Source organism: Ambystoma mexicanum, chromosome 4p, assembly GCF_040938575.1.
Source record: "Ambystoma mexicanum isolate Mex_15411 chromosome 4p, UKY_AmexF1_1, whole genome shotgun sequence".
NCBI lineage: Eukaryota > Metazoa > Chordata > Amphibia > Caudata > Ambystomatidae > Ambystoma > Ambystoma mexicanum.
Genome location: NC_090927.1, coordinates 704,261,834 through 704,838,549, shown reverse-complemented (window position 1 = coordinate 704,838,549; position 576,716 = coordinate 704,261,834). Strand labels below are relative to the sequence as shown.

The window sequence follows — 576,716 nt, the reverse complement described above, 5'->3', positions numbered from 1 at the left end:
AGTCCGTTTTCTTTCACAGTGAGCTGTCCATGGGAAAGTGTTTGTGTTGGAAAAGTGGGGGGGAGTTGAGTTCATAAGTATCCTACCTGATAGGATGCGGTTAACGTGTTACAGGGGATACCGCGTCTCCCCATCCGGTGTCCCACTTACACTCCCCGAAGACCCCTCATCCAGATGATCCTCCCGCACTGGTCCACCCCCAGGAACTGAATCCAAAACTGATAGCCGTGTCCTGGCCACCTGGATGACAGATCCCTGGGGACCAGCGGGTGAGACACCTTCAGGTTTCTCACACCACCCATGGAAATGCTTTGAACCAGTGACTCTCCATTCATAGTGGAGCTGCTGTTACCTCTAAGAACCAAGGTACAGCCCCATTTTGGACCGGTTAACTGACCTTTGGTTACATATAATCGCATTCTGGCTCAACTCAGAACGTAAAACCTGCTGCTTCCCAGCCAACCTTCCTCCTTCCCTTTCTGATCACCCACCTACCTTTTCCCACTAGGGCTGCCCCCTTCCTTCACTGTATTTGCTTTCCCATTTCTTCTATCTTCCATCATACACCCTAACTTCACTCCATTCCCCCTTGCGCTCACTCTTCTCCCCTTCTCTCGTATCCTTCAGCCATAACTCAGCCTAAATGATACTTCACTTGCTGCCCTGTGTGATAAACCTGAGGGATGATCACCTGAGTGGAGGGTCCCTTGGGATTGGGGAGGGATTACCTGAGGGTGAGACGTGGAACCTGCCCTTTTCAAATAATCCCCTGCCTGACATCCCCTCAGCCTACTGTCAGCTAGACCCCTGGTTTCTCCAGAGCCCTAAATGCTTCTGCCGTCTTAATAACATCATGACGAAACACCAACACTCAAATGAACTTTTCTCACTCTATGAATGATCCTCTAATGAGGCCAGGCGAAGTCAGGAACTTAGTTACAATCACAAACACCTGAATCCAATTGAGAACAAAACTAAGTCTAAAAGGTGGAACCGAGATTCACAAAGGGAGCACCGAAAGCCAGGAAGGCAAGGGCGAGTTTGAGAAGGAGAGCAGGTGAGACAGCGAACAGTTGAACAGAGGCTATTGTGAACCAGGCTTGAGAGAACGGGATGCCGAGACACTACAAGGCTGTAGGCTGAAGCAGGAGAAAGCGCGCCTAGCAAGCCTTGTGTCTCCAAGAAGCTGAAAGGGTTTGACAAAGGAAGCCGAAAAGCTAGTTAATGTCTCCGAACTGTGTGGCAAGAGATTGCTCGTTTCCCTGGGACAGCGAGGCCGCCCAGGGAGGTCTGAGGGGCAAGAGACCCTGACCTCAGATAAAAGAATCATGAAGGACGCATTATTAATGTACAACCAGTGAGTTCGAAGTGATGAGAGAGTCTGGTCTGTAAAGATGCAAATTATTACCAAGTTGCAAGCAAGGTTACGGGTAAGAAACTAGACGTGTTGAAAGAAAGCTTTGATTGTTTCGAACTGTGATGAAACAAAGTAACAGAGTCGTCCTGTGGAATAACGCATTGTCGAAAGTATCTGTGAAATGTCCACGTTAAACAAAGTATCACTGAGGTGAAAAGAGAGTTGAATAAATTTAATGGAAGTGAAAGCCAACGGGAAAGGCTATGGAAGAGAATATTGAGTGAAACAAGATCCCGAGGGGGATCAGATGAAACAGAACTCAATCATGAAGGGAACTGACAAGGAAGTGGAACTTGTTGGAGTCCAAGGAGCACTTTTGAGGAGGAGACAAGAAAGTGGAACTTGTTGTGGTGCGAGTAAGCACACTTGAGGAAAGACTAACAGAGTATAAGGAATACAATAACCAGAATACAACAGTGTCGGAGTGGTCAGGTATGGGGATGAGTAAAGCTATGCCGATTTGAACGTTTTCGACATAAACCGCATGAAGATTGAGGATGGGAACCCTTTGTATCAAGATGATGACATGTTGTAAAGTAAAATACTAAAGAGTTAAAAGTAACAAGTAAAGAGAACATTGTTAAAGCAGAACTGTGTTATGATAGAAAGCATTGAATTAGGCGAGGGAAGCCTGAGAGAAGTACATGAACTGTGCTGGATAAAAAAAAAGATTGAACTGAATTTTTGTGAACTGTTTGGATTGAACTCCTGAGGGACTTAAGCTTGGGGAATGGAGTTGAGAAGAAACTCCATGATCATACTGATGTTCTTTTGAGACACTTATATACTTTATTCAATACCCTAAACATTGTTAAATCAGAAAGTGAGGGCAAGCATAGGTTTGACACAGACAGATTCTTTAATTTTGACAGACTCTTGGACTAATCTTTCTTCTTTATTTTAATGGTCGAGTCTACTCCCATTTAGAAATAGGGCAAGTTAGGCATTCTTCAAACCCCATTTCTATATATAAAGATTTTCAAAACTTGTATCCTTGTATCTGTGTCTACCTCCGAGCACCATGCCTTTCTCACACCTCCCATATTTCTCTTTCCCCCTGCACCCGCTGTAAGGTACCTGAGGGCATCCTCACTTCTTTTCCCCCTGTATCCTCTTCTGAGGTGGCCAAGGAAAGGCCATCACTTTTTGATCCTGACTCTGGAGGTGTATATGCGAGTGAGGATCACCTGGCTAGAGGAGACTTGGGGAGTGGGGAGAGGACGTCCTTAGATGAGACATGATATCCACCATTTCCCTTTCACCTTGGACCTTCCATCACTCAAGCCTTCATAGGCTTTTGTCAGCCTTTTCCCTGTGATTCCCCTAAAGTATTCCCCAAATTGCATCAATATGGTACGTGGACGAAGAAGAGGACGACTAGACCAACACATACTCACTTTATGAAAGCAAACAATTATCAGCCCCAACCAATTACTGGACGAGGAGGAGGACAACAAGAGCAAAACAGGACTACTGATTTGTTGGTGAGCGGACTAGTCCTTTTAGCCCCAAACTAATGGTGTCAGCTGCGGGAGCACAGTCTGCTATGAGAAGGGAGACCTCGCCGATGAGGCAGCATGGCAGGAGCAGTGCTGAAGGCCTGTGAAGCAGTGGAAAGTGTATGCAGTGGGAAGCAACGGGACACGAAGCTAGAGGCCGGTGGCAAGCCATGAGGAGGCCGGCAGGTCTGTGGGAAGCAGTCGTATGTATCCAGCTTCGTCGTAGAAGAGATGCTGAGTGTGTGTGTGTGCAAGCCACCAGAAGACCGCCGGGAGAATAAGCGAGCGACGGAACAGAGAAACAGGAACCCGTGGTGACAGAAGACCTTGCAAGGACCCGGAAGACCGACCAGTGAGTGAAGCCAGAAAGGGAGAGCAACAAGCTTGCAGGCAGTGATAGAAATGAACTGAAAGCAAGGCATCTTGAACACCGAACACAAGTTAAAGCAGATGACAAGTATTTGGAATATTGAATGACCTGAATGCAAGGCATTTTGAGTACTGCACGCAAGTTAAAGCAAATGACAGGTAGTTTGAACTGCATTGAAATAATGAACTGCATTTACTGAAACAAGTGATTGCAAAGCCAAGATAGCACAAAAAGTTGAATGCAAGATACAAGAACTCCAACATTGGCCACAGCCAAGAAAATGCTAAGAACTGTATATTACAGTCAACAAGCATTGGCAAGAGCCAAGAAAATATAAGAAAGTGTAACAAGCACACGGTGGTTAACCAAGCTACAAAACAGTGTCAGGAGAGTGTGACACATGAGACTGAGGCAAACCTCACTGCTGAGAGATGGTGTCAAAGGAAAAGCAGTCAATAAAGGACACTGGTTGCGTGACCACTAATTGGTGGACCGTATGGTCCGACAACTGCCCCTAAACCGGGTGTCCCTGAATGGAAAAGCCACGGAGAACACCTATAAAGAAGCTTGTGTTGTGCAAAGACTTTGTTGTGATATTTAAGTCAAGTGTTGTTTTGAAAGCTGGAAGATTTGAACTCTTGCGGAAGGGAAGCCCTGTGTTTGATTAACTACTTTGAACTTGGGGAAGGGGAGCTGATTACAAGCCAAAGAGCTGGAAGAAGCTCGGAACTTTACTTTGAACACTATTCCTTTTTAATGCTGACATCCCTACACATTGTATGCTGTTAGTTGTGAAGGCAAGTATAGGTTTTGGACACAGACAGAAGTTTTACTTTGGACTGACATAGACTATCCTTAGGTTTCTTTTGGTAGGGAAATCCCACTTTAGCATAGGGCAAGTTAGGCATTTATCCACCCCGCCTTTTAAGTTCAATACAATTTTGTTGAGAGAACTTGAACCTGCTGTCTGTGTCTCACTCATGATACCTTCACACCGCACCCCTTAAACCTAACGCTTCCATTTTCCCAGGATCCCCAACCTCATCTATTCCCCTCACCCACCACACAACACTTGCTCATATCCCCTACCTTCTATCACTCTTTCACTTGGCCTCTGGAATGCACAATCACTATCCAACAAGTTTTAGTATATTACTGAACACGTCGACTCTTATTGTCCTAAACTTTTACGTCTTGCTATTACAGACACCTGGATATCTCCATTATGTCTCTGCTATGCTACTGGCTCTCGACACTGAAGTGGCTACCTTCTCCACTCTCACCAATCTATTGCGAAGGGTGGTGGTGTGAGGTTCCTCACCCCCTGACATCAACTCTCCCTCCTACTCCTCTCACTGTTCTGACTCTCTATTGTTACCTTGGTTCTCTCAACTCCTTCTTCCCTGACCTGAACCTTCGCTTTGAGTCACTTACTACTGTCATACCCATTTGCATGCTGGGGGACTTTAACCTTCCCAACACCTCTGCAGCCGCACGCCTTAAACTTAACTCCCTACTATCTGGCCACTCCCTCTACTCCCTCCACGTTCAGCCTACCCACTCAGTCTACTGTACACTTTAGCATCTCAGTCCCTCCGCCTTATACTCATCCTCCCCTCTCTTCAGTGACTAAGAGGATATTCAAATAGGATTCTATTACCGCTTACCTTGATGTTGTGAGGGCCTCCCCCTGGATCTTGTCCATATTCATGCCTCTTGCATTGACAATGGGCCTCATTACAAGTATGTCGGTAGCCTTGCCGGTAAAACTGGCAGGCTGCCGCCAAACTTGCAACATTTTCCAGCACCCGCAAATAGCCAATTACCGGGTCATTACAGCCCTCCCGGACTCTCTAATTGCCCATTTGCGGACGCTGGAATGAAATTCTCCCCATTCCCTATGAGCCCCGTAGGGCTCAATGGAAATGAGGAGGTCGGATGCACCGGCACCATTCACAATGGTGCCGGTGCATCCGACATGCTCTGCTCGCGGGTGCCGGTACGCCCACCAGGTCAGACCTGGCGGGCAGGAAGGCTCCCGCGAGGAAAACTCGTAGTTTGCCAGGCCGGTAACTACGGTACCGGCAAGCTTACCGGTACTTTAGTTACCGGTCCGGCAAACCTATAATGAGGCCCAATGCTTTTTCTGACTTTTTGCTCTGCACTTATGACTACCTTTTTGTTACACTCACCTGGCTCCCACAGGGGCATCGGTCGGATCCGGACAGCTGCGGTCTCCACCAACGTGATGCGTAGTGCAGAGATGACTGACTGGACTGGCCCTCCTAATCTTGTCTGCGTGACCCGTAGAAGTATTCTCCTGCAAGTGGAGAGATGGATTTAGCCACCCGTGGATTCAAGTGATGGCACCCCCCCACAGTCCTCCCAACTAATCACCTCCGAAGTGCCCTCTCAGCAATCTCACCTTATATTCTTGAAAGAGGAGCTCTCCATCCTGCATGGATTGCAGGGGCGCGTTGATGCCAGTTACTTCACTGGTTTGAAGGCGTGGGAGAGTTCCGGAGAGTATTGACTCTGAGGTTCCTGGCAAGGTCCAGTAAGTATCAAGTTCATAGAGTTCAATATGTCCGATGTTTCACTCTTGTCCCCCCTTCGTTCCTTGTCTTGCAGCTGAGATCGTGAGAAGATGCTCTCGTAGCAGCTGATGGAGCTCAGGCAGGAGTCTGTATTACCCGACGCTGTCCGGTAAATGTTGCACGTGTTTAACGTGTTGTTTTCTCTCTCTTTGCAGGTGCGGCACATGAAGATGTGGAGAGTTATAGAATAATGCCTCCGGTGGTAAATCAGGTAAGTCTATGGTGATAAGAGTTATATTTGTTGGTTTTCTCGGCTCACCTTGTTGTTTTCTTTTGTCCCTCAGGTGCCGGAGTTCGGCGAAGAAATGATGGAGGCTGCGCTGAATCGAAAGATGCTGTGAGGACTGGTGAGTATGGCGCGGCGCTGCAGTTGGAGATGCGACGCGTACAGAAATTATGTTCTTTCCAGGTCCGGAGGCGAGATGGATCCGGAATCAGGTGAGGAATTCGAAAATAGTTTGTTTTCTAACCTTGTCCTTTTCTTTCCTCTTTGTTTTAGGAGCTCCAGATTCGAGGCGGGCATGGCAGAAGACTGGATGCAGACTGCAGGCACGGTGAGCGTTATGCTGCTGGATGCAGAATAACGCGAAGCGTGTGCTGTTGTTCGGGTGTGGTTTAAATAGCCTCCAAAGTAGTTCCAGGTAAGAAGTTCCCTAGAACCACGCCCGAGTGAAAAATAGTCCCTGTAATAGAATAGTCCCATCCAGGCCTCACGTTGGCTTGGACTCACTAGCAGCATGGTCTGCATCAGGTAAGTAAAGTCTATGAGCCTGGCGCCTATGGTGCCAGGACTGATTTCATGATGAGCCTGGCACCTACGGTGCCAGGACTGAACCCAAACAGCCCCCAGCCGGGGCTGTTGGTGTTTTAATAAGTGTCTGGATGCCTGCTCCCGGAGCTGATGGGCTTGGTCCTGATGCCCGGGGGTAGGCATCATGACACTTTTATGAACAGTAACCTGCATGCACATTCAAACCTCTTTGTCGCTGTCCTCAGCCCTGGATCTTCTCTGAGAACCTGACCCTCAAAGCAAACAAGTTAGGTGACCAATAATGCTGGCACACATCATGGGCCCCCAACCTTCTCCTAAAAAAAACAATCCCTTTGTTGCCCAAATATCTGCACTGAACTCCTACTTCACAAGCCTAATCTTCTCCCTTTGCATTCAACCAATCAAACATTCTTCTACCCCCTAAGTTTTCTCACACCTTCCAAGACAATATCCATTGCCTCTTCCCTTTCTGCTAATGACTTTGTGCAGTACTTTCCCTCTAAAGTCTCTCACAACCCCCTTCTCTCTCCCCACCCTCCTTCTGTCCACCCCATTTCTCCATCCCTTCTACTCACAACTACCTCTACCACCAAATGATCACCCATCGTTCACAGTGCCAACCCATCTTGCACTACTATCGACCAGTTTGCTTCTCAAATTGTCAAATACTTGTCTCATTCACCTGCCCTTATCTATCTGAGCTCTCTTCCCACTGAACACTTCTCTGCCTCCTTCAAATGTGTTATTGCCCTCCCCCTTTAGAAGAAACCATCTGCTGACCCAAACATCCCACTAAAATGTCACTCAGTTTTCATTCTTTCCCACTACTCAAAGTTGCTTGAGCAGGTGGTCTTCAACCGAATCACTAAGCACCTAGCAGAGAATGGCCTTGGAGATCCATTTCAATATGGCTTCAGTAGTAAACACTTGTGAAAAACCTGAGGATTTTCCCTCCCTACTCCCGGGGCGTTTCCAAACAGGTGGCCAGGGGAGGGCTATAGCTTTTGGATCCTGAGCCTGGGGGTGGACCAGCGAGGGAGGATCACCTGGGTGCAGGGTCGCTTGGGATTGGGGGTGGGATTACCCTAGGGTGAGACATGGTATTGTGGGATGCATTGACCCACTAGGCTCTGCCCTGCGACATCACTGGGTGCTGGTGGCACCGGAACGAACAAAAAGGCCGCAAAAAGCCCTATGCACGCTAAACCTCTGAGAATTGCGCAGTGAAACCAGAAAGTTGGCTGCCAATCTACCTTGCCTGTGTCAGTGGTGGAACAGGAGACCACACTGCTGAAATCTGTCATTGGGCTGCCCACAGAGTACAAATGGAAACTTCATGAAAGGCAGTGCTTTATGGCCAAGAAACCCAAAGGTGCTCTGAAATCATTTTTCCTTGGCTGCTGAAATTGCAAAATAATGGTTCAAAGCATCAGAAAATATCCAGCCTCCTTGCTAGGTGTTACCCGTCACTGTATTTAAAGAATCCACATAAGCACACAATGTCAGGAGGAGCAGATTCCATCACAAGAATATCCACATTAAAAAATGTGCTTGCCTGGAAAAATCTGTCAGATATGGGCGCAGTACCGCTGGCCGCCTGTATGAAAGCTGTCATTTAATTACACTGGAAGCTTAAACTTTTACAGTAAAATCAAATGGTTGAAATGAAGTGACTTGCTACCAAAAGCAATATAGGTTGCCACTATTTAATCTCTATGTTTAAAAAGACTGGAATTAGAGATTTGTTTGCCTGTTTTAAAAATTATAACTTTAATTTCAACAAAGAACAATATAACAATTTACTTTAAAGTAACCTGATTCAGCAAAACTTCAAAGAAGCTTCCCCCACTGGGAAACACACCACCCTTCTGCTTCCCACCAAAACGACAGAAACTCACATTCAGGTGTTGATTGAAAGGGGAGGGGCACTGGCTGCTGCTCCTGGGAGTGAGACAAAGGAATTCCTGGATTGAAAGGGTATGCAAATTCAAGTGTCAACAGAAACTCCTGCCAGAGGAAAGAGGCAGGGATTGCTGTGGACCCACCAAAACATTGGAGGCGGGACAGACAGTTATGTGTATTCTTAAAGCACAAGAAATTATATTTTTGAAAAGGACTGACAGAGGACTGTGCAAAATTGTAAAAATTTGTAAAATGACAGTATTGGTAATATGAAAATTCTGGTCACGTTTTAAAACTACTCAGGACTCTGGGATGTTCAGGGACATGACTACAGAATTTGTGGTTTTGTAGCAATTGTGGTGATGCCAGAAACATGAAACTTCACATGATTATGCCCAGAGGTCATGCGCACATATGTGTAAAAATGTGAACAAATCTGACATTGGGTACCGGACCAAAAGTGCGAAAAATTGCCACATCTAGACCCAAGCTCTCACCGAGACGGGGCTGGGATGAATACTTGCTCCACCAAATCTGTGATGTCAATATGCTGTTGCTAGCAAGTTTGTAAAAGTGTAAATATGTCTTGTATGAAAAATAGATTTCATGTGCAGAAACAAAGGGGAGGTACTCCCTGGATTACAAAATCCAGTGTCATCATGACACCATGTTTTTTTCTCAAATTAGGGGAGAGGAAAGACCCTAACCAATAGAATACAAGGGGGTGTGCCTAGTAGAAGTCAGCATACCCACCCTTTTAGAAAATACATAAATAGAGATAGCTTAGGACTTAGAAAGACACATTCACCCACCATTTGATTGCTGGCGAAGCATTTTGAAAGAGAAATCCATATTCCAGACTCCAGAACTTTGAAAGCAGAAAGGCCCATTTCCAAAGCTGAACCATTCTCCGCTTGGCCTTTTAAAATCCTGAAACCAGATTTTACCCCAGACCTCCAAGGGGAACAAGAAAAAAGAACAGCCTGGCTGAGCTGTGCTGCTTTCTTGCTAAGAATTCTTGCCAGAATCCCGAGATCCGACCCAGTAGAGCTGACCTGTGACCAGATAGCAGCGAACCAGAACCAACCCGTCAGATCTAGTCCAATTCTGCCGTGCAGTGTCCAGAGTGCCGTGCTGAGTGCAGAACCAGAGCACCTTGAGTCCAGTCCGGTGTGCTAGCAGAATTCCAGTCCAGAAAGTATCCCTGACCAGATCTCTGACGGGTCCATTCCAAACAGTGGTAGTGAGTATCCATAGCGTAGGATTGTCTCTAGCATATGTATTATCCATAAGTCATCCCTATCCAAACCCACTCTCTTATTTCCAGAACTGCATTGTAGAAAATCTTTGGTCTTACCTGAATCTTTCTCTCATCCCTATAGTCCTTTGATAATAGTAGTGTTAAAATCATCTTTGCGCTAATATATTTGCTGGAGAAAGAAAAGCGTCTCGGCGGGCAAAAACCATCCAGAGGCGTCGCTGGACTGGTGGCAGTGCTGTTGTGTAGTTTGTGGCTTCATAGTCTCCCTAGTATAAGAAACTTGTTTGTAATTTTAAAAAGCGCAACCTTGTTTTACAAATTTTGACTCTTTCTGAAAAACCTGACCTCTACAAAAACCTTCATAACTTCTTCACCGTGTATGCTAGAAATAAGATTTAAGTGTTTACTTGAAGCTAACATCCTCAGCTTTCCAACGAACCCATAACCTCATTCCTTGTAGTTTTTCCGCAATCGCGCTTACCGCACGCGGAAATGTTTCCACACATTTTTCATTTGGCTCAAATCTATATATTTTGTGCAAATCCAGAAATAAATATTTTTAACTTTGCAAAACAGCCTGATTTCTGGTTCAGTGTGACCGTGGGGGATTCAAAGAGAGTGGCGTGATATAAGGGTATATCATTCAGAAATAAAAGAACTTATAGACATAAATAAATAATTAAGGGTTTTAATTGTGCATCCCATGCTAGGCATTGACTTAGGTGAAGTGCCGGGTTGAAATCACTTACAAGATTGGGGGCTTGTCACAAGATTTCTGAATTAGACATACCACTTATGACAGTCCAATGCAGTGTGCTAACTAACGGGGTACATAATCCCTGTTGGGCTACCACGCTGTGTTACTGTGTTATACTGTGAAAAGCACCCCTCAATAGGAATGCTCTAAGGAATTGGTCTGTTTTGCAAAAATAAAATAAACTCCTGTAAATCAGAAAGGAAATCAATATTTCCAGAATGGCGACCTTGGTAGAGATCAATATGGCTAAAGAACATCTACTGCATACATTATTTGTAAGTGGTGAATGGACAGAGCAAGATCAGAATGTGTGGTTGCAGGCAATCACAGAACAGACCACTGCAACAGGATTAGACATATGGCAAGATCAGGGTCCATTACATGTGGCACTGAGTGAACTATATATGGCCCCTAAGGTAAAGGAAGAGCAAAGCAATATTGCCAAAATAGCGGCATATCTGTACCTCCATATTGGAGCAATACAGGCAAATATGCTGAGGGCCAAGATCTGGAAAACAAGCAGCTGCAAGCATTAGAAAAGGCCCAAACTGATCTGGACTCTGTAGAGCAAAGGCTACAGAGGAGCCATGAATCAGAAAACGAAAGTAGGCAGTACCTAACCAAAATAAAAGAAGACATGGGTATCCTGCAGCAGGAGAAGGTAGAACAGGATACCAAAATGCTGGCCTTGCAGAAGGAGTACCAAGAAAGTTTGGACTCTCTACTGCAGAGCCAGACAAAGCTGGAACAGCAAATACATTTCAACAGGGAAAGCGCGGAGCAGGTAGTCACCCTGACAAACCGCCTAGGCCAAGAAAAAGAACAGAATAATAAACTAATTCTCAAAGAGCTGGGCACCCAGGCAGAATTTGATGAAGAGCGCCAGAAAGCTGGTGCACTCCAAAGACAGAGGGACGACCTGGCTGTACAGAGGCAGTCTCTTGTTCAGGAAAGGGACCCCTTAGGCCAGGAGGTCAGTTACTTAAAAGAGAAGATAGAAGAAAATCACTGGGCCCTTCAGGGACTGGGTGTCCTCCAAAAAGACCATGGAAAATTGTTAGAGCACACCAGGAGGGTGGACGATGCTCTAGCAAGGAAGGACCAGGCCAGTATGGACAGGACTCAGGAGGTAACCCTCCTGCAGCAAAAACTGGCCCACTACTCTAAAACGACACAGGAAGCACAGAGAGACAATGAGGCTCTCTGTGAGAAAAATGACAGGCTCCACAGACAGGTAGCTATGCAAGAGCAATTGATAGAAACTAGCAAGGCCTTGATAGAGGAACAGAAAGCTCAGGTTCTTGCATGGCAACAGGGAGCAGGGGCTGAGAGAGATGAGGTTCGCTGGGAAAGGGAAACACCTGAGCATAACCTCAGGAACCCTAGTACCAGAGGCCTTCATCTCTTCCAATCCCTGGACTCTGCCATCCCCATGTCCACTGGCGCATGTGACCCAGGGGCCACAGGGATGGCAGACTTCAATCCAATGAGGAATATGGGGCTCAAGGATCAGCGCCTCCCAGGAATGGATGGGCAGGCATCTGGGTATGGGTTCCCAAGTACTGTAAAATTTAGTGGGGAACTCCATGAGCATGGGCCCACTAAGGGCATCCTGAAAAGCTCTGCCCAGCTAGGACGGTGGGGGAGGGGCTACTCATCAAATCCTGGGAGTAAGGAGGAATCAGATGACTCCTCTGAGCACCCCAGGACACAGGAAACTAGGCCCCCACATTCTGCCAGCCATTCCCAGGCTCGTAGAATCCGGGAGAGCCTAGAAGACCAGACAGGCACCTCTGGTAGCAGTGCCTCTGAGTCAGAGGAGGAGTGGTCCAGGGTTACCAGAACCAAAAAGGCCAACTAGGTAAGAAGGGCCTTGCTCAAGGATCCCCTAAAGCAAATCAAAGCGATAAGGAGCGTCATCACGCCCTATCATAAGAACGCAAAGTATTCAGTTTGGGAGCACCTAGAGCTCTTTGAAAAGATGATGGAAACTTTCCATTTGAAGGACAGCCAAAGCTGTATTCAATATGTGAAATGGACCTTCTCTCCAGAATATTACAGCTTCTTTGCGGGGCTGGAGGACCAAAATCATTCTAGATGGTCCACCTATAGGGCAGCCATCTTGAAAAAAAATTCTGTGCACAGAAATCCTCAGGAGGCAGCCTACAACTTGCAATGTGGGGAAGATCAGGCCCTACAAGAATTTGTTCAGGAATTAAAGCGACCAGCAAAGAGTTTGTGAATACTTTCTTCCACGCTCTCCCCAAGTACATCATGACCCAGCTAGTGAGAGACTTTCACGAGAAAAGATCCATAGAAGCCACCCGCATTCATGAGGTGCAAAAACCAGTAGAAAACAAAAATAATCCTAAAAGCCCCACACCAACCAACACCCCTGCTGCTGCTAAGGTGGCAGAGGTGAAGGTTGCCCCTATTTTAGATTTAGAGATGGGGGGCCTAAAAACCTGCCTGCACAGAATCATAACAATCCCAAGCCCAGAAGGCCCTCGGGACAGTCACAAACAGGGAGCCAGGGAGGCAATCCCACAAATGGGACGCCTAACTCCCCTGACTACATCAGCCCCTGCTACAAGGGGAATAGACCCATCCTGGGATATGTGTGGACTCCTCCAGCCCAAGGGGGGGGATCTAACCAAACAGCAGCTAACCCAGGAAACTTCCCTCCCCACTTCCCCCAGGAGGGCAGTAATTCCCCAAATCCTGGACAGAACTTCTTCTCCAGGTACCCGCAAAACTTTCAACCCCAGAACCATCCATCCTTCTTTCCCCAACTTCCTAGCCCAGACAACCCAATCAGGGAGAGGGGAGGCCAAGGGTGGAGGGGTACCCATATTTTCCAAACCTTGGGTATTTTGGGAGAAGAGATAGCTACCCTTCGCGGGATCATCCCAGGGGAGAAATGAGAACCCTGTATCACCCTGAGCGGGTGTCACAACTAGAGCGCCAGGTCCAAAACATGGCACAGGATCTGGGTCGCATGCTGAGGGCTCAACAGAACCCTCAGATGAGCATGCCGGCGAATGCCTCAAACTCCGGACCTGGTTCTCCAGAGCAATGACGGGGGAAGAACCCCGAAAACACACCGGTTCCCAGGGAGGAGGCACAAGGGGAATGGGGGTGTAAAGCCTTGGAAGAAGCTTCCTTCCCCACTTGTCAAAAGCACCTGGAAACACAGGAACCGGAACCAAAATCTCCTGCCCCTGAAAGTCTGCTGTACAGGAGGACAGAGCATCCTCTGACGGGCCCATAGGTCAGAACTCACCCTCTAGTACCTGTAAGACAAGATAGCTGCACCTTGAGGAGGTTAGGGTGCAGGATTCATTTACTCCGACACACTTCAATAAGGACAACTCAATGGTTTGGCAAAGGGAAGTCTGTTTAATGACAAGTACAAAAAACGGGGAAACAAATGGTAATCATCAATAGTGCGATCGCCTGTCTCGCTTCAACTCCCAACTTCTTCATTCAGACAGCAACTTTTATAGGCAAAATTCATCATCATTTGACGTGCAAAACTCATACATTTGTCATGCAATTTCTATTGGTCGGAAAGGTAACTTAAGTATAGGTGCTATATCTGTATATGGTAACAGAGCATGCGGATTGGATAATTCTTATCGGGTGGGCGTCAACGCCCATCCCACTACATCACTTGTGATAGACGTCACTACAACTACGACGTCTTATTGGTTCTACAAGCTATAGGACCCTAGATTATTTGGTACATTGTGATTGGGTGGATTACACCCCTAGACATAAATCTCCACTTTAATTAGCAGCATGCAGAATGTGTCAATTAGTTGGCTGAGGATGGCCTTGAAACTGTAGTTCTTATCAGGAAAAGTTATGGCATCCTCGGGTTCTGGGTGACATCAGACATTGGTACCTCTTTGCCCTTGGCTGGTCACGTGTCTGTTCACCGTGAATTTGCTTTTTTTTCCTTCTTTTCATATAATTGATTCTTTGTACAGCCCAGCCACCTGCCTGGGGCCTCTTATCTCGACCTTCACTGGCTGGCAGTCATGCTCTGACGTTTTGAGTCTTCAGAATAGCCGCTCTCCTCCCTTCCTGGAGTTGACCTCAAATTCCCAAGCATGAGCTACTTCTTGCTGAGTTTCAATTCCGCTCTTCCCTTCTGGCTTTAGCTGGAATATGAATCTCAGCCTTGGTGGCCCCATTGCATCCTGGACTTAGTTCTGCTTTACAAAATGGAGTTGCACTCACATATCGTGCTTCTTTGAGGTAGAGATATAATTGGCGCATGTCGCTCTATTCTTCTACTAAGCATTGCAAGCAATGTTGTTTACTTAGCTTCTTGTGTTCCAAGCCTATTTACATGCATTCAGTCAGTTGCACGATTCGATCCTGGGTACGTTCTTTGTGCTGCAACGTGGTATCTTATACGTTTGTCATATCATTATTCTTTTACAGTTCGTCCTTGTGTACTTTCTTTTGCTTGTCGTTTTATGGTTGTCTGTACGTCACGTCTAGGCTCTTATGTCGTCACCAATTGCCTTCTATTAAGGCTCTGTGGGACTCTTCGGGGACATTCTGTAAGTAGTCTTCGTATCGTGTCATCTGCTGGTATGGTTGTCTCAGTGGATACCTTGCAGCCCATGGTTGTCTGGTTAATGGTGCTTCAATAGGTATACATGTCCCTCTGATGGGTACTGGAGAGAGCCCCACCGTGGCTCTCTGTTGATTCATTTGCTCCTTATATGCCACATATCTTGGCGAGTATGCTTCTGGCATTTCGACATGAGTGGCTGGAGTGCAGGCCATATTTGGGACCTCCTCTACACACCCCCTTTGGTCGGTTTATCGACCACTTCTTCTTCCTTTAAACCATTCTTGCTTTGTTCTTCCACATCCACCTCTTCGTCATCTGCCTTTGTACATGATGGTGTGAACGTGTGCATCTCTGGAGTCCATATTTTTATCACTCCTTTTAAACTTCCTGTTGTTTTTACGTGTTCGTCTTTGTTCCAGGTCATTAGCTGACATTGCCCATTTGGGATGCAGTAAATTCATTCCCTTCATACCTTCTTCGTTTTCTGGAGTATGCAAACTTTGTTCCTTCTGGCGCAAATTCGCTGGCCTTCACGAAGTTTGTTATTTCTTCATCTGTTAGGTCTCTGGGCTTCCATCCCGGTTCGACATTGACCATAATTTTCATCCCAATGGCTTTCTTTGCTGTTTTCTGGCATTGTGCTACGATTATCCTGATAACACAAAATCCTAGTAGTATTATTACTAGCAGGGCTGCCAGAATTTTGAATATGTCTGCCATCCATTGTGGGACCCATGGAAACAGTGTTCCAAAGCAGCTGTCATCATCCACTACATCAGTTTCCTTGATCATCTGATTCTGCAGATATGCCAGCATACTTATGGCTTCTGTTAATGTTCCATTTTCTTCATCATGTGAAGGTATAAACGTGCAACATGATTCTCCGATTTTTGTGCAAACACCTCCATCCATTGCTGTGATCATGTCAAGTACATATCTGTTCTGGAGGGTCATCAATCGGATTGCTCTCAGTTCTTCTTTGATTGCATTGAATCTTTTTATGGTAGTGTTGATGGTCTGCAATAACTCCCATCTGGTTATCTGCAACCATTTCATATTTACTCCAACTTGGACGTCGGGCAAGAGCAGTGTTGTGAATACTGTTGAGGTGAGGCTAAACAGCCTGTGCTCGTATGGGATTGTATGGAATGCTTCTTCTGATGTGGCAGAAAAGTAATTCTCTCTCTTCATCCGGGATACCAATGCTATAGACCTCCTCTTCCTTAGATGAGCATCTGCTTTCGGGAAAAACTGTCAATACTCAGGTCATTTTTCGGGATCACTATTGCAGGAACGTGGACGTTCACTGGTGTGCATATGCCTCCCCAATTTTTCGGTAGTCTTATGTATGCCTTGGATCCACACGCCCAGTAATGGTCCATAATTACTGCGATACCTTGTGTCATTCCCGGGGCTTCAAAGATTTGCCCGCAGTTTTGATTCTCCCCCATCTTCCTTGTGCCATTGTTCCTAAAGCATAATTTTGGGCTTTCCAGTGGTACTATCTGCATGGGCCCCCCTCTATCTTCGACCCATGTTAGTAACTTCACCAATTTTGGCCAGAGGGGTTTGCACAGTTTTTGAGAGTTTTCTATTGCTTCCTTGCAGGTTCCAAGGACCATCCATGCGCGACATATCACTACTCCTGCTTCCCATCCGTCTGGGGAAAGCACTGTTCCCCAAATCTGCATCTGGCCTCTATTTCTCCATATTTGCGCTTCTTTTGGGGTTTTCCCTCGGACGTTCAGTCTTGGGTTTATCTCCCATCTTGTCCTGTTCCTTGTGCTTCTGGCTTTGCATACCTGATCACGTGATTCTTGGTGTGAGCTCTGTTTCTTGACTTGATGTCTTGGATATAGTCGTCTTCATCAGGGTATGCTGTTTTTGTTGCCCATATCAGTGAGGCATCTCTCCCCATGAATTGTCCTCTTGTGTTGCACATTGCTACGTGTGATAAACAGTGTGCAGTCGGGACATAAATTTCTACAGCCACGAAGATCTTGGACTTTCCCATGCTGTACGGTAGGAGTGTGCAGACGTAGCATTCTCCTTCAGCTTTTCTTCTTCTGACCTCTTTCATGTGTTGGTACCAAATGTTGTTTCCTAGATGTGCTGTGCTGTCTAGGTAATCGTTTAGTTCATTGTTGTCTTCATGTGGGTTTCTCTTGATTCTTAATGTCTTTTTGTAGTTAGCTATAACTACGTCTCTAAATGCATCTATGTGACTTTTTCTTGCTGGAGGATTCTCAGGCATGCTTGTTGGAGGAGCAGGCTTCATTACCTGTATTGCTGTGGTAGGAGAAGGTTTTGTGTGTCTCTTCTCCTCTTGCATTCTCCTTTAGGGCTCTTTTAACCACCATCTATGTATCATCTGTCCAACGTGTGGCCTCATCGTGGGCCTGGTGCTCGTGGGAACTGATGTGCTTGCTGCAATGATCACTGTGGTCCTATTTTTCAGCTGCTTATGCACTTCCTTTGCTCTGGCTATAAACGGGAACAAATGGTCTATCAGCATTTGGGTCTTTGCAGCAAATTATTTTGTAGCAGTCTCTGCCTTCTTGAGTGCTTTGGTTATATCTTTTTCAGTTGGCCTTTCGCTTGCTTCCTCTTGGTTGCTTCCACTTTTTTCTGGAACTGGTTGTTCGGTAGGCAGTCTCTTATTTTCTGTCACCACCATTCGAGATTCTGTAGCCATTGACACTTGCCCTTGTTCGTGTGCGTTCACTGTGTGTGTGTGTGTACTGGTCATTGCTATGTTTTCATTCATTCCGTGCTGACCCTGTCTCCAGCTTTTCTCTTCATTTGGTTACCTCAAATGTGTATGAATCACTGCTAATTACGTTTAGTTTTAGTTCGTTTACCTTATCGTCAGTTTTTCTAGGAATCGGAATGACTATATAGGGTCTGGGTGCTTTTGTGGAATTCGTACGTACATTATCTGGTGGGTGCACCGAAATTGGAGTGTTTCATGCACTAATAAAGAATGCAGTTCTGATTGTAAATGACAGAAAAACAATAATAATAACTATACATATGCACATTATCATCTCATAAGATAATTTGCAGCATTTTCTTCCACGGAATTGTGGGCACCCTCCCCCCTCCCACTTGTGGGAGGACTAGGTTACTGTTCTGGGCTCCCATTTCAATCATATCAATAGTTAAAGTTCTATAAAGATCTCTTCTTTTCATTTACTCCATAATGGTCTTGGACGCAGGGTCTTGTGCTTCATAAGAGTCCCCCCTCTCGAGGGTGATGATCGTCTCTGGTTGTGGGATGTAGTTCCCTTGCTAGACTATGGAAAAGGTTTAGACTAGCCATTTGGTGAGTCACACTCATTGAGCATATTCAAAGTAGGTCAATACCCAGTCCACCCCCCGAATGTGCCTTAGTCCGGAAGACATGCTGGAATCTTGTTTGAATGTGACAAAGATAGAAAAATTGGAAACAATAGAAAAGATGGAAAATGGCAAACGGAAAAATGATACCATTCAAAATTAAATCAAAAGATAAAAAATAAACATAAAAATGAAAAATAATAATAACCAAAATGGTGAAGTTCTCTTCTCTCCTCTTCTCGATCTGTCCCACGGCGGAAAATTTCACTGGAGTCTCCTCAGGTACTCTAGCTGAACATTGGATAGCTCCACCTGGAGCATGATACCATGGAGGAGTGTGCCCATATGTGCGACATTAGCTGGGTCTCTGAGGAAGGTGATGACGTCAACATCTGCAGGCCTTCCCACCATTTCTGGATAGTCAGTGACTAGACGGAACAGGACATTGTGCGCCAGGTGACTGTCCTCGGGTGACAGGGACATTTGTCCTGCTTGGCCTGGTTCTGGATCACAGGCCTTTCTTTCGACGAGAACAGTCTCTGCACTTTCCTGCTGCGTGGATTGCGACCACGTAATTTAGCTTGATCCACACTTGGTTTAGGTATTCATTGTTTCTTGGATCTCTAATGAATGTTAGGGTATCCGTGGTTCTCCCTACGAGTCCTGGGCACTCCTCTATGATGTGAAAGAAAAGCGTGCATGTCAGCTCATCAATGATCACTTGTGGTGGAAGCATCTGTGTCCTTATCACTGTACTCGGGCAGTACAATGAAGGCTTCCGCAATAACAGTCAGTAGTTGCCAGATTATTTTCTTGTTGGCTGGATCTTGGACAAAGTCTGTGATGCTGGTAACTCTCCCTACAAGCAATGGATATGTCTCTAGCACTAACTGAAAACAGGACAGCACATCCCTTGTGATATTTCTGTTGGGGAATGTCATACGTTCTGCAAAGCAAAGTCTGGGTGTTGGTTGATTCAGATGACTGTGTGATGTTCTTAACCTTTGCTCTTAGTTCATCGAAGTCTCGTTTGCTGAAAATGCTTGGATATGGCTTGATTCAAAAGTTCGTATCATCAGTGTGATGTGGCTTAGATGTGCGATTCTCTTCTTTACCCTGCAACTAGAATGCACAGAGTGTTTGTTATGTCCTTATCCCCCTTTGCTTGGAGAAACTGTCCAGTTTTATGCCACAACTTGCATCCGGGTTCTTTATCTTGATTTTCCTGCTCATGCATCCTTCTTCCTCGCCATAGCTCTCGTCTGCACGTGCTGAGGTTCTTCCCCGTTGTTTGTAGGTTCTTCCCAGTCGGGTGCAGCTAAGGGGATCTCACCGATACAAGGTTTAATGTCATTTAGGAAGGTCCAAGCTCTCCTGCCTTGCAGTTTCACGGCTGAGGGAGTGCAGTCCTCCACGATGAATTCTCACAAGCACTGTATCACCAGGGAAGATGATTGGCATACACAGTCCTTGAGCTGTGTCTGTTTTAGCATCTCCCTCTGGGTCTGGTGTTGTGCTGCACCCTTTTCGTCGTCGCTGCAGTTGGTCTGAAATGACAGCGAGGCTTGATGTCATGCAGTTCAGATATTTTGACAATTCGGTTCCCAGGAGTTCTCGGGTAGACTGGGCATCACATCTAGCTGTATCTCAAGGGGTAAGGGAGGTCCTCATTCTCCTTCCTATGACTATCTCGTGCGGCGTGAGATGATGGTCGGAGCCTGGTTGGTTCCGAAGTGCATACAATGCCAGTGGTAGACAGTGCAGCTATCCCATTTTGAGAGTAAGCTTCAACTTGGCTATCCTCTCCTTTAGCAAGCCGTTGAGCCTCTCGCATATGCCATTTCCCTCTGTATGATACGCTGACGAGAACTTGTGCTTTATACCAAGCAACAAGCTAATCTGTTCAAAAACTGTATTTACAAAATGAGCCCCATTATCTGATCTCATCACCTCACACACCCCCCATCTAGGGAATACTTCCTTTACCAGGAATTTGGCAGCACAGGTTGAGTCTGGGTGTGTACAGGGCCCTGCTTCTATCCATCTAGAGAATGGACACACCACTACAATTAAATACCTGTACCCATTACACCCTTGAATCATGTCAACATAATCGACGTGCAAGTGCTGAAATGGCCCATTTGGCCGGGGGGTGACTCCTCTCACTACTTTTAATGTGTGCCCAGCTATGAACTGCTGGAAAATTATGCAGTTCACTATAAAAAATGCAACCTGCTCTGCTAAATTCGGTATGAACCAGTCTTCTGCGAGCGTTGCGGCTAGATTTTCTTTTGTCATGTGGAACGGGTGGTGTAATTGTTCTAGTGATATCTTTAGTAGGGCTACAGGCATTACTGGTTTACCAGTGCTGTCTTGTCTCCACAATCCGTCCGAGGGGTTTAAAGAACACGCTCAACATTTCCACAGGTTCTTTTCGTCCTGTGGTGCCTCCCCTTCAAGCTCCATCAATATAAGCCTCTGGAGTGGCTCGAGCTATCATCATACGCTCATGGGTGCGTGCCACTTCTACTTCCATGATTGTCTCATTTTTTGGATGTCATACATTTGGCTTCCGTGTCTGCTGCGTGATTTCCATGTGACACGAAATCTGTCCCGTGAGTATGAGCGGCACATTTCACGACCGCTATGCCCACTGGGAGCTGTAGTGCCTTGATCAGCCTGTCCAATAAGGCTGTGTGCTGCACTGGCGTGCCGTCTGCTCGGAGGTAGCCCCTTCTCTTCCAGCGCGCTAGTGCTGCGTGCAGAGTGAACGTTACATAGGCGGAGTCACTGTACACCGTTACTTCCTGGTCTGCATGATTCTCAATGGCGAGTATCAATGCCATAATTCTGTAGCCTGTGCTGAATAATGAGATGGTATTCGTGCACTAACGAGTACTTGGAATTCTCTGTTCGCTATGTGTTTTATCATGGCAACGCCCATATATCTTTGTCCGTCTTCTTGGTCGATTCTCGAAGAACCGTCAATGAAAACAATCTCACTTCCCGCCAGGGCATTTTCTTTTACCCTGGGGATTTCATCATAGAATTCTTTGTAGTTTGCGCAGTCATGTATCGGCTCATTTTCAGCGACTGGTTCAGCTATGAACGTGGCTGGATTCACTGTTTTACATCGCACTATTTTGATTGAGGGATTCGATGTGATCACCTCATAGGCAGAGGCCCTTTGAGATGTCAATGTACCTTTTGGTTTCTCTAATACGGCAAATAATGAGTGTTCAGCATATGTCATGGAGCATCCAATTACAATGGTTCTTGCCTTCTCTATGGCAAAAGCTGCGGCAGCTAAGCTTTGTTCGCATGGGAACTGGCCTCTTATTACTGGGTCCAGATTCCCACTGTAATACGCCAGGGGCTTGTACCCCAATGAGGTTTTTTGAGCGAGTACTGCCGTCATAACATTGCCATTCGTGTGCGAGAACAGGTAGAATTCCTCTGCATAATTAGGAATCCCGAGAACTGGAGCTGCGCAAATTGCTCTCTTTAGTTCTGTGAACCCCTCTTCCATCGCTTCAGTCCATTCAATTTGTTCATTTGTCGCTCGGGCCTTCTTCAGGGCCTGGAGCAAGGGCTTGGTATACGAACTGTAATTGAAGACCCATGCCATAACATAGTTGCACAGGCCTAGGAAGCTCTGCATTTGTTTTATCATGAGCGGCTTAGCCGTGTTCATGATAGCTTCAGCCCTTTCTGGGGTGATCCTTTTCTCCTCATGCAAGATTAGCTGGCCTATGTACAGCACCTCTTGTTGACAATATTTTCCTTGTCAACCTTATATCCTTTTTCAGCCAATATAGTCAGAAGCTGGATAAAATCGCGCCTGTATTGTTCTTCATTGGTGCTGCAGATCAGAATGTCATCCACATAATGCAAAACAGCACTGTCTACTGTAATGTTGCCTAGGTCCATTTGCACTTCTCGGTTGAAAATGGATGGGGACTCACAGTACCCCTGCAGCAACCTCGTGATTTTCAGACGCATTTGTCTGAACATGAAGGACGTCAGATCTTGTGAGTCACGGTGCAGCGGGATTGAGAAAAAACATTTTTCAAATCAATCACTGTGAAGTATTTCGCCTCGATTGGTATGTTACACAAGATCGTAGATGGATTAGGGACTATAGGGAACTCGGCTTCAACAATATTGTTTAATGCTCTTAAATCTTGGATTAAACGTCACGACCCTCCCTTTGATTTCTTGACGGGGTAAATCACTGTATTGCATGGTGATTCTGACGTCACAAGGATGCCCTGCTCCATCATGGTGGAAATTGTCTTCGCAATCCCTTCATCCGCTTCTCTGGAAATAGGATATTGTCGTGCCCTTGGTAAAATTGCACCTGGTTTCAATTAAATTTTCACTTCTCCTGCTCCTTTCAGGAGTCCTACGTCATAGGGTCCTGTAGTCCATACTGAGACAGGCACCTGGGCCATGTCGTCAACAAAGTATGCTGGGAGGATCAGCGCCAACATCATTCTCTGTGGCACTTCTCGTTTGATAATTTTGACCCAAATTATGAGATTACTTCCACTCATGTCTCTTCTGAGTCAGGGTGTTCTTCGAACAGATCATCATCGGTGATGTCAGTCACTCGGTACCCTTCTTCAATGGCGATAATTGCATACCATTGTCTGCCTTCATCATCGTACCCTTCGACCATTACTACCTTCCCTCGTACTGCTGCAATATATTTCGATAAGGGAAATACTTGTCCCTCTTCTTCATGCATAGGTATCCTTGGTCTGAATAGCAACTCATCAGGGGTTCTCCTAGTTCTATCTGCGAGGCCTGGCAGTCCCGCCATAAGCACACGCATGCCATATGCAAAGACTTCCGGTTCTAATGGTATAGCTCTCATGGCTATACGTCCGGAGTATGTTCTGACCATTTCGCATACGTTAAAATAATGCATTCTGGAGTGGAGCATACTATGCCCTCCTCTATGAATGATATAGTCATATTCATCTTTGTCATTAAATCTCGACCCAAAATGTTTACTGGGGTCTGGCGTGAATAGAACAAGGGCACATTCATCTCACATTCCCCCACAGAGACTGGGAGATTGTCCGTAAAGGGAACTCTACTGTGAGCTCCTGTAAAACTCTGATTGTCTGTGGCCTGGCCGGACAAGGAAAACTTGCCTTCTCGTATGCACGAGCGTGTTGCGCCCATGTCAACTAAGAAGGAATATTCTTTCCCCCCTATGATGACTTTTACCCTAGGTTCCCTGTTAGGGTCTGATGTCACTGATAGGATAGAGCACATCAGAGTTTCCTGTGAGCTGTCCTATTGTATATATAGGTTTGGTCCGTTATATACTTGTGGATTTCCCCCATTTCCAGGGTTGACTCCCCCTCCGGAGTTAGTGCCCTGCGACATTTGCGGCGGTGCCTGTTGGGATTGCCCCTGTGGCAAATTCCCCATGTTCGAGGATTGAACCCCTTGCAGCGTAACTTGCTGCAAGCCTGCCGCCTGCTGCTGCACTGCGTGATTCTGTGCACCGTCTTGTTGTGGGACGGCAGGCTGATTTACCATGCCTGTTCCCGTCCCTTGGCCATTCTGCCACATGCCTTGGCTTCTGCACATGAGCGCCACATGTCCTGTCATTCCACACAGCGAGCACACCGGCGGTGGTCGGGCCATCTGTCCATCTGGAGTAGCTGGACTGCCCATCTGCGCCTTCTGAAAGCCACCTTGATTATTCTGAAAACCTCCCTGAATACATTGAAATCCTCCCTGATTACTCTGCTATCCTCTTCCTCTAAATCCCCATACCCCTCAGGTAAAATCCTGAGTTACCCTGGTTATTCTCCAATGGTTCAGTCACTTGTTGCACGCTTGGCTCAGCTGGGTTTGTCAGCATGGCTCCCTCGAGAGCATACTTTGAGAGTTTCTTTTGCACCAGCTTCGCTTCCTCACCTTTACGAGTTGCCTCCTTTTTTCAGTTCTTTTCTTGCAACAAAATGTCAGCATTTGAGCTTGTTTTTTAAGTTCTCTCGATCCATGTGTGGCCACGGAATTTATTGTGGTCTTGCGCCCCCCTTTTCTAGCAGCGGGAACTGAAATGCGCAGTCTTCCTTCTCTTTCCCCATAGCTCTCCTGTCTATCGCTGGGGTAACATTCCTGCATCGCCGTCTACCTGGCAATGTCCTCAATCTTTCTACATAGGCAGGTGCTGGCTCCCCCCTCTGACCGCGGGGTATTCCCTCATGTCGGCCAGGCTGCGCGGCGAACCCCGATGCCCTAGGTGCGGACTCGCTAGTGTCTGACCATCGCACCCCTTGGTCCCTTGGGAGCCGCTTCTCGCATTGTATCCCTTCTTCGTGTGTCTCGTCCTCCGTTTCCCCACCGGAGTCGGATGCCGATTGTTCCCAGTTCACGCAACTCCTTGCATCTGTTTCATTCTTACTAATTTCTAGCCTATCCAGGGACAGTCCCCTGCTGCCACTACTTCGGGTGACATCCTCAGTGTCATACAGCTGAGTGCTTTCCAAGCGCTCATCTTCCCTTTCCCATTGGGAAATCTGTTCCAGCCCCATTTCATCATATATTTTATCAAACGTTTCCCCGATGCTTCTGGTGTCGAAGTCATCCTCAATATTTGTCCCACTCGTACCTGGTACCGAGTCATTTGCAGGAAAGAATTCTTCTATGTCTTCCCATTCTACAACAGGATTGGGTTTTTTAACTTCCCACTCCAAATATCCCATATCCCGTGCCCTCTGTCTGCGTTTACGTTCTATTTCCTCATCTACCTCCTTGCGCATCCTCGCTTCTTCTCTAGGCTTATCTACTTCCCTCATCTTTTCGTTTCTACGTTCCTTTGCCCTTCTGACTTCCTCCTCTTCTTTTCTCTTCACCCTCTTCTCACATACTTTTTGCTCTTCTTCCAACCTTTGCTTATTCTGTCTGTACTGGTCATAGGCTGCCTTCTGTTTGCGATCAAGCTGTTTCTCTTGCTCTTTGCGATATATTAGTTCTCGCTTCAGCCTATCCTTTCTTCTTATTCTTTCGTCCCTCATTTCCTTCTCCTTTTCTCTCTCCCTTCCTTGCGTCTCATCAGACTTCTCTTTCGGTCTCATATCATCACTTCTTTTTCCATCAAGTTTCAACAATATCTGTCCTCCCATCCATTTGTCTTTTGCGAATGCTATCTCATCTGTTCTGTCTTTAGTTCCTTTCCATTTCTTTCCCTCTCTCTCCTTAACGAGAGGTGCACAACTCTGTGCCTGGTCCTTCCCTTCATCATCGCGTCTCTCCTTGTCCCTCGGGACTGCAGAGGCAAGTTTAATTTCCTGTTCCTTCTCTTTGATTTCGTCACTAGTGTACGTAGGTGACTCATATGCGGGGTTGCTATACCCCGTGGCTGCCTTTAGTTCTCTTAGCGGGTAGAGTCCCTTTGACTTACTTCCCCCGATGACTGGGTCAGGCGGGGATGGTGGCGTGGTAGGCGTCTCACCCCCCTTGTGCATACGTTTAATATCCAGTCTGCGGGTGGTTCTTCCTCCTTTGCCTGTTCGAACATCTTCCAAAGTTCTAAAACAGCGAGGCGTTTCTCTAGCTTTTTGCCTGTGTATGTGGCATGTATGTAAATCGTCATGTGTTGCAAGACGACTTTAGATACTTATGCAGTTTTTTTATCCTTCCAATAGTGTGAGCGAGCACCAATACGCAAGCTCCAATCCAGGCTTTTCCCGCCAAAATATTTATATCATCAATTTACACAAGAACATCAATTCATTGGTGATTCCCTCTTAGATACGGAATCGCGTAAAGCCCAATTCTCATTTCAATCAATCAACGATACAGTTCTTTACGTTTGAAATATAACATGACACATATGACAGACATTTGGCAGACTAGACGGACACCAACTGGACACACATATACCTGCCTTCTAATCAATACCCCGACATGGGGTTTAAACAAACCCCTTTTATGACGTCTTTAATCGTCATAGTAGCCTAATTTTCCCCTATTATCTGGGACCATGAGTTCACGTTTCTTCTGACCGCTGTATTAAAGCGCAGGAACAAGGCGAATCCTTACTGTTTTCTCTCGGGTGCCCTCCCGGTAACCTTACTTTTTCTCTCAGGTGTCCTCCCGGTAACCTTACTTTTTCTCTATCATACTCGAGTCATTAACCCCTTACATATATACAGTCTTTTCTACATCTAACTATTTTTATTTTTCTCCACCACCCTCCGTTACCTTTCCCTTACTTGTTCTAATGCCTACAAGACTTTTGCCAAAGTAATGAGTTTATTGTATCACTCACAGCTCTCATCTTTTCTTCTCTGGAACTTCGGGATCACCAGCCCCTCTGTCGTTACTGCCTCTTGCGGTGTTTTTGTCCGATCTGCTGCCCGTGGGAATGAGAAGGGTTATGCTTGGAAAGGCAGGTTCCTTCAGACCTACTGCAGATTTGATGGATTTACTTCTATCATTGTCCACGGGAAGCTTCTCAGTCTACTCAGCTGAATGGCGAAGGACTTGTGATATTGCCGAAGGCCTAGAGTTACTTCGTGCCATCGGTCTATGGGTGTCTTAATATTAATCAATCAATAGTTGATGGTCCTCACGCTACCAAGTGTACAGGGGGGCAGAGCATCCTCTGATGGGCCCATCAGTCAGAACTCACCCTCTAGTACCTGTAAAACAAGATAGCTGCACCTTGAGGAGGTTAGGGTGCAGGATTCATTTACTCTGAGACACTTCAATAAGGACAACTCAATGGTTTGGCAAAGGGAAGTCCGTTTAATGACAAGTACAAAAAACGCAGAAACAAATGGTAATCATCAATAGTGCGATCGCCTGTCTCGCTTCAACTCCCAACATCTTCATTCAGACAGCAACTTTTATAGGCAAAATTCGTCATCATTTGATATGCAAAACTCATAAGTTTGTCATGCAATTTCTATTGGTCAGAAAGGTAACATAAGTATAGGTGCTGTATCTGTATATGGTAACAGAGCATGCGGATTGGATAATTGTTATCGGGTGGGCGTCTACGCCCATCCCACTACATCACTCATGATAGACGTCACTACAACTACAACGTCTTATTGGTTCTACAAGCTATAGGACCCTAGATTATTTGGTACATTGTGATTGGGTGGGCTACACCCCTAGACATAAATCTCTACTTTAATTAGCAGCATGCAGAATAGACACCCAGATGCCGAGTGCCCCAAGATTCACCCTGCCTCCCTTCCATCAATCAGTACCTTTAGGGCTATGTGTCAATTAGTTGGCTGAGGATGGCCTCGAAACTGTAGTTCTTATCAGGAAAAGTTATGGCATCCTCAGGTTCTGGGTGACTTCAGACGTTGGTACTTCTTTGCCCTTGGCTGGTCACGTGTCTGTTCACCGTGAATCTGCTTCTTTTTCCTTCTTCTCATATATTTGATTCTTTGTTCAGCCCAGCCACCTGCCTGGGGCCTCTTATCTCGACCTTCACTGGCTGGTAGTCATGCTCTGACGTTTTGAGTCTTCAGAGTAGCTGCTCTCCTCCTTCCTGGAGTTGACCTCGAATTCCCAAGCATGAGCTACTTCTTGCTGAGTTTCGATTCCGCTCTTCCCTTCTGGCTTTAGCTGGAATGTGAATCTCGGCCTTGGTGGCCCCCTTACAGCCTGGGCTTAATTCTGCTTTACAAAATGGAGTCACACTCATATATGGTGCTTCTTTGAGGTAGAGATATAATTAGTGCATGCCGCTCTATTCTTCTACTAAGCATTGCAAGCAGTGTCGTTTACTTAGCTTCTTGCGTTCCAAGCCTATTTACATGCATTCAATCAGTTGCACGATTCGATCCTGGGTACGTTCTTTGTGCTGCAACGTAGTATCTTCTTATACGTTTGTCACATCATTATTCTTTTACAGTTCGTCCTTGTGTACTTTCTTTTGCTTGTCGTTTTATGGTTGTCTGTACGTCACATCTAGGCTCTTATGTCGTCACCAATTGCCTTCCATTAAGGCTCTGTGGGCCTCTTCAGAGACAGTCTGTAAGTAGTCTTCGTATCGTGTCATCTGCTGGTATGGTTGCCTCAGTGGATACCTTGCAGCCCATGGTTGTCTGGTTATTGGTGCTTCAATAGGTATACATGTCCCTCTGATGGGTACTGGACAGAGCCCCACCGTGGCTGTCTGTTGATTCATTTGCTCCTTATATGTCACATAGCTTGGCGAGTATGCTTCCGGCATTTCGACATGAGTGGCTGGAGTGCAGGCCATATTTGGGACCTCCTCTACACTGCCACCCAAGGAGCACGGGGGGGAGGGTAGGAGAACTAAAGAGCCCAAAAAGACCCATTTTGAGGAGGAGGTACACATCTTCCAATTTGAAGGAGAGGTTTCCTTAGAGGATTCTGGGAAAAGTATCTTCTCCTTCAGAGATGGGGGAACTCCTCCCAAAGAAAAATGGGTCCCAAAAGATCCAAATCCAGACTGGGTAGATATGGGGACTGAGTTAGCACCGCCCATCATCGAACCCAGAATCATCAGCATGGAAATCCCCTGGTTCAAACCCATCCTTGTGACTTCCTCCAAAAAGGAGGGGGGGCAGCCCAGAACCGGAACCAGGGGAACCCAAAATCTCTCCCATATCTAGTTGCCACCTTTTCTTTTCAGATTCCCAAGACTCCACATAGGATTCTGCCCAAATCACCTCTCTATCCGCATCCAAAACCAAGAAACTAACCCACCAGTTGTCCAAAAATGTACATTATCTGTGCCCCCTTGAAGAGAAGGAGGGAAGATTCTATGCCCCGGTCCAGATACGGGGCAGTGTACAATTTTGGCACTGGTGGACACTGGATCCCAAGCTACCCTTCTGTCAAAAAGGGCCTTATATAAACTGAATTCGGGAAGGGGGGAGAATTACCAAATTCCTCTCATCCCTCTTCCTGGACAACTTCAGAGCTTCAACGGGAAGGAAATTCCCATTGAAGGGACTGCGGATTTGGATATTAAAATTGGGGGACACAAGCACCCGGTCATAGTTGTAACTCCAGAAGGCACCCCTTATTTGCTAGGGAACGACTTCCTGCGTAGGTTGTCACCCCTTATAGATTGTGTAAACAAGGTCCTCTGGACCCAGATGAGCCGACGCATAAAATTGAAACAGAGTGTCAACCATGTAAGTTTAAACGGCACCTGCCACATGGTTGAACAAAAACCTGACCAAATAGAATTTCACTTCCAGAATAACCTAGGACAACAAACTGGTGATGAGTGGTCCTCTCTATTTCTGAAAATCAACCTTCCTTCCAGTTTAAGGTGGCATTCCACACTGGAAAGAAACACTCTGAAATTCTTTACAAATTCACAATCAGAAATTCCCACTGCTATAGTCCAGAAAGATGAGAAATCAGCTCAAAACCTGGCTAATATTCAGCAAATTGGAGAGCAGTTGTTCATCCCTATTCAGTTAAATGAAGGGAAGGACTCTGTTCTCGCCCGAGTGTGTGTGAACAATGGTAAGAGCTTCATCAGCGAAGCCATGTTCTGGCAACATCCAAAAGATCCAGCCATTCCCACATTTAAACTGATAGACAAATGGGAAATGGATCTGGAAACACCCAATTCCAAACATCTCCTGCCAAGCAGGTGTATGCTCAAAATCTCCATAGGCAACAAGAGCATAGTCCATAATTGTTGGGTCATGCGAGACATCACTGCCGCCTTTTACTTCGGCAGTGACATTCTCAATCGCTTTGCAATTAGTTTGGACCTAATAAACTTCAAAGCTTGGTCCCGATTAGCGGATAATCCCATGGGCTTTGATGACCCAGAGAAAGCATTCGGGTCAGCTCAATTGCTGCTTATGCAGTTGAAATTCAGATTGGAGAGGAAGTTACCATCCCAGAAAGGACCCGACAATTCTCCCTGGAAGTGAAAGTTAAGCTAGGCCTCGACTCCTTATATACAACAATGTTATGGAGATCAATCGGTATGGTAAGGAAAATATATCTGACCGATCCAGCACCGGCATATAAGATTTTGTCTGTATCAATGCTAAGACGGCATGAAGGGCTGCTGAGTTGTTGGGTCAACAAAATAAATCTAATAGTCGACTCGGCCGACATCAAGTGGGAAACAGTGTTGGCTACTCCACTTTTAGCCAAAATAAAATTACGTCAATGGAGTTGGTTACAGAACTCAGAAAACCGAGCTGTCTTGAAGACTACATTGGATTTAGGATTAGCAGAAAACAGCTTGGATCATTTACCCAAATATCTAAAGCAATTTCCCTCCAGATTTCACCACAATAAATTCCTGCGATTACGGCTAAACATATATCACACAAAAGATGTGCTTTGGGCTAGACATGACGAAAAAAACAATGGACAATATTTGTAGATTTTGTCAAGTGTCAGAAGAATCCCTAAAACATCTAATAATGGAATGTGAGGAGTTGGTCGAAGTTCGTTCACTGTTTTTAGGAAAGTATACTCCTGTAAATGACATTGTTGACGATATTCAGGATGCTCTCTAGCAACAATGTTCATTTAACATGTGCGGTGATTAATTTCTTAGAAAAGATTATACCAAACGAAGTAATGAAATCAGCAACAGAATAGGAAGGATACTGTTTTGCTTTTTGTTGCATCATAATTATCTGTTTTCTGTTTCTGTGTCTTTGTTTTGTATTGTAATAAAAGTTTGAATAAACTACAAATTACAAAAAAAAAAAGAAAGTTAAAAGAGGACAGAAATTGAAAAACTCTGACGCCTATATTCATCTAAATGCTTATTTCCAACTGCAAGGGTTGGGGGTAAACCCAACACCACTAGTCAATATAGAACATGACACCATTCCAATAGAGGTGGATAACAGTGATTTAAAGAGTATCACTCTAGCCGCAGGCACCATTATTGGAATGGCGGTTGATGACCGACATTTTTGCATAGATTTAGGTAATGAACTGTTAGGACCAATCCCCAAGGACTGTTTTGACAGTGATAGTGATGACAACACAACACCAGACAGGATCTTTACCCGGCATGGGGGGAATTTCCTGGTGTACAGTTCCTGCCCTTATGGTACGGAGGATGTGACCTGTGACCTCAGGAGGGATGAGGTGATTTTCCAGGTCGGTGAGGGCTGCCTTCCCCACCTGAAGCCACCCGGCCAAATCAGCACTTTGACCAGGGACTTCTCCCCCTAGCTGGAGGAGGCCGCTTAGATAGCAAAACCGGAAGCCTTTCCAGGCTTCAGGCAGATGGTTGAAGAGAGAGTCAACCTAGCTGATGCCTGTGAGACTCTGGAGCGGAAGCAAAAACTGAAACAAGTTTTCTTAGATTTTCAAGATCTCTTTGCGGTGGACTCATATGACTATGGTCGCACCGACATCCACACAACAACAATTCCCACGGCCCCTGGCATGACCCCAGTGTTTGTGAAGCAATATCGCTTGCCTCTCGCCTCAATGGAGTCCCTTACTGGAATAATTAAGAACCTTGAGTCCCGTGGGATAATCCGTCCAGTCCACAGTACCTTCAATAATCCGGTGCTGGGGATTTAGAAGCCAAACGGCCAGTGGAGACTCTGCACTGACCTTAGGGAGCACAACAAACGGGTCCATACTTCCCGATGGCATCTTCCCTACATTGACCAAGGGCTGGCCCAGATCCAGGGGTCAAAGGTATTCACTGCTATTGACCTGACCAATGGGCACTGGACTGTACCTGTCAGTAGGGAGGACCAATACAAGCTGGCTTTCACTTTCGGGGGGCAGAAGTACACATGGACCCGGACTCCCTTCGGATACATCAACTCCGGCAATTAATTCAACATTTTTCTACATAAGGCCATGCCCGATCTGGGTGAAAGGGGTAACCTGGCCTACGTAGATGATGTTTTAGTCAAAAGCTCGACTGTGGAGAAACACATACCGGAGATCCATTATGTTCTGACCCAGATGAGGGTTGCCGGAGCAAAACTTTCCTTTGAAGAGGCACAGTGGTGCAGAACCGTGTCAATTTCTTGGGGCATGAGAATACTCCTCAGGGTCTCTGTCTCCAGGAAAAGGAAGTGGAAGCACTCCAGAAATTAAAAGATCCCACAACTCTGAGGGAACTAAGGAGCCTCCATGGACTGACTAATTACAGCAGAAAGTTAATTGATGACTACACAGAGATCACAAGACCCCTGATCCATCTTTTGAAGGGGGGGGTCAAGGGGGAGTGGGGTCCGGAACAAGCCGAGGCAGTAAGACAACTCAAAAGAAGCCTCTCACAAGTGGCTTGCCTAGCTTACCCTGTCAAAAACAAGGAGTTCTTCTCGGAGACAGGGTTCTCAAATACATGCTTGACTGCAGTATTATATCAAAAGCATGACAAGGTCAATAAAGTAATCTCCTATGCGAGTAAAACTTTATCCTCTGTGGAGGAAAAATTCAACGATTGTGAGAAGGCACTCCTGGCAACAGTATGGGCATTGGAGAATTACCACCCGTTTATCCAGGGGGAACACATCATAGTGGAGACTCCACACCAGCCTCTTCAATATCTCCAAAGTGACAGAATCCGGGATGGAAATGTGTTTAATTCCTGAATTACTTCCTGGATTCTGTCAATGCATGGCTTTCCTGTAGAGGTCAGATATGGCCAAAACAAGAAGAGTCCCCTCGCGCAAGGTCTGGCTGACTTGCATGATTGTGCCAGAGAAAACTGTCTCGAGGACGAAAGTCTTAAAATTAAGGACAACATGGAGGCATACCTTAATTCCCCACTCAAAGTCTTTGAAGAAGACAAGTGTGAGGGAATGCCCACTGTCTATGTGGATGGATGCTCCTACCATGTTGACAACAACGGGGAAAAAGAGCTTGTGGCCGGCGTAGGGAATGCATGGGTGAATGTTGCCCCAGAACCCTCTGCTGGGTACAAGATTGGTCCCCGAAGTAGTCAAGTGGCAGAGTTGATGGCTGTGCATCAAGCCATCCTCACTGCTGTCCAACATCAACGCCACAAACTGGTCATAATCACTGATTCGGATTATGTACGGAACAGGTTCGTGGACCACCTGGTTAACTGGAAAACCAGAGGCGTATTATGTGCTAATAATAAACCATTGAAACATGGGAAATTAATCCAAAATACTGATGATCTGGTCACCTCGAATGGGATGACCATCTACTGGAAAAAGATCAAGGGTCATTCTAAGGTAGAGAGACCAGACAAAACTGGAAATGACCTAGATGAACAGCTGGCCAAAACGTGAGCCATCCAAGGGGATCTACTTGAGGTCGAGTCCCTATTGGGGGAAATCCAGGTCACTGCTATCACTAGGTCCCAGACAAATGCTCATAATGAACTCTCAACTGCACAATAGAGTAAGGAGACCCCAGATGCTGATTTAATTATGGCTCAAAAAGGGGATTCAATAATTGGTAAGTTTTATCAACACATTGAGGACCCTGAGAACTTTCCCCTGACGGATACCGATTACATTGGGAAAGAGGACCTCATAGTGTTGATGAAATGTGCAAAAATGTTCCGAATCCAAGACGGTTTGTTGGTAAGGAGATCCCTAGCTGGCCATGATCAGTGGATGGTCCCTACCTCATTCCGAAGCCTGATGTTAAGTCACGCCCATGTTGCGGCCACAGCCGGTCATAGGGGGTTTCATACAACACTTGAAATCTTAAGAGAGGTTGCCTACTGGCCACACATGGGGCAGGACCTCGACCAATACTTGAAGGGGTGTTTTGTGTGTGCACAATTTCAGCCAACATCCCTCACACACCGTGCGCCTCTCCAAAAGAGGGGGATGACACTGCCATGGTCATATTTGCAAGTCGATTTTATCGGGCCCGTGATTCGCTCCTCTAGGGGGAACAAGTACATGTTGACCGTGACATGCTTGTTTACTAAATGGGTGGAATGTCTCCCGGCCCCAAATTGCAATGCAGAAACAGCAGCTGCCCTGATGATCAACCACATCTTCTCGCATTTTGAACTACCCCAAAGGATCGAGTCAGACCGAGGTAGCCACTTCACTAGCGAAGTAATGACAAAGATGTGGGAGATACTTGGGGTCAAAAGGAAATTACACATTGCCTACCAGCAGCCTCTAGTGGTGCAATGGAGAGATACAACAAGACAATTGTTAGCATATTAAAAAAGTTTGTGGCAGATTCTGGGTCAAGTTGGGATATTCGATTACCCCTTGTCCTGATGGCCATCAGATCTACCCCTTCATCTGCAACTAAAATGTCACCGTTTGAGCTGATGACTGGGTGGAGGATGGTGCTTCCCCAGCATCTGCTCTACAGAACCTAAGAGCAGACATTGATCAATTCCTCCACAACTCATGAGTATGTTGAAAATCTGAGAAAACACCATCAACATGCTTTTGCCTATGCTCAACGAAATCTTGAGAGATCTGCAGACAGCATGAAGACCCACTATGCCTTAAAGACTACTAGAAAAGAATACCATGTAGGAGACCGGGTCTACTTATACAATTTCCAAAGGAACCAGGCCAAACAGCGCAAATGTTTGCCTAGCTGGAGGGGCCATTTTGAAATTGTAGACAAGATCTCACCAGTCGCCTACAAAATCTGCATCCCCAAAGGCAGTTTGGCAGAGGGGGAAGATAAGTGGGTCCATGTCAACCAACTGAAGTGTTGCCATACTATGCACACTCTCCAGCAACTAGAGGATTCTTCTGGGACCCCAGAGGGGGTCACTCCAGCTCCCTTGAATTCCAACTTTAAAAATATTCCATCTATATAATCAATAAATTGCCAATAGAAAAAAATTGTCCTGATTTGTCAAAATGTATGCGTCCGCCCCACTACATAAATAGTGGTGGGGAAATGTCTACATATATGCTTTTGCTTTGTCATCCTAGAATTGGAAACCATGGAGACTAAAACCAAGGAGGACCAACCAGGTACCGGAAGGAAAGATCCAAGGGGCCCGGGGTATCGCTCCATATTCTCATCAGGAATTGGCGAGGAGAACCGGTCGATCCACCACTGATGGGAGAAGCTGATGAATTTTGACATTTGGACCAGAAAGAAAAGAAACTGATCATCCCAATCTCGCGACTTCCCTTGATGGACGGTCAAAGCCAAATCGTGAGGGCGGGCTTGTGGGATGCATTGACCCACTAGGCTATGCCCTGCGACATCACTGTGTGCTGGTGGCACCGGAACCAACAAAATGGCCACAAAAAGCCCTACGCGTGCTAAACCTCTGAGAATGGTGCCGTGAAACCAGAAAGTTGGCTGACAATCTACTTTGCGTGTGTCAGTGGTGGAACAGGAGACCACACTGCTGAAATCTGTCATTGGGCTGGCCACAGAATACAAATGGAAACTTCATGAAAGGCAGTGCTTTATGGCCAAGAAACCCAAAGGTACTCTGAAATCCTTTTTCCTTGGCTGCTGAAATTGCTAAATAATGGTTCAAAGCATCAGAAAATATCCAACCTCCTTGCTGGGTGTTACCTGTCACTGTATTCAAAGAATCCACATAAGCACTCAATGTCAGGAGGAGCAGATTCCATCACAAGAATATCCACATTCAAAAATGTGCTTGCCTGGGAAAATCTATCAGATATGGGCGCAGTACCGCTGGCCGCCTGTATGAAAGCTGTCATTTAATTACTGGAAGCTTAAACTTGTACAGTAAAATCAAATGGTGGAAATTAAGTGACTTGCTATCAAAAGCAACATAGGTTGCCACTATTTAATCTCTATGTTTAAAAAGACTGGAATTAGAGATTTGTTTGCCTGTTTTAAAAATTGAAACTTTAATTTCAACAAAGAATAATGTAACAATTTACTTTAAAGTAACCTGATTCAGCAAAACTTCAAAGAAGCTTCCCCCACAGGGAAACACACTACCCTTCTGCTTCCCACCAAAAGGACAGGAGCTCACATTCAGGTGTTGATTGAAAGGGGAGAGGCACTGGCTGCTGCTCCTGGGAGTGAGACCAAGGGATTCCTGGATTGAAAGGGTATACAAATTCAAGTGTCAACAGAAACTCCTGCCAGAGGAAAGAGGCAGGGATTGCTGTGGACCCACCAAAACTTTGGAGGCGGGACCGACAGTTATGTGTATTCTTAAAACACAAGAAAGTATATTTTTGAAAAGAGGACTGTGCAAAATTGTAAAAATGTGTAAAATGACAGTATTGTTAATATAAAAATTCTGGTCACATTTTAAAACTACTCAGAACTCTGTGCGATGTTCAGGGACATGACTACAGAATTTGTGGTTTTTTAGCAATTGTGGTGATGCCAGAAACATGAAACTTCACATGATTATGCCCAGATGTCATGCGTACATATGTGTACAAGTGTGGACAAATCTGAGATTGGGTACCGGACAAAAAGTGCAAAAAATTGCCAAATCTAGACCCAAGCTCTCACCAAGGTGGGTCTGGGATGAATACTTGCTCCACCAAATCTGTGATATCAATATGCTGTTGCTAGCAAGTTTGTAAAATTGTAAATATGTCTTGTATGAAAAATAGATTTCATGTGCAGAAACAAAGGGGAGTTACTCCCTGGATTACAAAATACAGCGTCATCATGACACCATATTTTCTTCTCAAATCAGGGGAGAGGAAAGACCCTAACCAATAGAACCAGAGGGTGTGCCTAGTAGAAGTCAGCATACCCATCCTTTTAGAAAATACATAAAAAGAGATAGCTTAGGACATAGAAAGACACATTCACCCACCATTTGATTGCTGGCGAAGCACTTTGCAAGAGAAATACATATTCCAGACTCCAGAACTTTGAAAGCAGAAAGTCCCATTTCCAAAGCTGAACCATTCTCTGCTTGGCCTTTTAAAATCCTGAAACCAGATTTTACCCCAGACCTTCCAGACCTCCAAGGGGAACCCCAGACCTCCAAGGGGAACAAAAAAAAAAGAACAGCCTGGTTGAGCTGTGCTGCTTTCTTGCTAAGAATTCTTGCCAGAATCCCGAGATCCGACCCAGTAGAGCTGAGCTGTGACCAGATAGCAGAGAACCAGCACCAACCCATCAGATCCAGTCCAATTCTGCCATGCAGGGTCCAGAGTCCGTGCTGAGTGCAGAACCAGAGTGCCTTGAGTCCAATCCAGTGTGCTAGCAGAATTACAGTCCAGAAAGTATCCCTGACCAGATCTCTGACGGGTCCATTCCTGACAGTGGTAGTGAGTATCCATAGCATAGGATTGTCTCTAGCATATGTATTATCCATAGGTCATCCCTATCCAAACCCACTCTCTTATTTCCAGAACTGCATTGTAGAAAATCTTTGGTTTTACCTGAATCTTTCTCTCATCCCTATAGTCCTTTGGTAATAGTAGTGTTAAAATCTGTCATGATCTCTGCTTCCAAAAGATCAGGACTTGCCCGACTCCCTTGGAAGCAGACCCATAACCCCGGTTCCGAGTGCCAGCCAGTCCCAATTGGGACCTTTTGGACCCTGTCCTGGCGCCAGTGGCACCAGGCTCATAAAGATGCCCAGTCCCAGCGCTGGAAGCGCCGGGCTCATAATGCTTGGGTGGACTTACCTGCAGCAGACCATGCTGCTTACTTACCTGCCAGTTGAGCCCCTGATCCTCTTCTGTTTGGGACTACTTTTCCTGTTGGGTGGGGCAGGAGCCACTCCCTAGGTTCAGAACACTGGAACTCTTCTGGAAAGCAGGAACTCTTTTCTCACCTAGGCAAGGCTGTGGAAGGAGACACCTAAGCACTACAGGAGGCTATTTAAACCACACCCGATGGATGAATCTTGCTTTGCGTTATTCTGCATTCTCTGCAGCAGAACGCTCATCGTGTCTTCTGCTTCTGATCCTGGGCCTAAGGGAACAAAGGCTTACCATCCTGGAATCCAGTCTTCAGCAGCACCTGTAAAGACAAAGAAAGAACAGGTTAGCACTACGGTCTTCAGTGGCAGCGCATCTCTTACCTGGTCCATCGGTTGTCACCAACGCCTCGCGCTGCATTCCGGCATCTGAAAGACAAAGGCTTACCTACTCTTCGCATGCTCCGGAGGTCTTCGCACTGCATTCCAGCATCTGAAAGACAAAAGCTTACCAGCTCTTCGCACGCTCCGGAGGCCTTCGGCGCTGCATCCCGCATCTGAAAGACAAAAGAAGGTGCGTTTAAAGAAATTGGGCAACTTTATTACTCACGTGCCATTACTCCTTCCCACGCCGAATCCAGTGGGTATTCCAGCACCCTTCAGCTTCTCTAAAGCTCCGAACTTGTACCTGCAAAATAAAAGGGACAGTTAGTGCGCATCGTGAAGCAGGATACAAGCGCTTACTTACGTGCTTCCAGGCGCTTCTATTCCTCACGCGGGTTCGATCCTCAACTCTCATCAGCCCGCCATCCGCCATTGCCGGAACCCTGCAAAACAAGAGATATCATTACAAAAGACTTTTAAGACATTTGAAGTGCCCAGAACTTACCGTTCGTGCAGTTAACGACGGACAGCAGTCCTCTGAGGTCAAGAGGCCTGCACCCTTGTCCAGTGAAGAAACTGGTTACGTCACCCTGCCCCGAGGCAGATGGAGAGCTCGGCGTTCACTTACCTAAGGTGAGGGCGTTAACCTTTGGGGTTCTACAGGAGAAGAGAAAGGGAGGAGGAGAGAGGCACCCCAATAACCCCAGTTCATTAATCCCATATTTTCTATCTGCAGACATCTTACTCTTCGAGTCAGACATACAGTGCACAGAGGTCCAGCCCAAAGAGCCAACCGTGTGTTACACATCACCTTTGAAGATACAGCATTCACCCAGTCAAGACCGGCGCCTCTGCGGGAATCAGGTGAGCGTTACAGAACGCAAAGCCGACCGCAAAACTCCCACCCAGGCGCTATGGAAACCTCGGATACCGACCAGCTAGCCCAGTTACTTGGGGAACTAAGAGCAGAAGTGCATGCAGCCCGTCAGGAAACGAATGCTCTAAGAAGGGAACTGATTATTTCCAAAGAGCGAACAGACGATCTCGCTAGACAATTGCTACAGTCACAAGCCGGACAAACTCCGTTACCCGCATCAGGGGCAAATCTTCCTTCAACATCTTCTACGAACCCAGTGCAGATCAACCTACCTGGGAATGTACCTCTGCCTCCGCCCGACCGATTTTCTGGTGACCCAAAGAGGTTTGTAGTATTTATTAATCAGTGCCGGTTGCACTTCTTATGCCGGCCAGCAGCCTTTCCAACTGATCAAGCTAAGGTAGCTTTCGTGCTTTCGTACCTTAGTGGCAATGCGGCAGACTGGTCGATCCCTCTAGTTAATCAAGATGATCCGGTTCTCCATGATTTTCAAGCTTTTCAGTTCAGTATGGAAAAACTGTTTGCAAGACATTCACAGGGGCAGGCCTTGGACTATGAGCTCCTTTCATTGCGACAGGGTAATCAAGACCTTTTGGCTTATATTGCGTCTTTCAACAGACTGATAGTGGAAACTCGATGGCCTGAGGACAAAAGGATTACGCTGTTTTATAGAGGTCTACTTGGAGAGCTCAAAGATGTGTTAGCCCAAGTAGTGAATCCCCCGCAAGACTGTTCGGACTATATTGACTTAGTCGTTCAAATTGACCACAGACTGCAGAACAGGAAGGCCGATCGTTCCAAGTTTGATGCTCGAGTATTTTCCAAACCACCAACTCCTACCAAAGGAGTAGACTCCGGGGAACCCATGCAAATAGGGGGCCTGAAAGGACCACTAACACAAAAGGAGCGGGAAAGGAGAAAACAGCTGCAATTATGCCTCTATTGCGGAAACTCGGGGCACTTTCTTCGAGACTGTCCGGTGAAACCAGCCAAGAAGGCAGTAGGAGCTGCAGTTACCAGGGTCACAAACTCTGAGCAGGGAAACGACCTTGCCCGACAAGAATAGAGGTCCTCTTGCCGAGCGTTAAAACCAGTTCCGTGACCTCGCATTTCGTGATACCTATGGTCCTCATTAGCCCTGAACATCCGGATCGATTACATGCGATTGAAGCTTACGTCGACAGCGGTGCCATCGGCAATTATGTGGATCATGAAATGGTTTTGAGGATGAATCTGACTCTTTGTCCAAAGGCTGTAAAGGACGTCATTACTACGGTGGATGGTACGGAGATAGCCTCCGGACCAGTAACGCATACCACCCAAGAAGTGACGCTAGTAAGTCAAGATGGACACCATGAGAAGATCGTGTTCGATGTGATCAAGGCCCCTCAGTTCCAGATTATTCTAGGAATTCCTTGGTTAGAGAAGCACAATCCTCAGATCGATTGGCGAGCAAGAACGGTTCAGTTTCCAGAATGTGTCTGTACGTGTCACCCTCGTACTGGTGTTGCACTGGCAGAAATTTTCTCGGAGGCTCCCCAGTTACCTCCTGAATACCTAGAATTCCAAGATGTTTTCCGGAAGGATCAGGCTAACTCTCTACCTCCTCATAGGTCTTATGACTGCCAGATAGACCTGATACCTGGATCTACTCCTCCTTGTAGTAGAATTCATGCCCTCACCGAGCCTGAGAATCTTCACCTCCGACAATACCTGGATCAATACCTAGCGAATGGGTTTATTCGTCCTTCCAAGTCCCCTGCTTCCTCAGCTTTGTTCTTCGTTCCAAAAAAAGAAGGGGACCTTAGAACTTGTATAGATTATCGCGCCCTGAACCAGATCACCGTTAAGAATAGATATCCGTTACCTTTGATCCCTGAACTCCTGGACCAAGTCAGAAAAGCATGCATATATACAAAGCTGGATCTTAGAGCAGCCTACCACTTGGTACGAGTAAAAGAGGGCGATGAATGGAAGACGGCCTTCCGCACCAAGTATGGGCTATTTGAATATCAGGTCATGCCCTTCGGACTTTGCAATGCCCCGGCCGCCTTTCAATATTTTATGAACGATGTCCTCAGAGAGCTCATAGATGTGTGTGTTGTTGTTTACATTGACAACATCCTCGTTTATTCTTCATCGGAAACTGAACCTCGGAAACATGTGAAAATGGTCCTCGAGAGATTGCGTCAACACAAACTTTTCGCTAAGTTGGAAAAATGTGTTTTCAACGTGACTGAAGTTGAATTCTTGGGATTCATATTATCACCTAGCGGAGTGCGTATGGATTCAAAGAAGGTCGATGCAATTCTCAAATGGCCATCGCCATCCTCCGTAAAAGGTGTTCAAAGCATGTTAGGCTTCGCTAACTTTTACCGCAGGTTTATCCCCGAATTCTCTCGAATAGTCCAGCCCATCACCGCCTTGTTAAAGAAAAACAAACGTTTTGAATGGTCTACCGAGGCGGAACAAGCTTTCCAGAATTTGAAGACTAGATTTATCTTTGCAACGATCTTAAAACATCCTCGCCCAGAACTCCCCTACATCGTTGAAACTGATGCTTCGAGCCTTGCCATGGGGGCAGTTCTATCACAAAAGGACCCAGTAACCAATCAGTTGCACCCCGTGGCATTTTGGTCCCGCAAATTCTCGCCTCCTGAAATCAATTACACTATTACTGATAAGGAACTTCTAGCTATCAAGTCCGCCTTTAAGGCTTGGCGGCATTATCTTCTGGGGGCCCGACACACCGTTACTGTGATTACAGATCACTGAAACCTGCAATATTTGAAAACCGCAAAAGCTCAATCCTCTAGGCAACTCCGTTGGGCACTATTCTTTGCCGAGTTTGACTTCATAATTACCTATCGACCTGGTACAAAAAACGGTAAAGCTGATGCCCTTTCTCGGATGGGAGTGGAAGAGCATTTGATCAATCCTAAACCTGTACCTATCATTCCCGAACAAAGAATTCTAGGTGTAATCGCCACACAATCCATAGAAGAAGTTAAGGATAAAGCCAGGCTACTGGTAACTCCAGCAGACATACAGAATTGGCATCTGCAGGGAAAGGACTTTACGGTGAAGGACAACCTATTATATTTCCAAGAACGGTTATACCTGCCCAGCACAGATTTACAGAAAAAGGTAATCTCTTGTTATCACGATTCTTTAATGGAAGGACATCCCGGTATGACCAAGACCTCGGAAAAGATCAAGCGCTACTTCTGGTGGCCGTCTTGGAAAAAAGATATCAGAGACTTTATAATGTCCTGTGGAGTATGCGCCCAAAACAAGAGTCAAAAGGAAAAACCAGCCGGCCTCTTACGCCCTATTGACATCCCACCTTGCCCTTGGCATACGCTTTCTACGGACTTCATCACCGATCTACCTCCATGCTCCGGATACAATACGATCCTAGTAATCGTGGACCTATTCTCCAAGATGGCGCATTTCATTCCACTCAAAGGCTTACCAACAGCAGCAACTCTGGCCCGAGAATTTCTCGAAAACATCGTCCGACTGCACGGTTTTCCTTCAGTTCTCATTTCGGATCGAGGTAGTCAATTTATTTCTCATTTTTGGCGAAGTTGCTGTCGGTCGGCTCAAATTGATGTGAGACTTTCAACCAGCCACCACCCTCAAACCGACGGACAAACCGAGAGGACCAATCAAACTCTGGAACAGTATTTGCGCTGCATGCTACAACAAACTGAAAAAACTTGGAAAGATATCCTTTGGATAGCCGAATATGCCTACAATAACTCTGTCCACTCAGGAACTGGGAAGACCCCGTTTTTTCTTTTATACGGTAGTCACCCTCGAACCTCGGAGTTGGATCCACTCCAAGATCTTGGAACACCAGCAGTAGACCACCTGCATTCTACAATCACTCAAGCCTTTAAGGAAGCCGTTTCTCACCTTCAAAGGGCTAAAGAACAATACAAGAAAGGAGTAGACCAACATCGGAAGGAAGCCCCCCAATATCAAGTAGGAGATCAAGTCTGGTTATCCACCAAATATCTACCTCTAAAAGGACCACGCACATACAACCCAAGATACCTTGGTCCCTATTCCATCACTACCATAGTAAATCCAGTAGCGGTCAAGTTGGACTTGCCCCCTCACATGAAGATACATCCGGTCTTCCACGTCTCTCTATTAAAACCCGTGCAACCTCAAACCCGACTAACTAAATCTCCAAAACCTATTCTAGTTGATGGAGAACTCGAGTTTGAAGTCAAAAGCATCCTGGATTCCAAGATCTCCAAATCTAAACTATTTTACCTGATTGACTGGAAAGGCTACGGTCCCCAAGAACGATCCTGGGAACCTACAGAATATGTCCACGCCCCTCGTCTAATCAAAAAATTTCATCGAACATTTCCTAACAAGCCCAAACCCCCGGAGAAGCCCGGTTTGGGAGGGGCCTTGAGGGGGGGTGCTGTCATGATCTCTGCTTCCAAAAGATCAGGACTTGCCCGACTCCCTTGGAAGCAGACCCATAACCCCGGTTCCGAGTGCCAGCCAGTCCCAATTGGGACCTTTTGGACCCTGTCCGGGCGCCAGTGGCACTAGGCTCATAAAGATGCCCAGTCCCAGCGCTGGAAGCGCCGGGCTCATAATGCTTGGGTGGACATACCTGCAGCAGACCATGCTGCTTACTTACCTGCCAGTTGAGCTCCTGATCCTCTTCTGTTTGGGACTACTTTTCCTGTTGGGTGGGGCAGGAGCCACTCCCTAGGTTCAGAACACTGGAACTCTTCTGGAAAGCAGGAACTCTTTTCTCACCTAGGCGAGGCTGTGGAAGGAGACGCCTAAGCACTACAGGAGGCTATTTAAACCACACCCGATGGATGAATCTTGCTTTGCGTTATTCTGCATTCTCTGCAGCAGAACGCTCATCGTGTCTTCTGCTTCTGATCCTGGGCCTAAGGGAACAAAGGCTTACCATCCTGGAATCCAGTCTTCAGCAGCACCTGTAAAGACAAAGGCCCTCATTACGACCCTGGCGGAATTCCAAAAACGAAGGCGGAAATGAAATACCGCCATCGAATACCGCTCGTTGCGATCATGACCCGTCACCGTAAAGTACGATGCCATTAGCGACACCGTAGTGAACGCCAACGCTAACTGCACCAAGTACGCGCACGCGCGCCTTGCAAAACCGTAATTTCCGCCATGGCGCAACGGTACGCGAATTCTGACCCTAGCGGACATGTACTCAACGCCATCAAGCATGGCGGAAAGTACCTTTCCGCCATGGTGAGAATTACGGCATCGCGAACCAACCGTACATGGCCCTACTGAGTGCCTGTACTCCACTCCCTGCCCACATTGCACAACTCCTCGTAGGCAAACGCGGCCAGTACAGTACCACACAACTCCACTCAGAAGCCGGAACCCAATGCAGATCATCTCACAATACATCGCGCCACAAATCGGAATATGCAACATCACTAGTAAAGAATAAGGCCACACGGTCAATATCTGAACATAATTTTAATGCACATCCAAATCACCAAGCCCATACAGCTATTCGCAAACTAACTCCCAAATGATTTCCATCACTGTGGGCTGCATCCGCAATGAATGACCAGCTTCTACTTGTGTGACGCCCTGTTCCTTCATGGTACACAGGGCCTACATTTACGACCAAAAAGGCAACACGGAAGCGCCTAGAACCGCAGGGCAGTCCCATGAAGTAGGCACTAGTCCAGCTGAAAGGTACATATGTTGCTCCTAGCCACTAGTACTGCGTAAGGGCATGTGGCCCATTGGCGATCGTCCCATAAGATCGTAATGGTGCTCCACTGATTAACTCGAAGCTGCAGGTGTCGAGTGTAAAACCCATCTGCAGGAGTGGCGTACAGATGGCAGCGGCAAAAGGGGAGGAGATACCTGTCACCCAAAAGAAAAAAATAATAGCATGGGCATCCGAACTTCACTCAGTTCATTCAACACACCAAATATACAACCATATGCATGCTAGCACACTCAAAAGGATTAATGTTACCCACAAATCACTTGCGAATCATAACGACATAAATCGAGCTCAATACACTATTACTAACGAGTGTATGTGTGCATGCGTCTGTCAAAACAGAATCCATTAGATGTGATTAGTAACGTGCACAGACACAAGTGTTTGAAGGCGCGTCGAGCAGGGGCGTTGCTGGGGGGGGTTAAGGGGGCTATAGCCCCTGATCTTTTGGTTGTAGCCCCGGATAGAATCTCAGGAGCTACAGCCAAAAGACTAGCTAGCCCCCAGTCCCAACAGTTCTGACATCAGCGTAGCCCCGGGTCTTTTCCAGACCTAGCAACTCCCCTGGCGTCGAGACAGGGAGGGTTCAACAAGGGCAGACAGATGATGGACCCACTATGGCAGCTTTGCATCACAAAGGGGAAGGGGATAGATATCAAAAAGCCATGCACATGACAAACTCTCAATGAAATCATCTGTCCATGCATCCATTCATCATTCCCTCATCCCGGAATAGAAACGCCTGAATATTTACTCACATTACATTTGAAATTTCCATTGAGTCTGTGCGTAATGCAGTCTGCAAAATCCACTGTGCTCCTGCCCGGTTCACTAGTGTAGTGAAGTAACATGTATTTGGGGACGTCCTGTCTCATCGTCCACTACGCTATTGCGCATCCCATTCAATTCACATCAATCATTGCATTCTCGTCATGGGCCCTGTCCCAAGGACATTCAACAATAGAACGTTACATTTCCAGTCAGACCTGTGGGCGTCTCCTCGCCGCTAGTTGAAAAGCAAAAGCGCTGTCCTTCGAATTCCTCATTTGCAACATCACGTCGAAAAGGCATCGAAAAGGCATCTGTGAACGCTTGGATTCACAAATACATCTATGTAGTGCGGCTGTGTGTGAAAATGGCAACTGGCTTCAATCACTAATGGGACTCCCCGCCCGTCGGTGAACGTCGGTACAGTGCTGCATGAGAGTCCACCGTTGATCGAGTACTACATTCCACTGACCCTTCACAAGTTTGTCCGCGACTGCAAAAATAGTATGTGAAACAATGGGACCATAGCAGAATCAACATATTAACCAATATTTCACTGCCATCGGGATCATATACATGATTGTAATTGCAAAATGCCATGCGTCAAATAGCAGCGTTGTGTGCGGGACGTGCTCGCCCAAAAGTAATTGCAGCTGGCACAGGTGAAATGAATCACCACAGGTGGAGGCTATACAGCCTGAAAACACATAAATTGCACACCCAAACCCCTCCCACAACCACACCCACTCCCAAATGCTACCGACAGGACTAGCGATGTTGGGCCTGGGGGACCTGATAGCACTGCAAGTACTCCAACTTCAAGAAGAAGACGAACACTAATGACTGCAACAACCGGCCGCACAGAGGAGACGCAGGAGGAGGAGGAGGGCAAGGCAGGGGCAGCAAGGCCCACCAGCACAGCCACTGCCACCACGCAGGCAGCCCGCAATCCCACGCCTCCGTGCCAATCCGTTCAACCTCACTGCTGAGCAGATCCACACCCTCTACCGTTTGGACCGGGACACCATAACCGCCATTGTCGACATGACACACGCTGACCTTGTCAGCATGATAGATAGCCCAACCGCCATCCCACCCCTACTGAAGGTGGTGTCTGTACTCCACTTCCTGGCCACAGGCACCTACCAGCACACAGTCGGACAGTTGCATGGCATTTCACAGCCACTATTGTCACGGACACTATTCCAAGTGCTTGATGCCCTCCTGAAGCACGCAGACGACTACATCTGTTTACCATGCTCGGAGCAGGAGCTCACAAATGCAAAAGTGGGATTCCATGCACTTGGCGGCATACCGGGTTGCATTGGTGCCATCGACTGCACCCATGTGGAATTGGTTGTCCCACATGCCATGGAGGTCCAGTACCGCAACCGCAAACAATATCATTCTATCAATGTACAAATGGTGTGTGACTCCAACAGGATCTTTACACATTGTTGTGCCCGATTTCCAGGATCAACCCATGACTCTATGGTCTTGAGGAACTCTACAGTACCACGCTACATGGAGCGACACGCAGGGCACCGATACTGGCTACTCGGTGAGTCTCATTTAATGCATGTGAATGTGGGGTAGGTGATGCGTCAGTGACGTGGCAGGAAGGGGGGGGATGCGTACGTAGCAATGTTATTCCACAAACATCCTTCTTTGTCCACATACAGGTGATGCCGGGTATCCACTAAAGAGATGGCTCCTTACACCAATCCGGAACCCACAGAACCAGCATGAGGAGGACTACAACCATGCCCACTCACGCACCCGTGTAGTCATAGAACAGGCATTCGGCCTACTGAAGGCTCGTTTCCGCTGCCTCAGCAGGTCTGGTGGGGCACTCCTGTACCGCCATGAGAAGGTTGCAAAGATGGTCATGGCATGTGTCATGCTACACAACATGTGCGTACGTAGAAATGTGGCCATGCCCCCTGACGCAGAACTGCAAGCACCTGAAGATGGTCATGATGAGGGTGGGGATGTGGCAGCACCTCAAGGAGTCCGCGAGGCACAGGAGGCCCGTGAGATTCGTCAGAATATCATAGATGCATGCTTCTAGTACTCACGCCTGGTGGCTGTTACATGGACACGGGACTTGTAGCACTGTGTGTGTCGGGAACATGCACAATGTGGCCTGTACGCCAAGAAAGGCCTCGTACACAAAGATCAATGTCCACACATCTCATTGGATTAATGTGTATATATGTATTGCAAATGTGAAATGGTATTACACACCCAATCGACCCGCCACCAGGAAGAACCCTACACACCCCCTCCACCCTCCTACCTCCCCCCAGAACACCAGTGTCCAGAGATGCTCATTGTCATTGGTCAGACGCTATTGCAAGCCCCCTCTCCGGGTATCAGGGGCACCCCTGCCTGTGGAGTGCAGGTTCCTCCCAGATCTGCGTTGGGGGCTGCCCTGGACGGAACTTGCAACGGATGATGTCTCTGCCTGCTCACGTCCATGCATGTCCCTAAGGGTTTGTGAGAGCTCAGTGAGCACACGGCGCACAGCGGCAAGTTCAACACATACATCTTTGGACGTCGCATGCAGTTCCCCCCTCAGGCTCTCGGTGCTTCTCTCCATTTGTCCCCTCAGGCTCTCGGTGCTTCCCTCAATTTGTGCCTTTAGTGTCTCTGTACTTCGCTCCATTTCTGCCCTAAGTGTCTCAGTAGATGTTTCAATGGCTGCCTTAGAACCCCCACATTCATCAGCATGCTCCTTGAGGAGCGTGGCCAGTTGCTGCTGTTGCACTATCATCTGCTCGAGGGACTGTTGCCTCTGCTGGGCCATGCCCATTTCCGGTGGTGTCACAGAGGGGCTGATCACCTCATGTTGCCTTGCCACAGGCCTTGTGGGGGTTGGCCAGTCGTCGTCTTGTGGGTGCCCCTGCGTGGTTTCCTCATGGTGTACGGGATGAAACATACAGGGGGATTGGGACAGGTCATGGATGGATCCTACATCTACAGCACCGTTTTCTGTGTCGGAGCATGCTGGCATGAAAGCAGTGTCACCTATGGTGCTGCTGCCACCAGAAGCAGTGCCTTCTGTGGCATCCATTGGGGGGACCTGTGGTGCTGCTGTTGTGGACATGCTGGCTGCTGGGGTGCCTGTTGATGTCCCCTCCAGTGTGCTGCCACTCGATTCGTGCTGCTGACGTGTCTTGATCCGTGCAGCTGAGGTGGAGGGTCTTTGGCAGTTGGTCTTGGCCCTCTTTGCAGGTGTGCTGGTAGGGGTGTCCTGAAGCTCGTCGTTTGATTCGGACCCTGTGGTGGAGTAAAGGAGGGCAAGCGTTATTTATGGGTCTGTTGTAATTGGAATGGCAATGTATCACATGCATTGGGGCGGTACCTGAGGGTGATTTGGGTCAGGGCCTTGGGGGAGGTCTCATTTTCGTGTGGATTGAGGGTGCAGTTATTTTGCAGCCTGCAGTTAGGGTGTGCATGTTGCACATGCAGAGGGTGTTTTTAGGATTTTTACTTATTTATGTATTTAATCTGACTTTTACAGGGCGCTATCATGGCAATGTATGTGGACGTTCTCCTGGACATGTGTTTCTATTGCACTATGGGGACACATGGTGCTTCACATGATTGGACTTTGTGGATTTAGCGTTGTTTAATTTGGCCCACCTACCTGATTCTTCGGATGTCTGCACTCCTTTCTCCATCCTTCCGACTCCATTCCAATGGTGGAGGCGCAGATTTCTTCCCAGGGGGTCAACTTGATGGGTGAATCAGATCCTCCCCCGGTAGCTGTGGCAATGTTGCGGTTGGCTGAAAGTATGCTCCGGACGCGTATCCGCAAGACGTCCCATCGCTTCCTGCATTGCTGTGGGTTGCGGGGTGCGGTCCCCACCGCACTTACCCGCTGTGCCACCAGGGCCCATATGCCCTTCTTGTTCGCAAGTGCCGTCCTGGTCATTTGCGTCGAGAAGACGACGGCAGCGTTCTCCTGGAGGGTCTCTGTGAGCATGGTGAGTTCCTCATGGGAGAAGTGGACCTGCCGCTTGCGATCGCACGCTTTTTTAGCAACTTTTCCCATTTTTCTTTTTTATTATGGGGTGGCTAACGGGTTGGGATGTGTCTCAGGGTCGGTTTTTTATGGTTGTGTTGGGATTCTGATTTTATAGGTGTACGGCGTCCTGTTTCCCGTTCCGGCCCCATGTTTTTACTTCCGTTTCCGTATATTTACGGTGACCGTAATTTGCGCTGACCGCTCATTACGGTGACCTCTAAGATGGGTGGCGGAATTGCACCTAGGGCGCCGTACGACGGCGGTATGGGCCGTTTTGGGGTCATTTCCGCCATCGCGGACTTTGCACTTCCGCCATGGCGTGGTGCTCGTGCCCGATGGGTCGGAATTGGCCGCACTTTGCTCCATCGTGCAATGGCGGAAACGCTATTTACGCTATGGCGGTCATGTCAGTTACTTTCCGCCAGGGTCGTAATGAGGGCCAAAGAAAGAACAGGTTAGCACTACGGTCTTCAGTGGCAGCGCATCTCTTACCTGGTCCATCGGCTGTCACCAACGCCTCGCGCTGCATTCCGGCATCTGAAAGACAAAGGCTTACCTACTCTTCGCATGCTCCGGAGGTCTTCGCACTGCATTCCAGCATCTGAAAGACAAAAGCTTACCAGCTCTTCGCACGCTCCGGAGGCCTTCGGCGCTGCATCCCGCATCTGAAAGACAAAAGAAGGTGCGTTTAAAGACATTGGGCAACTTTATTACTCACGTGCCATTACTCCTTCCCACGCCGAATCCAGTGGGTATTCCAGCACCCTTCAGCTTCTCTAAAGCTCCGAACTTGTACCTGCAAAATAAAAGGGACAGTTAGTGCGCATCGTGAAGCAGGATACAAGCGCTTACTTACGTGCTTCCAGGCGCTTCTATTCCTCACGCGGGTTCGATCCTCAACTCTCATCAGCCCGCCATCCGCCATCGCCGGAACCCTGCAAAACAAGAGATATCATTACAAAAGACTTTTAAGACATTTGAAGTGCCCAGAACTTACCGTTCGTGCAGTTAACGACAGACAGCAGTCCTCTGAGGTCTAGAGGCCTGCACCCTTGTCCAGTGAAGAAACTGGTTACGGCACCCTGCCCCGAGGCAGATGGAGAGCTTGGCGTTCACTTACCTAAGGTGAGGGCGTTAACCTTTGGGGTTCTACAGGAGAAGAGAAAGGGAGGAGGAGAGAGGCACCCCAATAACCCCAGTTCATTAATCCCATATTTTCTATCTGCAGACATCTTACTCTTCGAGTCAGACATACAGTGCACAGAGGTCCAGCCCAAAGAGCCAACCGTGTGTCAAGACCGGCGCCTCTGCGGTAATCAGGTGAGCGTTACAAAATCATCTTTGCGCTAATATATTTGCTGCAGAAAGACAAGCGTCTCGGTGGGCAAAAACCAGCCAGAGGCGTCGCTGGACTGGTGGCTGTGCTGTCGTGTAGTTTGTGGCTTCATAGTCTCCCTAGTATAAGAAACTTGTTTGTAATTTTAAAAAGCGCAACCTTGTTTTACAAATTTTGACTCTTTCTGAAAAAAACGACCTCTACAAAAACCTTCATAACTTCTTCACCGTGTATGCTAGAAATGTGATTTAAGTGTTTACTTGAAGCTAACTCCTTGTAGTTTTTCTGCAATCGCGTTTAGCACACGCGGAAAAGTTTGCTACGAATTTTTCATCTGGCTCAAATCTATCACATGTGAAACAGCTGTACATTGCATCCGACCTCAGGATAAAGTTTTCAATTTGCTAGTTACTCAATAATCATTGCTAGTGTTTATCTGAAACTATACAAAGCGGCTCCCACTAGTATTAAATCCATTTTAGTGTTTAAATCCAATTTCAGTGTTTTCACCATTCTTATAAAGCCACATTCAAAACCATGTTAATAAGTTGCAATCATTCCTGTTTGTCTCTGTGTTTGCTGGGGAGGGGGGGAATTGGGATTGATACTGTATTGGTTGAGTGTGTATTCCTGAAACCTGTTTTCTCTCCTTCCATCTCTTTATACTGCATATTGGGGGGATTGAGTAGTGTGCAGGGGGAAAGAGTGATCCCATTGCATTTTTGATTGAATCCACACAAAAGTATTATTTCTATGCTGCATTATTTTTCCTATCAATACTCTGTGTGATTAAAGAGATTTATTGTGACATCATCCCATTGGTGATCATTGTATAACCATTAAAATAGTCTGATAATATATATTGTGCAAATCCATAAATAAATATTTTTAACTTTGCAAAACAGCCTGCTTCCTGGTTCAGTGTGACCGGGGGAGGAGGGATTCAAAGAGAGGGGCATGATATAAGGGTATATCATTCAGAAATAAAAGAACTTATAGACATAAATAAATAATGAAGGGTTTCAATTGTGCATCCCACGCTAGGCATTGACTTAGGTGAAGGGCCGGGTTGAAATCACTTACAGTATCCCCCCTTTTCAAATGACCCCCTTCCCAACATTCCCATCACCTACTGTCAACAGACCCCTGGTTCTCCCAGCGATAAAGTTTCTCCCATCATAATAATACGACGATGGAAAACGTACACTTGAGAGAACTCTTCTCTGTCTGTGAATGTCCCGCTAACAAGACCAGGCGAGGTCAGGCACTGGCCTACAAAACCAAACACCAAACACCTGAATCCAATTGTGGAAAGCACTATGTATAAAAGGTGGAACCCGAAAGAGCACAGGGAACACAGAATGCCAAGCAGGCAATGTTAAGTTTGCCAGGGAGGGTGGAAGTTGCCAAGAACCAGGCTTGAGAGAACAACACGCTGCGCTACATGATTGCCAGTTGAAGTATGTCAAAGTGTGGCAAGGGAGCCATGTCTCCAAGAAGCCAAAAGAGTAAATTACAGTAAACCCAAGAGGGGGCTGATCTCTCTGAACTGTGTGCCAGGTGATTGCTTGTGTCCTGGGGATAACAAAGACACACAGGAAGGTCTGAAGGGCAGGAGGTGAGAGACCCTGACCGCGGGTAAATGGAAAGTGAAGGACGCATTGTTCGAATACATTCGGTGAGTTCAAAGATTTGCAAGAGCCCGGTTTGTAAAAGACACAAGTGATTGCAAAGTTGCAAGCCAAAGATACGCGTGCAAAGTGAGACATGTTGAAAGAAAGCTCTGAATTGTTTTTTTAACAATAGTAAAGCCAAGTAGCAGAGTGGTCCTGCGGAGTGCCGCATTATTGAAAGTCTCTGTGGAAAGCTAAAGTCACTAAAGCAAGTCGTATAAGTTGATGGAAGTTGGATCCTGATGGGGGTCGAACAAACAGAATTAAATGAACAGATGGAAAGATAAACAAGTGGTACGAGTGTGGGAGAAGAGCCAGTGATCATGGACAGAGACACCTATATGGAAAGCCTCGACTAAGCACCAAAACGCCATGGTACTGACGTCATTAGTGACACCACGACCTAGCAGTGTTAGACATGAAGCACATGTGCACCAGTCCGCACCATGTAAACATACACCGGTATATATGAAGAACATGAGCGCACAGTTCTATTGCTAGAGGATATATACACATACATACTGTCAATGTGTTTATTTTTTTGTCATTAGCCAAATGCAGTAATGCAGAACTGCAAGGCACAAGAGATCCTGAGCAAGCTTGCTGATGCTTGAAGCTAATGTTTGCATGGCCATACAGGAGTATATATGGAACCTGATCGAACCACGTATAACTAACCTATAGGGAATGTGCATAACATGGACAGTGTAGAATCCGCATTATAAGGTTTAGAAAAATTACAGCAGGCTTCAAGCCACTGAGCAGGAGACGAGCAGAGCTGACTAAGGCTGCACAGAGAGCAAGACGTGTGAGACAGGCCCAAAGCAAAGGTCAGAGATATGAAGGCATATTCCAATCCCCAGACAACAAAGGGACCAGCTGCAGAGAAACAAAATAAATCCTCATAATTGTGAGCTGTAGAGCTTAAATTCATGGTGTCTAAACACGTGGTGCAGCCAAGCAAGACAATAGTCATCTACAGTGAGAAAGAGCAGCCGGTCTCAGCAAACCAGATGCAGATCGCAACATGTGTTGCTACCATAAGGAGAATATTGTCGTAAGCAAAGGTGGTGTGCACAAGTTACAATACAGATACATAATCGTTCACATCACCTTGAAATGGTGCACATCGAGCTGAGAACTCGATCAAGTTCCAGGCCTGTGGGCAGCAGCTCTAACCAATCACAGTTTAGTATTCCAGGGGTGCAGGGCAAGAGGCACGAACCAATGGTAGGCCCACTACTCTGCAACAATGTAATAGATAGGTCTTGGGGATGGGACGGGCCAGCCACCTGACATGCGAGGACCAGTAGAATAACACCTATAGAGCCCAATATAGGTAGTAAAGACTCTCAGTAGCCTATCCCTCATGGCGATAGGTTTTTATGGGAAGGGCCAGAGTGGTGACATAATGATACTCTAAAACCAGCCTGCATGCCGTGGAACCTTGAGCTGTACCTGAATTCTTCTGTGTTTGTGTACTGATCCCTGTTGGGTTTATGTGCAATAAACCGCAGTTTGTACTCGCCATCTGACTGAGTCCTCTGTTTTTCCTGGGAGGGTGTTGGGCTCTCCGAGTCCGCGGACACCCAGTATTGGCCTCGCATACCTGGGAGTCTCACCCAACATAATATATACGTGCAGCGAGACACTGTTTCCTTTTTGCCTACGAGGATCAGCTTCGAGGTCAGCGTTCGCCCGGAACCAAAGGTAGGAACAGGTCTCCCGGTCCCTTTTATTTAACTCATCTTTTAGATGTTTTGGTACTTTAAGTTCTGAATGGGCACTTCATGTTTCCCATTCTTTTTCAGCTGCTGACAATACTCTCCACTTACACACGATCTCCGACCTCAGGGGATCACGATAGGTAATTGGAATCATTTCCTTACTAATACCATACACAGTATTTTTAAACATTGTTCTCCATGTAGGAAGGTATATTTCTTTTTCTCCGCTAGTGATTTCCTCACACATTTAATCTCACATAAGAGAACCTTACGCATAAGGGTTCTATTTAATATACTCTTCAGTTCACACTTCTTTTTGCATGTGGCGCATGTCTGACCAGACCCACACTGAGGGACACCATTTCAACAGAAAATGTTTAAAACATTTGATATGTATCACCAGTGCTTGCAAATACTCAACCCAATGGTTATCAAACATGGTCGACTAGAATAAAGACCCATTTAAATAAACATGTATTGTTTCTTTCGTGAATTTAAAAAAAAATCTTTTGTGACGCAAGAAAGAGATAGTTTCTCATCCTCTTTAAAATGTTCTAATACAGTGATATATTATACTGACGGATTGTCATGTTATATTGTATTGTAGACTTTTGAATTACACCTAATGAAGGGAAACGGAATCTCGAAAGCGCGTTGCGCTGATGATATCAAACATCAACAGGGTAATTCATAGAATTCAGCGCACAAGTAGCGCACGCGGCTGGCGCACAGCGTGCGCGTGCGATAGTCTGCGCCAGCCGCGTGCGCCAAAACCGAATCCGGCGCACAGCGTATTCATGGATTTTAGCTTCCCCAGGCAGCCGTGGCGCACAGTGGCGCAGCGACTCGCTGCAGCGCCAGTTACGCCCCCAGGAACGCCCCTTGCGCTGGGAAATCTCATAAAAATCACAAACCAGCACAAGGGGCTACGCTAACCCTGGACCATCACGGCAAGCGGCCCATGCGATTTTCAAGGGTGCGCGGGAAGTGTCACACGTCTAATCCCAGGCTACGTCCATTTCAGGGGTGCGCGGGAAGTTTCACACGCGAAAAGCTAGGCTACGGGAATTGCAGGGGTGCGCGGGAAGTCCCACACGCGAAAAGCCAGGGTACGTCCATTACAGGGGTGCGCGGGAAGTCCCACATGCGAAAAGCCAGGGTACGTCCATTACAGGGGTGCGCGGGAAGTCCCACACGCGAAAAGCCAGGCTACGTCCATTACAGGGGTGCGCGGGAAGTTTCACACGTGAAAAGCTAGGCTACGGGAATACCAGGGGTGCGCGGGAAGTCCCACACGCGAAAAGCCAGGGTACGTCCATTACAGGGGTGCGCGGGAAGTTTCACACGCGAAAAGCTAGGCTACTGGAATACCAGGGGTGCGCGGGAAGTCCCACACGCGAAAAGCCAGGCTACGTCCATTACAGGGGTGCGCGGGAAGTTTCACACGCGAAAAGCTAGGCTACGGGAATACCAGGGGTGCGCGGGAAGTCCCACACGCGAAAAGCCAGGCTACGTCCATTACAGGGGTGCGCGGGAAGTTTCACACGCGAAAAGCTAGGCTACGGGAATACCAGGGGTGCGCGGGAAGTCCCACACGCGAAAAGCCAGGCTACGTCCATTACAGGGGTGCGCGGGAAGTTTCACACGCGAAAAGCTAGGCTACGGGAATTGCAGGGGTGCGCGGGAAGTCCCACACGCGAAAAGCCAGGCTACGTCCATTACAGGGGTGCGCGGGAAGTTTCACACGCGAAAAGCAAGGCTACGGGAATTCCAGGGGTGCGCGGGAAGTCCCACACGCGAAAAGCCAGGGTACGTCCATTACAGGGGTGCGCGGGAAGTTTCACACGCGAAAAGCTAGGCTACGTCCATTTCAGGGGGGCGTGGATATTTGAACACGCTACTCCGATCGTTGGGTCTTCACAGGTCTTCCCTGTACAGCCTCCACGTCCCCTGCATGCAGTCCACACCACAGGTGATTACCCTGCACACCTGCTCATGACTCCCACCCCCCAGCAGTCATGGGGCACCTGCCAGCAGGCCCCCACTCATGTCCCACTCATGCCTCCCACCACCCCCACCCCCCAGCACTGTGGGGCACCTGCCAGCAGGCCCCCACTTATGTCCCACTCATGCCTCCCACCACACCCACCCCCCAGCACTGTGGGGCACCTGCCAGCAGGCCCCCACTTATGTCCCACTCATGCCTCCCACCACACCCACCCCCCAGCACTGTGGGGCACCTGCCAGCAGGCCCCCACTTATGTCCCACTCATGCCTCCCACCACACCCACCCCCCAGCACTGTGGGGCACCTGCCAGCAGGCCCCCACTCATGTCCCACTCATGCCTCCCACCACACCCACCCCCCAGCACTGTGGGGCACCTGCCAGCAGGCCCCCACTCATGTCCCACTCATGCCTCCCACCACACCCACCCCCCAGCACTGTGGGGCCCCCTCCACCAGGCCCACACAGATGTTCCCCTACCAATAGGAAATCACAATACAGATCCCAGGATCCCATGGGCAACCACATCCCACCCCATGTCACCCCAGTCCATACACACATCCAAGGTACACATCCATTCAAAAATCAAATACCCATTACATGATACATAACCAATGAGCAGTATGCGCATGAGTCCAAGTCCGTCAGACTCACACAATGGCAACACATGACTGTGAAAACCCAGATTGTGACAGTCAACAAACCAATGAGAGAAGTCCACACAATAGAATCAAAAGAACAATGTATTAAAATGTAAGAAGGAAAAAAAAAGAAACACCTAAATGAATACACAAAGTAACAGGAAAAAAAAAAAAATTCTAATGAAAGGTGAAATCCAAAATAACGGGTGCAAAGTCAATCAAAATGGAAATCAAAAACAAACACATTGCCCCATGGTCCAAATAATAAAATCGAAAACATCCACAAACTATGTACAAAGATGATTGTCCGGGTCCAATATCCCTAAAAACCATAAAATGAAACCTACCCAAAACCTAACTAATGCGAACTATATACAAAAAACATGGGCCATTGTCCAATCAACCCAAATAATAAAAAAAAATAAAGGAAACCTACTATCTACATAACTATATACAAAGGCGGCGGGCCAGTCCTGCGGCTCACTGAGAGATGTTATGGGCCAGGGCATCATCGAACTCCCTTTCTATCTCCCCGAGGCGTTCCTCCTCAATGGCCCCGAGGGCCCGCAGGGCTGACGCAGTGTCCGCCTCCAAGCCCCTGCGGATCTCCTCGAGGCACTCGGCACGCCTCAGGGCCCTCTGCATGGAGTCGACTGCCCTGACCATAGCGAGCCGCCCCTCTTCTGCCCGCCGCCTCTCCGCATCTATTGCGTGGCCTAACCGCTGCCACACGGAAGACACATTCTGTCCAGGGTCCTCCTGCCCTCCAGCCGATGGCTGCCCCTCCGATGTTGATGGCCCCGAGCCATGACGCCTCCCACGTCGCTGCCGCTGCCTCTGCAGCCACTGCCTCTGCCAGCACGACGGCATCCAGGCTGATGGTATCCACCGACGCCGTCGTGCACGTGCCCTGCCTGATGATGCCGGCACATCCTCCACCTGCAGGGGGCCAGTTGCCATGGTGTCCACACCAGCTGGACCACCGACTCCCGACTGTGGCAGGGATGGGATCCCCACTGAGCCGGCTGCATTGGTCGGGGCAGGTCCACAGGGGGCCCTGGTGTCAACTGGGCCGGAAGACGGCAAGGAGAACGACCGGCGCATACTTTCCACAGAGGAGGAGATGCCCGACACATTGGCCATCACCTGCAGAAAACCCGCGCCAATGGCAGATCCCAACTGGGCCACGTCGGCACGGTGCTCTTCGTGATGATGTGCGTGCTCCTCCCGGGAAGCACGCACGTCATCACGAATGACCCCCGTGCGCAACGCGACCCCAATCAGGACCTTTTCCATGCGCCCACGGGTCCCCTCGTCCGCAGGTGGAGGGGAGTCAGATGACATAGACACCCCCTCCACCTGCGGACGGGCCTGGGACGGGGCATCCATGCTGGTGCATGGTGGTGCACTCACAGGGTCAGGGACAGCGACATGCACAGGCCCCTCCACGGCGACCTGTGCTGCCTCCTGCCCCTGGCCCTGGACTGCACCACTTGCACCAGCAGGGATGCCCCCACCAGGCCTCAGGTGTGCCTCAGTCTCGGCCGCCTCCTCCTCTGTAGAAACCACCAACCTGGATGGCTCCTTGCCCTCTTCCGCTGTAGCTGGCCCCTGTGGGGGCTCACCCACCCCTTCCGCCGCAGCCGTGGGGGCATCCCCGCCGTCTACCTCCACAGCGCCGTCTCCGCCCTCTCCATCACTAGCCGCTGCATAGAGGGAGACATAGAACACAAGCATCAGGGCACTGTACAATGGTCCCCTACACAGGAAGCAATATCAGATGACTGGCAATGGTAAAGTACACTTCTATCATGTCCCTCCACAACACATGGGTCAGGCAATACACACACGCAACACCCATGGTCCATGGCATGCACATCAACATACATGTCCACTGCACTCTTCTAAAGTACGATCTCATGGAACACACATGCATCATTGGTCATGCAAATCACACGCACACACTTCACCTCTGTCACATCCATGTGGCCTCGTACATCACAAACACAGTGGATACAAGGATGATTAGGCAGCATCAGTGAATCTGTACAGTGTCACAGACATGTGTCATGCATCCATGCCATTCAAAAGTCACAGACATGCAGGTCAAGCACACCGACCTCGACACCATACATGTACCTGGCATCAGCATCCATCCCTCACCCACACCCATGTCCACGAACATACACTTGCATGCTCACATGTGTCCAATCTGCATAGGCCTCCTCAGGTTGCATAGCAACACATACAACAACCATGTGATCCACAAATTACTGGTCGCACATGCATCGCCATGACAACACTGCACACATACATGCCTACAAGGCCCATTCCACACATACAGCATCACACAACCAGCACACTGCAACATGCACTGTCTCACACAGCAATGCCTGCACACTTACCGCTCAACTCCAGGCGGGTCTCCCTCTCAAGGACCTGGGAGTGGAGCGCTGGGTGTATGCGTGCCAGGACCCTCATTTGGATCGAACTCATGTGGCCCCGGCCCCCCTCCACGAGGCGCCGGGCCTTTGAGAGGGTCCTGGACCTGCAGTCCTCCCAACGCTTCCTGACATGTCGGTTGTCGCGGACTGCCACCCCCTCCGCGTTGATGGCAGTCACGATGTCGTCCCAGATCCGAGTCCGTCCTTCATAGTTGGCGAGGCTACTTCCGAAGAGGGCATCATACTGCCCCAGGACTCGCTCCACCAGGACCCCAACCTCGGTGACACTGAAGCTGGGGCCCCTCTGCCTCTCTGGCTGGGGGTTGCCAGTGGTGCCAGATGTTTCAGTGCCCGACATGGCAACCCCAGAGGCAGGAGTGGGTGGGCAACTTGGTCCTGGGGCTGGGCTGTGGAGTGGTGTTCTTCCAGTCGGGAGTCTTCAGTTCCAGCAGGGGTGGACACAGCAACTGTACGCCTGCAGATGGCTGATGTGCAGGCACCAAATGGCAGGGCACGGTGGCAGCAGGCAGGCAGGCAGCAGCAGATGGCACGTGGGAGGCTGCTCGGGGCACTGGGGGGCAGTAACTCGGCCTTCTGGGCAGGAGCGTGGTCTTCCGTGTGTGAACGCGTGGCCAGCTTGATACGGAGTGAATTGGCACGTGAAAATCATGCACGTCTGCGTGGAATCCGAGGAAAGGCCCTCAGCGCGTAAGCACGTCAGCACGCGTACGCGATTTCATTGGTCCAAAGGGCCAGGCGTGTAAGCGCGCCTATGACGCACGGGTGTTTCCCAACCCACGTGAAAAATAAACACGTGCCGCGCGAGCGCGTCAGCACGCGTACGCGATTTCATTGGTCCAAAGGGCCAGGCGCGTAAGCGCGTCTATAACGCACGGCCGTTTCCCAACACGCGTGAAAGAAACACAAGCCAGTGTCAATGCGTGTGATTGGAGGCTGGCCCTTCAGCGCCTACACGCGGAAGTGACGCAGGACCTGTGGGCCTGCATAAAAGGTACATGTAGAACGCCATTTCCTTGTACGTGCTTTTCGTGGAGAGCGAGTTGGTGTATTCTGTACTTCTTGTCAGTTGACACGCGATTTACTTCACGGCGTTCAAAGGTCGTACTCCCTGTTACCTCTGACAGCTTTTTCTCTTTTGCTCTTTTTCCTGGGCCTGTTTCCTCACACAGCGTTCCCTTCTACTGTTGTCCTGTCTCCTCAGACAGCGTCCCATTCTTCTTTTGGCGGGGGTGTTGCCAACGCGCACACGCGCGTCTTTTTGACGCATTTCTCCCTGGCAGACGGTGAGTTGCGCACGCATCTATCATCTGTGCTTGCCCCGTGTGTCACGTACCTCTTCAGAGGTCAATCTAGGCTGCGTGTGACACGCATACGTTCATTACTGTGTTACTGGATGCCACAGCGTAGTGCAGGGTTTTTCATACGCACACGTGGTCTAGGAGGGGTATCGTGCACGTTCCTTAACTTTTTTGGGGTGCCTGTGCGTTGCGTGACCCGTCATCTTTCCCCAGGGGTGTCATATAGCCTTGCCACTGCACTAGGGTACGAATACCATCTGGTACCCAACCCCTGTGACACCCAATTGCCCAGGACAATTGTGCACACCCACTCCCATACGCACAATAACATCAGTGCCATGGTTGGGAGGCGTGCAAGCCGTAAGGGTGGCAAAGGTCGCCGAGCCACACGTGGTGGCCGTGGAGGATCCACTAGGGGACGTGGTTGTGACTTGCAGGGTGCCCCTGTCCCCCCCAGTCTGGAGGACCAGTCAGGGACACCCATGCCCCCCCCCCCAGGTTGAGGGTCATGTGGCTGATACCAACCCTGATCAGCCCTTGTTGGACCAGCCCATTGTGGCACCAGACCTGTCCGAGGGTGACTCCATCGCTGACATCCAGGTCAGCAGGTCCACTGCACGTGCACCGGTGCACATTGGTGTCATCAGGACACGCGCATCTATGCCAGATAGGTCATCTGCTGCCCCCCGTGGCCAGGGTGTGGCTCCATCCACCCCACCTCTCATACACCCTGCCAAGACTGTGTCGGTCCTAGTTCATGCACCTCAGATCAGGCCTGACCCTATCCCTCTACCCCCAATGCCTGCACCTACTCCCATGCTGAGTGTGCAATCCCACACACCCAGTACTGAGTCCACCACGGCTCCTGCCCCTAGTGTCCACAGCGGCGTAGGACACTCTGGATCCCCACCCCCTTCCAAGCGGAAGAGGAAGAGTGCACGTCCGGCACAGGCTGATGCCCCAGGCACGGCTGCACAGTCCGGCCCATCAAGGAAGCCCAGCTTCACAGACGCCGAACTGAATGCACTTGTTCAGTATGTGTCAGACCATGATAGGGAAATGGTCATCGTTGCAGGGTCCAAGACCACACATGCCAGACGCCAGGCACACTGGCAGACCATTGCTGACAAAATAAGTGCCCTTGGAGTAGTGAGGCGCACAGCTAGTGATTGCCAGAAGCGCTGGAATGACCTTAAGCGCAGGGCAAAGGATAAGCTGGCCTCAAGTCATGCCGCAACCTTGGTGACTGGAGGTGGGTCCCCAGCACAGGAAATAGAACTCACACCACACGAGTCCGTAGCTGGATCCTACGTCACCGAGGGACAACTCCAAGGTGTGGGAGATCTCCCTGATTACGAGGCTTCATCCGGTGAGTGTACATGCATGTGTGTTATATCAATGTGCATGGTGTGTGTGCGAAGCCTTCATGTTGGGTGCCTGTCAAGGGGGTGTGTGGCAGAGTTGATAGTGTCACCCATGTGCCTCATCCAGTATGTTCAGTGCAACACCATGTGCACACACCACTATCCCTACTGCCAACAGTGCACATATGGCCCTACACCATGGAAGTTCCCCTTGAATTGTCATTTTGTCACGACATTGTTGCTCATTCTCCCCTGTCTATTCATCTTATGTCTTACATACCATTCCTACACTTTCCCCCAGCCATTCAAGTTCCATCGTCACATGCCTGACATGCAATGATAACACATGCTAATGCGTCCTCTGTATATACATGGCACTCAACATGCTGTCATACTCTGGATTTTGCCTTGACACCCACCTCCTACCTGTGTGCTCTTGTTCCGTCTGGTTTCAAGCCCCATTCCCTCACACTCCATGCTGCTCTTCATGGTCTATCTTCCCTGACTTCTACTGTTCAGACCATCATGCCCTACTCACGACACCTGCTTGCAAACAGTCAAATGAGGGCACCCTGCCCTCCAATGCGACCCACCCTATTGCTGACAAGTACATCTGAGCCTACTCAAGGTTAACTCTCACTGACATCTGCTCATACATGCCTTTGCCTGTCCCATGGACCCTTCACATGGTCCCAGTCCTCTCTCCTTGCTCCTCTTCCACCATCAATGGTGTGACCCGTTGGGGTGTACTCTTGGCCTCCTTCCAATCCTCAGAGGCCACAATTGATGAGTATGGTAATGGGAGCATCTCAGTCCAAGGACCTCAGGCCAACCTTATTCTCCTTGACAAATGCTACCCACATCTCATCAACTTCCTTTCCTCTCCTGCTGTCCCCCCTCCTCTCTCCTCATCTATCCTGCACTGCCTCCCTGCACCCTCCCATGATCCTTCTCCGCCTCCCACTCCAACTCCTACACAAGCTGCACCTCTGATCTGTAGCACTCCCCGTAAGTCCTACAAGGCTGTCAACCTCCTCCACATTTACACTCCTTACTCTGCCGCTGCATCAGGCATTCCTCCAATATATGTCACTTACATGAGGTAATGCACCTTGACATCCTTGGTCTCATGGAAACATGTCTGACGGCCAGCTCTGTCTGCATCTTTGACACACTCCTACCTGACGTTCAGGAGATCCTCTCCTTGGCCCGGCACTACTGTGCAGGGGGGGGGGGTGCCCTTGCCTTCCCTGAGGGTATTCCTGCCACTGTCACTCCTACGTAGACCTACTCCCCTCTGGAATGGCTTGTGTGACGTCTCTCTCCATCTCACCTCGACATTCACAAACTGTGCGTACTGTGTATCGGAAAAATGGTCAAATGTACTACTTCCTTTCTGAGTGTCCTCACCTCTCCTCCTCACTCATGTCCCCAGACACTGAAATCCTCTTCCTTGGTGATGTACGCATCCACCTGCATGCTTGTTGTCCCCCCACGTGACTTTTCCGTGACCTCAGCAACTCCCTATCACCCTCTAAACTCCCGTCTGTCCCTACTCATTCTGCAGGGCACACTCTTGATGCTCTGATCTCATCTGACCTTCCCCTCTCCGCACTCCTCTCTCCTGGAGTGATCACTTTCTCCTCTCCTCCCACCTCACCCTCACCACCCCACAGGCAAAGCCACCCTCACCACTGTCACACACCTTCTTGGTATTCCAACCCATGAAGTGTGTGTCAGTCGAGGCTTATGCAGCCAAAATCTCCCCCCCATCCAGCTCCCCCTTAGGCTCACTCCCATCCTGACAGGGCCCACTCCATGCTCCACTCTATGTCAGGTACACTGGATGTCTTTGCCACGGTCATGACAATCCGCCTGAAGCCCCATGCCAATGCTGACTCCTGGCATGACTCGCATCTTGTGAACCCAAAACACAGGTGCCGGGTGGCAGCGAGGAAATGGCCTGCATCATGCTCATCCTCTGGCAAACTGGCCTGCCACCTGCTCCAAAGGCAATAGCGTCTCACCCTTCTCACCAAGATGAGAGCCCCAATCCAAAGGCACATATCTGCGGCATCTGACAACTCTGCAGGACACATTGAAATCTGCAAGGACCTTGCCAAGCCAGATGCAGTGTGTACCTCCCCTGTCCCCTCCGAGCCCACAGCACTGCATGACTGTCTCTGTACCCCTATAGGCCACCCCCCCAGCACTTGTCTGCGCCTACCACCATCTGCCCTCGACGTTAAGTCCTACTTACCTTGTACAGCACTACCAGCCGCAACTTCCCCTTGCACTTCATTGTGCCACCCACCTCTGCACTTGCGTTACATGAATGACACCAGCACCAGTAGGATTGTTGAATGGCATCCCCTTCTGCCCCACCACCCCTCAGTGCTCCGCTGTTCCTTCATACATTTCTGTACAGGTGCTTCACGAATGCTATATGAATCCATTACAGGTGATGGGGAGGTGGAATCTCATTGTTTACTGCATTTTGTTAATGTTGACAAGGCACTGTGCATCGTGGCCAATTGGGACTAGCAGATCCATGTCCAACATGTTAACTTCTTGATGTGATGAAGCAATGTCAGGACCAGAGTGGCCAAAATCCAAAATAGTTGCCCTCCTCTCCCTCTTCACTTGGTGGCTATGTCACATGCCATGTGTGTGATGGCATGTGCATTTGACATGGCAATCACCGGCCAATGTGTGATGCCAGTGCTAGGCAGCATGGGGAGCAGGCGTTGCTCTCCATTCTCTGTGTCATCATTGTGTGCCCTGAGCCTCCCCTCCAGACCCAGTGATGGTGAATGCATAGGAGGTTTCCCAGTCATGTGGGACATGTGTCATTGAACTACTGGCTCTGTTGTTCATCAGCCCTTGTTGTATGCCATGGTGCTAATGCCTGTTTCCATTTCTCTCTTTCATGTCTTTGCAGGGGACGACGCACTTGTTGATGCTGGGGATGTGGTGGTGGAGCCGTCCCAGGAGGGCAACCCGGGCCGACCTTCCACAAGTGAGGGACGTGGTGTGTTTGTGGGTGAAAACCCACAAGTGCTGCAGGTCGTGCTGTCGAGGGGTGTCTCTGGGGGTTCCTCCCCCGAGCAGTATTCAGGTGTAGACTCGGAGGATGACACCTATGTGCAGTCGCAGGTGAGTGTTCTTGGGAGAGAATCTCCTCTGTCCGACCCACCTGCAGCCGGGTTATTGCCCTCAATGGGGATGTCAGTGTCGGCAGCTCAGCCTCCGGTGGTTACGGATGCAGGGCCACACCACACAATCTCTGATCCTGTTCCTGGGGCTGCAGATCAGAGAGGGAATGCAGTCCTGCAGCCTGAGGCTTTGCCGGCACAGCAAGGCGCAGTCCGCCTTGCCCCAGGCAGGTGTGGTGCCCGCCAACGTGGTGGCCGTATGCCACCTGGCAATACCGCTTGGGAGCAATCCATCTACGGTATGGCCACCCAACAGGCAGCATCATCCGAGATGATTGCACAGGCCATGGATAGGGTGGCCACTTCCATTGTCCCCCCAGAAAGGCTGATGGAGCGACTGGAGCAGGCTACAGAGTCCATCTGCCAGGCACACAGGGAGGACATGTTGGCGTCCAACATGGACAGGCGGGCAGGACTGGCGACTCTGCGGGAATCACTTTCCATGGAGTCCCAGCGCCACAGGGAAGGCCTGAGGGAAGAATTCCATCACCTCAGGTCGACCCTGTCAGAGCTTGAGGCTTCATCCCATAGAAGGACAGAGGAGCAGCTGGAGCGTCTGACACGGACGCTCTCGGCCGAGATGCAGGCAACTCGTGCGGAGGTCAGGTCATCCCGGAAGTTACTGCATGGGGACCTCCGCATGATCATAATCCAGAAACAGACCTTCCAGACCCGCCTGCTTGCAGCCATGGAGGAGCAAACTCGGGCTTTGCGTGGGCTGCCTCCCATTGTCACACCATCTTCTGAGGCAGCTCCCCCACCTCCTGAGTCAGCTGCAGGGTCTGGCCAGAGCGATAGCGACTCATCTCCCACAACAGAGTAGCCGTGTGGGCCACGAGCCTATGGGGTGTTTTTACTTCCCATGATCCACACAGGTGGATTGTGGCGTGCATCCTGTCCTCGGACCTCATAGGTGGCCCCCCCCTCCCCGCCGGCCCTTTCATGGCCATTTTTTCTTATCATATTTTTATTTTTCAAGTGTGTTGCCTTGTGTGGGTACCTGGGCATACACTGTATTGTGGCTGGGCACATGCAGGCTTGTCCTGAGTTTGGTTTCGATGCTTGGGTATCTGGCATCCACACCCCTCCTGCTTCCGTTTCCATGGGCTTGCAAAGGGTGTGCCCAAGTGACAGCAAATTACACGGTGACATTGGACTTCCATGAGCTGTTGGGCAGTCCATAGTCAATACTGTGTAGACATTCATGGTGTACATTGTTGTTGCACCTAACTATGCATGATGGTTTGATATGTGCCTCAACTTACATATGTTACTCATGTTTTGCAGGTATTTCACACAGTTCTTCACACGGGCATACTCTCTGGAGTCAGACTACATGTCGGTAGATGTGCAGTGACACTTTTGCGTGGCGCCATCACTGTACATCTGGACGGTGAGGACATACCAGCACAATCAGGTATTGAGACTACCATTGATTACATGCATTGTGTCTTGTTTTGGTGGGCTTCAGGGTGGGTTGGTGTGTAATTTGATTGAAATGACTCTTACACAGGTGTGTAGTAGTGCCTCCGTCACGGTTAGCTGTTCAAGTGCGGCTATGTTCCATTTGGGGCACTGCTATTTGTGACACCGGTGTCATGTTGTGAGGGTCAGTTTGTTTGCTCTCACATACCATGACATGGTGTCCTCTGTGGCGGGACTGTGAAGGGATTGGATGACATGGCAATGTTGTAATGTAGCAATTCGCCTGTGCCAATGCATTTTTGATGAATGGAGTTGTGTCTTTTCATAGTTATGCATTGCTGGTGTATGTGTAGGTAGGGGTGCACACATAGTGACACTTCCATGTTAACAATCTCAGGCTGATGTGTTTCTGACAGTTTATTGCCAAGAAATTTTGTGACATTGTCAGGTAGTGTCATCATTGATCGTCAGATGGTATGTGCCAGAGCAGTGTGCACTAGCCAGCACTGTGAATCCTAGGTGAAGAAGTTGGCCACCAGTTGCGTACGGGCTGCCTCCCCCCGTGCCCTTTCCCCTCCCATGCGCAGCGGCCATGCATGTGGTTGTGGATATGGGGGCACCACCATGTCCACGGGCAGGCCCCGGCGTGTTGCAACGTTGTGCAGGACACATGCTGCCACTATGATCCTGCACACTAGTGGGGGAGCATATAACAGCTGCCCGCCAGAACGGTCAAGGGAGCGAAAGCGTGACTTCAGCACTCCGAATGTGCGCTCCACTATGCCCCGTGTTGCAATGTGGGCTGTGTTGTACCTTACCTGGGGAGATATATGTGCCTGCGGACTGATGGCCGTGCAGTGATGATGTTCAAGACCTGGTGTAGACAGCGTGACTGCGTGGCCTGTGACACACCACCCACTATGGCACTTGTCCGCTGAAAAGATCCAGTGCCCAAGAAGTGCAGTACATTCAGGACCTTCTGCAGGGGGCTGAGTGCTTGGAAGCACAGGGTGGGTGATGTGAGGTCATCCTCCCACTCACTGACCAGGTCCAGTATGATGTGTGCTGGAAACCTGTACCTCCCATACACCTGGTCATCAGGCATCCCGAATAGGCTGGTTCTGGGTGAGAAAATTCTGGCCCTGACTCTCCTCCTCCTCCTCCTTTGGTAACCCACAGCCACTGCTGCTAGGAACGGTATGTTCATCTTTGCACTGAGCTTGTAGGATGTTTTCACGTGAATATTTAGACGTGCCGGGTCACGTACGCCTGCTTCCTGCAGGCGTACGTCTTTCCGTATTGCCTGTTGTAATTTTGCACGTGTCGTGGCCGAGCGTGTGTGACTACATGCTCGAGGTTTACCAGGTTAAATGTACGTTATTAATATTGTAATTGTATTCAGATGTAAATGGTAACCGGGCGTTTTTCACGCGCGCAGTTGAATATGCGATTACTCGCTGTGTGCCTTTGGACCAATGAAATCGGGTACGCGTGCTGACGCGCTCGCGCGGCACGTGTATTTTTTTCACGTGGGTTGGGAAACACCCGTGCGTCATAGGCGCGCTTACGCGCCTGGCCCTTTGGACCAATGAAATCGGGTACGCGTGCTGACGCGCTCGCGCGGCACGTGTATTTTTTTCACGTGGGTTGGGAAACACCCGTGCGTCATAGGCGCGCTTACGCGCCTGGCCCTTTGGACCAATGAAATCGGGTACGCGTGCTGACGCGCTCACGCGGGAGGTTTATTTTTTTCACGTGGGTTGGGAAACACCCGTGCGTCATAGGCGCGCTTACGCGCCTGGCCCTTTGGACCAATCATGCGGGTTGGGAAACGGCCGTGCGTCATAGGCGCGCTTACGCGCCTGGCCCTTTGGACCAATGAAATCGCGTACGCGTGCTGACGTGCTTACGCGGCCTTTCCTCGGATTCCACGCAGACGTGCATGATTTTCACGTGCCAATTCACTCCGTATCAAGCTGGCCACGCGTTCACACACGGAAGACCACGCTCCTGCCCCTAAGTCCGGAATCCTGCCCCCCAGAGCCCCGAGCACGCTCCCACCTGCCATCTGCTGCTGCCTGAGTGCATGCTGCCCACGTGCCCTGCTGTTTGCTGCCTGCACATCAGCCAGAGGTGCAGTTGCTGTGACCACCCCTGCTGGAACCAAAGACTCCCGACAGCCGTACCATCGCTCCACAGCCCAGCCCCAGGACCCAGTTGGCCACCCACTCCTGCCTCTGGGGTTGCCATGTCAGGGAGCACAACATCTGGCACGACTGGCAACCCCCGGCCAGGGAGGCAGAGGGGCACCAGCTTCAGTGCCACCGAAGTTGGTGTCCTGGTGGAGCGAGTCCTGGGGCAGTATGATGCCCTCTACGGACGGATGCGCCTCGACAAGGAAGGACGGACCAGGATCTGGACGGACATTGTGACTGCCATCAACGCAGAGGGGGTGGCAGTCCGAGAATTCCATCAAGTCAAGAAGCGCTGGGAGGACTACAGGTCCAGGACCCTGAACAAGGCCCGGCGCCTCGTGAAGGCAGTGGATGCCAAGGGGCGGCGGGGCCACTTGTCGCAAGATGAACTTTGGGTCCTGGAACGCATATCCCCAGCGCTCCATGTCCAGGTCCTTGGGAGGCAGACCCGTCTGGAGTCGAGCGGTGAGTGTACATGCATACTGATTGTAAGCTGTGTGTGTGGTGGTGTGCCAGGAGTGTGCATGTTGCACATGTCTTTGTGTGGCCATGTATAAATGTGTGTGTGCAGGGCTGTGAGACAAGCACATGTGTGCCTGTGATGTGTGAGACAAGGATGGTGCATGTGTGTGTGTGTGTGCTTGCAGTGCAAATGCTTGTGTGTGGGCACATGTGTTTGACTGTGCATGTGAGTTGGCATGCTTGTGGTGTGACACATGGATGTTGATTCCATGTGCATTAGTCTGCAGCGTGTGCATGTGTGTAGTTGTGAAGGGTGCAACAGTGTTGCTACATGGATGCAGGTGACACTGTCATGTTGGAGAGTGAATTGCAAATGTGACATGGATGTTCATCTCATGACTGACAGTTTGCGGAGTGGTACACATGCTTGGATGTGTGCTTTGCATGTGTGCATGTGTATTTGAGTCCGTGTGTATCATGTGATGTGTGGCTCACCTTTGTCTGCTCATGCTGCTGTATGTGAATGTATGTAGCGGGCTGTAGCAATATGGCTGTTGAATGACTCATGTGTGTGCGTTGAGGAGACAAGTGTGTTGGGGATTGTGATGCCAGGTCTGGAGTATGACAATGCCACTCTTGTACAACTGTTATGTGTGTGAGTCAATTGTACAGTGTCCTGATGCCTGTCTCCTGTCTCTCCCTGCCTGCAGCGTCATCTGATGTGGAGGGCGGAGAAGGTGCTGTGGAGCACAGCAGCAGGGATGCCACCGCCAGCCGGAGACGCAAGGCCCGGCTCCCCTCCCCTGTTGTCATCTCGTCGGGGAGTGAGGAGTCCGGTGCTGTGTCCCAGGTCGCAGCTGCCGAGGGGAGGTCCAGGAGGCGCAGGAGGAAGTTGGACTCCTCGGCAGCAGAAGGGGCAGCTGAGACCCCACAGGGTTCCGCGGCGGAAGATGGCAGGGAGTCATCCAGGTTGGTGGTGGGTTTGGTGGAGGAGGAGGCCGTGCAAGGGACTGAGATGGGGTCTGGAGGTGGGCATTCCACTGGTGCTAGTGGTGCGGCACAGGGGCAGGGACAGGAGGCAGCACAGGCCGCCGCGGAGGTGCCTGTGTGTAATCCTGTCCCCGGTCCTGTGTCTGCATCATCTTGCACCAGCAGGGTTGCCCACGTCCGGACCCATTCTCAGGGAGACCAGGCTGTGTTCCTCCATACACTGGGCCTTGTTCCGACCCCCTCCTCACCTGAACCCCCTATGCGCCAGTCGTCCTCCGTGCCATCTTCCTACCCACCTGTCACCTGGGTGCCCTGTGGAGCTGCCTCTGACGATGGGGCCAAGCTGGTGGAGGACACATCCCCGCCCCAGTCGGGAGTCGTGAGTCCAGCAGGGGTGGCCACCGCAACAACAGCACCCCAAACAATGGAGGATGTGCAGGCAGCAGGTGTCAGGGCATCGGCACCAGCACGTCAGCAGCAGGAGGAAGAAGGTGGGAGCCTTGATGGCTCGGGGACATCGCCATCAGAGGGGCAGGCATCAGCCGGAGGGCAGGAGGACCCTGGACGTCAAGTGTCTTCCGTGTGGCAGCGGTTGGGCCATGCCATAGATGCGGAGCGGCGGCGGGCGGAAGACGCGCGGCTCGCTATGGTCAGGGCGGAGAACTCCATGCGGAGGGCCCTGAGGCGGGCCGAGTGCCTCGAGGCCATCCGCAGGGAGTTGGAGGTGGGTACATCGGCGTCCCTGCGGACCCTCGGGGCTGTGGAACGGGGCCGCCTCCGGGACATCGAGCGGGAGTTCGATGATGCCCTGGCCCGGAACAACGATCAGTGAGCCGCAGGACTTGCCCGCCGCCTTTGTATATAGTTCTGTAGTTTAGTTGTAGTTAGGTTTCCTTTGTTTTAATGTTATTATTTGGTTGCCAAAGGACAATGCACCACATTTTTGTATATAGACAATTTCTTACTTAGTGTAAATAGTTAGGTTTCATTTATTAGGGCTCATGGACCCGGATCATCATGTTGATAGTTTGAGGGATGTTAATATGTGTTTGATTTTTTCACATGAGGCAATGTGTTTCTTCTTTCATTTGTACTTGGATTTGATTTTGGACTTTGATTTTGGACCCCTATTTTACTTAATTTTTGTTAATTTGTGTTCCTGATTTTTTTGGTTGTGCTTTTTTATTATTTAGTTTGCATTGCATGTTTATTGTTATTTTTTATTTTTACCATCCTTGTTTATTTTTAATACATTTTCATTTGATCCTTCAATGTGTGGTATCATCTCATTGCTTTCATGCATGACATGTGGGTTGTTTGGACATTCACTTGCAACATCTGTGTGTGACAGACATGTGTTCATTCATATGATTTACATTGGGTGTGTCACATGTCATTGTGTTTGATATGTGGGTGGATGGGATAGTTGTTTGGGAATTCTTGCAGGGCAGACTGTCCATTACGGTCATGATTGTGTGGGGTTGTGACCCAGGTGAAGGTGGACATGGATGGTACATGGGTGGGGGCCTTCTGGTAGGTGCCCCTGACTGCGGGGGGGGTGGTGGTAGACATGGGTGGGGGCCTGCTGGAAGGTGCCCCTGACTACGGGGGGGGGTGGGGGTGGTAGACATGGGTGGGGGCCTTCTGGCAGGTGCCCCTGACTGCGGGGGGGGGTGGGGGTGGTGGGAGGCATGAGCAGGTGTGCAGGGTAGTCCCCTGTGGTGTGGGTTGCATGCAGGGGACGTGGAGGGTGTGAATGGAACACCTGTGAGGACCCACCCAGCAGAGCCGCGTGTGAAACTTCCCGCGCACCCCTGTAAATGACGTACCCTAGTTTTTCGCGTGTAGGATTTCACGCGCACCCCTGGAATTCCCGTAGCCTAGCTTTTCGCGTGTGAAACTTCCTGCACACCCCTGTAAATGACGTACCCTAGTTTTTCGCGTGTAGGATTTCACGCGCACCCCTGGAATTCCCGTAGCCTAGCTTTTCGCGTGTGAAACTTTCCGCGCACCCCTGTAAATGACGTACCCTAGTTTTTCGCGTGTAGGATTTCACGCGCACCCCTGGAATTCCCGTAGCCTAGCTTTTCGCGTGTGAAACTTCCCGCGCACCCCTGTAAATGACGTACCCTAGTTTTTCGCGTGTAGGATTTCACGCGCACCCCTGGAATTCCCGTAGCCTAGCTTTTCGCGTGTGAAACTTCCCGCGCACCCCTGTAAATGACGTACCCTAGTTTTTCGCGTGTAGGATTTCACGCGCACCCCTGGAATTCCCATAGCCTAGCTTTTCGCGTGTGAAACTTCCCGCGCACCCCTGTAAATGACGTACCCTAGTTTTTCGCGTGTAGGATTTCACGCGCACCCCTGGAATTCCCGTAGCCTAGCTTTTCGCGTGTGAAACTTCCCGCGCACCCCTGTAAATGACGTACCCTAGTTTTTCGCGTGTAGGATTTCACGCGCACCCCTGGAATTCCCGTAGCCTAGCTTTTCGCGTGTGAAACTTCCCGCGCACCCCTGTAAATGACGTACCCTAGTTTTTCGCGTGTAGGATTTCACGCGCACCCCTGGAATTCCCGTAGCCTAGCTTTTCGCGTGTGAAACTTCCCGCGCACCCCTGTAAATGACGTACCCTAGTTTTCGCCTGTAGGATTTCACGCGCACCCCTGGAATTCCCGTAGCCTAGCTTTTCGCGTGTGAAACTTCCCGCGCACCCCTGTAAATGACGTACCCTAGTTTTTCGCGTGTAGGATTTCACGCGCACCCCTGGAATTCCCGTAGCCTAGCTTTTCGCGTGTGAAACTTCCCGCGCACCCCTGTAAATGACGTACCCTGGCTTTTCGCGTGTGGAACTTCACACGCACCCCTGATATCGACGTGGCCAGGGCAATCGCGTGTGGGACTTCCCCGCACCCCGGGATACACGTACCCAGGGCAATCGCGCAAGTGACTTCTCGCGCAACCCGTTGTACACACACGCGCGAATTTTTGAACAGTGGGTGTCCGTGTAAATGGCGTACACCTTTGCACATCATTAGTCCTTTGGGGTCACGGTATGGCCCATTGCTGTATGTGGGTGGTATTTGTTGGCGCAGGTTTTGGCGCACTTTCGTTGAGTGCGTCGGGACGCTACCGCTTGCTTACTTGTGGCGTACGTTTTTGGGCCTGTGCGCTGGTTTGATCGAGCGCTGTTTTGCCCTGTTCGAATCCATGAATACGTGTTGCCGGAGAGCGTGTGGGCGTTCCGCGCACTTGCCTCCTGTACTTCCCCGTGCCGCCTACATTCTTCCCCATTCCGAGTGTTGTGCCCCATTTTATTCCCCATTCCGAGTGTCCCGCCCTGTGTTCCGCCTACTTTAGAGCTGTGCGCTGCGCTCGGAGTGATAGCGCAGTGGCCGTGGCGCACGCCGTTGGTTGACCTGTGCGCCGGCGTGCGCCGCGCACTTTTTCAGCGCACGTCCTATGCTTTTCTTACGCACGGACTTCCATGAATCGACGTGCGCTGGTTTCCCTGCGCTTTTCGCTATTTTTCGGCGCAGCGCACGTATAGGCCCCTCTGCGCCGGAATTTTCGGCGCACATTTATTCCATGAATCGGCCTGCAAGAATGTCTAACCTACTGGACCATTGTGGACTGAATCATTGCCATTTGTTTCTTTTTCTTGTGAAATAAATGAATGTAAAATGTAAAATTTGAAATAATTTAAACTGTTCCTAACCATACTGGCTAAATTCTCAGCTCAAAGGTGTGCAGGGACCAGGAGCATCCGATACTTTTGGATACTCTTTCTTGTCTAAACTGTATTTTCAACCTCGTGTCAAGGTTGAGTTCCCTCCTCTGCACCAAAATTACACTCAATAAATTAGAATCGTTTTTCTAATTTAACAAGAATTGAAGGTGTGCAACTACACTCTGTTTCTTTATATGTCAGTGCGTAGAAACTGCACAGGGAAAGAGAAATGTGTAAAACATGCGGATAGCCTGAAGAACAGTTTAATACAAAGAGGATACCCCAAGAAAATGATAACATAGACAAAGAGAAGAGCGGCAACACACCAACAGAGGTAGGCTTGACCCCGAAGAGCAAAGAACCACTTAATATACTTGTATGCCTGACGACTTTCAGTCCCATCAGTAATAAAGTCAAAAGCATAATCAATTCAAATTGGCATTTGATAAAAAAACACAGTAACCTTTTGCCTTTAAGAAAAACCAAAACCTATGAGAAACGCTCGTACACACGTACCAACAACGGATTGTTCAACAATCCATAGAAAGAAGCTGGGGCCTACCACCAGTAAGAGGACATCATAAATGCGGTCAATATCAGTTGTCTGTCAGCTCACAGGGACTAGGTACTTCTTTTAGCATGGAACCATTAAATGGCATTCGAACACACACACTCATTTCAACAGCAAGAGGGTAATTTATATCATAGAGTGCCCCTGCAAATTGTTATATGTCGGGAAAACTATACGCCCCCATAAAGCAAAGAGTTTCGGAGCATAGATCTTGCATAGGGAATAAAGTAGCTGATAAGCCTCTCGTAGAACATTATCAACGAAAGAAACACACAGACAGAGACCTAAGTTGGTATGTTCTACAAATGCTTACACCCAACAGGAGGGTGGGGGGACGTGGACAAACAGCTTTGCAGACAGGAGCAACCTGGATATACCGTCTAGACACAACAAATGCAGGGTTGAATGTATAGGTTGGATGCAATAACCTGATCATGTAGTATATGTAGTATGATGAATGTGATAAATTGTAACCTTGCAGCAGGTCCAGGTTGCCTGCCGTGACCGCTGTGCCCGGCAGGGTCAGACCTGTCGGGCACAGCGCCTCCAGCAGGAAAACCCATAGTTTGCCGTTCCGGAAACAAGGGTGCTGGTGAGCTTAGTGTCACCCTTATTTTCGGACCAGCAAACTTGTAATGAAGCCCAATGTGACATTTGTGCACCTCCTTCCACCTTGCAGGTCAGGCCACTAAAGTCCCGGAAAATATCTCCTTCATTCCGTGTGCTGCAGGGTGTGACACACAGTTGGCTCCGCTAATTAGGGGACAGCATTAAAAATGACAGGAAGCAGTGGGCATACTGCTGCAGCCATTCACCTTTCAGCGATTGGTTTGGAGGCAGGCCAAGATGGCCATCGGACCAATTGCCAATCATTACTGCTTTGTTACAATGCCAGTTGACGTGCATAGAACCTAATAACACCCCCATATCAACATTGAACTATCACGGGTTGCTGCCTGGCCTGGTCATCAATCACATCCAGTGTCTGTCTGGTCTTATCTACCACCTCATGCCAAAGGCGACGTGGAGAAAGCAAGCAAACAGGTGTGTGCCTCATTCGAATAATCCACAACATGACAGCCTTGGGGTAGTGACGGTATAACGCATGAAATTCCTTGTAAACGGCTGTGGCATGGAGTAGCTCTCGCAAATAAAGCTAGGGGTAGAGATCCCGGCCCTGCCCTGAATTATTTTACTCTTATCGTGTACTCACAAAATGACCTGGTTCACACCGTCACCCAGAAAGATTCATGCAGGTCTTCCAATGGAAAGTACACTTTCCATTGGAAGACTACTTTCCATTGGAAGACTTGCATGAATCTTTCGGGGTGACGGTGTGAACCAGGTCATTTTGTGAGTACACAATAAGGGTAACATTCAGATATTGCAGGCAACGTCGCAGACTTGAGAGTGGTGAATAAGTGACAAGTGTTTTCTTTTCTCTTTTTGGCATCTCTCTTAGGAACCCATGTGTTGCCTCGATACTGTTCTCTACGTTCAGGGGTCTGTAACACATCTTTGGTAGAAACCTACCCACGAGTGCTGTAAGTGCCTTTTTAGCTTTCAGGTAGAAGAAATAATTGTAGTTTCTGCGAGGCATCGTCGTGCTGAAGATTCATGTTAGTGGAAGCACGTGCATTTTCTGTCAGATAGAATAAATAGTTGTAGTGACGCAGCCTGGCGCTCTCAAGCCGTGTTAGTCTGAAGGCCCAAGCAGGACTGACTTGCTTGTCTGTGCCCCACAATAGCTGTGCAACTGACAGTCGACTGAATGCCAGGGAAATCCAGTGTGATGCCAAGGAGATCACACTGTGTTCCGCATGAGAGCCAGGACTCATTTTACTACATTCGTGGTTAAGCCAGCATATGTTTGTGCAGAAAACTCTGTGATGTCGTTTGCCCCCCTGCGCTAGCTGCTTTTGATTTTTAGCATTTACCCCTGTTTTTTAACAACTTTTCATGTTTACCAAATCTGACTGAATTTTCTCAAGTGTTCATAGTATTTCCCCAACTCATCCATGATGTATCATCATTAAGTTTGGTGACAAAAGCAGGTGTTAGTATAACCGCGACTCTATCGTACATTTTTTTTATCATCCTAAGAAGTTTGTAGTGTCGAGATTGTTTGTCAGTAAGGTGCTGGTCACACACACATCTCTGATTTGGGCCCTCAGTACACTGAATTTACCAGTATAAACAATGTAAAAACAAAAAGCAAGAAACCCAGTAGTTAGGCCTTTTTATCTTGCGTTGGAACTCACTTTTTAATGGCAGATTTTGAACTCATCCCATGTGAGTTTAAGGATTTTTTTAGATAGCATTTAAATATTCTGTTTTCCTACACTCTTCAGAGTGCTCCCGGTTCTGGCAGATCTGGTTATAAAGGGATTGTTTTGTGTCATGTGCACATTAACACCAATTGTATAGCGGATTTGTTGTGCCATGTGCATATTGATAATACCATTTTATAGCAGATACCACAACTTGAATGGCCACTTTTAGAAGCAAAAAGAAACCACCTTGACTGTAACCGTGACATTCAGATTACACCTAGCACTTTGATACACATGCTCAATGGACTGAGCTACCTAACTCTCCTGAGACTAGGTCATCGCAAATTGCTCACCTGCGGAGTGGGGAGGCAGTGGGTGGAGGCAGCTCTCATAGCTGCCGAATGGCCCAATGTCACCACGTGTGAGATAATGTGCCAGATTTGATTTTTTTAGTCCAAAGACTGCATTATGGGATTCATAGTTTAGCTTATTCTGTTCATTATTATTAGATGTGAGTGGGAGATGTACAGCACATTCATGTGGGTGAGAACGTGTGCCTTTACTTTCAGGCACAATAAATGATTGTAGTGTCTGTTAGGCATGGTTGTGCTAATACAAGTTTTGCTGCACACTCATATCAGTGAAAAGGGTTCAGTGCCCTCTCGTGTTTTGTAGGTGACATACCACTGAAATATGGGGTTCTTTTGAACAATTGATCATTTGTAGCATTTTTTAAATCACCAGAGACTGGTTCCATTTCAAGATATATTTTTTCTGCCACTGTGTGGGTATGTCAGAAAGTGAGATCTTATAGAAAGTAAATACTGTGCAGTAACCCAAACCACCATTCAAATTGCATTTTTGATATTTACTAATCCATGCTAAACAAGTGTACACAGCAAACAAAAGTGTAGAGATGTTAAAGATAGCCATTTGGTTTTACTTTAAAATGAGATTTTTTCACCCAAGGAACAAATGAAGAACTCTATAACTCGATATACAAAACAAGCATGAATGTGCAAAGCACATTTAAAAATCAAGCAAAAAAGAGCAATAGTATTGTTGAATATTTTTCATATTTTTCATTAAACTAAATTGCTATGTTTACCAGCACGACATTGTTGTTTCCTAGATGTTTAAATTTGCAAGTGTTTTTAAAATCAATTGTTCAATTAGAATTGTGTTTTGGACGGTGCTACACCATGGGTTGGTGGACGCAGGCCTGCAACATGGGCCACAGAACGGTACCTGCCACCCATTGCAAAGGTTGCAGTCCCTCCCCACCACTGGACCCCTGGGCCACTGGACGAAGAGGCAGTGCCAAGAGCAGGCATCTGTGTTGCACCTGAAAAAGGCAGATGTAAATGCAGATAAATGTGCCAAAGCTTTGTTCACCTGGGATCTCGATCTCGTTAGCTGGAGGAATAACAGGGATGCAGGAAAAAACCATGAAGCCTACATCACTAACAGGTTGGCAGCCCATCAGTGAAGAATGCCTGAATGGTTGAGTTCAGAGGTGAGGCTGTCTGTGCAGCTCATACCCAGTACTGTAGAAACAGACACGGTATGGGGGATAGGTCTAGCTAGCTAGCTGGGAATGTGTAAGAGCAGCCTGCAGTACTCAGTGACAGCACAGCATGAACACAAATCTCATCAATATTTCTTGTCTGCTTTGCACATCCAGTGAGCCACTGGGCCTGTGATGAGAGGGGTGTGTCACAGTGGCTTCTGCCAGCAATCCTGACGGGGTACTGTGTGACCTAACCCTGATCTGCCAGATCTGCATCACAGGCACACTGTGGATAGATGCAAGATGAGAATTCATTTACATGAAGTTGCCCTCTGCCTTTGAAGGAAACCACCTGTTGCTTCCTCAAGCAAAAAAAATATATATTTGGAAGGATAGCTCAGAGGCAACACACTTGCTTTGAGAACACAAGGATGCAGTGCAACATGGGTTCAGTTCCTGTTCCAGTGCTTAGAAGGGTATCAATCCAAAATACTGCCTAGAAAATGCTGAATGTGCATTTACTGTGCATTCAACATTTTCAGAAATTCCGACTTCCATTACAGCGAACAAGCAGAGCAGGTGTTGCGGGGGGTTGCCCCGCTCCCCTTGGGTGCTGTAATGGGATTTAGGCATTGGAGGGGTGTCCCCTGCTTCCATTAGACGAAGAGCGGGAGACAAGAACGTTTATTTAAAAAAAGAAGGAAAAAAAGGACCCTCTGAACAGTAAGTACGGAAGGGGAGGCGGGCTGCGGCTGCGGGCCAAAGTGATCTATGTGGTCACTGCGCTGCACCGTAATGGAAGTCGGCTTTTTGAAAGTCGACATGATGGGCAGCACAGTGATCACATAGATCCCTTAGAAGCTGGAGGAGGCTGGCATTAAGCAAGATATAAAAGGCCAAAGAAAATATTAAAATCAAGGGTGAAGTCATGGAGCTGTTGCTGCTGTCTACATTTTAAAATAAAAAAAAACATGCAATTACTGTGACCTGCAACACATCCTTCCGCTCCATCCCCCATCTAACAAATAAACCTGTGGGTTACTCATCAAATAAGCAAAACAGAAAGGTGATGGCTGGAAGGTTTCAAATCATTCATAACCAGTGGCACAGCTCTGGGGACCCCTCCAGACCATCATTTTTCTGGTTGGACTTGTGTTGCGCAGTTGCTGTTTCCAATCTGTGGCCATACACTTGGCAGGCACTGGATGTCTGAGCTTTGGGGTTTAGGCCTCTTTGAAATGCTATGTCTGTTTACAGTTTAGCTCGAGTGATGTACAATAGTCCAGGTTGTTTCGTTGAATATCTCCTTACAGTCACAGTGATTTGGTTAAATGGGCCTATACACACTGATATTAACGCTACATATGGTGATCTTGTCTGAAATGTATATCATATTACAGTGATATTGTAACCAAATGTGTCCAACACCAATACCATGAGATGCCACTTCCTGTTTTGTCAAGGGCTGAAAGGTCATGTGCCATCACTTCCCGTGATGTCACCTTGGGGTGAGCGTCAAATGACATCACTTCCTTTGATGTCATCAGAGGTCAAGGGTTGTGTGATGTCACTTCCGCTACCCTGCCATTTTGGTCAAATGACGTTCCTGAGGATAAGTATGATGTCCATAATTAAGCCTAAAGATGGAGCAATCCAGACAGAGCTAAACGTGGGCTTATATGTACTATTTGCAGCAAGGGACGTTTTGATCTCGTATTCTGCCATAATTATGCATTGCCCCAACAATGTAATGTGATCACTGAGCCACTTTGCTGAACTGCTAAACCTAAAGATCATGCAACCCACATAGAGTTAGATGTGGTATTATATGTACTATTTGTAAGGGACATTTCGATTCTGTACTGTGTAATAACTGTGCATGGCCCCAATGATGTAATGCAACTATTTAGTCACCCATCTGTTCATCTATGTTTATGCATATGTGAGATCCACACTGTTGTGTGGGGTACACCTCGTCCTGGTGAGGCTGTACCCTGCATCAGAAACCACACAGAGACAGTTTGCATGTAAGTAGGTCCCCCTGCTCACTAAACTCATGGGCGCACAGGCAACCCCTTTTATTAGCATTACCCTCGTGACCAACACGCCACAAATCCCATAAAAGGGCACACTCTTACGCTCACCTGGACCCCACAGGGGTGTCGATCGGACCTGGACAGCTGCGGTCTCCTTCAACGTGATGCGTAGTGCAGAGATGACTGTCTGGACTGGCCCGCCTAGTCTTGTCTGCTGGACCCGAAGAAGTATTTTCCTTATGTTCGTAAAAGATGAGCTCTCCATCCTGCGTGTCTTGCAGAGGCGCGTAGATACCAGTTACTTCACTGGTTTGAAGGCGTTGGGAGAGTTCCGGTAAGTATTGACTCTGAAGTCCCTGGCGGGATTGGTAAGTATCAAGTTCAAAGAGTTCAATGTGCCCGATGTTCACTCTTGTCCCCTTCCTTCCTTAAATTGCAACTGAGTTTGTGAGAAGAAGGTCTCGTAGCTGCTGCTGGCGTTCAGGTAAGAGTCTGTGTTACCCAACGCTGTCCGGTAACTATTGCATGCGTTAACGTGTTTTTCTCCCTCTTTACAGATGCGGCATATGAAAATGTGGAGAGTTATGGAATAATACCGCCGGTGGTAAATCAGGAAAGTCTATGGTGGTAAGAGGTTGTATTTGTTGATTCCCTTAGCTCATCTTGTTTTTTCTTGTGTCCCCTAGGTGCCGGATTACGGTGAAGAAATGATGGAGACAGTGCCGGATCGAAAGATGCTGTGAGAACTGGTGAGTATGGCGCCATGCTGGAGCTGGCGAAGCGACGTGTGCAGGACTCATGTACTTTCCAGGTCCGGAGATGAAATGGTTCCGGAATTAGTTGAGGAATTTGAAATAAGTTTGTTTTCTAACCTTGTCCTTTTCTTCTTCTTTATTCTAGGAGCTCCGGATTCGAGGCGGGCATGGCAGAAGACTGGATGCTGGCTGCAGGCACGTGGGCGTGGCAGAAGACTGGATGCTGGCTGCAGGCACGGTGAGCGTCAGGCTGCTGGATGCAGAATAACGCGAAGCATGTGCTGCTGTTCGGGTGTGGTTTAAATAGCCTCCAAAGTAGCTCCAGGTAAGAAGTTCCCTAGAGCCACGCCCGAGTAAAACATAGTCCCTGTAACAAAATAGTCCCATCCAGGCCTCATGTAGGCTTGGACTCTTTTGCAGCCTGGTGTGCATCAGGTAAGTAAAGTCTATGAGCCTGGCGCCTATGGCGCCAGGAGTGATTTCTATGATGAGCCTGGTGCCTAAGGCGCCAGGACTGAACCCAGACATCCCCTAGTCGGTGCTGCTGAGGTTTAAACAATTGTCTGGATGCCTGCTCCCGGAGCTGAGGGCCTTGGTCCTGATGCCCGGGGGTAGGCATCATGACACACACACCACACTCCTCCTTTTTCATATCTACAACAAATATGGCAATTACAGTCCATATGATCACAACAGGTGGAATAACAAACATTTATCAAAACAGTTCTGGAACAGGATACCTCAAACACAGGTGTACCATGAGGATCCAGGGAGACCTACTTCAAAGTCCTGCAGGTAGCTTGGCTGCCTGCAGCACTGCTGCACATGATAACACATCTCCCCGCTGGGATCTCCATCACCTGTGACCATGCCTCCACCCTGGTCCATAGGGACATCTTCTTCACCACTGGACACTGGTCTTTCTTGGTCAGACCCATCACTTTCCACCCAGAGATGGACTCTGATGATCTTGTCATCCTCCTAAAGAATCTCTAGTTTCTGGTGACTGTTGATTGACCACCCGAAGCTGTGAGCATGGATCCCTTGTTGTCCATGACTATCAAAGGAATGGACTTGTGGGGGAGAGATCTCTTTCCTTTTGAGTGTCTTGCCCGCACCTACACTGTGTCTCCTATTTTTAGCTGCTGGTCCCACTACCTTCTCCTGACACTCTCATTCGCCTTCCTTCTTTCTTCAAGCACGGCCTCATCACCAATGACTCCCTCAGGCATCGCTGGAAAAGCACCTCATCGGGTGGTATTCCAGTGGAGCAGTGAGGGGTGGTGCGATACCCCGACAAGAACTGATACAAGGCCCGTCGCTCACACTCTCCTTGTCCGAGTGCAATCGGAATACCTTATTTAGCATCCTCATCAGTCTTTCAGCCTCTCCATTAGCCCTGGGCCACAAAGGTATCACCTTCCGGTGTTGTATTCCAAGACACTGCAGGTATTCTGAGAAGGCCCCACTTTGGAAGGGAGATCCATTGTCAATGCACAGCTCCGCCGGAAGACCATGAGTGGCAAATATCTTCTCAAGCGTGGGCACCACATCGTCCAGCAAAATGGACTCAATGAACTCCACCTCTGGGTATCGGGACCAACAAATATGTGTTGCGGCAGGTGGACCCAAAGTCCTTGTGAACAGTCCCTGAAGGCACACACCTCTGGTCCGTTGATTCATTACTGGGTTCTTTTCAATGGGGCAAAGGCGCTTGACGGCACACACAACTGCAGGTGAAGTCGTCCACCTTTTCTTCGAGGCAGGGAAACCATACTTTCATCCGGAAGCCCCGCTTTGGTCTTTACGACCCCTTGATGGCCCTTATGAGCCAGCTTCAGTACCCCTGGGACCAAACTGGCTGGTATCACCATCCTCATCCCTCGCAGAACGAGGCCATCGTCCATGAGCGTAAGCTCTGATCTGATGCACCATAGCTGTTCCAGCACCTTTCTTGACTCATGTGTGTGCCTATCTAGATTTTCTAGGACTCTTTTCCATTCTCCTCGTGGACCTGCTGACTGGAGTATATGGAAGCATTCATCACTGTCCGATGCATTCCTGATATCGTCAATAGACATGGATACAGGGATCGTGGACCCTGCCGGCATGTGCAGGAACTCTTCTGTATCCCCTTTCTCCTGGTGCTCTCCTAATTGCGTCACATGGTTTAGAGAGAACAAGTGTGAACAATGTCCTGGCTGTCCCTAGTGGAAGAACACCCTGTCCCTGACAGGAGTGCCTAGCCCTAGGTAGTGGATGGTGCGCCGCCTATCTAACAGGGATAGTGGAAGAAAAACTGTCCCTAATCTCTACCAATTGAATAATGTCAAATTCTGTTAGAGTTCAAATAACCTGAGATACAACCTATCAGCTATTATTACTCAAACCAGATTGGATATTAGATCCTGTCAGTAATAGCTGACGTGAGTGCACTTATGATTATGGTGTAACGTATCCCTCCATCAATCTCTCCATCCCTCCATCAGTGCCTACCTAGGGCTAGGCACTCCTGTCAGGGACAGGGTGTTCTTACACTAGGGGCAGCCAGGACATTGTTCACACTTGTTCTCTCTAAACCATGTGACATTTTTAGTCAGTGTCAATTCACTTTCTCTCTCCCGAAGAACCATTCTTGTGTGTTAAAAGACTGTTTGATTAACGGTTAGGGTAGGCAATCTTATTTTTATGTTTTCAATTGTACCCTGTTGTTGGAATGCCCTTCTAATTGCCCCAAGTCTGTTGTCTTTCAGCCTTACGATACTACAGTCTTCCGACATCACACGCCTCCTCTAGATTGAAAGATTTTAGTGCAGCGCACATACTGTTCGCTCTAACATCCGCCAGTTCATGAGAGCTGCCCAGTTCTAAAATTCGCGACAGATTAATGCCAGGTTCACGTAATTTCTGACGCCTCAACTTAACCGATGAACAGCCCTGTATGAGTTTCTGTCACATTTCGTGCTCCACGTCGGGCCAGGCACACGCCACCAACATCCGTCACAACCTGCTGCGGAAAGCTTCAAGGGACTCTCCCTCCTTTTGTGGTGCTCTGCTCATCAGGAACCTTTCATAGTCCAAATTTGCCATTGGTGCACAATACTCCTGAAGTGCTGCTTTGGCAACATCAAATGTGCCATCTATCGCTACAGGGTCTCAAAACTTGTATGCACGGCCGGAAAAGCAGAGTACAGCATAATTAATTTCTTCGTATCGTCATCACCTTCACCTGTGTCAGCCAGAAACATTTCCAGCCTCTTCACCCATGCAGACCACCGGGGACCAAGAGAGAATGCGGCCCCTGTTACGTCTAATTCCTGTAGCGGGGACAGTTGGGTCAATGGACGTGGCATCCTGGCACCAGCAGGGGCACCTCTGGCATCGTCAGCCATTTCGAATTCGTGACAGAGGGCTGTGCCTCTGATGAATACCTCAATACTGAAGACATGACACACACGCACTCCACTGGGAGCTGCAACCCTCACCACACCCCCTGGTGGCACACTATACAAAAAATAGTGACATCCAATTCGGTACGGCCCAATGCATGTGGTCGTTACACAGCACCACAGAGAGGGCACACACATAGTCCACTGGGAGCTGCAACCCCTCTGCCAACCAAGAACAAGGGGCAAGGTTGGCCTGACTTAATTCCTCTTTTCCTTTTTTTACCTTATTTATTTTTAAATGTTCCTGGAATCACCCAGCCCTATGTGGAGGTAGTCATTTAATTTATTCTACCCTTTCATGGCATGAGCAGTGATTGGGCAGGCCAGCCACCAGCATGGACTGCTGAGGCTCTCCCAACGTGCCTGAGAGTGTGCGAGATTGCGCACTCTTGAAACTGTAGTTCGGTATTTAGGTATATTTAATTTTCTTTGACTGAGCCCTCGCGGGTGGATCCCATCACTGGGCTTCTCCCTTGGGACAGCCGGAACCACACGGTGAAGGCCAGAGCACTCCACAATCACCGCCAGAGGCCTGGGGGTGACCACACAGGAGTTGGAAAACTCAGCGCCAGCGTCCGCGTTAGAGTGGTAACTCGCACGCAACTCCTAGAGATCCTCACCGCTGATGGGTAAACAATGATACCACTTACCGGAGTAGCTGGCTCAGCAGCGGGATTTAGTCATGAGGAGGATGTCCTCTGTGGCAACCACCTTGTCGCCAATGTTGTGCGGGGTACGCCTTGCCCTGGCGAGGTTGTACCCTGGATCAGAAACCACACGGAGACAGTTTGCATGTAACTTGGTTCCCGTGCTCACTGAACTCACGTGTGCATGGGCAGCCTCTTTTATTAGCATTAACCTTGCGACCAGCACGTCACAAATCCCATAAAGAGGCACACACCACGCACACCAAACACATTCACCCATACATATATGCACTTCTGTGAAGACCACACTAAGTACCAAACTATGCGAGTGAGGTGTGAACAAAATGTTTTACTAGAACCAAACTATGTGAGTGAGCAAGAGGGACCCTCTATATTGCCAGGCACAGACAGAGTTGATCTATAAGAGAGAGACTTGTTTATAAAAAACTGTTTACAAATTGGTCCCTCTATACTCGCATTAAAATATAACAAGAGGGTGTTTCCTTCACCAAGTCATATACACTGGAGACAGTCCAAGATGGCTGCTAGTAACACGGGTACTGGGAAACAACCAGTTTCCGTAGTAACTAATATAAACATGTACTCCGAGAGCGCGCACAAGCACAGTCATTCATGTTGGGGGCTGCTCCGGATCACCGAGCAGCCCCATACTCGGGTCGGGTGGCACCCGACAGTGCACACACAGGTGCGGCGTTCACGCCGCTCGATCATGGGTGGGGGTTCATCCCACCCGCTCCGGGGACACTGGAGCTCCGCACATATGGCCGGGTGGCAGCCGGCTTACCGCTGTCCCGGCTCTGGGGACACCCAGGCCGGGGTCGACCCCCTGGCCCGACTCACAGGGCCGGGGGAACACACAGGGACGGCGTTGCCCGGCAGGGGCACCGTCTGGACGGCATTGCCCGGCAGGGGCACCGTCCTGGAGCTGGGCCCCGTCCTTGGGCCCAGCACACGTGGTGGGGCACCCGTATGGTGCCACCACAGACACACACACACGCAGAGTCAGTTTGGTCTTGACTCCCAAGCCGGAAACAGCTCGGACCTTTTATTAGGTTGGTCACATGGGTAACCATGTGACCACACAACAACAGTGGGAGATACCATGACCCCTTACAGGGGTGCCATGCAACAATTCAGTTGTAGTGCCACCGTTGGAGAGTGAATCATAGATGAAGTAAGAGATACATTGGGTGCATTCTGTGCCTTAAGTGAGGCATTCCACTGTGCGAGCCGATGATGCTCAGATGCCTTGTTGCCTGCAGTAGCACTTCACCACGGAAGAGCCAGAATCCAGTTTTGTGATTCTAGCATAGCAGTGGGGTGTTCCCCGCTACCATGGTAACTATCCACTCCTTTACGGAGCAAGCCTGTATCCATTTATAAGATTTCGGTGCCACAGTACAAACCAGATTGGGCGTGCACAACAGATAATGATACACTGATTATAAAGCATGCCACAAAATTACACAGGTATCTATTTTTAAAGCATGCCAAAATGTCTGATTGAATGAGTATCACATAACGTAATATAAAGCTATTACTTCTTAATTGTAGTGTGTTTATTGTGTGATCTGCCTTTGGTTCCTGTGAGTTTGCTCGTGGTGCCAGTTTCTTTTTTTTTACCAAGCAGTAAAGCTTGCATCTACAGTGCTCCTTTGCTCCATTTATTACCAACATTATTTTCCTGTCTTCATTTCTAAATTACACCTAGATTTGAATCTTCCTAGTAACATCCAGCTTTGAATTTTCCCAGTAATTGCTCATTGAGATTATCTGTGCCGCGTTCACTCCTGTATGGCGTGCCTCTTCCTCACAGACGCGGCAGGCTCGTGATTCATTAAGGCTTCTTGTGACAATTGTAGTTCCTCTGAACTATATTGTCCAGCTTTACTGAGTCTCTTAGGCACGTCGGCGATGCGTTTGAGAGGCTGGTTATCGCCGGTTTGCGCGAAGTGTGCACTGTGTGCCTCCCGCTTTGCCCAGAACATACAGGTAAAGTTGTTATCTCCTCTCTGATTCCTACTTAGGTACTGAAATTTCTGATACTCAGAATCTCTGTTTAAGCCTTTGTGGCTCTTCCAAAGCATACAAACTTAAACAGTCCAGCATTTTAGAGCGCTTCCTTGTCCCCTAGGACCAGCCCATATTACCGGCTCCTCCTAGTGAATTAATTGCTTTCCTGAGCCGGCTCTGTAAGCAACCAAAAATCAGTACACTAAACACACTTTTTCCATTGACACCAACTCTGATGTACCTCCTACTCCCATAGACCCTCTGTCTGTGCTTCTGGACCATATGGTCCAAGAAACCACTACCTTTTCCCACCCTAAGACACTGGTGAGGCTGCCTCCCCTACAGACTCAGACATATCCTCTCTCGTTCTTTGTTCAAACTCTTCAGATCACATTGAAAGTCCTCTGATTCCCACTGACATAGGAATGCAGCAGTTACACATTGTCCTACTCCCAAAGCAAGTCTTAGTGTGACAGACTCTGCATTAACCTTCTCTTTGTTAAACACACAATCATTGTAGAGATAGCTGATTACCTATCGGAATGTGTCTCAGAAATGATGGCTCTGACTGAAACATGACTTAACCCCTCCATACCCACTGATGCCACCCTGTCCCTCCCTCCTGACCACCTGCTTTTCTGGTCTGATTGTTTGGTCCATAAAGGTGGAGGTGTGGCTCTCACGTGTAAAAATCATCTTGATTGTCACAACGTCGCCCATACAAGCCTTGATGACTGTGAATCGCTACTGGTCAAGATAAAGATCAAGATAAAGATCAACACCAATATCTCTCTAAGTATCTTAACCATTTACAGACCACCAAGGGACATGCCCCTCTTTGAGGAACAATTTCTTGAGTTACTTAATCATATCACCAAGGTTAATACACCAATCATTATCCTGAGTGATTTTATCTCTGGGCTGTGGACCACTTTGACAAACAAGCCCTGGAATAAAAACATTTGCACATAGACAAACATGATTTTGAGTAATGCCTCTAGTATACTAATGTAAAACTGAATACCAGGTTGTGAGTGTGGTTGGTGAGGGAAACCAACTATACTATAATATACTCATTCAGTTGTTAGTGAGAAACCAACTGTCCCCACTTCTGTTGCTCCTGGTGAGATATCTCAATCATTTCCAAAAAATAAATAGGCTATTTGCGCACATTCCAAATAAGGTTTCTCACACACCACATTTCCACACTTTGACAAACAGGCATCTTCTCTCATTGATATCCTCGACACCACTGGATACTCTCAATGGGTAAAAAAGTCCACGCACAATGGGGGACAAACCCTGAACTGGGTTGTCACCACCATACCTCCATCTCCAATGATGGACCCCCTGTGCATGGTCAGACCATTTTTAGTGCAAGCGGTTGTGCACCTACCTGCCTCTCCTGTTAGACTGGACTCAATACCAAGAGTCAAAAAATTCTCCAGGAACTTCAAAAATGTCACCCCTCTAAATTCTTGCCACACTTACCAACCGGCCTTGAGCCGCCCAAGTGCTTTTCCAACTCTTCTAATCTTGTGACGCACCTTACTTCTACCATCAAAAGTGTTACTGCACCCCTGGCCTCGCGGAAGAAAATGCGAATTAAGCCTGAGACTCACAAAAATACCTGGTTTAATGACAATATCATCTCAGTTAGACGAACCAAGAGGGCCTGGGAAAGAGCCTTACGTAAGAACCCCAGCCACCTTACTCTTGCCCAGTACAACCAGGCAGTGAAATACTTTAAAATTGCCATTATTTCTGCCAAATCCACCTATTTCAATAGTCCAGTTCAAGTGAATTGTTTGAGATCTTGCCCGAATTCCAAGAGACACCTCCTCGCAACCAGGCTCGTATTAAAGACTCAATATGGTGTCAGAAAATTCATGATGAACTTTCAGCCAAGATCTCAGGCAACTAACAGACCATCAGCAATTTGCAAGCGCAATCACTTGGGCCCACCCTTGCCTAAACTATCCATCAGCATGATGCACATGTGTCAAAGGATGTTACTCCTTTTAACTTTTCCCACTGTTCTGAGGATCAAATTCTCAAAGTTATTCTCACCATGAAACCTAGAGCTTGTCTCAGCAAGAGCTGCCCTGCCGACATCTTTAAGGGCTCACTTGAGTTGTTGGTTCCTTTGGATGACAAAGCTCTTTCCTTTGACGAAGGACTGGTCACATCATCCCTTAAAGAGGTGTGGATCACACCCCTGCTTAAGAGGAGTAATGCTGATCCTTGAGTCTCCAAAAACTATCAGCCTATTGCAAATGTTCCTTTTATTCTTAAAATCATGGATAAAATAACCTACATCCAGCTACAGGGACATATTGAAGAGCAAAACACCCTGAGGGTGCATCAATCAGGTTTCAGAGCCCGGCATAGGAAGGAAACCACAATGCTGGATTTCAAATCCTCTTTGGCCAGCATAGTGGTTAGGGGTCATCCTGCCCTACTGATGCTCTTAGATCTCTCAGCGGCAGTGGGTGAGGCGAGTTCCTCCCCTGTTTTACAAACATGCGGCATTCCCCAGGGTTCATATATCTCACCAACGCTGTTCAATATCTACATCAGGCCCCTGCTCGGCTTACTGGATGACCTGGGTGTACAGTATACTAATTATGCTGATGACACCCAGTTTGTCCTTGAGCTGAGTGGGAACTACACGCACAATTCAGTTGCCATAAATAAGATCTACGACGCAATTCAGGCATGGATGGCTGACAACTCACTTGCCTTGAACAGCGAAAAAAACTGATCTCCTGATCGCAGCATCCGGTCTACGTCTTAAGAAACTGGATCCCGCATTTCACACTCTTTGTATCGCTGGCAACAGAATCAATGTCTCCAAGAAGGTAAAAACATTGGGGGTAATCCTAGATGCTGAACTTATCATGAAGCCACATGTCTCCCACATTCAATCTTCATGTAGCCTCATTTCAAAGCTGCTCAACTACATCCGCCCATTTGTTTCAGTCAATAACTGCTCTCTCCTAGCCACTGCACTAGTCAACTCCAGATTGGACTATTGTAACAGCTTGCTGGCTGGCACATCGCTTACCAACTTGCACTCACTACAGGATACAAAAAATAGCACAGTTCACGCCATTCATGGCTTGTCCAAACAAACCCATGTATCATCCACCCGAAGAAAGCTACATTGGTTACCGGTAAAACATTGGATTACCAGAGCAAAAGTCAAAGGGCCTCATTACGACCCTTGCGGTAATCCGCCGTCATTACCGCCATGGCGTAATGAACGTTAACGCCGTGGGACGATGGCGTAAAGTGCGCCACATTAGGACCCATCGCGCACGAGCATTACGCCATGGCGGTAATGTAAACAGCGCCATGGCGGTAATGCCCCCAAAACGGCACCTACCGGCATCGTATGCGGCGCAAGGTGCACCACCGCCACCGCCGTACATAGCGGTGACCGTAGTTAGCGGTCACCGCAATTAGCGGTGACCGTAGATAAGCGGAACCGGAAGTAGCGTCACCGCGGCGGAACGGGAAAGAGCACGGCGGCCATCTTTAAAAACACAATCCATTGCCATCCTCCGAAACCACTGGACATCCGAGCCTGAGACCCCGCCAATACCGTCTTCAACCTTCTACCTGCAGGAAGATGCCTAAAGTTCTGAAAAAAGCCTGTGACCGCCAGCGGCAAGACCGCTTCTCCAGAGAGGAGCTTACCATTCTAGCGGAGACCCTCCAGGAGAACGCTGCCGTGGTATTCTCCAACCAACTGACAAGACCGGCCATATCCAAGAAGAAGGCCATATGGGCACTGGTAGCTCAGCGGGTCAGTGCCGTGGGAACAACACCCCGCAATGTCAAACAGTGCCGCAAGCGGTGGGACGATCTCCGGCTCAGAGTCAGGAGCATACTATCAGCCAACATGAACCTGGCAATGGCAACTGGGGGAGGATCGGAGTCCCCTATAAAATTGCAGCCATGGGAGGAAATCTGTGCCTCCACAATCGGAATGCAGAGCATTGAAGGAGTAGGAGGAATGGAGAGAGGAGCCCCGACATCGGGCGATGCAGGTAGGTGGCTCAAATCAAGGCATGCAAATCTCACCTAAGTCCATTCATGTGAAGCACAATGTTGGCCCATAGTGTGAATGCAACACATCAGCAGGAGACTGCCCACAGATACATCCGATCTGCACCCTGTACACATGCAGCACGCACACCCTAACTGCAGGCACCCACATACCTCCATGCTACTTCCACACAAAAGGGAGACAACTTTTTTCCCCTGCATGAAATGTGCCACATGTACTAACTGATGAGATGCCAGTCGCCACAATGCCCGGCCAATGTCCGCAGACCCATCAATAACACTCTCCCTCCTCTGTCCCACCACAGGCTCAAATTCCGACCTTGAGGAAGAGGACACCACAGCCTCCACACCCACCAAGAGGGCCAGGCCAACTGTGCCAACGCCACAACCCTCCACCTCTGTCGTCCCGAGGAAAACACCACAGCAGGCAAAATCCCTGCAAGGGAAACAGGACAGGGCACAGACAGCCACCCCAGCAGGCAGTACAGCAGCAGCAGCAGCAGCAGACATCACACCAATCATGCCCACAGAAGCCACAGCCTCTGCTGCAAGCAGCACAATTGGGGAGAATGCTGCCATTGCTGCCTCCTCCGATAGCGAAGCAGGGATCTTTGAGGAGAGTGATGTCAGAAGCCCCACAGGCCACCCTCATTCCCCCTACCTGTCCCTAAGCAGCCCGCATGCGGATGCCACTCAGGGTCAGCCAGAGGATGACGATTGGCCAGCCACTCCATCCCCGCTGCAGGGGCAGATCAGCCCAATGGGAATACCACTGCCATTAGCCATGGGCCAGAATTCCAACCATTCTCTGGAGGCGATTGCCACCCGGCAGCAGCAACTTTCCTCGCTGCTCGAAGAACATGTTGCTGAATGTGGGGGGTCAAGTGCAGCAATGGATAAATGTGCTGAGACTGTGAAGGTAGCTATAGAGTCGTCCACAAAGGACATCTGCGCGGAACTAGCTGCTGTGCGGCACGCCATCACTGACCTTGTGCAGACAATACGGGCCATGCGTCCAAATGAGCAGGCAGGATCCTCCTCGGTTGCCAGCTCGACACCGAGCAGCCCCATCCGCCGATCGGGGAGGAACCTCCGCAGCACAGGCAGGGGTGCCCCGGGGGCCAGTGGAGGGGGCTGCCAATAGTGGCCGGACAGTGTAGGAATCCTACTACTGACACTGCTGCACAGACCAACTCACACCTTTGTTGGGATTCCAGGGGGGGGGGAGGTGGGAGGTGGGAGGGGGTGTGTTGGGGTGTGCAGGGGGGTGGCGGGGTGGTGTGTTGGGGAGTTAAGGGGGGAGTTTGGGGGGGGTGTGTGCAGGGGGGAGGTGGGAGGTGGGAGGGGGTGTGTTGGGGTGTGCAGGGGGGTGGCGGGGTGGTGTGTTGGGGAGTTAAGGGGGGAGTTTGGGGGGGGGTGTGTGCAGGGGGGAGGTGGGAGGTGGGAGGGGGTGTGTTGGGGTGTGCAGGGGGGTGGCGGGGTGGTGTGTTGGGGAGTTAAGGGGGGAGTTTGGGGGGGGTGTGTGCAGGGGGGAGGTGGGAGGTGGGAGGGGGTGTGTTGGGGTGTGCAGGGGGGAGGTGGGAGGTGGGAGGGGGTGTGACACGACAGTTCATAGTTCAAATACACTTTTTCGTTTCAAAAAAGGAAATGTGTGGACATTTTCATTGCGTATGTGTGCTTTATTGGTGTCCAGTCCTCAGTGTGCATGCCCCAGAGTCACACAGTGCCCCAAGTGCAGTCTCCATGCGATGAACACCAGCCGTGTGTGCTAGAAGCAGTGGTTGATGATACTTTGGCGCATGGCACGCCCCTCCTGTGCATCGCCTCCTCCATGTGGTGGCGCCCCTTCTGCACCCTCCTCATCCTCATCCTCATCGTCAGGTGGTTGCAGTTCTGCGTCAGGGGGCAGGGGCACATTCCGTCTGACGCACATATTGTGCAGCATGACACATGCCATGACGATCTTTGCCACCTTCTCATGGCCATACAGGAGTGCCCCACCAGACCTGCTGAGGCTTCGGAATCGTGCCTTCAGGAGGCCGAATGTCTGCTCTATGACCACACGAGTACGTGTATGTGCACGGTTGTAGTCCTCCTCGTGCTGGTTCTGCGGGTTCCGGACTGGCGTGAGGAGCCACCTCTTCAGGGGGTAGGCTGCATCACCTGTATGTAGGCGAGAATGTATGTGTCAGTCATGTTGTCTGATCAGGAACATGATGTCCCACCATGGCTGGCATGGAACTGTTACCTTGGCTCACTTCTACATGCACTAATTGATTCACACTATGCAACCAGTATATGCTCATTGCTGCCATGGCCTGTTTTGCATGCCATCACCCTATGTATGCAGAGGGGTTTTGTGCATTGTGAGTGGCCTTCCTCTGTATCCGTTCTCTGTGTTACTCACAGCCAGGTGGAGTATGCATCATCCCCCCCCCCCTTTCAGCCAGGTGGAGTATGCATCATCCCCCCCCCCTTTCAGCCAGGTGGAGTATGCATCATCCCCCCCCCCTTTCAGCCAGGTGGAGTATGCATCATCCCCCCCCCTTTCAGCCAGGTGGAGTATGCACTGGTACGTCATTCCCATGCCCACTTCCATGACATCGCACTCACCGAGTAGCCAGGATCTTGGGCCTGCATGTCGCTCCATGTAGCGTGGTATTGTGGAGTTCCTCAGGACCATGGAATCATGGGTTGATCCGGGGAATCGGGCACAACAATGTGTGATGATCTTGTTGGAGTCACAGACCATTTGCACGTTGACAGAGTGGAACTGTTTCCGGTTGCGGTACGGTACCTCCATGGCACGTGGAACCACCAATTCCACATGGGTGCAGTCGATGGCACCAATGCAACCGGGTATGCTGGCTAGTGCATGGAAACCCACTTTGGTGTTTGCAATCTCCTGGGCAGTCCGTGGTAATGAGATGTGGTCGTCTGTGTGCTTGAGGAGGGCATCGAGCACTTGGATGAGTGTTCGTGAGAATAATGGTTGTGAAATGCCATGCAGGTGCCCCACTGTGTGCTGGTAGGTGCCTGTGGCCAGGAAGTGGAGTGCAGCCACTACCTTCAGTAGGGGGGGGGATGGCGGTTGGACTTTCTATCATGCTGACGATGTCGTTGTGTGTCATGTCTACGATGGCGGTGATGGTGTCCCTGTCCAAACGGTACAGGGTGTGGATCTGCTCAGCAGTGAGGTTGTTTGGATTGGCTCTGATGCGTGGGATTGGGGGCTGCCTGCGTGGTGGCACTGGCTGTGCTGGTGGGGCTTGCTGGGCCTGCCTTGCCCTCCTTCTCCTCCTGCGTCTCCTCTGTGCTGCCTGTTGTTGTTGTTGTTGCTGTTGCTGTTGTAGTAGCACATGCATTGCTATCAGGTCCTCCAGCCCCAACATTGCTAGTCGTATTGGCATCATTGTGGAGTGTGACTGGGTGTGGGTAGGGGTGGGGTGTGCTCTTTTTATACTCCCCTGAGTCTGTATTGCCTTCACCTGTGCTGTTTCTGTGCACCTGTGGCAGCTGCATTCACTTGAATTGGCCCTTTACGGTTGGTTCGCGATGGCGTTATTTGCACCATGGCGGTAAGGTACTTAGCGGCCTCATTGATGGCGTTAGGTGCATGTCCGCTTGGGTCGGCATTTGCGTGCCTTTCCGCCATGGCGCTAAGTACGGTGTGGGCGGTCGCGTGCGCGCACCCTTAGCGCTGTTTGCGGCAGCGTTAACTACGATGCCGCTATTGGCATCGTAGTTAACGGTCACGGGTCATGATCGTACCTGGCGGAAAACGATGGCGGTAAGCATTTACCGCCATCGTTTTTCGCTTAGCGCCAGGGTCGTAATGAGGCCCAAAGAGTGTCCACGTGCTGTGGATCACTCTCGTCCCCTGCACACTCCAAATATTGTCCAAAGACAAACAGTAATTACTTAGTATTTCACTGGTTAATTTTACACATATGATTAGGTTTCCCAATAGTTATTAGAGCAAACCCCACGTTCGTCTTTCATGTTATTGATATAGCTAATTAGTTCTGTAGCTTAACAAATTGTTCTAGTACCATCATTTCACAGTTTTCAATATATATACAATTTATTTTTACATGCTTCTTAATACTGAACTCAACACGTACTATAGTGTTCCCCACCAATTACAACAATATTACATGCATATTGTATTATACAGATATCAGTCTCTGCGTGTTGTGGTTTTCAATACAAATACATAAACTCAATGCATTTCGGGACTCAAGTTCCCTTCTTCAGGAGCAAAACTGAATATACAGCGTTCATAATTTCTAATTGTTTTATCCATCAAGACAATATCATCAGCATACATCATAATCGGTATGGGGATTGAGTTGATTTTTGGTGGATTCAAATAGGTTGAACACATTTTGGCTTTGAAATCAGCTGTAAAGAGATTAAACAGGGTCACTGCTAGAGGGCACCCCTGTTTAGGCCATTCCATGTGTTTATGGGTGAAGAAATTTCCCCGTCTTGTGATAGTCTGACTGTAATCGATGTATTGGAATATAGCAGCTTGACTGGCTCAATGATTTCTGTCGGACATTTCCAATCTGCGAATTTGTTCCAGAGGAGTTGTCTATTAATTGCATCAAATATGCAGATCTACAAATGTGATGAAGATTTGAGTTTTGTTGGCAATTGCTTCCTGTTTGATGAGATTTAGGATCATCAGATTTAGATTAGTACCTACTTTTGATGTAAAGCCAGTCTGTCTCACCGCAAATCTGTTTTCAGCTTTTGCCCAAATGGTTAAATTCTTCAGAAGAAAGGCAGCAAACAGTTTTCCCAGGGGGTCTAGTAAAGCAATTGGTCTGTAGTTGATCGGATCGCCTCGGTCTCCTTGTTTAAATATCGGGATGAGGGGTCTTTCCTCCATCTATCAGGAATCATATTGAGTTTGCAGATTAAGATGAATAGCTGCTCCATAATTTGTGTCCATTGTTCTGGGGCCTTTTTAATGATGGTAATAGATAGACCGTTGGGTCCTGGCGCCTGAGATTGGCTAAGCTTCGTAATCATAGACAGAAGGTCTTCTCTATCCCAAGTCAAGCACCATTCCTTAGAGTTTCGATTCACCCTCAAAGGGTTATCTAGCTTGTGGGATGTTTTTACCCATGCATACAAGCCCTACCATAAAACTGTGCAGTACTGGCATGGAAAACATCATGATGGCCAGAACTCCCCAGATAGTGCACAGGGAAAACATGAAGAATAGGCTGCCACCCATTTTTGCCTATGTTGTGAGCACAGGAGGGCACTGCCTAAAACCACCATTGGGCTACACACACAGTAGCCTGAAACCATTGGGAATGGCAATGCTGATTGCCAAAAAAGTAACTCAGAACTGTGGGGAATTAATTTTCTTAATCCCAAAAATGGTTGCATTACCAGTACTCACCACTATCAGAAAGCCGGCGTTTTAAAACCACCAGACTTTTGTGTAAAACTGAACAAATGAAACAAAACCAGACCAAGGAAAGACTTGCTAAGAGGTGGATACAATGTAAAACTATATTCTGAAATGACTTGAAGGAAGTCATTATTTAATGTATATGTAAAAATTGTAAGTGATTTAAACTGGGAACAAAAAGTGACATTTAGCTGAAACCTGGCTTAATGAAACTGGATTCTGCCTGACAACTACCCCCGACAGGAGTTGAAACCTGCTCAGCCACCCTTCCCCTTGCCAAAAGGAGTTGTCACCTCTCTGATTGGATTAGGGGTGAAGCAGCTGGGGACTACAGGGAGTTGAACAAAGGCCTGTCCTGGACTCAGGCAAATGTTATATTGGGGGCGTCGTAAAATAGCTTCCTCTTGGGAGAAACTGGGGGCAGCTGTGCCTCTGTGAACAAGCTGGCTTGGGGGAAGTGGATAAACCAGTTATTCCACCCTGTGATGGGGGAAGCCACACCCCTTTTTGACCAGGGCATAATTTTAAAAAGATAGATAACTCATAGTGCGGACTTGTCAGAATTATATAAGTAATATCATTATTTTTGTGATTTTTCTGTGAACATTTTGAGAGGCGTTAGGACCCTGTGGTGTATTCTGGGGGATTGCTAGCGGAAAATAGGGTCTCACTCCAAATGTATGCATGTTAAAAATCTGACACTTTATCATCTGTAACCCATATCCCTGGTGCACATTTGTGTAAAATCTGGAAAGATTTAGAGGTCGTTATCTGGATGAAAAGGGGAGAATTCTGTTATCAGTGGACACGACATCGTACAAAGACAGGGATCGGATGGTTTGGTGCTACAGAAAATATGTTACCTGGACCTATAATATTAGAAAAATGGTGCATAGATAAATATGTATTTGGGTCAGAAATAGATTTGTGTGCAATCTGACAAGGGGAGGTTCCTCTGACCATAAAACCTACAGCATCACTCTGACTCACATTTCCTTCCCCCAATCAAGGGAGAGAGGAGGAATTGGCCAATGATAAGTGAGAGGGGCAGGTTTAGTTATGACCAACGCACACACCCACTTTCCAAAACACATAAAAAGAGACTGCTGGGACAGGTAGAGACATTCATTTCCATTTGCTGCGGAGCATGCTGACCGACGACTTCACATTCAGAGATCCAGACTTCAAATCCATCAATCTCCAGAACCTGTAGCAGAAATTAACTCCAGAATTTGTAGCAGAGAGGCCTGAATCCACCAGCTGAATCCTCTTCAGCAGGCCTCAAAACTAACCAAACTATTCAACAGCCGGGCGAGCTGTTTGAAGTTTTGCCGAGAATTTTTGCAAGAACCTGTAGCAGTACCCAGAAAGCAGTGTTACATCCAGAATCCAAAGAGGCTAGACCAGCAGAGCAGAGCTGACCCAGATCGCTGTGAGCAGAACCGGTGCCTGATTGACCCGACGAGCAGACAGAACCGCAGCCGGACGTGTTGACCAGATCCGTGACGAGGCCTAGTTCAAATTTATATTGTGAGTACCTAGCAGAACTGTGCAGAACCAATCTCTTAGTTAAAATAATCTAATCCAAATTATTTTAACCTAAGTAGAACTGCCTCCTAGAAATCGTGTCATCTGTCATTTTTAAAGCTGCACAACTGTCACCTGTCAATTCTGCAGCTGCAAGCTGTCACCTGTCATTTTGAGTTTACTTTAAATCCGAAAAACTACCTTTATTTAATCGTCCATATCTCTGGAACCGTTTGGGCTAGGAACGAGCTTAGAATCTAAGCTTTCCAACAAGCCTAGAACCGACTTCCTACTCCTTATACTTTTTCCGCAATCACGATTTACGCACTCGCGAAATTTACCGCGATTTGCGATTTTGGCTCAATTTCTCCACTTGTCAAAATAGCAGCTCCATTCTTTCTTTTGTTAAAATCCGTTGCAACTTGGTAACAAATCATAGAGCATTGCTAAAGTGTGCCTGAACTAATACCAACACGCATCTCCCACTCACCCTGAATCTCTAGAGGGAATTAAAATCAGTTGGCACATTTTCCCATCCATTGCCATCACATTTAAAAAGCATTTTGGGCCTGTGTTTCAAACTCCTACCTGTTTCCTCTAAGCTTGCTGGGAGGGAACTGAATTTCGTATTGTATTTGACTGCATTCCTGAGAACTGTGTGCTCCTCTTTCCATCTCCTTCCATTTCTTACATTGCATAGGGGAGGGGGGTGAATTGCCAGAGAAAGAGTGATTATCTTATCTTTTGCTAAAATCATATCAAGTATTTCTGTACTGCATTTTATTCCTCATTGCTTTTCCCTTGAAATCATAAAAGTATTTTTGCTACTTTATCCATCCTATACTAACTCCTCATTGATTGTAAAGAAGTGTGCTAGTGCCAGATTACCCATTGTTGATCAACATCATATGTCTAAGTGTACTATCAGATATTAATTTATTATAAAGTGTGATATATATATATTGTTTAAATTCTCAAATAAACCTTTTAATTTGCAAAACAAACCTACTTCTTGGCTCAGTGGGGTCAGGGGGATTCTAAGAGGGGGGTGTTATACAAGGGTGGTCATCCAGAGTACTGAACTAGACATAAAAATACATTAATAAGGGTTTTCCTCAGCATCCCAGACTAGGCATTGACTTGGCTGTAGTGTTGATTGAATATCGCTTACAAAATGTCTTGGTTTGTATAGCAAAGCAAAGTGTTTTATCCATTTGTCTTCCGGTACATTCGAGGTGAGATGATCTTCATATTGTTGGTTGTGAATTAGTAAGTTCCACAGCTCCCGCAGGCTTCTGTTTTTAAGAGTTGCTAGCATATTCTCGGCATCTGTTTGGTGTAAGGAAATTCTTTTAGTTATCAGCCAATTATGGTAAGTCTGTTTGGCGATTCTTTAATTTCTTTCTCTTTTGTTCAGAATTATTTTTCGCAGGATTCTGAGATTCCTCCGCAGCACTTTCTTTTTTTGAGCGATTTCTCTGTGGTTGTAATGTTTGTGGATCTTCATGGTTTTTTCTTTATGGTTCACTTGTTGTTGAAAAGGGAGAAGGAGCCATTCATAGTTCAATTTCGTGATTTCTTCCATGGGTACCTGTGCAAAGTGTTTTGATAGCACATTCATTTGGGCTTGGGGTAGTCTTAGTCGTGTTTTGGAAGCAGTTACTTCCAGGGCTGGTAGTAGAGTTTTGTTTTTGATTTGCCCAAAACCCAACCACGAAATGGTAAGTTTATGGTGATCGCTGTTAGGAGCTGAAATGTTTTCAGCAGTGAGTATTAGATCCATTATACCAAGTGAGACATAGATGTAATCTATAATAGCTTTGGAATTTCCACACGTCCAGGTGGGCATGAGTTGTTGCTGGGAATTTAGAGGTGATCCTGTTAGTTTCAAATTTCGCAGCCCAGTTTCTTTGAGCCAGCTGCAGGCCCTGTCATTAAGTGCATTTTGGTCACGGAGAGCACCATCAGTATCATAATGATGTTTATTAAGGTCTCCAAAGAGTATAAATTCGAGGTTCTCATAGTTGTTTGCTGCCTTATCGATAGCCATAAAAACCGAATCGATGAATTTTTCATCGTTAATGGCAATCGGATTCCAGTAAAGGTTAAAAATGGCCAGGAATTTAGATTGCTTTGGAGTATGTTGATCTTGCATTTGGACAATCAGACAATCAGACTTGTTTTTGTTGTAAAGCAGGATTCATATAGGTGGTGTAGCCCTCACAAGTTGGAAGTTGGCTGATCCATGTTTCCTGTAAACAGATTATGTGGAATTTGTTGAAGTCCAGAGTTGTTTGTTGGACTTAATGTTATGACCTCTAGTATTCCAAGAGCATAATGTCCATAGTGTCGTATTAGCCGTAGTTTGTGGTTATGACTGTGAATGTTCTGAGTATGAGGAAGTCTCAGAGTTGTCTTCTATTTATCGCCATATGAAGTGTTCGGTTATATTTGTATTTGGAAACCAATAATTGTAGACTCCAGGCTATGTAATATGCATACCCACCGGTAAATCCATTGCAATTATGTTGCACTGTGTAACCATCACACATTATTTAAAAGCGATAATTATCCCACAAAGTAATAGCTCCACTGAAGCAACCAAACGGAAACCAGGGGAGATGAGCAAGACGCTAACAAAAGCTAAAGGACAATAAGGTAATCACTCTTTCAAAGTTAGTGTATAAAATGGATGGGATTATTGCAGCACATGGATTCCTGAAGCTTAGATAGCATGTGTTGTCTTTTTGGATACAACACAGCAAAGCATGGATAACAATTCCATGCTACTACTAGACAGACGTGCAAATGAAAGTGCACGGTCTGTTTCCCATTGTAGGGCATGCAAGAAATGTAGGGCATTATTGTCAGAGGATAAATAAAAGAGATTTGAACACAGCAACCCTTGTGAGAGAGATGAGAGCAAAAACTTCTGTCCCGATGAAGGCCATTGTAATAAGAGCACCATTCAGCAGCTCATAAGGCGGAAATACTGTTGTGTCAACAACCTGATATTACAGCAGTGCCAAATATAAACACTGCACAATCAGGGGGCATAGCTAACTGGCCATGTAGCAGGACGTGCCTGATGGGAGCTGCGCCGTCGATCCGTTATTGATCCGTGTTTTTGCATGCTAGAAATGATTATCCAGCTTCAATAATGAAGACACGAGCGCATGAATAGATGCCCTGCCACGGCTACGAATATTGAGCGGATCGCGTGTGCAACAAGAAGAAAACTGACATTGGAAAGTTTGGTGATCCTGCTACTGTGTATCCAAGATGGCGGACAACAATGAGCGTCCGGCCGCGAACACTGGAGTGGCAGAATGAGCGACTTATGAAGAGACATTGTAGCCGAATATGTGACTGAATTCACGCCGCTCGAATGGAAAGCGGTGACTTGGTGTGAGGTTGCCCTGCCCGGAGGGCTGACAGGGCGGGTGCACCCGGGCTGTGACTGCGGTGCCGTGTGAGGAGAAGACGGGGGCCAGTGACCGCGGTCTGTGCGCCCCCCCCAACAGCGTGGGACATCAGGAGAGAGGCCCCCTGTGGCACGCGAGCGCGGACGCAGTGCATGCGCCGGTGCCGGGGGCCAGGAGAGGAGGGGCGGCGTGACGCCCGACCAGCGGACAGCTGCTGAGCGCTGGTGGAGAGGTGGAGGCCCAGCTAATGAGGGCCGGGTACCTGAGCAAGTGCACAAAGGCATCCATGTGCGCGGATCACGGAGCCGGGACTCGCTGAGCCCAAGTGAGATCTGGGCACCGAGCCACGCACAGTAAGGGAGCCACGAGGCCCCCTGTGAGACATTTCCTTTGTCTCTTCAGTGCGAAGGATGGGGGAGGGGCCACCATCCTCACCTAAAAAGAAGCGCTGCTGAAGTACAGCAACAATACCAGCGCCCGTGGAAGCGGGGCACGGAGGCTGGTTGCCAATATCAAGATGCCCAGACAGATCAAAGAATGAGACCAGTGCTGCATGCGAAATTTCCCCTCTCACGGCAGACAAGCCAGGAGAGAAGCAACAAAACGAAACGCTTCTGGCAACGGAGGGAAGCTATCCCTTGTGTCATTACAGGGGAGATCCAGAGCCTGGGGTCAAACAATAACTGGGGCAGCCTCTGGACGTGTGAGGTGCCCAGTGGAGCGCCTGAGGTGGGTGGACTGCGCTGCTGCGGGTGCTAAGCAGTATTGTGGTAGACAGAGGAAAGGCGAAGAACTTCTTTGACCGTCGGGTGCGCGACGGTGTGACTGGTGCGCCACACGAGCCCAGAGGCACTGAGGAAAGGCAAACCGGAAGCTGGAGGGCGCAGAGAGTGAAATTGCGCCGAGAGGCAGATGGGCTAACCGACACATGGGAGGACATAACCCACCCGAGGAGATCGCTCAGTGCGCAGGACTCCAGGAAGGTACCCCGAAATAATAGCCGAAACCAGGAGTAACCCGCAGACATCACGGTGGAATAGAGTGGGGGACTTGCAGTGCCACGAACGAGGTGAGAAGGGATACTTGCCCTGGGCAGCAAGATGGCTGGGAGAGTGACCAAAAGCAAGAGCAAACAACCCACGATGGAGGCGTTTGCCAAGACGCAGCAGTCTCCACCTGCATCAGCGCTGGTGTGTGCAAGTGGGCCGACGGGAAGCCTAACTGGAACTGACAACCACCAGATCTTGGCAGCCATAACAGAACTAAAGGACTCCTGGGGGACGGCAATGGCGGATTTAAGGACCTCCCTAGAGGCTAAGATCGATGCGGTGGGGATAGATGTCAATTTGTTGAGACAAGATGTCAGGGCGCTGGCAGACAGAACAAGCAGCCTGGAAAGTGCTGTTAAAACTAACACGACCACCAGCACTGACAATGCAAAAGAAGTCCAGATACTAAAACAGCAAGTGGCCAACCTGGAGAACCGTGCGGAGGAGGCGGAAGGGAGAGCGAGAAGGAACAACATTCGAGTGGTCGGTCTGCCGGAAGGAGAAGAAGGCCAAGACCCCACATACTATGTGGAAAAAATGATCCTGCAGGAAATAGGAGCTGACAAACTCTCACAAGGATTTACAGTGGAGCGTGCACATAGAGCCCTCACAAGAACACCGAAACCCGGAGCACCTCCAAGTGCAATAATTGCCAAGATTCTGAATTATAAAGATTGTGAAAAGATCTTGGAGTATTTCAGGAAAGTAGGAACGATAGACAGAGCCTCGGCTACCATCACAGCTTACCCGGACTATCCAATGCTGGTCCAGAGGCAGAGGTACAGCTATCTAGCGGTGAAGAGAAGGTTGCGCGCGGCCGGCATCAAATACATGTTCCTGTACCCTGCGAGATTGAAAGTGCTACATAAGAGTCCAATGTTTTTCTTTGACACCCCAGATGAGGCCGCCGCATGGCTGGACCTACAGGGCTGCCCGGATCAGGATGCTACACGAGCCCAAGGAGATCAAGATAAGTGACTGCGGCAATTCATGGGGACTAGTATGTCAGGCTGTGAGGTATCCCTGCAGAGGCTTGGTAGAAACTTTAAAAGATGAGAAGGGATGGGTGGCGCGGAAGCTGGGTTTGGATATCCTGGATTTTATTGAGTGGCATTGGACTGGAATATAGAGCTCTGATTACATAGACAAAGTGGATAATAGCATGTGGTGGAATTGTGGCAAACAGGAGCGGCAGAACACAGGCACCTTACTCCCCAGATAGTAGTAGAAGTAGTAGGATAGCCATTAGGGCTACTTCACGCTGCTGAGCTTCGAGTACAGGCTACCGCCAGAAAGTGCTAGATGCAGGGGTGCCTGAGATCCAGGGATGGAGCTGGGCAATTGTTGGGGGGGGTGAAGTTGGGGAAGGGAAGGGTGGCCGGAGGGAGGGAGGGGTGTTTGAGGTGTTTGTAGTTAAGGGAAGTTTGAACTGGGGTACGAGCCTATATAGACAGGAATGCTGGGGGGGGAATGGGAGCTTTAACAAGCCATGGGGGACCTTAAAATAATTACATGGCATGTCAGGGGCCTCAATAGTTATCTAAAAAGGAACAAGGTTATGTTGAACCTGCGCAGACAAAAGATAGACATTACGCTGCTGCAGGAGACTCACTTGACACGGGAAAAGCTGGGAATGGTGGGGAAGAAATGGAAAGGGGTTGTGGTGGGCTCGACATACTCTGCCTATGCTAGAGGAGTGCTCATGTGGGTGGTGCCGCATGTCCCATTTCACTTGTTGCAGGAAACTGCGGAAGCAGATGGGAGAATGGTCATGTTGAGGGGACTTGTGGAAAATAGGGAGATATGCATTGTGAACACCTACGCCCCCAATTAGAACACGGCAACATACTTCAGAACCCTGAGTATGTGTATGGGGAGTGCGGTGATCTGGGGTGGGGATTTTAACTGTGTACTGAACCCTAGGGTGGACCGATCAGATCGGAAATTTGATAGACCTGCCCCAGCGGCAAAAGCGCTGCAGACATTGCTAGACAACTTTGGTCTGGCAGATGTGTGGAGAATGATACACCCCCAAGAAAGGCAGTACTCATACTATTCTGCCCCGCAACAGTTTCATACGAAGCTGGACTATGTCTTCACTACGTCCGAAATAATGATAGAGACGGTGCAGGCAGAATATAAGGCGAGGGTCCAGCATATAGGCTGGCAATACTGCCCTCCAAGAGCGCGAATCCCGACATGGTGTCTCTGGGCAGAGGCGCTTAAAGACCCCCATTTTAGGGAAGAGATAAGGGAGGAGATCACAAACTACTTTGAGGTGAATACGGGTAGCGTGGACTCAGTGGGCACCCTATGGGAAGCCTTTAAGGTGGTGATGCGGGGCGTCGCCATAGCAAAATCTAAAAGCCTGCAGGGAGGAATCCTGGCCGATCTACAGGAAGCAGAAAGGGAATTGGAAGAGGCGCAAAAAGGGAGAGATGACACTGAAAGAGACATGGAGTTGATACTTAAACTGCAACAGACATGTGCAGAGCAATGGGATAGACTGTGTAATCATAACTATAAGAAATATATAGAGAGACAGCATGCGGGTGGAGATAAAACAGGAAGGCTCTTGGCATGGTTATACAAAAGTGAGATCCCCAGACCCACCATTAGGACGATAACAAGAGCAGATGGCAGTGTAGCTGACACTCAAGAGGGAGTGCATCAGGAGTTTGCAAATTACTACAGGGAACTATATGGGGATGGGGAGGGAAGCAGTCATGAGGAAATATCAAATACACTGGATGACATAGGTTTGCCTAAAAATAAGTGCTGAAGAAAGAGAGGAGCTGGACGCACCGATTACCTTGGAGGAGTTAGAAGAAGTGGTGAGACAGCTACCTACTAGTAAGACCCCGGGGGCCGACGGGTTTCCAATTGAGTTTTACAAAATGTATAAACCAGAAGTGCTCCCCACGATGTTGGATATGCTAAATGAAGCGTTTGAGATTCGACGGCTCCCAGAGTCACTAAGAGAAGCGATCATAGTAACCTAATAAGCCCGGACATAGCTGTGGCTCCTATAGACCATTGTCAATGCTGAACCAGGACAGCAAGATATTGACGGCTGTCCTGGCAAGCAGACTGCGTAGAGTTATTGGCAAACTAATACACCCCGATCAGACGGGCTATGTCCCGAATAGAAACATAACTCACAATCACAGACGACTCCATCGGGTTGATGAGTGGGGGAGTAAGAATGAGGGTGAAATGGCAATAGTGTCCCTGGACGCTGTGAAGGCCTTTGATTCTGTCAAGTGGCCATGGCTGCTGGCAGCCTTGGCGGGCTATGGTATGGGACCTGGATACACAAGATGGGCAAAGATGCTATACAGTGAACCGTTGCCAGAGTTAAAACAGGAGCAGTGATTTCTGAGAGATGGCAGCTAGGCAGAGGTACCAGACAAGGGTGCCCGTGGTCCCCTATGCTGTATATATTAGCTTTAGAGCCTCTGGCGATATATCTCAGACAACAATATGATACAATAAGTATCGAGGTGGGAGGGGAGCGACACTTGATCTCCTTGTATGCGGATGATTTGCTGCTGTACCTGAGGTACCCGGAGGAGAATCTCCAATAAATCCTGGAGGGTATGGAAAGGTACGCGGGGCTGTCTGGCATTGCGGTGAACCCTCAGAAATCCGTTATTTTCCCGCTAGGTAGTTATAAGGGGATCCCTGTCGGGCAGTTGCCGGTACTGCAAGCCCTTTAGCTGTCGGAACCTTTTGGTACCTTGGGATAGATGTGTACCATACGGTGGAAGAAGAACATAGGCACAATACCGAGGTAGACATAGTGAAAATAGAAAAGAGTATGACATTTTGGGTGAAGTTGCCTCTAGCAATGATGGGGCGAGGTGCAATGCTCAAGATGGTGGTTTTACCCAGGCTCCTGCAATATTTCGGGAACATTCCGTACCTAATACCTAAGAAGTTTTTCACCAGACTGAACGGCATGTGCAGGGATTTCCTGTGGCAGGGTACCAGGAATAAGGTGGCACTATGGAAGTTGCAGAACTTTTATGAAAAAGGGGGAATAAAATTGCCTAACTATGAGGTCTATTACGTAGCGAGCCAACTGCAATATGTCGCTAAATGGCTCTCAGATGAAACGACCCCTGAATCCAGGTTGTTTAGAGCAGACTGTGCTCCATTTTATTTAAAAGAGATGATCTGGCTGCCCAAGACAGAAATGAAGGCACGTCCTAAAATGATGATGCTTGGGTGGAGGATCTGGCGCCGAGCATGCCGGATGATGGAAAACCCAGTCCCATGCTCCCCGCAGATACCGCTGGTTACGTTGGCTGGGGGAGATAAGCAGCTACAAATGACAATTAGGAACCACTGGGAATCGGTGGGGTTGGCAACTATGGGAGATGTGTGGCGGGAGGGGACTATTATACATTTTGAAGAGCTAGGAGAAGAAGTGGGGTTAAATGTGGGTCAATATATTACATATCACAGAATGGTGCAGAAAATAAAGACAACTTGGCCTGAGACAGTACTGGAAGAAGAGTCAGATGTTACCATAGATATGATATACGATATAACGGAAGGAGGGCATGAGATCTCTATATTGTACGAAATGATGATGTCCAAAGTTGGGAAAGAACTAACGCAACTGAGACTAGACTGGGAGGCGGAGGTGGGAGCCCCGATAGAGGATGGGATGTGGGAAGGTGTCCTGGGGTACCACAAAAAGGTGTCAAGAAACGCTAGACTAAAACAGATACAATGATATATTACGCACAGGGCATACATGACGCCCCTGAGGATATCGAGGTTTGAAAATGCTGGCAGAGAAGCATGTCCCAAATGCGACGAAGAACGGGCCGATATGGTACATATGTTCTGGTCCTGCCCGGTGATTGAGCGCTTCTGGAGCGAAGTAGCTGGGAAACTGGCGGAAAAGGGAGTCACTATGGTCATAGATTCAATCTGGGCCTGCTTACTAGGTGGGTTCCCCAGATCGCAGAAACTTAAACATGTCAATAAACTGAAGGATTTAGCATATATGCTTGCAAAAAGGAGGATTGCCATGGGATGGAAAAATTGTCATAGGCCACGAGTGGATATGTGGTGGAAGGATCTGCAGAAGTGGGCGGAGGCGGAGACCATGGTATGGCAGGAGGCAAGTAACATAGGGGGTGAGGAAGAGGTGGGAACCCTGATGGCATGGACATCGTTGGTAGCGGAATTGTTTGGAATGATACAAGATTTGTCAGAATCAACTGAAAATGGGACCCCACCATGCGGTGCGGATACAACGTGAATAAAATAAATAGGCTAGTAAGGGGGGGTGGGATAAGGGGAGCAGTGTTGAAAATTGTGTAATGAAAATGTGGAACAGTACTATTGATGCTTGCACTGCATTTTGGTTTGTATTGGCTTTGTTTGTTTGAATAAGTAATACAAAATTGTTTAAAAAAAAAAAAAACACTGCACAATCAGCCGAGCAAGTGAGGCAGACAAACTCAGATAACCGTAGTGTAAGAATAGGGGCTGCATTTCGCGAATGAGCAACACTTTTTGAACTATGAATTGTATACACATTAAATGTACTGTATTTTCATTCCTATCGTTTACTGATTTGTTTCTATGTTTTTAATAGTATTTTTGTATGCATAAACTGCATTTAATAGAAATATTTTTATAGAGGAAATGGAAAGATGGAGTGGGCCACTAATTATCTGGAACCACCCTGATTATTTCTGCTTTCGATATGTATTGATGCCTGGGTAGATCAGGGAAGAGATAGGTGCCCCTTTTTGAATATACCTTTGTATAAATGCATTCACGTAACCTCTAGGCAAATTTTTCTCAGTGCCATTCACTGAAGTAGTGGCATTTCAACCATTATTTAACACACAATTTCACCCTCCTGAGATCCAAGGGTAACACCCCTGCCAACACCTGCACGGCTTCAATAGGTGATGACATTACTGTGACTGCCACAATTCTCAATGCCTTTGCCTGGACTCTTTCCAGCGAACCAAGCTGAGTCTTTCTGCAGCTAGGCTGCAGTTTAACCCCGTACTCCAACACACTTCTAACCATTCACATATACATCAGTCTCATGCTATTTTGACATCCCCCCCACTCCTGCCCAGACATCGCTCATAGCAGATTTAGGTGCCCTTTACATTTCGCTACCATCCAGTCCACCTGTGTGTTGAAATGTAAACGATCCTCCAGAGACACCATGTATCTAAATTCCATCACTTGTTCTTTCCCCTTACTGCCCGCTACCTTTTCTGCCTCCTCTCCTTACCTTGATGCTGTTGTTACCGGACCCTTGCTTCGCTTCCTGGATTGTTGCGGATTGCTAACTTTGCACCTCAGCGTGAATTGGCTTACGTCTTGTTTGCTGTGACCACGTTTGTGGATTTTCTTGACTCTGAGTACCCTGTACTCCTATGTGTCATCTCCCGTGTAGTCTTTGGATTTACAGGACTTCTTTTCATTCTCTGTCAATTTTTCCCTTATGCTGTCCGTGCTTCATCGGGGTAGATCCCTCATTTAGTATTTATTAGGTTTTTTTGTCATGCCTCGTTTCTTCTTGTGGTTCCCTGGTCTCTGGACTCTATGCTAAGTGAGGCATCCTGTCATGAATTAGGTTTCCTGTTCCAAACTTGCAAAACCCTAGGTAGATGTGCTTCTTACTATTCTGATCCCCATATACCCTGTTCTCACTTTTCCTTTCTAATCTGTTTGTTTTGTATCCTTCTACAGCCTGGTGTCCCCGTGCCTTAATGATTTTTTTACTCCCTCCTTTTTATTTCTCCTTCAGGTACTCTGTTCAATTAGAGAGCTCTTGGGTGTGGTAGGAAAGTGGTTGGAGCAATCCCTGTGGTCGTCCTGAGTACCTGACAGTGTGCTCTCCAAACAGGGTCAGCTGAACGCAATACACGCCACTGGCTCAAAGAGTCAAGTATCCCCACAGTTCCAGCAATTCTGCCAAAATGAAAAACCAGCACCACAGGACATATTTGCAATGTCCACCCACCCCCATAACTGTGCAAGAGGAAAGGATGCTCAGGCATGGAAAGTAGATGCCTTGTCGTCCCTTGGGCTCAGGGTCTACTCTTTGCCTTCCAAATCTTTCCACTCACCTGCCAGGCCTTATCAAAATCAGAAGGAAGGAGGTGCTAGCTCTTCAGTTAGTTTCCTAGTGGTGCAGAAACACCTGGTTCCCCTAGCTGTGGAATTAATCTTGGGTTCAGGTTGGTTAATGTCTATTTTCTCATTCATCCAGCGGTACGCAATTCTCAGGGGTCAGAAATTCGAGATGGGCACGTAAGTAGATTTTTCTCACAAGTTGCCATTTTATTAAAAGCTAAGGGGTGGGATAAACGCCTAACTTTCCGGAGCCTAACAAGGTTTCCCTATCTAACAAACCAAGGATAAAGGACAATTACCTAATATCTAAAAGTATATGTCCCTCACACTAATAGATACAAGAAAATTATACAGGAACCATTTGGAGGTTTAAACTTTACAAAAATAACATAAAGATTCAAACACAAAGGATATAAACAGATATCCTTGTGCAACTTGGCAAACCAAAAAGACTTACCCTCCACACATCAGCAGTCAAGATAAAAAGTGATTGATCTTCAAAGATCATTTTATCACATCATATTTCTTCTTTAGAAACAACATTTTAGTCAGTATGGTTATACAACGGTTCATTAAACACTGATGCATTTGCCACTTCTTTCCACCACAACCTTCTAGCACATTTACAGTACTTCAAGTTATCTTCTTCCTGGTTCTCTCGCCTTCCAGGACTAACCACTATTTGTCCCTTTCCTGGTTTACATCCTGCCAGGATAACACTCATTCTACTACAACTTGCAGTAAGGCTTGTTTGAAACTTTCAAACTTTAAATCCTCAATGAAGAAAGTTGAATAAACTACTGCTTCTTGATTTAGTCTCTTGACTTTGAACACAATTGTCTCAAAACTTCTTTCACAACCATACTGTATAAAAGGACAATAGTTCTCACTTTGGTCTGATTACCATTGGTAATGCATGTTACACTTCTCTCCCCTTGATCCTTCCTACATGGAGGGCTTTCTCCTGCAGTCTTTGATTTCTACTTACACAACCCTTTGGCTGCTGGCAATGGGGTTTACAACTCCCTCCCTTGAGGTATTTTGTTCTGATACTATTATGCTCCCCTTTTTAGATATTTCCCTTAAGGAAAGTTGTAGTCCCTGCGTTTTACTGTTGCCTCTCTTTGGCTTGGCCAATGCGTGTTACAACTTTCCCCTATGTGATATCTCTCAATAGGAGAGTTGTGCCCAGTTTGAATAACTTCAAAGGTTCGGTATTCAAAATGTTAGTTCTTACACGGCGGTCTCCTTTGGAGTACCCCAGTGTCACCTACAATAGGCCAACTCACCGGTCTCTCCTGGCGTCTCCTTCTGGCTCGCTGAATCTGCTTTCTCACTCGTCGGGGATCCCACAGCGTTTGACATTTCCTGTCAGCTTGCTCACGCTGACCATCACCAGAGCTTCCACAGCTCCAACCACTCTCTGGTCATGGCCTCACACCTGAGCGTATTACAGGTGTTAGAGAGCTTCTCTCTCTTACGGGGTAGCTGGCCACAATACCGCTTCCCACTGTGCGTCCACTGCTACTGTTAGGAATCTTGACCTCCACTGTGTTCTCTGCATAGCATCCCGCTTTCAATACAGTGGCAGCTACAACTCCTGCTTCCTCCTGCTGTTGCTTTCTTTCGACCCGCACCTGAAAGGCCTTTAAATGTTTAAAGGTCCCGCTCAGGTGTGGGTCAAAGCTGAAATAAGAAAGGCCAAAAATGCCTATTACAATAGACACATTCTCAACTGTGGCAACCGCAGCAAAGAACTACACATGACCATATCAGAATTCGTCAAACCCACTTGCACCTATACCTAATCCACCCCTTCTCAGTCACTCTGCCACTCCTTCTCCCTACACTTCTACACCACCCCTCTTGACAGGACGACATCCCTTAACACCAAACTGTCCTTCCTCTCTCCCACCACCAACCTCCCCTGATCCCATTGCCCCGACACCCAATTCCCTACCTTTGACTCGTTCAAACCCATCTCCAGAAACAAATTCCTTGACATACTATCTGCCAGCAAACCATCTGGGATACCTCTAGACTCCTGCCCCACTTCCGTCCTGAAAGAAATATTCTCGTCTAGCTGCGCAGGAGACCATGTAAGAGCCATACTTGATGACTTCCTCACTTCTGGCATCTTCCCTGATGCCTTCAAAATAGCGCATGTCAAGCCTCTTCTTAAAAAGGCATCCCTCGACCCGCTTGACCCCAAAAACTGCAGACCAATCTCCAACACCAGATTTCTTGCACAACTTATCGACCGATCAGCTTACTCCCAGCTCAACACCTTTGTAGAATCCAACTGTCTCCTCGACTCCCCTCAATCAGGCTTCAGACGGCAACATGGAACTGAACCCACACTGACCTCGAACTGGGATGATCTCAAGGTCACTGCAGACTCTGAAGGATGTGCTGCACTAATTCTCCTCGATCCCTTTGCAGTCTTTGACATGGTTAACCACTCAATCCTCCTTGACTGCCTCCACTTCCTAGGAATCTGTGGAACTGCTCTCACGTAGATCGCCTCCTTCCTCAGCAACACGAAACAAATAACCCTCCTCTCCCCTTTTGTCTCGGCTGCTTGCTCGGTGACCACTGGAGTACCGCAAGGCGCATGCCTATCTGCTCTCTTGTTCAACCTCTATATGACCACCCTTCCTGGAATCATCTGCATGCACAACATCTCATGCTACAACTATGCCGACGATACCCAAATCATCCTAAGAATTCGCAAATCAGGCACCAACCCCCACCCCGACCTTAAAGCTTGTCTTCGCGATATTGATTGGTGGATGACAACAAACCACCTCCTCTTGAACCCTCCCAAAACAGAAATCATGGTGTGCGGCAATACTACCCTTCTACCTCATTCCACTCCCATGACCCCCAGCCATCGGACCACCTCCACCCCCCTCTGACACAGTAAAATACCTAAGCTGCACCATGGACTCAGGTTAAATCCTCTCCTGTCAGACCAACAACATGTCAAAAGGTGTCACTATCACCTCAAGCTTTTCAGACGCATCTTTCCCTACCTCTCCTTCGCGAACAGACTTGCCGCAGTTATGTCTATTATGATGTCGAGACTGGACTATGCTAAATCCCTATACCTAGGAGCCCGGCATACCAACTCAACAAACTCCAAAGAGCCCAAAAACGCTGCCGCAAAACTGCTCCAAGACCCTATGCATCACTCACCGAGCAGTGTACAAAACCAGCCTGTTATACTTACAAGAAAAGATAAAACCATGCCTCCCTTCTCGCACCCTAAGATCAAGTACTGCCCTCCTTCTAGTAATTCCAACTTCTAACTGTGTCCGGATGGGAGGGTTCGCCTTCTCAACCTTGGCCCCAACTCTGTGGAAATCGCTTCCCCCACATATTCGACACACCCAAGTCTATATGATATTCCGCAAAGCTCTAAAGATGTGGCTCTTTCCGTAATACCAACCACGACCATCTGAAGCGACTGAACCCCAGCAACCGATGACTAATTGCTCAATGAGTTCCCGAGCAATGTCACCACTGAATATGCCTATTAATTTGCTACAAGCGACCCACGCCCGAAATCCGGAATATCGATCCACTTGGATCATAACTCCACCCAAACACTACCGTGCGCATATCATTATGCTTACTCTCTGCTCTACACCATCACACAATTAGAGTGCAGCTACACCCCTCGATCAATTTGGCCTAGCTGCTCACATACGAACACTACCCCAACAAGACCTCATCATTCTAATAAAACGCAGCTATACCCCATGACAAACCGGTCTAGTTGCTCACATAAGCGTCTTTCAGGCCTAACGTAGCCAGAACCGAGTCTGGATGTCCACCTGCCTGACTGCACACATTCAACTGATCTCAAAACCACCACACCTAATGCTAGAATGCAGCTACCATCAGGCAATTACATCAGCTGCACACATAACTGGTGCGCCCATGCACCCTACGGCACCTTATTCTCTCAACTGACCTGGACTATGGTCCCCGAGAGCGTTCAACCGACCAGAACTTTGAGGTCATATCAATGATATATAGAGCACTATATGAATGCCAAATAACATGACAACTAGACCGCTCATTGCCGCTTAGCATATCTGGATCCCTCTGCCTCGTCACAATACTAACAGCATTATGGGACTTGAATTCCATAATGTTCTTATCTGTTTTAACATCAGAATCTTCGATTTTACAAAAGCCAATAATACTGTATGATCCTTAGGGAAATTACTCAGGTGGTTGTCCCATCCCCCCTGACCTGAGTCCCCTCCCATGTGATACCTCCACATAATAGCACCCCCAGGATTAGGATCAGGTAGCGGCTGCCTTTCCCTGGCCACATGAGAAGGGTTTTAGGTCAGGACATTTGGGATGATAACCTCTGGTTCATCATACAATTCTCTCAGTCTATTCCCTCCACTGGCTTTTGACAATTATACTGATATGGAGCTTTTAGTCTGTCAAGGTCTGCCAGACTATCTGGCTGTGACACTTTCCAGCAATTTATTGATGGTATATAGTGTCATTGGGCTTCTTTTTCCGCTACGTGTCTGGCCAAGGTTTGTCTCCCTTTATCTTGTGGCTTTCAAGATGGCTTCAAGTTGGCCCAGACAGTGTCTTCAGTACGGTTTCAATTTGCTGCCATATGGCTTTTTAGATAATCAGCTGTTGGACTTGCATTCTTCCGCTATATCCTCCTTATCGACCCATTGCCTGGGATCTGCCTAATCTTTTGGCAGTCTTACACACGTCATTCTTCCCTTTGGGAAAGTTGAATTGAGATCCTCCTTAAAGATTTTCTTTCTGGTTGCTTTCACTGTTGCCTGATGTATTGGTGAATTGGGTGCCCCCTTTCTTCAGAATCTTACCCAGGTTTTCTCCAGAAGAGTGCGGTGCGTCAACCCTCTACCTACTTTGTTCAGTGGTTTCTTTCAACTTTTCACTCATCCTAGAAATTGATCCTCAGTTCAGTCAAACCTGGTCATCCTCCTGGGTCTAGGGTATAGTGTCAGGCTGTTGGACTATATTTAGACAGAACTGCAGAATGTTGAGGCTCTAAATTCTTGTTCATGGCCTCTTGTCATCCCATAAGGGGAAAAGCCGTCTACAGCTATATTGAGTAAATGGGTGTGACACACTTTCCTAACTTTCACAGTAACAACAACAGGCCGCTTTACCTAATGCCATTCAAGGAAACACGGCTAGGGGCCTGGCCGGGTCTGAGATCTGTGTCACACCATGTGTGTTACTCCTTTCACCTTTGTGAAGCATTACAGGCTGCAGGTGGTGGTCTCTGAATAGGCACAATGTTGGCATGCTCGTGTTGGAATCTGTTGATTAAAAAATACCTGATTTCTTTATGTGTTCAGCATTCAACATTTGTGGTGTTGTGCGTTTGGTACATTCTCATGATTGCTAGAACTATGCCAAGAAAGAGAGAAGAGGGGATGACGAGATTGATTTGCACATTGCACATGCTGAGGAGCTGGCACTTCACCACATACTGCTAAGGGCAGGTGTGTTCATCCTGAATTCTCACGAGATCATTGCAGGCTCCGCCCACTCCCACAGTTTATTGAATGCGACACAGATGCCCCCAACCACCATTGCACCTCACTAAAATTACCACTGTATCTATGCCAAAACTTATTTCTGATGGTTTCTGTACATTTCGATGATCCGGTCTCAGACGTGTTCCATTTCAATTAATTAGCCTTCTTGCATAATCAAAAACCGCTTCGTTTGTTCCTTGCTGGCGTTTTATGGGGCAATTTGCCACTTTTATGCCATGACAGAGCCATTTTCGAAATTACACTAAGTGCCACGTCGAATCCTTTACCTTACATGATTCCAAACAAGTTCCCTGCGTCAGGACATTACAGTATTTCAGTTTCTCTTTAGGGAGGGGCAGGTTTTTTCGGGGAGGGGCAGGGAACACTGACCTATTTCAAGCTGTTCATGAAGATCATGCCACCAGCCAGCTAATGACTGCAAACACTCATTGGTGAGTCAGAATAATGATTACAGGACTGTGGCACGTGTGTGGGTGCAGCCTGCAACACTCCCAACAACTGGTACAGAACTGAGGAATGGGAGGGAATCTTAGACAACATCACGCATTGTTAAAAGGCAATTCATCCATGACTCAAGTCTCTAAAGTCACCGGCTCTCGTGACGAGTTCAGTGGTGTTGTCATTTTTGGTAGTAATTCCGTTACCACCACATTTTCTTGCTGGCAAAATTACCAACAGTTTTACCACAACGCTGAATTCTGAAGTTACTGGAAGTAACTCAGTTTACTTCCATGTATTGGAGCATTTCCAGAAATTGAATTACTTCTAACGGTAAGTCCTTCAAAATACCCATGGAGTCCTATGGGGAATAACACTGCTGTCGCCCTTCTTGCAATCCGGTGGTAATTCCGCCAGACCGAGTGGTTGGCAGTAGTTTCGTAATGAGGCCCAGCGTCTTAAAAGGCTATCTGTCCTTAAGGAATCACCTGATCTTTTGGACAGATCTGGTTGTCCTTTCTCACAGAGTTCCATGTGGCTCTCATTGAGAAGGCCATTTTGGGGGTCCAGGTGGGATACATTGCACATATAGCCATTTAATTCCCCCTTCATGCGTATATTCTGCATTGATAATAAGTATTTGCTAAAGTAAATAGGAAGGGGTCTCTTTTTTTAAGGGTGTGCTTACGCCTTCCCTTTGTTTGAAGAGAGAGGGACAGTATCTGTGCTATTCCGTACTTCTAAAGTCAGAATAGTATCAGAATCCAATTCAGACACTGGTGAGAGTGAGTCAACTCGGGCCTGTTTTATAATGCAAGGCTAACCTGGGCAATCCATGGTGCAATCCGCAAACTAGTGTGGGCAGTCTTCTTTTTTTTGCTTAATCTTTTTGATTAAGTCTTACATATTCATTGCCATGTTATACAATGAGGTATCACGTCATTATTTTGATCATTGTATCAGAGTAACAGCAACAGTAATACCAAACAAATTAACCTGTTTACCTGCAGCTTGCATAGCAAACATCGGGGAGCCTGATATGGGCGTATCCACACTTTGTGACCATTAGGGCAGCCCCTTACCCAGCAGCCACTGCTCCTGCCCCTCCCTCAAGCCTTTCCCCTGCCACATTGCCCTTTTCTTGTGTAGGTCTGATGTCATCTCACAATCTATATTGTAATACTTCAAGGGGGTTTGTTATTTGGCGAGAGAAACATTGACTGCACCAATGCATTCCAGACTGTCATATTGTCACTGCCCGCTTCCACCCCTTTTTATATTGCCCTATACCATACTAGTGATTCTGCTATGATTCTTTGACTCCACACTCTCCTTCTCTCCTCACATCTCTGACGTCTCTAAGAAGTCACACTACCAGCTGCACCTCATCAGAGGTATTCTTTCTTTCCTCTCCTTCCCTCAGAAGCTCACTGTCTCCATAGCCCTGGTTCTCTCTAGGATGAACTACTGCAACAGCCTCTTTCTAAATCTGCCTGCCTCTACTCTCCGCCCTTTGCAACTCATCCAGAACAGGACTGCAAACCTTGTCCTTGGCCTCAAGCCCAGGGATTGTATCTCCCCAGGACTGAAATCTCTGCACTGGCTCCCAGTGGCTGCGAGGATTAAGTTCAAAACCCTATGCATTGTCCATAAGGCCATCCGGGGCAAGGGCCTCAATACCTTCAACTCTCTCTTCCTAAATATCTTCCTTCTCGAGCTCTTCACTCATCCGTCTCCAACTCCCTCAGGGTCAGTCGCTTCTCCAAGCAACGAGTTGGTGGTAGATATCTCTCTTCAGCTGGGGCCTCCCTCTGGAACAGCCTCCCTGCCTCCCTTAAACTTGAGGAGAACCATCACCGGTTCCGGAAGCACCTCAAAACCTTTCTCTTTGCTTCTGCTTTTTCTCCTCCTCTCCCCTGCTGACCAACCGGTTGTAACCGGAACTGCACTGGTTACCTGGACACCCTGTGATCTTGGGCCCAAGCCCCCCCCGCCAATCACACACACCTGCCCTGCCTGCCAGGCAACCCCTGCACTTGGAGGCTATCTCTGTATCCCTTCAGTCCCCCTACCAGCACTTGACACCTGATGTCTGCACTTACCCTTGCACTTGCCACCTGCTGGCCGTTACTGTTACTTATTGTTACTATCTATTCCCATGTACTGTACTGTCTCTTTCCCCTTCCCATGCACTTGCGCAATCTGAATGATACCTGGCCTAGTAGGATGGTTGTCTGTCCTCCCTGTGTTCCCCCTCCCTTGCCTCGTCGCGAAATTGAAACACTTGTGTATAGGCACGTTATAAATGCCATATCATATCATATCATATCATGGACCAACGCTTCAAATTTCTCCATCAGCATTCTATCCGCAGGTCCCATGGCAATCTGTCATTTCGCCAGTACACATGCCAGATCTATCATCCTGAGTTTCTGGTCTATTTGCCTTCGGTCGTGGGAACCCTCCCAGCAAATATTCCGCCGGCACCCTGTTGAATTTAGTGATTCCACCTGGATTTATCCTGACTGCTCTCTCTTGCCAGAACTGCTTAATCACCATGCATTCCCGGAACATGTGGATCATCATGTTGACTCCCCTTTCCATACATCTAGGATACCCTGTGCCTGACGAACCAGGGAATTGTGATATCCTATGTGGTGTCATATATGCTCTATGCAATATGAATAACTGAGTAAGCTTAAACCCAGCATTCGCGGAGACCTTTTTTGGGCACAATAGTGTGTTTGCCCATTCTCGCTCTATGAGCTCTCTGCCTATATCTTCATCTCTGCCTATATCTGCCTCCCATTTTAGTTTCACTTTCAGTTGATCGCTATGTAGTCGCAATAATAGCCTCTGATATATTCGCGAGACCCTGGGTGGCTCTCGAAAATGTCATACAATAACCCCAGGGTGTTATCTTCCTCCATATGGTCGGGAAATCACTGCCATCTAGTTCTGGCGTCATGGAGCAGCCATGTGCACCTCAAGAACCAACCTGTATTTACCCCCGGCCACAATATCTTGAAATTGGAGCAACGCACATTCAGAGAACAAATCCCCCATACGGCAATTCATTTATCTTCCCACTGGGTCCTAATAAGTTTGAAGTTGCCGTTATCTTCCCCATAAACCACACCCAAGGGTACATTCGGGGAATACCCCTGCACTTGGAGGCTGTCTCTGTATCCCTTCAGTCCCCCTACCAGCACTTGACACCTGATGTCTGCACTTACCCTTGCACTTGCCACCTGCTGGCCGTTACTGTTACTTATTGTTACTATCTATTCCCATGTACTGTACTGTCTCTTCCCCCTTCCCATGCACTTGCGCAATCTGAATGATACCTGGCCTAGTAGGATCGTTGTCTGTCCTCCCTGTGTTCCCCCTCCCTTGCCTCGTCACGAAATTGAAACACTTGTGTATAGGCACGTTATAAATGCCATATCATATCATATCATATCATGGACCAACTCTTCAAATTTCTCCATCAGCATTCTATCCGCAGGTCCCAATGCAGAACTTCTATGCCATGGCAATCTGTCATTTCGCCAGTACACATGCCAGATCTATCATCCTGAGTTTCTGGTCTATTTGCCTTCAGTCGTGGGAACCCTCACAGCAAATATTCCTCCTGCACCCTGTTGAATTTAATGATTCCACCTGGATTTATCCTGACTGCTCTCTCTTGCCAGAACTGCTTAATCACCATGCATTCCCGGAACATGTGGATCATCATGTTGACTCCCCTTTCCATACATCTAGGATACCCTGTGCCTGACGAACTAGAGAATTGTGATATCCTATGTGGTGTCATATATGCTCTATGCAATATGAATAACTGAGTAAGCTTAAACCTAGCATTCGTGGAGACCTTTTTTGGGCACAATAGTGTGTTTGCCCATTCTCGCTCTATGAGCTCTCTGCCCTTATCTTCATCTCTGCCTATATCTGCCTCCCATTTTAGTTTCACTTTCAGTTGATCCCTATGTAGTCGCAATAATAGCCTCTGATATATTCGCGAGACCCTGGGTGGCTCTCAAAAATGTCATACAATAACCCCAGGGTGTTATCTTCCTCCATATGGTCGGGAAATCCCTGCCATCTAGTTCTGGCGTCATGGAGCAGCCATGTGCACCTCAAGAACCAACCTGTATTTACCCCTGGCCACAATATCTTGAAAGTGGAGCAACGCACATTCAGAGAACAAATCCCCCATACGGCAATTGATTTGTCTTGCCACTGGGTCCTAATAAGTTTGAAGTTTCCGTTATCTTCCCCATAAACCACACCCAAGGGTACATTCGGGGAATAGGGTTTGTCAAGATTTAGCAATTTTGTAGTTCTTGCCCATATCTTCTTACATAGTCGCAGAAAGTACAGAGAATTCAGAATTCTTTTATCTGGTAACTAGAGAGACTCTTTCAACAGGTATGGTGGTTCCATCACCTTTTGCAATAGTGTTCTTTCTTCCGTAGCCTCATGCTGTATCTGGCCCGCTAAAAAGTACAATTCCAACTGTGGCAGTTTCACCCTGCTATCTGTGTAGTCTCTACACAGCGTGCCAATGGCGATTCTGCACCTAGCCGAGCCCCATATGAATCCACTCAATATGGTGTTTAGTTCCTTGAAAAAGGACTTTGGGATATAAAATCGTACATTTATAAAGTGATATAACAAGTGAGGGGGAACCACCATTTTGGTGAGCGCTCCCCTTCCCATTGCTGAGAGTGGCAGCTTCTTCCAGAATCTGATTGATTGTTCTATACCTTTCCGTATTCTTACCATATTAATTTCATGTGAGGTCTCAACTTCATGGCAAATGTTCACTCCGAGATACTGAAATGATTTAGTCTTCCAATTCAGTCCGAGATTCGGTAAGTTTGCTCTATCTATGCCTACCCATCCGCCGGCAAGAATATGCATGATTTGTATCTACTAACTGTTATCCCAGAGAGCTTTGAGAAGTTGTTGAGCACCTCGAAAATATATGATAACTTGTCTTCTGGATTTTGGACATACAGCATCATGTCATCTGTGTACAGTGAGACAATGTTATTTGTCCCATCAACTATCAACCCTGCGTCCCGGAATTCCAATCTAAAATACGCTGCCAGAGGCTCCAGTGCCAGAATAAAAAGAATGTAAGAAAATGGACACCCCTGTTTTGTGCCCCTTTGTATATTCCATCTCTCCGAAATTCATTTTCCTGTTTTTACTCTTGCAGTCGGAGCTGTATATATTACCTTGACATACAGAAGGAACCTTTTTCCCACATCGAAGCGTTTGAGTGTGGCAGACGGCCAGCCCCAAATGACCGAATCAAATGCTTTAATCGCATACAATGAGATCACTGCACAACTGTCCTTTCAGGATCTTGTCCTACCGATAACCGCATGAGGTCTCCTCAGGTTCCTGCAGTGGTTCTGCCAGGACATATCCTGTCTGATCTGGGTGTATCAGTAGTCAGATCACTCTTTTCTGCCTTTCTGCCAGGAGGGCTGTGAGGATCTTGCAATCCTGATTCACCATAGACAATGGTCTATATGACTTGCAGTTTTGAGTTGATTTGCCTGGTATTGGTACAATTATGGAATCTTTCATACTAGGTGGTAATATTCCCTGCTAATCAGCCATGAAGATCGTCAGTAGCCTTGGTGTTATATCATCGGAGAACTCTATGTAAAATTCGGACCACTCCCCCCTATGTTTTACCCATTGGTAAATCATAAATCACTGCTCTTAGCTCTTGCACTAAGTGGCTTCCCCAATACCTCTGCCTATATATCCTCCAACCTTGGCAGTGCAATCTCTGATAATGCCTCCTTCATTTCTCTCATATTGTCTTCCCTATCCACACTAAAGAAGTCTTTATAGAACTTGTGGAATATGCTATTGATCTATTTTTGAGATCTCCATAACGATCTGCATTCATCAATCATAGCATTAATCATTATTCGTAGTGTTTCCCTGCGGGAAAGCCAGGCTCACTTCCTGCTAGGCTTGCCCCCCTGTTTGTGCAACCCTTCTGTGTAATTTGCGTAGCCGTACCTGCCTAGCCTCTCCCAATGTGCCGTACAATTCAGTCTCAGTCTGAGAAGTTCGCCCTCCGCATTATTTTCCTTAGTTTGGGCGTTCAGCTTAATCTGCACCTCTGATTTTTATAGACACCCTAGTATGTCTCTCCTAACTCCTCTTACTTTGGCAATTGCTTTGGCCCTCATCACAACCTTGAATGCATCCCACAGGATTTCGCCTCATTACACACTACCCATATTAACCCTGAAGTATTCTTCTATCTTTGAAGCCATGTGATCCCGGAAAGGATCGTCCTGGAGAGCCTCGGCTCTGAGCTTCCATGTATCATCAGGGTGAAGGCCTATGCCCATCATCAAGCTCACGAACAGCCGTGCAATATCTAAAAACGTCCTGCCCTCATATGTGGCACTTGTAAATTCCCCTATCTTTTTGAGACCAGTAAAAAGGTAATCTATACATGTGTGGATCCTGTGCGGCTTGGAGGAATGTGAATATTTTCTGCTGGTCCCATTTAACCACCTCCAGACATCCACTCCAAGTCCTCTAGTAGCTTCCCCAGCACTTTAGCTGGCAGCCCTCGTTTTGTATGTTTATCTTCACACACATGAGATAGAGGGCCAACATGCTTACTAATGTCGTTCAGAGACCCACTAGCAAATAGCATGTAAGGCCCTCCAACCAATACTAACTGACCCCTTTTAGTGGACTCTCCCTAGTTTGAGGTGGTGAGCCGCCTGTCTAGAGTTAGGGGACAGAGAAGAGACTGACCCTCATTAGGCTATGGCTGAAGAAGTCCAAAGACGACAGTGTCCATGTCGAATTGGATACAAAATCTGGAAAACAAACAAAAGTGCCTGGATTGTGAGCTTAAATAGAAGAGAAAACTAGTTTAATGCTCCTACTTATCAGCCCAAAAACGACAATTTACAATCTATATATTATCAAGGGTATCCAGCTATTAACTGGGCATCCCACTATCTGGTCGACTGGTTTGTATGTTTGTCATCTGCTCTGTCTAATCTGGGGTTCAATGTGCAATTAAAATCCCCCCCCCCCCCAGATCCACATAATTTCTCTATATGGCACCTGCCTGGCATACAAGGATTGGAAAAAACTGAAAGCATCGTGGTTGGGGGCATACAAACTAAAAAGGCACACTTCCCTACTATCCCCATTGCCATGAACCAAGGTAATTCTTCCTTCGTCATCCATCTGGACCTCCCGTAATCTGAAGGGCACAGAGGGCGCAATCCATATTAACACCCCCCTGGCATATGTGGAGGAAGAGGTCCCGTAACCAACCACACCCCATCCCCCTACTATGGCGGTCTGTTTCTCTGCTGTAAGATGTGTCTCCTGCAACAGGGCTACCCCCACTTGCTTCATACGCAGGTATGTGATCAGCCTATGACGTTTGGTGTAGCTATTCAGCCCCCGTACATTCCAGGAGGCCACCCTCAATATTTCAGCCATAGTAACAGCACATGATCCTTTAACTGTATGTTCGGTGTCCCACCCACTGTATCAGCTTGGAAAGCAGCATCCAACGTGCTAATATCAATTATTCCTTCAAGTGACTGCCCCTCCACCACTGACCGTGTTCCCTCAACCTCAATATGAGCAAGTGTATTCTTTGTGCAGAAACTCCTACAGTCTCCCTCCTGGCCCCCTTTGCAATAGCAAGCTTCCCTGTAATTTAAACTTCAAACCAAAACTATAACTACTCGTCCCAATACTACCATGCTATTCAGGCCCATCTGTCATTCATCCCACCTCAACCCGGTGGCACTTTACAGCTAGACACCTCAATGTGATGCCCAGAATACAAACTTGGCCTGGGGGGACCGCCAGCCAAGCTCTAAATAAGCAAAAGAAAAAAGGTTGCAACTCCAGCTGGCTTGTGCCATCTGCTCAAGCTCCCGACCTGTAGCACCATCTTCGTGACTCCATCGTTGTTCTCATGCGGACTCCGGTAACCCTTGTGAATGTCTTGGGCCCGGTGAGTTCCCAATGATGGTTGTCTCTTCTGTCTCCCATAGGAGCCATCTTGTTAGTGTCCAACCATTGGTTCATGTCCTTGGGATTATCGAGAAAATAAGCTTTCCCATTGTGTAATGCCTTTAGTTTGGCCAGGAATAACAGCATATATTTTAGACCCTGTTGTCGTAGTCTTTCTTTCGTTGGAAGGGATAGGCTCCTGCGCCATTGCATCTGCACGGTGTAATTAGGATAAATTGCAAGTGCTGCAGACGCTCGTCTTATCCCTCAACCGCCTGGAGAAGGTCATGATTCTTTCTCTGTCCTTAAAGTTCAGGATTTGTGTTATTGACGGTCTCGGTGGCGCCCCCGGGGGTGGTCTCTTAGACAAGGACCTTTGGGCCCTTTCCACAGTGAATCCCTGCGTCAGCATATCGGGGCCCACTTCCTGAAGCAGCATGTTCTCCACGTAGGTGGTAGGGTCTCTGCCCTCCTCTCGCACCGGTAATCCCAGGATTCTAAGGTTACTTCTTTTTACCCCCACTTCTGCATCTTCGGCTCTGTCTTCTAGCATTCGCACTTTCGTTAGGTCTTGGATCTTTGACCACAGTTCTCTCGTGGCCATCGTCACATCTTCCACCTTTGTCTCTGTCTCACAAACTGTTGTGGCCAGGGAGCGTGCATCTTGCCTCAGCAGACCCACATCAATTTTCACCTCTTCCATCTTCTCCTCCATGGAGGCCCTCCGAGCTGCTATTGCCTCCAGGACCTGGTTGTCTGTCCCCGCCTGCACCTTCGTAATCACTCCTTTAGGTGATTCTCCAGTCGTAGGGGAGTCTGCCCTCCCCTCTTTCTTATGTCCAAAGACCTCCATTTTAATGTCCTTCGACTTTGCTGGCACTTTATCTGCCATGCATCCTGGTGTTGTGTCCTTTGTAGGGGGTTACACCATCATGCTGCTATCAGTATATTTGCCCCTGAAATCCCTCGGGCTTGAAGTGGCCTTAGTGACTTGTTCTCCTTGCAGTGAACCTCCGTGTGATGGACCTCCCAGCAAGTCCCCCCTGGCTGATAAAAGTTTTCGTTCCTCTCTTGAACTGGGCTTTCACTCACTGCTGGGTGCCTGGAAAAGACTGCTCATGGGCCACCTCACTGTTACCAGCTATTATAGATTCCATTGGTTGTCCGGTTCTCCTGGCTCACTGCAGCACCTTGACGTCAGATGTCTATGCCCACCTGAGAACGTGCCCCTCCCCATGTCTCTGCTTCTAGCCCTGTGCCAGTATTTAATGACCTTACCAGGCCCTTTTGCTGCTGCACCGATGTCACGCAGCTGTCACTGTGCCATCTCTGTCAGCAGCTACTCAGGGCCCAGAACTCACCACGGGTCACGCATCAGCCTTGGGGCACATTTGTTGCCGTCCGCCTTCATTCTCTACCTCTCAACTGTCTCTGCTGTCTGTCGGGCAGACACTCTCTGCATGCCGTTCCCATATAACCGAAGTGAACTGCAGCGTCCACATCAGCTTCAGCAATCCGGGTCCGTGCCGGGTGCCATTTTGTTTCTCGTGAGAACTCTACCTGTACGACCCAGAAGCCCAAGCCCCTTTGTATTCGAGTCAAAGCACAGCTTGGGAGGTGCACTAGGTCCCGCTGATCTTGAGGGTCATTTGTAGGAGTCAAAATCACAGTAATCGCATTAAACCGCAGAATCCGTTGGGAGCTCCACGGAGGCACGTCCTCTCTGCATGGCAGCTGGCCATACCCCCTCTCCCCCCTGGGGCAGTCTTCTTGGAAAACGTGAGCCACTTTAATGACAATGCATGTTTTAAACTGATTTTAAACAGAGGTTTTAAGCTGTTGTTAAACAATGTTGCAGGTGATGTGTGCTTCCAAAGACACTGGGCCTCATTACGAGTTTGGAGGTAGCCATGCCGTTTTTAGCAGCATGGCTACCCCCAAACTCTGGTCCGGGTCCCGAAAAATGGGAATTACTGGGCCATTCCGACCTTTGCGGGCCCGGTAATTCTCATTCGCGGGACCCGGACCCGGTACGTCCCCATTTCCCTTTAAGCCCCCATAGGGTCAATGGGAATGGGGAGGATGCTAACAACGGTCCCGTTAATGACGGGACCGTTGTTAGCATCCTATTCTGCTAGCGGGTGCCGCTCTGAACGTCTGGTCTGACCAGGCGTACAGGGCGGCCCCGCGAGCAGAACTCGTAATGAGGCGGTGAGGCAACAACGGCACCGGTAGCACTACCGGCGCCATTGTTGCCTTACCGCCAGCGTCGTGATAAGGCCCACTGTGTCCCACATACGTGCCCAAAAACTCGCCTCTGGGTCCTGTATAAACAGTTTGTTATGAAAAATCATGAATTGTCCCTTTATTTTGGTATCAGGCTTATTGTTTGTCGCTATGGGACCTTATGCTTGAAACAGCTGGGTGCATTTTGGCAGAAAGGCAACTATTCACTTGGGAGCCAGGCCACTGAAATACACACGTCAAAGAACTCGAATTTTGAACAAATAAAAGATGCCGTTTAAAAATCAACCTTACCTACTACACCGTTGGTACCATAGAACAACCCTTCACAGATGGACACCTGCCAATGACCTAAACGGTTTCTTCCCCTCGTCCCCTCTCCACACATCTTCCCTTTAGATCTTCAGTGCATATGTGCGTTGCTGCCTTCTTCACTTTGCTCTACTTGAGACTTATATGAGGCAGGACACTGAGAGCAAAGATATTCCAACAATGCATCATGGGATAGACGTTAGGCTTTAGGAAGGATGGATAGAGAACAATTCGGCCTCACTACGAGTACAGAGCTATGGGCAAAAACGGTGATCAGATGGTGGTAATGGTATTACCGCCACTTTACTGCACCACCGTACTAGTATATCACTGGAGGTAAATCCTTCATTTAACTTCCAGAAATCGCTGGATTTACCATAGCAGAATTGCTGCTTGCATTAAATCTGAAAAAATCCACATGGAGTTCTAGGAACTCCAGAAATGGGGATTTGCACTGACTTTCCACCACTCATAGTCCGTGGTAATTCCGTTGGACTAAGTGACATAAGAGTAAATGGTCCACATTACGAGGTGGCCGGTAAAATCCAAAGGTAGGTGGCGGGTTACCTGCAACCCCGTAACACTGCTACCGGGATATCACAGGCGGCGGTACGGTTATTTCCCATTCCCATGGATTCCGAAACCTATAAGCACCGGCACGATGCCGGTGCTTTAGTGAAAAGCCTGCTGGTAGGGGCCTGAACTCTCAGCAGGTCAGGCCTGCCTGGAGTTCCGTGCCCCTACCGGTAGACTTATAGTTTGGTGGACAACTAACCTCATAATGAGGCCCATGTCTTTTGCAGTAATTCTGTGGATTTACTGTCATATTACTGCCAAACTTGTAATGCGACTCAATTGGTTGAAGTGGGACACTGGCGGGCAACAGGAGGTGGATTGGGAAGCAAAGAAACCATGTGAAATTCCAGGAAACCAGGGACCCCGGCAGACCAGGAGACCTGCAGCAGGGCGAGTGATAGGGAAAGCAGGCTCCACTAGACGCTCCACTAGACACAGTCACTTCCGATGTATTAATTTCTTTTGGGGACTTGCTGTCTTGCATTTATATTAGAACAATTCTGGGCCTAGATGAGAGCTCTGGCAGTATGAGCAGGGGGAAGGGCAGGGGAAGGGCAGGGGGAAAGGCACGCTTTGGGCGGCAGCACTGCGGCCACTGGAGCAGTCATATGTGCGCTCTTCTGTACTGCAGCCCGGACACAAATGGCCTTGATGGAGTACATACACGGAGACAGCAATTGCCAGGAAGTGACTGCCTGGCTATTTTTATCCTGCACTTAAATATTAATGCTCTGGGACAATGCACATGGCCTAGCTGCTAGCGTGTAAATATTGATGTCCTGGATACTGTAACCCGCCAGGCTGCACACATATTAAACAACACCAAACCATTTCGGTGTTGAGGTGAGTGGAATAAGGATAAACCATCATGCAGCTGTCATGAGAAGTAAAGCATAAAGCGTAATAACTAGCTCATGGCCATGTACATGTACCGACCACCCGTTCCCTTGGCATACATGCCAACATTCGGATGCACCAAGGAGGGAGATTTCTTCAGAGAAATTGGGAGACAGCAATTTCCCCATAGAAATGCATTGGGGAAAGAATTATTTTAGGCGGGAGAACCGAGAACATGAAAAATAGAAGTATTTTCCACAGAAAAATCGGGAGTCTCCCGCCTAAATCGGGAGAGTTGGCATGTATGCCTTGGCATGAGCCCTCCTCTCCTCTCCCTGCCTCTCAGCCCTTCACTGAGTTGTTTTGCTCTTGATACATGGCACAAACACGAGCCGTTAGTATGCTGCTCATTTCAAACGCCTAGAACTTGTTTTTACGATAGCGCGCAGCCTACTGACATTGTTTTTGACATTTGGTAGAACTGCAAACCAGAGGAACTATTCGGACCCTCCAGCTTGCCAGGATGCGAACATTAACACAGATGTCAGCAGAAAACACTTCATACTAAGGTACCTTACTGGGCTACTATGAGCATATGAAGACAGATTTCACCACCGGGACCAGCTAGAGATAGCCAATGGCAACAAACGTAACATTAACATTAACAAAAAAAAGGGGAAGTGAAAGGGGAAGTGAGTGTGGAATAACGTCAGCAATCAGAAGTACATCAGAAGTATACACAGTCAGTGGAGTCACTAGAAATTAGTATTAGGGTGCAGTGGCATAACACAAAATGTGGGGGCCCCCCTGCGAGCCATGCTGAGCCCCCCACCCAAACTCGGTAACAAATCGCGGGTTGTGCCACACTCAGGGCCAGTCTAGATTATCGCTCTTGCGCAATATGCACAAACGTGCTGCTGAAGGGGTATGCTGCACATTGCACTAGGAGAAAGATATAAATATGTGTTTTAATGCAATATACAGCACACTCTCTGAGAAAAATTGGCTAAAATGCCAGTGTTTGCAATTGTTTTGTAGGATAATACCAATCCAATACATGCAAGTCACCAACAATGCACAGGAACATTAATGCTTTGCTGTAAAGATGCCATGCCACGGAGGAAGGGGCGCTGTTGCGCAACAAGATGGCCGCTTGAGTATAGAGCTCCTCTCCGGCATCAATCCTAATTAATTAATACCCTGCTTCCAGAGTTCCTTAAACCCCGAAAACCATCTACTCTGCCCCCAGAAACCATCCTCATCCCACAGGCAAAAGACTGATCGAAAACGGACACTCTACGCCAAGAAACTGAAGCGGTCCCTGAGGCTACAGCCCCGAGCTGCTCCTTGGCTCCATAGGAATCCACGAGAAAGCCGCTGGTCCTGGTCGCATCCGGGCCCTGCAGTGGGCGGAGCGGTGCTGGCGGACGACAGATACTGAATGTTACAGTACCCGTACCCCAAGATATCCTGTATTCTGACCTGCATTGGGCGTCCTGCTGCATAAACACCCCTGCGTACTGCGAGCGGAGTGGGACTCTCCCCCCGACTCCCCTGCCCCTGCAGCTCCGGAGCCGGGACATACCTGCTCCCCTCCGGAACATCGCTCCCCGAGTGCCACGTATGCCGCTCTGCCGGTGACTGGGACGGCGGCGGCGCCTCACGACACGGAGGAAGGAGCAGCCAGCGCCGATGCGTTGAGCAGCAGAGACTGGGACACGGCACCTCCTTCTCCCTCTCAATCGGGCCGGAGACCGACACATGCAGATAAACAACGAGGTACGATACGTTGACCAAGACCCCTCTGCACACCGGAGCACACCTCTGGTGATGGTCCAGCGGCCTGGGTTGGCCGTGCCTGACAGTGATCCTCAGCCGGCTGGCAGGAAGGTACGGGGAAGTGGAGGGACACAACAACAAAGTGGGAAGTGGATTGCAGGGGCTAACACCGGGAAAGAGGCGCTTCTCCATGATACGCCGCACCCGATCTATACGTTGAGAGCTGGAAGGGGAGAGGCCCCCCCCCATTGGTGCCAGTCGCACACGTAAACAGCTGATAGAATCCCACAGGCACACTCAAGGTCACAACAGAACCCCTGCTACCATCCCCCAGGGGAGCCTGACCATATAACCCTAACTACGGGCCTGGAATGAACTCACCCCTCAAAACTCCAGACTGGGGACCGGCCTCCACACTGATCTCAGTAAAACATCCCACAGCAGAACGTACAGATAACATACTCCTACCCAGGAACAACACAGTTCCGGAACTCATATAAACGTGGGAGGACACAGTCCATTCACCATATTTTCTTGTGACCCAAGTCAGGTTTACCTTGATATAGACCCAGGCAGGCACGGCTGACGCCCTCTGAAGTACTCCACACTTTCCCCCGCCCAACTCTGAACCTGCTGCCACCCTGCCACACCGCGAAAACTCGAGCAGCCCAGCTTTGAAGAACATTGGCCCGTCGAAACTACGGAAAATATTACTGCAAGATAACTGGCATCGCAGACACACTATTGATCACGTAGACCCTGGCTGGCTCCACAACCCTCCCGAACCATCTTCTACTTCACCTTATCAAACATCCTTACTACATTAACTGGCACAGGCGGCTTCAACATTTTGACAATGCCCGAAAAAAACGTGGGCAAAAGCAGAAAGATAGGACCCATGGACTCCTTTACGAGCTCACAGTAGCCTCCCGAAAGTCCGGTTCCGCCACCCCCTGCTTCATCCTCAGCGACGGAAGATACGAAATTTGACCACCTATTAACTATGGTACAAAATGGGTTCCTAGCTATCAACGTCAAGCTCAACGACATTGTTTCAATGATTGGCTCTCTCAAAGCCCGAGTGGACAAGCAGAGTGCCAGAGTCACAGAGGCTGAAAATAGAATTGGCGCGAAAGAGGACTCGACTTGGCAAAATACTCAAGACATATCACTCCTAAGAGGGGAAATGAATAAACTCCGAGACAAGTGTGACGATTTGGAATCTCGATCGAGACGGAACAACATCCGAATAGTCGGCCTTTCGGAGACCTTCTGCAAAGGCCCATTGGAATCTCGAATCGAAGACCTCTTGAAATCCCTTCTCGAGGAAGACGCATTCTCATCTCAGTTTCTGGTTGAGCGGGTACATCGCTTTCTCGCTCCACCGGCCAGGCCAGGGGCCCCTCCCTGCAAGGTTATTGCCAAACTGCTGAATTACAGGGATAGGGACGCTGTCCTTAAGCTGGCAAGAGAGGAGGGACCCCTGAGGTTCGGCAATAACAACATTCACATGTACCCAGACTTCTCTGCAGGAGTCCAAACCCAAAGACGATCTTACGAAACCATCAAGCGCCAGCTGCGACTGAGACAGGTCCCCTACGCCCTTCTTTTTCCGGAAAAGCTTTGAATACAGCACGGTGGAAGAGCGCACTTCTTTGAAACTCCCACGGCGGCTCTGGCCTATATGGAAGCCTAAATACCCCTCCCGCCTGGGAGACAGGAATTCGATCAGAACGATCTGCAGCAGCCAGTATAGGCCTGTATCACAGGTCCTAAGGACCAACCACAGTTTTATTTAGCTCCTCTTGGCCACCGGAAATGCTGGAAGTAAAGCAGAGTAAGGAAGCATCCCCGCTTCCCATCCTTCAATACAGCCGGACGAGATGCGCTCGACTACGAAGCGGAGTTGCTACACTCGCCCCCTTCTTTGGGAATATCCACAAGTTAGTAAAAAGGGCTCATCATCAAGTTGGGTACGATGGTGTGGGAGGGGGTAGGTATAGGTAACACGGGACGGTTCTATTGTTCAAGAACAATGTTAAAGCCTCAGAAGGCCCCAGTTGGGCGTCAGGCACAGAGTTCAGCTGGTTTATCTACCGTTAAAATTGCACTCACTGGTCCACTCGCTGCCCTCCTCTATGAGAAAACCCACCCTTCCATGCCCTATTGTGATGCACGGAAATGGCGCAAAAACCAAGAACATCCATGGGGCTAAAACTTAAATTGCTTACTTGGAACATTCGTGGGTTGAACAATAGGGCGAAAACCAGCAAAGTAGGAGTGTACATCAACAGACACCATCCACACATTGCCATGCTCCAAGAGACTCATGCATTAAAAGGTGCCAACAAGAGTATCTTGCGGCAATGGGGCAACAATAGACATTACAGTGAATATTCCCCCCAGAACAGAGGTGTCATCACATTAATACACCCCTCAGTGGGGTTCTCCACTGAGAAAAGTAAAATCGACCCACAAGGTAGATATGTCGTGATCTGGGGCACCGCGGCAGGCGAAAAAGTTATATTGATCAACACATATGGTCTAAATCTAGGCGACCCAGAGTTTTACATACATCTCCTTGATGAAATTGGCCCAACAGCGAATGAGTGGGTCTTGTGGGGAGGAGACCTCAACACTATCCTCGATATCACACTGGACAGGTCCTCAAGTAAACCTAGACCTCTTACTAAAGCGGCTAACGTTATACGCCAAGCTCAAGAGGAACTAACCCTGACTGATGCCTGGAGGGGGATCCATCCAACAGATAGACAATACACGTTCTATTCCTCAGTCCACGATACTAAATCCAGAATAGATTACTGGCTCATCTCGTCCCCTCTGATCAACTACATTGAGTGTTGCGATATCCTCCCTCACACACTCTCGGACCATTCCCCGGTCATTCTCGAAGTATCGTTTCCTGACATCAAACGCCCAGCACAGCGATGGAAGACGCCCCCCCAACATATCAAAAGACCCGAACATAGTAGAGGCACTGCACACCGAAATGGAAGAATTCTTACAACTGAACAAAGGCTCCGTAGACAACTGGGCAACCATATGGGAAACATTTAAGGTATGGATACGGGGCAACTTGATGTCCAAAACGACTGGCCTCCTCAGATCCGTTAGAGCCGAATTGGATAATATAGAAATACTCCTGAAAGCACTTGAAACTGACTACAGTATGACTCACGACAAGCATACGCTGGCTGAAATTAGCTCACACCTCCAAACTTTCAATGAACTAGCAACCAAAGAACAGAAAATACATGGCCATCCCAGCCAGGGCACGTAGATACGGGGAGGGCAACAGAGCGGGTCACCACCTGGCACGCATACTACGAAACGACTATAATCATACCCCAATCACAAGCATCCTGACAGATGAGGGAATAGCTGTACACGGGGAGGAAGAAATAAACTCTGAGTTTACAGAATACTACAAAAACCTCTATGCCAATCACGATAGATGCACACAAGATGATATAAAGACATACTTGAGTAAAATTCGCCTCCCCAGGCTAACATTAGAAGACAACTGGGCCCTAGAACAGTCCATAATGAGCGATGAAATTGCTGAGGCGATTAAATCATTGGCAGCGGGTAAAACTCCAGGGCCTGACGGTCTGAAAGCCGACCTATACAAGGCAAACTCCTCAATACTCGCCCCGATACTAACCCTCGTATGGGAAGAGGCTATGAACGCTGGTTCACTCCCAGACACAATGTCAGATGAAGTCAATACGGTGATACTGAAACCCAGACACCCATCCCATGAATGCTCCTCCTACCGCCCTTTATCCTTGATTAATACAGATGCCAAAATCTACGCAAAGGTACTGGCCACTAGACTGTTTCCCAAAATGACCACCTTAATTCATCCGGATCAGTGCGGATTCATCCCAACGAGATCCACAGCCCTAAACTTGCGCAGGCTATTTAGCATCCTGGCGCAGATCAAGCCGGAGGCGCAAACAGCAGCCATATCACTGGACGCCGAGAAAGCGTTCTACTCGGTTTCATGGCTGTATATGTTCGAGGTCCTTCACAAATTCGGATTCGGACCATACCTGATAGGGTGTGTCAGACTTCTTTACTCCTCACCTAAAGCCAAAGTTCTAACCAATCGAACATTATCCAGCTATTTCACTTTATGCAGAGGCACCAGACAGGGATGCCCCTTCTCCCCCATCCTTTTTGCCCTTACAATAGAACCGGTGACGGTTGCAATCAGGGCCGAGCAAGACATGAGAGGCATAAAAATGGCCGGTGCATACCAAGCCATCTCACTATATGCAGACGATGCATTGCTATATATTCGGGAACCAGAAAAAAAACATTTCCCCTATATTGGCCGTGATAAGCGAATTCACCACATATTCAGGTTATAAAATCAACAGCACCAAATCCGAAATCTTCCCGTTAACACAAGCTACTACTTGCCCCACACACACACATATCATGGGCTCCCGACTATATTAGATACCTGGGAATCCTGGTTTCCCAAGACAAAACTTCCCTCTATATAGACAACTACGAATCCACACTACAAACAATATACTCTAAACTTCAAATCTGGACCAAACTCCCCATATCCCTTGCTGGCCGAATAGCGGCACTTAAGATGACAGTACTCCCTAAGCTCCTATACATCTTGTGTAATGTACCTATATGTCCGGGCAAACCCTTCTTTGACAATCTTCGGTCCATGGCTACCACTTTTGTGTGGAACGGAGGAGCAAACAGGATGAAATGGGATAAGCTGGTTGAACCCTACAAAATGGAAGGCTTTGCCGCCCCTGACTTCGAACTGTACTATTATGTAGCACAGGCACATTACGCTAAGTACTGGCAAGGCCCCTTGGACAGAACACCACATATCTCTATCGAGCAACAATCAGTCCGCCCAACTGATCTGAGATCTATAATATTTACAAAATCACATAAAGATGACTGTAAGTTCGATCCTGCTTCCTGCACGGTTGCAGCATGGGCCGCAATTATCAAGCGGCTCCACATAGATACCCCCTATCATTCCCAGGCCCCGCCCTGGAACTTCCCAGGTATTAAACCAACATACGACATCGGCATTCAGAAAAATTGGATCCCAGAATAGGATCTCAAAATGAAAACTATGTTTCCAAATGGCAAATACGTAACCCCAGAAGATTTTGCAGATATGGTTGGGAGAAACCAACTGGTCACCCTACAATTCCACCGTATGAAAGCAGCGCTCAAGAAATGGTAGCCAACGTTCCCAGATGAACCCCCCGAACATGCATGTTACCAGTCATTGTACTCGCAGGCGGGTACCAGGGTAACCAAACTATACAATATAATCCAAACACACAGGAAATCAATGAACACTATTAAGACGTTGTGGGAAAAGGACATGGGCATAACAATCGAGATGGGGAAATGTTCCAGATACTGTCTCCTTTCTAAGAAGATTTCACTAAACGCAGGCCTAAGACTAATACAATTCAAGATCCTGAATAAGCTACACTTTACTCCAGCAAAAATGGCAAAGTTCTATAATACTATATCCGATAGCTGCCCGAAATGCCATACTCCCTGTGGGGACTCTTTCCACATGTACTTGGCCTGTCCCCAGATAGCAGGATTCTGGCGCGCAGTGGCTAACATACTGGAGGAAATTACAAAAATCCCTGCACACCTCAACCCTCCAAAATACCAGTTCGGTGACATTGGAAAGGTTCCGGAAAAAACGAGGAAGCTGTTTAATGTCGCCTGTGCAGCAGCAAAGAAATGCATCCTTCAGAAATGGAAGAGCAGCCATGTCCCAAAGAACATTTCCTCACAGCCTTGACTTACGTAAATGAATGTGAAGAAAACTATGTAGGAATGGTGCCTGCACCATGCAAACCAAAGGACATTTGGGCCTTGTTCAGAACATACCTAGACGAAGCCTCATCAGACATGGAAAACTCAGACAGCGAAAGTGCGAATGATACAATTTACCAAGCTGTTACCCAAATTTAATTTTACACTGCATATATGTGCGTAGGTACACACCTGATGTAAGGAATAGAAAGGGGAAGCGGGTTATCAATGTGTAATGTAAAATTGTGTTATGAATATGAGAATTGCAGCGAGTGTCATGTGACATGCAAACCAAAAATAAAGTTTAAAAATAAAATAAAAAATGCCATGCCACAATGAAAACATATCCAACTGGCTGCACCATGTACACCGGAAACATAATAACATTATAGTAAAGCATGCAAGGTCACATTTAGACATACCTAGACTGGTTGCACCAAAATGCCAGTCGAATCAAGAAGAGAGCACACATTGAAGTCTACGTCTCTGCAGCCTCCAACAACATGGCCAAACTCTTTAAAATCTGCAAGGAACTGGTCAATCCTGTTGCAGTCTCTACGTCTCCTGTTCCCTCCCAGGCCCTCTGTACGACTCTGGCCTCTCACTTCTCTGCTAAAACTCAGGACATCCTGTCCTCTCCCCTTCCTCTCCCTCTTCCCCTCTCGGCCCCCCTTTGACCATCTCTACCTCTCCTCCTACTTTCTCATCTTTCTCTCTGACAACACCTGACAAGGTTTCTAGACCAGTCCGATCTATGAAAGTGCCGTCCAAAGAGGTGCTCCCCTGCTCCTCCAGAACCATCAAGGACCATATTGGCACCCTCGCTCCAGTCTTGGCCAATTTTTGTAATCTGCAATTTCGCCACTGGAACGTTTCCCTCTTCCCTTAAGCACTCCCATGTGCACCCACTCCTGAAGAAGCCGTCTGCCGATCCTACCTGCCCGACTAACTATCGCCCAATCTCCATCACCCCTTTCCTGGGCAAACTCTTGGAAAAGCTGGCCATCTCCCAGCTTACTCTCCACACTGAATCTGTTGGTTGTCTCCATGTCCATCAGTCTGGCTTCAGAGCTTCCAGAGGCATGGAAACTGCTCTCCTGAACACCCGTGAAGATCTGCTCTCTAACCTTGATGCCAGCATTCCTTCTGTCCTCATCCTCCTTGATCTTTCCTCTGCTTTCAACACAGTCAACCATGCCATCCTGATCAATCGACTGAGAACCTGGGCATCACGGATCAGGCCCTGGAGTGGCTGACCTCCTTCCTCTTGAACCCCTCCTCCCAGGTCCAATTTGGTCCCTTTCCTTCTACCACCCCTCTCTCTATCTGTGGCATTCCCCAGGGCTCTATCTTCTCATCTGGATTTTCAACTTCTACTTGGCCCCTTTGGCCCACCTGATCTCTACCTTCTCCTCTAACTTTCAATGTTATGCGGATGACACTCAGTTTTCTTTCAGGCTTCCCTCAGCCTCTTCTCCTCTCTCGCTCATTCCTGACTGTCTATCCTCAATTCAGGATTGGTGCACCTCCAACGATCTCTGCCTTAATGCCAGTAAGATGGAGATTCTTCTCATTAGGACCCCTGCCCCTGCTTTCCCTCTCTCACTCTGGCTGCCTGCCTTGGGCCCTCCTTCTTCGCCTTCCTGCGAGGCAAAAAACCTTGGTGTCATCTTCTACTCCACTCTCTCTTTCTCTTCTCACATCTCAGAGGTTGCCAAGACGTCCCACTACCAGTTGCTCTTCCTCAAAGGGACTTTCCCCCAGAAGCTCACTGTCTCCAGAGCCCTGGTTCTCTCTAGGCTGGACTACTGCAACAGCCTCTTTCTCAATCTGCCTTCCTCTACTCTTTGCTCTCTGCAACTAATCCAGAAGAAGACAGCGAGAATTATCCTTGGCCTCAAGCCCAGCGATCGTATCTCTCCAGCCCTGAAATCTCTCCACTGGCACCCGGTGGCTGCAAGGATCAAGTTCAAGACCCTTTGCATTGTCCACAAGGCTTTCTGGGGCCAGGGCCTGCACTACATCCAACGCTCTCTTCCAAAATACTTTCCTTCTCGAGCCTTTTGGTCAGTTACCTCCAACTATCTAAGGGTTAGGCGCTTCTCCAGGGAGAGAGTGGGGGGGTATATCTCTCTCCTCTGCAGGTGCCTCCCTCTGGAATTGTCTCCCTGCCCCTCTCAAACTTGAGCCAGACCACCTGACGTTCCGGAAGCAGCTCAAAACCTTCCTCTTCTCCTCTGCTTTCTCTTTCTCCCTCCCCTGCTAACCTACCTGACATACTTGTCTGCTGTACTGACTGGTTGCTTTGCTACCCTCAGAGTGTCACTGAGTCCATACTCTTTCTTAATCAGTAACCCTTGCACTGCCTCCGGGCCTACCATGCACACAGGGACTGTAACTGTAGCTCTACAGACCCTTGTTTTCCTTGCACTCCCCAGAGCAGTGCTGCCCTGGCTGCACTTACTCAGAGCATTAATGCCCTGTTTTCCCTCCCCTCTTCCTTGCACCCCCCCTTTCCCCTTGCACTTCTCGTTCTCGCAGTTGCACAATCTGAATGACTCAAGGCCTAGTAAGATCGTTTGCTTTGTACTCCCTCTATCTTCCCTCCTTTGTCTTGACACGCCTAATATTACTTGTGTACAGGCGCATTATAAATGACTTACATCATATCATATCATTTTATTTCAGATGCCCAGAAAAATATACAATACCGCAGTAAGAAACAGCTAGACTGGCAGCACCCAAATGCCAGTCTAGCCTGGAAATGACACTTAGCAGGACTGCTTTATCAGAAATGCCCAGTTAAAAGGAAGTCATACAAACTGAGGAATGACTAGACTAGATGAACCAACATGCCTCTCCAGCCGCTAATACCACATAGCATGCCTGCTTAGTCTGGACATGGACAACCATTATGATTTATTGCACAATTTCAACCCCCCACACATACCCTCTCCCTCGCACCCCCTACCTCCAAAATCAGCTCCTTGGCACAGAATTACCTCCACAGCGCTCCCCCCTGTCCCAGAGCTTACATATGAGGCTTCTTCGGCCTCTACTATTATAGGAGCAGGTGGTGTTAGTATTCGGGTCCCAGGGTGTACAGGCTTTAGTAAATAAACATGGAACAACGGGTGAATGCGCTTTTGGGGTGGTAGCTTCATGGCCACAGGGGAGATTACTGCTTTGATTGTGAAAGGGCCTAGGAATTTGGGTTGAAATTTTCTGGCCCCTTTCAACGTGACATACTTTGAGTCTAACCATACGAAGTCTCCTGCTTGAAAGCCTGGAGCTTCTTTTCAGTGACGATCAGCATACCTTTTTTGTGTTGCCTTAGCTATTTCTAGGTGTGCTGCTACGTCTTTGGCTGCTTGAATAATGTCTTCATGTAGGATCTGTATGGCTAGCATTTCAATGATCTCTGCTGGGTCATACGCAGATGTTCGAGGGTTCCGTCCATACAGTGTGTAGAAGGGAGTTAACTGTGTGGAACTGTGCGTTATAAGCATATTCTGCAATCCATAGGATTTCTGTCCAGGAGTGATCAGTTTGATGCAAAAGACAACTGAGGTATTGCTCCAGGGTTTGGTTTGTGCACTCCGTTTGTCCATCAGTTTGTGGATGGTGACTAGTGTACAATCGGATCTCAATTCCGGATAAAGAGCAACATTTCTTCCAGAACTGTGACACAAATTGGCTCCCCCTGTCAGAAATTATCATGGACTGGAAGCCATGTAACCTCACTATGTTGATGTAAAAGACTCCGGCCAGGGCCTGGGCTGCTGAGATGCCTTTTAAAGCTATAAAATGAGCCGTCTTGGTAAAAAGGTTGACAACCACTAGAATGGTGTTATAACCAGAGCTGGGCGTTAGGTCTGTGACAAAATCCATTGAAATGGTGTGCTAGGGTGCGGGTGGTGTTGCCAGTGGTTGTAATAAGCTGGCTGGTCTTTGTCTTGAGGCCTTGTTTTGAGCGCATGTCCCACATGAGTTGATAAATTTGGTGATGTCTTGTCACCAAGTAGGCCACAAATAGGCTCTTTCAATTTTTTCTATGGTCTTTGCTACTCCAGGGTGCCCTTCGATAGGTGAGCTGTGGTAGTTTGTGAGTATTTCTTCCTGTAGGGTACGTGTTGGGAGATATAGGCGTTTCCGGTAATATGGTAGCCCGTCTTTGATGGAAAAGCTGGTTCCTTTCTCAGTCCATGTCAGTAAATCCTCCTCGGGAAAGTGGTTTCTTATCTTCTTCTTGATTTCCTCCCACGAGGAGGGACTGTCCCCACAAAGCCCCAGGATTTTGTCACCCGGAATGATGTCCACTGGGTTGGGAACGTAAAAGGCTTCCTCCCCTTTTCCTATCTGTGACAGAGCGTCTGCCTTGCCGTTCTTGACTCCGGGTCTGTAGGTGATCACAAAATCGTACTCTGACAGAAACAGGGCCCAGCGGAGCTGTCGGGATGATTGGGCTTTAGCCGAGCGCAAGTACTGGAGGTTCCGATGATCGGTTATGATAGTGATGGTATGTTTGGCTCCAAGTAAGTAGTGCCTCCATTCTTTGAGGGCTTCTTTGTTTGCCAGCAGTTCCTTATCCATGACCGCATAGTTCAGTTCTGCGGGGGAAAACTTCTTCCACCAGAACACCACTGGGTGTAGGTGAGCAGTGGTTATATTAGTTTGGGACAGGACGGCCCCCATGGCGACGCTGGAAGCATCAGTCTCCACGATGTAGCATGGATGTGAACTTTCTTTGCAGAGGAGGTCCCAAATAAAGCTCGCACTCCAACCGTCCATTTTGAAGTACCAGGAATGTTCATGCCGAAATATGTGACGTATGATAAGCAAACAAACCAACAGAGAGCCGCAGTGGGGCTCTGCCCAGTACCTATCAGAAGAACAGCACCTATTGAAGTACTGATAGCAAGGAAACCATGGACAGTAAGGTATCCATTGAGAAAACCATATCAACAAATGAAACGAAATGAAGATCATCTAAGTACAGTCCCTGAAGAAACCAAAAAGGTCTTAATGGAAGACAAATGGTGAGGTCACAAGAACCCGGACTGACTCACATGTAAAAGAAATGACCACCAGAGAATGACGTAACGAGACAAGATATCGCGAACCTAAAGTGAAAGGACAATGTCAAATGTAAGAAACTCAAGCCATGAGCATGATGAAGAAATTCGACCAGTTTACGCATGTACATATACTTGGAACCGCAAGAAAGCTCAGAAAATCATGCGGCTTGCTATGCTTAGTAGAAAGATAATGCAGCAAGTGCCACATATACATATCTACCTCAAAGGAAGCATATTACATAAGTGTAAAACCACTTTGCACAAGAAGCAGAATCAACCCAAGGTTACTAAAGGCCACACGAGAAGGACTTCATATTTAGCAAAATCAAGAATAAGCAGCAGAAGTAAAACTCAGCAGAGGCGAACCGTGCCAGGAAAACCAAGGTCGGAGCAGTAGAATAGACGAACAGTAGCTACAATTAATTTAAGCTAAGAACAGAATATCCTGCCTCTGAAAAGTCAAGATAAGAAGGTGAAGGCAGGTGGTGGGTGAAACGAAAATCAAACACACAAATTATGTGAAGAAGAGGCAAATTCACGGTGTCTGAATCACGTGACCAGCCGAGCAAGAAGATGCGAGAGTTACACACCTACGCATGGCAGCAGGTGAGGTGAAGATATCAGAACTTTTCCAGACAGGAGATGCAGTCTCGAGGCCAACCACAGTGAAATAATTGACACATTGCCAATAAAGTGATGATTGATGTAACAATAATTGGAGGAAGGCCGAGGGAACTAAGGGGGACCCCGCACCTGGCCGACCATTCTGCGTGCTGCTAAGCAAAGTGGAAAAGTATGCATGGGGTTGGTGCCAACTCAATCAAAATGGACCAAGTAATCTAGGGTCCTATGGTTAGTAGAACCAATAGGATGTTGTACTTTTAGCGACGTCTGCAGTAGCTATTTTGAATGAAGGGCTTAGATGCCCACCTGATAGTGTTTACCCAACCCCCTTACTCCGTTACCATATACAGGTATAGTACCTATAGTAAAGTTACCTTTTCCAAACCAATAGAGGTGCATGCCAATTTTTTTAAGTGTTGCACATCAATGATGACGAGTTTTCAGTATAAATGTCATGTTTTTTATGAAGTTCGTTGGAGTTGTGAAGCGAAAAGTAAGATCATGCATCAGCTGATATTCATGAGACTCCCCGTTTATTGTACTTGTCATTAAACAGACTCCCTTTGCCTTTGAGTTGTCATTATTGATTTGGTGTAGGAATATTTAATCTGCACCCCCATTCATCTCACAGGTGCTGATATCTTGTTTTTTTTTTTTTTTTTTATTGAACTTTACTCAGTGAAACTAAGTTTTGTCAAAAGGAAAGTGTTTCGATCGCCTTCAGAGTGCTGCCGTTAGGGCAACACGTACATTTTTCAACATGTTTGTAGACCGACAGTGGAGATTTGAAGTTAGAAGTCCAGAGTCCCCCCCTGCCTAACACACCGGGTCGGAACCCTCGGCGGCCCTTTACTTTCATCTCGCGCTAAACCGTTACGGGTTTAACCTCTGATCTGTTACGGTTTATCTGTTCGAATGCGAGTTCGATGAGTTTAGCCAGGGCTTGCGTCCATCTCGTGTTTTCACCAGAAATCAGTCTCTTCCATAATTCGTCTGGTTCAAAAATCCACAAGTTTTCCCCCAAAGGGTTGAGATAACTAGTTCTGTTTTTCTTTGTAGATTCGCAATCCATCACCAGATGTTTCAGCGTCTCGACAGAGGAATCTTTTTTACATAGACGACACCTTTTGTCGGATAATTCTCCTCTGATTGTTAAAATTTCCCTGGTTGGCGTCAGGTTTAGTCTTGCTCTCATGATTAACATTCTTAATTTCTTATCTGGAAACTTAACGCAGTATTTTAGGGGTTGTTTCACTTTGTTAAATGATGGAGGTAAGTGATTTAAAAGTTTGTAGCTAGTAGCTTTCTCCATAGTACAGATCCAGTCCATTTCTACCATTTTCCTTTTGATACGGTCCGGATTTTCTTTCAGGTCATTTTCCAAGCAATCTATTTTTGCCAGATCGTCTTTTCGAAGCTTGGTCCATTTGGCCAAAGCCTCGCAATTTCCTGTTTCGATTTCCTCCCGTAAGATGTTAAAAATGGGTAGGGTGTCCGACATGATTATTTTTCTGTATAAGCGCATCGCGCTTTGGTCTATCATTGATGCTAGAGACACCAGACCAAGTTCTCTTCTAATGGCCGGGGTGGGCGATGATTTAGGTAAACACAAAACTGTTTTCCACACGTACCCTTCGACTTTGGACCAAAGGCTGCGTGGGAAATACAGCGAAGCCTCCATGCCGTAGGTCAAGGCTGGGACCACTTTGGCTTTATAGAAGGATAGCGCCGGTGTTACAGAAAATTTGCCGAACTTTCGGTCGACTGCCCTCATTTGGGAGGTCAGGCATTTTGTTTTTTCCCATATTTGTTTTTGGAGGGTCCTTTCTGTCCTGGAACTGTCCAATTGGATCCCTAGATATTTGAAGTTTGACACTACTTCTATTTTGGTGTTATTTAGAAAAACACTAGGCTTTTTCCCTGTTTTGGTTTGAGCTTTTTCTATCACTAATATTTTGGTCTTAGACTTATTGATCTCCAGATAATTTTCAGCGATGTAGCTCTCCAGGTTCCTTAGTTTTCTTTGTAATCCCACTTTAGTTTGGTCAATTAATATGACGTTGTCGGCGTACAACAGACGAGGAATCTCACATTTCCCAATTTTTGGTGGAAACGATCGAATACTGCTTTCCGATGATTGATAATCGCCTAAGAATGCGGTAAACAATGCTGGTGCCAATGGGCACCCTTGTTTCACACCTCGATTTACACTAATTTCGTCCGACAAGGATCCCTGATAGTTTAGCTTGATTCTGATTTTAGTGAGCGAGTGGAGGGCTTTTATGGGCTCCAAGATCGTTGCTGGGCAATTCCACCCTTGGAGTTTCAGCCAAAGAGTAGGACGGTCAATTCTGTCAAAGGCCTTTGACAGGTCCACAAAGGCCAGGTGGACCTTAGGGGCACCTTCTTTCACTTTCGCTTTCAGAATGTTGAGTACCATTAGGTTAATCGAGGTGGATCCATTTTTCTGGAATCCCGTTTGCAATATGTCGAAGGACAGGCTGTTTTTACTCCATGCGTGTAGATGTTTTAGGAGACCTGTGGCGTATATTTTGCCTATTATATCAAGAAGGGCGATTGGCCTATAGCTTGCCGGTTCATTTCTCGGTCCTTTTTTGTAGATGGGGACTATTACAGCCTTCTGCCATGATTCGGGCACCATCTTTGTTTTGCCGCATTCGGCAAAGATCTGGCTGATCATTTCCGCCCACTCGTTGGGTGAGATTTTTAGGTCCATGTTGGTAAGGCCGTCCGGACCCGGGGCTCTCGAGGTCTTCAATTTTCGTATGGCTAGTTCGATGTCGTCCTTGTTCGATAAATCGACCCATGTTGATTCAGGGCCCTGACTTTCAAATTCTGATTCTGTCAATCGACCGTCAAATTCAGCCGTGAAGTATTTGCACCAGGTTTCTTTGGCCACTGCGTTGGAAAGTAGGGAAATCTGTGTGTTATTTGACTCTTTTATAAGGGTACAGAATTCGTTTGATTTTTTTGATTGAAGTTTACACATCATCATCTCAGCGTCGTTTTGATATTGGATGATTTTGTGCTGTTTCAGCCAATTTTTGTAGATTTTCACTTCTTGGCGCCACGCCATCCAGTCGTCCTCTATATTGGACTTCTTAGCTCTTCTTAACAGTCTACGGCCCAGTTTCCTTTTTTCAACCAGGGTCTTATCGTAACTATGGTGGCTAAGAGGATTATGTCTCGTTTTCTTTTGCCCTTTCACCCGGAATTCTAGTAGTAGTGGTAAATAGTTTGGTCTTTCGATCGTTGCTTCGTTTCCCTCTTGAGTGGCTTTGTTCGCCCAAGCCTGCCTGATTTTCTTGATGTTTTGTTCGTTCAAACGCAGGCGGGTCTGTTGTAAGTTAGTTTCGATTGTCGAATCGTAAGAGCTACCTTTCCGGTTAGTGGTTGACCACGTACAGGAGAGTAAATTGTGATCACTGTTAACCGTTTTAGTCACCTTGAAGCCCGAGAGGTCTTGGATGAGGCCGTTTGTTATAAAGATGTAATCTAGCGTTGCTTTCGAGCTGTTTCGCTCCCACGTAGGGATGTTGAATTGTTTTGGGAACAAAGCGGTGACATTTTGAAGGTTTCTTGGTGTGAGGACTTCCTTCAGGGCTTTTCCTCTTTTGATTGTGAGGTCAAGGCCACCCCGTTTCAGGGGGGGGCATTGTCGGACATTTAAGGCGGACGTGTATTTGGCGTTAAAATCGCCACAGATGATAAGCTCGATTTTCTCAAATTCGACATAAAGCTGATCAATCGTGGTTCCAACGGAGGAGCAGAAAGATTTTATAGACATTCTCTGGGGGTTCTAATAGCAGTTTAGAATGGCCAGATGGTTCAGGCGCCCTTTAGTCTTCTGTACCCCATGATCAGTTTTGAAGGTCATGGTGACCAGCATTTCGTAGGACTGTTTCCACGTTGTTGGTTCCCTGAAACCCACTCCGGTTTTAATTGCGGTTATCAAACCAGACGATGGTCTGCCGAGGAGGCCTTTCACTGCCGGAGAGAATGACACTGTGAAACCATCCAAGACTGGTTTATTAACCAGCCAGGTTTCTTGCAGGCATAATATTTCATAGAGACCTAAGTCGACATCGCCGGGTATTGTCAGGTGAGCGTGGCCTCTCGTGTTCCAAGATGCCAAGGAGTAGCATTCATTTGTGGGTCGCTCACGAGTTTCTTTGCCAAATGGTGCTTTCAGGCGAGCTGACCCTGGTCGTTGCTATTGGCCCTTCTTGTTGAACCAGGTTCTTGTTAGCCACTGCCAGGGGCCTCTTGGTTGTCTTTCATTTCCCGTGGTCACTCGGGGCTTTCCTTGTTTAATTTTTGAGTCCTCTTGCTTTTCTCGTGCTCCGTCGCGGGTGTCTGTTTTGCTCTCACTCCAGCTCCCGTCGGAATGAACCTTCCTAGTTTGGCGATGTCTGTAATTGGAGTCGTCTCTCGATCGTAGTTCGTTCGACCTGGTCCCTACCCAACCGGACCTCTGTGGTCGCTGGTATGTTTCCTGTCGCTCCTGATAATTACGCCATCGAGTTTTTTGGAATAGATCGTCCGTTCTGGATCGATAATGGTACTGTTGTTTCGAATTTACCGCCTCTTTCTCTTCCGTGTCTTGGGCGGTCCGTCCCCTTTCTTGTTCCGTCAAACGGAAGCCCAATTGGGCAAATTCTTCATAAACCGATTCGTCAAGATCCTTAATTGCAGTTGTTTTTAAATGTAGAAATGCTTTGGCCTTTTTTTCCCTATGATAGGGTTCCACGAGCACGAGATCGTCGAATCTAATCTTTTTCAAGGTTTTCATTTTCTTTGTTATCTGGAGCACAGTCGGTCTGTTTAGAATTAGAGAGTTTTTGTCCGCTTCCATTTGTTCAAGCTTGAACAACCGGTATCCTTCTTTAAGTTTTTTCCTGGTTGTGATGTCACTTTTAGACGTGCCATAATTCCTTAGACTTCTTTGGTTTATAGGAGTGGCTTCTGGACAGCGCGGGTTGGGGGGACTTCTTCTTGTACAGGAAACTGAGTTTTCTGGGTTTATGTCTTCAGAGGACGATTTGGGTGGTGGGCTCTTTTCCTCTGCCCGATGTGATGCAAACTTCTTTCTTTGGACTTCTCCAATTTCCACCTTTTCTGTTGTGGGCCTGCCATTTTGCCTTTCCACGCGCTCTGCGAGACTCTTTTCACTTCGGCTCTCTTGAGGGCGCGGATTCGTTGGTTTCTGCTGCTCATCTTCTGAATAGGTGGAAATGTCCATGAGGTCCGTACAAGTTAGAAAGTCTTCTACTGTTCTTGGTGACCTCGTAAGATCGATTTCTTTTGACTGAGACTGTTGATCGGATCTATTTGCGGTTGTGTGCTTTTTGCCCTGTCTGGGTCCCCTCGCGGCTACTTCTGCCAACGCGCCGGGGGCCACCTGTCCAGTATGAACGGTGTTTTGTAAATGCGTCCTTTCTGCTTTGGCCAATTTTCCTCCTTCTGATTTTTCTTGTGCCAGTCTAAATACGGTTGGTTCTCTTCCCTTTGAAGTTTGTACTGCCTCGTTTGTCCCCCCTGCAGGCGTTAAAGGATCGGAGGACATGGAACTCTGCAAAGTTGCGATGAACTCAATCTTTTTTTCGAGAGCTTCCAGTTTCTTCTCCCAGTGTGTTTTCTGATTGGACATCGTCAATTGATCTTCCAGGGTCGTTTGACTTGTTTTAAAGGAGCTCATCCTGGGTTCCATAGTCTCGATCTTTTTCTCCAAAGCCTGGATAGTGGATTCCCATTGATTATTCTTATTTGGAGCTTTGTACGCTGAGCCATGTATGAGGCTTTCCACCTGGACTAATTTCTCCATCATATTCGATAGCAATGCGGAGTTGTCCTGAACATTTTCTTTGATCGTTTCGTATAATTTACAAAATGGGGCCAAGACGATGGTCATAGCAGACATAATAGCAATCATTTCCGGTTTTTTATTGGGAGACTCGTTTTGTAGGGCCACAGCGATGTCGCTCAAACGTCTCTTTTTTGGCGAGACTTGATTTTTTTCAGTTTTTCTCGATGAGGCTGACGAATTCATCCCTTGAGGGTCCCCTGTTGATCGTAAGTTTCTGTCAAAATTTATCGACGTTTTCGGAGAGCCAAACTTCGTCTGCTGAGTTTCCTTATACGGTTTGAACGAGTCTCCTTTTGCCGAGGGTGAGAAGGGGAGGCAGCTGGTCAGATGGGGCTTTGACCAGACCAGCCGCTCTTCTGCCTCAGAATAGGGCTGTGTCGTTCGCTTTACCTCCCCTAGTTCTTGGGACCCTTTGACCCCCTCCTCTCTTTCCTCATCTTCCAGCACCAGTATCTCGTCTATGGTGACTGGTACTCCTTTAGGATGTTTAGGGGTCTGAGATAAGGGGGCCTTTTCTCTTGGGATGCTCGTTACGTTTTGTAGCCCTGCTATTAAAGGTTCCATGGTCTTTGCTTTGTCTGTGGATGTATCAGCTGTTGATGCGGGTGTATGTGCTTTTTCTTGCACGATGTCTTTACACGGCCCTTGGGTGTCTCTTATGGCTGTGTCTGTTTTCCTTTGTTTTTGCGCGGGCTGAGTGTCCACTGTTATTTCCAACATTTCGGCGTCTGATATTTCTGTGCCTAAACTTTGTTTTCTTTTGTATTGTTGGGTAAAGAAACTTTTTAGCGAGGCTGACAGCAGAGGGTTTGGAAGACCTTTTGACGTTTGGCCGCTCTGTCTGGTGCATTCTCTTGATTTTTGTTCCGCCCTGTGGAATTTTATTTGTGGTCACGGTTTTACCGTTTTATTTGGTCCCTGAGCTTTAGTTGGAGTATTAGTTTTATTTCTTTTTTTCCTCTTTACTCCATCTCCATTTCTAAGTTGTTCCCCATCTGTTTCCTTGTTTGAGTCGTCCAGCTCGTCCTCCGTTTGAATTTCACTCATCACGCCATCTTCGTCGGAGTCCGTCGCTTTGCCGGAATCTGGTGCTGGTTCTGTGTTGATGTGCTCTCTACAAGGTGAATGGAGCCTTATGTTGCTTATGCCCATCACTTTCCTGTGTTCGGCCCGGTCATGTTCAAGGTCGTGCAGCATGACTTGGACCTCAATTACTTTTGGGTTCTGTTTGTCATTATCAGTGAACAATGCTGCTCCCTTCGCCATTACACCTTTCATTGAACAGTTTCTCTCCTCTTCCTGAATTGGTCGTGGTGGAGATAGCTCGATTATTTCAGTTAAATCCCTTGCCATAGTGAGATTTTCTGTTTTTTTTTATCTCAGTGATCCTATGTTGTTCGAAATGTGCAATCTGGCCCCACTTTGCTGAATTTTACTTAGGGTTTCTGTGTTAGCCGGATCAGCCGGCTTTAAACTAATCACATCTTGCTCCTGTTCCAGGGCTGAATTATTGTCGGACCCAGTGTCAGCTTCGTGATTTAGGTCGAAAGGAAACTCACATTCGACCATATGCGGCGGAGGACCCTTCTGTGGGTCCGAACTCGTTTTGCCACCCTTGAATGCAGGGGTAAACAGGGGGGCCGGCTGTTCATTTTCTATCTCACGGTCCTCTAGTACGGTACAGACTTGCGGCACTGCGGCCACTTCTACCCTTGCTGTGGAAGGTTGCGTCGTCGACTGAGGAGCCATCGCAAAGAGTGACGGAGGCACAGCATCCTGTGCTTTGTCTTGTAAATCAGCCACAGAGTTAATTTGTGTTCTATGTATGTTTCCCAAGCGCGATGTTGAGGCTGGATCATGCGATGAGCCCGGGCTCACTTTCTTCCATTGTTTTGCCGTTTTTAGCGAATGCGGAACTTTCAAGGTACTAGTCACGGCTTGAGCGGGACGAACCTCTGGTTCCATTTGGGATTGACTTCGGGTTTGCAGCGGTCTGGTGCAGATAATGCCCTCCCTCACGCGCTCTCAGCGCAAACAGCGGAAACAGTGAGGTCAGATGCGTTGCCCTTTACTCCGCGTTCGGGCTTAACGCCGCAAGGGTGCACTGGCCCTCTGTTTATGGGCTGGCAGTGTCACGTGAGCAGTCACGTGACCGGCGCGATGCTCCGCCTCCTCCTGGAAGCAAAGCGTCCGGCGAGCGCGAGTTTTAGGGAAACTCCCAGCGCAGAATAGCGTGCAGCGGCACCAAATGTCTCAGCTTGAGGTCGCCAAACAAATCTTTCCACTTCTGAAGAGCGGTTAAGCGATATCTTGTTTTAAAGTGCTCTTGGGCAAAACCCCAACTCTATGGGCCGGTTGGGGGTCTCAGAGCACATCTTTCAGAGCAAGAAAGGCCTCGTTTTCCGCAGGAGTCTACTCAAATTTCCGATGTTTACATAGAAGGGAGGTAATCGGATGCACCAGGTGAAAAAAATCCATGTGTACAATGCTGATAAAAGTTTGCAAAGCCGAGGAAACTCTGCACTCCCTTCAGGGATGTGGGTGACGGCCAGGTGAGTATAGCCTCCACCTTCCTGTTGCCCATTCTGATACCTTGTGGAGACAGCACAAAAAAGAGAAACTCTAGTTCGGTGACGTGGAAGGAACATTTTGCTAGTTTAACATATGGATTGTTTTCACGTAACTTGAGGAGGACTGCACGCACATGCACCATGTGTTCTTGTGGGGTAGTCGAGTAGACGAGTAGACGAGGATGTCGTCGATGTATACTACGGCGCACACATCCACTAGCTCTTGTAGAACATTGTTCATGAAGTGTTGGAATGCAGCCGGAGCATTACATAGCCCAAAGGGCATCACCTGGTATTCGTAGAGACCGTACCTGGTGCGAAACGCAGTCTCCCATTTGCCAGGTGATAGGCCCCTCAGGGATCTAGTTTTGTGAATATTTGCACCTGGCTAACTTGATCAAGTAATACAGGTATTAGGGGTAACGGATATCTGTTCTTCACCGTGACCTGATTTAGTGCTCGGGAGTCGATGCATGTTTGTAAGTCCCCCTCCTTTTTGGGGACACAAAAGAGGGCAGAGGTCGCGGGTGACTTTGAAGGACGGATGAAACTGTTTGCAAGGTATTGGTCGAGGTAGTTTTTTAGGTGAACGTTCTCTTCTTCTGTCAAGGTGTAGATCCGGCTGCATGGGACGCGTGCTCCTGGTATTAAATCGATTTCACAATCGTAGGTGCGATGTGGTGGCAATGTGTTAGCCTGTTCCTTGGCGAATACGTCTTGGTATTCCTGGTATTCAGTGGCCAATACTCCTAGCAATCCTAACAAGGGTGCATCTTGGAAGGTTGTTGTTTGTTTGTTTGTTTGTTTGTTTTATTTATTTATATAGTGCGCCAGACCCAGAGGTAAAAGGGCGCTTAGGTAAACGGTTACAGGATACATTATTTACATTTTACAAGTTATACATTTATACAGTTTGTAAGTAATAAGTACATTTAAGGTATGGGGGGGCGTGGCTTCTAGGCCATGTGAGCTGACGTGCTTGTTTTGGGGCTCCTGGTGATCCTACAAACATCCTTCGATAAAGTGCAGTTGCACTGGACTGGCGGGCGTGAAAACATAAGCATCAGCTTATGAACACGAAGGGAACACTCAGTGTCAGTCTGGAGCCCGCTTGAAATTTTAACAGCTGATGGAGGCGCGCAAAGTCTGGATGAGATGAGGATCCGAAAATAAAAGATGGCGGCCCTCTGTGGTAAAGAAGAAGAAATTACCAGATCGATGGTGGTGATTACTGGGATATGGACACAGGAGCAGGCGGAGCTGTGAAGAAGCATACCCTGAGGCATGCCACCGGTGTGCTCGACGGCTGTGGGCTGCTGGTAATCGGGAGAAAAAACCCAGAGGACAGTGTGTGACGGAGGGACCGCCGGCGCTAGGACCGCGCTGGAGTCGGGGGAAGCAAAGTGGACCCCGTGGCCCGAACAAGAAGACTGCCCCGAAATGCCTTTATAAGGAGGAGGAGAGGCTGCCAATCCTGAGCAGTCCGCCGGGAGCAGAAACCGCGGCGCCGAGACTGAGACGCCCGCTCGCGGGCTCTTTCCAGCCTGCGAGTGGGTGGGGAACCGTGACAGGCATCGGCACCAGCTGAAAGGTGCGGAGCCTACGGGCAAAGCACAAACGAATAGTTATAGCGCCCCACACGGAGAGGGAGAGGGAATCCGGCCAGACAGAGCGGCAAAGGCAAATGTAAACGTGACAGTAACCGGGCACTGAATAAATACATGCACACTGGCATGCACTAACTTGATCGCGCAGCATTCAGAAGATCTGAGCTGACTATAGCAATCTGCTCTGCACAGCAATACCTTCTGGCACAAACCCAACACACTTAATGGTGCAAACCCTAAGGGCAGACACATGACCATTGCTAATATCCCGATAAAGCCCCAACAGCAAAGAAGGAAGGGAGAAGCAGACTGGCTGGCCATTGAGGACATAATGTTCCCAACGGGCGTGTAGCCCAAGTAAATGACAACAGACAGCGGGGCCCATGGTCAAAAGGCCGCAAGTTAGTCGGCCAGCGAGCGTGGTGTCTGGTGGATTTAGGGTGCTAATAGAGGCTACAAGGCCCATGTGTGTGGCCTGACAACTGAAACTGGGCCTGCAATTGTAGCAGTCATCCACTGGTGATCCGGACACAAATTAAGGGGCATCTCCATGGAAGTATGAAGGAATTGAAGAGAAGGCTCATATGATTACGTGGGAGAGCACAATCCATTGCGGCAATTAAGAGCTGGGCCTAGAATACCTCTGAGGCGCCCTCCTTGAACACGAGAACCTGTAGCGGGTTGCCCCCGGCGAAACTGCAGACCACAAGTGGCCGGGCTGCCCACGACCTATAGTGGTAGCACCATGTCCAATAAACCTTCGTGGCTCAAGGGGAAGCAGCTTGCGCTGGACGAATATGCCAGAACCTCGCCTGACCCGGAAGGCGCCAGAAGCAACGATAGGCCCCCTGCGAGTAGCATGGCTGCCACGGGCACGAATCGGGAGGTCCTAGCTGCAATCGCAGACTTGAAGTTGGCCTGGGAAGTCAAGCTTGAACTGGCTGTGACTGAAGTGAAAACAGCATTGGACCGCAAGGTTGGAGAGGTGCAGGAAGAGGTGAACCTTCTCCAGCAGGATGTCAGGTCCCTAGCAGAGCGTACTGATAACCTTGAGAAAGAGGTGAGCCCGAACACGGCAGACTGTGCTTCACATAAGTCCGAACTACGCGCCCTAGTGCAGCGGGTGGGCAATTTGGAGAGCAGGGCGGAGGAAGCGGAAGGACGTGCCCGGAGAAATAACATTCACATTGTGGGCTTACCTGAGGGAGCAGAGGGTCACAACCCCACAGAGTTTATCGAATCCATGTTGCTGCAGGAGATACCCGGAGGGGCGCTGTCTCAGGGGTTCACGGTGGAGAGGGCGCAGAGGGCTCTGACGAGGAAGCCGCCGCCGGGTAACCCGCCTAGGCCAGTGATTGCCAAGATCCTTAATTACCGGGACCGAGAAAGGATACTGGAGCACTTTCGCAAAGGTGGTACAATCCAGAGGGGAGCGGCAAATATAACAGCCTACCCAGACCATACCCTGATGGTGCAGCGGAGTCGGGTGACCTTTGAGGCAGTTAAGAGGAGACTGAGAGAAGCGGGCCATAAATATATGTTGCTTTACCCGGCGAAATTGAAAGTCTTCCACAAAAACAGAACTTTATTTTTTGAAACCCCGGAGGATGCCATGAGATGGCTCGCTATGCAAGGTTGCCCACAGGAGCCGGACATCCAGACGAAAGGAGGAGATGGAGGAGATAAGTAATGTGCAGTGGGGGCACCTGAAATGGGTGCGGCATGGAACTATGGGACTTGACTATAGTCAGTGATGTGGCCCGTCGGCCGGTAAAACCAGGTTGGAATAGAAAATGAGACACGAGCACTGTGATTATTGCTCTATTAAGGAACCTTGCAGAGCTAGTCTGCACACCCCCACTTAGAGATTAGTTAGGTCACCAATAGTGTGGTGACACCCTGCTCGGGTCTTGGCCTGGGGTTCCAGGGGAGGTCCAAACGCGGGGGAGCCTGAAATCCAGGGATGGAGCTGGGCATTTTTTTGGGTAAGGTGGGGAGGGGGGAGGGAAGGGGTTGTGTGCAGTGGTGTGTTATAGTTGAGGAAAGGGAGGGGATGGGATGGGAGGGGGGAGGGAATGGGGAGTTGGGTGTGTTTTTGGTTAAAGGGAGTTTGAAGTTGGGTATGAGCCTATATAGAAGGGCATGGAACTTAGAGTCAGACTGCGCCTGTGGGAGGTGGAATGGAACCTGGAGAAGCCATGGGGACCTTAAAATAATAACATGGAATGTAAGGGGGCTAAATAGTTATCTGAAGAGAAATAAGGTCATGCTGTACCTGCGCAGGCAAAAGGTGGATATTGCACTGCTACACAAGACTCACCTGACACGTGAGAAAACGGATATGATTGCTAGGAAGTGGAAGGGGGTGATGGTGAGCTCATCATATTCTGCTTATGCCAGGAAAGTGCTTATTTGGGTGGCGCCACATGTCCCATTCCAACGGTTACAAGAGGTGGCTGAGACAGACAGAAGGATGGTCATATTGAGGGGACTAGTGGAAAACAGGGAAGTAAGCATAGTAAATATGTACGCCCCGAACCAGAACACAGCGGCGTACATCAGGACAGTGTGTACAAATGTGAGCAAGTGTGTGGGGAGTGCTGTGATTTGGGGAGGGGATTTCAATTGCGTACTCAACCAAAGGGTGGATAGGTCGGATGGGAAGATGGATAAACCAGCCCCCGCAGATAAAGCGCTGCAAACATTGTTGAATGACTTTGGTCTAGAGGACGCATGGAGAATGTGCCACCCCCTAGAGAGACAGTACTCGCATTACTCTGCCCCATAGCAGTTACGCACGAGGCTAGATTACTTCTTTACTACGCCTGAAGTGTTGGCAGAGTTAACACAAATAGAATATAAAGCAAAAGCTCTTTCGGACCACTCACCCCTGATTCTCGGTTGGCGATACTGCCCCCCAAGAGCGAGGATTCCGACATGGCGCCTGCGAGCGGAGGCACTGAGAGACCCCCTTTTCAGGGAGGATATGAGGGAGGAAATTGTAAAAATTTTTCGAGGTGAATACTGGGAGTGTAGATTCGGCAGGAACACTGTGGGAGGCCTTTAAAGTTGTGATAAGAGGAGCAGCCATAGCAAAATCTAAAGGATTACAAGGCGGCATTTTAGCTGACCTACGAGAGATGGAAGGGAAACTAGAGGAGGCCTTAAGAGGTGAAGATGACACTAATGAGAAACTAGAATTGATACTTACGTTACAGCAGAAATGTGCAGAGCACTGGGACAGACTCTGTAATCTCAATTATACAAAATATGCAGAGAGGCAGCATGCGGGGGGGATAAACCAGGACGACTCTTGGCATGGTTATACAAGAGCGAAACCCCTAGAGTCATGATCAGGACCATTACAAGGGAGGATGGTAGTGTAGCGGATACTCAAGAAGAAGTTAACCAAGAGTTTGTAGACTATTATAAGATATTATATGCAGACCAAGGGGAGAGCTGCCGAGATGCAATAACAAATACACTGGAGGACATAGGGTTGCCCAAGATAAGTGAGGAGGAAACAGAAGTGTTAGATGCACCAATTACCCTGGAAGACCTGGGGGAAGTGGTGAGACAGTTACCTACTAGCAAGATTCCAGGGGCGGATGGACTCCCAAGTGAATTTTATAAAGTATACATGGAAGAGGTCCTCCCTCCGCTGTTAGAAATGTTGAACGAAGCGTTTAAGATGGGTAGTTTGCCAGAGTCACTGAGAGAAGCGATCATAATATCGCTACCTAAACCTAATACGCCTGAGCACAGCTGCAGCTCATATCGCCCCTTGTCGATGCTGAATCAGGACAGCAAGATACTGACGGCTGTCTTGGCAAATAGATTAAAAAGAGTAATTAGTAGATTAATACACCCTGATCAAACGGGATATGTCCCAAGCAGGAACATTTCTAACAATCATAGGCGACTCCAACGAATCATTGAAAGTTGTAACGAAAATACAGGTGAGATGGCGATAGTTTCCTTGGATGCAATAAAGGCCTTCGATTCGGTCAAGTGGCCATGGCTGATGGCGGCCCTAGAAGGGTATGGGTTGGGGCCTGGATATGTACGGTGGGCGAAAATACTGTATAAGGAGCCGCTGGCCAGAGTTAAGACAGGATCGGTGATATCTGAAAGGTGGGAGCTCAGCCGGGGCACCAGACAGGGCTGTCCGTGGTCTCCAATGCTCTATATACTGGCCCTGGAAGCTCTAGCGATATATTCGAGACAACAATATGATACAATAGGCATTGAGGTGAAAGGGGAACGACATTTGATCTCTCTATATGCAGATGATATGTTGTTGTACCTGAGGCACCCGGAAGAAAATTTCCAATATGTCCTAGAGATAATGGATAGATATGCAGGCTTTTCCGGTATAGCGGTGAACCCCCAGAAGTCAAGCATGTTCCCATTGGGCAGGTATAGGGGGATTCCGGTGGAGCGGTTACCGGTATTGCTGGTGCCATGGGCGGTTGGAACGTTCCGATACCTAGGGATAGACATTTACCACACTGTGGAAGAAGAGCATAGGTACAACAAGGAGGCGGCTTTAAAAAAACTTGAAAACTGCATGCGATTTTGGGTGAGGTTGCCCTTATCAATGATGGGGCGAGGAGCGATGCTCAAGATGGTGGTCTTGCCAAGACTCCTGCACTACTTTGTGAACATACCATATCTGATACCTAAGAGGTTCTTCATTAAACTGAATGGTATGTGCAGGGAGTTCCTGTGTCATAGCACGCGGAAAAGGGTAGCATTATGGAAGTTACAGAACATCTATGAAAGGGGGGGGATAAAATTGCCCAACTACGAGGTTTATTATGTGGCGAGACAACTGCAATATGTTGCCAAATGGCTTTCTGATGAAGAGACCTCTGAATCCAGGCTGTTCGGGGAAGATTGTACACCCTTTTATTTGAAAGAAATGATGTGGGTACCCAGGGCAGAAATGAAAGGGCGCCTCAGGATGATGCTGCTGGGGTGGAAGATGTGGCGAAGAGCGTGCAAGACGATGGAAAACCCATCTCCATGCTCCCCGCAGGTACCACTGGTTGCATTAACGGGGGCGGATGAACAGCTAAGGAAGATAATCAGAAATCACTGGGAGCAGGTTGGGCTAGTAACCATGGGAGATATTTGGCAGGAGGGCTCAATCATTGCCTTTGAGGGGCTGCGGGATGAATCTGGATTAGATGCGGGCCACTATATTGCATATCATAGAATGGTGCAGAGAGGTAAGAAAACATGGCCCAAAACCGTGCTAGAGGAAGAACCAGATGCCATTATAGATATGATCTACGACATAGCGGAAGGGGGACATGAGATATCTAGATTATATGAGATGCTGATGCTTAAAGTGGGAAAAGAGATCACCCAACTGAGATTGGATTGGGAAACGGAAGTAGGAACCCCGATGGAAGATGGGATGTCGGAACAGGTACAAGGGTATCATAAGAAGGTTTCCAGAAATGCGAGATTGAAACAGATACAACTGTATATCACGCACAGAGCATATATGACACCCCAAAGGATATCGAGGTTTGAGAATGCAGGATGGTAGGCATGCCCCAAGTGTGATGAGGAGAATGCGGGCATGGTACATATGTTCTGGTCCTGCCCGGCAATTGAATGTTTTTGGAGCGATGTGGAACGGAAACTGTGTGAGAAAGAGGTCAGGATCATAGTGGATACGGTGTGGGCCTGTTTGTTAGGGGGGTTCCCAAGATCAAAGAAGCTAAAGCATGTGAGCAAACTGAAAGATCTGGCATATGTGCTGGCCAAGAGAAGAATCGCTATGGGATGGAAGACATGTCATAGACCGAGGGTGGAGGTGTGGTGGTAAGACTTACAGAAATGGGCAGAGGCAGAATCTATAATATGGCAAGAATCGAGTAATGCCGGGGGCTTAGGGGAGACAGAGTCCCTGATGGCCTGGAAATTGTTAATAGCAGGGCTGTTTGGGTCAATCCAAGACCCCATGGAAGAGGAGAATCTGCCACAGGATGTAGAAATGTAATGTGAAGCTGACTCGAATTAAAATGTACAATGGATCTGCTGATATATGCACTGCCTGTTTGGTTTGTATTGTTTGGTTGGAATTTAATAAATGTTTTATTTAAAAAAAAAAGAAAAAGTGCATTTAAGGTATAAGGCAATATCATCGAAACATAAGAGAGATAAAAGATGGTAAGTGTTAGTTTTTATTCAGTAACCATCTATTAACTTGTTTTCTGAATGATAGAAACATGGTCTATAAAAATCACCGGAACAGCAAAGTGCGAGGTCTGATGAATTCTTTTCACGCTCGACAAACCAACCTCTAAATTTGCCAGGCGCTGGAGTATTCTGTCTCGGTTGAAGCGTTTCCTCCATCCATGGCTCCTACCGTCTTTCGCAGAGGCTTGGCTGAACAGTTGCGGAGAAAATGTCTTGCCTGACCACAGTACAGGCACAACTGTTCCTGTCATCTTCGGTCTCGCTCTGCCTTGGTGAGTGGTCCACGAACCCCACCCAACTGCATGGGTTCAGGATGTGCTTCTGCAGGTTGACAAACTGGTGTTTCCTTGGGTCGCATGTAGAAGGTTCTATTCTCAGAACAGGTGCGATCAGCCTTTCTGGTCTGTAAACAATGATCAAGTTGGATGGTCAAATCAATGAATTCTGCACAGTCGTTGGGTGGGTTAACCACCTGTGCCAGTACATCCTTGAGGTCCCCTGGCAGACCCCTGTAGAACAAGGAGGTCCTCTTCTCCTCAGGCCAGTTTGCCTCAGCTACAAGTCGATTAAACGTGGCCACGTATTCCAGGAGGTCTTGACTACCCGGCCGGAGGGACAAGTGCTCATCATCCACAACCTGTCCTTGTGTACGATGGGCAAAGTGTTTCTCTAATTCATTCGGGAAACCGGCGTAATTCTAGAGCAAGGGGTCATCCCTGTTTACTAATGGGATCGACCAATCCGCGACATGACCCCCCCACCCCCAAGTAGGATAGCACAAAGGCCACTCTAGACTGGTCCGTCGGAAATAATCCTGGTTTGCACAAAAAGTGTAAACGACATTGGTTCATAAATGTTCCAAACCTTTTTGGGTCTCCCATGAATCTCTCTGGAGGTGCTAATGGGATGTTTCACAGAATGACTACCTACACTCGTGCCACAGGTTGAGATTGTAACAACGGAGTTAGAGTGGCTGTAGCCCCACCTAGCAACGGGGCTAGACCTGTCCGGGTCTGTAATAGTTGCTGGGCTATTTCATCGGTTTATCTCTATTTGCTACTAGTTTGCGCCTCAAGGCATTTGTCTCAGAATGAGCTGCATGTACTTCTGCCCTTAATTCTCCCAATAGTTGTGACAGCTGATCTACCTCCGAGGTCTCCATCACTCAGGCGGAGTGGTTTTAGGAAGGCTTTGTGTTCTGTCATACTTACCTGAATCTCCCCAGGAGCGACGGAGTCCTCTGGCACTTCCCCCAATTCCTACTCTGCCCAATACCGTTGTTAAGGATTATCTGTCGAAAGAGTGATAGGTTAGGATGATGGAGTGGAAAGATAGCCCCAACCGCCCCTTCTCTGCCCCCCAATCTGGGAGTTTTTAGTTACCTCGAACTAGGGCGTGGCTCACCTCTCTGTTCAATATGGTGGGCTCTCCATCCTGCTCTTTTAGCCTGTGGGCGTCGTGTGATGGTCGCTAAGAGCGACTAATGTCCTGGGATGACTTCTGCTTCAGATCAATGTCTCTGGGCCCAGTTGATGCACTGGATTTCTTGTGCCGAGGATACGTTCTGGAAACCAGTTAACTCACTGGATTCAGGTGCCCGGCCTTGCAGGTAAGTTTAGTTGCCAGGTAAGTATTGTTAACCCCAAAAACCCAGTTGCCTCAGTGGGTTAATTATGCTGGAGTTGCAGTGTGGTTCGTGTGAGTCTGGATGCGGAGAGCATGCAGTGAGTGAAAAGCTTCTAATAGTACCTTTTGTCTTTTATACAGGATCGCTCCAGGAGTCACTATGATGCTGCACAGCTGGAGGAGCTGGCGAGTGGACCAGAAGTTGCACGGGACGAAGACCGCACACCGGAGGTGAGTTGCTGAGGGCAGCCGCTGAGCGGTGTCTTCTATGGGCGGTGGTGAGAGTAGCAATATCCTGATGCGGGGCCTACTGTTATTCACCTGCTCTATTCTTCCTTTTCAGGTGCCGGAATGCCGCAGGAGTAACAGGTCGTGGGTGAGTATAACTCTATTGCAGGAGCCCGCTGCTATTCTCTTGTTCTCTCTTCTTTCCAGATGCCGACGATCGCAGGGACCAAACGAAGTAACTGGTCAATTCTAGGAAGCACGGGGATTCCGGGTAAGCTTGTGATACGGAATTCACATGAAGCGTGTGTTTGTCTCTGGGTGTGGCTTATATAGGCAGCAACGCTGAGGGACTAGACCGTGTTGCTCGCTTTGGGCTGGCACCGACAGATCCAAGTTGGAGGAAACGGGAAGTTCTCTTGAATATGACTGGATGGCGAGGTTTCTTTGGTGACAAGCTTCTGACTCTCCAAGCCCTCACCCATACTGCTCCTGCCTGCCTTCCCCACCTACAGATTTTACTACTGGCCCATACACGTTGAGAACAGGGCGGAACATTTACTCCAAGCCCTACGTCCTGAAGAAGGTCTCCGACCGAAACACGTGTCAACGCTTTTCTGTGAGAGATATCTGGTCAAATTTGGCATCAGATACACAACGACACCTGATATTATGGACTGGGTCACTGTTTGATGTGATAACTGAAAAGATTTGGTGTAACAATATTTCCAATGATTACTGATTTACTAAACACTTGGGTGTTTTTAGATTTGAATGTCTGAATGAGTCATGTATGTGGTTATGATTGATGGTATGAATTGATTGTTCTTTTATCGATTTTTATGATATTAAGATGAATTTTCCTTGTGATGAGTTTACTGGATAAAATTTGATATGTATTGAAATTTAGTTAGTGTCATCCCATTCTACTGATCCAATTTTGGATATCTGTATAGTATACCTGAAGGATCAGGGACTTGAGTGCAGGTCTACCCCTTTATTTACCCTTTGCCTTCCCCACCTGCCACCATGAACTAAAAATGAAAAGGGTCTGAAAGTGGAACCCAGACCCGTAACCATGACAGAAAATATGTCAAAATGGCTGCATCAAAATGCCAGTCTAGCCATGTAATAAAATTACTCATGCTTCCTTTATCAAAGATGCCCAATACAAAATGGCATGCCACAATCAGAAATGGTTAGACTGGCTGCATTTAAATGCTACCCTAGCCATGTAATAACACTTATCATGCTTGCTTTATCAAAGAAGCCCAAAACAAGATTTCATGCCACAGTAAGAAATGGGCTGACTGGCTGCATTAAAATGCCAGTCTAGCTAAAGCTACATAATAACATGTATCATGCTTGCTTTATCAAAGATGCCCAATACAAAATGTAATCCCACAATCAGAAAGGGATAGACAGGCGTGATTAAAATGCCAGTCCACCTAGAGCTACAACCTAACATTTATCATGCTTGCTTTATCATAGATGCCCAGTAAAAAATGCCATGCATGCCCCCTTAGCCCCCAGCACCCTGCAAGCACACAATGGCCCTCATTACGACCCTGGCGGAGAGGGGTTTACGCCAGCGTAATGCATGGCGTACCTCTCCGCCAGATTAGGACTTTCCGCAGCGCCATGGTGAATTTTACGCCCGGATTTTCCGGGCGGAAAAATCCATGGCGCTACGGGTCCCCTCGTTAATTACGCCACCGTATTCTACGGTGGCGTAATTAACGCCTTCCCCACTCCCATTATACCCTATGGGGCAAAAATGGGAATGGGGAAGGGTAAATGGGGATTGGGGACTTACCGCCCCGCCAAGGTCGGAATGGGGCGGTAAGTCCGCCAACCCCCATGGCGGAGTTGGCAGCTCTGCGCCATGGTCCATGGTGCAAATTGCACCATGGACCTCCGCCAGGGTCGTAATGAGGGCCAATGTGATTATGAGTGCATGCAAGGTGCCGGGGGCCCCAGGGGCAGGCCTGGTATGTTTTACTAGGCATCTCTCTCAGATGCCCAGTAAAATAAATACCATGCTTACCACTGGACACTGCCACCTCACACGGAGAGCAGATTTTGGCAGGTGCGGGGTGGGATTCAGCACAGTGTTGTACAACAACCACCTCCCATCAGAATCAGCTCTACAGCTCAGCACAAACACACACATTCACATGTGGCATGCACTCCCTCGTTCACACGCACACCCATCATCGCACACTCACTAATTACACTCAACACATGTATACACGCATACATACACATATTTGAATTAACTTACTTTCTGCCCTGGTCCTGAAGTTTCCTCTCAACGCTCCAGCTCCTGCATAGTACGGACAGGAACCAGTAAGCAAAGAGCACTTCCTGGTTCCTGCACATGCACGCAAGAGCAGGAGCACTAATGACAAGTGGCCACTTCTGTTTATATGTTCGGGGGGCGCAGGAACGCCCCTACACACATACAAACATGCAGTTCCCCAGTGGGCATCTCCAATGAGCCATGCAAGTTTGAGGTAGTAAAACACCCCCGGCTTTGCATGTCCCATTGGACATGCACGGCTGGGGAAAAAGCTGTGAAACTGAAACTGCGTTTCTCTTTGATAGTTCAAGTCAACCTAAGAGCGCTCCCTCGGCTGGCTCATCGGGTTCTGCATAATGGGAGAGGGTGCTTGTGGGTCGGCCCCTCCTCTCCTATTAAGGACAAGCCCACACTTGTACACCCTCAATGAATCTATGCACAAGCCAGTGTGGCTGGAGATGAAACACTGTTGACTTTGAAGTCATGTATATGAACTACACTGTTTGTAATGCAGTGATTCTTAGTACATTAAGGGATCCATTGACACACTCTACACTAGAAGGCTAGCAGGGTAGCTCAACAGGTGGAGTGACAGTTGCTGAGATCTTAGATATTTAAAAATGGTTGTTAATCATATGACTTTTTGCAATTCCTTATAAAAATGCGTTTGGCCAGGGGATGGGTTGGGCTGGTCGTTTGATCATATTCAGGGCAGGGGTGGGGGAATTTCTGTCCGTAAAAATCAAAGGTTGGCACCCATAGCCTGTCCTACTGGGGGTCCCGGTCTCGGGATCTATCTGCGCTCCGGAAATAAAGCCAAACTGCTGACCCAATGCCTTCTGGCTGGGAAAATAATTATAGCCCGCTCCTGGAAAGCCCCGGATGGCCCCTTCTTGTCCCAATGGTGGGGGAACATATGGGACATTCTGATCACAGAGAAGGTAACAGCGGCAAGGGCCGGGCTCCTCTATCGCTTCCAGAACATTTGGGCCCCATTCTTGGACTATGACCAGAAATGTCCAGCTTTGACCTATAAGCCTAACAATGTTCGGCAGGCCTTGGGGAACTGGGACACTCCCTGAGAGGGAGGCATAGCTGAACCGGACACAGAGAACACAAACTAATAGGAAGCAACCCCTGACTAATGGCCATGGGGGGAGACGGTTGGGGGATTGAAGGGGATTATTGGATGATGAGCTCCATGTCTTGATTTATGTTGTACTGTTGTTACCCTGCCTTGGTTTAAAATAAACATATTTTTTAAAAAAAAGTTGGCACCCATGAACCTACAGTTTAATTTCACAGTTTAATTTAGGGGAGGGAGGTTAGGCCACCAATTAGGGGTGGGGGGGTCAAGGCAACGAATGTGGGGGAGCAATTGCCTCCATTTGCCCCTTTCTAGGGACGCCTATGCACTGAGTGTGTGCTAGATGAAACAGAAAGTTCACTGTGACTGCAGCGTCAAATGGGTAACATTCATTGTGCCCCCCTGCTCTTCCTCACAGTGTAACTGCAGCACTAGTACTCCAGGTGCTACTTTAGTGGTTTAATATTAATCCAGCAAATAGTTAAGATCCAACAACGAGAACCAGCTCAATTTACCCAAACCAATGAAACAAAAAAAAAGGGATGGGTGTTTAAATTCTTTGCATAAAACATTGCAAAATTCTGGACTGTCTTCCCAAAGTCTTGCGACTAGAAGAGAATTGCTTCAAATTCAAACATGCGTTGAGGACACTCACAATAGCTTTTCCAAATGTGGATCCAAGTCCACATACCCTTAGCAACTGACTACTCAGCCCTTTTCCCCCTGCTTCCCTTTGTCTGAAGCCTCCCAGACGCCTCTTCTCTGACCAGAGATGTCTGGCCCCAATATTGGCCAGGGACAGCACCCTCCCTGCCCGAGGTCAGGGACCGAATCCATGGGAACCACCATCCCACACCGCAGGCCAGCTGGATAGGGAGGGGTGGTGCAGATGTAAAATAAAATTACTGTTAACAGGAGATGGCTTAACCCTGAGTTCTTATCTTACTAAACTAGCAGAGACACCAAGGTGGATTTTGTAGGGATCCCAAAGGGGAGCCCTCGGAATTTATAAAAACACTTAAACTCTATTCCCCTTCCTGAAATTTACCTGACACGAGTACCATCTAAATGGGGATCTGCTCCTTCATCGCACCCTTCCTTGGAGGGGTCTTCAGGGTCCATAGGGTGAGACTGCCACAACAGACCCCTTACACAATTCCTGGTACCACCCACTGAAGTGTGAGGCCTGAGGATGGCCTCTGTGTGTGGTCCCACCTTCCTAGGCGACCGTACGGACCCAATTTACTTAACATGACCTACTTAACATTCCTCCTAAATACATTTCCCCACTCCATAATCCCCATATGTAACATGGCTACCATTTATTAATACATACACTACCCTACATAACATTACAATACACGTAACTATATATATATATATTTTACACAGCCACGGTAGTGGCTGTGTAGTTATGGTTAAATTGCTGTTTCCATAGGAAAAGCACTTTTTGGGTGGCTTATAGCTTCGCTCCCCCTAGACGAATCCCCAACAACCTTTGCAAAAAAAGTATATGGGGTACTCTGAATTGTTTTGCAAAGTTTGGTGATGTTTGATCCAGGGGAGTAAAAGTTATAGGGGCGGTCCCAAAACGTCTTTTTTTCCCATAGACTGAATGGGGAAAAACTTTGCGTACGCCTACAGGCCAAGCCGCTGGACGGATTTTCACCAAATTTGCGGCAGTGGCAGGAGCTTGGTCCCGATAGCGTGCTTTTGTACATTTGCTGACAATACATCCAGTAGTTTTTTTTTAAAACGACCAAAAAGTATGTCTCTAAAAATTAGTGATATCTATGTCCGCTCTACGGTCACACTTCCCTGTTCGCTCCGCGGACAAGAAATTGATTGGCTAATCCGTAGCGCCATGTCCGCAGACATGTAGCGCCTTCAGTGATTGGTTGTGGAACAGCGTGAAGTGCGTCAGATTCTTTCCCTGCGCCTGCCATGTTTCGTTCGTGTTTTGGTGTACGCGGACATCGCCGGTAAAACATATAAAGCAAGACACCACTTCACTTGTTTCCCTTATGAAATACTGTTTTGGAAGATGAGCGTTAATGAGCCTGGAATGGGATGTGGCAGCAGGAAGTCAAAAAGTGGTGTTTTCTTGTCACCAAAATCGTACGGTAAGTTGGTGCTCCATGTATGGCGAAAAATGACTGCATCTGTGTTACAATGCATTTACAGTTATATTGCAGTCAGACTGGCGTCCTAGAGTTTAAAATCTGAGCCAGCCACCTGCACTGTTTGATGGAAACAGCGGTTCTACAAGTGTATGGGAGTAGCAGTTCTCATATGTTGTTGCAAAGTGAGATGAATTTGCATTCTGAGTGAAGGTCACTTGCTTTCCTTTTTTGATTGCGAGCTCAGTAGGCCCACGCATCCAACTGAACCATATGGGTCAATTGTTTTTTGACCTTGAGCTAAAGGGAAAATTTAGTAAGAATTCAGGGAGTGAACGTTTGCAAAACATACCATTTGATAAGGTTATGTTTCAAAAACGTTTGTAAGGCACATAAAATATCACTTCACGAAGAATCTTTGGCGGAAATACATTGCTGTCTGACTTTACCGAAAACAATGGAGGCGGTACATATCATGTAAGTTTAATTTTGATGACTGTACACCGGACCGAGTTTTAATTTTTTAATACCAAAACAATAATTTTGACAATATAAATGAAGCAGTACATTTCTGTGCAGTTGTTATTTTAGTCTCACGGAGAGTGCAGATTCTCAGCGTTTGCTGGCTATGACTACAATTAACCATGTTCTATGCTAATATTTAATTAACATGTCATGTATGAACACTTTGATGTGTCTATTAGTTTCCACGTTTTTTATTTTTTTTTATTTTAAAATTGTTTGGTAAAGGTTGGGTATTGGTACGTGTTTTTATTAACGTTTCCGAACCAGCTACATGCTGCTGTACTGTGCTTGTCATGGATTCCAAATGCCGAGTGATGGCTTTTTTCCACGCCAGATACAACTGCTTGTGACCGGCTGCCTGTCTGTCACAATTTTGTGGGATGATTGCGCTGGCCCCTTTGGCCATACGCTGAAGTGGCCATTCGGAGTAACATAACTTCTTTTACGGTGGTGTAGGGCAAAGATCATGGCGACATCTTGGAAATCAATGTGCGAGCAAAGTGGTTGCTTTAACGAAAACGCATACTTTGTGTGTGGGAAAAGAATGTGTGCCTCACCATTAACATTTTCGATGACGTCCATAGAAACAATTTTACCATTTTTTTAAAAATGGGAATAGTCCTATCATCTCAGACCGTTTATTGTCAAATAAAACTACTTTACAAATTCTAAAATGTTAATCTTTTCTTTTAAAAACCAGTTTATTATTTCAAAATGTATCATGCTACGTTGTACGTCGCTGTATGTTCGTTTTCAGGTTCTGCATCCCGGCACGTAGGTGCTTTTGGGTACATTTGGCTACGGAGGAGAGGAACGTCATCCAAAAAAGGTAGGGTTGGTTATGTGACGAGATGTGGGAGTGTTTTCGTATTGCACAAGTGTTGTGATGTTGTTCTAAAAACCTAGCGGTATACATTTATTGAATGAAGGGTTGGCTGCAGCTCTGGGGAGTGGGCAGAATGTCGGGTTCATGTTATAAACTCATGATCCAGAACCATGTGGCTAGTGACCATGACCAGAACGGAGATAAAATAGGATTACAGTGGCCTGTCCACCTGGGACTGGCTTTGTGATAAAGTTGTTCCACATTACGATAACTTTGAAAGGGAAGAAAAAAGTGCTCATGATAATATGTTAACAGGGTTTCCTTTTTGCTTTTTGCAGGCTGCCATGGAAAGTGAAGAGAGGCCCTGAATGGAACAACCGCTTTCCGTTTCTATGGTGGCCATCTTGGAAAGGAATTTTGCTTTTAATCCGGGACGCTTGCGTCCCGGATTAAAACCAAAAATCCTCCTTTTTCAGTACCGCGTGTTACTGCTTAGGAAATCTACATTGTTAATGGCATTCATTCCCTATTTTAGGGGTGGAAGTATCCTTTACTGAGAAATAGAAAGTAGATGGAGTCTATGCGTTTTGGTTTTTTTTACCTTTGAAAAATGTGAAAGGTGGTTCTTAAAGGAACCTTTACTTTGTGTACGGATGGCTTTTTTTTCAAACACAGCTCAGAAGGAAAGGTGCGGACGGAAATGAGCAAAGACACATCAAACAGTAATATGGGGGGTTAGGTGGATGGGCCGAAATGTTGTCCGTGTGTTATTTATAAGCTAGGGGCACTGTTTCTCATGCTCCTTCATTACAGCGGTGATGCTGTTTCTTAGGGAGGAGGGATGGTCGTAGCTCATGTCATTTTCAGATAAATAGTATTTTTTCTAAAAATATGCACTGTGTACTGCATTGATAATGCATGCACACGAATTAGTGTTGGAGCTGTGAAAGGGAAATGTTGAAGTTGAAAGTTCCTACATCAGTAAAAAATGTATTTTCACACTGTCCACGAGGCATACATTTTATTGGTAAGTGTGTACAGATTTTCACACACGTCACCATGCTGTGCACCAGCATATGGTCATGTGGCATTCTCCACAAGGTGTACAATGCAGACAGATGTTCGTTTACATAATGGTTACGTAGAAGTACTAGAAACCGATGAAATTCAGTAAAAAAATGTTGTTGAAGGGACGTTATGGTTAAGGGGCGCTTCTAAAAACATGAAATTCATTTGTGATGTCATTTTTGATGTCCTGGGTGTTAGTCTTAGCAGTGCACAGTTGTGGTGCGAGTTATGGTGGCTTAGCTTACCATAACTGGCGAATTTCAGGTGTTTTTCGGTTTTACTTGGAACCATAACGGCCCGTTAACAACGTTTTTTTACTGAATTTCACAGGTTTTTATTAGGGCAACTTAACTTTAACGTCCCTTTAACAAAGTTTTTTTACTGATATATATATATATATATATATATATATATATATATATATATATATATATATATATATATATATATATATATTACAGGGCCACGGTAGTGGGCGTGTAGTTATGGTTAAGTTGCTCATCCCATAGGAAGAGCACTTTTTGGGCGGCTTATAACTTTGCTCCCCCTGGACGAATGCACACCAAACTTTGCAAAAAAAGTGTATGGTGCACTCTGCAAAGTTTGGTGAGGTTTGGTCCGGGGGGGGAAAAGTTATAGGGGGGGTCCCAAAATTTATTTTTTTCCCACAGACTGAATGGGGGAAAAACTTTGCGCACGCCTACAGCCCAAACTGCTGGACGGAATTTCACCAAATTTGTGGCAGGAGCAGCGGCTTGGTCCTGAAAGCGTGCTTTTGTAAATTTGGTGAAAATCAATCCAGTTTTTTAAAACGATCAAAAAGTAGGTCTAAAAAAATTAGTGATATCTATGTCCGCTCTACGGACACACTTCCCTGTTCGCCCCGCGGGCAAGATATCGCTTGGCTAATCGGTCTGGTCATGTCCGTGGACATGTGACGCATTCGCTGATTGGATGGAGGAGCGTGAAGTGTGTCAGATTGTTCCGATGCGCCCGCCATCTTGGATCTGTGTTTTGGAGTCCGCGGACATCACCAAAAAAACATATTAAAAAACACAACATTGCACTTGTTAAACTTATCAAATACTGTCTGGGAAGGTGAGGGTTGATGAGGACGGGATGGGATATGGCAGCAAGAAGCAAAAAACTGTTGTTTTTTTGTCACGAAAGTCATGCGGTACATTTGGAGGTGTTCCACAATATAATGTGAATAACAGTTCTCATGGTGTCGGTGAGGAAAGTTTTTGCAAAGTGAGAATGTATTTAGATTCTGAGTAAAGGTCACCAGCTTTGAATTTTTGGTTGCGAGCTAAGGAAGCCCACGCATGGGACACACAGTATAAGGTTCAATTGTTTTTTGACCTTGAGAGAAAGGGGCAATTCCGTAAGGAATGCAATGAGAGGAGGTTTGTAATAATGAACATTTGACAAGGTTATGCATTCCAAAAGTGTGCAAGGAACATGTAAATTCAGTTCATGGAGAATATTTGGTGCGAACGCAGTGAGCGTTACGGTCTGACTTACGCCAAGAGAATGGAAATGGTGAATATAATGTAAGTTTGATTTTGACGATTGTATACCGGAACGAGCATTAACTTATTATTATCTGAAGCTTAATTTTGGGTTATATTCTATACGTTTGTTCTGTGTTGCTTATTGCAATGTAAGGCAAGTACTATCTTTGTGTGTAGTTGTCTTTTTTATGTGGTTATGGGGAGTGCAGCATCGAGGTGCATGTAGACCATCACTAGGTTCACCCAGGTTCAACGCTAATATTTCATTAAAATGTCATGTATGACCTGATCGAATTGTGTATCAATTTCCACGTTGTATTCTCTTTGTTGAGATTGTTTGATGTGTGTGCTAATTGTTAGGTTAAACTCTATGCCGAATTAAAAAGTCAATAGATACATTGTAATAAAGTTTGGGTATTGAGACACATTTTCTGTTATGATTTCGAACTAGCTACATCCTGCCTTTCTGCGATTGTCATAGATTCCAGATGCCGACTTATGGCCTCTTCAATCGGCAGCTGAACATAGTTGTCAATGCCTGGATCACAGTGGCTGTTTTTTAGGACGATCGCCCAGGGCCCATGTGCCCATACGCTGTACTAGTGATTAGGAGTAACATAACATCCTTTATGGTGGTCTAGGCCCAAGTTGATGTGGAAGCCCTGGAATTCACTGTGCCACCCAAGCGGTTCTTTTACCGAAAACGAACACTTTGTGTACGCAAAAAGAACAACATGTGCCTCATGATAAACATTTTGGATCACGAGCGAAGAAACTAATTTGCAATTTGATTGAATATGGCAATAGTTGGATGTTCACGGAACATTTATTGTGAAATAAAAGTACTTTACAAATTGTACAGTGTTATTGTTTTCTTTTAAAGTATGGTTTAATATTCCAAATTGTGATGTGCTGTGTTGTTAGTGGATGTTTGTTGATTTTCGGGTTCTGCGTCACGTGACCTAGGTGATTATGGGTGCGTTTGGCTACGCTGAAGAGGAACGTCTCTGAGAAAGGTGTAGAATATCACTAGGGTTGGTGATGTGAGGGTCAGGGGCGGGGCATATGATTAAGTGACGTCAGGGCAGTTTACATTAGGCAGATGCAGCAATGGATAAAAATAGCACAAGATGGACGTGCCCTGCTGCCAGGTTTCGTATGTTTTTAAAAGAGGAAAAGTGAGGTAAGGTGAATTGGAAATGTTTGCGATAATCAACGTATGTATAAAAATACATGGCCGAACCCTCGGGACAATAATATTTTCTGAGGATTGCACTTGTGAAACTTATGAACGAATGTCTGGGGAGGTGAGGGGTGATAATGATGGGTGGGATATTTCTGACCTGATTTCGAATGAGTTTACAAAGTTTGGTGGGATTTTGTGCAGAGCTTATATGACGATTGTATGTGCATTCATTTGAGAGTTTTGAAAAAATAAAACATGGGTGGATTTCCAGCAAACTTGCGTGAGGCGCATTGGCAAGGATCTAAAAGCATGGTTTTGCAAATGTGGCAGTATTTTCTTATTTGACAAGTGTCATAATGTAGTTAAAAAAATAGCAATATAGCTTTAGTGACTGAGGGGTAGCCTGTGGCCATGGGCAGTGGCCAGATTGTCCGGGTGATGGAATAAGGTCATGATCCGGACAATCTGGGCACTGGGCATGGGAATATCACTAGGGTTGGTGATGTGAGGGTCAGGGGCGGGGCATATGATTTAGTGACGTCAGGGCAGTTTACATTAGGCAGATGCAGCAATGGATAAGAATAGCACAAGATGGACATGCCCTGCTGCCAGGTTTCGTATGTTTTTAAAAGAGGAAAAGTGAGGTAAGGTGAATTGGAAATGTTTGCGATAATCAACGTATGTATAAAAATACATGGCCGAACCCTCGGGACAATAATATTTTCTGAGGATTGCACTTGTGAAACTTATGAACGAATGTCTGGGGAGGTGAGGGGTGATAATGATGGGTGGGATATTTCTGACCTGATTTCGAATGAGTTTACAAAGTTTGGTGGGATTTTGTGCAGAGCTTATATGACGATTGTATGTGCATTCATTTCAGAGTTTTGAAAAAATAAAACATGGGTGGATTTCCAGCAAACTTGCGTGAGGCGCATTGGCAAGGTTCTAAAAGCATGGTTTTGCAAATGTGGCAGTATTTTCTTATTTGACAAGTGTCATAATGTAGTTAAAAAAATAGCAATATAGCTTTAGTGACTGAGGGGTAGGCTGTGGCCATGGGCAGTGGCCAGATTGTCCGGGTGATGGAATAAGGTCATGATCCGGACAATCTGGGCACTGGGCATGACCAGAAGGGACAAAACATAGGATTAAAGTGGCCATGTCCACCTGGGACTGGCTTTGTGGTAAAGATATTCACAATTAGGATAGATTTGAAATGGAAGAAAAATGTGCTTGTGGTAATATGGTCATAGGGTTCTCTTTTTGCCTTCTGAGGCTGCCATGGAAAGCGAAGAGGGGCCCTGTATGGAACCCCCGCCTTCCCTTTCATGGTGGCCGTCTTGGAAAAGGATTTTTCTTCCTAAACCGGGATGCCACAGGCGTCCCGGTGTAGGACGAAAAATCCTCTTTTTTAGTACCCCGGGTTCCCGCTTTTGGAACCTAGACTGCTAATGGCCTTCATCCCCCATTTCAGGGGCTGGAATGAGGGGGATAATGGTCCAGAGACCTTGTTATCCACCCTTGCTTCGCTTGGGGTGATAACTTGGGCTGCTGGGCCAGTATCCAACGTTCCAGTCCCTGGAACGGAGGATGAACGCCCCAATATTTCCATTAGTATAACACAATATGCTAATGGAAATGTTGGAAAATCTTATTGAGTCTATGTACTTTACTGCGAAATATAAATAGATGGAGTCTATGCAGATTTTTTTTAGTTCTATTTTTTAACTGTGAAAGGTGGTTCCTAAAGGGTTGGTGGGATGGCCTCAGCTGATGCCATTTTAAGATAAATAGCAGTTTTGCTAAAAGTATGTATTGTGTACTAGATTGTTAATGGATAATGAGTAGGAATAGGTGTTGGAGCTGTGCAAGGGAAATTTTGAAGTTGAAAGTTCCTAGATCAGTAGAAAATGCAGCTCGGAACTGTCCGTGAAGCAGAGTTCTTATTGTGAAGTGCGGACGGGTTCTCAGACACGTCATCATACCGCGCGTCAGCGTATGGTCATGTGGCACTGTCTGGAAGGTCCGCTATGAAGTCAGATGTTCGTAGACAGCTACAGATGCAAAACTAGTTGAATTAGTTGCAAAAAGTGTAGAGAAGTGTTAAAAATTATTCCAGAAGGTGGGAAATGGCAGAGTTTTAAGGTGACATTTTGTAAATGGGACACAAATATTGCTATATTGGGTAAGTATGATATTAGTAAGTTGTAGGAAAATAGCATGCACTGGTAAAAAAACTATGAAATTCACTGAAAAAACCTTGTTAAAGGGGCGCTATGATTCAGTTGGACTAATAAAAACCTATGAAATTCAATGAAAAAACTTTGTTAAGGGGACGTTATGGTTAAGTTGCACTAATAAAAACCTATGAAATTCAATGAAAAAACTTTGTTAAGGGGACGTTATGGTTAAGTTGCACTAATAAAAACCTTTGAAATTCACTGAAAAAAGTTTGTTACGGGGACGTTATGGTTAAGTTGCACTAATAAAAACCTTTGAAATTCACTGAAAGAACTTTGTTAAAGGGACGTTATGGTTAAGTTGCACTAACAAAAACCTATGAAATTCAAAGAAAAAGCTTTGTTAAAGGGACGTTATGGTTTCAAGTAAAATCGAAAAACCCCAGAAAATCGCCAGTTATGGTAAGTTAAACAACCATAACTCGCGCCACCACTGTGCATTGCTAAGACTAACACCCAGGACATCAAAGTTGACATCACAAATGTAATTGATGACATCACTGATGACATCACATATCTGGGCCACTTGTTTTTGTTTATTGACATACATAGGCCAGGTGGTTTTGTTCACTGGCGGTCAGAATAATAAAATTGAAAAGGGTGCGATATATCTAGACGTTAATCTTGTTATATGTTCTTTAAGTACTTTCCTTAGGGTTTGGTCTCACCTCATGGTGCACATACATGGGGAAATGAGCAGGCCTCAAACACACAATTCATTTGTATACATGAAGATAAACTTTAATGTCATTAACATTTTCTGATGGTGCAGTTTCTTTCTTCCTTACTTTAGTTTCCCCGTATGTACCTCTGATTTCTATGCATTGTGGTTCTTCATATGTATTATTTTTACCAGCACAAGTGCTGTAAGTCTTGAATTGTTAGCTAGTTATTACATGTTTAACATTACTCAAAACTCTGATACGGTAGCATTCATTATTATACTATCCAAAATTACAACATTATAAATAGTGTACTTCTATGGTGCATGCTGCAGTCATTGCCTATGTTTATATATGATTAGGTTTCTGTATTAACGACAACACTCCAATACAATGATATTAGATGAGTACATTCTTTAATAGATTAAGTAGTTCATGATAGGTCTCCCGATCACCTCTGACATCTTGTTACCAACAATATAAACACAACTCCTTGTAGGCACTTTTTATCAAAATGTATTTCACATGTGATGTCATTAGTGATGTCATCAATTACATTTGTGATGTCAACTTTGATGTCCTGGGTGTTAGTCTTAGCAGTGCACGGTGGTGGCGCGAGTTATAGTTGTTTAGCTTACCATAACTGGCGAATTTCTGGGGTTTTTCGATTGTACTTGAAACCATAAAGGCCCTTTAACAATATTTTTTCAATGAATTTCAAAGGTTTGTATTAGTGCAACTTAATCATAACGTCCCCATAACAAAGTTTTTTCATTGAGTATATATATAAATAACAATACATACCAAAACAAAATTCCGGGGTTTTGATCCGTACCAACTGCACAGTTCCTATGCGCCGTAATAGATATACAATTTACTGTCGCTGTTGGTGTGGAGCAAGTAAGGGGCTTTGACCCTGACCCCTTGAAAACACAGTACAAAGTATTTCTCCACACTTGGCGCAGTTTCTGAAGTGTGGAGAAATACTTTGTAACAATACATACCAGACAATGACATACAACTATAAAACACATGGGGCCTCATTACAACTCAGGCGGTAAGGGTTTTACGGCGGCGTAAACAGCGCCGACCCTTACCGCCTGAGTCCAGGTCCCTTAGCGCCATGGAGGTTTTAACACCTGCTTTTAGCAGGTGTTAAAATCCATGGCGCTAAGGGACCATGGAGTTAATTACGCCACCGTAATTTACGGTGGCATAATTAACGCCTTCCCCACTCCCATTATGCCCTATGGGGCAAAATGGGAATGGGGAAGGGTAAATGGGAAAATGGGGATTTACCGCCCCGCCAAGGTTGGAATGGGGCGGTAAATCCGCCAACCACCATGGCGTAAACGTAGTTTACGCCATGGTGGTAAAGTCACGGCCCAGGCGGTAACTTACCGCCTGGGTCGTAATGAGGCCCATCTCACAATGGAGGTGACTACTGCAGTCTGATAAACCCTTTCAGTACCTCATATGTCTGTCTCTGGTGGCTGGATGGGCTGTAGGGGACTATGGGCCTCATTCCAAGTCTGCCGGTATGCTGGCGGAAAATCCACCAGGATACTGACAAATGCACCTACCGTTTCCGCTACCTGATATCCCGGGAATACCGGGATACTACAGGCAGCGGAACTAGAGGTAAATCATGGGGGGATTTGCCGGTATTCTCGACACTGGCCATACCAGTGCTGAGAATACTGGCTGTTTTATGTTAGTGTGGGCCTGAGTTACCTCCAGGTTACCTCCAGCTCCTGGCTGGAGGTCAGTCAAATTACCCACACCGGAATACTTGTACTCTGCCGGTCTGATCAAGTGCCAATATATGTTAATACTGGCACTTTTTTACCAGACCGGCAGGGTCATAATGAGGCTGTATGTCCCCTGCTGGGGTTTGGCCCCACTGTTCTTTCTTCTGGGTGGCCCAATCGAGCACCTGGGGCCACCCTCAAAACTTTGTGCACTTCCCTGTTGTCTTTGAGCGGCTCCCTGCCATGTGGGAGTCTGCCCATCAACGCCATGACCCGCGGCACCAGTAAAATCTTCAGGGTGGGCCCCATAGGCACTTCACCACCACTCCTGCTGCAACATTCAAACAAACCCTTCTGGGGGGTGCCGTTGGCATGAGGACACTGCCGCTTTCACCACGGTGCCCCGGGTGCCATCTTTTATTCAGTCAGCATCCCGATTGCTATGGGCAGTTTGGAGCTACACTGGAACCAGTCCCCCCTTGCATGGGCAGTGTGGAGACACACTGGAACCAGTCCTCTTTCCATGGGCAGTGCAGAGGCACACTGGAACCAGTCGCCCTTCCATAGGCTAGTGCAAAGGCACACTGGAACCAGTCCCCCTTCCCCGGGCAGTGTAGAGCCACACTGGAACCAGTGTCTCTTCCATTGGCAGTGTGGAGTCACACTGGAGCCAGTCCCCTTCCATTGGCAGTGTGGAGTAACACTGGAACCAGCCCCCTGCCATGGGCAGTGCAGAGACACACTGGAACAAGTCCCCTTCTATTGGCAGTGTGGAGGCACACTGGAACCAGTCCCCTTCCATGGGCAGTGTGGAGGCACCCTGGAACCAGTCCCCTTCCATGGGCAGTGCAGAGGCACACTGGAACCAGTCCCTCTTGCATGGGCAGTGTAGAGTCACACTGGAACCAACCCCCTTCCATGGGCAGTGTGGAGCCACAATGGAACCAGTCCCACTTTACATGGGAAATGTCGTGTTACACTGGTACCAGTCCCCCCTTCCATGGGCAGTGTGGAGTCACACTGGATCCAGTCCCCTTTGCATGGGCAGTGTGGAGACACAATGGAACCAGTCCCCTTCCATGGGACGTGTGAAGACACACCGGAACCAGTCCCCCCTCCCATGGGCTAGTGCAAAGGCAAACTGGAACCAGTCCCCCTTCCCTGGGCAGTGTAGAGCCACACTGGAACCAATCCCCCTTCCATGGCCAGTGTGGAGCCACACTGGAACCAGTCCCCCTTTACATGGGAAATGTCGTCCTACACTGGTACCAGTCCCCCTTTCCATGGGCAGTGTGTGGCCACACTGGAACCAGTCCCCCCGCCATGGGCAGTGTGGAGCCACACTGGAACCAGTTCCCCTTCCATGCAGGGGAGCAACCACCATTGAAATCTTGGGGGGACCAATATTGCCAGATATACATTTAATATGTCAGTGTTTTAGTGGTTTAGCAGCAGTGGTTCACCAAACTACTGCATTATCAGTGTTGCAAAGCAAATTAGCTGCATACAGTGACAATATGGTTGCAGCATGCAGGAAGGAACAAAGGGCCCGCCACCCGTAGGAAGGATGGTTTCAGTGAGGACTGCATTTCTCCGAGGAAGTATGTTTTTTTTAGATTAGCTGTTACCCGTGGAAAGCATGCGCTAAGGGAATTCATCAAGCCCCATAGACTGTCACCCGAAAACTTGATTCACTCCAGGAGTTTTCCTATTGATAGCTAATTTTAAGTTACCTCATCAGCCAAAACTACATTCCAAATGTTAGATTCTGGGCATTGTCTAACTCATGGCAATCATGGGTAACACACAATTACCCACTGAAACATTGTTAGGGTTAATAGCGGGAAAGAGAATCTGTCCCCTTTAATACGGGAGGGTTCTGGGAATTTGCTCAGGCGCAAAAACAACCTTTTCTTTGTAGGAAATAGGGATTCTGGGAATTCATCCGTGGACAAAGACCATGCGGCACGTAGAATGAGTGGGCTCTGGGGATCTGCACGAAGACCGAGCACGTTTAATTCAAATGTGAAACTGTGCCTGCAAGAGCTATGCAGACGCATGTGTATTGTTCTTCTGGAAGAACAGGTTCTGATGATTAGCAAAGGGGTGGAAAGCAAGTCCTTTGTAGGAAGGATTGGTTCCTGGGATTTCCAAGGACAATCAACTAGTGAAATGTGGGAGGGATGGGTTTGCGGTATCCACCTCAGAGAGAGAGAGAAATTGATCACTTTTAGGAAGGATGGGCTCTGGGGATTTAATCAGAAAACAAGAAACTCTAAGAAACGAACTGATAGTGTGGCTGTAAGCTTAATGACTTGAGCTATTCTCCAACATCATCCTATTCAATTAAGCATAATCAGAGACAGATCAAGTGCCTCCGCAAAGTATCCCTAGTTTGCACATGGGTATGGTATGGCAAGCACATGTCTTATCTCTACCAGATGTGCCCAGGGATGAATTCTCCACAATTACATTGCAATTAAGATTAAAAAAAATCATAGTGATCACGAATGGTTGAATCAGATTAACAGAGGGAATACATTCTATCACCCATAGGAATGATGATTTATTAGATTCACTCACCCAGGGACATAAGACATGCCATACAGAGGAACAACACGTTCTCTTTCTTTAACAAATGACAGACAGCATTTCACCTGCAGTAAGGTCACGTTCTGCAGAGTCACCCAGGGATGGAAAACAGTTCAACTGTACCAAAGTTGGGATTGCACGGTTCAGGACACTGTTGACCATAGACAAGATTGGTTCATTCAAGGATGGAGAATCTTCTATATGCAGAATGAAAAGGACTGGGCATTCTCCCCAGAGGTTTGGGAATTTGCACAGAGGAAAGGAGGCTGTCTGTGAATTCACTCAGGGGAAATAGAACTGGTTGCATGCAACAAATACTGTTTCTGCTGATTACATCCATAAGATAGGTTGGCAGGTTAAGCACTTGCCTTAAACATTTGTCTTTGGCCCAGAGGACAAAGACCCAAAGCACGGCAAGGCCAACTCACAAAGTCTGAGATATATAAATTGAGTACAATTAAAATAGCTAATAACACCACCTACTATTGTAGGGCTTAGAAGCAGGAGGGCACCATCAGGAAGCACAACACGAAAACATTATTTGTAATCAGTGACAGAGCACCTGCCAAAACAGTTCGGACCCCTGGAATTAGCCCATGAGTACAGAGCCTCCCATCTCTCATGCTGGAGAGCTGTCACAGGGATCAAAAGGGTCCCCCTTCAAAGCACCAAGGCAGGGTGGACTGAAAAGGTGAGCCCAGAGATACAGAGGCTGTAATCTGCAGTGAAGGATGAGCTCAGGGGCTCAGAGCAGGCATGCAAAAGCTTTCACCTCAAATACAGGATAGTTCCAAAGCAGCTGGAAAGGGACAAAGGATTTCACAAACAAACAGAACGTTCTCCCTCTGGGGCTTGATGGATTCCAAGCTGTTCACAGGAACACGTGGTTATGGAACTGACACAGGGATCGAAATCCTTATCAGCACCACCCTTATTTGGGACTGGAGGCATGCATGGGAATTGCACAGAGATGCCTAACTCAGCTCCCCACCCTTTGAAAGATTCAAGTCAGGGACTGACTGGTCATGTGCCCTTGGTCTCGTTCTGGAGGCCTTGCGTTGAGGTCATTGAGATCACCTGCACATACATTATTTGGCTTCTCTCTAGTGGTCCGAAGTCTCTGAGTGACTTTGGACGCTATGCAAATGCAATAACTGACATTCTACAGCAAATACTCGTCTAGAGTAGAGGTGTTGTGTGCTCATGCCTATTCAACCCGTGTCCTCTCTCTGGAGAGTCCTCATCCGAAGGCTAGGCACGCACTCGATTTCCTCATATATATCCTCTTGTGTCAATCCACGTCCCATCAGTTTAATATTTCCCCTGATCCCCTTTGCCCTCCCTTACATTTCACCTTGCTCTGCTATCTGCTCACCCCCTCCCATGATCCCCCTTCCATTGATCCATCAGCATTACTCGTCGTGCACTTCCCCGGTCCAATCTTGCGCAGCGGTTAGAGTCTAACTATTGCTGCACCTTATGATCCTTACAGTCTTACTTTATGAGCCAATCGATTTTTGGGCCTGTGAGCAAACTCATGTTAAGTGAAAACAAATAAAGTCATGTGAGAACATCATCTCACGTGCTCATGATAAACCCCAAAGACCTTCATTGTGTCCCATCATGTTCCCATGTGCATTTATCAAGTTTAAGGGATGCATGGCTCAGACAGTGCTTTGCATGGTTCAAAATTCAAGATGTGTTTCAATCAACTGGAGGAGGAGTTGATGATCGCTGTGATGTGGGTGCGGATTGCTTGGCACTCTTCTGCCTCAACCTGATGTCTGATACTGCCTATCTCTCTGGCTTAGTGGCCTGGCACTGTGGTGGCACCACAGAAGGTCTCTGCATAGGGTGCTGTGTGCTCAGTTTGCAAAGTAACAGTCAGCCGCAGCAGTAAAGGTCCAGAAAAAGACGCAGTCATCCTGAGTCAGATGTAGATAACAGCACACTGAAAGGAAGATGAGCGGATTTTGGCAATCTCAACATCATGAAAGTGTTATTGCCAGGCCCGCGCAGGACTTTAATTAGAGTTTAGATCTGTGTGTCAGTAACCTAACACAAAATAAGGGGCCTGCCAAGCTCCTTGAGGAAGTTCATGCCACGCTACAGACTCCTGAGCTGGCCTAATGTGACGACTTCCCAGATCGTACGTCATGGGAACGGCACATGGTGCCACCCAAGAACCCCTTAGTGGGCCACCAAGCCAACGAACACCCACAAAGCAAATCTATACAAGTTTGCAGCATTTGAGTGGCTGGAATATGAGTATTCAGACTTTTCCAGATCTATGAACCCACCAAAAAGTAGGCAAATGTGTGGCTGATCTTAAAAACTACTGCCATATTATATACAGCTCAAAAGTAGTGCTGACAGCCAGACAGCAGTCCCTTTCACTATAGAAGTCAAAGTAGAAAACAAAATGGCCACCAGCTTCTGAATGGCCTCAAGCTGGCCTGCTGACACAGTGCATGACCACGGGCAGGTGGGTCAATCATGCAACAGACCAGCCCCTCCAGTCCCTGGGCAACCAATGCTGCCATACAACAGCCAGTGGGACGATGAACGGGCCTTTAAAATGCAGCCACCCCAAGCAGGGATTGTCAGTCCATCAGAGAGTTGCCAGCAAGAAGACTGCCTAACCCCGGGAGACCCCAAGCATTACGACCTGGTACATAGAAAGGCCAAAAAAAGAACATTTGTAACAACGTCTGGTGTTTGGCTCCGTGAGAGAAAGATGGGGATATTGGATCTAAGTGAAGTGTATTGACGTTTGAGGAGGGGGATGAATTTCTTCAGAAAGGAATAGGTTTGGTTGGGAATATGTTTGCTGATGTGGTAAAAGAAGGAGAACTGGAGTTAGGGATAGAAGGAGAAGGTTGTTTAGAGACAGATTATGGCTGGAAGCAAAACCCAGAGTCAGATCCCTGACATAAAGATGTTCAGGCTTTTGAGGGAGAAAGGAGGTGTAGATCTGGTTTGCAAGGGAGACACAGATTTGGAAAGAGAGGAGAAGTTAGAGTCAAGAATTGAGAGAGAAGTTTGTTTACTGAAGCGATATTGACTCTGGCCGGGTTACCACACTGTGCCAACAGGCATGTACGATGGGCCTGATGATCATGCAACCAAAAGGATGCTCCACAAGCGGCACTAGGTGGAAGATGTAATTACGTTTTTGAATCAAACCAACCATCTTTCACTTATAGAAAAAAACGGTGGGAATGCATGACCACTGGCACTGAAACATGCCAGCCACCAATGTGCGTATCCAGTAGCATGTATGCCCGTGGCAGAGGCAGCTTTTTGTTTTTGTGCCAGGTGGGCAAGCGTTCCCTGTGCCGGCACTGCATTGTTAATGATTTAATGTTATTGGCAGCAGGCAAAAAATTTTAGTGGAGGGTCATTAACATTTCCTATGAATTAACGCGAGTGGCCGAGCGCAGGGAAGATACCCTGAGTCATCTGGGGAGTCTCTTCAAAATAATATGTTGAAATGGTGCATTTTACAAGAAAATATTTGAGAAAATGGGGTAAAAGGCCATTCAATTTACAATTCATTTTCTAAGGTAACACATAAAAAATAGTACATTCAAAATTGAGGCAAGGTTCTAACAATGAGGGGTGGCCAAAAGAGTAATCGCCATTTCCTAAGGGGGGGAGGGGGAAGGTGAGGGGCGCAAGCCACAAACTGCTCTTCTAAACAAAGCTGCAGCATGTATGCCAAGAAAAATGTCAATATAGTTTTATCAAATGGACTTTTGTGCCTTGTTTCTGCCTTTGTTGTAGAAATAATAACAACAGTAATCTCCACTGTTTATCAAGTTGCTATGCAAATAAATGTAATCGAACCAGTTGAATCAAAGAAAGTGAAGGCAAACGGCTTCCTTAGAGGTATGAGGCTCATAGTCATAGCCAATTCATTTCGGATCAAATTTGTTCAATTGCCGTGTATCGAAACTCCGTTCCACACGTTTCAATATATGGCATTTGAACAAATGTGTTATGTTTGTTTACTGATGAATTGTGTTATTATGATTTGCTCTTTGAATGTACCACCTCTATTAATTCATTGCTCGGCCCTGAAGATGGATCTAGGCTCCTGAAGGCATTGCCTCTGAGCCTCATACTGCGAAGGCAGCTGTTTGCCTTCACTTTCTTACACGCTGCAGCTTTGTTTAGAAGAGCAGTCTGCGAGTATCTGGCTTTACTGGGTAGTTTTCACACGGTTTTTTTTTCTTGCCTATATTTTTGGATCCTTGTGTCATAGGATCTGATTTTCCCAGATTGCACCTACAAAACCTTTCTCATTGTTATTATAACTGGAACAAAAATTTGAAACAAACAAATGATTGTGGTGCCCGCCTCTTCTCCAGGATGCTGCCACAAACCATAAATCATAGGACCTTTTAAATATGTATTTGAGACATTGGGCATGGTCTCAGGTGGCCTTGCTTGCACCCAGCCTGCATATTGTAAATAAATATAACTACCTTTAAATAGCACACTCTCTCACTCAGCATTTAAAAAATTCAATTAGGATAATTGTGTTGAAAGTGTCAATTGCTTATGGGGGACCACTAACGTACACCCTTACATACCGGTACGTTTCCTCCATGCAATTTCCCACTTTTGCAAAGGGTAGTGCAAAAGGAAAGAGTAAATACAGGCAAATTTGCCTTTTCTCTTTCATTGTATTCTTTGTTTTGGTAAACAATGTAAAATGTGTGTGCAAATTACCCTTTACAGACGGTATTTACCATAGAATCCTATGTAATCTGCCTGCGTTTGTAATTTGCAAAATGCGTGTGGATTCAATAGGAATCCATTCGTTTTACGCCTGCGCGAAAATCTCTTTTGAGGGAGGAGCAGGCATGAGGAGGAGGAAACGTATTTCTTCCCCTACTGCCTCTCAATCTGACTGCAATTGATTTTAAAATGCTGCGTAGCTGCAAAACAAGTGTGAAGATTGAGTAAGCAGTGTATGTCTCGTTTTACGCTTATTTTACTGCACTGCGGATTTTGAAATAAGCCCAAATTAGAAAATCAGACTCATACTGTAAAAAAATCACCTATAGAAAAGGAGGGGGAGGGGAGGAATTGCACCTGGCTATTTTGCATGGATTCATAGAGCATTTTTGGAACATAAGAATGACCAAAGATGTTTATATTTCACAACTATGTCTGTGATAGTGATTTACGCAGAAACTCTCAAGAGCAGAGCATGCATAATGGGCTTCCCGCTCATTCCATCTGTCACAGCACTCACCCTAAAAAGTAAAATGTCTACAAACAAATAGACGTATTTATACGTTTGGACAACATTTGTTTTTGTATTAAAGCTTGGGCTGTGGATGCACTTTCATAACTTACATATGGGTTTCTGTCCTATCGCTGAAAAAGTCAAAAACTTATTTTGGAATATTGGGGGCCGGGGGACGGGACAAAAGGGCTTATGGAATATTTTGAGGGGGTCAGAACACCCTTAACCCCCCTGGTAGTTTCGCCTATGCTTCCATGGGCAGTATGGGGCCACACTGGAACCAGTCCCCCTTCCGTGGGCAGTGTGGAGCCACACTGGAACCAGCCCCCCTTCCATGGGCAGTGTGGAGCCACACTGGAACCAGTCCAACTTCTGTGGACAGTGTGGCGCCACACTGGAACCAGTCCCCCTTCTGTAGGCAGTGTGGAGCCACACTGGAACCAGTCCCCCTTCAGTGGGCAGTGTGGAGCCACACTGGAACCAGCCCCCCTTCCATGGGCAGTGTGGAGCCACACTGGAACCAGTCCAACTTCTGTGGGCAGTGCGGAGCCACACTGGAACCAGTCCCCCTTCCGTGGACAGTGTGGCGCCACACTGGAACCAGTCCCCCTTCTGTGGGCAGTGTGGAGCCACACTGGAACCAGTCCCCCTTCAGTGGGCAGTGTCTATGCTTTCAAATAGCAGTAGAGCTAAGTGTTGGTTGCTATTCTGAGAAAGCAGGTTTGGGGCCGATATTTAATTTAATAGCACCAAAGATATAAGGATATTATATTTTAAGAGAAACATGTTCTTTGGGCTCTAAAAATGGTGATTAATGCAAAGCACTTCCCCATGTTGCTATTGACAAGACAAGGCCCCATTAGCAGATTCTTTAAGGTTTGGATGTGTCTGAATTCAAGAGCTCTAGGGAGGAGCACTCTGTCGCTGGCATCCTCTTGTCAATAATCTGTATAAATAGCATCAGAGGTGGGGGCCAGCGAGCTGACTTTGAAGGACAAGTCAATATTCCTTTTTAAATCTGCCATCGTACAATAGAAGAACAATATCAGCGTTGTGCCTGGGTCCAGAGGACCTGTTTTATGCTCTTTAATCCTTTCCATTGCTGTGATGCCTTTGGTAGTTCATTTCTCCAAATCTGCATAACGGCCAACACGTCCTGTTGGTAAAGAAAGAGGACTGAGCCGAGTGGCTGTCGCTGAGGTTGGACTGCAGTTGCTTTCCGTCAACTTAATTTCACAGGATGTGCCTCCTCAGCAGTTATCAATGTAATTTTGAAAATGGTTGCAAAGGTCCACTGAAGGCGAATCAAGAAATGTTTTAGGGCTGAATGTGTGTTTTCTTCCATGAGTACCTTGCATAGTGTTTCAGGTACAATGCTTGTGACGTCCCGAGTTGAGGATAGCGCGCATGCGCGAGCCTCGTTGTGGCCTGCGCATGCGCTGTTGCAATAAAGTGCGCCCGTGCGGCAGTTCCCGCCGGGACGCGGACCAGACAACATCGCGTCCCGCGTCCTCCCTGTAAGTGTGTGTGAATGCATGTATGGGTGAGGCCCTTCGGCGCACATAACAACTGGCGACGAGGCGGGACCACCGCCGCAACGTGTGCCCAATACGTGGGTGCAGAGAAAAAAAAAAAATCTGCGTTGTTACGCGGTGATACGGAGCGGACCCAGCGGAAACACTCTACGCGTCGTAGCAGTAGCGGCCTGAGAAGGTGCTCGTGCGCTGCCACGTCAAGAGGATACGATCAATTTTTGGAACCCTGACTGTCCCTAACAACCTGGGGACGATCACAACAACACAGACAGCGCAAGGTGGTTGGGCTGAAACCAAGAAGTGAAGATGACCTGGTAAATCGCAGTCGGAGGTACGTGGAACCCCACCCCAGTCAGGTTTGCGGCCTCTAGATCACCGAGAGGTGCCTGTGCGACCTGTGAAGATGGCTGGAAGTGAAGGTGAAACAGAAGCTGCGACAAGGGTGGTAAGGACTCAACAGGGGTCGCTACTGCCCATGCAGGAATTTGATGCATCTGGGCCCCCGTCCAAGCTAGGTGGCTACTATGGGTGAAAAAACTAGAAATGTACTTCACAGCCACAGGGACCACCGATGATGACGCGAAAAGAGCGACGCTCCTGTATTCGGCTGGGCTAGACGTGATGCGCATATACGAATCACTCAACCTGCAGGTAGTCACGTACACCACGGTAAAGACTGCTTTGGAAAACCACTTCATACCCCAGTCAAATGTAGACTATGAAAGATTCCTTTTTTCCAAGGAGAAACAGCGGGAGGAGGAATCCCTTGATCAGTTCTGTGCTAGGCTGACACTAATGGCCAGCACGTGTCGCTGGGACAACGAGGAGTCGATAATACGGCACCAGGTCATCCAGGGGTGCAGCTCAGGTAAACTGAGACGGCAAATACTGAGGGAGCCAGGATGGTCACTACAACAAATACAGGACAGTGGCCGGACATATGAGCTGGCCGAATCCAGAGGTGCGAACATGGACGCAGCGGTCCACCCTGGCACACGGGAGGGAGCGTATGCCATAAACAAACGGTCCAAACCGAGAGATAAATGGACCCCAAAGTCATCTGAGAACAACTCCCCTGCCACCTCTGGACCATCCTGCAACTACTGTGGATATGACCTGCCACACACGGAGGAGTGCCCAGCCAAGGGTAGGTCCTGCGGACGGTGCAATGAACAAGGACACTATGCCCGTATGTGCCGCGCCCCTGCTCCGGTGCCTGTGCAGAGAGGACCCGCGAGAGCACGGGGCAGCGGTTTCAGAAGACAGCGGAGCATCGCGGCGCTCGAACTAGAAATCCAAAAGCTGCAGCTCGCAGAGGAAGAAGAAGAAGACGAGGAAGAGGAAGACGAAGTTTTCTTCATCTCTAACATTGCATCGGAAAGCAAACGGAAAAGACAACCCAAGTGCGAAGTGAGTATACTGGGGGTGCCTACACAAATCCTCATCGACACAGGTGCATCGGTGTGTGTTCTCGCAGAGGAGCACTACCAAAGACTCCCAGGCCCCCCAACACTAGACAAATCCATGGCAAAAATCTTCACTTTTGGGGGAGACACTCCGTTGCCCCTCAAGGGAGTATTTGTGGCACCCGTGTCAAGGGGGAAAGTCACAATCAAGGCCAGATTCTTCGTCACAGACGTTAGCCCGCACTCCCTACTCAGTTGTGCCGCATCCGAGGCCCTAAACCTCGTCCATTTCGCATACGAAGTATATCAGATAGATATTGAGACACTGCTAAGCAAATTCTCGGGCATCTTCGAGGGGATTGGGAAATTGAAAGCGCCCCCGGTGCGCCTCCACATTGATGAATCAATCAGGCCCACGGCTCTCAAACACAGGCGGATACCTTTCCACCTCAGGGAAAAGGTGGAGGAAGAACTCCGATCCCTTGTCAGCATGGACATCATCGAGAGAGTAGAGGGGCCGACGCCATGGGTCTCTCCGATCGTGGTGACGCCCAAACCAAAACAACCCGGTGCGGTTAGAATATGTGTCGATATGTGTCGATATGCGACTACCCAATGCGGTGATTAAGAGGGAAAGATACATAACACCGACCCTCGACGACATCATTGGAGAACTACAAGGGGCTAAGGTCTTTTCTAAACTAGACCTAAGAGCAGGGTACCATCAGCTTGAGCTCCACCCTGACTCGAGGTATATAACAACGTTCACAACGCACGACGGCCTTTATCAATTCAAACGCCTAAGCTTCGGGGTCTCGTCAGCCGCCGAAGTGTTTCAAAACACCATCCGAGGAGCCCTAGCAGGCCTCAAAGGCGTATTGAACATGAGTGACGACATCCTGGTATTCGCAGCTTCCGAAACGGAGCACTTGAAGAGGCTGGAAAGCACCCTCCAAAGGCTGAAAAATCTAGGCCTCACGCTACATCGACAAAAATGTGAGTTCTTCAAAGACCGCATAGGTTTTTTTGGTTTCATTTTTCACGCAGCCGGCGTGTCACCTGACCCGGCCAAAATCAAGGACATCAAGAATGCTACCGCCCCACAGTCCCCCACCGAGGTGAGAAGCTTCCTGGGGATGGTAACATACTGTGGGCGGTTCATCAAAGGGCTAGCGTCGACAGCGGAGCCGCTCAGGGCGCTGACGAGGAACGACACAGCATGGAAATGGGGTGCCGAGGAGCAAGAGGCATTCCAGACCCTGAAGAACGCCCTGTCCGATGGTGACACCATGGCGTATTTCAACCCTGGAGTGGAGTCCGAAGTGGTGGTAGATGCTAGCCCGGTAGGGGTTGGGGCCGTATTACTGCAACCTGACGAACGCGGGGACATGCGTCCTATCGCATACGCAAGCAAAGCCCTCTCCACCACAGAAATGAAATACTCACAGATTGAAAGGGAAGCACTGGCCATCCTGTGGGGCTGCCGCCACTTCCGGCCTATACATCCTAGGCAAACCTGTGGTGGTGGTGACAGACCACAAGCCTCTATTACCAATACTAGCAGGTGTGTCATCGAAACCACCACCCAGAATCGAAAGGTGGATGTTGGCTCTGATGGAGTATGGGGTACGACTGATATACAGGCCAGGCACCAACAATCCGGCAGACTATTTGTCACGCCATCCCAACAAAGAGGATCCGGATACAGACATTGGCGCGAGTGACTGTCACGGACTACTGTGTCAAGTGGTGGAAGGGTCTCTTCCGACGGCGATATCAAGAGCAGTCATATCGACGGAATCTTCCAACGACGAGGTCTTCGGCATTGTCCGAACCGCAATCAGAAGCGGCGACTGGAGAGAGGTGCTGCGTGACAACTCGCGCCGACAAGAGGAGGCCCAGAGAGACCTCCAAGCGCTCTGGAAGGTGAGAGAGGAGCTTTCCATTTCGGACGACGGGCTCATACTGAGAGGACGCCAAATCGTCGTGCCACGGACGCCGAGGTCCCGAATGCTAGAACTAGCGCACGTTGGTTAAGGGCCAAAGTATGGTTCCCGGATTTGGAGAAAAGGGTAGAGAACTTTGTAAAAAGATGTATAGAGTGTCAGGCAGCGACCCCAGGTGACCGAGCTCCGCCGATCCGATCCATGGAGCGCAGCCAGAAACCATGGGGGACAATACACGTAGACTTCGGATCAACAGGACGGGGAATGTACTTTCTGGTAGCAGTAGACCAATGGTCACGATACCCCGAGGTAGAGGTGGTTGAATCAACGGCGACTGAATTCTCGACGAAAGCACTGGACAAGATGTTTGCCACACACGGGTTCCCAGACATTCTATGCTCGGACAACGGGCCGCCGTTCACTGGCAACCAATTCGCCACCTACCTCAGGGAAAGAGGAATTCAGCATCGCAGGGTGTCCCCACTCTGGCCACGGGCTAATGGGGAAGCCGAAAGGATGATGAGGACCCTGAACAAGGTCCTGAGAATCTCAGCCAGCAGCGGGGCAGACTTGGAGAGAAAACTCGTGGAATTTCTAAGGGAATACCGCACGACGCCTCAGCAGTCCACAGGAGTGGCTCCCGCGGAAGCCCTGTTCGGACGATGCCCAAGAGGACTGCTACCGGAGGAAGAAGGCCGACCACCCGGAATTATTGACAATGAGAAGGTTCGGGAGGAGCGAGTCAGACGCAACGAAAAGGAAAGTGAACGACGAGGGTTGCAGGAAAAAGAAATGCGAGTAGGGGACACGGTGTTGGTCAGGAATCGACACCCTGAAGGAAAACTGTCCCTCCCATTTGAGCCACGCCCGTGGAAGGTAACACACGTGAAGGGCACGATGGTAACGGCGGCCTGCGATCGAGGGACTGTCACACGCAACCAGTCGTTCTTCAAGAGAATTGAAACACCCGTCGAGAACGAAGCTCCGGAGGAAGCCACAAGAACGGAGGAACCAACCGCGGATCAAGGGGAGAACGGGCACCAAGCCCCTACCGGAGCCGAACCCGGCTGTCCCATGCGGCCCGGGACCCCGCCAAGATATCCAGTCCGCCGAGAGCGGAGGTTGCCAGGCTATCTCAAGGACTATGTACTGGACTCGGGGGACTGAGCCGAAAAGACCTGGTGGGACGTAAGTGTAACTGCTAAGGGCCGTGTTCAAGGCCACCCATTGTATTGGGGTCCACGCACCCCGGAAGTTTGTGTTCCATTTTTGTTAAAGTTGAAAAGGGATGTGACGTCCCGAGTTGAGGATAGCGCGCATGCGCGAGCCTCGTTGTGGCCCGCGCATGCGCTGTTGCAATAAAGTGCGCCCGTGCGGCAGTTCCCGCCGGGACGCGGACCAGACAACATCGCGTCCCGCGTCCTCCCTGTAAGTGTGTGTGAATGCATGTATGGGTGAGGCCCTTCGGCGCACATAACAATGCTGTACAATCCTTCATAGAGCTGTGGCAATGCAGATACTTGTACACCGTGCCAATATCTGGGCTAAACAGCCTGTAACTGCACCATTTACAATGGATCTAGGTCCTAAAGCTGCCAACTAATTATCACCGGTCACCAATGGTGGTCTCTTAATACCAGTGTATTTTTGTCGCTCTCTTTCAATTTAGCCTCAGCACACAGCAAAGGGTTGGCAGCATAAATGCTGTCTCAGCGCTTATTTCATCCTGGCAGCTCTCCCGGGCTCGGGAGGATAGCTCAGCGCCAACGTGCTTAGCTTCGAAGCAAGACGACGCGGAGCAACACGGGTTCGATCCCCGGGTCCGCTCTTCATCGCACCCCATTACTGTCAGCTGCTGCAGCCTACTCCTCCCGTGCCCAGGTTCAGTGTTTCTTCCCATCACGGGTTTGCGGCATTCCCTCCCATGCTGCACTCTGTAGGCTGGTGCATAATGGGCAGGCTTTTGCACCCCAGCCTTGTATGTGTGTCATCTAGACATAATATGCTTTCTATTCCATGGGTACAGTAGGAGCAACACTAGCGCGTCTCCCTTAGATCTCATTCAATATTAATAACCACTAATGTGGGTCATTTAAGCAAGTGATGGAAATACTGATTAGTACTAGTAGGATTACAGCAATCAACATTGTATTAATGGCACGGAGGCAGTTATTATGCACTTCTCTTTGCTTGTTTATCTATTGCATCAAAACAATATAACCAACTACATCTTCCATACTGGCCTGCGTTGACCACTCCCCTTCATGCTCCTCCACCAATCATACCCATAATGTCACTGTGTCATCTGTTAAATCTGGCAGCAAGTCCTCTTTACCATCTGTGATCGAAATCCCAAGGTTAGATTTGAATAATTGATCCAAGAGGTCAAGGTCCTTGTAGTTCAGAACATCTCAGACAGTGTAAATTAAAAACAAGAATTGAGCCTGATATTCCATATTGTCTAAAAGAAGGACACAACATGAGTAACTGGGAAGAGAATGGTGGGATAAAACTCAGCTATTTATTTATTTATTTATTTATTTATTTATTTAAGGTATTTCTTTAGCACTGGAGACAAGGCCCAGAGGCATGAGAACACTAAAACAGGACAAACAAGACATTTAAGCAGGGTCTTTAGCCAGGAGGAAGAAATCCATGAGGAGACTTATTTGAATAAGAAGGTCTTCAATTTGCTTTTAAAGTTAGTGAGGCTGGAACATAGCCTTAGATCAGGTGGGAGGGAGTTCCAGAGATGCAGTGGTGGAAGGAAAACATGCCTACTTCACTTGCGACAATTTTGACTTGGGTGTCTGGTGCAAGCCTGTGTTATTAGATCGCAGACCCCGTCTGCCAGTAAGCCATTTGAGCTGTATCCCCAGGTATGAAGGGCTCTTGCCATATACGCAGGAGTGTGCTCTGATCAAGGTGCGGAACATAACTCTCTAACTCTCTTAGCTATGGGCAGCCAATGCAGCGATCTACGTGCTGTAGATACGTGCTTGGTTTTACCAAGACCTACTACAACCCTCACTGTGTTGTTTTGGACTACTTGGAGGCGATTGATTTCTGCTTTTCCCACTCCTTAGAGGATACTGCCGCAGTAATCTAATCGGCTTCCGATAATTGCCCGGCTAACATGGTACAGTTAGGGATGTCAGGAAAAGGTCTAATCTGTGCCAGGAGTTAAATATACTAGGATGAGTTGCCTACCAGGCTGCTGATATGAGTCCTCATTGAGAGTTCTTGGTCCAAGGTGACTCCCAGAGTTTTCACTTTCTTAAGGGTTGGCAAAAGACAGTCAGCGATTTGAATGGACGAGTAGGATTTGTACAACTGGTGCAACTTGGCGCCAGTACCCAAGATAATGATCTCAGTTTTGGCATTATTAAGGGCTAGTCCATTGAGCAGCATCCAATGGTGTATTTTGCTGTAGGCGGTGTTGATAACTTCAGTGTCTTTGGCATACTCGCCTGATAGTGGAAATAGGCACTTTGTATCATCCACGTAGTTTGCATAGCACGTTTGTTCGGCATCCAATAGGTCAAACAGCGTGAGCATGAAGATATTGAAAAGGGTGGGGGAAAGACAGGATCCCTGTGGCACTCCACAATTCAGAGTAGCACCCTCAGACATTGCCTCCTCGTGGAAAACCCTGGTTGTTCGATCCGATATGAACAAAAGCACCCAGCTGACTGCTTCCTGTGAAAAGGAGGCTCTTTCGCTTAGTCTATGGGCCAAGACAGAGTGGTCCACCAGGCCAATGGCTGCTGTTAGATCTAGGAGCATATGAAATGAAGCCTTCCCATTATCCATGAATTGTAGGATGTTTGTCTTCAGGTCAAGCAAAGTGGACTCTGTACTGTACGCTCTTTGAAATTCTGACTGTTTCAGGCCCAGTATGTTATTAGTAGCCAAGAATGCCTGAATTTGCCCATGCACAATTTTATCCAGAATCTTCAGAAGGAAAGGGGAGTTGGTAATTGGGCGATCATTTCACGCTATGTCTGGATCTGAGCAGGGCTTCTTTAGAAGGGGGGTGATCCAGGCTTGCTTGACATCAAGGGGAACTGACATTTCCCTGAAAGATACATTGACAAACTTAGTAATCCTATGAGACAGTATTTGAGCACAGGCTTTGACTATTTTCGCCAGACAAATGTCCCCTCTACAGCTAGTTAGTTTGATTTTGATTAGTAGATCAAGCATCTTGGCTTTGGTCACCTCTGAAAAGGAGAAGCAATCTGATGGTGTATGCCTATGCTGAACCTGCACAGTGCTAGGGGACGGTGACCCTTTAGTTAACCTGTGTTTAATATCCTCCTTAATCACAGAGATCTTACTCGCCATGGCCTTTTCAATTTGGATACACCAGCCTCTGTCTTTTACGACTAAGGAGTTAATGGGACATGGATCTTCGACTTCTTTCAGGATTTAAAAAAATTCTCTTGTGTAAGATGCCGCTGTCTTAATCCTGTTTTCGTAGGAGCACTTTTTTGCGGCACTGACATTTTCTGGAGTTTTAGTTTTTGTACTTCTGGTGTATACCAACTTTTCGATGGAAAGCTATTCTCTGGTCTTAGCTTCTGCGGAGCTAAACTGTTCACGGCTTTCCATCATCTCACTATAGGCGGCTGATAAGTCGGATGATGGCTTATATTGTGCCAGGTTGTTAAGGTTAACCTATGTGCTTTTTATAGAATTTCGTCTGTCTATCGTAACTTTACTAGAACTAATTGATATTCTACGGCATTGTTGCAGAGTATCCTATTACTCATGTTTCAAATCTGCAAAATAATGACAGATGAAACATACATTACAGGTACAGATATTTCTTTTTTTTAAACCCCAGAAGGATTAGACCAGCCAACCTAATTGAGCATTTATCCCTTACCAAAATGTTTTAATGCCATCACACCGCTGGTGGAATACGCTCCAAATATTGATATAGCGCCCTCCGATTCTTTCATCAGCCATTTAACCCACCTGGCTAATGCAGGGAAACAACCCAGTTTTATAGCGATAGAAAATAAATTCATTCACCCCTGAAAGTTCTCAAATCTGTCATAGCCTATTCATATTGTGATGAACATTGCACAACGCACAATTTAGGGTGATATGGAAATGCAGATAATTCAATTATTCTAGAGGACATATGAAAGGAAATACCCAGTGTGCACATTCTCCCTCAACAAAAGGCTACGAGGCACATTAATGTAACCGTATAAAGAGACAGACCCAAGCAACTCTGCATTGATTAAGTGGCTAGAGTCTACTTCAGAACCCGCAGGGAATCAAACATATGTATCCTCTTAAAAAATGTCAATTAGAAATTGAAATGACCCCATCAAGAGAGCAATAATTCATAAACAATATTTATTAACATTCAAGTATCATTAAAACCACAAATGTAAAAATATATATAATCTTTATCACAGTGCGTTCATGTAACCAACATGGCCAACAAACATTTTAGAGACAACACATTGTTGGTTGGATAATTCTAAAACATAGAATTCGCTAAATTCACGTCCCATCGATATGGATAGCTAATATGCGAAAGGCTTGTAACCCTTTCAGAAGTCTACATACCAGGGAGTGTTCTCCCATGGGGAGGTTTGCCGCAATGCTATCATGTGGAGGAATAGCTGATCTATACATGTTCACACTACAATAAGATTCCCTAGATGTTAATTCTGCTAAGAAACTAACCACATGTAGTACATCTCCTTGAATAGGAGCCTGAGCCTTTTGCACACATCAGTGAACCCAGGCATTCCAACCAGAGTGTAAGAGTGAAGTACGCTAGGTGCTTAGAACTTCTTAGTGAATGATGTAATCGATTGCAAATGGCCTGAGGGTGTCCATCTGCCCCCACATTCTCCCTCCAACCCATAAGAAGTAGATGGTTGGATGTTACTAAGGGGGACAGCCCTCCTGCAGATTCCTCAACTGGTCTGGAAGCAATGGTAGCATCAATGGGTAATCCCATGTCATTTCTAGAATCAATACATACCAGCTTGTGCGTGCTAGAAAGGAGTTATGAGCACCAACTCTGCTGCCTGCCATTGGATATGTAGCAGAACTCTAGGAACCATGGCAAAGGGTGAAAAAGTGTAGCATGTCGATAGACCCCATTTCTGAAAAAAGCGTCTGTGCCAGTGCTGGAGGGCCTGGCTTGCAACTGAAATAAATGAGAAATTAAGTGTTGTGTCCGGAGGTCCGCAGATCTATACTGAAGAGGCCTCCTATATTTTGAATACTCAGAAGCAGTTTTCTGCATAGGGACCAATCTGTTGGATCCTCCCAATGACGAGAACACCAGTCCGCTACTTGGTGGTAGATCCCTGGGAAGAATTCTCCCTGATGATTATGTGGTGGTCTGCCAATGACGAGAACCCCAGTCTGCTACTTGGTGGTAGATCCCTGGGAAGAATTCTCCCTGATGATTATGTGGTGGTCTGCACACAGTTCTGTCTGAACGTTCAACTACTGCGAAACAGAGAACTGACAAATGTCTATTGCTAGATTTGTTTTTGGTGGACTTTCTATTCTCCTGGTTTGTTGATATACCTGACTGCTGATATTTTGTCCATCACGATGGGACTCATGCACCGATATCAGTGTTTTGTGAAGCTCAGTACTAGAAAAAGTCTGCACGAATCTCCACATAGTTCATGTGCAATTGGGATTCCAACTAAGACCATTTCACTGCAGTGGAAAATTGACCCCATCTTGCCCTGGCCGCCTAACATATTGACATCTGTTTTTTAAGAGAAGTAATGCGAATGAACCAAAATGTGCTTTGCTGTTCCACAACTCCATGTATTTTACCTACCTTTGCAATTCTGTTCTCACGGCGTAAGAAATTTGAACCCAATTTGAAAATTCTGCTTGTTTTTGTAACTGTTGAATTTTCAAACTTTTTAGGGCCCTGTGATGTAACAGGCCTGGAAATATTGTGAGAACAGATGCTGATATAAGGCCACAAACCAAAAGTAAATTTCTCCAAGTTGCCTTATGTCTCATAGTATTTAGTAAATATCTTTCTTTATTGTTAAAATCCTGGACCTTGGGTGTTGTGATGTGGTTGAAACACAGTTTGCTAGAAATCCTAAGAGTTGGATCCTCTGCATGGGAAGTTAACTGTGACTTTTCCCAATTCATCAGAAAACCCAAGTCCAGCAGTACCTTTGCCAATGTGTGCATGGCGCTGTACTGTGACTTGATCCTGTCCCATTATAAGGATGTTGTAGACCAGAAACCACATTCCTTTCGTCCTCAGTAACCCGTCTAGTGGACGGAGTATTTTAGTAAAACACCAAGGTACTGAAGAAAGCCTGAGAGGTAAAGAGCAACATTTTATATTCTGTTAATGCCAAGGAAAACACAGGAAATGTCTCTGGATATAGTGGGATAGTTAAGTAGGGGTCCTCTAGTCCAGACCGACTAATTAATCCCCCAACCTCAGCACGTCTCTCAACTGCACAATCATCTCCATCTGACCAACATCTAGAGCAGAGCCAAGCAGGAGCCAAAGAAGTGGAGCCAGTGAAGCAGGGGTGTGGAGGCCAGAGTGAACAGTTGACAAGGAAACCAGAACTCAGGGTAACAAAAGATAAGGAAGTAAATGGAGCTCAGGGATAGGAATCCAGAGGAGAAAATGGCAGACAAGGAAACAGAAAACACAGGGAACATTTTCAGGCAACAGGTGCTCAACGTAATTAGGAGCACTGGGATGCGCTCTGCTGGCCCTGGGATGCTTTGAAATACAATTCTATTCATGGGGACGGATTTACGCCTGAACCGAAAGTCAGCCATCCTGAAGTGGCTTTAGGACACACTTTGCACTTTCATTGTGCTGGTTTTGTTTGAGCAGTCGCATTTGTTGTCAAAGTAACCTCTGAGAATGAAAGATGGTAGAGGCTTATGGAAGGCAGTTGTATGACACCAGGGACACCACACGGACCACCTTTGTGTAGGAGACAGCCAGATCATTATAGTATGTCCCTGTCCAAACTGGAGGGGGCCCTGGTTTCCAAGGATTGCAAAGATGGAACCGTCTCACAAACAATGGAGCATAACTATTGGAAGCGTTCTCCAAGGTCCGTTCATCAGGTGCGCATCCTTTTCAGTCAATTACATATTGTATGCCGCCACGCTAATACCAGGAAACATACACTGTCCCCACATACACAGGGACACCCTCATCAGAGCCATCTTAAGCACTTTTGGGGCCCTGGGCACGGACATCTTAGGGGTCCCCCGCCACCAAACCGAAGGAATTAAGGGATCAAGAATACTAGTCGCGCCCCCCACCCCTCACCTGTCGCGCTCACAACCTATAGGTTGATATGCTGTCTCGCAGCATAATAAGCATGTTTACTCCCTTTAAGTCCCCTTACCCTCTTAGTTCTTGCTCTAACCAGAATGATAAACAAGTAGCATTTGAAGACCAACATTCTACGAAGAGGTTACTGTTCTAGTACATACAGGATACTTTTGAAATCCAGGAAGGTAAGCAGCCTGTAGTATTAATGCAGGTCCGTGTGAAAAAGGTACATGTAACCCAAAATAGACAGAGAACTCACATAAGCTCCCTCACAGAATGAAAAAGTACTCAAGCATGGATAGAGGAGACCAATTGGAAGGAAGGTGAACGCTACACATACCATAGCATGGATAGTGGATGCAGATTAGAAGCTACCAGGACGGTGTCTTTATCCAGAGACTGAGATTAGAAATGGGATATGGTTTTCAAATAGTGTTGCCAATAAATATCCAAGGAAGAAATGCTTGTGGTGTGCGATATAAATATGCTCACTATTAAATTGGAAGCAACCCTATAGCCAGTGAAACCATGAACAAGGCTTTTATGAAGATCATACCCTGAGAAGGAAATCACTCTGAAGGACTGACAATTTTGAAAGGTTTAGGGACTGGCAATATTGAGAGGTTGGGCAATAAAAGATTAAATGAGATGCCCAGGATCACACATTGGTTAAGGGGTGAAGCTGGGATTTGTACCAACTCTGCAATTTCTTAATTTCAACTCTTTCTTTTCCAGTTCTTACTATGAACTAAAACAATCTAATTTTATAAAAACAGACTTGAAAAGTACACACATCACATTACCAAACCTGACCATTTTTAAACAAAATATTATAGAAGGGTGTTATGCAAAATGGGAATGATTCTAGCTTCATTCTCTCCTTCATCAAGGGAAGTATACAAGTACCAGCATACCAATCGAGGTGTTTTAACAAATTTAACCTGGGTTTTCTTTTGTATTTTAAAACTTTAAATACTTCTAAAACAATGGCTTGTAACATTTTCATTTATAAACGTGCATAAAAACCTTTGACTTTTACCAAAAAGAAAACTGTTTTTTGTGTCAAACAAGCAGACCTTAATATATGCTTGCCTGAGCCCTGCAACATCTGGTACGCTCACTTCTGTCTACAAACCCTTCACGCAAATGGCCTACATAAGAAGAAAGATCAAGTAATGGGCTAAATGACACCAGCAGCATGCAAGAAGGCAAACCACACAGAAGGCAGCACAGTAATGTAAGATAGATTAGATGATTTGACCAGGATCACTGTATCACCGGCTGGCAAATCAGGATACAAGCATGAACACTTTCGTTCCATGGTCTTAAATTTGGATACTTATTCACCTCTTGGACTAACAGTTTATGCATTGTTGGAGGCGATTGCCTAGGTTTTCCAACACCCCATCTGAACAAACCAGTTTCTAGACCTTCACCATACGGGTGACATGTTAGTTTTTATAGCAACCTCTATCTGGTGCAGGTACATTGCTGATAATAGCAGATGTTGTTCTGCAAAACCAAGTACATATGCAGACAAGTTTATAAACTTCAAACATAGGAAAGGCTCAGTCATCCTTGCTGGAATGTGATATTCTAATTTTGCTAATGATCACATATCTCTGCAATGGGTGCTTCACACACTGAGCTAACTTCTGAACCATTGTGGCGTTCAGTGTATCAATATGCATTTCACTGTTGCCTATTGTACATGATCAACATAATACCCACAGGAAGGAAAAAATGCTACAGGGTTATGCCGTAAGCAACACACAGACTATGTATACCACAGTGAACACAGAAAGCAATACATGGTGAATTGATCAAGGCAGAATGTACTTGTCAAAACAGAAAGGCAATGGGTTTAGACCCTCAGCAGCACCCCATAAAATATCCTGACATGTCATATTTAAGACTGGTGAACAATGGAATCTTACTTCTTCATATCAGGCAGCCATGTGGGCCCCCCCTCCAAGGTGGGGGCCCTGGGCAAGTGCCCCTTTTGCCCACCCATAAAAATGTCTCTGACCCTCATGTACAATAGGTGTAGTACCCAATTTACTGCAGCCCGGAGAATCTTTCAGGATTGCAATTGTTTAGCCAAGTTACATGAAAGACAGGATAGGTATGCTTCCAGGAAGCTGATAGACAAAGGGGGTCATCAGGAGTTGGGCGGAGTGGTAAAATGTGGTGGTAATGCTATTATCGCCACATTTACCGCTCCACCCAATCCCCCGTTCCAGAGCATTCACCTCCAGCTGTTTGCTGGAGGTGAATGCACCGGCTTCAAGGCCATTTTCGGCACTATTACCACCAGTGCATTACCTCCGGTGGTAATAGCGTCCCCCAACCCCACTTACCAGCCACCCACCAACTCGTGATCTGGTGCTAATAGCGCCGGACTGAGTTGCGTTAGTGCTAGTAGCATTGGGCGGTCTCCCGGCACAATTAGCGCCGGGATACTGCCCAACTCGTGATAGAGCCCAAAGTTTAAAGGAAATTAGGGGGCGTGGTGGCCTCCCAGCCAATGAGGAGGCTCAGAATGGGGTCTTTACCGTATGGTAAAGACCCTGCTTTGAGCCTCCTCAGAGCATGAGGCCGTCATATTCCCTCGCCGGCAATTGGGTAAGTGCACTTCTTCGGGTCCCCTTCGACACTCAGGCTTGTAATGTATGCCTGGGCATTATATGGCCAGTAATGCCCCCCTGCTCAGGTTATATTGCTCAACTGAATTGATCTGATGGATGATCTGAAAAGGCTCAAAATATCTTGGGGAAAGCTTGAGTTGAACCAGCTGAGCTATTAAGTGGTGGGGTGACAGCCAGATCTTCTGTTTAGCATCTATAAGGGGAGCCTCATTACATACACCTGCATCTTTTTTTGTGACTGTTTTAGCTTTCTTTACATAACTCAAAGCCATTGTATGGCAATCTTGTATCTTGATCAACAAGTAGTCTACTGAATGTATGGTGGTTTCCGAGAAGGCTGCAACAGGAAAAATACATGGATGAAAACCATGCATGCAGAAAAAGGGGCCCATTCGGATCGAAGTGTGGATGAGATAAGCAAACTGAGCTATAGGGTGCAAATCAGTATAATTGTACTGAGCAGCTGAAGAAAAAGGGCAGATGTAACTTTCCATGGTTTGCATCCCTCACTCTGTCCAATAGATTATGCCTGGCACCCGAAGGGCAACGCTCTTTAATGGCCTGGGATTTGCAGCGGGAAGCCTAGAATTGCAACACAAACTCAGAACCTCGGTACGAGATGATGGTGTTCAGAAGTCAATATATCTCCCATAGCAATATCCTTGGCATTTCAGGGGATGATGGAAATAGTGCGAGAGGAGAAAAGTGGACTAACTTCGTTAAAGGTCAATGGTGACAATTATTGTTGTGCATCTGTTAGGAGGTTGTAGATCCACCAGGAAATTGGTACAAATCCCTTGTAAGGAGGCCAAAGTTGTCACAGATTGGTGAAACAGACCAGCAGGCAAGGAGTTTAGATACTTGGATTGGATACAGATGATGCACGTAGAGACATAACATCTCATTACGAGCTTGGCGGTAATTTGGTGGTAAATCCAATGAATAACCACCAAATTCAATTACCATTAATGATACTTAGTCCATTGGGGTTACCACAGGATTACAGGTGGAGGTCATAACAATGTTTAGAGTCCAAAGGACTCCACATGATTTTTGGCAGATGTACCACCAGTGGAATTACAGTGCAGTACATTTGCACATTTTTTGAGGTAAAATGGAGGATTTACCTCCAGCAACAAGCTGGAGTTGAATCTACCACTTTCCCTCCCAAAATTGGCGGGTTTAACCCGCAGTAATTCTGCCGACAGTAAATCTGCCCAAATATAATTTCACGGTGCTGTATAAACAGCAGTAATTCTGCAACTGCAAAAATAATGGCAGTAATGGAATTACCACCACTGTTTTTCTCACACTGCCACACTTGTGATGAGGTCCCATCCTTGTATAGTGTCAGCACCCAGAAACGACCTCCTAGGTGTGTAGGGCTAACCTACTCAAAATCCAACAAATGTCCCCTCCTCATAGCATCCCTGGTACTTAGTTGACTCGACTACCTCACCAGTCTCCTCCTGGGCTTCCCTCAGTACTATTCCCACCCCTTGGCAAAGTCCTAAACCTTGCCACCCCCATCCTATATAATCTCCCTTGTCACTCTCCCACCTCCAAACAACGCCTCCATGCCCACAGGCTTTCTATGAGACACTGGTCCCTCTTTAAACCGCTCCTGCTTGTCTTAAAATCTCTACATGGTCTCTTGCCACCTTACCTAGCTGACATGGCCTCTCGCTATTTCCCTCCATGATACCTCTGGTCGACTTCCCTCCTTAATCTCTCTTTGCCCCGTCCTGCACTTCTTCTCACTGTTGCCCCTTTTACCTCATTGCTCCCTCACACTCAAACCCCATGTATTTGCCTGTTCAAAGCTCCCCGACCCTCCGCGTTTTTTAAATTAGCACTCAAACGGTACCTCCTGATCCTGGAAGGGTCACTGTCTTCCTGATCCAACATCACTCATCCACGCTATCAGCACCTATTTTTGTTACAAATACCTCACTGGAACTATCTAATCCCTTATACTACTGTATTTCGTGTTTATTTGTCCTGTCCCCAATTTCTGTCCCAAATATTCCCCTTCATGTGAAATGCTCTACTTCCCACTGCCCATCCCTCCTTTGTGTGACAGCTAATGCAGGATTGCCCTTCTACTGTTATGACTCATTTTGTAAGGGTTTCCTGTCAAAACACCTGCTACTTACCCCCTGGGGATACAATTACAAAACACAATAAATACAAATTCAAATTAAAAGAATTGTCTCTTTAAAAGATCCCAGGGGACTCTGAGACATCGGTGCCCTGTGAGTGGGTTGTTGTGACAGATGGGCAGCGCCTGCTACTGTATTCGGCTGGTGGGTATGTATTTTGGGTGATTCCAGAAGAGTTACCCTGTGCATTGGTTTTGGTTCTGAGGTATGGCGCTGGTTTCTGTAGTGTGTTTAACTGACTGCAGGAAGGAAGACACAGAATACCAAATAGTATTTCCAAACTGGATGGTGGTCTGGAAACTTGATGTAGTCAGTAGTTACAGTCATCTTGCGGGAAAGGGAATCTGCCAGAATGTTTGCGGTTCCAGCAATATAAGTTACAAGTAAGTCATACTGTTCAAAGAAATAAGCCCACCATGCTTGTCTGCTGTTTCTGCATTAAACTGCTGAAGTAAAAAAAAAAAAAAAAAAGTACCTGGAGCTTGCGATTGGGTTCTTGGTACCCAGTAGCAGGTGTCTCCCTTCGATATAGGCTTGTTTAAATGCTAGAAGTTCTTTCTCCTGAATAGTTTCTTTCATTCTGAGTTAGGGTTCAAGACAGAATACCCTTCATGGTCTTCCCTTTTCAGGCCTGCTCTTAAGTCCCATTCAGAGGCGTCAGCTTCTATGATAAATGGATGACTAGCGTCAGGTTGACATGGCACACATCCAGTTGCAAAAGTCCTCTTAAGAGCAAAAAAGGCTTCTGAGGTCCAGCAGACATCAAAACAGAGTAATGAATTGCCTATTCAAATGTGCTAATCCTAGACATTTCTAGACTTTTTTGTGGTCTCTGAGAATGGGCAGTCCATGACTACAGATAACTTTAAGCAGATAAATAAATCCCATACACGATACCGAGTCTGTCTTGAATATGCACTTTTCTGGTTTGACCAAGAGTTTGTTCATTCTCAGGCGGTGAAGAACTTTGCTTACTTGGTAAATAGGTTCTTCTTTGGTTTTTTGAAAATCATTGGAAACTGAGTAGTGTTTATGTATTCACAGTCTTGCATCTCTTGAAGGTTGACGACCTTCATCTTCAGGCGAGTAGATTGTTCCGTAACCAGACCTGAACCAGGTGGTCACCCTTTGACCCATGCCACAGGTTAGGATACAGCCTTAAGGACGCCCTCTTAAATTCCATTTTACCAGGCCGATTCATCATCCATGAAGAGGTCAAACAACCCTCAATCTGTCAGGGCTGTAGTAGTCAAGAGTACTAGATGCATCCACAAAAAATACTTGAAACACCAGTTAAAATATATCATGTACTCCCTAAGTTAGTAACTGGGTATCTGCGATCTGTGGGGTCTAATGCTCCTGTCCCTTGGTGCCTATGACAGCTACTGATTCGTGGCACCTATTGGGGTTAGTAGGTCTGTGGCCCAAACGTCTGAGAGGAACTATTGGACTTTTCTTTGCTAGATGGAATTAAGAGCTGGAATATTTGCATCGATTTCATGGCGGGAACCTTTCTCCTCCAGAAAGTGGCCATCTTGTTATTTCAAATTGCATTGATTTGGGTTCTTGCGTTGGTTCAGCTGATGGGATAGAAGGAGCTGAAGAAAGGTTGCACGCATGGAAGGTTTCTTTTTCTTGTTTTCTCTTCTTTCCCCTACTGGAGACAATAATCTAGCTGCAAGACATGATTGATAAGAGTTGCTAGGGAGCCAGATCCGGGAACTACTGCTAATGAACCTTTCAATGCTTTGTTTAAACCTCAGTGGAACAATGTCAATTGTGCTGCTTCTGGCTACCCTATTTTCGTGGCAACTTGTTTGAAGCATGTCACATAGATAAGTAAATTAGTAGAGCCCAGGCTCAGATCGATAATGTATCTTGGGCTGTATAATTATCCAGAAGTCGACTACCCGCTATAAGTCATGGGGTTGCCCATGCTAAGGCACTGACTGTCATGCTCAATACTATAAATCCCTCCTTAGCACAATTGATAGATTAAGCTGAATGGCAGACATGCACATTCTATATCTGCCCCATACATATGCATTTGCAGAGGAATACCTGTGATGCAGGAGAAGAGCAAGAAAGCAGCTTGCAGGTGATAAGTGAGACAAAGCAGGCAGACACATGTAGACAGTTCAGCTCCAGACCCATCACAGAAGCCTAACTGACAGCCATTATCAGTAAACTTAAACCTACAAATTGTAAGGGCGGTATCTGTCCTGCAATTAATGTCAAAGCCTGTGCACCTGTTTTGATAGGGATCCTCTGCATCTTTCAAAGAAAATCATGTGCCAGATTAATTGAACAGTGCATGGATCTCGCTGCTCCTAAAGGAAACGGCTCGATCCCCTGACACTAACCAAGTACAGGCCAATTACTAATACCCCATTTCTGCTTAAAATACTAAACTGAGTGCCCTATCAACAGATGCTGGAACATCTGATGAACTATAACATCCTTAACAAATGGTTATCAGGTTTTAGACAAGGTCATGGAGCACAAACTGCTCTATTAGATCTTTAATCCAGCCTGCTGAAGTCAATTGACAAAGTAGAAATAGTACTCCTCATGCTGCTGGACCTGTCAGCCGCTTTTGACTTGGTAGATCACTTACTATTGATTGAGAGACTAAAAGAGGTGGCACATTTTTCAGACAATGCCGCAGCATGGATGAAGTCTTTCCTGGAAAATAGACTAATAAGGGTCTGTAGTTACATTGCAGACGCTAGACCAGTTTATTTACAATATGGAGTTCCTCGGGGTGCTTGCCTTTCACTGCCTTTATATCATATTTTTACTGTTCCACTGTTTCAGCTGCCCCGAGGATAGGGGAGTACGCTTTGCTAATTATGCAGATGACACACTATGTGTTATTCCCCTATCAGGAACCCAAGAAAAGGATACAAGCAGAATCAATAAAGTAAATGGGTTGATCCAAGCTTGGATTTTAAAACACGGATTAGCCTTAAACAATGAAAAGTCACAATTGATGGTGGTGGGGACAGGAAGCAGAATACAAAAGCTTGGCCCAGAATACTTACACTTTCAGGTAGCAGGCTGTAAAATTGCCACTAAACAGAAAGTCAAAACATTAGGGATCTACCTGGATCAGAACTTAAACAGGCAAGCCAAAGTTAACAGCCTGGTATCTACATCAGCATGCTATATAAGGTTACTCACACAGATACAACCGTTTGTTAAGGAAAAAAGCAGCGCAACAGTAGCTAGGGCCTTTGTCAGTACCAAGACTGATTATTGTAGTTGTCTCCTGGTCGGGGTATGTAAAGGGGACCGTGCCAGACTACAAGTAATTCAAAACAGTGCAGTGAGGGCAATGGTCGGCCTTAGAAGAAGAGATCAAATTTCAGAGGCAAGGGAAAAACTACATTGGCTCCCCATTGAAGTCAGGATAGAGTACTGTCTGGTGTTAATAATACATTTGCTCCCAAATATGAAGTCAGGATAGAGTACCACCTGATGCTAATAATAATATCTGGCTTGATCCAATCCACAGTACATGGCAGAAAAACGTAAAAGAAAACCCATGCTAAGAGCACTTAGATCCAATGACAATGTGGTGCCAAGATCTAATCTGGCTCAAGTCAGAACATGTGCTTTCTTTGCTACAGCATCCCTGACCTGAGAGTAATGAAATCTCTGGCCATGTTTAAATAAACACTCAAAACACTCTTGTTTAGATAAACACATGTGTTCCAGAATGGGCAGTACCTCTTGGCCCACCAGCGTCTGTCTGTCAAGTTGTTGTTTCTGTGTCTGACCATCTATCCAACAGTTGTGCCCGTATCCATCTGGGCAGGTGGTGCGCGGTATAAATAAATGTAAATGTAAATACAGACAAACCTGAAAAAACATCTGTTGGGGCGGGGGGGGTGCAGGAAATTGGGTCTGTCCGGTAGGCATACTTGAGATCTAACCGGGTTAACTAGTCTCCTGGTTTCAGTAGGTCCCCAAAGAGGTGTCTGTACTTCTGTTGAAGCTTCTGCAGCCCCCATGGAACCTTTTCTGCATGCCATGGCTGGACTACCAGCCCGGCTGTGAGGAATACGACCATCCGCACGGTAGGTGTGCGCTTGCCTGGCTTTAAAAACAAAACTGAAATGAAATTGAACGATGCTAGATCAACCTCCAGAAAATGTGTGGGGTTAATCTGCACATATTTTCCTATGCTCACCACACGACATACACATATACCTGTGTGCTCTGGGTGGACATAGCCTACAAGCGCAGTCTCCCTTGTCATATTTAGTTGGGATATACAGCCAGTAGTACACCATGTCATCTCAGAGGAGGAGGGCCATCCCTTTGCATGTCAGCCTAATTAATTTACAAAGTCCCCATGGATCCACCCTGTCCTTTTGTTTAGCCCTTAAGCTGGTGACAGCATTCACAAACTAATCAGAGTTTAATTCAAACAGGGCCACTTGGGGCCTGGCCACAGAGGCTAACAAAGGAGACATGAAACCCCCAACACCCATTCCTATACACTGTGTTAACCTGATGCCAGCTACCGCCTTCAGTATTGAACGACAGGCAAATGTCATGTTTGGAACTATGGACTTCATTATGAGTCCGGCGGGCCGGGAAGACAGGCGCTGGTAAATTGTAAGTCCCCCCATAGAGTCCAATGGGACTCTATGGAGTGGGGATACGGACACGCCGGCACCATTCCTAACGGTGCCAGCGCTTCCGTGAAGTGTTTGTCTACCGGGGCCGATGTGCCTGGCAGGGTGAGACCTGTTCGGCATAGTGGCCACATCAGGCAAACACGTAGTTTGCCGGTCCAGAAACAAGGGTGCTGGTGAGTTTACCGGCACCCTTGTTTCCGGACCGGCAAACTTAGAATGAGTCCCTATGTGTTTTCATTAGACATTCCCCGCAGGGAGACCCCATTCAGAAGGTAGGAGTATGTGGTTTGATGGAGACAGAAAGTCTGGTCTCGCCGCAGCTTCAAGAGAGACCTGCCGCTTTAATCAGGAACCACAGAGAGCTCCATTAACCAGACAGACACTTTGATTAACAACAGACAGGAAGATGGGTGAGACTTAGTATTACATGTTTTCACCCCTTTACCTTTGCTGTTGCAAAGCACTCTGGTTAGGCCCTCACACATACAGGATATTGTTTGTAGGGAGCCAGGAATGGTTCATTAAGGTAGGCATAGCCTTCAACAATCACTTTGGCCCATTTGGCTTTAAAAGAGGCCTGAGCCCCTCTTTTGGACAAGAAGCAGAATGAATAACTCATCATTTGACCCTGGCTGAAGGTACAATAATATCAAAAAAATGAATGAGCAAGGTCAGGTCAATCTCTGCTGAAGAGTAACCACTGCTACACCCTGAGTGGGTGACCCCTTGTGTGGGTGGTCACAGAATTCTCATGAAACTGTTCTTCTGCACAAAAGGGTTTTATTTTGAAATGCAGTGGTGTAGTAATACACTGGTATTTTTCAAAAAACATAGGACATTCACATTTGAGGACATACAAAGTGTAGTACCTAAGTACGAATGATCAAGTAGTCAATATTTGAGACATCTACTTATGCAGTTTGTTCATTCTCTATAGGTTCCTTGGGAAGGAGGCTTAGCGAATTCAGTGGAATCATAAACAGGTGGGGGGCCCATAGAGTGTGGGCACAATTAAGAGTTGAACAACAACATATAATACATGTCAACACGACAGTGTTTCGGCCATTTTGCGTGGAGCTAGGTGAGCTCTAATGGTGTAGGCCTTCATCAGGACAGGAGTGTCTTTACGAGTGGAGGGTCCTATGTGGTCTGTAGGAGTGAAACAGCCAAAGAACGTGTCAGGATGTACATGGTCAGCAAAGATCTAGCAGAGAAAAGTTATGAATACTATGTAGGGTGGATGCCGGTGCTTACCGAATCCGAGGAGCTTAGTGGCTCAGATTAAGAGGTGGAAGGATCCACTTCTTTAGGTTGCAGTCGTCATCTTGTCAACAGGTGCGGTCACGTCTGTAAGGGGATGAGGAAGTAGGATTACTAAATGGCACGCCAGGGGTGCGTTTCCTCTCTAGCCCATAGTTAGTGTGTGACTAGGGAGGTGGTGGTGTAGGTTTTAGCAGATTTGGTGAGAGTAGACCTAGTGGCGGTCCCACTAAACGTGGAGTGTGCTTAAATGGGATAAAAAGGGGCTTCTGTGGAATAACAAAATGCCATTTATCAAGTGCACGGAAAACTTAGAGCAAATCTATATTTGATACAATGTGATTAAAAAGAGTGCCCCTTCTCATCGGTCCTGGGGGAAGGGTGGACCGTGATCTATGTGGGCTGTGCAAGTTCTGGATTACGGTGCCACAACACGTGTCATGCAGCCTATGGTGTAGGTGGCATGAAGGGCTATGGGTGTTTAAATGTGCAGAGTCATGCTGTTTAGAGATTCCTTACAGTGAGGGTAGGCCTACCAGTTTCTGTGCATGAAGCCGCGTGCAGTAAAGCTTACCTATTGTCAGTGAATTCAGCTACCAAGATCGTTGAAGCAGCAGTGTGACTCTCGGATGTCGAGGATGCAAGTGTGTTAAGTGCAGGCCAGGGCCATGTTAAAGAACAGGGGCCCTGTGGTGGGGTGACTACCTAAATGCCTGTTAGGAGATGATGCAGGCAGTCAGTAGGGCCAAAATGCAAGTCATGCATGGTGACTACCTAAATGCCTGTTTAGAGTTGATGCAGGCAGTCAGTTGGGCCAAAATGCAAGTCATGCAAGGTGACTACCTAAATGCCTGTTTAGAGTTGATGCAGGCAGTCAGTTGGGCCAAAATGCAAGTCATGCAAGGTGTGGCACATGATGATGATGTCAGCCACTGTCAATCCCATTGGGTGTCAGCTGTCATGTAGTATAGAATCAGGCCTGTGTTACTTCATTCCCACATGTTGTTCATGACAGGTATATGACATCAGTGGTTTATATCAATTTACAGATGTAATTACTTGAAATAAAGATTTGACAGAAAATCAAAAAACAAATTGTTACACAGTGCAAATTCTTGTTTTTAGAAAATGGAAAGGATCTGTATGAAAGTCTGGCCAGATGCAAGGTAGATGTGGTTTCTCAGAGAGCATCTGCAGCCATATTGTATAAAACACATTGCTGTAGACGGGTGTTCTGTCATAGGACATACAAACTGTCACCATATTTTACAGGAAATGCTTCCACTCTACAGTTATGTTCAAACCTTCTTTGACAGTTGGTAGTTTGTGGACCCATTTCTGTTCTAGTCTGGTCAGGGTTTAGTCAATGTGCCCACCTCTACGCGTGATGTTCACTTTCTGTAAGACACACCACCTTATTTCCATGTTGGTGTGGTTCTTCTTAACATAGTGTTCCATTAGTGGTTTGTCTGGTACCTTGTTTTTTATACAAGTCCGGTTCTCGCCAATTCAGGTCTTCACAGTTCTCATGGTTTTCCCAACGTATAGAAGTCCACATGGGCATTCAATGGTGTAAATAACTTGTTTGGTATTACAGTTTGTGTGATCCTGTAAGGTCCACAAGATCTCTTTGTGTGTGAATACTTTGGTTGTCTCGGTGAACTGGCAGGCCATCCATTTGCCACATCGGTAGTGTCCTTGGACAGGTGGTAAGTTCCATACAGTATTGGGTTGTTTTGGAGTTTCATGAAACATATGGACAAGTGACTCTTTGATGTTGCGGTTTTTCTTGAAGGCAAGAAGGGGCACTTTTTGGAGAGATCCAGTGTTCTTGATCAGTGGCCAGTGCTGCTTAATTGTCTTTTTTATCAAATTGCTGAGGGGACTGTAGGTTGTCATGCATACCAGTCTGTCCAGTTCTCTTTTGGTGGTTTTGGTGAGGCAGATAGTACGGTCCGTGTTTGCTGCTCATTTGCTTGCGTGTTTCATGGATTTCCTCGGGTACAGTCTGCCTTACATCTTCTGCCAGTGAAGGAAAGCCAGGTCCTCTAATAGGGAAGCAATATCGCTCCCCTAAACATCTCCCAGGGAACAGAGGGAGATACTGAACCCAGATGACACTCCAGCAACTGCAGAAACGGTACCCAGCCAGCACACAGCATGCCCTGCTAGGCTCTGCAGCAAACGTCCTAGGTTGGAAGTGCCACAGTGTCTCTGAACCAAACCAAGGACAAGGCATCTGCCTGCAAAACTCTCCTCAGATTTGGGCTGTCCGCCTTAAAAGATGACACAAGCCCAGTGAAGAAACTAGGAGAAGTGCCTCAACGAGCATCTACCGACGTCCACCTTTAAGGACATTTTCGAGCCAATCGAGCCCCTCGAGCTGCAAACAACTGCACTGCTGACTGTTGTTACGCCGCAGTCGCTAAAGCCATCCAAGACACCTCGACCAGTGCTTCAGATCCGCTGACCAGCACAAATGCCTGACAGGAGACGCTGTGTAGGCCAGCCTGCAGCCGTCCATCCACCTTCGCTCGCTGAGCTGCCTGTCGCCTGATACCCGCAGCTGTCTTCCGTCTTGAACTCTGCCGCAGAAGCTGCAAAGTGCTTTGAAACCAATGCAACCCTGTTGAGCATCAAGAACAACAAAAAGCACAACGTACATTGTAGTTCTGTCTCCTTGGTCCTTCTCGGAAGGCCCCTAGTGATGTTTTACGTCCCATTGCTCTCTTTGTGTTGAAACCAAGTATCCTTGAACTATCGTAATTAATTACTATATCGACTACCCTCCTGTCAGTACCCAGAGTGCATCTCTTTTCATTATTTTGAAACAGTCTGTTCTCTGCATTCCTTTACAAGGTGGGTTGCATTTCGTATTGTGATAGAACTGACTGCTGTGAGAATAATAAAGTAGATCTTTTTATACAACCTTGACTGGACAGTCCCTTATATCATTGGGTAATAATTGTATTTTCGCTGTGTTGCAACTAACTAACGGCTCGTGTCTCTGTGGCATCTAACAACTCGGCCGAACTCTTTAAAATCTGCAAGGAGCTGGCCAACCCTGCTGCGGTCTCTACCCCTGCTGTTGCCTCCAGGCTCTGTGCAATGCTCTTGCCTCTCACTTCATTTCAAAATCCCAGGACATCCTGTCCACCCTCTCCATCCACACCTCTCCTCTCCCCTATCCATCTGTGCTTGCTGACCCTCCTTTAGCCACCCTCCCACCATCCTTCTCGTCCTTTCCTCTTTTCAGCCCTGAGGAGGTCGCTAGACAAGTCTGATCTATGAAAGCCTCGTCAAAACAGGTTCATCCCTGTTTCTCTAAAACCATCAAGGACCACACTGACACCCTCGCTCCGGCCCTTGCTGATTTTTGCAACCACTCCTTTGCCTCGGGATCCTTCCCCTCCCCTCTGAAGCACTCCTTTGTGCATCCTCTTCTCAAGAAACCCACAGCTGATCCTTCTTGTCCAGCTAACTATCGACCAATTTCCATTACTCGCTTTCTTGGCAAACTCCTGGAAAAGTTGGCCATCTCTCAGTTTAACCGTCATTCCAATTCTGTTGGCTGTCTCCATGACCACGAGTCTGGCTCCAGAGCTGCCAGAAGCACGGAAACTGCTCTCCTGAACATCCGTGAAGATCTACTGTCCAACCTTGACTCTAACATTCCCTCTGTCCTCATCCTCCTCGGTCTCTCTTCTGCCTTCGACACAGTCAACCATACCATCCTGCTCAACTGTCTCCGTGAAAACCTGGGTATCACTGATCAGGCTCTGGCCTGGCTGACCTCTTTCCTCTCAGATCGACCCTCCCAGGTCCAACTTGGGTCCTTCCTTTCATCTATCCTCCTCTCTACCTGTGGTGTTCCCCAGGGGTCCAACCTCTCGCCCTGGCTTTTCAACCAATACCAAAACTCTCGCCCGCTGCATTGCCACCTTCTGCTCAAATTTCCTGTGCTACGCTGACGACATTCAACTCATTTACAAGCTGCCCTCTGCCACCTCCTCTCCCTCTCTCATCTCTGATTGCCTAACTGCCATGCAAGATTGGTGTTCCACCTATGATCTTTGTCTGAATGCAAGCAAGACGAAGATCCTCCTCATCGGCACACCTTCACCATCCTTTCCCCTCACTCTCTGGCCGGCCTCCCTTGGCCTTCCTCCTACCCCCGCCTGCGACGCTAAGAACCTCGGGGTCATCTTTGAATCCACCCTTTCCTTCTCCGCCCACATCTCTGAGGTCTCTAAAAAGTCAAATTTCCAACTGCACCTCCTCAGAGATACTCTGCTTTTCCTCTCCTTCCCCCAGAAGCTCATGGTATGCCAAGCTCTTGTTCTCTCTAGCTTGGACTATTGTAACAGCCTCTTTCTAAATCTACCTGCCTCTACTCTCCGCCCTCTGCAACTAATCCAGAACAGGACTACGAGACTTGTCCTTGGCCTCAAGCCCTGGAATCGTATCTCTCCAGCTCTGAAATCTCTCCACTGGCTCCCAGTGGATGCAAGGATTAAATTCAAAACCCTCTGCATTGTCCACAAGGCTTTCTGGGGCCTGGTTCCAAAATACCTTCAGCTATCCCTCCGCAAATACCGCCCCTCTCGAGCTCTTCACTCCTCTACCTCCAACTCCCTCAGGGTCAGTCGTTTTTCAAAGAAACGAGCTGGGGGTAGATCTCTGTCTTTGGCTGTTGCTCCCTCTGGAACAGACTCCCTGCCACTCTAAAACGTAAGGAGAACCATCTCCGGTTCCAGAAGCACCTCAAGACCTTCCTATTTTCTTCTGCCTTCGCTCCCCCACTCCCCTGCTGATCTGTTCTCTCTTGGCACTGTGCACCTGGCCACCCTCTGTCCTTCGTGCTCAGGTACCTGCTCACCCTGCCACCCCCCCGCACTGCCTCCGGGCCACCCCTTGCACTGGGGTCTGTATCTGTACCCATAAAGCCCCTCCCCCCCGTTTTTCTTCCTGTACTTATCAGACCTACCCTGTCTGCTGCCTTAAACCTAGCATTTGCAAAATGTGTTGCCTTTATTATTTATTTATTGTTATTTATCTGTTTCTCCTCTGCTTCCCACTTTCCACTTCTCCCTCCTTCATGCACGTTTCCCCTCCCCCTCTCCCATGCACTAGCGCGTACTCAATGTCACTGGGCCTAGTAAGATCGCTGTTTTGTTCTCCCCTGTTCTCCTCCCTTGCCTTGTCGCGCTCTGAAACACTTGTGTACGAGCGCGATAGAAATAAAATATCAATCAATCAATCAAGGGTCCATGACCTTTCGGAGAAAAGCCTGCAGTTCCATTCACATTACCACAATTGGACAAGGAGGTTTGTAATGTGCTTGTGTTTCCAATCTGTTTGGATCCCTACTGGTGTACTAGAGGTGTGGGGCTAATTGATGGTTTAGAAACCAATATTCATCCCTGGACCAATAGTGCCTCGGAAATTGATTAGTCAAAATTCTGGCAGATGGTCATATCTAGTTGGAGCCTTGCGCACAGCTTAGTCACCCAACGATGAAAGTACTGCTGCATGCAACATTTAGAACACTGCTAGGTATTTGTAACAATTATGGATTGTGACATAGAGACTGGGAAAGGCATGACCAAGGATTACTTGCGCATCTTATGTCAGGAGAGTGGACTTCCCCACACCACTAAGGTTAATAAACCTGGGTTGCTGGCTGGCCTCCAAGCTTGGGTAGAAGTGAGGGTGGTTTGGGAGAAGACTCTGGGGATGGGTTAGATCCTGTGTACCCAAATAAAGAAGACCTTCTGGTAGGGGTAGTGGAAGATGATGAGGAAGACAGCATGAGCAGTGTTTCTCGCCAACCATCCCATCAGGGTGCAAGCGTGGTTTCTCAAGTGTCAGTGAGGTCAGGGGCTAGTGTGGCATCAGGCCTAAGCAATGTCTCTAAGTGGCCCTGCTAGAGGAGAGGAGACTACTGTATTTCCCTCTAACATCTTGGGAGGAATACCCAGAAGACAACACTGGAATACCATGGACTTGGGAAAGAGGAACCTTTAACAGATTAACACATCTGCATTGAGGGAACTCCAATGTAATGGAAGGGGTTTGTGATGAATACCCAGAATTCGTCCCATCTCCCCAAGAGGGAGCCACTCCCTTTGTTACTCAGGAGTTGAACCTCCTTTGTGATACCCTCCCTATGGCTCAATGCAAGTCGGATCTGTGGCGGACCAGAAGAAGGAGTCAGACTCAAGGTTAACATTTCAAGGGTTTTATTTAACTAAAAAAGGGAAAGGCCTATCTGTCTCTATCGCTAAGAGGGATTTCCCTGCCTACAAACTAAATTAAGGGTGCTCGTCAATTGTCAAAACCCAAAAAATGTCTTCAGTCCAAACTCTATCCACTATCTGACCCTACCACTTTACACAACAACATAACAATGTGCCAGAACCGTAGCCTCGCATCTCTTGCTTCATCCGGCCAATGTTAGTTGGATCTCTCCCAAAGTAAAATTTGTTCTTAACAGGTCACATAAGAAATGTTTTGAAGTCTCTTTTTAAGTTCCTCAGGAAAATTTGCAATTCTTTGTATAAACCAAATAGCTCAAGTTCTTGAAGGGGAGGGGTTACGCCCTTAGTCCGTTTCCACTAACATGTACCCTTGCTTTCCCCTAATACTGTGGCTTGTATAGATTGATTGAATCCTTTAGGTTCCCTTCTGCTAACAATATCTCTGATATCTTTAGGGCTCTCCAGGCCCCTTTGGTTGTCTGGATTACTTATTTGTCTCTCTTTTTAATTCCACTCGCCTCTCTCCACCCTGGCAACTCTGGGAACTTCTTTGCCTTTGTGTGTGATCCAGCAGGACAGCATCTTTGGTGTTCTCCTTTTCCTGTCCATTTCGGGAGTCTCTGTGATCCTCGCACCAAGAGCACAGGTTCTTTCCTAATTCTTCCCTGGTCTCTGCATTGGTTCTCGGCAGAGTTGTAGACAGTGTAGGGACTAGGCGGGCAAGGCCCACCCAAAATCTGTAAATGCTGACTCAGTAGCACTGTGTGGGTATTCATAGATATTAATGTCACTGGGGTGGGCCCAACCACATTAACTTCAGGCCCAACATGTTAGACAATACTGCTTAAACCTCTGGTTCTGTAGCGTGGTCACCTGTCACGGAGTGTCTCCTGTCAGTCTTACCTGTTTCTGTTATCATCACACTAATAGCGAAGCGTTTGTTCCTCTGTCATCCCCTGGTCTCGTCATCAGTTCACGGCTCCCAGGCCCACCGCACTTGCAGCGTGGTCATGCCACCATGTAAGACATTTCTTACCGCGTTTCTGTTTCAGTCTCAGCAATGTAGCCCTTCTCGGTGCCGGCCTTCCTGCATCTCGCTTCTTTGGTTCCCCAAGGTACCGCTGGCTCCGTGGTGAAGCACGGTTCCGCCCCTCCAGGATGTTAGCATATCAGAGGCTTGTCTGTGCATAGGATTCTTTCTCCTCCACTCAATGTTCCTTGTCACTTTGTTCTCGTCACCGTACTTTAAAGGGCGTGTTGTTTTTCTCAGCTGCTGAGTTCAAGGGACTTGCAGCATCACCTTGAGCCTATATGTGTGTCAATAGGGTTGGAATGCAAAACAGAAGTAACAGCAGTCTTTTCCAATCCCATATATGCAGAGAGAGTATTCCTTCTTATAGTAATGGGAGTTATTGTCCCCTGGAAGGGACTCACTCCCAGTGAGTTCCCGCTTTCCCAGACCACTAAGGAGAGTCTTGCTCAGTGGGCTCACCTCCCATGCCTCACAGGGTGTGGATGTCCCTAAGGGAGAAGGGACGAATTCCCCAGATTCATCACAGATCCCACTGGGGGGGTGACCCCCCAATAGGGAGAAGAAATGCCCAAGTAAGGGTTCCATCCCACCTCCCTTCCATTCCAAGTGTCCAATCTTTGTTGGTTATATGGGAATTCAACATGGTAACAATGCACCATGCATCTTTAAAGTGGATGGCTTGGGTTCTGACCTGTACTCATTACCGCCATGGGACTGCAAGAAACGCACCAAACAGGGCTAAACAAGCCATAGCCCACCTGAGGCTGAGAATCTGAAGACCCAAAAAGGGTGGTGAAGGAAACATAATGAACAGGGCTAAATAAGCCCGTAGTCCACCTGGGGCTTAGACTCTGAAGACCCTGCAAGGGGGTGAAAGGAACGCACTGAACCGAGCTGAACAAGTCATGGAAACCATGGAGATAGGTTGGCTAGGGATGGACGAATCAAAGGAGTGGGACGAGGTCAGGCATGAGGACCCTGATGAGGCCTGTGTCCTCTTGTGCACTAATTCCACCTATCAGGGTGAAGAACAGGCTAATGTACATAAAACCTGGGCGAAAGCCCTAATTGATTCCAGGAGCACACAGATTGCGGTCCACTAGAACCTGATAAATCCCCATATCCTTGACCTAAAAAACATAAAAATAACCTGCATCTATGGGGATGCAGAAATATATCCGAAGGCCCCGCTTACATTGGAGGGCAGGGGAGATCCAACCACCCTCAAAGTAGCTGTAGTCCCGGCTTACCTGAGAAAGTAATTATAGGAACCAATTTTCCTACCTTCTTGGATCTCATCCACCAGAATCCAGAAGAAATTGCGCCCCAAAAATACTTCCCTCTTACATATTGGGAGGAATACCCAGAAGACAACACAGGAACACCATGGGTTTGGGAAAGAGGAACCTTTACCAGATTAGTGTCTCGGGACAGAGGTGGCTCCAATGTAACGGAAGGGGTTTATAACAAATCCAGGGAATGTGTCCCTTCTCCCCAATGGGAGCCACTCCCTTTCGGACTAGGGAGGTGAGCCCGCTATGCGATACCCATCCTAGAGGTCGAGGCAAGTGGGATCTCACTGGGGTCACCCTCCCACTGGGGACAAGGAATGCCCAAGTCAGGGTTTCATCCCACCTCCATTCTATTCTAAGACTCCAATGTATGTTAGTTATATGGGAATTGAACATGATAACAATGTACTGTGCCCCTTTTAAAATGGATAATGGATGAGGTTCTGACCTGTACTGTTTACTGCCTCTTGGTGAGACAGATGACCAATGAAATCTTCATCTCCATTCCAGGGAAGAACTTCAAGCTTAACAAAAAGCCAATCTAAAAAGAGGAGCGAATCAGCCTGAGAATGTGGAACATTGGCCCGCGCAGTGATGCAGAACAGCAAGGCGGTCCCTCCAACGAAGAACGGAGAGCCATGCAGAGGACATGGTGGGTGGAGATCCAGTACACCACGAGTAATGCTGCTGCCTCAATGAAGACAGAGACCCCAACAAGGCAGGGGCTACTGAGGCAGGAAGCGAGCGAAGAAGCAAGAAGTAATACCACCATCCTGCCATGCAAACCCCAAAGATCTGAAATGGGAGAAGGAAAGGAGGACAGCAGATCGCGCAGAACAAAGCATAGTCAAGAGTGCAAATCTAATTTAAGGGGAGGAAAACAATTCTTAGATTCTTTTATGGCGTTTTCATCAGACTTGGATAGGCCTCCAAGTTTCAAGGGTTTAGAGGTTTACACCCTTTCTACTTCAGATGATATACTTGTCAACACAAATTGCTCTTTTCTGTATTTTTGATTTCCTAAAAATGTTTCACTCTGGGGAAAAGAGGGAATGGGTGTTTCTTTTATGCTTTCACAATTCTGTTCCTTTTGTGGAAGGGAATCTTTCTCAAAGTCAATGGACCCTATCTGGGTTAAGGAAGGTGTATGTCCTATTTGCATGTTGGGATCAAACTATTGGAAAAAACTATTCTCTGAATCTTTTCTTTTTCTATCTATTTTTCCCGGTTTCTCTAACTTTAAGGGTTCCTTTAAGGGGACCTTGTATAAAAGATGAACCAGTACCTCCACTTTTTTAATTTTAATAGGTTTAGGGTAGTAGTTTAAGAGAACTTATTGAAACTCCTTTTCCTAGTGTAATAGAGACAGAATTATTAGATCATTTTCGGGTCAGTTTTAGTAGGTGGAATCACATATGCTGTAAAGTGAGGGATCTCTAGGTGGAAACCTAGGTTAAAAACAACATTGTCCCGCCCAGGTATCCATTGATGCCGGGGACTAAGGATTCTATATGCCTTTCCTTCTACTCTTTTACGGGTGGGCTGGATGGCTTCATGGCACATGGAAGCTTAGACCCATTATACTGCTTTTAACTTCTGATGAACTGTTTACGTGGGTTAACTTGGTATCAAGTTGTCTCAAATCCCACTCCTGGCAACATGTGTCGTGCTGGAATAAGGAGCTGGATAAAGGGGTGGCATGTTTACAACAATCTTTATTTAAATATTAATGGACAGGGCCTATCTTCCCTCATCTCTAAGGGGTTTTCCCCACCTAACTAAGAAAGAAGTTGGGTGCTCGTTGTCAGGGTGGTTGTCAAACTCAAAATGTCCATCCTCTGTACAAACTAAGCTACTCTAGTCCTACCACTAACAAAAGACAAATGGCTCCAGGAGAATGACTCTCTTCTCCTGGTGCAATGGGATCAGCCTTAGGCGCATAGTTCTACTAGTCTTTGGTAATAGTTCAAGTTCTGCACTTGTAGAGATTACCAGGAGAATGACCCCCTTCTCCAGGACCAACAGTTCAACAACTGCTATCTCCTCATGGTCGACTTGGTCAGCCTCCAAGCTGCTGTTTGGTAACCTTTTTCCGTTAGTTTCTGATTCAACAATTTGAGTGACAGAACCAGGAGAAGCACTACCTTCTCCTGGTTCAGTTGCTCTAGCTGTTGCCTAACTTTGGGTAGTTTCCTGCAACAGTTTTTATCAACCTTTGCACTCCTTTCCAGGCTTCTCTTAGGGCTTGCTGAAAGGTCAAGCACTCCTTTTGATTCCAACAGAATTATTTTTGGTCTTTCTTTCTCCTCCTCTTGTCGGTGAAAACAAAGGCAACTCTTCCCATCGTGGCCTTGATTTCTTCTAACACTCTAACAAAGGAGATTGTTCTCGTGGCACTCTCTAGCCTGAATGCCACTTTTGATGATAGAGTGTTGAGGGAGAGTCCTCCCAAAATGTTCTTCTTTTTCTGTCTCTTTGACCCAACTGAGATGAGGAAGATCACTAGTGATGTAATCTTCACCCTTGATACTTATATCCCAACTCTGGAGATGAGGGAGATTACTCGAGAGGCTTCCTTTCCTTTCAATACTCATGATACAATTACTCTGACAACAGAGATCACTTCCAAGGCTTTCTTTCCTTTTAATATGCTTGAAACAATTACTGAGACAAGGGAGGTTACTCATGATGTCTTCTTCCCATTCGGTACTTCTGGCACAAGTACTGAGACGAGGGGAATTACTCATGATGCCTTCTTTACATTTGGTACGGTTGAGACAAATACTGAGACGAGGGAGATTACTCATGATGCCTTCTTTACATTTGGTACTGTTGAGACAAATACTTAGACGAGGGAGATTACTCCAGATGCCTTCTTTACATTCAGTACTTTTGAGACAATTACTGAGATGTTCATCCCATTCAATACTCTTGATAATGTTACTGAGGCTAGGGAGATTACACCTGATGTCCTCTTCCCATTCGGTACTTCTGGCACAAGTACTGAGATGAGGGAGATTATTCCTGAGGCTTCCTTTACATTCTGTACTTTTGAGACAATTAGTGATATGAGAGGTCATTCTCCCGAGGCTTTCTTTCCATTTGATTCTCTTGATACAGTTACTGAGACGAGGGAGATTACTCCCGATGCCTTCTTTTGCTTCAGCACCCTTTCCCAATTCCCTACTATGTCTTCTGTGACTCCCGTTACCTCTTCTCAGTTTGAGCCATGACGTTGGTTCTTCCTGGGTTGTTGGGTCGATGCATTCCCATGAAATGCACTCTCTGCTTCTCTTTCCGCTCCCCGCTGCAGTGGTTTGGCTCCCCGGGATCATCTGCCAGACAGTATCAGCACAGTTAATGGACCGCTCCGTCCACCTCCTCCAGGTAACGCCACCGTCATTCGCTTTCTAGCTTCCAGTCAGGCCTACTCTGCATTGGCTTGCAAAGGACTCCAGCAATCTGCTGATGGGCATCCTTCCGACTGTAGTTTTGCTTCCCTGATGTAGCTTCTTGCTTCCAGGTTGGAACTTACCGGATCTACCAGCCTTCGCACCTCCTTTGCTTGCTATGCCCACTTCTCCAATTGTATGTCATTCAGCTGGTTCCTCCCCAGCGGAGTACCACAGTCCTTTGTTTGTGTACTATGTGTACTCTTCATGCCTCCCTGGGACCAACTCTTCCCAGTAACCTCTGTACTTGGCAAAGGGGTAGTTTTAAAACTCCCTCCATCTTCTTCTTCACAGTACTCCTGGAAAATGACTTGATAGCAGACTCCATGTCCATTTTAGTCTACCTGATCTTGGTGGTATCAATATTTACAGCATGAAAGGAAGAAGTATTGCAATAACATACAATAGCCCTTTCAGGTTGTTTCTCAGCAGACTTTATGGGTTTCATGGTCTCAAGGGCAAGAGGGTTAGGGAGTTCCATTATGGAACGGGAGTCCTTGTCCCCATGAGGGGAGACTCTCCCTGTAAGGTCCCGCTTTCCACCACCTCTAGTTGGAATGTTGCGTAGCAGGGTCACATCTCTAGCCTCACAGAGAAGGGCTACCCTCTAGAGAGAAGTGATGAGATCCCATAAATCATCACAATATATAAAAAAATATACAAATAACACACAAGACATTCATACAAATATTAAAGTATGTCACATAGTGGTGACTGCTACAGTACCTTATTGGGCTGTCTCTGTGTGGCTCGGTGTAAGGCCTGGCCCTTGATGATGTTGGGTCCTGGCTTCACTGGTCTCTCTTCTGTGTGGCCCTGTCCAAGACTTGGGGCCACACCAAGGCACCATGTGCAGCGCTTGCTCCCAAATGATTTCTGGCCGGCCGCCTGCCCGGCTGCAGGTCTGCCGTTCTCACCAACATGACCTGCAGCTTGGTTATTTCTTTGGAGTTTCCCCATATCCTGCCTCTGCCCCCATGCTCACTGCCACTCTGCAGCACCAATTGGGCTTTTCATGGCCTTTGGGGGGGAGGGCAATGCCACTTGAGTGACCTAGGCCATTATTCCATCTTCTGGGTGGTCCACTTAGGCTGAGGGCTCGCTGTTTGCCTGTTTGCCATGGGCCCCCTAGCCCCTGCCATGCCATAACCCCTGTCTGCTGTAACAATCAGGTAGGCAATGACAAGTGGTGTGTACATCTAGTACTGCTGTATGCCTGTATTTTGAATCTAGCTACTGTTTTGTGCCACTGCTTTGTATCTTTTCCACAGGGATAGCGCCGTAGGCCGGTATTGTGACTCAAGCTGTATTTTGTGCCACTGCCCTGCATATTTTTCCACAGGGATGGTGCCGTAGGCCACTATTTTTAATCTAGCTGCTAATCTGTGCCACTGCCATGCATCTATTTCCACAGGGATGGTGCCGTAGGCCTGTATTTTTAATGTGACTGTATTTTGAATCTAGCTACTGTTTTGTGCCACTGCTTTGCTTCTTTTTCCACAGGGATAGTGCTATAGGCCAGTATTTTGAATCTAGCTGTATTTTGTGTGGCTACTTTGTATCTTTTTCCACAGAGATAGTGCCATAGGCCGGTATTTTGAATCTAGCAGTGTTTTTATTTGCACCACTGCTTTGCATCTCTTTTCACAGGGATGGTGACGTAGGTCTGTATTTTTAATTTAGCTGTATTTTGAATCCAGCTACTGTTTTGTGCCACTGCTTTGCATCTTTTTCCACAGGGACAGTGCCATAGGCCGGTATTTCAAATCTAGCTGTATTTTGTGCCACTAATCTGCATCTTTTTCCAAAAGGATAGTGCCATAGGCCAGTATTTTGAATCTAGCTGTATTTTGCGCCACTGCTTTGCATCTTTTTCCACACGCCTGTGTTTTCAGTCTGACTGTATTTTGAATCTCACTGCTGTTTTGTGCCACTACCCTGCATCTTTTCCCACAGGGACAGTGTTGTAGGCTTGCATTTCGAAGCCTACAGGGACTCTCTGGTACGTATAGCACTCCATCTCAATGGAACATAGCCGTATCCCGGTCAGGGCACAGCACTCACATGCATACATCTGCAGCAATTCACTATTCGACTTCATAACGCACATCACCTCTGCCAATAGAATGCAGCTGAGTCCCCCAAATAAAATTTGGTACAGCTGTGCGCATAATCAGTCTCCTGACTTAGCTACTTTCCTGAAAGTCTATCACAGCACCCATCCAGTAGACACATTTCCATGGGTCACAAGCAGGGACTGAGCCACCCTTCACTAAATGTATGCTGGCTAAAATGCACACAAGCATTAAAAATCCTCCTTTCAATCCTCATACCTCAGACTTCGGTCCTCCAAGGGTGTTCCCCGCAGCGCTTTGAGGCATTGGGTGCTATACAAATGGCATATAACATAACATAATATAACATGATCACTTCCGTGCCCATGACATTCTCGTGGGCCCATCCCCTCTCTTCGCTGCATCTGACAGACGCAGGGGGAATACCACTGATCTTCATCCGGCTTGCCCCCTTGCGGCAGCGCAGAACTTCACTGGCTTTGCTGCTCTTTACCTGTGCTGCCTAACGAGGCAGTCGAGTATTCCTCATCGCTCTGCCCTGTGGATCTGAGCAAGCTTGTCCAATCTTCATCTCCTGGTTCGTCTGGCAGGCACTGCCCGCTGGACTTTACTACTAGGCCCTCCTCACTGGCCATGAGGCGGGCTGAGACGGGGTGCAGCTATGTTGCCCGGTTTTCCTCCCACCCTATGTGGCCAGGAGTGGGCAGCTCTTTAGTTCTTTGATCCGGGCAGCACTGCACACACTTCCTGGGCTCTTCCCTGTGCATGGGCCAGTCCAGTCTGGCCCCGGGGCGGGCAAACAACCATCATGGCCCTGTGGGTGCCCAAGCTGCTCCAGGCACAGAGCCCAGTCCCACGGTTCTAACCCTGGGTCACCCGACTCATGCAACCGTGTATGGCAATTTCTTCAGGTACTAGGTGGGTTGGGGTCACTCGAGGCCGCTGCCCCCATGGAGCTGTTTCTTTTGTCTCCTTCTCACATCTTTTTCCTGTCAGCAGTTTTTTTTCTAACGGTTTTCTCTGAATTTTCCCCTGCCCAGCTCATTCTTGGACAAGGAAGTTCTGTCCCTTTGTTTCTCTTTTTACATTCAATCCAGCCCCATGTTGGGCTGGATGGATTTGTCCAAGCAAGTGAACACTACACATAAACACTACTCAAGGACTACATTAAATAGTATATGGGCCTCATTACATGTTGTGTGCTAAAAATCTCAAATTACCGGCATGGCGCTCTTAACGTGTCTGCCCTCGCAAGAGGGCACTAATAGCGTACCATTACGAGTACGCGGACACGAGCATAGCGCCATGCCGGTAATGACCCTAGCGCCATGCCGCTAAAGTCCCCAAAAAGTCTCTTACCGCCTTCGACGAAAGTGCAGATAGCACCTCTGCCCTCACTCTGCATGCAAATAGCGGTCACCGCTATTAGCGGTGACCGTTAAATTGCGGAAACGGAAATAGCGTCATCGCACAGGAACGGGAAAGAGCACGGTGGCCATCTTTAAAAACACAATCCATTGCCATCCTCTGCCCCCTGGACCTGTTTGGAGTAGCTTGCAGTTGGATATCATCAGGGACACCCTCAACATGCCCAAGGCATTAAAAAAAACCACCGACCGGCAGCGGAAAGAAAAATTTACCTCAGAGGAGCTATTAATGCTGACCCAGACTCTAGCTGACAATGCCGCCGTGGTCTTTGCCAGCGACATGCGGCGGGAGACACTCATGAAAAAGAAGGCAATCTGGGCTGAGGTCGCATTGAAAGTCAGTGCTGTGGGCACCACCATCCGCAATGTGCGTGAGTGCCGAAAGAGGTGGGATGACCTGAGACTCCGGGTTAGAAGCATCCTTGCCGAAAACCACAACATTGCGACAGCAGGTGGATCTGGGTCGCCCATAAAACTGAAAGAATGGGAGGAGACCTGCGCCAACCTCATTGGAGTGGAATGCATAGAGGGAGTCGGGATGATGGAGCATGGCGTGGCAACCACTTCAGATGGAGGTGAGTGTACACATGAAAGCATGCAATGTGAATCTACTGTTCCCCCCAAATGTGAGCCCAGAATCACCTCATGGATGGCCAAACATCCACACATGCATAACACCCTGGCCATGTCAGTGTCAGACCCAAACACACACCCATGCACACATCACCAGAGACAAGTGCCACACACAACCATGCATGGATGAGCCACTGAACTGACACATCACCTGCATCCTTTACAATGTAGTCAAAATGCCCACAACTGCATTATTGATGTGTACTGCATTAAGTACAGAGAACCGTAACCAATGACATCCCCCTTCTTGTCCCCGACAGGCTCACATACAGACAGTGAGGATGCTGGCAATGCATCACAGCCACCCCCTGCGCATAAGAAAACAAGGGCTTTGGACACAGAGGACACCCCCACAACATCAAGGGGCAAAGGCAGAAGGGTCCAGATGCATAGTGTGAAACATCGGTGGAGCGCCACTTCCAAGACACAAGTTGCCACACCACCAACAACTGCCCCACCTCCGGAGGTTAACCCACCACCACTGAACCCAGCCACAGAGGGCCCACCCTCAGCTCCAGCTAGTTCCACAGGAGAGGCGGCAGCCACTGCCCCACTATCTGATGTGGAGGACTCCACCGACTTCCACATGGAGAGGCACACCCCAACCCCCCCTGGAACCTCCGAGCCTTCACCACAGCAGACACCTGGGTCTAATGTCACTGGCGATGAGAACATGGGAGCTTTTAGTAGCCCCCCGGTGGCTTCATCTGTTGACCTGGTACCATCACAGGCCACAGCAGCCACACCACCAGAACCCAACACTGCCCTCGATCTGGCCAGCATCAGCCAGCGGCAACAGGAAATAACTGTGCTGGTTGGGCAGCATGTGGAGGAGGCTGCCCGTCTCAGGGCAGAGATTACTGAGACAGCAAGGCACTCCAGGGAGGGGATGGAGGCATGTACAGACAGGCTGTGTGGGGAGATTATCCGAGTCAGGGAGGTCCCCACACGGATAGCGGACGCATTGGACCGCCAATTCCCACCACCACCACCAACAGGACAGTCTGCCACTTCCTCATCCGCCAGTTCGAGGCAGACAAGCCCCCTCCGCCGCTCCTCACGCACCACCAGGCGCATGTCTACGCAGCCTCCCAATGCTGGTGTTGGCAATGGCCAATAGGGAGTGCATGGTGAAGCATCTGGGAAACATTGTGGCAGACACATGTGGAACTGTTGTGGGGGTTGGGGGAAGGGTGTTATGGGACTGTTGTAGGGGGTGTGGGGAAGGGTGTTATGGGACTGTTGTGGGGGGTGGAGGGAAGGGTGTTATGGGACTGTTGTGGGGGTGGGAGGAAGGGTGTTATGGGACTGTTGTAGGGGGTGGGGGGAAGGGTGGTGGGATGTTTGGGGACATGCACATTTTCTTCTTTACGTTCCTTAATCCACTGGTGTTTGAACAAAACACAGGCTTGGACATCTTCATTGTGTATGTGTACTTTATTGACACCATGGTCCATTGTGCGCTTCCAAACAGACACCAGTGCATTACTACACATATCCATGTGACAGTACGAAACCATGTTACTCAGAATATTTGGTTGATCAGATGCTGTCTCACAGCACGTCCCTCCTGGCCATCCCCTCTTGCATGACCTGCATCCCCTTCACCTCCGTCCTCATCACCATCATCATCCTCATCAGGTGCTTCTATTTCAACATCAGGGGGCAGTGGCACATTCCGTCTGATACGCATATTGTGCAGCATGACACATGCCATGGTGATCTTGGCCACCTTCTCATGGCCATACAGGAGAGCGCCACCAGACCTGCTAATGCACCTAAACCGTGTCTTCAAAAGGCCAAAAGTCTGCTCGATCACAATGCGGGTACGGGTATGTGCACGATTGTATTCCTCTTCGTGCCTGTTCTGTGGGTTCCGTACAGGGGTGAGGAGCCACCTCTTCAGGGGATAGCCGGCATCACCTGTATGGGGGGACGAATGGGGTCCTGTTGCTGTTCACCTCAAGAGCGGCCTGTTCATATCACACAAATTGACTTTTCATTGTGATTGAAGTACACAATTAACAGCATACATGCAGATGGTCTGTGTGACTGCAATGTGCAAAGGTGAGCTCGACCCTGCAAGTAGACATGCCCCGTTAATGCCTCCAACCGTAATTGACATGTCCTGGGTGAGGCCAGGTCTTAGGTGTCCCTGGGCCCAGGCAGATTTGGTACCACACTGCTGGTGTTATGCCATTCCAACATTGATGTTCCCATGCTGAGAGGCATCACTTCAGTGGTGCTATAGGTGCGTGGTGCAATGCCATGGGTAGGGGTGATCCCTTTGCATGCTTTCAAGGGCACATTGCATGATTGATGTTGTGCTGGACTAATTCTGTATGACTATCTTGACGGCATGTATGACATTTGTGTATTTTGTGGCGTGGAATGTTGTGCAATGTGGAAGTGGATGGATGTTTAAGGTTTCTAGACCTGGATTGTCATCTATGTTGTGTAGCTTATACTTGCATGTCCGTTCATCTCAAGTACGTTGCGGCCTTCCCAGATGGACATTGGCATACATCTGTATGTGCATTCGTCCGACGGACGACAAGCTACACCCATTTCGAGTATGTATATCTCACCCCCACCCAATCACACCCAGTTGGAGTATGTATCTCCCCCCCAATCACACTGCCATGTGCTTGCCCTGCTACTCACCAAGTAGCCACGAACGTTGTCCGGCTTGTTGCTCCATGTAGCGTGGGATAGTTGAGTTCCACAGGACCATGGAATCATGGGTTGATCCGGGAAATCGGGCACAGCAATGTGTGATTATCTTGTTGGCGTCACATACCTTTTGGACATTGATGGAGTGGAATTGCTTCCTGTTTCGGTAGACTACTTCATTGTGATGTGGTACAACCAATTCCACATGGGTACAGTCGATGGCCCCGATGCAACTTGGGATGCCTGCCAGTGAATAGAAGCCAACTGTGGTGTTTGCAATCTCCTGGGCAGTCCGTGGCATGAATATGTGTTCAGGTGCATGCTTCAAGAGGGCATCAAGTACCTGGTTCAGCGTGCGTGAGAATACTGCTTGTGAGATGCCATGCATCTGCCCCACTGTATGCTGGTAGGTGCCTATGGCCAGGAAGTGGAGCACAGTCACCACCTTGAGTAGAGGGAGGATGGCAGTTCGGATGTCTATGAGGCTCACAATGTCGTTGTGTATCATGTCCACAATGCTGGTGATGGTATCCCGGTCCAGATGGTACAGGGTGTGTTTCTGCTCTGGGGTTAGGTTAAATGGACTGGCTCTGATCCTGGGGATTGGTGGGTGCCTCTGTGGTATGATTAGGTGCTGTGGTGATGCTTGCTGTGCCTGTCTTGCCCTCCTCCTCCTCCTCCTCCTGCGTCTCCTCTGTGCTGCATGTTGTTGTTGCTGCTGCGCTGCAATCATGTCCTCCAGCCCATGTAGGGCTGCAAGTATTGGAACCACCTTGGTGTGGGAAGGGGTGTGGGAAGGGGTGTGGTGTGCTCCTTTTGAGCTGCCACAGTCTCCATTGCCTCCACCTGTGCTGATTGTGTCCACCTGTGGCAGGTGGGAACACTGCTCAGTTCTCTTAACGGGTGGTTTGCGATGGTGGTATTAGCGCCATGGCGGTAAGGGGTTTTGGGGGCTTTACCATGCCGCTATTGGCATGTCCACTTCCCTTGTGATGCTGTGCTATTTGCGGCATGGCGTTATTTATGGGATGGAGGGTCGCGCGCACGCGGACTGCCCGCTATTAGTGGCACCGTACTTAGCAGTGCCGCTAATAGCGGTGAGCCGGGTCGCAATTCGCACAGGGATTTAACGTTACCGGTATTCAATTACCGGTAACGTTAAATCCCTAACGCCTAGCGTGTAATGAGGCCCTATGTATTTAAACCCTGGTGTGTGTGTCTTATTTCTAGGTGTCCATTAGGGGATAAGGGGATAAGTATGTAGCTTTACCTAGTACGACCATATTTGGGCCACAGGCTACACAAAGTATCTTTAGCTAGCATCCGTACCATTTTTCTGCAAATTGTTTGCAACTTGTGAGATTACAGGCTGAACTAAGCCGAGAACGTATCCACGGAGAACCCCAGAAACTCAATTTTCTGAGCTGGCTCAAGCTGTGACTTCCCCCAAATCACTAGGAATCCAGGTTTTTGCAGCAGTGTCACAGACACTTGCTTGGATAGCAGGTTTCTGTCTTCTGACATGAAGATCATGTCATCCAAGTAAATAATGAGTCTTATTCCCTTTTTGCAGAGCCGGCCAACAACTGGCTTCAGGACTTTTCTGAAACACCAGAGGGCTGAGGATAAGCTGAACGGCAGACATGTAAAATCTATGTCTGCCCCATACATATACATTTCCAGAGGAATACCTGTGATGCAGGAGAAGAGCAAGAAAGCCGCTTGCAATTGATAAGTGAGACAAAGCAGGCAGACACATGTAGACAGGTCAGCTCCAGACCCATTACAGAAGCCTAACTGATAGCTATTATCAGTAAATTTTTAAACCTACAAATTGTAAGGGCAATATCTGTCCTGCAATTACTATCAAAGCCTGTGCACCTGTTTTGATAGGGATCCTCACAATGTTTATGAACGCATCTTTCAAAGAAATTCATGTGCCAGATGAATTGAACAGTGCATGGATCTCGCCGCTCCTAAAAATACCCTGACATTTGATCCCCTGACACCAACCAACTATACAGGCCAATTACTAAAAACCCCATATATGCTTAAAATACTCAACTGAGTGCCCTATAAACAGGTTATGCAACATCTGGTGAGCCATAACATCATTAACAAATGGCTATTGGGTTTTAGACCAGGTTGTGGCACATAAACTGCCTTATTAGATGTTAAATCCAGCATGCTGAAATCAATTGACAAAGGACAAATAGTACTCCTCATGCTGATGGACCTGTCAGCCGCTTTGACTTGGTAGATCACTTACTATTGATTGAGAGACTAAAAGAATTTTCGGACAGTACTGCAGCATGGTTGAAGTCTTTCCTGGAAAACAGACTAATAAGGATATGTAGTAACATTGCAGAGGCTAGACCAGTTTTTTTAAAATATGGAGTTCATCAGGGTGGTTGCTTTTCACTGTCTTTATATAATATTTTTACTGTTCCACTCTTTCAGCTTCTCGAGGATAGGGGAGTATGCTTTGTGTTTTTTTCCTTGCCTCTGATATATGATCTCTTCTTCTATGGCCGACTATTGCCCTCACTACACTGTTTTGAATTACTTGTAGTCTGGCACAGTCCCCTTTACTTCCGGGCTCAGATCCAGAAATGTTCCTAGCGATATCACGACCTTCGGTGGTTACGTTTCTTGCTTCCAGGGGTCTGATAGGTTCAAAATAATAAACAAAAGTTCCTTTCTGATTGCACTAGGGTGATGGTTCTTCACCCCTGGGTCTCCCTCTTCGGGCTCAGACCCCTCTCAAATGTTGGCCTCCCTCAGTCGGGTTCACTATGGCTTGCATTAAAAAAGATAACATTTGCTACATTCACGTGTTGCTGGTTGCTGGTTTTTCTGGGCTAAGACCCTTCTTAAAGGTTATCCAAAAGATTTTGCCTGTGGTATTCACAAGTTGTTTGGTGATGGCCTTTCACCCTTGGATCTCCCTCTTCTGGGCTCAGACCCTTCGCGAATGTTAGCCTCCCTCCGTCGGGTTAACTACGGCTTTTATTACAAAAGATTTCTCCTTTCGCATTCACAAGTCTTAATGTATTTTTAAACAATCCACTGTGGACATCCCTCTGTCGGGTACACCCTTGTCCCCACAATGTTCATTGGAGCCTCATGCTTCACGCCTTTCGGTCGGCATCCCTCCGTCGGGTTCACTCTTGCCAACACACTGTTCCTTTTCCTTTCTCACTATGCAGGATTCATCTCCCTTAGCTTTCTAATTACTGGTATCGGTCAAAGACTTTTGACTGTACAGAGGATTTTGCTAGACCCCTGTATGACCACACTTTGACCTTTTCCTTGCGGCTTTCCCAAGGCCTTCTGATATTGGTAGTTTCAACAATGGGGAATTAACCAGAGTCTGTTGAGTGAGCACCTACGTGGTGCTGGACCCCTCTGCAGCTGGTTTTCCCCTTAGGAGTTCACAGTTCCTTGATTTTCCCTCAATTTGTCATTTGCAACTTTCATTCAACACTGTTCTGTTTCTTATCTATTCTCACCTCGACTCATCAGCTGTGATGAACCGCTTGGCTTTTCTTGTCCATCATGGAGTCAAGGATGGTAGCACAGTAGCAAGCGTCTCTCCCTGTCCTGATTATCAGTTTACGAGGGCATTGTGTACCATTGACATCTGCTGCAACACACACAGGCTATTGTTTGCGGTCTTACGATTCCTTTCACAGAGGCTGAACGGGTCTGGGTCGGAAAGGGCATGGTCGCTTCATTCCTTGTTGCCCCTTCGGTTCTCGTTGCCTTTCTCCTCCTCTTGAATTGCTGTACCTGGATAGCTGTCTCGTTGTGCAGTCTGCCTTGCTCGTAGTGTGCTCTCGTGCTCCACCTTTTTTCCCTGTGGGGAAGGGAAACGGCCATCAGGTGTGTGTGATTCTGGTCAATTGCCTGACTTTGCCTCACCCTTCTGCTGGGACATGTCAGGTAAATGTCTCTAGTGTTAGTACGTTGTCGTTCGAGGTGTATGAAAGTGTTTGGCCCTCATTACAACCCAGGCGGTAAGTGTTTAACAGCGCCCTAAAGAGCGTTGGCGCCGTTAAACACTTACCGCCTGATTACAAGGTCCCTTAGCGGGATGGTGACTTTAACGCCTGCTTTTTGCAGGCGTTAAAAACCAACCCGCTAAGGGACCTTGGCGATAATTACGGCAACCGTAATTTACGGTGCCGTAATTATCGCCTTCTCCATTCCCATTATGCCCTATGGGGCAAAAATGGGAATGGGGAAGGGGCCATTGGTGAATGGGGAATTACCGCCCCACTCACCTTGTAATGGGGCGGTAATTCCGCCAGCCACCATGGCGGAATCGTAACCTTAGCGGCATGGACTATGGTGCTAATAGCACCATGGCCCTCCGCCAAGGTTGTAATGAGGGCCATTGTGTTGGAAAAGGGTGGGGGTACAGTGTCTGAGTATCTACATGGTAGGATGGGGAAAAGGTGTTATAAGAAGGGGGATTCCGCACCTCACCCATCAGTGTCCCACCTCCAGCAACCCCCGTCCAGGTGATCCTGCCGAATTGGTCCACCCCCAGGAATTGGATCCAATAGCGATGGCCGTGTACTGGCCACCTGGATGACGATCCCTGGGGACTAGTAAGTGAGACACCTTTGGTTTTTTTTTACAATTGACAATATGTTTATCATATTCATTACATTGTAGACTCTTTGGAACTGCACCTGTTGAAGGGAATTTGTTTCCCAAAAAGCGTTGTGCTGATAACTTATGAATATAAGAGAAGATTTGGACAAAGAACTTATCATTGACTAGCGTCATCTTTAACCTTTCACAAAAAAATAGATGTTGTTTTTTACTTCACATATGAATGTTACAATGATTAATTCTTCTGTGTAGAATATTGACACATTTTTGACAAAAATATTGGCTGATTTTCAGCGAAAAGGTGTGCAGGGGACGGGAGTGTCCAATACCTTTCGGACACCATCTGATTTGCTGTTGCAAAACCTGTGATCGGTGGACCGTGTGGTCTGACAAAGCTGCGTAGACCAAAAACTACAAAAGGTTGAAAAGCAGTGAAGAGGTGAATCATTAGTGAAGTTAACCAAAGGAAGGATCAAGTAGGCCCCATGGTCTTTTGTAAACTGGTAAATTGAAGAAACAAGTAAACTATTGAAATAAATCTTGGGGAAGGGAATACCAAGACCACAGTGTTCTATGAACTGTGTTACCTTTAGAACTTGGGGAAGGGAGAACCAAGACCATAGTGGTGTGTGAACGTTGTTACCTTTGAAACTAGGGGAAGAGAAGCCTGAGACCGGCAAGTGATGTGAACTGTGACATTTGTGAATCTGCAGAAGGTAACCTCCTAACTTGATCCGTCCTTATTGCCGTAAGACTATTTTTGAGCCATATTGATTTTGAGACAGAGAACTTTAGAAGAACTTGAATTGCCAATTATTGAACTTTTACTTTGGAACACTTATATTTGGTTGAACGCAATTCTCCACTAGTTTTGTTGTAGTTTTGAGAACAAGCATAGGTTTTTGACACAGACAGGCTTTTTGGTTTTCACTTATAGACACAAACATTCCTTAGATTTCTTTAGGCTGGGAAATCCTGCCATAGCATTGGGTTAATTAGGCATTACTCCATCCTGATTACTAACAAAGATTTGTTTGACTATATCTTTGTTGTCTATGTCATCTCTCTTGATACCATGCCTGTCTCTCAGGTGCATCCCTGCCACCAGAGATCTCTCAGCTTCCTTCACCTCTTCTGCTTCCCACTGCAAAATCTCTGCAAAACATTTTGAAAATGGGCAAGCCTTTCGCTTCCATGCTTTCCACGTCGCAACCTCTGCACTGGGGATAATTAGAGGCACAGACCCTCTCAGGAGCCACCTGCAAATAGAGCCTGTGCGGCTGCTTCATCTCCTGCTTCTTCTCCTCCAGACTCTTCTCTACTACCTGGACCTCAGGGGCTATTTAAGCCTCTCAGTCTCCCTCAGGTGTGTGTCATCTAGGTTAATTAGCTCACCACTCCTGTTTTGTCCTTCTACATCCCTCTTCCTTGTCTCAGTACTGAGGGAATTATGGGACTTCAAGTCCCCAGCGGCAAAGTTAGTTTCTCTAACTATTTCTAAAGGAATATCACAAGGGTTCATCCTTAGAGCTATTGTAATTCCTTCCATTACACCTTGGGGAGTTAGGGGAATTTCCAACTGTCCGAGTTTCCTGAGTTCGAGAAATATTTCTATCACATTTTTTCCTATACAAGTTCTGACTACTAAGATGGTTAACTCATGAAACAGATGGGTTATTGTGGCAACAAGCCATTATATATTATGGGAGTGAAATATTAACTCCTTCAAAAGAGGGCAAATACCGTTTCTCATCCCATAGATTCCTTTCACCTCTCTGAGCCTTTTCTCGTCCCAAGCGATCCTCCTGCAGAGCACTACCCCCAAGGACACGATCATGAAGTGTCTGCTTTTAGCTTGCCTGTTTCAGGACTCTGAGGGCATCCTCACTTCTTTCCCCAAAATATCCTCCCGCCAGGTGGCCAGGGAATGGCCATCGCTTTCAGATCCTGACCCTGGGGGTACATATGCGAGGGAAGATCACCTAGGAGGAGGAGACTTGGGAAGGGAGGATAAGGTACCCTTGGGTGAGAGGCAGTACCTCCCCATTTCCCTTTCATCAGGAATCAAATGTCCCCCAGGCCTTTATGGGATATTTCCAATTCCTTCCCTATTGTGTTAGAAAACCATCTCCCAATGCACATCACTATGGTACTAAGACGAGGAAGAGACCACATAGGAACTTACATTCATCCTTTATTAGCTCAGACATAAACAAACACCAGTATGGTACTGGGACGAGGAAAAGTGATGCCGAGCACCAAGACTGTTGTGAAATCAATGTGAATGGCCTGCACCTGAAGCCAAAGGGGTTATATAAATGGCCCGCTCAGGTGAGGCTAATGAGATCACCTGTGGAATGCTTGCTGATGGAAAAGCTGGAGGTGAAGGCAGGGAGACACGTGTCCAAGGGGGCTGAGGTGCTGCAGAGTCTTTGCAGCAGAAGCGGTTTGTGGCTGTTGTTGTCAGTGGTGTCCGGTGGCAGAGTCAGGCTGCCGACCTCCTGGACTTAAGAGGGCTCCCTCTACGGTAGCCCGAAGTGTGAGAGACCCAGAATGAGGGGCTTGAGAAGACAGAAACAGCAGCATCCACGAAGCGAAGCGGAGAAGGGCACACAAGGACAGCGTACCCGGTGAGTCAAGTAAGGCTGAATGACTCTGGGAAGCTGTGGTGGAAGCCACATTGTGAATACCGGTCGGATCGCTTGTGAGTGAGCGGAGGACAGCGGATGCAATGGGATTGGCGGTCCAAATGTAAAACACAGATGTTTGACGACTACGATTATGTGAAGGATGATGAACGGAGCAGTTTGTGACTACCAGACTATATGGAAATTGGGAAGGCCACGGTAGGGCCAGCAAAATAGTGAACTTTAAATTGAATGAGGAGCCTGTGAGCAGGGTGCAAATTCCTAGCAGGAGAGTGAACTGGGAATTTGCAGTTACGTTGTTGTGATATGAATGAATTGAACTTTTGAATACCGAACCAAAGGAAAGTAATAATGAGTGAATGCCACATGAGTGGAAAGCAGAGAAAAAGCAAGCATTGGCAAGAGCAACAAGGAAAAGAGGAACTATACAAATTGAAAGTTGAAACTGTGCCAATACTATGAAATGGTTGAATAATCCAATATGTGAATGGTGCCAAACATGTGTTGAAAGGCCTGCAAAAATATAAGTCCAATACCACTGTTGAGCAGAAGCAGTGGTGGTGGAAAAGAAGCAAATCAAGTGTGTTGGTTGCGTGACCTGTAATGGGTGGACCATGTGGTCTGACAACTGCGCCTAGACCGAATACACCCCACTAAAGAGAAGCCACTTGACTCGTCTATAAGTTTAAGGTTGAATATCCAGAGTAGCTGTACATCGTGATCCACATGTGACGCAATTGACTATCCTGACATTCTCTGTGTTATGCACGGTTGATGGTACAGGTACTATGCGGCGTGTATTTTTATACTTTAATCTTGACACGTGTTCAAAGGGTGCTCCTGATAGTTACAGTTGATCTTTTCTGAGTTCACACCATTCTTGCATATGCACAAGCTCAAACTACTGTCTTCTCTATGAGTCACATTAATAATACACTGAGTCCCAATACCTATTTAACAAATCAACTGGATCTGCCATTATCCATAATTGAATTATCAACTATATTTATTTGTTTATCATATTCATTACATTGTAGACTCTTTTGAACTGAACCTGATGAAGGGAGTTTGTTTCCCAAAATGCGTTATGCTGATAACTTATGCAAATAAAAGAAGATTTAGACAAAGAACTTATAATTGACTAACGTCATCTTTAACCTTTCACTCAAAAAAAAGGTTTTTGACTTACCATATCAATGTTACGATTCATTCTTCTGTATAGAATATTGGCATATTTTTGACAAAAATATTGGTTTATTTTCAGCGAAACGGTGTGCAGTTGACGGGAGTGTCCGATACCTTTCGAACACCATGGCCCTCATTACGACCCTGGCGGAAAGCGACTGACCGGAGCGCCACAGCGTAAATAGCGTTTCCGCCATTGCACGAAGGAGCAAAGTGCGGCCCATTCCGACCCATCGGGCACGAGCACCACGGCATGGCGGAAGTGCAAAGTCCGCGATGGCGGAAATGACCCCAAAAGGGCCCACACCGCCGCCGTACGGCGCCCTAGGTGCAATACCGCCACCCCTCTTAGCGGTCACCGCAGTGTGCGCCTACCGGAAAGTACGGTGGCTGGAAATATACGGAAACGGAAGTTAAAACATGGGCCCGGAACGGGAAACATCCCGGCGTACACCTATAAATACACTAAAACCACACAACCACTAAAATCACTACCCTGAAACACACCCCAACCCGTCAACCACCCTAGCGAAACCAAGAAAAATGGGAAAAGTAGCGAAGAAAGCGTGCGACCGCAAGCGGCAGGTCCACTTCTCCCGTGAGGAACTCACCGTGCTAACAGAGACCCTCCAGGAGAATGCTGCCGTCGTCTTCTCCACGCAAATGACCAGGACGGCACTTGCAAACAAGAAGGCCATATGGGCTCTGGTGGCACAGCGGGTAAGTGCGGTGGGGACCGCACCCCGCACCCCACAGCAATGCCGCAAGCGATGGGACGACCTGCGGATACGCGTCCGCAGCATACTCTCTGCCAACCGCAACATTGCCACAGCCACCGGGGGAGGTCCTGAATCACCCATCAAGTTGACCCCCTGGGAAGAAATCTGTGCCTCCACCATCGGAATGGAGAGCATAGAGGGAGTCGGAGGGATGGAGAAAGGAGTGCAGACATCCGAAGATTCAGGTAGGTGGGCCAGATAAAACAATGCCAAATCCACACAGTCCATCCATGTGAAGTACCATGCGTCCACATAGTGCAACAGAAACACATGTCCAGGAGAACGTCCACACACATCGGCCTGCAAGCGCACGTTAAAACCCACAATAAATACATAAATAATTAAAAACCCCTAATACACGCACTACACGTGCAGCAGGCACACCCTAACTGCAGGCTGCCAGACAACTGCACCCTCACTCCACACACAAGTCAAAGCACCTCCAAGGCCCCGACCCAAATCACCCTCAGGTACCACCCCAATGCATGTGATACAATGGCATTCCAATTCCCACAGACCCATCAATAACCCTCGCCCTCCTTTACTCCACCACAGGGTCCGATCCAAACGACGAGCTACAGGACACCCCTACCAGCACACCTGCAAAGAGGGCCAAGACCAACGGCCAGAGACCCTCCACCTCAGCTGCACGCATCAAGACACGGCAGCAGCACAAATCAGGTGGCAGCACAGAGGAGGGAACATCAACAGGCACCCCAGCAGCCAGCATGCCCACAACACCACCACCACAGGTCCCCCCAATGGATGCCACAGAAGGCACTGCCTCTGGTGGCAGCAGCACCATAGGTGACACCCCATTGATGGCAGCATGCTCGGACACAGAAAACGGGGATGCCGAAGTCAGATCCATCCATGACCTGTCCCAATCCCCCTGTCTGTTCCATCCCGTACAACATGAGGATACCACGCAGGGGCACCCACCAGACGACGACTGGCCATCCCCCACAAGCCCTGTGGCAAGGCAACATGAGGACAACAGCCCCTCTGTGACACCCCCGCAAATGGCCATGGCCCAGCAGAGGCAACAGTCCCTCGACCAGTTGATCGAACAACAGCAGCAACTGGCCACACTCCTCAAGGACCATGCCGATGAATGTGGGGGCACTAAGGCAGACATAGAAACATCAACAGAGACACTTAGGGCAGAAATGGAGAGAGGTACAGAGACGCTAAGGGCACAAATTGAGAGAAGCACCGAGAGCCTGAGGGGGGAACTGCATGCGACGTCCAAAGACGTATGTGCCGAACTTGCCGCAGTGCGCCGTGTGCTCACTGAGCTCTCGCAAACCCTTAGGGACATGCATGGACGTGAGCAGGCAGACACATCATCCGTTGCAAGTTCCGTCCAGGGCAGCCCCCAACGTAGATCTGGGAGGAACCTGCGCTCCACAGGCAGGGGTGCCCCTGATACCCGCAGAGGGGGCATGCAATAGCGACAGCCCACTTACAATGAGCATCTTTGGACACTGGTGTTCGGGGGGGAGGTAGGAGGGTGGAGGGGGTGTGTTGAGCTCACTTGGGTGGCGGGTCGATAGGGTGTTCAACATGATATCACATATGCCATAAAAAGTGCACGATCAACCAATGAGAAGTGTGGACATTGATCTTTGTGTACTAGGCCATCATAGGCGTACAGTCCATATTGTGCATGTCCCAGACACACGCAGTGCCACGAGTCCCGTGTCCATGTATCAGCCACCAGGCGTGAGTGCTAGAAGCATACATCAATGAGATGCTGACGAATGTCACGGGCCTCCGGTGCCTCGCAGACTCCATGAGGTGCTGCCACATCCCCACCCTCATCATGACCATCATCAGGTGCTTGCAGTTCTGCGTCAGGGGGCATGGGCACATTTCTACGTACGCACATGTTGTGGAGCATGACACATGCCATCACCATCTTTGCAACCTTCTCATGGCGGTACAGGAGTGCCCCGCCAGACCTGCTGAGGCAGCGGAAACGACCCTTCAGTAGGCCGAATGCCTGTTCAATGACTACACGGGTACGTGAGTGGGCATGGTTGTAGTCCTCCTCATGCTGGTCCCGTGGGTTCCGGACTGGTGTGAGGAGCCATCTCTTCAGTGGATATCCAGCATCACCTGTATGTGGACGAGAAACGTATGATGTGGAATGCCATTGATACGTACGCACACCCCCCCCCCCCTTCCTGGCAGGTCAATGCCAATTCACATACCCCACATCATCATGCATGTAATGAGACTCACCGAGTAGCCAGGATCTGTTCCCTGCGTGTCGCTCCATGTAGCGTGGTATTGTAGAGTTCCTCAAGACCATCGAATCATGGGTTGATCCAGGGAATCGGGCACAACAATGTGTAATGATCCTGTTGGAGTCACACACCATCTGTACATTCAGGGAATGAAATTGTTTTCGGTTGCGGTACTGGGCCTCCATGGCATGTGGGACGACCAATTCAACATGGGTGCAGTCGATGGCACCAATGCAACCCGGTATGCCGGCAAGTGCATGGAATCCCACTTTTGTGTTGGTTATTTCCTGCTCCGAGCGTGGTAGAGAGATGTAGTCGTCTGCGTGCTTCAGGAGGGCATCGAGCACTTGCAATAGTGTCCGTGAGAACAGTGGCTGAGAAATGCCATGCAACTGTCCGACTGTGTGCTGGTAGGTGCCTGTGGCCAGGAAGTGGAGTACAGACATCACCTTCAGTAGGGGTGGGATGGCGGTTGGGCTATCTATCATGCTGACAAGGTCAGCCTGTGTCATGTCCACAATGGCGGTTATGGTGTCCCGGTCCAGACGGTAGAGGGTGTGGATCTGCTCATCAGTGAGGTTGAACGGATGTGCTCGGAGGCGTGGGATTGCGGGCTGTCTGCGTGGTGGTAGTGGCTGTGCTGGCAGCCCTTGCTGGCCCTGCCTTGGCCTCCTCCTCCTCCTGCCTCTCCTCCGTGCGGCTGGTTGTAGTTGGTGTTCGTCTTCTTCTTGGAGTCGGAGCGCTTGCAGTGCTATCAGGTCCCCCAGGGCCAACATCGTGAGTCCTGCCGGTAGCATTTCGGTGTGGTTGTGGGAGGAGACTGGCTGTGCAATTTATGTGTTTTCAGGCTGTATGGCCTCCACCTGTGGTGATTGATTCCACCTGTGCAAACTGCTCTCCCCTTTGGCCGAGCACGTCCCGCGCACAACGCTGCAATTCGGGGAATTGTATCTTGCTATTGCAATCATGTATTTGTACCCGATGGCCGTGTAAGATTGGTTGATATGTTCATTCTGCTGTGGTCCCATTGTTTCACATACTATCTGTGCAGTCGCGAACTGACTTGTGAGGGGTCAGTGGAACGTAGTACTCGAGTAACGGTGGACCCTCATGCATCACTGCACCTAGGTTCAACGACGGGCGGGGCGTCCCATTCGTGGGTGAAGGCAGTTGCCATTTTCACACACAGCCGCACTCGATGGAATAATTAGTGATTTCAAACGGCCACAGATGCCTTTTCGACGTGATGTTGCAAATGAGGAATTCGAGGGGCGGCGCTTTCGGTTTCCAGCTAGCGGCGAGGAGATGCCCACAGGTCTGACTGCAAATGTAACGTTCTATTGTTCTATGTCCTTGAGACAGGGCCCATGGCGAGGGAGCAATGATTGATATGAATAGTTTGGGATGCGCAATAGCTACGTGGGCGATGAGGCCGTCCGTTCCCAAATACATGTTACTTCACAACACTGGAATTACGGGCTGGGGCACTGTGGATTTAGCAGGCTGCATAACGCACGGACTCAATGGATGTTTCTAATGTTATGTGAGTAATTATTCAGGCATTTTGATCCCGGGATGAGGGAATGATGGATGGATGCATGGCCAGGTGATTTGATACAGAGTTTGCCATGTACAGGGCTTCTTGGGATCTATCCGCCTCCCCTACGCTATGTGATGCAGGGCTGCCATTGTGGGACCATCGTCCATCTGGCCTTGTTGAGCCCTCCCTGTCTCGAGGCGCCCTCAGACACTTGTGTCCATGCACGTTAACATTCCCATCTGATGGAATCTGTTTTGACAGACGCATGCACAGGTACACTCGTTTGTGATGGTGTTTGCACCTCGATATAGATGGTTATGAGTCGCAAGTGGTTTTGGGGTGGTGATGTCCTTTTGGTTGGGCTAGCATGCATATGGCTGTGGATTTCGTGTGATCATTGAAGTGAGTAGTTGGAATGTAGTTCTGATGGCCATTCTGTTCTTTTTCTTTTCTTTTGGTTGACAGGTATCTCCTCCCCTTTTGCCACTGCCATCTGTATGCCACTCCTGCAGATGGATTTTACTCCCGACACCTGCTGCTTCGTGTTAATCAGTGGAGCAGCATTATGATCTTATGGGACGATCGCCAATGGGCCACATGCCCTTACGCAGTACTGGTGGCTCGGAGCAACATTTCGGCCTTTCAGCTGGACTAGTGCCTCCCCATTGGGACGGGCCTGCGGTTCTGTGCGCTTCCATGTTGCCTTTTCGTACGTGATTGTGGCTCTGTGTACCATGGGGGAACAGGGCGACACACAGGTAGTGGCTGGTCATTTCTTGCGGAAGCAGCCCACAATGGTGATTGGTGTTTTGGAGTTCATGGCCTGATGGCTGTATGGGCTTGGTGATTTTGATGTGCATTAAATTTCTATTCGGATTTGGCCCGTGTAGCGTTTTTCTTTGCAAGTGATGTGGCATATGCCAATTTGGGGGGCGATGTATTGTGAGGAGATCTGCATCGGGTTCCGGCTTCGGGGTTTAGTTGCGTGGTACTGTACTGGCCGCGTTTGCCTACGAAGCCCAGTGAGGTCAGGAATGGGGGCTGGCAATATGACAGTTTGAATGTTGTCATGCTCAGGGGCGGGGGATTGGGTTTTGTGTGACAGATGCCGGTCAGCCAGGTGGACTGGTGGAATGATGTGATTTTCGGAATATTGCTGGTCACAGGTGCCTGTGTTTGCGTGCGTTTCTTGGTGGGGGACTGTGGTCATGTCCATTGGGATGGCTTCTGTATTCGTGCCATCTGTGCCCTGCAGCTCCCATTGGCCCCTCTTGTGTTTCTTTTGTTCGTTGGCATGCATGGGTGACTTGTACATTTCAATGGTTGCATTGTGGCTTCATTGCACCTACGGGGAGTTGTACTTTGTGGGCAGGGAGCGGTGTACAGGCACTCAGTGGGGCCGTTTACGGTTGATTCGCGATGCCGTACTTCTCGCCATGGCGGAATGGTACAATACGCCATGCCTGATGGCGTTAGGTACATGTCCGCTAGGGTCGGAATTGGCGTACCGTTGCACCATGGTGGTGTTTGCGGTTTGGCATGGCGCGCGCGCGCGTGCTTGGTGCAGTTAGCGTTGGCGTTCACTACGGTGTCGCTAATGGCTTCGTACTTTGCGGTGACGGGTCATAGTCGCACCGAGCGCTATTCGATGGCGGTATTGCATTTCCGCCATCGTTTTTCGATTTCCGCCAGGGTCGTAATGAGGGCCCATCTGTTTTGCTATTGTTTTTCCAACTTCGTGTCAGGGTTGTGTTACCTTCTCTGCAACCAGGTGTCTAACTTTCCCTACATACCTTTAACGTGATTGCTTAGGTGTGCCACTATACAATTCAGATACATGCAACCAGCAACCACAAGTACTTTAAGTCTTGATGATGGAAATGTTTATACTAGGAAAATCTCTGGCCTAGGCGCAGTTGTCAGACCGTCGGTCCATCCATCACAGATTACTCAAGCATAAGATTCCCAACGTTGATGCTGAATAGTTCACAAGACAATACTTTAATTTGCTTTACAAGATTTTCACATGCCTTCCAAAGTTTTCTCTGACCATGGGACCCTTGATTTCCCCAGACTGTTCTTATAGTTGTTAACACTTTGCTGTTCTGTTTAAGTAGCATTTTTCTTGTCATTGAATATATCCAGCATTCCAGCATTCACTTGGTTTCACTTTAAACAAGCTTTCTTGTTATTAACTATTTAAGAAGTGTATGTGTGAGCTCAAATAATGTCTTTCAAACAATTCAGTTTTCAATTGAGGCAGGTTTTACTTTTACATGCCCAGTAGCACCTTTCATCAAGTTTGGTATTCATTTTGTGTTGCTTTTGCTCACACAAGCTCAATAGCCCCTTTCATCAAGTTCGATATTCATTATTAGCAAGGTTCAATTGTATGGGCTCAACAGCCCCTCTAACCCCCCCCCCACAGTTCCCAGTCTCTTTGACAGCCTTACCAGGTTACTGCTGCTCCTCTCAGCAACTTCCCCCCACACGGGAGAAACAACTTGCCGGTAACAAGTGCGCCAGCCTTCGTGCTGGGCTCTGCCTCCACTCCTCAAAGGCTTCTGCTCCCGCCTTCCTCTACAAGAGTTCCCGGTCCTACTCGGTCTGCTCGGAAGGACTCCAGGAATCTTCAGCGGGCGCCTTAGTGTTTCGGCCTCCAGCCCCTCAGCACACCACAAATTTGGTTCTATTCTCATTCTGCTCCTGCACCACCTGTGTCTCTCATGCCTCTCACACCTCTCATAATGCATCACTGACTTCCACATTTTATACTCTCTTTCATTAATAATGGGCTGGCGGTGAAACAAGGCATTCCCTGTTGCCTGACCTTGTTTAAGCCCATTATTGTGACATGCCTGACCTCTCTTTTTCGTCACAGTACCAGAGTGGTGTTGGCAATAGAAAATCTGCACTGCTCCTTTTTGCCTCTTCTTCTTCTCAGTACTTAAAGGAAAATTACTGGGGATGATAGAATGAGATTGACATTAGTCCATAAATGTTAAGGGAGGGGAGGTTAGGTCAGTATTAGAAAAGGGGGGATTTCATGTCTCGCCTTCAGGTACCCTCTCTCCAATCCCCAAGGACAATCCACTCAGGTGATCCTCCCTTGCTTGTCCCCCCCCAGGGTTGGGATCCAAAAGCGATGGCCTTTCCCTGGCCACCTGAACAGAAGATCCCCGGGGGTAGATGTGAGAGCACCTTCAGGTTTCTCACACACCAGAAACTCTTAGGGGCAGCAAGGGTTCTGAATTAATGTGGTGGCAGCAAAGGCAGACCAAGAGGATTTGTTCGCCATGCCGAGATGAGGCATGGTCACTGAAGTCCTGCAAGCACCGAGCGGAACGGAGGAAAGCGACTTACCCGGTGGGTTCACTGTCTTTGAGTGACCCCGGAGTGTTCCGCTGTTGACCACGTGCTCCCAGCCAGCATGTTCCTTTGTGTATGAGTGAAAGAGGTATTGTTGCATACCGAACTGTTTGAAAGCAACAAAAGTGGCATTTAAGGAAACAAAGTAACAATAAAGGCCAGGTTGTGAATTTAGGGTAAGCACAACAACCTGGTGGGGGAATCCAGTTTAAAACTGAATTGTGCAACCAATATCCAAGCCAAGAGAAAGTGAAACCTGAGCAATACCAATCCAACAGGTACTGCCAAAAGCCAATGTCACGCTCACCTGATATCCACGGGGACGCTACACGATGCTGGATGGAGGCTGTGCGCTGTCCTGGACCCTTTTCTGCTTGGTTGTATGTTGGCTGGTGGACAGGTCCTATGACAGGAGATTGGGGGGGTTTAGATACTGAGCCTGTGATGGGGTTTTGCACCTCCCACTAACCAAATCCCTTCCCTTAGGGTTATGCCTCACCTTATTTTCTTGTGTGTGAAGCTTTCCGTCCTGTGTCTCAGTGCAGGGGCGCGTATTAGTTGAGGGCATTCTGAGGGCCTAGTTACTTCACTGGTCCTGTGCCCTTGTGTCGGGTCCAGTCCGGCTGTGACACCAACCTGTTTAATGTGCTCAGGTGAGTGTTTTTACTCTTTGTTCCTTCTCCTGTCTTCTTTTCGTTCCCTGTGCTTTTCGGTGTTTTTTTCCCTTCTTTGCTCTTAATGTCTCTTTCTGTCTTCACAGAGATTGTTGCTGTCACGGAGCCACAGCGCCAGATGGTTAAGGCTGAGGTAAGTAGTATAGCGCAAAGTGCGGCGCTGCACAACGTGAGCCAGTTTGCTAACCTGTATTCCTTTCTATCCTTCATGCAGGAGACAGTGCGCTGATGATCCGGAATGCAGTTCGTTCGGTGATCGGGTATGCAGGTAAGTGGTTAATGGTGTTTTGCATGTTTTTCAGTCACCGTTACAGATTAGCGCAGTGCGATGTCAGTACCAGCTGCAAATGTTGTCCTTTATTTTGCAGATCGGGGAGCACTCCAGAGATGGTGAAGCCACCAAGCGCGGACGGATGAAGAAGCTGTTACTCACAGGTAATTGTTCCTCGCTAATGCTGTTCTTGTTCTTGCAGGCCGCGCAGTGCTGTGGAGATGGGTGAGCCACTGAGCGCGGACTGATGCGCGGATGGATGTTGGAGCTGCTACTCACAGGTAAGTGTTTCTTGATAATGCTGTTCTTGCAGGTTGCCGGTGGAATCCAGGGGTGATGCTGCAGATTCAAGCCGCCGGAGAAGCAGATGGGCTGGAGCTGGACACTGTGAGCGTTACGCTGCAGGAGTGCAGAATAACATGAAGCGTGATTCCCAGTTCGGGCGTGGCGTATATAGCCAGCCACACCTGAAGATTCGACCACACCCAAAACACTAGCATGCCTGCTTCAGTTCATGAAACTGAACTGCAGGAAGGGCCTCCATGTTGGATTAAGGCCCAAAGTGGGCTTGCATTATTCTTGATAATGAGCCTAGCGCCAAAGGTGCCACGACTGTCTCCAGGTCTGCTGTAGATGGGTTCTTAAGCCCCTTGGAGTCACTGTGGGGTGCTGTAATCTCACTGCTGTCATGGGGCTTTTGCAACTGAGGGGGTCAGGAGAGGGGTCATGACAACCAGAGGGGATTGGTAAAAGGCACACAGATTGAAAGATCAGCTACTTGCGCTCTGAGAAATCTAAAAATCTGGCCAATCAAAGCTCACAATACCAAAGACAAGACAGAAGCAGAAGAATACTTTGTCCTTACCACTATTTGGCTATTGGCAGAAGAGGGGGAGAAAAGGTGGCAAATAGACTACCCTTCTGGAGAAGTTTATCCAGAGGGAGAGCAGCAGATTTGCCCAGGAATCCTAAAGAGCAGTAATGTGGTTCCTTGTTTTCCCCCAATTTATCTGAAATCTGAGGCTGGAGAAGACTATTGAAGTCGTTTTTATTCTAAGTTGGAAGTTACGATTGAAGCACTTTCCTGTTCTTGTTGTTGAAGAAGGAGATGGGCAGGCGAGTATACCCATATGGCAAGAAGCGATTGCCCAGAGGAACCTGGTGAAAGAATAAGCCAGGTAGTAGAAGGTGCAAGTGCTGAAGAGGGTTACCAATAGAAAACAACATATATTGAGTTGTGACATTTGGGGAAGAATTGTGAAAGTTGATTGAAGAAAAGTTACAATTCTTTCTGCAGCTAAAATTGTGGCATATCATTCTGACCATTTGTTGTTGTTACAAATGTGAAACAGTTCTTATTCCAGGAGTGCGAGCCTTTGACTTCCTTTGCAGCTAAAATTGTGGTAAACCATCCTGACCAAATGATTTGTTGTTGCTACAAATGTGAAACAGTTCTAATTCCAGGAGTAGTGAGAGCTTATGACTTTCTTGGGACGCTTCATTGAAGCTACAGAACTTTGTGCATTTGAGTACATGAAGTTACGAACCGTATTGGAACTTTGTGTTAAACACAGATTTTCCTGTTTTTCTTTGAACAGTGGAGAACCCCCTTATTTGGATCTGGGAAGGGAAGTTCACCCAGGTCATGACAAGAGACATTGATCATATTGTGGATCAGGTTCTATGTCATATATTGCTGTTAAACTGAATTGCCATATATTTCATTTTTGCTTTTCTTGTTGTATAAGTGTGAGGGTTAGATATCCCTTTGTTAGAGTATTTCCTTTAGTTTATTTTAGGCAGGGAAATCCTTGTCAGGGTAGGGATAGTGAGGTGTGTAACGAACATGTGTATTTAGTAAAATGGCTAAAGTTAAAAACTCTTTACAAAGTTGTCCGCCTCACATATATGACCCCTCACAGATTCCTGATTTTCCAATGCAACCCAATAGGGAAATTCAATGCCCCCGCTTTTGGTGCCAAATTCACCTTCACAGATGCTGCAAAATGTTAGCACATATGCACTGTGCCCTTAGGTTATTCCTGGCTGCCCTTAGGTTATTCCAGGGGTGCCCTTAGCCTCTGAAGAGATAACTGGCTACCCTCGCTTACCACTTTCATTCTTGCTGTTCAGGGATGGGTCAGAAATCTTCCTCCACCTTTCCTAACCTTTGCTGTAGTTGTTGCAGGGTTATCGACAGTATCAGAGTTTTCTGTGTCCTGTTCTGAGGGCAAAGACTCCTCATTATACCCTTCCTCAGGCTCAGAGGAATATGGATTATATACACCTCACACAAAAGCTATAAATGGGTCACCCCTGTCTTTTATCCTAGAAAAGACACCAACTCTCGATTCAGGGAAAACATTAGATTCGACAAAAAAGTAGAGTTGGTCGCCCTGCTCTTCTATCGCTCCAGTGGACACCAAAGTCTATTAATTTCTTCAAAACTACAGAATCAATGTAGTGGCACTCTCTGCTGCTCTCAATAATTTTTTCATTTTCTAATCCATAAATCTCCAAGCAATTCAAAGAATTCTAAATAAAGATGCGAGAAGGAACCTAGGTACAAATTAAACAAATGCTACATGGAGGATAGGTCATAATGAGTTTTGTGTTTCACCCCTGCAGGAATGAATGCCTACGGTGGACCATTCAACTAAGTTGCTGCCTAAAGACACACGGCCATGAGGGTTCCTTGTAACAACCGCATCCTTGGAAATGAAAGGAGTGCAATATATATTAAGCACACCTCCAGGTCAGTGTTGCACAATGACATTTTAAAAAATGAAAAGTAACTGTGACCTGTGAGTTATCATGCTGCACAATTATGCAGAGCTGCTTTTGGCATAGCACTACTGTGGCATTGGCCTCAGCATTCTCTGCAGTTCAGAATTCGGAGAGCTGCGAGGAGGTGCAGTCTGGCAGTGAACTCTGGATCTTTTTTCTACCTGCCTGAGTCTGTTTTTGCCTTTCATTGAGGCACAGGGTTTAAAAACCCATTTTGGCCGCGGAGCGGCCGCGGAGAGCTGCGAGGAGGTGCAGTCTGGCAGTCCGGCTGCTGGCGTGCTGGCTGTCTGTCTCCCCCGTCCGCTCCCTGCAAAGGAAACCTAAGTCCAAAATCTAAGGCACTAAAGAAATTATCAGAACAGCCCTACGACCTCCCTCCTAGTATTGAAATTTGAACAACCATGGAGGACTCCTCCCCGATAGAAAAGACGGAGCTTGGGCAAACAGTGCATGAAGAAGCCGGCCGCGTGTTGAGAAGTGGCTTTCTCACATCAAAAACACAAGAGGAACTGCTCGAGCGCACCAAACCAGAACCCAAACATAAAATGAAGACAAAACAGCAATCAGAGACGCTTGCTCTCTCCCCCCCGATCCCCCCCTCAGATCGCCCCATCGGCTGCAGCACGACCTACCTTGGAGAGGAGCCGGGTCATCGCCGGCGGGATATGCTGGGGTGGGAGGGCGACTGCCCGTGGCTGCGGTCGTGCCGCCGGAGTCAGAGCCAGAGGGTGGGGGGATGCCGAGCCCAGTGGGGGAGTGCGAGGCAGCTAGGCTGTCTGTTAAGAGGATGAACGTCGGGGCCGTTGAGCCCCCCAATGTGGAGGCACCGGCGCCGGGTGTTGGAAGGAGTGAGGAGGGACGTGTCCCAGTGAGCCCGCGGCAGGTTTCGGAGTTCCGGGAAGAGGGGAGAGGCGAGCCCGAGCAAGAGAGTGGCCGCTCTACGCCCTCTGGTGGCAGCCTGGCTCCATTACATGGCGAACTGTATACAGAAGCAGCTCCCAGGACCAACCTAACTACAGATAAAGGACTGAAGGCTTTTTTCGAGACAATAAAGAAAAAACACACTAGTCTGGATAAAAATGACTGTTGTAGAGAATTAAAAATTGAAAATGAGGTCCATCCAATGACTTTAAGAGCTGCTCTACCAAGCCCTGAACTAGATTCGATCGGATACAGAGACCAAAACTGCCCAAACACAACTATATCATACCTGGAGGATCCTGAAGTAGAGGAAATTGATGACCTGAATATCTTGAGAGAACATCATTGGGCCAAGTCCAATACCTATTCAACTAGAGAAGTACACGACGGATTCAACATTATACCTACTCTGACTCATCCCCCTACTTGTGAAAAAGAGGAGGAGTCAAAGTTTAAAACCCAAATTTCTAAATTAAATGAAATTGACATAAACCAAAACACTCAAAGTCTAGAGGAAAAAAAATTAAAGCCAACTGGCTCATCAACACCCCACATCAGATTACCTAAAAAGACTCAGACGAAAAAGTTAACTAACACAATAACTCCGTCAAATAATCCGATTGGAAGATTTTTTGAAAAATTGGGAAAGATTCCGCCGGTAAACCGGTTTGAACTATCGGATTTGGAAATCTTGGAAGGAATACCTCCATCCCCTCGAAAAATCGCACTGAAACAACCGGCTTTAGCACCATGCCTGGGAAGCCCTAAACATTCACCACAAACACGCTGGCATTATAACCCACCCACGCCTCAACAAAAAACCGTCCTACCCACCGCCAACACAGATCCAAGACCCTCGGAGCGAAATTTGAAAAACAACGTGGAAAAGAGAGAAAAAAGCGTCACTGGACATCCAGCTATAACCACGCATAGGGAAGAAAAACAATTAGATCTTGGCTCACAACCAGCTACGACTGAGGGGAGAAACCACGTTGAAATCCATACGGCAGACCTCCCTATGAGCGAAACACCATTGTTCCCATCTCTGGATATAGAAGATAAATTGGGTAAAGCTGAATCATCAAATAAACCTTTGACGCCGAAAAAAAAAGAAACGGAATCTAATTCAATGACGGACCAACTAGATCACCAGAGAAAACGTGAAGAAATTAAATTGATGGAGGCACTACTAAACTATAAAAATATGTTAAAAATCAGAGAAACTTCTTTTGATGGGAATCTGAGCCCAAAACAAAGACAGGATGCGGATCAAGGAGAAGGTTCACGTCCACCACTTTCTACTCCATACAAAGCTAAGACAGAAAACGAAATCCACAAAAAAAAAGACATCAACCTTCCCACCAAAAATACTGACATACTACCAATCATGTCAGCCGTGACCATTGCACTTGCACCATTTGGAAAGCTATATGAAACCATTAATGAAACGTTAAAGGATCATACCTCAATAATAGCTGCATGTAATTCAAAGCTAACCCATCTAGAAGGCTATATAATAGCCTTAGAAGCTTGGAAGGCAAGTACAAATGATCAAAGCTCCATGACAGACAACCCCGAGGTATTTCACTTTAAACAAAAATCAGTGAATGTGAGCACTCAAACGAACCTGACCGAGATTAAAAGAAAAGATAAATTAGAAAACAAAACGGTAGATGTACACTCGACATCCTCTGCCAACACGAGTGTCACATCGCCAAAAAGAGCACTGAACTCACATGCTAAGCCCGGTGACACGGAAAAGAAGTGCAAAAATCAAACGGATGTTGTTCAACTCAGAACGCAAACTGAAGTGAGCAGTAAAAAATTGCAGAGCCACAAGGCTCAAATAAATCAATTGCTAGTGAAAGAAAAAACTACAAAAGCTCTCTATGCCCAGAAGAAACATTCAACAGAAAGCTTCTCAAATAAGCTTATTACCAAATGGATAACGGTGAATGATCAAAAACCAAAATCAATGGAGATCGAGCCCTCCCAGAACACTGCAGAAGAAGAGCAGCGGGGAGCCATTCAAAACAACTCGTTGGATTTATCCAACCTAAGCGTTTACTCCATAGAAACATCGGAATCAGACATTCCCAGGCCATTTACAAAAAAAAGAAAGGTATCCTTTCTGGATGATAAACCCCAACAACATGAATCAAAAGAGCCACATTGCCAAATTGAAAAATAAAAAACATTAACAAAAAAGAAAGACAAAACTAACGACTCAAGTAATAGAAGCTGTCATATCACTCCAGAGAGAACCACGCTTTTTCGTCTAGGTAACTCAAAGATCAACAAAACTGAATTAAAGCACGGAGGTCTGGAGGAATCTTATCGAAGGAAACACAAGGAAAAACACAACGTTGGAGCCTCTGAAGAGACAGCAAACAACGAATCGCGACATAGACAAAAGTCCCGGATTAGTCAAAGCAACTCAGAAAAAAACGCAAATGCATCAACAGACAGAAAAATGAATTACAGGAGGGAAGAAAACAGACGAAGATACAACTCCGGGGAATCATCTGGATTAAATCGAAGACTCCCTGCCTCGCTCACACATCAAAATCACACACGTACATCCAAAATCTTCACCCAAAAGAGTCACTCGTCACGTACGTTGAAGCTTGAAAGAAGCGACAAAACGGGAGAAAAAATCATTCTTAACAGAAGAGCAACCGTGAAGCTCCTGGAAAAAATTTACAAAGGAGATCAAATCAGAAGTGCAGACATAAAAATTGTGGAATTTGCACAAAAAGCTAGGACAGATAGCATCTTTCTGCACATCACGTCTCTAACAGTGAAGAAACTCCTGCTCCAGGCGGCAGGCGAATTATCTAAAAGAGGGTACCTCCTAAGGGAAACTACAGCGGAAGAAAGAGGTCAAAGGAGTGATCATCCACATGCATTAAAATCGGAGTGTACTTACGAGACAAACGGAAAAGAGAGATGGAAACCAGCTCTCATTACCCCGGAAATAACAGACACTAATAGAACAAAGAGGAAATCATACCGATCATCAGAGAAGAACGAGCGAAAAAACGAAGAAAAAAAAAATGCAGAGCGAGAAATTAGAAGGCAACACAGCCCAGACTCCAGAAGAGATAAAGAAAGAATAAAGAGCAGTGACAATTCCACCATCAGGGGAAGGTGGAAAAAACAAGAGGAGTCCTCAGTAAGAAAATCAAATAGACAACCGAGGGGCCCGCCCTCGAGATCGGGCAGAAGGGAATCAGAAACGCGAATCGATCGAGAAGAGCCAACGACTTTAAAGCACGATGACATGGTGAAAAAAGATCTCAAAAAATGGGCATGGATACCGTCCGTACTGACACGCTATGTGAAGAAATAGCAATCAAATCGCCCTTCGGCGAGGACTGGAGGAGCTTCACTAGAGCAACCGCGAGATATACGGAAGATAAATCAAGTGATCACCATTGGCTCTTGGAACACAAGAGGCCATTCCCATTTGACCAAGCCCGGGGAAATAAACCTTGGCCAATATGATTTAATAAGTTTGCAAGAAACTTGGCTGCTTGATCCACCCAGCTTGGACGGCTATGAAGTCCTTTTATCTCCAGCCCAAAAAGGAGATAAAGGCCGACCTGTATCAGGCCTTTTAACAGCAGTCCGATCAGGGGGGCCCTTACGAATAGTCCACAATCTGAGATCGTCCTTGGCAATCCAGGCAACACTACTAAAATGGGAAAAAGAGGAATCCTCCCAAGGAAAACTCAGACACGACCTCCTTCTCCTCTTGAACATCTACTGGAACCCGTTAGAAGCTAAAACAAACGATTTTCTAAATACCATAGAAAAAATACTGACCGATGTCGCAGAAATCTATGAAGTGGACCACATTCTGATAAATGGAGATCTGAACGCCACATGTCCAGGGCATAAAGCACCAAAGCCACTGCAAACTACAACCAATTCATGTTCAATCGCCCGAGGCTGCGCTTGGTCGGCGTTGATGAAATCCAGGGACATGTATAACTTGAACTCTTTAGAAGTAGCCAGTACTACCACCCCTACATGGGAAAGCGAAGGAAAGAAGAGTGTCATCGATTACATCTTCGCTTCTAAAGAGCTATACTGTATAATCTCGAGTTTTAAGGTAGTGAAAACCACCAGCAGTGATCATAACTTATTATCCGCAACGTGGCCAGCAAAAACACACGCGATCACAGCAATGCCTTACAAGCTCGAAACAAATGTACAAGGGAACCGGCTGAAAATGACATCAGATGTCCTAATTGACATTACAGCATCCTATTATAGACAAGGGTCTGTTAAAGCTACTGCTGAAAACTTGGACTACTATCCTCTTCTCATTCCATATTTTCGCCCAATGCAAAAGAGAAGATCGGAAACAACTCATCTGCACAAACATAATGAAGAGCTGAGGATAAAGAAAGCCTTCTTACGGAAGGTAATACGACAAGCAAAACGATACCCAACACAAAAAAACTTAAAATTGGCAAATATACAAAAAAAAGGATATAAAGCCTGGCTCCAGTCATCCCGCTGGAAATTATATCAAGAAGATGCTGAGTCCATGTTGAGAGCAATGTGCAAAAAGAACTCACAAGAATTCTGGAAACTAATAAAGTCCAATCAGGCTACTACAGATATGACTATCACCAATAGTGTCCCAGAAGAGAAATGGGTAGAACACTTCACCGCACTATTTAAAGAATCTACAACACCAGAAACTGTAGTGGAAAAACAAAATACATCGCAATGGATAACCTGCTCTGAGCAGGCCATTCTGGAAAAGATCTCCAAGCTAAACAATTCTCGCGCACCCGGCCCAGATGGAATATCCAACATTCATCTAAAACAGGACGCAAAAGCCTGGGCACCATTAATAACAGACATTTTTCGTAGATGCAGAAACACAAGACAAATTCCTGATTCGTGGAGATCAGCAAACATCGTTCCCATTTACAAGAAGGGCCTGAGAGACGATCCGACAAACTACAGGCCAATAGCACTTCTAGATGTATTCGGAAAACTCTTCGGCTCCTTGGTGCTAGATGAATTTCAGACATGGCAAAAGGAGGCAAAAACAGCAGACCCATTTCAAACAGGTTTTGAAAAGAACCTAGGCACCTCCGTTAACATCATGCTGATCAGCATCCTGAAGTCTAAAGTCCTAGAAGGTCAACCGAAAATCTTTATTGCTACGATCGACTTGGTCCAGGCCTTCGATCGCGTCAATAGAGGCAAGTTATGGATGAAACTTGAAAAACAAAACTGCCCACTATTCATCCTAGAACCAATGAAGGCCTTACATAGTGACACCTCGGTCAGAGTACGTCTTAATGCAGCAGGCTCCTTGTCTAAAAGTATAAAGACAGCGAGAGGAGTCAAACAAGGGTGCCCTCTGGCACCAGCACTATATAAAGCATATATGGCGGACATAGTGGACGCAGAAAATGACACTCGATCATTTCCTCCTCAAATAGGTAAGCAGAAAGTGACACGTCTGCTTTATGCGGACGACATTCTCCTATTTGATCAAACGCCCATTGGGCTCCAGAGACAATTGAATAGTCTATCCTGCTACCTAAAGAAAAATGACTTGGAACTCAACACCTCGAAGACCAAAATAATGATTATGGAAAGAGGATCCAAACAGAATAAACGCCCCCAGTGGTTTGTGAATTCAGAAAAACTAAACACCGTAAAGAGTTTCACATATCTGGGGGTTAAGTTATCATGCAGTCGAATTGAAATAACAATGCAAGAACATCTATTCTCCAAGGCAAAAACACTAGCAGCACAAGCCTTATCCTTGGAACGTAAATTCGGCAAATTTTCAATTCTACCGATAATAAGATTCTTCAAAGCAAAGGTTACGCCAACTTTAACCTACGGAGCAGAGGGAATGCCTTATCTTCCGAAAACATTGTGGGCAAAACTGGAAGGATCATTTTGGCGGAGAGTGCTCCGGCTGCCAAACTCGACTCCAGTAGCAAACATTCGTTTGGAATTAAGTCTGCAATCATTGAAATCAGTGGTGGAAAGAAACAGCTTACTATTCCTGGGAAAGATTTTAAGGCATCCACGCCCAAAAATCTTGGAAATTATTTTCGCAGAAATGACGAGCGGCCAAAACCCCATGCTAACAACTTGGTATAACAACCTCTTAAATCGTGCTGCATATATTGGTTGCTCTGAATGGGAAATCGAACGCATTCCTGGGAAAATAAAGAAAAAACTAAAGTTGCAAGATTGGATTGAAACACTTGAAACAGCTGATGACCACACAACTTCGGCCCATCATACAACCAATACACAAAAGTTGGACGAAGTAAGAAATTACTTAAAAAAGTTCCCAGATAAAAGACTGCGTACAATCTTTCTGAGAGCACGCCTGAACATCTTGAAGACAAATGAGATCTTATGCATCAGGAAACAATCAGTGTCTAACAAGTGCCGGTTCTGCGGAAGTGGGGACATCGAAACCCTTAGACACCTACTCCTTCACTGTTCTGGTACGAGCGACATCAGACAAACTTATCTTCATCCTCACGAATCAAAGTTCCAGACCATAAGGGAAGAGGATTGGTGGAACAAGCTAATGAGTGGAGATTCAATCTCCCTGACTATAGCAACTGCAAAATTTCTTCTGGACAGTTTGAAACTAGAAGAAAAAGACTCTCGTAATCTAATAGGAACCAGTTTCTCCTAACTCAGATGAAACAGAATCCGAAAGAAAACCACAAAGAACAAACAGAACAAATGACGACCTCAGGAAGCACCCAAAAACAGAGCGAAGGAAAAGATCTTGTAAAAATTGAAATTCAATTAAACACAAGTAAATAAAAAAAAAAATAAAAAAAAATAAAAAAATATTTAGCTATACTGAATCAGAGATATCATAACAGTGGGGTTTATACCCTAAAAGTAATCAATGCAACCGCATTTGATTTACACACTAGTGTCGTGATGAAAGTAACCATTTAACACAAGCTCTGAATTTACCATTGGTGGAGGACCTGTTAAAAGAAATTAAGGGCACCCACAAGCTTGAAGACATTTATTTTGAAAATATATGAATAACCCCGGCGCTTCTGTGGAATACCCAGTAAGGTTAGTCTGAAACTACTGTGACCACTCTGCAATGTGGACCCCTTGAAGGTCTAGCTTTCCCATACAAAGCTCACTAATAAAATGTGTATGTGTTTTACGCACAGATTTGCTTTGGAATAAAGGTCTCAAATCCAAGATGCATGGAATTAATTTCACTGTTAAATGTTACTCTACGTCCTGATGAAGGCCCTCTAGATCACTCTAGGAGATACCTTGGATGAGAGTATTCCGTATTCTAGGGCGAAACATGATGTGTCGACACTTGTATTATTGGCGTCATAGGTTTGTTGTCCATTTCTCGTCATCCAAAGTGGGACTTTGTTTTCCAGAAGGGCAAACATTGGCTTAAGCACTAGTGAATTGAATGTGTTGTAGCACTGAAGGTAGAGCATGACCGAAGACACTGATTGTCCTCATGAGATAATTTCTGACCATACAATAATATTTTGTGGCATTAACTGCAGTAGTCAGGTACCTTCTTTGTCACCCCTACAAAGTTAGTTTTACCAAGTTGTTGTTTAGATAGCACTTTGATGCCCTTGCACTTTTTTGTTTTAATGTATTGTTTTGTATTTTGCTGTATTTTGCACACAAGATCAATTGTCTAAATATGTATTTTCGATATATGTGAACAATTATGTATAGAAGTAAACAAATTTTGAATGCTTTTCAATAACTCATAATTGTTTGGAGATTTATGGATTGAAAAAATGATTGAAAGCAGGAGAGTGTATGACTATATTGATTGTCTAGTATGGAAGAAATGAATAGTCTTTGGTGTCCACTGGAGCAATAGAAGGGTAGGGAGGACCTGCTATACTTGGTTGTTAAACAATATACACTTCAGGCATAATCATGCTCTTTTAGCTGATTTGCCAGAAAACCTGTCGTGAATATTTTTAGGAAGTCCTTATTATCTTGTGTCGGCTGAGAGGCATTTTTCTCTTTTTTACCCTTGGCTGTATCTTTAGAGGCGTCATTGTTCATTCACAACTCTAGTGCTCCCTTCTTCCTGCAATATCTGCTGCTATCCTCAGAGGGGTTAGTCAGCCAGACCTTTACTTCTGATGGCTTCTCTGATGGCTTCTTATTTTTACTGGTTTCAATCCTGCACTCACTGCCTATCGAACAGTGTAATCCATAGTGGTTCCAAGAATTTTTTGGAAAATGAGGACCATCTGTCTCACCATTGAGTTGAGTCCCTGATCTGCAGACTCTGAGTCTGATATATTTATGTGCACATGCATCTAATTTACTCATGCCTCTTTGAGGTGAGGGCTCAGAGGTTATACATGCCAACATTCTGGTACCCCAGAGAGGGAGATTTTGCCACAGAATGCGGGAGAAATTAATTTTTCCATACAATTGCATTGTGGGTTACAATTATTTTAGTCATGACAAAGTTAAAAACTGTTACTTTAATTTCAATAATTCGGAGCCTCCCACCTAAATCCAAATAATTGGCATGTTTGCATGGATTGACCTTGAGCCTCTGTGACTGTCAAACACAGCAGAGCTGCAGCTCTGCTGCAGTACCGCTGGACTCCACAACGCATGCCCGAGAGTAGGAGCGGGTACGCGATATTCAGAGCACGGTGATGAGATGCAGCCCGGCGCTTCTCCAGAAAACAAGTCATATCTAAGTTTGTACCTACTCCACAGAGTGCAGGATTGAGTAAAGCCACAAGTAGTTAAAGGTAGTTAGCTAAGGCTGCATGGTAAATAAAATCTTTACCAGTCAGACAATGTGGAGTCTTTTGACAGACCATAACATAATTGGTGTTAGGAAAGATTTCTGTCATTGCAATTTTCCTTCCACATTTTGCTTTTGTTTGGCTATCCTAACCTGACTTTTTCAAGTGGAGCACAGCCTTCAGCTACACTCCCCTTGCCTTTTGCTCATTTGTTATGGGCAAACTGACATGTCCTTCAGACTGTCAGCAGTGGGAAACTATGTTTCCCTTAGTCTTTTACTTTGCTGCCATTTCTTGGTAACTTTTTATTAGTGCCCAAACTACATTATTGTACTGCACACTGGAATATTTGGTGAGTGAATAAGTGTGCCTAGAACAAACTGGTGGCAGCAGTTTACTTTTCTGGTTTTTTACAACTTTTTAGAGAACCATTCTGCAATTACCACAGGTGGCCGTGACTGTGGCCAGTGGCGAAAATGGCCATGCCACAAAGTATTTTGTTCGGTCCTTTGGCCTTCCTCCTGGTCAGGCTGACCCGGGACTTACTTATCTTTTACGGGCTCCTGCATGTCGTGCGTGCTAGTGCCCAGAAAGAGAGTTGGGACTGTCTGTTCCCAATCCACACTACTGGTGCCAGGGTGTCTGGAGCGCATGAGTACATGAGGACCATTGTGGACCATGATTTGACGACAGCTGGTGTGCATGCAAGGGAGCAGATCTTCTATTGGTTGTCCAGATCTGATCATGCATCGAACCTTGGATAAGAGAAGGGGCCCTGCATCCATTTCAGGTTGATCTACAGTGCTTCACACTGAACTACAAAAAGAGCCAAGTATCCTGTGAGCAAAGGCTGATCCGAGAACACACCGGAGACGAGCTGGAAGGTTTCGCATCATGAGCCCGCTCCTGTCCGGTTGGATCCCTGCTTTATTCTTGACCTTAGAATGCCTGCAAGGGCGCTTCGACCTATTTGATTAGAGGGAACAACTACTCACTGCGCCTCCTGATTTCCTGCCAAAAGAGCCTGCTCGAAGTGTTCCTGGGCCATCCAGTGAACTGACTAGCTCTGCCCAGGGACATCGCGAATGTGTGCTGCCGTTTCGAGTTAGGACTAATAACTCTGGTGATCCCTAGATTGTGGTCCTCGACACTGTCCTGCCAAATTTCATGGAGCTAGCTTCCATGGGTCGCAATCTAGGAGAGTGGGTCACCCTGCAAGCCTTTGCGGTCCCTGTATCACTGCGTTGTGGTGACAATTGCTGAGGGTGACTTCACCGCCTTCTCTACAGTGCCCTGAGTCCTGCTGCACTGGAATGTTCTTTCTCCTCCCATCATGGGTGGAGTTGTGGCTACTGTCCTGTCACGGTCTTATGTCCCGTCCTGCAGCACATGAGAGCCAGAATTGAGAAATCAGGTGGGATTTACGACCTCAGACGACCTCAACTACACTGGCAAGGTTTGCTCTGGATTGGAGCATGGGGCAGTGAATACTCGCATAACTTAGCAGTGGCCCCTGGCACATCCATTTGTTTTTATTCACAAGGGTTGCTTGGGATCCTCTTCTTGGCTGGGATAGCCTGCGCTCCCTGGCCTGTTCCGAAAGTCGGAAACTGCTCTGTCCACGAGGACAGACCATTCCCTGTCGATTGGAACTTCTCCTACCCCCTTAACGACCCTCACCCACCTGTCCCAGTAGCTTGAAAAGGTACTGTATTCGCTTTATGCACGACCAAGCGTTTTTACGCAGCGCTTGTACATTGAGCACAAGGTTCCCCACTTCGTACGGCTGTAATGCATAATTTAGGATTTCCATCCGGAAGATTGCCAAATGCTATAATTCTTGTTAACTCCTTCTGTTGCAGGTTGTGGACGTTTTTACTACCTTTATTGCATTAGGCTACAGTAGTTGTATATAAGTTACATAGCTATATGCTTGAGTGATAACTGTTCATTTATTGGTTTGGTTATTCATGTTGGTTTATGGGCCATGGGTAAGGTGGGAGGCACGGCCTGTGTTTCTTTTTTCGCTTGAGCAGGGTTTTCTGAGGAGTGACCCTGGTTGTGTCATTGGCCGGTCAGTGGTTCTATGCTGAGGCCGAACCTTAGGGCGGTGGCGAGGTGTGCGAGATGCTAGGTGTTTGTTCCTATTCTTTAGAGAGCAGGGTGTTTTGGTCAGGAGTAAGGTTTGATGAGTGAAGGATGCAGGGAGGGTCTTGTTGTGAATGGTCAGCGCACTAAGGAGGACCGTTGTTGGTGCAATGTCCCATGCATTAGGAAGTATGGGTGCCATAGTGAGGCTAAGGGTGAATCTGTCTTAGACAGGCATTTAGCCGTAAGTGGCTGTTATTCAGGCGTGTGCCAGAATTGGGTTAGAAGGGGTGTTTTGAGATAACCTTCATGTTATCAAGGGACAGGGCTCAGTGCACAGGCTGCATTAGATGGCACTCAAAGGTATGAAGTGGCAGTAAATGTCCTATGAGGTGGCACACACACGGTATACATTGGCATGAAATGACACATAACAGTGTAATATATCAGTTTGCAGGGCAATACCTACAAATTACTTCTTACAAAATTACCAGGAGCAGAGCGTATTACATAGGCAGCATGGGGTAGCATCTTCAGGCAATACAATAGCATGAAAACACATACATCAGTATAGTTTAGCATTTGACTCTGCACAACATGTTAGTATATTCAGTGTAGCCATGGGGCAATGCTCAATACACAGGCAGCATGAGGTGGCTCAGACAGAAGTGAAAGTATACACAGTGGTATAGCAATGGACAAGGATTGGCTAGAATCTGCATTCCATAATGCAATCAGGCGGTGCGCATTGCTCAGTAAGAGACGAAGGTCGGGCTTGCAGGAGGGTGATAGGCACAAAGGTTGGCTAATGTACCGCTGTAATGACTTGCTTTCTATGGGTGTAGAAAATTATTATAATGATCTATTAACAAATTACAATATAGATATTCTGGTAGATATATGATATGATATGGCATTTATAACGCACCCACACACAAGTGTTTCAGGGCGCGACAAGGCAAGGGAGGGGAAACAGTGGGAAACAGACAAAGATCCTACTAGGCCAGGTGTCATTCAGATTGCGCAAGTGCATGGGTAGGGAGAAAGGGCAAGTGCCTGGGGGAAGGGAGAGGGGGAAAGTGCAGTGCAAGGGATAGAAGAATAAATAAGATAATAAAAGTGGCCAGATGGTGGCAAGTGCAGGGTAAGAGCAGAATAAGTGCTGGTAGGGGACTGTAGGGATACAGAAAACAGTCCCCAGGTGCAATGGGTTGCCACAGGGGCAGAGCAGGTGTGCAAAAATTGGGGCCTGACCTGGACCCAAGATCAGAAAGCATGGCCAGGTAACCAGTGCAGTTTCAGCCAGGAACTTCAGCAGGGGAGAGAGGCAGAGAAGGCAGAAGCAAAGAGGAAGGTTTTGAGGTGTTTTCGGAACCGGAGATGGTTCTCCTCAAGTTTCAGGGAGGCAAGAAGGCTGTTCCAGAGAGAGGCCCCTGCTGAAGAAAGAGCTTGACCACCCACTCGTTGCTTGGAGAAGCGACTGACACTGAGGGAGTTGGAGGCAGATGAGCGAAGAGCCCGAGAAGGAAGGTATTTGGGAAGAACAAGTTGAAGGTATTGCGGCCCCAGATCCCAGAAGGCCTTGTGGACAATGCAGAGGGTTTTGAACTTAATCCTTACAGCCACTGGGAGCCAGTGCAGGGAGTTCAGTCCTGGAGAGATACGATCCCTGGGCTTGCGGCCAAAGATAAGTCTTGCAGTCCTGTTTTGGATAAGTTGCAGAGGGCGGAGAGTAGAGGCAGGCAGAATAAGATAGAGACTGTTACAATAGTCCAGTTTAGAGAGAACCAGGGCTCTGGAGACAGTGATCTTCTGGGGCAATGAGAAGAAAGGAAGAATACCTCTGAGGTGGTGTAGCTGATAGTGGGATTTCTTAGAGATATCTGAGATGTGAGGAGAGAACAAGAGTGTGGTGTCGAAGATGACCCCAAGGTTTTTAGCCTTGCAGGTGGGAGCAGGAAAAGGGCCAAGAGAGGCCCGCCAGAGAGCTGCAGGGAAGGAGGGAGTGGGTGTGCCGATGAGTAGGATTTCAGTCTTACTGGCATTAAGGCAGAGGTCATTGGCGGCACACCACTCCTGGATAACAGACAGTCAGAGATGAGGGAAGGAGAAGAGGAGGCCGAGGGTAGCCTGAAAATGAGCTGGGTATCATCTGCATAGGACTGAAAGTTGGGGCAGCAGAGAGCTGTGATGCGATGGGCAAGGAGTGGCAAGTATTGGTTGAACAGCCAGGGAGAGAGGTTAGTCCCCTGGGGGACACCACAGGTAGAGAAAAAGATATCGGAGAGGAAGGACCCAAGTTGGACCTGGAAGGGTCGGTTGGAGAAGAAAGAAGTCAGCCACACCAGAGCCTGTCCAGTGATACCCAGGTTGTTACGGAGACGGTTGAGCAGGATGGCATGATTGACCGTGTCAAAGGCAGAAGAGAGATCAAGCAAGATGAGGACACACGGGGTGTTGGAGTCAAGGTTGGAGAGCAGGTCTTCACGGATGTTCAGGAGAGCAGTTTCTGTGCTTCTGGCAGCCCTGAAGCCAGACTGATGGTCAACAAGACAACCAACAGATTTGGTCAGCAGAGCAATAGAGTGTAGTTAGCCTCGGCATGCAGGGTACAAAGGAAACCATAAAGAATGTGAGCAACCTACACGTTCGGATGAGTCAGAGCGGGCAGTTGATTCACAGCAAGTGGTAGTAGTTCAAGTCATCATGGTGGTTTGATAGAAGGGTTCAGAATTATGAAGTGTGCCGGGACTGAGTCGGACTGACCCAACGAACCGTTAAGATGTGGTAATGCACTTTGTGGTAGATGTGTGGCACAGATAGGTTAAGTTAGTACGAGCAGCGATGTCCTAAAGCCTGTAAACTAAGGAGTATGTAGACAGAGTCACCAGGAACCCAGGTGGTGGGGGTGAAAATGCCTTTGTCTAATGTTTACTCTATGGTAAAGGCGATAGTCGCGTATCACGTGGGAGGTAGTGGCATGAGGCTTGATGATATGGGCCGGGTTGAGCGTGGAGTGGGTGGGTGATAATGAATGCAGAGCGTGGTAATGTCCTATGCTGGGCAGAGGGGCTTACCCATAGTCTTCGTGATGGGATGGTGAAGATGCCAGGCAGCATGGCTGGAAGCTCTAACATGCTCTGACAGGCTCAGGCAGGAGCCTTTGTTGTGGGCCGGCTTCTGCCTACCGGCAACGAAGATAGGCTGATGAAGGATCAGCTTGTAGTAGCTGAAATCAATTGCGGCTTGCAGGGCCAAGTAAGGCGGCAGCCCTCTTGTGCTTCTGAAGGAGGTGAGGTTTTGTGGTGATCCAATCTTGGTGCCAAGGATTAGTTTGGTGATCCTTGAAATAAGACAGTCATATGGGTGATCATAAGGCAGATGCAATTTTCAAGGCGTAATACTCGCGCTTCGCTGCAGATCCGCACAGTGAAGGAATAATGCAGCAAGCAAGGTGTTAATAGTCAGAAGGCTTACCTCTTCAGCAGTTGGGGTGTGACAAGGACAAGGAGTTTCCTGCCAGAAACAAAGAATGCTCGAATTGTAGGAGGTTTGGCCACATAACGATTGCATGCCGATGGCGTAGAAAGAAGTGTCATTGATTGAGGTCCAGGGTGGCGCAGGTGGCACTGAGTCATCAGAAGAAGACGGACCAAACATGATTATTGTGGATAGATGGACTGCAAGTTGAGAGAAACCACACTGGGTCATCAAAATAGATGGGAACGACACCAGAGTGATGGCCGATTCCGGGTCAGATTTACCAATTTTACGAATTCGAACCTACAAAGACATGGTGAGTAAGAGCAAATGAACAAAATAAACACTCACAGTATTCAGAGGGGCTTCAGAATGACTGATGGGTTATGTTGAGGGCAGTGTCGAGTTTAAAGGCAGGAAGACTGTAGTGAGGTTGTACTTTTCAGAGGAGGGTGTGACAGTGTTGGGGTGGGATGACCAAGCGAAAATTGGACATCAGGCTTGACCCAAGCACAGAGGAGCAAGTTCTCTCAGTCAGAACAGGAAATTCATTTCAGCTGTTATTCTTGGAAGAACAAGCAAAGATAATGAACTACATATACACAAGATCAGATTGAAGCAGAATGCCGTCCCAGTCAAACACAAGGTGAGGATCTGCGATGGCGAGAAGAGCACATCAGATGCAACTGGAAAATATGGTGAAAGAAGGCACGATAGAGACGGTAGAATCTTATGAGTGGTTGAGCCCAGTCATGCTGATAAAAAAAAAAACATACAAATGACCTTAGAGTATGCATAATCTTACGCAGCCTGAATTTGGAAGTGATAACAGACAGTTATCCCCTTCCAAGTATAAACGAGTTGATCCCCATGATGAAGGAGGCAAAGTACTTTCCCAAACTGCACATGAGGGATGCGTACCATTAGATCAGTCTGCATAAAGAGTTGTGAGGACTGATAACATGTATCACCCCTTTCTGGACATTTCAGTACACTAGGATGCTGTTTGGTCTGTCCTCTGCAACTTCTGAATCTCAGACAATGATGGACTCCTTGTTATGCAACATCAGAAACGTGTCTTACTTTCAGTATGATATCCTCATATATAAGAAACAAGTGGTGGTGCCAAGATGAGGAGAGCAACTGAAGGACAAGGCAAGAGGTATTAGATCAAATCATCTATTTATTTTATTTAAATTTTGATAAAAAATGATAAAGAATCATCATGAACGTCTTTAATTAATTCATTTTTATAAAAAACACACACATCCTTTATAGCTGGCATTCATACATTCATTCAGCTAATACAATTCCTAAAACAGTTCATTTAAGTTTTTTTAGTGGAAATGTAAGAAAGTGCAACAACAATTCCATTGTTTAAATAAATGTTATTCATTCCAAAAGACAATTATTATTATCAAAGCATTCAATTTACATTTTTTCTGTAAACGATGAATGAATGCAGCACAATTCCTATGTAGAGTAAATGCAGATACACTTCCAATATTTTGATGATAGTAGTTCACTCCAGACAAAAAATATGATATCCTCATATAGGCTGAAGACAAGGAGACCCATGATGTAGTGTTGAGGAAAGTTCTCAACAAGCTGCAAGAAGCAGGGGTAAGACTGAGGTATGACAACTGCGTGATCAGAGCAAGTGAAGTGGAATATCTGGGATACTAGCTATCGAGAGAGGGAATCAGTCCCAAACAAAACCTACTGCAGGCAATAGTGAAAGCCCCGGACCCATCCAACAAAGAAGAACTAAGATCCTTCTTGGGTTTTGCCAAATACTATGCCAAATTTGTGCCTTCATTTCCAGAGACATCGGCGCCAGTAAGAGTATTATTTAAAAAGGGGGCTGAATATAATTGAAACCAAGAACAAAAGGAAGACTTTGAGGAAGTCAAGAAAAGAATAATAGGTACCCTATGTCTCAGGCCTTTCAATCCACTATGAAAAACCTTAATCACGACAGCTGTCAGCACATATCTTTTAGGAGCAACCCTGATCTAGAAAAGGGGAGATACAGACAATGTAGTGGCATTCGTATCCAAGCACTGTCGGAAGCAGAAAAGAATGACTCTACAGTCGTGAAAGACATGTCAGCGTGTGCATGGGGCGTGGAGTATTTCAGGACATATATGTGGGGCACAAAATGTTATTTGATTACCGATCACAAACCCTTAATACACATGCTGAGCCCCGGCGGGACTAGAATGTCCAGCCCCAGGTTGGCAAGAATAGCAGCAAAATTACAGGAATACACCTATGAGATGATGCACATAGCAGGGTAAAAAGTGGCGACTACCACCTTTTTGAAGGATAAATGTGTGGTGGCTTTGATAGGTGATTTAAGTAGTAAAGAGTTCCTAGAAATGAGCGAAAACTACTGGAAAGAAGAATCGAACAAGGTTTCCATGATCATGACGTTAACTGAATGGGTTAAGGAAGGCTGGCCCAGTGAAAAGACAATATCGGAAGGGTTGAGACTGTACTGGAAAGTTGCAGAAGAAATATAAGAATCAGAGGGGTTGTTAATCCAGGCAGATCAGGTCATCCCGACAACGGGAAAGAGGACAATTTTTCTGTACAGGGCACACTCGGGGCATCTGGGAAGTAACATGGAAAGGCACTGAGTGAGGGAGTCCTACTGGTGGCCGGGAATGGATCAAGATATTCGGGTCATGATGGAGAGATGTCATGAATGCAGCAATAGCAACAAGAGGTTGAAAGTGAGACAACCACCCTTCGTACCTACTCAGATTACGGAAGGTGTGTGTCACAAACTAGGGCTAGATTTCATAGGGCCCTTAGAAGTCATGTCGCCTAAATACAGGTACGGATTAGTCATGATCGATTACTTATCCAAGCAGGTTGAAGCAGCGTTCATACCCGACATCACCACAGCAACAGTTATTGATGTGCTCACAGTGGGGTTCCAGTAAGAATGTATGCCGAAAGAGATTGTAACAGACAATGGGCTTCATCTACTCTCTCGGGAAATGGAAAGATTTCTGCAAGACAACAACATCAAACAGATCAAAGCATCATTATATCACCAGCAGGCCAATGGCCTTGTTGAAAGAACTAATAGGCTCATAAAAGGGGCCCATGCAACTTGCAAAAGCATCAGGCATAGATCTCCATGTAACCGTTAAAAGAAGCTGTGGCTGCGCACCATCACACTCCAAACGGAACAACCAATGTCTCACCTTTTCACATGTTAAGAGGAAGAAGGGCACCTTCTACATTAGTACCTCCATGGTTAACGAAAGTAAGGGACGATGATGCTGTAAACATGGAGAATGTGGTGTGGAGAATAAGGAAGAGCAAGGAAGCCATGAAAAAGTGGAGTGACGGGGGTAGAGCAGCCCAGAGAACAAAGGTGCACGAAGGGGACCTGGTAAAAATGTGCTTGCCGCATTAGGATAACCTCACAGGATCCAAGTTCAGCAGACCCAATGAAGTAGTGCAAAGAGGCACCAATCATATAGACATGCAAGGTGGTAAGCGGTGTAACCTAGACAGAGTCACTGTGTATGAAAAGAGATCAAGTGAGAATAGAGAAGTCACGGGAAGTGAACAGTCTGTGCAATGCAAAGGCATGGCTGAGGGGACGGAAACTACATGGTACGATAACTCATCGGAACTTGCATGAGACACCAAGGAGGTGAGAGCCAGAATGATAGAAGAGAGAGTGCTACAAAACAAAGGGGACATTGGTGGGTTAATTAGTACCGGTGAAGAAAGATTGAGAAAAACATTGCCTGGCAAACTGAGGGAAAGTTATCATCCTGAGTTTGAATGACAAAAGCCTGCCAGGTATGAGGACTTCATGCTGGAAAGGACCAAGCTGCTCAACGAAAGGAGGTATGTGGAGATGGAGTCTTGTAAGTCGCAGCTCTGCTGCACTGCCCTGAGATGCCACAACACATGCGCAAGATTAGGAGCGCGAAAGCGACATTCGGAGCGCGGGCAGCGTGGTGAAGAGACGCAGCCGGCACTCCTCCTGAAGACCAGACATATCCACGCTTGCACCTACTCCACTGAGTGCATGATTGAGTAAAGCCACAAGACATTAAAGTCAAGTAACTACCTATTGTACAAAGGTGCTGATGCTGCATGGTAAATAAAGCATTTACCAGTTAGCCTGTGTGGAATCTTTTATCGGACCACAACAGCCTGCTAGGGCCCAGTCCAAGGTGAAGTCCGAGCAGTCCGAATATCTGCTTTATTCGCAGCCCTTAATTGTACTTGGCAAAGTATTTTGTAGTCTGGGTTTTATAATGGGAAAATTGGAAGTACTCATCTCAGAATGCAAAGGAAAAAAAACAGGACTGGATAAGCGCCTACAGAATGAAATTGGTCACATTGGCAAATATGGACAGTGTTTCAACTAGTCACCAAATTGCTTGTAATTGTATCCTGGCTGTGAAAGCTGAAGAAGATGCTTGTGCACCCTTTGGTGATTGCAGATCACCTGCACCTACTCTGTCGAATTCGGGATGAGCAGTTCTACGTAATATCACATCAACATTCCATATAGTCACCCTAGTACGGATGTCAGAGAAAGCATAATGCTAACATAATCCATTCCATTTGGGAGGTAGTAGTCCAATTTAAATTTTGCATTCTGGGATCCTGGATTTCACCATTACAAACCAAAAATGACAAGTCCCTGAATGCGTTCAAACCAGGACTGGATTACTGTCTCCCAAAGGGAATGGATAATATTGGCATGTATCGAGAAAGTACTGTCAGGTCGTCCCCCGCACTGGCATTGCCAGCCCACATCGTTATGTGGGCGAACCGCCGTTGTGGTCCTTCCTGGGGTAGAAAGGAAATGACGTTGGGGTTAGTGAGGGGGCGAGGGGGTTCCGGCAGTTACTGCCATTTAAGAATAAAAGCAGGTTACATCAAGCCCCGGCTCCCGTGAGATAATTGCTGAAGGCGGTTTCTGGGTCCGCGCAAAACCCTACATCTGGCGACGAGGGGCTCCTCACCCCAGCACACGACGAGGGGCTGCAACATAGTCCCGGGGCACGCGTGCTGAAGCCCCGCCCCCACGCAGCAGCCCAGATGATAACGGGCTCTGCACAGCATCCAGGAGGCCCCAACAACGCGCACCCTCCACGCAGGCCTGCAGAGGCTGCACCATCCCCCACACCACGGCCAGTGACGGCAGGGGAAGTTACAAGGCACAGCAGATGTGGGCCCGCGGGCCACATGTAGCAAACCCCAGACAGGAAGACACACAACAGCCTGTAAGAGGCATCAAGAAGCACCGGATCCAGGTGCAACGCCCCGAGAGGCGCGCACGTCCACAGGCACCAGAGGAGGGAGTCTCAGGCTCATACTCAAGGCACCATGTCAAATCCATCAAGTCCCGGAACGTCCTCGTCTGCAACAGGTATGGCGCCATATGACGCACAACAGACACAAGGGGCAGGAATCTCATCGCCGAACATGCCCATGCCTGGCCCTTTTGACCTCAGAGACATATCCAACCTTGGACCCAGGTGTGTCATATGGCTACGTGACTTTAAATTCTACGCAGGAGCAACAGGCATCACAGACGACGCAAGACTTAAAAACACGTTACTTATGGCCGTAGGCCCGGCCGTCAGAGACATCGCAGGTGAACTACTAAATGTGAACACGGTGACATACGGGGAACTTCATGGCAAACTGTCGGAATACTTTGCCCCCCACAACAACATAGACTACAAGCGTCACATATTCCACACCCCGAGGCAAGAAAAGGGGGAATCGCTGGACAACTTCGTGATGCGCCTCCACATCAAGTTAAAATATTGCGAATTCCACAAATACTCAAATGAAGAGGCATTGAGGTCACAGGTAATTGTGGGGTGCATATCACAACCCTTCAGAAAACAGCTGCTTCAAAAGCAAAGGTCGCTGGAGGAAATACTCGCACTAGCCAGGATGGAGGCAGCAGTGGAATCACAATTAGACAGCCTGGGAAAAGTCACCATACAGCAGCCGACATCAAACACGGACATGATTAATAAGCTATACAGCGCCCCAACACAAGTGGAAAACGCATGGACGCCACCTGCTATCACTGTGGATACGAGTATCCACACACGGGAGAATGCCCCGCAGTAGGACAACAATGCGCTGCATGCGGCGGAATGGACCACTATAGAGCTGTCTGCAAGAACGCGCCAGGACCCCCACCCAGCATAGATATCAAGAAAGGCGGAGGAGCTCACGCCTTAGCCCGCCAGCCAACAGGGGAGAAGGAGAACAGGGGGAACCGAGAAGGGAAGAGAGAGCTCATATGCACGTGATGACAAGAGGCCATCAGACAGCTCCAGAATGTCCCAGAGGAGGAGAATTGTCAGATACGAGATGCGATCCCCATCCAGCAGTGCAACCCAGTCATCTGAAGAAGATCAGAGGAAGAAAGGATACATGTGGGCTCTCAACAACACCACGGCCACCCAGCACAGCCCCACCCTCACCTTACAAGTCAATATCACGCCCCTAGAATTCCTCATTGACACAGGGGCAACAGTCAACATCATAAGTGAACAAGCGTACAACTCCCTCACCAGTCCACCAAAAATGTGCAAGGCCACGGTAGACATCTATCCCTACGGAGCTACGACCCCGCTACCCTGCAAAGGCACAATCTCAGCATGGTGTGTACACAAATCTCATGCCACAAAGATCCCTCTACACATTTTGAAGACAGAAGCCAACAGTGGATGCATACTAAGCTTTAAGACAGCGGTAGAAATGGGCCTGGTCCACCTAATATACCAACTAATGGCCCACAAATACTTCTCCAAGCCGGACGCCATTGAACAAGCATTTCCAAATCTTTTCAAAGGCCTAGGGAAGCTGAAACACAGGAAGGTACAGCTCCACATCAACCCAGAAATCCTGCCGGTCGCCCAACACTATCGCGGCATACCCGTGAACATACAGCAACAAGTAGAGGAAGAACTAGACAAGCTCATCAAGCTCAAAGTCATCGAACCCATCTCTGGACCAACGCCCTGGGTATCACTCGTAGTCCCGGTGCCCAAGAAATCCCCAGACTGTTCAATACGCCTATGCGTAGACATGAGAAGGGCAAACGTAGCGATTGAAAGGGAGAGACATCAAGCACCCAGGATCACAGACGTGATCCACCTTCTCCACGGAGCACAAGTTTTCTCCAAGCTAGGCTTAACAAAAGGGTACCATCAAATCGAGATAGCCCCTAAATCAAGATACATAACAACCTTTGTAACCCATCTGGGGCTGTTCCAGTATAAGAGGCTCAGTTTCGGCATCTCATCCGCCACCGAGATCTTTCAAGAGGAAAACCATAGAGTGATCAGACACGTACCCAACTGCTTAAATTACTCAGATGACGTCCTAGTCTTCGGAAAAACCAAGGAGGAACATGACACGGCTCTACACAGGGTGTGTGCGGCCATAGAAGCAGCTGGGCTTACACTCAACAAAGCCAAATGTGAATTTGGCAAAGGCTCCCTACACTTCTTCGGACATATTTTTTCCAACAAAGGCATGCGGCCGGACCTCGACAAGGTGGCCGCCCTCAATTCGGCTTCGCCCCCCACAAACGCAACAGAACTGTGGTTGTTTCTCGGTTTGGCCAGCTACTGCTCGAGGTATCGAAAGGACTATGCCACGGTCAGCAACCCACTGCACCTGCTAACGCGAAAGGATCAACCGTACGTCTGGTCCGAAGACTGCCAGAAAGCGTTTGAAGCAATACGCAATGCCATCGCAAAGGCAGAGACATGGCCTATTTTGATGTAAATAGGGACACAGAGGTAATAGTCTACGCCAGCCCGGTCGGGCTAGGAGCCATCCTCACATAAATGGACCCTGAGGCGCCCACAAACCTCTATATAGTGGCATACACCAGTAGAAGCCTCACCCCTAGTGAACAAGAATACTCCCAAGCAGAAAAGGAAAGCCTGGCAGTGGTATGGGCATGTGAGTACTTTCATCTGTTTCTGTACGGGAAGGAGTTCACAATCACAACGGACCATCAAGCCTTGCTCACAATATATGGAGACCCAAAGGCGAGAATGCCCCAGCGGATACCCAGATGGGGATTGCGTCTGCAAGACTACAAATTTGTCATCAAACACCACCCAGGGAAAGAGGACAACCCGGCAGACTACCTGTCCCGTCACCCCACAGGACCAGCAAGTCCCCAGCTGTCCATAGCGGACGCATACATTAACTACGTGGTACACCACCTACAACCCCTACCAGTGGGGTGGGCAGACATCATCACACAGTCAGAACAAGACCCGACTCTCTGGATCGTCCGACACTGCATACAGACGGAAAGGAGAGCGCACATGAAACAACAGGCCAGACAGGAACCGGAGGCGGTTCAGGAGGATATTAAATGGATAAACCACGTCCGGGATGAGCTCACCATTGTAGATGAGCACGTCGTGTTAAAAGGTTGTAAGGTACTTATCCTGGAGGCTTTGCGAGAAAAAACTATACACATAGCGTACGAAAGCCACTGAGGGGTAGTCGCCACCAAGCGGCTACTAAGACAGAAAGTGTGGTTCCCGAGACTTGACGTCATGGTGGAAGAAATAGTGGGAAAATGCCTGACGAATGAACAAATAGCACCAACCCCACACCCGAACCCGCTCCAGATGTCACCCATACCAGCACAAGTATGGGGGTGTGATGCTTGAGCTAAAACATGGCGCTGATGGCATCTGGTGGCAGTGAAGCCGGTTAGGAGATGGCGTGCCGGACCCCACCCGCAGAATCCTGCATGCAGGGTTTTGGATTTAACCATGCTGGAAGATTACACCCAGCAGGAGGTTGGGGAAATCATTACTCATTTGAGGCAAAAGTCAGGGGAACCTTTACTGACATGGATGGTGAGATTGTTTGATGGGAGCGCCGCAGGGTTGTTGGTAGATTCCACAGACTCACCGTGCTTTTTGCCTTTGTCAGCTGACACCAATGTACAGGAGGTCTTAAGGGCAGGGCCGCCCCCTGATGACTATGGGCAAGATTCACAGGTGTCTTTGTTGCACCTAGCAGCCCAGGCATGTAACCGTAAGTATCCTATTACCACAGATTGGCCTAGCAAGGAAAAGAAGTGGTGCACTTTGAAAGAAGCGATTCAAAAGGTCAGAGAGCATGCTATGAAGGAGGCAATTCATGTAGATGCACCAGGACACATGGGGGCCGTGCCGCTCTCAGTCTCAACTAGGAATATGGTGATCAGAACTGCACCGCCCGCATACAAAAGTGTCATTATGACTATGCTCGTAGGTATGACGGGAAAACCCACTGATGAAGTATTGGATGCCATCCGGCAATTGGCAGACTGGAGGCAAGATAGTAGAGACTCCCGAGTGTCAAGAAAGGATATGTTGTTGGCTTTTGGCATTGAAACCAGGGTAATGTATGAACTATACAAAAAGAGAGGGCTTGCAGCCAAAGAGTGCTATAAACAGGTTATGAAACAGGTGGTGACTAAGCCACAGGGGGACACCTCACCTCCCGCCCCTCCAGAGGAAGTACAGGAAGAAGGTGCTATGGGGACACCTTCCCCGTACCATCCAACATATGCTGATTTGAGGAAGGTGGTGAGTGCGATGTTAGAGGCAGAGTCAGGTTACACTCATTCAAAATTTGACTAGGGTTACGGCCAAGCTCCGGCAGCGTCCGCTCGCATAAAAGTTGATAGGCGGCCACATGTTAATGTTAAGATTTTTTGGAGGCCGGGAAATACACAAGGGGTGCGAGCATTGATAGACACCGGGGCGGAGGCCTCTCTGATTCATGGAAATCCAACACGATTCAAAGGCAGACACTTTACCATTACAGGGTTGGGGGGGGGGAGACCCCCGCAGTATAAACAGAAATGGATATGAAAATAGGCAATTTGACTAGGCAGAAATACCAAGTGTTGAGTGTCCCAATACCTGAGTACATAATTGGCTTTGACATTCCAGAAGGATTGACTTTGGGACTTGGAGGTACAACGTATCAGTTTGGGGTGAGTGCATTGACCTGCACACCCATTACCGTATGTAAATTGAAGATGTCCCTAGTGCAGGTGCCTCTGGCGACCATGCGGGTAGCAATGAAGCAATACTGCATTCACAGAGGGCACAAGGAAATTTCATACACCATCAAAGAGTACGTAGAGGTGGGTGTGTTACGCCCTATTACTACCACATGGAACAACCCACTCTGGCCTGTCAAAAAAGGGGACGGGTCTTGGAGGATGACCCCGGATTACCGCAAGTTAAATAAACACACTCGTCCCTTGGTGCCCGCAGTCCCAGATGTCATTACCCTGATTGAGAATGTCCAAAAGTTTGAGGGGACCTGGTATGCAGCGGTAGATTTAGCCCGTGCATTTTTCTCTGTGCCAATTGCTGAAGAGTGCCAAGAGCAGTTTGCATTTTCTTGGAGTGGGCATCAGTACACCTTCACAAGGTTATCTATGGGGTACATACATAGCCCGACTATCTGTCACCGGCTGGTTGCAGAGCACTTGGACAAGATACCGTGTAAACCTGACATACAGATCTCTCACTACATTGATGACATTTTGATTCAGGGTAAGGATGAGCGCAGTGTGCAAAACCAGTTAGAAGTAATTATGGAAGGGTGGGAGATTAACCCGAACAAGGTTCAAGGCCCTGCTGAGACAGTGATATTCCTAGGGATTCAGTGGCATAATGGGCATCGAGAGATGGTGCCGAAGGCCCGACAGAAAATCCTTGAGTTCACCACTCCAATGAACAAAAAGCAAGCTCAGCAGTTCATAGGGCTGTTTGGGTTTTGGAGCCAGCACATTCCCCATTTAGGGCAGATGCTGGCTCCCCTCTACAAAGTGACACGAAAGAAATATGAGTTTCAGTGGGGGGAGGAGCGGCAAAAAGCATTTGATTTGGCAAAAGACACTGTGCAGCAGGTGCTTGATCTATGGCCATTGAAGGAAGGCGAAGTGGAATTGAACGTGCCTGTGCAAGACAATTACGCTAACTGGAGTGTGTGGCAGAAACAGGCCAGAAAACGTGTGCCATTGGGGTTTTGGAGTCGTAAATTGCCCGATGCTGGTAACTCATACACTCCGTTCGAGAAGCAGTTGCTGGCATGTTATTGGGCCCTGGTCGATACTGAGCAAATGACAGTGGGGCATGATGTGTTGATGAGGCCTGAAATCCCGATTATGCAATGGGTGCTGAGCTCTCCTAAAACACACAGAATAGGACACGCTCAAGAAGCCAGTATAATCAAATGGAAATGGTACATTCAAGACAGAGCTAAATCAGGGAAGGGTGGGGCTGCCAAATTACATGAGCAAGTAGCCAACATACCACCCTCAGATTATAAACCACCGGAAGTGTCTGAAAAATGCAAGTCTCCTGTGAAATGGGGAGTACCTTATGGCGATCTGACCGTAGAGCAGACAGAGCATGCCTGGTTTATAGATGGCTGGGTACCGAGCGATACTGGAAAGCGGTGTCATACAAGCCCAAGACTAAAAAGATTTTAACAACGTCAGGGAAAGGGAAGAGCAGTCAGTTTGCAGACCTTTATGCAGTTTACCAAGCATTGAAACAAGAGACCCCTGGTCAAGCTCATTTGTACACAGATTCATGGTCAGTGGCGAATGGATTGGCGGTGTGGCTGCCAACCTGGCAAAAGAATGGGTGGAAGATTCATTCAAAAGAGTTGTGGGGAAAAGAACTGTGGCAAGATATTGCGGAAATGTTATCACAAAGTGAAGTTACTGTGTATCGTGTGGATGTGCATTGTGGTACAGATTCATTAGAACGTTGGTTTAATTCTGTTGCAGATGAACACACCAAGATTTCATCTGTGGATGCGGAGGCTCAAGAAGACGATTTGCAGGGTTTGGCTAAGTGGGCTCACCAGAAATGTGGGCACCTTGGCGAAAAGGCTACTACCAGGTGGGCACAAGCTCGAGGAATCAGTATTCCTTTAGAGGTAGGGAAAACAATAATTTTGCAATGTCCAGTGTGCCAACACCAATAGCATAGGCCTATCCCTCAGATTGTCCAGGGTACATTGCGAAGAGGAAAATTACCAGGTCAAATTTGGCAAATTGATTACATCGGTCCCCTGCCAATCAGTAAAGGCTGTCGGTATGCTTACACCATTGTGGATACATACTCTATATATGATGGTTTTGCCGTGCAAACGTGCCACACAACTGAACACCATTAAGTTGTGGGATCAGATCACGTTGCATTATGGGGTGCCTTTGCAGATTCAAAGTGACAATGGGTTACACTTTAAAGGCAAATTAATTCAGGAATATTGTCAGGAAAAGAGCATTGAATGGCTTTACCGCGTGCCCTGTTACCCTGCAGCTTCAGGATTAATTGAACGGATCAATGGTTTGTTGAAAGAACAGCTGTGCAAATCTGGAGATGGCAGTTTAGCAGGCTGGCGTGATCGTGTGTTTGATGTGGTGCAAGTGTTAAACAATAGGCCTGTGAATAATCATGAAACTCCATTGTTGCAGCTAATGGCTCCTGCTTTAAATATTCAACCCAACTCAGTTAGAGAGACCCTATTGTACTGGGAAATTACCCCGGGTTCTTTAGCTCCCTATCGGGCGACTCCAGAGTCAGCAGGGGTAGACTTGCATTCTCATGAAGAAATCAGATTAGACCCGAGAGGGATTGTTGTGATTGGAACAGGGATCAGACTACAAATTCCTCCAGAGCATATGGGATGGATTGCCCCTAGATCTGGATTAGCATTGAAGGGAGTCCAAGTGTTAGGAGGGGTCATTGACGCCGATTACCAAGGCGAGATCAAAGTCATCCTGATGAATAGTGGGGACAAAGTGTTACCGATCCATAAGGGCGATCGGGTAGCCCAGTTGATTATTCTTCCTGTTAAGTTGTCCATGATTAAAAAGGGGGAGCCTCCCACAGTGTTAACTACCCGTAGGGGATTGTGGTTTTGGCTCTTCAGACAGTATGGTACCGGGTGCAAAGGTGTGGGTTGAAAGACCAAGTGGCCCACCAGTGCCCGCAGATGTTATTGCATCAGGCAAAGACCAGGTAGTTTTAGTAATGGAACCGGTAAAGATAAATGGCAGTATGTGCCGCCGACAAATGTTACTTAAGTGAGTGATTTTTGTAATAACGAGACCTCCGCAGGTAAGTTATTTATGTATTTATTCTTCAGACCCGAACTCCGTACATCATCTCTTCCCTGATCCTTCCTTTCTCAAACCAACCGCCACCCCCCGAACATCAACACATCAACATTCCACGTCGCCAGTGTAATAACGAGACCTCCGCAGGTAAGTTATTTATGTATTTATTCTTCAGACCCGAACTCCGTACATCATCTCTTCCCTGATCCTTCCTTTCTTAAACCAACCAACCGCCACCCCCCGAACATCAACACATCAACATTCCACTTCTAGAACCTTAGACAAGAGCTCGCGGAAGCACGAGCAACTACTACAATTTTCAACACTGATATCTCTTTTCTGGGTTTGCTGGTGTAATTGTGGGACTGAATGGACTCCGTTTGGGAGAGTCAAACGGCATACTGCTTCCCCTGAAAAGTGTTACATCTGTGCCAGCGATCCATGTGAAACTGATGATGATGAACAATGATGTCCGAAAGCAGGCATATGCCGATGCCGAAAAGCCAGCCAGACCGAAGAAATTGATTTGTGGAATGCGAAAAACACGTCAGGTACAAGCACAAACAACGTTGATGCTAGCTATGCAGGAGATATCTTTGGAACGGCGAAGATGTTCCAAGATGATTGTCCAAACGGAGAATATGTGGACATATTTGGCACAGCAACATTACGCACTTTTGCCTTACTGACGTGCAACATGCGGAAGCTTTGCTGACTACCTGTTTAGTAGCGGTGCTGACGCCGGCTCCAATCCTCAAGCATATTTTTGGCATCATGCACAATGATTCTGCAGTTCAAGATTCCGATATCAGACAATCCTTTTCAGTCTGTGAGTACTGCAGGTTTTGCCAGGAAACAGATCGCAAGTGTAGAAACTTGACACGCATTATAACATACAATATAACTCAAGGCGATGTGTGTTACTTTATGACCTGCAATGTAATAGAAATTTGCAAATGCCAACAACTGAATTTAACCAAACAGAAAAATCAAACTGCGTTTGAGAAACGGTTGTGTTCACGAGTTCCAAGCACATGTACCAGTGTGAATAATACTATGGGCCTCATTACGACCCTGGCGCTAAGGGGTCTGCGCCAGCGTTAGCTGCGCGGACCCCTTACCGCCAACTACGAGTTCCTGGAGCGCCATGGTCATTTTTCCGCCCGCTTTTTGCGGGCGGAAAAATCCATGGCGCTCTGGGACCTTGGTGTTAATTACGCCACCGTATTTTACGGTGGCGTAATTAACTCCTTCCCCACTCCCATTGAGCCCTATGGGGCCGAAATGGGAATGGGGAAGGGTAAATGGGTCAATGGGGACTTACCGCCCCGCCGACCTCGGAATGGGGCGGTAAGTCCGCCATCCGCCATGGCGTAAAGGGACTTTGCGCCATGGCCGGAAAGTCCGTCGATGGCGGAAAAAATCCGCCAGGGTCGTAATGAGGGCCTATGTCTTGCAATCATAAAGTGATAGCTGCCAGTCATCTAAATCATGTGAAACTTCCAACAGGATGGCTCTTCTCATGTGGCAACATCACATACACTTACATTCCAGCTAACATTTCCAGAGATCCATGTGCCTTAACATTGATTAGGGCTAATGATGTTCCCTTTACACCCAGCAATGTCTCGAAGCAAAACGTCAACTTTTCAATCTGTGGGTTTATCCCCAGATTGTGATTCACATGTGCATTTGTTATCAGAGGCTGAGGTTCTAGCATTAGCCCTTTCATTAGTGGGAGTTTGGGGTTAAGCTGTTGGGGGTTACAAATCTTTAATTAAACTAGCATGTTTAGTGGTAAAAGGACTTAATCATACTTCTCAAGCATTAGAAGGAAGGCATTGTTGGAGACTAAACTTACCGAATTGTCGAGGAGGGTGATGGTAGGTCCGGTTTGTGGGGAGGTGATGGGTGAACTTAAAAGGGTGAGGAGAGAATTGAATTTGCTCACTGATGAACGTAATGATCGAAGTAGCTTCTATTTAAAATGTGCCTACTTTGAAAAGTGAAAAATGCGACAGGTGGTTGGCTTATAGGTTGAGGAAGCGGGAGGCGGAGCGGTCCATTCCTTCGGTTAGGACTCATGACGGCAGCATTAGCTATCATCCGGGTGTGATAAACAACATTGTCAAAGACTTTTATGAGGAACTTTATAAGAATGAATCCGGGATATCAGGTGAAGGTGCAGAATTTCTGGAAAAGGTAGGCCTGTCTAGGATTAATGTGGATGATTCAATGTTGCTGGAGGAGGATTTTTCATTGGATGAGGTTAGGACGGCGATTGGTAAGTTGAATGCTGGGAAGGCCCCGGGACCGGATGGGTTCGCGGCAGAGTTTTACAAGATCCTGCCGGATTCGGCTCTGCGATTGTTGCTGGATGTGTATGTGGAGTCGTTGACCATAGGATTACTTCCCGAGACTACTCGTCATGCTTTGATATCGGTCTTCTTGAAAGGAGGGAGGGATGAAACTCTGCCTTCCAGTTATAGCCCTTTTAGTCTTGTTAATGTTGATAATAAGATTCTGGCGAAAATGTTAGCTTGCAGGTTGGAGCGTCTGCTTCCGTCAGTGATACATGTGGATCAATCTGGTTTTGTGAAGGGTAGGAAGACCTCCAGTAACATCAGAACGATTTTAAATATTGTCTCGAAAGCAAGTGGTCAGGAAGGGGATAGTGCTGTTTTATCTTTGGATGCGGAGAAGGCGTTTGATAGGGTGAATTGGGACTTCCTCTACGTGGTGTTGGACAAGATGGGTTTCGGTATGAGGTTTATTTCCTGGATCAGGCTGTTATATAGTGAGCCGAAGGCAGAGGTAGTTACCAATGGTATGAGGTCAGGGAGAGTTAGAATGGAGAGGGGTACGAGGCAGGGGTGCCCTCTGTCGCCTCTTCTATTTGTGTTGGCTTTGGAACCACTGGCTGAGTTTATCAGGAGGGCTGAGGATGTGGTGGGTCACTCGTGCTGGAGGATAACACAGAAGATTTGGTTGTTTGCGGATGACATGCTCTTAGTCCTTAGTGATCTCAAGAAGTCTATACCGGCATTGATGGATGTTATGGCGGAGTTTAATCTTTGTTCTGGATACAAAATTAACTGGATGAAATTGAAGATTATGCCTTTGACGAATTCTGTTGATAGGAGGTTTGTGGTGGATTTGGGCTTCAGGTGGTGTCCGGATAGATTGCTGTATTTGGGGGTTTGGCTTACTCCGGTGATTGGTGACATGGTTAAGGAAAATGCGCGGGTCATGTGTAGTGGTTTGTGGACGGATCTTGAGAGATGGAGTCTTTTGAATCTTTCTTTGTGGGGTAAGGTGAGCGCCTTAAAAATGGTATCTGCCCCAAGGATTAATTATGTTTTGAGCATGGTTACTTTGATGTTCCCTAAGATGTTTTGGAGAGATTTGGACAGGTTGTTGCAGGAGTTCTTGTGGGATAGGAACCCCCCGAGATTGAAATTGTGGAAATTACAATTGCCATTGCATAAGGGTGGTCTTGGGGTGCCGAATTTCAGTGCATATCACCTAGCCTTCTTTTACGAATTTTTGGTTGCCTTTGTGGAGGATTTGCAGGATGTTTGGGTAGAGGCTGAACCAAGTTTCAATGGACCTCTTACTTCCAGAGCTGTGTTGACCTCGGTCTCAAGGAAGAGTTGTGGACACGATTTGTTGATAGATGATTTGAGGAGCGCATAGAAGGGTTTGTGTCGTTATTTGGATGTGGATGCTTTGAGGGAGCCTGGTGCCTCGGTGTGGCTAAATCCTGCTATCAAGATAGATGGCAGGGTGATTTTTTGGGCAGATCGGTTTCTGGGTGGGGTGAGGTGGGTTGGTGACCTGTTTACAAATGGTCGTTGGATGAACGCAAGGGAATTGCAGCAACAATATGGTATTGAAAACTTTAGAGCTTCTGACTTTGTAAAGCTCAAAAGAGCAATTGGTGTTGTGGATTTGGAGAAGAAAATTGCGTTGGATTTGTTTGCAAGGGATTTGGTGGGATCAGGTGGAGGTCTGGCCAGTCGCCTGTATAGAGTGTTTGTGTCGTGTTTTCAAGGGAATGATTCTTTAAGAGAGGAGTAGGGCAGGAGAATCGGATTGGATATCACGGAGGGCTTGTGGCAAAACATGTGTATGAACGTGAAGTTGTGCTCGCTGGGACTCACTGAAAGATCGAGACGGATTAAAATTTTGAATCGCATTTATTGGACGCCTGAGAGAATGCATAAAAGAGGGATATCGGAGAGTACAGATTGTTAGAGGTGTTCATGAGAAATTGGTACTCTGGAACATCTACTATGGGATTGTAGGCTGGTGAGGCTGCTCTGGGGTGAGATTGGTCGCATATGTGATACAGTGATTGTTGGTCTCCCGGTCTTGGATTTTAGTGTGATCATATTGGGTAGTGATGAGTCTTTGGATGATCTCTCTCGGAGTGAGAAGAAGTGGTTGTTCAGAGGGGCAATGACTGGTAAAAGAATTATCTTAAGGAACTGGAAGAATGCTTTGACATTGAATGTTGAGACGTGGCTGTCTGAGATCCATGAATTGGCAAATATGGAGAGAGTGATGTATAAGAGACTTGGTAAATTGGCTTTGTTTGAAAAAATATGGGCTAAATGTTTGCAGCTGTTCTAACATTGTGGTTGTTGGGTGGGGGGGTTGAGAGATTTCTTTGATTTATTGGGGGTTTGCGGTGTTGTATATCTCACTCTGTACATTGAACTGTGTAAAATGCTGTGCTTTTCTTGTATTGTTTGCCATGTTTTATTTGTTGGCCATTGATTGTCTTGGGTTTTTGTTGTAGATGTTTAGTAAATAAAGTTTCAAAAACAAAAAAAAAGAAGAGTTGCTCCTTGATAGCAAAGTTAGTAGAAAAACAACTTTGCAAAACAGGGCTGCCGTTGATTATCTCTTGCTGAAACATAATTTGGGCTGTAACGCAGTTGGAGGTATGTGTTGTTTCAATCTAAGTGACCATTCACGATTCATTGAAAGTCATATTAGAGGTTTAAGGGACCTCATTTCCCAAGTGTCTCAATATTATACTGGGAATGGGTGGGATTGGTTATTTTCATGGATTCCTGACATTGGGGGTACACTGCGTTACGCCTTTGCTTGCATTTGTATTATTTTGGCTATTATAATAATTGGTTGTTGTTGTATTCAGTGTATTCCCAGCTTAGTTCTGATGTTTCGTCGGTTTCAGAGACCGGCTCCTCTACCACTGGGCCATGGAAGGTAAATATCCAAGGGTGGATTGTGATGCTTGAGCTAAAACATGGTGCTGATGCGCAGTGCATTCTGGGGGCACTCAGAGCCATAATGGATATTTATTCCATGCCTCAGTGAAAACTGCACTTGCTTTGCTAAAAAACATGCTTTCAATGTTATTTGTTGCTGAGCCTGGTATGCAGGCCTCAGCCAAGGACACTGTGCTGGGAAAGCTGCTGGGATCCACAGGTGCCGGCTGGCACCAGAAATTAAAAAAAAGGTTTTGTTATATCTTGCTATACTTGCGCCAAGGTCTCGGGTGAGTTATGGAATTGCTTTCCGTGGTGTTTTAAAAGAGGGAAGCTTTGCTCCTTGGGGTTACTGATGGTTGACCCGGCCGGCAACCAACGGTCACTTATCAATGCGCAAGCGCTAATGCCAAAAGGTTCGAGAAATTGCCACCCCTTTTTGAGGAGGGCATATATGTGGAGCTCTGGAAAGGTCAGGTGGAAAAAACACAAAGACCTGAGTCGTAGGGGGGATGCCTTGTTCCAACCTTCCTGTGGGCTTTTGTGCTCTCTGCCTGGCTGTTACCGGGGTCTTCCAGCTGCTTCTGGCAAGATGAGGGATTCAGTTACACCCATGGTGATGTATTCTCTTTAATTCTCTTTTCTGTGATTTATTTCTTTGTTATCACTTGTTGCTTCTTAACTATGAACAAATAGCCGCATAAGTGCTCATTATCCGCTAACTGCATGTCTGGCTGTGAGTTATTGTTCCGTCTACCTGCGTTCAAAGTATTTGCTCTGCTCTGCAAATGTACTGGTGATAAATAACTGTCCATGCACTCTTGGTGAGCAATACAGGGAGGAACTAGCGGTAGACTTCTTCGGACCACTACGAGATGGCACATATGTGCTAGTACTAATAGACTAACACTCTCGATTCCCGGAAGCGCAAATCGTGGAGAGCACAGCCGCCTCAAGCGTCATTCCTGCGTTGGACCACCTGCTGTCCACATACGGAATTCCAAGACTGATAAAGTCAGACAATGGGCCGCCATTCATGAGTCAGGACTTTGAGAACTTCTCCAGATACATGGGCTTTCAACATAGAAAAATAATGCCCCGATGGCCACAGGCAAATGGCATTGTTGAGAGATTCATGGCCAACATCAAAAGAACACTACAAATAGCCGTCATCCTCAACAAGCCATTTGAACAGGCTCTCTACCAATTTCTGAGGGATTACAGGCACACCCCTCATAGCACGACTGGAATATGCCCGGCCAACCTGATGTTTAGAAGATCAATCAAAACTCGGCTACCAGAAGACCCCAACCCTGGAGCCGCAACACCACCAGAAGAGGAGGCCAAAGAAAGAGATGACGACGCGAAGGCCAAGATGAAAGACACTGCAGATCACAAGAGGCGAGCTTGGGAATCAACAGTGGAACTAGGAGACCAAGTGTGGATGCGTCAACCGAAGCAACGAAAAGAGGATGCCACATTCGCAAAGGAACCATTGATGGTGACACAAAAGAAAGGAACAATGATCACGGCCTAGAGAGAGGATCAATCTTCGGTAACTCGAAACGTCTCACACTTCAAGCGCATGACGACCAACCCCGAAGACACATGGGACAGAGACACATTGAGCTTGGAGGAAAGGCAACGAGACAAACCTTACCTGGGGGACAGCGAGGTCTCCGAGGGTGAAAACAACCAGGCAAACTACCCCGAGACCTGGGTGACCCCTCACAGCGCGAGGAGACCACAGAGGAGTCGGGTGAAACCTCACAGACTTATCGAAGAGATGGAGTGAGAAGAGGTGAGGACATGGTACTTTAAAAAGAGGGGAGATGTCAGGTCATCCCCGCATTGGCATTGCCAGCCCACATCGTTATGTGGGCGGACCGCCGTTGCGGTCCTTCCCGGGGTAGAAAGGAAATGATGTTGGGGTTAGGGAGGGGGGAAAGGGGGTTCCGGCAGTTACTGCTGTGTAAGAATAAAAGCAGGTTACATCAAGCCCCGGCTCCCGCGTGATAATTGCTGAAGGCGGCTTCTGGGTCTGCGCAAAACCCTACAAGTACTTCTCTCTCATGTGAGCATCAAATAAACAGGTCAATGATCCATTTAAACAATTTATTTGAGTTAACAGACCCAGAGAGCGATATGTCACCTGTTCTCCACTTTGGTCAGTGATATGCCAGCGTGCCATCCGCACTAAGATGGATGTTACATCTTACCCTAGCACTGGATAAGTCTTAGGTAAGACCCATACTCCGTATCCCCATGGAGTTTTTTGTTACAATTATTCAGCATCTATTTTTGAGCCTTATTAAGTATATAATCATTCATTTCTGAGGTCACCCCCTTACTTATAACACTGCCTTTGTGAATTATAGATAGAGACCCTGGGACCCGGACACATTCCATTTCACATCCTGAAGAAGGCCTGTACATAGAACTGCATTCCACAGCTCATCCTTTGGCCGAAACACCCTGTGTCGACGATCATTCCATATGTTCAATGCACAACTCAAGCATTGCTCTGTTTACTGATATATGTTCATTGGATTTGTTTCTTGTGTTCTCTTTTGTACCTGCACAATCCAATAGGGTTTTCAGATTTTAGCAGAACTTGTATGTTATCCATATGAATCCAGTTCATCACGCTGGATTATACCTACTTGTATTGTATGTTGTTTTGACATATCTCTGGGTACTCTATCCCCACACTGTGTCAACACGAACTTTATGATAATTAAATGCATTAAATCATGACATGAGCCGTGTTTGGCTTTTATCACACTTCCATGTGCAACCAGTTGTTTTGGTGTGACCTCACACCCTGAAATTTTGTTCTCTTTATTTAACTACGCCCACCTGGGCTTTTCAGGGCATAGATAGGCGCCCTTATTTACTTTAGTACAGTAGTTAACATAGCTCCCAACCTTTTTTGTCACCAAGGCGGGTGAAAACACCCAATTTTCTTTTTGGGGGTGAGAGGCCCATAGAAGTGAATGGGCGTAGGAGCGGCTTGCCGGGTGATTCATCAGCTTTCAAGGCGGGTGACACCCGCCAAAAGCAGGTGAGTTGAGAGCTATGCATTAAGCATGTGAACAATTTAACAAATCCTAGAACTCAAAAAAGGAACAATAGGAAAATCAAAACTATACTGCTGCCTACCAACTTCAAAACACAACTATCATAATACATTGTAAATGTATTAAAGCCCAAAAGACAAAGAAAGACAGATAAAAAGAAATGTAAACACAGAACACACGGATACACACCTACACACAAATACACATACACATATCCACTCATATTAACTTGAAATCACATGCATTTGCTTGGATCTTTTACCATGCAATTCATTTCTAGAGCGTGTTTGATCTTTCATGTTCAGTGTTTTTTTAATCTAAGATTAACGCTAGTGAGGGTGTTGACAATGAATCACACATGAATCAGTGCAAGGTCCTTGGCAAAAAAAAATGTATATTTAAAACACAGAAGAAACAATACCACTACAAGATGGCCACTGTTTCAGTGCGCGAAATGAGCGGACCTTAGTAGTCCTTCCTCCACTTCAGACTAGACAGCACCCTTCATCGCATTGCGGTGCTTTCTCCCTACAGCCCTCTATCTTTGCGCTGCTGTCTACCGCAGCACGTCAGCTGATCACTTTGTAAACACAAGCAGCCCGCCGGAAGTTGCGACAAAACCAACCCGTGGTAGAACTCTGTGTACCAACCACATTTTTCGAAGTTGTTAGCATTTTGACGTGAATTTTGTCGTCACATCCGTAGAGGTGTGTACCAGCTGGTTGCCAAGAGGAGTAGACTTTTTCCAGCAGTTAGATTAAGAAACCCGGAAGAGCTGGAAAGAGATCACGAACCTCTGCGCCGAATTTGAACAGTCCGACCATGAACTACAACGCCAAGGAGGAGGATGGTGGTGGGCATCACTCGGGGGTCGGGCCCGGAACGGCAATCAAAAGCAAGAAGCCTGACAACACGGCTTTCAAGCAGCAGCGACTCCCCGCCTGGCAGCCTATTCTCACTGCCGGCACTGTGCTGCCTGCCTTCTTCGTCATCGGCCTCATCTTCATTCCCATCGGCATCGGCATTTTCGTAACCTCCAATAACATCAGGGAGCATGAGGTACCGGCAATGCCCTCTTGGCCCCATTCTGCCTTATTTTATCACAACCCAGGTTTTATCACAAAAATAGATCACCATATTCATCGTTGCCAGCATTCTGCCTTACCATCGCTCTATAGTAAGGCCACACATATGCACTGCATCTTCTATCGCCACTTTGTGAAGGAGCCTCAAGACGTACCTATTTTCCCACACATAATCCTGCCCCTCCCCCTGCCCTGCTACCACTTGTCAATCCTTATTATCCTATCCTGAAAATGTTTTGTTGCTTCAGTTTCACTGCCAACCTTTGAAATTGTAAGGCACTCTGATTCATTATATTGCTTGTCCTATCTAAAGCACTTTGGACAAAGGCGCTATATGAAACACAATAAATACAAATACTCCAAACCCATATCACTGACTTTCACCATCAGAGCCTCGCACCATGCCTTCCTACATCAATACCCCCAAAACTCTTTCAGATATTTGTACATGGCACCACTGCATTGCTATCAGCCCTGCATACATCGACCTCACCATGCCCACTTACTTTGAAAGCCTATTGCCTCTTATTTCCTACTCTCACAGGTTGTGTGAACTTCGCTGTGCACCTGCTAAATTCAACAGGATGCTTGATTATGCTTTGCATGACACCAGTTGCCTAAGTTTTACTGTACTTTAAGTGGGAGTAGAAATCAAGGGCGAGGGGCTCCAAAAGTAGGGAATGGCCTACAGGAGGCAAGTGGCTCATGGGTGTGAAATTCCAATAGTGACACTCCGAGGACAAGTTCTTTGTTGTCTGCGACAACGAGATTTCATAAACATAATTTCCCCTGGGCAGGTAGACCAGAAGTAAAGTTTTGTATAGGTTTTTTGGACTTTAAAATAAACTACTGTGTACCTGGGAGCCGTTGTGGTTGCCAAGTGTGCAGATAGCTGCACGCCTTCAGCAACTGTTAGTTGAATTGTGGTAGGATATTTCTATTGCTACTGTGTTTACGGTCGCCAAAGGTCTTCATGTTTTAAAATGCCAGTCTCCTTTTAACGTTGAAAGGCTGGTCCAACTGCAGGTTCTCATTAAAATGCATTGGATCGAAATCCCGTCTTGGACGGCCGCAATAAAAAAATGCCTGTTTTTGGACAAAGAACGAGTGTACCTTCTGGTCAATGTAAATAACTTTCAGAGGGGATATTTGTAATACTGCTAGAAGTGGCTTTAGGCCAGCGAGCCAATGAGGAAGGCCGAACGTTGGTTTGGTCCGGAGTGACAAATCTCTAGAGAATGGGTCAAGACTTGTCACAGTTTATTGGAAGTGAGTAGTTTTATTCAGCTGACAAATATAATGCAGTTATATTTTTCTGCATGTAAATGGCCTGCCGTTTGTTTAAATACTTTATGCTCCACCCCAGTTTTGCTGTTAATCATCTGAAGCAGTGGTAACACTAAATAAAACATTATGACGGAATAGTGTTAAGAATGAGAAGCTTTCATCTTTGTGCCAACCCCATTCTTCCACACTTTTTAGCTGCAAGACCATGGTATCACGTTATACGTTTTACTTACCAACTTAACTCTTGCGTTTTACTTGGTCCAGACACCAAATGGCCTCATACCAAGTTTCCCCTGTGTGGAAAACTAAGCCCTTCATCCCAGCCAACCACTTCAGATCTACTGTCCAAGCCTTAATACTCTCCCACCTGGATGGTGGCAGTGGCCATCTGAAAGGCCTTATGGCAGCCACCCTGGTACCCCTGAGATGTTTCCTACATGGCTGCAGTCACTACTCAAAGGACTCTGCAAATGCAACCCCATCACTGCAAGCCTCCTCAAACTGCACTGGCTCCTGCTGCAAGTATGTATCCCCTTCCAATCCTGCCGCATCATCTTCAAGACCATCGCACTCAAGTTCCCAAGCTACCTCACTGAGAAACTCAGCATCTCAGGTGGCCTATGATCCAACAGAAGTAAGGATATGTGCAGACTTTAACTCGGCTTGTGCAAAAAGGATAGAACCAGAAGACAGGCCTTGCGCATCTACACCCACAGACTGTGGCACTTCCTCAACACCAGACTCGCCCACTTGCTTGTACCTTCCAGGACGGAGCTCCAGGACCTCCTCTTGAAGGAATGTCTCCCTACATCTAGGTCCACACACCCTCCTCAAGGGATGAGCATGCGCCAATTCCTTCAGTACCTACTCTATGGGAAACTCTACAATGGGAAGCCACCCATGCTTTCAATTTCCTGGGGGCTATTGCTGCTGATCTTCAGTCTCCCTCCCTTGGATCTCTCCTTCACTTTAGAGCCTTACAATTTCTGCCCTTTACGTCCCTGGGGGATGTCCACTTAGTATTTTGGACTCTCCACAGTGTTTCTGGTGGGCATTACCAGAGCTAGGTGACTAGTTTAAACTGGGGCCCTGTCCTGCTAAGCACCCGATCGGGAAGTCACCACAGAAGCCTTGTTCCTCAGGTGTCATCTGATGACTCTTCATTGGCCAGTGAGACTCGGCTTGCACACTGTCTAAAATGGAAAACCAGCTTCAGATATTGCTCTGCATTGATTTTTCTGGAATTAATCCAGCCTGATCTTTCTGGACCAGTTTTGACATATGGGGCAGTAATCTCAACAAAAGTACATTGGCTGATGTTTTTGTTATCAATGTTGTTCAGTTACAAGGGTCGGTAACACGCCAGCTTTTCCCAGGCTTTACCCAGTTTGAGAAGAATAGTTAGAAGGGTTGTATGCATGGTGTCGGCGTACACACTCAAATTTAAGGAGGCTACCTACAAAGGCAGGAGTTATGGGGAAAGTATATCTGCAAACTCTTTATAGTTTAGCCGTAAGGGCGTTGATGCTTGAGGCTTTGATGCATGGGAGGGAAATTATTACTATTTAAATCTCTTCATTAGTGAGCAGTGTATTAAGTAGATCCACATCAAGATATACCAAGGTGACTATCTAAATGATCCGGAAAGGCCTTCCTAGGTACATTGGGATTGAGTACGTTAGCTGTTATTAGGACTGAAAAGCATGACTATTTGTTTTTCTGCATATTTCCCTGGCCTCATTAATGGCTTCCTCCAATATTGATTTGTTCTTGTTAATTTTTGATTGCCCATGCAAGTATCCTGTCTGGCTCATTACTTTCCCCATATTATCTAGCAAGCCTGCAGGCTGCCTAGGAATTTCATTTCCCTAGATGCCTCTTCCCTATATTTATGTTGTTTTTTGTAGATTTCCCAATAATGTTGGGCCCTTAATCCTGGCATCTTGCATTGAATTTTTTAAAATATATATTTGGATCACAGTGGTTCTGATCTCCTCTTTCAGTACCTAATTTAATCTTAATATACACATGCCCCTGATGAACCCTTTGAATACATTACATAAAATCACATCATCTGATGCGAAGCCTTTATTGGTTTCAAAATGTTATATTTTCTTCAGTGGCTTGCTTAAAGGCTTTATCGGACAGAGTATCCTTTTTAAATATTAGACTCCTTTGAGTTTGCGTAGACATTTGTATCATGACCGCTAAAGGGGAGTGGTGAGATAAGGTCTGGTGGAGGATGGAGCAATCCATTATATCCCTAAAGGGTGAACTGGAGGTCACACTGTAGTCAATGCAAAATATTGCGTCATGAACTGTACAGTAAAAATCACGCTCAATGGGATGTTGGATCCTCATTCAACTTAATTTTAGTGGGCTATATCACACATAGTGCAGATTTAGAGGGAGCTCGGATTGGACTCCTCAGTATTTATTTCAGTTGATGGGTCAATCAGCCGCCCACAGTATTTTGTGTTCAAGTATAGTTAAAATGCTCTGCCACTGCAGTTTGTGTGTGTGTGTGTGTGTGTGTGTGTGTGAATATGTATGTATGTATATATAATATCTATCTCATGGCCACGGTAGTGGCCATGTAGTTATGGTTAAGTTGGTGTTTCCATAGGAAGAGCACTTTTTGGGCGGCTTATAACTTCGCTCTCCCTGGACGAATCCTCACCAAACTTTGCAAAAAAAGTATTTGGGTCACTCTGATTTTTTTTTTTGTGCAAAGTTTGGTGAGGATTCGTCCAGGGGGGGCAAAGTTATAGGGGGGGGTCCCAAAAACTTTTTTTTTCCCCATAGACCTAATGGGGAATTTTTTTTGCTTGTGTCTACAGCCCAAACCGCTGGACGGATTTACACCAAATTTGCGGCAGGAGCGGAGGCTTGGTCCCGAAAGCGTGCTTTGCTTTATTTGGTGTAAATCCGTCCCCAGTAGTTTTTAAATAAATGACAAAAATGTAAGTGAAAAAAATTAGAAATATCTGTGTTCGCTTCGCGGACACACTTCCCTGTTCGCTCTGCGGACAGGACGGTGATTGGGCAAGCAGCTTGCGTGATGTCTGCAGACATCTGACGTGCTCTCTCATTGGATGCGGTGAAAGCGTGCAGTGCGCCTGGCTTCAGAGACGCCCGCCATCTTTGTTCCTCGCCGCCTGCACAGTAAGTCTTGTCTGTCTCCTGTTCCTCCCACCCCTGCTCATGCCCCGTGTGTCCTTCTTGTCTCCCCTGTTCCTCCAGCCCCCCGCTCACGCCATCGGCACACAGTGGCCAGCGGAGGGCCGAGGAGCGGGATATGCCGCCTGCACACGAACGCTGTGTGTCTCTCTCCCTCACGCCCCACCCCCGCTCATGCCCCTTGTGTCTCTCTCCCTCCCGCCCACCCCCCGCTCATGCCCCTTGTGTCTCTCTCCCTCCCGCCCACCCCCCGCTCATGCCCTGTGTGTGTGTCTCTCTCCCTCCCGCCCACCCCCCGCTCATGCCCTGTGTGTCTCTCTCTCTCCCTCCCGCCCACCCCCCGCTCATGCCCCGTGTCTGTGTCCTGTTCTCCCCACCTCCCGCTCATGCCCCGTGTCTGTCTCCTGTTCCCCCCCGCTCATGCCCCGTGTCTGTCTCCTGTTTCCCCCCTGCTCATGCCCCGTGTCTGTGTCCTGTCCCCCCCGCTCATGCCCCGTGTCTGTCTCCTGTCCTCCCCACCCCCGCTCATGCCCAGTATCTGTCTCCTGTTGCTCCCCACCCCCCGCTCATGCCCCGTGTCTGTTCTCCCCTCCCCCTGCTCATGCCCTGTCTGTTGTCCCCCCCCACCCCTGCTCATGCCCCGTGTCTGTCTCATGTTCCCCCTATCCCCCGCTCATGCCCCGTGTCGCTCTCCTTTCCCCACCACCCCCGCTCATGTCCTGTGTGCCCTGTACCCCCCGCTCATGCCCCGTGTCTCCCTCGTGTTCCTCCCCACCCGCTGCTCATGCCCAGTGTTTCCTTCCTTTTCCCCCCCCACCCCCTGCTCATGCCCCATTTGTACCTTGGTCCCTCTCACCCCCCGCTCATGCCCATGTGTCTCCCCTGTTGTGTTCTTTATACACCCTGCCTTCCCTTTCCATGGTGGCCATCTTGGTAAAAGATTTTCCTTCCTACACCGGGACGCCACAGGCGTCCCGGTGTAGGAAGGAAAATCTTTTTGTTTTTTTTACCACCCGGCGTTCCCACTTTGAGGACATAAAATGTTAGTGGTCTTCATCTATTGAAAAGGATGTTATGGTGACGTTGCACTAATAAAAACCTTTAAAATTTAGTTAAAAAAAAGGTTACAGGGACGTTATGGTTAAGTTGCACTAATAAAAACCTATGAAATTCAATGAAAAAACTTTGTCAAAGGGACGTTATGGTTCCAAGTAAAACCAAAAAACCCTTGAAATTCGCCAGTTATGGTAAGCTAAGCAACCATAACTCGCGCCACCACCGTGCACTGCTAAGACTAATACCCAGGACATCAAAGATGACATCACAAATGTCATTGATGACATCACTGATGACATCACATGTGTATGTACTTTTCATGAAATATGTGTACAAGGGATTCTTATTATAATGTTGCGAAACAAGTGTCAAGGATCATTGCAATAAATATTATACCCTAATAAGTGCATTGAATGATGCATTGATATGCATTGAATTCCTCACTACCACTGCCTCTGCTGCTCGTATTAACCCCCTCGGCATTACAAAAATGTGTCCTTTTGTTACTAACCACTCTATAAAACTCTAATCTTCATTATTGCGCTTAGCGAACTGGACTTTTGCTCAAGCCTACCCATTGACCTTCCTCTCTACGCCTTTCTCCCCCTAGACGAAATCCTCCATTTTGCTAGGCGCACCACCTACCCAGAACCCGCAATCCCATCCCTTCTACCTGCCGAAAACCTGCTGGTTGGCTAGCCATGCCCAACTGTCCTTTTTTCAAGTTCCTTCTTCTAGTCTACAAAGCTATCAATGGTCTTGCTCCTCAGTAGATGTCTTATTGTATCTATTTACTCACCATCGTGTTCCTCCGATCCTCCTCTGCACTCAACCTCACCATCCCATACCCTCCAAGTGCCCCCTCTCACTTCCGCTCTTTCTCCCTAATAGCCCCACTGGAAACAGCTGCCCAAAAGAATAAAAGACAGCCCAACTGTAGAGTTCTTCAAAGCTTGGTTTAAAGCTCTGTTATTTGCTAAAGAGGGATCTCCCTCTGCCCTTTCCTTCCTACTTGACCCCACCACTACCTCCAGAGAAGTTTAATAATGTAATTCTGAATATTAAATGAGTACTCCTCTTTAGTTTGAAGCACTTGCACCCTTAGGTTAATGTTTGTTTATGTTTATTCATTTATATTGCGCGCCGGACCCGAAGGTATAAGGGCGCAGGAGCAGCAAGGTTATTCTCAGCTTGGTTACATTGCTGTACAGTAATTACAGTGTGTACATGAGTAGTAGCAATTGCAATATATGCGATGAGGACAATTTACAGATATACATATTTACACACTTCACAAGAGGATGGTACATTATCTGTCATTATTTATCCATAGAATGTAATTACGTCTAAAGTGGGGGTAGGATTGAGGTGACCTTAAGGAGGGTGGCAGAGAGTTCCAGTGTTGGGCTGCTTTCGCCTGGAAGCTGTTGCCGCCTGTTTTGATTCGTTTGAACTTAGGAACTGTGAGCAGGTTAGCATTGGCAGTTCTGGAGGGCCTGTACTGGGTGTGTCTTGTTGTTCTGAGGGACTGCATTGTTGAGGCATTTGTGAGTTAGGGAAGCTACTTTGAGCATGATTCTGTCGGTGGTAGTGAGCCAGTTATGGGCTCTCCTGAGGTTGGAAATATGTTGTCTTTTGGGGATGCAAAGCGCTGCTCTGAGAGCATTGTTTTGCAATGTCTGGATTTTATTTGTAACATATTTGTTGGCTCCAACGTAAAGGGCGTTACAGTAGTCGTCTAGTTTTGAAAGTACAAGGGCTCTGGCAAGGGTAACGCAGCTCTGGGTAGATAGGAAGGGTTTGGCTACTCTTATAAGCTTACAGGTGTAGGCTGTAGAGGAGGCCATGGAGCTAACCTGTTTGTGGAAGGAGAGGGTGGAGTCTAGGTAGATACAGAGGGTTTTCACCTCCTTGGCTACCTTGATAGAATTGCCGTCTATGAGGAAACTGCAGTAGTTGTAATCCAATTTGTTTAAGTTTGTGGTGGATCCGAGAATGATGAGTTCCGTCTTGTCATCATTCAGGCATAGACTGTGGGAGGCCATCCATGCCTGGATGATGAGGTACACCCTGTTCACCAAGGCCAAATCCTTGTTGTAATCTCCCGTCAACGGGATGAGGATCTGGGTATCATCAGCGTAATTAGTGTAGGTGATACCCAGACTGTCAAGATCATCAAAAAGGGGCTTTGTGAACATGTTGTACAGTGTGGGGGGGACGCATGATTCCTGCGGGACTCCGGAGGTGATGGGGTCAGCTGATGCTGAGGTAGAGAAAACACGCATAGATCTGTTGCTCAAGAATGACTCAATCCAATTAATGGCTTCTTGAGAGAAGTGGGCAGCCGAGTCCAGGTGGTTGCAGAGAATTTTGTGATCTACTAGATCAAATGCTGCAGAGATGTCTAACAGGAGCAGTAAAGCAGTTTTCCCATTGTTTCTTAGGGTGTCAATTTGAGCCTTAAGATCGATGAGAGCTGTCTCTATCCCATGTTGGAGTCTGAAGCCAGATTGTCGGATTCCCAGGAGATGGTTCAGTTCAAGGTATTTTTGAATTTGTAGATAAGCAGTCTTATCTAATATTTTGAGGAGGAAGGGTATGGTGGTAATGGGTCTGTAGTTAGTAGGTGTAGAGGGGTCGGGGGAGGTTTTTTTTTGAGTAGGGGGAGGATCCAGGATTCTTTTAGATTTTTGGGGATGATGCCTGAGGAGAAGGAGGCCTTAATAGTTTGGTATTGAACGGTGAAAGGTCTCTTGCCGCATCTTTAATCATTTGTGACGGGCAGGGGTCGCCTTGGAAATTTGACGGTTTGAGACTCAGGATGGTTTTTTCCACATCTAATGTGGAGACTTTGGAGAAGCTAAAGCGGGTGAGAGGGTTGGATGTGGGATTCTGGGGTGCGGAATGTGGGGGAGTGTTGGTGGAGTTGGTGAGGTTAGTTGGAGATTCTTTTTTGTTATTGATTTTGGTTTGTAGGCCTGTGACTTTGTTGGAGAGGGCGTTTTGGACGCTAGTACACCATTGTTTGTCTTTCACACATGTATCTGGGACTAGGATGGGTGTTTCCAGATCTTTAATGATGGTAAATAGTTCTTTGGTGCTGGATTTTGCTTGTGATATTCTCAGGTTGTATGATTCTTCTTTAGTGGTTATTTCTTTTTTGTATATGGGGGTTATTGAGGATCAGCTTGTTACTGTCTGTCGGAGATTGTCTCCAGGCTTGTTCCTTTTTGCGTTTCTCTAATCTGAGGGATTTTAGGTGGGTAGAGAACCAGGTGTTCAGTTTTTTTTTGGTTTGGTTTTTCTTAGTTTTAGCGGACCAATAGAGTCTAGGGCTGTGAGCATGATTTTGTTGTAGCCTTCTACGAGATGGTGAGGATTGGTGGCAGCTGAGTTGGTTTGGAGTGGGGAGAATGAGGGGGATATGTTTTTCCGCCGTAATGCTTTTCTTATTTCTCGTGGGGATAGCTGTGGCTAGTAAGTTGTTGGTGATAGGGCTTGAGGCTTCGAGGTTGCAAGTGAGGAGGTGGTGGTCAGACCATGGTTGAGGGGAACTGGCAGTGATGGAGGCCACACAGTTGTGATCTGCTATCCGGTCGAGGGTTCTCCCTTTGTGTGTGGGGGTGGACACTCTTTGGGTGAAGCCTAATTCTCACAGGGTATTATTAATGATAGTGGCCTGGAGGTCTTTGGGGTCTTTGAAGCCTAGGTTGAAGTCTCCTAGAATAAGGCTCTGTGAGGTGTTTTTTAGGTTGTTGGTGAGGATAGTAGTGAGGTCTTCCTCGAAGGAGCCTAGCGGTCCAGGAGGTCTGTAAAGTAGGTGAATGGTGATGGTTTGGGAGTTGGCAGTAGGCCGCTTGGCAGTGAGTGATTCACACAAGGTGAAGGCAAGCGTCCCCAACCAGCACGATCCTCCCCGCAATGAGAGACAATGAAGGACTCTCCCAGGATGGGAATAAGGCCAAGGCAAAGTGCGGGTGAGCGTAAATGGGAGTTTATCAATCAGAATAGGGCATGCAAAGAACTCTGCAAACTCCGAGAGCGCTCTGTCTGACAATAGCAAAGACAGGCGTATATATTTACAAAAAACGTCATCAGAACCTACATTCTATAGGGGGCACAAGTTCAATGGGATTGGGTGGCGACGACTAGCTATAGGTGCTGCTGCGATGTGGTTGGCCTTGGCTGGTGGACGTCACTGGTCAGCCTCGTGGGTTGGGCTGGGCCTGGCAGGTCTGCTGGGTTCATCCGGGCGGTGTCGTTGTGCCACTGTGGCCAGTGTCAGAGATGAATGTCTTTTCCTGACTTATTTGCCCTAGGCCATGCACACCGCAGTCATTCAGTTATTGCAGTATTATCTTCTTTAGTAAATCTTTCAATAGGTTATTCTACAGGTTAATGCAACACAGGAGGAATGCACCTTGAGAGGGGTTTGATGTCGATTCATCAGTACATGGTTACCAGTGTCCTGTTGACCGGGTACCATAGGTCGTGCGGCTAGGTCTCAGGGCATGGGACAGGCGGTACATGTCTTTTTGTCTTGTTAGAAGTCATTATGAATGTGCTGCTGTATGTTGCCATAGTATTGGGTGTCCTCATTTTACAGGGGCCATAAACCTAAGGTGATCCGGTGGGTTGTGGGGTTTAAGAGAGGGCGCCTTTGGATTTGTGTATTCAGGCGGAGGTTTACTACTGGGCTGTAAATAATGCAGGTGGCGGGCCGTGGCCTTGGGTGCTGCAGAGGGGCCTACAAATCTTTGAAGCGGCTCCAGCCTAGTTGGGGGAGGTGGAGCAGTGCCGCGCGGGCCTCAGCCCTCTCGTCTGGCAGGCTCCACTGGGTGGGAGGGGGAATGGCCTTGCATAAACTCACAAAGGCATCTTCCTCGGGTGTTGCCGATTTGCGGTGAAAGCATCATAAACATTCAAATAACATACAATACTAATTGAGTCATTTCAAAGCTTGCATCTTAACATTGCTAATGCCTCTCAAATTTAGCCAGTTCGAGCACATTATTTGTACACTATGTTTTAACAACTACAACATTGCGTTATATGCATATACATTTGCAGTTAGTGAGGTAGTAGTGAGGTTGGTGGAGCACATAGGAAATGACTTGCCACCGTACATGACGGTAGTGGCACATAAGGGGCTTGGACTTACACACATGGAGGGTGCATTCTCGCGTGTCCTTCACATGAGCCCTCAGTATGGTTGCATTTGTCTTTCTTTGCACTCTAGCAGCAATAGTTCGGTTGTGGCGCGGGACCGTGGGGTGTAAGCTTTTCAATGAGGCACATAACAAATAACCCCCCGGGACACTTTTATTATTTGCACACAACTGCAGTGGTGGGGGTGCTTCATTGCTTATGCCATGTGAACATATATTCTGCCATATCTGTACGTTTTACACATTTTCTAATCAAAGGGGTTTGTGGAGAAAATACACGTATTGCAAGTAGTTTTGGCATTAGTATTTGGGAACTTTTGCTTTTATTAAAGGACCATTTTTCAGTTCTCTTTCCACCCAGGCTCTGCTGGCCGGGTCATGCTGTCATGCTGGGAGTAGCGATACACTGCGGAAGGTGAAATGTTACAGTGTTGGTATCTTACACTGGCTCATGTCCGTCTCGTTCGTGGGAACGGGCTCACAGCGGATCTGCCAGGGAGCTGCGGCCACAGGGATAATTGAAACTCTCCAAAGGTGGGGGCCGCGCTACAGTGCGCCGAGCTCACACCATCTTTATTAGACAAAATGGTTTCTGGGCCTAGCTAAATTCAATACGTTTGGGCAATGTCTTCAGCAGGTGAGCCATCCACCACCTGGGCCCTGGTGGTAAGGAGGGGACGCCCGATGAGTCATGGCCCTCACCTGGGGAGGGGATGTAGGCAAGGGAGGTCTTTTGGACCAATCCTCCCTTACAACTGTCTGTAAAGTAGGTGAATGGTGATGGTTTGGGAGTTGGCAGTAGGCCGCTTGGCAGTGAGTGATTCACACGAGGGAAGGTTGTTAGTGTTGTCAAGTCTAATGTTGAGGTGAGTTTTGGCTATTATGGTGAGGCCTCCGCCTCTGGATTCTGTTCTGTCCGCTCAGAGGATGATATAGTCATTGGGGATTGCTAGTGAGAGGGCTGGGCCAGTGGCTGCATGGAGCCAAGACTCAGTGATGGATAGAAAATCTAGTTCTTCTGCTAGAATGAGGTCTGCTATATCTGTGGCATGGGCTACTACGGAACGCACATTGATTAAGGCGCCTTTTATGGGTGGGGCGATAATTTTAGTGCAGGTGGGTAGGGTGGCTGCGGTATACGTTTTGAGCTTTGGTCATGGTATTGGTTAAGTTATGCTTGGATCTATCCCTTGGACAGTTGGTGGGAGTGCTTGTGTGCATAGAGGGAGGGGTCCGGTTAGTCTGGGTGGAGTCCCTGGCACGTGGCTCATATAGTTTGGGTAGTCTGGCACGTAATCTGGCATTTCTGACGGAAGGACTGCAAGGTGTAGAGAGGTGGGGCAAAATGGGAGAGGGTGTAGATGGTAGGGGGTAGACATAATGCATAGTGGGAGGGGGATGGTACCTGTAGAGGCAAGGCTATGAGTGAATCTTGGGGAAACTGGTTGAGTGGATGAGGTAGATAATTACTCTCGGCAGTACTGAGAAGATGCCTGGTAGGAACATTCTGTTTGGTGAGAGAGGGGTGAATCAATTGAATGGCAGGGTAGCTGGGTGCTAAATTCGACAATCCTAAGGCAGGGTAGCTAGGTGCTAGATACAACATTCAAATGGCAGGGTAGCTAGGAGCTAAATGCGATATTCAAATGGCAGGGTAACTAGGTGCTAGATACAACATTCAAATGGCAGGGTAGCTAGGAGCTAAATGCGATATTCAAATGGCAGGGTAGCTAGGTGCTAGATCCAACATTCAAATGGCAGCAAGAAGCAGTGCAGTAGTCAAATACAATATGACGGAAATCGAACAGTCAGAAGGCAGCTAAGTGTACAATACGACTATCGGGTATAACAGACAAAAGTCAGGGCAGCTGAGTGCAACATGAGAGCTGGGAGCAAAGGCGTGAGTGTGATAACAGTACACAGATTACACCGTGCAGAGCAAGCTATCTTGATGCCCTCATAAAGCTGGTATAGCTGGTTTAGCGTTTGTGGGAGTCAATGGTGTGTGGGCTCTGGCACGAGGCATACAAGGGAAGCTGTACACGAAGTTGCATAGGTGTCTGAATAACCAGAGACACCGGAGCGTATTTAAGTCATAAAAATAATTCATTTTTGGAATGGGTACAGCGAGTTGTTGCCGGTATCTGATTGGGATTGGTCTTACAGTACCTTGCTCAGACGTTTTGCTCAAGAGGGCAGCGTGTTCAGGCAACGCTGGATGTTTGCTTATAGAGGGACCAGGGGAGTGGTAGGGCTGCAGATCCAAGGGCAAAGAGTCGAGCCACACGCAGCACAGCGGCACAAACGGGCACTAACAGGGGTCTGTGTGTGGGTCTTTGGGGGGGGGGGCGGCGTTCACCTGCCGGCTCCCTATTGGTCCTTTTGAGGCGAGTCTGGACCAATCCTAATGGCACCCTGATCAGGCAAGGAAGTCAGGAGTGCCCTCCGAGGCAATGCGGAAAGTCCGCCATCTTGAAAAGCGCAATTTTCAAATTGCCGTGCCGTATGTGCACGTTAGGCACTGATGATAGCACGGCTGTAGCAGGGGGCATCAGAGAGATTGGGCACAGATTCAGAGCTGACTATCTCATCATAAGCGATATTTAAAGAGCTGGAGTGAGGTCAGCAGATATTTCATAACGCTCCTCCTTCACGGACCGTGGAAGCCTCACAAGGCTTACCTTGATTGCCATGTCGGTCTGGGCAATCGGACTGGGATTCTCGTTGCGTAGAGCTGCGGCTCCGTCTGCGGAGATGTTGGCTCTCTGGTGTCGCTGAGGGGATATATTCAGGCAGGGTCTTTGGTGGGGGCCGGCGTTCACCTGCCGGCTCCCTATTGGTCCTTTTGAGGCGAGTCTGAACCAATCCTTATGGCACCCTGATCAGGCAAGGAAGTCGGCGTGCCCTCAGAGGCAATGCGGAAAGTCTGGCATCTTGCATGGCATCTTGAAAAGCGCAATTTTCAAATTGCTGCGCCGTATGTGCACGTTAGGCAATGATGATAGCACGACTGCAGCAGGGGCATCAGAGAGATTGGGCACAGATTCAGAGCTGACTATCTCATCATAAGCGATATTTAAAGAGCTGGAGTGAGGTCGGCAGATATTTCATAACGCTCCTCCTTCACGGACCGTGGAAGCCTCACAAGGCTTACCTTGATTGCCATGTTGGTCTGGGCAATCTGGCTGAGATTCTCGTTGCGTAGAGCTGCGGCTCCGTCTGTGGAGATGTTGGCTCTCTGGTGTCGCTGAGGGGATAATGTTACCTTTTTAAGACACCTGTTCTTCTGTATACATTTTGTTTTGTCACTGGTATATGTCCGATTCTTTTACACCCTCATAAACTGGCTCACTACTCCCTCCTATCTTTGTTATTGTACAGGCACCCTTTGTGGGAGTACTTCAGCCATCTGTAATTGTTATTGTAAGTCATTTCTGATCGAAATTGACATCCCTGTTCTGCAAATAAAAACAAACAGGAGGAATAATACCTTTACAGACCACCAGGCAGCAGCCAAAAGTATGTTGGAATTTTTTGGAAGGTGCTTCTCTTGTAATATATTAACCTTGTCATGTAGACGTGCATACCCTTTCTCTGGTCTTTAATGACATTGAAACTCAGTCATGATTTGCACCAGAGACTGAAGACTGTTGCATACTCGCCTTGCATCATCAAAACTAATGTTGTAGAGTTTTTGTATCCCCTACACATTATCTTTATGATCGTGTGCCAAGCTGGCTACCCAACCAAACTAGCAAATAATAAGCAAACCCGCATCACAGTTAATAGCTAATGCACAGAGAGTTGTGAAGTTCAACCTCCTTTTGTTGCATCTCTGAATACCCTAACTCTGTGGGTCGCATACACTAAAGGTAAAATGGAGGGAAAGGCCACAGCGGTTTATCACCACAACTACGAAGGAAACGTAAGGCAAGGCTGCAGAGCCAATCTTCAATTTCTTATATTTCAAAGCGGTGTGAAATAGATTTCCCAAGGGTCCTAGATCAGAGAAATTTATTCCGCCCGATCGAGGTCTGTGAAAACATTTGTTGTGCCTCCATGCAAGTGTATTGGATTGTGTGCTGCTGTAGTCACAACTTTATTTGGGGCTCTTCATCTAGCATTCTGCACTGCGGGGCTGAAGGATGGTTGAAAATAATTAAATCTGAGTACACCTTGTTCGCAAGTGGCTCTTGGCAGGGCATCTTTCTTGCAGTTATTGGTCAAATGTTTTCCTAGGTGTACAATATGTAAGGCAGACAACTCTGATATCATTCCTTCATTAACATACCTCCCAAGTCGCAGCTCTAAGTCGCAGCTGCCTTCAGTTCATCCCTCATCCGGGTGACATCTGTAGGTAGTTCTGTAATGATGCACTTCCTTCCACTGTGTTGATTTGTCCACATGGTGGAATCCTCAACGTCCAGAGAGAACAAACTGTAAGAGGTTATCTAATTTTTGGGCCATCCATAACACTTGCTTTCAGCACCTTTAGTCTGGGGAGCCATTGTGGCGATGGGACCCCAAAGCTGTCCCTACCTGCTCATTAATCTTCTCAGACTGGTTTGCCTTTTGCAATTGATGGGAGGTGGATTTCCCTAGCCATCTAAATTAGTTTGTTTTCACCAATGCCCGTATTTTCGGCATGTTAACAGAGTTGCTATCTGTGTAAATATGCAATACAGGCAAGGCACAAGCCGAAGTTCTTTTTACTTAAAGAATCACTGAACAAGGGCTCCTGGTAAACTAAGTGCTTACATTTAAGCTAAATAGGTCTCTAAACCTTGGTTCTCCCCCACTTTGTTGGCCTTAAAAAACAGGCCAGAAAATCAGAAAAAATGTGGTGATCCACACGTAAATGCCTTCCTCTTGGATATATCCAAATCTTCATACAGCCAAGAACAAATTCCACCAGCCAACAAGTCGCAAAAATATTTCACCATAATGAGAAATTGTACTCAAATTCATTGTTTTCAGGTGCCCCTGAATCCTCTCGCAAGCTGGTCCAAAAAATGTAATGCCCTTTTCATTAAAAAAAAAAAGTTTAACTTTCCTCTTCTGGCAGCAGCGCTGCTGTATCCCCGCCAGAAGGCTGTACAGGTTCATCAGTCGTGGAGCCTTGTGCCCTGCAAAACAAAATCTGACTGAGTGGTTTTAGCTTTCAAAAACTCAAAACGACACAACTTAGCTTGGATGTCAGCCACTGTAGCTTGGGATTTGCCACCACGTTTATCCAAGATGGTCACCCAAGTAGTCAACCTTTCTTTAATGCCCGGCAAAGTGCCCACTCCTTAAAGGAAACTCTAAATCCCTCCTCTCTTGACATCTATACTGGACACTCATTAATGAACAACCTTGGGACCATTGCCAACTGTGCCTTGATAGCAAAAGTCCTGAAGAAAAGTATTACTTTACAACCACAGGATTTTATCGAACAGAATAAAATCATAAACCTCTTTCCATCAGGCTTCTTCCCCAAGCACGACATAGTCTGCTCTAATAGTTGTCCAGGTTGATATTCTTGCCAATGCAGAAGGTCATCTTTCCTTGTTAATTAGGATGTACCGATTGGCTACGTTCAACACTGAACGGCACCATTCCATTATCACTGCTGAAAAGCTCAACAGGCAAGACCGATTTATACTCTCAGTTGGTTTAAAAGCTTTCTTTCCGTGCAAGCCCAAATAGTGAACATGGGCCCTAATGCGTCAGAGCCAACCAAGCTATACTGTGGTGTCCCTCTGGGTTCTCCATTGCCCCACCCCCCTTTTATTCAACATCTATATGCAGCCCATGATGAATATTCTTCTGAAGTTTCACTTGCTATACCACTCTTATGCAGACGATATTCACATTTTCGTTTTCCCCCTCTGTGGAAGGCCTTTTCAAGGTCCATGAATGTTTGACCTGGAACGGTTTGCAACTCCATCCAGCCAAGACTGGGGTCCTTCTATTAGGCTCGAGACATAAGCTCAAGTACCCCAAGCGCATTCCCACCCTCCCCCATCTCTTTGACCTCACCACTTCAAATGCTCCCAAGGTTAGAAATCATGGACATCTGATCTCTCGCAGTCATGTCGGATAAAGGCAGTCTCTAGAGTGACCTTTTATCGAAGTTGGCTAATGGAACAAGTCCTTTCTTTCATCCCTAATGATGACCTGCCTTATGTAGTTGGTAAATTCCTACTTCGACTACGGTAGTGCCCTGTATTGTGGCTTATTGAGTTACTAGATTCATAACGCAGTGGCGAGTCTTGCCTTTCAGGTCCCGTCGGGAACTACACTGGCTCCCAGCCCATTGAAGAATTAATTTTAAAATTCTATGCTGTTTTTTCTAAATGTAGGCATGACCTAGTACCCCCTTATCTTGATTAACTTCTGAATTGGTATCCACCATCCAGGAACCTTAGGTCTGTATGCAGCAATTTACTGGTCAGCCCCGCTCTAGGGATGACGGATGATTCTGCATAACCTGACCTAAGTTGTGGAGCAACGTCCCATTTGAGGTATGCATGACGGAGTTTCTAGAGACCTTTCGAGAGAATGTGCCTGTTTTTTGTTAAACTCCAACTCCCTCGCTCACGAGAAACTTCACGGAATTCCACCTTCGCCCAGATACATAGGGTATGGGTATGCACACTGCAAATGCTTAAAACATAAAACAACATACATGATTGTTTTAATCACAAATCTATTTGTGCCTAGCTTCAGCCTCAGAATTAAATATTTAGGATTGTGCGCCATATGTATTCAAACATGCAGTATCTTTGGACTTACTAGGTTTAGGTGTCGGCTGCAAGTGCTTACTACTGTGCACATTCCCCTTTAACGCTGCCCATTGCTTCCAGGGTACAGTGCATTAAGGTTAATGAGATTCTCAACTGCAGTCTACGAGCCGCCAACCAGCCTTAGGCAGAGATGAGGGGCAAGCAATATTGCATCTACCCACCAGGAACTCCTTTGGAAACAGGGAGTCCTCCGTTCCTGCACGCTGACATCCCAATCAAGAGCTCTTGAAAGGCGGTGACTCCGCAAAATGAATCTCCAGAAGGTATCCCTTTTCACAGCTGTGTGCGGCCACTGTGACTTCTAAGAGAGAGAAAGCCAATCTGAGGCATCCTGTGTATGCCAGCGGCCCCTGCCAACTCTCCACAATATGAGACCACTTGGCAGTGCTTCGCTGGCATTATACGTGTCCTCAGGGAAGAGGGCAGGAGCCCTCCCCACGCCAGAAGGCCCACCAAGCACACGATGTGCATGAAGCTGCAAAGCTCAAAACGGCCTGCCTGACCCTGTCTTGATGCTGTGCCCGACCCCCGCATGTCGGGCGCATTGCGGCACCATAACGAGGCTGTACCTCGTTCCCGGCATTAATATTTGAAATCTTCCGCCGGTACACGGTCTCGCCAGCAGCCATCCACGAAGGCCACACAGAGGCCCTGTTTGCCCCTGTTCGCGTCTGGGCGTGTTAATACCCATTCATTCAATCATTCATGTACTTTGCCCCTACACCAAAAGTGACTGATTCCACACACCTAGAAAGTAACCTTCATGATGATCACCGCAGACAAAAACAGTATGCCTAGACCCCAATAACGCATTAAAACATGTAATATTGTGTATTATATAAGGCTGCTAAGCTTCTTCTACACATATAATATGTACATAGCAACATGTTTGCATTGCTTGATCGAGCACTAAGTTACTGTATTCCAGTCATATGCAAGTACCTGATGTTGTTGGGCGTACACTCGCAAACCTACTACCATAGTCCAATGCCCACCTTGATTCAGTCTCAACATAACTGTTTATGTGCTTGCCCTGATTCTAGCCTACCACTATAGACTGTGTGCCTATTTGAATTAGCTTACCACTATAGACTGTGTGCCTATTTGAATTAGCTTACCACTATAGACCGTTAGCTTACCAATTACCCCTATAGACTGCGTGCATATCTGAATTAGCTTACCACTATAGACTGTGTGCCTATCTGAACCAGCATATACCTCTTCAGTCAATCCTGATCCAGTACCTCTTAACAGTATGGACTCGCTGAAACATGTGACACTCACTATGGCCACCATCCTCCCACTATTCCATAATGTAGCACCCTCCAACCTCCTTCCTAACACCTGGAACAACATACTACCCACCTCTACTATAGGTACGACCACCCTCTCGCAACCACTGCTATCATCGAGAGGATGGATTGCCAAATTTGCCTCCCCTCCCACATCTCTCGTACCCAACCCCACATACTTGAGAAATGCTAAACTTGGTTCCTGTACAACCCCACCCAACATTCGGAATCTCGACATGGCCTGCCCCCTGCTCTCAATAAATACCTGACTAAGCTTGCGTATCTCCGCTAAACATACATTAGCCAGAACCACTGTGTCACAACGCAGGGAAAGTAAACTCCCCCACTCGGGCAAACTCAATAACCTTTGTCCTAATACACTACACACACAACCGCCTGAGCTATTAGCAGACTCGGCCACCACTACTATCAAAGGAGCCCTTATCAACGCAGGCTCCTTAGTCGCTCACTCACCTGACATTTCAGATGTGATCATATCAAACAAACTAGACTTCCTTGCAGTAACTGAAACCTGGCTACATCCTGCTGCTGGGCCCTCTCTCGCTATCGCTCTACCCGAATACTACACCATTACCAGAACAGACAGAGCAACAGGGGGAGGAATAGCAGTTATTACAAAAACGAACTTAAATATCAGAGAAGTTAAAAATATAGACCTATCTTCTGCTGAACTACTTTCGTTCAAACTCCCATTATCCAGATCTCAAACAATACTCTTTCACTTGATCTACAGACCACCAAGGGCTATTGCCTCTTTTGAGGAGGACATCTCCCACTTAATAACAGCCAACACGAAACCAGGCTCACAAATCACATTACTAGGCGATTTTAACCTCAGCCTACAGGACCCTAATGATGAAAATGCATCTTTAAACAAGGACACTATTACGCAACTAGGTTTGATACAACACATTAACAAACCCACACATACTAAAGGCAGAACATTAGACTGGCTTGCCGAAGCCAACTGTAACATTTCGGTGATTGGCATTACACCATGTGCCTGGTCAGACCACCACCTTATCACCTTCACAATTCCTAAATTCACACAAAAAAAGGATCACACAACTGAGGTTCCGAAAACCTTAGCCAGAAACAAACGTAATATTACCATCGAGAATCTGAGACCATTGATGAAGCCCATCTTTAACACAAAATACACAACGCCAAATCTGGCACAAGAGCTCTTCTCTATCTTACGAGAACTGGAAGTCCCCACTGAGGACTGCATCAAGGACAAAACTTGGTGTAATAATATCCAACAAGCACTCTCAAATAAAATAGTAATCCTGCAAGCTAAAATAGAATAAAAAAAGCCTGTCTCACGCCTAAGTACCATCCTGACGACCGCATAGCCATCTTCCCCCTGACTGCCCACTCTTCCACTTCTCCCCTATTACTGAGGACGAAGTAATAAACATAATTGCTTGTTTAAAACCCTCTAACTGTTTTGGCGACCTATGTGCTGCTTCCGTCATTAAGGACAGAGTCAGAGACCTTGCCCCCTTCATCACCTCACTGATTAACGCCTCGTTCAAAAACGCAACAGTCCCCAACAACCTTAAAGAGGCTTGGGTCCTACCCCTGCTCAAAAAACCCAACCTAGACCCCAACACTCCCACTAATTATAGACTTATCACCACAGTCCCCTTCCTCCTAAAAATTCTAGACAGAGTAGCATACCTCCAAATCCAAAAACATTTGGAAGACAACAACTTTCTAGGACTGCGACAATCCGGCTTTAGACCAAGGAACGGGACTGAAACAGCTCTCCTGGATCTAAAAATCCAAATGGATGAAGCCAAAGACAAGGGCAAGCTGGCCATTCTGCTCTTGTTGGATTTGTCTGCAGCCTTCGACCTACTCGACCACCAAATTCTCACCGAACACCTCTCCTCGTCGAACAAAAAGGGTCTTTGCCCCCTCGGGCGGCGCCTCTGCAGACCCTGTCCCAATCCAATGTGGCGTTCCCCAAGGTTCTTGTATCTCCCCTACACTTTACAACATCGTCACCAAGCTCCTCTTCGATCACGTTGATGACTTGGGCGTCACATACACCAACTATGCTGATGACACCCAGGTCCTCATCGCCCTCACGGGGAGCTACGACGAGGATGTTGCTAAACTGAACGAGATCTACCTAGAAATACAAGCTTGGATGGCCACCCACAGCCTTTGCTTAAACGACGACAAAAACGGAACTGCTTATTGTCGGCTCACAGGCGCGTCTGAAGAAATTGGACCCCAGGTACCACTCCTTCACCATTGATGGCAACATCATAAAAGTGTCGAAGGAAGTAAAAACACTAGGGGTGTACCTTGACTCCACTATCTCCCTTAAAAAGCAAATCAACGCCACCATCTCAGCAACAGCCGATAACAATAAACTCATAAATGCCTGCAAACCATTTCTATCCACCAACAGCTGCCTCACATTGGCTAGAGCCCTCATACTATCTAAATTAGATTATTGCAACACTCTTTTCCTTGGTAACCAAAACCTGAACAGACTGCAGATTCTTCAAAACAATGCCCTCTGCTGCTCTCTCAATCTCCCTCGGAAGGCCCACATCTCCACACTCAGAAAGGAATCCCACTGGCACCACATCCGCGATAGAATTAAACTCCGGGCGCTAGTCATCACACACAAATGCCTACACTTAACAGCCCCACAATACCTTTCAGACAAATTCACGAGACAGAACTCCATCAGACCTACCAGATCACCCTACTTTCACCAACTCGGCATACCGAAGTTCAACCTGAAAACTGCTGGGGGAGCTAGCATCCCAGTATTGGCAGCTAAAAACTGGAACGCACTACCAATAACGATTAGAGAAGACACCTCATTTTGGTCGTTTAGAGACTGATTGTTCTTTGCCCAACAATAGAAAGGTTACGGCACTACCCAAGGTGGCCATCACCTTATTTAACCTCTTTGTAAGCTACTCTAGTCTTAGTCCCTTAAATATACGTTATGACAGTGTCAACTCAAACTGTAACTTGGTCATGCCACGACCCACTGTACCTCACCTTGGACCACTCTGTAACTAGGGTCGATGGTACCATTTACTGTAATATATTATATTCTGTATGTGCAACAATATGTAACTACGGTTGATCTGCAAGTTTTTAGCGCCCAGTTATTCAAGGGTTTGGCCGCGCTTTACAAATAAACACACTAAACTAAAGGGTGGGAGCAGATTCAACTGCTCTCACTGGATGAAATTCGGGGGTCAAAATTAAGAGCTGGTTTTAACTCCCGCTCATGAAATCTTATCGGGCATTGCCTAGTAGGGAGGAACTAACCCTAGAGAACCAGGAGGCAGTACACGGCATGCTGCAAATCTAACCTTTATGTGAACCTCAAACTTTCTTTTTGTCCATTATATACTATCCATGATGCTTTAAATGTCTTCTAGATGTCTTCAATGTTTCTTATATACATTCCCAAGGAGAGAAAGTTAATGCCACATAGGTATTTTTATATGGCACCAATTGGTTGCAGGAGCCAGAGGTCGCTCTTGTTGGTGTCAAGCTAACCAAGCTCTTCAAAGCTAGAAGCAGGTGCCAAATAGCACCCAGCAATTTCGAAACCTAAAATTGCAGCTGACTCTTGTTCGTGGAGAACCTTCAGGCAGGTATAATCCTCTTCTGATACTCCTCTATGTGCAAAAGAGACTTCAACAAGGATCCTAGCAGAATATATTTGACCTGATGTAATGTTTTCTCGGTTCTATGTCATATTTTTGCTTTTTACAGATCGTCTAACAAGAAGATTTATTTATTTATTTTTTGGGACGATTTTAGGCAGCCCGCAAAAACATCACATATCCTTGTCCCCTACCCCCACCCTCTTGGGTGGGATGTGCTCAAAATGGGGGGGGGGTTGCACCCACCAACCCCTCCCTCCATAGCCCTCGCTGTCTCCCTCTCCACCCAAGAACTCCCCTCACCCAAAAACACACCAACACGCACACAAACACTTACCGAGTCTCCCCGACGGCGCATCCGTATCCTGTTGTGCTGTCAGTCCCTGTACGGTCACAGAGTGGTCTTTCTAAATCAATCTTTTTTTGTATCGGTCAAAATATAAAGCTATATTTCGACTTGGTACTGTCTTTTTCTGTTCTACCTCCCAGAGCGAGCTTGTTAGATGGTCATCTTTTTGTATAGTCATCTTGTTGGCTGCTCAGAAGCTTCCCCTTTAAGATAAACACTTTTTTTTTAACCTTTACAAACAATAGAACCAACATACTTTTGTATTAATGGAAACAAAAGTTTCCTTTTTTCTTTTTTTTTTTGCATTTCACTGGGATGGGGTAATTGCGAGACACGGATTTTGCCTAAGCTGAGGAATTCCAAGAATCGGTCCTGCTTAAATGCCGTTCAGCACAGATGTTACTTGAGTGTTGCCTTCGCCTTCTCCATAGTTGCTCTGCAGTTCAGTACCCAGCACTTGATCAATGCGTTAAAATTATATCACTGTATACTCTAGTCAAACCTGCAACCTTCCAGTTGAGCAATAATTTCAGTATCAGGAGTCAGTGGTGCCCACCTTTTGATTTTACCAGGGGAGGGAGCCGAACCTTATGGCGCACTGGTGATGTAGTGGGTAGTGACATCACTGGCATGTGCTTTGTTGGCAATATACATACTAGACTTTTTATTTTTTTCAAGACCGTCTCTACCAAAACTAAAAGTGATGGGTTTTAAGTGAATCATAAACACTAGCTTTGCTCTAGGCAATATTACATAACAAACATTATGGCAGGGCCAAGACTACTGTTGTTCAACTTTATGCCCCCCTTCTATAATGGGCAGACAGGCTAAAATTGCCTTGTAAGGCAGCCAAGACCAATGATGGTGGTTGTGATTTATTCAAAGCCTTTCAGCCATACCATTTGTAATGCTTTAACCACAATGTTGGCTTTCCCTGTCGAGCCAGCACGGGTTCCTTGCTGACCCAACAGTATCCATTCAAGGGAGGGGAGAGCTCTGGTCCTGGTCTCCTCGCATGCTTCTCTCTAAATGTGTCTTCACTGGCGTCCACTGACTCATTCTGCTAAAGAGGGAGAATATATCGCTACTCTTAGCTTTGAAGTGGAAGAGCAGGTCTTGGTACACATTACACACACAACTCTTGAGGGAAGTGTGCAATGTGTATCTCATCTCCACTCTGCAGGCCGTCACATTTGAGGCTGTTGTCAGGCCTGCAACATACTGCTCTCCAGTACATTAGCACGTTTTGCTAATAATTATTCAATAATGAGTAATAATTTATTAGCCACCAAGTATGAGCGGAAGTTTCCCTTTCCTGTCGATACTGTTTAATTTCTTGTTGGTTTCTGATTTTTCTTTCTCTTTTCATTCTTTTTTTTGTTTATCTGAGTGGTTGATTGAAATAATCCGGCATCCTCGTAGATTAGTTTTGCCTTTCTTGTTCCCAGAGTGTGACCTTTTGGATTTACTGTGCTCCGGTTGCATGTGTATTTACACATATACATTGACGTAGGAGGTTATGGCAGGAAGTAGATCTGGAGGTGCCTCGAACAGGAACATTTGTGATTAGGTTATTGATTGATTTGGTGAGGACACAGTTTGCCCAAAGGGCATCTATTATTATGGATGAAGTATGAGATGTTGATAACAAGACCTTTCAATTAAAAGATCAAATGTAATAAAAGAGCAAGCGTTACAGAAGACCAACCAGCATCGCAGCTGAATGGGGATCTGTATGAGGGGCTGTTTGGTAGAAGGTTGACGGAAGTCTAATTGGGTGATCATGCCTATTAAAACACTAACACCCATATTTCCTTTTAACTGGGGAAATTAAATGATGGTTCATCTTACTTTCAATGCTCACACCATAGCAATACCACACCAGATTGTGGCATTGCAAGCTACCAGCTACTGATAGTTACCAGATGGAATTGGTAGGCTATGTCGTCTTATTTGAGGAAAGCATGAACAAATTCACACTTCGGAAAGGGTTGGATTTTCCTCCATGTAGTTGCTTCTGCTTCCTTCCTCTGCTGTGTTTATCAGCAAGATATTTTCCAAATGTGGAGCAGGAGCCATTGCAGAATATGTAATTTGTGATTTGTATAATGCCTTTTCCTATTATATGCCCTCTAAGACTTGTTTATGTACACCCTCGGGGCACTGACAGTCCAAGATATGGGAAATTCATCAAAGGAGATTAGAATGCATGTGCATTTTAGCCAATACAAAGGTGGGTAGGAGTGGCCAAGTCCCTGTTGGCTACTCTCGTCGCGCTGGCATGTGGATGGGTGGGATCTGCGTGATTTTTCCGTGACGGGCATGGGAAGTGTATGCACCACCAAAGGTTCATACATTTCCCATGCGAACAAACACTTAAAATCACTACATACCCACACCCAGGACACCCCCCCCCCCAGACCCTCAACATAAACAAACCCTACTTAACTTTTCTTCACGCTGTGTCCCTGCGGCTCCAGTTCCATTTCACTTCCGTGATGGGTAACCGGCGCTGCAGGGTGCTTTTCCCCTTTTTTTAAATTTTATTTATTTCTCGATGTGCTGCGGGGCTGTCGCCTGCAACACCCTGCTCACTACTATACCACACAGTATAGTGAGCGGGGTGTTGCGGGGGACACCCCAGCAGCACCTTTTTTTTAATTTATTTTTTTATTCTTTTTTTTTTTTTACTTCCCCACAATGCATGCCACCAAAGGTTCGGCCCTTTGGTGGTCTACATTTTCTGACTTTTTGTACAGACCGACCTTTTTTTTCGGTCCTATCGTACAATTCCGGATTGCTTCTGTGAGGTACTCTGGAGACTATGCGAGTGCAGGAGACTGTGTGTCCAGCTGGACTGAATGTTTCTAATGGGACATAGCTGCATTCGTATGGCAGAGGTGTTGTGCAATGTCTTAAAAACCATGTACGATAGCTGCTATCTTCACTCCATATGGAGTGCAATACGTACCTGTGTGTGCTGGCTGGTTTCGGTCATTTGGTATGCTGTATTTTATTCTCTCCATCGTTCAGTACAATTTATGAAGGTTTCATTGCTGCCTGCCTCGGCCTATCAGACAGGCCGTTAAGTAACCTGAAGTGTAGCAATGGATTGTTAGGGCGCGATTGGTGGGGGAAGGCTGTGGAGGGGGGTGGGTGGAGAAAGAAACCAGGTCTTGAGGGCCTTGCGGAAGTCGAGGTGATAATATATCTATAATATCTGTCTGCTTTACTACTTGGTCTTGTGGGAAAAGACTGTGTGACAGGGGTTCGGGGGGGGGCGTACATGAACGGGCTCTGTACTTGAGGAGCACTTAAGCATCTGGTTAAATATGTATTCCATTCCAACTGCTCCCATATGCTTGTAAAGGGCTCACTTTCTTGCTGTGAACATGTAAGTATCAACTTTAACTCTGTCGTTGCAGAGCAAATGGAACACAGTTAAACATAGTTTTATCGAGTCTTGCCCACCCTTTTAGATGAAAAGTTAATCATGAGTTTGCATACCAAAAGTATCTGAAGCTGAGCATTCTTACATTGACTTGATTGGGAGCTTTTACCATAGAACCATAAGGATTCTGCAACAAATACATTCGTCGAATAGCCAAGACCTTTGGTAAAAAGAAAAAAACTTGTTGCAAAATCCTTATTGCAGTCGGGTAGCGCCGTAGCAAGTTTTATTTTGAAGTGTTTAAGTAGGTGTTGTGTTGCCTGGAAGTGTACAGGAGTTTGTTCATGTCCTGTCGTTGTAGGGTTTTCTTGGCTAGTTATTATGTGCGTAAACCTCAAGTTATTAAATGGAACTCGTTTCCTTTGAACATTCTTCTAGAACTCGTTGACTAAAAATACAATGTTGCGTCCCGAGACTACCAACAAGAAGCCCCGGTCAATTAGGATTTGCTGGTACCCGCGTTTGGTCTGCAAACAGCTTTGTTTGGATAGGGTACACGCGCAGCATTTCTGAAGAAATCTAGAGTGAGGCTGTCTTTCTAAGGAATGCATTGCTGTGTGTGTTGTGCGAGGCACTTACTTGAATTTTCCTTTAATAAATGTGTATGCATGTTCACCGCTACAAATACAATTCTTAATGGAAAGCAGCTCCTGATAGTGTTCGCCACTACGGTGAGTGAATTTCAGTGGCTGTTAGATGGTGAAAAGACTGGTACTGCATGAGGCAACGTAGCAGACAGTTGAATGTTGGCACGTTTGGGAGCGTGTTGTGCTTGGCTGATGCATATGGGAAGTGCTTTGTTCTAATTCACAATCTACTCCATTAATCCTACTTTTGAAACACCTAGTGCTCTATCCCCGAAGCTGAAATGAAAGGGTGGCCGGCTTGGCGTATTTAGCAAGACCGAATGTTGACCCTTATCCCTTGCTGGTAGTTTTAGGGGTGAAAGACTGCGGACCAGTTCCTAAACCTAAGCAGCATCTCTGTAAGAAACTCTTCACCTTAATCATTGATTGCAAACAAGAAGGTAGACTGTGGCATGGTCTCGCACAATCCTATTATCACTGTTGGACCTGCACTGCATACCACACAGCAGCATTGGCTTTCCTTTTACTAAGATTAGCGTGGCCTTGTAAATCAGTTTAGGTTTGGTCTTGGATCAAAATTAGTGGGAGCTACTTAGCTTTAGTTTCTTGCATAGAAGAGCCTGCTTATCTTGACACTAACTGCTACCAGGTGATACTGAGCCTACGTTTTGCCATTGTGACATGAAACCTAACTGTGTGCGTTTCAGAATTTGTCCAAAGGGATTTATTTAAAGCTACATCAGGAACCTTTTAGAAGTAATTTCAAGCCTCGCTGTTCATATGTAATGAATACAATGTAATTTGCATCACATGTGGCAGTTTGCTTTGCAGCACTAATACATTGATGAATTAGTGCTCTTTGTTCTTCAGAGGTAGCTACTGATCGCTGTTGTGTTTGATGCTGGATACCTAGGAACTATTTGTAGGTCCTGCTCATCAAGAACTGTGACATTTTATTGAATAGATGAAACATCATGCACCTCATGAGTGAGGTTCCTAATCGCGGGGTATTGTCCTCATTGGACATTAATCGAGTGGACTTTGATTTGCACCGAACAGACCACGCTGTCATGTACATAGACTTTAAAGTTATTGACCTCATTCTGAAAGAAGGACACTCCCAGAGGCAACTAGTCTTCAACGTCTCTATGTACTCTGATATGGGTAACAGACATATAGAATCTAGCAAGGCGTCTGCCCCCTCTGCCAAGCAAGATTTTGGTCTCCGCAGATTGTAGAGGAAATATGGGGAGAGGGGTTTGTTTGGCAAAGAGTAATTCTGTTAATGTGGGCTAAAATCAAGACTGGTCGTGGCTAACTGCACCTTTCTGTAATCTGAAAAGAGGAGACCAGTCGTAGCCCCAAAGGTCAAATTTAACCCATTTTTATTTTTGGCCTGGAATTCCAAGGGGTCATCATAATTTCTTAACCAACTGCTGTGACTAGGAAATGTATTTAAAACATGGCATCTCATTTGTCTTCAAGAAATTTGGCTAACAGAAAAACCCTAGTTTGACAGCTATGTGTCCCATTTCCAAGCAGCTCAGAAAGGTGTCTGAGCCATACCTCAGAGGTGGGGGTGGTAGGGGGTCGGGTGTCGGTGTATACATGTTGAAATGTGGAACTAGGATCTGGAATGTGGCCAGCACAAGTGCAGATAGAATGTTATGGTTCAGAGGGGCAGTCAGTTGGAGATCAAGGCACTGTTGAATATGCTGGGAGGTTTATGCTGTAAATCTTATCAATAAAGTCAGTTCATTGCCTACATGGAGTGTGGGTTTTTATCTTTCAATACATACCTTAAATAATGCCCAGGGTTACTAATTTTAAGTGTAACCGAGGTGTCTGGGGTCTTTTTAGCTGCTCTTGTCCTGGTGTAAGAAGGTACGCTAAAGCTTGTTTTATTTGTTTTGTTTATAAACGTGTACAATGCACAAGGGGATCGCAGAGTTAGACGTAGCTTTGGACAAACTAACCACCTTTGTAAATGGCTGGTGCAACAAAGTCAGAGATGGCTTTCCAATTGTATTGGGTGATTTGAATGCCCATTGTATAGACTTTGATCTGGAGGCAACTGTTATCCCCATGTTGGATAAGTGTAGCCTGGGGTTGGTAAACAAGCCATCCACAGTTTAAGGCTCAAAATGTTCAACGGCTCCGTCCCTTGCGATATTGCCCATAACTACACATGGAGTAACGACACTGAGTTCTCTCTATAAATTGTATATTTTCGGCAAGTTGGGTGTTTCTTGAACATCCGACCGCTTTTAAGTGACCATTGTATTTTGATCGTGGAGATGCGTGTGCCATCCTAGATGGGCCCAGTGACCTCTCGGTCAACCCTGCGGGCAGTAACGTTTTGTGGAACCCTCGAAATATCAAATGGGTTAACGATGCTGTTGGTTTCTGTTTGGGTGACTCTTTGTTTAAAGTGGAAAATAGACACCGTTTCAGTTGATGCATTTGAACTTTTTTTGGATTAATTTGTAGGGTCCATTCTGTGTCATTCCCCTATGAATAATAGGACTATGCATAAACACATCCATGCATTCAACCAAGAGGTGACTGACAGAAAATGCTACATGAGAAATAAAATTAGAGCATTAAAAGGTAGCAAAAAGCTGATTTTGTCAACTACTGTAACTGAAATCAAGAAAGCGAAGACCTATTGTAAAAATTAGCTGACGAGCCATAGGATATTGTTGTACCAAAAAATGCAGAGAACATGTTGGTAATGTTGAAAAACAAAAATTCCTCTGCTTTTTGGAGCATTATTAATGATGTCACTATGCAACCCAACGCCCAAACCAATCTGGCATCTGAATCTCATTAGTCAAGCGTGTTCTGGAAGAAAGACAGCAATTCGATGACGACTCATACCATATTCCTATGAATCAGGAGGCGGTAGAGGGAATTCTTGCAAAGATTCGTTTTTCCTGAGTTCCAGCCGCAACAAACGATGAAATACATTGATTAAAAGTGCAAATCTGATTATTTTATCAATTTTATTTGAGTAGGTATTGGTATGTCACCAATTCAAAGAATCATGGCGGGTAGCACACTTGGTTCCAATTTATGAAAAGGGCACAAGGTGTGACCTGAAAAATTACTGACATATATCCATATTGGATGCAGACAGTAAAGTCTTTACCTTACTGATTCTTGGTCATCTAGAGTCATGGGCAGCTGACTCTGGACGACTAAGAGTGGCAGAAAGGTTTTCACAGGAAAATGAATACCACCTTAAATGGCATGGTATTGAAGTGTATTCAATCTTTAGCCTGGGCAAGGTGACATAACTCTATCTTTATTGCCACTATCGACCGCCTTTGATGCGCTAGACCGAAATTTACTTTGGACAAAGTTGTGCAAATAGGGCATGTCCGAAGGACTACTGCAATGCTCAATCTCCATGAGCAAACCGTTGTTCAGGTTAGGTTAACTGCTGAAGGTGGCTTGTCCACCAAGATACCAACTTCCAGGGGTGTCAGACTGGGGTGTGTTCTTCCCCACTGTCTTTTTAATTTATATATGTCAGATATAGGAGGCTTACACCGATAGCTTTAGTCTCGCCTAAACTTGACACCTTGAAAGTCATGTGGTTGAGTTATGGCTATGACTTTTTAATATGAGATTGTACTGAGATCGGCCTCAAATGACTTTTAACAATTGTAATTGCTCACTCCCTAAAACTTAATTCCAGTAAAACAAAAGTTATGCACTGCACTTTAAAAAAAGCATTCTGTCCACTTTTAAATGGTCTGTCTAAAATGAACCAATGGGAAAAGTTGATAGCTTCATCTACCTCTGCTTCCCTATCCTCTGTAAACACAAATCTCATATTGGAGATTGGTTGTGTGCACAGGTCTCTGCATTAGCTAACCAAACGATCCGATAAATGCCCGATTTGGTAGATTTTTCTTCTTTTTTTTATTTATAATTCCTGTTTTAAATTTTTTTTGACGGGACATATCATCCCAAAGATTTGATAGGGGATTGGGATCTACTTTTTCTGGGTGTGGGAAATGTTACCCAAATTGGAGGGCAATTATTGCTGTTGTGTACTTAACATCCAGGCCTCAGTGCCGTTGGTGACAATCCAATATGAACTTGGAATCAATTCCCTAACTAGTAGAGCCAATTGGAGACTCCTAAATTCGTATAGGAACATAATTAGTACTGTCCCTGAGTCTCTATATTTGGATTTGGCCAATATGATCAGAGACAGAAAATTGCAACCTTGACAGTTATTGTGCAAACTTGTTGAGGGAAATGGAATTGACAATAGATGATTTGATAATGAATCCAGTAAAAGTCAAGTTAACCTTGTATCAACATGACTGGATCAACATTTTGGATAGACTGCACAGCTTGAAATCTCTAGACATTCCAGTTATGGACCATAGAAAGTGTGGAATGTTAGCCCTTTACTTATCAATCTATCCGTGTCGTCGAGTTAGGAGGTCCTTTTTGAAATGTTGCTGGAATTTGTTAAACCAAGCGGCAAATAATAGGATATGCTTATTGTCCAGCAGAATCTCGTAACTGCAGATACTGTGCTCTCCTGGATCCGGTTGAGGCTCTCAAACATGTATTGATTATGTTCCTTGCATTAACGAGAAAGCATACACTCTATTTTAGAAAATGTAATAATATCCAAACTGCTGTCGGCAGAGAGAATTTGTCGAATGAGTGTTTGGCTGGTAGAACCACGTCAACCGTGTTGGCTGTGGTAGGTTTATTTTAAACTGCTTGCACCTAAAAGATGGTGTCAATGTCGGCGCTTCATTATTTCTTTGCATGGGATTTTTTTGTATGCTGAAATGTGTGTTTTTATGGGCTTTCATTATCTTTAAAAAAGGATATACATTGTTTAAGAATTGTTATTGAATGTATGGTACTGCAAGTAGGTATTAATCAAGATGTTTTCTTTTTCTGTAATATAGATAATTATGTAATTAAGGTGTTTTCAGATGTTTTTTCTGTTTGTTAAAGGTAATTTTTGCCAAACAATAAAAAGAAAATGTGGGTGGAAGAGCTGTCATCACGTTTGCTTGCTCCGACTGTGGCAACCCATTTTGTGTGAATCTGGTAGAGATCTGGAATTTGAATCCGGGCCAAGGGATGGGTTCCAAATGTGGCTTCCTCCTCACTAAAATCTTATGATTCTGTGAAAATCTGTTATCTTTTGTGCCTCTCTCCGCTTGCATGACAAATTAGAGTGCACAAATCAGTGACCATTAAGTGCTATATAAAAAACGTGCCCGGTATTTACTGCTGACTATCAACATAATGTCCGGTTCCCCACTTGGCCAAATTATGTGATACTTGGCAAATCACTATCTCGCTGTGCCATATTTCCGATAGCTGCTAAGACCCCCAAACTCCACCATCTTCTAGAAGCTTTGATGGATGTTGACTAACTTTAATGGCGCCCTTTAGAGACCAACCGTCCTCACACATTTCTTTTTTTATCCCGCTTAAAGCACTGCTCACACTTTTAACCAAGCATGTGTTTGCTGGCGACTTGCAAACGGGTGATCCAGTAAACCCTGGATGAAACCTTTTTGTCTGTGTCATTTGAGTATTCTAGGTGTTAAAATTGGCAGCACCGCTTAGCAACTTGCAATGTTATTTGTTTAAAGACTCATGACTTACTCGAAGGCCGTATTGAGTGCAGGGGTCAACACTTCAAGTTGCTAGCTACGAGATGGGCATAAAAAGCCCCTTGCCAGCTACATGCTACACACGCACACAGCACACAATTTCTTACTTGCCAATAGTCCATCCTCACTGGCCAATGTCTGGTGGCAGGTACGAATTTAAAGGCCTGCTGCATGGACCCTAGACACACTCCTTTTTGTCCCACTTGAAGCGTTACTCTGATGCTTAAAAAAGAACAGTTAAGCATTTTTCTATGTTAAATTATTAAAAACCACTTTGAAAGAACGGCAAACACAGACATTTCTAATTTTATTATAAGGAATTGACACCATTTTTTTTTCGAATTGTGAATGTTGGAGGTAATCATGCTGTTATCTTCTGAAACTGTTCCTGTGCATGCACACTTTATGAACAAATGGCACTGGAACGATACCTTTTGAAAATCCACTTACTTGAGGGGAGGGATGAGGGGGGGTGGGTGTGTGTGTGTGTGTGTGTGTGTGTGTGTGTGTCCGTGTCCCGTTGCATATGGTAATCCTCATTACTCCTAGTCCACCCGTCTCATCACAGTCATTACTAAACGGAAGACTCCTTCCTTCACATACAGAAACCAATGAAGTTGCCAACAATGTATGGAATTTTCCCCTACTCCCTCAGAGGATGAGTATAAAGCCCCGCCCCCTCTTGTCCTCGCCCTGTGTTTTACTGTCACTAGACAACAAGGCAGAAGAATTTAGGAAGGAGAGGAGAGAGGGCCGTAAGGACTGAGAGACTGGTGACTCGAAGTTATAAGGATTACCATATGTAATTGGATACTTCCTCGCGTCCACCCATGTCTTGTTACAGTCCATAATAAAAGATGCTAAAGAAGCAGTATACTGTATACCTCTGCCGAACTCATCAGGTATACAGTACTCGAGTGCTAGTGGAAACAGTATGAAAGTGCACCTTATGACTGGTCTGCATATTGAGTGAGGCTCCATGACTGTATACAGGTTGATGTTTGCAAGTATGCAATAAACCTTGCCCAGGGTATAGCCGTAAGTGAGTTTGGAGAGGCGTGGTCATGGACCGAACGCTCTTGGAATGAATTTGAGATATGAATTCAACTGTTGTCATTCATAAATGACAATGTTGACCTACAGAAAAACGCCATGTACATTTCAAGGTTGATGCCCTTGGTAAAATGTTGTCTTGGTCCTCCACCTTCTCCCTTGACAGCACTTGAATAATGAAAACCTTTGTTTCCTGTGTCCCCTATTATCCTCCCCAATCCAAGTTGCCCCTCCTTTGGCTCACTCACTCCATTGCTTTACTGCAGTAACCACTCCTTGTCTCTTTCTCAGGGTAGGTGTTTCAGGCAAGAAAACACACAAATGGTTTGTAAGCCCCACCCCTTTCTTGTGTGTGTGTATACTGGTTTTAGGCCTTGGTGGCTCGCTGTAGTTAATGCCCTAGTGTGGGTGCGGGGGAAGGCTTTCTGGATGGTTTGAAATACCATTTTGCGAGGACCACTTTGGGGGGGGAGGGTCAGGGGGGCACCCTCATAGGTGAGTACACTGTCTCTGTGGTTCAGCGTGTGGACATGGATATAGAGCTGTGCTGGTGCGACTTGTGCAATATCTTGGCTTGGTTAGGCTACTGCACGGTTTGCCCTGTCATGTCTGCTCTTTGTTGTCTTAATCTGGTTGCTTGCTGGCTGTTCCACTTCCAAGGCTCTTGATGCTTGAAGTCCTGGAAGGCAAACTGAAATAAAACTGGTGCAGGCATGGGGTGATCGATGGTGGTACGTATTTCAAACGGGCCCTCAACTCCCACACCCTACCTCTGGGGCAGGGTAGGTTATGCTATGAGAATCTCTGTGGTTGGTCTCCCACTTCCCTCTTGACATGGTCCATATTGGAAAAATAACTTCTACCACTACGAAGGTGGGACACCAGTCAGGGAGCCCATCTTGGAATCCGACCATGCGTTCACCTGGGATAAACGCACACACCTTGCCGAACCCATTTGTCAGGAATGATTATTCGTTCTTGTAGACAAGGCGAGGATGTATATGTCTACCCTGCAGTGGTCCTTTTGAAAGAAACATTGTAAACTTTATCAAGATCTGGAGGATAAATTATGTTTGACTGACCAATGAGTTAGCAGAGGATACGACTGGAGAAGGATCAGCACACAAGTGACCTCACCATGTTAGAAAATGCATCACTAAGAAGGAGACATCTGACCCGTTCTTATTACTGGAACAGTGTATCTTGCTGATTGATAACAAATGTTAATGTCCCACCCTCTTATCCCATAGAGGAAAAGCATTTTGATAAAATTCCTCTGTAGCAAGTTGAAAAATCTATGCTTCGAGAATATTATTTGGATATTAACCTGTTCCATGCTTTAACCCTTAAAGGAAAAAAAAGATTTTGTTTGCATATCTGAGAATTAGCCCTGGTGGTCGAGGGTTCTTTCTACGTGCTCAGACTCCTGATTTACCAGGCATACAGTAGCGTAGTTACTGAGTTTAGCTAATCTTGAGTACTGCTGCATTATAAGAAGTGTACTTGTACTGGGGGAGAGGGGTTAATTTGTCTTGACTTGGACATCTCTTGTAGGAGGAACAGCAACCAATGGCAACATCAGCGTTTCACTGAAACCTGTTCCTGAGAATACCTGATTGTTCTTCAGATTATGGTCCTGTGTACTTGTCTGCATTGATTGTGGCTGGAAGTGGGGCATCACCCAATATGCAAGAAGTACTAACCAGACCTATTCATGCTTAATGTCCACCATCAGACCACATCTGACATGGTCAGCTGGTTTGGCCAAGCCTTAGTGCGGTTTTATGAGCTTGTGCTTACTTGGTGAACAAAATTGTGCTGAAAAACAAAACCTTATTTTCTTGAACCCTGAAAGTGGAGATGTGGATTGCACTCTCCAACCAACGACCATGCTAAAGCCAGACAAATGACCACATGGGTGCAGACCCAGTTTACATGTTCTTTGGGGCAGCAAAAAGAATAAACCTGACTTACTTTAGTATGAGCAGATCATTCTTTATAATGCATTAAATTGGAAGTACAGGGTCTGTTTTAAAGGCAAAGTCACTCAAAAGATGGGCAATAATAAAAATATCTACAAAATATATTTTTAAAGAAAGTTCCTATGTAAAATGTTGAGCAAATGAGGCTCAAAGTAAAACATTTTCAAGCACTAAGAGGCATCCATTTTGTGAAATGAATGAGCCTCCTGTGCTTGTGTTAAGCTCTGCTCTTGCGGCAATAATGAAGCAAAAGCCACCTACTGGTAGCTTTTGCTTATTACAGTGTGAGAGCAGACAATGCTGTCAGGCTCCCTCCTACCCTGTGCTGCTGGTGAGTGCTTCTTTGTGCTGTCATCTTGCTGTTATTTTCCTGTTTCCCCTGAGCTGGGAAAGCCCTGGAAACTAAAAGCGAAGTCCAGGCGATTTATAAATATAACTCCCGGAGCCCGGGAGACTTAAGAATGTACCGGCAATTATGAATACTTTGCCCGCTGAGTATTCATAATTGTTTTCATTTAGAACAGAAATGACATATAACGTAGGCAAAGACAGAACCCAATCAATCTGCAATTAAGGTGCCTTCACGTAAAAACGTTATTCTTTTGAATTCAGAGTAGAAATGTGGGACGGGGACTGGCGGACATTACAGTAATTTTAACATTGAGAGCCTGAGGCCAGTATTTGCATAGGTACACATTACATAGAGTAGTTTTGAGGTGGTTTGGGCTGTTAGTTTGCAGCAGGTTGGAGAGGGCTCCGTATTGCTAGCAGGTAGTTTGAGCCTCGCTTTGAAATCTCCACTTTTGAGATGAATTTGATAGCCATCGGGAGAGCACTCCAGTGGAGTGGGGTAAGTAGGGAAAAGGAGTGAAAGCAGGAGGAGGCATGGGTGGGAGGGGGAGCAAGGGACTGATGGGTTGCAAAGAGATTGCAAGCGGGAGTGCAGGGAGATGCATTCAGCAAGGCAGTGAAGTCCAAGGCTGTGGATGGATTTGTCGACTAGTAGCAGGAATTTAAAGAGTGTGCTTTTGCATGGAGAAACAATCAGTGTGGTGATGTTAGGTAGAGGTATTGATATTTATTTCTATCGCGCTCATACACAAGTGTTTCAGAGCGCGACAAGGCAAGGGAAGGGGAACAGATGAGAAACAAAAACAACCATCTTACTAGGCCCAGTGACATTGATATGATATGATATGGTATTTGTAACGCGCCTATACACAAGTGTTTCAAGGCGCGACGAGGCAGGGAGGGAGGGAAACGAGGGGAAGACAGACAAACGATCCTACTAGGCCAGGTGTCATTCAGATTGCGCAAGTGCAGAGGTAGGGGGAAAAGGAGAACGTGCAGGGGGAGGAGGTGGGGGGGAAAGTGCAGTACACGGTAAGTAGCGTAATAAAATAATAAATAATAAATAATAAATAAAAGGGCCAGCTGGTGGCAAGTGCGAGGTAAGTGCAGAGCAAGTGCTAGGAAGGGGGCTGTAGGGATACAGTGACAGTCCCACAGTGCAGGGGGAGCCAGGGAGGCAGTGCAAGTGGAGAGTGGCTGGGCCCTGGACCGAGGTCGCTGAGAGTGGCCAAGATGCAGGTTTAGTGCAGAATTTCAGTGGGGAGTTAAGCAGGTTTAGCAGGGGAGAGGGAGAGAAAAGGCAGAAGCGAAGAGGAAGGTTTTGAGGTGCTTCCGGAACCGGAGATGGTTCTCCTCAAGTTTCAGGGAGGCAGGAAGGCTGTTCCAGAGGGAGGCCCCTGCTGCGGAGAGAGATCTACCCCCAGCTCGTTGCTTCGAGAAGCGGCTGACCATGAGGGAGTTGGAGACGGATGAGCGAAGGGCTCGTGAAGGAAGATATTTAGGAAGAGAGAGTTGAAGGTATTTAGGCCCCAGGCCCCAGAAGGTCTTGTGGACAATGCAGAGGGTTTTGAACTTAATCCTCGCAGCCACTGGGAGCCAGTGAAGAGATTTCAGTCCTGGAGAGATACGGTCCCTGGGCTTGAGGCCAAGGACAAGTCTCGCAGTTCTGTTCTTGAGAACGCGCAAGTGCATGGTAGAGGGGGAGAAGTGCATGGAAGGGGGAACAAAAGGAGGGAAAAAAACATAAATAATAATACATAAATTGATAAATAAAAAGTCAACAAACAGAGGGAGTGCAGCCAGAAAGTGTCAGTGCTGGGTTTAAGGCAGCAGGCTGGGTAGGTCTGATAAGTGCAGGAAGAACAAAGAGGTGGGGGCTGTATGGGTACAGATACAGACCCCAGTGCAAGGGGTGGCCCGCAGGTAGTGCGTGCGGGTGGCAAGAGGAGCAGGTACCTGGGCCCAGAGGAAAGAGGGTGGCCATGTGCATGGTGCTGAGGGAGAGTAGAGTCATCGGGGGGGGGGGCAAAGGCAGAAGCAAAGAGAAAGGTCTTGAGGTGCTTCCGGAACCGGAGATGGTTCTCCTCAAGTTTGAGTGGCAGGGAGGCTGTTCCAGAGGGAGGCCCCAGCCGAAGACAGAAATCTACCCCAGCTTGTTTCTTTGAGAAACGACTGACCCTGAGGGAGTTGGGAGGTAGAGGAGCGGAGTGCCCGAGATGGGAGGTATTTGCGGAGGGATAGCTGAAGGTATGTTGGACCGAGGCCCCAGAAACCCTTGTGGACAATGCAGAGGGTTTTGAATTTCATCCTTACATCCACTGGGAGCCAATGAAGAGATTTCAGAGCTGGAGAGATACGATCCCAGGGCTTGAGGCCAAGGACGAGTATCGCAGTCCAGTTCTGGATAAGTTGCAAAGGACGGAGAGTAGAGGTAGGTAGATTAAGAAAGAGGTTGTTGCAAAAGTCCAATTTAGAGAGAACCAGAGCTTGGGAGACAGAGCTTCTGGGGGAATGAGATGAAAGGAAGAGTACCGGTGAGGAGGTGCAGTAGGAATTTTGACTTTTATGATACATCAGATGTGTTCGGAGAAGGAGAGTGTGCAATCGAAGGTGACACCAATGTTCTTGGCCTTGCAGGTAGGGATAGGAGGAGGGCCAAGGGAGGCCGGCCAGAGAGTGAGGGGAAAGGAAGGTGATGGTGTGCCGATGAGGAGGATCTCAGTCTTGCTGGCATTCAGACAGAGATCGTTGGCAGCACACCAATCATGAATAGCAGTTAGGCAATCGGTGATGAGAGATGTGGAGGAGGTTGTGTCATCTGCGTAGCACTGGAAGTTTGAGCAGAAAATCGCAATACAGCGGGCGAGAGTTTCTAGGTATTGGTTGAAAAGCCACAGCGAGAGGTTAGACCCCTGGGGAACACCACAGGTGGAGAGGAAGATAGATGATCGGAAGGACCCAAGTTGGACCTGGGATGGTCGATCTGAGAGGAAAGAGGTCAGCCAGGCCCGAGCCTGATCGGTGATGCCCAGGTTATCATGGAGACGGTTGAGCAGGATGGTATGGCTTACCGTGTCGAAGGCAGAGGAGAGATCGAGTAGGATGAGACCAGAGGGAATGCTAGAGTCAAGGCTGGAAAGCAGATCTTCACGGATGTTCAGGAGAGCAGTTTCCGTGCTTCTGCCGGATCTAAAGCCAGACTGATGGTCATGGAGACAGCCAACAGAGTCAGAATGAAGGATTAGCTGAGAGATTGCCAGCCTTTCAAGGAGTTTGCCCAAGAAGGGGGTAATGGAAATTGGGCGATAGTTGGCCGGACAAGAGGGATCAGCTGTGGGTTTCTTGAGGAGAGGATGCACACAGGAGTGCTTAAGAGGGGAGGGGAAGGATCCTGAGGCAAAGGAGTGGTTGCAGAAATCGGCAAGGGCCGGAGCAAGGGTATCAATGTGGTCCTTGATAAGGAACAGGGATGAACCTGTTTTGACAAGGCTTTCATAGATCAGACTTGTCTAGCGACCTCATCAGGGGAGAAAAGAGGAAAGGAAGAGAAGGAGGAAGGGGGGGGGATGGCTGGAGGAGGGTCAGTGAGTACAGACGGAGAGGGGAGGGAGTGGAAGAGAGGGTGGACAAGATGTCCTGGGTTTTTCAGATAAAGTGAGAGGCCAGGGCATTGCAAAGTGCCTGAGAGGCAAGGGGAGGGGGGTAGAGATTGCAGCAGGGTTGGCCAGCTCCAGAGGGAGGGAAAGGGAGGGAAAGGGAGAGGGCGGGAGGGCGGGTGGGAGGGAGGGAGGGAGGGAGAGGGAGGGAGACATGCAGAGTGCGTTGGGCAAGAGGGGAGGATGGAGAGGGAGGGGGTATTGCAGAGGGACAGGGAGAATCAAGGTGAATGTTGAGGTCACCAAGGAAGAGTTGAGTGGTTGAGGCCAGAAGAGAGGTCATCCCACTGAGAAAAGAGGTGATCTGACCAGGGGGCCGGTAGAGAGTAGCAACACTAAGATAGTGGCTTGGAGAGATTGAGAGCCTGCAGACGAGGCATTCGAAAGAGGAGTAGATCTGAGTGGGAATGATAGTGGGAATGATAGTGGTAGGAATCCACTCTGGAAAGATCAAGGCTACACCCCCTCCGGGCCGAGTGGACCTGGGTGCGGAGAAGATCTTGTAGCCGTCAGGGAGGAGAGTGTCAAAGCTTGTGACAGAGCTGGCTGTGAACCATGTCTCTGTAAGAGCAAGGACATCAAGGTCAAGTTCTTCAAGGAGGTGGCAGATGTCAGAGGAGTGTTTGACAGCAAAGCGAGAGTTGAGTGGCACGCTGGAGAAGGGTTGTGGAGGTAGCCAGAGGAGGAAAGAGTGGGTAAGGTAGCCAAGGAATGAGAGTAGGGGACAGCCGGAGAAGAAAGAAAGTTGATGAGGCGAGGGAACCGCCTATCAAAGAGGAGGAGATTGGCCTGGGCACCTTGGACCATGACCGTGCCATTTACGTAGATGTTAAGGATGACTCTAGAGGAGTCGAAAGAAGCCAGGAGGAGACCGGACAAACCACAGAGATCATATGGGGGGCCGTAGATCCGGCGATGGAACAACAAAGAGGATGTCGTTGAGGGTCTGTCTGGAAGAGGCACTGGTACAGGTATTGGCAATAGGGAGACCAGGGTTGGAGGCAAAGATATCCTTTTTAAACTTCTTCTTTCGAGACTTGGTGAGAAGGAATGGATAGTTGATAGAGAAGCAGTTGGAATAGAGTGGAGAAACAGACAGCGCCATGAGTGTGAAGGGGGGAGGTAGAGGGAGGAGTAAGCAAGCACAGTCTTAAAGAACAGTCACTGGGCTCGCAAGTTACAATACATGGTCAAAAATTAAATGCAAAAAACACCCAAGTTTAATTTTCAAGCAAATGCAAAAATACACCCAAGTTTGACTTTCAAGCTAAATGCAGAAAACGACCAAGTTTGACTTTCAAGCTAAATGCAAAATGCACCCACGTTTGACTTTTAAGATACATACGGCCCTGTAGTTAAGGAGTCAAGTGGTGGTGGAGGATCTGTGTTGGTGAAAGGTCAATAGGTTGGTGATGCCTCAAATATCTATAGGGAGCAGGTTCCATTGTCAGTATATTTGAATGTACAATACTAATGAATAGAGGGCAACTTCCATGAAATGCTTTGAGCTAAATTCCAGAGCTGAAATTCTGACCCTAGCCTTTAGCCAATGCAATTTTCCTCCAGGTGGGGGTTATGTGGGAACTACGTGGAGTATTAGTGACAATGCGAGCAGCCGAGTGTTGGATAACTTGCAGAGTTTTAATCACATGTTTAAGTAAGCCAGTATATAAGGTATTTCATTAGTCCAGCTTTGAGTCTGATGGCACTACAATGGTAGCACAATGTGGCTCTGTGAGGAATAGGTCAAATTTTCGAGGCAACATTATGGAATAGTTGGTGGAACTAATCTCAGCATTTATCTAAGGAGCCTGAGTCAAGGTAGAGTGAAACCTAACTCCTAGATTCTTTTTACTTTTTGTTATGTATGTAATAAGAAGCCAAAGTGATGTATTGTAGGTATTTAGATGCAAGTGATGCTCCCTGGTTCTTAGAAGAATACAGTAGTAGTTCAGTCTAGTTGCTAGCCATCTCCTTTTTTATTTTGTCAAAAACGTTTTGTGTTTTAGAGATGTTTTTCTGGTGATCTTTACTCGGCGTAAAGACTGGTCTGGAAAGTATGGTCTGCATTGCATAAAGGATCATACAGGGCTTTAAGTAAATGTTCGAGTTGCTGAGATAGTACTGACCTAGTGTTACTCCAGAAGTCCTATTGGTGATGAAGAAAACTAGCCACTGAACAGACTTTTCAGATATATGGACCGCTCTTTTAATGCTCTTGATAAGGTTAGTATGATCCAGTTTGCCAAACGCTAAAGAAAGGTGCAGCAACATAAGGCCTGAATCCCCATCAATGATGAACAGCTTTAATATTCATCTGGACAAGTTGAGTACTTCTTGTTGCTTGAAACCCAGTCTGGAAGTAACCCAGCAGATTCTCTTCCTCCCCATATTAACTCCATTGAATGCAGGGGACTTTATGCAGTACTTTCAGCAGGAAAGACACATCGGTGATGGGTCTATATCTAGAACAAGCTAGAGAATCAAAGTTGTGCTTCTTTCATATAAGAGTGACGTTTATCAAATGAGAGTTTGAGTGATGTGATTGCTGGGCTCAAACATTCAGTGCAAACCTGTATGACAATAATTGTAGGACAGTGGTCAGAGGGGCAACATGTGGGTTTGAAAAGATTGTAGAAGATATATCCTGACTGGAGACCTGGGTAAAGTTAAATGGGGTGGGGGGTATGAGGGAGGAGTCCAGCGAACAAACCTGGGTGACTGCTCGATCGAGATCTGATGGTGATCGTTTTGAGATCCAGTCAGAAGAGGCATCAACAGCCACCAACTTGGAGGCAATTTGTTTAAAATTTAATATTGATAACTTTTCTCTAAAAAGAAGCTGAATTGTGTTGCACCAGTTCTCTCCGGGTTCCAAAGTTTCAACAAACAGATTGGGCAGAGTTTATTTTTTAAGCGCCTGCACTGGCTTGTCACGGCTTTAAAGGGCTCTATGGTGACCTCTAGAAGGAACCCCAAACAGGCACCAGAATTGATGATCAGTCAACTGGGGAACTGCAGGCCGACCATGACCGAGAGTATGGTTACCTGGGATCAAGCCCTTTGAATGACTCCCCGCCTCAAGTAACAGCAATTCCCCAAGTTGCTTTGTCCCGGATCCAGATGTTGAGGGCACCAAGGGAGCTGACTCCGAAACCACAGGGATGCTGTTGCTGTCCAGATACTCCAAGTGACTGGAAAAGACCATACCTAGGAGTATGGCCAATTATCTGGTATACAATTGATTTCAGTGTTTTAAAGGGGACATGCAGAGCTGGTGTGGGAGTTCTGTGTGGTGTTCCATTAACCTATGTTCTGGTAAAGTTGCATTTGTTTCACCGTTGTGATGAAGGATGGATGTTGTGGCATAAGGGTGATTACATGCTCATGGAGCATGCTGATCTGAAAGACCTCACCACCTGATGGAAATGTAAACAAATTTTAGCCGTGACAAGAGTCCGCCCAAACCGTATACAGTCTCTTCAGACCCCTGAACGTGCACGCCCTACTTTACTAGGAAAACCCCCATGCCCGAATACCAGGCAAAACAGGGCATCTTGGGAGGTGGAGTAGTCTCTACCTTTGGGTTAATCGGGGCCCCCAACGGGCCACATACATTTCAGTCGTGTCCCCAATAACAGCTACTTGGTTGGTATTTTGGTATTCAGGAAAAATAATAAAGGGATCAAATAAAGAAAAAAAGCACTACACCAGGCTGTAATATAATAATGAAACGCAGCAAAATGAGAGCATGCTCCTTGTAACATCAGATTACGTGATAATTTAAAAAGACTGCACATACAGACATGTAAGGAGATGGAAAACATGAAATACATGGTATGTTCGTTGTAATAGCCATATCGGACAACGGAAATAACCTTGTTCTAGTATGGTTAAGATATGATTTTACATTACAAATTGATTGGAAAAAATCATTTGTTCTACTGCTCATTCAAGCGAAATCAAAAGTTTAACAGTAATGTTAATGTGCTACTTACAAGTTATGTTTTGTATTTTTTTAGCATTTCATTTCTATGCATCCAAAAGAAGGGCGTTTACCTGAAACGTTCAGGACTAAATACAGAAAAGTACAGGTTATGCCGATACAGGCCACGTGAAATATAGACACTTTAAATATCACGTACAATATTAAACTTGTTTTCCATGGAAGAGTGTGCTGGCCATAGAGCGCGTATTCATGTTTTGTAACTGTTGTTTTAAGAAATCATGGCGCCCTGAAGCAACTTTGAAATTGCGACAAGCGGCTCTAAAAGAGATGAGCGCAGTATGATGAATTTCAGATGATTTCACTATGATATGATGGTTTATTTATATAGCGCCTATACACAATGTGTTTCAAAGCGCTTCAAGGCAAGGGAGGGAACAAAGGAAATTACAATGACATTCTTCCAGGCCATGAACAGTAAGGATGTGAAATTAACTATCGACATTTCAGATAGTGCAAGAGCTAAGACATAGATAAGGAAAGGAGGGGGAGAGTGGGAAGGAAATGGAACCTGTGTGCGAGTAGGTGGGGGGCACAAGGGAACATCACTAGGGGACCAGAGGGGTGGGGATTGCCTGTGCGGACATAGGGTGTAAACACATGTTGGTGCATGCTTACCTGGTGTCTGAGCAGGGGTTTGGGGCCCTGAATCCGAATAGGAATTGCCCTTTTCAACTGCCCTTCGGACACCCGTGTGTGAGGCGCCCTTGATTTAAGAGTTAAGAGCAGGAAGGAAGAGGCAGGGCTAAGAAGATGGGCGGTGCTTAGGCCAGGTGACCTAGAGCCACTTACACCTGCTCCCCATCTGCAAAGGAAAAGAGGCTGGAGGGCTCCTTAAGTAGGGAAAAGGGTGCAAGAGTGCAACAACTGCTCACCCAACATGGAAGCACTTGCTAACCAAAGAAAATTTGAAAGAACTCTTGTTAGGTGAACACCTGATGCTCAAATGCAATCCATCCCTAAATATATAAAATACACTTCCAGGGTTGTTTATTTCACAGAATTTCAACCTCAAAAGGGAAGCACTTACAAATGTATAAAACGCAGGTGCCAACCTTGAAGCTGCATTTCTGTGAGGTTTCTATACACCTGAACTTTAAAACTGCAACGTTCAGCCAAAGCGCCATCTGTGTGCAATGCGTTTGTTAGGATGTTGGCTACTAAGAAGGCAGTGCAGCCTCCGCCTTCTCGCACCATTTTATTTTCTGCTATCTTGATATACTGCAGAAACTTGGTGTTCGTTATTTATGCAATGCCTAATAGTGTTCTGTGTGGCAGGTAACCATGATTTGTGTGTTTGAGTTGCTATTGTACAATCTAACAACCGTGGCTGCCGCAGAAATGTTTGGCTCCCCTTTTGTAATTTGAAAAGGGGCTATCCGATTTCAATTTGCTGTGGGTTTGTCGGTGCAGATTGCTTGTTTGCACGAGTAGGCTTTTTATTCAGGAACTTGCATAGGTATCGCATCGCCTTTGTCATTGGGCACCATAAAAGACGAAACATTTCTTTAGCAGCTGTGTAAAATATTGAAGATATTATATTTCAATGCATTAGAGTAGATGACGTTTTATATTTTTGCTGATATTCAGGTTCTGTGGTCCACTTGTTTGAAACATCAGGCTAGGAAAGGAATTCGTTGGTAGACTTGATATTGATTTTACTACCTGGTCATTGCAGGTCTACACAGCACCTGGCGTTTGTAGAAAAAGGCATACCAATGCAGTTGCGTTGAACTTGGAAGTGTACTTAAAATCTTGATTAAAAAAAAAAAAAAAAATATATATATATATATATATATATATATATATATATATATATATATATATATATATATATATATATTTCATGTTTTGTTACAGAATTGTGTGTTACCCGATGTAAGAGCCAAAAGGTGTTATATGGATTCAGTGCTGAGCAGAGACCTGTGCATGGTTGGCTTCTCGGCTAGGTTGAGTGTTAATACCCATGATCATGCATCCCGCAAACCTCTACGTTCAGACAGCCTGTGTCTCACTCGCACAACCAAACTAAAACATTTGCCTCCGCCACCCCATTCGTATGATAATCCGTCTGTTACATCGTTGCTGGGAAGGATCTCGTCTAGAAGCAAGATGATACATTTTAGGTTTTTGATGTTTCTTGCTGCAAGGTTGGAATCCTTTTTCATTGCAAAACTGATGTAGGCATGTTATCTGTAAAGTAGCACATACATGCGAGCCAGGTTTTATTTTCAAGAACATGCTGTGGAGTCCATTTGCAAGGTGAGGGAGCGAGTGAGGGAGGGCAGGCGCGGAGGGAGTGATACCATGCACTGATCCCATTATAGTTTCATCTCATCCTGCAACCACACACGAAGCATTTATTTGTTCCTTTTTGATTTGAGGGTTATTAACCTGCCACTGTCTCTACATTGCAGATTGACTATACCGGAATTGACCCTTCCAGTCCCTGCAACAAATGTCTAAATGTACCATGGAATGTCACTTGCAACTGCACCATCAACTTCACCCTGGATCAGCCATTTGAGGTATGCGATACGTGTGGGTGGGTCATCACAACCCACATCTTGTAACCAAAATCCTTCTCTTTTTACCCTTCCATGTTTTTTCAGTATTGTTAATTGTGTTTGACCTTTGCAACTAATGTATTTATGAAAGAGTGTTTTACAATGTTAACTGCACCTTTTGCCCACTTCAAATGTCTTTAGGGGAAACCTTGCCCAAAACTCTGGTGTCCTCTTTGCATCTGTACTAGGTGACTGCCAGACAAGCTGGAAACAAGTCACAATGATTTGAGGACTTAATTGAGTATGCAGGTCCCCAGTAGTGATGTTTCCCTGGTACATGGATAGCCAGCAGCGTGGAGGAGGGTGCTGGGGGGTGGGAGCGTATAAGTGGTCCACGCGAACAAGCTACATGGTTCACAGATGTGTCTGAAAATACGTTTTTCCCCCCACCCATTTACTGAACCTTTTTTCATTTCCTTTTCTTGATTATTGTATATAACATATATAGCAATGGCAACGACAGCAGGAAATTAATATAACACATTCAGATGGTTCCATGTAATAATGTCGACACAAAAATCTCGCCGAAAAATGGCCGTTTTTTGTGGTGACATTATTGCATGGAACATGTGGGGGACACTACCGCGGCAACCTCCAATTTTTTTTATTTTTTAATATTTCTTTTTTGCCCCTGTCCCCATATATATGGTCACCGTAAATAATATCGCCACAACCTTTTCCCGGCGGTATTATTTATGGCGACCATATATATATGGGGATAATATTACCTGATACCATTCAGATATCCATAATTAGTTTGCATTTCACTAGCTGGGTGGTCTGGGGTACGGCAGAAGAAGGTAGTACATAATCTAGTTAGACCTATACCTCATCTGTAGGGATAGGAGTTATGCAAGCATCGTGCAAAATCTGACTAGAACATCTCAATGTAAGAGTTTGTCGGCAAAGGCTTCCTACGAGATCCTTGACATTTGTTGACCCAGGACAGCTGCAAACAGGCCAGACAAGCAGTTGCAGGTCTATGGATCCAAGTCATGCTGTTTGTTTCTGGGTTTTTGCCCATGCCACAACTATGATGCTGGTGGCGAGCAATACAATTCTGTGAACACTCCAGGCATTGCAGGTGAGCTAACGTGCAGAGTCCACTTTTTCAGAAAAGCTTTTTGTGAGAGTGCCAACAATCATTCACATCTTGACACAACCATGCTGAGTGTAACATGTGTGCTCATTGCGTTTACTTCTTGGACAGGCTCCCGCTGCTGTTATCACATTTTCTATTTTTTAACAGGGTTTCTTTAATTCATCTGAGGTGTTTGATCTAGACCTGCATATTCCCACTATCTTTGTCAAATTCAAATTCCCATAGTGCCATGACTTCATGGAGAAGCCATAATGCCATTTCATCACAATTCTATAGTTTGAGAACCTTTCAGTGAGCACATGACTGAACAGTGTGCTTTCTTGTCAATTTCCTTGTTCTTTTTCCTCTCTGCCTGTACTACAACATTGCATATATTATTGCAAACACTCTTACCACCTCGAATCTATTATTTGAGATACACTTGGCGTTAGCATACAAATCATACATGTTCATGCAAACCTAGCTTGAGTTTTCTTGATATGTTTGGTGCGATAGTTTGCTCAACTTGCTTTGCAGAGTCACAGAGAGCAAGGACAAAATTGGCTTCATCTAAGGCCTTGAAGATTGTGGCTGTGGAGATGCATATGTATCTGATCTTATCTTGCAACCACTTAAAAACCACATCTCCTGTGTGCCCTCATTCAGTGGTAATAGCTCTCATTTCTCAACATTTAGCCCAAAAAATAGGCCAAAATTGTTTTGGATGGGCAAGGGCTAGGTTAATAATTGGGTGTCTAACATATACCAGCAGCTTGTTTGTATATAGTGATGTTCCAGCCTCTCTGGTTGTAAAAGAGTTAACCTTTCTGTGTGTGAGCTTCCCAGAGAACGCTGGTCAGGGTGCTATTTTTATATCCGATAAGATTCATTAAAAGGGGCAGCTCTGTCTGCTCTCTCCAAGTAAAAATGGATTGGCAACAAAGCAGTTAGTGTAAAAACCATCCTGCACAAGCCCGAGCACGCGAGACCATTTGAGCGAATCATAATACCTTTTTTTAATGTCTAACCTGCCAATGTCTGTGAGCCACTCGTCGAACAATGAAGACATTGAAAAATCACACGAGGTTGGCCTTGGTGAACCTCCCTTGGCTGAAAACATGTTGGGACCAGAACATTAGCAAGTATTTTGTTTTCTCAATTGAGCTACGATATAGGATGATCGTACCAAATGTCAATCCTGTCTTTGTCCCGTTTAAGAAGTACTTGAACCCAGAAGCCCTTTATGCGAGGTAGGACTCTCTGGGATGGATGAGGATGCAGATTTTACTCTTACACCAATAATAAGACCGACTCATGAAGTTGGCAAATCTTTAGCTGTTTTATTAACAAGTATCAAACTGGGAGTACAACGGACGTTCGCTCAAATCTCTCTCAAGAGCTCTCTCAATACATTTCATTCAAAATTACATTTATATAGTAAAACCTCATAGGTGACGTTGTGCTACGTGTCAAAATAAGAAAACCTACTTGGGTTTGTTATAGGCTTAAGGGGAACATCTAGGTATACTTTCTATGCGGGATAGGATCGTGATTGGATCTCTAAGGTCATGTGGACAGTTAAGCCCACCCCTAGTGCAAGTCATCTTTGCTGTCATGACATACACACCGTTTCATTGGCTTTCAAGCTATAGGTCTCTTTACTATGTGGCCCTCTGATTGGTTGGCACGCTTGTACCCTTGTGGAATATTCCACTCGCTAGCAGCACGCAAGCCGGTACACCATGGTGCCGGAGGGATGGACTTGACCATGTCTTCCCACCCAATTAGCCCAACGTGCATCCTCACTACTACGGTCTGCCATTCGAATTAGTCTCTGAACTCAGCCTTGCAAAGTATCACTGCGCTTGAGAATAGAAGTGTGTGAGCATGGTCTTATCTTCAGGTCTCGGAGTAGCTTGCCCAAAGTCTTGATCATGTGACAGGAGACAGTGTTTTGAGCTCCTTCTTCGCAATTAACACTATTAAATGAATAAAACCTGGCACTGCTAGTGTTTTTCCATTACACCTCAACAGGAGCTTGTCTCGCTTCTCACATTTATTGGATCTTCTCGAATATATAACCAGTTTCTTGGCTGTCCTAACCCTTGACACTGGGCCAGACAACCTTTCTCGAATCTTGCATCGTCGTCCGCTGTTTTCTTCTACTGCTAGTTTTCTAAAACACGTTGTGGAACATCCAGATTCTATATAGGTATATGACACAAATGACAGAGATACTAGCGGTCATACATGTCAAATAAGCACGTAACTCATTTCCTAACATTTCTGCAGTCTTCTTGGCATCGCGTCTGCTCCTCGATGGAGGAGACAAGGGTGTTCTCATTCGCCTTCTTGTCACTAACTCGTGGGGTGTAAGGTGGTGGTCCGACCCAGCTGATTCCTTAATGCATATAATGCAAGGGGCAGGCAGTGCAGCCATCCCTTCTTTAATGTTAATTTTGCAACTCTCTCTTTAAGGAGAAGGTTGAGTCTCTCACATATCCCGTTCGTTTGCAGGTGATAAGCAGAAGAAAACTTGTGTTTTATACTAAGCAATGTACTAATCTGTTCAAATACTTCATTAACAAAATGATGCCCATTGTTGGATCTCAGCACCTCACATACTCCCCATCTGAGAAAAACTTCTCAGACTAATAACTTCGCTGCACCATTGGCATCAGGGTGTGTACAAGGACCTGCTTCAATGCAACTAGAAAAAGGACACACCACCACTATCCTACACATGTATCCATTACATACTTGCCGCATATTAACATAGTTAGTCCTGTGATCGTTCTCAGTTTATGGCCAGCGGTAAACCTTTGACATACAATGTCATTTATTACATAAAATGCAACATGTTCAAACAGGTTCGGTATGAACCCGTCCTCTGCAATAGCTGCTACAAGGCTTTCCCTAGTTACATGCGCAGGGTAGTGCAGCTGTTCAAGCGATCGCCTTAACAAGGTTACAGGCATCAACGGCTTTCCAGTGCTGTCTTGTCGCCACAGTGCTTCAGAGGGGGACAAAGCACACCCCCTCCGCTTCCACAATTCTTCCTTTTCTGTGGTGTACTGCCTTGAACCTCCAACTGTGTTCTTGGTAAATGATTAAACCCTTCATTTACAATCATAATTGTGACTACTTTTTCCTTTACAGCTATAGTATCAAAACTTGAAATATTTGGTGAATATGCAACCCTTTTGGCCTCTTCATCTGCGGCTTCGTTCCTGCGAGAGAGAAAGTCAGTTCACTTAGTTGTGCTGCGCATTTTACTATTGCAATGGCTATACTGGGTGTTGTACTGCCTTGATAAGCCTGTTCAATAATGTTGCATGTTGTACTGGAGTGCCGTCTGCTCAGAGGTAGCCCCTCCTTTTCCAACATGCTAGCCCTGTGTGCACAGATGATGTCACATAGGCGGAGTCACTGTATACTGTCACTTCCTGCCCTGCATATTTCTGGAGCGCGACAATAAGCGCCACCAATTCTGCTGCTTGCGCTGAAAAGTGAGACGGTAGTTTTGCACTTGCTACCACTTGTCATGTGCACGGGCGCTTGGAAGAAGTGGTGGCAGTTTCGTTGGGGCAGCCATTAATGTTCCGGTATGTTATTCTTCATCCTAGGTGACGGTCTAGTCTTTTTCACGTTGTTTCAGTTGCTACCGCGGCTAGCTGGGAAGTACTTATTTCCGGTCTTCGCAGCTACCGGCACGTTGCAATGTCTGGGATACACTCTCCGCTTGCTCCTTAGTTGCTACAGCTCTTTTCTCCGTTTTGCACAGTTTTGTACTTGCTTACCTTCTCTTCTCTTGGGGCCTTGCCCAGCCCTCTCCCTATTCTGTTTATTCCTTCTTACTTTTTTGTCTTTTCTGGTCTGCCACTCGTTTTGTGTGTGCCAGCCCTTCCCATACTTCCTCCCTCTCTTTCCTTTTTTTCCCTTGTTTATTTCGTTGTTTCACTGCTTTCCTTCGCTTCGTAAGAGTTCATTGGTCGAGCTTTGACTTCTTTAGTTCTGTGGTGGATTCCTGCTGCTTCCATCTACAGACAGCTCCTCTTTTGTACCGTTTGGAAGTTCTTGTTACCGGATTTGAATACTCTGCTGATACTTACCATACTGCCATCTCTACGGATACCACACCAACAGGACCTCAATCTGGAAAAGGTTTTTTTTACGCCTGCAGCTTTTTCCCCTATTTTTCGCCTGTTTCGGTGAAGGGGCCACACGGGCCACAGCTCACAGGTGGCCGCTGTGGCTTCCCATCGAGGAAGGCTTGTCTCAACAACCACTCGCCAGTACAGAGAGCCAGCACAATACACCACAGGTGAGGAGTCTGAAGAGGGTAGTGGGGCTGAAGAATCGGACACGTATTGTGACACCACTTCAATTTCCCCATTAGCTCTGTACGTTACCACAGCTGAACCTGAATGCCTTTCCCCATCAGTTTGATACATTTTTGAAGACCAGTCAAAGAGAATCTCCCCCCCTGCTAACCCATTTTACTTTACCATTGGGATATTGTCATAGAACTCTTCGTAGTTGGCGCAATCATGCACATGCTCACCCTCTGCCACAAGCTCAGCTACAAATGTGGCATGGTTCACTATTTTAAACCTGACTATTTTGATTGCGGGATTCGTATGCGGAAGGTCTCTGGGATGTCAACGTACCCTTAGGCGTCTCCAAAATGGCAAACAAAACATGCTCAACAATGTCATAGAACACCCCATTGCAATACTAGTAGACTTCACTATTGGGAATGCGGCTGCTGACAGCGACTGTTCACAAGGAAAGTGCCCTCTCCTAACTGGATCTAAAATCCCTCTGTTATATGCCAGGGGCTTATACCCCAATGTAGTTCTCTGTGTAAGCACCGCTGTCATAACTTTCCCATTCGTATGTGAGAACAAAAATAATTCCTCATCAGAATTGGGAATTCTAAAACTGAAGCTGTACAAATTGCTTTCTTCAAACCCTTCCCCCATTTCCTCAGTCCATTCTATACTTTCTTTGTTCACTTGTGCTCTCTTCAGAGCCTGCAAAAGGGGTATTGTGTATGAACTATTATCCAATACCCATGCTCTAACATAGTTGCATAATCCCCAAAACTGCTACATTTATTTATCGTGTGTGGTTTTGCTGTTTTCATAATCGCCTCAGCTCTTTCAGGTGTGACTCTCTTCCCCTCATGTGAGATCAACTGACCTGTGTACAATACCTCTTCTTGACAATATTGCAACTTTTCCTTTTCCTTGTCCACTTCATATCCCTTGTCTGCTACAATAGTTATTACCTGAATCGAATCTTGCCTGCACTCATCTTCTGATGTGCTGCAAACCAAAATATCGTCTACGTACTGCAGCACAACACTTTGCAAATCAATGTTGCTTAGGTCCATTTGCAGGACCATATTAAAGATCGATGGAGACTCACAGTACCCTTGGGGCAACCGAGTGCTCTTCAGCTTAGTTTGACGAAACGTAAACACGTAAGGTCTTGGGAGTCCTTATGCAACAGGAAATGCATTTTTCAAGTCCATCACATGAAATATCGTGCTTCTGCTGGATACTACATAGTATTGTCGCCGGATTAGGAACTAAAGGAAACTCTGCCTCTGCAATCTGGTTAATCGGTCTCCTATCTTGAATAAATCTCCACAACGCCCTCCCCTTCAATTTCTTCAAAGGGTACACCGCAGTATTACACAGTGACTCTGAGGTCACTAAACTACCTTGTTCCGTCAGGGCTGATAGTCTTAAAAATACCCTTGTCTGCCTCTCGAGACATTGGGTACTGTCTTGCTTGTCGTAAAATTGCTCCCCTCACCCTATGGCTGCATTTAACTCTAGGGGAATAGTCTGTCCCCCCTCTTTGTCCATAGGTATCTGTGGCTTGAACAAAAACTCATCAGGTTTGAGACTTCAGCGTTGTAGCGATCGAAAAAAGGACGATCGCTACAAACACTGAAGTCTCAATTGTAAGACTTTCTAAGAACCGTTACTTGCTAAAGCATAGCACAAGGGAAACCACTATGGAAATATGCAACATGACAATCTTGAATCCAAACTAGTCTCGAGATAAACAAAAGGGGCAATACTGATGCATAGCATCAACTGAAAATATTTTTCAAATAACTAGAACATCTAAATAAAAGGCCTGTATGCATTTGATCAATGAAATTGAAAGTAATTTCTTGCTAGAAACCCTCCTGATGAGCCAATTAACTTGGTGAAACACATGTTGAGGGCAACATTATGAATTAAACCCTTCATGACAAATGAATCCAGCACTATGAATATTATTTACTTTTCATGAGCAATATCTGAAGGTGATTAGCAAATCCTTATTTTTACAGGTATATAGGGGATATGGATCTTCCATACCTGACAGAGGAGGCCCGCAAGGCCCCTGGGTCAGATAGCTTTGGAATTGAACTATATAAGGAATTCATGCAGACTCTGGTGCCTGGGCTACTTAAATTGTGGGAGGAATTGCTGGAATTTGGGAGGCTACCACCATCACTTTCGGAAGCCATTATTACAGTATTGGTGAAATTGGGCAGGCCTCCGTATGAATTAGGTTTGTATAGGTGGTTGTCACTAATAAATGCAGATGTTAAAGTGTTTGCGAAAATATTCACCACGTGCCTGCTTCCATACATGCAAATATTGGTACATGTGGACCAATCTGGGTTTGTTCTCAGCCGGTCGACCGCATTAAATGTATTGTTTGGTTTAATTGGTTTGTTCGTGTTTTCATTTGAATGGAGTGCTTTTTTGTTTGTTTCAGCCTATGTGGAACTGATGTATTGTAAACCTAATAAACAGAAGTTTAAAAAAAAAAAATGTATTGTTTAAAAAGATTGGGCATAATGAAAAATATATAAATATTTTTTAAAGTTCCTATGTAAAATGTTTGGGAAATCGGCCTCAAAGTCTGGATTGTTATTCCCCTGGAGGCATCCATTTTGTAGATTTCAGCAGCCTCCTTTGTCAATGTTAAGCTGCTCTTGGTGCTCTAATCAAGCAAAAGCCGCCTGCTGCCGGAGAAAAGCGAATACTGGCAGGCTGCAGCTGGAGGCTTCTTCCTCTGCTCCGTCTGGGTGAGTGCTGCCCCACCCCTATTTCCTTTCAGTCTTATATTGATGAACTCTGGTTCTCAGAGTTCATTAATATAGGATTGCCGCATGCAGCGGAGTCTCCATAATTGCCTTGGCTTTCCTTTTTAAAATGTTATGTGCTGGAGGCATCTCGCCTCAATAAAGGCATACTCCGCTCTCCTGCAGTAATGGGCAAAAACTCCCAGTAGGGGCTTTTGCTTGATTAGTGCCGCTAGAACAGAGCTTAACATTAACACAGAGGCTGCTGAAATCTACAAAATGGATGCCTCCTAGTGAAAACTTTGGGGCTGATTTCCCAAAATGTTTACGTAGGAATTGTAAATATTATGCCCAATCTTTTTAAACAATAACATTTTTGAGCGCACTACCCCTTTTTAAATCTCAGGCGGCTCTTCTGCATGATATCATAAATTAACCCACAAGCTCAGGTGCTGCAGTGTCGTTGGACGCACGAAAGCGTTTCATTCTATCTCATGGAAATTCCTCTTTGTGGTGCTATGCCATTTTAAGTTCGGAAACTATTTCATAAGGTGTGTGAGACTAATACATGCTGCACTAACGGCTAAGGGTTGCACGTTAGGTTTGCACGAATGGGACACTGTTGCATGCTTTTCAGTTAAGTCGGGGGACGAGACAGGGATGTACCCTGTTCCCTTTGTTTGCCCTCACAATAGATGGTTGCTGGGGAAGCGCTATGGACAAGAGTATTTGTATACAGGGGGCCCCACAGATTGTGTCATTGTATATGGATGACACCCTGTTAAATATCAGAGACCCGGAACATCAAGGCTGTTATCCTTAGCAACTCACGTACAGACTCCTGCACTTTGAACCTGGTTTGCGCAACCGTCAACGCATGGTCCAGATTGTTTAAAAGGTTGGGAGTTAGTGCTCCGTATAGTGGTGGGATCCCCTTGTGGAGCTTCCCTGGTCTCTCCCCTACAAATGACCCTGATCTACAAATGTCCTGGAATGGCGATAAACAGATGGTCTTGAGGGATCTATATCCTTGGGGAATATGCGTGATATTGGAGGAGTTTGTGGAGAAATTGGATAATGCACCCATTAAAACTCTTCAATACCTTTTGGATGCGGTCAGCTGTCAGATGCAGATGGTTGTCGTTTGCACAAACGCCGGTATCCCAGGGTTGTATAGAGGCACTGTTGTTGGGTGGAGGCACTGGAAGGTTGATCTCTACGTTGTACAGACTGGTTCAGGCTGACCAGCCTTCTACAAATATGGCGTGCTGTAAGTGGGAACACAATCTGAAATGGAGATACAGGAGGTATAATGGCAGAAATATTACCTGTTAATGAGAGAAGTCTCTCTTAATGGGCGATTTCGACTTATACAATTTAAAGTACTTAATAGATTGTATTATACACTGGTGCGGCTTGCATCGGACCTTAGATGAATGTTTGAAATGCAGGGGGCGTAGGTGGACTCATTCCATATGTTCTGTGTTTCGAAGATGAGGTAGTTCTAGGAGGTGGCAGGAGTGCTACACTATAAGGTGGGCATTCCCCGGTGATCTCGCCGCCCATATGTCTTCTGGTTGACATTGGAAAGGTATCCATACTTGTGCGTAGACTGTTTAACATTGGATGTGTTGGAGCGAAGAAATGTATATTGAAATATTGGACATCTAAAATGGCTCCTACATGCAATGAATGGCTAAACAAATTAACCTATGTTATTGAGAGGGAGGAGGGGTATGTGGTGCTGGTTATGATAAGCTGGCATAAAGACATTTGGGGCCCCATCCTAGACTACCTCTAGCGTGTAAATGAGAGGGAAGAGGGGCAGTAAAGTGGTGGCTGATTGGACGAGGGTTGACCATGGGGGCATTACTTACCTGATAATTGAGTTGGCTCACGCACTAGGGCATGTAATGGTATTGATTAATGCAATTGAACTGATTCAGGAATGGAATTTGTCAAGTTTAACGTGTCTGCTTGTTTTGTTAAAGGTGTTTTCTTTTTTCTTTTTTTTTTTTTAATGCTGTACTTTTAGACTAACATTCCAACTTTTTTTTTTAATCTAGTTGATAGTCTGTTACTTGTTTTATGAGCTTTAAAATACACCATTAGGAACTATTTTTGTTTCAAATGTTTGACGGGAGGCAGCGACAACAAAAACGCCTCCCTATAAAGTGTCCCTGAAATCCTTATGCGTTTTTTCAATATTACTGACCCAATGTGATTATTAAAATGTACAGTTTTCTAAACCATTCCTTCAGGCAGGGCACCCATTTCACTTATTTTGCGGTATTTAAATAATGTTCTCTGCACCCCCTTATGGAATTCATGTGCGCACTAATAATGTAAAAAAGCTTTTGTTGGTTCTCATAGGCATGTATCCACCAATTCCATCTTTAAGGAAGTTGAGTAGGGAAGTTCATGTGCTTTTTGCTGACATACCACAGATGCTGTTTGAGTAGACTCTCGGTCAGGCCATGATGAAAATATGTTTGGCTAAACTGTAATTGTACTTTAATATTTCCCTCCCCAATGCTTTTAGATCACCACAGCCCTAGGCCTGAAGTGGGTAGGCTGTAAGAGTAGTTAGGTTTAACCTATCAGTGTAGTAAATCCAGTGTTCTTCATCCTGTGTGTGTGGGGGTTGGGGGGCAGGGTCATATCCTACCCTTTCCCTTTTTCTCTTTCTAGGTGATAGTTTAAACTAAGGACAGAGAAAATGGGAGTAGATTAATGCTAGCTTGACAGGGGGGCCAGGTCAGATGGCAGTGGGTGAAGCCTGTGGGTTTGAGCCACCACTCTTTCCAAGATTAGTTTACCATCTGTATTAGCAGTGCATGGACAATTACTCCAGTAACTGTTTGTGGATGTACTAGTCATATGGCTGAAATATTACAGTATTTGTGGTTACTACAGTGAGTAAAATGAACTTCTATGATGACATAAGTATCATGCATTGTCCTTTTCAACAAATAGCGTAAGTTTTTAAATTGAATGAGATTGTGGCTGAGCAGAAGTAATATGTATTACTGCAGTATGTCTTTCTGCAATGTCTTGTATTCCAATTTCTAAGAAACCTGTACCCGACAATGTTGCTACTTCCATTGTGTACATTAATATTATTTAACAGCACAGAGTGAATGTTTAAGGACAATGTGACATCTGCCAACAATGTCTTTTTTTTTCTTTTACTCCCTGTTTAGAGTAATGTGTTTATGTACTATGGCCTGTCCAACTTCTATCAAAACCATCGTCGGTATGTGAAATCACGAGATGATAGCCAGCTAAATGGTGATAAAACATCTTTGACAGTAAGTAATTGACTGTGTTTGTAGTAGTTCTTATTTGGATTTGTGTATTTAGAATACTTTCTCGAGTACAGGCCAACCTCTTGTTTAAACCTTGACTGGATTATCCTTCTCATTGACTCACTTGAAGAGGTTAAAAACTGAAATGATTTTCCATGTCGGTCTTACAATCCTGTCGTTCCCATCTCCATCTCCTAAACCATTGGGTCTGGATATTGGCATCCTCTTGCAATAATTCCTTACGTTCAAGTGTGTGCGTGTGTGTGTGTGTGTATGTCACTTTAAAAATGTTCTGTGCATGCCTGTACACAACGAACTTGCATATTTCTAGGATCTCCCTTTTTCTCAAGACTGAGAACAGCTGGGGCACATGACTTCAAAACTGAGCTAGTAGACCATTCTTAAAAGATGTTTACTGTTCTTGAAGATGCTTCGTGAGGGAGGAACCACACTCTTTTGCATAAATTAGGAACCGCTTTCACACCATGCGGCAAGAGTCTTTGCACCGTTTTCTCGGTGGGGTAAGGCATTTAAACTGCCATAATGAGGATGAGCCAACAGTGTGCTCAAAGCAGGCCTAACTGTGCCTTCCTCACCAGAGTAGGGCACAGAACATTTGCCCACATTTGTTACACTTCAGAGGAAATACTACACTTTGAACACCATGTGTTCATATTGTCAAAGGTACCGGTTTCTTTTTTATAACTCCTTTTTATTTGTTTTCCAATAACAAACCGCTATTATACAACCATCACTACACAGTGGATATAGCATCAGTACATCTACGAGAGGCGACTGTAATACATGCTGTGTTACATTTATGGTCCAGAGAGCCCCCAGTTCCCCTCTCCCATACCTCATAATTTCCTCATTCCCCATGCAGATTTTCCCCAATTTGTGCAGGCAAACCCGGAATCAGTAAATTTGCTCTTAAAGTGCCGCACAATTATCCATGTCCAGCACCCAACAAGACGCTTTGGCAGCATCCCTTGCCCCCCATAACATGGCTATGTTTTGCTTTGCCACTATCATGGTGTTGGCCACAAATATCTTTTAGGAACAGAGTTAGCACACCATCCGCCACCCAGATTCCCAACAGGAGCAGTTTCGGTCAGCCACTATTGGTTGAGAAACAACTCCAGACTCTCTGCAGCACCCTGGTCCAAAATCGGTGGATTTTTTAACACTCCCAGATCATGTGGTAGAATGATCTGACCCCTGTATAGCATTGCAGGCAGTAGGGATCTGTTATTCGACCCCATTTGAAAAGTAGTTACCAATTGTAATATACCCAATATAGTATTTTTAGTTGTATAAGTTGGTAGCGAGCTTGGGTGGCTATTTCCCTTTAAGCCGTCACGGCATCCTGCCTCTCTTCTGCTTCCAAGGCCCCTATATTGTTGTTCCATCTCTGTCCAAGGTTTACCAACTGGTGTGTGTGTGTGTGTGTGTGTGTGGTGTAGTTAGTATTTGGTAGAGGGTGGAGATCGACTTCCTGGTGAGGTCTGTGGATGTTGGCCTCTACCGGCGTCTAGTCTGGTCATTGGAAACTACCCCCAGAATTGTGTCCATAGGGCGTGTATGGGTTGGATGTAGTAATAGTCAGGTCCTTCCAAATTAAATGTCTGTTGCAGCTCCTGAAATGGCTGTATTCGTTCGGCCTCTAAAACATCCTCCACTACTCTGATATTCTTCTCATGCCAGCATTTCACAAAGGGTAGTTCTGCTATGTCTCTGTTGCGCCACAATGGGGCCATCCTAGTCGCCATCCCACTACATCCAACTGCTTTTGTGTACCCTCCTATATACATGTACCCTCTGCTGTGAAATGTGATGCAACCGCTTTGTCTCCAGTCTTCCATATAAGAGCTGAACAGTCGGACTGGCTTTTCCGTAAACAATTGAATACCCTTTTGTTTTCTGCAAGCTTCCTACCTTTGACATAAGAACTGTACCTTACTGAATCCATCTTAAAAGGCTTGCTGTAACCAGCGCCCTGATGCCTCCGGGCTCGGCACACATTCTCAAATGCAAAAATAAATATAACCCCTGTAGCGTGTACCCGCCACACAGTCCGTCAGGTTCTACCCTGATAACATGGCCAGATCGAGTCTCCATGCTGCCATCCGTTTGAACAGTGCGGACAGAACAGACGGCGAGGCACCGTTTGAAGGCTTTAATAATATCAAAAGCACTTTAAAATAAGTTGGAAAGACTGAAAACTGTCTTTGGCCCTTCACAGGTTGCCTAGTTGCCGCCTGATTGCTACCACTGAAGACAGGAGATTGATTCCGAGACAAATAATAGTTTTGCTGTTGATGGTCCTGAAGAAAGTGACGATCTATATGTCACAAACTGGTTGACCTATGATGTGTATATGCTTTCTGAACTACGTTCTAGGGATAACACTTTTTACTACTTGTCATTTTTTGGGTTTTGTTTTTTATCAGAATTGTCCTGTGTGACTACTTACATACTTAAAAGTATATGAATAGGTTTGAAGACAAACCACATTGACGCACACTTAAGGGTGGGTTCAATAAAGCAAAAATCCCCTCTTTAATGCTAGATGGATGAGTCCTGTGACATTATACATTGTGTTTTGCACTTAAATTGTATGTTTGAATAACCCTACACTAATTTAGAAGTTGGCTTAGAGAACAAGATTGAGCTTAGCAAAGGGATCGATTTCTCCCTCTATCCCTGTTACACAGGTGGCGCAACCCCACTTCCTATGCTTACCGGGGGTTCCCAGGGAACGTCTAGGTCTTACCTTGGGGGCAGTGACAGGTTTACAAAATTGTCTTAGATTTAGTCTTATCCTTAAAATTGTTTGTGCCCTTGTGTGTTATAAGTGATTTAAGAGGTTAATCGCATATTGAACAGGTTCCCTGTTTGTTTGCTTTGCGGGTCTCCTTTCAGCCATTCGTTTGCTAGTGCCAGCTGGGAAGCCCAATGATAGAAGCCCAACCCCCTCACCCCTCCGCCATACCGACCTGTATACATATTTGAAAGTGATCCTAGGAGGAGCCTCTCTCCAGCAGTTTCCATAGAGCCCTTTCATCTGCCGAAACGTCCTCTCTGGGATCCTGGGCAGAAGTGTCCTGGAGCACATACAGGAACCTGGGGAATGACATCATCTTGAACATTGCCGCTCTCCCCATTAATGAGATCGGCAACCTTGACCAAAAGTTGGAATCCATAAGGCGGTTCGTTATGGGCGTCTGATTTAATTTTGTGGATTCTGCCGGCAATATTCATAGTTGCCCCCCCCCCCCCCCCCCCACCACCCCCAAATATTGGAACGATCCTATCGCTGCCCGAAACTGACAATTGTCAGATATCGTTTGTGAGCCTCCCCTGCACTGGAAACCAAATGGATTTGGTCCAATTAACCCTCTAGCCACTTTATGGTCCATAAATCTGCAAGATTTCTGCCATTCTGGTCACTGATCGATGAGGGCCCTCCCACATACAGCAGCACGCCATCGCTGTATAGTGACACCCACTCCTCATGCCCCAATGACCACCCCCCCTAAGGGGGGGTCGACCCTTAACCACACTACTAACGACTCAGTTGCCAGCACAAACAGTGCTGGCGAGAGGGTACAGCCCTGTGTGCGCCTCATTGGAACAAGGGGTTTAGACCTTTTGCCATAAACCAGGAACCTCGCCTTGGGATCTGCATACAGTTTTTTAACCCATTGTAGGAACTGTCCCAAATCCCATCCTTTCTATCACTATCCAAACAAAGGACCAATAGCCGGAGTGGTAAGACTTTTCAAAATCAATTGCGACTATGGGTAGTAGACCCAAGATGACATCGGCCCTGTCCAGAGCCACCTGGAGCCTCCTGATGTTCATATGAGTCACCCTGTGAAGCAAGAACCCATTTTTATCCAGATGGATCGTGGTTGGTAGATCATTCAGCCTTGTGGCAAACACCTTGGCCATAACCTTAGACTCTATGTTGAGGAGCGATAGTGGGTGATACAATGCACACTCGTTCGAGGGCTTGCCATTTGTAGGAATGACAATTACTGTTGCTTGGCAGAGGTCCGGGGGGGAAGTGTATGGTCTCTCTGCACTCTTGAAACATTGACAGCATGGGCTATGTAACCTCCTTGGCGATTCTTTCCAGAACTCTGTTGGGAATCCGTTTGGCCATGGCGCCTTACCCAATTCCAGCAATCTATCACCACCTATCTCTTCTCCGGAGAATGCTGGCTCCAAGGTTTCAACCTGCCGCGCTGTCAAGTGCGGTAGGGGGGATTTACCCAAGCAGATCATCATAGGTCACCTTTGGTGTCCCGTCGGGACTGTATAGAGCTTCTGCTAGTAATATGCAAAGATGTTGCAAATCTTACGAGACCTTCCTTTCAACTCCCTCTTCCATAGCCACACTACAAACGTGACTAGATGGCTGTTCCGCTTTTCTAGCCATGCCAATAGCTTACCTGCCTTGACCCCAACTTCATATACCCTTGCTCTCTAGGTCATATCGGCCTGTCTTGCCGTGTCTGTGGCCAGCGTACGGTAGGAGTCCCTCATCTGGATGAGGGACCGTTGATTATTCAGGGAACGGTCCGCTATAAATCCCTATTTCAAAATCAACCATTCGAATTCAGTAGACGCCATCTGTGCTAGTCTGTTCTACCAAAGTCATGATTGCCTCCCCTCTCAGCACTGCTTTATATCCTTCCCACAGGGTCGTGGCACTACCCCCTGAAGCGGTATTTCCTGTGAAATACTCCAGTTCTGTCCCCCAATTGGTCTAGTATCTCCGGAAAAAACAGATAAAGCTCTTTTAGCCTCCATGAGAACTCATTACTTCTCTGACCCTCCCCCATTACCATCAATACTGGAGAGTGATCCGTTATGCCCCTTGGTAGGATTTGCACAAGATTCACTCTGTAGGTAACTGGACCTGTCGCAAAAAAATAGTTTGGTAAGTGAGAGGTGTGCCCTGAATGAAACGAATAGCCTTTCTCTCCGGGGTGTAGCATGTGCCATGTGTCCACTAACCCTTTGGCCTTCGCAAAGTCACTAAGTTTCGTGTGGTTCCCCCTGCCACCCTTTGGAATCTGATAACGGTCCTGACCCCTATCCATAACGTCATTAAAATCGCCCCCACCACCCAGTGATTTTCCTGGTGTTGTACAAATAATTCATGGAGCTCACATAGCAGTTCCATTTATGGAGGCAATGTGGCATATACACAGAGCAGACCCAGCATCACCTCCCCTAGGGAACCCTTCACCAGTATAAATCTAACTGTGTCACTGAGGATACTGCGAACTGTACTTGCTTCCTAACCATTATCATAACCCCCATAGTTCCATTGTCGCCTGCGTTCCACCTGCACGGTAAGAGCTGCCTTTGAGCTCTGGGCCTATCAAGGCACCAAAGCCCTTCTTGGTATCTAATTGTTATTTTTGCAAACTGCGCACTCTATGCTCCTTTTTCACCCTACCGTGCAAACTTCCTGGTCATTTCCCCTGCCCTCTGATTCTGCCCATCCATTCCCTGATTGGGCATCCAGTCCAGGAAGCTCTCCTAACCAAGGGCCCCAGGGCAGCCTTGCCCGGGCAACTGGCGAAGGACCAGATGCAAAGGGTGGCTTCTCTTCATGTTTGCCAGGGACGCCTGATGCATATCACCTACAGTGACTGATAAAGACAAGTGTGTTGTGGGCAGGGAGTACAGCCATTACTGTACTCTGGTAAAACCCCACCACTTCTACTACCCAATACCGTATACCTAGCCTAATTACGTAACTGGTATTCAGTGTACTTAAAATGTAATGTTTTTTAGGTGTCTTTCCTTGCTGCGCCAAACTTAAATCTGGGTGTTTTCCATTGCTGTGCTAAAGTTAAATCTGTGTCTAATTAACTTACATAGCCTTGCCAAATCTGAATTCTGAAGAGTCTATCACTGTGCGCAGAAAAGAGGCTCGTTGTAAGTATTTGCATCGTTAACTTCACACCCCAAATAGAAATTTGTGTGAACATCTCGTTGCTGTCGCTCGGAGATTGGCAGGGTGTCGTTTTCACTCCTCTCCCTGCCATGCTTCCCCACATCTTCCTTGCGGTACTAAAAATATAATTTATTCTTACCATGTTCCACCTCAGCACTTCTGCCACCCAGTTTTCTTCTATATAGGCCACCCGGCTATGGCTGAAATTTCGCCGACTCTCTGCGACTCCCTCTCAACCACGCTGATCCAGTGATCACTTTGCTAGGAGATTTCAACATATGGTTTGATGCTAACCCCTTGACACGCTCCCTCACCGACAATCTGGAAGCTCTCGACTTAACTGGTTTTCCACCTGACCCATATTGCAGGGCACACCCTTGACCCACTATTCTGCACATTCTGCAGGCAGCATGGCCCACTCCATCAATAAATCCTTCTCATCTAGCACCTTCCCAGAGGCCTTCAAAACCTAAAATCTCAAACCGCTACTCATTAAACCCAGCCTCGACACACTCTTCCCCATCAAACTAACACCCAATCTCCAACACCTGCTTCATTACTAAATGAACTGCCTGTGCAGTATACAACCAATATCTACCTAAGCCCACTGCCGGCTCTCATCTGCGCTCGCAACCTTACCTGCTACAGTTACGCAGATGGCTACCAGATAATTTTCAAAATTCCCAAGACTCCAGCCTCCCCAATTCCTGACCTCACCTCTTGCCTCTTGGATATCGATTTATGGATGATGACCAACCACCTAATCCACAACCCAGACAAATCAGAAATCCTAATATGCAGGAAAACTGCTCCGATTCCCCAACCTTTACAATAGCCACAAGCCCTGGGAGCCCCACCTGCCGCCTCCAACTCTGTCAAAAATCTTGCATGCACCATGGACTCGGACCCATCCCTCTCCAAACATCAACTGTTTCCAAAGCCTGCCACTTCCACTTATGCATCCTAAAGCAAATCTTTCCCTAACTCACCTATCCTCGAAGTCTCTGCAATACTGGCCATCGTCCTCTCCTGCTTGGACTAAGCCAACTCCCTCTTTCTCAGCGTCCCTGCATGCCAGTTGAGGAAACTCCAATGAATCCAAAACTCAGCAGCCAGACTGCTCCTTGTCCTCTCGCCCAGAGAACATATCACTACATTGGCTCCCTATCCCTGTGAAGGAAGCGGAATCAATGGGCATCTTTTTCATATCGTACTCGTGCTGTATTTCCCCTCTCTCTGAGCCTTCTGTCTTTGTCTTTAGATTGTACTGCATGTTTCTTGAATTCTAGTTCCAGTCTCATTTCATGATATTCTTGGCTTAGATTGTGACCCACAGGGGTCATGATAGGAGACTGTTGAATTACAGGAGCAGGCTGAAGGGGTTACTTGCTGCATCCTTGAGGGTCCTCCTCACCTTCTGACCCATTTGGCATATTGGCGCTAAGCTCTAAACTATCAGTTTCATCAATTTCCATATCATCGTTCGGAGTAGAGGTTATGGGCCTACTCCAAGGGTTTTGGTGATGTAACACCTTTTCAATCAACTCATTTTTCTACCCTTTAAACTCAGTCCCTTTGTCCTACATATATCTTTCAATTGTTTCATTTCAAGTGCAGTAAGGGACTGTTAATTAAAATGATACATTCATGGCATTATTTTCAGTTACAAGATTACTTTTCTGTTTGGTGGAGCTAGCTTTGTGGATGGTTTACTTGGGCACAAGTACAACCAGTAGTCGCTGCAACCGCTCTACACCAATCCCACCGCCTGCTACCAGTGTTAGGTAAGAATTGGTGCAGTCCAACTGGTGTGGGACTACACAAGACTTATCTCTTGGTAATAGGTAACTCACCTTTTAAAATAGGCCTGTACTACACAAGTTGGTAGTGTGACTGAGCAGCCAGGCTTATCTTAAGAGGGGTAATGTTTGCTGTAGAGCTGTGCAATGAAACCAGTAAATACAAGTATCCAATTAAACACTTGCACACTTAAAGTTTATATAATATTTGCTTATTATTAAATAAATATTTGTTTATACACAAAGATATTTAAAGCATTCTATAGGTGTAACATGCATTCTCAGCTAGGATTCAATAAAAAAAGTGAACAATAACGCAGGTGAGTAATTCATTCAGATGTTACACATTCTCCAGCACCTGGAGGTCATTGAGGTCAGTATAGCATTGATGTAGTATCACCTTTGCAATATTGAGTTTGTCAATGAAGGAAAGGTTACGGATTTATCAGAACAGAAGTGATAGTTAGATTTTACCAGAGGGATGCAGGCAGTCTATTATCCCAGTATTAAAGTGTTCAACAATTAAAACCTGTAAGGGAGCAAGCGCTGCCAAAGCCAATAGGTTCAGAAAGAGGCCTTTAGGAAGCCAGGACAGCCAAAGTCAATGCACAAAGCCAACGTTCTGATGCTCTTCTTAGAAAAGAATTCTCAAATAGTCGGTATTCAAAAGAGAAATCGTAGCAACTCAAGAGGAGTCACCTTTAGAAAGCACAAGCTGAGAGGGCGCTAGAGAGCCATCCAAGATGGCAGTCCATTAGAGAGCTCCATACAGTGCCCCTGACAAATCAGAATAAATGGTGCCTTGAGTGCTTCCACACTCGTGTAACCGCCAAAACCTATTCACAGAACCCTCTGTGCTACCCTGAGGGTAGCCAGCTAGCTGCAGCTCATGTACGTGCCAATAATGCTTTTACCAAGGTGGGCGCCGCATGAGTGTAATCATGGCTCCCCAGTGGCAGCAACACAACGAAGCAGGCAGAGCCCAGCTACCTTCAGCCCAGCCGTTGCGGTCACCTGGCTGCGACACCCCGACGCCCGACCGGGGCTGCATCCCAGGGAGCCCACTACGACGGTGGAGTGAACCGCTAGTGACACGACCTGGTGCAACTGTGGGCGGATGTCGCCAACCCCCAGAGACTGAGGCAGTTTGGAGCCCGTCTAGCAACGAACAGCCAGACACTGCCCGGCCCTGCCTGCACTCCACGTCGCGGCCCGCAACGGATCCAGAGAGTGGCCTCCGGCGAACCCGGAGGAAAATATCACGTCACCCCTGAAGACCTGCAGCACGACGGCGGCGCACCAGGTAGGAGCAGTACCCATATGCTTGGTTACTCCCCCCCCACCCCCCAGGCCCAAGCAGACCCCAAGACACTTTAGCACTGGCCTCTTGCCTCGCTTCTCCCTGTCTGGAGGCGGCCCCCTTTCAGGCAGCCGAGACGGGTTGGGAGCCACGGAACCCTGTCCATCCCAGCAGAGCTGAAATTCGGACGGGCACTTCCACGAAGCACCGTCCCTCGGGGCTACTCAAACTGTTTTAAAACACCACCAGAACAGTCTGTGCTCGCCCCCCCTCCCCCTCCCATCCCTCCCAGGGTGGTAGACGATGGCATTGCATTTAACCAAAGACTAGAGAAACCTCCTGGTCTCCCCCGGGGAAGGACCGAACACTAAAGAAGAGCGCCTCCTCTGCCATCATACACGGAGTCGGGAGCTCTATTGGACTCCCCCAAATACTTCAGAGGCCTATCCGAACGGCACTGCAGGTAATAACATCCACTCCACCAGCTTCTACAAGTCTGGCGTACCCGGGATCTCCCGACACCGGAGGACGCCTACACCACTCGGGGGCAAGCTTCTCCTGAAAGGTACAGCAAAGACAAACAATCGCAGACCCCCTGCGGGCCTGTGGCCTACGCTCCGGGGGGGGGGTATCCATAGTTACAAAAATCTCGACCCAGGTGTAGGCTCGGCTCCCACAATACCATCTAGCCCCCCCGACACCGGGCTAAGAAAAGGAGCCCCAACTTGAGACCAACACTGGAGAGGACTCTGGGCCCCCAGGTGGACCCACTGCGACACTGCACCGAGCTACGCAGCCAACAGGCATAGTATCGATGTAAACTGCATCTATTAGACCCTGTGGCACAGTCACAGCCCCGGTGTGGAGTAGACCTGCCTGAAGCGGCCACTATGTTGTCACGGTACAACCCATTCTGCAACTCTTGCAGAATCGAACTGGCTCCTCAGTCTTACAGGTGACCAGTCAGGCAGGGCCCACCAGCCAGAGTTCCCACCACAAGGGACAGCTTTTAATCATTGCACCAAGCAACCTGCAGACATCTTTCAATGGGACACCATTCCTGACGTGCGCCTACATCCCGACCTTCCTTCTATGGTTCTGCCCAACCTTCACTACTTTAGAACTCCCCAGGCTGTCCACAGGGAAGGAACAGGCGGGTCCCACTGGTGACGGCTCTGCTCTACTCACCCCAGCGCCACCACATGGTCAGACATTCTCGTCCCTAAGTCTTCACCACCTATAAGCTTGCAACTGTCTTACACTTTTGTGTCACAGCCACAAAGTGATCTGTTGTAAGTCACCAGTAGAGCCAAGAACCGCGGCACAGTTACGACCCTCCAATCAGCCCGGCCGCCTCTGGCAAGATCCCGCCCACTCAACCAAACCTTGCTACTCCACTACGAACCCCAACACCTCGCCTGCCACCCGTGAAACAAGACCACTCCAACGTAGTAAAATGGGCAAAACCGACAACGAAAACAGACTTTCGAAACCGGGGCCACAGCCAAAACACCAAAACAAACTAACGATGGCCCAGTCCTCCACCACAGATCCTGCAGAAGACTCCATGTCACCCCCCAACACTTGACATTCGGGAGATCCTCCTTGGCCTCAAGGCCGGGATTGGCAATCTTGATGCCAAAATGGACGCTCTCTTGTCCAAAGTAGACTTACTCCAACACATATTGGACAAACATGGCGATCGACTTGACACTGTGGAAGAAAGGGTATCCAATCTGGATGATAACGCATCCGCATTGACCACCAGGGTCACGCCAGTGGAGCGGCAAATGCAAGAAGTGACCGCAAAAAATTAAGACCTCGAGGGGCGTGCCCGCCGAAGCAACATTAGACTGGTGAGGATACGGGAACAGCAAGCTCCAGCGAAGATGGAGGATTTAGTAGAACAGTTGTGCAAAGACCTCTTCGGGGCAATGGCGTTCTCACCACCCTTTGTGGTGGAGAGAGCGCACAGAATCCCAGCTAGTTGCCTGGTCCCAGGCGCCCCACCGCACCCCATCATAGTAAAACTTCTCAATTTCCGAGACTGGGACACCATCCTCAAGCTAGCACGAGAAAAGGGCGACCATCAATACGAGGGAGATAAGGTTCAGTTCTTTCCTGACTTCTTACCCTCCGGTCCAGCTGTCCAGGAGAGCCTTCACCAGAGTAAAACGCTGCCTACAAGAGGGGCATATCCAATATTCAATGCGGTTTCCAGCGAAATTAAGAATCCTTCATGCCGGGGAAACCCCCAGTTGTTCACCTCCCCCGAAGAGGCAAACACTTTCTTGGATGATATAGGATGCCAACCCCTACAAAACAGACCAAACCAGCAGCGGGGAGAGCGAGGCAGAGCTGACCCCCCTTCCCCCATGAAACGACACCGGCAGGCCTCTGCACACTCAGCTATGTACAACAGGAAGACGCACAGACAGGCACCGTCTGTTTTAAAACCAGGCATTGTTCTTGGGAGGCACTAGTGCCATAAGCTCAGCACTTTTTCATAACTGGTTAATTTGGGGGGAGGGTTTCTTTACGAACAGGTTGGAGGTTGCCCATCAGGGAGTATTAAGAAAGTATTAAGAATGGGTAAGGTTCTTGGTTCTAGAACTTGCACCCGCTGCGGACCCGGCCAGCACCACCCGCCTCCCACCCAAGCCTGAAGAGTTACAACGCACACACACATCGCCAAAAGACAACGTGAACATCATTCCCACAAGAGTCTGGCCCACTGCACCATTACGGCTGCCCATTCAAACTGATCACATGGAACGTCAGGGGAGCCAACAACTCTGGGCCAAGTCACGGAGGATCTCCCTCTTCCTAAAATGGCACAAAGTGGACATCGCCCTGATCCAGGAAACCCACCTGACTCAATCCTCTGAAAACCGTTGGGACCCTATCGGGGGGTGCCATCGGTATTATGCATCTTACTCTCCGTGTGCTAAAGGGGTCGCGATCTTGATCGCCAAGAACATCAACTTCACGCTGGTTGAGGTCGCCTGAGACGCAGAAGGCAGAAACCTACTAGTGAACGATATCCTGGCGGGAGTCAACCTGGTCCTGGTGAACTCATACGGCCCAAACGTCGATGATGCCAATTCCTTCGACTGGGTAATGCAACGACTTGCAAGCATCTCTAATGCCACAGTCATCTTTGGTGGCGATCTCAACACCGAACTGGACCCCATGTGTGCGACAGATCGCACACGGACTCCAGATCAAACACAAAAGCGAGCTCAGGTCCGCAAAATATGCGACACCTACAACTTGACAGATGTATGGCTCCGATCCCACCCATCGTCCAGTGAATTCACATTCCACTCATGGGTACACGGGACCAGCTCACGCCTTGACTATCTTATGGTGTCCAGAGACGGCAAACTGCATTGGGATGAATGGCTTATCTAACCGCAAAACATCTCAGACCACTCCCCAGTCTCCTTGGTCGCTGCCCCGTCCAACCAGCAACCCAGGAACTACTCCTGGAGATTCAAAGCTGGGGCCCCCCAAGATGCAGTGTTTGTGCAAGAAGTCCACAAGGAGATCATATCCTTTCTGGCCCTGATTCAATGCACAGCCCCTTCACGCAGGATCCTCTGGGAAACACTTAAATGCTGCACGAGAGGGATCTGCATTGCTAAAGAACACAGAGTCCTGAAAATGATCCATAAGGTTTTCTGCAAAAATGATCGCCTAAAGGACCTTGAAAATACTTTTGAATCTACCAACAACTGAGCCGTACTTGGTCTTATTAGGTCAGAACTAAATTAATTTAGAACTAATGCGGAGCGGGAGAGCCGCTACCTCGCAAGGAGTCATCAGACACGTCAATATGGCGAAGGGCAGAAGCCCGGAGCCCTCCTAGCAAGCATGCTGGCAGCTGACAAGAAACCTCCCCCATTGAGTGTATCCAGGACTGGCAAGGAAGACTTGTGTATTCCGAAAAAGATATAGTGGCAACCTTCCGCGACTATTACCAAGAACTCTACAACTCTAAATCCACTGGCTCCTCCGAAGCCCTTCACCAATACCTGGAGGATACTGAACTACATTGGCTATGCAACGAAATGAGAGCACACCTCGACAAACCGATTACTCTGGAAGAGGTTCTTGAAGTCATAAAAGAACTGCCGGGATCCAAGACACCTGGCCTGGATGGCCTAATCAGCGAATTCTATAAAGCTGTGGGTCCCACGTTGGCTCCTCTCCTACTAGCAGTATTTGAAGAGGCTGTAAAGACAGGTCACTTGGCCCCGACGCTATGAGAAGCCAATCTCATCCTACTGCACAAAGCCGGCAAACCACCGGATGAGTGTGCCTCGTATAGACCGATATCATTGATCAACTTCGACAATAAAATCCTTGCCAAGATCCTGACCAAAAGGCTTCTCCCTTTTAATGCCAGGACTAGTACTGGCTGACCAGGCAGGCTTCGTACCAGGAAGGAATACAACCTTTGGCATCCGCCGGATGTTCGGAATCATAGAAGCACTGGACCCAACAACTCAAGCCATAGCCGTTCTTCTCGATGCCGAAAAGGCATTCGACTGCGTCGAATGGCCTTACCTATTTGCTGTATTCCGCAAAATGCGATTAGGGTCTCACTTCATCAAACTTGTCTCGCTGCTGTACAAACACCCTCAGACAGTCCTCTCAATAGGATCCACAAAATCCGATCCCATCAAACCGAAGAGAGGCACCAGACAGGGCTGCCCCCTGTCGGCACTGCTGTTCGCCTTAGCAATGGAACCCCTGGCCACTAACCTGAGATCCAAATTCATGCACAAAGACCTATCCATTGGTCCACACAAACTGATCCTTTCCCTCTACGCCGACCAGTCAGCCGATACTGGGAAGATATCCTGACCACAACCTCAATGATCGTAGGAGAACAGATCCTAAGGTGCCCCACAGTAACCATGCTGGGATGCACACATAACTTGCCTTCATCAACAAGGAAACTCGCAAACTTTCTGCTGGTGCTTGCATGGCGCCGAGTCGCGATGTCCTGGGGCAGAGGTCCGCCACCATCACTGAGACAATGGCTACAATACGTGACATACTGCCACGACGTTGAAACAAACTTCATCAAAACACTACCGCTCCATGCTCGCCCCCAGACATCTGGGGCTCATACATAAATTACTTGCTGACTCAAGCTGATTGAATGCAGGGACCCGGGTCTAGACCAACAACAACGAGAACACGACTAGCCCTTACGGGCCTCATACCCATTAATTGAACTAACCACAGGGTATCGATAACTGATGTTGCGAAATACATGCATATGACTGAAACAGGATGGGGGCGATGCCGGGGGGAGGGGTTGGTATTTTACGATGTAACTTCTTTCATTGTAGTCACTTTTTCCTTTTTCGTTTCACCCGTTTACTTGTTATGCTAAAAGAATCAAAAATAAAGTTAAAAAAAAAAGAGAGCAAGCACAAGCTGTAAGGCCAATGCAGGTAAATTGCGGTCAACCTCGTGTAGGGTTAAATCCCACTCCAAAAGATGGGAAGCACCCCAAATGGCAAAAGGATAAAATATTGCAAGCCCCATAGTGCCTTGAAAATGAAGAAAGTGTTCCAGCTGGTTCCCTTCACAATGCAATGCAGTAGACCCCTTGTCCTTGGTCGTGGTGACGAAAGGGAGGACATCTGGCGTGCTCCTGCGGCAGCACTCGAGAGAGGGACTAGGCAACAATGGATTTTCGTCGATTCAGCAGCTTTGTGGTTTTGGAGCGTTTTTCTCTGCACCAATGAAGAAGGAAAAGCTCTGGTTAGGATTTCTTTGATCCCTCGGTCTTGGACTCTGGTGAGAGGACTCTGGACGCAGATGTCTTGCTTCTATACTTTCCTCTGGTTGCCCACGAAGATCTGGGCGGATTCGGACTTCTGAAGACAATGCACTCACAAGTGGTCGTGGTACCCCCAGGTATTGGACTTCTGCAGTCTTGGAAAGTCACAGCAAGTTGGGGGTTGCGCCAAAATAGTTTGTCTCAAGGCTAGTTGGTCCCACCAGCCCAAGGGAGGAAATCGTCCTTTACAGTTCTTCCCTGTCGATTCAAAACCGGGGTCAGCACAGCTGCAGGTCTTCACCGGGCACTTTGGAACTGGTTTTACTCGGGCACACCTAGAGACGAAGGACAGGGAAGTTTCAGGAACCTCCCACACTTGCTGCCTTTCGGACACAGTGGAGCGTGGGTGGGCTCCAGGGCTGAAGCACACCAAAGACAAACTGCACAAAGGATGTGAACAGAGTAAACGCCTAGAAGAAACTAACAAGAAATGGCGAAAAAAGAAGACTTGAGTCATTTTGGGAAAATAGTCCCCCTTGGGTGCAGGACTGCAGCTGAGATGTCTGCAGATACATGTCACTTGGTAGTAAAAAAGAAACCACTGCCACCAGCCATTCAAGTGAGTTAGTGTAACAAAATGTTACATGAGGAATGGGTTAAAGAAATTACTATGTAACCACGCCCCCTTGACCCTCCCCCTCTGCACTCCACATAGGGTGGTGTGTGCTGGACCCATAAAGTAAAGTGAAGTAAGATGGGGGTCATCTTACTATTCTTGGCAAGTTTAGTTCCCCAAAGAAAATGTAGTTAAACATTAAGAGACGTTTAAGGGATTTCTCAGTGGCACTGCACCAAAGGTGCTGTGTGTCGCAATGCAAAAGCAGATGCCTATAAAGTTAGCAAGGCTCCATAAAAACATGTAGCACTTTTTCTGCATCCAGCACTTTATTTCCTGGTTAGCATTCGTTTGCAATCAGCACTCAATTATTAATTGGGTTTATAGCAATTCTATCTTTTGAATGCAACTTATAAATGAGACAGCGATGTTTTTACCTCGATCAATACAAGGTTATGAATTGTGGTAGTTTGGCACTTAGCACTTTTTTTGCATCCAGCACTTTATTTCCTGGTTAGCATTCGTTTGCAATCAGCACTCAATTATTAATTGGGTTTACAGCAATTCTATCCTTTGAATGCAACTTATAAATAAGACAGTGATGTTTTTACCTCGATCAATACAAGGTTATGAATTGTGGTAGTTTAATTGTGTCTGAATATTTCGAGGCATGAGATTTGACAACAATTTTATACATAAATTAATTCTTTCTTTTCATTGATGTTTAGATGTTTATATATCATGCGATTTTACTATGATAATAAATTAAAAATTAAAATGTGAATATCTATGTCTGAGCTTCCTCCTCTTCTTTGCCTCTAGTTTTTACAATTGAGTACTCTGATTAATATAGTACTTTTCCATGTGAACTTCTTTCCCCTTCCGGGGTTTTTTCGTGCATAAAAACAGTAAGCAACATAGAAAATCATAGTCAGAAAAACCCATGAGTGAGGAAAAGGGTCCCACTCACTCAGGAGTAAAAAATGTAAAAGCCCTAAATCCACCAAAAGCGCTCAGGGTCTCAAAGGTTAAAGGGAATTGGCACAGAAATGAACATTCTCCTCAACAGCCCTGACCTCCCACACCAAATCGCCCCCAGCTTCTGTCTATACTCAGCACTTGCCTTGGCCCACCCTACACCTTTGGAGGCTCGCACTTAACTTACATTGCACTTGACCTGTTGCTCACTCATGAGCACCTCAGCACCTATCCCATACCCTCTCCCTCTTGCACATTCTGAACACTCATTTACTTCCTGTATAAGCACCTAACAAGCAAACAATAAATAAATACATAAAATAAATGCATGTGGGGGGATCAGGCTTACTAATTTTACTCCTGTCCACGTCTTTCTCTCGCATAGATATGTGGCTGGTTTCCGTTGTGCTACATGGGGTTGGGGTGCAGAGGGAGGGGGCAGGGGTTCTAAGACTTGTATTCTTCCTAGATCCTACTTTACTAACTCGTCTGTATCTCCTTGACGCGCAGTAGTCTCCCCAAACCCCGACATAACTGCCTCTTTAAATTGCAGGCCTTGGCGGATGTGGCATTTGTGACCAGCATTAATGATCATGTGAAGCTATACATTGAAACAAATATTGACTCTGTACATCGTCCCGAACACTCTGGAAGGCCTTCAAGGTATACATAAAAGGGATAGTTATGACTGCGGAATCCAGTGTAGTTAAGATAATTGGGCGCGATATAGTGAAGAGCGCCTCAGTGCACTAGAGTGGGAACACACGGCAACTCTGTCTGCGGCCACGCATGCACAAGAGAATGAAGCAGTGGGCAATTTCAGGAACACTACGCTGATCGTGAACTCAAATTCCTTGATGCTCCACTGGACGCCAGGCGTTATGGGGAGGGAGAAAGACCGGGCCGGCTGTTAGCTTGTAAAGTGCAGCGGGATGGTGGCAGCTGGTGTATTCCACTTATTACGGACGACGTAGGTACACCAGTACATACTCATGAAGCAATCAACAAAGTATTTGTAAAGTTCTACTTCAATGAAGATACTCACTCCTTGGAGGACATAGATGGGTTCCTAGCAGATCTACCGATCTCGCAGTGGTCACAAGATGCTAGCACCCACCTTGACCTGCTGATCTCCCTGGCTGAAATTACCTGCACGATTGACGATCTGCCAATAGGAAAGGCGCCATGCACCGATGGCTTTACGGCCGAGTTTCATAAATACTAGAAGTCCCACTTGTCGCCCCATTTGCTCCAACTGTGGCAGGAGGCCCTTGAGGCACAGTTACATCCTGAAGCAGTGAAAGAGACCATAATTATGGTCCTCCTGAAACCTGACAAACCCACAGATTGCTGTGGCTCCTATGAGCCCCTCCTCTTAATCAACACAGATGTTTAATTTTTCACAAAAATAATGGCCACTCGACTGTTGCCCTCTATGCCACATGTAGTCCACCCAGATCAAGCAGGATTCATCCCTGGAAGGTCCACCGCACTCAATCTATGGAGACCCGTCAATATTATGGTACTGATAGATCCCAGTGCGCAGGCGGTAGCGGCTGCGCTAGATATTCAGAAAGCTTTTGGCTCAGTCTACTGGCGGTGTATGTATGCCGTGTTGTAGAAATGCGGGTTTGGACTGGCATCCCTTTCCTACATACAACTGCTATACACGAAACCGGTTGCCAGAGTGAGTACCAGTGGAACACTATGGCTAGAGGCAATCGACAGGGATGCCCGTTATCACTGCTCTTATTCGTATTGAGCCACTTGCAGATCTCGTAGGGCATAAACCCAGGCACAAGGGAATTCGTTTGTCAGGGGAACCTGAAATGATAATGCTCTATGCTGATGATGCATTAGTGTATGTTAGAAATCCTCAGATCTCTCTTTTTCCCATTGTGACTGATATTCTGGAGTTTGGGGAGCTGTCTGGTTTTTGTGAAAATTGCGGCAAATCAGAGCTTTTTCCCCTAACGGACATCACTGCTGAAAACCGCGATTTGCAGGGGTTTACTTGGTCCCCAACTGCTATTCGTTATCTGGGCATTATTTCTGCCAAGCATGACACTTTGCTATAAAATATGAGCTTAACTATGCCGCATATATGGTACACCTCACGGCCAAACTCAAGACCTGGGTGCCACGGCCGATGACCATAGCTGGCAGGATTCTGCTGTTAAAAATGACTGTGCTCCCTAAATTGCTGTACCTCTTCCTCCAATATTCCACTGTGGCCTGGATGATTGTTCTTTCAGGAATCTGAGGTAGAGGTCAGTAAATGTGTGTGGTACTCTGGAGCAGTACGATTGAAATGGGCTGCACTGATCCAACCATATGAAGGGTTTTCGCTGCCCCAGACATTCGTTTGTACTGGAATGCGGCGCAGGCACAGTTTGTGGCAGCTTGGATCCCGAAAGGTCCAGCTCCCCCTCACGTTAAACTGGAAATCTACTCTGAAGGAGACAGTTACCTGAGGTTGCTGATCTTTCCCTCCTACTTTGCAGATAGCGGTGAGTTCAATCCGGCCAGCGTCACTGCACTGGCATGGCACAGAATACATGTGAGACTGGGACTGACTGCTACATACCACAGGGACCTCTACCTTTGCTACTGTGTGCCTTCCCTACCCCAAGCACATGCTCCATCTCAACGGACTTGGGCACAATATGAATTTAGCGTAATGGGTGCAGCAATGTACTCTGATGTGATTTTTTTGCCCGCAAGGGATATACTTGTGTTCCAGCAAAGTAAATCCTCCATCTGGTTGCAGTAGACAGGCCTGCGCAGAGCATGCAAGAAACAGTGAGAGGCGTTCCCGGTGGAGCCTGAGAGTGACTTGATCCTGGGGTATATCCTGGCGGCGATTGAGAGCCGGGGCCTGGTGTCATCCATGTACCACCTTGTTCAAAACCGCGTGGAGTTACCACAAACCAAAACTCGATGTAAGTGGGCAGAGGATATGCAGCTGAACATCACGGATGATGTATGGGCAGTCAGGTGCACACATACATGGATTGTGTCCTATAATTTGAGGTTCAAATGGATACACCTAAAGGTATTGCACCACTATACACTGGCTAGGTTACAAATATTCCTGAAGGAGGGGATGGGTGAATTCCCTAGATGCTGGGTATTTCCACTTGATATGGGACTGTCCACTAATATAGCCCTTCTGGACGGGTGTGTCTAAGCTATTGTCTGAGATGACTGGTAGGAACATAGACCCCTCCCCATGCCATGGCTATTCCATGTTTTTGAACCCTGGTTGACACATACAAGCAATTGTGTGCGTCTGTGCTTCCTGCTTGCCCAACGCCGTATTCTGCTGCAGTGGATGAGTACACAAATCCCAACCAAGGATCACTGGCTTAGCTCAGTAGTCTGGACTAATGACATGGAGGAATAGTGGTCCTTTATGCAGCCTGTCGGCTCTCGCCCTAGGGACATATGGGGCCCGCTTATTGTGGACAGCACCCTCGCAGGATACCCCTGTGGCTTCAGTCTGACTCAACTTTGCATGTTTGATGGCTGGACCGTCGCCTAGTTTGTTGATCTACTAGGTAAACTGGTTTGTGTCCCTTCTAGGCCCACCTCGCCTGACTGTATATGTGAAGTATGTTTGTTCTTGTCTTCGATATGTCTAATTATAATGAATGTAATGTATGATACCAAGTGTGCAAATAATAAAGAAAGTTTGAAAAAAAATCAACGTAAGGCTTACCTTTTGGTACTAGCTGTGCACACCATGACACAGACAAGGTCACATGGTGGAAAGTCACAGTAGTCGAGGCATTCACGGAAGGGCTGAAACACTTGCACCAAACTGCTTGGAGATCAAGGCTAACCCTGTTATTAACACTGCTGCATAGGCTGATGCTTCCTACATTTTCACTGATGAATAAGTGCTCATTGAAATGTGCCTCGATACAGATGACTTTGATAGAATTGCCTTCTATAAAAGAGTTAAGAAAGCTCCAAGCCTGATCATTAAAGGCTATGATATGGCATTTGTAACGCGCCTATATACAAGTGTTTCAAGGCGCGACGAGGCAAGGAAGGGGGAACAGAGGGAGGGCAGAGACGGTGATCTTATTATGCCAAGTGACATTGAGATGGCGCAAGTGCATCAGAGGGGGGAGGGGAAAAGTGCCAGGGGAAAGGGCATGGGGCATTGTTGTACATGGGATCAAGAAGTGCGGCCAGCAGGTGGCAGGTGCAAGGGTAAGTGCCGACACCAGGTGTCCAAAAGTGCAGATAGGGGGACTGTAGGGTTACAGATTCAGACTCGGTAGCAAGGGTTGCCAGGAGGCAGTGCGGGTGTGCAACTGGGTGGGCAGGGACCTGGGCCTGAAATCAGTGGGTATCCAGGTGACCAGTGCAGTATCAGACAGGAAATCAGTTGGGGAGAGAAGGAAGAAGCAACGAGGAAGGTCTTGAGGTGCTTCCGGAACCGGAGATGGGTCTCCAAGTTTCAGGGAGACTGTTCCAGAGGGAGGCCTCGGCCCAAGAAAGAGATCTACCACCAACTTGTTGCTTGGAAAAGTGACTGACCCTGAGGGAGTTGGAGGAGCGAAGAGCTTGAGTAGGAAGGTATTTACGAAGAGAGAGTTGGAGGTATTGAGGACGCAGGCCCCAGAAGGCCTTGTGGACAATGCAGAGGGTCTTGACTTGCTCCTTGCAGCCGCTGGGAGCCAATGCAGAGATTTCAGTGCTGGAGAGGTACGATCCCTGGGCTTGAGGCCAAGGACAAGTCTCACAGTCCTGTTCTGGATGAGTTGCAGAGGGCGAAGAGTAGAAACAAGCTGATTTAGAAAGAGGCTGTTTGTCATGATGCTGCAGGATCCCGGCCTCCTTGAGGCCTGAAAGGAACTACTTTACCTGTGGGACTAATTTACCATCCGGGCGTGGTCTGGGAAGGATACATACCTGATTGGAGGAAGGATACATACCTGGAACTTCTTCCAAGGCTATTTAAACCCCACCCGAACAGCCACACGTGCTTCGCGTTCTGCATCTCTAGCAGCTGGACGCTCACCGTGTCTGCTCCTGCATCCTGACTTCTGCCACGCCTGCCAGCATCCTGGATCACCTGCTAAGGAAGATAAGAAGGAAAAGTCCTTACCTGCTAAATCCGCATCCGGGAGACATCTCGCCGACAATCCTGAAAAGAAAGACTTTTATTTAAAAGCTCATCGCGTCGATCGCTGCAGCGCCGCATTCCACTCACCTTTACAGGGCGCCTCCATGTTCAGCAGCGATCATCCGGATTCGCAGTTACGCCCCAGCGCCCAGGGAGAAAAAGACCAGAACAAAAGGTGAGAGAGAGAGAAGGGAATAAGGAAAGCTAATTCTCCATGTTAAGACTTACCTGTTGATTCGTTCCCTCTTCATTTCGGGTCCGCGCCGCATCCTGGCATTTCTGGACCCCGGCCCCTAAGGGGAAAAAGAGACATCAGCGTTAATGAGCGAATGAAAAGACATTACCAAAAAACGCTCATTAAAGACTTACCTGATTTTTTACAAGGATTTCACCTCTCATCTCGGGTCGGTGCCTGTTCCCCGGCATTCCGTACCCGGCCCCTATGGAGAAAAAGACACTAGCATTAGTACATTAATGCATGGACACAAGGGGAACCTCTTATCAAAAAACTTACCTGGAAGCCAAGCAAGTTTGGTTCTCACCAATCCGAAAATCCATTGAAGTAACTGGATACCAACGTGCCCCTACATCAGAAGCAGGATGGAGAGCTCGTCCTTCCAGACCCTAAGGTGAGACGCTACGAGGAATCACAGAAGGGTTTCGAGGAGGGTGAGAGGGGAAAGTGGGAGGCTGATTGCATTACCCCGCAGACAGTTAATCCCCTATTTTCGCCTACAGAAGGATACTTTTGCGAGCCAGACAAGCCAGATTTGGGGGCCCGGTCCAGTCCGTCTTCCGAACCCTGCGCATCACCTTTGAAGAGGTCACAGCAGCGCGAACCAGGCCAGCGCCTCCGTGGGAGTCAGGTGAGCATTACACTGTTGCAGTTGTCCAGCCTAGAGAGAACCAGCGCTCTAGAGACTGTGAGCTTCTGGGGGAAGGCGAGGAAAGGAAGAATACCTCTGAGGAGGTGCAGTTGGTAGTTTGACTTCTTAGAGACGTCAGAGATGTGAGTAAAAAGTGTGTGGAGTCGAGGAGCAATTCCTTCTGATATAAAGAGAGGTTGGTCTTCGGAACACACATTAGACTCACAAAAGTTGCATATAAATCGGACGATAAAGTTGCCAGTGTTTTTCAAACAAATTATTTCAGATGCATAAAAGAGCTTGAACACACGAGTCTGATAATATACATAGAAATAAAAAATGTATGCTAAGTATTATAGGTTGCATGTGTAACAGAGAAATATGCTTACATTATAGAAGTACCTTCCATTGGTAAAGAAACATACTAAAATGTAACGCTTTCCTTTAAAATGACACATGTACCGCCAGGCAAAAAACAGTCATAGGAGGGCATCGACTGCAGTGCTCATTGTGGGTATCAGACACCTGCCAAATACGATTCCTATGTTACAGGATAGCCACATACAGTCGGCACCTAAGCTGAAGTTTCAGAAACCAATTCTAATACTTTAGACCAGCAAATAGATGGCAGACTATGCGCAGCATTTAACACTATAGAATGGCTTAGACTGTTGAAATACTATTACTGTTAAGTGATGTTTTCCGTTTTGGCACCCATAAGAACGCATAACCTTTGCTTGACAGAAACCGATCAATGGGGAGTCTTGTGGTAGTACAAACGGATTTGAGGCCACATGTTCTACTAAGGTGGCGACATTTTGCAGATAGTTCTTCCAAAGCATTGAATTGATCACAGGTCATTGTCCCCCCATGTATCTGTTTAGATTTTTGTCCCTCATCTGGAGAGTCTCAGCCATTCACAAAGGCAATGGATCGTGTTTTTGCCAAGAATTGAATCCTTGCGTTTTGTAGAAACTTAAACCGATTGTGGAGAGTTGGTTTGAAAGACTGGCTCTGCTGTTCTCTTCCAAAATTTTTGTAAAGAGACATAGATGTGCATATAATAGCATGTGGTCTATCTTCATGAAATCAGGATTGTGGAGATCCCTCCTATACTTGGTCTTTCGAAGGGATTGTGTCCTCCGACGTATTCCTTATCTTAGATATAAATCCTTCAGCTTTGCTGGCCTCGGAAAATTTTTTCGCCAGAGGGCGCTGCGCGTCGATGATCGGCGAGTCGATGACCCTCGACGGCCTCCGTGCCGACGTCGACGTCATCCTGCCTATAAAGGCCGCGCGCAGCGTCCGTTGCTCAGTTCCGTTTTTCCGCGCTTCGTTGTGCCTCGGAACACCGTTGCTCAGTTCTCGTCAAGATAACGTATATAATAACTACTATTTACCTCGATATCGATGGCATCCTCCTCCGACCCGACGACCCCTCGGTCCGGTTTCAAAAAGTGCCGAGACTGCGGGAAGAAAATGTCGTTGACGGACCCTCACAGGGTCTGTTTGTGGTGTCTGGGAATCACGCACCAGAGTTCGGAGTGTGAGGAATGCCTTTCCATGACGGCGAAAGCCTTGAAGGAGCGTAGGGGGAAGCTCGAGAGAGGTAGGTCAACTTTAACTTCCTCGAAAGCTTCTTCGGTAGAGTCGAGACGTTCGTCTCCTCACCATAAAAAACACTCTCGATCTAGATCACGAAGTGGCTCCCACCACTCGTCGACATCGAGACACTCGAAGAAGAGACGTAGGAGATCCCCTTCGTCATCTTCGTCGAGTTCTCCTGAGAGAGTTCATTGCCCCACAAAACGCAGCTCGCAAGCTGAGTGGGAGGAATTCAGGAAAAAGATGCTAAGCGTCTTCGAGAAAGCGGCCTCGTCCCCCTCGAAGACAGCTGAGGGTGATACCCCGGGTAAAAAACCCAAAAAATCTAAACGCCGCGAGTCGCAGTACCCGGCGGAAAAGTCAACCCGAAAGCGCCTCGAGCCATCGGGAGATAAAGCATCATCGACGCCATCGTCGAAAACTCCTTCGAAACAGAGGTCGGCGCCATCGACGCCGTTGTCGAAGGATTCATCGGCGCATCAGTCGATCGAGTCGACGCCGACGTCGACGCCGATATCGACGCCGGTGAAGGAAAGAACCACGGCTACTCCACAGCCAACGGTTAGACAAAAGACCTCCGACTCGACGCCGAGAACGTCGACGTCGTTCTCGAGCAAGACTCCGATCCTTTCGAGTTCTTCGAGGCCTAGTACACATTTCTCGACGCTTTTCACGGCGCCTTCGAGTACTTTCACGTCGGTGTCGACGACATCGACGTTTTCAAGGCCTGTGATGATGGCTCCTTCTGCATTGGAAATGGGGTTTATACCATTCCAAAAACCAATGTATCCCCCTTTAACCTCGATTTTTGAGGAAAGGGAGGATTCAGACCAAGATATTGATTTACAGAGGACCACATCACCAGAGCCAGAGACTTTCGCCTCTGAGGAAGGAAGATTAAAAAATCTTCAGGATGCACTTCAGGAAGCTAGTGGCTTGGACACTTCTCCTGAAGCAGAATTTATCAAACCAGACCCAGGAGAACATGCGGAGACTCCATATAGAGCTCTGATGTCTAGAATCATAGAATTTATGGGTTGGTCTGCACCTTCTCCTGCCTTTCAGCAGGATGATCTCACTGACATACTGGACAAGGGCCCACAGGAGGATCCTGTGGTTCCATTTCACTCTGCTCTACAGAGAAGGATTTTGACAAACTGGGAAACGCCAGAAATTATCCCGGCAGTAAATAAAAAACTGTCAACAAAATACAGGGTGGCTAGTTCTGACCCTGAATATTTGTCAAAACACCCTACTCCTGAGAGCTTGGTTGTACAGGCTGCAACCTCATCAGGCAGCACATCTGCATACCCCACTGCTCCGCAGGATAGGGATGACAAAAAATATGATGCCATGGCTAAGAAGGTTTTTTCTGCCTGTAGCATGGCGTTAAAGTCTATTAACGCGACCTGTACGCTCGCTAGGTTCAGCCACACCCTTTGGGAGTGCGCTTCATCAGCGGCTGACTGCCTCCAAGAAGGAGAGGAAAGGGACGCATTTTTAAACATCATCAGGGATGGTAAAGATGCGATGTGCGAGACCCTACAAACTGGCCTAGATTCTGCTGACAGTATCAGCAGGGCCATGGCGGCAAGTACCACAATCCGCAGGCATGCGTGGTTGAGGAAGTCTGGTTTTGCCTCTGACGTGCAGACCAGGCTTTTGAATATGCCCTTTGACGGTTCTACCCTCTTTGGAAAGAAGGCGGATGACAGTTTGGAGAAACTGCAAACGTCCAAGGCAGCAGCCAAGTCATTGGGAGCTGCTATCCGTCAGAATACCTTTCGTCCTTCGGGATCATCGTGGAGAGGACGGTCCTTTCGTTACTATTCCTCATATGGAAGGGGCAGGGGACGACCGGCTCAAAGAGGCCAAGGAAGATTTACCCGTGGTGGACGGGGTAGGGGAAAGAAAGCCGCACCCGCAGGAGCAGGAGCCACTTTACCTTCGGCAACTGCATCAGCCGCTTCAAAACCACTCTGAGGTCTCCCCTCACAGAACACCAGTAGGGGGCAGGTTAACTCACCATCTGACGGAATGGCAGGCTATTACGTCAGATGCTTGGGCTCTGGAGACAGTAGCCCAAGGTTACTGCCTGCCCTTCCTACATATCCCTCAGAGTCATCCACCGGGGAACAACCCTTTGAAGCTTCCAGATCCGCTCCTCTTGCAGGAGGTTTTAGACCTGCTAGAGAAAGGTGCCATAGAACTGGTACCTGTAGCGGAAAGGAACAAGGGTTGGTACTCCCCCTACTTCATAATACCGAAGAAGGACGGAGGACTGAGACCCATCTTAGACTTACGGGAATTGAACAAATTCCTCCGAAAGGACAAGTTCAAGATGGTGACTCTCTCTCAGATCCTTCAGGCCCTCCAGCTTCAGGACTGGTTGGTATCTCTAGACCTCCAGGACGCTTATTTCCATGTGCCGATCCATCCCAGGCACAGGAGATACCTGAGGTTCGCAATTGGCAGCTCTCATTATCAATTTCGAGTTCTGCCATTTGGGCTAACCTCCGCCCCGAGGGTCTTTACCAAGCTAATGTCGGTTGTGGCTGCAAGTCTAAGGAGGGAAGGGATTCATGTCTACCCTTACCTAGACGATTGGTTGATCAGAGCTGTATCTTCGGAACAGGCTCAGAGACAACTAGATTATGTTTGCCACTTCCTTCACAAGCTGGGCTTCTCCCTCAATTTAAAGAAGTCACAGATGATACCATCACAGAGACTCCAATTCATTGGAGCAGTCCTGGACACTTCCCTGGGAAAAGCCTTGCCACCAGAGGTGAGGGCTCGAGATATTCTGCAGATGGTCATCAGATTTCAGAATGCCCAATATCTCCCAGCCTACGACTTTCTGAGGTTGCTAGGCCTCATGGCATCCTGCATATTCCTCGTGCCGGAGGCTCGCCTGAGAATGAGATCCCTCCAGTGGGCACTGAGAACTCAGTGGTCACAGTTCTCAGGAAGGATGACAGATCTCCTTCGGATCCCGGTCAAAGTAGCCCGAGACCTTCAGTGGTGGGCCTGTCGGGAGAACATCCTGAAAGGAGAAATGTTTTGGCAACCATGGCCGGAGATAACAGTAGTCACGGATGCCTCACTCACGGGGTGGGGAGCTCACGCCAACGACTTGACCATCAGCGGTCGTTGGTCTCCATCGGAGTCCAGACTACATATCAACCTGTTGGAGCTGAGAGCCATCAGACTAGCGCTGAAGGCTTTTCTGCCGTCTGTACGGGGAAGAAACGTCCTAATAATGACGGACAATACAGTGGCCATGCACTACCTCAACAAAAGAGGAGGCGTAGGCTCACTACCACTGTGCAGAGAGGCGATGCAGCTCTGGTTTTGGGCAATTCAGGAAGGAATCTCTCTATCGGCAATTCACCTAGCCGGAGAGAAGAACTTGACAGCGGACGCTCTGAGCAGGCAGAGCACAGTCTCTCACGAGTGGGAGATAGCTCAGGAAGTCCTTCAAGAGATCTTCGCCCTTTGGGGAACCCCTCAAGTGGATCTGTTCGCCACCAGTATCAACAGGAAGTGCGACAGATTTTGCTCAAGGGAATTTCCCCCGAGAGGAGCTCTAGGAGATGCGTTCGTAGTGGACTGGGAGTTCCCACTTCTGTACGCGTTCCCTCCGGTCCCTGTCATTCCTCAAATGATCAGGAGGTTGAGAAGGTTTCGGAAGACCATGATCCTAATTGCCCCGGATTGGGCCAGGAGAACGTGGTACCCGGACCTTCTAGACATGTCCATCTGCCCTCCAATTCGACTGCCATACAGAGAGGATCTTCTCTCGCAGAAGGAAGGTCAGGTTCTCCATCCAGCCATCAAGACCCTCAACCTTCACGCTTGGTGTCTGAAAGGTTGAGGTACAAGGATTGGGACCTTCCGGATGATGTTATGGAGGTGTTGCTTTCGGCCAGAAGGCCGGCAACTAAAACTCTATACCGCTGCCGTTGGAACAAATTTTGCAGCTGGTGCAGAGAAAAGAATATTGAACCCTTTTCTTGTGGTACACCTATGGTGTTGTCATTCTTACTTTACCTGGCTAATTCAGGCCTACAGGTTGGCACAATTAAGGGCTATCTCGCAGCGCTATCAATCTTTAAGCGCACTGCAGAGGAGCCTTCATACTTCAAAATTCCATTGGTAATACAATACCTAAAAGGATTAACTAATGTTTATCCCCCGAAACCTTTTCAAGTTCCCTTATGGGATTTAAACCTAATTTTAAACTTCCTAAAGGGTGCCCCTTTTGAACCACTACACTCTTGTTCATTGAAGCTTCTCACCCTCAAAACTGTTTTGCTAATAGCATTGACATCTGCTAGAAGGGTTAGCGAGTTGCAAGCCTTATCGTGTAAACCTCCACATACAATCTTTTACAAGGACAAAGTTGTTCTTCAGGTGAAGCCTAACTTCCTCCCGAAGGTAGTCTCGGAGTTTCACATCACTCAGAAGATTATATTACCTTCTTTCTACCCTCCTCCTCATCCGGGGAAGGAGGAAGAGAGACTGCACAGGCTGGACCCTAAGCGAGCCTTGAGCTTCTATATCAGCAGATTGGCTAAGATCAGACAAGCAGACCAACTCTTTGTAGGTTATGCAGGACATAAGTTGGGCCTTCCAATAACAAAACAAACCATCTCCAGATGGATTATTTTAGCCATTCTGGAATGCTACAAATTGGCAGGAAAGGAGCCTCCTCAAAATCTAAGGGCTCATTCTACCAGGGGTATCGCAACATCCTCAGCCCTTCAAAGAGGGGTGCCAATTCGAGATATATGTGCGGCTGCCACATGGTCGTCCGCACATACATTTACCAAATTCTATAGCCTGGATTCCTCCTCTAGTCAAGAAACTAGATTCGGCAAGGCTGTGTTACACTCTGTCCATTCTGGAAGGGTAACATAACTTTTATTACTCCCGCCTCCAGTCACAATACCACTGCTATGGGAGTCTATCTAAGATAAGGAATACGTCGGAGGACACAATCCCTTCGAAGAACTAGTTACTCTTACCTTGTAACGTTCTTTCGATGGGATGTTCCTCCGACGTATTCCTTATCGACCCTCCCATCCATCCCCGCAGTATGACTTCCTGTGGGTTTGCAGCCTATGCTCCTTCAAGGTGATTAGTCTAATCCAAAAACATTACTGGGGACTACAAAACGGAACTGAGCAACGGACGCTGCGCGCGGCCTTTATAGGCAGGATGACGTCGACGTCGGCACGGAGGCCGTCGAGGGTCATCGACTCGCCGATCATCGACGCGCAGCGCCCTCTGGCGAAAAAATTTTCCGAGGCCAGCAAAGCTGAAGGATTTATATCTAAGATAAGGAATACGTCGGAGGAACATCCCATCGAAAGAACGTTACAAGGTAAGAGTAACTAGTTCTTCTCCCCAATGTATTTGTATTGCTTTGTTTCTTTTCAAAAAAGGCGAAAAATGTAGGCCTGCTATGGTGAGAATTCTCTTGTAAAGTCAGGCTCTAACATATGCACCCTGCTCCTTAAAGTATTGTCTTGGGTATTCTGTGGTCTGTTAATTTGTTCATGATTAACTTATTTGGCCTTTTACCGGACTGTATTTCCAAATGTGAAAATATTTGAGGAAATGATATAAATTTGGCCAGGACGGTGGCAGAACTGTCAAAGCTCAGCTCCGTTGGTGAAAAAAAGTGCAATGTTATTGTCAAAAGTAAATGTAACCAATTAATGTAGAAATCACATGGGGACATTGGAGCTATAACTATGGATTCATTGACTCCTTTGTAGAAAATAAATATGCTGCAATTATTTGGTGTTTGTTTTCCTTCTCCATAGGACATAACACATTACTGGCAGGTGGAGGGGTTATATGTTAGAATGAAAATGTTTGAAGCTGTGGCACTGTACTCACTATTCTGCACTTGGTTTACTTTTATTGGTGTATTTTTTTATAAATACAGGCAATTGTCTTTGCACCGTTTTTGTCTGTCTTGACCTGTTGCACGGATTGGAGTTAGATGTTTATGGCTCCGCTGATTTTCTTTTACTTTTTCAGCAGAGCAGGTCAGGCAAATTCTGGGAATTATAGAACAATGGAAATGTTTGAACCTTGTTCCTTACCACTGCTATCATTCACTTATTGCTATACTCCTTTTTTCACTTCTTTTTTTAGATACCCCTGTGCTGTTACTTTTTACTGTCTTGCATACTTTTTGTTATGACCTTTTTTTTATTACATGCCTTAGTAGAGTTTTGGAAACAAATATGTGTATGTGTGTTATCTCCGCTATACAAGTACCTTGACTAATTGAAGATTGTTTTATTTTATGTCAAAAATAGAACCCAAGTAAAGAGTGTGAGCCCTACAGAACCAGTAATAACCTGCCTATTGCACCATGTGGGGCGATTGCTAACAGCATGTTTAATGGTAAGGCACTTAACAAAACTCAACTTGCTTAATTCTTCCATCTACAGTTCTTATGACATTTTATGTGCACGGAAAAGGATTCTTCTCGACACTTTAAAAGTGTACTTTTTGTCTTCGAGAAGCTGGGAGTTACTCTTTTCTCAAATAAAATAGCCTTTTCCTACTCTTGTTTCTGTTGTGAAATTGTACTTCAGCCTTACACTGTTACCTCTGTCAAACACTGCTTTAAATCCTTGCTCTGAGTTTTGTGAAAATCTGTATCCACTTTGTGTGAATGTGTTGCGTTCTATGCAAAGCTTTAATGCTGATGTTGAAATGTCACGTTAAAAAAATGAATACATTCTAACAAGACGATGAGCTGCATTGAACACATCAAGAGTCCTAGGACTGATGATGCACTAGCGTGTAACCTCTACCGTTGGCAGTTGAGATAAAGAGACCGTTTAGGAGGAGTTCATTGCACTGAAGGCAGAACTTGCGTTTTTGGGCATTCTGGGGTGAACTCGGTGATAGTTGTCATTTTTGAAGTGGGTACACGTTGGTGCAAATCAGCCCTCCAAATTAGTGATTGATCATTCTTTCTTGGCGAGTAAGCTTCCAGTTTGACATTTTTTTCCCTAGTGTAGACTGGGGTGCTTGATGCAATGTGAAGAATGGCAAGACCATAGATAGATTTCACCATGAGAAACTGGAACTTTTATAAGTGTCTGGTGTACATTGATTGCCTGCTAAACGTCTGTGGCATCTTAGATCTCAAAACATTTTATAACTTATATTTTTTTTAATTTTCAAAAAGATTGCAAAAATATATCAACATTGCCTATCTGGTTTTGTTTATATTCCCTACAAAAACACAGTTATGTTGCTTTCATGTATAAAGTGAGCTCTACGCCCCATACACAAGAAATGGAGAAGAAAACAGGCACCTGGACATTTACCTAGAAAAATGCTTAATTTGGGGCTGGCTACCCCATTTATCCCAGTTAAGCCTCCATGCCTTTTTCAGCTCTATTAAGCAATGATCTCTGAACACTACTGATGCTTCTGATTAGAAACCTTTTCCAAAAGTGATGATGCATTTTTGTGCTCTAATTCACAAATATTTGTTTGGGTAGAGTTAAGCCCCCCCCCCCCCAAACAACGTAATCTGGTGTTTCTGCCCTTTCACTAGACTCGGAAGAACACAATTTAATGAATGGGTTTATGGGGTTGGAAAAAATCATCTAGGAATTACTAGTGTGCGGTCCTCTTTAGTGAAAGAATAAGGCAGGCACATAATGCCCCATTGGAGTGTGAAGGATAGAGGTCATCAGACTGAAAGCCAGACCAGCCCTATCTTTGTGCCCAAAAACTCGCTGCAATCCCTTTTGCCATAAGGCAACAACCCCATACAAAAATAAAAGCAACATTTCCTTATCTAGGGTTGCATCCATGGACAGCTCTGACATCTCTCTGGGTACCTGTACTGCCAGCAGCATCACGAAAATCACTGCAGTCCCAGAATGACAGCAGGCTCTTGAATGTTAAAAATCTTGACTTTGAAAGGTTTACTTTCTCAGGAATCGTAGATTGCGCATTCTGCCTCGGCATCAAATGGCTAGATGACAATGATCTTTCAGAGTCACACGATTAGAGTAATTCTCTGTTTTCCGGTTAGTAATCCTTGTTTGCCATTTTATTAGCAGTTAACAGGAAGCCAACTTTCCCCACAAATGAGGTGGCTAGCCTAATCCGCTCACAGGCAGTCCTCTTCAGACTAACTGCATTTAGAGTAAAGGAAACTAAAAGTTGAGTTTCTTTTTTCTTCTCTTTACTAGTTTTTGAACTTTCTCCTTCACTGGTCATTCACTCTACTCTTTCAACCTCCCCCGATTGTGGCAAGACACTTGCATGAGATTGACAATGTGGAAGCACCAACCATGAGACGATCGGTCAATTTCTATTCTGTTAACAAGCTCCTCAACAGGCAAGCCAAGTATAGTGAAACCACCTTCAACTCTGTGGGGGGGGGGGGTTCTCAGATACTGCAACGACTACTAAATCTGTTGGGCAGGGTTTTCAATCATGGCAACTGTGTTTCCGTCACAAGTCATATTAGTCCTGTCAATTAAATGCCTGCAATACCGATGACAAGCAGATTATGACAGAGGGAGGAATAGAACCTGAGGAAAATATTGAAGGCATTCTAGAAGAAGGTCAAGAAGCATCTTCAGTGAGTAGGCAGAGTAACCTCCAATTGGGCCATCAAAACTGTTACATCTATGCGTTGAATTGTGACTCAATGTGACCATTGGTGTGCTGAAACAGAGGAATGTGGAAGCAAATGTGCAATGCCAGGGGATAAGACCCACACCAGAAGATCTAGAGAAGGACTCCTTGGAGGAAGACTGGGCTCTCATTAGCAAGCCCCACTCACATACAGGAGATACAGTTGACGCCCATCCCCTAGCTTTGCTAGAGTAAGTCCCTAAAAGTACACTTCCTCAAAATGAAGACCTCAGGAATTGCTAGGAAACCTACAACTGTAACAATGGAAAACAGGACAAAGACTCATCACCTTACTTGCGTCACGACTAAATGACATTCTTGCATTCCTAAACATTATTAAACTACCATCTTTCCTTTACCTGCAGGTCCCCAATCAAGAAAATACCCTCCTTTACCTACACACTGAGGGAAGAGGAGATCTGGAAAATGGGTAAATTCCTGATGAAGAATCCCCTTTACTTGACGCTAGCTTTGCTAGGCTAAATTAAAGGTGTAAGGTCACATACCTCAACCTTCTTTGCCTTAGAGGACACCTTTAGCCAGATTCAGTGATTGCTGTTTTGGTCCACAGACATGCATTCTATCCTGAGGCAGACCTCTCTCTTCCCCCAACCGCAGATGTTGAAGGAATAAAATCGATTACTATTGGGGCAGGGAATCGACTACCCCCTCTCGTTCAGGGCAGAATACAGATGCACAATCTCAAGTAAGATGGCGATGTGGTATCAGTGACACACCTGGTGCAATATCTCCCAGAGGACAAAGTAAAGCCAAGAGTATAATCTGAAAGGCTGACATCGAGTCCAACAATGTTATTGTTGCCACAGTTGATATAGCAGCCTACAGCTAGCTAATGGTGTGGTTCTCCAGAGACCTGGAACAAAACGACCCATTTTTAGTCTGGCAGTCTAAGGCATGTCACAATTCTCATCACCAGCCTTACTTGAAAATCCCCAGTCCATCATGGAGAACTGTGGGCAGAGGAAATGACTCTTTTGCCAGAGGTAAGGGAGAAGATAATATAAGTCAGATGAGTGCTCAGTCTTTCCATCCGGCCACTGCCTGGAACTCTTCCTGCACCTCTGAACACCACTAAAAGGATCTTTCCAGCATTTTAGCAAGAGGTCGTAAGCCACAACCAGGGGGTTACGAGGAGAGTTCCTCAGTAAGTGAGTCTCAGAGTTTACTCCACTTATTTTCTGGTACTCAAGAAAACCAAGCAGTAGCAGGGTCCTACACCTGCACAGCCTCAACAAATGGATCAAGAAGCAATAACCACATGACCAACCTATAGAAGGAGCTGCCATGTCATATAAGAGATGACTCCTTGTGACTATCGATTTGGTGGATGCTTATTTCCACGTACAAATTCATCAGGCTGGCAGACAATTGCTAGGGTTTGTAATAGGCTCTGATCAGTACAGAGTGCTGGCGACCCTGCACGTCCTTACCAAATACCTAGGTTGGGTGGCCACGCAATGTGTCCACCTACCATCCAGCCTATTGGTTCATAAAAGAAAGCACATGCAGCACTACAGTCAATACTCTTTGGACGGTATGGTCTCTCTCAATCTGGAAAAAGCAAATCTGTATCCACAGAAGACTGCATCAGAGATATGGATGGGATTGGAGAACAGCCTTCCAAAGCGTACATAGATTTCTTATGAGGCCAGGACTGAGTGCAGGGATATATTTAGATCGAGTAGTACTTTTGCCAAAAAACTCCCGGGATGTCCAACATTGCCAGCATTCGATAATTTTTAGGGTCTTTCCATTCACCCTTTTTGTATATTGGGAGTATTACACTTTCATGCCACGTTTTTGGGATGGACCCATTCATACCAATCCATCTGAACAGGAGATTAAGTACTTTTGTCCATACTTCCGGGGCTAAACGTAATAGAGCATTGCGGGACCCATCAGGGCCGATAGCTCTAGAGGAGTGCAATTTCTCAATCATGTTAGTCGGAGAAGATTCAGAAAAACTTCCCAGCCATATTGGCTGATTTGCCATCAACCCAGCTTTTTTTAGACTCACCAGAGCCCAAGGTGTTTTTTACATGCGCAATCCACTCTTTTTCTGCTACACTATTGATTGGGAGATTTCGTTTTTTTGCATCATTTATTACTCTCCACATCCCTTGCTGATTATTACTTCTCGCTTGTGCAGCAATGTTTAACCATATTTCACATACTTTATTTTTTTTGTGGTAACGCATCCACTTCCTATGTTGTTTTTTTAGCCATTTTATCTGTATAGTGGCATCACTACTCTTGGTTTCCGCAATTTGCTTAATAGCTTTCCTCAATACAGATTTAGCTTTATTAATTGCTGGATCACAGGAGTTGTGCTTGTCGTGTGTAAGATTCATTTTTCACCATTGCTGGAGTACTTATGTTTTTGGAAGGCAGCTTCTTTGATTTTATTTAGGACATCTTCATATTTCCCAATAAAATCGCTATGCATAGTTATTTGTCTATCATATCCCACCACTTTTGTAGCTCATTAATGGCTACCGCATTAACTTTTTCGAGTTTAGTAGAATTCCAAGAGATCCGATTAGCTGCATTATTTACTTTTATATTCCCAGCCATATGATATTCTGCCTCCTCATTCGGGTATTCCAACATTACAATAAGTGGAAAATTGTCACTTTCTTCTCGGCTTCCTATCGCCATATCCATAATGAAGCTTTGGCCTTTTCATTAACAATAATGTTGTCAATTGTAGTTAGACTACCCCATCCAACTCTAGTTGTACCTCGTTTAGCATCACCTTTAGTATGACAATTAAGCATAATCAGCATGTTCGCTCAATATCAGCTTACTCCAGGCTTCACCATATTTATTGCAGGTTCCCATTGCAATAGGACCAGAACTCTTCTCCTCGCACATTGGGTCCTCTGGTAAAATTATCTTAGCATTAAAATCTCCAGCAATTATAATGGGAAGCACAGCATTATGTTCTGTTATAATTTTTGTTAACATCTCTACATTCTCTTTATTCTTAGTTCCATTTGGGGGATTGTATATATTTATTAGTAGAAAACTCGGGAATCGGTGGCAATTAGTTTTTACAATCACTCCCAGGACCATCTCATTGGACCAGCTAGATTTAACACCGGTCCAAGGGTGTTTATTAGCTGTTAACAATCCACTTTTTGGGCAGCCTCGCAGGCCTTTGTATGCCAGACTTTGAATAGAACACCATCCATCTATCTCGCATATTTCATATAACCATGTCTCTTGTAGTTGTAGTGTGACTAAGCAGAAGGTATCCAAATTCTTGAGGAGCCAGTCTTTTTTTTCTCATAGTGCAAATTTCCTCTAGTGTTCCATGAGATCATCATATTGATGTCATCAGGAACTTTGTTCTAATCTAGATTTGAATTCTATTGGTAGCCATTGCCAGTAGCCAAACGTATCTCGATTACTGTTGGTCTCACTATGATCTTTTAGGTTGCCGGCCTTTCTAGGTTGTGTAACAATACCATTATTGATTTGTTTCACTAGGTCCTTTACACATTTTGACGATTTAAGTGGATTCATTTCTGTTGGCATCTCATTATTATTTACTGTTCTTAAGTTCTCACTTCTTTTTACTTCTATTGCTACCCTCTGATATTTCACTTTACAGATGGAAGTTTCTGTGCAGGTATATCCTAATTTATTGAAATACTCTTGATGGCTTAATATAAATTCAAGGGTAGTAGCTTCTGCGCACCACACATTAGTGGTGACTAATTTTGGAGTTACAAGTTGGTCTACTATCTTAGTCGCTCGATTTTACAGACCTCAACGGGACTACCATTGCACAGAGTTCGACAATTCGCTGTCTATTTAATATCTCTATTGGTCCAGATTTATCAATTGCCTGAAACTGTAGTGCATTAACAAAATTTACTGGATCTCTCTTATAGGTAGGCTCATACACTTTATCATTATTATATTCGCCAAAATGTACAACTTTTCAAGCCTGTTTCTCCTCCACATACCCTTCCTGGGAGGATTCTGGTTCAAGACAGAAGGCTGGACATTACTCACGCTCAGTACTTTCTTCTAGGAAGAGAGTTTTAATAGCTTTTAATACCTTGGTAGAAATTTCATTATTATTCATCCTTTTTTCCCTTCTTTTCTTTCTTCTTTAATGGGACTACCCACTCATCCAATGTCGGGACTACTAGTTTAGTGGGTTTTACTATCTTGTGCACTTTACTTGCCCCTTTGTTCTTATTGTGACTATCATTGGTAATCCTATCCACTGGAGCGTGGATTGTTACTATGTGTTTGCCTGAGAAATTAGGTTCTTTGGTAATGTGGATCGGTTTGGGTCTCACAGCTACTAAGGTATCCTCTCTTACCAATGTGGATGTGCATTTTTCAACATTATTAGGCATAACTTCATCTCTCACAATGCATCCATTAACGCTCACTCTCGCATTAGCATCAAGTGGCAATGGTCTTTGTATTTTTTTTCAATTTTCTTTGTTTCATAAGCTTTTTCCCATTTCTCAACTTTTTCTTATACCAGCATACCATAGCATTGGAGACAATGGAATACCCCACAGCTTGGGGAATCTGATCTTTGTGTAACTTGGCCATGTTTGCCTCCGTATCAGAACCACATTGGTCTTCTGATTTTAGGACATTTCAGTGTTACTGCCTACTTCTCTAAATGTCATACACTCTTTGGTGGAGCCTGTATGCAGTAAGACAGTGTGACTATCTAACTTACGTTCTATCATATTACATTTATCTACAATCTCAGTTAGCACCCGTTCTAGGGATTCCCATTGTTCTTGGTTTTTCAATGGACTGAACCTCTCATTTTTTTCTGAAAGTCTACTATTTATAGAGATCATACTGGTGTTATGATATGATCGTTTATTTATATAGCGCCTATACACAATGTGTTTCAAAGCGCTTCAAGGCAAGTGAGGGAACAAGGGAAAATACAACCACATTCTTACAGGCCATGAACAGTAAGGATGTGAAATTAACTATCATACTCGGCCTGACGACATTTCATATGGTGCAAGAGCTAAGACATAGATAAGGAAGGGAGGGGGAGAGTGGGAAGGAAATGGAAACAGACAGGCGACTACCGTACTAGGCCTGACGACATTTCTGGTAGAGCCGGAGAAAAACAAAAGGTGAGGGAGAGGGGTGCAGAAAGGGAGGGGAGGAACAAAACAATCGACTATCATACTAGGCCTGACGACATTTCAGATGGTGCTGGAGGGGTGGTGGGGAGGAAAAAAACAGTAATGGGAGGGTGGAGGAAACAGACGAGTTTGCTATCATATTAGGTCCAGGGACAATTCTGATAGAGTAAGTGCATAGAAGAAAGTAAGGGGAGGAGATGGGAAAAGGGAGAAGGGAAAGGAGGAGAGAAAAGAGAGTAAGCAGTCAGAGTGGAGAAGCAAGAGTGGAGAGCGAATACAATTGCAGAAGTCAGTAGTAACACATAATGTTGCAAGCCAGGATACAAGATGAAGATGGGAACAGCATGATTCAGGGCCACCATGAGTACAAGATGCAAAGAAAGTCCAGCATGAGTTGAGAAAGAGTGACACACCGTGAATGAATGAAGTCCATAAAAGTCAAATCCAGCATTGGCCACAAGACTGTGATGGTGAAGGAAGGCACCAGGTGGGCGGGGCTTAGGCCAGGTGACGTAGATCCACTTGCACCTGCTCCCCATCTGCAAAGGAAAAGAAGCTGGAGGGCTCCTTAAGTAGGGAAACAGAGCGGGAAGCAGGAAGCCACTCGGTGGACGTGGCTTGCTAAGTGGTGAAAAAGAGTGGGAAGCAGGAAGACACCAGTTGGGCGGGGCTTGCTAAGTGGTGAAAAAGAGCGGCAGGCAGGAAGGCACCAGGTGGGCGGGGCTTAGGCCAGGTGACCTAGATCCACTTGCACCTGCTCCCCATCTATTCATTCTAGAATTGGGGACAGGCGCTTTAGTGTTTGTCACCTTAGTTGAAGTATCAGCATACATTATTAGGCCAGAAAATGGATCAACAATAACTTTCTTTTCCTTCCTCACCTAGTTTACTCACTTGGTCAGCATTACGGCTACAGTCCTCCAGATTGCTGTCATGATGTCTGGCTTCATCTACTGTTTCATGTATCATGGAACCTATTTCATGCCAGTTAATAGTTACTGGGATTTTGCATTTTTGGCAGATGCACCTCTGGGCCACTCCATATGGCCATATCGGTACAGGTATTACACAAATCCGTTATGTTTATTCTCTTATGGGCATTCATCTCAACTCTGCTATTTTGAGTTTCTAACAGCTCCGAGAGTAATTTAGCGCCAATTCACAGCAATCTCTTAGAGAGATCCTCCACCAGTTCAGCACTTATTTCTGTTATTACACACTCTGCTAATTTGTTCCTACCCGACTTTGTGGATTCAAGAAAGTCGTCATTTTAGCTAGTTTGGCTTCAGGTAGAAGACCATGCTTGCTTATGATCTTCCTTTTGCAAGCACGGTTAGGTCGCTGGATCATGTCATGTTAATTTTTTTACTTCAATGTCTATACTACTGTTTGATCTAAGATTCATCATCAATTGAAGTTTATTAAAATACCAACCAGATAAATGTTAAATAACAAGACCAAGTCCACTCACCTTTGGTAATATTTCACTAGCGGACACTATTTCAGCTATCTTGTGTCCAGCGTTATTAACAATCCTGTAGTCTGTGTGTTTCTCCCTACACATATAACTATTTTATTGATCTTATTGCCCTGCAGCATAAACCCTACACCATGCACCTCGCACAGCACACCGCACACTTTCCGTGCACTTAATGGTGCACGCGCGTGGTGCGCTGCATGCTTGGGTTTTCACTCGGCACAGGGGAAGTAGAGGGGAGGGACCACGTGGAGCAGGCCAATCCTTGGCTCTAAAAAGGTTAAAAGAAAGATAAAACTACAATCAGGGTCATGCGTGAGAACGCTGGGCGTATCAGAACTAGCAAGGGTCAGGAAGTTACACGGGAAGTAGGTGTATCCAATCTGACACGAGTCGGGGAATTACAAAGGGGGTGGGCGTATCCAATCTGACACGAGTCGGGGAGGGACAGAAGAAAAACTTAAGTGTCCAATCCAGCTAATGGGTGTGGATACGCTAGTCTATATTTACTTCAAGGACAGGCAATGTCCGGGTGTAGCTGCAAAAGACTTCCTCCATACAATCGCGGCTCGCGAGCAGACCCCTCGTATATTGGAGCAGCTGACCGAACAGTCCAGGATCCAGATAGAGTCTGTCACAGCAAACAGCACACTTTCCGTGCACTTACTATCATTCATGTGCTTTCCCCATTGTTAGGCAAGATTGTATGCAGTACTCTTTGGGCGCACTACAACAACCTTGACCTCCTGGCAATAGGAACCCAACCTTTGGTATAAGTCTGTACTACACAGGTTGGTGGTGTGGCTGAGCAGCCAAGCTTATCTCAAGAGGGGTCAATGTGAGCAGTAGGGGAGTTGCACAGAGATTCACAGTGACAAGTATCCAAATAAACACTTCTACTCAAGGTTTCTTGATTAAACAATTTTTAATTTAACAGTCTGCTTGAATTAGCCTTCTTCAGAAGGGGCAATGTAATAGTACGCACAAATACACTCCAAAATACACACTCTTAGTTTCTCTAAATCGCCAAATACCCATTTGGGATGGCTCACAGACTCTTCCTACACCCTCAGGTGACTTAAATAGCTAGGACACTGTGGACATTAATATACCACTGGTACATTTAGAGCAATACTGAGATGAGTGTTTAGGTAAAGAGATTTTAGAATAAAACAAGAGATCCCCCCCCCCCAAATGTTCTGAAGCCGGTAAGTACTTTTGAACCCCCCAATGCATAGTAAATTAACCCTTTCCTGGAGGGAAGGTAAGACACAAACGGAGGAGATGAGTCATTCAGGAAGCCAGGCCAGCCAATGTCAATTGGGCAAAAGTCTAGGTGAGCTGAAGCACTTCTTGCACGTATATAAAAGTCTTGCACAATGTTTTAGAAGTCTTTGTAGAAAAAGTAGAATCAAAGTAGGGTCACAAGCTGGGAGGCTTGTGAGAGTTAGAAGATGCAAGCAACTCTACAGAAGCAACCAAAACAAGTCTCCACTGAGATCAAATAAGGCTTCAAGACAAGAGGTAAATTCTCGTAGACTGTACAGTACCTTTGGTTAGAATAAATGGTTCCAGCTGGCTTCTATTGTTTTGTGGCTCCGTAGATCCTGTTGTTCTTGTGCCTCAGTCGTGGGGACAAGAGGGAGGACTTCTGGGGACTCCTACAACGGGACGGTCGGCGACAGCAAAGGACAAATTTCAATTCAGCGGCACTTCGCAGTTTCAGCTCCTCGCTTCTCAGCAAATGGCACCCCTGCTGACACTCGGATACCACTCTGGACTTTCCTCTTATCTGGGGTCCAGCACTCTGTTGTTGTGGCTCAGGCTTGGTCAGTCCTGCTTAGTTGGAGTCCGGAGGATCTTCCGCAAGCTCGGGTCCAACTTAAAAGTGGTGCAATCTGTTTGGTGTTCCTCTCCCTGGCACTTCGGTTCCAGCAGCAGCAGCCGTGGAAGTACAGCCAGCTCCGAGAGGATGTCGGTTCACTTTGGAGTTTATTGGTCCCACCAACTCAAGGGGAGAAGTCGCCCTTGCAGGGCTTCTCGTCAAGTTGAATTCGGAGCTTCAGCACAGTGGCAGGGCTTCACCTGGCAAACCAACGGTCCAGGAGTTGCAGCTGGCATCTCTTCCAAGTTCTTCTTCAGATTCCTTCGTCCAGTGGTCCACTCTGCCTTCCAAGCCAAAAAGCCTTGCCTTTTATGCAGGTTTCTCCCATTCATTCCAGCCCAGCTGTCAGCCACACAGCAGGGTGGCTGTCCTTCCCCAGACAGTGATCCGGCCAATCACCTTTGGGTGCGTTCCTGTAACCAAGGGGGTTAAGCACAGGGAGTTTCGGCACCTCCCTCACTTCCTGCCCCTGCCAGACATACTGGAGCCAGAAGCAGGCTTCGCTCGTGAGTCCCGCCAAAGACGCAACGATCAAAGGGGCTAAACCAGGTTTAGTAAATAAGGACCTTTCCAGCAATTAATGGCGAAAAAAGACGACCAAGGCCATTTTGACAAAATGGGCACCCATGAGTGCCTTACTGCACCTGCAAACACAGCTCGCTGTAAAAACACACAATGGTAGTAAGAAGTAAACCACTGCCACCAGCTATTCATTGTAGCAAGGGTAACGTAAAATTGTTACATGAGAAACTAGACAAGGTGGATACTAAGTAACCCCTCCAGCACCCTATGGTAAGATAGTGTGCGCTGGGTCTAGAAAGTTACAAAATGTAAGTAAAGTCAATTTCACTTCACTGCTCTTGGAAACAGTAGTTTCACCAAGAGAAGGTATTTAAACCTTTGGGAAATGTAAGAGACTTCCCTGTGCCACTGCACTGAAGGTGCTGTATGTCACAGTGCAAAGATGATGCCTATGAAGTTTGTCAAACTCCAAAACCAAAAACAAACTGTTAAATCACAGAAAAATACATGAGGGAGTGGGCAAAAGATCTCACTCTCTCCAGATTAAAAAGTCCTAGAGTCCAGCAAAAGGGGTCTCTAAGGTAGAGCGGAATTAGCACATTTCGGAGAATTCTCTAACACCTAACCATATGGTGTACATAACTATTTTGCAGCCAGCCTACCCATCAGCCCATTGTGACAAATCTGTAGAATTTGTCCCTTCTTCCCATAGGGCAATCCACCCCCTTTGGGGCTTGTGAAGTGAACCTGCTAAGGAAAAACATGGGGAAGCGAACCTTCACTGAGGGGTGGGGGGTGCTCTCCCCGCCCTCCCCACGCCACAGGGGTCAAGGACTCCCCCTGTGTGGAACTCCCTGTAAAGAAAACATCTGCATACATGGGAATTCCAGAAGATGATGTTTCAATTAACTATGGGACTCCAAACAATCTTGAAAGTTTCTACGAACATTTAGTTCAAGGAATGCTTGTTACTCCCAGTATTTGACAGCTGATCATACCCAGCATATATTCCTTCGTGGTCACGGAAAAAGAATAAGAGCGTTATCCGTTTTGAATGGAGGGGAAGTAATACGCACAGGTGAGCCTCTCGTGTGTACGTCAGTTGGAGGCGGAGCGCTTCAGTGGAGCAGACTGTAGCACAGGCATCGAGTGGAGAAGGAGAGAGACTCTGCTGAGGTGACGTGCCGTGCAACTGCTGCAACAGGCCCAAGTAAACCCGGTCTCAGCTGGATGTGTGACCACGCGGAGTACGTGGCAGGCCCAGAGCCCAAGAAAGGATGACAAATCCAGATGAGCGAGGAACAAGTTCTCCGCTCGCCGCACCGAAATAGGCTAGCAGAGAGATGTCGAGATGAGTGAGGTCCAATACTCTGGAGAACGCTGGAGAGCGACACTGAACGAGTTGAAGCCGCATCACCGAAGCAAGCAATGTTGGAGATGGTACACGGGTTGCTTGTGGTAGAGGAGGGACAAAGAAGCCAGAGAGAGCAAGGGGAATCTGGAAGAATTGCCCCAGTCTCAGATCAAGGGCACAAAGGCCCAGAGGAAGAGAAATGATACCTTGCGCATAAAGATTGTGAGAAGGCAGGAGACCCAAGTATAATAATGAACCAAACTGCATACTGACACTACACGGAACTAAGGAAAGAGTATCTTATAAGGGGTTCCCAACACCCCCTTGGGAATAAGTGTTAGGTTAGATTTTCAGATTTATGCTAAATCTCCCTCCCCTGACACACCCCCAGCACTTTTTTATATTGACTTGAGGATTATTTTTCTATGTTCCTGAGTGAGTGGGAACCTTTTTCCTGACTCACACTTTATTTTATTGTTTTTATGGGTGTTCTTCAACGCAACGATTGTCCAAACTTTATTTTTAGAATTGGCTATCTGCATTTCCCTATCACAGCACACAGCACTTTCTCTTTTATTTTCTCTTGGGGTCCTTGCGTGAACTACTGTTCCCAAGGGTATAAGGATACTTTTTATCCTTTCTAGAATCCCCATTTTGAGATCAGCACACTCCCACCGTATGTGCGGAGGAGATGCATAGTTTCCCCTTTCTCACTGTTGCTGTTACTTTTCGGAACAGTGACTTACCTTGCAGAACACATGTTCTCATGTGTAGAGGGAGACACGTTTATCATTGCTACATTTTATATTGTGAACCCAGCACACCACACCTTATGTGAAGTGCTGGGGGGTTACTTTGTACCCATTTTTTTAATGCTCCTATAACATTTACCGACTTTTGTGTGATTTTTACTCGCAAGCTGTCAAACCACCCGCGATAATGCACAGAAGGGCCCCCATTCATCTAGAATGATGGCTTCTTTCTTTTTTCACCATTTTGAGTATACCTGTCATTTCTTGGTCCTTCTGCCCTCCTGGGAGGAGGTGGTGCTGGTTTGTATTTTGTCTTCGGCAGGAACCCTTTGTGTAGTCCACCAAGGCTCCAGAGTGTCTGAAGACCGGATACGAGGGAGAAGTCCAAAACTCTGCAGCCCTTTGTCTGTGTCTTCCTGCATGTCTGCCTGGAACCAGCCCTAACTGGGAGGCTGGCTGTCCCCCCAAAGGTTTGAATGTAGCATGTGTGCTGATTGGCTAGGTTCCTGGAGAAATGGCCTGGATCTGGAAGCTGAAGACACATCGGCCACTGGAGTTGAATCTAATGAGGAAGAAGAGGGAAAACAGCTGTAGCGAGAAGCACTGAAGAATCTTTTGTTGGGAGCCTTTTCTGTCGACTGCTTCTGCAAGTTCCCCTCCAGTGTCCTTTATTTCATCACCAAAACCAAAAATCCAGAGACCGGGTCCTGTGCTGCTGCATCATGAAGGCATCCATCTGCAAGCTCTTCACTGCTGAGGTACTGTGTGGCTGATGGTAATATTTAGTCTTGTTGCTCCTGTGTGGCTAAGGCGGTGATTCGTGTAGTTGGGAGTTCGGCCATACTGTTCGCCCAGGCCTAACGCTGGAACGTATCTAGTGAGCTTTCTGCGAAGTCCCTGAACCCTTTCTACTATCTCTAAAGTCTGTACTTACTTGTTGGACGATAAATCCTCTGGACCTCTGACTTTCCTGCACCTGTGCCTATCCTGACCTGCCTACTGTTGGCCACTGGACCACCAGTGTACCCCTTCTACCTCCGGAGATCACTCACGCCTTAGAATAGGGAAGGACTTCTAAAGTATAAGGCCTCTAGCTAGAAAATAGAATTACTTACTTGATATGTTTTAGTGCTGTAACTGGTTATCTCTGACATAGAAGAAGTTTCAATTTGTTAGAAAATGTTCACTTATCTGTGAATTGATCCTTACTTGTGATTTCATTACTGCCATTCTGAAAAGTATACAAAGTTGTTTACTCATCTTTGAATTGTGTTCCACTATTCTAGAAAGTAACAAATTTGGTATTACTGTATTATTCCTGAAACTGAATAAGTGTAACTGTGTATTACCAATAGGGTTTTTTTTCACCTTGAATAGCATACTGCCATTCTAAATTTGTAACACTAGATTTTACACACCTTGAACTACATACTGCTGTTCTAAATAAGGTTTTATACCATAAGTATAGTGTTGGTTTTTCTAATTGTGTTTATGACTTTTAATAGTACTTCTAATATTCTAATATATTATTTCTATTTCTGAGGCTTGTGGATCTGCTTGGATCGCATGCGGTTACCAGACATTTGGTCGAAAAAAATTGGTCGACCAGACAAATGGTCGAACCAATTTGGTCGAAAACCAAATGGTGGATTTTTTTTTATTTTTTATTTTCACCTTTTTTTTTTTTTTTTTTTTTTTTTTTTTTGGGGGGGGGTTCCCCCCAACCCCCTTTTTTTTCTAAAAACCCATTTTTGTAAAAAACGAAAACCAAAATAATAAATATATAATTTAAAAAAAAAAATTCGACCATTTTGGTTTTCGACCAAATTGCGTCGACCAAATGTCATTCGACCAGTTTTAGGTCGACCAAATGTCTGGACACCATCGCATACTATACATATGTCGACATTGTTTTCGAAACTCAAAGGGACATCGACTAGGCGCGTCACGAACACGATATCTAGTGTGACGTTCACTGTACCCATGGTTCTTCACGCGTCAAGGACCCTCAGATTGGTTTTGGCGTCGGACGCTGACGCCTTTGATTAACCAAAAGTTAATTGTAGACTTATTACTATTCTTACGCTAACCACCCATCCATCACTCGCCGCAAGATCATCTTCAGTGGCTTTCGAGGGACGGAGCCATCCTCCTCCTCATCATCATCATCATCGTCGGCGACGAGCCGAACAACGGACACTGACTGTGGCCTACACAGGCCTCACTGTGCCTCGGCCCATCACAGTAGGGAGACTGGGGGAGACATACTTTCTTCTCCTTTAGAGAATGCCTAATATGTTCTCCTCCTTTTCTTTTCATTGCTTTGCTGCCTTTTCCAATTATGGAAAATACACTGTTTAAGCTCTGGCCATCCTGCCACAGGAAGTACCTCTGGAAAGACGCACACAAGGTGTGTAACCCCTGTCTCCAAATGAACCACCCTGAAAAGAACTGCAAATCCTGCAAACTCTTTTGCCCTAAAACTCTAAACGACCGTAGAATGAATTGCTGAGTCGGCCATGCCATGCAGGCCGAGGCCTCCATTGACATGTAGGGAGCTTCCAGTGATGGCGATTGGGATCAGGCAGAGTCCCACATGTGATCCACCAACTCCATTAAGCAGGCCGGCGGCCCTGTTACGGAGACTACACCCGGCTGGCTCAGGCACACACACTTCACGCCACACTAAATACAAATACCACGGCCGACCATTGACCGCGTCGTCGACAGTTGAGAGCCACACGGTGTCAAAGGAAAGGTCCTCTAAATAATCATTGTTCTTGGGGCCATTGCACTCACGTTCGCACGCATGACAAGCCTTTGAAAAAATACGCCCAAGTCTGTTTCTGACAACACGCCTAAAACGGGCCACGAGCATGCGTCGAAAGGCACTTCGATGGCCTTCTCCAGTACGTCCAAGATGAGAGAACTCATCAAAAAGCACGTCCCAGGCACACTCTTAAAATGGAAGCACCCTTATCATCCAAGTCCTCTGCCTCCCAAGATTGCAGCCTTTGCCACTCTAAAGACACTCTTTCAGGGGCCTTGCGTCTCAAGGAAGCTACACCCTTACAGGACACTCCTACAGCCTCAGGATTTCCAAAGACAGTTGACTTGGAGTGGGACCCATGAGGAGAATGGGCTTCTTTTGTGGACTTCATGGACTGGCACCCTGAAGAACTCTCAAACCTTCACGGACCTACACATAAACAAGTAGCTAAGGATCAACCAGCTGCCAAAAGGCCATGTCTGGACACCTCACAGGACAGCACCTAGACCCCTCAAGTTCTTAAGATCCTGGATCTCAGGAGATCAAGGGGACCAGTATGACCCGGACCAATATTATAACGATGAACAAGTCTGTCATCCAGTCACCAAACCAAGATCAGCCAGTAGCTTACTCCCCAGCCGATAATCAGCTCCAGTATAATGAGCTACTCCTCAAGGCTGCAAGACACCCAGGAGGCCCAAGTTGACAGACTTTGTGGCGGACATTATTGGAGACAGGTCCGCTACTCAATTTATTCTCCTCCTGTAATCAAAGGCACTTTCAGCCTTCTCTTCTGACACCGAAGGCAGTCAACCTCCACATTGAAAAGATGTTCTGACCGGCCCCTACATACCCTCTGTACATCAGTGGTCAGTAAAACCCTCACTCCTTGGTAGTCATCGCTGCAAGAAAGAGGCTGGGCACACCTCTAGCCTCCACGGAGGACCTGCCAGATAAGGAAAGTAATTAATCGCCACCAGATTGAACAGTGCAGTTCTGCCTTCCCATCTTGGCTGCACTGCCCGCATGCATTGGTGTGTGTGAGCTTGTGCTCTGCACCAACATGGCCACCTCCCTTGCAGCCATTCTGCTGAGACTTCTGCTTATCCAGCCTGCCCAGGTCGGGCCATGGCATTGGCTAGTGGGAACTACATCCACCCCAGCTGGATCGTGCCAGACAGTGAGGCCGGCGTCACTGACATCAAAGGTCGACATATAAGGCCTTCAAACCATGTCTGGGCATGTCTAAGCCCAGAACCTTTCACTCCAGCACTGATCCAAAACTACAAACCAGCTTCATGTGCGTGGCTGTCACCCTAATCCATACAATGATGCATGAACAAGGTAATGTGCTTCTTATCGGACTCTCGTGTACTTTTTTACGACTTTGATCTGCACCGTGTCACTCTCCCCGTCGCCCCCCGCGTCGCTTGCAGCATCCGCTGCCACCAGTGTCGGAGGCCCATTTCCCACTATCCAATTCCCACCACATGCTCCCATACATTGCCTAATGTCTGTGAACAATGCCACTGTTCCCCTCGCAGTATACCAAGCGCAGACTGTGCACTTCACCTTTGCTCGCTTTCCGAACTGAAAAGAAAGTAAAATCAAAGAAAAATCAACATGTCTTATTGTCTACCCTGGACCGCTGTCACATGCATACGGCAGCAGCCCCATTCTCGCTGGGGCATACTGTGTTGATAACATGCTCTGTCCTCTCTCTCCCCCTGGGATGACTCCTCAGTCTCCATGATTGACTGCAGTGCGAATTCTACTACGCACGCTGATCGTGCAGTATTATGGCCTTGCAAGTGTGTGCTTGCCTTACTTTCTGCTCTTAAATGACTAGCCATGTCCTGAGTGCAACACTGCTAGCGCATGCTACCTTTTCAAACCTGTTCCTGGCCATTATTGCACCAACAACTCTGCACCAAAACATCGGCTGAATGCCCCAATGTCCCACCTGGTTGGACTTTCGTGAGTAGTGGTTAACCTGCAACTTATCTGGAAATGTACTGACTGTGAGTTCTAGTCATTAGTTATACTTGTTAATGGTCTGTAATGCACCGGATCGTCTCACCCTAATGCCCAATTGTAACGCATTTGCAACAACTATACTTTGTCTCCTTACGCTTTCATACGTTCTGCTTACATACCTGAAGTAGCCGACATACCACGAGGCAAGGTTTTGCCAGAATGTGCGCTCATACTTATTTTGTCATTCCTGTTGGCTTACTCACCTGATGCAGCCCCTTTAACATGAGGTGAGGCTCTACCAGATATATATATATATTTTTTTAAGACCCACTTGTATGTCGTAACCATGATCCTGAACTTTAAAGAATGTCACTTTGCGCTTACTCTAACTAGCACCCTGATGCCTGAGGGTTTGGTCCGCTGCTATAAATGTAAAAAAATGTACACCTTTTGGTAGAAAGGTGGCTGCCTACCAAACAACAATGGCAAATAATACCACCCTCTTGGCTAGCTAGGGCTGCCATAAGTGGGATGAGCTACAACAACAAATTGAGGCAGTCACAGAGCCTCTCAAATCACAGCTCTTAAAGACTGAGGGTAAGCAAATAGTCAACTTCATTCTAAAGAAGAATTTGGATGCCACTGACGATGCAGGCTGCATCATAGCTGAAGGCACGTTGATTAAGCGCCATGCCTGGCTAAAGCAATCAGGCTTTAAGCTTGAAACACAGTCCATGTTGCTCAACATGCACATTGAACCAAATGCCTTGTTCGGTAAGGTGGTTGAGAGTGCCCTTAAAAGTGCCAAAGAAGAATACAACACCCTGAAATCTCTTGGGCAACTGTCCAGCAAACCGTTTGTGCAAAGGGGGTGTTTTAACACAAGAAGGTTCTGTGCGCAAGGCTCACATCGCTCCTAGTTAAGGTCAATGTAGCCAATCAATATCATGGGGCACCTAACCGGGACGGTCCACCTCCTCCAATTTTCAAAGAGGCTACAAAAGATCTAGGAGCAGAGGTAGAGCCTCCTCAGCTAGTGGCTCTACCCAACCCAAGCACTGATGCCCCATTCTAGGTTCCCTCCCATGCCACTCCTGTAGGAGGTTGCATCTCTCAATTCACCCACGCCTGGGAGGGGGAATCACTGCCGACAAATGGCTGTTATCCAATGTAGCGGGCGAATACTGTATAGAGCTTATATAAAGACCATCTAACCAACTGTCAAGACAAAGAAAGACGACAAAAGAGGAAGAATGCAGATTACTGGAGGAAGGGAAATCACTGCAGGAAAAAGACACCATAGAAATCGTTCCAGCAAACCAGGTAAACCAGGGTATTTATTCAATGTATTTCCTTGTGCCAAAGAAAGACCTAACAATGCATCCGGTACTAAACCTGCAACAAGCAAGCGTGTATGTCAAGCCACAAAATATTCACATTACCATTGCTTCAGGAAGTAATTCCCCTTCTAAAGCAAGAGTAGTACATGGCAACATTGGATGTGAAAGATGCATACTTTAATATTTCAATGTTCCCAGTACACAGAAAATACCTGCGCTTCCAAATTGTGGGAGAGCACTACCAATTCAAAGTGCTCCCCTTCGGCATAGCCTCAGCTCCAAGGGTATTTACAAAGGTACTAGCAGTAGTGGCGGTGCATGTACGCAGTGAATCAATCCCAGTTTACCCTTATCTGGACGACTGGCTGATAACGGGGGAATCTCCTTAAATTTGCAAATACAACAACCATAGAACAATTAAAACTTATGTTCCAATTAGGATTCTCCATCAATGAGAAGAAAATCAAGCATTGTGCCCTGTCAAGCAACACTATTCCAGGGAGCAATCATAAAAACAAGGGAGGGGGGCTAGTCTTCCCCTCCAAAAGAAAGAGTTCACAACATGCTGTTGCAAATACCTTGCTACCTAGCCAGTCTCCACATAACCGTACGCAAGGCAATGCGCCTGCTCGGGATAGCAAAACAATGGTCTCAGGCAAGCGGTCATTGGGACGATCTAGTGGTTGTTTCGCTAACCCTGCTACAGGCTCCTTCTTGGCTATCACCATTGCTTAAAAAAGTTTAACTTTTCTAAGCAAATCCGAAAGGACAGAAATATCTTTGTCCTTTCGATATCAGTCTATCGAAAGCTTTTTGGCGACTGCATCAAGGATGAATGACCATCGTCGACTACAACAACTCGTCTTGACAAACCTTTGTCACAGCCTCGGAAGGCCTAAACTGGCCTCGGCCTTCGCAGTAGAGGGTGTGGGGGGGGGTGGTTAATACTTTAGTCTCATTAAGAGAATGCATATTCCCCTCTCTACCCACTTATTTCGCCAGGCTGCTGTCCCCATACATAATGGAGAATGCACCTTTTAAGTTTTGCCCGTCTTGTAATAGAAAATTCCCCTGGAAAGACTTGCACCAGGTGTGCAATCTGTCTCCCTAGGGATCACGCCGAAGGACTGTGGAAGTCGTGCAAACTGTTAGGCCCAAAACACTCAAGGACCACAAAAGCAAATGCTGAGCCCACCACGCCATGTAGGCCTAGGCCGACAAGGACGTCGAGGGAGCCTCCAGCGGCCGCAGCATCAACATCTACAGTGACGCTGAGGGCGATCGGGACCTGTCCAAATACCCGCTTGCAAGCCCCAACCCCAACAGGCAGGCCGGTGGTTCTGCTATGGGGACGACACCCAGCGGCACTAGCACGACCAAGTCTCACCACACAAAGCACTCCTCCCATGGCCTAAAGTTGACCACGATGCCAACTGGAAAGCCACACATGACTTCAAGAGGGAGGTCTGAAATGGCCCTGTCCTCTGGGCTATCGCGGTTGCCAAACAACCGCCCTCTGAAACAGAAAGGCAAGTCTGTTTCTGACGCCATGTCTAAAGCCACGAAATCCTCACATTCCGATGACCGGGCGTAGAAAGGCGCGCCGACGGCCCCCTCACATGCTAACCGTCAATAGACGCGTCGAAGGCCTCCTCGAAGAGTACACCACGCTCAAAATTGAGCAAGCTGATTAAAAAACATCTTTGGTGGGGATTCACAAGTGAAGCCTGCCTCTGGCTCCAGTATGTCTGACAGGGGCAGGAAGTGAGGGAGGTACCCGAAACGCCCTGTGCTTAATCCCCTTGTTTACAGGAATGCACCTAAAGGTGATTGGCCGGCTGGCTGTCCGGCAAGGACAGCCACCCTGCTGTGTGATTAACAGTTAGGCTGGAATGAATGGGAGAAATCTGCATAAAAGGTGAGGCTTTTTGGCTTGGAAGGCAGAGTCGACCACTGGATAAAGGAATCCGAAGAAGAACTTGGAAGAGACGCCTGCTGCAACTCCTGGACTGCTGGTTTGCCCGGTGAAGCCGGCTGCTGTGCTGAAGCTCCGAATTCGCCTCGACTACAGAAGCCGTGCAAGGACTACTACTCCCCTTCAGTTGGTGGGACCAATCAACTCCAAACGGAACTCGTTTGGACATCTTCTCAGAGCTGGCTGTAATTTCACAGCTGCTGCTGGTGGAACAGAGGTGCCAGGGAGAGGAACACCAAATGGAGTGCATCACTTTTATGTCAAACCCGAGCTTGTCGAAGATCCTACGGGTCCTAGTAAGCAGGACCTACCAAGCCTGAGCCACCTCAACAGAGTCCTGGACCCCAGATGCAAGGAAAGTTCAGAGTGATATCCGAGAGTCCGCAGTGGTGCTATTTGCTGAGACGTGAGGAGCTGAAACTGCGAAGTGCCACTGAATAGAAGTTTGTCCTTTTTATGCCGCTGACCCATCCCATTGCAGTGTAGGTGTCCCCAGACGTCCTCCCTCTTGTCCCCACGACTGAGGCCCAGGAACAACAGGATCTACAGAGCTGCACAGGAACAGAAGCCAGCTGGAACCATTTCTTCTAACCAAAGGTACTGTAGAGTTTGAGAGGACCTGCCTCGTGTTGTTGTAGCCTTACATGATCTCAGTTGAGACTTGTCTTGGTTGATTCTGTAGAGTTGCTTGCATCTTCTACCTCACACAAGCCTCCCAGCTTGTGGCCCTACATTGATTCTACATTATCTACAAAGACTTCTAAAACATTATGCAAGACTTTTACTTAACTGCAAGAAGTGCTTCAGCTCACCTAGACTTTTTCCCAATTGACGTTGGCTGGCATGGCTCCCTGAATGACTCTTCTCTCCTCTGCTTGTCTTACCTTCCCTCCAGGAAAGGGTTAATTTACTTTGCATTGGGGGTTCAAAAGTACTTACCTGCTTCAGAATATTTGTGTGATCTCTTGTTTTAGTCTGAAATCTCTTTACTTGAACACTCATCTCACTATTGCTCTAAATGTACCAGTGTTAATGTCCACAGTGGCCTAGCTATTTAAGTCACCTGAGGGTGTAGGAAGTCTGTGTGCCATACCAAATGGGTACTTGCTGATTTAGAGAAACTAAGAGTGTGTATTTGTGTGTTACTATTATATTGCCCCTTCTGAAGGCGGCTTATTCAAACTGATCAAGAAACCTTGAGTGTAAGTGTTTATTTGGATACTTGTCACTGTGAATCTGTGTAAGCACCCTACTGCTCACATTGACCCTTCTTAAGATAAGCCTGGCTGCTCAGCCACACTACCAACCTGCGTAGTACAGACCAAAGGTTGGGTTCCTATTGCCAGGAGGGCAAGGTGGTTGTTGTACACCCAAAGGGTTGCCTAACACTGTCCATCGAACCCAACGTTTTGCTTGGCAAAGCGGTGGAAGATGCTCTAAAGAGCACAAAAGGGGAATATGACACCCTCAGATAATTAGGGCAGCTCACCAACAAACCCTCCGGGCAAAGAGGAGGCTATAATTCTCGCCGTTTCAGAGGGCAAAGCTCTCAACGTGCTTCAACTTACAATTAAGGTGGCCAAAGCTAATCTTGGCGTTCGTCACAGGCACAGTCCTCTCAACAGGGTTTTCAAAGTGGCCAAAGAAGGTCTCGAAGTATGGGCAGATCCACCTCTTTCAGAGGCGGCTGAACACACCCCAAGCAATGACCACCCGCCACAGGTTCCATCCCATGCCACTTCAGATAGGAAGCTGCGTAACATACTTACCCACGTATGGGAGGGAATCGCCTCAGAAAAGTGGGGACTTTCAACCATGGCGGGCGGTTATTGCATAGAACTGATAAAACAACCAGCCAGCCAACCTCCCACCAAGGCAAAGGAACACCTCCCAGGAAGAACAATGTATCCTGTTGGAACAGGTGAAGGGGCTGCACTTAAAGGACGCTGTGGAAGTCGTCCCGGCGAACCAGGTAAAAAAGGATATTTATTCAATGTACTTCCTTGTGCCAAAAAAAACCTTACGATGCGCCCTGTCTTAGATATGTGCCCTGCAAACACCTAGGTCAATTCAGACATTCTGCATGAGAACGCTACAGGAACTAATCCCATTGCTTAAGCGGGGGATAACATGGAGCGGGGGATTACATGGCAACCTTGGATATGAAAGATGCATACTTTCATATTTCAATGTTCCCAGTGCACAGAAGATTTTTGCGTTTTGAAAATAGCGAACCAGAACTACCAATTCAAGGTGCTTCCCTTTTGCATTTCATTTGCTCCAAGGATATTCACCAAGATACTGGCGGTGGTGGTGGCGGCGGCGCACTTACGCCGGGAGTCAATCCCGGTGTACCCTTACCTGGACTACTGGCTGATCACAGGGGAGAATCCCCAAATTTGCAAGCAAAATACCCAAAGAACGATTGATCTACTTTTTTCAATTGGGTTTCTCAATCCATGAGAAAAAGTCAAGCCTTGTACCAAACGAAACAAAACCAAACCGTTCCTAGGAGCTGTCATAAAAACAGTGGAGGGCCTAGTCTTTCAATCAAACGAAAGAGTACAAAACCTACTGCTGCAAATACCTCAGAATCTAGCCAGTCGCTAGATAACCGTACGCAAAGCAATGTTTGCTTGGGATGATGGCATCATGCATTTAACTGGTCCCTGACGCGTGATTGCGCATGCGCCCAATGCAAGAGTGGTTGGCGAAACAGTGGTCTCAGGCAAGCGGTCAGTGGGACGATCTAGTGGCCGTTTCACCAACCCTAGTTCAAGCTCTACGCTGATGGACAAAGGAGAATCTATTGAAGGGGAAAACCCTTCCACGACCCGGCATGCAAGCAGTTGTTACATCATACGCGTCTCTTACCGGGTGGGGGGGGCCCATCACCTTCATCTCACAGCGCATGGTCTGTGGACTCAAAACTAAACGAGCAGGGCGGAACACATTCTCCAAGTCTATCCAGGCTAGCACAGAAAATATGGAAGTGTCACTCAAGCGGGCATGTTCCTAACATCACAACATGTTCCAGGGGAACGCAATACTCTGGCAGACTAACTAAGCCGAGATCCCTTACCAGAAGAGCATGAGTGGCAGCACGACAAAAATATTGTAGATTACATCTTCCCCTTGCTAGACTTGTTCGCCAGAAGAGAAAATAAACCATGCCCAGATTTCGCATCTAGGTTTCCCCAACACAACTCCAAGGGGAACGCCCTGTGGATGAGCTGGTCAGAGAAATTTGCATCCGCTTTTACCCACCCCCACTAATGAGCAAAGTGTTGAACAAGATTCACAAGGAACAAATTACATTAATCCTGGTTGTTCCTATGTGAGCGAGACAATCTTGGTATCCAGATCTGCACAAACTGGCGATGTGCGACCCGATCAAACTCCTGTGCCCATTCAACAATCTCACACAGCACGGGGAGACAAGACTACACCCTCAAACTCAGTCTATGAACTTGGCAGATTGGCTCCTGAAGTCCTAGAGTTTGGACATCTGAATCTACCTCAAAGGTGTATGGAAAACTTCAAAGAGGCATGTAAACCAAACACTAGACTAGAATTTTAACAAGGGTAAGAGATTCAATGGCAGTCAAAACAAATCCAATAGAATGTACTCTTATCACACATTCTTCATTACATGCTTCACTTGCTAGACTCAGGGCTAGTATTTAGTTCACCTAGCGGCTCTATCTGCGTACACCCCTTCTCAAATCAAGGTGTCCTGGTGGAAAATCCCTGTAATTAATGCATTCATGGAGGGAGTAAAAAGACTCCACCCTCCTATTTCAAACCTGCTGCTAGTCTGGGACCTAAATGTAGTACTTGCAAAGCTCATGGGACCCCGCCCCCCTTCGAGCCTATTGAGATTTTATTTGTAACGTGCTCGTACACAAGTGTCTGCATAAATCGAGCCTTAAACACCCCACTTAAAAAAGGCTTTCCTGGTGGCTATCGCCTCCATAAGGAGAGTCAGTGAACTGCAAGCTTTTGTCAGTGCAAAACCCTTGCTATTAAGAACACACCCTAGGTTTTCACCCAAGTTCATTTCAAAGTTCCATGTCAATCAGGCCATCGAACTACCAGCTTTTTTTCAAAATCCTTCAAGCTCAGCTGAGAGAAAAACTCCATACACTAGATGTAAGGAGGGTGGTCATTTACTATGTAAACAAGACCAGGCTGCTGAGTAAAACAGATGAACTGTTTGTCTCTGTGGCTCCAGGCAGGGAAGGAGACTGCATTTCCAAAAACGCCATCTCCAGATGGATAGTCAGATGCATACAGCTCTGCTACTCTCTATCCAGCTAAATACTGCCTTTCACACCAAGATCTCACTCCACTAGAGGTACAGGAGCTACCTTGGCTTTTATTGCAAACGTCCCACTGGACGTAAATTTGCAAAGCAGCTACATGGAGCTCAGTACATACTTTTACTCAACACTAATGCATTGACACTCGCTCGAAAGCAGATTCTCAGGTGGGACAAGCGGTGCTGAAACATCTATTGGCCGCTGTACCTTGTTATTACCCCCTACCTTCTACAAATACTGCTTGCTAGTCTATGCATAGCATGTGATCTAAGCAGATACCACAAGCCTCAGAATGGATACATTACTCACCTTAATCGTATTTCTGATGCTTGTATCGGCTTAGATTCACATGTGCCCATCCTTCCTTCCCCTTGGAGTAGAAGGTGCATAGATGTTTTCTGGGCTTATCTGAAACATGCTTTACTACACCTGTACTCGGGCTACACTTCATGCAACCTCATGTCAGAAACAAAACCATCTGAGGGACCTCGATGCGTGAAGAACCATGGGTACAGTAGACTTCTCACTAGGGATAGTATTAGGCACACCCTGTCGACGTCCCTTTTCACGTTTCGAAAAAATAACTAATACTCTGCAGCTTCCACTAGATGTTGGCCCATGCATAGCATGTGAATCTAAGGAAATACGATTACAGTGATATATCCTCCACTGCGAGGTAGGAAAAGCAGGTGTTTGTGAACATTTCTGCCCATCTTTTCATCCACCTTAAGCTGGTGAAGGAAAGATTGTCTGAAAAGATTATTTGCAGGGCTCAGAATTTGCCCTAGCCATTATCTAGTAAGAAAAATGGTGTGTTTTGTGTATGTGTAGAATTGAGGAGATAAGTGACTTTTTGTGGATAGCTAATAGTTTACAACTTGAAATTGTTCCCCATGTTATGTGCACCAATTTACATAAACTGCTCAAAAGACTTTTCTAGCTTGTGGAATGAGCGTCAATTCTGCTGATGAGTGAGAGCAAGACATAAAACATTTGAAAGAATCATGACATTAGGATGACAAGCAAGTGCTACTACAAAACAGTGCAGTTTACTAAAATCCATTCAGGATGAATTCAAAGTGTGCAGATAAGCCAAACCATGCTTATAAAGAGCTTCTTAAAATTAATGGATTCGCACCCAGTAGCGTCCTACACAAGTTAACGGCTAAAATAAGTGATCAAGCCTCTCATATCAATGACTTTTGGGATGATATTGGAACTATAAAAATGCAACTTAAAGGGAGCAAAGAAACTGCTGCAAAGCTTTTCGTGAAGGATGTAGATTTACAATCTGAATTTGACATACCATGACATAACAATAATTAAACGGCAACAAGCTCAGTTCATGAAAAAGATACTGCCATTCAAGAACTACATCAGCTCCTCTTACAATTGACACAGGCACAAACCGTGTGATCAGAGTAAGGTGGCTTCATGGGAGTGAATGCAATGGATAAGAGATGTAACTTTGAGAAGGGAGAAAAACAAATGAAAGATTTTGACAAAGCAGTGTCACAGATTCAACAGTTAACGAATTAGCTAGCTGGCAGTCAGTCCATAGTCCAAGACAGTGGAGGAAATGCACATGTATCAGTAAGACAAATATTCCATGCAGAGAAGGAGTTGCAAAAAAAGATAAATAAATTGGCTTCTGGTCTGAGGTCCAGCTAGTCAGAATGAATCTAGGCAACAATTGATAGAGTAAGCGGCATATGATTGAAATGGACCATAATGCTACATAGTGACAATAACTTGTCCAGTTTCATGGAAGAAAGACTCTCTCCTATTCCTGGGACTAACTTTCCACTGCTCAGGCCTTCCTAGAGACGTACTGGTGGCTTTGGATATAGGAGATGCATGATACACCAGTTCTCCTTCCCAAACTCACCCATATGCACATGAAGACTTGGATAGTAGTTAAACCCTATCTTGAATGGCGTTTATTCTTCTCTAGTCAAAATCGTTTAATACATTGCAGGTTTAAGTATCGTTGAGACAGTTAGCAAGTGAGATCTATTAGATGACTTCATAAACAAGTGTTTCTTGTCCGTTATGCCATTTCTCAAGTACAACTATTTTAGCCCTTGCAGTTGGATTTATAAACCACTGCTGCCACTAATTAAGGTAAGCATTTTCTTGACATTGTCAAGCCAAAGTGTTTTCCTTGCTCCTCCACATTTCAAAACAACCATACATTTCCTGTGATAAGGTCTGTTAGGCAAGAATTGATATAGTAACCCTGTGGGGAGACTACACCACCCTTGTCCTCTTGGTGTTAGGTAACCCACCTATTGGTATAGGTCTATACTACACAAGTTGGTAGTGTGACTAAGCAGCCAGACTTGTCTCAAGAGGGGTAAATGTGAGCTGTAGCATCAAAATTCACCAATACAAGTATCCAAATAGCACTTATACTCAAGGTTTTCTAGTAAAATAATTATTTATTTAACCGTCGGTTTTTAATAAGCATGCTTTAAAACAGCAATATGCAACAATAAAAATACACTTCAAAATACTTTCTCAGAATTAAGGCAAAGCAAGTAGATACTCTTTATAGATGCTTCATACACACTTCCTACACCCTGAGATGACTTCACTAACTTGAACAGTAAGGGCATTTATGTATCACTTTTGCACTTTGTAAATTCTGAGGTTGGTTGAAGAAAATGGTTAAAGGAAGGAAAAAGGTTAAACAGGTTCTCGGAGCATGTCAGCACTTTAGAAGTTTAGATAAAAATCTGTCCCAGCAATATTGGTTAAAAACAATGTATCACCTATGAGCGACAGTAAGAATTAAAGTCAAATGGAATAGAAGAGTCTGCAGGCAGCCAGGACAGCCAAAGTCAATTGGAGCAAAGTCTACGGAGCTGAGGCACTTCTTAGATAGTAAAAGTCTTGCACAAAGTTAGAGAGTTATTTAAAGAAAAATCACTGTCGGTCACAAGCTGTTACACTTGTGAAAGTTACAGTTGTAATCAACTCTAGAAAAGCAGCCACTGCAAGTCTCAACTGAGAAAAGCAAGATACAGACAATGAGGTAAGTACTCCAAAGTCAGAACAGTACCTTTGGTTAGAAGAGGATCCAGCTGGCTTCTGTCTGGTTGCAGTGATGCAGATCCTGTGTTCTTGGGCCTCTGTTGTGGGGACAAGAGGGAGGATGCCTGGAAGACTCCTGCACAGCAATTCAAAGGTCGTCGGCAGCTACAGACATTTTTCGGATCAGCTGAACTTTGCGGGTTCAGCGCTCTGTAAACATCACCACCACAGATCTTGGGACACCGGTTGGGCTTCCTTCACTCCTTAAGTCCAGCACTCTGGTGAGATGACTCGAGCTTGGGTTGTCCTGCTTCGGGAGGGTCCTCGGGAGACTCTTGGAGCTTTTGGCTGGCTTACAGACGTTGCATTAGACTACAGATTTCTCAACCCCTAGCACTCAGTTCCAGCAGCAGCAAAGAAGTACAGCCAGTTGGGGAAGGTCTTCCAGCAAAGCTCGTCTCCGGGTTAGTTGGTCCCACTAACCCAAGGGAAGAAGTCATCCTCTCCGGAGCTTCTCTTGTCAATGTGAAAAGAGTTTGAGCACAACAGGGCTTCACCGGGCAGTTCAACGGTCCAGGAGGATGCAGCAAGCTTTGTTCACGGTTTCTTCGTCTGGTTGTTTTCAGTGGTTAACTATCTTCAGTTCACGAAGCCTCGCCTTTTAAGCAGGTTTCTTCCATTCATGCACAGCCTAGCTGTCACTCACACAGCGGGGTGGCTGTCCTGCAAGGATAGCCAGCCAGCCAATCAGGACTTGGTGCATTCAGGTAACCAAGCAGACCAAGGACAGGGGAGTTTCTGGCACCTCCCTCACTTTCTGCCCTTACAGACACACTGGAGTCAGAGGCGGGTTTCAGTACTGAAGCCCGCCAAAAGCAAAACATAGGGCTCAAATCTGGTTTGGTGCACAGAGTAAAACCCAAGAAATACCTCACAAACAATAAATGGCCAAAAAAGACCACCATGGGTGCTATACTGCAGCTGAGGATTCAGCCTGCAGTAGAAAAGCACTATGGTAGGACATTCAAACCACTGCCACCAGCCATTTAAACAAGTGAGGGTAACTTAAAAGTAGGAAAAGGGGCTACGAAGTAACCCCCAGCACTCCGCATAGATGGTGTGTGCAGGACCTACAAAGAGAAAAGATTAGTAAAGTCAATTTCACTTTACCATTCACCATTCTTGGGAACAGTAGTTCTCACAAGAAAAGGTATTTTAAACCTTAAGAGAAATCTAAAAATGTCCTGTGACACTGCACTGAAGGTGCTGTGTCCCCATACGCAAAGTAGATGCCAATGGAGTTTGCCAGACTCCAAAACAAAGGAAACACATAATCTAAATCAGATCAAAATACATGAGAGATTGAGAAAAGGGGCTCACACTCTCCAGGGTGAACATTAAAAAGTACTAAGTCCAGCAAAAGAGCTGGGGGTCTCTAAGGTTAAAGGGATTTTGCACAGAAACGAGAATTCTCCCTAGCAAGGACTCTCCTTCTGTTTCATCCAAGTAGCCAACCATTTTAACGTTGGGTCTATACTAAATAAATCTTGTAGAAATCTCAGACCAATCTCAGTGTGAATGGCATAAAAGGGAGCATTCTGCAGCAAGAGAGAGTATGGTGTGACAAAACTTTATTTGTAAGCCTGCCAGGGACTCCTTTCTTTTTGCTTAACAGTGCAGGCCAGTCCACATTAAGTGAAGTACTGTGGGGACACATTTTGTCTCCTTTTCTTTTTCTAGAATATACGTTTTCTGAACAGGTTGGTGGCAATGTTACTGTATTAGTTTGTTAAAGGTGTACTACCAATATTTTTCTGTGTTAAAACATTTAGGATGGAAATGGATTTCAAAATGGCCACCGTGGGGAGAGCACCATGATCTATGCTCTTCCGAACCTCGGGGCCTTCAGGTTCACAACTGCGCGTTCAAGCCCTCCCCAGGCAGCAAAGGTGGATTGTGGAGAGCCTGTGCAAAAGGGGGCCAACTATAAAATAATGCTGCTGAAGCAGATCAGACCTCCCCACCCCAGAGGGAGGAAAGCTGTCACGAAACCCAGTAGACGGGTCCTCTTAACCCCAGAAAGGAAGCCCTCCGAACAAGAAAGGCAGCAGGACCTCCGAAGAAGAGGAAATCGGAGAACCACCCAGACGACCACAAACTTGCCAACGGTTTTGGGATGGAGAGCAGTCCTTGGGATACTCGGTGGAGGGCTTCACTGCACCGAATTTGTAAGCGACGCGGGAGACCCAGGAGGAGGAGCAGCCGTGCAGGAGCTAGGAGAGGACTGCCTGCATCCCTCCGACAGTCATGGAGGGAGAAAGATGGTAAGCAGATCCAGGCTCCCAATTAAAGAAACACTGCGGAGAGGACTGTTCGAGGTACCGAGGGAGAGGGACACACAGAAACCTCCCAAGCCTACCAAAGAAGGTCTCTGGGCACCCAGTAGAGACGCATAGACATCGATTACACAAACAGGCGGGGGGAGTGCCCCGGACCTGGAGGCGCAGGGGGAGAAGAGCCTGCCTAAGGAAATAGCCAAGGGGGGGGGGGGAGAGGAAGACTCTTAGCCCTGTATCAGGGCACAAGTAAATGGCCGGAGCCCTAAACAGTCCTGGGGGGACCTCACACCGCAAGGAAAGGGGGAGATGGCGTGTGCTGGCAGTAAGGCCCAGATCCACTGACTGGGACCACAAGCCTCCAGAGAGAGTCAACTAGAGGGGAAAAGGCAACGCTAACCTCACAGGCCCAAGGAGGCGGGGGGGGGGAGAACTAGCCCAGTCCCCACATTCTGAATATTCTACCACAGTAGGCTAAAAATGAACAAACGCCATCTTAGAAGCTAAGGAGAAGAAGAGCCTTCTCTCTAACCGGAGCAGAGCAAGAGGAACAAGCTCTGTGGAAGGCAGGGATGGGGGGCACATGAGCCCCATCAAAGGACAATTCAATATGTAGCTTTCTAGAGGGCCCAAAGCTGTTAACCCATTACTTTGTCCACAAAGAAAATTAGAAGGGCTGCAGCTGGACAAAGTGTACGCCCCATACGCCGAGAGGGAAACGGTGGAGAGACCAGGTCTTCAGCAAGGAAGGAGACGAGACAGTGTCAAAGACTAGGGGAAAAGATCCACCAGCTATTTCAAAGGGACCCAAGAAACCTCTCGTGGGTAATCGCCAGAGCTTGTGGGGCAAAGAAGTCTCTTCCCCACAGGGTGCGCATGGCGGACAAGACCATCATGAGGGAGGACCTGGCGGCAGCCCTCAAGAAGATAAAACAAGACGTGAACAAAATGTAGGAAAGGCTAGACACGAATGAGAATGCAATACAGGAGCTGACGGAGGACTCAAGGAAAATAGAGACCAGGGTAGAGAAATTGGCATCAACAACACATAACCTAGAGTTACAGACGGAGGACTTGGAGAACAGGTTGAGGAGATCAAATATACGGATCAAAAATATGCTAGAGGAGGTCTTCAACAAAGACCTAGAAACAGTGGTGAAAGGCATTTTCGAAGATCTCTTGGATAATGAGGATAAGCCAGAGGTGAGGATAGCTAGAATACAGAGAGTCGGCCCGCGCAGAGTTGGAACCAGGTGCACGACCCATTGATTTCCTCACTGCATTGCAAGATCAAAACATCAAGGAGCAGATTTTGTAGCTCTCAAGGAAGACCAAACAGATTACATACAATGGGGCAGTGCTGCTGCTTTTTCCAAGACCTGTCTCGGATAACCTTGGGCAAAAGGAGGAAGATTGCCCCCGTCGTCTGGGCACTTCGAGACAAGGACATCAGATAATGGTGGACGTTCCTATTTGGGTTCGCGTTTGAATGGAAAGGGAAGCAATATGGGATCACCGCCTATGAAGAAGGCCTGAGGATTCTGGGATTGAGGAAGGAGACCAGGACATAAGTCCCTCCCAACTAAAGGGGCTAATAGGGCTCAAGAGCTGGGAATGGTCAACAGTGGGAAAACCGAAGTCGAACAAGAAGGGAGGGGGAGAGGAGAGTACCAGCCGCAACTGAAAGGCCCTGCAACCAGAGGAGAGGGATGGAGGAGGTGACCTGGAGAAGGTTGGACTAACACGAGAAGGACATTGAGGTACAAAGGGCTACGCAAAAAGGAAAAACATCTGGGGGGGGGTGAACTGTGGGAGGTACGCAAGAGTCCCCGAGAGGTAGGAATCCAGAATGGGTTGGGGGGGGGTACCCGCTGTAACATAGGCTGAGGGGTGTAAGGGGCGCAATTCTATGAGGTTCCGGGGGGGGGGCTAGAGGCTGGTTGAACCTGACCAGCCGGGGGGGAGCGGGGTGAGGGAATATGGGAGGAGTGGGGGAAGGGGGAGGGTGGGAAGCGGGAGGAAGGGGGGGGGAAAGAGTCCGACCACGAGAAAGGGAGGAGACCTAGAGAGGCCATATATACCTTCAAAAATAGATAACCTTAACAGCCAGGCATAATTTCTCTGAATATAAAGAGGCTAGACTCTCAATTGAAGAGGAAACAAATTGTAACAGTACATGCGTAGGGTAGGCCCCGATATAATAACACTACAGGAGACCCTTGTACACAGCTGGGACAGGGATCATTTGAGATTAAGGCTTCCCCCAAATATATCACGCCAAAACGACATGGGTGCTGATGGTGATACGGGAAGCCTGGACCTTACAGTGACCGAGATGGGCATGGACACTCAAGGGAGATAGCTGGCTTTGAATCTAAAAGGGAGGAGGGGGGGGGCTATACAATAGCACCACTTTACGCTCCCAATATGGATCAAGATACCTTCAGCCAAGGTGCGCTGTTCAGACTAGACATTTGTGGAGTGCCCTATAATTCGAACAGGAGACTTTAATCTTGCATGGGGACCCAGAAAAGGACAGATCCACGAAAACCAAGGGCGCCCAAGAGAAACCATAGAAAGAATTACTAGAGAAAGTGGAGAGGCTATCCCTGGTGGACATATTAAGGGAAGGGTATAGGCAAGTGCTTACATTCTTGTCCAAGGCCCATAGATCCTCATCCCAGCTAGACTGGGTGGTCATCCCTGAAGCTTTTGGGACAGGTAAAGGCTATGGAGGGCAATTACCCTCTTGGACCATGTACCCCTGTCTTTGAGACTGGGTAGACAGCCAGGACACCTGGGACTGTGGAAACGGAGGTACCCAGGATTCCTATTTAGGTACGAGGTCCTGAGGAAGGAGTTGAGTGAGGGGATTATAAGCTTCTTTGAGGACAATGCCACAGGGGATACAACAGAACAGATGAGGTGGGATGCGTTTAAGGCTACAATTAGGGGGAAGATCATAGCAACAAAAGCCTGCAGGGATAGGGAATTAAGATGGGTAGAAATAGACTTGGAGGGAAAGCTGAAGAGTATGTCTAAGATGGGAGTGGGAGCGAGTGGGGAAATCAGAAAGGAGTATAGAGCTGTTAGAGGTCAATTGGAACTATACAGACAAAAGCAGCAGAAAAATCGCTATTGTTTCTGAAACAAATCTTTTATCAAGGCCAATAAATCAGATAGGCTTTTGGGCAGAATGCTGAGAAATGAGAAGGCCAAAACTATGACCAGAATAAAAGTGGGGGGGAGGGAGGGGAACAAGCTCTGACACTAAGGATATTAACCGGGAGTTCTTGAGGTTCTACACGGAGCTATATAGCTCAGCAAATCCTAGAGAACAATGTCAACAAGAATATATAGCAACAAGAGAAATGGCTCCAATATCTAACTAAGAAAGAGAGGCTTTAGAAAAAGAGATTACGGTAGATGGGGTGCAAAGGGTCATCATGCCCGTCCCCACAAGCAAATCCCCAGGCCCTGATGGGTTTAGCTACAAATTGTATAGGTCCTTCAGGGTAACATTGGTCCCGTACCTGGTTTCTCTTCACAACGCCATGGGTACAAATGGGGAAAATCACAGCATCTATGGAAGAAGCTAAAGTAGTTCTTCTCCCAAAAGAAGGCAAAGATCCAACTATATGTGGTTCATGCAGGCCAATAGCCCTAATTAACGTAGATAAGATTTTTACAAAGGTCCTGGTGAACCGCCTTGGTCAAATCCTACCAAACATAATTGGCCCAGGCTAGTGAGGGTTCATTAGGGGTGGGGAGACGAGAGATAATACAAGGAGGATAGCTCACCTTATAGAAAAGGCCAATAAAAAGAAAAATGCCGTGATTTCAGTAGCTTTAGACGCGGAAAAGGCTATTGATGCGCTGGAGTTGGGGGTTCCTTTTTACCACAATGAAGCTGGGCTTTGGGGAAAGATTTCTAATGAGGGTCAAAGGAAATTACCAGAATCCTTGCTTGAGAGTGGAAATAAATGGCCAGCTATCTGATCCCGTCAAGGTCCAAAGGGGTACTAAGCAGGGCTGCCCTCTTTCCTCAGTGCTATATGCAATTTACTTGGAACATCTCTTGGAAGCAATACGAGTAAATGGGAGATAGAAGGTATACCGTTTGGGGGCAAGGTTCATAAGACACTGAAGCTGATGAATCTGGAGGGCTCACTTAGGGCTATGGAGAGGGAGATCATACGGTTTGAGAGAGTAGCCGGCCCGAAAATAAACCCCCAGAAAACAGACATTTTCAATTTCTCACAATCCCAAGAGAGATAGTGGAAGGGCTCCAGATGAGGATCCCATACAAATGGGTGGAGAAGTCTATAACCTATTTATGAATAAAGATCACCAGAACTCTGGACTAGCTCTACTAGGCCAATTATTTGCCCTTGCTTTAGGTACTGAAGTATAAGCTAATTGACTGGTGACCGCTAACAATAACCTGGATGGGCAGGGTCAGTGTTAAAAAGATGGTCATCCTACCACAACTCTTGTATTATTTCATGACCTTTCCCGTCCAGATTCCTACCTCCTTCTTCCGGCAGTACAAAAATATATGGGGAGATTTATCTGGAACAACAAAAGACCAAGGATAGCTAGAAAGGTTATGATGATGCCTAGAAATACAGGAGGTTTGGGGGAGTTGGACCTTAAATCACTTTTTGGCAACACAGTTATGGATAATGAAGGACTGGCGGAAAGATGACCAGGAAAAGTTATGGAAGGCAATGGACAAGGCTGTAAAGGGACAAATTAGAGGAGGTACTTTGGAAACCAAGGGGGGACAGACTGAATCAGATGTACCTCAGTAAGATATTGGATGTGGGTGGGGACTCCTGGAACGAGGCAGTAAAGCGGGCCCAAATCACTACGTTTCCGTCTCCTTTTACACCAATTTTTAGTAATCCAGTGTTTACCCCTGGTTGCGGACAGAGGGGCTTTGGGGCATGGTGGGAAGGAGGCTGCCATGTTTGTTGGCCTGGAAGTTAAAACATTCCTCCAATGCAAGGTGGACTTAGGAGTAGAAGAGACAGAGAGGTTCTGATATTTCCAAATAAGGCACTGGCTGATGCAGCCAGTTATGAAGGAAGCAGCGACTCGCTGCTTAACCCCATTCTAGAAATATTTAGTGTCTGAATTTGGAGATAGGCACCTAGTGGGGTACGTTACTTTTTTATCAAACAAGACGAAAACCCATGGGTAAGGAGATATGACATCCTGGCATGGGATTACGGGCCAAGAGATTGATGCAACAGAATGGAAGCAATTGTGGGTTAACATTCCCAAGCTTACAAGATCACCACAGGTACAGGAAATATGGGTTAAATTAATGTTGCAATGGCACCCAACCCCCTGATAAAATACACAAATTCTACCCCTCAGTATCTAATCTATTTTGGAGACAATGTGGAATGATGGGGACCTGGAACCATATATGGTGTGACTGCCCCTTTATCCAGGCCTACTGGAAGGTAAAATGAGAAGCACTGGGAGAAGCATTGGGCCTGAAGGAAGGAGGTAACAGAGGGCTGTCCTGTCTGAGGATAGGGGGACAGTTGGATGAGCTGGGCTCCAGAGCAGAGTGGAACATCTATGCGATTCTGATGGTGGAGCCGTGGGGGTGGCACAAAAATCCCCAAACCAAATACGAATGGGCAGAGAACGTTTGGAACTTTGCAGGACTGGAATGGGCTACCTATTCGTTGCAAGGGGATCATCAAGGGTTTTTGGAGGACTGGTCCCGGACATTGGAGTTTCTTCAAAAAAGGGCAAAGACGATTTGGTGCCTGAGGAGGATGAGACTGCTTGGCGGAATAACCAGGTGACGGGCTAACGCAGAGAAATTTTAATGGATTGCAAACAAGGGGGTCTGGACTCTTGGGGGGGGGGGGGGGGGGGGAGAGGGGGAGTGGTGGGGGAGGGAATTTGTGTTGAAAATGCCAATAAAAAATTATACCCCAATACACATACCCATTCAAGTTTGAATGCAGCAGCCCTTTAGATGTGTGTCCCAAACCAGGGTTTTTAGATATATGTAGCCTTTTTATGTCAACCTTTGGAGCAAAGTACACACATGTACATCCACAGTGATAGTGAGAGGTGACCATGGAAACTAAAGGTAACTAAAACAAAAAAAGCCTAATGTTGGGAAAAGATTGAATGCAGTACCCTCTGGCAACACTACAAACAGCTATGACACCAGGTTTAGGCAACCCAACCTTTGGTATAAGCGTGTACTACAAAGTTTTGGTAGCGTGTTGAGCAGCCAGGCTTATCTCAAGAGGGGAAATGTGAGCTGTAGTGGAGTTACACAAAGATTCACAGTTACAGGTATTCAAATAAACTCTTATACTCAAGGTTTCTTGCATAAACAATTTATCAGTCGGTTATAAAGCTTTCTTCAGAAGGGAGCAATAGAATAGTAACATACAAATATACTTCAAAACTGTACACTTTGAGTTTCTGAATCGGGCCGGGCCTTTTTGGGATGGCCCACAGACAAAACCAACACCCACAGGTGACTTCAGTAACAAGGGTGCTGGGGACATTAATACCTTACTGTTAGCGATCGGAATACTCTTAAAGTTGGTAAAAGGCAAAGGTTATTGGAACACAAGAGACCACAAATATTCTTAAGCAGTGCAGATACTTTTAGAGTTCACTAGAAGAGTAGTTCAATTCAATAGGCTAAACCAAAGTCAATGGGCAAAAGTCTTGGATAGGATAAAGCAATTCTGGTAAGTAATCGAAAAGTCTTTGCACAAGTTCTTAGGAGTCTTTGATGGAAAGAAGAATCAAATGTAGGGCCACAAGCTGATTAGACTTGTGAGTTATGGAAGTTACAAGCACTTCTACAGTAAGAGGTAATTTCTCTTAGAATTGTTTTACAGTACCTTGGTAAAGATGAAAAGGTGCAGCTGATGACTTCTGTTCCTGTGCAGCTCTGCAGATCTCACTGTTTCTGGGCCTCAGTCGTAGGGACAAGTGGGAGGACGTCGGGGGACTCCTGCACTGTACTGGCACTGTCAAAACTGCAACCGGCAAACTTTACTTTCAGTGGCTGTTTCGCGTTTCAGCTCCTTGCGGTACAGCAAATAGCAATAAGCGCGGTTCCTAGCTGTCAAGGTGGACTTTCCTCACATCTGAGGTCCTGCACTCGACTGAAGGGGTGAGGGGGGAAATCAGGCTTGTTCAGTCCGGCTTCGTGAGAGTCCAGAGGATCTTCCAAAAACTTTAGGCCAGTTTACAAGCAACGCACACAATCTGGTGTCCCTCTCCCTGGCTCTACGATTTCCTGCAGCAACTCTGAGGAAATTCAACCAGCTCCGAGATGGGTGTCCACGTGGCTTACTTGGGAGTTGATGGGTCCCACCAACTCAAAGGGAGTAGTAGTCCTTGCAGGGGCTTTCTCTGTCGATGTGAACTTGGTGATTCGGCCCTGCAGCAGGGCTTCACCCGGCAAACCAACGGTCCAGGAATTGCAGGAGCCGTCCTCTTCAAGCTATTATTCGGTTCCTACTCTGCCTTCCAAGCCAGAAGACTTGCCTTTTATTCAGTTCTCTACCATTCATTCCAGCCTAGCTGTCACTCACCCAGCAGGGTGGCTGTCCTTGCCAGACAGTCAGCCAGCCAATCACCACAGAGTGCATTTGGGTCTCCTAGGAGACTAAGCACAGGGAGTTTCGGGCACCTCCCTCACTTCCTGCCTACCTCAGATACTCTGGAGCCAGAGGCGGGTTTCACTCCTGAAGCCCTCCAAAGGCGAATGAACAAAGAGACCAAACCTGTTTGGCACGCAGAGAAAAACTCTAGAAGGACCTTTTCACAAAGACATGGCGAAAAACAAAGACCGGGTGCCATTTTGAAAAAGATGGCTCCCGCGGTTAACTTTACCGAGTCCGAACGGTTGCGGTAAATGCTAATCTTGGTAGTTAAAAACAAAACCACTGCCACCAGCCAGTCCATTGAGGAAAGGGTAACATAAAAAATGTTACATGAGCATTTAGACACAGGTGATATTAAGTAACCCCTCCAGCACTCTATTGTAAGATAGGGTGTGCTAGGTCTAGCACTTTACTGCTCTGGGAAACAGTAGTTTATCCTAGAGAAGGTATCTAAACCTTGGGAAATCTAAAAGACTTCCCTGTGCCACTGCACTGAAGGTGCTGTGTGACACAATTGTAAACGATGATGCCTATGGAGTTTGTTAAACTCCATAACCAAAAAGAAACGGAGGTAAAATTCACACAAAAATACATGTGTGGGGAAAAAGGGTCACACTCTCTCGATGTTTAAAAAAAAAAAAAAAAAAAAAATTAAAAAAAGCAAGTCCTCAAAATCCAGCAAAGTTGCTGGGGGTCTCTAAGGTAGAGGGTTTTAGCACATTTTTGAGAATTCTCCCTAACACCTAAGTATGCATGTTTCACTGTATTTCATTGTGTGTAAGATTTTGAATGTGCGTGTCTGTGTTAGTCTGTATGTGTGTGTGAGAGATCTTGTGTGTGGGGAGACCTCTGTGTGATGGGGGTGAACCAGTGTTTGTGGTGAGATGTTTGGTGGGTGTGAGTACATCATATAATATTTATAGACACTGTGCAGGCTTGCTTTGTTATCACTGATATGTTGGGCATTCCGGTATAGATTGTGGCAAGAGCATTGCGAAAGGTATTTATAGTGCTCATCACTGGCATAGGTTGTGCTGCAGATTCATGGAAGTGATTTACAGTTACCATGCTCGCCTTGATTGTGGCAGCAGCTTTTTGACAGTGATTTACATCGACCATTTGTCCCAGCTTCATGAAAGTGCTCGACAGTGACTTGAGTGACAAAATTGTGACCAACATCAGTGTGTGGCGAGCCAGAAGGAGTCGAACACAACCTGGATGTTTGCAAAATTCCTAACTTGCCCTACAACTATGGGGTTTTTACCCTACCTAAACAAACTAAAGATGCCTGTCAGTTGTCATAAGTCCAAATCAAAACGTCCTCCGTCCATCAATCTAATCCTATCTGGCCCTGCCACTTCAAACTAATAACTAAATAAGGTAGCTTGCCTTTTGCCGGGTCTCTCGGCTTTCTCGCATGGTTAACAAGATACAACAGTTCAGAGTGTGGTATAAATTCTGTATTACTTATTCATCTGCTTCTGTAGCTCTTGATATGTGCTTAAACCTCTGGTCTCCGGGAACCTGCAAGACCCTTTAGTCTCTCTTGCACTCATATAGTCTTTTCCATTTCTTCTTGCAAATTAAACCTTTTTATTTCTGAGGTTTTCTCCTCCTCTGTTGGTGTATCCTATACCCTTTATCTTTGCTGGATATCCCCCGCCCCTTATGGGGCTTTTCCTCTTGTTTTTGCTTCACATTTCTGAGTTGTATAACTGGTGCTTGGGCTAAACTTGGCAGTTAAGTTTTTAGTCAAAGAATGCCAGTATACATTACAAGTTACATTAATCAACACTCTTGGACTCTCCTTATACAGGGCCTCCTGCTTTCCTCTGGTTTCAGCCTCAATATTGTAGTTCCTTCAGTAAAGTTCACACAGTCCCTGTTGCCTCCCCCTTTCAGAATCATCCGGGTACCTTCAGTTAATATGGATTGATCACCGGGCTTGCGTTGGGACGCATTTGCCTTGGCTTTTCTCTGCCTCTGTTTTGTGGCTTCCCTTTCACACTATCCTTCCTCGTTCCGTTAGCTTGTGGCCCTCAGCACTGCTTTACTGATGCAAGGGTTCGTTCGTCTAATTTGTTCGGGTCTCTGCGTCGTTATTCGGGTCCCCAACCAACCACGATCTTCTCATAGTCCCATACCACTCGGTTCGGTCCTGTGGATCCCGTCCGTACTGTGGTTGCAAAACTGTGTGTGATGCAGGGCCTCTGGCATTATTGTTTGGCGTTCTCTTCCTTGCAGGTTGCCACTGGCTCTGTGGTGCCACACTGCTCTGCCCTGCCAATGTGTGGGCATGTCAGATGGCTTCCCCTGCGTATGCTTCTCTCTCCCTCTCCATGATTCGCTTGTTCCTTTTATAGGCTGTTCTGCATTCCACATGGCGTTGGGGTCTCTCTTCAGGTGGCAAATTCTGTCCAGCATTACCTGAAGCCCATAGAAGGGAAACAACATTACAGGTGTTTACAGTCAGTCCCATGAATGCAGATAGTTTCGTAGGCATAGGGAATTCCTCATGGGAACGGGAGTCCTTGTCCCCTATAGGGGAGTCGCTCCATTGAGGTCCCACTTGCCCAGACAACCTATGGAGGGTCTTACGGAGCAAGGTCACCTCCCTTGCCTCATAGGCAGTGGCTCCCCCCAGGGAGAAGGGGCAAATACCCTCGAATTGTCACAAGTGGCAATGCTGCTCCATATTGTGGGTGCTTCTGCCTGAAAGCAACTTTTAGTCATTGTAATTTTTGTAGAGCACCGCTCGCCCATGGGCCTCGTGGCGCACTTACAATGTCAATGCTGATGTGTTGCGGATGCAAGCATTATGAATGTTTTGTAAAATTCTAGTTGTCACATTGGTGACATGGCAGCTACTGGATTTTTGTGTTACCCCAGAGCAGAGCTCAAAGTTTGAACTCGCCACTAGCCGTTGGCTAATTATAATTGACTCTTGGAGAGTGAGTAATGGCGTGGTGTCAAATTGAGGCGCAAGTGACTTTTACCCATTGGCTAGTGGCTTGCAACGACATTTTTACTCCTGCCCTATGGAACCAATTCCAAATGGCTTTTTACCCCAATTTTGTAAAATAAATTTTGCTGTAAAATGCACCATTTAAACAGATTATTTTAAAAATGTTCTCTGGTGTTGAGCGCCCCACCCCTCCACCAATGCATACTTTACTTGGGTCTCCATCGCTACTCTCTGTAGCTTTCACCAATTTGTGGGTGATGTTCATGCCCCTTCACTAAAAGTTTTCACTCGACGCTACTAACCTTGAATTGTTTACAATTTTATAATCCCCTTCTGAGCAGGCTGCCCCCTACATGTCCATATACTTCCTCTGGCACCAGAATGCACGTATCATTTACTGGCTGCAGACCTATTTGGCTGATATTTGGGAGACAGACACTGCCCTTCTTGTTTGTACACACAGGTGAAATATGTAAGGTTTGATTTTTATTTTAAATTTAAAAAAAAAGTAAAAATTGCTACTTTTACCTAGTGCGCCGCTCCTCTCTGGTAACCTGATCGTAAAGCGCGTTGTGATTGCGTGTTGGCCGAGACCGGCTTGTGTAATATGGATTGGCCTGCATTTCTTTTTTAGGAACTTCGTGGGGGTGCACCAAGCCTTGCAGAAGGGGGGCCCACATTTTATCTTGCGCCCCTGTCTACTTCGGACTGGTTGGCTCAAACATGCTGGACACCTGCTCTCCTCACGTCTGAGCTTGTACGAGTTGCTGGGTCTTGCAACTCCACCGCATCCATCAGGGATTGGACTGCCTTTGTGAATGGACAGCCTAGCCTTCAAGCTCAGACTTTGCAAGCATCTTCTCTGCACGCCTGGGACCTCACCAACTTGATGCTGCTACTTGTCCCCACAGAGTGGGAGGCCTGCCTGAAACCAGAGTCCCCCGTTCTCCTGTCTGGTGCCTGCTGGCTGTGTTCAGGTTCTCGGCAACTGTTCCTCCCATCTGCTGCTTTTCTGGGGACTTGCCCATCATGAGAAGCAAAGACAGCACTTCACCCCATACAGGGTTCCTTTCTGGTGAATAACTTGACTGTCAAAAGAAGCCTTGGAAGCGTGTCCAGTGAGCCACCTGCAGAGATCTATAGTGTGCCCAGTTGTTCACAGCAGTCCTATGTTGCCCAGAGTCCTGTTTCTTCTATTCAGATTTCAGCGTGCCAAGTTGTCCATTTCCTTAAGCCCTCCCTATTCTCCATTGGAAACCATTGGATGTGAAGTCCACTTTAATGGTTTAGGGTAAATAGAACTCAACTGATTTGGTTTCAAGATAACGCTGCGCATACACAATGATGGTTGCTAACAATGAAAGTTGTGCTGCAGGGAATCGTTATTTCCCATTTCGGTGTTCTTCCGCTTTAGTTTCCTAATCCGGGGGACACCACTGCAACCCCAGTACCCCCCCTCCCCCCCACCGTTCCCTAACATCTATCGGGTGGGTCCAATCCCGCCACCCCAACCTCTGGTGTCCTTTTTTTCCCCTGACCCACTTGCATAACATTCACACAGGCACACAGGCACATCCACCTTGCCCACACACATGCATACACCCACACCTAGCCCCCCATCCTTGCCTTCGATGCTGCAACCTCTTCCTGCATCCGCTGTGTGCAGTAAACGCATACGCAGTCTCCGACAGGCTGCTGTTCAAAGAAATCGTGTCAAACTGTTAACTGTGCTTTACACCGGATCCCTGACCACCTATGTCTAAGCCTTACTACTCTGTTTTGTTACCAAATGGGTTTGGTTGGTCCTTTTTGTGAAAAACCCTTGCTGATCTAGATAGTCTTCCCAAAGCACTACACTATTGGTTCTAAAATTATTCCTAAAAATCAGACTATGTCAAGTTTCTGCAAAGAGAAATTCAGTGGGGAGCCACCAGATTGGGGCAGCAGGAGGCAAAAAGGGAGCTCTGCTATTAAGAAATGCATGCCATCGGCGGAAAGAAAACTTCCACTGTGCTAGTTTAAACTTCAAAAGAATCTAAAGTTCATTTGATTCGGTTTTTTTATATACAGTTTACTACAAACTTTAAATAATTTAATTCCATCCTTTCATTATTACACATCAATTCATTCCTTTAAAACACTAACATTTTGACACTAACAACTTGAGTAACCTTATAGAAATACACAATTCAACAATACATCTTAATACCCCATCACATATTCCCTCATTCATTCCATCAATTGAGTTTACTTTACATGTTCATCCCTTTTTTGAGGGATGGAAAGAAAGCTGATAACTTCCAAAAATCTTATCGGGTCACAGGTCGGCCTGAAATGTGTGCCCCCACATAGAATTTCTCACTATTCTTCTTCCCCTGCCAATGGGTGTCCCCATCTGAAGTCCTCGAAGCATGTATGTTTCCAGTCCTTTAACTCCGGACAGTCCATGACTAAATGTTTCAACGATTCAGCCTGTTTGTTACAGCATCGACACGCATTGTCACTGTCCTACATTCCCAAGTTCCTAGATCTCAGTATTTCCTTAGTGGGTAATAGGTTCATGCACAAGCAAATTAATTTGTCCTGATATCTACAAGGGAACTTTTCCAAATATTTTTGGCAGCCTGTTTAAATGTTTTACATCCTCCCTCAGATGTGTAAACAAGTTATAGTTATTCTTTCTCTCCCACGTATTTCTCCAATCATCTGCCCACAATACCCTTTTCACAGAATCTGGGTCTGCTTTTAATCTTCCCAAATTTGTTTTTTTGCATTCATTGCACCACAATCTCAACGTTCCATCACTTTCTCGCCCCCCTTTCAAGATTTCAAATTGAATTTTGCCATCTTCGCAGATTATTTTCCTGAATAGTGATAACGTTGACCATACACCTCTCGCATAAAATGACACTAGTCCTAGCTCCTATCTAATGACTGCCATCGGGATACAGTTTGGGAACCCTAACGCTCTTCGCCAGAAGATTCCCTTTAGTGTCTCCCACGTCTTCCAGGGTGCACCAAACGAATCCTCTGCTCCATAGTAAATCATAGGTGCCGCTGTTTGTTTGTAAAACATTAACTGGACCATTGAGCAACTTCCAAATTTAATGTGGAGCTTTCTCCCTTGTGCTTCCAGGCTTTTAGTCGTCAATTTAATGATGTGTTATTTATATAGCGCCTTTATCCAAAGCATTTTACAGAGCACATATTTACATACAATATCATTCAACGGAAATTGGTACTCATTTATCAACCTCGGAAGGATGAAAGGCTGAGATGGCCTTACTGAGATTCGAACCTGCGACCTGCAGATCATACTCGGGTCTCAGCAGCGAGCGCTCAAACCGCTGAGCTATCTTACTGGTGCATCATAAGGTTGCTTCCACAGCCATTCACGTTCATTCCCAAGTATTTTAAGGACTTTGACGGTTGGATTACTGCATCTCCCAATGTCCATCTCAGCGATACTTTTCGCTTTGCTCTCGCCAGTTGGATAACTAGGATCTCTGACTTTGTTGTGTTTATTTTGAGGCCATTTTCGATATATATCCCTGATGATTGCAAGAGGCAAGAAAGCGCGCTAGGAGGAGAACATCAACTGGACTGTGGAAAGGTACATCTAGCTGGGACCCAGAGTGCGCCCCTCGCACCCTTCTTTGTCAAATCTTTTAGGAGTCCCGGGCTCCAGAGGCGGCGGCACCGGGGTGACACATGCCCCTACTCGGGAGAGCCACACTGTTGGTTTTCCCCCCTCCCCCCAACTGGGGTTTTACACTTTGTAATTGGAGGTTGAGTTGTTTCCTGGCTACTTGAATGACTACAGCAACCAGAATCCCCTGAGGCCATCACTGGTAGTAACCATCAACACCTGAATAAACACCTGAACAGACTGCCTCCCTGATGATTGCAAGAGGCAAGAAAGCGTGCTAGGAGGAGAACATCAACTGGACTGTGGAAAGGTATATGTAGCTGGGACCCAGATTGCGCCCCTCGCACCCTTCTTTGTCAAATATATATATATATATATTACTCCTGCAGCATTATCAATTTCCGCTGCAGCCCGATTTGGGTCTGATCAATGATATAGTCATCTGCGTATAACAGCCATCCCAGAAGCGCCCCTGCTATTCTAGGCGGGAAAGTACCAGACTCTTTCAGGTCTGAGATAAATAGTCTAAATGGCGCCTGTGCTAGGTTGCATCCCTGTTTCAGGCCTCTTGCTGTACTGATTGCTTTTGCCATGAGCCCTGACTGACTTTGTCTCACATGAATTGACGTATTTGCATACAATGCTTGCATGGCTCTGATCAGGCCATTTGGGCATCCCCAGGCTGTTAATTTTCTCCAGAGTAATTCTCAATTTATTCTGTCGAAAGCCCAATTAATGCGAGGTACAATTTCTTCCCCTCCCGCAACGCTTTAGTTTTTAATAAATTAATCTGGAATAAATGCAAGGCACAGCCTACGTCTTTGGTGAACCCCGCCTGTCTTTTGTCTATATGTCTTGCTTTTATTGCCCAGGGCATTACTCTTACAGCACAGCCGCAAAAGGTTTTCCCAGCACGCCCAAAAGCACGATCGGTCGATAGTTTCTTGCCTCAAGTCTATTACCCTTTTTGAAAATAGGCACCACCACTGGTCTTTTCCAAGAAGGGGCGTGGGGGGTGGGTTTTGTTTTTACCACTTTTGTAAATAGTGGCATTGTAAAATCTGCCCATTCATCAGGGGCTGATTTCAGCATTCCATTCGTTAGCCCGTCTGGTCCTGGTGCCCGGGATTTGCTGTCCTTTCCAATCAATTCTACCAGCTCTTCCGTTTCAAAGGTTATATTCCAGTCAGTGGCGTCTTTACTAGTTTTCTCCCGTTCTGGTTTTTTGAACAACTCTATGAAGTGTTCAGCCCACTTAGCTTCTGATACTGGATTAATTTGAATTGTCTGCTGGCTTACACAATCCTCTGGTGTTACTGGAGGCAATTGCTCTCAGCATGGTCTCTGCATCTTTTTGCATAATCATACTTTTATGGGAGATCAGCCAGTTGTTGTATTGCTGTTTACGAGCTTGACAACGCTTTAATCGTATTTCATCTTATTACAGATTTTCTTTGAATGTTCAGATCTGTTCCTTGGAAAATCTGTTCCCAATAAGCTGGATGTACCGGTTTTATCCATTATAGATCCGTAGTTCCGAATGATAATTCGGGAGAGTAATGATCTGGCCTGCCTTTCAATACCCCGCAGTAAAGGACAGTTTCAGAAGGATTTGCTTGTTGCTTAAGAAGATGGATGGGCCAGCTGCTTTCATTGAAAGCCATATATCGGACACAAGGCAATTAGCAGGGCCCAGCATGTATTTTTGTTTCATCTAAATATATTTTGGAAACAATCAGCCCAATTTCATAGCGATATGTTATAGATGAGCTTGTTTGTAGGACCTTGTCACATAATGACACTTGCACAAATTCTGATGGGATTACAGCTAACCTAGACAGCATAAATATACCTTTATGTTGCACGTTTCACGTTCTATTTGTAAACAAAGTAGTTGGTTCCTTAGTTTGTTTTGTATACCTGATTCATAAGATTGAACGCCTAAAAATACATTTGCAGTATTAAAATCAATGTCATACAAAACATCATAAATGGAGCATTACCTTTTTCCCCTAATTTGCGTTGCATACATAAAAAAAAAAAGGTTTCAATGCGTGACACTCTTGGATCTTGCGCTTACATCAAATAAAAATAACCAGCATGAAATTGTCTAAAATATACAAAGTGCAAAAAAAAGCATTTGATTCGATGAAGATATTACCAAATATACAGAGCATTCCTTTTCCATGCTATTGTATAAAGAGCTAAAGAAAGCTGGTGAAAAGCTGTCTACTAATTAATTTCTTGACAATACTATATGGTACAAAGGACAAATGAGTCCAATTTACAGAATAACAATACTGATGTGATTAGTGAGCTTTGACAGTAGATTTCTTATCTTTGGAAAATATAAACAAATCCTCCTGCTTAAGTTTCAATGCTGGCTGTAACAATAAAATAGATTCCGATTCATTTGATTGAGAATATTGATGGAATACACCTTCACCGGCCAGTATGGACAATACCCCACCGACTTGTATATGTGCATCCTAGGGATCAATGGAATAAGTATGATAATCATTGTAAAAAAGAAAGTATTCAATGATTTACGTTGCTAAACAAATAATTCATATTTATTGTGCAATTATATTTAAATAACTCGAGTGCATCATTATTTTACACACAGGACTACACATTTGTCATATCATAGCCCCACATTGAAAACACATAATTTAACAGCATAACACAGACCAAAACACAGTAAAATAACCCTGGTATAACTGCCTGCAAGTTTCCAGGAAAGCTGCCGTACATACAGTACCTCTATGCAGCAGAAAGTCCATATAAGTTTTAATGCTAGTCCGAGGTAACAAATTGCTTGTGTGTTATTAAATCCTTGAAAGATTAGAATTCTTATGGAACACAGTCTACCCCAAAACAAAAGAGGTGATGGCTGGAAGGTTTGGAATTAATCCTAACCTCTGGCATTGCTCTGGGCAACCCTCCAGACCATCGTTCTTCACTTGCCAAGCCATTACAAAAGGTGAAAGACCATATGTAAATCAGGCTTGGTCTCAATGTGGGTCCGTGCCTGCTGGGCCTAGAGACCCAAGCCACTCCTCACTGATGAGGCCCAACAAGGACGAAATATGTCTGGGGATGCTTGTGGTCTCGAGCAGAAGGGATGTGACCTAGCAGTTCGGGTTGGACTGCCCCTTTTGGGGTGGGACCAAGCCCGATTGCATACAGTCTTTCCTCTTCCGTAAGGACTTGACAGGCGAGCGGTTGTCTGAAGGGTTGCCCAGAGCAATGTCGGAGGTTAAGATTAATTCTAAACCTTCCAGCCATCACCTTTTTGTTTGTGTTTGATCACACAGTCTACCTCAGCATATACATATGAAGCCCAACATCTTTCATTACACTGAGGCACTTGGGGGGAACTTCAAGAGGCTGGTTGACTGGCAGACTACAGGGAGCTGTGAAACAAAACTGAACAAAAGGAGAATAGGATGAGATATGTATAAGGGGAACTCCAATGGACCATTACATAATTTTATGGGCAAAAACTGAAGAAAAGCTTTCCAACTTTTGCAGATTGGATCTTTGCCGTAATACTATCTAGCAGGGATTAGTCCTGTCCAATTGGTTAACCGGAATTCCAATTGTTACAGGAGTTAGCTCACCACACACATGTCACACTACTCTCCTATGGATACAGACAAAGGGAAACACTCCCTTAATTGTTTGTTAAATAGCGGAGTAAAACAAGTATAATACAAATCAAATGCAAAGTGCATACTGTGGCTCTTGAAGTTATGTAGCCATGAGCATTGGATCCTTAACTGAGTCTATGGGGCAAATAATATGTACCAAAGTGAGGATACTAGGAATCCATAATGAGTCCCTCAGTTTATCTGAAACAGAAGTATCATTGTCCTTACCTAAATCATAGTCAAGAGTCCTCCTTGTGCAGGTAATGACTGATGTAGGACAAGTGTTTGCGGCTTGTGCGCCCTAATAAATGCAAGGAAAAAAAGGTGCTGGACTTTTGAAAGTGTTAGGTCATCATGTCAGTGACACGTCCATACTATCTTTTACACACGATGGTGACGTGTGACGCAAAAGAGAAGCTTGTGGGTGGGAATATAAGTTATTAGTTCTGTTCATCAAAGCAATTGGTAATATGGACCATCAAAATATTAAGGTCTGATTACGGTCATGAATGCATAATGAAATTAAGCATATGAAAATGTGAATTTGAACACCACATATGCAATTTATTGAATGCATTATATGTCACTCTTGGTCAAATGTGTGGAATGAAGAATCAAATCGCCTGAATTAAAGGTTTGAATATTTCAAGTAGTACTTTTTTTTTTTTTTTATTGGCATATTGTATACAAATACCGATCAACACCAGTTTTGCTTTATGACCACTCCAGTGCTTCATTGAGTCCACTGTAAGGATGCAGAAGGAAGAGACTGACACATGTGGCATGGTTGTTGGCATAAACATTTATGAACCAGAAAATAAGAGAAAACCTACTTCTCCCTATCTCTGAGGGGTTTCCCCACTTCAACCAAAATACTAAGGATTCAGTCAGGATGTCCATGTAAATCAAGAGTACACAGTTGTCTCAACCCCCCTGCTTCTGTCCCTCACACTTGTAACTAAACCAAAGCGGTAGTGGATCTTCTTGGTCCAGAAAATGACTCCCTTCTTCTGGATAATGGATCGCGGTTCCAATTGTAGCTGGAACCTTTACCTGAGAGAATTACTCCCTTCCCCACGTCGCAATCCTTTTCCAAAGTATAAAAATCTAAGTTCCGGGCTGAAATGTCAAAATGCAGCAAAGTTCTCAATTCAACTCAAAAAGGGTAAAAGTTTCCATTCTTCGGTGAGATCTTTACCTTAGGGAATGCCTCCCTTCCCAAAATCTCCCTTCCCCTGGCACAAAATGTTCCATATTAAAGTTCCAACTCCAACATCAACATTGCATATTGCCCATAGTTGTTTTTTCACTATTGGGTGCCTGTAGAATGTCTCCCTTCTCAAGGTCTCTTGCTCTCAGTATTTTCACATTGCCAAGGGAATGGCTACCTTCCCCTGCCCTTCTCTCAGGCAGACTCTATAGTTCACAATACCAGGGGGAAAGACTCCCTTCCTGTGGCCCTTTCTCTGGCTTGCTTTGCATTTCACAATGCCAGGGGGTGTGACACCCTTTGCCCAGGCTTGGTTTGCAGTTCACAATGCCAGGGGGTGTGACACCCTTCCCCCAGGCTTGCAGTTCACAATGCCAGGGGGTATGACGCCCTTCCCCTGTCCCTTTCTCAGGCATGTACAGTTCACAGCTGCTAAAGGGATCTCAGATCCTCCTCTTTTTCTGTGGCTCGGCCCACTTTATTCACTCTTCTGGCAAGTGTTGATCTGAGGAAGACCGCTCATTTCTGTGGGATCCCTGACCCTGGTCTCTCTTGCTCCTTCGTTTCGGACCAACTTGACTCCCTCTCTCACCAAGTACTGTCACAAGGAAGATACCCCTTTTGGGTATATCGGTCCCAGACCCTACTTGCCAAGCTGGCACCTGCGTCCAGCCCTTTATCTTTGCGGGCCTCTCAACGCTCTGCCGATCCTCCTTGGGTGCTCTGTGGGTGCTTCTCCGGTCGCCTGCTTCTCATTCCCAATTCCGGCTTCTCGCTCCCAGTGCTGATACAGGCTTGCTCCACACTACCGGGTTCTTAGTTCCTTTGAGACTGGAGGGATTTCTTCTTCTCAATGTCTCATTCAAATCTCCCAGTTGGTCAGTCCTTCTGCTTCGGCTGCTGGTGTGGCTGTGGCTCTCCTCAATGCAGTACCTCTGGCTTCTCAGACAGCATGGTAAGACCGTTGTCAGTTTTTATATTTCAATTTCCCAGTCCTGCTACTGCGGAAAGCTAGAAAGGTGATTTTACTAATCATCAGGTATTCTTAATGCCTCTTCTTAGTCTCAGTTGGAGTCCCATAGATTTTTCTTGGGTCATCTGCCCTCTTCCACCTCTCAGTAGAGGTCAACCCAATGGCCTTACATACTTACATGGAGTGGTTGGTTAACATGGAGGTAGTGTGTAAGGGATGAGGATGTATGCAAGGTGGGAATAGGGTTGGCATGCCACGTTTGCCTTGGATGGTTGTACCTGTCCCTAGAGGGGGGTGGGAGGGGGTGTGGGGGATGTCTCTCCCAAAGAAATCCTCCCGCTAGTACAACCCTCTGGGGACTATCGAGTAGCAGCCTCACCTCCCCGGCCTCATGGGAAGGGGGATCTCACTTGCGGACAAGTGACGACATCCAAGGATTCATCGCACCACTCTCATGGTTACTGGTTAAGCATTTTTCATCTATAACACTGTCCTTATATACAATTTTCTATAATACTTCCCATGTGATGTTATGCTCTGTGTGAACTTTCTCTGAAAGAAATGGCGTACTAGTGGGGCAATTGTGCTATTCTGTATGCAACTATATTGTTTTGATCTTGTGTTTAGTTTTTCCAGTATATGTGCAATTGCAGAGGCAAAAACTGGAATAGATCACCATAGGTGTGTTACAGTTCGTCAAAGTATTCTTTTTCCATGAGTGTTCTAGGACCAGGTCCACCTGCTTTGTCCTGTTGGCTAATTGGCAGACCGAACATTTGTTGTGGTCGGTAAGTTCAGTCCCTGTCTGAGAATTTGAGTTGCAGAAACAGATTGTTTTCTTTGTGATGTCACTTTTGACAATTGTCTCTACTGGACCTACTTCTTTTAAAAGCAAAAACTGGAAATGGCAATTTACTATTACCATTATTCATAATGAGCCGGTTTTTTAAAATTATTTTTTTGATCTGCCCTGTGCTGGCCAATACAAGTTTATTGTATTCTCATCTTTCTTTGTCAGAAAGGATGGCCTCCCTATTAACATTGGCTGCACAGTTGGACTTTTCCTTTTATATTAAGTTTCTGGGGATAGCCCTGTTGAACCTGTTCCCCGTTAGAATCCATGCTTTTTTTTTTTTAAGTCCAGACAGTAGTTCCTATTTCTATGCCAGTGCAGAAATGGTCCATAGGGTACGTTATTTTTCCATTTTTTTCTGGATGGAGTCCTATTTTAAGAGTGAGTTATTATCAGTGAGCCTTTGGTATGGTTTCACATCAAACCCCTCTTCTTTTGTAGATTATGTCTGAGAAATGACTTTTAGTATCATATATGGTGCAAGTAAATTTCAAATGTGTATTCCTATTATTGATACATATTTTGAATACTGCCAATGATTCCGAAGAGCCTCTACAATATGAAAACATCAATGCATCTTTTCCATGAATGTAAATGTGATATACAGGGTTGCTTTTATTCTATATGTAGTTGATCTCAAAGTTTTTGACAAATGGATTAGCAATGCTTGGTTCCATGGTGGGTCCCATGGTGTCCCCCTATTTGGTTTTAGAATTTCTTGTTAAATTGGAAGTAGATTTTACTTGGTGCCATTTTAGTGCACCATGCTGTAAATTCCTTAGATGCCTCTTTTGGTGGATCTTGGCCAAACAATGTTGGAATGGGTCTCTACGCCCATTGTGATTAGTAACACCTGTTCCATGTCTAGTTCTAGGCCTTCAGCCCCATCTGGGTGGATGAACATATACCAGTAGGAAGGGTAACATCCATACTGAGTTGAAGGTGAATTTCTGTTGTGTTCTTTTTATTCCTGGTGTGTTTACCTTCACTGATCTTGCATATTATGTAAGGGGTTAGTGTTACTGGGACTAGCCCTCTTTGTTGAGACCTGAGAATATAGATGACCTAGACCCAAATCGAACAATGGTCTCATTATGGGTCTGGCCGTTACCCTGCCGGTGCTACTGGTGGGCTGTTCCCGGACCTGTAAATATTTACCGGCGCCTGACTTCTCGGAAAGTCAGCCACCAGTAAAATAGAAGTCCCCATTCCCGAGTGGGTACACGGAAGCACCAGCACCATTGCCAACAGTGCGGGTGCTTCCGTGACCAGCCTGCCCACCGGAGCTGCTGTGCCCGGCAGGGTCAGACCTGTCGGGCACAGCGGCTCTGGCAGACAGACCTGATATATGCCGGTCCAGAAACAATTGTGCCGGTGAGATTACCGGCACCCTTGTTTCCGGACTGGCAGGGTCCTAATGAGGCCCAATGACATTTGTAAAGAAATAAAGACCTGGAGTGGTCTGGGTGCTCTCCAATTCTAAAACATCAATTAAGATCAACTTATCAACTTATTCAAATAGGTTTCATCACTAGCCTATATCCCTAACCAAAGATGGGCAGGACAATATTGTAGTTTGAAAGAGATGGGAATCAAATTGGTTTCCAAATATGGTCTTCTGCAGTGGACTAAGCGGCTCCCACAAGTCTTTCAGAAACTTCACTTTTTTAATAGGAGACCACTAAGATTATTGATGTCCAAACCCCTGCACCATAAGGACACATTCCTAGCCATTTCACTTCATATACGTTAAGAGCTGGAATAAACTCTTGACTGCCATAAGATGAAAAAGAAGTATAGGATCCCCATATTATGTTTTATTCTCCTGGCCACATAGACAATTTGAGGGCGCCAAGACTTATTTTCTAAAAATCTAATACCCAGATAGTCAAAGATTTTTACTCTTGTAGGAGGTGCTTAATCCACACAAAAAAATAGTTTTTATATTCTTTCTCTCACATACTAACACCTGAGATTTAGCTCCTATTTCCTACCATACCTTTTTGAGTTTACAAAATCTGCAAGTGCATTGAACACCTTTTGTAATTTAATTGTTGTTCTCCCTAAATGCACCACATAGTCTGCATAAGTTAAACTTTGAATCAAATGATGCTTTGCTTTTGGCACATTCAATAGAGATGTGTCCATCGCATTTAAATGCAAAATAAATAAAGGGGGAGAGATGACTCCGCCCTTTCGAACTGCCTGACTAATCAAGGAGTTAGTTGTACATTCACCCGAAACCCCCATACAGAACAAACACTGCTGTCTGGGGTTTAAATGATTTAGAATACTTAGGGTCAATACCTAATCGATCTACTTCATCGAAATCCTTGGATAAGTCCATTAACTCCAGAAATAGATTTACCTTTTTTTTATCCCATGATATTTTTCTATTAAAAACAACAAGCTTAGGATTCCAAGATGGCTGCCATCAGAAAAGCACCGTGAGCGATGCTCTCCCGGGGCCAATCAGATGATTTTTAAAAGCATAAAAGCAATTTCACCCCCCCCAGGCAAAGCTAGGTGCAGAAGATCTCATGGTGCAAGTGGAGTAGCACTCGGCTCCCTCCGATTGTAAACGGGGACAGCGATCAAAGTGGTCTCTGCCCAAACAGCTTGGCAACGCCCAGATGCTCCCTCTCCCTCCATTGAAAGTAGCAGACGGTTTAATCATCGGTGTGACTTGAATGCCTCCGACGCTGAGGAATCATTGAGGCCGCCTTGAAGAGAGGAACTCTACTTACTGGTGGTGAACGCAAGTAAATGAATTCAAGCAGAGGGGAATCCTCCCGCAGGCGACTGTGCACCGGTAAGTGGAGCTGGGACTTTGCTAACGCACCCGGGGTCCGACGACCTGCCGGGGGGCGAGTGATTGAACACCTCCCTGCGAATACTGGACTTGGAGGGGTCTCGGTCGCAAATGTCGGAGAAGCGGGAACATAGATGGCTTTCCCGCAGTGACGCAGGTGACGACCGCCGACATGCCTGTATACTAGCTAGGGAACAGAGTCTCCTATTTGAATTGGAGAAAGGGACAATAGGTGAACTCTGCAATTACCCGATGGCCACTCATTATGTTCATAGGCAATAATCTTTTCAGTTAAGCCCTGCATTTCATGCCACATATGAGCGCGGGACACAAGGGGAAGCAGCGCTAATTCCCCGTTAGGATTCTAGTAAAGGAGTGCCCCAGGGGTCGTCTTTATCTTCAATTTTGTTCAATATCTATCTTGGACCTCTGGATATCTTTTCGGAATTCAAATTGAACTATCATTCCTATGCAGACGAGACGCAGATCTACGTCAGAATGAAAGCAGCACCAGATGCGACTGAGTGTGTCTGAGGCTGTGATAATATGATGATTGAAAATAAGCTTCAGCTCAATTACTCTAAAACAGAGGTTATAGTTTTTGGTTCAATACACCATTTAAGCAACCTTTATGATGCTACTCACTGCCCAGCCATTTTTGACACGGCAACATCCTTTTCATGTAAAGTAAAACATCTTGCCTGCCTCTGGCAACCATCTCTGGACTGCAATGCCCATGTTTCAGAGGTGGTTAAGTCTGTGTTTTATCAACTCAGGCTCTTAAAACCTATTCTGCCACTTATCCCTGAATCGGATCGGGCCGCAGTCCTGGGGACAATGACACATTTCAAACTATAAAACTGCAGTACTCTTCTTCTGGTAGTACCAGAGAACCAACTTCAACCACTACACATGGCCCAGAATGCTGCTGTCCGGTTGATATATAACCTGCCAAAAATGGCTCCTATCTCGGCCTATCGAAGGAGATTGCATTGGTTGCCGGTTTGAAAGAGAATCTAATTGAGATCACTGTGTCTTATAGATAAGTGTATCTATGGAACATCACCTGATCTAAAAAATAAAGCCTTATCTGACCTCATGAACCCTGCGCTCATCCGGTATATGCTGTCTATTCTGTTTTCTCATTACGTCTCCCGGGGTGATTGCTGCCACTTTCAGTGGCTGCCGCCTCTGGAACTTACTTCCAGAGGACCTGCGGAACACTAGCTATATGGCCCTTTTTCAGAAAAACCTGAAGACATATTTGTTCCAGTGAATCTTTATCATTTCTAAGCCAATCAAATTGATCAATAAATAAGAAATTCAAAACTCAGAGTGACTGCAAACTGGGAAACTCCGGGAGTAATTCCTGCAGTAAATAAAAACTCTCTGCGAAATACCGAACGCTGGTTTCAGACCCTCTGTATTTACCTAAGCATCTGACCTCTGAGAGTTTAGTAGTCCAAGCTGCGACTTCATCAAGCAGACAATCGGCATACCCCACAATACCGCAGGATCGAGACAAGAAATTTGACGCCATTGTCAAAAAGGTCTTCTCGGCATGCAGCATGGCTCTTAAGTCAGCTAACACCACTTGCATGCTGGCGAGATTCATCCACACCCGTTGAGCGTGCGCTTCAACAGCGGCTGAACGTCTCCCAGAAGGGGAGGAACGAGACGCATTCTTGAATATCAAGGATGGGAAGGATGCATGTGAGTCCCTCCAAACAAGTCTGGACTCAGCAGAGCCATTGTGGCCAGTACCACAATCTGCAGGTTTGCGTGGTTGCAGAAATCTGGTTTTGCTCCTGATGTGCTAGCCACACTTCTAAATATTCCCTTTGACAGCACCTCTCTATTTGGCAATAAAGCTGATGAGTTTGGAGAAATTGCAAACCTCCAAAGCGGCGGACAAATCTCTTGGATCTGCAATTTGTCAAACTCCAAACCACCACACAGGTACGTCCTGGAGGGGAAAGCCCTTTCATTTTTACTCCGCATTCGGAAAAGGCAGAGGGCAGCCAGCTCAAAGTGGCCAGAGACGATTCACCCGTAGTGGATGGGGAAAATGTGCCAAGATCGTATTGGCAGGTGCCGCCTTACCTTCAGCATCTGCGTCAGACGCTCCAACACCCCTCTGAGGTTTCACCACAAAACACCAGTATGAGGCAGGTTAACTCAACATCTGACAGAATGGTAGGCTATTCCTTCAGATGCTTGGGCATTGGAGACAATTGGCCAAGGTTACTGCCTACCTTTCCTACACACTCCTCAGTCATCCACCGGGGAACAACTCTTTGACATTTCCAGATCCGCTCCCCATGTAGGAGATTTTAGAACTGCTAGAGAAAGGTCCTATAATAACCAGTACATGTAGCGGAGAGGAACAAGGGTTGTTACTCCCCATACTTCCTAATACTGAAAAAGTACGGAGGAATGAGACCCATCTTGGACTTCCGGGAATTGAACAAATTACTCAGGAAAGACAAGTTCAAGATGGTAACCCTTTCTCAGATCGTTGAGGCCCTTCAGTTTCAGGATTGGTTGGTATCTCTGGACCTTCAGGATGCTTACTTTCATGTTCCTATCCATCTCAAGCACAGAGTACCCGAGGTTCGCCATTGGCAGTTCTCACTATCAATTTCGAGTTCTGCCATTTGGGCTGACCTCTTCCCCGAGGGTCTTCACCAAGCTAATGGGTGTTGTGGCAGCAAGTCTAAGAAGGGGAGGGATTCAAGCCTACCCCTACTTGGGCGACTGGTTGATCAGAGCAGTGTCCCCGGAACAAGCTCAGATTCATTTAGATTATGTTCGGCACTTCCTCCAAAAGCTGGGCTTGCCCCTCAACTTAAAGAAGTCACATAAGATACCAACACAGAAACTCCAGTTCATTGCAGCAATCCTGGACACATCGTTGGGAAAAGCCTCGCCACGAGAGGTGAGGGCTCAAGATAATCTTCAGATGTTGACCAGATTTCAAAATGCCCAGCGTATACCATCCTTCGATTTTTATTTTTTTGAGGTTACTCGGCCTTATGGCATCCTGCATTTTTCTAGTGCTAGAGGCTCGGCTGAGAATGAGATCTCTCCAGTGGGTTCTAAGGACCCAATGGTCGCAATTCTCAGGGAAGATGTCAGATCTCCTACAAATGCTGAACAGAGTAGCGCGAGACCTTCAGTGGTGGGCAAGTCGGGAGAACATCTTGAAAGGAGAACTGTTTTGGCACCCATGGCCAGAGATCACAGTAGTGACGGACGCCTCACTTACGAGGTGGGAAGCCCATACCAACGACTTAACCATCAGCAGTGGTTGGTCTCCATCGGAGTCCAGACTACACATCAACCTATTAGAGCTGAGAGCAATCAGGCTAGCACTGAAAGCTTTTCTGCCGTCAGTACAGGGAAAACATTTTCTGATAATGACAGACAACACAATGCCCATGCAGTACCTCAACAAAAGAGGAGGCGTAGGGTCACTACCACTGTGCAGAGAGGCAATGCAGCTCTGGTTCCGGGCAATACAGGAAGGAATCTCTCTATTGGCAGTTCACCTAGGCGTAGAGAAGAACACTGTGGCGGATGCTCTGAGCAGGCAGACCTCAGTCTCCCACGAGTGGGAACTAGCTTAGGAAGTCCTTCAAGAGATCTTCACCCTTTGGGGAACCCCTCAGGTGGATCTGTTCGCAAAAAGTGTCAACAAGAAATGCAAACGATACTGCTCAAGGGAATTTCCCCCGAGAGGAGCTTAGGATATGCATTTGTGGTGGACTGGGAGCTTCCACTTGTATAAGCTTTTCCTCTAGTCCCTGTTATTCCTCACGTAATAAGGAGGCTGAGAAGATTCCGGAAATCCATGATTCTAATTGCCCCAGATTGGGCCAGGAGGACATGGTACCAGGATCTTCTAGACATGTCCATCTGTCCTCCGATTCGTCTTCCACAAAGAGAGGATCTTCTCTCGCAAGAGGAGGGTCAGGTTCTCCTGCCGGATATCGGGACTCTCAACTTTCACGCATGGTTTCTCAAAGGTTGAGATACAAGATTGGGACCTCCCGGATGACGTAATGGGTGTTGCTTTTGGCCAGAAGACCAGCAACCAAATTATACCGTTGCCGTTGGAACAAATTCTGCAGCTGGTGTAGAGATAAGAATATTGACCCTTTTTCATGCAATACACTGATGGTGTTATCTTTCCTGCTATACTTAGCAAATTAAGGACTTGGCACAATGAAGGGTTACCTTGCCGTGCTATCAATCTTCAAACGCACGGCTGAGGAACCTTCATATTTTAAAATGCCTCTAGTCATTCAGTTTTTGAAAGGGTTGACTAATGGCTACCCCCGACTCCTTTTCAAGTTCCCCTTTGGGATTTAAATCTAGTTTTAAAATTTCTAATGGGCGCTTCCTTTGAGCCTCGCCATTCCTGTCCATTAAGGTTTCTCACTCTCAAAACAGTTTTCCTAGTGGCTATAACTTCTGCCAGAAGAGTGAGCGAGCTACAAGCTTTATCTTGCAAAACTCCACATATTATTTTCCACAAGGATAAAGTAGTTCTTCAAGTCAAGCCTAATTTCCTCCCAAAGGTTGGTTGTCTGAGTTCCATATAACGCTAAAAATAACCTTGCCTTCGTTTTACCCTCCTCCTCATCCAGGGAAAGCGGAAGGGATATTACACAGGCTGGATCCATGAGTTTTTACATCAGCAGACTTGCAAGAATTGGACAAGCAGACCAGTTACTGGTGGGGTATGCAGGACATAAACTAGGCCTAGCCATCACCAAACAGACCATCTCAAGATGGATAATTCTAACTATCTTAGAGTGCTATAAATTGGCAGGAAAAGGCCCTCCTCAACACCTCAGGGCTCATTCAACCAGGGGTATCGCAGCCTCATCAGCTTTCCAGAGAGGAGTTCCAGTAAAAGACATCTGTGCGGCTGCCACATGATCGTCTGCACATACCTTTACCAAATTCTACAGTCTAGATTCCTCCACTTGCCAGGAGACTAAATTTGGGAAAGCTGTATTGCACTCTGTGCGCACTTAGACCATGTTAATTTTACTCCCACCTCCAATTTTCAATACTGCTTTGGGAGTCTATCAAAGATAAGGAATACGTGGGAGGACACAATTCATTCGAAGAACAAGTTACTTAACCACTGTAATGTTCTTTTGACTGGATCTTCCTCCTATGTAGTCCTTATCGCCCCTCCCATCCTTCCCCGCAGTAAAACATCCCTTCTAATTGCAGCCTATGCTCCTTCAAGGGAACTAGCCATCTCATCCGGGACAAACACAGCACCTCAAAACGGAACTGAGCAACGGACGCTGCGCGAGACTATTTATACCTATGGTGAAGTCGGCACAGATACAGAGGCCTTCGAGGGACACCGACTCGAGGGACGTCGACGCGCAGTGCCCTCTACTGAAAAAAATGTTCCGAGGCCAGCTAGCTGGAAATGGATTTATCAAAGATGAGGAATACGTGGGAGGAACATCCAGTCGAAGGAACATTACAGTTGGTAAGTAACTTGTTCTTCTGCGCCATGAAAAATGTTGTGTCCCTCCGACACTTGTTTACACACTTCTGGTTGCCTCCTGGTGCAGTGAGTGTAGCATTGGACTGAACAGAGTGACACACGGATGATGCAAGTGCCTCCTTTATTACATTCACTATAAAACCTACCCGGTCATTTTAAACATAGAAAACCTGTTTTAAGTGGAAGTTTAGGTTTGAGTATCGCTTGTTTTTTCTGAATGGAAATGTAAAATAGCAACTGCAACCACTACTGATTTAGTGTCTGAAATTACGGAGCGGACTAGGAGCGGATGACTAAAATAAGTCGATGGGTCTTTTCGTGGATCATGGAGGACTGGTATTTTTACTTGCCCTTGCTTAACATTGTGTATTTCTGCTCTCTGAAACTTCCCTTTTCATAGATTTAGGTAGTTAGAATATCTTGTCCTCGTTTACGGGCCTATTTTTGAGTTTTTGTTTTAGATTAATTGCTTGGCTCAGTGTTGTAGTAAAGCCTTTCGAAGCTAATCTAGAAGCTGTTATGTAACCAAAATAATACACTAGTCTGATCTGCAGCATTTCTCTTAAATAAAATCAGATTTTTACGTTCTTATGCGATCTGTTGGCTGCCTGTGGAACAATCCTTTAACCGTGTACAATATTCCTTGGTCGTATCCGTAGGTAACACAAAGTGACTGCTAGGCTCACCTCACTCTCTCCCCCATGCCCATTTCCCCTTTACTTCGCTCTCATTGGCTTGTAAAGTGATCCTCTGATGGTTTCTGCTAACAGTGCAGGGTTCGAAATTGAGGTGTAGCTGGGAGCTATTTAACTCCTGCTTGTAGCCTAGAAGAGCCTGGTTAGCTTGACGCAAACAGCTGCCAGGATCTACTTTTTTACTTGCAGGGCCAACTAATGCCGAACACACACACCTATGTGAATTCAATTCTGTGCATTTGGGACAATCTATTAATAAACCTTTGGACACATCTATATCAATCAATTAATAACTTTATTTCGGCCAGCGGCCATAAAAGTACATCGTGACACAAATAGATCATAACACACATAAAATATCAGTGAACTACAAAAAAGGCATTAATGAAAGGTACATTCCATCCATATTAACTAGATCTGCAGCAATATCCATGGGGTTCAACTATATTTCAGCAGACCTAGTTCCCAGTTCCCAAGTGGGGGATTTCTTCTCACAAGTTCACAAGAGGAGCTAATTCATTGGTTGTGCATTTTGACAAAAGTACTTCGGCCAACTGGGATTACGCAGGGACCTTTTCCCCGGGGGGATTATGTTCACGCCAGAAAGGATAGGCCATAAGGGATGTAGTTAGGAGAGATGTGAACATTGTGAGGGGTGTGGGCACTGATTTCTATCGCACTTTTCACTCGAGAAAGGACTTCCCTGGATTGAAGGTGAGTTGGCATCAATTTAGTGACCTTATGTAGGTATAGTACCACCTCTGTACTAGCCTCAACAACCATGCTGGTTTTGAAAATGTTGTTGGTGTAGTTAGGAGTCATATTCCCAACTTTAGTACGCATTTTCCTTGTTTTAAAGTTGGTACTAGGTGTGCCTTCTGTGCACCCAGTTAGGGTTGTCTTGGGAGTCAGCAGTATAGGGTGCTGGGTACTCATAATGTGTCTGAAGGGGCCCTTGCTATTGGGTACCATGGGCCCCTTATTAGGTAACACTTTTTCAGGATCAACGGGCTCTCTGGTTCCTCTGGTAGACCCTGGCTCAGCCGAATTCTGAATGGTCATGTCTAGGCAAACAGCGGAATTAGTAGTTCTTGTTGGCTCTGGGGCATTCTAGGCCCCCTTCACTCCCTCAGGACTGGTGAATGGGTTCTCCTTTTGATACCCCCATTGCCCCACCCTTCCCATGTGCTTCCAAAAGCTGTTGGAGTAAGTTCTTCACTCTTACCAGCTCAGCTAGAACGGCCCTAGAGCTGCACCCATTAGCCACAGGTACCACCTCACAGTCCTGATCAGTGGTAAGCATTGCAGCTGTCTCTGAGGAAAGGTGGACAGGATGGGCTAAAACTGTACTGGGTGCCGCTGTTAGTACTCTGGGCCCAAGTTGTATGTCTTGTATCCGCATAGTCACTTCCCCCATAACCTTGTCCTTACGGTCTGTGCTCTCCATTGGCTCCCTCCACCGAATCCTGCTGGTTTGTGCGGTGACGGAGTAAGTATCGTCCATAGTATCTATCATGCGTACAGCTATGTTCCCCATGCACTGATTTCAGTGTATCGGCAGTGTCTGGGGTATCGAGGCTCTCCGCCATACACTGGTTAGGAAACGGCATGTCGGACAATGAGGTGATCGATATGGGCAGGGTGGTTGGAGTGAAATGTTCATAATTGTCCTTCGTGCCTCCTTCAGCCGTGTAAAAACACGAACCCGCACGCAGTGTGCAGGCTCCCATGTAGGCTCCATTGTGATGGTGGCTTTAATCGGCAATCTGTGTCATCGACTGTGACATTCACATCAACGTCCCCATGCACAGAACTACTAGCAATGCTTTTGTCTTCCTTTTTGGCCTTGTATATTTTCATTTTACCTTTTGTCTTCAACCCAGGAGTCCAAGTGTGTGGTAACCTCAATTTTGCACAAGATGTGGTGCACCTCATGGATCAAGGCATCTGCCTCCCCCTCGGGACCCACGAGGATACTGGTCCTCCCTTTTTCCACGCCGTATAGGGGGGTCGAGGGGGGCGTTGGAATCTTTGGCCTCACTATTCGGATTCTCTGCTTTGGGATTTCGGTTGTCCTGACAAGTGGACCTATTGGTGGGCGGGTGGCTTTGGGGTGGGCTCTTTCACAAATGTCAACCATTTTGATCCTTATTAGTTGGAAGAGCAGCGTGACCCACTCCTCGCTCCTCACCCACACCTCACCTCTGCAGGCAAGTGTTTTGCAAGTTTTGGCGAGCTGCCCTGCCCTCCACCCTCAGGCTCAGAATACCCTACGGGGTGCCAAACGCACACCCTTTCACCTGCAGGCTTTGCCTTGTGGGTGCTGGGGCTCGAGTGTTCTCCTGTTGGGGTCGTGGCCAGCAGCAGCACAGCAGAAGGCTCAGAGAGACACACTGCAGACTGGGTTCGGGCCGCCTGCGCGCTTTCGCCCTATATGACATTTAAAGCATAACAGGACACAGATAATGGATACAAATGATGTTTACATTTTATGTATACATTAGTTTTGCGGAACGCTATGCACTAGCTCCTTGGTTCACAGTGGTAGCTCCTGGTCACTGGTTAATTCTGGCTACCCAAGAGCTGCTTTTAGTGCCTGCTTATTTAATGTGTATTTCGAGCGCTGCTGATGTTTCTTGAGTGAATATGGAAGGATTATCCTGTGGGTTTAGTGACCGCTCTGTGACCAAAAGATATGAGTTTTAATCCTGGTTTTCTACCTTTGAAAAATGGTGTGGTCTTGGGCAAACCACTTTAGCTGCAATTCTGCTGAATTAAGCTGCACCTGCGCAAAACGTTTTTCAAGGAAGGTTACATGAACATGCTGCCACAGAACTTTTTTAAAATGCATATTTACATGTTTACTCTTCCTTTTTTTAATTGCTATTATTCTCAGTACCATATTTTAAACTAAAACTTGGAGGGAAAGTGTACAATACCTGCTAGCCTCATAAAAGTATCCTCTTTTATAAGGCTGTTTAAAGCAAGTTTTCAAACTGTATTTGAAGTTGCACTCAGCAGTTTTTATTCTATTTTTTACATCAAACCACGGAAAGGATCCTCTGGCTACCCATTCCCATTCCCCTTCCACACCCCCCCACAACACACATAGCAGTTGTGTAACCTTAAGCTATTTCTCACCCAGTCGTATCCTGTGCATAAATGATCAGAGCAGTGTCCATTTAATTCAATCAAACGTCTTCTCTGCAATCAATGTCAAGAGGAGGATGTTTCAAAGGATAGGCCTTTAGTACCATTTAATGCATGTGTTCGATCTGTGGGCTGTTTTCCGGCCACAGATAATTTCTGCTCTTAATGCAAAATGTTAGCTCTGGAGATATTTTGCTTCCACATAGTGTAGTTCTAAATGGAACTACCAACATTGCCTGACATCCTCCTGCAGTTATGATGACAAGAAAATAACTGCCTCTCCGCTGGATTTGGAGGATTCACTTGCAAAATATTGGACAGTTTGCATAAAATCTGCCCTAATTTGTTCTACGCTATTTTACTGCATTCTACCTTCGGTCCAGACCGAGCTCCATATCCGGCCTCCGCCTGGAAGTTGTTCAGCTATTTCACTCCATTTTAAATGTCCCTATTTTATTGCATCTTCTTACTGTACACTTATGGAAGGTGGGATCAACATTATGTGCAGTTTTTTTTCTTGAACAGTGATCTGATTGTGCCTGGTTGCAGCCTGATCTACCATCTCAATCATCCTGTTGTTGGGACCCCTGACTCTTCTAGGGGAAGTTGATATTCGGGGTACTTTTTTCCTGAGTCAAAACATGTGGCTGACACACAAGTCTTTCATGCTTGTGTTATGCACGTTGTGTTGAAGGTTAATTTCCCCTCATTGATCATCCACAGGCCTGCACTCCCAACAACCATGAGTGATTTTGCAAAACGTCCTCTGATCTTGAATTGCAGAAACTGCTTATTTCTTATTTGCAGTTCTACTTTATTATATATGAGATGTTTCCTTGCAGAGGACTGACTCTGCTTACTATCGTCTCTTTTCAATCCAGAAGTAATCTATTGCAGGGGCCAGTTTTTCCATGGGGGCACGTGCGCAGGGCCACATCTCGTCAGGCTAGCGTGTAGTCCTACAACCTAGTCCGGCCTACTGCGAGGAGCCATAGGACGTTTAAGCAGGGCCAGTCCCCTGCCGTCCTATTCCCTTCTCCAAGGCCAATCAGCGAGTTTGGATTGAACAGAAGAGGATCAGGAGCTTTGTACTAGAGATTTGCCACATTGGCATGCTTGAGGCTGGGCGAGGTTGCATGGTATCCAGTGACATGGACAATCCCCTTAATAGTACAGCCACGATGGGCCTGCTGCTCAGCTGAAAATAAACATCATGTCATTTATTAAAGCGACTGCTGCCCAAAAGTGAGGATGGAAGCATCAACCTCGCTTGTCCTCTTCTGGGTCTGACAACCTTGGAAAGAGATAATTGCAGGTCAACTGGACTCCTCACTGTGAATTTGTTTTTCAGTGTTGAAAACTGACTGCTTGTGTTAGTCTCTCATGCACAGCCCCCCTTTGACTATTTTGGTCTAAAAAATGCACATGGAGAACGCTATTAATGAAGAGACTGTCTCCTTGGATAATAACGTTCTTTCCTGAGCTTTGATTCACACAAGGATGTTGCTGTATCTGAGTACACCACCCCGACATGCAAGTCCTCAATCTTGAAACATTCAATATAGGAGACTGACACAAGGACATATTTAAGCCGATCTTTATCTGCGAACACAAAAGAAATGGAACCTCCTCTAGTCCCTATGTCGTCCCGGGAGGATAGCTCAGCCTTGGAAACAAGACGACACAAAGCAACACAGGTCCGATCCCTGGGTCCGCGCTTAGTAACCTCTGGATACTAAGCGCACTATAAATACGCAACTAAGTCATATTCCTGTAACAGCGTCTTGATGCCCCCGGGCTGTGTGAGCGCTTAAAAAATAAATAAAATATGTCTAAGATCGTTTCACTGAGCTGTAAAATAATGAAACTGTGCTCATTGGGATGTCCCAAAACAAAGCTCCCTCCAAAACCTATTTTAACTTATTACTAACCTTGCTCTCTCGAAAGAAAAAAGCAAGGACTCTAAACTTGTGCTTAGAGTAGGGTTACTTCACCCAAACATTGGCGTGTGGGGGGTGACTGGTTTTCTGACCCCTCTCGCCCCAAAAGTTCATAAGTCTGATAGTTCCCAAAAACGAAAAGAAACAGTTCCTCCAAAGAAAAATTGTCTTTCAAAACTCCAAACAATTCACTTGTCTAGTCCTCGATGTATCCCTCTTCCAGAGATGTGACCCAGCTGGGCCGGTACTGGCAATTCCAAAATGGTCTGTTCATAGCTCTTCCAGCACTTTATCGTACTTCTGGCAGGGTCTTGTCCCTCTCAGTCCTATGTGGAATACGGGCGTCTACTGCCCTGCATCCTTCTCTGCTTTGTTCACCCCTGGGTTCCCTGTTTGGTGCTGTACTTGTGGGGTTTTCTCGTGTAGACCTCATGAGCTGTAGGCTCCCTGGGCCCGTGTGGCAGACTCCCCATTCCCCCGGGGCTTATCTCTCTCGTAGCCCCTTGCAGGGTGTGGGCTCATCAGGTCTGTGCGGCACCGACTAGTGGGGTTCTATCTCTCGAAGCCCCCACACAAGTTGTGAGCTTCTCTGGCTGGTGCAGTACCACCTCGTGGGGTTATCTCTCGCTCTCATAGCCCCTTGCATGCTATGGTCTTCTCGGGCCCTGGTGGGTCCATAACTCTGACCCTCTTTGTGTTGTCGCATTCTGCAGACCTGAATGTCTTCCTCGTCTGGGGAGCCTTCTGTTAAGTGTGGAGGGAATGACACGCACACGTTTTGAGGGGATAACTCCTTACTGAGCCATCATCAGTAACGACCCCCGGCCAGGGAAAGGACTCATCAACTGACTCAGAGTGGAATCAGAACCTGCTAATGCACCAAGCTCCGAGCTTTACCAGTGCTGAACTTGGAACCTACTATGTACAATGCAACTAGATACAAATACACGTGCCTGTATGCAGCTACCTCTAACACCTCCCTTCCTTCTCTCACTTCTCAACAGCGGACTCATTCCTTCTCAACACCACCACTCTCTCCTTATTCCATACCGCTCCTCCTCTGACCAAAACTGAAGACCCTAAATCTTTGATCACCTCCTTGGGCTCCGAAAACAAAACGCCCTTTCCTCACGTTGGTTGGGAGTTTCACCTTGATCAATTCGCCTGGTTTCACTAGCAACTCTACAACAATTTTTGTCATCATAGCGTAACTTTGATCTATACCCACTGGCCAATCGTTTCTCTCTCACTCCCTCTACATCCATGTCAACACATCGTGAGCTCCCCATCCATTCAGGACATAAGTGCGAGTTTGGTTTTCTGCCTCGTAGTAACTCAAACAGTGACACACCAGTGACACCATGTGGGGCAAATCTATATTGAAATGTCCTCTCTGTGACCATTCGTACCCAGTCACCCCCTGTGGCAACTGCTATTCTAATAGCTTCCATTAATGTGCGATTGAATCGTTCTACACAGCCATTCCCTTGTGGGTGATAGAATGATCTGGTGATCTGCCCCACTCCATGTTTCTCCAAAAATTCTTTAAACTCTCTGGACACCAATTGTGACCCATTGTCAGAAAGCCACCTCTTAGGAAAACCCTCTCTCCAAAACAAAGGCTCTAAAAACCGTATTATGCTGCTTCTGGTTACATCTTTGCGTACACACACTTCTGGCCGCTTTGACAATAAATCCATAACAACAAGTAAGTAGGCATCTCTCGAACCTCTGGTATTGAAAGGTCATTAAAAGATCCAATGCCACCTCATCCCATGACACCTTTTGGACTCTCCCTTACAACCATGGGAGTCTTCTGCATCCTGAGTCCGTTGTCCCCGTCCACACACAACACACATCCCGACTTGTTCTTCAACATCTTTGTCAACGCCCGGCCACCAAAACTCGAACATCACCAAACCTTTGGTCCTGGCTAAACCCAAATTACCAGTATGTGCCAACTGCACCACAGCACTCCGCATCTTTTCTGGAACTACTAACTTATGACCTCTGTACAAGTAATCACCCTTCATGCACAGTTCATTCCTCACCATCCCATAACCTTACATTCTCACATTGATGGCGTTTCTAATCACCAAAGCCACCACCTCCTGATACACTGCATCCTCCGCACAAGCTAAGTCCCACTCAGACTACTTTAAACTTTCATGCGCTCGAAAGATTTCACTCACATCTTCCTCATCCTCTTCGGCATGTACCCCCCAAACTCTGCTACTTGCCCCACGAACTTCGAAAGGGCATCAGCCACCACATTACTCCTACCCTGCACATTCACCATGGAAAACTGTAATCCTTTGTCATGGTGCAGGCACCCAAACCCCTGAAACTAGTGGGGCCATCCCGGACTTTGGCCCCCTTGGGGGCTTATCAGGCCCCAGCCAGGCTCACCCGGACTCAGTCCTGGCGCCGCTGGCGCCAGGCTCATGGAGGTGTTAGTTACATGGTCCATTAACTTGGCTCTGAGAGGCTGAGCCATTCAGTTCAGGGTGTGGCCTGGAACTACTTTACCTGAGAGAAGGGATACGGAGAAGAGGACTATTTTCTTAGAACTACTTGCAAGGCTATTTAAACCGCACCCAACAATCTGAACACGCTTCGTGTTCTTCTGCACTCCTGCAGCGTAACGCTCACTGTGTCAGATCAGTTCTTGCTTCCTTTTGCCACGCCCGTCCAGAGTCTTCCATCCATCGGCACCTGCGATCAGAGAATAACCGGAGTTATTTAAGCATCGAAGGCCTTACCTGCAGTGCATCCAGATCTCATCTCCTGCTTTCCCACGGACTGTCGCATCTGCAGAACAGAACGAAAAGCACCCTCTCGGGTAGCTACTCACCTGATCGGCCCGCTCCAGGAACTTCATCGGACAGTTCTTCACTCAGCAGAGCGCCGCAGCTCGACACTGCTACACGGATCTTCTATTCTTCTTCCTGGACTTGCGCCATACCTGCTGAACAGAAAAAGACAAAAAGGTTAGTCGCACGTAGCAAAGGAAGGCTACAGAGGCGAACATTTGCGCGCCCAGCACAGCGCAATACTTACCGGCAGGAATCCTGAGCATCATTGTCAGGAGGGTCACCCATCATCCGAAGGTCGCTTAACGCCGCACCTGTAAGACAATAACGGACATTAGTTATCTTGAACAGAAAGACTTAAAGGCAGTCATTCCAAGCAGTTATTGGAATAGAGACTTACCTGCTTGCTCCTGGGTCTTCTACTTCAGCAACTTCCTTCGGATCAGTGACGTAACTCGATCCAGGAAAGACTGTGAAACCCGCCCCTGCCAGAGTGTGCAGGACGGAGAGCTCGCCCATTAAAAAAACAGAGGTGAGCCAGAAGAAGTGAAGGATAGACCGAAAGGAGGTAAAACCACTGACCAGCTCCCTTCGGTAGCTAATATCTTGTTTCGACTTGCAGGCTAACATCTCCTGAAGCAAAGACTAAGCGGAGACGCAAGCTAGCATCACCAGCCAAGCAGAGCAGCATCAGGACAGGCAACACCCTACACACACGAGCACGCCCCTTTGGAGACCAAGTGAGCGTGACATCCTTGTAGATTGCTAACCTATTTCATGATGTGTTTCGACACCCTCTCTAGACCGCCTTTGGAAAAGATACTGATCAGGGGTTTGTGATCGGTACAAATGGTGAACTCCCGACCTCAAATACTTTTAAAATTTCTCCACACCTCATACACGTGCCAAAGCCTCCTTCTCCACCATGGAATACTTAAACTCTGCCTCTTTTAATGTTCTTGAAGCAAAGGCAACTGTATGCAACTCCAATCCAGATTCTTGCATCAAAACTGCACCTAATCCATAGTTGCTGGCAGCCACAAAAATCAAAGTCCTCCTAGACTCCACAAAACTGGCCAGCACTGGCGCATTGTCCACAGCCTGTTTGATATCCTCAAATTTCTACACACAACTCTCATCCCATGCAAATGAAACCCCTTTTCAAGTGAGCTTTCTCATGTTTCTTGTCCTGTCAGATAATCCCTTAATACATTTACCCTAGAAATGACAAAACATCACCCTTACTCCTGGGAAACTCTATTCGCTTTATAGCTTCCACTGCATCATCTTTTGGCTTCACTTCTTCCCAGGAAATTTCATGCCCCAGGTACACTACTTTCTTTGCCTTGAACGTACACTTCTCCTTTGCAATCGTCAGCCCTGCTTGCATTAAGATCTCCAACAACCTCTTCAAACGTTTGTCATGCTCACTACCACCACACACCAGCGAGTCATCCTGATAGAATAAGACTCCCTTCTCACTCCCCAACAGCCTATGCATGACATTTTGAAAAACATTGGCCGTCGACACCAGGCCGAATGGCATTCTTCTACATCTAAAAAGCCCTATTCGAGTGATAAATGCTGTAAGGTCTCTTGAGCTTTCATGTAATTCTGTCCGATGATACGCAGACTTGAGATCCAGTATCGAAAATAGTCTTGCACCTGCCACTCCCGTCAACAAGTCATCAATTCTTGGCAAAGGAAATCTCTCTGCAAACATCATAACTGTTCAGGTGTCTCAAATCTATGCACAGCCTAATCAAGCCATTCGACTTTCTCACTATTACAATGGGGCTAATCCATTCATTCATTTGCACTTTTTCAATGACTCCTTCCTTCTCCATCTTGACAATTTCCTCTTCCACATCTTTACGCAATGCCAACAGCACCATGCAGAGGTTTGCTGATCTGGGTTCAGTCAGATTTTATGTACAAATCCTTTGAGACACCCATGTTCATCACTGAAAAGTCGTTGTACATCTCCCTCCAATCTTCAGCAAGTTCTCATTCTTCTTGACCTCTTCCACAGCTTAAACCTGTTGAGGATGACTGGCATCCAACCTAATTTCTAAATACGCTTGATCACTCCATGAGAGGAGCTCACCCCCTTTGTTTGTCACGGAAATCGTTCCTCCAGTCGTCCTCCCTTTGAACTGTAGTTCACCGTCAAACTTGCCCACAATCTCTATCGGACATCACCATATGCTTTTGCTTTGATCCCTTCTTCCCATAAGGTGCAGCAGTTGAATTTGTCCTTCCATACCTGCACACTAATAAGGCTATAATCGGCACCACTGTCAATTAACATGGAAATAGGAACCCCTTGGATTGTTATGATTGCATATGGTTTGCGCTTCCTCACTTTTCCTGACACAGCATGCACAGAGTTAACAATTTCTCTGCCTACATTCACATATTCTTCATCCTCATTGCTTGCACTGATTTCCTGTGTTTGACCACCAGGATTGAAATTCTTACAGCATCGAGGAATATGACCCTTCCTGCCACACTCACGGCAAACGATGTGTATCGCTAAGCACTCCTTGTCATATGCGAGATATGATCCACTGCCACACCTGTAACACCTTTTCCCTGTTGTAGTTTTACATTCCTTGGAAGAACCCCATGGTCGTCCCACACTCCTGCTGCTGCTGGGATTAACATCACTGGATGCATCTCTCACTCTCCCATCAAGTTTTTCACCTCGTCTCTCAAACCCTCCTGTGGGTTGTCTGTGTCGACCTTGAAATTTTGTGCACAGCACCTTCCTCCATGGTGATCTTACTACTGACACTTTCTATGCCTTTATCTAGTTGACGAGCCTTGATACACTTCTCAGTAGGTTCACGCTCTTTGCAATCTCTGGCTCTCCCCAGGGTAGGATTTCGCTCCCTCCACATCTCCTGCCTAACCCTGTCATTTTTGCACTTTATCATCAGTTGGTCCCTCAGATGTTCATCCTGGCAATGAGTAAATTGACATTTCCCAGCCAACCCTCTTTGTCGTTACAAGTTCTTCAATACTCTCGCCAGTCTTCTGCTCCCTGGTCGCAAACCGATGCCTCTCAAGAATAATATTTTTCTCCACTTCAAAATGCTTATCAAGCTTAGCCAGGGTGTTCTCGTATGCACCGGAGTCCTCCATTCCAACAAGTTCAGGTAATTTCCTTAAAATATCGTGACCTGCAGGTCCTGAACAATGAAGCAAAAAAGCTTCTTTCCTCTCACTAGAGTAATTTGAGCCAAACATGGCCAGTGCATATTTCGTGAAGCCTTCTCTTCAGTCAGACCAACGCACCCTAGGTTCACCTGGCATGGCCAAAAAAACCACTGGAACATTAGCCATGTTGAGTTATTATCACACTGTCACTCAAATCCCAGTGAACCGCTGGACTTCTGGCGTTTCTGCCTTTTAACTTGCTTCACTATAATTTACACTTCTGCATTGTTGCCAAAACTGTTCACAAATTGCGTGCATAAACTGCCTCTCTTCCTATTTCATAGCAGTCAGTATTTTAATATGGTCATCCATTCACTAGCATTGTTTTCATTTCCGAATTATCACTCGCCAATCAAACGCTACTGACACTTTCCTCCCTGTCACCACTGCCATGTTGAAAACAATGAGAAATTGCTGCCAATCCGGCGCATCGTACTCCGTAGCTCGTTACTATGGTCGCTACAGTAACCATCATGCCAGCCCCAACAACCTGGCTGTCGCGTATGTTGATGTGCTGAGGCCCACTTCGCTCCGTTGCTTGTTTATGCTGTGGCTATGGCAACCAATTTCCCAAGATGGCCGTCATGCCAATCCACGTAACAGGGTCCTCTTTTCTTCGTGTACGGCGGTAAACAGTTACTTGTTTGTGCTGTGGCTATGGCAACCATGGCCTTCGTGCCCATCGGTGTAGCAAGGTCCCTTTTCCTTGTGTTCAGATCACCATGATAACCGGCACATTTGATCTCTAGGCCTCTAGCGCTCAAGTAGACTGCATCTGATCATCAATTTCCGCATTTATATTTTTTCTTTTTTTTCCGTTGACCTCCAGAAACTCCTTACCGCCTCCTCAGTGCTCTTGGTGGTCCTTGTGTGTGTCAGCTCCGAGCAACAGCAACTTCCTCTGGATACAGAGCGGGACCTCACGTCAGTCCTCGCCCTCAACGCACTGCAACATGCGCTGAGCCTGGCATCAGCCCACCTTCGGCCTCAGCACTCTTTGCTGCGCCGCCTTTCCCACCGAAGGTAGGTTCCTGCACCTGGGCTGCTTTTTCTCTACTGCCCTCGCCACGGCGATCTCCCATCGCACCTCAACGCTCTCTGCCGGGGGTCGTTGCGCCACTGGATTACCTCGTTGCTAAAATGTTAAGTGTGGAGGGAATGTCATGCACACGTTTTGAGGGTATAACAACTCTTTATTAATCCATCATCAGTAACAACCCCCAGCCAGGGAAATGACTCAACTACTTACTCCCAGTGGAATCAGAACCTGCTAATGCACCAAGCACCAAGTTCTATCAGTGCTGAACTTGGAACCTAGTAACTATGCACAGTTCAACAATGCAACTATATACAAATGCATGTGCCTGCAGGCAGGCACCTCCTTACCACGTCGGTATATGTTCGGTATGATTCCAGTACCTTTTGCCTGTGTTGATGGTGCTTCCTGCCCCAGCGGTCCCTCCGCCACTGGGGACTCTACCTTTATCGAAGCTCCAGCATCACGTATGCAGCCCCCCTGATTCCACCTCCACAGCATTGCTCTGGATCTCGACTCCTTCCTGTATGGCTCTGCAAATTCTTGTTTGTCCATCTTTGGCCAGAGCGCGCGCGCTCGCTCTCTTTCTCTCTTTCGCTCTTTCGCTCTTTTGCTCTTTCGCTCTTTCTCTCTTTCTCTCTTTCTCTCTTTCTCTCTTTCTCTCTTTCTCTCTTTCTCTTTCTCTCTTTCTCTCTTTCTCTCTTTCTCTCTTTCTCTCTTTCTCTCTTTCTCTCTTTCTCTCTTTCTCTCTTTCTCTCTTTCTCTCTTTCTCTCTTTCTCTCTTTCTCTCTTTCTCTCTTTCTCTCTTTCTCTCACTCTCTCACTCTCTCTGGTTTCCGGTCCTTTAACTCCGAGCTGGAAGAAGGATGGAGATTCCATTTGTCAGCGTGATACTCCAGAGGTGGTGACATGTATAGGCTGTTCTCCAGCAATCACCCTTAAAGGGCCTTTGAGTGTTAGTGATATCTTCAGTTCCTGTTTAGCCAGTCAACATTTGCAATGGATGGTTGGTGGGTTCTGAGCCGAGTCTCGCTCCAAGCAAGAGTCTGGATACCTCTGCCCTGAGTTATTAGAAATAAGAGATGTCAACTTGTACACTCTCCCTTTCTACCTTGGACTGGGTGTAGATGACAAACCCAGCAATCACAACAAGTCTCCCTCCACCCCCCATGCCACCCGTGCTCCCGTCTGATAGCCAATTTTCCTTCTCTTCTTGGCTGTACATGACAAGCAGCAACGTTATCCCCCTCCAAACTGGATGTAGGTGGTAATCACAGTAAACACAAGAGTTCTCCTCACTTTCCATCAACCTCCTCCTTCCCACACCAGACTGAGAGCTAAGCTTTGCTTATACTTCTATCGGAATTAGCTCCTTCACTGGCCACTTCCCGCTGGCCTCTCTGGTCGGGTGTGTTTTTGGTCCAGTAAGCTTTTTGGTTAAGCCTTTTTACCTTTTTGTATGCTTTACTTTACGAACTTCAAGCTTCCAAATAGGCCTGCTGCCGTTTTGAGGTCAGGCGTGGCCATGCTCTTGCCCTGGGAGTCAGGTTGTTCACCAGATTCCTTAGGATCTGATACCCAAAGTCTCATCATCCACCCAAACTATGTACATTCTTTATTTCTCTACGTTTCATGTGCGTTAGTGCGTTGTGGTGTTTTTCTCTTGCTCTCCCTTGTGTGCTTGGCCCTGCAGTATTTCTTTCTCGATTCTGAGCCCTTGTACCAGCTGACTTAACTTTTTCTCTTTCCCACCAATTATGGCTGTTTTTCTCCATGTGACTTCTGATGGCTTTACCCAGATTATAGATCTGTTGTTTTTTTATTTTATTTTTTGGCACCTTTTCTCCTTTGACTTCACCCCTTCCATGGGCTCTTGCGATTTGTAGTGTGTGTGTTGGGGGAAGGACGGTCTTAATAGTAAGTACAGTAGAATGGGAGGTCTCTGCAGGGTAGCAACAGCGTAGCGAGCTGGCCACTCCTGCCCCCTTAACTTGGCAGATTGGGACCCTGTCACATAGGCCTCACAGCCTTGGACTTTTGTTCAAAGTGACTTGCCTTTCTAGCACATGGAAGGTTCCCACCACAGTCCTGGGCAAGTTACAGCCCTTTAGTCCATTTGAGGGAATCCAGTGTTCTGTTCGGGTAACTCTATAGATGGATTTCCAAATCACTAGATGCATGATTTCTGGGTTCCAAAACCTGGACTATCTAGTTCGAAGTCCTGCCAATTTATTAATTGATAGGAACCTCTCCAGTGACTGGGATAGGTAGTATTTTAGGCCTGTTCTTCCTTAAACCTTTTCTGTTTCTACACCTCTTTCATCCCCTTACTACTCTTGCTATCTACGCACTGAGTGTTAATTATCTAGTGTTGCATTCCTGAGCTTTGTACCACTTTCATGGATTCCTTCTCTCTCGCCATCAGCTACTGTTTCTTCAAGTCGCCTATCGAGTTTTTCCTTCTCTGCCTTTCTCCACAGCTCCTCGATAAACTCTCTTCCCATGCTCCTCCACCTTCCTTCACAACCTCTGGTCTCCTTGGGTCCCCTATTCCTGAAACAACTCCTCCCTCTCATCACTATCAGAATCACTTTGTGTTTGTGGTGTCCGCCTCCCCCTTCCTCATTGCAGTCCTTTTCCTGATACCATTCTTCCTTGGCACAGTCACTTTGTAACATATTCCCCTCTTTTACATCACACTTGTCCCCGGTAACACCTCCTACTCTAGCTAACTTCATTTTCTTGCGTCTACCACCACCTATTATGACCACCTCAGTCTCCTTCATATTACCACTTCTTTCTTTCTTCCTTCTTACTGATGTATCCACCGCCTGCCGTAAACTTGTCCTTTTTAGGGACATTGACGCCACCTCCTTACAACTACCTCCTTATCACCTATGCCTCATTTCTAGTACCAACACCTCTTGCTATCATGGTCATGTTCTTTCTAATACAGCCTCCTGCCGTTGTTCCCTCCACTTCTTTACTGACACCACCACCTCATGGTATTACCACCTCTTTCTTTCCTTTTTGTTATAGTCACCTCCCCATCTCCACTGTTGTCGCCTCTCTATGCTTCTGTCTCTACAGTCTCTTCTCTCTCCAGTACTCGGTTCTCCAGCCATTTCCAAACACAGGGCTGCTCCTACACCACCCGCTGCCAGTCTTAGCTGACTGGTCAGTATAGGGAAATCCTCCTACCCCCCTGGTTGGGACTTTTGGCGAGGGTTTGCACCTCTGATTACCAATTGTTGAAGATCTGATGTTGGCTGTCATGTCTATCCCCACTTCGGTCCATTTGAGGCAGAGGCGACTATATTGCCAACCTGGTGACCATTCTGTGTGCTATGTCTGTCTATGAAGGGGCTGGGAAAGCTGCTTGTGCAAGGCATAAACTGTTATGCTGCAGCTTGGCTGGGAATTACATTACGGGGGCTCTAATGGAGTTTCTATGCGTATTTTGCCACTTCTCCATAGTGTGTGCAGTATTTTGGCAAGTGTGCAGACCTTGTGAAACTGTCCACAGAACTTGACTATATCTGAATCCTCTGGACCCAAATAAGTTCATGAACACCATGTAACTCACAAAACCAGTGTCCCCCGGCTCCTGTGAGATTGTAGTGACGTGTCTTGGTCATTGACTTGGGGAGGAGCACTTGGCGGGTTACATATAACGGACTATGGAAAGCTGGGGTTAGGTTCTGTGCTTGGTGAAGCACCCCTGGCATGGAGCAGTGACTGCAGGAGTTTGACCAGGAGATTCCTCCCTTTTTATAGTGCCCCCTGGTTCATCCACTGGTTCAGAGAGGTACCAGCCCTCTGAGTCATGCTGCCCAGTTACTGGAGCCAGTTGGGGGGGACGTAGTTACAAATGGCATAGCATGGTACACAAATAGTTCACCCGAGAACTGCTAGTTGCAGATAGAAACAAACTATGTATGTTTTACAGCTGAATTTCAGCTATACATTTAATGGTATTTTGTCGAGGTCTGTGTCAGGTTTTTGAAATCTGAGAGGGGAGAGTGTAATGTTGTTCTACTCGTTGTGTATGCGGTGCAGGATACAATATATTCACTTTGATAGATTTCACCAGATGCACCATCCGTACTCTCTCTGAAATTCATTAGCCAGGAAACGGTATATATGTTCCACAGAACCTACGTCAAAAACCTAGACTGTCAACCAAAATGAAAATGAGAATCTTGTGCACAGTATTGTAAAACGTGATGAAGAGAAACTAATCGGCACATTTACAAACCAGCATCCAGCATATGAAGACTGTTATTCAACCCCAATAGATTGGCAGTTTAAATATTAGAGGAAAGTAGGAAACTTATTGATTGTTTTAAGAAAAACTGCTTAGTCATCACCCAATCAATTCATATTAAATCTGTCCAAATTCCCATAGTATTGTGTCATCGTATACCGTACTCCTGATTACGTTCAGTTTGTTTAATTTCAAGTTTATTGTTCTAGAGCCACCTGCAAGCTGACAAAGGATGCCATAAGGTTTGTACATTAAAAAACACCACGCTAGTGGTATTTGTAAGTTAAAGATTTTTGTAAGAACCTTGTTTGCTTATCTTTTCTTTTTTCTTTTCTTTTAGATACATTGAAATTGTATTATGTGATGAATAACGGTACACAAACACTAATAAACCTGAATAAAAAAGGCATTGCTTGGTGGACTGATAAAAATGTGAAGTTCAAAAATCCAACTGGAAATACAACCAACTTAACAGAACTCTTTAAAGGTAAAGTATTTAACAATGAAAGCTATTTAGTAGTGTCATACTGTTAGTGAGAAAATAAGAGGATCACGTTCCACATATGTATTTTGTCATGGATGATTCTGAGGACAAGTTAGTGTGTTTATCCGCAATGCTTTGCTTGTAACGTTAAGAGCTACAAAACATTTTTATATACTAACTTATGAATGTTTGTAAATGCCTGCCGATGTGTTGCTAGTAGTGCAGCAACTAATGGTTAGGACTACATATCGCCAAATTAACACATTTTTCATAACTGCTAGTCTTGTGTGCGGACTACTATGAGTGATCATTCAGTGGTACCACACCTTACTGAATATTTGAGCTTTCATGACCGATTTGGTTCTAAATTGACAATTGTAAATGTCGCTTAGCAAAGTTCTTTTCAGGCATTTTCGAAGTACAGTTATTTCTGAGTCAAAATGTGGTCTCCTTAGATCTACCACCCACCAAAGGATGAAAGATCTGCCTTTACCTTGCTCGGCGGGTAAACGTGTTCTTTCAAAGAGCACTTTAACTGACTCTAGGTGTAACACTACTTATGCTCTTCAACTATGATGTCTTAGTCATTAGTGTTTCAGTCTAGATATGATACTATAGATGTCATAATTGAGCCTAGGTGTAACACTATTTCTGAGGCTTGTGGAATCTGCTTAGATCACATGCTGTGCATAGGCCGACATCTAGTGGAAGCTGCGGAGTATTACAGTTTGTTTTTCGAAACTCGAAAATGGGCGTCGACACAGGGCGTGCCAGTAATACTATCCCTAGTGTGACGTCCACTGTACCCAAGATCCCTCACGCGTCTAGGATCCTCAGATTGTTTTTTTCCGCCATACTGGTCGGAAGCATTTTGCAGAGTCCCCTGGCCTTAGCCATACTTTTGCTAAAATATTGATTTATTGACATCCTTCCCCATCCCAACGTCGAACTTCGACACTCGACGCCGGCTGGAGAAGAAATCGACCGTTGGCTGCTGCACGACGGATTTGGGCCTCGGAAGGCCTCTAGCCTCGGGCAGGGCCTTGGAAGGCCTCTGGCCTCGGCCCTGCAAGTAGGGAGAGTGGGGGGTTGGACATACTCTACACTCTTGGTATATAGGTACACCTTATACATTTCCTACACTTAACAGCCCGCTGCCTCAAGGTGCGTATGGAGGGCACCCCTTTTCAATTTTGCCCCAAGTGCAATCGCAAATACCCTTGGGTCGACAGGCACGCCACGTGCAATCTCTGCTTGCCGAGGGACCACCCCGAAGCGAACTGCAGAGCGTGTAGTAGGTTTAAACCTAAGACGCTTAAGGACCGTTCGCCGAAGCGTTGGGCCCACCACGCCAGGCAGGCGGCCATGGTAGCGGAGGGTGCCTTCAGCGATGGCAGCGACGCCATGCTTTCGGACGGCGAGGGCATTACGGCGTCGAAAGACAGCCGAGCGCAGGTCCCCGACCTCGGAAGGTCGTCCGACAGGGCGGCTATGGGGAAGACCCCCAGCGACACAGGCGCTTCGCACACCACCCACACTAAACACACGAAGTCCAACCGAGACTCGACGACATCGAGTGCTCGGAAAGAGGCACAAACAGAACGGTCCGAATCGATGTCCTCTGGGCATTCGAGATCGCCGCATGACTCCAGGCAATCATCCACTCTTGCCAAGAGTGCCTCGCTCCCTAGGCTAACGGAAGTTCGATCGTCGGAAGACGAAGACGACTTCCACCCATAGGCTGAACTCCAGGAGTCGGAGCCCGCAGACAAGATCAGTACGGCCCCACGTACGAAGGACAGGGACTCTACCCCCGATCCTCTACGCCAGGCTTCGAAAACCTCCGGAGCCACAAAGGGACAGGGAAAACACTTTTCCACTCACGGGGAGGGGGCAAAACAGCAGAAGAAGCAGCCTCTGCACTCTTCCACACCTGTAAAAAACTCCTCTCCTCCTAAACAGGCAGACAAGACCAGGTCTGCTGATATTTCAAAGAGCAAATCTACTCAAGATAAATCTCCAAAACTTTCTGAGAGTCATTCCCAGTTCCAAAAAATGGTCCACTGATGACATAGATAGGGTCATGTCAAGGATGTCTTCCTTGGCAGACTTTTACAATAAAAATCCAGACCACTTCCTTTCTTATGATCCACAAGGGGCTATACCCTCGGGCTCTAATGATCCTATCCCCCCGGGCTCTAATGATCCTATCCCCCCGAGTAAGAACCCCCGGTTTGAGACACCGATGAGGTCTACAGACCCCTTCGAGGTACAACCATACTCACGGCCATACTCACTGTATCAAGGAGAGACTTCCTTTGGTGAGGACCAAGATTTGGCCATGGTAGAAGAGAAAACCGGGACGGGCTACTATGGAGACGTTGAGGACCAAGAAGAGGAAGAGGAAGACCCTGAAACCTACAGAGTAGATTCCCCGGTAGAGAAGGAAGCCCCGGTTACCGACTCCCCTGTCGATAACCAACCCCTCCTGAACGAGGTTCTCGCACGTGCAGCAGAACACTTCCATATTGACACCCACGGTGTCCAGGGGGAGAGGGACTTCGCAGAAGAGTTAGTGGGAGAAAGGAGGCCTGTTGCCCAGACCATCCCTATCCTCAAGTCTATTCAGCGGAGAATAGACCCATCCCTGGTGAACCCAAACCTCACCAGAGGAGTCAATCCCAGAGTTGAAAAACTTTTCAGGGCAGCTCAGTCTGACCCTCTCTATATAAGAGGACATCTGAAACCAGACTCCCTAGTTGTCACTAACACTCGTAAGAGGGCTGGAACTCCCTTGTCATCGTCCGAAGCTCCTCCAGACAAGGAGAGCAAAAAACGATATGGTTTCGGCAGGAAAGTAGCCTCAACGTCCACCTATCAGGCAAGGATTGCAAACTCCACCACCCTGTTGGCCAGCTACAACTGCCATCAGTGGGAAGAAGTCGCGGCACTCATAGCCTCTGCTCCGGAACCCTTAAAGGGCCAGTTAGCTCGGATTTACGCAGAGGGTAGAGCCGTGTCTGGTTGCATTTTAAAAGCAACCTTGGACGCCGCAGACAACGCAGGCAGATTGATAGCAGAAGGTACTGTTATCAAGAGACATGCGTGGTTACGGCAGTCTGGTTTTAAGGCAGAAACCCAGGCATCATTATTGGACAAACCGGTGGAAGCCGATCTGTTTGGTAAGGCGGTCGAGGACGCACTGAAGAATGCCAAGGACGAATACGAGACACAAGTCGCTTGGCCAGTTAACCAATAAACCCCCTAACCAGAGAGGGAATAGTAATTTGTCGCCCACGCGGCCAAAATTCCCAGAGAGGATCTAACTATTCCCAGGGACAGGGTACACAGTGGAACAACAGCCAACAGTCTACCCAGGGTTACGGCAGGGGTAATGGGAGAGGACGTGGTAAAGGCAGAGGCAGCCCCAGCAAAGGAGGCGGCACGCCTCCACCAAAGCAGTGATGCTCAGTTCAGGGTCCCTTCTCACGCAACCCCAGTAGGGGGACGCATTTCCAACTTCACCCAGGCTTGGGAAGGGATCACATCAGACAGATGGGTGCTGTCAACAGTATCCTCAGGGTACTGTATAGAACTACTGCAGCTTCCCCGGAACCATCCTCCACGACAAAGAGTACACTCTTTAGAACATCAGAAGATTCTCCTCGAGGAGATCGCCATTCTGCTAGAAAAGGATGCGATAGAACTCGTCCCGGGACACCAGGTAAACAAGGGTATTTATTCAACTTTCTTCCTTGTGCCAAAAAAAGATTTGACAATGCACCCAGTATTGGAATTACGGCCTACCAACAAGTATGTCAAGCCCCAAAGTTTCGTATGACTACGCTACAAGAGGTAATCCCCCTCCTAGAAAAGGGGGGATTACATGGCAACCTTGGATATGAAAGATGCCTATTTTCATATTTCCATGTTCCCAGCGCACAGAAGGTACTTGGCTTCAAGGTTGACAGCCGGCACTACCAATTAAAGGTACTGCCCTTCGGGATAGCTTCGGCACCAAGGGTATTCACCAAGGTACTGGCGGTGGCGGCTGCACACCTACGCAGGGAGGCAATCCCGGTGTACCCTTATCTGGATGACTGGCTCATAACGGGGGAAACCCCAGTAATTTGCAGGACAAACATTCAAAGGACTATCGACCTCCTTCACGAATTAGGCTTCTCAATCAACGAGAAAAAGTCATGCCTGGTGCCAAGCACCTCCAAACAGTTCCTAGGAGCAATCCTAGATACTCAAGAGGGGTTGACCTTTCCTTCAGAGGAAAGAATTTGGAATATACTACTACAAATTCTGCAATATCAGTCCAGTCACCAGATAACGGTACGCAAAGCAATGCGTTTACTGGGCATGATGGCGTCATGTATTTACCTGGTCCCCTGCCTGCGCATGCGTCGCATGCAGGAATGGTTGGCGAAACAGTGGTCTCAGGCAAGTGGTCAGTGGGACGATCTAGTGGTCGTTTCGCCAACACTGGTGCAAAGCTTTCACTGGTGGACAAGAGAGAATCTTGCACAGGGAAAACCCTTTTACGATCCCGAAGTACAGGCAGTAGTCACTACCGATGCATGTCTGACGGGGTGGGGAGCTCAACATCTCCACCACACAGCTCAGGGTCTCTGGTCTCCCTCAGTAGCCAAGAACCACATCAACCTGCTAGAGCTTCTGGCAGTATTCAGAGCGCTTCAAGCGTTCAAGCCCCACCTACTAAACCTGTCAGTGCAAATCCGGACGGACAGCACAACAGCCATGTTCTACCTGAACAAGCAAGGAGGAACTTGTTTGCCAAATCTGTCCAAGCTTGCCCAGAAAGTCTGGATATGGGCACTCAGACGGAACATCTTCCTGTCATCACAACATGTTCCAGGGGAGCTCAATTCCCTAGCGGATGTTCTGAGCAGAGACTCCCTCTCAGAGGAACACGAATGGGTTCTACACAGAGAGGTCATAGAAGATAGCTTCTCTCAGTGGGGTTTCCCCACTATAGACTTATTCGCCACAACCGAAAACAGACAATGCCCAGGATTTGCATCCAGGCTCCCCCAACCAGACTCCCAGGGGAACGCCCTGTGGATGAACTGGTCAGGGATGTTTGCGTACGCTTTTCCACCAACTCCTCTCCAGGAAGGTGGTGAACAAGATGAACAGAGTCTATGACGCTCGTCCTAGTTGCTCCCATGTGGGCAAGACAACTGTGGTTCCCACACCTACGCAGGATGGCAGTGTGTGCAAGCCGATCAAACTTCCAGCCTGGTACAACCTACTGTCCCAGCACCAAGGTCAAACAGTGCACCAGCAACCCAACTTAACCTGGCAGCATGGCTCCTGAGGTCCTAGAGTTTGGACATCTCAATTTACCACAAAGGTGTATGGACATCCTAAAGGAATCTAGGAAACCAAACACAAGGCACTGTTACTTTGACAAGTGGAAGAGATTCGTTATCTGGTGCCAGAGTAGACAAATCAACCCAGTTGATTGCACTCCTTCCACTTTTGTTACATACATGCTCCACCTGCTAGATGCAGGATTGGTTTTTAACTCGCTGAAAGTACACCTGGCAGCCCTGTCGGCATACACCACTTCCCATAACAAGGTCTCGTGGTGGAAAGTACCAGTAGTTAAAGCCTTCAATGAAGGAGTAAAGAGACTTCACCCTCCTATTTCGAACCCACCACCAGGGTGGGACCTTAATGTGGTGCTATCTAAGCTCATGGGGCCCCCTTTCGAACCCATGCATAAAAGCAGTCTCAAATACCTGACTTATAAAACGGCCTTCTTAGTAGCTATTACTTCTATAAGAAGGGTCCGTGAAATTCAGGCTCTGTCACTGCAGGATCCCTTCTTTACTGTCCATAAAGACAAACTGGTTTACACACACACACCCTAGGTTCTCACCTAAGTTTATATCTAAATTCCACGTAAACCAGTCCATCGAGCTTCCGGCTTTCTTCCAGGACCCTCATAGCTCGGCTGAGGTGAAACTACACACCCTAGATGTGCGTAGGGCGGTCTTCTACTATGTAAATAAAACCAGACCGCTAAGAAAAACAGATCGACTGTTTGTCTCCGTAGCTACAGGCAGAGAGGGGGATCGCGTCTCTAAAGGTGCCATCTCGAAGTGGATTATTAACTGTATCCAGCTGTGTTACTCACTCTCTGAAAGAACTCTGCCTTTCACGCCAAGAGCCCACTCTACTAGAGGCATTGGGGCCACTCTGGCTTTCATTGCAAATGTACCCCTTGACACCATTTGCAAAGCAGCTACTTGGAGCTCTATTCACACTTTTACTCAGCATTACTGCATTGACACCCATTCCAAGGCAGATACACAAGTGGGACAAGCGGTTCTAAGACACTTATTTGCTCATGACCCTTCTCACATCCCACCTCCTTCAGGTACTGCTTGCTAATCTATGCACCGCATGTGATCTAAGCAGATTCCACAAGCCTCAGAAGGGATACATTACTCACCGTAATCGTATTTCTGATGCTTGTATCTGCTTAGATTCACATGCGACCCACCCTTCCTCCCCTCTGAGAGAAGGCGCATGGTTGCTTGTAGTCTTACCTTTCTATCTGCTTGGATTATCTGTACTCACGCTACGCCTCATGCTACCGCATGTCAGAAAAAATACAATCTGAGGATCCTAGACGCGAGAGGGATCTTGGGTACAGTGGACGTCACACTAGGGATAGTATTACTGGCACGCCCTGTGTCGACGCCCATTTTCGAGTTTCGAAAAACAAACTGTAATACTGCGCAGCTTCCACTAGATGTCGGCCTATGCATAGCATTTGATTCTAAGCAGATACAAGCATCAGAAATACAATTACGGTGAGTAATGTATCCCATATGCTTTCTAACTACCCTGTCCCAATCATCAGTGCTAAATTCGAATCTAGATGTGACACTATTGGTACTTTAACTGACTTTAGGTGTAACGCTACCTATGCTACTCAACTGCTGCATCTCAGATACTAGGGCTAAACTCCAATCTAGATGCCACACCATATATTAATTACCTACAGAGCACCTGTCCTATCTGCACCCAGATAATGTATCTCCCGATGCTCTACACTGCTCTGCTTAGATCACTACTATATATTGTGAGTGCCCAATACCCCACCATGCCACCTAATTCACTTCCACAGAAGTCAATACCTAAACCAACTGATATGATTACCTTACCCTGCACTGTCCTTCAAAGAAACCTCAAATTACGGGCCCGACTCCCCAGGCTATACGACCCACTATCTAGAACATCCCACAGTAGGGCCACCACTAGTAACCTCTCTCAGCACCCTCTTCAACTGAACAGCAGACTCTTCCGCGAGCCTATCACTAGCCTTAAAAGTTTGCCACCTCCAATAACACTTGTACAACCTGGGACCAAGGGAGCACTTATAAATGCTCGCTCTATGGTAGCCCATGCAACAGACATGACTTACTATACAACGAAGATCTGGATTTCCTAGCTATCACGGAATCATGGCTCCATCCTATAGCAGGTCCCGCAATCATGCTAGCCATACCAGATGACTATACTTTACTAAGACTAGATCGTACCACCTCCCGAGGCGGAGGCCTTGCCATTATAGTTAAAATTAATCTTTCACTGACAATCTCGCCTCATGCTAAAATAGATTCATGCGAATCCCTAACCGATAAGCTTACCTTAACTAATACACAGTCCATCTCCATCCACCTCATCTACCGACCACCAGGACCGTTAGGATATTTGTGAGGTCTTCTTCAAAGGATCCTATCAAATAACCTTAAGACTTCCACACAAAGTATTATATTAGGAAACTTTAACCTTGGTCTCAATGACCCCTCAGATGGTAATGCCGCAACTATCAATAATTCCTTAGAGGAGTTAGGATTCACCCAGAAGATCTCAGAATCCACCCATACTAAAGGTAGAACTCTGGACTGGTTAGCTGTGCATAACTGCCCAGTCCGAGTCTCAGCTATACTACCACAGCTCTGGACCGACCACCATTTGATCTCATATACTCTAGAGGCGACATCAGTGCAATCTGATAGCATAGCCCCAGCCGTCCAAACTAGAAACAAAAAACATCACCCCTGAAAACCTGCTCCCACGGATCTTACTAACTCTGAATGCCATCCCAGATCACACCGATCCCTTCATGATGGTAGACTTGTACAACAAAGTCATTCTCTCTTCTCTTGATGATATAGCCCCCCTGAAGTTGAGAAAGAGCAAACCCCGAAAGCACATTAACACCTGGTTCTCCCCTTGCCTCAAAGCCCTCAGACAGGAAAAACAACGCTGTGAAAAAACCTGGAGATCACATCCTTCAGAGGAAAACAAGAAAAACCTGAGCATACTAGCCTCTCAATATAAAAAAAGAAATCGTCCTGGCCAAACAAATGTCCTATAGCACTCGAATTTCACAAGCTAAATCTAACACCAGGGAACTCTTTACAATACTAAAAGAGGTAGAATCACCTACCCAAGTACCTGACTCGTGCCTCAAGGATAAGAATTGGTGCATGGGTATACAAAACGACTTGGCCAACAAAATCACCTCCCTCAAGACGAAGATTAGTATTAAAAAAGATTCCCTTCTCGTGTCCTCCAAGCCTAGCAGCCTGATCCCTAAAATGATACACCCCACCGGGTCGCACACTTCTGTGCCTAATCCCCATTTCAATTTCCACAAAGTAACGACTAAAGAGGTTGAACATGTTATCCTCACCCTCAAGCCCTCGAATTGCCATGGTGACCCATGCCCTGCACAATTGATAAAGGATGCTGCTCGTGATCTCACACCATTTATTACCAAACTAATAAACGCGTCATTCACCGCAGGCACCTTACCTAATAACCTGAAACAATCCTGGGTCCTCCCCCTTCTCAAAAAACCTAACTTCGACCCTGCCACCCCCACAAACAATCGCCCCATCACTACTGTACCATTCCTACTGAAAATCCTCAACAAAATAGCTTACCAACAAATCCAACATTCCCTTGAACATTTCCTCCTCCTGGGAGTCTGTCAATCAGGTTTCAGGCCTCAACACGGTACTGAAACCGCACTCTTAGATCTCAAGGCACAGATTGATGAGCTGAGAGACAAGGGTAAGGCTGCACTACTACTACTCCTTGACCTCTCAGCCGCCTTTGATCTGGTCGACCACAAGATCCTATGTAACCACTTACAAAAAGTAGCCCACTTCTCTCAAGAGGCAACTGGTTGGATCCAATCCTTCATTAATAACCGCACGATGAGTCTTATCCACGCTGGCAGCAGCCGACCCTTCGCCTATTACCTGTGGCGTGCCCCAGGGATCGTGCGTCTCCCCGACCTTATATAACATCTTCACAAAGCCCCTCTTTGATGATCTAGACGGTCTGGGTATCACCTACACTAACTACGCAGATGATACCCAGATCCTCATCCCATTGACGGGGATTATGACAAGGATTTGGCCTTCGTTAACAACATTTACCTCATCATCCAGGCATGGATGGCCCTACATGGTCTATGCCTGAATGATGACAAAAAGGAACTCCTTATCCTAGGATCCTCCCAAAATATCACTAAACTAGACCCAATCTACTCCTCGTTTGTAATGGATAATAACAATATCCTTGCAGTCAAGGAGGTCAAAACCCTTGGCTTCTACCTGGATTCCACTCTCCCCCCTCAAAAAGCAAGTTAACGCTATGGCATCAGCCACATCCTATACCTGCAAACTTATCAGAGCAGCCAAACCATTCCTTTCACCGTCGAATTGCATCACCCTAGCCAGGGCTCTAATCTTGTCCAAACTGGACTATTGCAATGTGCTATATGTAGGCTGCAACAAATACATCACAAACAAAATTCAAATCTTACAGAATAACGCACTAAGAGCGGCCCTTAGCATCCCTAAAAAAGCCCATATCTCCGAAACTAGAAGATCTGTAAACTGGCTATCCACCAAAGACAAACTCTTCCTCAAATCTGTCTCTTTGACCCATAAATGCCTACACCAAGCTGCCCCTCAATACCTTATAGCCAAATTCAATAGACCACCTCTCTAGACCGACCAGAATGGTTAACTCCAATCTCCTCCTCGTGCCTAGATTTAAACGCACAATGGCTGGAGGGAACAGCTTTTCCGTTAAAGCAGCGCAATTCTGGAATTCCCACCACCTACCTGCAGGGAAGACCTCCCTTACTACCAATTTAGATCCAAGACCATTCAGTGGCTCAGGGAACATGATATATAATGCCTCTGCGTTACACTACTATGGCTGTAAATCTGATCACCTAGGTGGTCCATTGACCTATAATTACAACCTTTGCTATAACACTGTCCTTATCTTGTAAATTCATGCCTCACCTGTGTCTGTGTATTTGATGATCCAGCAATGTAACCTCAGTTGGACCTCATTCTCTGTATGTAACAAGCTTTGCAAACCTCTTGATGCCTTTGCGCCTTGCTACCCCCGGGTTAGGTGCGCACTATAAATAAATAAATACAAAAATACAAAGACCATAGCAAAGCTGCAAAAAGGTGTGCCAGTGAACCTGGTCCTCTCAACCTGAGCAGAATTCTATCCCCAGCTTTGGTCTACTCCCTCTTACCATTGTTGTCTAAGGCAGGAAGTCCAATATGTGTTAACTATAAGAGTCTCTTCCATTTTTTGCTTGCTTGTGTTCTGTGATGCTCTGACCATTTTTCCCCAGTGAGTACATCCAGATCTCAATGGGGTCGTGGCTTATGTTTGTGGCACTGTGACCCTTATGTCCCTCCCACCCCCCAAATGCGACAGTTACAGCATAGATCCCCCTCTCTCTGCGCCAGTATGCCGACTTTGATGATCTTTAAGATGGTGTCACTTCTCCGCCGGGGAGAGCCCCTTCCCATGAGGCTAAGACGGTGAGGCTGCAAACCAATAGCCCCCCTAGAGGTGGAAACATGCAGGAGGATCTCATGTGGAGGGACTCCTCACCTAGGGATAAGGATGCATTTGGGAGCCACAATCCCTGTGAAATCTCAACACGTAGGTTGACGATGACGCCTAAATCATATCTACATAATATCACCTATGAAACTGTTTCTGTGAAATGTCAAACCCGTCTGATGATTAAAGTATTGAGACAAAGAAGCACTCAGGAATGCAACATTTGAGCAGGACGAAAACTAGAGCAGCTGCTGTTAATTGGAAGCACGTTACGCTGAGACCGTCCCTGCTGTTAAAAATGAACATCAGAAATAGACTGTGTGCTTTTTGTCATCCCCTGACCCTTTTGGCAATGGCCTGCGTGTTTCTGGCAAGAAAGGAGCTGTGATACTACCAGGGGGAGAACCACGTGACTAAGGAGGCCACATTGAAGTCTGAAGAGCTGGTCCAAGGCTTCATGAGACAACAGCGAGTATTGTCTCCAAGGCTGAGAGGAGAAATAGCAGGACGGCTGAAAAGTGTCTTGCATGTCGGTTTGGAACCGGTGTGAAAGTTTCAGAGACTGAGAGGTGGTGGCATGACCTGTAGTTGGACTGTTTGGTCTGACATTGATGTTGAGACCGCCTACTGTAGCTACAACAGAGCCCTGTAGGTCACAAGCACGAGAGAGCGAGAGATTGTGGTGGAGGTGTGACCTCTCACGGTGGGACCAAGGGGTTGGACAGCTACGCCGAGGTGGTCCACACTGACATGTTATGGAGAGATGAACACTGAGGTCTACAAAAGGACGAAGTTATAGAATTAAGAGCGACCCTGTGACCCCTGGCGAAACCGGTGTAGAGTTCCGCTGGAGAAGGTAAAGCTAACACAAGTCCAGGAGGCGGCTGGGAAGTTACGAGACTGTAAACTGTAAAGAAATGGAGAAAATCATAAACCATTTTATAATACAGTCCCCAGGCCCGTTCCACCGAAGGGTGGCACTGGAACATTAAGAGGGACTCCAGGAACAGCTTTTTCGCCCCCTGGGGGCAGATCAAGAATTGTGAAAAGCCTAAAAATTGTGAAAACCTCCCTGCTGGAGCTACACACCTTGTTGAGCAAGACCTTTGGGAACCAGCTAGGATAACTTTGAATAATGGTCTTTCTGGGGGGTTATGGAGAACCCAGAACTTTCTTTGTTGAACTTTTGGTTTGAACAACCTGAGAGGCGGTTGGATGCTTTACATCTAGGGGCAAAGGGGAGTCATTCTACTGGATTACGAACAGTAGCTGGACTTTATGGTGTTTTGTTGTAATGGCAGGGATAGAGTAGGAATCTATGTGGCTGGGACAGTGCCTTTTTTATTTTGATTTGCAGAGACTTCCTGGCGAGCACCCGAGTTTCTTTAGTTTAGGTGTATCATTTAATAAGTTATAGCAATCACTATGGCTCCACTTGGTCAGTCTATTCATTCCTTGTCGCCACGTGACCTAGACAGCTGTACTGGTTGATGGAACTGTACTTTAAAATAGTGGCTGCACAATTTGCAGCCATTTGGTGCGTAGGAAGCCATTTTCTTCCACATGTCTTTTTTTAAATGCAGTGTGAGGCAGAATCCTGTGCAGTTCCCTTAGGGAGCACTACACAAGATTAGGACTGCAGGTGAGAGCAATAAATCCCCTTTGGTATCAGTCTGTACCACAAAGATTTTGTTGGTAGCTGTGGCTGAGCAGTCAGACTTATCTCAAGAGGGAGATGAGCAGTATTCAGGGTTTACACAATAGGTGTGCTGTACTATGGTACAAGGAAACACTGACCAAATCTTTGTATTAAAAAGTAGTTCTATATTTATTGTATACACTTCTAAGAAAATACATTTATAACAGTCATCAAGCAAGTTAAATTAAGTCAAGGAAAAATATACACACTCCCAAGTTAAATTGTAGACCAAGTGAACCAGTGTGAAAACTGAGCAAAACGGCACAGTGTAAACTAACACAAGGGATCCTCTACCAATTTCTCACAAGGGAGGGAAAGCACAAGTTCTATAGAAATAGCTTCTTACACACCCTAGCAACACTTCACATGAGTTTGTGAACCAGATTAAATCAGACAGTGCATTAGTATAGCATATACTTAAATGGAAACTGCAAAATGGCATTTCACAAGTTTTAGCAATGGGAAGAAAAGAGTTATAAGAAAGGGTTGCACCACACAGTTCGAATGGAGAATCAATCTCGAGAAGGCAGATCTAACAAATGTAGCCAGAGTCAGTAGGCCTGTGCCAGAGTCAGTGGTACAGGGCAAGGGCCCAGGAGCAAAATGTTCTTGTAGCTGCAGTCAAGTCTTTGGTTAATGATTTTGAAAAGGTGGATGCAGAGGGCGAAAGACCATGTTAAGAGAGAGGGGCGGCCAACCCAACCGGTAGGTAAAGGATTTAAAACACCTTTAGTGCTACCGCGAAGAAAGGGCGGCCTGGCGGAACAATGTACCTTAAAAGGAAGAAGTGGCTCCTGCGGTGGCGGTTGTTCCTGGTAGTTCCTGCAGTTCGGGTGATCCAGCAGAGGAAGAGAGGCTCTCGTCGTGGAGGAATGTTCGAGTTACTGCACTACCCAGGGATGAAACCAGCCGCGGTGCTGCCCAACGAATAAAAGGTACGCTCCTTTAAATCGCGGTCCGGGTGGACTGGTGCCTGGCTATCTGGCCTTCGAGTACAGGGTACTGGTGATTCAACCAAGGCAGTTCTGGAAAGGCGATTGGCAAACTGGTTGCCCCCACCAGCTGAAGGGAAGAAGGCTCTTGCAGATGAAGATCTTCTCTCGTCGTGTGGAGAAAAGTGGCGAGACGCTGCAGCAGGGCTTCACCGGGGGTCAGTCGTTGCAGATGTCTTTGGCTTCTCTCCTCTTCGGCTTCTTAGTTCCAGTGGCGACGTCTTGCTCTTCCAGTCCTCAGGACCCTGCTTTTATGCAAAAAGATCCCCATTCATACAGCTTAGCTGTCACTCACACAGTGGAGTGGTCATCTTGGCTGGAGACCCTCCAGCCTATCGGGATAGAGTGCAACATGGGTTGCCGAGGCAACGCTGTCCAGGGGTCCTACTCCCCCTCCCAAACAATGGACCCACCCAGACTCGGTGGCGCCGAAAGGAGGGCTTCTTGGTGGAAGACCCGCCAAACGGACAAACAAAGGATCCCCGACCTGGGTTAGGAGTTTAGAGAAAGACGCAAGAAAGAAGTTATATTAACGTTCTGGAAAATAAAACCTACCGGAGCAAAATTAATATTAAAATGCACCGGCGGTATGTTAGAGGCTGTCAGAAAAAGTGGTAGCCTCGAACAATGGGAAAATCCCATCGGGAAATATTTGCTGCCGAATATTTATGGTAGTAACCACTGCCACCAGCCAGAAACTTTTGAGAGAAGGACTGTAGGGTACCCTCTCGAAAATGAACATGGGGGGGAAAAACTATTAACCCCTTCCAGTACCTCCATAGTAAGATGGCTTGTACTGGTTTGGTTCATAGGATTTGACATGTAAGGTCAATGGGGACTTTACATGCCCTGGGAGACAGTCAGTCCCAGGGTATGGAGTCTATGTTTGGGGGTCACTACCATACCCCTGTGTCACTGCACTGAGGGTGCTGTGTAACACATGTGAATAAAGATGGTTCCTATGGGGTTGAGAAAAGATCCCAGAGGCATTAAACACAAATATAGCCTGGAACACACATAGTAAAAATGCCTAAGAGTGGTAAAAAGTCTTGCTCTTGGCAGGTAAAAAGAAACAAACCCTTCAAATCCAGCAAAGCTGCTGGGGGACTTTATAGGTAAGGGAAATTGGCCATATGATGTGAATTCTCCCTAACACAGTCTGATGTTGTGAAATCCAATAGCTGGTCAATTGTATTTTGTTGTCCTTGTGTGTGATTGGGTGGAGATGGGGAATGACCATGAAGGGTCATTTTCTGAAGTGAGCTCTTACCAAGGGCTCACGAAGCAATGTGCTGGTTTGCCTGGGAGTTCCTGAAGAGGGCTAGATGGCTGGATGTCTGCTATTCCTTTTGAATTCATATCCCTGTTTGTCTTCAAAGATGCCCATGAAAGATGTTGTGTGGTGGCCAATGCTGATTTGGTAGGTGGCAAATGTTCGAATGGTCACTGGGTGTATGATTGGTTGTTGGATTCACCCCCAACTCGGCTTAAAAACGGACACTCTGTACCAAAAGCTTTTTTGTCAACGAGTGGGAGTTGATCCTCAAGCATCCACGCACAATGATGGAGGCTCTGATCTAGCATCTTTTGATTCCAGTAAACCTACAGTGACATTCTGCCTCTTTGACAACCGGAAGAACCAGTGTTTGGTACCCCTTACCCTTGATCCATAACAGACAACACGTATCGGTTTGCCTGTAGGTGTTTTCATGTATCTCCAACTCTCGCCTGTGCTGCTTGCACCCAGGAACCGAGCACTGCATCCTTCTGGCTCTCTGGTGAGGGTGCCACTGCTGTTGGGTGCTTTTGACTGCATAATGCGACCCGGATAGCCTTCTCTGCCCAGATACCTGTAAAGAACCACAGAAGAATATGAGATCGGTAAGGACCATGTTGCTCCATTCAAGAAGGACCTCCTTACCGTCACCTAGAACCGCGACCGCCGCCACTCCAGGTGGTTGCAACAGTCTTCTGCACCTGCAGTAAAGGAACCATATTAGTCACGCAAGAAGAAGCTTTCACACAAGTCATCATACTACATATATTTCTTTAGACCGCATACCACAGACATTTGAGTGAGGATAATACACACTCACTGTTCTTTCTTCACTTTTACTGAAGGCAACGACAGCCGGACTGTGCTGTTGGGAGAAGTGACGTACCGTTCCCAAGAAGGTTCAAGACACCACCATCCCTTCACTCGGGTACTGCACGGGGGAGAGTTTATGGGCAGGATTGGGGAATGAATGCGGGTACACGCCTACGGGAAGGGGACCACCCACACTCGTATCGCCCTTTTGTCTCCACAGTCGGGTACAACCTCATCCCCTCTGGCAGCATAAGCAGTATCTGGGTTAGAAGAAGTCACCTTTGACCAACATCAAGGAGGTTGGTTGGCAAACCCCCACCTCCTTCACAAGGCTATTGTTTAAGCTCCTTAGAACCATGTCGACAGGCAACTAGGCTAAACGAATTCCAGGTTGCACAAGCCCTTCTTCTGAGGGAATATAGAGCCATACCTTTTTTTTTGGCGGGGGGGGGGCACCTAATGCATGCCCACCATCTGCCTCAATTCAAGTAGTTATTACCGCCCTAGTCCCCCTAGCACCAACTGAACATTTCTCAGGGGGCCCACAGAAATGCACGTTTATTATGAACCAGTGCAAGCTGCATTTTATCTGCATGCCGGCGGGATTTCCAAATGACGGCACTAAGGTGGCCTACATACGCTTGGTGGAAACCGATGAACCAATCCTACCAGACTTCCAGGACTTTTGCAGGCGGAACTCAGTTATACGCTCGAAAGATGCATGCCCAAACCCTTGATAACAAGTTGCTATCCCTCAAACGGGGCACTCAAGACCTTGTAACCTATATGACGACATTTAACCGTCTGATGGCAGAGACCAACTGAAGAAAAATGTTTTTCGCTGTTTCATCGCAGCTTGTGGAGTGAAAGCTGGCCTGTGACCATAACTATTTCTATGCTTACAACAACTAATTATTTAGTGAGATTGTGGGTTCAGTCAGCATTTTATATCAAATGACGCCTAGTATGGGTTATCTTTTCATCCCACCTTAAGAACATCCAACCCTAAATGGTCACTGTCGGTTTATGACAAGCCTCTGTGTGGTACCTCAGTTACTGTGCAGTGCATTGAGTGAAAACCGCATCAACATAATAAAGTGGCATTTCAACTTGTCATTTGAGCATAACAAGAAATGAGTTGGAGTCAATAAATGCGCTATCAACACTTTTTTTTAATACATTTTATTATGAAAATAAAAGCCAATTTTCAGGCTACCCTTTAAGAAAATTGCCACAAGTCCAAGAACCCTTTCTACTACAATTGAAATATTTCATAGCGGATTAACCACAATTATTGAGCGTATAACTTTCACATAACTTTCAGACCCTTGCTCACTGTACCTTGGAGTGGCTCAGCTCCACCTCACAGAGGAGGCCCAACAAGGCTGAAACACCTGTCTGATGGTACTCTTGTTCAGATGAGAATTGCCTAGCATTTCGGTTCTGGACTGCTCTTGTCGGTGGGACAAAGACTGATGTGCAAATGGATATGTCGAATGGATTGTGTCCTCCCACATATTCCTCATTTTATAATCATCACCCCAGCTTCAGCTGCTTCAGAATAGTTTTTTGTCCCTCGAGGGCCTCCGTTCGACTGACGTCCTCATCAGTATAAGAAGCGCACACAGCGCCCTTTGGCTTTAGTTTCCTTTTTTTCTGAGCTAACGCTTCGAAGAACTAAGGCGCTCTTCGGTTCTTCTGTGAACTTCAATATTTATTTTCATTTAGAAAATGTCTTCCACGTCGGCTCCATCACCGCCCAAGACAGGCTTCAAGAAGTGCCAAGACTGTGGATCGAAGATGTCGATCACCGACCCACACTGCATATGTCTGTGGTGTCTTGGTACCGGTCACCGTACCTCCGACTGTGGCTCCTGTGAGGCGATGACCAAAAAGGCTCTCGGGGAGCATAAAGGTAAATTGGCGGTGGGGTGGTTGCCTTCAGAGTCTCCTTAGAGTTCAAAAAGAAGGGATTCTCCTTGATGTAAAAAATCGAAACGGTCTCGATCGAGAAGTCGATCACGCCATTCTTCGTCTTTGAAGAAGGCCAAGAAACTGCATCATAGGTCACCTTCGACCTCCAGTGATTCCTTAGCTGAGGTAATTGTGTCCAACTAAATCGAACTACCCACCAAAATGGGATCCGTTTCATAATTAGATGCTCAAAATCTTTGAGAATGGGGCCTCACCCCTTCGAAGGACAAGCAGAAAAGCCCATGCTCCTGTCGATCCACAAAAAGGGAAGTCGAAGACCAAATCTTCTAAACCGAGCCATAAGCCGGTTCTGCATCGAGAAAGATCTCAATCTGACGAGAAATCGTCAAGGGCTTCGACAAATCGGGGATCCAGTCCATTGAGGGTTCCTTCGAAGAAGCATAAGAAGTCGACCACATCAACGGCGTCAGAGCCGTCGACACCAGTATCGAAGTCCTTGCCGACAAAGGCGACCCGACTTCGAAGTCATTTGCGACAAACGGTGGTAATCCAGGAAAAGGTTTTCAAACCTTTGCCCAAAAAACAGCCCTCTATGAAGATATGAACCTTCAGATGAGAACTAATACACCACCATTTGGGTTATAATATGGCACCCCTAATGTGCCAGATGAATTGATCTTGGAGTCTAGATTAAATTATATGACAACTTTCATTCGGCCAGTGGGTTAGATACCTCTCCCGAGTTAGAATTTGGCAAACCAGATCCTACTGAACATGCTGACTCCTGAAGGCAAGCGTCCCCAGCCAGCACGATCCTCCCCGCAATGAGAGACAATGAAGGACTCTCCCAAGTAGGGAATAAGGCCAAGACAGAGTGCGGGTGAGCTTAAATGGGAGTTTATCAATCGTGAATATGGCATGCAAAGAACTCTGCAAACTCCGAGAGCGCTCTGTCTGACAATAGCAAAGACAGGCGTATATATTTACAAAAAACGTCATAAGAACCTACATACTATAGGGGGCACAAGTTCAATGGGATTGGGTGGCGATGACTAACTATAGGTGCCTCTGCGATGTGGTTGGCCGTGGCTGGAGAACGTCACTGGTCAGCCTCGTGGGTTGGGCTGGGCCTGGCAGGTTGGCAGAGTTCATCCGGACGGTGTTGTTGTGCCATCGCGGCCAGTGTCAGTCATTCAGTCATTCAGTCATTGCAATATTATCTCCTTTAGTAAATCTTCCAATAGGTTACTCTACAGGTTAATGCAACACAGGAGGAATGCACCTTGTGAGGGGTCTAATGGTCATTCGTCAGGGCATGGTTACCAGCGTCCTGTTGACCGGAGCCATAGGTTGAGGGGCTAAGCTTCAGGGCATGGGACGGACGGTACAAGCCTCCCTGTCTTGTTAGATGTGGTTATAAATGTGCCGCTGGGTGTTGCCACAGTGTTGGGTGTCCTGATTGCACAGGGCCATAAGTCTGAGATGATCTGGTGGGTTGTGGGGTTTACGAGGGGGCACCTTTGGAAGTGTGGGTTCAGGCAGAGGTTTACTGCTGTGCTGTAAATAATGCAGGTGGCGGCCTGTGGCCTTGGGTGCTGCAGAGGCGGCTACACATCTTTGAAGCGGCTCCAGTCTAGTTGGGGGAGGCGGGGCAGCGCGGCGCGGGCCTCTGCTCTCATGTTTGGCAGTCTCCGGAGGGTGGGAGGGGAAATGGCCTTGCACATATTTACAAAGGTATCTTCCTCGCGTGTTGCCGGTTTTTGGAGGCGAAAACATCACAATCATTAGAATACTTTATAATATTTGTTTGAAGAACATACATTTCACTTCGCTGACGGCATTTCAATTATATCCAGTCTGAGCACCTTATTCGTACACTATGTTTTGACAACTACCGTATTTAGCTATATGCATATACATCTTGCAGTAAGTGAGGTAGCATTGCGGTTGGTGTAGTACGTAGAAAATGAACCGCCACCGTATGTGACGGTGGTGGCACACAAGGGGCTTTGAACATACACGCGTGACGAGTGCATTCTCGCACACCCTTCACAGGGGCCCCCTGTATGGTTACATTCGTTTTCTTGTGTACTCTAGCAGCATTAGTTCAGTTATGGCGCAGGACCGCAGGGTGTACGGTTTTCAATGATACATATAAGGAACACTCCCCCGGAATGCTTTTATCATTTGCACACCCCTGCAGGGGTGCGGGTCCTTCATGGCTGGGGTCATGTACAATAATTACACAATTTTACAGGTTTCTTTAGTAAAAGTGGTTGTATGGAAAGGATACATGTGTTAGAAGTGGTTTTTGACATTCATATTTGGGTACCTTTCTGCCTTCATCAGATGACCATTCTACAGATCTCACCCAGGCCTTGCTGACCGGGTCATTCTGGGAGCAGTGATACACTGCGGACGGTGAAATGTTAGTGTTAGTATCTTATGCTAGCTCATGTCCGTCCTGTTCGTGGGAACGTGCTCACAGCGGATCTGCCAGGGTGCTGCAGCAACAGGGATAATTGAAACTCTCCGAGGGTGGGGGCCGCGCTCCAGTGCGCTACGCTCACACCGTCTTCATTAGACAAAATGGTTTCAGAGGCCTAGCTAAATTCAATACGTGTGGGCAATGTCTTCAGCAGGTGAGCCATCCACCACCTGGGCCCGGGTAGTAAGGAGGGGACGCCCGATGAGCCATGGCCCTCACCTGGGGTGGAGATGTAGGCCAGGGGGGGTCTTTTGGACCACTCCTCCCCTACACTCCTCATATAGGAAACTGAGTATGGTTGTAGAGTTTTTAGGTTGCAGCTGGCCTACTCCTTCTTTTGAGCAAGATGACATGACAGATATCTTGGATCAGGGTCCCCAAAAAGATCACATTTTGCCATTTCAGACTGCTACAAAAATGGGTCTATGCAAATTGGCAGATACCAGAGACTGCGGCTGCAGTAAAACATTTTGCTTAAAAATACAGACCATCCAGCAGTCCGAGTATCTGACTAAACATCCAACAAGTTTGATGGTTCAGGCTGTTACATCTACCAAGCAGTCAGCATACCCATCCATCCCTCTGTATGGGGATAAGAGAGTAGCTACCTCAAAGAGAAAGATATTTACTGCTGGCAGTTTGGCATTAAAGTCAATTAATGTAATTTAAACCTTGTCAAGGTTTACATTTACCCTTTGGGACTGCGTAGCTATGGCGGTTGACCACATCCCAAAAAAAAGGAAAGAGACTGCTTCCTGGCAATCCTCAAGGGTGGTAAGGAGGCTATGTGTGAATGTCTCCAGCCGGGTCTGGATACTGCAGACGGCATCAGCAGATGCATGGCAACTAGCACAGTGTTATGCAGGTTTCCATGGTTAAGGAAATCTGGGTTTGCACTAGATGTGCAAGCTAGACTACTCAAAATGCCCTTTGACAACTCAAGGCTGTTCGGCAGCAAAGTGGATGAGAGCTTGGAAAAACTGCAGACCTCAAAGGCGGTGGCTAAATCCCTTAGTGCCACCATTAGACAGCCTCAACACCCCTACTCTGGTTCATCTTCCTGGTGTTACGCTAACCTGGTCTCTGCTGGGACGTTGAGGCACGGTTGGAGCCCTCCATCGACTTGGCTCCCCTGGATCGACTCTCTCCCCCAGCTGCGGTGGAATCAACTGCTCTGGATGCTGATATTGCCCTTGAGATAAGATTAGAGGCAATGAGAATGGCATGGTGGTGTTGTGAGTTCTCTCAACCCTTTCGTGCCAGAACGAAGTGCGCAAGCGTTAACCCATGCAAGCTCACCTGGTTATTTGTAATGCTGAGCTCCCTGTCCTGCTTCTTGTAGCAGGGGCGCCTGGAGTGGACCTAGTTGCTTCACTGGCCCGTGGAAGTGGCGATCCAGACTGGCTGCGACCAACCACTTAGAAGGTGACTCTTTCTTTTAGCAATAATTATTGTTCATTAATTATAATGTCTTTTGCTGTAATTAGTTTGTAATTCTTGCAAATGTCTTTTCTCTCCTCTATAAGTCTGAAGATGGCTGCCCGGAGTTGCAGTGTTTGGTGCGAGTCCATTGATTCCCTAGAGGATGATGAAGCCTTTGAACTAGATGGTAAGTTGGCTTTTAATGTAGAACGCTAGGCTTGTGTATGGCGCGGCCGAGCGTTAGTTATTTATATGACTCCTAACCTGTTGTGTTCTTTTCTCTTGCAGGAGAAGTCTGGCAGCGTCGAGCGAGGCTGGCTATTCGGAGGCAGGTCCGCGGCTGCAGGATGGAGGTTCTGCGAAGATGAAGAATGGAAGATAAGCTCCTGCGTAGCTGGACGTCGGATCAGGTGAAGAAGCGCTCCGATGGCGATGGCGATGAGAGTGAGATAAGATGCGATACGCTGCAGACTATGGAGTGCAGGAGATAGGTGAGATGCACCTCCATCGATGGTGCAGCTGGAGTCGGGTAAGGTGCGCTTTCCGCAATGGTGCAGCTGGAGTCGGGTAAGATGCGCCCTCAGCGATGGAGAAGCTGGAATCGGGTAAGATGCACGACGAGGAGATCAGGGAAAACGGGTAAGGACGGCGGTAAGCGTTACTCTGCAGAAAGCAGACTAACGCGAAGCACCAGTATGAGGGCTGGTTAGCCTTAAATAGGCTTAGCCCGGCCTCTCCCATGGCCCCGCCTTGTGACTCCACCTTGCCACTCCCAGTGGTTCTTGCAAGTGCTCCCCAATGATCCTCTATGGCGATGCCCAGCCCTGATGCACGTGCCTTAGGCAAAAAGTGTGCAAAGCACACTTTTCTATGAGCCTGGTGCCAGAGGCGCCAGGACTGGGTCCATTTGGACCCTGTAGGTGATGAAGACATGGGCTCTTGCCAGTGGCCATGACACCTGAAGGGGGTAAGTGCTTTCGATTGTACTCCTCAGTTGGAAGGGGACAAGCCGGTCAAAGGTCAGAGAAGATTCCCTCGTGGTGGACGAGGGAGAGGTGCTAAGCCAACCCAAGCAGCAGCAGTTTTACCATCAGCCACTGCTTCAGCTGCCTCAAAACCACTCTTAGGCCTTGACTCACGGTGGGAGGCAGACTTACTCAGCATCTGAAAGAATGGCTGGGCATTACTTCAGATGCTTGGGTAGTGGAAACTGTAGCTCAAGGTTACTGCCTCCCTTTCCAAAAAAGGCCTCCGGATCATCTACCGGTGAAAAACTTTCAAAATTCCTGATCCGCTCCTTGTGCAAGAAATTTTGACCCTGCTAGAGAAAGTTACAATAGAACATGTACCTATAGCAGAAAGGAACAAGGGTTGGTATTCTCCATACTTTCTGATTCCCAAAAAGGACTGAAAATTGAGACCCATCTTGCACTTAAGAAACCTGAACAAGTTCCTCAGGAAGGACACGTTTAAGATGGTTACCCTTTCCCAAATCCTTCAGGTTCTCCAACTCCAAGACTGGATGGTATCATTGGACCTTCAGGATGCTTACTTTCATGTGCCTAACCATCTCAAGTACAGAAGGTACCTGAGGTTCCCGGTTCTCCATCCGTTTCGAGTTCTGCCATTTGGGCTGATCTCCGCCAAAGGTTTTCATCAAATTGATGCTGGTGGTGGCAGCGAGTTTCAGAAGAGGGGGTTTCACGAGGGGGTTTCACGTCTATCCCTACCGAGATGATTGGCTGATCAAGGCTCGTTCACCCGAACAAGCGCGGGAACATCTCTGCGTAACCTGCCATTCTTTACAAAAACTGGGCTTCTCCCTCAATTACAAGAAGTGCCACTTCATACCAGCTCAAAGACTCCAATTTATTGGAGCGGTCCTGGATGCTTTCTCAGGGGGGAAAGCCTCGCAACGCGAGGTGAGAGCTCAACATATTCTGAAGATGGTCACCAAGAGTGCTCAGCATCTTCCGGCCTTCATTTTCTTTTTCGGTTGCTCTGTCTCATGGCTATCTGCATTTTTTCTGGTGCCACACGCTCGCCTGAGAATGTGATCCCTTCAGTGGGCTCTCAGGACTCAATGGTCCCAGTTTGCAGGCAGTATGCCTGTAAGTTCTCAGCAGAGTCTCTTGGGACCTTCTGTGGTGGGCGTGCAAGGACAACATTCTCAAGGGAGAATCTTTTTGGCAGCCATGGCCTGAGATAAGGGTAGTGACGGATGAGTCACTCACGGGGTTGGGAGCCAACGCCAACAATCTGACAATCCAAGGTTGTTGGTCTCCATCAGAGTCCAAACTACAGGTCAACCTTTTGGAGCTGAGGGCATCGGCGTAGCACTGAAGGCCTTTCTACCTTCTGTATGGGGAAAGAATGTCCTGATGATGTCAGACAACACAGTGGCCATGTACTACCTCAACAATAGGGGTGGTGTAGGGTCACTACCACTGGGCTGCAGAGAAGCAATGCAGCTCTGGTTCTGGGCAATTCAAGAAGGAATCTCTATCAGCAGTTCACCTAGCCGGAGAGAACATGACAGCGGACGCTCTGAGCAGGCAAAGCAGAGTCTCCCACGAGTGGGAACTAGCTCAGGAAGTCCTTAAAGACATCTTCACCCTTTGGGGAACCCCTCAAGTGGATCTGTTTGCAACCAGTGTCAACCAGAAGTGCGAGCTGTTCTGCTCCAAGGAATTCCCCTCCCCCCCATACCCCCCCAAGAGGAGCTCTAGAGGATGCGTGCATAGTGGACTGGGAGTTTCTACTCTTGTACACGTTTCCTCCAGTCCCAGTCATTCCTCACGTGATCAGGAGGTTAAGAAAGTTCAGGAAACTGATGAACCGAATTCCCCCGGATTGGGCCAGGAAGACGTGGTACCCGGTTCTTCTAGACCTGTCCATCGACCTTCCAATACGTCTTCCACAAAGAGAGGATCTTCTCTCGCGAGAGGAGGGTCGGGTTCTCCATCCAGAGGTCAAGGCACTAAGCCTTCATGCATGGTTCTGAGAGATTGGGACACAAGGATTGGGACTTCCCGGATGACGTAATGGAGATCTTGCTTTCGGCCAGAAGTCCAGCAACAAAATCTTTGTACCGCTGCCATTGGAACAGGTTCAGCAGCTGGTGCTGGGATAAGAATGTGGATCCCTTATGGTGCTTGCTTTCCTTTTTGTTACATTTGGCAAATCCGGGGCTCCAGATTGGACATATTAAAGGTTACCTGGTGGCGCAATCTATTTTCAGGTGCTCTTCAGAGGAGGATTCATATTTTAAGATCCCTCTGATTGTTCAATTCCTAAAAGGTCTTCCTAATGTATTTACACCAGTTCCATTCAATGTCCCTGTATGGGATCTCAATCTGGTGTTCCTATTTGCGGTAGACGCGAGGAGCTGAAACACTGAACAGCCACTGAAAATTAAGGTTGCCGGTTGTGAATTTTGACCGTCCCAGTGCATTGAAGGAGTCCCCTGACGTCCTCCTCTTGTCCCCACGACTGAGGCTCAGGAACAGCGAGACCTGCAGAGCTGCACAGGAACAGAAGTCATCTGCTGCATCTTTTCTTCATTTCTAAGGTACTGTTAAAGTCTGAGAGAACTTACCGATTGCTGTAGAGTTGCTTGTATCTTCTACTACTCACAGGTATAATATGCTTGTGGCCCTACATTTGATTTTTTTCATGAAAGACTCATAGGAACTTGTGCAAAGACTTTTCCATCTACTTGCCAGAAGTGCTTCATCCAATACAAGACTTTTGCCCATTGACTTTGGCTTAGCCTATTGAACTGAATGACTCTGATGGGGGAATCCAAAAATATTTGCCTGTTTAAGAATATTTGTGGTCTCTTGTTGTTCTAATAACCTTTGCCTTTTACCAACTTCTAAGAGTATTCTAAATGCCAATAGTAAGATATTAATGTCCCCAGCACCCTAGCTATGGAAGTCACCTGTGGGTGTAGGTTGTCTGTGGGCCATCCCAAAAGGGTCTTTACTGATTTTAGAAACTAAGAGTGTACAGTATTGAAGTGTATTAATGTGTTACTATTATATTTCTCCCTTCTGAAGAAGGCTTATTCTAACTGACTGATGAATACATTAATAATTGTTTATGCAAGAAGCCTTGAGTGTAAGAGTTTATTTGAATACCTGTAACTGTGAATCTCTGTAACTCCACTACAGCTCACATTGACCCCTCTTGAGATGAGCCTGGCTGCTCAACACGCTACCAAAACTGTGTAGTACAAACTTATACCAAAGGTTGGGTTTCCTATACCTGTAGTCAGAGTTGTTTGTAGTGTTCCCAGGGGGTACTGCATACAAACTTTGCCTAACGGGAGCAGTGAGAGAGGGATACCATTTGCAAGAGTGAGACGAGGGTATATCTGGAAAGTGGCAGAGGGCGGAAGTGCAGGAGGGAGAGGATATTGGAAAGGAGCCTCAAAAGAATATTGTAAGGTAGACCGCAGGAGAAAAAGTCCAGGGAACATATTTAAAAGGAACATATAAAATGAATATGGCTGGGAACAGGGTCTCTTGGAATGAAAATATCTTTGGCAGCTGCAGAGAGAAAAAGCACCCTCCACAAGTTGAAGTGGAAATGTTTGCGATGAAAATTAAGTCATGTCCCAAATGCAGGCTTTGAAAAACCTTTTGAATTGTTTGTTCCTGACTGTTAGTGAAAAAAAGCACCTGCCCTACTTATGGTAGTGAACAAAACAGAGGGAGCCACACATGTGATGTCGTCAGTGATGTCATGAATACGATTTGTGATGGCATCTTTGATGTCATGGGTCTTAGTCCTTGCAGTGCACACTGGTGGCACTAGTTATGGTTGCTTAGCTTACCATAACTGTCGAATTTCATTTTTTTCTCGGTTTTACCTGTAACCATAACGTCCCTGTAACAACCTTTTTCCATTAAATTTCATAGGTTTTTGCTTGTGCAACTTGGTGAATTTCATAGGTTTTTAGTAGGGCACTGTAAGCAAAACATTGCTTTAGCATAGCGTTTTCTGTAAAGAGGATAGGTATTTGGTACGGCAACATAACCATAAGGTCCAGTTAACAACGGTTTGTTACTGATTGCTTGGCTGCCCTCATGATAAACGTGTGGAAAGGGCAAATTGTCTGGTGTATGTATACATTTGCGCTACCCTTTACTTTTCTGAATATTGTTGGTGTATTGTACCAATAACAGATGTATATAGTAAATGTTGGTTAGTGCGTCAGTAGCCTCTCTTTTTGCGTTAACAGTGCATGGTAAATGTGTGCCGCACACTACTGGCCGAGATGAGTTCACATGAGCAATATGAACGTTTCCTAGGGACACAGCACCTGGTTGGCGTATGTGCAATCACACTGCAAGTATCCGTAGAACTCCATAGGTGGCCGCATGTCCGCATCTTCGAATGCACTTTTAAGTAGTTGTGGAGGCGCACATGTTTCCATTCCACACCTACATCCATGCATAGTTCATCCACTGTATGCTGGTAACACTGCCCCTGTCGCCAGCCCTACGGATTCACGCAGTGGGCTACCGCAAGTACTGCTGCCGACTTCGTGGCTGGCTCTGCAAACCTACCAATCTCTGCCTAAAGTACTCCTAACTGTATAACGGCCACTGGTACACAAGGAACAGCAACCGGCAGTGTCACGTGGGCGTGTTAAATGTCGCATTACTTTGATTATCTGCTGCTTGCCTCTCTATGACCCGTGAAACAGATAAATTGTGTCTGTGCACAGCAGTGTGGCGAAAAGTATGAAGAGGTTGCCTGCCGGTCGTACAGTTGAAGAAAGCATGTAACTGCAGGTGTGACAGTTTGTAGTGAGCAAAATGGCAAAGCTGGTGCACCTGCCTCACGCACATACTAGTGCATGTAAAGGCAAGTAAGGAAACAGCAGAATATGCAGAGTGCAAACAACCTAAGTGGTGATTAGAAAAGCGCTGTAGCTGCATGGGTCGCACAGAATAAGTGGCTTCCTGCTGCACGTAATGAAGCTGTGTTTCGCGTTGTTGTACAAGGCATAAAATAAGCAGTATCGCGGAGCAATTGCTATGCAATTCTGTTGGTTTCCTAATTAAATTGGCACTTGTATAGCAAAGTTAGCTATTTAAGTTATCCTGTTCAATTAAAGCACAGCTCACCCTGCATTCTTCTCTTGCCTTCAGAGCTCTCTACACCCTCTTTTCTCTGTTCACTGCAAGTTCAAAGAGGCTGATTGAGAGAGCGCAGCAGTAATCATCCCCTTCACTCGTGTGACAAATGGCCTGTGTGGGAGGGCTAAGCGCATTTTATTTTTATTTTTCAAATAATTGCAAACCAGAAATAATCGGGATAATACTGTTATTAAGCTAACTGTATCATGTCTGCAAAGACCAGTATGTGTTTTTTTTTTTTCTTCAAAGGCTTTTTTTCTAAAAATGCAATACGTTACATAATGCATTATTACAATATTGCTACTGTAAAACACTGCATTTTCTCCATGCTTTACAGTCGAGTGTATCCAAATCTGTGTCAACTAGATTTCATTTTGTTGGGAAAGATGCATCATATCGACGAGAGGACACTTTTGAAAATGTACATGACCATGCGGCCAAATGCTTTGATGACCAACCTAGCACTTTGGCCTGCTGGTTACATACAGCTTGCAACTGGTGCTCAACCCATGAGCTGATCCCATACTCCTTGACATTCTAGCTTACCATGTTGGTTTATACCCGCTACCCTGAAAGTGAGATGGCCGCAAACTACAATATTCTGCCTACTTTGCCCAGTTCTCTGCCTGCTACGCCATCCACCCTGCTTAGTCTTTTACATAATTAATACACAAAGCTAACTTGATTTACTTAAAGTAGCGATCAATAGGTTTCATCCAGTCTGTACATCTACAGACCTACTGCAAAAATGTACAGTGTAGTGGGCCTCCAGAGTTCTTTGTTCTATTATTAGGATTGCATTATATAGTTACACCTGCAGTAGACGGCTGGTGAAACTGTTTTCAGAGCCTTTTTAATCATACCTATTTATTTGTGTCCATTCATGCAGCTTACCTTTTTACAGACACTCATTCAGGGCTAGCAAAGCATTTTTGCCCACTCGCCTAGTCGAGTAGATATTAAGGTGGCCCAGTACTATTTGCAGGTGATGTTGGAAACCTGTATTTAAACTTTTTTTGCAGTAAATTTCAAATGTTACACTTTGCATGGCTGGCAGCAGTGTGCCAAACTAAAGTGGGTTTGTGGTGACATACACCATTTTACAGAAAGGCCTGACTTGTCTCACTAATGTCTTACTTCAGCGGTATACACAACTGCTGTATTGTTGCTCATTTTATATCTTGGGTACAAGTATTGAATGGTGGCATTAAAAACATTACTACAAAATTGCTAATCAAATGGGTTTGTTTGCTAATTAAGAAAAATGTAATTAGTAAACTCTATCAATTTCTGAAAACTAATTTATGCCTTGTTGTAAACATGCTTGTATTCCACAATGTATGTATATCCGTGAATGCTACCCCTAACCCTAATGGCGTGGCATAAAGTGTTTGTACTGCATGTGACGGCAAATGAAATCAAAGCACAAGGGACCAGTGGGCAGGCTACCGCCCTTCCAACAATTCCGTACAGCATTTCCCATATCTGCTGCAGGCAACAAGAGGGGCACTCCTGTAGGGCAGCAGAGCTGTAAAACAACCTTTGCAAACCATATGCTGCGCTATAGACCCTTACCCGGCAAAGGGCATTGTATTGTGCATGTACTGCAATGCACTACTGTACAGAGGGAAGGTACTTGGAAGTGCGTGGTTGACTGGTGCCTATGTAGGTGAGGGCCACCCAATAATTCCGTCTCCCGGCATGTCCACTATAATTTCCACGCAGCTGCTGGCCCTTCTGTACCGTACCTTTCCTGCCATTCCTTCTGTGGCGTGTGTGAGAACAGCATAACAAAGGAATATTAACTGGGAAAGGGAAAAAAGTAAATAAAGCACCTTTCACAGATAACAACGGAATTGCCAATGCACGCATGCAGGACAGGAGGCGTGGGAGTGTGGTAAAGACTATAGTTCAATCGGTTATAAAGGGGGTCGCTGTGCAAAGAGGTTTCTTTACGTGTTGCAGAGCGTTTTCAGGAGAGTCAGTGCGCAGCAATTAGTACAAAAAAAATCACTACTTTCAAGAAGGCCACCAAGCCAAGTTAGATGGGGTGTGCAGAAATCAGGATGGCTGGCATAGTAAGATGAACGTTCTAGCTGGGGGAAAAGTATTCATGGTGTGAAACATCATATTCCCATGGGCGAAGTATGCCATTGGCACATGGCGAACAAAGGCACAAATACACTTCATTGCAATGTACCTAGCTGTCTGCATTCACGGACCAAAAAGAAAATTACGCTGCCACATCGGTGGCTGCATAATGTGATAGAAACGTATGCAAGAGATCGGAAACAAATGCATGAACTGGGCAAGTGCCTCCTTCATCACAAATGGCGCGGAAACTCCTGTAACATGCTGTGCAATTTTCCCTGCACAATGAAAAACCATAATATTGGCATGATTGTGTGCCACCAAAGTATTACACAGAGAAACCAAAATCGGGCACTTCATTGTAGCTACTCCATACCACGACAGATGCACATGATAGATTGCAAAATGAGTAGCAACTGTTTTCCATTCACTTTCATTCAATGTATGTCGTAATCCCCTAAAACCTGGACGTTGTGCCTCATGAAACACAGAGCCATAACCGCACCTTGTCAACCGCATTTCTGTCAACAAATACTGTGTAGCACAGTCTGTCCGTAGACACCACACCCACAAACTTTATTGCTCAATCCCGTAGCCTCTCCAGGCCCTTTTCTATGGTCGTCATCTGCGAAAGGGGCGTATGTAACGCATGCCACCCTGCAACTATCGCAATATTCGCAGACTTACCATGCTGGGCGCGCGCATAATGGTGGAATAACTTTCAACCATGGGAGCGGACATCGTTAGTTGTGGTGGCTCTTTAAAAGAACCGTTGTGGTTTTATTTTTTATTTTTTTATAAGGTGCTTCCCTAGAAACACTTTTCTGCCGTTTTCATATGTAAATGTGTGTTTTCAACCTCGGCTCACATTCTTACAATAGGGTGTAGATTGTGAAACAACATTTCATTGCCACTGTTTGACAAAAACATGCCATTTGCCTTGAAAAGGTGTATGTATCGCGAACCAATGTTCTCATTCTCACAGAAGAACATCCCAGCAGCACTCAAGAAGTCACACATGCTTCTGTTGATGAGACCCCTTCCGACCTCTGACTGGCGACTGGAATCATTGGAATACTTCCACACTATTCTCGAGGGGTGGGGAGTATGCATGAGAAAAGCACCTTGGCAGTAGGAAAGTTGCGCTGCACTGCTTTCATAATTATCTTCAGTTGACTGAACACACTGGAACAAGGCATGGAACCCAAAAAGAAGGCTCCAAAGTGCACGATCACAACATGTATAGTTGTCGAAGAGACCATGCGTCGACATTCTACAAGCAGTCCGCCGAAACAGCATGCTTCGACACTACACCTCAAAGCGTCCACTCCCTCCAAACCAAAATTGCCAGACAAGTCTTCTTGCAGGGCATACACTCGCAGATCTTCCACAAAGCCATCACCCATGACAAAAACTGTGCGTCTTGCCACGTTTGCCAGCCGCAGTACACAAAGTAATGGGGAAAGTGAATGCCGTCCTTTCCTGTGACGCCCACCCAGAGCACCTGATTGGCCAAAGGCCATAGTCTCATTCCGTTGGCCACCATGGTGAGAAGTGCATAAATGTGCCACATGCCTTTCCCCAATGACTGCGAGGGCTGGTTCCCCGGTGAAGCAGGACGACTCCTCCCTATTGGTGCTCTTTGTGACATACACCCACAGCACCTGATTGGCCAAAGGCCATAGGCCCATTTCCATTGGTTAGCATGCTGAGAAGGGCACATTGTGGCACGTGCCTTTCTCCAAGTACTGCGACGGCCGCACCCCAGTAAAGCAGGAGTCCTTCCTATTGGCACGCTTTCCTGTGACGCACACCCTGAGCACCACCTGATAGGACAATCGCTACAGTCCCATTTTCATAGGCCAGCATGGTGAGAAGCAGCAAATGTGGCACGTGCGGGTTAGTACGTCGAGGGCCGAGTCTGAGTGAAGCAGGAGTCCCTCTTCCTATTGCCGCACACCCTAAGCATCTGATTGGACAATCCCCACAGTTCCATTTCCATGGCTGTCGCTCGTTAAATTCCTGTATGTGGCTTCGTGGGGGTATGACTTGCAACCAGGGTAGGTGGAGTTAGTCTTAAGGGGAGACTCTTGAAAGAGCCTGTTTATTATTTTTTTAGTGCTTTTTTTATTTTTTATGCTTCCACAGAAGCACCTTTTTTTTCGCTTTTGTTTTTTCTTTTTCTTGTGCTTGCATTAGTACAGTAAACGTCAATGCATCCTGTAGACGAGCAAACAAAACTGCATTACCAATGGGTGACAAGAAAATACCATTTTCTTGGAAAAACACTGCATTTCCACAACTGATGAGGTCATTGTTGCAAAAAAACATTCCATGAGGGGACAAAAAATTATACATGCTTCTGTTGATGAGACACCTTCCTGTGTCTGGCTTGGAACAACATCCATGAGCAGTGGGCATACCCTTTGTGGTATTATGGATGAGAAAAGCACCTTGGCGGTGGGAAAAAGCGTCCTTACGACATTCAGCAATCTCCTCAGTCTATGGAACAAATCTAAGCAAGGCAGGCAACCCATATGTATGATGACGATAACAACTTCTACTGGAAAACTGGTGAGATCTTTGCAAAGTGCATGCATATCTGCGAAATTGCATTCATACCCAGCATTCCACAATGCGTCCCCTCCTTCCAAACCAAAATTGCTGTCAAAGTGCCTTTGCCAGGGCATAGTTGTGCAGATGTATGACAAAGGGATCACCTACAGTCAACAGAATGCATTTCGCCATGTCAGCCACCCTCAGTATGCAGAGTATAAGGTACAACACCTCCCCTTTCTGTTAACCACACCCACCCCTACATTGCCATGTCAATTGGCAAGGTGATGTAAAGGGCAGATTTTGAATGTGCGCCTCCCAAAGTAGCGCGCAGGCCGCACACCTGTAAAGCTGGAGGAGTCCTTCTTCCCTTTGCACCATCTTCTCTGCAGCTCTACTTGGGTTACACGTACATATGCACACATGCATCCACCAATTGCATTGAAGTCGCCATCATCCAACACTGTCACTCCTGTACAACACTGTAAATGTACTGTTACACATTTGCAGTACAAATTGTGCCATTCCAAAGCACTTCCACTACAAATTTCTCCATCTGCATATATCCACATAGCCACCCAGGATGTGGCACGTGTAATCCTGAAAGTACTGCGTAATCCACTACCTTTTTGTGATGGTGAACTTGGGGGCTGGGGGTGGTGGGGTAAACAATATCAAACTGGGTAGGTGATTCGGTCTTCCATCGTAGATGTATAAGGTTTTTTTTTTCCGGTTTTTATTTTACATGTTTCTTTTACGTGTGTTGCGAGCAACTTCTTTTTGTATTTTCTTTGTATGCGTTTCTGTTTGCCTCTACTCCCTTTAAAAAACCCTTCATTTGAATGTTTCATCATCATTTTCAAGATATTGCTACAACAGAATCGTTACTCAAGTTTGGATGAGTTCATTTATGATTTACCCCATTGCAGTGTTGCCTCTATGCGCACATTGTTAGAAATGTATTTATTTAATTTGTATAGCACGCAAACAGCCCAGAGGCATTGAGCCACTGTTGCAAATACATGTGATTTGTGATGCAGTCATACAAAATTATTGCATTAGGTTTCAGATACATTATAAGTGGCTACGAAGGAGCCCCCACAACTCTTATTAGCAGAAAAGCTGCGTTTTGAGTGCTTTTTTTGGAATACCTAGTAAGAGTTCTCTGCTGTGAGTGTGGGGGGAAGGGAGTTCCACTGTTTAGGTGCTAGGTAGGGAAAGCTAGAGCCGCCTGCTTTGGCGCGTTTTACCTTGGGAAGGAGTAGGCGTTCAGTGTATGGTGTCCTGGTGGGTCTTGTTGAGCAGATCTTGGCTAGTTTCTGCGAGAGATAAGGGGGTAGGCTGTGGCGGATAAGCACTTGTGGGTGATAGTTTTGAAGGTGATGCGAGCTTGGATGGACAGCCGGTGTGCCCCCTTTCTGACACCAGAAATGATTGCAGCACACATGAAACCTTCACACCCACTTATTGTAGGTGGAGATTTTAACATGGATTTTATTGACATGAAGGATATATCTTCCCCATTTGTTTTCTCAGTTATGTCCACGGGATCCACCCATTCCAAAGGTTAAATCCTAGACTGGGTTATTACACCCATCTCCATACCTAAAGACATGATGTGGAGAATGTGGATTGGCCGGATCATGCCCTGGTGCGCTTTCATCTAGCCCTGCCCCTCTACATTCCATCTGACCGGCAATGACCTCCCACCCAAGCATGGGTACACCCTCTATTAAAAAAACCTTCTTTAGACCCCTCATCACCTAATAACTATTGACCCATCACCACAGTCCTGTTCTCCTAAACATTTGGGACAAAGCGGCCCACAATCAAATGCAACTATTTCTTGAAACCAATGCCATCCTCGGCAAGAGGCAATCAGGGTTCCGCAAAGGTCATGGCACCAAAATTGACCTCCTTGATCTTAAAAATCAATTAACTACAATCATGGGCAAAGGCAAGCCTGCCCTCCTCCTACTTCTTGACCTCTCGGCTGCCTTTGATCTTGTGGAACACAAGATCCTCACGTCACATCTCATCCATGCAGCACAATTCTCCTATGAGGCCTCCTCATGGATCACCTCTTTCCTAAATGGATAAACCATGAAAGTTTTCTCCAGCCAGGCAAATGTGGCTCCCACTACTATACACTGTGGAGTCCCGCAGGGCTCTTGCACAGCCCCCAACCTATATAATCTGTTTACCAAACCCCTTTTTGACAAACTGGACTCCCTCGGCATAGCTTACACAAACTATGCCGATGATACTAGAGTACTCCTGCCTCTCTCAGGTTCCTACGATCAAGCTGCTGCAGCCCGCCATCTAATCTATAGCACCATACAAGCCTGGATGGCGATAAATGGACTATGTTTAAATGGAGACAAAACCGAGATCATCATCATCATCGGTCCAAAGATACTCTAGCCAAACTGGATCAAAAATACTGCAATTTCACCATAGACAATTTGCTCATCTTGGTCTCCTCATCAGTTAAGACACTGGGTGTCCACTTAAATTCCACTCTATCCATGACTCCTCAGGTCAGCGCTATTGCCTTTCCTTCTGCCCATACCATTAAACTCATCAACGAAGTAAAACCTTTCCTTTCTAAACAAAACTGCCTTTCTATAGCTAGAGCCACCATTGGAGCCAAATTCGATTACTGTAACGTCCTTCTAGTAGAGAACTCGGCAAAAAATCTAAACAGACTTCAGGTCATTCAGAATAATGCCCTTAGAGCAGCCCTTGATATACCTAAAAGGGACCATATCACTCAAGCTAGGCGAGACGCACACTAGCTCCCTGTGAAGGAGCGGATTACATTTAAGACCCTCACCCTTACACACAAGTGACGCCCCCACCATACCTATCAGATACCATTGTTAAAGATGCTTCCACACGCCCAAAAAGAAATTGCCATGCCAACAAACTATGCATCCCCTCCATCAAAAGGGTCAAAGCTGGGGGTATTGGTTTCCCTCATTTAGCACCAAAACTATGGAACGGACTGCCCAATTCACTTGGAGCAGAGCCCTCCCTCTCAGAATTCAGGAAAGCCCTAAAAACTACTCTATTCAACTGAGTCTGCTCCATCCTTTCCCCCTCACACCATGTCAGTCTTGTACACTGTATGCTGTAACTTTTAATGTACTTCCTGTCCATCCGGAAGATTGTACCATGTAGCTAAGCTGGTCTTGTAACAGTGCCACGATGCCCGAGGGCTGCTTTGCGCTTTATAAATGTGAATAAATAATCTTATACAGGGATAAGAAACAAAATAACTAAAGCCAACCTATGGCCTGGTCAAATGCAACTAAATGATAAAACGGAAGGCAATATCACAGCAGAAGCTCTAGCTAATGCATGTTACTATAATCGTTCTGAAATGACAAGTGAGCCCCGATCCTGTCCAGGTTGGTCAAAACCAACATTTTAAAGAGCCAGTGGTTTACTACCGCTCTTATTAAGATAGTAAATAATATTTATAGCGTAAAGCATAAATGGAGATGCAATCCCAGTGATTTTAACCTCTCCTTGAGAGTGGAGAGCCAGAAATATAAAAAGCTAGAACTATGGCTAAAATGGATTTCTATACCTTTCTTTTTGATAGAGGGATCGGGTAAACTTGTATGGCTACTGCTCCAACTCATCTAGAGCTGGCTGACCATTCTTAATTTTTATGTTTTGTGGTGTCTGTTTTGTGAGCACCCTGATGCCCTTGGGTGAGTGGCGCAATATAAGATACCCCCCCGCCCCCATCAACTAATCTTGCCTGGTTGTGCCCAGATTTCAGATAAAAAAGGCAGGATGAACTAGCTTCCCTGTTATGACAGCCCAAGCGTGAGACGCCTTACCCCCCCTTACTAAGATCTAACCAACCCTTCTTCCTTTTAGGCGTAACCCAATAAATGGCTTGGTACTAATGATACCAACAGCCAGCCCTACTCCTGCACATTTGATGTTCCCTGACCTCCCCTACCGCTATCATTTTGACTACTATTTTCCCCTAACCACCAAGTACTAGGCCCATTTGTATATACTTCTCTTAACCCTGTTTTCTATGTATAACTTAATACTATTGTATCCATTGCACCTATTGCAACTAGGTTTAAAGCATACTTGTAAACCTTCTGTGCAAAAGGCGCCCAGATACCCCCAGGTTGGGTGCACCATACAAATAAACAAACAACAAGAATTATATAGATGGATATGCCCAGCAAATCGATGTGACCGCTAATTCATCAAAAGAATTGTTTAAAATCTCAGGAAGCCAACGCAATCCCTGCACTTAAAGTAAACCTGGATCAGGAGGTCTGCGCCAAATACCTGCTAATATACAACTCCCCTTTTGATCTTAGTGTTGGACAAGGGTGCAACCCTGAAATGTTTTTTTTTTTAATCTAATCACCTTCTGGAAGACTTGCGACATAAAAGTTGGCCCAGGGCTTGTTAGGCAAAGTTTGTATGCAGTACCCTCTGGGAACACTATAAACAACTATGCCTACAGGTATAGGCAACCCAACCTTTGGTATAAGCTTGTACTGCACAGTTTTGGTAGCGTGTTCAGCAGCCAGGCTTATCTCAAGAGGGGAAATGTGAGCTCTGTGCCCCCTCCCTTACCGCGTCGTGCCTTGAAACACTTGTGTATAGGCGTGTTATAAATGCCATATCTTAGCTTAGCAATTAGGACCAGTGAGCAGTAGAGTTAAGTTTTCATAGCTCCGTGATTATGATGACATCAGAGCGACTCACCTGCATTATATGAACTGTTTTCTGCTCAAAATGGTGAGAAATCTGAGAGAGAGAGCTTTGCTGTTGATTGTGCATTCTTCCAATAAAGCTGGGTTACCTTGCATTTGGCATACCACAATCCACTCTCTCTCTTTATTGGCAAATACCAGGTAGAGGGCTATAATGTTTTGAACCTCTGATTTTCAGTGTGAAATGGCGCTTTAAACACTATTTGGAAGCTTTCTGAGACCCTATGTGCCTTGCATAATAGGCAGGCTGAAAACCACTAAAAAATGCTGTTTAGTGTCAGGGTAGTAAATCAGACCCTAGAGAGGTTAATGGTGGAAATAGCAATGGATGGTTTCATTATGAAAACAAGAGCCAACCATGTATTTGATGTGATGGTTTTTAAGAAATAGACAGAAAAAGGAGCACATTTAAGAAATGTAGCAGGGGTTTGGCAAGGGGATGCATGGATGATATAAGGAAAATACAACAAAGGTGTATAAATTGGATTAAGTGCCATAAACTGTGTGCATTTAAATGATGAGCAATCCAAAGAAAGTCAAATGGGGAAATACTCAGTTAGATTTTGGGACCTCCTTAATAAGTCGTTGACGACTAGAGAAAATTCCCTGGCTTCAATAAACAAGACTGACCCAGTACTGCTGTTAGCTGTTAGCATGTCCACACTCATAGAATTGTGAATATTAGCCTGTGTCGCATCTAGATAGGACTTTGAATGTTAGCATGTCCATACTTGGATAAAGTTGTGAATATTAGCATGTCGACACTCAGATAGAATTGTGAACATTAGCATGCGCAGCATCTAGACAGGATTTTGATTGAAGGATAGCATGCCCGCGCCTAGATGAAACTTGAATGTTAGCATGTGCCTTACTTAGAACTGTGAACACTAGCCTGCGCCGCATCTAGACAAAAATGTGAATGTTAGCATGCTAAAGGTAACCCACTAACCAATATAAGCTCAAACTCTGCACACACAACCATCTCTCACACAACAAGCCGCACACACTTCACAACACTGCAACAACACATATGCCGGAGCAACAGCACACGCGGACTGACACCTATCTAATACCTGCACCAAAGCTCAGCACCCGGTGTATACCGAGTTGAAGCTGCCAACAGAACACCACTCCTCTCACTATCCTACTCCCTCTTCATCTTACTAACCCATCCCACCTTATCGTTTACAGATCTGCCAGAGCGCTTGGGGACCAATTCCGTTGGTGACGGTGCGCAGTACAAATACCTTTAACATTTAACATAAAGATATCCCGTTCGCTAATTATGCGGATGATACACAATGTGTCGTACCACTAACAGGATCACACAGTTTAGATGAATACCACATCAATAAGGTATACGATTCTATACAAAATTGGATGGTCTTGAATGGCCTAGCCCTAAATAACATATGTTGGTGGGAACAGATAATAAACTGACTAAGTTAGGCTCCATTCTCAACAGCTTTAATATTGCAGATTGCTAGATAAGTCTTAAAGAAAGTGAAGACCTTGGGCATGACGTTAGACCAGAACGTAAATTTGTAACCCCAAGCGAATATTCTGGTCTTGTCATGCACCTACTACCATTAGCTAGTATCTCACCTTTGCCCTCTTATTTCACAAAATAATGCAGAAACAATCGCAAGAGCCATAATTGGTGCAAAAATAGATTACTGCTGTAGTCTGCTCATTGGGACCCCACTATCTGAGACCAATCGCCTGCAGGTGATTCAAAACAGTGTGGTACAGGTGTTGAAGGGCCTCAAACGAAGGGACCATGTGTCCGATGACAGGTGAAGCCTACACTGGCTCCCGGTAAGGGCAAGAATACAATTTAAACTACTCCTGATCGTCCATAAATGTCGACTAGGTCGTATGCCCACCTACCTAATGGAGGGGGTAGTTGAGAAACATTGCCAGAAGGCATTGAGATTTAACAACACCCACCAATTGAGATTGTTGCGTTGTAATTCCAGTATAACCCTCAAGGGAGCGTTTAGCATAGCAGCTCCTTTGTTGTGGAATGCTCTCCCCCTGGACTTAAGCGTGATCCAGTCTACAGAAGCCTTCAAAAAGAGATTCAAATCACTCGTATTCTACTGGGCATCTGATTAGCGCAGAGACCTTTTGTCTACCTGTGTATTGACTAAGCTGTAACGTCTGTCAAAATTCTGTGTGAACTATATGTGCGCCCTTAAGCCTGTGGGTACCTGGAGCGCGATGTAAATGTAAAGTAAATTGGTGAAGAAACATGTTTAGTCCACATTAGACACTTGTTTCAGGTAAGCAGTAGAGCACAGTGCCATAAGGTAGTGAATTGGAGAGATGTTGGTAGGTTGCAAGGGTCAATGACTGAGGAGGCTATATTAATAATAATTAGGAGCTTGAAAAACTCTCGAGCAACCGGTCCGGATCAAAATGCTCCAACTAGACTTAAATATAATCCAGAGCTATGGACAGCATCTCTAAAAAGCGTATTCGAAAATATTCTACAGGTGCAGGAACCTCCGCTGACGTTGCATACAGTGATTGTTGTACCCATTTTCAAAAATGGACAGAGAACCGATCCCCAAAAATATGTCTGTGTGCCCGCTGGACTGTTCAAGCAACATTTTTGCCTCACTGCTCCTTAAAGAAGTAAAAAAGTGGAATCCTCCCCATATAACATTTTATCTAAATGTCAGGTGGGATTCAAAAGAAAACTGGGGATGCTTTTTTTTAAGCTATTAAAAGCATTTGCCGTGGGCAAAAGTGACCAACAATATATATGGCTAGCATTGATTTATCCTCATGCCTTTGCGAGAGTTAATAGAAACCTTCTTTGGTGGAAATGAAAGAACTGGGTAAATCTAGAAGGTTTATTCAAGCCGATTATGACTGCATTCCGATACAGAAATCAGAATTGGGCTGACAGCTGAGGGCTTCTTATCGGAAGCATTAAGCACTGATATAGGTTTAAGGCAGGGATGTACATTGCAGATATTCTGCATCGTTGTATAAATATGAATTCCTTCCAATCAGATTTGCAAACTTAAGCTTTGATTGGTTGGCATACGATGATTTGAAATTTTTTCGATCAAACTGCAATCGGAGTGTAAAGGTAATTAACAGCATAACAGCATTATCTGAATACACAGAACAACAAATTGGTCATAAACTCCACAAAACCAACAATTCTAAGATTTTTGAAGAAAAATAATCTGAAAAGGATAAGCTGGTTATTGGGTAAGGAAAAATGTAAAATTGTAAACAAATTAGTATATCTGGCTTATGCTTTGGAGTACTCAATCTATAAAGAAATTTGAGGAGAAGTACAAACAGAAAATGAAACTCCTGGTAACCCAGTTAAAATCAATATTTGTCTGGTCATTTGGATATTGGGCTGGATTCAGAAGTGGGCTAGGTACGCAGCTAAATGGGTTTCTGTTGAGTCTGATTATGAGAACTATAAAAGTATAGCTATCATTTGTAGATCTAAAATCTGCATTTGAAATAGTAAGGAGAAAAACCCTGTGGTTGAAGTCGACTCAGTGAGGACTTCCAGTTTGCTATAACATGTATTTGCTTGAAATACAAATATCATGATGAAGGTTCGAATGAATATGAATGGAGGAGTGACTAGGCCAGTTAATGCCAGAGGGGTGCGCCAGGGCTGTGTCCTGGCCCCCGCTTTATTTAATCTTGATCTATGTCATATGGTGGATTGGCTGCAGCAGAGTATTGTGTTCCCCTTTAAGCTAGGCCCTCTCCATATGCAATATCTTGCATACGACCTAGTTTTATTTGACCAGGTGCCTATAGCCCTTCACCGCTCATTGGATGCCTTTAGTGCTTTTATTGATGCACTTGATCTGGCTATGAATACACACAAAAAAAGAGTCATGGTTTCTACTACCATTCGTCTGGAAAATCAAGTATGTACATCTGGCTGTAGTGAGTCAGTATACTTATTTAGGATTTGCAAATATACAACCAGAAGGCAAAGACAACACATATGGAGTATTAGAAAAAAAGTGTTCTTTTTAGTTACCTTTTAAAGAGACTCAATTCAAGATTTGGAAACTTGTCTCTGCGTCCATTAATCACATATTAGAAATCGAAGTTAATTCCAGATTTATTATCCTTCCACCTTCATTTATGATACAGATTTGCTTTGCCTTGGGGAAGATATCAGTTGGCAGGCTCTCGGGAGTCCGATCTGGAGAGGTACCTTGGGTTTGCCCAAGTGTGTTCCTTCCTGTGTATTTCGTCAGGAACATAGACTAATTTCCATTCAAGCCCATTTTGAATGGTAAGCCCTTTTGTTTTTTCATAAGATCGGGTCCCCGGTTCCAAACTCTTTATTGAAAAACATTAACATCTTGATGATGAAGGGAACCTCCAAATGTGTATCCGGTTGTATTTGCTTTTCTCACTCTTTGCTCAAACATTCTTCAAGCTCAAGTGATCTTCTGGATTTATCTTACCATTAGGTGAAGAAAAGCATTATGGCAGGCGGACTGGCTTCGTACTAAGGACAAAAACTTGAAGTATGTCTTGTATAGGGAAACTGTTTCAACAGTTAAAGCTGCTTGCTTCCCCAAAACCTTATATTAGAAATCCTTTCTGGATAAGGACATGTATGAGGTTCTGATTAAACTTTTTTGCTACGGTGGAGGGTGCTTGCTAGGCTGGATGTAAGTAGATCGGAAAGGGTTCACAGATTGTGTGCGAACTGGATCGTTTGAGACTCAGAACCACCTTATAATGAATTGTCCTAAAACCTTTATATAGAGATTTAATTAATTTTAATACATTTTTCACAGGATGTATGTTTATGACTGGATGAATTTTGGAATAAAAAGGGGTGAACAGATATCCTTAAAGATAGCTACACTAAGATGTTTGACATTTGTAATTTGTTTGAGGATAGTTTTGCTGTATATTTTTTCATTGTGAAATAATTATGGTATTGAATGGCTGTGTAAGGTTCTTTTTTTGTAACCAAAACACAAGAAATTAAAATAAAATTAATATTATTCAGATTTTCGAAATGTACTATATCAAATATAATATGAAACTATTGTATGGTTTGGAGTTTGAACATAGCGTGGGAACATTTATAAAGAAAGGAGATATGTGGGAAAATATTTTGGGCTGTCTAAGTCTGTGCCAAGCCGTGTACTAATAAGATTTGAATTAGGGTTGACCTCCATTGAAGCTATATGGGTATGGAAGCAACTGCAGTTGAATGCAAAAATTAGAGAGCTGTTTTGGAATTCTCTTTTTAAAGACTTAAGGAATAAGTCATTGGTGGAGTTGTCTACATTTGCAAACTCTTATTAAAACCCTATTGGACAGCAGACCCATTGTATGTTGAAAAGAAGCTTGGGGTTGTACTGTTGAAACTCTATATTTCCAGTTGTTGTATAGAGGTCTTGCCGCAATTTAACATCCTGGGAAAGTGTTGCGAAAGTACTTAATCAGGTTTCCTTGGAGAAGTTTTAGGTTCATGTTTTCAAATTCCAAAGGAACAATATTGCAGACTGTGCAGAAACCACAAGACCCAAGAATCATTGAAACACCTGCTTTGAATGTAAATGTCCTAGCTCCTACACATACAAAAGGCCGCACGCTAGACTGGATAGCCAACCACAACTGCAACATCACCATCTCCAGTATCCTACCTCAAATATGGACCGACCATCATCTTATATGCTTCACAGCCAACATCGAACCTCCCAAACCCAATAAGAATAAAATAGCACCCCCCATGCCAACAAGAAGTAAAAAAGAAATCACAGCGGAAAAACTACTTCCACTTCTCCTACCAACTCTCATAGCTAGTCCTAATGATTCCAACCCTAGTGAGTTAGTTGAATCATTTAACAACGCCATGACCAAAGCTCTAGACCTGATTGCCCCTACCAAACTTCATAAAAGTAAACGTGAAACTCACCTTAACTCTTGGTTCACTCCCCATCTCAAAGAAATGCGTATCCAAAAACGCAAACTCCAAGCTATTTGGAGGCATACTCCCTCTGCCGACAATAAAACCACACTTGTTAACTTTGCCAAAAAATACAAAAAGGAAATTATTCAAACGAAAAAAGACTCATTCAATCATAGAATCAGTAAAGCCAATTCTAACTCCAAAGAGCTCTTCACTATTCTTCGTGAATTGGAAAACCCTATTGCCCCCACAGACAATGTCCCCAAGGACAAATCCTGGTGCACTAGCATCCAAAATGCTCTAGCAAACAAAATCATAACCCTTCAATCTAAAATTGCTGAGAAAAAAGCCTCCTTGAGCCCTCACGGTACTCACACCACCCCATTGAAGGAGTTACCCAGCACACCCTCCCAAAACAACGGTAAACCCTTCAGGTTTACCAATATCTCTATATTGGAAACTGAAAAGGTCATTCTGTCCCTTAAACCGTCAAATTGCCAAGGCGACAGTTGCCCTGCGCAAATCATTAAGGATGCAGCTAGAGATCTAGCACCCTTCATCTCGAAACTTATCAATGACTCCTTCAACACGAGCACTGTACCTACCAACCTTAAAGGATCCTGGGTTCTCCCCCCTCCTCAAAAAACAGACACTTGACCCAGCTATCCCCACTAACTACAGGCCTATTACTACAGTCCCATTTCTCCTCAAAATCATTGACAGAGTAGCCTACCTCCAAATCCAAAACCATTTGGAGACGCACCAACTGTTAGGTACACGGCAATCTGGCTTCAGACCACTGCACGGTACCGAAACAGCCCTCATTGACCTCAAAACACAAATCGACGAGCTGAAGGATAAAGGTAATACAGCTATGCTCCTCCTCCTTGACCTGTCAGCGGCCTTTGACCTAGTGGATCACGCAGTATTATGCAACCATCTAGCGTCTGCCGCTCACTTCTCAAGTGAAGCTATAGCATGGGTACAATCCTTCCTAGCCAACCGTTCCATGAGAGTGTTCTCCCCTGTAGCGGCAGCGGACCCAATCCAGATCACTTGTGGTGTCCCACAAGGCTCATGTGTCTCCCAAACTATGTATAATATCTTTACTAAGCCTCTCTTCGACAAACTTGACAAATTAGGGGTAACCTACACGAATTATGCGGACGATACGCAGATTCTCATACCTCTATCAGGCAACTTTGTCGAAGATACAGCTCTAGTAAACAAAATCTACCTCCTCATTCAGGCATGGATGGCCTCCCACGGCCTCTGCCTAAATGACGACATAACTGAGATATTAATACTGGGTTCCGACTCCAACCTAAAAAAACTGAACCCCAACTATCGTAATTTCAACATAGATGGCAACACAATCAAGGTGGCCACTGAGGTAAAAACCCTGGGCTTTTACCTCGATTCCACTCTATCTCTTAAAAAACAAGTTAACACCCTGGCATCCTCTACAGCGTACACATGCAAATTAATCAGGACCTGTAGACCTTACCTCTCTAATACCAACTGCATCATGCTTGCCAATGCATTAGTCATGTCCAAACTGGACTATTGCAATGCCCTCTATGCAGGTGCCAACAAATCCATCATAAATAAAATGCAAATCCTTCAAAACAACGCTCTTAGAGCAGCCCTGGACATACCCCGCAAAGCACATATCTCAAACGTTAGGAAAGACCACCACTGGCTCAAAATCAGCGACAGTCCTGCTCAAGACACTATCGCTTACCCATAAAGGGCTCAACAACACTGCTCCCCCCTACATCTCAGCCAGACTGACTAGAAAATCATCCAGGCACCATACTAGGGCTACTAACCACTACCTGCTCGAAACCCCTAGATTCAGACGTTCCAAAGCGGGCGGAGCAAGCTTCCCTGTCAAAGCTGCCCAGGCCTGGAACGCACTGCCCATTGCACTGAGAGCCAACTTACCCTACTCCAATTTTAGATGCCAGGTAAAAAACTGGCTCTGGACAAACTAACTCTCGTGGCACCCAATGACCACGATACCGTTGTCTAAAATGATTCTATTCTCTTACCTATACCTGTACACTCCCTTAAAACTATATGCTAGATTTTTTCTTCTACACTGTGTGTATTGATATGTTCTTACTGCACTTTTATGTTGTTTCTCGCCTATACACTGTATGTAACCCAAGCTTAAGTAACCTTGTACCTGCTGCGCCCGGCTACCCCTGGGTTTTGTGCGCATTATCAAATAAAATAAACAAATAAACAAACAAACAAACAAAGAAACCTTTGATTTACAATGTCTGCACTTTGATAAATTTACTCACACACTTGGAAATGTCAGCAGCCACCTATGATTTACATCACCAAATGGCCCTGATTTTAGCATTGTCTAGATTTTTAGTTTGGATTCATGACATTTTAGAATTGAATGTACAATATAGAAGATTTTAGTCAACAGATAATGGTAAAGAATTATGACATTTGAATGTAAGAATTTGTGAAAGATTGGTTTGAATATTGTACAAAGTATAGCACAATTAAAAACATTTAAAATGAAGGTGAGGCCACCAGGGGGCTTGTGGAGTATGGCCAGCTAATCTTCCAGCTCCTGATCGAGAGGCCGCAAAGGGTCACTGAGCCCTGAACCCCTGCGGTCCGTGGATGAGATTCCCCCCCTGTAAGGTGAAGGGCCGGGGCTCCCCCGTTCCAGGGTGATGCAAATCTGAGCCTGAATGACAGAGTTAGCCATATGTAAGAAATCGGCGGCTGAGACCGCAGAACGAACGAATGGTAAAGAGCAGCTGTGAAGCCACGTCAGGTCCGTAGAAGAGCGGACCCTGCGTGAGGAGGGACTGGGCCTGTGGAGCTCCCATCTAGGCTTACCTAATACAGGTGCTAAGGCACGTAAGCCCTGCCGGCAGCCCCCGCAACAGCAGAAGGCTGAGGGAGGCGAATCCGTTGCAGTAAACGTATGGTGAGGAGGGGCATGGATTAGAGCTGGAAGACTGAGCCTGGTCCGGCGACTTGGAAGACCCAGGTAAGGCGGTAAGCCGACAACCCCCCCCCCCTCCGGGCGCTACTGATGCTGCAAGATGGAGGAGGAGGGCAGGGCCACACTACCTCTAGCAGGGGAACCTAATACAGCTGGAGAATGGGCAAGGTCGGCCCCCCTACCCCCTTAAGACGTAGGGGTTGTAGACCTGATATGTTGGGGTGAGAGGTCACCCCCTGAAGCAGTGGGAAATAGGCGTTCACAGCTGCTGTGGGAGTGCAGCAAAGAGGTTGTGGCATGGTGTGCACCAGCAGAGCGCCCCTCTCCCCGCACCTGGCCTGACATACCATTGTGGCTTTGAGGGTGTGGAGTGGCGGGAGAGGTGGCACACTCTGCCCCAGTGACCCGCTGCCGATAGGGTGTTTGGAGAGAGGGGCAGGGGACAGCCCTGGCTCGGGACCGGAGCCCCACTCTACAATCTGAGGCGCATCAGGAGAAGGAGGGCTGATGGGCACGGAGAGACCTGGAAACTCTGAGGAGGCAGACACACCCAGCCGGAGGTACCCTCTTGTTGGTCAGAGGCCCTGAGGGAATCAGTGTGGATCCACGGAGCGAGGGCCATTACACCTTGCCCCCACCCAGGTCCATGAGCTGGAGAGTCCTTGTGGGAAGTGGTGGGCCGGCCTCCCTTGGGGGTCAATATGGCAGGGGACCCAGCAGCTACGAAATTCGACGTGGCGGACCCTGTGGAGAACATCGGGAGCATTCGATAAGCCCTTGTGCAGAGGTTGGCACAAATGGATGAGACTCCTCTCTGTGGAAGATAAGATCCAAGGGCTGGAGGCCAACTAGATTTCAGTGGACACCCTAGAACTCCAAACGGTGGTGAGGTTGTGAGAACTGGAGAGGACGGAGGAAGAGACCATACTCAAAATGGACCACCTAGAAAATAGGGAACGCCGTAAAAACGTACGCTTCTTTGTTTTCCCAGAAAAGGAGGGCGACATTAGAAGAGCCATTCAGGAGGGACTCTGCACTCTGTTAGGAGATGACGCCATGGATGAACCTGCTATTGATTGGGCCCATCGAGCGGGTGGAGGGTCCCGGAGGCCCCGTTCGGTGCTGGTGCACTTCCAATACTACGAGCGGAGAACAAGGATCCTCGAGAGGGCCAGGAAGGTGGCCTGATTAAGTACGGTGAGGCCCAGGGCACCCATCTTCCAGGACCTGTCGGCTGTCATCCTTAAAAGGAGAAGAATGTGTGGAGCACTTACCAATTGATTGATGGAGAAGAGGGTCTGATACCGCTGTGGATTCCCATTCCCCCTCAACTTTCAGTATGATGGCCAAAACTATCGGCTGGCATTGGAGAGTGACCTCAGTCGAGTCTCCAACAAACTCTTGGGGGCCACATGGCTCCAGCTATACGCTCAGGAGAGACCGCTGATCGATGGCACAGCTGCTAGACTAATGATGTCGGGTTCTTGCAAATTGAAAAATGTAACACCCTGCCAAGGGGTCCTTCTGGCCCCTGACTAGATGTTGCTGGGTAAGGGGAGGCGGGGGCGGTTACCCCTGCAGAGGGAGGGGGTGATTGATTGCTTTGGATTCTTGTAATAAGTGGGGTGGTGGCCTCTGTAATGGAGAGTTTTTGTAGGGAGTCCTGCTGACTTGGGACCTTTTGGTGATCCTATCTTGGACGATAGTGGGGATATGTTCGGGATGGGATGGTCGGGGTGGAAGGAAGGGGAGTGCAGACTGATGAGACTTGGTGGTAGGATGAGGTTGGTTAATGGTTTAGTTGTTGGGGGGGGGGGGGGGGGGGTTTCCCTTCATGGGGCTCAAGTTGTTCAGCTATTCAGTTTGGATTTTCTCAGGGAGGGATGGTATCAGTGGGAGGTATGGGAACGGAGTCATGACCTTGAGAGGTGAATTACCGATTGGTTCCCTCAATGTCAGAGGGCTAAATTCGCCTGCCAAGAGATCCATAACCATGCAGGAATTCCGGAGAGCCACACTGGATCTCCTGATGGTACAAGAGACACATTGGCAGATGGGCAGGAAACTGTGAATGGGGTTTGGGTGCGTTGGGGAGGTTTTTGTGGCCTCTGACATTGAGAAAAAAGGAGGGGTGGCAATTGTTCTACTGGCTCGGTTAGTCCTGATGGTTGACTAGACCTAGAGGGACCCGGGTGGTCGGTTCCTTTTTTATAAAGGGATGCCTGAATGGCGAAAGATCAGTGTGTTTGCTCTACCCTCCCAACACAGGCCAGGCAGATTTTTGGGAGGGGGTAAAAAGGGCTGACTGGTGGTGGGTGGGAACTTCAACATGGTCCTGGACCCGGTTAGTGATTGAAAGAAATTGGGTGAGGCGACAACCCAGGTAAGGCAGCTTCCAGGAGGTTTAGGAGGATCAACCAAGAACTGGGCCTTTACGGACATGTTATTGGAGGGGGGGGGGGAGACAGACCCTTTACTTTGTTCTCTTCGACCCATAACTATTACTTCCGGATTTATCTGATACTGGTGGATACTGAAGTGAAAGCCCTGGTCAGAGATGTATTATCCCAGTCCCATAGTCGTGCCACGATATGGTTAAGATCTTGGTGGGCAGGGACCCTAGTCGGAGGGCCTCGGGAGGGTGGCACTGCAATGATTCTTTACTGAAGCATAGGGAAGTCGCCCAGTAGTTGACAGAAATCAGACTATTTTGCTTTTAATGATAATGTGGAGGTGCGGATGCCGACTCTTTGGGAGAGCTTTAAAGCCACCTTGCGGGGTGTGCTCATCTGAATAGGAACCCAGAAAAAGAAAGGGGGGAAGCAGGAAGAGTTGCTAAGGGAGAAGATTCTGGAACTAACCGGGAGGTCTGGGGGAGCGTACCTCACGCTGAGTAAAGCCGCTAAACTGCAGCTCTACAAAGCAAAGCGTAAGGCAATCCTGATTCAGGACACAGAAAAGCAGCTACTATATTTAAAACAAAAATACCACAAGCGCAGGGAAAATACTGGCTTGGAAGCTACGTGAGGAAAGGAAAAGAAAGGCGATTGTGGCTGGAGAGGGGGACAGGGTGGTACATGATCCAGTGGGAATAGGGACAGAATTTCTGAAGTTTTACGAAGAGCTTTATTCATCGGATTTTGCAGACTGAGGGGCAGATAGCCGCATTCCTGGACCCCGTGACCCTGCCAGGCATACCACAGGGAGGATACTGAGTGCTTGTTGGAACCTATCTCCAAAGAGATCATACAGACCATTAAGGGGATGAAGTCAGGCACTGCGCCAGGGAGTGATGGGTCCTCTGTGCTATTCTACAAAAGATTCAGCTCTACGCTAGCCCCCTACCTGGCTAGAGTATTCAACGCAGCATTGTTAGGGGACCCCTTACAAAGCTCGATGCTGGAGGCCACTATTGTCACTATACACAAGGCAGGAAGAGACCCAGCGAGGTGTGCTTCTTACCGCCCGATCTCGCTGCTAATCTTGGGTTCCAGATTGGAAAGTCTGTTACCGTCCCTGGTTCCTGGTGGCCAAGTGGGATGCATACGAGGGAGACAAGACTCAGATAATCGTCGGAAGACTATTAACTCAATGTATCGGCCCAGATTCGGTGGAGCAATGCGTGCCTGGTCTCAATAGATTCAGAAAAAGCATTCGACAGGGTGGAAAGGCATTTTATGAAGACTGTTCTGAAGAGACTAGTCCTTGGGCAGGATTAACTGAGATGGGTAGATGCCTTGTGTATGCAGCCCACAGCATGAGTATGAGTCATTAACGTGTTATCTGACGCTTTCCTCCTGATGCGAGGCACGAGACCAGGATGTCCTCGATCACCACTGCTGTATGCTCTCACAATGGACCCGCTAACTGTCACGATAAGAGCTAACCAGGGGTTTAAGGGCATCCAGAGTGGAGGGGTGGAGTTCAAACTGTCGCTGTTTGTGGACGACATTCTGGGATATCTCACTGACGTTGACTCCTCGCTTCCCAAACTCCTGGAACAAATGTAGACCTATGGACACCTTTCGGGCCTTAAAATTAATGTCGATAAATCTAGCATCATGCCTCTGGCTCCGAAGTACCCCTGTCTGGACTCCCACTCTCGCTTCTTGGGAGTGAGGGTCGAATGGGCACATATGAAGTACCTAGTGGTTGTCATCCCGAGGGATCTCACAGGGGTTGCTAAAGATATCTTCGACCCGATACTGGGAAAGATCAAAGAAGACCTCAAAAGGTGGGAGCCCCAGACCCTTTCTTGGTATGGGTGCATGATTTCCGTGAAAATGAACATCCTCCCCAGATTGCTCCATCTGTTCACCGCCCTCCCAGCAAGGCTCCCGGCAGCCTTCTTTAAGGATCTGAAGGGGGTGCTGTCTAGATTTATATGGCAGAGTAAGAGACCGCGAGAGAAGTGGGCTACCCTCGCGCTCCTGCGTGACGATGGTGGTTTTGGCTTTCCAGACCCGTACCTGTATCGCAAGGCTGTGCAGTTGAGTATTGTTGGAACGGTCGAGGGAGTACCTAAGATTGTATTGGACGTACTTGGAAGACCTAGAAATGCACCAGTTGAAGGTGAGAGATTACTTGTGGGCCCATTCCAGAGACATTCCGCATGCTGCAAGGGAGCACCCCACGTTGGGTATTTTATGGGACCTCTGGAGGAATTGTGGAGCGAAGAGGACATTTTTATCCTGGCCTTCACCCATGTTGTCGGTGTGGGAATCTCCGTTCAATCCGGCGAGGTGGGGGAATGAGGTTCGGCCAGCAGTGGTCGGATGGGAGCCTCGAGAGGGTGGGCCAGTTGTTTGAGGAGGGACGCTTCAGAAGTTTTAAGGAGGTACAGGCGGGCCTGGGGCGGGACAGGATCGCGATCTTGGTGTATTTAAGGTTAAAAGGAGTGTTCAGATTCTACGGGGGGCGCCAAGGGGTCCCGGTATCTCACTCCATTTGAAAAATGGTTGGATGGGTTTTCCTCCCAGAAGGGCTCTCTTTCAAGCATATATACATTACTGGTCTCTACTCCTGCCTGAATGGGGGAGCCAATCCAAGACAGACTAACTTTCATTGACTCATGAATCATTCCCCCTGAGACTTACCACTAATTGACTGTTTGATGTTACCCAAACATGCTGACAATGAGAAGATGGGGACGAGGGAGCGGATTGCCAGAGGGGAAATGATGGTGGGTTAAGTGGAATTTGTTGTTGATGCTGATTGTTTAAATGCTGATCAAAACGAAAGTTAAAAAAATAAAACGAAGAATGAAAATTTCAAGTGGACTTGAAAGGTCTCTTTGGAATAAATAGCACTTTTGGCAACCTGTATTTTGTTGAATTATTTATTTGATGTCCAGCACGCTAGCTTTGTTCTGCAATTATCCCATATGTAGATTCTTCTTAAGTCATCTATTCATTAGTTGTGATGAAAAGGAGAAATAATGCTCTTATTTTAGTAAAGAATCTTTGCATATGCAATTATTCACGCCGACATATGGTTCCTTTTACCAATCATAAGTGATATTTGTCTGCCCTTTGTCTATGAACCCTTTATCCTTATTGTAATGAAGGAGCAGACAATGCGGATGATGCAGGTAAGGTATTGTGAGTTTTTTTTTTAGCTTTGATATCCCTTCTTCCCAACTCCATACCATCTCAAAATCAGCTAGCAAGAATCTTTCCAGAATGTGTTTAAGGAACTCTAGGTGAATATTTCACATGGTTATTACCTGTAACTGGTCCGTCATAAGTTACATCATTAAAACATATGGGGGAAATGGTGGACCTTTGTGCAAATAGAGATCATAGCTTATGTTGCAGCTACAGTAATGCTCTGGGCAGGGAGTAACCACATTACAGATGCGCCATTTGAGGGTTATGAGCAGAAGGAGAACTACGATCTTCTAAAAATTACATTTTCTTTAATGCCATTTTGACTTGTCTTGTTTTCCTTGCTGTCTTTTAAAAAATAATGAAATTGCTTTCTTTTCAGGGACTACAAAACCTGTGAACTGGCCGAAACCAGTCGACATGTTGGATCCCCAGGATCCTGACGATAATGGGTTCATCAATGAAGATTTCATCGTGTGGATGCGTACAGCAGCATTACCCACATTCCGGAAACTTTATCGCTTGATAGAACGGAGCAACACTATGCAACCTACTTTGCCAGCAGGAAACTACTCTCTCTTCATTGAATACAGTATCCTTTCAGATAGACTTTATGCTGCCCATTGTGGATGTGCTGTATGTAATTTCGCACTCCGAGCAAATCTACATTCATGAGCAATATTTGAATCGCAACTATGCATTGGTGGAAGAGTTGTTAGTTCTGAAGTCACTGTGGCCAGTTTGCACTGTTCCAAAGTTCATAATGCCACTTTCTCCAGCATGGGGTCTGGCATGGATTCACATGCTCATATTCCCCGTCGTCAGGCTGGGAATCCTCGGTAAATAAAAAATCAATATCAGTTTTTTGTTTCTGATCTGTCTTTCTTAGTAGTAACCAATCACTGATCTCTGGGTCATACTGCCCCCAGCCAATGATTGCCCTCTCCCTAAGCCCCGCCTCTGGCAGCCATCCTCAGATTTTTACCGCACGCTCAAGTGTTGGGAGTCCTCGTGTTTAGCTCTCGAGTTTTTTACTGCGTTTTCTTGTTTTTTCAGGAGAATTTCTCATTTTTTCGGTTTAATCGAGCCTCAAGCTCCACCGTTTCTACTACCGATAACGGGAACCCATTTCGGAGTTCTTCTACGCCCCTCAAGGGTGAAGTTTTCGTTGAGTTTACACTTCTTGGAGGATTCCGAAAGATCTGCGGCCTACCTCAACGGACATGACCCAGGACAAAGGGAGCTCGACGCCCGGATCCAAGCTGTTCAGGAACTGCCCTGGATGCGGATTATATAACGTTTTCAAAGAGGACGAGCATTCGCAATGTCTCTACTGCCTCCATGGGGACAAGACGCACGTGGAGAAGGACTGTGCGTTCTGCAAGAACCTTTCGGAACAGACCAAACAAGATCGTCGTTCCCGCCTCGCCACCTGGCTGGAGAAGGGCACAGCAAGTGAGAAGGCGAAGAAGTCTGAGCGGGCTTCTAAGTCCTTTGAGGGTGCCCCGGTGACAGGGGCCCAACAGAAGACCAAGCACCACGAGTCCGTGGGCTCTGGGAGCGCCGAAAGGTCGGGCTCTTCGGTTGCCAAGCAGGGCGCTACTCCCAGCACGTTCGACCACGAGTCAGCGCTCTGGTTCGGGGAAGAGGGGTAGGCCGCTGGAGCGGACCCGATCGATCTCGAAGGGGGAGCGAGGCGTTAACACTCCCCCCAAGGCAAAGGCCCATGACGCACCTAAGGTGGTGAGGGCCTTGATCCACCCGGCTAAGGCCTCTACCGAAGTGGTCTCTGCGACCCTGGTGGAGCCGGCTGAGACTACGCCAATGGAAACGGCCTGTGGGCCCAGAGTATCCCTGCCGCCGTGGAGGGAATCCTCTTTCCAACCCATCGCTAAGACCCCCGTGAAGCCCCTGGCTGAAAGAGGGGGGGGCGGTGGCCGTTACAGACTCGGAATCAGCCTCTGAGGAGGAACTGGTGGAGACCGAGAGGGGCCTCAACGAAAGGTCCATAGGCCTCAAAAAGAGGTTCATAAACCTCAACGAGAGGTTCGAGAAAGTTTGATCCCAGGGGACGTTCCCTGCTGACATGATCGAAGATAGCGACGAGCACGACGAACAGGGCCCAGTGGAGCGGCCATCCTGTCCGTCACAGCCATTGCCCGAGCCTCAGGATAGCTCGGCGGCCATTTTGTTGGCAATCCAATCCTTATGTACCGAGATGAGGACGAGATTACCACACATCCCGACGGAGAAGCCACCAGGCCCGTCCGGAAGCCCTCCGAACAAGCGGAGGAGAGTCCACCCCGTTCTGCCCGTCGTGCCTGCGAAACCGGTGGACCCCTCATCCCCCTCGCCGGCAGAGGATACGGCGACAGATACGGGGACGGACGATGACGGCAGCAATGACACAGCAGACATCCCGTTGTCACCGCCCCCCCCCCCCCAGCGGGCGTCCCCAGCCAACGAGGATGGCTCTTTCCACGCCATAATAACCAGGGCATCCGAGCTCTTCCAGCTCTGCCCTGAAGAACAGAAAATGGAGGGGTTTCTGTACCAACGACGAGAGGCTAAGAGGAAGACGGTGATCGCGGTGCCTTTACTCGTTCTGGGATGAGGGGCTTGCTGTCCACAAGAACCCTGGCACGACACCCGCCAAGAGGGACAGATAAGAGAAGAAGTACTGAGTCCCCGATGCCGCCCCCTTGTGCCTCAGGGCCCAGCCCACGCCGGACTCGGTCGTCTCGGCAGCGGCTAAGAAGGCGGCGGGCGCGGCGGCTTCAACTTCAACTTTCACTTCCCCGCCGGACAGCGAGGGTAAGAAGTTGGACTCTATGGGACGACGAGTCATCTCATCGGCGGCGACGACGATTAAGGCGGCCAATGCCTTGGTGATCGTGGCCCGCTACGACAGGGAGCTCTGGTTCAAGATAGCTCCCCTGCTAGATTTCCTGCCTGATGACAAAAGGGCGGAGGCCCTAGAAATTCTGCAGGAGGGCGAGGTGGGGTCGGATCACGCCATTACGGTGGCAACGGACTTTGCCAACTCTGCAACGGAGTTTGCCTCCGATGACTAGGATGGCTCAAGGCGACAGACTTTCGCCAGGACGTCCAGACCAGAATGTTGGACATGCCGTTCAACGGCAACAACCTCTTTGGTAAGGCAGTGGATGAGTCTCTATAGGCCATCAAGACCGACTCGGAGACGGCCCGGGCCCTTGTGGTGCTTCAGCAGCGACAACCCTTTCGGAGCTCTGGATGCAGACAGGGTGCCTCCAAAGGATCCAGCGGTGGCTCCTCCACCTACCGCCAGGCGGCCCGCTCCTCTTCCCAGGAGGCCTACAGAGGTTGTGGCAAGCAAGGGGGTTCCCGCCGTCGTCGCCAAGGTGGCCAAGGCGGCAAGGCTACTTCCAAGCAAGATTGACCCGGCCGGGTGGTCGGGCCCACACCGAAGCACCCCAGTGGGAGGCCGACTGACGAAGTTCGTCAGGGTGTGGGAGTCCATCTCCACCGATCGTTGGGTGTTGGACACCCTGGCTAACGGGCACTCGTTGGAATTCCTAAAGAAGTTCCCTCGCATTCCTCCCATGGCCAGGAAGGAGAATCGCGTCCCTCAACTGCTGTTGGAGGTAAAGGCGATGCTCAAGAAAGGTGCCATCGAGCTCGTCCCCAGGAGGCTCCGAGGCTCCGGAGTATACTCAAGGTACTTCCTCGTCAGAAAGAAGACAGGCGGTTGGCGCCCCATCCTAGACCTGCGTCGGTTAAACAAATACATCAAGGCGCAGAAATTCAGGATAGTCACCCTCCAGCACGTACTGGGACAGCTGGAGGAAGGAGACTTCCTATTGTCGCTGGACCAGGAGGATGCTTACTTCCACATCCCCATTCTAAAAAGGCACAGGAAGCTCCTCAGGTTCGTGGTTCAAGGACGCCACTATCAATTCAGAGCCCTACCGTTCGGATTAAAGTCGGCACCCAGGGTTTTGACCAAGTGCCTGGCACCAGGGCCGGCGCAGCTGCGCCTGCAGGGGATCCATGTCTACCCCCTACCTGGACGACTGGCTAATCCGGGCAAGGTCAAGGGAACTCGCTGTCGATCATACGGCGAGAACCGTCCGGTTGCTCACGGAGCTGGGGTTCTCCATCTACCCCAAATCCCACCTGGTCCCGTCGCAAGTAGCACGGGGGCGAAGCTCAATACAGTGGAGCAATTGGCCTCCAAGACCAAACCATCCTGGGCAAGGTATGGCGACTGTTAGCCACAGACGTGGCCAGGGTGAGGTCCATCAAGTCCCTTCTGGGGATGATGTCCTCATGCATCTACCTTGTACCCCTTTGCATACTTCGGATGCATCTGCTACAGGAGTTCCTCGACGCCCGCTGGTTTCAGGCGGGGGGCTGCTTCGAGGACAGGATCCCCCTCTGCGACGAGTTCCGTCGGGCGATCCTATGGTGGGGCACCCGGGCTTACCTCACGATGGGCACAAACTTTCAAACCCCGGCGTTTCAGGAGACGGTGACTACGGACGCTTCTGGAGGGTTGGGGGGCCCACACCGGAGATCTCCACGCAAGAGGCCTTTGGCTTCCGGAGGAGAGGTCCCTTCACATCAACATCTTGGAGCTCTGTGCAGTGTTCTGGGCGCTCAAGTCGTTCCTCCCGTCCCTCAAGGACAAAGTGGTGAGGATCTTAACCGACAACACCACCACAATGTTCTACATACGGAAGCAGGGGGGCACCAGATTCCCAGCCCTATCCAAGGAGGCCCAGGATCTGCCACAGATCCTGGACCATCGCCCAGGGGATGTTTCTGGTTCCCTTCCACCTGGCAGGAATAAAAAACACCATCGCCGACTCACTCAACAGGGAGCTGCACTTGTGCCACGAGTGGGAACTGCGCCAGGATCAAGTGGATCAACTCTTCCAACGATAGGGCAAACCCGAGATCGACCTGTTCGCGACGGCGACGAACTCCAAGCGCCAGAGGTTCGCCAGCAGGTTCCCACAGCCGAGGAGCATGGGCGATGCTTTCTCGTTCCCTTGGGACGGCCTGTTTCTATACGCGTTCCCTCCATTGCCGTTGCTGCTCCGCCTCATCAGCCAGCTCAAGAAGTCCAGGTGCAGGATGATCCTCGTCGCACTGGCGTGGCCGAGGCAGGTCTGGTTCCCGGACTTTCTGGACTTGTCAACGTCCCCGCCAGTCAGGCTGCCGGCGGATGCGGATCTTCTCTCCAGAGAAGGAGGCGCCATTCTACACCGCGACCCACAGTCGCTGAACTTGCAGGCCTGGCTCCTGCAGCGATAGAGTTTGGAGGGTACGATATCCCGGCTGATTGCAAAGGCCAGGGCGTCCTCAACTCTCAAGTGTTATGGTCATAAATGGAAGAGGTTCACTGTCTGGTGCCGTGCACAGAAGATTAACCCTCTGCGGATTATGGCCCCTCAAGTGCTGCAGTACTTACTGTCGCTGGCCAAAGCTGGACTGGCTCACGCCTCCATAAAAATACATCTGGCTGCCATCTCCCGATATACCAGGACTACGGGACGGGCGTCCTTGTGGTCTCATTGCCTGGTAAAGGAATTTATGAAGGGACTATCCCGATCATTCCCGCCAGTGAAGGCTCCTGCCCCGGCGTGGGAACTTAATGTGGTGCTGACCAGGCTCATGGGAGCCCCATTCGAGCCTATGCATTCGGCGCCCTTGAAGTTCCTGTCATGGAAGACAGCGTTCCCCGTGGCCATCACCTCTGCACAACGAGTGGGAGAGATTCAGGCCCTATCTTGCAAGCCTCCATACTTGTCTTTCATGACACAAGGGTAGTGCTTAGGACGCACCCCTCCTTCATGCCCAAGGTGCCGTCGGAATTCCACCTCAACGAGCCCTTGGTGTTACCAGTTTTCTTCCCGTCGCCTTCGACGCCGGCCGAGAGGACTTTGCACTTGCTGGATGTAGCTAGAGCGCTGAAGTTCTATGTGGACCGCACAAAGAGTTTTCGGAAGACGTCACAGCTATTCGTGAACTTTGGGTCTGTGAATCAAGGGAAGGCTCTCTCGAAGACTTCCATTTCCAGATGGCTCTCCGGCTGCATCATGCATTGTCACCGTTTGGCAAACCGACCGCTACCCGGCCGTCCGAGAGCCGATTCGACCAGAGCGATCGCTGCTACCACGGCGTTCCTGTCTGGTGTACCCCTCCTGGACATCTGCAGGGCTGCTACGTGGAGGTCGACGCACACCTTCACAAGATTCTACTGCGTCGATCGGGACTCCAGGGAGGAGTCCAGGGTCGGCCAAGCAGTGCTGCGCAACCTTTTCGCTTAAGGTGAGTCTGGTGAGGAAGTAAGAGATGCTTAATGCTGAGTTGTGGTATTGCTTAATGTTGAGCCTGTTGCCACTTCCCGTGGTTGTGCATGAGTATAATGCTATGTATTCTTTTATTCATGAGCATGTGAATCCATGCCAGACCCCATGCTGGAGAAGGAACAAGTTACCTACCTGTAACTGTTGTTCTCCAGCATGGGTCTGGCATGGATTCACATGCGAACCCTGCCACCTACCCCTCTGCGGCTCTTCACTTGGTCATACTGCCACTTGGCGTGCTGCCAAATCTGAGGATGGCTGCCAGAGGCGGGGCTTAGGGAGAGGGCAGTCATTGGCTGGGGGCAGTACGACCCAGAGATCAGTGATTGGTTACTACTAAGAAAGACAGATCAGAAACGAAACTGATACTGATTTTTTTCTTTACCGAGGATTCCCAGCCTGATGACGGGGAATATGAGCATGTGAATCCATGCCAGACCCATGCTGGAGAACAACAGTTACAGGTAAGTAACTTGTTCCTTCTTCAACATTGGATCTTCATAGATTTCCCAAGCAGTTTATATTGCAGAAAAACTGCATTTACTTCAGTTGTCTAAGCACCTTATTTTGTGAGTTTTACACTCTGGCGTTTAGGTTGGTAGCCCTTCCCAGTAGCATAATCTTCAGTTTCCTCCAACTGCTGTGATCTAGATTCAACGTTTTAAGAAAAAATATCTGAATAATCTACGAACTCAAAATACTTTAGACGCAGAGAAGTACTTTTCCAGTGGAAAAAAAACTCCAGTTGGGGTTCACTCTCAGCAGCTTGCTCTTTTGTGGAAGTTTCACTTTATTTGCTTTTGTTCTCACCTTTTGGCCACAGCTGACCTTGTAACAATGATTTAAAGAGTCTGAACTATTTCTTTTTTGATTACTTATTCAGAGCATTTCCAAAAGAAGCGTCTTTGATGACTGCATCCTCCATATTAGTATGTCTTCAATTATTTTATTTATTATATCCCTTCTATGTGTGGATATTATAGTGCCTGTCATTAAGCGACTATAACTGAGGACATCATAGACGTCTGACCTGCCTTTTCTTTCTTCACATTGTTTATACTCTTACGTCCCGTCCCCTTTCCTCCATACTGCATGGGCGTTCCTTCCAAGGGACGGGAGATGGAACCTTTTTCATCTGGAAAAACCTTCTTCCCCTTTAAATTAAGGGGCGCGCTGGGGCGCGGCCATGGGAGCATGTGCTGCCCTGACTCCGCCCTCTGGTGCCACACCTCAGTCCCCTTTTCTGCGTCGACTGGAACGGGCTGAATTCACCAGCGCTCCTGGGTTTGGCTTCGGCCATGAAATTCCACACGGATACTTCTTGTCTTTTTTTGTCTTTCTTATCATTCAGTTACTCGGTCCTCAGGCGTCACACTCCTCCACAGCGCATGTCGACTTCCACAGGGTTCAGCAGGTGTCCATCCTTCCAGGGGCTCTTCCCAACTTCAGACTCCCACGCCCTCTGCCTACGTTGCCTTGGCCCAGACCACGGTTGGCAAGCTTGTACGGCGTGCAATGCCCTGTCATCGAGATCGCTGAAGAACAGACTAGCCAGCTGGAGGGCGCTCTTCAGAAGTCGCCTCCAGAGGACCTCAAGAACTTCGTGAAATATCGAGCCAGGCCCAAGGTAGGGCCTCTATTTTCCATTGCACCCCACAAGGGAGACGCCTTCCCAAGGACTCCCCTGTGCGGCATAGACCTTTCAGGTCCTTGTACCAGCACGTGCACCGAGGCTGCTCCAGCTACCGGCCTACCGCCTGAGGGATTCACAGATCCTCCCGGTGACCGTGCTGAGGGACCGGAAGGTTCTTTGAGCGGGTCTCCACCCGACGGGCTCCGCCCTTTTACCGGCATTATGTCAGAAGGGCCATGCCCTAGTACTGGCAATACTGCTGAGGGGATGCTTAAACGCAGCTCTACCGGCTCACGGGCCGAGGGTGTCAACCTACCGGGCCTAGGCCCGAGGAGCAGGGTAGGCCTCGCGATCCACACTCAAGAGTCTTGGAGGAGGCTGGGCCCAGTGAGCCAAGCAACACGACGCAGGCACGTGGCAGGCATCTCGACAAAATGGCTGCCACGCCAGACATCAGCAGCCGTCTGACTCCATTCCAGGAGTTCGGCTAGGAACGAGAGTCAAGGTGGGACTGGCCTCAACCAGGTACGTGGCCTACAGCCTGTCCTTCATTTGCGCAGGGCAGGTTCCCTGTCATGATCTCTGCTTCCAAAAGATCAGGACTTGCCCGACTCCCTTGGAAGCAGACCCATAACCCCGGTTCCGAGTGCCAGCCAGTCCCAATTGGGACCTTTTGGACCCTGTCCTGGCGCCAGTGGCACCAGGCTCATAAAGATGCCCAGTCCCAGCGCTGGAAGCGCCGGGCTCATAATGCTTGGGTGGACTTACCTGCAGCAGACCATGCTGCTTACTTACCTGCCAGTTGAACCCCTGATCCTCTTCTGTTTGGGACTACTTTTCCTGTTGGGTGGGGCAGGAGCCACTCCCTAGGTTCAGAACACTGGAACTCTTCTGGAAAGCAGGAACTCTTTTCTTACCTAGGCGTGGCTGTGGAAGGAGACACCTAAGCACTACAGGAGGCTATTTAAACCACACCCGATGGATGAATCTTGCTTTGCGTTATTCTGCATTCTCTGCAGCAGAACGCTCATCGTGTCTTCTGCTTCTGATCCTGGGCCTAAGGGAACAAAGGCTTACCATCCTGGAATCCAGTCTTCAGCAGCACCTGTAAAGACAAAGAAAGAACAGGTTAGCACTACGGTCTTCAGTGGCAGCGCATCTCTTACCTGGTCCATCGGCTGTCACCAACGCCTCGCGCTGCATTCCGGCATCTGAAAGACAAAGGCTTACCTACTCTTCGCATGCTCCGGAGGTCTATGCACTGCATTCCGGCATCTGAAAGACAAAAGCTTACCAGCTCTTCGCACGCTCCGGAGGCCTTCGGCGCTGCATCCCGCATCTGAAAGACAAAAGAAGGTGCGTTTAAAGACATTGGGCAACTTTATTACTCACGTGCCATTACTCCGCCGAATCCAGTGGGTATTCCAGCACCCTCCAGCTTCTCTAAAGCTCCGAACTTGTACCTGCAAGATAAAAGGGACAGTTAGTGCGCATCGTGAAGCAGGCTACAAGCGCTTACTTACGTGCTTCCAGGCGCTTCTATTCCTCACACGGGTTCGATCCTCAACTCTCATCAGCCCGCCATCCGCCTTCGCCGGAACCCTGCAAAACAAGAGATATCACAAAAGACTTTTGACATTTTAAGTGCCCAGAACTTACCGTTCGTGCAGTTAACGACGGACAGCAGTCCTCTGAGGTCAAGAGGCCTGTACCCTTATCCAGTGAAGAAACTGGTTACGGCACCCTGCCCCGAGGCAGATGGAGAGCTCGGCGTTCACTTACCTAAGGTGAGGGTGTTAATCTTTGGGGTTCTACAGGAGAAGAGAAAGGGAAGAGGAGAGAGGCACCCAATAACCCCAGTTCATTAATCCCATATTTTCTATCTGCAGACATCTTACTCTTCGAGTCAGACATACAGTGCACAGAGGTCCAGCCCAAAGAGCCAACCGTGTGTTACACATCACCTTTGAAGATACGGCATTCACCCAGTCAAGACCGGCGCCTCTGCGGGAATCAGGTGAGCGTTACATTCCCACTGCATCCTTACGAGCAGGGTATGCAGCGGCTCCAGCAGCCTCCCGTTACTCAATCTGTATCCCCTACCACCTTACCGGCCTTTGAAGAAGGGTTCTTCGAGAGGTTCCTCCGGGTCATGAAGTCACCTCAGATAGGTGTTATCCTCAGGGACGCCATCAGGGACGTGCTCCCTACGATGCTACCGGCACCACAGGCTCCTCCTCCGGCGCAGCCTCTGCCTCCGGCCCCCCAGCTGATTACTCAGGCGGTTCCGTGCCAGCCTCAGCCTACAGCTCCAGTCCCCGTACCCCAGCCTCAGGCTCCCGCTACTCCACCTATGCAGGATCCTCCTGAACTACAGGATACGGATGAGGAGTAGGATCCTGACGCACCATCCTCAGCCAGGGCCTTCCACGAACGTCTTGCAGGGCTGGCGGAGTAAATGGGCCTACCTCAACTCGAGGTTGACCAGCCAGCAAAGGGGGTTCTGGCTGAAGTCCTCACGTGACGCCCCTCTGCCAAAATGAGAATTCCACTGCAGGCCGATGTAGTCTCCCTGGCCAAAAAGGGTTGGCTCAAGCCCCACTCTGTCCAGCCGGTCATTCGACGCCCGGACGCCAAGTACAGGCAGATGGAGGGGGGATACACTCTTGCCATCAGCCCATCCTCGGCCACACTGCTCGGTGATCGCTGCGGCATCACTATACTATACTATACTATACTGCAAGCCTCCGTAGTCCTCGGCATCCTCCGCGACAATGCTAATAGGGAAGGAGGAGAAGATCTTGGAGGCGTACGGGAGGTAGCTGTATTCCAACGCATCCTTATATCTTCGTTAGGCCAACACTGATGCCATGCTGACAGCTGCTAACCAAAGGTTATGGCGGGAAATTGCGGACTTCCTCCCGTAACTCCCTACTCGGAGCCAATCACGTTTCAAGGCGGGACTGGCTGATGCCAACCTGGTGGCGCAGGACTAATGATATCCACCGTGGCCCATATTGACACCTCTGGACGTACCATTTGTATTGCCTCGGACATGAGAAGGACAGCCTGGCTCCGGGCAACTAAATTCAAGCCGGACGTCCAAGAAAGCATATTGGATCTGCCGTTCGAGGGGGTGGGAGGACCTCTTCCACTCCACCATAAACCTTATGCTTCTCTTTGCTCTAAAGAGATTTCTTTAAAGAATCTCATTAGATCTGGGTGTAATTCCTGCAGCAGTGCCATAGAACTATTTCCCGGCAGACCCAAAACATTTCCACATATTGAGCAAAAATGGAAATTTACAGATACTTCTTCCTTCAATAATTCCTCCAAAACTGGTCCTGAGCAGTTCCCACAGAACCTTGTACAGTAACTTGAAGACAGTTCACCAACTTCCTCACTGTCCCACCTGCTCCTATATGAATACACTTCTACCTCGTCACAGTTAGGGAGAATTCTCAGAAATGTTCCAATTCCCTCCACCTTAGAGACCCCCACCAACTTTGCTGGATTTTGAGGACTTAACCTGGAGAGAGTGAGACCCTTTATCCCACTCATCTATTTTAATGTGATTTTGAACACTGATTCTTTTGGTTATGGAGTCTGACAAACTCCATAGGCATCGTCTTTTACATTGTGTCACACAGCACCTTCAGTGCAGTGGCACAGGGAATTCTTTCAGATTTCCCAAAGGTTTAAATACCTTCTCTGGGATAAACTACTGTTTCCCAGAGCAGTATAGTGAAATTGACTTTACTTACCATTGTAACTTTCTAGACCCAGCACACACTATCTTACAATAAGGTGTTGGAGTGGTTACCTAGTATCCCCTTTGTCTAGCTTTTTTATGTTACCCCTTCCTCACTGAATGGCTGGTGGCAGTGGTTTTTCGATTTTATTACTGTGGTGTGCATTTACCGAAGGCTCCGTTCGCAGCGGCAGTAAAGCACCCAAGGGTGCCATTTTTGTCAAAATGGCCCTGGTCTTCTTTTTTTGCCATTTCTTTGTGGAAAGGTCCTTCTTGAGACTAACTCTGCGCGCCAAACCAGGTTTTGTCTCATTGTTCGCTTTGCCTTTGGCGGGATTCACGAGTGAAGCCCGCCTCTGGCTCCAGGGTGTCTGAGATAGGCAGCAAGGGAGGGAGGTGCCCGAAACTCCCTCTGCTTAGTCTCCTAGGAGACCCAAATGCACTCTGTGGTGATTTGCCGGCTGACTGTCCGGCAAGGACAGCCACCCTGATGGGTGACTGACAGCTGGAATGAATGGGAGAGAACTGAATAAAAGGCAAGGCTTTTGGCTTGGAAGGCAGAGTTGACCACTGGATGAAGGAACTGAAGAAGAACTTGAAGAGGGCACCTGCTGCAACTCCTGGACCGTTGGTTTGCCCGGTGAAGCCCTGCTGCTGTGCTGAAACTCCAAATTCATATCGACAGAGAAGCCTCTGCAAGGACGACTTCTCCCTTTGAGTTGGTTGGACCAATCAACTGCAAAGTAAGCCACCTGGAAATCCTTCTCAGAACTAGTTGAATTTCCACATAGTTGCTGCTGGAAACCGTATAGCCAGGGAGAGGAACACCAGATTGTGTGCGTTGCTTTTAAGCTGGCCTAGAGTTTCAGGAAGATCCTCTGGATCCCCAGGAAGCAGGACTGATCGAGCCTGAGCCCCCTCAACAGAGTGCGGGACCCCAGAACCAAGGAAAGTTCATCTTGACAGCCAGGAACCGCGCTGTTGCTATTTGAGGTAGAAGCGAGGAGCGGAAACGCTGAACAGCAACTGATTTGAAGATTGCCGGTTGCGAGCGGTGACCATCCCATTGCAGTGCAGGAGTTCCCAGAAGTCCTCCCTCTTGTCCCCACGACAGAGGCCCAGGAACAGTGAGAGCTGCACAGGAACAGAAGTCATCTGCTGCACTTTTTCTTCAATACAAAGGTACTGTAAAAAGTCTGAGGGAACTTACCTCTTACTGTAGAGTTGCTTGCATCTTCTACTACTCACAAGTCTAATCAGCTTGTGGCCCTTCATTTGATTCTTCTTTTCATCAAAGACTACTAAGACATTGTGCAAATCAGAAGTGCTTCATACTATATAAGACTTTTTCCCATTGCTTTGGCTTAGCCTATTGTACTGAATGACTCTTCTTGGGGAATACAAAAGTATTTGCCTGCTTAAGAATATTTGTGGTCTCTTGTATGTTCTAAATCTTTTCCTTTTACTTATTACTATATGATTCTAAATGCAACAGTGATATATGAATGTCCCCAGCACCCTAGCAAATGTCACCTGAGGATGTAGGTAGTGTCTGTTGGCCATCCCAAAAGGGTATTTACTTATTTAGAGAGATTAAGAGTGTCCATTTCATGAAGTGTATTAGAGGGTTACTTTTATATTGCTCCCTTCTGAAGAAGGCTTATTCTAACTGACTGATGAATAAATTAATAATTGTTTATTCAAAAAACCTTGTGTAAGTTTATTTGAATACTTGTAACTGTAAATCTCTGTAACTTCACTACAGTTCACATTGACCGTTCTTGAGATAAGCCTGCCTGCTCAACACACTACCAAAACTGTGGTACAAGCTTATACCAAAGGTTGGTTTCCTATACCTGTAGTCAGAGTTGTTTGTAGTGTTCCCAGAGGGTACTGCATACAAACTTTGCCTACCAGTCACATTTAGCCTTCTTAGCTACACCTCCACCGGCATTCTTAAAATACTCCTGAACCGCTCTCTTCACCGGTCAGAAATGTTTCTGATGCTTGTTAATCTGCTTAGAATCACATGATGTGCATATAGTCCGACATCCAGTAGTAACCACAGAGTATTGCATCTTGTCTTTCGGGGACCGAAAGGGGACGTCGGCCTAGGCGTGTCTGTAACACTATCCCTATCGTGACGTGTAGTGTACCCAAAATCCCTCACTTGCCGAGGTACCTCAGATTGTTTTTTTTCTGCCCAGATAACTGGTCGCCCTATAGCAGAGCTCTTACAGAAGAGACATTGTTTCTTATACCGACTTCTCAGTTATTCCCCGTTAAGTCACTTCGGTCACAAGAACATCTTCGACGAAGACTGCGGGGGATTCGTCTACAGCTGTGGATTTCGGCACCTAAGATCCGGCGGCCGGATTTCCCACGTGGTCGGGCCCTCTGGCCGACCTGTACAGTAGGGAGAGTGGGGTCAGGGTGGCCATATTGTCGGTATGTCTTTCCTCCTTTGCCCTCTTTACCCTTTTGGTCTGGTCATCTTTCCCTCTGGCTATGGAAAGGACTCCTTTTAGATTCTGCTCTAAGTGTAGGGTCAGATATCCTTGGAAGGACAAACACAGGACGTGCAACACCTGTCTCCCCCTAGAGCACGACGAAAAGTGTGTGCAGCCTGCAAACTCCTTCGGCCTTAGACCCTCAAGGAGCGCTGTGTAAAGCAGTCGGCAGCGTACGGTATGTCACGGGTGGAACCCCTTTACCCCACCGCCACACACACTGAGTGTGACGGGGGCACCTCGGATGACCAAACATCCGTTGCGGATGTTATAGACCTCGAGGCGGACACTTCTAGGTCTGCCACGCCGTCCCCGACCCTTTAAGGCCCGACTCTAGTCTCGCTTCATGGACAACACCTGGCGACAGGGGCGTACAAATGCATCACACTAAGAAGACGACCCCCACACCATTTTCAACGTCTTCGTCGAAAAAGGTGAAAGCGCCAACAGGGCCGCCGAAAATTTCGACTGTTTCCTCAGATCGCTCAGATCCAAAGCCTTCCCTGCATTCGCAGCAGCGTCTTGCGACTGGGCAATCAAAATTGAGTAAGGGCCCTACTCCTAAAACTTCACACATCGAAGCGCGGAAATCTGACGCTGCGACGGTCCCGAAGGCCGCGGTAGGCCCAAAAACTACGACTAGGCCTCTACCTGAGAAACCAACCGCTAGGCCCTCTAGCGCCGCGGAAGGTAATACACCTACCGATAGCCCATCGGAGCAACTATCTCACAACGATTCGGCGATTATCGAAGACGGCATCGAAAGAATTACGGCAGCGGTGGGGCTTACCCCGGTTCTGCCTAAAGTCATGGGACAAGCCGCAGAAAAATCTTCAGATGCGGTTTGGGATCTCGATTCTTACGATGCGTATGAAGATGTCAAGCGCCTCTTTCCGACACCCTCAGAGACTTTTTCGGCGCCGCAGGGCAGAAAACGATGTTTTTCCACCCATAGGTCCGCCTGGGTCCTCTAAGACTAGAGAGAAATTCGAAGGGTGTATGGATTGGCTGGAGAAGATTATCAGTTTTTCTGATCATCCATCCCCGAAAAGGTCTCTGGTAGAGCCTAACCTCCATTTTTCTTCTCATTTTCAAGAAGATCAGCCTTCTGTCCCCGTCCAGCAGGAAGACCTTGTCCACGTGGACAAATATAGGAACAGCATGGTACCACAGACAACTGGGAAGAAACCCAGCAGGAAGGAACAGACCCATGGACACATCAAGATCAGGACACTGATGTTTTGTGCCTAGATTCTCCTCCGTCAACTCCGGCTCGCCAGCCCTTACCTGTAGATGACCAAATGGCCTTCAACTCCATGTTGGAAAAAGCAGCTGAACACTTTCAAATCTCCACTCAAGAGGCTGTGCCTGAGCAGGATTTTGTAGAGGATATCCTCAAGGAGAAGCCTCCATCTAGCCATCCATCCCCCTCCTTAATTCTATCAAGAGAAGGTTGGCCCCCTCATTGGTATCACCAGCTCAGACTCTGGCAGTGAACCCAAGAGTGGAAAAACTATTTCGCCCTTCTCCTTACAACCCTCTATACATTGGAGGACACGCCATCCCAGATTCGTTGGTAGTGACTACTACCCGGAAAAGGGCAGGGGGTACCCCTTGCCACGGGGGAAGCACCTCGGACAAGGAATCCAAAAGACTGTATGCTCTAGGCAAACGAGTCACTTCGGCTGCCACATACACTACGCGGATTGCTAATAATACTACATTATTGGCAAGCTATGCTGACGTTCAGTGGAAGCTGCTCCAGGAAGGCCTCCAAGAGTTCCTGAGCCTGCCAAATCCAAGCTTCTCTCCATTGTAATCGAGGGAAAACAAGTTAACCACAATGTGATCAAAAACACCCTGGACACGGCTGAAACAGCAGGCAGGTCTCTGGCCCAAGGGACCCTACTTAAAAGACACGCTTGGCTGCGTACTTCAGGTTTTAAACCGGAAACACAAGCCTCCCTCGTCAATAAGCCCATTGAGGAATCTAACCTCTTTGGGAAAGCGGTGGATGAGGCCTTGGAAACAGCTAAGAAAGAGCATGAGACTCTTAAGTCTCTGCAACAGATCACACAGAAACCTTCCCCCGAGAGAGGTAATAACTCTCGACGGTCCTTTCGAGGGCAAGCCCGTGCTGGTCAAAACAACTATGGCGCGGGGAACTTCAACACAGGACAAACTTCGGGAAGCACCGCATACTATCCTTCAAGGGGTCAGAAACGAGGCAAAGGCAGAGGTAGAGGCCCCAATCCCATAGGAGCCACAGCCTCTGGTCAGAAATGACCACCAGATTCAGCTCCCCTCCCATGTCACCCCAGTCAGGGGGCGATTTAACATCTTTCCTCATGGCATGGGAGGTGATAACATCAGACCAGTCGTCATTAAGATGGTCGTCCACGGGTACTGCGTGGAATTCGCCTGACCTCCACAATTCAGACTGCCGCGCTCACGTTGCCTTTCACCAGACCATCTGGAGATCCTGAATCAAGGGGTGGAAGCACTGCTGGGAAAGGACGCCATAGAAGCCGTCCCTATTCTTCAGGTAAACAAGGGTATATTCAGTGTACTTCCTTGTACCCAAAAAGGACCTCACCGTGCGCCCTGTTGTAGACCTGCGCCCAGCGAACAAGTTCATAAAACCCCAGAAGTTTTGCATGGTAACACTACAGGAGGTGATCCCATTGCTGAAACGGGGACTACATGGCAACATTGGGCTTTCATATTTCAATGTTGCCAGCGCACTGAAAATATCTAAGGTTCAGGATAGAAGACGGGCATTACCAATTCAAGGTACTCCCCTTCGGCATCGCCTCAGCGCCAAGGGTGTTTACCAAGGTCCTGGCAGTGGCTGCAGCACACCTGCGCAGACTATCCATCCCAGTTCACCCTTACCTCGAAGACTGGCTCATCACGGGGGACTCATTCGACACATGTTTTTCAAACACCCAATAAACAGTAGATCTTCTCTTCAGTCTGGGTTTCTCAATCAACTAATAGAAATCCAGTCTAGTCCCCAGTCAAACAAAACAATTTCTGGGAGCTCTAATTCGGACGGAAGACGGTCTAGTCTTCCCCTCCAACGAGAGGGTTCAGATCATGCTTTTTCAGATCCCTCAATATGTGGCCAGTCAGGAGGTGACGGTGCGCAAAGCAATGCGCTTGCTAGTAATGATGGCATCCTGCATATACTTGGTTCCCCACGTGCGGCTGCGCATGTCCCACGCAAGAGTGGCTCAACAGCCAGTGCTGTCAGGCCAGCAGACAATGGGAAGATCTGGTAGTTGTCTCGCCAGCCCTTGTTCTCTCTCTCTACAGTGGTGGTCAAGAGAAAACCTCTTGAAGGGGAAGACCTTCACCACCCCTGCAGTGGAAGCCACTCTCACTACAGACGCATCTCTCACAGGTTGGGGGTCTCACCTGCTTTAGCAGACAGCGCACGGAGTGTGGTCCCCTCAAGTAGCGTCCAACCATATAAACTTACTGGAGCTATTAGCAGTGTTCAAGGCTTTGAAGGCCTTTCAGGTGGAACTACAAGGGAAGACAGTGCTGATGCTAACGGACAGCACTACAGCCATGTATTACCTCAACAAACAGGGGGCACTCCCACTCCAGGGCTATCCAAGCTGTCCCAAAACATTTGGATATGAGCTCTCAAACACAAGATGTTTCTGTTGTCCCAACATGTTCCAGGGGAACTCAGTCTGTGGCAGACGTGCTCAGCAGAGATTTTCCTCTGCCCGAAGAATACGAATGGCGACTACAAGAAGACATTGGGCCTCATTACACTCATTTTACGGTAGGCGGTAAAAAATGTGATTTACCGTCATGGCGCTATTAGCGTGTCCGCCATCGTAGGAGACCGCTAATAGCGTTCCATTACGAGTTAGCGGACACGCGCATAGGGCCATGCCGGTAAATGACCCTACCGCCATGGCGCAAAAGCACCTTTCCGGCTCCGACCAAAGTGCTGATAGCACCTCCGCCCTCATGCTGCACGCTATTAGCGGTCATCGCTGTTAGCGGTCACTGCTATTAGCGGTCACCGTAAAACACCGGAACCGGAAATAGCGACATCGCACCGGAACGGGAAAGAGCCCGGCGGCCATCTTTAAAAACACAATCCATTGCCATCCCCTGCACTCAGGACCTGCAGCAACACCACGACTGGCAAAACCACATCCCACAAGAACAAACAATGCCCAAGGCCCTAAAGAAACCGATGCGCGCCAGCGCAAAGAACGCTTCTCAAACGAGGAATTGAAAATGCTGGCAGACACCCTGGCTGCAAATGCAGACGTAGTGTTTGCTAGCGACATGCGGCGCCCTGCACTCCTGAGAAAAAAGGAAATCTGGGCTGAGGTGGCGCAGAAAGTCAGTGCGGTGGGCTCCACCCCCCCGCACCGTAAAGGACGTGCGCAAGCGGTGGGATGATCTGCGCCTCCGTGTACGCAGCATTTTATCGGCCAACAGGAATCTGGCCATGGGCACAGGAGGCGGAGGTGGATCCCCAATGAAGATGCAGGAGTGGGAGGAGACATGTGCCAGCACCATTGGCATAGAATCCATCGAGGGAGTGGGCCGAATGGAGTGTGGTGTGGCAACAACGTCAGACGGAGGTGAGTGACCACGCAAAACACATCAATGCTAAGCATGAGTCCCTCCCCCAAATGTGAAATGGGAATTAGCTAATGGATGGGGTCATCACACAAGTACACAACCCTGCATATATGCCGTGCACATCCTCACACAACCACGTGCATGCAGCACCTCACACACGTGTCACCCTGACACATGTCCGGATGACCCACCCATCTGGCCAACAACCTGCAGGCCCAAACTAGATGTCCAAATCCAAAGAACTGCAGCAACAACAATATATGCATGATGCACGTTGACCCATCACTGATGCTATCCCTGTCTTTCTCCCCCAGAGGGTCACATTCTGACAGTGAGGAGCTGGACTCTGCAACGCAGGCCCCACCACCCAAAAAGCAGGCCAAGGGAAAGGATGCAGGCACCAGGCCCAGCACATCGAGGGGCACTGGGATATCTGGAGTGGCCCAGCGTTCAAAAGCCACACACGCAACGACCACACCAAGGGTCGAAATGCCATCCGACACTGTGGCAGCACCCCCACCACCCACCCCCACCACTCAGGAGCCAGTGCCAGAAGGCACGCCGTCCGCAGCCAGTAGCTCTGTCGGGGAAGCAGCAGCCACGGCACCTATGAGTGATGTGGACGACCCATGTCCGACACCGGAAGGGCAGCGTACACCCAGCACCCAGCTGTCCCCACTCCACAGCCCATGCAACACATCCAATGGCAGCATCCATGAGGTGCATGCCGGAGATCCAATGGATGGGTCATTCAGTCCCGTGGCGAGCTCACCTGATGTCGGCCACATGCAGCAAGCTGCGCCGAGGAGTAACAGGGGCAGGGCCGCAGACGACACCATGAGCCTGATACGCCAGCGCCAGGAGGAGCTCAATGCCCTGGTTGCCCGGCAAGTGAGCGAGGCTGCCTCGACCAGGGAGGAGATCCGGGTGTTGTCAAGGGACATGAAAGCTGCCATGGACAGCAACACGACGCGCCTATGTGACGAGATGGCCGCTGTGAGGCAGGTCCTAACGTGCATTGCTGAGGCGATGGAGAGCATGCGTCACTCACAGGGAGCAGATCAACCAGCCACCCCCTCGTCTACTAGCTCCGACCAGACAACCATCCTGCGCAGGTCCAGCCGGTCCTTGCGGCGGTCAGACTCACAACCCCCCAATGGTGGTAGTGGAGGAGGGAAGTAGGGCCAGCCTGTCCCTGTTGACACTTGGGAACTAATGCAGCACTGATGTGCACACCATGTTCGGTGGAGTTGTGGGGGGTTGGGGGGGGAGTTGTGGAGGGAGGGGGGTGAGGGAGTTTGGGGGAGTTGTGGGGGGAGGGGGGTGAGGGTGTTTGGTGGAGTTGTGGGGGGAGGGGGGTGAGGGTGTTTGGTGGAGTTGTGGGGGGAGGGGAGTGAGGGTTGTTGGGGTGGAGGGTACATGCACGTTTGAATGACATAATGCTCAATACACACGTAATGGCATGGATAATCACATGACTGGACATTGATCATTGTGTATGTGTGCTTTATTGTTGAAGGGTGCACTGTGTTTATGTCCTCCATACACCCCGTGCCCTGAGCTGAACACCAATTGCACCCTCCTAATCCATGTGCATCAGAAACAGTGGTCTATCAGGTGCTGCCGCACAGCACGTCCCTCATGGGCATCGCCACCTGCATGACCTGCAGCCCCCTCTCCTCCATCCTCATCCCCGTCATCATCCTCAGACGGTGGTCGCAGTTCTATGTCAGGGGGCATTGGCACATTCCGTCTGATACACATATTGTGAAGCATGACACATGCCATGGTGATCTTGGCCACCTTCTCATGCCCGTACAGGAGTGCCCCGCCCGACCTGCTGAGGCACCGGAAGCGTTCCTTCAATAGGCCGAATGTCTGCTCGATCACCACGCGGGTACGGGTGTGTACATGATTGTAGTCCTCTTCGTGCCTGTTCTGTGGGTTCCGCACAGGGGTAAGGAGCCACCTCTTCAGGGGATAACCTGCATCACCTGCATGGGTGCAACAATGGGTATGTGTAAGTGTCTACATAATGTGGAGCGTGCACATATCACACAAACAAACATTGCATATTCAACGACATCCACAGATCCAAGCACGCATGGCAATCAGGGTAACTGCAATGTGGGAAGGTGAGGTGGTCCTTGCAAGTGGACATGCACCATGCATGCATACGGCAGGGATTGCCATGTCCCGCCTGAGTTTAAGTGATTTGTGTTTCCTGGTCCTGGCAACGTTAATGCCACACTGCTAGTACACTGCCATTCCTTAGTTGATGTCCCCATGCTGTTTGATGGCAATTCAGTGGTGGGGTACGGGTGTGCCTCACCACAATGGCTACAGGGGATCCATTTGTATGCACTCATGTGCGCGGACCATTTCTGATGTTGTTCAGCGTACATTTCAGTTGTGATTTTGATATGCATGTTGCTGATTTGTGTAATGGGGGGAATGGTGTGTTGTGCGGTGTGCATGTTGTTTGGAATGGCCTGTTTGGCGTAATGGATTGATATGTTTGTCGTGGCACTCACTTCCAGCATGTGGTTTTGTCTCTGGTCCACTGTGGGCTGCCTCATGTACAGTGATGCAAATATGTATGTCCATTCTTCTCATGACACCAGTTCACGCCCAGTTGGAGTATGCATCTCCTCCCCCCCCATTCACGCCCAGTTGGATTATGCATCTCCCTTCCCCATTCACGCCCAGTTGGAGTATGCATCTCCCCCCCCCCCCCATTCACGCCCAGTGGGAGTATGCATCTCCCCCCCCCATTCACGCCCAGTTGGAGTATGCATCTCCCCCCCCACTCACAATCCACATCACACTGACATGTGGTCGGCCTGCTACTCACCAAGTAGCCACGAACGTTGTCCAGCATGTCGCGCCATGTATCGTGGTATTGTCGAGTTCCGCAGGACCATTGCATCATGGGTTGAACCGGGATATCGGGCACAGCAATGTGTGATGATCTTGTTGGAGTCGCATACCATTTGAACGTTGATGGAGTGGTATAGCTTTCTGTTACGGTACACTGCCTCATTGGCATGTGGGACCACCAGTTCTACATGGGTACAGTCGATGGCCCCGATGCAACTTGGGATGCCTGCCAGTGAATGGAAGCCAACTTTGGTGTTGGAGATCTCCTGGGCAGTCCGTGGCATGTATATGTGTTGACTTGTGTGCTTCAGGAGGGCATCGAGCACCTGGTTCAGTGTGCGTGAGAATACTGGTTGTGATATGCCATGCATCTGACCTACCGTATGCTGGTAGGTGCCTGTGGCCAAGAAGTGGAGCACTGTTACTACCTTCAGTAGAGGGGGGATGGCAGTACGGATGTCAATGAGACTCACAATGTCGTTGTATGTCATGTCTACTATGGTGGTGATGGTATCCCAGTCCAGACGGTACAGGGTGTGTATCTGCTCAGGGGTTAGGTTGACTGGACTGGCTCTGATCCTGGGAATTGGTGGCTGCCTCTGTGGTATCACTAGGTGCACTGGTGGTGCTTGCTGCGCCTGTCTTGCCCTCCTCCTCCTCCGTCTCCTCTGTGCTGCCTGTTGTAGCTGCTGCACTGCAATCATGTCCTCTAGCCTGTGTAATGCTGCTAGTATTGCATCCATCTTTGTGTGGGAATGGGTGTGGGGAGGGGTGTGGTGTGCTCTTTTGTGCTGCCAGTCTCCATTGCCTCCACCTGTGCTGATTTTGTCCACCTGTGGCAGGTGGGAACTCTGCTGTGCTCTTTTAACGTGTGGTTCGCGATGCTGGTATTAGCGCCTTGCCGGTAAGGGTTCTTTGGGTCTACTACATGCCGGTATTGCCATGTACGCATGGCTCGTGATGCCGTGATATTAGCGCTATGCCGCTATTTCCGGTCTGAGGGGGCGCGCGCGCACGGACTTGCCGCTAATAGTGCCACCATACTTAGCGGTGCCGCTAATAGCGGTATGTCCGGGTCGTGATTGGGGAGGGGATTTACCGATACCGGTAATCCCTTACCGGTAACGGTATGTCCCTACCGTGTAATGAGGCCCATTGTGTCCAACGTCTTTGTTCGCTACTCAGGAGAACGCCCAATGCAAAGACTACACCTCCAGGTAGCCCCAAAACTGATCCAAGGGGAACGGTCTCGGGATAACATGGTCAGGGAAATTTGTCTATGCTTTCCCCTCCTCCTCCCCACCCCCCGACTCCCCTGCTCAACATTATAGTGCACAAGATGCACCAGGAACCAGTCACCATGATACTGGTGGCCCCGCCAACCCTGGTTCGCTCGCCTGATGGAAATGTCACTTTCCCCATCAGTGAAACTACCCTGCCCGTACAACATGCTGTCTCAGGACGGGGGAGACACTACCCCATGCCCACAAACTCTGAACTTAGCAGCTTGGCTCCTGAAGTCATAGAGTTTGGACACCTACAGCTCCCTCAGAGGTGCATGGACATACTCGGGGAAGCTAGGAAACCAAACACATGTTATTGCTATGCCAGAAAATGGAAACGTTTTGTCATCTGGTGCAATTCCAAGGGTGGCAATCCCATCGATTGCTCACCCACACACATTGTGCTGTACCTAACCCATCTGTTGGACACTGGGTTAGTCTTCAATTCCCTAAAGGTAAATCTGGCTGCTCTGTTAGCCTACACCACATCACAACAAAAAGTGTTGTGGTTGAAGATACCGGTGATTAAGGCCTTTATGGAAGGGGTTAATAGGATTTATCCTCCCATTTCTCACCCAGCTCCTGGGTGGGACCTAAATGTGGTTTTGACCAGGCTCATGGGAGCTCCCTTTGAGCCTATCCATAAAGCAAGTTTGAAAGACTGGACTTATAAAACAGACTTCCTAGTAGCTATCACTTCTATCAGAAGAGTTAGCGAACTACAGGCACTTTCTGTTCTAGACCCCTTTGTTACAGTCCAGAGATAAGGTATTTCTGCGCACGCACCCAAGATTTGCGCTTAAATTCATATCGAAGTTCATGTGAACCAGTCCATTGAACTGCCTGCCTTTTTCTAGAATCCCAGTAGCATGGCCGAAAGAAGCCTACACACACTGGATGTGCGCAGGGCAGTCATGTTCTACCTGGAAAGAAAGAACTAAACCACTAAGGAAAACGAACCAATTTTTCATTTCAGTGGCAGCTGGTAGAGAAGGGGATCCTGTCTCTAAATTGGCTATCTCAAGGTGGATTATCAAATGCATCGCACTGTTTCTCTCTTGCTAAGAGAGAACTGCCCTTCAAGCCTAGAGCACATTCTACTCGAGGCACTGGGGCATCCATAGCTTTCATTGCAAATGTTCCCCTCGAGTCCATTTGCAAAGGGTCAACCTGGATTTCTGTACACACCTTTACAAAACACTATTGCCTAGACACTCATTCTAGGTCTGATTCTCAGGTGGGACAAACGTTACTAAGACATCTTTTCTCTACTGTCCCTTCTCACAACCCACCTCCAACTCCGAGTACCGCTCGTTAGTCTATGCAAAGCATCTGATTCTAAGCAGATTAAAAAGCATCAGAAGACAGGCATTACTCACCATAATAGCATTTCTGATGATTGTATCTGCTTAGATTCACATGAGCCCTCCCTACCTCCCTGCTCGGGTTGGAAGGAACATGGGCGTCTTACTACTTTCTCTATTTATGTACTCGCTCACTATAGCCTTGGTATCCCTCATGGCAGAAAAAATACAATCGGAAGGACCTCGGCGCGTGAGTGATTTTGGGTACACTACACATCACGATAGGGATAGTGTTACAGACACGCCTATGCCGACGTCCCCTTTCGGTCCCCGAAAGACAAGATGCAATACTCTGTGGTTACCACTGGATGTCGGACTATATGCACATCATGTGAATCTAAGCAGATACAATCATCAGAAATGCTATTACGGTGAGTAATGCACGTCTTTCTTGAGCAGGTGACATTTTCCATCTCCGTCACCGCCCCTTTCTTTTTCCAAATGTTCTTTGATGTCGCTATACTCCTTTAATGGCATCGGCACACCGTCCGTAACACTGAGGCAGTCCTCCACTCGCTGCACCATATCCGTGGCACGTACTACAATTACTGTGAGGAAAGGACCTCAGCCTATACATATGATTACACAAAGATGTTGTCGCGTAGCTGGGTTCTTTTCGATTCTCTGCCCAGTCCTGTTCATGTGCGCGCACTCAGCATTACCTCTGTCACATGAATATAGAATCGCCAACTCCACAGGTACATTCTAGTACGTCATCATTTCAAATAAGATGCAGCACAAGACAGAGCTCTTGACTCCAACGGTCTATCTCTGCTTAGACCTTCACACCGTGTATAGCTCATACGCTTCACTTTAAAAAGTATTAAACTCCTTGACAGCCATGTACTCCAGTCTCTGGAATGTCACATTGTTAGGCAAGATTGGGTGCACTACAACCCTGACCACCTGGCAATAGGAACCCAACCTTTTGGTATAAGTCTGTACTACACTGGTTGGTAGCGTGTTGAGCAGCCAGGCTTATCTCAAGAGGGGTCAGTGTGAGCTGTAGGGGAGTTGCACAGAGATTCACAGTGACAAGTATTCAAATAAGCTCTTACACACATGGTTTCTTGATTAAACAATTATTAATTCATTTAACAGTCAGGGTAAGCCTTCTTCAGAAGGGGCAATATAAAGCAACACACAAATACACTTCAATATACACACTCTTAGTTGTCTAAATCAGTAAGTACCCTTTTGGGATGGCCCACAGACACTGCCAGCGAATGTTAAGTTAGCAAAAGTCAAGGTGTGCTGAAGCACTTCTTGCAGGTAAGTAGAAAGTCTTTCACAATGTTTAAAAGTCTTTGTAGAATAGAAGAAATCAAAGTAGGGCCACAAGCTGATTAGGCTTCTGAGGTAAAGAAGCTGTTAGCAACTCTACAGATGCAACAAAGACAAGTCAAGTCTCCAACGAGGTCAAGTGAGGTTACACAACATGAGGTAAGTTCTCTTAGACTGTACAGTACCTTTTGGTTGAAGAAAAGTGCAGCAGATGACTTCTGTTCCTGTGCAGCTCTGCAGGTCCTGGTGTTCCTGGGCCTCAGTCGTGGGGAGAAGAGGGAGGACTTCTGGGACTCCTGCACTGCAATGGTCACCGCTCGCAACCGTCAATCTTCAAACAAGTGGCACTTCAGTGTTTCAGTTCCTTGTGTTTCCTGGCTGTCGAGATGGACTCTCCTTGCATCTGCGGTCCAGCACTCTGTTGTGGCTCAGGCTCGGTCAGTCCTGCTTCCTGGGAGTCCGGACGATCTTCCTGGAGCTCTTTGGCCAGCTTAAAAACAACACACATGGTCTGGTGTTCCTCCAAGAGGAGGATGTTCGGGTGGCTTAATTGGTTGGTCCCACCAACTCAAAGGGAGAAGTCATCCTTGCAGGGGCTTCTCTGTCGATATGAATTTCGAGTTTCAGCACAGCAGCAGGGCCTCACCGGGCAAACCAACGGTCCAAGAGTTGCTGCAGGTGTCCTCTTCAAGATCTTCGGATTCCTTCGTCCAGTGGTCGAATCTGCCTTCCAAGCCAAAAAGCCTCACCTTTAATGCAGTTTTCTCCCATTCATTCCAGCCTAGCTATCAGTCATCCAGCAGGGTGGCTGTCCTTGCCGGACAGCCAGCCAGCCAATCACCTAAGAGTGCATTCGTGTTCCCTAGGAGACTAAGCACAGGATGTTTCGGGCACCTCCCTTGCTTCCTTCCCCCACCAGACACCCTGGAGCTAGAGGCGGGCTTCACTCAAATGCAAAACGAACGAAGGCATCAAACCTGGTATGGCGAAAAAAGAAGACTGGGTCATTTTGACAAAATGGCAGCCTGCAGTAAATGCACACCATGGTAGTTAAAAGTAAACCAATGCCACCAGCCATTCATTGAGGAAAGGGTAACATAACAAATGTTACATGAGAAGCTAGACAAAGGGGATACTAAGTAACCCCTCCAGCACCCTATTGTAAGATAGTGTGTGCTGGGTCTAGAAAGTTACAAATGTAAGTAAAGTCAATTTCACTTTACTGCTCTTGGAAACAGTAGTTCATCCAAGAGAAGGTATTTAAACCTTTGGAAATCTAAAAGATTTCCATTTGCCACTGCACTGAAGGTGCTGTGACACAATGTAACAAGATGCCTATGGAGTTTGTCAGGCTCCACAACCAAAAGAAACAGAGTTCAAAATCACATTAAAATAAACGAGAGAGTGGGGGTAAAAGGGACTCACTCTCTCAAGGTTATAAATTAGTCCTCAAAATCCAGCAAAGTTGCTGGAGCGGTCTCTAAAGTAGAGAGGAATTAGCACATTTCTGAGAATTCTCCCGAACACACATATACACATTTGGGGAACTAACGTGAACCAAATCGCAGATCCGTGTTGCACTGACATTCCATTTGGTGCGGGAGCACTGAGCACTGGACTTCTCCTGATGCCCTTGGTTATAGAGCTGGATCATTGCCTCCTGGACCCTTCTTTCATTTGGGCAAAATTTGGGGTTCAACTTCTTTTAACCTTCCTTTGCACACAGCGCTCCCCTTTCCCTGGGTCCTGTGCTGGGGCCTTGCTAGACTTCTCAACCCCTTGGATGCAACACTGGGCTTCAAAGCCTTTCCACTTTCCTTTTCCCTGGTCACCATTCCTCAAAACATTTCTCTTGGGACCTGCGCTGGGCTTCTCATACTTCTCCACTGGGCTAGCACTAGGGGTGCTTCTTCTTCACAGACCCCTCTTCCTTGGGAACAACACTGGTGCTTTGATTCTTTGTTTTCCCCATAACGCTGCACTCCCCTTTCTTTTTTTTTCTGGGTGATGGGACTTACTTTCTTGTGGGGGGTGGTCCTCTTCTCGCCTGCTGCTGCCCCCTCATCAAACTGCTTAACCTCTTCTTGTTTTTCTGCACACAGGGTGCTTTTACCTCTTTGCCACTGTAATAAAGATGGATCTGGGCTCTTCTTGTAGGTTCTTCACAAAGCTTTATTAGAAGTCTCTGTAGCTGTTACATAGGGAAACCACTGGATCCCATCACCCAGGCTGACAATTCCCCAACTGACTCCAACCAGAACCTTCAAGAACACTTGCATCCAAACATTCCACATTGACATACCAACATTCTCACAAGCCACTCATACACAGCAAGCACTATACAATAGTACTGTTAGTTGCAATTGTTGCTGTGCTACCTCTGGATATGCTGTGTTGTCTGGATCTTCTATGGCGGCTTTATCAACAGCATCATTTCTGAGTGAAACTTTCTTTGTATTGGGTGTGAGCGGTGCATTTCACCACTGCTACTAATGTTGGGTGTGATAAAGCATAAATAAATCTTTCTAGCAATGCTGCATGCTGCACATGCATCCCATCGGACCTCCGGAATCCTCTTCTTGCCATCTGACAACCCTGAGTGTACTGTGGATTAATAGTTACTATACACCCATGTGATACTTTTAATGCCTCAATCAAGGCAATGAGTTCTGCTTGCGCAGAATAATGTGCTAATCTGCTTAACTGCTTCCACATACTCCCCATCAATGAGGCGCCCCACCACAGCACCTGTATGCCTCTGTCCCGTCTCCTGATTGATAGTCGATGACCCATAAACAAAGGGCACCTCCTCCACTCCCAGTGCATCCTCCCTTGCTTGAAATAGGTAATCCTCTGGACCCTCGTATGTAACATTTGTGCACCTCTTTCCCTGGCTAAACGGTAATGGCAATTAATGTAATCAGTCGATCAGCCAACACGTGTTTCGACCCCTGCTGTCTTTCAAGGCAGAATGTCAATGTGTCCAAAATTGACGATATGTATAGGTTTGTGAAGTGCCAAGAATCTACTGGGAGCTGATCAATTCTATTGATGAATCGGCAATACCGGTAAAATACCAATGTCATTTTAGCAACTTGTGAGGCTTATGGGGAATCGTCAGGAGAGACTGTGATCTGTCCAGTTCCTGCCTTGCGGCATGTACAGAATATTCTTGATGACTTTCGGCATGTGTGGCCAATGAGATTGGTATTTTACCAGTATTGCCAATGAGTAATGACTGCTCGACAATCGTTAAACTGTGCTCCATCATGGTTGTCATTATTTATCTGTACCTCTAGGTACTTCACCTTTCTCCAAATGTCATCTGCCTGATTTCCCAGCAACGTGGCAAATAAACATTTCATGTCCCCCACTGCCAATGTCAGTGAGTGTAATGCATTCATTAAATTGTTTCTGTCCATTTGTGGCCAGGGCACATATTGTGACCTATGTCCCTTGTGTAATAACAGAAGCTGTGTTCCTGAATCTTTACCTTGTACCATTCTCTCTCCCTTCTTACCCTTTGCCACTGCCATTCGGCCTGGTCGTGCCCTTCACCTCGGCCCCCATAAGTCCTCCACCTTTGGTGTTGGTACTGGTGGTATCTCGGCCTCCTCCCCGCTGTTCATCATCTGACGCCCACTTATCTTCCTCCTCTGCGCCCCAGCTGGTTGAGTCATAGTGTACACTAATGGCACACGATGGACCCTTAAGACCCCCCAACTTAATCACTGCTATTAATTAGAAACAAAATGTCACCTGCTCTCCATTCTTCTGCACCTATCGTCACTCTCTCACTCCCCCTTGTCCTGTGCTGCTCGCGGCAGCTATGCCTCTGTTCTGTTTCTAATTCTCTCCACGCCCTATTTTCTACTTTCATAACTAATGGGTCTCAAGTAGCATTAGCAACTGAATCGCACGCAGCATTCACACTGAGGTTAGGAGCTCTGTTGTGGTGCCGGTTGGGGTTACATACTGGGGGTTGGTATACTGTAAGAAACCTGAGGGTAGTCCCACTTTTGGACCCCCAGGATTCTCTTCTCGGGTGGCCTGGGGAAGGCCATCACTCTTGTTCCCCGATGCTGGGGGTGGAGAAGCAATGGAGGATCACCTGGGTCAAGGGTCCTCTGGGACTAGGAGTAGGGTACCCACAGGCGAGATATGGTATCCTCGTTTCCCTATTAATGAACAACCTAACCCTACCCCAACCATTATGTGTTATTGCAAGACCTCTCCCCTCATTTCCCACATTTGCTATTTAATAGTACTTGGACAAAGAAGAGGAGACAGAGTAATAAACACTATACCTTCATTTTACCACTCTGGTACTGGGATGAAGAATATGCATACGGAGAGTCGGGCATGTCCCTTATGTTATAGTCAGGCAAACCTAAGGAAAGAGACACACCTGCACCTGGTTGTAGGTGTATAACATGAGGGCTAAAGAACAAGTGGGAGCAACAGGGAGGCTGTGTTGGAGTAAGAAGCAGATGGCCCCTTTTTGTGTGGAGGTAGCTGTGTTGGAGCTGGAGCAGAGTCCCCAGGGAATTTGTGAGGCCCAAGACAAGTGGGCTGTGTCATGGTCACAGGTGTGGGAGCCTCCAGCACAGAGCGGCAGCAACAGGAGCTGCGGGTACATTCAAGAGAGTGAAGACAACGTTCACTTCCGAGGAGAACCCTCTCAAATTGATGGCATGCAGAGAGGAATGCCTGGCAAGCGAGCAGGGCTTGCATCAGAAGGCCCGCCGGCCTTGCGAGCAAAGAAGAGATGTGGGGGACTGTTGGAGGGAGTTGAAGTCAGCCAGTCAGTTTCGGGGAGAACACGTGGGCAATGGGCGCTCCCGATAGACCGGGAATGAGTAGCCGTCTGTGAAACTAAGTTCAAGCAATGCTTATTGAATATCGAACCTAACAGAAACTTGAAACTACATATAACGAATGCTTCATAAATACTGAACTGCATGAAAACCCACAGCTAAGCATAATGAATGCATCATAATTACCGAATGGAGTGGAAACTTAAATTAAACCTAATTAATTAATTTGAAACCATGAACTGCACAAAAAGGTGAAATCAAACATAAAGGAAGTATATTGAATACCGAACTGAATGAAACCTTAAAGTTAAATATATTGAATGCTGAATGCACAAAGAAATGTATGGGCAGGGAAACTCTTGAAGGACAGATAAAGTGCCCATGTGAAAATAAACTACAGAAGAAGGTGGAAGTGTGAAAGAGTGCCACAGAAAAGGGATGTGAATAAAACCCAACAAAGGTACACTTTCATGAGTGAATGCAATACGGCAAGTGCTCAGAGTGGCAAGAGGTGTGCGACACATGATAGCAGAATCAAGACGTTTATAAGGAGAAGCCAAAGAAGTTTACTTTTGCACATAAAGCCAATAGGTTAACTAAGTGAAATTAAGTGTAAGTGACTTTGTACTGTATGGAAGGCATGGTATCAAACAGTAAGACAGATGCAAGTGATCACAGTTCAAGGGTGTTTATTAAACTTGACAAAGTTTAATAAACACTTGCAAAAATTTTTGCAGACTTGCAAAAATGAAAAGCCTATACTAATAAACCGATTGCCAATCCTTACTTCTAAATACAAATATTGTGGGGAAACAATGTTATGCAGAAGAAAAGGGTTTAAGAAATGATATGTTTGGATACACTAACCGTTGGCTTTTCTTCCCCACGTTTTCCGCATGGGACAAGGCGGAACACTCAAGCTTAGCACACTCTGACTTCTCTAGCACGAAGATGCCGTTCAAAATCTCAACATCGGGGCATTCTGTGTCAGTCTCTTTGCCTTTCAAAGTCTCTGATTTCAGAGGGGGATAGATGCGACACAACAAACATTAAAGTTACTTTCTTCTCAGGATTTCACATATACAACTTCTCGACTGATTTACTGTTCACTCCAGGTGCCCCTGCGATGGGCTCAGACCCACTTTAACACAAAGCCTTCCATTGGTCTCCCTCCGCCGTGCTCCGACCAAATTTCATTTACTTCATCAAAATGGAAAACTTTCGATTGTGCACAGGGTTTTGCTCGAACCGTTGCAGGACCACTTCGATTCACAATTCTTTGTTCTCTTCGTAATATAACTTTTTACTTTTACTTATGCCACTTCTCAGCTGGATACCTTACAGAGACCTTCGATTGAGCACCTATGCGATGCCGGCCCACTATGTCAAAGGTATTGCATCTTGCTTTTAAAGTTCACTCATCAGCAGTTCACCTTTATTTGCGTCTTTTATCACACACGTTTTAACAATGTTTATTAATGTTGCTGCTTGCAACCTTGGCTTCAACACAGACCGGTCTTGTATCGGTCTCCCCAACTCACTAGCTGTGTTGATTTCACTGATGCTGCTCCGTTCTTGGAGCCAAGGACAGTACCACAGTGGCTGTTGCTTCTCCCCGCATTGATTTTTGACACGGGAGGGCTCCGGGTATCTCCGACACTCCATGCAGGATTCTTCAGCCTGGTTTCCTGGTCTTACACTTTCTAATCTTGAGGGCTCTTGAAAGTAACGGTTCCTTGTTGGAAAGGCAAGGGAATTTCTCTCCTTGTGACCATCTCCTGTTTTGCCGTCTTTTTTTCTCTCGTTCAGCTGTCGTCTCGAAACGGCTGTTTCCTCGTGTGCTTTGCTTCACTCGGTGTGCTCTTGTGCTCCACCTTTCATTGCTGTGAGGAAGCTTAATGGAAGTCAGGTGTGTGTGATGGTCAGTAATTGCCCGACTTCGCCTGACCTTTGTATTGCGACACAACCGGTATACTGCTCGGGTGTTAGTCTGTTTTCTCCCATAGTCGGCTGTCCATGTGAAAGTGTTTGTGCTGTAAAAAGGGGGTGGGAGTAGAGTTCCTAAGTATCCTACCTGGTAGGATGGGGTAAAGGTGTTACAGGGAAGGGGATACAACGTCTCACCATCCAGTCTCCCACTCCCTGAAGACCCCCCACCCAGGTGATCCTCTTGCACTGGTACAACCCCAGAAACTTAATCGAAAAGCGATGGCCATGTCCTGGCCACCTGGATGGCAGATCCCTGAGGACTAGCAGGAGCTGAAGAACCTGTGACCTGAGAATCCTTGGATCCCAGTCACGTGACTTGTGATGGGTGGACTGTGATTGGACAACTGTGCCTAGACCAGTGAGCCATGAATGAGGAGAACACAAAGACATTGGGAATCAAATTGGGAATATGCCTTGTGAGTGAACTGGTGAAGTCAACCAGACGGAGGTTCAGGTTGACCTAGAGTTAAGTTACACTTTTGAAAAGACTGAAAGAAACTTGGCGGAATTAAAGTCTTGTCGAAGGGAAGCCTGAGACTTGAGTAACTACATGTGAGGGTGAAGCCTCAAGACCCCTTTGCTTTGTGATCTGTGTTGCTTGGAGCTTGGGAAGGAACTCCCAAGAACTATTTGAAACTGTTGCCTTGAATGTGAGAAAGGGACATCTTGAGACTTTTTGTGGAACTTTCTTGCATTTGGGGGAGGTGACGAAGCTCTGAACTTTGTTGAACATTGTTTTTTTATAAGTAACATCCCTACACATTGGGTAGATTTTGTTGTTGGGTCAAGAAAAGGTTTTGGACAGTCAGACTTTTAAGTTGAACTCTTTGGCTCATAATTTCCTTAGTTTTATTCAGGTAGGGAAATCCCACCTTCTCCAGCATGGGGTCTGGCATGGATTCACATGCTCATGAATATTCCCTGTCGTCAGGCTGGGAATCCTCGGTAAAGAAATAAATAAGTATCAGTTTAATTTCTGATCTTTCTTTCTTAGTAGTAACCAATCACTAGTCTCTGGGTCATACTGCCCCCAGCCAATGACTGCCCTCTCCCTAAGACCCACCCCTGGCAGCCATCCTCAGATTTTTACCGCACGTTCGTGTTGGGAGTCCTTGTGCTATAGCTCTCGAGCTTTTACTGCATTTTGCGCTTTTTTCAAGGAGTTTAATCTAATTTTTCGGTCAATCGAGTCTCAAGCTCCACCGTTTCTAATTCCGATCATCGGGGACCCGTTTCGGAATTTCTTACGCCACTCAAGGGCGAAGTTTCCGCTTCTTGGAGGATTCCAGAAGATCTGAGGCCTACCTCGTGGACATGGCCCAGGACAAGGGAAGCTCGAGACCCGGATCCAAGCTGTTCAGGAACTGCCCTGGATGCGGACTACAGAATGTTTTCAAGGAGGATGAGCATTCGAGATGTCTCTACTGCCTTCACGAAGACAAAACGCACCTGGAAAAGGACTGTGCGTTTTGCAAGAACCTGTCAGAATGGACCATGAGGGATCGTCGGTCCCACCTCGCCAGCTGACTGGAGAAGGGCTCAGCAGGTGAGAAGAAGTCTGAGCGGTCTTCCAAGTCCTGTGAGGGCGCCCCGGCGACAGGGGCCCAACAGATGGCAAAGCACCGCGAGTCCGCGGGCACCGGGAGCGCCGAAGGGTCGGGCTCCTCGGCTGCCAGGCAGGGCAAAAGTTCACCGACGCCATCATCCACGAGCCAATGCTCTGGATCGGGGAAGAGAAAATCCGAGCACCCGGCAAAGCTTCTGGAGAGGCCCTGGTCGATCTCAAAGGGATCAGCCGGGGTGGGGGGCGAGGCGGTGACCCCTTCACCAAGGTGAAGGCTTCAAAGGCGCACAAGGTGGTGAAGGCCTTGATTCACCCTGTGAAGTTCTCTATCGAGGAAGTCGCAGCGGGCCTGGTAAAGCCTGTGGAGGCTAACCCAGTGGAGATGACCTCGGGGCCCAGAGTTTCCCTGCCGCTACGGAGGGAAATCTTCTTTTCAGCCCATCGATAAGACCCCCGTGAAGACCACGGTGGAAAAAGAGGGGGTTGGGGGGGTTAGTGGCCATCACAGACACGGATAAAGCCTCTGAGGAGGAGCTGGTTGAAGTCGTTAAGGGCCTCAAGAGGTTCAAAGAGGTCCGGTCACACGGGGGAACCCCGAGGAGGCGGACGAAGAGAGTGACGGTGGCGCTGACGAGGCTCTAGTGGAGGAGCAACCATCGCAGCCAGTGCCCGAGCAGCAGGACAGCTCGGCGGCCATTTTGATGGCAATCCAAACCTTATGCACGGAGATAAGGACGAGATTGCCCCTCACCCTGACGGACGACCCTGCAGAACCGGGCCCGTCGGGAAGCCCTTCAAACACGCGGAGGAGAGTTCATCACCCTGGTTTTCCAGCCCTCGCGGCCCACTCAACCTTCATCCCCTTCCCCTGATCCAAGGGATGACACGGGAACAGATGCGGCCACGACAGGGACGGATGATGACAGTGGTGACGACCGGATGGGCCTTCCGTCACCAATCCTTCGGGCCTCACCGCCCGACGAAATTGGCTCCTTCCACGCCATGATTGCCAGGGCATCCGAGCTTTTCCACCTCTGCCCCAAAGAACAGAAGAAGGAAGGCTTCCTCTATCAGCGGCGCGAGGCCAAGAGGAAGACGGTCTTCGCGGTACCATTTTGACGATATCTGGGAGGCGGGACTTGCTCTCCTGAAGAACCCGTCCACGACACCTGCCAAGAGGGATTGGTACGAGAAGAAGTACCGGGTCCCCAATTCCGCCCCGTTGTGCCTTAGGGCACAGCCAACCCCGGATTCGGTCATCTCGGCGGCAGCCAAGAAGAAGGCGGCGGGGGCCTCCTCCCCAACTTCGACCAACCCCACCGGACGGCGAGGGAAAGAAGCTGGATGCCATGGGACGACGAGTCATCTCGTCCGCGGCGACGACTATTAAGTCAGCCAACGCCCCAGCGATTGTGGCCCGCTACGACTGGGAACTGGGGTACAGGATCGCTCCTCTGCTGGACTTCCTACCGGACGACAAGAGGTTGGAGGCCCTGGTGATCCTGCAGGAAGGTGAGGTGGCTTTGGACCATGCCATAACGGTGGCCACGGATATCGATGACACCCGATTCCGCCAGTTGGGCAACAGTGTTTGCCTTCGACGGCGGGGATGGCTCAAGGCGACTGATTTCCGCCAGGACGTGCAAACTAGAGTTTTGGACATGCCCTTCGACGGGAATAACCTGTTTGGGAAGACAGTGGATGAGTCGCTTCAGGCCATCAAGACCGACACGGAGACGGCTCGGGCCTTGGGAGTGTTGCAGCAACGACGGCCGCCCTTTCGGAACGCCAGAGGCAGACAGGGTGCCTACAAGGGATCCGGTGGCGGCTCCTCCACGTACCTCCAGGCGGCCTGCTCCTCGTTGCAGGAGGCCTACAGAGGGCGCGGCAAGTCAGGAGGATCTCGTCATCGCCAAGGAGGCCAGGCCGCTTCCAGGCAGGATTGAACCGGCCGTAGCATCGGGCCCCCACCGAAGAACCCAGTGGGAGGCCGGCTGGCGAAGTCCGTCAGCGCGTGGGAGTCCATCTCCACCGACCGTTGGGTGCTGGATGTCCTGGCCCACGGGCACACTCTCGAATTTCTAAAGTGCCCCCGCATTCCTCCCGTGGCCAGGAAGGAAAATCACGTCCCTCAACTGCTGTTAGAAGTAAGGGCGATGCTCAAGAAGGGTGCCATCAAGCTTGTCCCGAAGAGGCTCCGGGGCTCTGCAGTGTACTCAAGGTACTTCCTCCTCAGAAAGAAGACAGGCGGTTGGCGCCCCATCCTGGACCTGCGACGGTTAAACAAATACATCAAGGCACAAAAGTTCAGGATGGTCACCCTCCAGCACGTGCTGGGACAGCTGGAGTAGGGCGACTTCCTATCGTCGCTGGACTTGGAGGATGCATACTTCCACATCCCCATTCTAAAAGGACACCGAAAGTTTCTCAGATTCGTAGTCCAAGGACGGCACTACCAATTCAAGGCCCTACCATTCGGGCTGAAGTCGGCACCCAGGGTGTTTACCAAGTGCCTTGCGCCAGTGGCGGCGTGGCTGTGCCTGCGGGGGATCCACGTCTACCCCTACCTGGACGACTGGCTCATCCTTACAAGGGCAAGAGAACTCCCTGTCGAACAAACAGCGGAGACCATCCAACTTCTCACAGATCTGGGATTCTCCATCAACTACTCAAAATCCCACCTGGTCCCCTCGCAGGTCACACTGTTTCTGGGAGCCAAGCTCGATACAGTGGCACGGTTGGCCCCGCCGTCGGCGGAGAGGACGAGGGCCATCGTGGGCAAGGTGCCTGGGACGGCCTGTCCCTTTATGCGTTCCCTCTGTTGCAGGATGATCCTCGTCGCTCCGGTGTGGCCGTAACAGATCTGGTTCCCGGACCTCTGGACTTGTAAGCGTCACCCCAGTCAGACTGTCGACGGAAGCAGATCTCCTCTCCAGAGAAGATGGCGCCATTCTCCATCACGACCCAGTGTCGCTGAACTTGCAGGCCTGGCTCCTGCAGCACTAGAATTTGGAGGGTACGATATCCCGGCGGACTGCAAGGAGGTGCTTGCAAAGGCCAGAGCGTCCTCGACTCTAAATGCTACAGACACAATTGGAAGAATTTCTCTGTCTGGTGCCGTGAACAGAAGATTAACCCTCTGCGAATTACGGCCCCCCAAGTGCTGCCGTACCTGCTGTCGCTGGCCAAGGCGGGGCTGGCTCAGGCTCACGCTGCCATCAAGATCCATCTTGCAGCGATTTCCCGTTACACCAGAACTACAGGACAGTCATCCCTGTGGTCTCATCGCCTGGTGAAGGAATTTATGAAGGGACTGTTCCGATCGTTCCCGCCGGTGAAGGCTCCGGCGTGGGAGCTCAACGTGGTGCTGGCCAGGCTCATGGGGCCGCCATTCGAGCCTCTGTATTCGGCACTGTTGAAATTTCTGTCGTGGAAAACGGCGTTCCTTGTGGCCATCACCTCCGCACGACGAGTGGGAGAGATCCAGGCCCTATCTTGCAAGCCTCCATACTTGACTTTCCACGAGACGAGGGTGGTGCTGAGCACGCACCCCTCCTTCATGCCCGAGGTGCCGTCAGACTTCCACCTCAACGAGCCCTTGGTGTTGCCAGTTTTCTTCGCGTCGCCTTCGTCGACGGCCGAGAGGACTTTGCACTCGTTGGATGTAGCTAGAGCACTGAAGTTCTACGTGGACCGCACACATAGTTTTCGGAAGACATCACAGCTTTTTGTGAACTTTGGACCTGTGAATCAAGGAAAGGCTCTCTCGAAGACTTCCATTTCCAGATGGCTCTCCGGCTGAATCCATGCACTGTCATCGGTTGGCAAACCGACCGTTGCCCGGCAGTCCGAGAGCCCATTCGACCATAGCGATCGCTGCTACTACGGCGTTCTTGTCTGGTGTGCCCCTGCTGGACATCTGCAGGGCTGCTACGTGGAGGTCGACGCACACCTTCACGAGATTCTACTGCGTTGTTCGGTATTCCAGGGAGGAGTTCAGAGTCGGCCAAGCAGTGCTGCGCAACCTGTTTGCCTGAAGGTGAGCCTGGTGAGGAGGTAAGAGTTGCTTAATGTTGAGTTTATGTAATGCTTAATGTTGAGCCTTGCCACCTCCTGTGGTTGTGCATGCGTGTACTGCTACGTATTCTTATATTCATGAGCATGTGAATCCATGCCAGACTCCATTCTGGAGAAGGAACAAGTTACTTATCTGTAACTCTTGTTCTCCAGCATGGGTCTGGCATGGATTCACATGCGAACCCTCCCTCCTGCCCCTCTGCGGCTCTTCACTTGGTTATACTGCCACTTTACGTGCTACCAAATCTGAGGATGGCTGCCATGGGCGGGGCTTGGGGAGAGGACAGTCATTGGCTGGGGGCAGTATGACCCAGAGACCAGTGATTGGTTACTACTAAGAAAGACAGATCAGAAACGAAACTGATACTGATTTTTTTCTTTACCGAGGATTCCCAGCCTGACGACGGAATATTCATGAGCATGCGAATCCATGCCAGAGGCATTCTGGAGAACAACAGTTACAGGTAAGTAACTTGTTCCTTAGCATAGGGCCAGTAAGGCCTTCTACAAACCTGACATTTAAGTACATTAAAATATTTTGCTTGAACTTTAAGTTTGTTGTCTGTCTTAGTTCATGATGCCTTCACGGTACTCTGCTGCGGGTTGCAAGGGAAAACATCTGTATGGGGTGGTGCTCTAGGAATGTATTACCCATCTCTGCTCTTTTTGTTCCCAACCCTTGATAGGTTTTCTATTTGCCATGTAATATGACGTCACCGCTGACATATTTTTTGCATATAAAGATGTTTTTATGAGAAAATCGACGAGAGCCTTAGCGAACGTCCGTTGATGTCCGTTGTAACTCGCAGTGTTAAATAATAACAGTATCTTTGCCATCTTCCTGAGTTGCTTTGATTATTTGGTGTCAGTTATTCTGCAACCCCATCCATTGCGGGCATGTTACTAAAGGGCCATAAGCGCTACAGCAAGAGAGAAGCAGGCAGAAAAGCAGCGAGGCTGGCAGATGCTGCATCTGCGGCTTACTTGTTATGATGCTGTTCGGAAGGCTGGGAAGGAGCGGACTGACTAATGTGTCGAGGAGACACACACTGTGCAGAAAAGCAAAACCTGGAGAGGTTTGCTGCGTCTCCATCAATGGCAGCTGGAACTGTTGCACGCGACTGAGGGAAAGTGGAAACAGAACGGCTCGCAGAACTCGCTGATAGCGAGCGGGCAGAAAGCAAAGCTGTGGGTGAAATGCGAGGAACACCGAAGCAGCCTCAGAAGACCCGTAAGCCCGGGGTTAGTGAACGGGTTACCGGGCGCTTTAGGGCAAATGCTGCGTACGATATACAGTGCGTAAAAGCCCAAGAAAGTAAGTGAAACAGTTGATAGCAATACGAACATATTTACAAGTCCAAGTAAAGACTGTATAGTTGATACCAGTACACATATTGTTTTGAGTACAAGGAAGGTCAGTGAAACCGATACAAATATTAAGAGCCACATTGTTAAGAGCCAAAGCAAGAGAAGGGGAACCAACAAGGACATTGTTATTGTTAAGAAAGGGTCAGTGACCCAGCATATGAAAAGGATTGTTTTCTAGATGCAACAGAGCATGAATGAAAGGTGGAAAAGCACTGGCTGGATAGTAAACCAGGCAATGTGCGAGTCTGGGACCCGCACCCAAGTAAGAAAGTTGTAACACTGGGTCAGGCGAGTTAACCAGGGGTAAGAAGAAGAGTAAGAGAAACAAGGGATTCAGATCTCAATCTGAAATTGTCAAACATTGGAAAAGGGAGGACCCCCATGCCCCTTTCTAAAGCGAAGTTATAAAGTAGCAATACCCAGGCAGGAGAGTACACCCGGTAAAGGGAAAAGACTGAGGAAGTCCAGGGTCAATACACCTCTGTGAAGTTGTAAAAACAGTAACAAGAGAGTTGTATGTGCTTCAGGGATGTTCAAGGGAAAGGCATTTTTGAACAAACCATTCATGAGAACTGTGTATTCTCAAGAGAATTATGAGCTTTTAAGTGAATTGTGTACTTTAAGGAAATTCAAGGGAAGAGCATTTCCACCGTGAACAAAACTTGAACTTTTAGCAGAATCCATGCCAGACCCATGCTGGAGAACAACAGTTACAGGTAAGTAACTTGTTCCTTCCTAGTGGAACTCGGTTCTTTTGTTTTGCTGCACCTTAGAAATTTGTTAACTTTGAGAAAGTTACAAGTGTTTAGTTACAGAAAACCCCATGTACACGTGTATTATGTTTAGGGTATAAGGGTCAGTTTAGGGATTTTGGACAGAACGGAGTTCGCTTTATGGTTTAACATCCTGACACGGATGCTCCTTAGTTTTGTTGAGGCAGGGAAACCCCTCTTATAATTGGGGACAGATAGGATTTCTCCAATGCGTTTTCTTTTAGACCAAAAAAGTCTGTAACCCACCCGCAAGATGTGCCAATGTGTCTGTGTCTTACTCTTAATCCCTTACAGGAGCCATTCTCCTTTAAAGAAGGAACTTTTTGTTAGTTTACTCTTTATTTATATAGTGGGAGGGATAGAGGTAGATTTTAATACAGGACGGTTACATTTATGTTAGCTTAAATTCTGACAGACCCTTTTAGTATTAGTTTTGAGGCAGTGAAACCCCTCTTAGAAGTTAGGGATTTTACAGAACCTTTGTCACTTTCGAATCTCATGATTGGCTCTATTATTAACCCTTTTATGCGACAAGTTTAAATTATTAATCAGTATTGCTTATCATAACGTCACTTATAACTGGAAAGATACTTCAAACGTATCTTCCAACATCTGGTGGAATTCTATTTGCTCCACTCATCGTATTGAAAAATGTCATGAAATCTCTAACTGTTTACACAAATTAAACAAAAAATGTAATGTGTTTAGTTAATACCTTTTAACAATCCTGAATAAGAAAAATGTATTCTTAATCACTAATGCCCTCTCCAATTCTCTTCTGTCTTGTGTGTCTCCCCGTTTGTCTTATGTATTCATTAAAATAATGATATCTCATTTATCTTATTAACTTGTGCTATCAAACTTTATGGTTGTAATGCTCCACAAAAGCGCACATGTTAACATGTTTACACCATATGTTTATATTACCTCTTAATAAACGTACCCAATATAAATGATTATACAAAGTTTGGGATAGTAAGGACCTTTTTCACACATAAATATGTCTACAACCGAAACCATGCCACCTTTGTATCGGCTTCCTTCTTTGACACACTTACAGAACATATGCAATGATGTCTCTCTTCTTTCCTATAAATTAGCTGGGAAAGGGATGTTCGAGACTTGTCTAAAATTAGCATAGTCTAATGGAACTTGTGTTTTTTCAAACAATGGTGCGACAGTCACTACCATTGAATCTGTTGGAATCTCCCACTTTTTAACAAGGTATTTAATAGTTGTCTTAAATGTTCTGTAATAGTCATAGCTTTGGCTAATGCCTTTATTTTGTTGGCAGACATGGGTCCAGTTATGTGCCAGATTGTTTGCATCCTTGCACTAAAGTAATGTATTGGTCCTGGCGTAGAAGTTGAAATGACGAAAGTGTTTAAGGTTCCTTTACTTGCGAAAAGGCTACAATTACTCTGAAATTCCCCTTTTCTGGGCTCTGGAGTCCCCTATTTGCTTTAATAAAATAATATGAAAAAAGTATTCCCCCGAGCCATCACACAACATTTGAGATTGCGTTGCGGGGTTGGGGGGGTTATCACATTACAGCACCTCGAAACACCTGAGCCCTGAGCTCCTCCAAGATTTTAGTATGATCTTTTTGTAACAACAGAGACAAAGTAACATACTTTCTTGGTAGGGTTCTATTTTCTTCATTATGTTAGTGTCTTCAAGCCATTTAGGGGTCTTGTGTTTACTTGGATCTTTCTAAAATTGGGCATATTTCATTCAGTACATGAGCTAACATGCCAGAAAGACTAGCAGATGTTTTCCTACATCTCCTGTAAGCGTGTTAACTTCTCAAGGTTTTCTGATAAGGAGAATCTGCTGCTTCTCCTGCATGACACTTCCTTCAGAGATGCTGGGTTTCCTGGTAATCATTTTAGATTGCGTTTGTCAAAAATTAATTAAAAATATGTCCATTTTAAAGGTAAAGGGGGTTTAACTTGGATTACATATGGTTGACAAAAAATGATATCTTATGTATATCCAGCTTCATGTTTCAACCAGAACTTTGAGCCTGCTGTAGCAGGTTCATTGTCAATTCTGATGTTTGCATACCAAAGAAGACTAGATTTGTATGTTTGCTCAGCAAGGTTGCTGTTACATTGTCTGTATTTTTTGGGAATTACGTTTTTTAGCATAGGAAGGCGATAGATGAACAAATAGTAATCCTTGGTGTCTTGATGACGAACAGGAAAATTAGATTTATGATTGGGATTCTCTGAAACTGTAATATTAACCGTTAAGGGATTTTACCAAACTCTGCTTGAGATATGAATTCATAAAACTATCCCTGTGTAATAGAGCTCCACAACTCTTAGTATAAGCTTGTACCACTCAAGGAAACTTGGTAAAGCGGCAGAGCAGTCAGGCTCATCATAGGAGGAAGATGTGAGCATAGGTAAGTACACTGAGCCCAGTTAGTATAGTAGTCCAAAGAAACACTTACACCTATAAACATATTTTAAATATATATTTATTATATTTACAGAAGGAATGTCTTAAAATACTTAAATCACTTAACCAACACACACAGTATTGCGCTGCGCTCCTCTACTTGGGGTCTCCTTAAAAGTGCCCTTATTTCAGCGGGCACGCTTCGCCGGCTGCTCTTTCTTGGTTATGGCCCCCACACTGGAATCTTCTCGCTCCGGCGCTCAGAGTTACAGAGGAGCACTTAAGACCTTTCTGTTTTAATCTGCTAGCGTGCCTATTTTACTGATTAGTCCCTTTGTACCGCCAAACAGCAACGCATAGATCCCTTCGGGTATTAGTTGCGCTTTATACATTTTTTATAAATGAATAATAAATTGCTTAAATGCTTTTCAAAGGCCACTGCTTAGTTGGTAGTTGCTCGCGGTACAATTGTTAGTTTGACACTAATGACAGTTTTACCGTATTATCGGTACGACCCTGCACTCGCGTTAAGACAAAGATATACGGTAATTGTATTTAGTTAGCAAAACTACATAAGATGAAGTCTTTTAGGAAGGAAAAAGGTTGGTTAGTCATACAGAAGCAAAGCGTAACGTTCTAGAGGCAGTTTCTTAGACTAAAGCTTTTAAAGCCTGATCCCTAAATCTATGCAAAAGTCAGTTTAGAGAGGGCACAAAGTCTTGTGGAGCAGCAGAACAGCAAAGGTTCCTGTGGCTACTGTCAGTCTCTAGATAAGGATACTAGAAGAGTTAACACAACGATGACTCTGTTAAAGGACTCGCTGAAAAGAAACAAGCCGGCAGCATGCGTCGGAGGGTAAGAGTGGACACCTCTTCACACACACACCAACACTCTGCAGCGACTTCTTGGTTAAAGGTAAACAATACACTTTCACCCCACAGTACCTTAGGTTAGAAGACATTTTCGTGGCTGGATTCTCCTCTGCAGCAGCAACTGACCCGGTCTTCTGATTCCTCGATTTTTGTGACGAAAGGAAGGACTCTGAATGGGATGTCTCTGCAGCAGTCTCGAGAGAGGACCCTTGGCACGGGTTTCTTCGTCTTCTCTGATCAGTCTGCAGTTTTGGGGCCTTTTTCTCATCACCAACAAAGGACGGTCGATTTGTAGATTCCTGCATTCTAGTGAGGGGGACTTGGAGGAATCGGATCATGTCTCTGGAGGTTCACCTGGAGACTTGGACGGATTCGGCCTCTCAAAGACGTTGCACTGCAAATGGGTCGAAGGTCTCCTGGTTTTTGCGTACTGCAGCTCTGGAAAGGCACTGCACCTTGGGAGATGGCTCTGTTTGTAGTTCGTCTCGGGGCTGGTTGGTCCCACCAGCCAAGGGGAAGGAGTCGCTCCCTTCGGAGCTCCTCTGTCGCATATAAAACAGGGTCCACACAGCAGTGGTCGCTTCACGATGATGCAAAGTGTCTGCAGGCGTTTCCGGTCGTCTTCTTCAGTTCAGTTTCCAGTGGTTGACTTGCCTTTCACCTCAGGAACGTCACCTTTTATTCATTTTCAGCACACTCCTCTGCATTCTCTCAGCAGTTTACAGAAAGGGCCAGGGGTGGCTGTCCAATCATGACAGCCAGGCCCCCTGGTTTCACTAAGGCAGACAAAGGGCAGGGAAGTGATTAACTCCTCCCCTACTTCCTGCTTGACCAGACACACCAGTGTCTAGGCAGGGACACCCAAGCATTCCTGCCAGAAGCAATAAAAACGCACACACCTACCTGAATGGTAGAAGAAAGGCTAACGAAGAACAGCCACGCTAGAAAGGGTGAAAATAGAGCCACCATGTGAGCCCACTGCCACCAGACATAACTAAAGGGTTGTTTATGTGACTAAAAGTCACAGGAGCAGAGAGAAGGGGGGATACTAGGTATCCCCTTGGCACTACACATTTATTTATTTGCATTTATATAGTGCACTTGCAGCCCTGAGGCATAAGGTGGTGTGTGCCAATCCCTCATAGTATATAGTTTTAGGAGGGATACAAAGTATCCCTCTATCCTTATTAACTGTAGTTAATAAGGATAAAGAAAGAATCTCAAAAGGAGAACCCAAAGAGTTCCCAGAAACACTGCCCATAAGGAGCTGTGTGCTGAAATAGTAAAACGGATGCCTTAAAAGAGATATGGAGGAAAGTAGACTCCATAGTAAACGTAAAACAGAGTTCCAAAAGTCAGAGAATAAATGAGTGGGAAAAGACTTCACTCATTCAGGATATAGAGAAAAAGGTCCATGGGTGCCAAGGCAAGTACTAGGAGCGGGCGGAGGCTGAAGGTGATTGGGTGTGTGAGACCACGGCCCATAAGGACACCTAAGGGCCCTGGTCACCAATCTCAGCAACTGTGGGATTAGAAGAGGAGGGAGGAAGGGAAGGAGGAGGTGAAAACTAAAGTCTTGAGGAGCTTCCGGATTTTGACGAGATCTAGCTCAAGACAGAGGAAGAGGAAGGGGGAGGCTGTTCCATAAGAGGAAGCCAGCTAAGGAAAGAGATCGGCCCACTCTGGGAGGAACAGAGTGGTAGAGGCAGGTGGCCTGTAGATAGTGGCAATGGTCAGAGAGGAAGAGGGACAGATGACCAATGTGCAAACATGCGCTCAAAGGAAGAGTAAGGTTGGGTGGGTATGAGGGAGGGAGGGACCCACTGAGGGAAAATCAGGGCAACCCACTGCCCTTTCAAAGGTAGAGTAACCTTATCCTTCCATTTTGGTTAGGGTTAGGAGTTAATCGTCACTTGCTCCATGTGCTCTTCTCTTCACTTGGAACCCCAACAATCTTGACAGAGAAGCAGGTCATCCTCTTCACCATAAACTCAAAGCACTGGGGAACAGAGGGCCCGGCATGCTAGCAGAAACTGTTCAAAATCCTTCTAGTACAGTAAAGTGGGTGGTGGGGTGTGAAAATAAAATATGCTGGAAAGCATTCATTAGAAGAGGTCTGATGTGTGCATCAATACTGGAGACAGTCACAGAATAAACCCTTTAAAAAAGAAATACTGTCTTAAACTATACAGCAAACATACATTTGCTGAACTATTCATCTGCGGGGCTCTAGTGGACAAGAGGCAAATGGGAAGTTCTTGTCCTTAGTTCCCTTCTGTGCTAAAACCTTTCTTATCTCCTTGGGGACCACAGGGCTAAACTAAGATTATCGCATTGGTATAGAATTCTTTGGATGGTGCAATACCCACTGAAAATTACAATCTGCATTCTTATTTAAGTCCCAGCAATGGTCTACGTCAAAGTTGGGGTTGAGGGGCTTTTAGTTTCTAATTTGCAGCCTGATCTTCGACAATTAATTGGGTTGAATCTAGAATTGTATGTGCTCTGAATGAAGTTAAATTTGCCAAGAATGACAAGTTTTGGTTTTATTGCAGTGAAACTGGATTCTTGCAACATATGTTTTTGTTTAGCTTGCTTCTTCACAGCTGGAGCTCACAATGGAGGGTAATATGCTTCATCCATGACATTGATGCTCCACGATCATGTTGCGTGGTAATGACAAGTCCTGTGGCACTTCCCAAAGTACATGCTTCCATTCCAAACTGCTAAGACTGTTACTGGCTTTGGGAATTAAAGTAACTCTGAATTGGTCACTTGTACGAGGATTAAATGTAACTGCTTTGTGGGATATGGTGTGTCATATCAACTACTTGGAATATTTGGCATCGCAAAGAATGATCAGACCCTTTGGGCACTGGTGATCGTCTTCTTGAATGCCAATGTACCAATGTAATGCAGGGAGGGAGAGTGGGAAATAAATTACAACACAATATTTAAGAGCAGGCGCGGGAGAAGGAGGGGGATGAACCTACTATGCCTTGAGTATTCAGAACGTTCAAGTGCAGAAAGGAAGAGGGGTTAAGTGCTGGGGAGTGCGAGCCTGTGGGTGAGCATTGGACGAAGTGCTAGAATGTTGAGTGCTACACGGCCTGGGCCACAGGAGGTGTAAGTGCCAGTCTCCAGAGCGGAGGGTGTTCAGATGCAAAGTGCTGTGTAAAGACCAGAGGAGAGGAAGGAAGGAGGAGGACAAGAGGAAAGTCTTAAGGAGCTTCCGGAATTTGAGAAGATCCTGCTCGAGGCGCAGCGGGTAGGGGGGAGGCTATTCCAAAGACGGGAGCCCATAGAGGAAAGTGAGCGGCCCCCTGCCCTCTGTTTAGCAAAGCGCTTTACACACAGAGTTGGTGCCAGAGGAGCAAAGTGGTCTAGAGGGAGAGTTTTATTGAGATAAGGTTAAAGATGGTATGGTCCCCGGGCCCAGACAGGCTTGTGGATGATGTACAGGGATTCAAAATTAATCCGTGCAGCAACCGGGAGCCAGTGAAGACTTTTTAGTGCAGGAGAGATGCGGTCCGTGGGCTTAAGGCCAAGGAGAAGTCTTGCTGCCCTATTCTGAATAAGCTGGAGGGGTCGCAGAGTCGAAGGAAGATTCAGGAGGAGATTCACTAAGCTTTACTTTCTCCAATATGACACACACATGCTAGAATCGGAGAACTGTGGAATGTCTTGCATCTCCCCTGTAGGTCCGGTATTGTGGGCTAGTAATGTGCGTGTAGTATAAAATAGAGTTACAGTAGCTCGTATTCAAATTATGCAGGTTTTAGGTTGGAGATGTAATGTGTTCAATTTAGAATGCACAGCCTGTTTTTTTCTCAACCACCCAATCTGAGAAAATGTTTTCAGATTGCAAAATCCCCTACCTTTTCACATCACGTGACCCTCACTGTGTAATTTTAGAATGAGGGCTTGCAAAGGATTTACATTCACACTATTTTTATGTGATTGCATTGACTACTTTAAACTTGCTCTCATTTTCAAATTTGGTTTTAAATAACTATGGCCTCCAGAGGCTACAAATGATCTCTAACTCTGTCAGGCTATGAAGCTTCATCGATTCATAGTATTTTCAACTATGCCTGTGGAAGGAAGAGGGTTCAGTTTTACTTGGATTATGATTTTTCAAAATGTGGTGCGTCCTAATGCACAAAGGTACTACCCTATACCATTAGGCACAAAACTCTGAAAGGTATTTTTAGTTTGATTTGAATTGACATCTCACTTAATTTTACATGCAGTGAGTTTGCACTTTTTATTTCTCATTTAAATCCATGTATTTCGATGAGAAAACCTTCCCAAACCCCCCTCTTTTCTGGGGCTTAATAGGAAAATAGTTATAGGGAGCATAATGGAGTTATTTTGGGGACAACTCATACCGACTTCTGGTTCATCCTTCCTCATGTATTCCCATGGGAGTCTGTAGTCATCGGCTCCCTTGTGCAGATCCCCCTGGTTGACAGCAGCCTTCCCTTCTGCAGCCTTAGTCTACCTCTTTAATCCATCTAATACGAACAGGGCGTTCTCTCCTGCAGCTCTTTACAGTGTCAGAAATCGTATTCTCTGTGATTGTACTGTTTTAAAGTCTCCATAATTCCCACGGTTATAATTATGCTCCACTATGTGATAGGCACAGTTCCTTCATAGGTCTGTCTCCTAGTTGCTCACTTCTATTGAGTACACATTGGATGGCTATGATTTCTATATTTGTGGTAAGAAAAGGTGGGGCCAACAACTACTCCGAATACCTTTGACAGCAATGTTGTTTTTCTTCCATAATTTATGACCGTAATATGCAAACGTAATGAAAGCAAAATTGGACTAAATTTGCAGACATACGTGTGAAAATATGACTGTGGCATTGCTACATAATTTTATGAAATATGAATTATTTTATTACTTATTAAAAATTGTGGACAAGTCGATTTTGGTGTCAAAAGGAAGACGTTTTTGATCTTTAAAGCCCACTTGTTTTATCGTTCAAGACTTGCGAATAATATTCACTTTCTGGATGTAAAGTCAATGGTAATTTTGTGCTGCTTTACTTCAAGGGAAATATACATGGCCACACTTGCCCTATAATTGATGCTATAGTCTTGTGGTCAGCACATGACTTGTGGTAAACCGATCCACATCACAAGTTCAGTGAGGCCTTGATTAGAAATTAATGTAAGTCAGCTGATTGGTTCCTTTGTGTAACGTTTGCACATGCTGTATTTTATGGTGGATGTTTCAAACTGTCAAGTTACATTCAATTAAAGCTCTTTGAAGCGGTTCTTATAACAGCACTAGCTGTTACCATCTAATAATTACGGATCCTATCTTGTGTGAAGCCCATAGATTTTATATTCATGAGATGTTTTTCTAACATTTTCTTCTGGAAGACTAGTAAACGTGGGAGGGATTTTGCTCCGAGTTGAAATGCAGACCAACTTACTGCCAGCACAACTTCAAGCTGATTTGGAAAACGTGCTATCCAAATCAATAAAGCTATTGATTCTTTCTTTTCTTCATTTGTTTGTATCATTTTTACATTCAACATTATTTTACAAGTTATAACTGAAATACATTGCAGGATACAATTCACGTATGAATTAGTTGTGCTCCATTTTATAAGCAACTAAATTGGTTTCAGAAAATTCCATCTGAATAAATTGGCTGGTTCATTGTTTGCCATAAATATTTCAACAGTGCAGGCTGGGTTTATTTCCTTGCTGATTTTTAAATATGCATACTTGGGCCTTGGCTTTCTTTGATGTACAGTTCCATTTCAGCAGACCGTTCTCCATTAATACAGATACCCCTTATTCAAGCTTAGTCTTTGGGTGAAATGTACTCAATGGCCCAATATGTCTAGTGTTCTCTTATTCAGATGCACAAATGACTACCTGCATCCCACTGGTGAATTCTTAATGTGGTCGCTAGTAAGATGTGAAATAATGAAGAAAATGTTAAAAAAAAATACTTTCTGGCATCTCACTTAAACTTGAAACAATCTCCATTGTATTTTATTCTCCCTATACTTCAGTCATCTGCTTCACACTTATAAGGAGCAGTGCAGTATCCCTGTTTTGGCATCAGTTAGCTATAGGAACACAGCCTTGGGTTCGATTTATTCCTACAGTGTACAGGTAGGCTGTTGCCATTATTGAAATGTGGTAATTACTATTATGTGACTTAAGTCGCATGCGCAAATAACAATTGCTTGTCCATCATTCTCCCTTTGGTCCATACAACACACCTGTTGCTCTTTTTCACCTGGCAGGCTTCACTTCTGGATTTGCTCAATTTTGCCCACCCCCTAGTCATTATCCTTGCATGGGGTCTGGCATAAATTCACATGCTCGTGACTATTCCCCGTCAGGTTGGGAATCCTTGGTAACGAAAAAATCGGTATCAGTTTTGTTTCTGATCTGTCTTACTTAGTAGTAACCAATCACTGGTCTCTGGGTCATACTGCCCCCAGCCAATGACTGCCCTCTCCCTAAACCCCTCCCCTGGCAGCCATCCTCAGATTTTTACCGCACGTTCAAGTGTTGGGAGTCCTCGTGCTATAGCTCTCGAGCTTTTACTGCGTTTTGCGTTTTTTCAAAGAGTTTTATCTAATTTTTTCGGTCAATTGAGCCTCATGCTCCACCGTTTCTACTTTCGATCAACGGGGACCCGTTTTGGAATTTTCTACGCCCCTCAAGGGCAATGTTTCGTCAAGTTACGCTTCTAAGAGGATTCCAGAAGATCTGAGGCCTACCTCGTGGACATGGCCCAGGACAGGGGAAGATCGACGCTCGGATCCAAGCTGTTCAGGAACTGCCCTGGATGCGGATTACAGAATGTTTTCAAGGAGGACAAGCATTCGTGATGTCTCTACTGCCTTCAAGAAGACAAAACGCACGTGGAGAAGGACTGTGCGTTTTGCAAGAACTTGTCGGAACGGACTATGAGGGATCGCCGGATCCGCCTCGCCAGCTGGCTGGAGAAGGGTCCAGCAGGTGAGAAGAAGTCTGAGAGGTCTTCTAAGTCCTGTGAGGGCCCCCCGGTGACGGGGGCCCAACAGAAGGCAAAGCACTGCGAGTCCGCGGGCACCGGGTGCGCCGAAGGGTCGGGCTCCTCGGCTGCCAGGCAGGGCGCACTTTCACCGACGCCATCAACCATGAGCCAACAGTCTGGCTCGGGGAAGAGAAAATCCAAGAACCCGGGTAAGCTTCTGGAGGAGTCCCGGTCGATCTCGAAGGGTCAGCTGAGGGAGAGCGAGGTGGTGACCCCCACCCCCCCTAAGGTGAAGGCCTCAAGCGCGCCCAAGGTGGTGAAGGCCTTGATTCACCCGGCTAAGGCCTCTATTGAGGGAGTCTTGGCAGCCCTGGCGAAGCCTGTGGAGGCTACCCCAGTGGAGGCTACCTCGGGGGCCCAGAGTTTCCCTGCCACCGCGGAGGGAATCCTCTTTTCAGCCCATCGATAAGACCCCCGTGAGAACCCCGGTGGAAAAAGAGGGTGGGGTGGTGGCCATCATGGACACGGAGGAGCTGGTTGGAGTCGTGAAGGTCCTCAGCAAGAGGTTCGAGGAGGTCTGTTCCCGATGAGGCAGACGAAGAGAGCAACGGTGGCGCCAACGAGCCTGTCGGAGTACTACCCCCCCACAACCCCCCCCTCAACCGTCGCAGCCGGTGCCCAAGCCTCTGGACAATTCGGGGGCCATCTTAGTGGCAATCCAAGCCTTATGTATGGAGATAAGGACGAGGTTACCCTTACCCCCGATGGATGATCCAGCAGAACCGGGGCCATCGGGAAGCCCTCCAGGCAAGCGGAGGAGAGTTCATCCATCCCCGCCCTTCCAGCCTTCGCGGCCCTCTCAGCCTTCATCGCCTTCCCCTGATCCTAGGGAGGAAACGGGAACGGATACGGCACGATGGGGACGGATGACGGTGGTGACGATGGGATGGGCCTGCCATCACCACCCCCTCGGGCCTCCCCGCCCGATGAAATTGGCTCTTTCCATGCCATGATTGCCAGGGCATCCGAGCTTTTCCAGCTCTGCCCCGAAGAACAGAAGGAGGAAGGCTTCCTTTATCGATGGCGTGAGGCCAAGAGGAAGACGGTCCTCTCGGTCCCGTTACTTCACGACATCTGGGACGAAGGGCTGTCTCTCCTGAAGAACCCGTCCACGACGCCTGCCAAGAGGGACCGGTACGAAAAGAAGTACCGGATTCCGCCCCTTTGTGCCTCAGGGCACAGCCGACCCCGGATTCGGTCGTCTCGGCGGCGGCCAAGAAGAAAGCGGCGGGGGCGACTGCTTCAACTTCGTCCTCCCCACCGGACGGTGAGGGGAAGAAACTGGACGCCATGGAACGACGAGTCAACTCGGCGGCGACGACATATAAGGCGGCCAACACCCTAGCTATTGTGGCCCGATACAACAGGGAGTTGTGGTTTAAGGTCGCTCCCCTGCTGGACTTCCTGCCGGACGAGAGGGCTGAGGCCCTGGAGATCTTGCAGGAAGGTGAGGTGGCCTCGGACCACGCCATAACGGTGGCCACGGACATTGTTGACACCGGTTTCCACCAGTTTGGTAACAGTGTTTGCCTTCGGTGACGGGGTGGCTCAAAGTGACTGATTTCCGTCAGGACGTTCAAACCAAAGTTTTGGACATGCCCTTCGACGGGAACAACATGTTTGGAAAGAGAGTAGACAAATCTCTCCAGGCCATCAAGACCAACACAGAGACAGCTCGGGCCTTGGGAGTTTTGCAGCAACGACGGCCGCCCTTTCGGAACTCCGGAGGAAAGCAAGGTGCCTCCAAAGGATTCGGCAGTGGCTCCTCGACATACCGCCAGGCAACACGCACCTCGTCGCAGGGGGCCTATAGAGGACGAGGCAAGTCAGAAAGATCTCGTCGTCGTCGCCAAGGAGATCAAGGCGGCAAGTCCGCTGCCAAGCAGGACTGAACCGGCCGTAGTGTCAGGCCCCCACCTGAGCACCCCGGTGGGAGGCCGGCTGGCGAAGTTCGTCAGCATGTGGGAGTCCATCTCCACCAACCGTTGAGTGCTGGATGCCCTGGCCCAAAGGCACACTCTCGAATTTCTAAAGAAGTGCCCCTGCATTCCTCCCGTGGCCAGGAAGGAGAACCACGTCCCTCAACTGCTGTTGGAAGTAAGGGTGATGCTGAAGAAAGGAACCATCGAGCTTGTCCCAAAGGGGCTCTTGGGCTCTGGAGTGTACTCACGATACTTCCTCGTCAGAAAGAAGACAGGCGGTTGGCGAACCATCCTCGACCTGCGTCGGTTAAACAAGTACATCAAGGCCCAAAAGTTCCCGATGGTCACCCTCCAGCACGTGCTGGGACAGCTGGAGGAGGGCGACTTCCTGTCGTCGTTGGATTTGGAGGATGCTTACTCACATCCCCATTCTAAAAAGACACCAAAAGTTTCTCATATTCCTGGTCCAGGGACGGCACTACCAGTTCAAGGCCCTTCCATCCGGTTTGAAGTCGACGCCCAGGGTATTCACCAAGTGCCTAGCAAGGCAAGGACAAGAGAACTCGCCTTCGAACACACAGCGAAGACCGTCCAACTGTTCACCGATCTGGGATTCTCCATCAACTACTCGAAATCCTGCCTGGTTCCGTCGCAGGTCACACTGTTTCTGGGAACCAAGCTCGACACAGTGGCGCGATTGGCTTCTCAGTCGGGGGAGAGGACGAAGGCCATCTTGGGCAAGGTGCAGCGCCAGGGTGAGATCCATCAAGTCCCTGCTCGGCATGATGTCCTCATGCATCTACCTGGTGCGCCTGTGCAGGCTAAGGATGCATTCTCTACAAGAGTTCCTCGACAGCCGTTGGATACAAGCGACGGGCAGCTTCGAAGACAGGATCCCGCTCAACGAGGCCTTCCGCCAAGCTATTCGGTGGTGGGGCACCCGCGCACATCTCGCGGCGGGCAAGACTTTCAGACCCCGGCACATCGGGAGACAGTGAAAACGGAAAGCCTCCCTGGAGGGATGGGGAGCGCACACCGGAGATCTCCACTCGAGAGGCCTTTGGCTCCCGGAGGAGAGGTCACTCCACATTAACATCCTGGAGCTCCGAGGCGTGTTCTGGGCCCTCAGGTCGTGCCTTCCGTCCCTCAAAGGCAAGGTGGTGAGGGTCTTCACCGACAACACCACCACGATGTTCTACATCCGGAAGCAGGGAGGCACCAGATCCCCAGCCCTATCCAAGGAGGCCCAGGATCTGTGGCACTGGGCCATCGCCCAGGGTATGTTTCTAGTACCCTTCCATCTGGCAGGAATAAAGAACACCTTTGCCGACTCACTCAGCAGGGAGCTGTGCTCGTGCCACGAGTGGGAGCTGCGTCAGGATCAAGCGGATCGACTCTTCCAACGATGGGGCAAACCCCAGATCGACCTGTTCGCGAAGGCGACAAACTCCAAGTGCCAGAGGTTCGCCAGCAGGTTTCCCCAGCCAAGGAGCATGGGTGATGCTTTCTCGTTCCCCTGGGACGGCCTGTTCCTGTATGCGTAAACCCCCCCCCCCGTTGCCATTGCTGGTGCGACTCATCAACCAACTCAAGAGGTCCCGGTGCAGGATGATCCTCGTCGTACCGGCGTGGCCGAGGCAGATCTGGTTCTCGGACCTTCTGGACTTGTCAGCATCCCCCAACCCCCCCGTTAAACTGTCGACGGACGCGGATCTTGCCTCCATCACGGGGTCGCTGAACTTGCAGGCCTGGCTCCTGCAGCACTAGAGTTTGGAGGGTACGATATCCGGGTGGACTGCAAGGAGGTGCTTGCAAAGGCCAGGACGTCCTCAACTCTCAAGTGCTACGGACACAAATGAAGAGGTTCTCTGTCTGGTGCCGCGCACAGAAGATTAACCCCCTACGTATTACGGCCCCGAGAGTGCTGCCGTACCTGCTATTGCTGGCCAAGGTGGGGCTAGCTCATGCCTCCATCAAGATACATCTAGCGGCGATTTCCCGCTACACCAGAACTGGGCGATCATCTCTGTGGTCCCATCGCCTGGTGAAGGAGTTTATGAAAGGACTGTTCCGTTCATTCCGGCCGGTGAAGGCGCCGGCCCACGGCGTGGGAGCTCAACGTGGTGCTGAGCAGGCTCATGGGGCCGCCATTCCAGCCTCTGCCTTCGGCCCAGTTGAAGTACTTATCGTGGAAGACAGCGTTTCTTGTGGCCATCACCTCCGATGACGGCTGGGAAGAGATCCAGGCCATCTCCTGCAAGCCTCCGTACTTGACTTTCCACGAGACGAGGGTGGTGCTGAGGACGCACCCCTCCTTCATGCCCAAGGTGCCGTCGGACTTCCACCTCAACGAGCCCTTGGTGTTACCAGTCTTCTTCCTGTCGCCGGCCGAGAGGACTTTGCACTCGCTGGATGTAGCTAGCGTGCTGAAGTTCTACGTGTACCGCACAAAGAGTTTTCGGAAGACATCACAGTTGTTTGTGAACTTTGGACCTGTGAACCAATGGAAGGCCCTCTCGAAGGCTTCGATTTCCAGATGGCTCTCCGGCTGCATCATGCACTGTCACCGGTTGGCAAACCGACCGTTGCCCGGCCGTCCAAGAGCCCATTCGACCAGCGCGATCGCTGCTACCACGCCATTCCTATCTGGTGTGCCCCTGCTGGACAACTGCAGGGCTGCTACGTGGAGGTCGACGCACACCTTCACGAGATTCTACTGCGTCGAACGGGCTTCCAGGGAGGAGGTGGGCCTGGTGAGGAGGTAAGAGATGCTTAATGTTGAGTTGATGTAATGCTTAATGTTGAGCCTTGCCACCTCCCTAAGAAAGACGCATCAGAAACAAAACTGATTTTTTTTTTCTTTACCGAGGATTCCCTGCCTGACGAAGGAGAATATTCATGAGCATGTCAATCCATGCCAGACCCATGCTGGAGAACAACAGTTACAGGTAAGTAACTTGTTCCTTATTTGATGTTAACCAATTGCACCCAGTGCCATTTACAAATGATCCATTCAAAGACTGGTTTAAAAAAAGAGAATGCATATTACTTTATTTTTCCCTATAGTAAAGATTGCTGAAATGTTTTAGCATTATTTGACTGTGTGTGAGGTGGAAGCTGCTATGAGTTCACCAGTCTCCGTCGATTATTGGAATATTAAATGCAGCAGAGAAACAGCAAGGATTGTATCGTTCATCTCTTTGAGAAGCCAGGAAAAGCTGCAATCTGTAGTTGCCCCTGCCGCAAGAAGATATGTTAACCTAGTGTTGAATTGATTACTTAACCTGCTGACAGATTCAGAGCCCATGGTACCAGAAAAACATTTCAGCCCTAAAAAGGTTTTTACTGTACGTATCTATTGCTATTCAGTTAATTTTGCCTGCTGCTTTTTGTGCAACTTCCAAGGTCCTGAACGATCAGGTTCCTGCCAAATCATTTTAAGGCCCATCTGGACTGCCACTTAATGCCCCTTAACAGGCTCTATGGTTGCGGCCAAGTTTGAGTGAAAAACTACAAAACTCAATATTTTCTCTATTTTTGCCTGTTTAATAGGTTAATCAGGTGATTACATGTTAAGTCCTTTTTTCATTCCTGAGCTTTTTGGTTTTTTTACAACTCCTTAGTGTCCGGTACTAGTAGTTTGTTTAGGCAGATTACCTGAGGGTGCAACTTTCAGAATGCATTAGTTTGTAAAATGAAAAGCACGTCTAGAAAAGTTGTCTCCGTTTGACTTCAGTTGTCTGGTCCTCCAACTATTTAAACACAATTGAACATGTTTAATAATTTAAAATGTTGTGAAACACCACTTTGATTGTCTTGTAAAATTGCGCTGTCCATCCAATTTATGAGGTGAAAAACATGCTCTTTGTTGTGACCTTAATGTCTTTTTAGTCTTATTATACATACACGTTTTGAACTTCTGTTGTGATGTATATTGATCCAGTGATGAAAAAGTAGTTTCAGTATCGCCACAAATTCTTCTTGGGGAATCATTGACCTTCAGGTATTACTTCCAAGAATCATCCATTTCAGAAATGGTTATTGTTTCTGAAACAAACATGTAGACCCGTTAAATGCTTGCCTTTGTGGTTTTCAACTATTGGAATTTCAGTCCGCATTATTAATCTTAGTACAGTAATAATTTGAACTGGAAAATGCACCACCCAAAAGGATACTGTCTACACTGCAGAATAATAAAATGTTAGTGTTTTTACTGAAGTGATTTTTCTTTTTTTCAGTAAAAACATTATGTACACTTGAACAGTCACTCTGAGGAGCTTCTGAGACGAAGAACATGTAAAATATTTCCCTACAATGTTATTGAAAATGTTTTCTACTGAAATATATAACATCCAAAAAGGAAAATACGTTCCTCATCATAAAGCCAATGTATTCAATAATGGAAAAGAGTCCCATTTTTTTCAGGAAAGGGGCTGCCATTTAAATTTGCCATCACAAACCGCTTTATTGATAGTTTGATGCTGCTAATAACAGGCTGATTCTATTGAAGTTCACGGAAGACCGCAATCTGGAGGGAGAGCTCAGAATTCCCTTTTTCCTCAGCTAGTAAGCCCCCAGGCAAAGTCCAACTCTCTATCCTTAGAGCAGGCTCTCTTCCCACACATTCCACAATGTGCTGCTCCTTCATACTCTCGGCGCCTTTTCCATGCTCCTAACTCCCTGATTTCTTCCTTCAAACTGCTTTGAACGTTTTTCACAATTAAATAAACATGCCATTTTTTTGTAATCCTATTCTGCTTTTATTTCGGTACATTTTGCATCATGGTCAGTTTTTTTAATTAATTAATGCAGACCTTTGATATATTTTTTTTTATTTATTGTTTATAGCTGAAACAATCAACTTTACAATAATTTTGTGAAAAATTAATACAAGAATTAAAATAACACAAAACAGTAAGAAACATCACATGTTCTTTCATTTTTCCGCAATTAGCCACAGAGAACCAGATCACAAATGGAAATCAGACAAGAAAAAAAAGTTTCTTAATGTTTCAACTAGCCTCATTCAGTTTGTAACAATACAAACACTTTGTCTAAAAAAAATGTGATTGCTATATAAATCGAGAAACGGTTAGTGGAAAAGAATAAATTCCATTTTTCATCAGCATTCAGAGTAGTAAAATGGTTGTAGTGTTTAGATAAATACATTTCTCTCATGGCAGACAGTTCAACACACTCTAACATAATGTGTCTCAGTGATTCTTTGTGATTTGCATTTTTACAAAATCGACAAAATTCAAATTAACTATCAATGAGTTTACGTTTAACCATTACTTCTTGTGTTAGCCAGAGGTTGTATCAAAAGCGTAGGATGGCTGAGCGCAGCGCGACTGTTGGATAACGTAACAGATATGGTTCACATTGCCCAAACCTTTTCATTGTGAATGGATTGGAACTAAAATCTTTGTGTGTACAACACTGTTCTTGTGTCTTTATCCAATCATAAAGATATAATTTCCTCTTGGCTCTGGTCGGATCCTCCAAGAGAATATGCAAAGGTAGATGTACCGCAGCCATTATTCCAAAAACTGCTGTTTTCCATTTGTTAGCAAAGGTACAATTTGATTGCAACATGAAATATGACAGGGATTCAAGTAGAGAATGTGAATTACCCGCCATTATACATTTGCTCAGTAGTGCGCACTGTCGCCATTGGTATATAATTGCTAAGGATAACAAACCAAGCTCATGACGCACAAACACAACTGGAACGCATTGAGGCAGGTTAAGAACTGATCTCCAATATTTACCTTCGAGTTTGTTCAAGATCTCATTCATCGGAAGGAGCCATTTTTCTAGCCCATAAAGAAGTAATGGAGTTGTTTTTTGGGTATAATATGTTATAGCTGAGGATATCGAAAATGTGCCATATTTATATAGCATCACTTTTGTTTGCGAAATAGCAGTCGTGACTCTCAGTTCTAGGTGGGCTTCATTAGAATGTTTGTTGTCAATTCTCATACCCAAGTACGTATACTGCACTATAACTTCAAGCTCTATCTCTTGCAGCCTCTAGTGGTGTTTGTTTGATCTACATCCGGGCGCATTACAGATCATGATTTTAGATTTAGCCATGTTAATTGTGAGCTGGTTGGAATCCATATAATTTGCCAAAACCTCCAAAGAGTTTTGTAAGCCGATTGGGGTTTTGGACAACAATATCAAATCGTCAGCATACAACATCGTCACTTTCTCACCACCCAATCTTGGAGCATCAGTATTGACATTGACAAATATCTCAGGCATATCGTATAGAAAAAAGTTAAATAAAGCTGAGGCAAGGATACAACCTTGGCTCAAGCCTCTATCAACCTCTATCGGCTCCGAGAGCGTACCCTCGATGTTGAGAAGCACTTGCATTATGGTGTTAGAGTGCAGGTCATGAATGATGTCCAGGATGGTGTCTGGACATTTTGCTTTTTGTAGTTTTTTAATAGATAGGTCTCGTGAAATTGAATCAAAGGCGGCATGGAGATCAATGTACGCCATATACAGGTTGCTTTGATCTATAGTGCTCGTATTTAATCGCATTCAGTGACCTGAGATTAACGGCAGTGCCTAAACCTGCCACGAACCCTGTCTGGTGTGGATCCTGTTTCATTTCTTGCTTGGTCCATCTGTTGAAATCTTGTAGGGAAAATCTTCTCCCGATTCATCCATGACGTCTAATAATGAAATAGGTCTATAGTTTTGAGGAGAGGATCGATCTCCACTCTTGTAGATTGGTATAACTATTGATGAGCGCCAGGATTCCGGTATGGTTCGGTTCTCAATGACATTGGTAAAGATGTTATGTAGTATTATAGACCAACCGGGAGGATTGGGTTTGAGTGTTGCATTACTTAGGCCGTCCGGCCCCGGTGCTCGGGAACTTCTTGATGAAATGTTCAATGTCTTCAACAGCCATCTAAATCTGCTATCTGGGACAAGCAGTGCACGGTAAAGGCAAGTTCTTCTGTTCGCCAGTTTTATAGAGCTTTCTAAAATGCTCTATCCATTGAAGTTCGGACACACTATTTGTTTGAGCTGCTATTTGAGTGTTCCCAGCAGTGCTGTTCAGCATGCCCCAAATTATGGCTGTGCTTTTGGAATTCAGAGCTCCTAGCATATTTTCACCCTCTCGTTGAAATCTCATTGCTTGCCGACTTCTGGTCCAGTTTCTATGTTGGCATTTCAGGGTTTTGAGGGCCTTCATTCTGGCATCGATTGGTAGATTAAGAATAGCTTTTTTATCCCTTCGTAGCTTATTTCTTTTGATATTTTGCTCCAAGTCAAAGGACTGTTTATGCTGCCCTCTTGTATTTAGGATTGGTTTGCTGTTGATCTTAAATAATGCAAGAGCTGACAAGTATTGGCTATTTCCACAATTTGCTGGATTTTTTAGCAAGATGGAGTTCAATTTTGATAAGTGGTGATCATTCCAGTAAAGCCATGTCTTCCCATTGTCAGCCGTTGGATTTATTGGAAAAGTCTGACTTGGTTGTGTTACATTACAATCCCAGTTCCAGGTCAAAGTTAGTATTTTGTGGTTACTAAACAGTTGGTCGATAATTTCAAAATTGGTTGCTTGATTATGTAAAGTTCTGTCAAGATGTACAAAATCAATTATACTTTTGTTCCTCTGGACCAAGTGAATTTTGCAGGTATGTCGCCGGGAAGAGATCAATTCGCCATGACAAGGCCTCTTTCTGTCATTAGAGAAGATCACGTAGCCGAGTTGTTTCAGTGATTTGCGGTTTCATCAAGGCAACAAAGATTTAGGTCTCCTGCTAGTACAATGTTGGTAACAAATCGGTCTAAGGCCACCAAATCTAATAAATGTTTGAGGTCCTGAAAAAATCTGACATCTGTTATTCCACTCGGATTCCTATAGATATTAATTAAGGCTATTACTTGCTGATGGTGACTGATTTTGACAAGTTGTAAGAAGTCATTTGGTTCCGCCCAGTCTTGAATTGTGATTCCTGAAGATATTTTTACCGCTACCATTAAGCCAGACATCGGTCGACCTTTTGCTACAGCAATAGCTGGATGTAAAAGAATGCTATGGTCGTTCCAGGATGGCACCTGGGTGAGCCAGGTTTCTTGTAACACCAATATGTCACAGTCAGCAAGTTCAGTTCCGAGGGATCTCTCAAAGTGAGCATGCCAACGGGTGTTCCAACTGGCCAGTTTGATGTGGTGAATTACCTTTGGGGGATCCACCTTAGGTGATAGTTGTGCTTGGTTGGCCAAATCAGACAATTGCAGAGCCGAATTCCGGCACATAGGTATGTATTTTTCCACGATTGGTTTAATAGCCGTGTTTGAGGAAGCATTCTGAGGATCTTGTTGAATAATGAATCCTAAGTAAAATAGTTCGACTCTGGCCATCCAAATAACATTGGAAACCAAGCCTGACGGAATCCATAGCCTGACCATTTCTGGCTCATAGAGGTTAAGAAATTCCACTTGCGCTATATCGACTGTAGTCACATCTCCCAGAAACGTGGTGTCTTTAAATATGCTCAGAATGTTGGCACCACAAAGTGTGAACTGCTTAAATAGCGCCGCACGGCAATTCATAATTACTGTATGGTGCGCCATTTTCATCTTACTGGCCTCTTGGTTCTGGTTTCCACCTTTTTGCGCAAGCGTTGTTTTTGTTTCCTTATTCTTTATCATTGTTTTTTGTTGTTACTGGACGATAATTTCCTTCTGTTCTCTGTTGCCCAATGTTAGGTAACGTCATCGCATCCACTTGGTGACTGCATCCGCAAGAGTTATTTATCATTTTAGGAGTTTCATTGTCGTTAGTACTCACACTGGGTTTCGTTGTGTAAGATGGATTTCCACTCGTCTGGGACGCTAGATAAGCGTCAACTGCATCTCTAATTTTTTTGCTGCGGGCATCTTGATCAATGCGCTCCTCCTGATTAACACCTTTTTGTATTTGTTTTCCCACCTTTGTTTTCTCATATTTAGCCCTGTTTGGCGAGTAGACTTCAGTCTGGCTGTTGCTGTTGCCAGTTTTTTCTGAGTATCAATTTCTGAGATTAGATCATCCAAAGGAGGGTGGACCGGTACAGTGGGCCCAACTCCCTGGAGCTGGGGTATTTTCTGCATATTTTTATATTTATTAATTACCGCTTGGCTGGCATTCAATTTTTGTGCTGTGGTAAGTTTCTTGATAAATTGACTAGTTGAGGACGACATGCTTCCACCTGTCACTTTAATGTTATTTGATTTTTTTTAGTTTGATTTGCTATGGCATTTGATGTTAATTTAGTCCCACGCTTGGGTCCAGGTGCAGGATTAGTTGTATGATCCGCTAAGATGTCATAAGTTTGTAACTTTATTGGTTGTATTGCAGCGGACGATCGAGCGTTTCTCACACTCGACTTTTGGGTTTCATTTAGAGGCTTAATTTCCTCTGTCACTGGGCGGATCACCTCCGCAGTGCAGGTTTCACTGGGGTTGGTTGCTTGAGTTCACTTTGCGGCAGGTCAGTTGACATAATAGGCACTGTTGGAGCCATTGCAATCGCTCTTTCTAGTTGTTAATTTTTGGCAATCCATTCTAGGATTTGATTTGTTTGAGTTGCTTGCACTGTTAATTCATCATCCAATGTAGTGAACAATCTGGCTGTCAATATGCTCTATAAAGCTTGCATGTATCGAAATGTCTAAAGAAGGCGAGTGAGCCAGGTCTATTGTGACAGGGTTTTCCTGTTGCATGGGAGTTTCACACTATGTACTTTACTGGAGTCTTCAATTGAATTGGTAGAAGTTCTCATTTGCGAACATTTGAATTTTGCGCCTGTTATCCTTGCGTGGGGAGTAGCCGCGCTTGGCTCCAATTGGGCTAGGCGTTCCCTCACACGTTCAAAGTTCGACTTGATCTCAATTAAATTAACTATTGCGGACTCTGGTAGAAGGTGTGATTGATGTTCTTGACACATTTGTGCAGCTTGTAACTTCGCCTTTGTTACTGTGTCAGCATTCAATAATTGGGGGTTACATTTCTGAGAACTCTGATACAAAAGTTTCTAATATCTAATGAAGCCACTGGCTTACTAGATATCGGTTTTAAAGTGATTACTTTTTTAGAGATGCGTTTCACCAGCAAGGGAGTGGGCTGCTTGGGTGTCTTTGGTGTATTTCGTGATATGGGCATATCAGTAGTTAAAGTGTAATGCAGACCTTAGAGTATCAGAGCAACATACCTTTAAAGAGAATTGTATTTTTTAAAGTGTTGTTCAAAGGTATGTGCAATTTAGGAGGACGTACTAGCTTGTATTTGCTGCAATCCAGTAGCTGTCATACAAATTGAAATAAAAAACAGAACAACATATAGAAAATTAGCACAAGCAAGTGATGTCAGCAAATGCAATGCATAAAACAGTATGTGACAATGAGGCCCGAGTCTTGGCATGTCACATTTGAGCCTGTCCTGCTGCTACAAGGATATCATGCAATACCTAAAGAACCAAACGGATATAATTGAAATATCAGAAAAGCTAAAAATCTAGAGGGGAAAATCTCTAAATTTGACATCAAAGATGGGGATAAAAGAACGTATTTATTTTTATTTACGAAAAGCATGTTAAAAATAACTGACCTACAGCAGACTATTGCAATCTTACAAATCTTTCAATTGCAGGTCAGAAACTGTAAAGAAATTCCAGACTCGGCTATACATACAACTTGCTGCCAAAGCAAGACAATGCGTACAAGGGACTCCTTTCAGGAAAATAGAAATGACTACACACATGCAGGAGAAACTTGCACAATTGATTGTTGGAAGGTTGCAGCAAAAGCAGTATGGAGGGTTTTCAAAAAGAAATGATAGAATGCTATAATTCACAGTATATTGTAAGGAATATGTAATTGCAGCAAGCATATTCCTTGGATTCAGAGTCATTTGTTTCAATGGAGTTCTGGGTTTTGACATTCACCCCACCAGCAGGTACCATCAATTTCTAGAACAACCATGAATGTACTACACATAAGGATATGCTAAAACCAGGTCATAGAATTCTTTCAATTTGCTTATATAAGCAATCTTACTCAGAGTAGCACCATACGGCCACAGCAATTCTAAACCAAAATATGCAACTGCTATGAAGTCGGTTTTTTTTTTATTATTCAAAATTGTTAGCCCACTTTTCTCACTCATAAATACTATCCCAGCCTTCGTTGTACCAATTGAAACTGTTTTTCCATAAGTCTCAAACCATTGCCTCAAAAACCCAGATATTTATGCAAAATACTCATGAGTAATGGAATAACAAGAAAAATAAAGCAACTAAAATACCTGCAAAATATGGTGCAGGACATGTTAAAGAATATTTTTCAAAACTGTTTGATACGTGATCTGGCTTTTAAAACTCCATCATGACTGGGTGGAAAGGGAGGATTTCGTTTTGGAAAACATAACCGGTAATGTCCCAAAAATGTTTTGTCCTTTTGTTTAGGTTGCTATGTTTTTAAAGTCAGTGTACATGGTTGGTCTGATTACACTTTTTATTTTTTACTGTTGATCGAATTACATCTAAAATTCCTACATTGTGAATGTGTCAATGCATGTTTCACAAAAGAAATTAGAGGTACACATTTGACACATAAGAGTTTGCATATGTGTAATACTGATGTATTTGTTAATTAAATCACTTAGTGTTGTCAGAAACTGAGCAGTGTGTGCGCAGGTGGAAGTCATGCAGAGTTCTGTATAACCAATTTAGGACTGCACTAATCTAAAAGTTGACGGCTCCACTCATTGGAAAAACTAGTACTGTTTTTTTGTGCAGGAATGTGTTTTTCTTGCCAAAATACTGATTGTTTGACTTCTCCCATACATATGACTTTGCGAATTACGTAATGTATGCACATATGATGTAAGTCAAATGCATGTATAATTTTCTCAGGTTTTGGCTGTACTTTGGTTGATCCATCTCACTGTTTTATCTGAAAACAGTTGCATGCATGTTTTGTAAGTCTATTTACTAATGCGTCACCCGTAAGGAATAAGAGTTTTCCTATGCACTGTTCAGATTATCCAGTTTACTCGTTTGATGGTCGGAAGAGGATGATTTTGAGTACCATCTCTTGGATGGGAGGAAAGAACCCATTCCTTGGAATTGCTTACATTACTGTTGGCTCCATCTGCTTCTTTTTGGGAGTTGTGCTGCTAATCATTCATCATAAATATGGAAACCGAAACAATAGTGCTGACATTCCAAATTAGCTTCAGCTTGAATCTAGTATGCTGCATGTGCACCAAAGCAAGTCCATATGGACCAAGCTTTTGTCTGCTAAATGTGCTTAATATATAAATCGTCTCTGAAAACGGGTGCATTGTTTTTTAGTCATTTTTTATTTCATACATTGCTTGACCTGTAAAGAAAAAGAATGAAAGCTGCAAGACAGAATGTTTGATATGTTCCGAATTATCATTATGATGGCTGAACTAGTGTCTTCTGTTTGCTCGTCAAGCTAAAACTACTTTCATAGGCTGTCCCAACTTGACACAACATTCCCCACAGATTGTGTTGGATGGCATTTTGCTTAATTCCTGCAAATCTATGCATATGTGTGTTATTTGGATCAAAAAGTTTAATTGGTGTGCTTGCTAATTGTTTTTGGCGGATAGCATTCAGGTCTGTAGTTAAGTTGTTTAATGTCCAGGGCTAAGTATCTATGGATTTTGACTGGTGTTAATCTCTCACTGATACATTAATCCTCCCTCTCCTATACTCCCTTTGTGCAAATCCCCACACTGATAAGTTATTTATCTACAGCAGCAAATGCAGTTGTGTGCTCTGAAAGTGTATAATGCTTGATTTCTGCTTCTCGTTCTAAATAGAGGATTATGGAGTTCACACTTATTTAACCGATGTGCAACTTCTACATTTACAAAGTGTTTCCCTTTAAATGGATATTGACATTTTGCTCTTCAGAACATTCAGAAATGTTAACAAGGTATACAAATTGCCAAAGTATTACAATGTCTGAAAACTGACTTTTCTTCTGAAACTCTTAGTCAACAGATAAATTCAACTGAGTTTGAATATTCACTAACAATCTGTTCTGTTACTTTCATGATTTGTAAATCAAGTTGGATGTTGGAGTTTGCTACTAATGTTTTTTGGTATTCCATGTTTTGAAGGGTGTTTTAATGAAAACACGTTTGAGGTTTATAATAAGCTTTGTGATGCTTGAAGGATTTTAAATTGAAAACTACAAACTCTGGATATTTTTGTTGGGTCCATCTGAAGTTTAGAAGTTCAGGTCTTGCACTTTGTATTGAAGTCTATAGCTTATGTATGTTGTGTATGGTGATGGTCTTGTATGCCTCTAAATTATGTTAATATTCAGTGCTGTTTTAATTTGTTTTAGCATTGTCAACAAGAATTTATTTTATACTTAAGGTGAATGTAAATTTAAGGTTTTCTATCAATCAAAACTGTTAATGGATACTCAATAAAATCAAAAAGGTTTGCTTGCTTTATGCATATTTTGTCACTAATGAACATGCGTATACATTCCTGTAGATTCTATAGAACTACAATTTGGAATGATGTGAGAGTCTACAATGCCCTAAACAGATCCACATAAAACAACCGTACTACTATTCAACTAATCGTTGTTTTCTGACATGGCAACATGATACCTGTAACCAAAGACTTGGAGTCTATACTCCTTTTTAGCATCTGTAGAAGCGAAAATATTTTGTTTCTATTACCTACAGAATTGAAAGTGGACAGCTCTACATTAACCTTTGTATTTGAGATCATATGGAAGAATGTATACGTAGTAGAACTTGACCACCAGGTTTATTATCTGGCCCTATACAGATGATCTGCTGTTTTGGTTAGAGTATTCAAATGGAAATCTTAATTAAAGTAGCTTTTTAATTTCATAGCTGTTATATGTGATTTTGAAATCTTAGCATGATTAAATAAAGGGTGAATTGTTATGGTTTTGGTTTTTGAATAGAACTGCGTTAAAGTCACTCTACTAAAAGACTTGTACCAGGGCTTAGATGATGTAGTTGTATGGTCATTGATGCTTTTAAAATGGAAAAAAGTGTACCGTTGGGCACTACTGGCCTATGTTGAATGACAAAGGTTTAGTGACATTTGGCACACTAATCAGCATTTCAAAGTGAACTTATTTCTTTGGTCCCTTTTTAATTAGAGATCTAAGGTTGTATACGAATTGACCGAGTTACAATTGTCCGAATGACAATTGACCTTTTGCACAATTGACTGAATTTTAAAGGTCAATTAGTACATATATGCGGGGGGAAACCCCCCCCCCGCAAACCCCCACCCAATCCAAAACCCCTGCAACCCCCCCATTGTATTATTTTATAATCCGAAACCAACCCTATATATATATATATATATATATATATATATATATATATATATATATATATATATATATATATAAAGGTCAATTGTGTGCAAAAGGTCAATTAGGACCATTTAAAATTCGACCAATTAGGTCATTCGGTCAGTTGTAATCGGTCAATTTGGGTAATACCAGATATAATCTTCAGATCTGGAAAGAGGCCACTGTGAGGACTATGCATATATGTAGTGTTTGTTTGTTTGCTAATTTGCAGAGTGTGTACTAAATGTCTGCTTATTTGAGAGTGTTGAGATACTTGGCTTCCACATTATTTCATATATTTATTGTACAAGACTGGACCATGACCTTCACTTGTAGAATGCAAGTATTTATTAAACAGATGACAATTTTCTGTCCCTGTCATGTTTGTGCATTTTAAATGTATTTTATAGAATGTTCTCGTTGCAAGTTATTTTTCTTTTTGCAATGTAATAAAAAGATAGTATAATCATGATTTTACTTGGTGTTTCCGTGAAGTGAATTTATTTGTCTGGTCACTTCTACTTTTCTATTTCCTAAAGTAAGTACTGCAACCTGTTTATAACTTTTGGACATTAATGAATAGATGGGATCCTCTGAGTCAATGTTTCAATGGCTTCTTATTAGAGATGCTTAAACTGAGACAAAGCACTCGCAGTCCTGGCCTGATAATTTAATCAGAGTCAGTGAGCACATCGAAATATAATTCTTAGCCTTGAATCATAATCCGAATTAAGCTGCATGAATGGTTTCCCGTCATCTGGCCGTGACTCCTAAGTATAAACTGCTGTAGCCGCGATTGTTTAAATATGCAATTTATCAACTTCATTTCAGTCCTTTTCTGCTTGACCAATGAGAGTGAAAATCTTTTGAAAAAAGAAGCCTTTTCAGATGTTTTAGCTAGCACGTTTGAATGGCAAGGACTGGAGAGTGGTAATGTCTGTGAAGATTGGATGGGACCTATCCTTTCCCTCTTGCAAGGCGTCTCTGACAGTGTCTTAGTTGTTTCAACCTCCTGGCCAGTGTAAGGAAATGCCTCCAGACACTCCTCTAAGGAGAAAGGCTTGGTGCACCACTTTGCAAGCAAAACAAGGTTTATTTTGTATAACAAAAGGAAAAGTTATCACAAAGTCCCATAGAACCAAACTGATACATAGCTCTCCGTTTAAAGCAGGTACGTGGTTTTTTAGTCACTCATGACATGAACAATATATAGTGTTCTCCCTCCACCCTCACTGGCTTCCACCTGTTTACATACTACCAGTCCCCTATAGTCCCTTGGCTGATTGGACACATCCTAATCTACCTCTACCCTCTAACATGTGGTACCGCCGGCCCCTTAGTCCATCAGCAGCTACTGGATTGGAGAGTTACCTGCCCCATTGGCCGAGTCACATGGTGCGCACCTGGACATTGGCATGAGCTCAGTGGACTACTCTGTGGTCAAATTGGCTCTTTGAAATAGCAATGTGTTCCTCTTGATACCAGACACACAGGCACCCCAACCATGCCTCCCCAGCACTGAACTAGATTTGTTGGCATCACCTCTTGCTCTTCATATCACAAATCACAGGATGTTCTGATCCTCGCTTCCACTTATAAGTTGCCCACCTGCAGTACACCTTCCTGATTTCTCAGACCACATTAATCAGCCTAATTTGTATGAATGTATGTACTCTATTCCCCCGTCGCCTAGTAGTTCAAATAGGAAGGCCATTTTCTCAGGGGCGCTAGTGTCCTAAATCTCAACCTGCATGTTGACAGCTTGAGACCTCTAACCTGACTCCCATGGATTTGTCCTTTGGGACGGCTGCAGCCCTGCCCTTGCTGTACCATTCACATTCCAATCTTTGTCCGCCAAGGGCAAGCAGCTGGATACAATTAAACAGTTATCTATTCGGCATGAATGCCACTATTCACATCTTAACTACTGGGGCTCGGGAAAGGGAAATGATTCAGAATCTTCATTGTGTCCCACTACTGCACTTAAAACAGGGAATACAAAATGGTAGGCCTCACTTCCAATATGGCGGTGCTTCAGTATTTCCCTTATTCCGGCTCCGTGTCCACACCACCATTGTCGCATCACTTTTTATTAAAACCATAATTTCACTACCGCTATGCAATACCACCCATGCTCTATACCTGGGCCAACCTAAATCTTTATAACTACCTTAAAGATGCATTTGTTGCCTTTTGCATATTTTCATATGCAAACCCATCCTATGGCCATCTCCCATCTTGAAGCCCCACGCTCCTGCTGCTGTGCACGTTCACTATAGTGGGCTGCCCTCAATGTTTTGTTAACATCTCAATCGCACGAAGATGGAACCCTTCTAGGTAATAGTTATCTACCCAGCTTGAAGCTGTAAATGTAGAATACAATAATGTTCAGTAACTAACAAATATTTCAAGAAGCTGATTGTAGACTGAATTTCTATACTGTGGCGTAGTGGACAGATCTATAGGAGGCCAACCTAGTTAGTGAACAGGGACAACTCTGGGGGCTGTAGCCAAACCAATCAAGGTAGCATGGAAAGTGGTCAAGGCTAAGTCTCAGGAAGTGGTGAGCCTGGTCAAGGGTCCACAATAAGTCCACAAGGTAAGTATTTCAGGCTTACACTAGACAAGTAGTTCTACAAAGACTCTATGGCCAAGCAAACACTATGTTATGTTACTTTGCATTTAAATAGCACCTTATGTAACATTGGTATGGTCTCAAGGCGCTGGTAGGTTGAACGCCCTCGGGAACCGAAGTTCAAGTCAGTAGAGAGAATAGAGAGAGTCGAAGGTGTGTGTGAGCACCGTATATGTGTGCAGCTGGTGTGGCATTCAAGTGATAGCTGCTTCATAGCGGTAGATGTGGTGGTTGAGAGATCAAGCGTATGTGTTCGTTCTGGCCGGTTGTTATCCAGACCAATTCTGGCTGTTAGGCCTGAGGAGAACGCCTAGGCTGGAGGGTGTGTAACCAGCAGTGTTAGGTTGATGGGAAGTATGAGGCAAGTGGTGGTATGAGAACAGTTATACTGAATGGTGTCCTAGTATCGCTGTGTTCTATTTGAGTGGTGGTGTAAAGAAGAGAGTAAGCGTGGGGTGTGATATGGTGGTTTACCTTAGGTGGTTGAGATCACGCCCATTCCAATAGTTCCATGTACTCACTGTTCCATGCATTACGACCGTTTAAAGCATTCAAAAACCATTCCTTTCAATGCTCTTTCAAACGTTCCATGCACTCCGAACCATTCCATGTATAGTCAGGCCATTCTGTGCACTCCCAACTGTTCTGTGCACTCCCAACTGTTCTGTGCACTCCCAACTGTTCTGTGCACTCCCAACTGCACTCCCAACTGTTCTGTGCACTCCCAACTGTTCTGTGCACTCCCAACTGTTCTGTGCACTCCAGTCCGTTCCTTGCACTCCAAGTCATTGTATGCACTGCAACCATTTTATGCACTCCAACTATTTTATGTACTGCTCCTTTCATTCGTTCTACACACGTTATCCTTTCTCCATGCATTATCCATCCATATACGTCATCTCCATACGTTCCATCCACTTCACTGGTTCCACCCACTTCACCGGTTACAAACACAGGACCCGTTCATCCACCTACTTCATCCGTTCTACCATTTTACCCGTTCTACCCACTTCACCCATTCTACACCCGTTCAGCCGTTCCATCCACATGCTTCAGCCGTTCCATCCACATGCTTCAGCCATTCCACCCAGTTTGTCCGTGTTCCACCCAGTTTGTCTGTTCCACCCGCATTTTCATTTGATCCATCGACCTCACCCGTTCCATCCACATACTTCAATCGTTCTATTCAATAGGTTTGACCCATTTTGTCCACATACTTCACCCGTTCCTTCCTTATACTTTGTCCGTCACGTCCATATAAATCACCCGTTCTTCCAGATCCATCCTCCGTTTCTTCCAACCACTTCACCCGTTTCTTCCAACCACTTCACCCGTTTCTTCCAACCACTTCACCCGTTTCTTCCAACCACTTCACCCGTTTCTTCCAACCACTTCACCCGTTTCTTCCAACCACTTCACCCGTTTCTTCCAACCACTTCACCCGTTTCTTCCAACCACTTCACCCGTTTCTTCCAACCACTTCACCCGTTTCTTCCAACCACTTCACCCGTTTCTTCCAACCACTTCACCCGTTTCTTCCAACCACTTCACCCGTTTCTTCCAACCACTTCACCCGTTTCTTCCAACCACTTCACCCGTTTCTTCCAACCACTTCACCCGTTTCTTCCAACCACTTCACCCGTTTCTTCCAACCACTTCACCCGTTCCATCTACACACTTCACCCGTTCCATCTACACACATCACCCGTTTGCTCCGCACTCGACACCCGCTCCGCACTCTACACCATACCCTACATCCGCTCAACACCACTGCACCCTAAATCTGCTCAACACCCTACATCCACTCTACTCTATTATCCACTCACACCGTACATCCGCACCACAACCTACATTCGTACCACGCTCTTATCTAGTCCGCACTCTCATACGGTCCATGCCCTCATCCGCTCTGCGCACCCATCCGCTCTGCGCGCTTCATCCACACCACTCACTTTGTTCATTCATACTGCATTATTGTTTGTCACACGCAATCGATCCATTCTGTGCTCTCCATCTGTCCCATGCACTACACCCGTCTCATGTACTTGAATCGTCTATTCTGTATTTTCCATTTATACCATGCACTCATACATTCCATGCCATCTGTCTGAGCACTCATCCGTCTTCTGTATTCATCTTTCTATCTTCTTCACTTTATTCCTTTCGTCGACTTTGTTTCATCCATTGCAATCATTTCATTAATTTCCACCACTTTACTGCTTTCGTACAATTCATTCTTTTTATCCACTTCACTGCTTTGATCTACTTTACTCATTCTATTATGTTAGTAATTTTTAGTTTACCTTAGAGGTTAATAGTTTTCAATTTCTTGCTTGGATCTTGATGTTGTATTGTTTGTTTTATTGTTATTTAAGATCTAGTAGTTTGGGTTAGTTTAATTGTTGTTATCCACTTTATTCCTCACGTCTACATTGGTCCTTGTTCATTACATTTATTTTGTCCATTTCATTAATTTCAGCCACTTTACTGCTCTCGTACAGATTATTCTTTTTATCTACTTTGCAGGTTTGATCCTTTTTACTCAATCTATTTTGTTTGTCCTTTTTAGCTAACCAATAGAGGTAATTATTTTCGATTTCTCGCTCGGATCATGATGCTGCATTGCTATTTATGATCTAGCCTTTGGCAAAGTCATTGAGATGCTGTTTTACAGTTTGAGTTTGGGTCGGTTTTAGGGGAAGAACCAGGGTTTCAGTAATTTGCAGAAACGCATGAGGTCTTCAGTGAGTCGGATGTGGGGTGGGAGTGCGTGCCACAGCGTGGGGGGCCAAGGCTGAGAAAGATGATCCACCTAATCTGACTGAGTTTGTTTTTGGTAAGACTAGGAGGCCGGCTGAGCTTGATCTTAGTGTACGTGCAGGGTGATAGGCTTTTAGTTTGTCTTGAAGATATTGAGGTCGGTTTTATGCAGTGCTTGGTGCGAAATGCATAAGGTTTTGAAGGTCGCCCTTCAGGCAACCGGAAGCCAGTGCAGAGTTTTGAGGGCTGGGGGAGATGTGGTCTGTTGGGCCAAGCGCTAGTAGTAGTTTGGCTACAGCGTTTTGTGCTCTTTGTAGTTTAGTCAGTTGGTATGCGTGGACTCCGAGGTAGAGGGGGTAAACGTAGTCCAGTCTTGATATAACAATTGATTGGACTGCAGAGAGTCTGTTGGGAAAGGAGAGGTATGGAAAAATGCGCCTAAGAGTTTTACGGTGGTAGTGGCAGGACTTTGAGACGTTGACTTGGCGCGAGAGTGTTAGGTCAGAGTCTAGGGTGCATCCAAGGTTTATTACTGAATTAGAGGGAGTCGGTGAATTGCCCATGGCAGATGGCCAGGGTAGTGGGTGTGGAAGAAGTTCGGTGTTGCCCCAAACCATGATTTCGGTTTTGGAGGGGTTTAGCAAGAGTTGGTTTGTGGTCATCCAGAGCACTATGCCGAGGAGGCAGGAAGCAAGGTCGGGTCGGCAGTTGGGATTTGAGTTCTGGAGTTTTAGAATCAGTTGAGTGTCATCAGCGTAGTTGTAGCACAGGATGTTATGTGAGCAAATTATTCGTGGGAGGGTGGCCATGTAGAGGTTGAACAGGATGGCTGATGGCACTGCTCATTGTGGAACTCCTGTGTCGACTGGTCGGGCTTGGGAGGAATAGGTGGAGAGTAGGGTTATTTGGATCCTGTTTTTGAGGAAGGATGCTATCCATTTGAGAGCATTTCCACGAATTCCTAGGGAGCGGAGGCGATCAAGGAGAATTGAGTGATTGTGTCGAAGGTGGCGGATAGGTCAAGATGGATTAATGCGGCACATCCTGCAGATGTTTTTAAGGTCATCCCAGATTGAGGTTAGGGTGGTTTCAGTTCCGTGACGGGCTCTGAAACCTGATTGAGCGGGGTCTGGGAGATTGTTGGCTTCGACAAACTCATTTAGTTGGGAGTAGGTGATCCGGTCGATGAGTTTGGCAAGGAACCTGGTGTTTGAGATAAAACGGACTATAAGCAAGTAACATCACACAACGCTCATAATAAAATTCACATATATACAACCCCTGTAGCCAGTGCAATAAAAGCACAATATAGCCATCCCACAATACTGAAAGGAAAGGTAATGGTTATATTTTCACTGGCAGTCCACACGATTTCAACCCCAAGTCCAACCCTATGTTGACTGGATCCTTGTGCCTTGAAAGTTCACAAAGATTCCAGAAGTTTAGATAGTCAGGAAGAAGTTAAGTGTGTCTTGAAGCTGGTGGGAAATCCATTCCAAAAGTCAGCTATGTATCTATTCTAGTAAATAAAACTGTCCCAGCTTTCGGAGGGCTTTAGGCAACAAGCTTTGCCAAAGCCCAACAAAGGTAAAACTTTTAGAAGTGTTCAAAACCTTTACATGTGGAGATTGGGGGGGGCAGGTAAGTATTGCTGTAACTCACCCCAGGTACTCTGGTTTCTCTTAAGACTTGGCAGGTCTTTAGAGGGTCATCTGAGGTCTGTTGGTTTCCCGTTACCAGAGCCCAGGAGTCACGGATGCAAGAAATGTCCCAGATGGACACAGAAACCGGTTGCAACCTGTTACGGTCGATGAATGCGTTTCACACCAATGCAGCACTCCTCTGGGCAGTGGACTAGATGCAGAGAAGCTGGTTTCGATGATTGTCACCCATGCACAAAAGGATACAGCTGTCGCGGTCAGAGTCTGCCTCCTATCTCTGGTCCCATTGAAGTTGAAATGCTGACATTTTCGCAGGTGGGGGCGCGTGTAGCATAAGCCCAGGGTACCCAAAGTGCAAACCCGAAATGATATTCTATGGCATTTAGAACGCACCTGTAAACAAGTGTTTCTAGACACAAGAAGATAAGGAGGGGGAAACAGAGGGAAGACAAAATTATCTTACTAGGCCTTGTCATTCAGATCGCGCATGTGCGGGGAAGTGGAAGGGGAGAAGTGGCGAGGAGGCTGCAGTGTGCGGGGGGGAGAAGTGCAGGTAAATAATAAGTGCAGCCAGCAAGTGGCTCATAGGTTAAGAGAGGTGGGACTGTAGGGTTGCAGATACAGACCAGACGTGCTAGGGTAGCCCGGAGGCAGTGCAAGTGCAATTGGACATGCAGAAGCATGGGCCAGAGTTCAGAGAGTAGCCAGGTGACCAGTGCGTGGAGCAATCAGGACATCAGCAGAGGAGAGGAAAAGGGAAAGTGGAGGCGAAAAGGAAGGTCTTGAGCGGCTTCCGGAACCAGAGGTGGTTCTGCTCAAGTTTGATTGAGGCAGGGGGGCCCCAGCCGAAGAGAGGGATCTGCCCCCAACTCAGCTTGGAAAAGCGTTTGACCTTCAGAGAGTTGGAAGTGGATAAGTGGAGAGCTCAAGAAGGGAGATGTTTAGGAAGAGCGAGTTGGAGGTAGTGCAGTACCAGGACCCAGAAAGCCTTGTGGACGGTGCAAAGCGTCTTGAACTTGATCCTTGCTGCCACAGGAAGCCAGTGAAGAGATTTCAGAGCTGGAGAAATAATCCTGGTCTTGAGGCCAAGGACAAGTCTCACAGTCCTGTTCTGGATAGGTTGTAGAGGTCGGAGAGTAGAGGC

At 46.8% G+C, this 576,716-nt stretch overlaps 1 protein-coding gene across 1 annotated transcript; it reads left to right on the top strand.

Moving 5' to 3' along the window:
• Positions 1 to 283,159: 283,159 nt before the first annotated feature.
• On the top strand, positions 283,160 to 567,615 carry TMEM30A (transmembrane protein 30A). Its single transcript, XM_069606265.1, has 7 exons — positions 283,160 to 283,699; positions 329,689 to 329,799; positions 341,222 to 341,329; positions 371,746 to 371,833; positions 449,797 to 449,943; positions 501,972 to 502,181; positions 566,170 to 567,615. The coding sequence occupies exons 1-7, from the start codon at positions 283,463 to 283,465 to the stop codon at positions 566,361 to 566,363; spliced, it is 1,095 nt and encodes a 364-aa protein (XP_069462366.1). The 5' UTR covers positions 283,160 to 283,462; the 3' UTR covers positions 566,364 to 567,615.
• The last annotated feature ends 9,101 nt before the right edge of the window (positions 567,616 to 576,716 follow it).

Excerpts from the sequence above, each read along its gene's own strand:
- TMEM30A (XM_069606265.1), top strand. The coding sequence starts at position 283,463 with ATGAACTACAACGCCAAGGAGGAGGATGGTGGTGGGCATCACTCGGGG. Across the intron at positions 329,800-341,221 it reads CCCTGGATCAGCCATTTGAG|AGTAATGTGTTTATGTACTA; the intron begins GTATGCGATACG and ends CTCCCTGTTTAG. Across the intron at positions 449,944-501,971 it reads CTTAACAGAACTCTTTAAAG|GGACTACAAAACCTGTGAAC; the intron begins GTAAAGTATTTA and ends CTTTCTTTTCAG.